This window comes from Bombus vosnesenskii, unplaced genomic scaffold, assembly GCF_011952255.1.
Source record: "Bombus vosnesenskii isolate JDL3184/JDL3185 unplaced genomic scaffold, Bvos_JDL3184-5_v1.1 scf7180000013361, whole genome shotgun sequence".
Taxonomy (NCBI): Eukaryota; Metazoa; Arthropoda; class Insecta; order Hymenoptera; family Apidae; genus Bombus; species Bombus vosnesenskii.
In genome coordinates this window covers 331,518-812,703 of record NW_022882994.1, presented here as the reverse complement: position 1 = coordinate 812,703, position 481,186 = coordinate 331,518, and the positions used below count along the sequence as shown (strand labels likewise).

Genomic DNA, 481,186 nt, shown 5'->3' with positions numbered 1-481,186 from the left:
CCACGCGGTGTATATAGTAGCTCACGGTTGTATTCGAACACTTGTAAAACGCGTTATTTTGAAATTTCATTGGCATTGTAATGATTATATTTATTGGTAAAATTTGTAATGAATCTGAAAGTCAATGCCAAAATTGCAAGATATTTATTGTAAGCGATATGACAATATGATAGCGATAGACTATAGTTCTTATTATCGTAGACTAATTTCTTACTTAATATGCGTTTGCAGCAAATACCTTGTTGCTTCTATGTACATTTTTAGATCGAATATTTCAGATATTATCATGATATTTACATTTCATTGTACTGTTAGTTCAAAATGTTTTATATAACGCATATACATCAAATATATGTATGTATATGTCAAATATGTATATATCAAATAATTACATAAAATATATAGAATAAAATATTTGCATACAATATATACATAAAATATTTCCTATGATAAAAGTGTTCAAATACCTCCATAAGCAGCCACAAATCGGTAATGATTTCATATGAGACATTCTGATATGTATGTTATCTCCTTTCTGATCGCTAATCGAAAAAGTAATTAATAGTTTCGTCATTTCCAAATCGTTCATTTATAAATTGTTGTACTATGAGTTAATAGGTAAATTTGCATATGAGAGGTTGAGGTTAGGTGTCAGCTGGACAGAATCATTACCTCCCACTGTCTTTCTCTCTTTCGGTCGACGATCCACGGAGCGAAAGAAGATTCGCTTTAATTCAAAGCGAATTAACCTTCCTGCACGCTTTTGCCCCCACTGATCTTACGTAATTAAGTGCGGTCAAGCCTGACATGCTTTTTACGAATTTTGAACTACAAGGAAGCGCACCATTGTGCGGCGCGATCATTTGTATAGTCCCTACGATTATCGAACGATTATATCGATTAATACAATTGACACTCCATCTCTTCAATAAAGTGTTGCAAAACAGAACATCGTTTCGGAAGATTAGAAAAAATTAGAAAAATTATCTGAGAAAATAGATTCAAGCATTCGAATAGAATTAATTTGTGAATGTCACGTTCAAGTAGTTTGACATATATGGAATTAAAGTGTCGCCTATGTTCCAGCCGTGACTATTCGTTTTATGCTCATGTAGCTGCATGTCACGCGTGCTATTCGCGATGCGATAGGATTGCATCGGTATTATACAATACTTCAACTGAAACGTAGGTGGAACGCGAACTGTGCAAGTTTCGTCTAAAACTCCGTCCAGCTGATGATAATAGATTCACTGGTATGTGAAAAGTTCTTAATGCAGTTGTAACACATAACTCTATTACAGATGGCGTTTAAAACAGATATTATTATCAAATTGAAGATTATAGAAAACACACATAATAAATAAATTGCAAATTTTTATGTAAATTCATATTTTTGAGAATATAATTAAAAGTATGAAAATGTGGTAGAAAATTGTTTTAATTTATTATAAAATGCACCATATTTTGGATATTGCATATATTTTCTTATATTACGTACATTCTGTGCACCGCCAACTTTGCTATAAATAAGCAGTTTAATGATAAGCTGAGTTTCCTATTCTCTACAGTTCTAATATTCAGTAGTATTAAAGTATTACAGTAATATTCAATCGCCAATTCTTTCTATGTTATTAAAATTGCATTTATTGCCTTTATAACGATTAAGGTCTAATAAAGAGAAAAGATCAATCGAAACAAAATCGTTTCCGATTATCTCCAACATCTTCCAAAATATTCTTCGAGTAGAAAAATTTACATAGCCATCCGTAATACGTTAAAACAGCTGTTCTATTAATCTTTTATACAAGATCTCTGCACCAGTGCACGCATGTATCAGCCGAGTCATTTTTCACCCGATACATTACCATCGGATGCTACTAGCGAAAACGTCCTCGTGGAAAGTAGCAGTTTTGTAAGAGAAGCTAAATATATACGTACATATAAATCGTATTTCTTTGCATTTGGATACTGTCTTCTTATCTCTTCCTTATAGGTATTTTAAATGATTTGTTAGGCCTATATATCAGTTCATTTAAAAAATAAGGTATGTAGAAATATATAATTTTATGAATTAACAAATTAAAAATAGATGTAAAAATTGACAAACAGCAACTAATAACTTTCGTAACTATCTTGTTGTTGATCCAGCGAAAATAGATACCTGTAGCTATTAGTAATGTATATTAATACTTTTTATATGGATCAGGCTTGTTTCATTTTACAAAATTTCCAGATATATTCATTGCAAGTTTCAAAAAGTCTCGTATAATGCCCATCATATATTCATATAAAGTTTCCTGAGTCACTGTTTGGATGATTGTATCTTAAGGATCTTCCAATTATTTTAAACATTCTGATGTCGAGTTTAGAGAGAAATGGGGGCTCCATTTCTTCTTTTCTATTGCGCTTCTTCTCTCTCTGACATAGGAACAAGATTTGCTGATCTTTTTTCTCTTTTATAGCATTCGCTGATCTTCGTATCGCGTTATCTCAGTCGCACCTTCTGCGAAATTACACGTGCATAGAGTGGGACACGATTTCAAGGCATCTATGTGCGGCGTTGCGCGCGACCTGTTTATTTTCGGGCCGATTCTCATATGCAAGGCACGCCCAACTCCTGAATCATTATTGACAGACCTTCGCTGGTATCAGTATTATGTACGCGTGCCATAAAGTGGAAGACATGAGAAGACGGAGATATGGAAGAAAATGAAGGAGAGAGAGATACGCTATCGTTCATAAGTGTTAGAACACTTAGAAATCTGAGGCTAATCTTGTCTTACTTATATATGAGGCTTATCAGGAAATTACTAAAACTATTATTTAGGAATTTTTATCTGGATCTTCTTACTTGATAATTTGCTAACTAATAATATTAAACAATTGACAAGCTACAGATGGTAGATTTCATAATTTTATGCCGAATAGGATAATTTGTAAATGATTTGTAACTTGTAAAAGTGATTTGTAAAACATTATTTGATTTATTACCGAATTTGTTACTGTTATAGAAGAAGATTCATTAGTATACATTTAATTATTGACATTTAATTATTTAGATTTAATTATTGGTCATTTCTGACTGGTAATTTATCAAATTTCACTAATAATATTAGCTATTTACCAAGTGTTTAGCTCGACAAATTGTAAAGTACAAATTAAATAATAATACAAAAAAATATTAGCTCAACTGTGCAAACGGGTTCAAAAGCTGTTCTGATACTTATGAACGGGGTTGCAAGCACAAAGGAAAAACTAGGAATCTTGTGTGGGTTGACAAATCCATTTCACACTCGTGTTCTCTTCCTGAGGCTTAGAAAACAGAAACGGCCATACACTGCAACTTTCTTCTTATTCATCAATGCGTTTGACACGATATTTGTGCATATAAGTGCACGCGGGCGTAATACGAGCTTCGTTGTTTCTATTTTATCTGGTAGGTTGACTGTTCGTTCGTGTGGATATCCGCCAGACGGAATAATGTCAAGGACAAGAGGCGGTCAATCGGCCAAATGACAAATTTGTAAACGATTGACGCAAAGTGCACACACTCTCTATTTAAAGTACGATATACTTGTCTTATCAGCTTGTGTATTTTTGGTATGACCAATCGACTAATTTGATTAAATTGACCGATTCGCGTGGACATTTCGGAGCTACCTTCTATATACTTACACACACATTCACGAGTAGGATAAGATAGGATTATTTCGGTGAAGTTAAATAATTTGTCTTAAAATTCTCCAAAAATTCGATTATGAGAAATTTTTAGATAACATACATTTAAAATGTGTATAGTCATCGATTGCAGAATTTATTTTGTAATCTTGTATCGACACGACTCATCTTACGTACATGCATCACTTTTATCTCAATCCCTTTATACACAATTTAAAGTCTATTGTGATATCTTTCTTGCCTTAATGTTTCCCGATTTTGTCTCACGCGTAATAATGTGCTGCTGCCATAAATCACGAATAAAGTAAAGGGTGGAAATAATTGGTAACCCGTGGAGCAAAATTTCCAACGAAATTATCCGGTATACTATGAATGTTCAATAAATTTCCATCAAACTGGTCACGTACACAAGGCTTCATCGCATCGGGAAATTCTTTCTCGTGATCGATGCAATTTTCGGCCATAATTCACTTAATCGTGGAATTAAATATCGTACACGTGAACTGTTACTTCCCTTTTATTATAGTTTGTCGCGTTATTTCAGAAATTTTTAACAAGGTACAACAAATGAAATCAATGAAACCTAGATAAATATTATATAACATAATAAATAATATAATAATATACTATAATAATATAATAAATATATAATGAATATTATATAATGTAATATTAATCCATAAATATTATGTAAGGTATAAGACGTGATAATTGGTTGAAATTAATTCAACAAAATAATACTTGTGTTTATATAAGATAATGATACAAAAGCTTTTAAAAATTATTTGTAGGAATCAATGCCACAAGGATTACTATTATAAAACACACATGATGGCATGATGAAATAGTTATTCTAGGTTATATAAATTTATTATACAACAGGTTTATTTGAATCAAGAAATTCGATATGGAAGTTTAAATACGAATCGCAATACATTCAAAATTCAAGAAAAGATTTTTTTTTTTACTATTTAATTTGTGCTTTACAATTTGTCCAGCTGGACATTTGGTAAATTTTGTTAACTTAATTGCTAACTAACATGTGGATGGCTACCCCCAGCCGGATACTATCTTCGACTTTGACTATTTTATTTCTTTAGTGAGGTCAGTGGCGTGTTTTCTTTTTTGACTTCTTTCTATGAGAGTTTTGCTCGCTTCAACAGCCAGCTGGTTTGATTGCGTTGCCGTTCTTTCCTTGTATTTCTCTGCGTATCTGCCGATTTCTTCTTTGACTGTTGGTATTTTTAAGTCTTTGCATATATCCTCGTTTCCGACATACCATAGGGCGTTGACTATTGTTCTCGGTATCTTCGAAGTAACGGTTTTATCAAATTTCTGGTTTGCGAGTGACAATTGTTCGTATTAGGAGTGCGCTCAAAGATGTTACTAGATATCCGTCAGAGGGATGCGACCACACAGGATCGATCGTTGTGTAGGGATGTGGGTCAGGTATACGCCCAAACCCTCTTTTTTTCCTTTTTTTTTTTTGTACGTGGAGAAATTCTCCTGAACGCCCCGCCACTTTTCTGGGAGGTGGCAGAGTAGTATCGGACTTTGCGACTAAAACTTAACGTTAGTGCGCCTAACGCTTATCAGGAGTGCTCCCGGACCGTTTACGCCCAAACCCCCTAAATTTTCCATCCTTCGTCCTTTTTCCCGCTGAACGTATCTTCGTAACGCACAGTTCTCACACAAAACCGTTTCTCCCCTGCCTCGTGGAGTTTCCTTAGTTGCTCATCGAGTCATCTATAACAGAATACTCTTTCAAGCTTTCTAGATTTCCTACAAAAGAATTCTATTTATTACAAATATTATCTAGACTCGATCATATCTAAATTCTGAAAATAGTATAGGGATTTTATTATATATATGTCGGAGATGAAAGGAAAACCGGAGCCTTCCCTTTGCAATTTTGAAGAAGCCTTCTAATGCTTTAGCCTAGATTTTATCATAACTGTAATTAAGCAATTGTCATTTGTAATTGTTTGACATTTGTGAAAGCGAAAGTGGGTTCGAGGTGACAACTGGTCGCCGAACGTAGCCACGGTCACGGGATAAACGTTTTGCCTGACGAAGGTGTGGATCGGTTGTATCGTTCTCCCTAGAAATCACATAGAATTGTACTTTAGAGATGCTGATATAATGGGACACACGTTGTATTAGGAATCAATCTCCAGACAGAAAATGCCTAGTATCGGCGTTTGGATCTTTCTCGATGTTTCCAAAGAGTATACAACAAACTTTTGACAGAAATTGCCTAGCAACAACGATTGGAACCTTCTCGATGTCTCCAGCGAGCATATAACAAACAAATGCAGTCGTACAGCGAAAAAGATTTTCATCGGATATTCATTCGTGTGATCGCCTTGGAAAGTGATACATCGAGCAATTTACCGAGTGTCTCAGCAATCGTATTTTTTTTGTGTTTAAAATTATTCTACGCATAGTAAAGAGTTATCCCGTTGACCGTGGATTCGTTTGAACCCCGGAACATTGCTAATAGCGTTAATTAAATTCATAATTCGTAAAACCTATCAATCGTTAATCTCACTAATCGTTAAATTTATTATTCGTAAGACATATTATTCGTTCCTCTTATTGTTTGTTAAACTTATTATTCTTTAATCTAATTATTAATTCAACTTATCGTTTGTTAATCTTATCATTTATTAAACTCATTAATCATAATATTTTGTAAAATCTTGTTTATTCGCGTAAATATATTCTCTGTTTCGTAAAACAATGGCTAATTCAAACGAAGAATCATTACGCGCCTTAAATTCTAATGATAACCCGACATATATATGTCGGATCACGATTCGAATTTTGGGCGCGCGACGACTCTTCATGTGGACTAGCCATCGTTTCACAAAGCCGAGATTTTATTTACACGTATATACAGGTCTGTCACTAAGCTTAACAAATAATAAGTACAACTAATAATAAGTCTAACAAACACTAAGCCTAATGAATAATACGATCTACGAATAATTAAATCAAATAATACTATTAGCAATGTTTGAGTTCAAACGAATCCACGGTCACCGGGATAACTCCTTACTAAGCGAAACTAACTTAGACGCAAATGCGATCGTCGAAAATGCTCGATGTATCACTCTCCAAGGCAATCGCAAGAATGCCAGCCTCGTGGAGATTTTTCTCCCTGTACGATTGCATTTTGTTTTCTATACCCGTTTGGAAGCATCGAGAAGGTTCCAAACGTCGTTGCTAGGCACACTCGTTGGAAGCATCGAGAAAGTTCCAAACGCCGTTGCTAGGCAGTTTCTGCCTGGAGTTTTGATTACTAATACAATGTATGTCCCATCGAGGCCACATGCCGCCACAACCACATTTCTCGGAAAACACATACAACCACTCCAGACCTCCGTTAGATAAAACATCCATCCCGTGACCGTGGCTACGTTCAGCGACCGATTGTCACCTCGAACCCAATCTCGCTTATTACAAATCTTAAGCAATTACAACTATAATAAAATCTAAGCTAAGGTACTAGAGGATGTTCCGAAAATTTCCAAGGAAAGGCTTCAGCTTTCCTTTCATCTCCGACATATAAATATAAATATAATAAGTAATATAAATAATATATATAATATACATAATAATAGAAAATAAATAAATATAAATATAATTGGTAATATAAATAATATATATAATAATAATTAAATAAATACATATATGCATTTATCTATTTCTTTGCAGATGATAGAACACAAAAACTATAATTAATTAACTAACACTGTTTGTTAATAAACTAACAAATTACAACTAGAGTAACTATTTATCAAATGTCCAACTGGACAAATTGTAAAGTACAAATTAAATAATAAAAAGAAAATCTAGAGTAACTAAATCAATACAGCGCTTTCCCAGGCATCTCCTTTTTCGGAAAAAGCCACGGACGGGTCGATGCGTTATGTACTTCGTACACCTCACAAGTTCATTGAGTTCCACGCGAGTATTTCAAGATACTACTAAGTCGCCCGGAAAGTTCGTTCCGATTTACATTTCGATTCGATGTACATTTATCGAATTATATAGGTACCATTTTGTTGCACAACCTTTCTCCATCTTTCACGCAATTCGAATATTCCATGCTTGCAGAACCTCTCGGGTTTTTCAGCGAAAAACTTTTCAACATGATCTATCATGTCGACGAAATTTCTCAAAGATCGGAACGAACTTTCCGAGCTACCCAATACAATAGGATCGATGGTAAAATAAATTTTTATCAAGAATACCATAAAAGTGCAGTTAACTTAAATATCTTCTTATCTTTCAAATTGAAAGTTAAAATTCCTTTATCTTATAATTACGACATCTCATCGTCATCCTTCTCGAAAGTAAATCTTCTTTGGCAGACTCCTTTAACGTTATAATCTTTCACTTTTTTTTTCTTATTTGGAAAAATCTTACAATCAATTCTCATTGAGAATTATAAATAAATTATTCTGGGGTGCTACTATATCGTGTATAATAAGTGTTTATCGTATGTTTGATTCTAGCTGAATCTAATGTTTAAATCTAACGTTATAATCTAACGAATATTTACGGATATTTCTACATGATCAAAAGGATCAATAAAAACTGCAAATTGATCGACGCTGTTCAAGGATCAGTTCAGTAAGGTGAATTAAAAATAGATATTTGATTCTTACAATATATTTAACACTTAATATAACAATTCAAGAGAAACATAAGTATGTCATCGAATCGAAGAATGATTTCAATAGTAGTCCGTCAAATAGTTCAGTCGACAACCTTCGCTGGGATCTTGAAGCATACTTGGGGTTTGTTTTGTTCATCGACCAAAGACAGCTGGATAGTCAGAGAGATCCTTGGGTAGCTCTTTTCAACGGGCATTTTCAATTGGTAGGTAGCTGATTGTCCTTTCTGCAATGGACACTGTCCACTTACAAGACTCTTGCAGGCATTTTGTTCCGGTAATACGTATGGGATATGGCCACTTCCAAGTTGGACATCTACTACTGGCTTCAGGGATTTTGTATTCTCGACTACAATAAATTATTGGAATTAGAATGGAAAATAAGCAATTTATTTTTGGTATCACAAACACATCGTCAAGATTCTTCTATAGTTCCCTGGCAAGATAATGGAAACAAATAATTCACATTTAAACTTTCAATTTAAATGGAAAACTTGAGCCATTTAGAAACTAACTTGTTCAGCTCTATTTTTTGGAAACCCTCTAATTTTAATATTAAGATACAGGATCAATTTTCTCCTAATCAACTATTCAGAAACGATACAAGTAATCTCGGTGAAGTTGATCACTATTTTCATTTCAAATTTGATATATACGTTGTACCTTAATTTTATTTTAATGTTCTTTTTATCTATTTTTCAGTTATACTTTGTTGCTCCACTTACCAGCATTGAAAACAACGTTAGCCTCAACGATCTTTCCTCTCACTAAATTGCAGGGCAAAGAGGAACATCCCAAGATCTCCACGCTCACGGGGGATGGACCGGCATTACAGGGCACGTACGATGATTGCATCGAATCGGCGATGAAGAGCACCGCGAAGACGTACACTGCGACAAAAAGTGACCATACTTTCGACATTCAATTAAATTATAATGTTGCTTTAGTAGGAAATTCTTGTTCGTGTACCTGTGTGCATATTATATTAACATATTATTAAAGTATTGGTATATTAGCAAGTAAAAATTAGCACATAACAAGATATTCATAAAAAAGGATATCATTTTTTAAGAAAATTCCATCGATTTTCCAAGCTTATAAAATTTGTAAAACGGACAAATGTTCAACTTGTACAAGAGTATATAATAAATAAATAGAAATAGATGTAAATTGCCATGTTAGATTTATAAAATGTACAGTATGTACAAGAGCGAATAATAAGTTAATAGAAGCAGATGAAAGTTAAAGATGTTGGTGTTTAGAGTCTGTGAATAGTACTAATAACGATATACGTACCATAGGTGAGGATTGCCATTTTTACTTCTTGGTATGTGCTGCTCGTTTCACTGTTCGAAGTAACTGAAAATCATAGGACCGTGAATAGGTATTTATTGAGGGTTACTATCTAATCGAGAGTCAGGCATCAGAAACGATTATCATTGTAGAGTTTTGAAAACACTTCAAATGGACACCTGCCGACCAGAAAATTATGTTTGTTGTTCTATTTATCGATAAGATCGTTTGGAAAGTATTGAATTAACGTTCGTGCCCATTCAATTGAAAAAAGTCATATTTTACACCTAAACTGATAATCGCGATTAATCATTTCATTGCAGGTGTCGAGAAACATTTGTGTACTTTACAAACATTTCACATTGACTTTTTGTGTTATAACTAATTATTATTTTATCGAGAAAGTTCTCCAGATATGACTAGTTACATGTGCCGATATTTCAATCGTCACTGAGTCACTTAACGTTGCAAAGGAAAAATTTAATTATAAATTAAGAATCTGCTTTTAATTCAGCCAACTGAAAAAAATGATATAAAGCAAAAGATCTTGCGCATCTAGCATTTCCTTATAAAACAAAAGAAACTTTTGAAACAACCTAGTATTTAAACTTTAACGATATACCAAAGGTAGATACACACGACACATAAAAAAAAAAGAAGATTTATAGAAGATACGAAAGAAACGGAAAGTATATGCTAACTTTTGACACACTAAACATATAATAAATAATAATAAAAATTAATTTAACAATATCAATTTTTTTTACATTTTATTTTTGCTTTTATGCGAAAAGACATTACAATTTCATTTTCTTCGTTTGTTTTTAATATTGAGATCAACATTTCTTCTGAATTTCATTTTTATTCTTTGCGTGATCTCTTAAGCTTGCCCATTGTACTTATTATACAATCCATTCATCGCTTTCTGGGCGCTTTTCACAGATTTTTCAGCATCCTCTTTCGTCCATGCAGGGGCATGTACGAACCTCTCGACCAGTCGATCACGCAAAAAGGTTGGTGTGATTGTGAACAAGGTATGGTAAATCGCATAACGCCATGATTCATTCCTAAATGGACATTTGAATAAATATTATAATATTAGCAACCCTTAGCTATGGAATAAAACTTAGAAAGATTTATGATCGATATGTGATTCATTTTTTCCATTATATCGGAATTCAGCTGTTCTAATACAGATGTTAGCTCAAGTACTATATAGTAAGAAATACTTTTTAAGATGCTTATCACTAATCAACCGACGAGATAGTGGCAATCGTTCCCTTAACAACATTATATTCGATTGAATTTTAACACTTCAGTCGATAGAAATCTTCACTCGCGTCCACTATTCCGTTCATTTAGTCAAAATCGTACGTACTCTTAAGTATAATAATTTTCAACGTACTACATTAGATTCTTAAAATTAATTCTTCTCTTTCGATAAAAAAAAAGATATATATGCATATTCTCAATTAATTGCTTTAATCGTTTCAAAATTTGAATATTTCAGTACGATCAAAAGTTCATTTTTTAATTTACCATATTATTTTCGTATTTTTTTATTACACTAAATTTTTTTAAATTTCCTTATATTTTCCTTTTTTATATGTTCGATAAAAAGAAAGAAATTTTTTCATTCATTTCTTAATTGTTTCTACATAATTAAAGTTTCATTTTTATTGCTAGACATACTTGTAGGTTGCCGATGGATATCTGTCCAGAAGAGCGCCTTCGAAGATTTCATAGATACGACCGTCCCGTATCGTTTGTACAGTTGTATTTTTCACCAGGGACGAGAAATATTTCATATATCTATATAAGTATTCACCATAAAACTTTTGTACCTCTTTGGGCATCACCCACTTCATCGCCTCAAAGTGGTCAGCTTGTCGAGTAAATATATTGCTCTCTTTAATGAAGGAACCTATGCCATGTGTAAGTAAAGTAAAAAATTATATAAATAATTTCATATATATAAAATTTCTAAATATGATTTGTCAAATAGAATTTTTTCCAAATTTCTTGTGCAATACAAAATTTCTTGGAAATTAAAAGTTTATCATTAAGGGGGCATTCTCCTGTGAATATTACAAAATATAACAATTTTCATGAATTTTTTTCAAAGTGATGGTGCGTCTAATTCTTTCTATATATACAGGATGGTTGGTAACTGGTGGTACAAGCGGAAAGGGGGTGATTCTACGTAAAAAAAGAAGTCGAAAATATATAATAAAAATTTTTCGTTCGAGGCTTTGTTTTCGAGAAAATCGACTTTGAATTTTCGCTCGGTACGCGTGCACTTCATCACGTCTCGTTATAACGGATCTCACTGTAGATCGTTGTCTCGATGAAAAAATTAAAAAAAGATTTTTATTCTATATTTTTGACTTCTTTTTTCGCGTAGAATCACCCCCTTTCAGCTTTCTATTGCATAACGACAACGTGTAATCCAACGAAGGTTCGTTTCACGCTCCTAATCCTAATTCTAACGTAAACCCGGCATATATATATATTTTTTGTCTTTTATAGTACATCTACAATCATTTCTTGTAGCTTATTTAGTTACTTTTTCATTATACGTAACGATTTGTCATAGAGTTTTAGTTAATTGTTTTGTGATCTTATCTCGCCCGCAGTAAACGGTGTGTTTAAAAATCGTATCTCGCACACATAAGTGATTAGAGCTTTCAGAATGGACTAAGATGGAAAACTCAAAAGGGATCCTAAACAATATGCTTATCGTTATCGTGTATATCAAAGTAAATAATTTACGTTGAATGTTGAGAAAATGGCAAATGCCTAAATTACAAACTCCGAAATTTTATTCCTCTTTTCGGTAATCGTTAAATAAAGGTATGATGAATTCAACATAAAAATGTAATTTTGGTACTGACGAGAATTGGTAAGATGTGGTGAAATAACCGGTAAAAATTTCAGACCAGTTTTTGAGATTTTTACCCGTTATTCCACGACTCACTAGCTCTCGTTCTTACCAAAATTATATTTTCATGTGAAGTTTATCATACCTTTTTCATTTAATAATTACCGAAAAGAGAATTTGTGATTAAACGTTCGCTATTTTGCTAATTTCCAACATAAATTATTTACTTTGTTAAGGACAATAACGATAAACACGCTGATATAACTTGAGCTTTTTAATTTAGTTCACTCTGAGTGCTCTAATCGTCTACACCAGCGAGATACAATTGTCAGGTGCGCATTTATTGCGGACGAGATGAAACCAAGAAACAATTAATTAAAACTACATAAAAAATACTTATATACGACGAACAAGTAACTAAATAAACTACAAAAAAAGATTTTAATATTAGACGTACCATCGGTTCGAAAAAAATTTGTGGAAATTGCTAAATTTGTCAACGTTCAACAAAAGAATTCTTTCCCTTAAGCACGTTTACAAATAATTTTCTTATTACATTAAATTTCCAAATAATTTATTGTACACAAGTAGAAAGCATAGAAAAATATTTTTTGCATAAAACTGCTCTCTTTTTATGGAAGAATCTTGTATTTATATTTGAAAATGCTATGCCTTGGTTACCAGGAACGACGCTAACAACTCTGATGCCATACTTCTTCAACTCCACCCTAAGGCCAGTGGCCCAGGCGCTAATAGCAGCCTTGGTTCCACTATAAACCGAAGCTCCTGGAATTGGCTGCGTCTTACAGTGGCTTGAGACTACGATAATCCGACTATAATGGGCGCGGATAATCGGCATCAATTCTTGCGTGACTATCATAGCACCAAGAAAGTTAACTTCCAACTGATTCTTAAGCTGCCCATACGTTTGCCATTCGAATTCGCCGAAGACCATCACGGCTGCGTTATTGATTACACATCGTAACACTGGAATCGATATTCTATTATATAGGTATGCTCGTTTCATTTGTTTTTTCTTTTAAACCAGCCACCATTTTTCCCAAATTTACCCAAATTCGTTCGAATGCTCTATTAACAATTTGTATGATTGTATCTTTGTTAGACTATGGTTACATGTTATCTATATTAGTGACTGCGGTTACCTGAGATCCATGAAACGAAACAAGTGACACAAGATATGATTAGTATTTCAGCTGTTATATGAGCCGCTCAAAAGCCAAAAGCAGAAAAGGAAAAGGAATATTAAAAATTCTATATTTCAGCTTACCTTGCAATTTGCTAGTATTTATATTATATCTCCTTATAATAAATAAGCTCATAGCGGTGAGTAATCTGTTCTTTAAAAATTGGATACCAATCTTATATTTTGGTATGTAATGAAAATAAGAAATTGATAAGTTGTACTGAGAGACTCATATATTCATATCAGAGCGAGAAATATGAAGTGTGAGTGAGATAGAGAGAATGGCTCGTCTGATGATTCATTAGTACAAGTACATATATTTCTAGCATTTTCATGTCTAGAATTGACCCTACAAATATTTCGCACGTATTTCATAGTACCCTGTATAGATTTTTATGAGTGTGTACATCTCAGTATTTAGATGTATCATCTGTTGGAATCATGTTAGTATGCACATTCATTGTAATCATAGACTTGATCGTGCTAAGTAATTTACCTAATCTTTTTTCCGCTATAGTACGACGAACGGAATCCGTGAAACCTGTAGTGCTATTCAGTTCCATGAGATCTAAAGGGAAAACGATTACTCCTTCATCTTCTAGTTTTTGAACCGAGGGACTATCCATTTGCAATACACCCGCTATTACAGTTGCCCCCAGTTGTCGGCAATACAGAGCCAGACTGTATCCTAACCCTGAACCGCAGCCAGTTATGACAATCACATCTTTCGAAGTCAGTTTGTCTCGAGATTTTAGATGGCAATATAGGTAAGAGGCACCTGAAAGATTATTCGAAAAATCCTTTTCCACATCTTAATAACGTATGTTATAACACGTTCCGTGCCGGACCGATTTTTGATTATTTTCCGTTCAGCCTGCGTGGGGCGTACACGCTCTACATTATTACGATTAATAGTTTTGCTTCTGATAGATTTACTTATACCTTACAATTTTTTCAATAGTGCAATTAACATAATTATAAAGAAAAGGATGTCTTGTCTAAGATGTATTAGACATCAAAGCAATAAATTTAATTTTTAACCGTTTGAATCCCAAGCAGCGCGACCGCGCTATTCAAATTTTGTGTCGAAAAGTCCCAGTACATTTGAACATAACGGACGACTGACGGTATCTTGTATTTCATTGTTATCTTCTCAATAATTTTGATTGAACAAAACTTGAAATATTTATAAACTAATAGTACGCATATATAATAATATAGATACATTCCATAAAAATAACAAATATGACGAGCGCTATTGCGCCGCTTGTTTCTCTTCGCAATCGATTAAGACGAGCGCTATGGCACTGTTTGGGATTTTTCGATTCCGTTTATTCAAAGATCCCTGGCACTCAAACGGTTAAGAAATTCTTTTAACAAACACATAGATTTACTCTACCCTAAAATTCCAAATGGCTGAAATGAAAGTATCCGCCCCACGCGGCACGGAGCGTGTGAATTTATAATTCGATAGAGATAGTGTTACATTTTTTTTATTAAAATTTTATTTAATTTTTAATTTGCTACTTGAATGTATTAAACCAGACTAAACTAATGAAACAATTAGATAACAAAGTATCGTAGTTATATTGATGGCGCATTTTGATAGACCCAGTCTACCGATCAATAGAAAGGAAGATAAAATGTGCGTCTCTGTATGTATAGTCAGAGAGGACTTCCTCTCTGATATACTTAAATGGATGCGTTTAGTTCACAATTCAAAGATATATCCGATACGAATTTTATTATAGTCATATATCTTATCATGATTTAAAATTCATTTGGTTTCTTTTGTTTTATTTATCTACTTTGCATAAAAAATTTGTGTACTATCAATAAACGCTAATTAATTATAATAAATATTATGTTCTTACCGATACCGCATAAGGACACCGTTGGAACCAAGTACTTATGTCCCTTGTTCCATAAATAATAAAGGCCTATCGAAGTCGCTACATCTGCTAGGAATATCCCAGAGTACCTCTTGATATATCCAAATAATCCCATTTCAAAAATTAATACGGTATCAAATTTACAGATATTTCACCTCTCAGATGGCACTGTTCGGATAAGTTAATTCTATGTTTCTCTACACTTTGTTTGTATGTATAAAATCCTTGTAAAGAGACAGAGAAAAAGAGAAAGACTACGGATATAATACACACAGTAATATAATTCACACAGTAAAAAGAAACAGATAAAATTTTGATATGATATATGTGAAATATTTATACAAATAGGATCAAAGTTCTGATTTTACGAATTATAATAGTATAACTGTTTACTAATAAGAATGTACTCGTATTAATGTTTCTTTAATTAATGTCTGTGGTAATTAATATATGAATTCACAATATGAAAATCACCATAGAATCACTTAGATCACTAGGTATAAACAGTAAAAATCAGAAGGATGAATAAAAACACACACAAGAGACGAAGCGGTGTTATTCTCGTCTTGATCACAAATGGCTGCTATGGGACGCGTGCAGAAAGAAAGAAACCTAAATATCCCCACTCTTTCACAATGCTTCACGATGGATCCTCTCAAAATTCCAACGGTAATACACCATGTAATACACAAAATGTGTGTAACTCAAAAACAAAGTAAAATTTAACGATCATATAAGCATGATATAATATTTCTATTTATTACAAAAGTAAAGGTTTTCTTTCCTTTTTCTATAAACTAGTTTCTTTTCGTATAAAATTGATTCGATATGCCAGAGTTTGATCTGTTAAGAGATGTTAATATTTCATGAACGAATATTTCTCTCGGTTCGGTTACCAGACTCTGATTTGAATTGTAAACATGTCACACAATGTATGAATAAATGGAATACGATGAAGTTTCTAAAAGCTGCTACGGCAGTCCTATATTGTTAATGTTACTAAGCACAACTTAAAAGATTTGCTTTTTAACGTATACACATTCCCGGTTTTTCGATCGAAAAAATGTTGGAAACAATACAACAAAATCGACGTTTTAAATAAGCTATAATACCGTTTTAAAATAAGCAACAACATAAACAACAAAGTAGCGCATTTCTAATTAGTGTCACTCCTATGACAATTACAAAATCTTGTCTGCACACAGTTCGTTCCTATTATTAGTGGAAATGATATTAGCAACGTTCTTTTCTTTCTTTCGTTTAATTTTGCACATGATAGTATAAAAAACTCTTTCATATAATCATTACAGAAAATTTCTTGTAAATTTATAAGTCTTTACAGAGTGAAATATACAGCTTAATGTTAAGGCATACTTTACATAAAAATTAACAAATATTGGCTAGCAGTATACTATATCTTATGCTAGTTATTCCTTTAGAATGAAATCATAAGACAGTGAATACATATTCGTTCGACTATAATCCAAAATTATTACATTATCTTACAAGCTTCATTTATATATGTCTTCATTTACGTGGTACTCCTACAGTTTCCTTCAAACATCGCTTTGAAATGTGGAGTATATTAAATACCAGCGGGTTTATCAGCAACTAAAATGTTCGGATCAGCGCGAAGATCGTAACTTGGATCGCCGTCTGTAGCCATTCGTCCAAGCCACGAGAATAGAATTAACATTCCAATGAAAGCTAATATTACCATGATTCCTAGCACCGTATATCTCCTGTATTGCGGACTGGGTGTATTTCTACGTCGCGTTGGTGGGCTAACTATCAACTTCCACCACCTTAAGAACCATTCGATGGCAGGCTTTCTTCTGTATTTATTTTCATCATGATCAAATGATATTTCTTTCGGATCGTCATATGCTTCGCAAACTTTTCTTGATGTTGACTGAGACAATCCCATGGATGAATCGATATTTACAATTGAATAAGGTGGCCCAACCTTTTGATTATTTAAATGCATATTATTTATGTTACTGTGAACTGAGTTAACATTGCTAACAGAACGTGATGTAGCGATTGATGGTGATGAAGTTGTTAATGTGTGGTTCTGATACGAAGTGGTCTCAATTTTCAATGAAGGATGCTCCTGTTCTGGTTTTTGCTCTCTGTCTTCACTGAGCTATAAAAGATAATTTCAATATATAGATGTTCTGTATATGTATGTTATGTATTTTATTATGTACATTTAAATATAATACATACCAAAGGTAAACCTAAACCAGCTCGTGCCCAATTTACTCCTGCTAACTTTTCTCTCAATACATCTGCCACAGGAGAAACCAATTTTGAGTCAGGAAATATGCGTTCCTTACAAGTTGGACATGTGTATCCTGCTGGTGCTGTAGTTTCTGGTAATTCCCTGGCATATTTGTCCAAACATGCCCAATGATACATGTGATAGCATGTTAGCCGAACACAATCTCCTTCGCTTAAATTTACGGAGCATAATGTACATATTGGATTGTAATCATGGTCATGTAGCCACAAAATATACGATTGAACAATACACTGAAAAAAATATAAATATTTATCAGTTAAGTAATCTTAATATAGATGAAAAAGGGACGAGAATTACTTTGACTGGAGAATTAGTGAAAATTATTTGTTCATGATTTCTTCGTCAAAGTACATTCTTTGCAAATTGTTTTATGAAAAATAGAATACAATACCTTCGGGTGATTCGTAACCATGCAATGTTCACAAACATTGACACGGTGTTCAAAACAAAACAGATTTGTAACTCTTCTTTTCGGACACTTGCACAGCCCCATAGTTACGATAAAAGTAATACGTTTATAACATTAAATAAATTATCAACAATACAAAAAAAACTAGTTACTTAAAAACACTTTTATAAACGGATAATTTTATATGACATTTCGTGATCTTACAAAATTTTAAGCTACATTATGCGGTACGGGTTCCATCTTTCATCAGCCACGTCGTCTGACATTTTTCACAAATGGCACAGAAGAATGGACCAATAAGATTCTTCGATTCACCGGTAACGAATAAACATCCATAAGTTACTGTACACATTCTCCGATTTATTTACAAGAAAACTATTCGTTTATAAAATAATATTAAAACTGATATTTTTTTCACATTAAAAGAATCTTTCTTTAGTAAGCATAAAATATTGTTTCAATCATATAATTAACATATCTCATCTCCAATAGAACAAATCACATACAATTATAAATAAATAATAATTTACATCATATAAGTATCTCTATAACAAAATAATTACTAATTTATAATAATGTTACACAGTTAATAATTTTTGTATACTATAACGAAGTACATACACTTTTTTTTTATACGATAACGGAGATCATCTTGTAAATACTGTTAAAATGGCTACGTTGTATCGCGCCTTAAATTACTTAGGAAAAAATATATTATCGATAGGACAAAATAGAAATATATCGTTATCTCCAATAACGCGTATTAAGGAAAGTGAGTATGATTACATTTATTAAGGTATAACATCATTTATTGTTTGAATTGATGTTCCTAACCTATAATTTTGAATTTAGTCATAGAAAAGAAAGAAGGAAACACATTAACTATTGAAGCCGTGATTAAACCAGACCCATATGAAGGGCGGTTTTTAAAACCTAAAAACGGGGCATGTCCTATTTGTTCTTCTGGTCTTAACATTAAACATACAGTAAGAGTTTAATATCTTGTCGTATTACGATCTTCCTTGTCTCTGGATAATTAAACTGATTCTTTTAGGATGTACTTATCCTAAATCAATTTGTTAGATCAGATGGATGCATATTACCACGTAGGATTACAGGTCTTTGCAAGGTGCAACAAAAGAGAATTAGTTCATTGATCCTAATGGCTCAATATGCAGGTTGGTAGATTAATCATAGCAATGCAATTTCCAATCTACAGTAAATAAATTGATACACTTATGCTTAGGATTAATGCAAAGGAGAGCTCCTGGAGGTGGTTTACTTCATCCTTTACAAAGAAGGAAATGGAAAAAATTTAATAGCTACTACTGTGAAAGAACTATTAAAGCTAGATATAAGTAATAGTTTACAAACAGTATAATAAATAATTAAACAATATTATAGTATTTTGAATGATTTAGTTTTATTTTCAATATCTAAATAAATCCTACAATCATAATAATTCTCCACGTGATTCTACTTTGCCCTTAATTTCGAATGTACAAAAACGTGTAGGTTAGAAATCATGTTTACATCTTGGCTAATAAAACGCCCATGGTGTAACAAGTTTCAAAAAAGATATGTATCAAAAGGCACAACAATCGTGAAGAATGAACATGGAGAACAGGAAATCACGAAAATTCGAAACATCGGAATTTTGGCACACATCGATGCTGGTTCGTGTGTGATATGCTTTTTATAGATAACCTATAAAAATCTCTATTTTAATGAATTTACAATACTGACGATGGTTTTTCAGGCAAAACCACTACCACAGAAAGAATGTTATACTATTCTGGTCTTATTAAACATATGGGAGAGGTTCACCATGGGAATACGGTAACAGATTATATGGATCAAGAACGTCAGCGCGGTATAACCATTACTTCTGCAGCAGTGACATTTCAATGGAAAAACTACCGTATTAATTTAATCGACACTCCAGGACACATTGACTTCACTATGGAAGTGGAGCAAACCTTAAAAGTATTAGATGGAGCAGTAGTCATATTAGATGGAAGTGCAGGTGTTGAAGCTCAGACATTAACAGTCTGCAGACAAGCTGACAGATATGATATTCCTAGAATTATTTATGTAAATAAGATGGACAGGGCAGATGCTAATTTTGACAGTAGTTTAAAATCTATTGAATCCAAGTTAGACACAGAAGTATTACCGACGCAATTTCCAATTAAAGAGAAAGGAAATTTAGAAGGAATTGTGGATGTTATTACTTTAGAAAAATTGATCTTTTCAAAGAAAGATATGGGTATGAAATATTCCAGAGTAAAATTATCTGAGAATGAAGATACAACTTTATGGGAAATGGCAAATGAGAAACGTAGAAGCTTAACAGATAAATTATCCAACATGGATGATGAATTAGCTAACATAATAATAGAACAGGAATCTTTGGATGCAGTAACTCCACAAATGTTAATTGATTCCTTGCACAGATCAACTATTAGTAGAAAAGGTGTTCCTGTGCTCTTAGGTAGTTCTTATAAAAATATTGGAGTTCAACCTTTAATGGACGGTGTTCTCTTGTATTTACCATCACCCAATAAAACTAAATCTTCTGCGTATTACCGTTGTTTTGATGACAAACTTTGCGCCAGGGCATTTAAAGTCGTCCACGATAAGCAAAAAGGACCAATTACATTTTTTCGAATTTATAGCGGCAGCGTAGGAAAAGGCATGAAGCTATATAACGTCCGCAAAGAAGAAAAGGAACTCGTAGGAAAATTGTATATCGCGTACGCTGACGAGTACCAAGAAATACCGAAGATCACACGTGGCAATATTGCAGCCATAACGGGATTAAAAAGTACAACAGCTGGAGATTTAGTAACGACCGATCGAACAACGACAGAACAAGCAAAGAAGAAACTAAGGGCAGAGAAAGGTGTTGCACTGGAAGATGTAGAGAAAGTATTTGACAACAATATTAAGACGTTAGAGCCAGTCTTTTTTTGTTCAGTTGAGGCGCCATCGTTATCTACGCAAACACTTTTAGAGAAGGCTCTTCAGGAACTCGAAAGAGAAGACCCAAGTTTAAGAGTAACTCAAAATGAAGAAACAGGTCAGATCGTGCTTGGAGGAATGGGTGAACTGCATTTAGAAATTATCAAAGAAAGAATTAGAACCGAATATAAGGTCGATGCTGATTTAGGTCCTTTGCAAATCTCCTATAGAGAAACTATAAATGAACCTATTTTAGATACCTTTTCGACTGAATATAAGATAGGAAGCGCTAATCTAAAAATTACAATAATCATGTCGTTGATACCGAACTACCAAAAAAAGGAGACTTTATTATTAGATGAATCACAGAATTATGGTAATAGCTTAAATGCTATACCGGCACATATAATGAAGGCAGTGAGGAATGGTGTTAAATTAGTTCTTTTACACGGGCCGAAATTAAGTTATCCGGTCGTAAATATGGGCGTTAAATTGCATAGTTTAGAATATGGATCTGGTACCACGCCATCGTTAATCAGTGCTGCTGTTTCACAGTGTACTCGACAGGTAAAAGTATTCTTATGATTTTTATTTTTCTTACGTACATATAAGACACAATAAAGGAAATAATCTAAGTTGTGAATGGCGGGAGAACATAATAGGGTACATGAAATAGAAGCTTTGGTACTCTATCGCCATTTCTAAGTCTACCTACAGGAGTACCAACCATAAACGGAAGAAACAACATTCTATTTCTATTAAATTATTTAATATTACATTAATTGTCAATTAATTGATAACCGTATCACTTTCGTTACGTTTAATCACCTCAGTGCTTTTTTTCGGCAACCCTAAAGTTCTTTCCTTCGCAGATTTTAATTCCGACAATAGAAGCAGAGATTTCGGTTTACGTTCCAACATCGTTCTCTTTGTATTTTGTTCGGACAAACCGTTGTTAGGCAATGATTCTTCCTGAGGGAAAAAGTATCTGTGTTTCCAATTATCCCGTATAATTTTTAGAACATTAGTCTCTTTACGTTTGTCCTCGTTGCATATATAGGTCTCTGTAAACGTCCGAAGAACGCCGATTTTCTTCAATGTATCTTCAGATATACCAATATTGAAGGATTTCTGTTTTGAGGTTAAGGTTGGAAAAGCATACGGTTTCAATGTAGTGTTCTGTTTTAATTCTAAGACACGTGGAAGTTTCGTGGACTGCCTGTCAAAAAATTCATTAATTATTATGTCTGTTTTAATCTGTAAATTTCTCAGAAAATCCTCGTCAGTTATTTTCCGTAGATTAGAATTCTTTGCACTACTAGTTTCTCCGCTGCTTAAATTATCAGCACTGAAGTGCTTTGAGATCTTGATGTTGTTGTTTCCTTTGACTCGATTCTTTGTTCTTTTTGAGTTAGTTTGAGTAGATCTTTCTACGCTTCTTATGCCCCACTTCAACATATAAGAATCCAAGAACTTGTGATATAATTTAGGGCAAATTTCTTGGTCTTCGTAGTGCTTATCTATAAAGTATACTCTGCGCAAACGACAATTACCGCAAATTTGAATCCTCTGAGTTATAGCGTATTGTTGCTTGAAGGCAGTTTGCGTTAGACTCGATAGGTCCAGTTCTAATTTATTCCAACCGGTCTCAAATTTTACTTTGACGCGACAAATGACACCCTTGGAGTTTTGTTTTTCTGACTCCGCGTTCGTAAATTGAAAATGATGCTGGCAATTTTGGTTATCTGCCACCTGGTTTAATGCATAAGCTTTTGTATCAACAGGTATTATGTTATAGGTTATTCACTATTCTGTTTAGACAACTTTTAATTTTTATTTGCCAAATTAAATTAACCCTTTATGGGGTTATATCAAATTACAGTAGAGAATTTACTTGTATTAATTCGATATACATATGTTAATGTAGACACCTGATTACAAAAACATCTTTAAAAAATTAATTATTAAAATACTAGTCGAGATAAAATATTGAGTGTTGTTCGGACCACAAAAGAATTGACTATTTATTAGTATTAGAAGAAGTTTATGAAAGATTTGTCGTTAATATGAGATTATACTGAGAATATTCCACAATTACCTGCACTTGCAGACGACAATGGAGATTTAGGTTCTTTATAACCACAACTAAAACTGGTAATTCGATATTCAGGAATTGGGAGGAATCAGAGGGACAAATGATGGAGGTGCCATATCCATGGGGTTGTTCAAAGTCCTGTATCTCGATAACCTGTGCATCATTTACCATAAAATTAACTTAAAATTCAATACTCAACTAAATAAATCTGAATGATGTTCATTGAACGTAACCTACATTTTCTAATAAATCTGAATCTAAGATTTTACGAATACGACCCGATTGAGATTGCTGCTTGCTCCAATACTCTAAGGGTTTGTCACTGATACTATACAAGAGAGACACATATCCATCAACCATGAAATTACGAAATTATTTCACGAAAATGTGAAGTATTTATGTGACTTTGTTACTTTAGGATTTACATCTTTCCGTTCGTTTGTTTTCTTGCAGCGTATTTCAATATAATGGCTGTTCATTTGGAATTATGTTTTTTTTTTTAAGCTGACGCAGTTGATAAAGAGAACAATCGTTTGAGATATTTCTAGCGTTGACAATAGAAATAATGATTGCATTAACGATAGAAACAAGGATTTTCTGGCCAAGTGAAAAAATATGGTATTAAATTTGATAAGGATAGTTTAAAAAGAGGGAGCAATAGAATAAACAATATCTTTTATTGGAAGAATAATTCATTGAAAAAATACGAAATATTTTCTGTAGCGAAGCTTAATTAAGTCACTGTTATTTTTAATTATTTGGAATTTAATTATATTGATGTATTGATGTATTGGAAACTATACTGTAACTATATTGGAAAGTAGCTACATATATTGAGATAAGTGACTTATAAAATATTTATAAATATAAGTAATGTATAAGTAATCTATAAAAATAATTCCGACTAAAAATAACCAGATCCCCTAGAAAATGTTTTGCAACATCTTTAACGTTTACAATCTGAGTTCTAGATTTTTTGATTGCTTAACAATTTCTGATTTGTCAAAGACTCTCAGATGCTTGAAATAATTTAAGTACATCTCTTGAACATTCCCTGGAGCCTTTATATTACTTAGAGCTCTTAAATTCCTCCTTGAATGGCTTGAAATACTTTAAAATCTTTCTAAATCTTCCTCTGAAACTGTTAAATTACTCACGACCCTTACTTCTTTAAAAGCTCTTTCTTATTTACTTATCGTTCTCTATATGTATTTCAGTTGATGAAGGATGTTGGAGTTACACTTCTAGAACCTGTAATGCGAGTCGAAATTGTGGTGCCTGAGGAATATTTAAGCGTCATCATGAAAGACCTGCCGAAAAGACGTGCAGAAGTAAAATATATCGATACCTATAGACAAAACAAGGTAATTTATTTTTTCCCCTTTAAGGCAATAGTAAAATTGAGGTTAGAGAGACTAATGTAACTTAAATGATGAAAACAGGTGGTCCACTGCCTTATTCCATTAGTCGAGTTACTAGGATACTCAAAAACAGTAAGAATAATCTCATCAGGGCATGCAACGTTCTCGTTAGAATTTGACCATTACGAAGTAATGGACTCGATGAACGAAGCAGAAGCGATTAAAAGAGTTACTGGATTCTATTAGAAAATTTAGAAAATTCTATTAGAAAAACGTGAAATGAAAAAGGTATCTTTCTCAGCATACAATATGCAATATTATTTATACCAAATATCTGTTGTATTTTAAGATATTAGTGATTTAATTGTACAAAGATAGAAATTAAATCGCTATAAAAATTATTTTCAACTTACTTAAGGATTAAGATCAGGGTTTACGAGAAAAGAGCAGTCGTATGTGCGAATTTCTCATTTGTCAAGACTTCTATGTCTAAAGTGAAGTAAACAGTATGATACACAAAAATTAAAACACTTTGTTATTATTCTTGGACAAAATTACATATTCGATCGTTCCTTTATTCGTTCGCTCTAATCAAAATATATTGCAGCATTTACCGGTGATGCGTTACAATCATCTTTTCTTATTTACGATCATCTATCGCGGCCGCCGATCACGTGACTGAAATCGAGCAGCTCGTAAAACGATTTCTTTCTCTAAGAATACGTATATACACATGCGTAGTTCTATATAATAACAAAAAAAAAAAAAAGGAAAGAAAACAATAAAGAACAAAGTAATAGAAAGAAAAAAGTCTTATCGAAATAACACCGGCCAGCCTCGTAAACAGCAGCCGCGCATAAATATATTAATATTGCTTAAAGATCATGCAAAAATGTCATACATAGTAAAATATATGTATGTATATATATTATATGTATGGAGGGATTACATTTATAGGGTGAAAGATTTGCAAACACGTCAGTTGCACATAAAAATGTTCCGTTAATACGCGTAACCGCAAGTGGTTTCGATGCGGTTTTTATTTATCGTACATACGAGGCACATAACATTCACCAAATTTTCAATAAAAAATATATACGTGTATACGTATATACACATACATCATTTCGTCATCAATCCGCTAGTTCGTTAGCCTTGAATTGTGCTATATACACATGATGTGAAAAATCATGAGCGCAATCAAAGATGGCCATCGTATACGCGTCCTCCTTAATCTACGTAATGGTTTTGAGCGCTAAAATCGAACGTTTTAAATTCCTAAACAACGCTATACCTCTTCGGTCGATGTTACGTAATTGGTAAAAAATAAAATTTTTCGCCGGGGTACGACGAAAATCTCTTACAAGGAAGAAAAAAAAACAGAAAAAAAAATTGTTGCAATATTACGATGCATGGTTTGCATAATCCTAATTCTTCTGTGTAAAAACGTTCGCAAAAGTTAAATACAATTACGTATAATATACAATATTATATATCACTAGACACTCTCGCGTGTCAATTAAATGATGCAAAAACATACTTTGCTTCTTCTTCCAAAAGTTCACGCGGTTTAATGCGTTCTTAAAGCGCTACTAACAAGGAAAATCTCATTCTTTTCCTTTTTCCTTTTTTATTCTTTTTCCTTTTTATTAGCCTCAAAGATAATTTTACCAAAGTTCTTACAGAGATGGAAATGTGTTCGACAAGCTTACTTTACGATGCGTGAATCCATAACAGAAACGCAAATACTGAATTTCACGATGTGTGGTTCTAGCAGAAAATCTTCTTTGTATAAAAATTACCAGAATCTCACATCATTTTATAAAATCATCTCATTCGGGATCATCCTCGTTCGATCCGTAATCGAGGTCGTCTTGGCGTCACAAACTCACTAGCTTCGGTGGATTTGCATCCGGAGAGCTGAGATCGACGGCGGACAGATTGTTTCTTTGCTGCGTCGAGCAAGAAGGTATCAATGGTGTTGAAACTGGAGTAAGGCCGGTCCCGCCTTCCATCAACGACTCGAAATTAAACGCTATGCCGCTAGTTGGCGTAGTGATTGGCATCCCCGCTACGTCCAACGATGGCTTCATGAATGATGGTGTTTCGACTGTCTTAAATGTAAGCGTGTTCGGCCTTTCTTTTGGTTCGCTGAAGATTGACAGGGAATTTGGTCGATTGTTATTGTCGAAGCCAACCGGCAAAGAATTCGGTCTATTCGGTCTCGTTGCGACGTTCACCGACTCGCGCTTTGTGCTTTCAGCTGCGGCGGCTGCAGCTGCAGCCGCAGCGGCGAATTGATCCTCCGTCGGAAGCTCTGGTTTTATCACGGGTTTCACATCCGGAGGAGATGCTGAACGAAGTCGACAGACCGCTCTGTGAGCTTCTAGGATGAATTCCAGTTCGTCCTTCGCCTGCTGTAGCTGCTGAATCTCTTCTTGCAAGCTTTGTTTCTTCTGCTCCAAACCCTCAGTCTCCTGTCAAATGAATTCGTCATGTTTAATTCGTGTTTCATTTTCTCAACTTAATATTTGAATTACATTAGCACATACAGTGTACATTATAGTCTATCTTGCACATATGAACTTTTATTTCAAGCCACTGATACTTCCAATCCACGTAAAACAAGTGACAATGTATGCCACCGATTGTACACACGTACATATCTTGAATTAAGAATTGTACAAAAACAGTGGAGCAGTCAATAAATTAATATTCTTTTTTTCCACGTTAGAATATTTCTTTCTTTCATTAGGAAATCTAATTACAGAAAAAACAGCAATTGTAATTTCGCAAATATGGAATGGGATGATATGATAACCTTGCTGTTCTCTTCCCTTCCTCGTATTTGCATCTCTTCAGATATCTTCTGAAGATATCTATCTATCTTAAAATATATATTTTTTATTCATGAAATTCACAAAAGGCAGTAAGATTACTATCTTTGAATTCAATACTGAAATCAATTACTTATAAAGTATCTATATTTTAACAATATCTATTGAGATATAACATTTATTTCAGAGGGGAACAGCAGGATTAAATTCAGAACAGATTTCATCAATTACATACTTCTAACAGGGCATTGGTATGATCCATTCTCCGCTTGCGACATCTAGCTGCTGCCATCTTATTTCTTTCTCTGCGGATCTGTCTTCGCTCCTCCTCCTCGGGGGTCATCCCGATCGTTCTGGTAGGCCTTCTGCCACCCATGTTGCGTCTGGTTGGCTGTTGTGGCTGTGTCTGTTGACTGTCCACGAGGGTGGTATTGGCGGCCACAGGGGCGGCAACGGTGGTGGTAACAACGTGATGCGCCGCCGTGTTTTGCGTTTGTGCCGGCGTCGGTTGCGAAGGTTCCACCAACGGTGGCACGAACCCTGCTTCGCGACTGTGCGACGCTGACTCGCTGGTCAGCTCTAGAAATGTTTGCTCGATGCTCCGGAGCGTCGTTGGCGTCAACGTCGGTGTCGTCCGCGTCGGCACTCCACTGTGTAGTCCGTCCAGAGAAACAAGCTGCAACAATAAAAGATTTCAACACATTAATTTGATGTCACATGATTATTATTTTAATTCAAAGTACATGCTTTCCAAATATTTTCTCAGTGGATAAAACAGTGCAACGATTTCTTTCTGGCTGTATTTTTATTTAATTATTAAAGAGAATACATGACTGACACCTTAATTAGAAGCTAGAGTAAAAAGTAGTTTAAACTTTCGTTATTATTACGGCGTTTGAGCTATCCTCAGTATATTTCAATATTTGTTGCACCAAAAATAGCACTACGTTTGCCTAAACAGCAGAAAAATATGCTTATTAACTACAGTTTAAACATTAGTCCTCGTTATTGTGTAGAATCAGCATAAAACGTGTAAAAATAACGACTAATGTAATATATTGGTTTTCAGTGACGGCAATGATAGCACACGTATACACACATATATACATACACGAGTTTAGGTGAGAGACGAGCGACTGGTGCGCAACTCGATGACCATGCAACACAGAGCATAAAACGCGAGTTTGCCAGGTGCGGATAGATAACAAAACAGTTAGGAAACCGATGTTTTTCGTCTGCGGAACGCGATTGCCTTTCAAACGAATTGCGCGTTAGATCACCGCTCGTTTATTGCTCGGCGAGATATAAAAGAAGTTCGTCGGTCATATTATCGACGAAGTGCTGTTAGGCAATGAAACCGATTCCAATAACCGCTTTCGTTCCATGGAAAAAGAGGGCGTTGCGCAATAACCGTAAGAAAAAGGGAGAAGGAAAAATACGGGGAGAACGAAGGAACGGTAACGGAAAGGTACGCGATATGTACTTCCATCAACGTTATCATTTCTCGCTTTTCGCTTTGATATCGCGAACCAACGTTAATGCAACGAGATGTTTCAGATAAAAATATCCGTGATCCAATAGTCGATAAGCTATCGGCGCGAACTAGATCGCATCTGGGGGCTGCTCGTTTCAAGGTACGCAAGTACACATGTTTATCGTTCGGTATCATCATCGCTAAAATTACAACGAATTATCGCGATGTTCCTAATAATTATCCACCACGATCGGTCTCCTCCCTTCTCTATAATCTTCGATTTTGAATTCTATTTACATGTTCCGATCTTGGTTACCTTGCGTTCGAAAATAGCAGTGGCGGGCCTTTTAAAAGTTACATCGATTTAATGGCCTTACGTGATAGTCAACCGTAATTTTAATACGACTCTCGTAACATACGATATTAACAATAGGTGATGTTAATCTCTCGGCATTAAGTATGAACACGTGTACAGAATACGTTATGAATGTATATGTGTGTGTGTGTGTGGTATAGTATCGTCTGGGGGGGTACTATCGACGAGAACGCGCCACCTGTCGTGTCGTCTGTTCTTCCGTCCACGCGATGAAATCGAAACCATCGATTTAGCTATCGAAAAATCAATTGGTTTATTCCGTGACACGAACCAAAACAGTCAGCCGCGGAAACAATTGGTCGACTGGATGGATTTCATCGACGTTATAAAAGTGTGTATGTCTCCAACTACGGACGATATTAATGACTTGGCTCGAATCGCAGCTCACGTAGCGACAACCTCGCGTTCGCCATCGCGTCGACCAATCGGCAGACGGGGACACGCGCGCGACGTATTATACCCGACGCACACGTTTCCCAGAAAGCACAAAAGGACGCAGGAAGGAGAAGAATCGCGACCTTCAGTCTCATAAGGAGACGAGAGACAACGACACCAAACAGCCGAGGTCTATCATTTCTAAAATTACGAGCCGTACTGATCGTTAACGAAGGCCGATTCGCGCGGGATAGATAGCGCACGTCAGAGGAATTGAACGTTTCCCAGAGTTCAAGCATCATTGCACAGGAATTGCACATCGAGATTCTTCAAATGGAAAGATCGTGATAGATCATCGATGACATCTCGCGTCTAATCTCGTAATTAACTCAATGTCGTGCTCCTCCACGTTTTATCTCTCATTCTTTTTTGCTTCTCGCTAGGTAAAGCAAAAAGAAGTTCGCTGAACTTTAAAAACAGGTTATAAAAGTTCAAGTTACAACGGTGTCATCTTTTAAGTGACATTACCAACGTGATACGTTTCTACGTTAATTTCCACAGTTGAACAACCTTTTGGCGTTAATAGAAATAAGAACCAAGATCACTAACCTTGCACCTATCTATATAGCTTTCGAAATGTATATGTATTCTAAATTGTGTGCTATTGTCTATCAGTTCATTAACACTTGTCAAAATGCAAATATGCTTTGTGAATCATATTTGAAGAAGCTGGCTTAGAACTCCTCCACTTTTGCGTGAGAATTTATTATGCATGTATTTATAACATGATTACGATTCATAATCGCGGGGCTACCACGCTGCCGCGTGTGTCATCGCTAAAATTACTTAGCATACCAACGGGTAGCGACTTTAACAGAAGAGTAATCACCCACCCACAAGATTCACCCACCTATCCGCTCCCTGTTCGCGCGTAAACTTGTGGAATGCTCGGAGCGATAAACTTAGGCGTTACAAAATCGTTTTCGCGCGTCACACTGTTCTGGAATTTCAGTTTTCAGATACTATTCCTTTATATATCTACGAAAACCACGTTTTTTCATAGATTTTAAAACCATTCTTTTATTCACAAATTGGATAATCTTCTAAATTTCTTCTTTGAATATTCTTCCGTTATTTTATGTATAAAAAGTTAGGTTAGACGGGGTTAATTCATCGTCTCGACCTTCGTACGAGTTTGTAATTTGCTGTAAGCTGTGGCTGATGCGTGCGTGCGCATAAATCAGACGATATATGCACTTGGAAGCTGTCACGTATACATACGTACTCTGTATGATTTTTCGATTTGGCACGATCTGAAATTTACAGCCCTGATCATTTCGAGAAAAAGCAGTTCCGTTATAAACTGTAGTTATTGAAAGCTTGATAAATTTAGAGGGATTTACCAGCGTGAAAATTTATCAGTCGTTATTTACTTCTTATAAGCTATAACTGTGGTTTTTTCTTTATCAGATTGAAAAAAAGACACAAAGGTGTGGCCCTTATCGTGTCACACTTACCCTTTAAAGAAAAGAAAAGGAAACCGATATACTCGATTTCGTTTATCTAGGAAACACAAAAAGCGACATCCATTTGTTTGCACTGGAGGATTATCGAATTTACCATCTTAAGTCGACTTGTATTTATCCGTTGCGAAAGCGATAAAATGATTCTACAATTTTTGTTGCATTTAATTCCTATTACTTAATCATCAATTACTCATAAAAGTATTAAACATTTATGAAAATTTTGTATGACATATGACAAGATACAAGTATCATGATCACATTGACAAAGTTTGAAACAAATATGAAAATGTATATAGAAGTTACAAGATATTTGTTGTACACATACACTTATGAAATTATTTAAGCAATCAATTGTCCATTACTGAGTCCACCTTTAGCGTTAATTATATGATAACTTACTACCGCAAAATCAATTCTTATGCCATTAAATATAGAATTTTGATGGAACAAAAAGAAATGACTGCGGATATTAAAAAAAGAAAATATAAATTTGAAAAGTTGAAATTCAACGAGTGAATGAAGGTTAATAAAAGGAAATGCTTGCGCTATCAATTTTTTTAGTGGTCACGAGACTGCGATTATTACCACGGCCACGGCACATTCGTTAACCGACGGGCCGTTCACCTTACCGTGCATCGTCAGTTTGAATATGTCAGACGATATGTGGCGCTGGTGGATGAACTCTGTATCATTTTGTCAGACGTGTCTGTGCAGGTTCAAGTCAACGGCTGCCCGAAGATCGCGTCACGACATGCTTTCGATCGACAACACCGTCCATCATACTCGTGTTTATTCTACTCAAATATCTATCATAAGATGATAATAATTCATACTAATATTAAAATAAATCCAAAAAGAGAAGAAAGATAAATAAAGAAATTTTTAAGAAAATTCATATAAATGTCAAACGTTTTGTTTATTAATCATTTTTTTAGGTTAGAACAAAATTATATAAAGCTATGAGAGTCCTAAGAATCGTATTTTTCATGCGGTAGTTATAGTTACTGGAATATATTGTCCCGCATTAACATGTTGCAACGGCAAAATGCATACATATATGCATTGTTTCTAGAAATAGCTGTCTACTCTCGATTCTAGTATCTACCGCATCGTGCATCGTTAATCCAATCGCGATGAGAGGTATGCAGAAACATTGATCGCTGCGTTACGTGTTTTTTCCGCGAGGCAACAAATATTGTAATAAATCAGGCTTTCCATTTTTTACTACTGACTAGACGTTTATGGTAAATAGATAGATATTTGCTTCGCAAATTATCATCGTGTAACTACATCATAGATAGGCTTACTATACTGAAAACTAATATCCACTAATATTCAACAAGCATACATACGTATTTCACTTTGCTGCGTTCTTTTGCTTACCTACAATCCAACTGTATCCACTTGAGTAGTGATAAAAAATATTACATATATGAATAAAATAAGAAAGAATGATTATCGTATTCTTTTTAAAACATTATAAATCTTTATTGTTTGTTAAAATGAGAGGAAAAATGAAACATAGAAATTCGAGAATCGCATTAGAGTTAATATGAACACAATATCTATGGAGTAAGAAATGTTTTACAAGACAATACACAATTATTGACATGCATCTCTACGAGGACAGCATTTCAATTATCGCCGAGAGATTGCGATTTTGAAATCAATCAAGCAGCAAGGTCATGCAAACGTAGCAGACGATAACAAAAAATCAAGATAGAAACGGATATAATGGTCGGCAAATGTCAACCCCAATGACACCCTCGTAACGAAATACTCAGAAATATTTGACGCAGATGCGCAATGTGGTTTTTTTTCGATGTCGCCGTTGGTATGCAGCACGTCTTCCGTTTTGTGATGTAGTTGTTCTCTCTCTCTCTCTCTCTCTTTTCCCGTTGTGTTCGACACCAAAGACAAGAGAGAGAAGGAGAGAGAGAGAACTCGCACGAACGCAGTGTGCTCGCGCGCGCGACATAACGTATCCGAGCAACACACACGACCACTCTTTCTATAAATAGATGCGTTTGCTGTTTTAATCTGCCCTGGGCCCGCGTTACGAGCGGACAAAGGGCGATATCAGCAACCAGAAAATCATTGCGAAACGTACCGCAGTCAGATATTGGCGCAACATTTTCTTAGACAAGGAAAAGATAGTAAAATAAAGAAAAGATTAATTAGAAAGAGATAGATGATGAATCGGTGAACCACCACTGCTCTCCAGGCATTGCACATACGCGTCGTAACTTTATACCGCGGAAAATAGATTGAAACAAATTCACTTTGAATATAAGGGAGCGATACAATAATTGTAATTGGATATATCAATCATTTAGTGAGGTAATGCGTAAGACTCGTATAAAATGGAACATATGAAGTAACTAACATACTGTATTGTTAAGATATGATAATTATACCATTGGAATAATATGTACATTACAGAAAATATATAAAAATTATTTACTATAATAAATTACTTTAGAAGTCTACTACAGATACAAGAAAATTTTCATGACTTAAAAAAATAGTTTATCATAATATTATAGATACTTCAGTTTCGTCAAACTTTAGGAAAATTAATAAACTGGCAAAAAATTGTCAAATACGATTTGATAAAACTTCAGTATTGTTCAATGTCCGAATGGCAGATGAGAGAATTATGAATATCGGGAAACATATCTGACGGTAGTGTGTATGCGATATTGGTTAAGCTTTTAACAAGGCACTATATTCGCGCCACGTCTTGAGCATCGAGGTTACTTTTTTCGACCGGCTGTTTTTCTCAAAGACACGTGGTATAGTTTCAGCGGTTTTTACGGGTACGTAAAAATATTCATTCCGCGGTTTCATGCGCAACCTGACCATTCGTTTACGATCTGTTTGTTTCATCGAAGCCGGTGGAACTTCCAATCGTTATTGCACAATATTGCACAATCCCTGCTCGTCCGCATTGCAATAATGGCCCCACATACGTTAACAGGCAGCTCGATAGTGTGGCATTCGCGTGTCGAATAGACTTTCTCCTTCAAGTTCATCCGTCGCGACCGCCATGTTGTTTCTTTTTTCGCGCATCTCTCCTTCCTTTCCCGCGTTCGTGTTCGCGTCAGAATCGCGTTCGTGCTCGCGTCAGGACCGCGCGCGCGTGCCTCGAAAGGAACGCGATGAAATGTGGATACGTTGTTCCTCGCCAATTTACAATTCTTTCCAAATTCGAGTCGACTTCATTTGGCTCGCTCGACTCGAACCGTGCACCACAACGTGAATGAAAGACTATTTCGGAGGCCTGCCAAGTGGTGTGTTTATTTTAGACGGTTGCTTTCGAAGCCCCTCGAGGTCCTTTAGACATTAGACTGTTTTCTTCAAACAGAATGCTACTTTGTAAGAAGAAACAATGTAATCGAACGTGATCTATCCGACAACGATAGGCAGTAGACACGTTATCCTCTAGTAGATCCGTTCAAAAGCGTATTGTACCATCTTTTAAGCGATTTTCTAAATTTAGACTCGCTGCTTTCACACGCGGCCTGACCGTTTGTGAATTAAACAGACTCTTTTTCCCCTCTATGCGGTTAAATACACGCGCTTCTCTTATCGCGACAAGTTTCTAAACAGCGAGACAACTCGTATGGTTTTAAGTCTGTCACGATATATGACTTAACTAAGTACACGATTTCAATGTTTCTAGATTTTTCTCAAGCTTCCTACTTAGAGGACATGTGGACCCGAACGCGGTAGCGACTGTTTAATGCCTGGATCTATTTACTGGTGTAGGATAGAAGATACAGCTTTAGTCGAGTATCCGTCTCTTTCAAAATAAATCTAGCAGCTGCTTCAACAAGTCTCGCTTAATGACACCGTCATTTGTTTGGTCGTAAACAAAAACAGCATATGCTTGACAGCGCTAGATAGGTTATGTGTCTATGTTAGGTTAGGGTTAAAACCACACTAATCATTGTAAATCCTATATCTTAGACATTGTTACTAGTTTTTCGACGAAAAACGGTTTGCCCCCCAAAACATTGAGAACAATTTTACGTCGTACAGTATGAAAGAATAAAAGTGGAAGATTTTGTAAAAATCTGCAACATGTATGGGGATTACCTGCTGATAAAGCAGTTCCTGCGCGAGGATATTAGCTATGTCGACTGGATCCATGGCGGTGGCTGCCATAGTTCGTGGTATCGGTTAATTCGTTCAGTTATTCGTTTCGTCGTCGATAGAAATAAATAAATAAAATTAATAAAAAATCACGTGAGAGGAGAAGGAAAGGGAGACGTTTTTATAGGGAATACAGGAAGCAGGGTCGAAAGGAAAGTACGAGCGAACTCGTTTTCGTGGAGGGTTAACGAAAAAGAATCTAGGGGCTTAATGTAAGAAAAAAGTAATTTCAGTCGATCGTTCGTTCGTGAGAGATCGTTTGGACGTCGGTGTGCGCCTCCCCTCCCCTCAATCTCTTTCTCCCTCTGTTCTGTTTTACACTCTCGATTCTCCTCCCTCGTACACGCTCTTCTTCTCACTTCTCGAAAGAGTTCGTCACCACTGCGTCCTCCACCGACGCCTCTCTTACACTGAGCCTGCCGATGCCGTTCTGCTCTTCGTGGCCATACGCGACGAGGAAACCTAATCTAAAAATAACCTTCGAATTTCGAGTATGTGCGCTTGACAGAAAGAGACGACGAGAAAGAGAGAGCCAGACGAGAAAAAGGTGGGAGAGATTTCCGCGCCCTTCTTTAAATCTGCAACATGCTATTGATGAGCTTTCTCGTTATTTCCCGTATGTAGCTAAATAAAAATAATTTTTCAAAAATTCAGAACGGATTAAATTAGGTTATTTTATAGATAATTTAATGAAACTATTTTCTAAGAACTTTTTTACAAACTAATTTTTTAGCCAAGACTATCAGAACTGAATGATTCGGTTGATATTGGAGTTGCCTACCAAGTTAGAGACCCGGGTTCAAATCCCCGTCGTTGGATTTTAATTTTTCCCTTTAAATATCATATTTATGTCCATAGCGTTTTATGACTCGTGAAAGTGTTCGAAGACAAGCCTTTGGTAGTTAATGCAAGTGTGTAGCCAAAGTTTATGACCGAAGAGATAAGAAAGGGGTGCCTTTACGACTTTCTCCATTGTTCCCCGCTCGCCAACAGTGACATTCTTTCGGAATCGCGTAATGGTCCGAAGTTTCCAACTTAACGCTCCTACCGATTTATCTGTAGCCACTGCGTTCCAAAAGATTTATACTAATGCGACGAAACCTTTACTAACTGCGAAAATATCAAGTATCGGCACACGCTATCTTTGAAATCGCTAATGGTCTAAGAAATTTGCATATCCCTTCTAAAAATACAAATATTCGAATTAACTTTATTTTATGAATAAAATATCATTAGTAACATACATATAGAATTAGGGTAAAATGTACTGATATATTACTGATATATAAAATTAGAATAAGGTATAATCAGTAACATAAAATTTTATCACTTTGGATACGTTATTAGGTTTGAAGTTAGTTAATGGCGTTACCAACAGACAAGTTAATACTCGCGAGCACGAAACAAATTGAAAACAGCCGTAACACCAAATACCAGCTGATACTTGAGAGCTTATTCGCAGTAGAGCAGTGGCTTTTCCCAGCATCTCCGAAATTCCCAATTGCGCGTCCGCCTGGAGGATCTTAATTAACCCGAGTTCTAAGTTTAAACACCTGTGGAGCGTCGTTTGTCGTCGACGCCGGCCTCCCCGCGATTCGTCGTCTTGGAAAGGGGCCAAGAGGTCTCTTCGTAGAATTCTCGACCTAACCGAGAAACATTCCGATCCCGAAAACTTCACGAAAATTTCACACCAGTTGTTTCATCGAACCAATCGATTCCTCGACTTCATAATGTAATCTCTGTTAAGTAAGATTTCCCGGAATAAGCTTTTTACTCGTTATATTGGAATTGGTTGGATGCGATAGTGAAACGCATGTTTGGACGATATTATCGTTTATCGCGTGAATCGTTTCCAGGATGTGGCTTCCTTCGTATACATCGCTTCGTTAAAGATGCGTACACAGCGCCACCATAGCCGCAGCTTTTTCCTTTAGTTCTGAAAATATGTTTGTGCGCATGGTCACCTGACAAGCGTCTGGGACTACATCAACGACGATTATCACGACGATTAAAATGTCGAAATGTGAATGTATTCGTCATTTCCGTCGTGTTATTGGTGGTATTTTTCTGTGACGTTGGTGAAAATATGGCGATTAGCAGTTACTGTTTACGACAAAGCAAGTCGACTGGTTATTTAAAAGGAGTATTTTAACGCGTCTGTCGTGACCACGCGAGGAGGAGAAGAGAGATGACGATAATTAGAATACGCTACCCGCTACGCGGTAGCGGAAAACCTGTTCTCTTTTGCGTCATTCGGAAATAAACGTGTCCCAGCCAGTCACGAAGTGGCTCGTGAACACGAGATGGACATTCAAAACCAGCTTATCTCCGCGACTTGATACGAAAACATGTGTGCCAGCCAGATTTCAATAAACAATCTCCGGTGTTTTATCAGCCAGTAGTGCTCGGAATTTTTAAACACAAAACACCATGCAACACTGCCCGTAGTATCTTATTATGTTACCCATAAATAGAGATCATCGTGTAACGAAAACATTTCTTCTAGTTGACTCTTCAAAAGTAGCATTAAAAACACCAGCTTAAAAATATTTATCTTTTGATCTATGAAAATAAATATTCCGAAATAATTGAATGACTTGAAAAATGGTAATAGATTTTTGTCGAGATGAATAAAATTTTTGCAGAAATAAACATTTCCGCGAAATACACTGAGCTCTTCGTTATAACCTATTATCCATATTAATCTAACTATAGCAACCCTCCTCGGATACCTCAATGCCTTCCCTTCCGCCCACGCGTCAATTTCAAATTCCAGGAACTGCCAGCATATTTCCCGGCCCCGATAAGAACACGGAGGGCGTCCAATTAACGGGAAACTAGCGGATCTGAACCGTTCGACTGTTCGCCGGAACGACAAATTTGCATCGAACGTTCCGTGAGATCGTCTACCTCATTTCAATACAATTTTACATTAACTAGATGTTTCATCTAGTCAAACTAGACGCGCAACAAATAGGAAACGATTTGATTTTGCGTAAGAAGATCGTGGTCAAAGATTGACTAATCAAAGGTCCATTTGCATCGATTATTACCGACTGACGATATCTTTTCTCAAATGGATATTTTTGATTTACGTAATAACATAGAGATCCATTGTAAAACCGGTACAAGGTGGTAAACATAACGTGTGCCTGAGCGATCTTTGGTATCTGTTCTGAATTCTATTTCGCTTTTTTGTTTTCACGATCAGATGCTGCAAGGCACGTTTACATTGGTTAATTATGCGACGATGAGACCGAAACGCTCTCGCACGTGGCGTCTCAAAACAAAATGAACACGGTGCACAAGCGGTCGGGACATAACGGACGGAGCAACGATTTTTCCACGAAAACCTTTCTGCGGAGGGCATTGAAATGTCAGGCCAAGATCATCCGAGCGCTCAACTCAGCTCCGTGGGCGACTCAAGGACGCGTTCCCGGCCAAACAAATTGCGACGGCGATTCTTCTACGATTGAACAATGTAGTTATCGTTATTTTTTCCCCGGCTAATTACAGGTTTCGGCGGAAGAACGATTTCTCCGCATTACGTTTGCTAGTAACGCAATCTAACGATAATTTGTTTAATCTCGTAGTTTCTCTCTATTATTCTCTATGCTATCTGGTAGACGACCAATGAGCGATAAGCACCAACAATACGAAACAGCGCAGATAGAATAAAATACGCGATAGTTCGTATACAACGATACGGATGCAATTATCTAGCTTAATCGAACGTGTAAATAACATTTCTTACATATATGGTTGAGAATGCGTTCCAATTTCTAATCATGTTTTAATCCCCCTTCGATGGACCAATTGTTACGTGTTTCGCATAATCTATCGTTCGTTATTGCTATGTTCCCGGCGTATGTGCACGGACATGTTTCTTTTTTTCTCTCGTTCTGCGTGGCCGTTACGCGACGGTTGCTATTACGTGGTAAATAATAACGCAATTACGTCGTTGGTACGCGGACCGAGAGGCGTTATCGTGGTACGAAACGAAAAAAAGACATGGCAGACTGCTGCACGACATGGACACGCGGCCTTGGATAACAAAGGAAATCGTTTTTACTTTTCGAGTCCTTTCTAAATGTTAAAAAAAGAAAAAAAAAAAGGAAAGAAAGAAGAACACATTACAACACGCTCGATTCAAAAGACTTCAATCGTTTAAACTGAATTTAGATTTGAAAGCACGAATTCGAAATGAAATTCAACTTTTAAAATTCAGATTCATATTCGAATCTAGGAATTCAAGCATATGTTCAAATTCCAAAATTCAATTGCAAGTTCAAATTTAGATTGAAATCTAAATTTAACTGAAGTTAAAATGTTGTTGATTCACTTATGCAATGCAAAATATGCAAAACTAGTTTCTCGTTTCACGTTCTCATATAAGGAAACGATACATGAAAAGAAGCGAGAAGAATAATTCCGCGTAGAGGTTAGGAAACTCTTTGCTCTGGGTACTCGTCTCGAATCACAATCTCCTATATGCCAGTCCTCTTCGGAAACAGAAAACTTAATAGTGGAATAATTTTCTAATCATTTATTCCGTTTGCCTCGCTGTTCTTCATCTACGAGCTCGATAGGGAAACAATAGTAATACTATGCGCAAATTACACGGAATTCTAAAACCAGAAGTTATCTACATACGAATATGCAAAATATAACTTACAAATGTAAGTTTTCCACTATTTGAACGTAATTCCCATGAATTAACTAAAACAATCCATTTATCGTGTTTCTATTTTCATTATAAAAATTATAATACACTAGCTTTTTTATATATATACATATACACATACACATTAACAAATAAGTAAAATTTAGGAAAGAAAAATCTCAAAAGAGCATCATCTTGTTTTAGACGACTACATAAATGCATACGTGGCCTAATCAGTGCCACGAATCTGAACTACATGCTACAATATCCAATTAGTAGCGCAAGAATAACGCAATTACAGATATCAACTTGATCTATTAACCGAGTCGCTCTTTAATCGGAAGTTTCTATAATCACGAAATTAGAAGTACGCGAAGACAAATCAATTGTAATTGGGTCGATTTTAATGCCTGTAAATGTATGATATGATATGATACATTATTAACAAAAATAGACCGTTAAAAATCCTTACATAAACATAATATTATACCCAGGAGATTATCAACACCAGTTACGTCTTTCCTAGTTAACAGATTAAAAATTAGATAGAAATTTTCCATAACGAAGAGAACGAGTGGTCGAGGCGTTTAAATTTAACCGAGGCTAATGGAAAGCTCGTGAAAAATCGGACCGTTTGCAGTGAGGAATATATCTCTCCCCCGACAATCCGACACATATAGAAACGTTAGAGGAAGCGGACGCTAAAAAGCGCGATCCGGCGCAAACATCGATGCACCGTCAGCTCTGGACAAAGAACAAAGAATGTAAACACGATAACACGCGGCGATCGACTGCGCGCTCACAACTTTCCCCGTTTGTTACGCTTTTTTACCGTTGTGTGCTATACCATGTAAGTTACATAACGAACAAGTTCATTTTCTATGCTGTAGACTGTAGACACTCGTTGGTTCCTATCGAAAAGATAGGGAAATGGGATAGGTATTTTTATAGTGTTACTCGATCGCATAAATATTTGCAAAACATTATAACAAATTCTATACAAATTTTCAAATGACTCACGCATTTATCTCGGTATTTGTATATTATCGATAAGATGTTGAAATGTTAATACTTTTAATATAGTTAGTTGACATATAATGTATCGCATATAAGATAATATAATATATTAGTACTTTTTAATAGCTTATGTTGCAAATTATTTTACTGATAGAATACAATTGTATAGAGAATAGAACATAGGATTTATTACAATATATATACATAGTTCGTGATATACATACGTATATCAAGATACGCTATCTATAGTAAAATAGCGAAAATAAAATCGCGTGAGACCGTTAAAACGACGTTTACGCGTTATTCGGTAATTACGAAAGGGAAACACGTACGGTATTTCCGGGAACATTATCGACTCGGGACGTCAAGGTTTCGAGTTCGAGTCCCGACTACTAGCCGATTCGTGAAAGCTTACTTATATGTACGTGGGAAGAGGCACGTGCACGAAGCCAACTGTGACGAGTCTAAAGTGCATCGAGCGAAAGAAAACAAAAAGCACAGGCACCGGCTATCAGCCAGGAAACAAGATAACGATGCTATTAGAAAAGAAAATATCCAGCTACCATCCTTTGTTCGATGTCTATAAATACTTCGAATCCACGATCGGGTCCGCGATTCTTTTTCTTTCGCTTTTTGTCATTTAGCCTCGAGCTCTTATCGCGGAATTCATAATCGTTCCTTGCGTGCATCAACAATAACGTAACGTTACGGCTGTCACGCTTGCAGGACACGCTTAAAAAGTTGACCACTGGTAAACGCACCAAAAATGGCAATGAATTTTTAAAAGCGTGAACTCACCTCGAATCCTCGGCTCCTCGCGACCTCGTGCCTGTTCACGAAATCTATATCGACTATGCGTACTAAAATAACGCAGTCGATGTACAGAAACAATTTCTCGTTTACAGACAGAACAACGTCGATTATTCTGTGAAATCGATTTCGATTTGAACTCTTGAATTCGAAGAATCGTTACGAGATTAAGGGAATGCCAGCGTTCATTGAAATCGTCGAGAGAAAAAAGAAGATAACGAGGAAAAGAGAGACGCGTACGAAACTTCGCTGAACAACCGCGCGCAACGGCAGTCGTAATGACACTGACAGTGCTTCTACTGCTTCTGTCATCGCGCTATCACCACATGGTCGCCTGGTCGGGCTCGGCCTCGCAGCTTCGGCTATCTTCGGATATGCTCGACTCTTTTCTCGAGAGGATACGCCAGCAACACAAGTGCACGTGAAACACCCGAAGGAGAGACGAGAGAATCCTCGTGGATAAAAACACAGAAAAAGAGACTACAGCCACACGAGGGAAGAGGTTGCATTAGCCGGGATAAGAGATGACTTCATTCCGGCCACCGAAACGCGATCGAGAGATGGTTCTCTCTCAAACACGGGGAGAAATCGCAGAAATCTTTCAATCACGCTAAGCCATCGTGTTTCAAGGTTTTTTTTGGGGGGGAATTTCGGGGAAGTGTAGCCGTTCAGGAATACTTGGCATTTCCGAGTACCTCACGAGAGTAAAGTTTCAGCGCGACAGCTAGAGTTCGATTGTCGGAATCGTATCTTGCGTAACACAGGTTTCTCCTTTGTAATATTAAAATATATACGTATATTTATGTATATAATTATCATAAATCGAATAAAATTGGGACCAATAGATAAAAAATAAATATATGTAATAATATATTGTGTAATATTTATGCGACAAGACTAAACGTTTTAGACGTATTAAATATCAAAGTATATTAACCATATCGCAAGAGACATATCAACAGCGCTCGTCGTTATCGAAAGCGGAAATCTCGGGATTTTTCCGAACGGCATAAAAGGAACGCGAATGGCTATCGCTTTCAAGTCACGTGGCCCCTTTCATCATGCTAGGAAAAGACTCGATCGATCGACATCGATAGACTACGCGAACGATCCACGGGATTTACATAAATGCATCAAGTACATACGCGCATGTATTAACAGCGTCCGCAGACATCTGATTACTAAATAGGCGCCGACTGCGTATGAGTCACGAGGATTCGATAGCACAAGTCACAGAATCATCGTACCAGGAAAATCGAAATCGAGCACGTGTCGTTGCGTCATACTCGAGGACCTCTTCCGGTTTAAAACGCGACTTCTACGAATTATTCCATAAATATAGAACATCGCCGGCTCGATTTTTATCGCTCCTGGGACCGTTATTTTTCGTCGATACTTTCCATCGCCTTGAAAGTCCCGCTCGAAAGACACACGTGACGCGATCGCGTTCCGAGAAGTTTTACCGAAACAGAAATATCATTTTTCTTCCTCGTATCTATATAGTTGTGCAAGTAAACGTTTTCACTAAACTTCACTAGAGTATACTAAATATACTAGAATTGTGTTTAACATCGTGTCCTACACAAGAAAGAGGGGATTATTCATTTCCAAGATCGGTTTCTTAAGTCGGTTATCTTGTTGGTGGAAGCCTGTGGATGGCTTCCGTATGGTAAACCGTTCCTGTGGTAAATCTTCCTCTAGGGAATCAGTGGTGTTTTCATAAAAAACTGTAACGATAGCGACCAAAATGTTAATATATTATGAAATGAAATACAACTAAAATTATATAGAGATATATATAATTTAATTAAAAGGATATAATTAAAATTATATATAATTTAATTGAAAGCATATAATTAAAATTACATATAATTTAATTAAAAGCATATAATTAAAATATATTAACTCATGTCGTCAGCGTTGCTCTAGTTTAATATTTGATACTAACGCATAATATCTGATAATTATGAAAGAATTTCAGGAATTTATATAATATTCTGTTCCGCCGTTATTTCTTTCATAGACCTACTTATCACACAGCCAAATTTAACATACCCAAATCACTACAATTTTGTAAAGTTTAATGAAATTGAAGTATTTATTACATTCTGATAAACTGTTTTCTTTCCGATTACATAAAAGTTTCCTTTATATCTCAACATTTACATAACAAACATTGTGTAGACTATAATTTTTGACAAGAAATAAGTTAAATCTAATTGTTCTATCTTTTCTGTATTCCACAGTACGAAGGCGATAAAATTCGAATAATTTTCTGTTCTAAAATCGACGTTTAAGGTACAACGATTTAATGATCTAATGTACTCGACTTAATTATACCCCAATGATCCATAAAATTTGCTAACTTTCCATCAAGCGTATACAGATAGGTGCACACGTAGAAAAATGTAAAATGCAAAAGCCAAGCCATAAAGCTGCATACTCTTCTTTCACGTCTCATTTAAGTCCGGCCCAACGTAGCCAGCCTCTCTTCAGACAGCATCTAGGGCTCTTAATTGAAGTCTGGCCTTTCCTGAGTCTCGATTAACGATTACCATTGAGAACAGTGCTTCGTTGTTGGTCGCACGCCGCCTTTTCCACGAGTAACGCGCACCCTTTACAATCGTTTCTCAAACAAACACGCTTGAATCTACGTTTGAAACAATTCATTATGCGAGAACGCACGAAGGGACTTAGAATTATATTTCTTAGGTTCTTTCATTATAACGGGGAGATATTATAGAGATTTATAGAATTATGTTTGCTAGGTGCTTCAGCTAGGATTACATTATTTTACAAATAAAATTACAAAGATTACAAATGTACAGAATCATATTTTCTATAAATACTTTGTTAAAATTATATTACAGATTTATAGAATTGTATTTTCTAGATTCTATGGCTAGAATTATATTAGAATCGTATTCTTACGAAACAACTGTATCCGATCGCAAATGACCCAATGGATGTAACACGAGTTAACTAGAAGTTCGAATATAGCGAAAAGTATATTTCTACTATTAAAAGAGCCTGGTAAATCAAAAGCCTGAATAATCGACGTTTTACTGTATCCAGAACACGAAGAATCCACGCGACGTTCCTTCCGCATGCCCTTGACAAACACCATGTATCACATTCGTTATACGGCACAAAGTACTTGGACTGGTCTGTCAGTAGTCGATAAAACGACGTAGATAAGAACAAAGTGCTCTGACTGACTGTTTTTAGCACCGCACTCCGGACAAAGCCGAAGAATGAGAAGCAAGAAACGATGCGATGGTGGTCCCTCAAGAGCGTGCTTTACGTTCAGAGGTGAACGACACGACGGAGAACGGGCTTTCCCGGGGTAATTTTGGAAATTCCCTGCACGTCACGTCCCTGTCCTTATTCGTGCTCGCGTTCACATGATATCGTACTAGTTTTATCGCGGTAATGAGAATCGCTTTTACGGATGTGCTTCATATAGGTCAGTTCTATCGTTGATCGTTAATAAAGTTGCTATAGAACGTTCTTTTGGTGTGTTTCGTCTTTCTGTATTTCAATTATGAAACTGGATGATAAGAAGGGTTACATTGTGAAAAAACTAAAACGATAGATCTTTAACCTTTTAAGAGAGTTCGTTAAATTATAGAAAAACGCGCTGACACGGAACACTTGTATATAGATATTCAATTTTTTTTAAGCCATACTGCGTATTATTTTGTAAAATCAATTTGTCAAGCTATATCGAAATGTAATTTTTGGGCAAAAAAACTTTTATCTCTTCACGATTACCAAAATTGTACCTCCGGAAGTGGGCCGTGTCCTTTCAAAAGATATGCATACTATGGAAGATAACCTCAAAATTCTAACTCGTACTTACATTACATATACAACATTTTAAAAAGCTATGTAACACTGTACAAGTGAAACTTGTATATTATCATTTAACAAATATGGATGAATAATATTACCAAAGGCAGTACTCGAGAAGTTAAAGTTCTTCTTCAGAAGAAAAAGATCTATTATTGTCGTATCATTTTATCGTTGTCATACAAAATTATTTATTGTTGAACTTTTATAAATTTCTTCAATTAAATATTAATTCTTTTTTCTAAATCTTTAACAGTACGTAACATTAATAACAGTACGATATGGAACGATTTGTCACGAGATAAATGCATCCAAAGGATTAAGCCCCATTCTCAATTTGTAAGTGTTAATGTCGTCTTTATCCGGCAATCATGTAATCGATCTCTCGTGACGCAGAATAACGATTCTTGCGAAACTGACGATTCATCCTCAAAGATGTTTAATCGCCTACTTTTCGCCAAGAATGATTCATTAACTTATATTCATCGGTACATAATTGCTACTTTCTAGGCAAAACTTGCAATTACATTAAAAATTTTAGCGAAATATCAAATTCGCTCACATTTCTGCTTGACTTTTGCGGAATTTCCTAATGTTTATCATCTAGGTTCAAATTTCTCAAGAATCGCTGATTCAGCGACGAGACAAGGCTCTTCAACGTTCTTATTACAATGGCTGGTATAGTTGTTAAATCCAAGTACAACATTTTGAATGATTTAGCAGAAAAGTGGCTCGTGATCACGCGAGGAATAGTTCGATAATTGCAAGGTTGCTCGCCTGTAATGCACCGCACTCGAGCCTTTATTAATTCAATGTTCAAATAGTAAGAACAGCATTATTAGATGAAAACTTTAATTTGCTCGATAAAGTTGAATTGATAAAGCTCGAATTGACAAAATTAGAGATATATATGTCGGAGATTCCAACCTTACTCCGACATATATATATTTTTCTGAAATTATGCTCAAATTAAATAAATAAAAAAATGATTCAATATTCGAAGGTATACGTAAATTAAGAAAACAAGAAAAGTATCCAACGTAGATACCTTCTGAATTGATGCTTCGATTAAAACGAAATAAGCAACTTTTAAAATTACACTAAAATCGCAAAAAGTCAAAGTAAAAGATCTAATTAAAGATAGAAACCATACCTATTATACCTATCATTATCCCTCGGGAGTTGCAATTTTACTCTCCCTAGAGATAAAAGAAAGGAAAAAAAGAAGAAGGTTAAGTAACTTCATCTGTACTCCATCTTCACCATCTTCCTCAACTACTTACACAAAATGGCTACCCTTTTACCGCGCTAATTCGCCTGCCGCTTACATGTACACAAAGTCAAAGAACGGTCAGCGGGATAATGTTACGCACGCGCACGTCGTGAGGACGTTAAGGACGAAGGACGGAGAGTACGAGGAGGACGGCAACGCGATCGTAAGGGGGGAAAAAAGGAACACGGGCGTAAAAGAAAACGCTCCGAGGGCAGAACGGTCCGTGAATTCCTGACCAGTGACGCAATCGTTCAGGCATTTCCGACTGGTTGCACTTCGGCGTTCTCCGATGAGAATACCTACATAATCGCGCGCATAATGCCGGGCTACGTGTGGACCTCCACACGCACATCTTTTCCCATCCATATCTTTCATCCTTTTAAACCGTTCCACTTTCCTCGGTTCATACTATTTCAACGACCTTCTCACGCGACACCGCGTTTTTCCACGCGAACAAAGAACGAGCTAATTAGTTTTAATGGATTCCGTTGCGGTTTGGTCCGTTTGGCAGATTCTTCGATATAGAAATGTAGCTCTTTTCATTTCGTAATTTCGCTGAGTCATGCTGACTACGGGAATTTTATTTGAATTTTGAATGAACAATTTTGTACGGTGAGTTCTGTGATGGGTTTGAATAATTCGCAAATATGTATGAATTTATAATTTAGAATCCAAGTTTCGTGTGGTTGATCGGAATTCGTACAATTTATAAACTGTTTGAACATTTCATTTAATAGGAAAGTTCCACTTCGCTCTATAATTAAATAAACGGAGACCCATTGAAAAAAACCTTCTTATATAAACAATTAACTAACAGTAAAAAATTAAACTTCCGTTTTATCTAACAAAACAAGCATTCACCCAAACATTCAAGCTCTACCCATTCAGATAGCAATGTTTAACTCCAAAACACATTAGCCCATAATGAACTACTCGGTATAGTACCGCATTTAAAGCACCCACGTCCTTTTTGTCGACGTTCAACAAGACTTCGGACCGTCACGGTCATAATAGTTTCACGAAATTGGATACACTCTCGTCCCACGTATCAGCAGAGACCCAAAAGGGCTCGCTGGGTTCCATGACCTTTTAAACGAGACAGCGCCTTTTATAGGGGCGAGCATCACCCTGTGAATAGGTAGACCACTTTATCATACCATCAGATGGAAAGGAGACGAAGTCTTTTTGAATTATAACCAGCGTACGAAGCTTAGAGGCCGCCCTGATTCCTTCGTTTACCCGAGCATCACGAAGAATGCAGCTGTGAATAAGAAGACTTCGTTTCTTCTTTTATGCCAGCAAATCAATTTCAAGAAGGGTCACACGACAGATGGGTGCACGTGATATGTATCTACGCACGTTCTTTTTCACATAATACATATCTACACTGGCTCACGAAAGTATTTGAACTTTTGTGACCATATTGTATGTGATATACGAAACATCATGAAATTTCATTACCACTACAACGAGACACGACTGTCATTAAACTGGGAAGATTTCTACAAATTCATATTCTCCAGAATGTATTTATAGAAATAGAAGTTTGGTAGAAAATTGGTGTATCTACTGAATTATATATAAATTATATTCAATTATTATTTATAGTTATATTTTATAACTAAATTATATATTACTATACTATTATAAAAAGCACCATACTTTGGATATTTTATGTATTATTTCACATTATGAGCATTCTTCCTACTTCCACACTCTCAAATTTTAAATTTGAAACCAATCCGAAACTGTATGTAGAAATTACAAATATGTATTTATTATAAACTTGTATATACGTATTTAGTAAAAAATTAATCTAAAGTATGAATAGCATTCTTTGGTCAAATTGAATGTCGAGGCTTATTAACATAATGGATAATTGGCTGTTTAAATACTTTCGATAAACATCTTGCATTACCGGATTGGTTACAAACTTTATCAATGTAAACACGATAGTAATAGCAGCAATAAAATTTCAAAATGTTTCGTATAACACACATGATATATACGTTCATAAAAGATTTCTAGAAGAGTTCCATTATAATATCTTTTGTGAGCCTATGCGTTCCTCGCGCGACAAAAACGACTCCGATGCGTATGTTAAATATTTTACGGAACGGACGGATCTTGATGTGGAAACAATAGAATATGAACGTAAATCTTTGAATCTTTTCGGCGATAGGACGATACGGTGCCAGTTCCTCGAAGGACAAACTGAATAGGGTTTGAAACTCGGGGAATATTAAATCAGAGTGACTAAGGTGGAGTTTGTCACGATGTTTGGAATGGAAAATAAGATAATGTAACGGTATTATTAAACGTGAAGCTTCTTCCTTCATACACGTCCACGAATGAGATACGAATCGCCCAGAAGTTGCACCGATGCGCTCCGTATATTAAAATACAGAGAAACGACATGGAAGTAAATTAAAATACAGCGAAGTAAATTTTTGAAAATCGTGTATGATCCTATTTCTATTACCACGCCATATCTTTGATAAACAATTGCCAATAGAAATTCCAAACAAAACAAAACTTCTCCTAATTACCAAAAAAATTACCACAAAAATTCTTTGCAGAAAGATTCGTTCAAAATAGAACATCCAAACTAAAATTCCATCGCAATTATGAGATTCTAAAAATCGACGTTGATCACTCAAAACATCTGCACTTTAGTCAGCTAATGCTCCCACTCATTAATCATCCTGCGTCAGAGGAAAAAGAAAACCGTTGGCGTGCGATGTAAAAAAGAAAACAGATACAACGTAAGAAACATCGAAATCGCCTCTAATCTATCGAAGATTTCGCAATCGAGGGGAAAAACCCGGGACAGGTAGATGGACGTCGAAGGTGGAGACGTTGAAATCGAAGAGATCCCCCATCCATTCGAGGCATTCTCAAGGGGAAAGTGTTAACGTATTGACGTCACTCATACGCAAGATATCTTTCCGTGGAATCGACCTCCTTTCGAGGTCGACTACACCGGATTACCGTCTCGCTATCCACGTGAACAAAAAGGTAATAAAAAAAAAAAAAAAAGAAAAGAAAAAGGAGGAAAAAAAAGATAATAAAAATCCACGATCATAGTATCGTGAAAATCATACGAAACCTACGAAGTTCGAGTTTCTAAGGCAGGTTCGAGCAATTTGCTTCTACAATACGCTGGATCTGTGTTGCGAAACCACGTTTTTGCTTGGCGCATTAAACGCGGTTTCGCAATGCAGACATTTCTTCCACGCGATTTCTTTTATCTGTTAATTTGAGCGAGGAAAAGAATCTGTCGATGGTTTTGTAATAATACAGTGGATTTGTTACGAATCTCTCTTCTTTCCCGACTCAATAGACCGCGTATGTTTACGTACGTTCGTAACATAATGATTGCAAATATATTTAGAGCAATGCAGTCTAAGTGGAGTTTCATGTTACTCACTAACCGCTTCACCTCGGATATTTTACATATTTGTTTTACGACATGCACGTTCTACAAATTTTTGCACCTTTAAATTTTCTATAAATCTAGCAACATCCGCACTTACTGATCAGATTCGTATCAAGGAGACTATTCGACTATAGCATATTGTAGGAATAAAAATCGAAATCCAAATAAAGAAATTCTAAATAAATGACTCGAATGCTTAAACAAATATTAACCACTTGTTCGTACTAAATCACCCGTACAAGTTATTTTGAGCGAACTCGATTTCAACTAGATTACACCTCTTAACTGCATTGATGTTAAAACCAAACGATACCGGATTTGATCTGCCTGGTATTATTGTAGAGCGCAGTTGGATAATAATTCTCGGTAGCGCCAAGAGGTTGAACAACGAAACAGAAAAAGATGAAGGAAAGAAACGGAGAATATGGTTAGAATCGCCGCGACAGAAACGTAGCCGTATCACGTATTTACGAGAAATCGTATCTCTAAACGTTTTTCCTGGTACCGGATGATGTCTTGCGGGAGCGATGCAGCATAATCGACATGTTTACGAGGCGTCGCGAATAATAATGGAGGGCGATCTCGCGTGTCGCGGCACTGGGAGCCAGGCACGCGACACGTGCGCGGATTTTCATTCATAAATCGCTGGTTAAACTACACGAGACCCCGATGACTCATCTCCGCGTATACGCGTCGCGGAACTGAGGTAAGCCGTCCGAAAATAAAAACCGACAACTTCCGCTTTTTGCGCATTTTCATGCAAATTCCTGTATGGGCGTTGCTTCGTCTCTTAATGAACGCCTCGACGATCATCAGACGTCCTTTTTCTCCTTCTCCATAACAGCCGATGAACGAGGAAAGAATGAAGAACGCTGTAAGAATATAGTCGTTTAAGCCACTTTTCCTTTTCCCTTATCCTGTTTCATGTTACATTAAGTAGCTCTCATTTTACATTAACCGAGTTTCAATTCCTAATGTTAAAACTTCGTTTAATTACCAATCAGATACATTATAGGTTGTGCGAAACAGAAAATCTACCTTTGCCGCTGAAATACAGAGCACACGATGTTCCAGACGTACCTTGAATGATTTTGATTACGAATAACCATCATCTGCCATTTGCCAATATTCCCACTAGTAGTGGAGACTATTTGTTAAAAATGTGTTAAAGAATTTTTAGACTGAGGCTACTGTACAACGAATTAAAATTTATTTAAACCAAACGACTTCTACAAAGCACATTCAACCATTTTCTTATCGATAAGGAAATCCAAATTTTATCTAATAAAAAATTACAAAAAAAGAAATAATAGTCGTGAAGAGATAAGAGCTATCTTTTCATAGTACTCGATAGCTTTCTCTGTGATAATGCTTAGATAACGTATCTGTGTATGTGACGAAGAACTACAACGCTGAGAACAAACGTCTTAGTTGCGAGGCTAAGAGACAGGATGACACCTCTTGCCTTATGACCCGTTTATATTGCTCTCGCTAAACTTAACCCTGCCTTCGTTTAACTAAACCCTCTAATTGGTGGGTTAACGAGCGTTAACTCCGGGCTTCCTGTCAGATTTAACTGTTTTCCTTCGGTATCATGTGCACAAAGAATGCTAAAATTTTATCGGTGGGGATGAGACTTTTCTTCCAAGACAATCCACTTAGGTTCAATGACACAATCGAATAGATGTAACAGGTTTGAGAGAAATTGTATACGCGATACAATGGTATTCTGTGCGAATTTCTAAATTATTGCGTAGGTATTTGAATGAATAAGATAATTATTCTAATGGGTGTTTCCTTGATAATTTATTTCATGCGATAAGAATAATGTGTTGTCTAACGAAGATCGTTCGAAATATTGCTTCACAATTAATAAAATAACCTCACAATCTGTTTTTCCGAAACTAAGCTTATTGTGGTATAAGTAAAGGTGTGCCGAATGTTTCCTTAAAGATATTTTTGGCTAATAGTTTAGGCACGATTCCTAGGAACAGATAAAGGATTCTAGCGACAACATATAGTTACTCATGACTCAAAAGTACCTCAAATACACTTCAAATAATTGCTTGTAATAAACGCTTCTATGGCCTTCGTCTATTATCTAAATGAGAATCTCATTACGGTAAACACACGACCTATACCAAAGTTTGGAATTTATTTTTCCTAGTTTTACTAATAATTATTAGACTTAAATCAAATTTTCCGTAAATACTGTCTTTTTAATAAACGATACATATTAACAATAGTTTATTAGAAATCAAAATCCCTCAAAATCTAAAGATTATTGACTAAGTTGCGAAAGAAAAAATATTCTCATTGCTAAATATGTAGTTGAATAATTAATGTTTTACTTTATTACTTTGAAAAATAAAATAAAAAATTTAGGCAAAAATAAAACAAATATTATACATATATTTTGAGAATAAAAGAGAAATATTTTCGAGTAACCGATAAATAATTTGTTTTGAAAAACAAAAATTGTAGGTACGTGTATTCGGAGAAGCGAAAGTTTCTTAGTAACCTAAAAATTCGACAGGTGAGACGATCAAGGGTTTCAGGGGATAACGACACTTCTTAGAAATTTTGAGCAAAATGTCACTATCAGCACGCCCACATTTATCGGATTAATTTTGCACTAACATCGTACAACGCTGTCCACTTCTGTACTTAATTTTTAATTACCATTTCGTTCCTACCTTCAACGTTTAAATTTTGCTTCCTAACTTTGCCGTTTTTTGTTCGAAAAAGATAATTCACAATATAACACTCAATGTGTTAAACAAATAATGACAATAAATTTCTTCCGATAATAACGAAGGTAAAATTACTACTGTGAATGACAACTAAGTTCAGGGATAACTCTAGTTCGACAAAATCGATTGACCTTTGACCGTGACATTTGACCAAACGTACACACAATCGATGCTCGTACTACCATAAAACATATTCGAGTGTTTCCCACGTTTTATTTATGTGAAACGTTTCTAATTATAACAATAGTATTTACTAGAACTTTACTAGAGATTTAAAACAAACGAGAAAAGCAATTTTTTTGGGGAATTGGTTTAAATTAGCAAGGTTGAAATAGAACATGATATTAGCAAGTAAATGTTGTAATAACGTAAAACTAAATCCAATTTCGAGACTATCAGGCTAAATATAATACAAATGCTATAATAAATACTTTTTGCAGTCACTGTATATATATCAAATACTGCAAAAAAGAGATTAAGACGGAATTTCGAATCATGATATTATTCTTATTGTTAGCAATTGTGACACTTCCATCCTGGTACGTAGATAGCGACCTTTGAAATGTATCACTCTTCTACCAAACCAACGATTCAATCTTTTATACATATAACAAAATATTTATAAAAAAATAAATTATTAATATAAAATAATTTCTCTTACTGTAAATGCATCCAATTTGTTAGATTGCCACGGGTCACATAGGTTAGAATTCGGCGGATACATGGAAAACATGGTGTAATTGTGATCTTCGATAATGGTGTCGTCAAAGCCTGCGCTCGGTACACGTTGCGTCATCTGTGAGCGCGTTTCGCTTTCAAAACTTCACTACGGGAAAAAAAGGAAGAGTCGCCGGTTCCGACTCTAAAAAAATTACACCTCTACAAGAAATACGCGTTCAACGTGAGGCAAGAACACTAACTAATGGTCACCTTCTTTCTGTTCACCGATATCACGTTCTGTTCAAAGTACCACTAAACGTTTGTTGAAGAATGACACGTACGAATGCTCGCCGGTTGTCTTTTCGTCACTGTCACGTACAAGTTCAATCACGCAATACCGGACTTGCTATGTATTGAAACCTACTAGCGCGTGTTGCTTACGTATCTCAACTGAGCCCGCCAGTGTAACTTGGAAACTATATAGAAAGAGAGCCGCTCTATCCCCCACCAATCAGCGTCGAGCAACCACCGCGTGACGTCATCGCCATCTTGATTGCTGATTCGTGCGATAGCGCGCGACCAATCAACGTGTTCGTCTACACCGAGGCTTCCTATCGCGACGATTTCCACGGAATCAGGGAACGCACCACTGAGAACTAGAACCCCTTTTCCAGGTAATTACGTGAGCTCGTTAACTTGCATAATTTCGAGAAACGAATAGTCGAACAGAAAGATTTTCGTCTTACTTAATGGTTTACATCCTTACATTACATACCCTGCTTTATGTTTATCGTATGTACTAAGACAGCTTAAAGTAGTGTTTCAAAATGTCTTAACAAGTTGCTGCGTTACGATATTTCGAGCGGCCCGTGCATGCGCTTTGAATTACATTTAATTGTATGATGGATTTAAAATATTGAAACGTTTGAAAGTAGTGATATTCTAATGTAATATATTTATCTTTTGATCCTTAATTATATGTCAGAAATATGTATAAATGTATCGTATGCGTGCATCTGTTTCCCTATATAACATGCTTTTTATAGAAATACCTAAGTAACATGTATATATTACCATTACAAAGATGAACCGTAATCTGCACTACGAATCAGACATAACAAGGTAACGAGTTGATACATTAGTAAATAAGATACGCGCATAAATAGTTAAAAACGATAATTACCGCAGTTTTCTCACTTTCAGAAACGACATTGCGAAGAATATGCGAAGTGTAACAGCTCGACACAATGTATGACAGCGGTGGAAATATGTCAAGGAATTACTCAGGGGGGATTTGCTCCGTAACTATATTGTAAGTACAACAAGCTCAAGGCTCGACTTTTCGCAGTTGCTATTTCTCCTTGTTTTTACACGTTTAACATATTACGACGTAATATATCAATTTCTTATCCCAAATACATGGTTTTATTATAGTTCCAGATTCGAGAATCGCAGAATAACAAAAATTGGTAAACTTATCGCGACGTTGAGTGGTCGTCACTTATGCGAGATCGTTTGTCACACGCGCTACTTCGTTTCTTACTATTTCGGTACCGGGAATTCCCTCGTGCATGCACGGTTCTTTGTTCTTATTTCGATATACGTATATTCGTTACAAACACACGTACAACGAACTCGGCTCAAACTGCGTCGGTTCGGAGCAACGTTCAACGTACGTGTGAACGCACTTTGTACACGAATTAAAAAGAGAAAACAGTAGTACACGTGGCCAGAGCTACCGTGTGCAAGATGCATGGGAAAAAGGCTATAAATATTATCGCAAAAACATGCCGCGTTCGAGTTAGACGCCAATAAAATTTTTTTATTACTGTATTTTTCTTCTTTTTAGAAATTTATCTGGTAAACTTAGACTCTTTTCTTTTATGTTATCTTATACGAATCATAACTTGAGAAATGTTATTTCTAAAATACTTATTTAATAAAAAAGGAAAAATGAAAATCTTCTTCTAGAACGTAGCTACAGGTCTAGTTTTATCTTTTCGAAACCTGTTACATTCTCCATTACAGACGTCAAAAAATAAAAAAATGTTCGGTTTTAAAATAAGAATAAATGGTTACCAATCTTCACGTGTTTCGTAACCTTTCTGCAAATTCCGTGTATAAATAAGAATGCTATTGGTATTGTCGTTCGAATAGGTATGTCTCGAACTAAGCTCCAAGAAGCAGACATTGTGATTTATAATCATGTATTGCGCCTTTAAGTAGTCCCACGTGCGACAGTTTAACGGGGCGAAAGTAGCCCTTTGACCAGCTGAGGACGTAAAACCATTATCGACTCCTTAAGGCGTATCGTCGGTATATACAAATCCTAATAGATGCATAACTCTGCTTTGGTGAAAAGTTTTCCAGGCAAAAGGCGCAGTGTGTCAACAAAGTGTGATTCATAGACATACAAGTTGCTTATGACGAACGTTAAAATAGTCTTTTAATTGTTTTCAGGTCCTCGCTCCATCGAAAAAAACAATTTTTATGAAGACATCGTAAACCACCTACTACAATAGGACTAATCTAACTAATTCTAGATGAATGTTATTTTAATGGAATTAGCTTTATTTATCGTAGGTGGAGATTCTTTGATGTTGAATTGTCCCTTGTAGACCACCTCTGATAAAAGCGTTCGAGGTAAACAGAAAATCATTTTTTTATGTGGTCTTCACATCACATTAAACCTACCTAAGTGGAATCTATATATTTTTATTAATTTTTAATTTTTTAATTACACAAGCTTCTGATTAGTACACAACCTGGTTAACAGACTAAAGACAATTCTCGGTGAATCGTGTCAATCACGTAGTAAGAAGAATCGATGACCTCGCTTACGGCAACGTTTACCATCGACGACACAAAGGAGTAGAAAACCGAAGATCGACGTCGCGAATGGATCGCGGCTTTGTTCTCCCGGCGAACAAAGAGACATTTTAATGAGCACGCGGCCGAAGCAGCGGGGTTAATCGAATGTTTGTGGGTAAACCAAAAGATCGGCGCAAGCTGCACGCGTGGCATAACAATAGTCACCGAAAATCATACGAGGGAAAGGCGGAAGCCTTGATCGGCCTTTGTATGGGGAAAACTCGTTGTGCTCAAAACACAAGACAACGACGGTATTTTGAATATTTAAGGGAACAAAGAGGAATAGGCAATCAGAAACACCGCCATGAATCAGTCGATTCTTCGTCTTCTTCTTCTTCTTATATACGTGTCAAAGGATCCGCATGCTTTTACTCTAGCCACGGATAAAACACGAACGCCGAGCATTCTCTATCGGGAATAAAAGGAGATACAATGGACGGGGGAAACACCAGGAAACAAGATTATGCCTCCGTGACTTTGCTGCCGATCAAATGCTTACCGATTCCCGCGCATCACGTTCCACCGACTAATCGAAAGCTTTGAGTTCTAAGAATACTTGGATGCGTTCGTAGCAGATAATCCTTTGGACGAGGATATTTCACCGTTTTATGGCTTCTTTTGAAGGAAATTTTAATCGACGATTTGTCGATAAACAGCTCTTCAAAGAAAATTGAAAAATCTTCCATTATGAAGTAAATATTTAAAAATAAGGGTTTAATATGTAGAAAAAGATTACGCATATAGATAGTGATACGGTGACAGTGTTCTACTAGCTGAGCTTATCTAGGCCATTGACAGATATGTACATACTTACTTTCTCCCTAAGACTACTGCCCGAAAAATGGTCGCCGCCCATGGGCTAGCCTGACAAATCTGACCTTCTTTGATTTCGAACAATACCTAACAGCAAGGAATAAAAGATAAATCCTACGAGCCCTGATTAAAACACGAGTTTCTCTCGTCTTAATCACAATACTCTATAAATTGTACAGATTTTTTTTCTCCTACCTAATATTTCAACATGGCCGCCATGTATGTCGACCTTTTACGGAACAACGCAGGAAGCCTTTTTCCCCGAACTCAGTAAACGGAATTATATTTCATACGTTGTAGCGCAAAGTTTCCTTGGTAGAGCTCGCAAATGTCTCTCCGGAATGACTATTTGCATTTTATCGGTCGATTTCACCGTCTGAACCCTATCGCTAATGGCGACAGAGATAATTAGGTGACAACAGCTGGCAGCTCGATCGGCTATCTGTTCATAATATTAATGCTGCGCAATATACACTACGATCTATAGTTGTTCTTTTACATGTGTTTGGGATCGACGTTCACGTGTTTGTGCATGTCGATGCAGTAGCGCGTGTTTTTAAATGACCGCGCGCTATCACAACCCGAGCGTGTACGGGTTTCTTTATAAAACAGCTGTTGGGGACAACAGAAGCCATGCCAGTGGAAATGCTAGATCAATACCATCGTCTACCACAGAATTTATACGTAGGGTGAAACGGGGAATTGGACGAGGGCGCGCGTCCAACCCTCGACGAAAGTCAGGGACATGAAATATATTACGATCTTTTTATTTAAGGATTATATCGTATCGCCACCTTGCCTTATTATATATATTTTTCCGCATTATACCTTGCTTTTCTTGTTTACATGAATGTTTTATGTAACATGGAAAACGCGCGTAATTTTTATACGCGCCTCTATTGCCAAGAGTGACGCAAGGGAAAGAAAATGGAAATTAACGTAATCGTTCGTGCCTATAAAAGTATTCTACGTCAATGTATTCGTACTGTTTCATGCTGGAACCTGTTTTACTCGGCGTAGGATAAGAATTAGTCGATCTAGTTAATTTTATGTTTAACTAAAAACACAATTTTTTTTTTATAAAAGAATTAATACTGCTTTGTTATGGTAATATGTAATATTATGATGATATTTGTAATTTTTGGACTGAAATAGTGCGAAAATTACTTTATTCTATAATTGCGACTTCTTTAAAATAATTACATATCAATAGAAAAGAAAAAAGACTATGATTTTGTTCAGACAAACAATTCAGTTACGCTCCCGTATTGCAATAGCAGCCATTCATTTGTAGAGATCAGTGAATGGACGACAATATATAAGACAACATTTCATTGGCTAATTCTATAGTAACTCGGAAGTTTATTGGCGATACTTACACACGTAGCGTGTGCCTTAAATGGGTACCTAGCCAGCTGGGAGAAGAACGAAAGCTGTTTATCTGAATATGCACATCTTGCTGAATGGACATAAAAATTGCTATTATTGTCGTGTACGAATATCATTTGTGTTCTATTTACGAGACGATTCTTATCGCTATTGCAAACTAGCGAACGGAAATTACGAAAATTGAAAATCATGTTTTTACGTTGAACAGTTTATATAGCGATGACGCCACGCGATTTATAAATTTAGATCTCGGTGTGTGTACCAAGTGTACCATCTTCGTGTGACGGGACGGCTATAGCACCGTTCAGAGATTGTAAAGTACGTTCCTAATTAATCGAGAATTTTTATCAGCCGATGGTACCATATGAGTTTGCTTTCTTATCTTTAATTTTCAATCGAATCTGTTCTATCAAGGAAACAATCAATCTTTGGAAATCGAAAGAGGTACACAGATAATACAGAAGTATTCCGCTTATGCTTTGATTTCCAACGAATCAATTTCTTCCGCGAAATCGGCGAATTCATCGTGTTTACAATACTCAAAATACCTACATGCGATAATTTTTTTTCGAGATCGTCAGGTTTCGACAGGACACGCGAACGTGTTTTTCAGAAAAGTTAACAAGGCCGTTTCCTCCATAAGTTACGGGTCTATCGCCAACAATCAACTAAATTATTTTGAATAATGCTTAATCATTCGAGGAAGTCACTATGTTACATAATGTGTTTGCTACACTTTTATTCGCTATGTTGTTACTATTCAACTATATAACTTATTTCAAAGAAATTCGTCGTTCGACCAATCACGTGAACGCTGTTTATCAGACATACGTAAGTACGAGCGCGCGTACACATAAGCGTACACCTTAAGGATTGCATAAGTTGCCATATTTACGTGGAGAAATCTACTTCTTTTAACATTTTCTAGCTATGTAGAAAGGAGAGTATTTAACCGGTACTTACGTTGCTAGGTAGTATGGTCGAATTCGCGATGCTGGCGAGAAAATCATGGCTGACGCGGGAGCTTTGTGACGTCCCGCTGTCGCTGGACACGCTCGAGCTGTCGTAAAGCACGTCCGACACGTCGAGCTTCATATTTACGTCGTCGATGCGCAACGGGTTTTACCTGGTCGTATTTCCTTAGTGCGAAAGGAAAAGTCGACGATTGGGTTCGCGGCGGTTTTATAACCTCTATTATGAAAGGATCTATTCTCTTGATCGTCTGTAGGGATGCTCAAGATCCTCGTTACGGAGAACTCGAAAGCAGCACACACGAATCGCAGGTTCCTTTGCCCGAAACTGTGTGAAACTGCGCGCGATGACTCATACCGTGGGGGAATACCTCGAGCTTCGCGCACGTTCAATCCTTAGCTCAACGATCTGCCTGGACACGCTCTTTCTTTACACGCCGAGGCTCCACGAACAAGTATGACGTCACTAGCTATTCCCAGGCTACCAATAGCGACGTTCGCTGCGCCACGTTCGCGATGCTCGTGCCAGGGCCGACGCTACTCGTGCTATCAATGGGATCTGCTTGCCAGGGTACTGTTTATGCAAACAGTGTTTTGCTTGGTTTTACTACTGTAATCTTACTGGCGATAAATTGGAACTCTATTTGGTCGGTTATCGATGGAAATACATTTCTAGAAAATTTTAAGTATTTCCTTTTTTTCGTAATAAACGAAAATTAATTGCAGTAGTAAATTGAGAAGTTATAAGTTGTAGATTATAGGTTTCTTCTTACATTTTTATAATTTTTCGTCAAATAATTTGTAGCTTGTAAAATTCACTTATTAAACTTCATTTTTCCCCTTACCAAATTTATAACGTAAAATGTCAGTAATAATATTAACTCAATTGTGCAATTGGGTTTAGAACCTCGTTTCGAGGAATTAATTTTATGGATTGGTGGTCAGATAAGGATGGTCAGTTAAGATTCCACTAATCTACATGCTAATTGGTATAAGATAACGAATCATTTATCAAACAAAATGTTAGAACATTAGACTACAAAATTTTCATCTGATATTGAAAACTTCAAGCTTACATATATTTATAAAAAAGATAAATATAATTGATATTCAAGAATGTGGAGATAGAACATTACTAAGATTTTTTCCAATCTCTCGCTTATGATTATCGTTTAGTCATATTCTAAGAATCTTTCAAGCGACGTACAAAACGTGTTTAACTAACAACGCTTATTATCATCCCTGTACCTTTCATACGATAATTATTCTGCAATTGTTTCATCCCTGACTGACTTGAGATACTGTTGCAATGTCATTCTGACGCTTATCTTCTGTTATTGGCAATACGTGTGGATGATATTGCGCAATTGATAGTGTCATTGGAGCGGAATTTTCCGAGCAAACGAAATAGTACCGAGTACCGAATGCCAGAATCTATAGGATGTTGATTTTGTAGGTACTGTTTCCAAAGTATGCAGTAGCGTCACTTGGCGACGAAAATTTCAAACGAGCGGTACGCTTCGTTTCCAAGAATCGTCGATGACTCATATGGCGGCTCGTGTAGGCGGTGAACGGGGTAGCCGGAACATATCGAACAAGACGCATGACTCACCAAACTAATATGTCGGATATTCGTGTCTTAACCTGCTCCCTCTGGATGGCTAGACGTTCCACGACCTGCGGTTTCCTCCGCTTTGAAGCATGCAGGTGCCACCTGTATAACTTAATGCCCAAGATAAACGAGGAAGCTAGATCACTTACCAGTCTCTCGTTCTCTACCTTGTTATTAGCCTTATGCATAATCAACCGTGAACTGCGACACAAGGTGTCAGCCAGATCAAAAAGATGGATAAACGATTTCTTCCTTCGCATCTAAACATCCAGTGCGTGTGATAGTAAGGAAGGGATTATCCTAATTCGACATGCGATAATTTTGCATTTGTGCATGATACACGTAAATGAGATGGTGTGATGAGAGATTTAGGAAATTAAAATAAAGATGTGTTCTTCAAATGAATCTACTACTGTTACTTAATAATAATGGATTACTAATTAATAATAAAATAAAGGGATTTCAATGGATTTGAAATTTATAAATTCGACTAAAATCTTCTAAATATTACACGGGATTTTTTAGATATCTTACATTTTCAATTATCTTTCAATTTTCCAATCCATAAGCGTCTGCGCTCTAATTATTTCCATCATGACAATACAGAACATTAAAAGCTTTAATTAAAGACTATCTATCTTACCCTTTTTCATGTTCGCTGATAACATTTTACATAATCGTTATTTTTAACCAAATCAGGTCCATCTACTGAGCACGGCGTTATGCCTGAAAGATATGTCTCATTACGGGCATGAGGCGTAAGGGGCTGACATTCACCTGCTTAGCTTCACACCATGATGAAATTCGAATAGACAGGCGGTCGTCGTCCTTGAGCTAACTTCTGCCTATAGCCAAGGCCTCGACGTAGCGGCCACATTTGAAACGTTACCCGATTGGAAAAATTACGACGCCATGGAATGTCATTGCCGTTTCGTAAATCGGTGCCGCGGGAGCAATCTGCCTCACATGTGCTCGAAGAATACACGGAGAATCGTTGTTTTGCCTGTTTCACGTTCGCTTGATTTTCTCGGTTAACATGTAGGTTAAGCCTTGTTCGTGGCGTTTTCGAGGTTAACAAATCACGCATCGATCTTCCTTGTAAAAAAGACGAGAAGAACGCATCTGTCGTACCAGATATGCATATATCGTGAAGAATTCTTGATATTAACACATGCGCAATTAGAAACTGACAAGGCGATTTTCCACCGATACAAACGGTTGAAATATTCTCCTTTATCTTATCTGGATATATAACGCGGATAAAAAAGCAGCTATTTTGGTAGGAACTAATAATAGCGATTACTAGTCAGCGAATTTAAAAACACATACTCGGAACTTTTATTATTCTGTTTGCCCGTTTCATTTAACGTGCATGATCTATCAATACATTTTATTGACTAATTTTTCTTAATTTTTCTCATCCATCAATTTTGACATGATAATAGACGCTGTATATACTCACGAATAGACGATTAACGATAAGTTATCAATCAGGTATAATCTTCAGAGATTTAATAGCGTACAGAGTATCGAGCACTGTTCTTGCAACGAAATACGCCAAAAGCGAAATCGAGTCGTCACACGTGCATTTGCTTGTTAGTCGCTGCGTATTCTTTCCATAAACACACAGACAAAGTCTCCTGAGATAACGTCACTGCTGACATCGCGAACTTTTCTGAAACAAAGAAGGAAAGGCTTAACTCGTGAAAATGTGATCAGGCAATTTACGAACAATACAACTAGAGATTGAGGAATCGAGCACGTTTGGACTCCGCTCTCGGTCGCAGCTGGCAAGTTCGAAGCATAGCCGTGGAAGTTGCACGAAATGAGTCAATACCCGCTCCCGTTGCCTCTTGCAAAACGCACGTGCGTTTCGGTTCGCTTGCGCTGTTTGCAAACGTTCGAGATAAAACGCGCCGGACAAGAGGATACATGTCGCGCGCCTATAAACACGTCTGTTAATAAATTTGGCACGATGGCCGCGCAAACAAAGCGATTATATGCAACTTTCGTGCTACATACATAAGTACGTGTGCATAATGTCAATCAATCGGATTTTCATAGCAATAACTGTATGCAGATATGCAGAGTATCGTTGTTTTGTATCCTTTTTGAGGTTATAAGAACAAGGAGGCGAATGTTTTCCGAGAGTACGTAACAGTTTTTGTTACTAGCTTACTGCAACGGACAGGAAGTCAAAGTTGAAATTATTCTATCGCAGTTTGGTATTTATCCTCTTTTGTGCTTGCCAAGGTTAACGACTAGAAGGAAGGCAATGCAGCAGCTGATAGAAAAACGGAACAAAGGCATTGTTTTTGCCTGAGAAACTGATTTCGTTCGAAGCATCGACAAAAATGTAAATTCCCAAGGTTGTTATGATTGCATTAACTAAAACATGTTCATTTCGTTTATGTAAACAGATATAAAATGTAAGCTTTAATATATATTAATATCGATTTAATGTTAATTAAAATTGATCCATGATCGATTGACGAAATGTTAAATTGATTGGTTTTTACATTTGAGAATGGTCATGACTATAAGATATTTAACTTTCGAACGAAAGGTTTGAACCTTTGCTTGGGTCGTTAAATGAAACAATTTAGTGCATCTGCGGTCAACAGTTTTTAAAGTGGCAGACGGACGGTGTTTGTGCGCGTAGCATTGTAGGCAACGACGCGTGGGCGTAAACAGTCGGGCGCCAGCACGGAATTATAAATTTTAAGAAGGCGAGTTTAAATTTCGTTAATCTCTTTTGGTATTCATACGCGGCGAACAGAGAGAAACAATGTGCATGACTTTTTGTGTATACCCGCCGAGCTGTCTAGCCTAACAAACTATTGTATGCAAAACAGTAGAATCTCGGCAATAATATTCCCATCCTCAAAATGCTTTGTTCGCGCCATAACTTCACTGAGGGAATGAAAACGAGAATTTTTGTTCGCGGTTAAATATTGAATTCTATATATTGGTTACACGACAAGAATAGATATAACTGCGTGTTAACTTACAATAATGCATATTTTTTCATTCTTTCAATGGTATTTACAATTCAATGCAATTCCTCAAGGAAACAATAATGCATTAATAATTGTTTATCGTAAGTAATAAGAAAGACAAAGGTCGAGGTACGTATGACATACTTGCAGTTCTATATGATATGGCAAAGCATCGTTTTAAAATAGTGAAAAAGAGATTTCGGATCGTGTTATATGTATGTTACGATTATCATTGCAATTAGTCATATCACTATCAAGAATGAGTAAGATTTAAGCATGCAGGAAATGTTTGGTAAACTGCTTTGTGTATGAATAGTCCTGTGAAAGATACTGACGCGTAAATGCTATGAGATAAGAAGTAGTTTAACATGCGCTACATTGTGATTTCTATTTTTCTAAGTTGCTCAGATAAACGTGAAATTTAAAAGCAGCCGCGATAATATCAGCCTGACTTTGATATTTAGGCTTACACATGCATGTAATCGATCAAATGTTTGTCATGTCCCGGTTATTACTAATAATTTTCTCCTATTCATGACACAGTGAAAGTATACAATAGGTTAAAAACCCGAATTTGATACGGTACATTAAGTTTTATACATTTATCATTTGTTGCGAAATTCAATCGAATAACCCTACTTTCTTCTTAAGAAAATCAGGTAGAAGTAGATTTTATAAAACAAATTTTCTTACCTTAGAAGAATCAGAGAAAACTTATTCACTTTTTGAAAAAATCAATCACAGTATATTTAATCAAATGTATTTAAAAATGCATTAACGACATAAGAAAATGGTACATACATATTTTGCTAAAGAAAAGACACTAAATCATTTTCAGTTTTCATTTTAAACGTCAATATCATGCTCAATCGACTAAGCAGATCCCACCTCGACAATCGAATACCACAAATCACCAGTAGAGGTGCTAAGTTCGAGCTGTCGATATAAGAAGCGTTCTTACTGATCTACAGATATTTCTGCGCACATGAGATTCGTGGAAAATATCACGAGATGGCGCTGTAGTTACTCCGGTAGCAGACATGATCGGCCAAGACGCTCGTCAACAATCGATGACAGTCTGGGCCGGGAGTACTGAAGTGTCTGTAATTGCATTTTAACCGGAAAAACTTTCTTCTTTCGCGCAGTGTCATCGTTAATCGACGATAGTCTTGGCGTATTTTGCATCGTGAGACGTGCGTGTTGGGCGTTCGCGTCGCCAGTGAATCGATCGCGGTGTAGTCGTTTGTTTCACGCGACATAGGAAACTCGGGGTCTGCGAAGAGTGAGATAGCAGAAGACGGCGACGAAATATCACGAAACAATCGGTGTCGCGCACGCGGTTACGTTCCTGTTACTTTTTTTCGCATCAAGCCGGCTCTATGCTGTCACGTATACTTAAACTTCCCTCGTGATCAGTCGTGGAGTTTTTCCGCGTTTTACGCCATCGTAATCCGTTCCGGTAGCAGTAGTAGTTTCCCGCACTATCGAACAAGGTGCGAACACACAAAGCTGTACACACGAGGGCTACGTTGAGCGGTTTCGAGAAAGCAACGACGTGCTGGTCTACTGACATCATCGACCGGATGGCAGATCACGGGAAAATGTAAGTGGTCATTGTCTCATAATTAATACGTTCAATCGATCCCTCGTCTCTTCTAACGCAGTATGTATATACATAACCGCGTTCGATTGTCTGTTATATACATACATGTATGAGAGAGTCCCTCAACGAAGAAGAATAGTCGCTGTAACGGTTTGAAAACGTTCTCCACAACCTTGCACTTGAATGTTATTCTAGTTCTTTTTTACTTTCGTTCTCGTTGACATTATCGGGCCATTGTGATTTCCCCTAACAAAGAGTAAACGCGTTATTTTGGTCGGATTTATTGTTTTGATACCTTGATCGTGAACACGAGTAGGAGAGGGAGAGAGATAGAAACTATATAGATAATGATGCTCCATCGTTTTCCTGAAACGTCGTGACCTTGCCAGTTAACGTTTTAAAGATTCTCTCGCTTTGACTGCCAAATGAGGGCCTCTTGCTCGCGACAAGTACCTTCAGCCTTCAGCCACAGCATGCTTCCACTCTCTTGTTCACGAAAGACAGACTTTGATCGTTCTTTAGATATTACGGGTTCTACTATCTCGTATTATTCGTGTAGCTGTGTGTAACGAGCGGTAAATTATGGATACCCGCGCGTCTCCACTTGGACATACGGAGACACGTATATCTATATCGTTTTCATGAATATATGCGACCTAAACGAACTATATGCGGACCAAATGGAAGCACATGTACATATTTACTTATGACTCGTTTACAAGTTATCCATATTGATCAACTTCATAAATTAAAAATTAGAGAAAGACGACGTTACAAACATTTTTTCTAAAAATTTACCTTAGAGAATTCACTATTAATTATGCTAACTTATTAAGAAAAATAAACTTACTGGGTAAAGCCATTTTGACTTTCTCAAAAGCGAGACCTTAAACGAAAATGCTTTATTCTATATTTTCACATGATGGAATGTAGAATAATCTCCTGTCTATTCTTGTCCAATTGAGTCTAGGCAAATTTGGTTTTTCTCTCAGATCTTTTTTGAAAATAGAGCCTCTAATGTAACTTTATTACTCTTGATTTTCGTCTTAATTTCAATTGTACCAAGAATTGAGAAGCACGGTCTGTATATAGAAGAACGTGTGTAGGTGTTATTGGCACGACACAGTAGTGGCATCTGACCCGCGATGAAGGTGAATTACGGCATAGCGCGATTAACGACCAACGATGGTTTCTCTTGATAAGGGGCGGGTCATAAATTTCTGCCGAGGCTTGTAGATCAATTGACGCTTGCCACTTTGCGAACCAAAGGAGGCGAACTCAGGGAACGGTTCACTGCGCACTCCGCCAGCCATTTCACTGTTCTCTCCTAGGCTGTTGTCGTGTTTCTGGGATTGTATTATTCCGCTTTAGACGTCGAGACCCTTCGTTGCCTCGACCGGTCGATATTTGGTCACGTTACACGAAACTCAGCCCATTCGTTTTTGTGCTCGCACAAAACGATTGGTCGCATTATTCGGTGCATTATACTGTTGTTAGTTTTTATTTTTCTTCTTTATTGCGTACTTCGTGGTTGGACAATTGCGCAACTATTGATTCGCTTTGGGTGGCAGAAAATTTCTCTAGTCTCGAAATTTTAGTTCAGTGTTGCGGATAGAGAAAGAGACAAAGGTTTGACTGTCACCGATAGACGCACAGCTGAATTTTTCGAGGTTAGACGGGAGTCATTTCGCTTCATTTAACGCGCGCGCAACTGACAACGCTCTTATGATAAAACAGCGATTTCTTGCAGCGTTGAAAATGTTTATCTGGATTTCAGTAGTTTTTGCTGGTCTCTTAAAATAGTTCGACGATTTCTAAAGATGTTACGCGGAACACTTTGAATTTTCGATGGTTATGGTTAAGCCCGTTATATAAGTTTGCATACGAAAAGAGGAACTTGGCTTTTTCTCCGAACTATTTCATAAACACTTTCTAAAAGCTTAAGTTGTACTATTTGTATGATTTTAATTTTATCGAAAAAATTGTTTCGGGACAAAATGTTTGAGATTATCGTGATTTCAAGGACATCACAGACGTCGAATCTGTACCTACAGGATATTTAATAGATTTATAAAGAATTTTTCGATTTTATTGTTACGATTTTTTAGAGAAGAAATGTTATCTCGAAGAACCAAAGGTGTTCTTTACACAGACCATTACACCTTTTTCTTATTATATGAAATGTTAGACGCTTTTGAAATAGCTTCTATAATCTCGTGGCGCCATAAACGTGTTGCGAAATGAGATCTGGCAGGTCAGTTTGCTGAATTGAAGATCATGCTGCCATGTTAATTTTAAACCGTGCATCGTTGAATTTTTGTATAAACAACTATCCTACTATACTATGAAAGGAAATATCTTTTTTCTATCGATTTTTATTTACTATTTTAATTTTTTATTTCAATTTCATTAATTCAAGTTTTTAACACAAAAATGTTAATGTATCATATTACTCATCGTCGGGAGAAGTATTTTGTTGGGAGAAGATCTACTAAAGTAGACTTCTTCGCTCATAGATAAATTATGATATTATCATGGCTGTATAGGTTACATTGAAAGCTAATATGTGATAAGTTTGACTAGTGATCAATGCTACTGCCGTAAGACCATAGAGAAACGAAGCACACATAAAGTGTCTACTATATTTAATAAATGTATTCATTTATCAGACGTTGCATACATTTGTTGCAACACATTCGGTATTAAAAGCGTCATGTTAAATGCCTACTTTTTAAATATAGATCTAAAAAATGGATGAAAAACTTAATAACGCCTCATTTAATAAATTTATGCAAATTATCAATTTACACGTGGTATGTTTGCTATTATAGGTATTTATTCGAAACATGAGATGTTCATTTTATGCTTATAGTTGCACATACATACGTACGACGTGCATCTGCTAAATAGCGACAACGTTCGTTTAAATTGCTCTGTTTTCGTTTCAGTATAGTGCTTCGAATAAACCAAGTTCAAAAACGTACGCTTCCAGTGAAAATTGAAAATTCGTTCATTGCTTGTAAACACATATTTATAAGGTAAAATACTAAGTAAAGACACATACAACAAATAAAATAATTGTTTTAAAATAAAATGACTAGAAAATAAAAACGTTGAAAAATATCGACTCGTAGCAAATATCTCGCGGCTAGTGTACGTACGAAGTGTACGTAGGTACAAGTGTATTTATCGTAGAAACATTGAAGTTCCAACTTTTACTGTTAGAAGCATACATTTACATATGTAGAATACCAGATGAAGGCACATATGATAGAAATAAATTAATATATACATAATTAAATTAGTAACAGAATAGAATAAAATAGCTGGGGAATAAAAAGTATTACGTTTACCCATTAATAAATATTCATGAATACTTATTAATGAAACATTAATGGTAATAATGAAATATTTATTACTTCAACTTTTACATGTATAATAAAGTGGACACGCGCGTGCATGTAGAAATCGAATGGCACAGTCTGGCGCGATAGGGATCGATCAAAAGGCGAGCTATTTTTCACGCTGAAAGCGTTTCTCGCGATTTATGTTGATCGCTGCGTAGGCAAACGACGTGGTTGCTTGTATTGTATATCATCAACGAGCGGCCATTATCACTACCACTTCAACCCTATTCGCGTTGGTCAACGCGTCGACTTTCTGTCCGACTTCACACACCTATGGACGCTGTCATCGCTTAACATGATAAAGTAATCTGGGTTATGTTATCTTCTTTGGCGAACGTTCGAACGGCTTCTGCATTCTTTTCTTTTGCCTCCTCGTTTCCATCGTTTCAGAATGTAGTAGAGGAAAATGGAGTAGTTGCGTTTCAAAAGTAAAAGATTCTATCGTTGAGAGAGCTTTAGTTGCTAAGGTTTAAAGTCGTCAGTCGAAGCTAGATTGCAAAGTTCGTAGTTTGAAATATGTAAAATGTGAGAATTCGAAACGCCGATGGTTGCCTCATTTGGAGCGATGTGTATGCAAATTTACCGATATGCGTATCAAGTTTTTTATTCTATTACGTACGCGCCATATATTAGGTCAGAAAAGTTTCTTTCGTTTTATAAGGAAATAATACACGCACAATGTTTTTTGTTTTATATTAGTTTATTGAATTATGCACGAACATAATAATAGAAATATAACGAAATGGATCATAAATTCAATAAATAATAATATATTACTTCTAATTTGATAAAATAATATAAAACAAAAATTGTTGTTCATTTATTATCACCTTATGAAACGAAACGTTTCGGACAACCCAATATATCCTACAGAAACACGATTAACAGCTAGAATAAATTCAAATTCGTGAAAGATGGAAGAGGATACGATGAAATGTCATTTTAACGGTACTAAGAAAATCACGTCAAGCTTTTATCTATCACGCCATGAACCCTATGCACTGTAGGAAACGTAATAGAAATCATTTTCATGGAAAATGCGCGGACAAGTTCAGAAAGTATTTCGAGACGCAGAAATGGAAGGAGGCGCGAATAGTTCAAACGCCCCACGCGCGAAACCGCGGTCGTGATCCAGCAACCTTGACGAACTGAGTCGATGCATAATTCCAAGCCAACCATCGATGTCCATGTACTTGAATCTATTTCCGACAGACGATATTTCCGTGAGAGGGGAGTGAGAAGCGTTGCGTAACTAACTTTTATCGTCGAATACCATCAATGCGATTTCATCGTCGTCATATTCCGCGTGTCTTTTCGAATCGTCTCGCGAGGGTGTTTCCGCAAAAAAAAAAATCCGATTATCAAAGAGAGAAGAATACGTAAGAGGAGAAAAAAAAAAGGAAAAAAGGTACGTGGTATAAAAGACGACGGCGGACGGTTCTTTGAACTTTCGTTGGGTCGCGTAATTAGCAAAGGGGTAGAAAATGGTGAAAAGGTGCGGAAGTTGAGGTCGCTAGATAAGACACGCGCACTGCCTCTGTTTTACCACGATTTCATACTGTGTATCGTACAGCTCATTTGCTTATATACACGTGTACCTGGCTGCATATCTAATCACGGTTAGGCGATCCGTTTACATTTATGCTTTGAACATGTTGCACGTGTCCGCGCATCGCTGTGCTACTACGTATTGCTGTGTTGCGATTGTGCGTTTGTCACGCTTCCGCTGATTAACTAACGCGCTTGATGATCCTACTTTGAAGACGTTTCCGTACTACGTAGATGAAGATTTTAGTAGAACTTTTAGTACTTACTCGGTAGTTGAAATTTTACGATATCTTTCGGAATGGCTGAATTTTTGGAATTTTCGAATTTTTGGTGTTACGTATGTATGGAGAGTTGAATTTTTGGATACGTTTTCGCAACTTTATACGTACTTTAGCAAGAAACCAATGTAATTAAAATATCCAGCATTTATCCAAAACAAGAGAATCGTATCCTTTAACGACTGGACGTATGATTTTCTTTCTAATTAATAACTGAAAAATTGATATATTGCACAGGTTGGACGATATAATAACTTTCAAACGAAATAAAAACAATAGTCCTGCTAATACAAGATATCTATTAGTACGTGGAAATTATTTATGAATTTTTTTTTTGCTAATTGTAAGTGCAATTTACTATAAAATAACACCAAGCGTTTGTCGTTGCGGAAGAAACTAACGTGTACAAATTTGATAGATAAGGTACCTGTCTTCTCTGAGCTATCTTCTCTTATCTAAGAATCACTTAAAATTTGTCTTTTGCACCCAATGCTTCGAATCTCTTAAGTCTACGTATATCTGTTTGTTTCTTCAAATAATCCCTTGGCCAATGTATCAGGATGAAGGAGTAGCTTCTGCAAATGAAACATATGGAATATAATATCAGAAAGATGTTTGCCTTCCGACGCTGCACAAAGTCGAACTCTGTCAATCGCATTTTTCATTGCATTTTCATACGTTTGCTTTATCGACATACTTTTTACTTTTAACCCTTAGCCATCCCCCATGTCAATTTGACACGCTTTTCAAGGCCAAAGATTATATATTATTGTTCTACCATTTTTGAAAGAATTTTTACAAAATTTGTTTACTTTTGTATATTGTAGAACTAGCGCGAATACACGCGAACGACAAAGAGCAAAATTAATAATTTGTCTTTTTTCTTTTTCATCTCATTGATGTTTTACCATTGTAATGTTCACTTGATACGACCCACTAATTTATGAAAATGAGGGAAGGTCAGGGTTAAAAGAAAAGCCGACGAGAGGAAATTCGGTAAAGTCAAATCGGTCGATCTATCAGGTCGGATGATATCGTCAACGTAACTTGCTTAAAGTCATCGCCAGTCGACGAATTACTTCGATCAAATGTTTGAATAATTTTCACTCGTTCCTCAACTGTGCAACGCTCCACGATTATTTCACATTCTTCGATAAAACAATCGCTGAAGCGGAACAGGACACGATGGACGCATCGTTTCAGTTGGAAATTAGTTATATATCGTCCACCCTGTATATATATTACCTTTCACGTTTACCACAATACATCAAGCTGTCATAAAGAGTGGTAAGAAATTTAAGTTTGTATAAAGAACTTACGTTCAGATTTATGATCGTGTTGAGAATTGTGGATCTTAATCGACGAAATAAAAGTAAAGGAACACTAAGGTTACACTTAGGATTCATATTAAAATAGTTTTAGATTTATTCAATAAACGATTTCCAGGATCTTCGTCGATATACATTTGCACGCGTCTCAGCACTCTTTTTGTCTCATCATCTTCCGTATCGCATTGCCAACGGAACAGTTACATTCATTTGTTTTTCGAGACGTTGAGCACACGCATACTTCCATACAATCGTATTCACATACGTGTGTTACTACTGCGCGGCTAATCTAGTCTAGCACACAAAATTATACATTTCTCAATAGATCGTAACAAGCGCCATCGTTCGAATTGACGAAAGATCGTCGAAGACGCGTTTGAATATTCGAGAATCGTTCGGTATACTTATTACACGATAGAAACGGTATCGCTGGTAAGTTTCTGGCCTGTTATCGCCTAAATAAATAATGTGTAACAGAGAGAATGTATTTCGCGGTGACGGAACGAGGCTTCTTAAATTTGCCCGATCCGATCAGCTCGAAACGTGTCAGTTGCGTAATAAGTCGTATCAATTAGAAGACAAGAAATTGCATATTATTGGCAGTACGTGGGCTCTTTTGTCTGACAACGTTGTACGTATACGCGCCACTCGGTCATTATCCGATCATTCTAGAAATATTTACGTGAGAAAAATGAATACTTTTCAACTCGAGCGTGATGACTCGTTCGATTCGGTGCATGCATATTCGTTGCTTCGATTCTTACATACTTTTTCTCTGTTTTACGTCATGTTAGCAGTAGAAATGCTCATTTATATAAGATATGTTCCGACGATTAGAAATTTGCCTATAAAATACTCGGTGACGATATACAGGGTGGTTGGTAACTGGTGGTACAAGTGGAAAGGGGATGATTCTACGCGAAAAAAGAAGTCGAAAATATAGAATAAACATTTTTCGTTCGAGGCTTTGTTTTCGAGAAAATCGGCTTTGAATTTTCGCTCGTTACGCGTGCACTTTATCACGTCTCGTTATAACGGATCTCACTGTAGATCGTTGTCTCGATGGATAAATTAAAAAAAAAAAGAAGAAATTGTTATTATATATTTTCGACTTCTTTTTTCGCGTAGAATCACCCCCTTTCCGCTTGTACCACCAGTTACCAACCACCCTGTATATCGCTGTTGGAGCAAAAGTTAAAGGCGGAGAATCTTCAAATGAAATTTTAGAGAAATTTTGGGAGAAGTGAGATTGCTATTAGCAGCAAGTGTTAACGAGATAATTGTTCGTTCTTCGTTCAAGCAAATCCCACCCTTTGTTCGACAAATTGTCACACACTCGGCGATCTTTGGCCATATTGAAATCATTAAAATTATTATTAAAACGTTGAAATGAAATAAATTATACTGGAGAATTGGACGGAATAGAATGCACGCGGTAAATGGAAAAGAGAACTGGCTCGAATCGAACAGCTCGATCCATTGTCTGGCGCTGTCCTTGAGCCATACAGCCAGCTCGAAAAAGGAAACAATACTTGGCAGACACGTTGAACCCGGACCAACAACACGTACGTAATAATAACAACGCTCTGACTCATTATTTCTCCCTAAAACCCTCCTCTCTATCTCCTTCTTCATTTTTCTTCCTCCGGTTTCATCCCTCCGCCTCCGACACGGTCGTTAGTTACCCAGAAGAGGATCCTCTGTCTCTCTACAGTAGCTCGCCAGACTGTTCAGACACTTGTAGACATTTTGCGAATTATATTACGCGTCTTATACGAAACATTCTGAAATTTCGTTGGCACTGTAACGATGTTACATATACATAGACTTACATATATTGGGTTGTCAACTAAGTGATTGCGGATTTTGTCATTAAGTGGTAATTAGTTGCCAACCCAATAGATAGACTGCGGATGTTCGTGCATTTATGTTACATAAATTTAAAGATACAAAAAGTGGAAGATTCACTCGATACGAAGAATCATATGAAATATGCGCAAAGTAGAAATGCACGTTGTAACATTTAGCAGGTGAAACAAATTTCTAGCTAGGCTCCATTTGCTTCATCATTTTCATGAAAATATGAATTTGCATAAACATCCAGCAGCATAGTAATAAGACTCGACTATCTATATTTATACTGAAATAAATCTGGAACTGTATATGGGAGGCGCGACGTATAATATTATATTATATCAATAAGCGTCGATATTCAGGAAGATTTTACCACTTATGTTTCATGTTTTAAACGATACTTCGCGCTCTGTACTACATGTTTATTAAATATAACGTTCGCAGTGGACGACTTAAAATTTTAGCAACGTAATCACGACAGCCGTGTTTCATTTCGCCACAGCGATAACTAGACTATGAGCCTTTGTGCGTTTGTAGGAAATTTGACAGAGCAAAATTACACAGAGTACACAGAATGCGAAGATTCTTTTTTCTTTTTTATTTGTTTAATTTGTACCTTACAATTTGCCCAGCTGGACATTTCGTAAATTTTTGTAACTTTATTGCTAAATAATACGTGGATGGCTATCCCCAGCGGGATACCATCTTCGAGTATAATACGAGGTTCTACATTTTTTAATTATATGCTGAAAAATATGAATTTACATAGAAATGCGCAGTCCAGTGGCGACGAAATTTCGAAATATTTTATATAATTCGCGTGATACGTTCCAAATAGGAGTTTTCTAAAAGTACGTGTGCGTCCGCCTTTAAATACCTGTAATCAAAGGGAGGAAAGCAGTGAACAGAAAGTGAACAGAAACAGAGAGGACATTTCCTCATTTTCCGTGGTTCGGCCGCGACCTTCGTCCGCTTGGAAAAACCGATGGAAAATCGCTCGAGTTCTCATTAGAGACGGCCTTGTCTACCATCTCTTCCCTCTTCTACTTTCCTTCTCTTGCCCCTTTACCCTATCTCTCTTCCTCTACCTTGCATCCTCTTTCCTTTTCTTCTTTTCGTATTTTCTCCCGTTTCCACTTTTTTTCGGTTCGCCGCACTTCACTCTCGCACCTATGCACACTATACACTAGGTGGCTCTTTCGTTCGGCCTCAGCTTCCTCCCTCTCTGCTCGTTTTCCTCATTTCGCCCCCAGAACGAGCAACGGGATCATTTAGCGTAATCTGCGGCCGCGGTTCGGCCCGAGGGGTCGTTAAGATGGAACGAACATTTTTTCCCTTGGATTTTTTGCCCTTTTTTTGTGGCCATGGTTGACGTGGATCAGGTGAGTTTTTGGGGAAGATTCTTGGTCTCGCGTTGCTCCAATCTATTAGGGTTGCAGAGTATGGAAATCGATTCTTCCACCGTCTTTCTTTTTTCTTCTTTTTCCTGTGATTATCGACCAGAGCCTTATTTACATATCAAGTTACGAGAATCTTAATAAACTGTTCAAGGGATGAATCGTAGGTTTGTCGAAGCTTAAGCAAGCTTTGTAACAGAATTTATGCGAAATATCGAAGATGCTACCGCCGATTGTATCGCTAATGAGATTTCTTCAAATTCAGAATTACTGCACATTGTTCCACTTCGAGAGGCAACTTCACCGCATTAAGAGCAAACTTATGCTATCTGAAGCGAGTGCTAACTTTGTTTACATTGTGAAATTTATATTCCCAATGAAACGCTTTATATCTCATCTTTTACAAACTTTCATTTTTCGAGCCAAGGATAATCTTTTCTAGTCGAAGAGATTAGACGCACGTTTTCTAGGGCGAATGGTAAATTTGTCAGACTTTTTTAGAAACTTTTTAACCGTGATCGAAAGTAGAGAGACACAGGTATTCGAGATATTTGTAGCCGTGCAATAAAACATTTCAGAGCTCCTCAAGTTCTTACACACCGCCAAGACGTTCTTTCCCGTGAACTGCTCGAACAGTTTCGATTAATTTAACGCGAGTACCACTTTCCTGCAAATACGTACTTCTGATAAACGTTTCCATTTGAAATTAACCCGTCCATGGTGTCTGACACTCGCAATATAAAAATAAGACGCGAGAATTCCGTAATTAGAACTCTAGAAATCGTCTGGTGTAAAAACACTGGAGCACGCGGTTGAAAGTTGAAACGCTTATCTGCCCTTGAATATGAAACTCGTTAAAAATTAATTCGCCATCAGAATTAGAGAAAACAGTGGCTCTAATAGTTCGACGAGAAAAACGATTGGCAATTTCGAGGGCAACGCGTTTATTATCCGCGTGAAAATTATCGAAGCTGCGTGACGAGACTGACGTGTCTTTAACGAGGTTACCGTTTCGTCATCGAACGTTTCTTTTTATCAATCTGCTAATAATAAGCTCCGCGAAGACTCATCAGCGACACAAGCAACGAAAGAAGAGGAAGATCTTAATTATTTTTCCACGATACGCCAAGAACTTTGTTAATATCACGACGACGTCGTTTCATTTTAAATAATTCCACCCTCTTAGCTCATTGAAATGCATCGCGAACATCCGCGTTCGCTATGGATCTTGTTCGTATCACGGATCGATATCCTCGTTTAATATCGGCTTTCGAGCGATGCGTAAATCTGTAGAACGCTATCTTTATACCGAGAGCTCGTTATTGTGAAGTTATCTCACGCGTAGAAAAATAGGGGTGCAAGAGAGCTTGATGAGCTTCCAAGTGTCTCAATGGCGATATACTCGAGGATATTACGGATGTGTTGATTTCTAATATGTATATTCAATCACAACGTAATTATATCAATTTTGTTAGAAAGTTTTTGCAAATTTCTCACCCTTGCTATTGTGTATTATCTCGCGCGTAGAAAAAAGGAGTGCGAAAGAGATTGATCAACTTGGAGATTCTTCAGTGGCGAATATTTCACAGTTGCAAATGTTTCAAATATTTTGCTTGTAATATATTCAATGGTCATAAAATTACGTAAATTTTATTACGAAGATTTTACAAACTTCTCAGCGCGGTAGAATTCTTCGTAAAATCCGTAACTTTCGTTCGTGGTAAAATGTAGGGTCGTAGAAGCTTGATGATATTCTATACGTATTATACAATAGTATCGATTATGTATAGTTCGTTGATATCACGTTATATTTTCATTGTTCTTCACAGGAATTTTCTTTTTCCTTTTGCCCTTCCACTGGTTTCTTTATTGCTAGAATTTCTTCTTTGATGTTTTTGTATCGTTCTTTTCTGTAACACTGTTCCAGGTTTCTCTTTCTAATTGTTAGAATTGATCTCTTTATTAATGTCTTCGCGTTGGTGTCGCTTTTTATTATAAAAATATCTTCTTTTAATTATTAGAAATTTTTTTTTTGGTGTAAAAAGAAATGCCTTTCAACCAAGTGGTTTTTATCAAACTTTACTTCTCATTTTCATAATACGAAATTTTTATATTCATGTACGAGTACTATTAAATGATACAAGATTCAATACACTTGCAGCTAATTGGAGTTAATTAAATACGCATAGCGTGCAAATACTTTTCATAGCCACCTCATTACGTATTCTGTATCGCTCTTGTATCACGTTTCTGCGAATTTAAGTTTCTCGTTAGTCTTCTTTGTATCAGAAAGTATAACTCTGTCCTGTAAAATTGTTTTATTTTCCCGTTGTACTATGTTATACCTTTGGTTCAGTTTCCATGGAAAATACGTCTCTGGCCGCGAGTGTGTCAATTAGTGGCGCAGCTTGATGTTTTAATGTAAGGTACTTCCAGTCTGTAGAGTCTGCTACACGAAACATTCTAATCAATACTCCGCTTACTATAGAAATCGTAATTGCCTGGAAATTTTTCTGTCGAGTTTCTTCTCGTTACATAACAGGGGAAATGGACGAGCACGCAGGGCCAAGTTTGCAATGAGAGTATTTGTTGGTATGGTGATATATAGTTAGCTATTCTGAGTTTCAGGCCGTCAGGATTAGGAAGTTCTTTCTTGAAAAGTAGCTTTAAACGACGATTTCAAAAGATACGAGAGAGAAAGAGAGAGAGAGAGAGAGAGAGAGAGAGAGGGGGGGGGATCAGTGATATGTCGTCGTATATTAAAGAGACTCTTTGTGTGGAAATAGGAAATTCTCTGAGACAGGAATCTTCCTGCCTCGCATGAAAAATTGAAAAAAGAAAAAGTAAAAACAGATAGAATACAGAGACTTGGGGATCAGTATCAAATGATATCTTGGAATTAATAAATTCTCCGACGCACGACAGTTGCTTGTAGATAAACGTGATGCATATTCTTCTTCGACCAAATAAAGGAATTAGTATTGGCAATAAAGGCAACGAAGAAAAATAAAACGAGAGGAAAAAAGTATAGAAAAACGAGCGATAAATGTAGCAGCAGTTCGGCATTAACGCTGGAAACGTAAAACTTGCCTTAGGCAAATCAGAATAAACGGTATATAATAAAATAAAGAGAAGAACAAGCTTTTATTTATATTTTTACAATAGTTCAAATTCCCAAAAATGTTGCAAATTTATCAAACTCCCTCGAATAAGAATTAGTCGTTTGGTTATTTTGCCATTTTGTTCATCTCGACAAATAAATTTGCCGTTATAAAATCTCATGGTAATTCTTCGCATGTGTTTTCCTTCTCTGTAGAAAAGATTGTCTTACGAAGAAGCGACTCGAATCTGTCGAGAATCTACGTATCTCTAAAATTTCGATGGAAAATTGCCAAAAATCGATCGTTCTCACCACTCTGTTAATTCTAGCGTTAATAAATCGTCGATTTGAAGGGTTGCTCGAACTCCGCGGCGCGTGTAGCCTGAAAAATGGGATACGTTTGTACGATAGGCACGATAGGATACGTTAAATAGGTCAGTGACGACAAAAGGATCGCTTAAATGGAGCAATGGCGTGTTACAAGCACGCGTCCTTGAAATTTCCTATACCATCTTGCATATACACGTGGGATCCTGATTTATGCTTGGTCCCATGTCGAGAGTCAAAACACACGCTACAGTTTCTCTTCCTTAATGAATCGTATGGAGGAAAAGGGGTGGCTCGGCACCGTAAGTAGAAGGGGCAGATCGTGGAGGCCGTCGATATTGTGTACGACCTTGCGTCATCGATCAACCCCCTGCCCTCATCTTTTGCCTTTTCGATTCTCCACAGAGAAGCATCTTCGTACACTACCTACCCTGCTCCTCTTCTTGTACTCTTCTCATTCGACTCGTGTATCGCTCCCACCCTTTCGCGACCTTCTTCTAACCCATCTTCCCGTTGCCGAGTAATCGAATTTCTCGGAATATTTCTCTGCGACGTCGAAGCGCACGAAGTTGGTTCGATTAATTAATTCGAAGAATTTTCGCTTTCGCGGAAGAAAGGTTCCTTTTCTTTCTTCCTTTTCCGGATGATAGAAACGTTTTGCGAGATTGGGTTTGATAGATTCATTGTCGGTATTATAATTGGAAGAATTTTGGTTTTCTGCAGGAATAAGACAAGTATGTTTCGCGAATGTTTAGGTTTGTCAGATTCGTTGATCTCACCGTCAGTGGTCGAATTTTTGGAAACGTCACAAGGGTGGGGGTTGTTTGATTAATTAGGAGGATTTTGTTTTTCTGGAAAAATGAGACGATTAGAATGCTGTGTGGAATTGCCGAAAAGCGGAAGCGTGAAATTTGTTTGATTAATTAGAAATAAAGTAACGCGATAGGGACGTTTTGGTTGGTTTTAAAATTAAATTTGGTCAATTTTTAGACTGGTCATGTAGAAGAGTTTTATTGGCCAGTTGCAATTGTAAATCTATTTTGCTGTTTTCCGAAGTCAATATTATCGTTATTATATGATACTTCTTGTAATCGTTTCTCTTTGTATCATTGCTACATCTGCGCCAATAAAGCTTAATCGATCGTCTCTTCAAATGACCATAACAAGAACCAGGACACACATAGATTTGTTCGATTCGAATTTTATAGGTTAAATTGCTTCGTAAAATTCATCGTTGATTCATATCGAAGTTTTTCTCTTCCTTTATTTCCTTTTCTTATTCTTCTATTACTCTTTTTGTTTCATTCTATTATTTTATCTTTATTATTAAAATGTTTTTTTTCTTCCAAATTTTCCAAGGTTTTCTTCCAAGGTTTCCAAATTTTCTTCTTTCAATTTCTAAATTAAAAAAAAACTATTATCAGCCATTTTAAATTTTCCCTTTCGAGCCCCCTTTTGCTCATCTCTTGCATTATTTCTTCCGATCATTGGTATTTTTATAGTATTTTCTAGTATCTCTTCTTCTTTCCTTTTTCGACAAGCGAATTTTTTGATTTATTTTGAAGCGGATGCGAGTATACATTTCGATGTTGAAACATTTTTATCTGTAGGAACGTCGAATACAAAAACTAGAGGAAATTAGAGAACGTTTTAGTCGATGAATCCACAACTCGATCCATCGATTCCTCCTGGTCTTCGTCCTTTAACGATGTTGTCCAAATTTACGGTGGAGCTTGCACTGTGTTAGCGACGAGAGGAATCAGGTCAGAAAATCTCGACTTTCAGAAGAGTCGATTTAACGAATTCTAAAAAATTTCCTACAACTGTTTACTCTGTCTTTTTAATTTGCGTATCGCGAACGTAATTTCTGGCGCGTGTCGGCTTTCTCAATTACGCGCTATGGTCTTCGAGAAGCTTTATCCGTGATTTCTATTACAGAGGAAAGAATTAATTGTTTTAAAAAATGTTCTTTAAAAACAAATTACATACATACTTACTACCATACACTAAGTTTATTTGTCGCGGAAGACTATAGTATAGTAATCACAAATTCTAAGGTTATTATTTTTTAAGAAAATGCCGTATGAAAAAGCAAATAGTCCGTAAGTCGGTTTAGCCCATAAATTCGAAAGTAAAGGAAAGCGATGATATTACATTTTCTTTTTTTTCTTTAATGATAAAAATGATTTTCTCTTTTCTTCACTTTTCAATGCATGGACTTAATCAGAATAGCCTGTAAGCGAATCGCGTATCGACATTTTGCGAATTTAAAATTAAATCGAAGAAACCAGAATACATCGGATTAAAATATCACGACATTCTCGTGCATAAAGCAGTATTCGAATTTTAGAAAAAGAAGTATCGATAAAGTATCACTGGCAGATCATCCAGAGAACAAGCCAACAGTGAGATCGAAATCTATTTGCGATATCGCGGAATGTAATGAATTAATATTACCAGCAACGTTAGCAACATCCTACATATTTGACACGATTGTTCGCAAAAGTAAGTACACGTAACGCTTTTGGAGCGCATAATTCCCGCCGCATACTGGGTCACATGGTTTCGCAATAAAAACCATTCGTCAAGCTTAAAATAAAAATGGCAACGCACAAACTGCAACCTCGTTTTACCACTACCGAAATTTGCCTGCTGCGTGTACCACAGTTGCATTCTGTGAATAGAACAAAAGCGTACAACCGCTCCTACGATTTGTCATGCTACCTGTCGCCGTGAAAACCTACATTTCTGGATACGATCGCTACTACGAGACGTTCATCAGTAGAATAGGCCGTCTGACTAGCGCGCAAATGTTAGAATTTTTCCTACGTTTCATTGCAAAACGGCAGATCTGCTTCTGGTAACATACATATGGTGTTCGTTCGTCACGTTCGTCGCAATTTCAATTCATTAAAGATTAACATTGCGTTCAACGAAACGTTTCATTATTTCTAACTTCTGTTTAGCCAATTCACAATTATCGCTCGTAGTTGCGATTTTACGTTTCCTTGACGGTTTTACGTTAATCGTAAAGAATAACCTCCATCATAGAATGTATATTTGGTTTGATGTAATATTTACTTCAACAAATTTTTCATGCCAATTTTTCGTGTCTTAAGGGGCGGGGGATAAGGTTAATTCGTACAAAAATAAGGCATGTTTTTGTGAATTATTTGCGACGACACAGTTAAAATCTCTTTATTAAAACCAATAGTACATTAAAGTATGACATTCGAAGAATATTGTATAAAATTTTCACGGAGAAATATTAAAAAATACGGCAATGGCAGCAATTATTCGGACGTGTCTCGGAAAAAAGTAGAATTGCTCATAACTTGGTGCTGGATCATCTGAAATCAAAAAATCAAAGTTCATTCGTTAGGTAACAGTTTTCCCCAGGCAACGCTGGGAGGGGTTTTTCGAAATTTCAATTTTTCACTTTTTTGGAACATTTTGAAGGGAAAATTAGCCGCAAATTTTCGCAAAATCGGCCAATTTATCCCTTCAAAGTGTTCCAAAAAAGTGAAAAATTGAAATTTCGAAAAACCCTCCCAGCGTTACCTAGGGAAAACTGTTACCTAACGAATGAACTTTGATTTTTTGTTTTCAGATGATCCAGCACCAAGTTATCAGGGGCACCGCAATTCTACCTTTTTTCCGAGACACGTCCGAATAATTGCTGCCATTGCCGTATTTTTCAATATTTCTCCGTGAAAATTTTATACAATATTCTTTTAATGTCATACTTTAATGTACTATTGGTTTTAATAAAGAGATTTTAACTGTGTCGTTACAAATAATTCACAAAAACATGCCTTATTTTGTACGAATTAACCTTAGCCCCCCACCTTAAGCATCAGTTTATTCAGGTCGTTCGAATCCAAACGAGTGGATACAAACACGTATGACCGGTATCTTGGTCGATGTGAGAACTCGAGCTGCTCTAGCAACCGTGTACACTCGTTGTTGTTAACTTAACTCTATTCAGTGGCCCGAGATTCAGCGTGAACCCAAGCAAAACTCGACTAATCCGAGCGAGGCAGTGCGACGTATGTAATTTGTAAACACGCGTGGCACAGCAGATACAATACTAATAGTCAAGTGGCAATTCCACGAACAATTCGACCCTTCACTGGATCAGTGAACTAGAATTACGAATCTGATTCCGGTTTCTCAAGTCCGGCGTACGATTAGCAGGAATTTCCATCGTATGTCATAGCAGTGGTCGAACCGAGCGGAAAATTCACCGGGCGAAATCGTCGGTTGCCTCGTGTCTGACCAAACACCGTCTCGTTCTCCTTGCCCATTAAACCACTCACGCCGCGCATTAAACCTTCCCTACAAACTAATCATCGGCCTTGCCCGCCGTCCCATAAAAAATATACGGCCGATAAACCCGGAAAAGCGGAACTTTCTTCCATTCTGGCGCCGAAATGAAACGTGTTAGGTGTGAAAGGACAATGGCGAGGAGGAGTCCATTCTATCCGTGGTACGTCCTATGACAGCGTCCATCCACGTCACGCTGCAAGATAGAAAGAGAAGGGAAGTCGGGGGCGCACGCTGCTCGTCCGGGGGTGGAGTCTGTAGGTGGGGTGGCAACGGTGTGCGCTGTGGGGTCGTGAGAGGGTAGCTGGTGCGGCGATGGCGAGAGGGAGGAAAAGGTTGACTGGGCGGCGGAGACAGGGAGGGTGCGCGATTCTGTTCAACTATGAACACACACCGGCGAGACGTCAGTTACCTCGCGACGATCTTTCCGCGAGGACTTTACCCGCCGGATCATCGTCTTGTTGTACATCGTATACACATAATTTGTTTCTCTGCGTTGTTTCCGTCGTTCCGTGTCGGTTACGTGATCGCGTATCGCCGAAGGGAGACAGGCTGCTGCTTGTTTTTCGTCTTGTCCACAGTTTCTCGATTGATCGTGTGATTTTTGGTAAGAGCGCGTGATCTCGCGCTTTTTTTATTCCTATACGCTGTTTTCGTCTTAATTATACACTTTCTACTCAATTATACTCTGTCGAATAGAGAGGTAAACGCTTGTCCCTTGACTCTCTTTTCTGGATCGTGCGATTTTTACTAAAAGAGCGCGATAATTCCGAGTTTTTTGTTCCTCTACGCATCCTATTTTCTACGCTGTTCTCGCGCTAGTTACGTACGTTCGTCGAACAAAGACAGACGCTTGTTTGTTGGGTTTTCTCGCCTCTTTCGCGAATCGGTCGTGTGATTTTTGCTAAGAGTGCGCCATAATTCCACGCTTCTTGTCTTTTTGTTTTGTACGCCGTTTCATGCCCAACAGAGGCCAACGCTCGCCTTTTGAATCTTCGTCCGTTTTTGTATCGGTCAGAATTTCATACACATCTCACATTGTTACGCTGTTATCGTGTTAGCTACATAAGCCTGTTGAATAAAGACAAACGCTTGCTTCGTCCTTTTCTTGATCGATGATAAGGCTGATTATCGACAAGGGATGCGATATCGCGCTTTATTCATCTTCGTCTCTCGTCCTTTCGTATGACTTTCGCAGACTCGCGGTTTCTGTTGCTACTTTATTTTATATTATTTCTATTATTAATTATATCGTCGCGTATCGCGTCGAATAAGAAAACACACTCGTTTCTCATCCTGTTTTACATGCCGTGGAGGACCGTGGAATGTTTATTATAATCGTGGATTTTCGAAAAGTAGAAGCGTTTGACGAAGAAAAGTGGTTTTGAAAATATAGTAGAATTCCGCTGACCGTTGGTTTTCTAGAAGAGCGACGCGTTTCAGAACGAAGTCGATCGCTATTTGCGAAACTGCATTGTTTAAGAATATCTACTAGCAGAAACGTTCTCGATATCGAATAAAAAGATCGATAAACGAACAGGTAGTTTCGAAGGTCGCGTATTTAAAAGACACGCGGACGTTACAGCCTGCTGTCTCTATTTTTAATGCTTCACTTTCCTTTTTTTCCTCGTTCGGACGTCACCCGTCTATAGCACGTAGACATCCAGTTAGCAACGTCTGTTGGCAAATATATAGATGTTCGCGATGAACAAGTAAAATAGCTAATATTGACCTATTTAAAAGATCTTGGAATATTTTAGAACAAATTTGAGAAGTCTGCAGCAGATTCGATTTTGTATTTCTAACGATACAACGCGTAGTTATGTGTGTACATAACACACAATTAATAACTTTGTTAACGAACATCGCATTATATCATTAGAATTCTCTCAAATGACACGAAGTCACTTTACCAATTGCTCTGCGTCGAATTCTAAGATGAAATATCGACATTCCTAGTAAGAGAGCTGCAAATCGACGTGCACTGCGTCGTTAAAAATATTATTTACAAATACAGGGTAAATATACACACGAAAAGAATAAAAAAAGTTTGTGTATGCCTACGCTCTATTTGACCTCGTTTCAGCTATAGCAAAGTTTTACGTTGCAGTAATTCTATCGAAAGATGAAGGTAGTTGAACTAATGTCGTCTGTCTGTTTACAAACAGGGCGTCCAGAAAATCCGAACAATATCTAGAGAAATGGAGAGAGTAACACAGTCGATAACAGAACATCTCCATTGTGTTCGGGTTTTCGGATGCAAAGAGGTCATTTTCAACATATCTCGTAAACATATCTGCTTGCAGACACAGTTTGTTGAAGAAGAAACTCGCTATAACTCGAAAACAAGGTCGAGTACGGAATATTATGTTTACACGAACTTTGTTTTCTTCTTTTCGTATCCGGATTCATCCACCGAAGCGGTTCCACGATGCGACGGCACAACGACGGATACGTTTCGATAAATTGTACGTAAGACCTTGTGTAAGATGTTTTTGAAACGCCGCGAGAATCGATTCTATACATCGAGACAAAAATACATATGTCTGCACAATGAATATCGAACGAAGCTCGATTATTCCAATTACAATCAACTTGATCTTGCGCTGGAAACCCCTGTACGACGGTGACCCACCTTACGTTGCTGCACGTTAGACCCGCGACCGAACCTTAAAGCGCCTTCACGTACTTGCTCATTTTCCTTTTCTTTCCACATTTTCGCCCTATTGCTGCGTATTACTTGGCCTTTGTTACCGTGCACGCGACATCAGCCGAAAATAAACGATATGTGTTTCGTCTCACGAGGCGTTTATCAGATCTGAAGAAAAATCCAGCTCGTCCTTGGAAACACCGGCTGAAAATACACTCGCGAGTGCGTCCCATTTCGAATTTTTATCTCATTCTTATCTCTCCGCCGCCTTTTCGTCGTGTGTCGTGTTTCTTTCGTTCCGCGTTATGTAACATAAATATCACGAACGCGTTGAGAACAAGAAACTTCATGGAAAATGTCGTCTAGCCAGGAGAAATACAGACTGTTCGCGCTCTTCGCCTCCGCAGTTCTTCTCGTGAATGATAAGCTCGCGACATAAATAGGATGTTATATATCATCTTCTGAATTCAACGCGATACCTCGGATAAATTTATCCTGTTCGCTGGACAGCGGACACAGGATTCCTTTAATCGATAGGCGTAACGTTTCATCGTGACACGCAGGAGCAATCATCGAGATGTTGTTCTCGCGCGTCGATAATTCGACGTTTCTACGTTTTTGAAAATGTCGCGTGAAATTTCGTCCACGTTTTCTTTTCGCGTCCCTTCCTCCAAGGGAATATTGAAAATTTAGTAAAATGAAAGAACCGACGAAGCTGTACCATTGACGCTACATCGACGAATTTACGAAATGTAACAGTTTGTTAGAATTACATGGAAAAGTGATGTACGATTCGTTTCATTGTTCTCCAAAAATAATATGCGTGTTATTACCAATGTGCAATATTGAAATTCAAATATTGTCCAGTCTAATGACCTTTTTCAATAAAAATTAATTTTCCACAAGTTAGAGTATAGTTCTCTTTCATAAAGAATCGCGAGTTTCGTAATTGGGAAAAGTACGGTTGATCTTCGTGTATCTTCTGGATGTCCAGGTAAAAAAATATCGTTGATAGTTATAACTATTAAATCATATATACGTGTCTTTGGAAAGTGTTTAATTTACGTTTGGAATATTCTTTTCAGGACGTTTTTTTTTCTTTTGAACGTTCCTTTTTTGTTCCTAATATTTCGAGATTATTCACAAAGACTCATTTAAATGGGATACTTCGGTGAGCGACGTAAGCTCTACTATATACATACAAATCTTCGACTTCTTCCTCTTAACAATCTGTACTCATACATAATAAATTAAGCAGGAGGAAAACGAATTTTTGATGATTAGTGACGCGCAAAGAATACGATTTTAAGTATTTAAACCGGCGTTGGCAACTGCATCGTAATACGTAGATATGAATGTTTAATAAGAAAGCAGCTTACTTATTCGATGACGATGAAATGTTACACAATCCTCCTACCAGGTTTAAGTGGTTTTCAACGTTCAAACTTTTCAATATCGCGTACAATTTACTTTCCGCGTTTGCAGGAAATATTCGAATTGCCAAATTTCAAGTTCCAGTATTTTCTTTTTTTATATTTTATTAAAACACCCAAACGTTCACGTTGATTCTCATTAAGATAGAAGCATAGTTATTACGCATACCTATTTATCTGCATCGTGAAGCATTATGAATTCAAATGACAATTCAAATTTTTATCAGTCTGTTTGACGTAGGAAATTTCGAAAACGCAATTTAAACGTAAATTCATGCGTATCTAAAGATCTAAGAATACAAAAGGAAATTTTATATTAAGATTATCCACTGATACACGGTGTAAGTTAACGAAAGTCATCTCATCAGCGAGCGCAGAGAAAAAGATTATTTTGCTTTATGCCTTGCACAGTATAGAACCCTCAAATGATTCTCTCAGTAAATTACGCTTTTAAGGGGTCAAATAGTCGTTTTTCGGAAACAACCGTGCTCGTTATTCGGCGTAAACAACGTTGAACAGACGCCGCTTGGCAAACGACAACCGACTGCCTTATCTCGTTAGCATGATAACGTTAATTAGCCTGGAAGCAAGTCGAGATCATCTGGACGACTATGAACTCTCCCTCTGGAGCTAAATTTCCGTCGGAATTTAAGTAACGAAATATCTACGTGCAACGGAAGTCGCGTTTCCTCGACGAGACGAAACGAAACCCTCGACCAACTAGTATATCCCAGGTTGTGTATCTGTCCCGTATGCCATCCTCAAGGCTTTGTTTCGGCTACAGTGTGTAGCCTTTGTAACGAGCACGATACGTTGCTCTCATGGCGACACGGTGTCCGACCCGTTCTTATCTTTGGCCGAAGCGGACGAAATCGTTTGGGTACTTTGATTTTATATTCATTTACTACGATCATATTTTTTGTTGAAGATTAGTTGTGCCGAGTTTTACATTTGTTTGTGCAGGAAGGAGAAAGGAAGTATGGAAAACTATTTTTTACAAACAAAGAAGCGGACAAATATTTATCAAAAAGTCGAAGTAGAGATTTTTTTCTTCGAGATTGTCGAGAGCGAGTTTGTTCAAATTTTGAAGATTCTATCTCGAATGATCTTTTGAAAGATCGTGCCGAGTTTTAAATTTGGTTCTGCGGGAAGGAGAAAGAAGGAAGTATGAAATAGGAGCGGACAAATATTTATCAAAAAGTCGAAGCAGAGATCTTTTTCCTCGAGATTATCGAGAGCGAGCTTGTTCAAATTTGAAAGATCTTATTTTCGGTCTATCTTTAAAGAGGATCTCGGATTGTTACATTTGGCTTCTCCAAAAAGGAAGATAGAACGGCAAGTGAATAAATTTTCATGGAAAGGTTGAAAATTCTGTTTTCATTCGTAATTAAGGGTAAATTATCGTACTTTTTTTTTATCTCGAAGACACGGCGCAATCGTAAGAATTGAACAATCGAAGAATTGAAACACTTTGATACTTCGGCAAGAAGTGAAAGGTTACATCCCTCTCTGCAGTTTCATTTTTCTTCCAATTCCGTGTATGTCTTTCGATAAAACTTGTAGCTGATGGATTTATTTTTCCAGCTAAGAGGACTTTCATCGGGCAAGATTACCAATTTTATCGGGAATTATCGCCAGAATTACAGATCACGTTTTTTCGATTCGAGGCGTTCCGATAGAATTTCGTAATCCGCGACCATCGCGCACGGCTTTAATTATTTTTTCATTCTACACCGGACGCTGCACTGAAATTTTTCAACCTAACGCAACTTCCGCGTAAACGTTCCCTCTATCGTTATTACCACCCCCCCTCCCCTCCAACATTTCTGACCCAGTTTGCATTCGAATCAAGTAAACGAAACATTTTAATCCCAATCGGTGAGATTCTATGTTTACAGGTTTTTTGTAATTGTTTCCTCTCCTTCCTCCTTTTTTTTTTTTTTTTTTTTTTTTTTTATTAAAAGCTATTTCGAAAGGGATTAAAGGCTGAACAGTTAGCCCATTGCTCGTCGTTATTTTCATTTCCATTTACAGAAAATAATAACGATAATTTCTAGGGATGTCGAATCTCTTGTTTTCCCGCTACGAATCTCTCTTGTTTGCCTCATAAAATCAACAACACGCGTTTCAACCGATATTACCCTTATAAATCTTTTTCACTTCCAACTACCTGGCTAAATACGAATGTTATAAATTTCCCATTTTCACCATCAGTTCGCGCTGTTTCGTTGATCTGTTTTTTTATTCAGCAACAAATTCCTTTACCGTTGTGATGAATAAGTTATAAATTCATATTGTTACGAAATTAATTTTCTTCCGCCGATATGATTTCCTGTTAACAACTTTACCATACGATATTCGTCGTTAAACGGTGGATATTTATAAAAGATAGCGTAAATACTTAGGATGACTTCTCAGCGTGATTTGTTCTTTATAGTGATTTTTATTTTATTTTGTGTCATTTCATTTTTATTATTTTATTTTATTTTATTCTATTGTTCTTCTAACTTTTCTTTCGTTATGTATTTTGGACAAACTCAGGCCCGTTTATTATTTCAATAAATAAATAATAAATCTCTCGCCGTTCGTAATTTTTTGCGCTAAAGACTCAACGAATAGCATTCCGCAAGCTCTCTGCTCGCTTGATACGGCTCCGTGTGACTTCTTCTTATTTCCTTGGCTAAAATTACCGCCTCGTGGACACCGTTTTGAGTCGACAGATGCGATAAAAGAGAATATACGCCTGGCGTTCTCAACGCGTTATACCTATAGGAAGTGCATCGACCATTGGCAAAAAATGTTCTCGCAAAAAGTATACTGCAGCGCAAGGAGATTATCTTGAAGAAGACGAAATAAATTTCGACGAATAAATTCATAGCTTACATACCGTTGGGCCAGTCTCGGTACTTTTTAGCCGCGGTATTTCTGAATTCTTAGTACAGTGAAACCTCGACAATTCGAAATGTACGTTGAATGAAACGAGTTCTAAGAGCAACTTTGAGATATGAAGACTTTCCAGAGACGTGAATGCGATCGTGCCTTCGTACAAAGCCTCTGTACGTCGAATTTTCGTTTGTTAAATCGCCTTTTTTCGGAAATTTCGATCAGTCGAAATCTCTAAAACTCGAAGATTTTAGCTGTTCCTCCGAGGTTCGGTCGTATAATACTGGAGTGGCAACTAAGTGATTGCGGATTTTGTCAATACCACCTAATGACAAAATCCGTAATCACTTAGTTACCAACCCAGTATGTTTGTTCGTTGCACGGTAGAAAGTTGCAATCGGTGATTCGACAGTAACGCGTTAACAATTATGATCGACATAGAGCAAAATCAAGTTTACAATACGATTTAACGAATCAGCGTTAAGCATCGTACAAATTTGTAAGAGAAAGTCAAGATTCTTTGTTTTTCTTTATTAGCATCTTGCGAGATTTACACAGTTTACACATCTGCAAGTAACGTTGCTAATTGTACATCGCATACCTCCATAACTCGAAGATTTTACCTCTTAATTCGAGGTTCCACCGTATATGCGTTATATTTTTGATATTCTGTATTATGCTACCATTGGCCACGACACTGTCGATGGTTGGAAACAGTTAGCTGGTTAGTGTGCATCACGGCGGAGAAAGAACCTTTTCGCGTGATCGAAATCGGTTTACTGGCTTGTTGGATCCCCGTGTTCGCGAAGTTCTGATCGCGGATCGAGGGAACGATTGAATTTCCATCGATGGATTTCTCTGCAAGCATCCCTTGGAGTCCTCCTTTTCCCTCCGCCAACAGGAAACAAAGAATCTCTTCAATCGTGCTAGCAGACTGTTTCTCCATGTTGCAATGTTCTCGAAGGAAAAATCTCGTTAAGATGTCTTTCTTCTTATGCACAGGTAAATCGAATTCATCAAAGTAGCGCAAACTTTATAAAGTACCTATAATACATCTCTACCCTTGGTTTGTTTCTACCTTCCTTCGTTATTACAGACTGCGTTTCCATTTCCTTCCATTACGGATTTCACTTATAAATATCTAATTATCTGTTTCGAATTTTTAACTTCCATTCTATTTTCTCTTCCTCTGCTCGATCGTCGCATACGTACAGCGAGACACAGAAGCGAATGTACACATTGCAGAAACGAGGTTCGCGTTAACGTTGACTTAACACTTTGACTGCCACGCCGAAATCACATGTTTCGCTCAGGACGCCACGGCAGTGTTTTTATTATTCAAAGCATATAATGGCAAAATAATAATAAATCGACGATGTAAGACAACATTCTTCCCCAATGGACCGTTTATCTCATTGGCGGTCACGGGTGACCACCGTGGGCGCTTTGGTAACAGTTGATAGCGACGTATTATAACAAGGCTTCGTTTATTTCAACAAACCATTCGCATTCGTTATTTCGTTGGAAGCAAAACGTGCAGAATATATTGTTGAAACGTGTAGAAGATATTAGCAAACAGTATTTGCTCATTCTATATATAATAGTAAGGTATGTGCACACTTCTAACTTCAATTGTATGATTATAAAGCAGCATTTACGATTATTTTCTAAGGTGTGTTTATAATAATATTCGTAGATTAGCCCTCAAAGATAAGGATGCAAACACAGTGCACTGTTAGATGCAAGATTCGTTCTCATTTTTTTGTTATCGATGTCCTAATAAAAATGTTTAATTATTCAATAGGACACTTTTTATTTCAAAGTATCTTCTATTTATCGGTTATATTCAAAATGCCCTAACTGTCAATTTTCATTCAATTTTTACAATTGTAAGAAGTTCAAGCGCTCCGGCCACCAATGACCACCGTGGCGTTATAGGAGAAACCATGACCACGTGGCAGTCAAAGTGTTAATCTACAGACTTATCTGTTCTTCTTTTACTATTAATCCTAGGAAACCGAATGCCGGGTCACCTTGACCCGATTCATAGACCCTTCACCGTATCGGCTGAATCGTATCTGATTGAGAACGAAACGACGAACACAAAACAATGTTATCGCAAAACTATCCTTTGAAACTACTCTCGTACATACATGTACACTCGTGTGTGTCTTTTCTCTATGGGTCAAAGTTACCCGTTATTCGGACTTCGCGTCACTACTCGAGCAATCGGTACATTCCGATAGTCTGCGAAATTTTATTCGAATAGAACAGACAACGAATGAAAATAATAGAACGAAATTTGATTGGCCGCAAACGAATATTTATTCGACTGAACGACTATTTGTTCGAATAAGAATTTATTCGAATATGAAATTATTCGCGTGAGAATTTATCTGAATAAAAACTGAATCGAATAATTTTTCCGGATAAGAATTTATTCGGATAAAATGATATATTGTATGTATATAAATATTTACGTGTTACACGCAAGATGATATCGTATGATGTTGTATCGATGTTATATATATTGGTATGACATTGAACGTGAGATATGTTTCTAAACTACGTTGTCCAGTTGTTGTAACATCAGCTGTTATAGCTTTTTCGAATGCCAGATTGAAAAGTTTATCGTTCCTTGGTAAATTATTCACTCGGTAAATTAATAAGAATTGTTATCTGTATACACCTGTATAAACTCAAGCAGAAGCAAACAATTATTCGTATTGTTATTCGAATAATTCCGTAGTCATTAGTCGAATAACCATAGAAAAAAAAATTCGTTACTGGTAATAAATAATTATTTCATTAAAATATTCCATTGCTATGAATTCATTGTGATAATTAACTCAGATAAATATTTATTCGAAACAATATTCGCATAACTACTAACTCTGGTATTAGGAGACTAATTTGTATTCCTATATATTTTACATTTTTGTGATTTTCGATTCACGCAATATACGCGTAAGCGTTTCGGTATAAATTTTCCGTCTTCGAGATATACATATGTATTCGCTTTTGATTCTCACTATGTACAGGGTGTTCGTAAAGGAGGGTCCATAACTTAGAGGTTATAATATTCACCGAGGGGAGTAAAAGATGTCAAATCAACGTGCGTCCTAACATCATTCCTTTCGGTGTAAATCAACCTTTATTTTTCCTCTAGCGTTCTACGTGTGTATATCGTAACCCAATCTGGTCCGTTCACATCACGTTGAACGTCGATCAAGCGACACGGCGTTGTTGTGAATTCGAGCATGCGTAGTAACTAAATAGTAAACAAAGTAACTCGAGACAATATTAGTTCACGGTTGTATACTCGACGTTCGACGTGATGCGAATACTTCGAAGAGATCAGCATGCGATATCTAACGTTAGTGAAAAATAGAAGTCGATTTTACGTCTAAAGGATTGATTTCCAGACGTTTCTTAACGTACCGCACGCGTACCGAGCGACAATTCAAAGTCGATTTTCTCGAAAACAAAGCCTCAAACGAAAAATTTTTATTCTATATTTTCGACTTCTTTTTTCGCGTAGAATCACCCCTTTCCGCTTGTACCACCAGTTACCAACCACACCCTGTATATCTAATTACAATCAGCTAAATTATATTTAGAAAAATGCTAATTCGCGGAAAACAGAAAATCATCGGTGGTCACTGCAATTGCCCGTAACAACACACGCGTGTATTTAAAATAACGTTTCACATCGAATTCCCTTGTTTCGATAATTCATCCAGATTCACCGTATATATTCGTTGTTCGCAACAAATCACACGGTCCACGTTGTAACAGTAATTTTATCGTCATTTACCTTCTCTAGGACCGGAACGATTATTCAAACGACGCAGCGTATTTCCGGGAGAAACGCGTGCCACGTTAAGCTATTCGTAGCGCGACAATATCCCTAAAAGGTAAAACACGAGCTGAGGCTCGAAAATCATATTCCTCGCGCACGTCTGAGATTCTTCCTCTTGGAAGAAATTTTTTCGCTCTTCGCTGTCTGTGCTTTCTACGCGCGCGCGCGCGCGTACTAACAAACGGTGGTTCGTTGCTTACGCTGGTCATTATGAAAACGTTGTTTGTTCATGTGTCTCTGGTTTCGAGATATTTGAAGTTTTGCGTTTGACGCGTGAGCCGAACTGAGGAGTCCAAAAGTTGCAAGAAAGAGCTGTGTCACGAAAGATCGAGAAATGAGAATTTCCATTAACTCCGAAATAAAATTTAGGTATCCAGTTATCATCCCTCGATTCGTAATTACATGGCAGGAGTTCCATTTGTACAGCGATCGTTTATTATGGACGATAGTTTCGAAAATGTTGTGTGCGAAAAATTTCTGTGCACGAGAGACTCTTTCAACGTAATTTTCAGATTTTAGCGCAGCGCAAATAGGATAAAGAACGAAATGGTTTCCCAGATGCACTATTTTCACGTTGGTAGGTTTAAATAAAAACATGGCGAAGATTTCAATTTTGCAATTTCTGTTGAAACAATCCTTTTCATAAAAGTCTTAATATCTCGCAACTCGACCCAGCGGTTCAACCTCTATTACTTTGCGAAGTTGCTCTCAGACTATTGTAGCGCAAATGGACGCGGCTCAAACTAAGTGACAAACTCGCTTTTTTCTTTTTTACATTTTTTTTTCTTTTATTGATTTAGGTCACTTTACATAGTATAGTATTCTATGGTATCCTCATTGGTATGCAGAACATTTCCCAATAAAGAGTCAGAATTTTCAATTTTCCCATTTACGCTATCTTCTACGAGCACTCTTCGATTATCGATCGGTTTTCTCGTAATTAATCAGAAAACCATTTTTTGCAGCCACCTGCTGTGAGGATTATGTGTTGAAATTTTCAACTCTCAGGATGAATATTTCTATTTCGACGAGGCTGGGCTCCCTAAAAATTCAATCGCGTAGAAATAACAGAACAGTGAATAATCGTATCTCGTGAAAATTTCGCAGAAATTGTAAGAAAGTCAAAGCACGCTACAAATTGCAAAGATTAGAAGCAACGCGTGTAAACGCGTTCGCTGGGTCGCACGAGATAATTCAACTTAACGAACGAGCAACGAAGCGCGCGTACAACGTCGGCTCGTATTATTTCGACCGAATTTTCGATTCACCTGGCCCCCTCCCTTCCACCGTTCCCGTAACAACGAACAAAAAGATCGTTTCGTTGTTCGTTATCCGGACGAAAATTCGCCCCGATTCTGGCTTTTCCTCTCATTGAAAGCCGCTTTTTTCCTACCAGAAACGTCACGCATTGTCACGGTTTCAAACAGAAAAAAAAAATGATCCCCCGAGCGGGCAAAAAGATAGAAAGGATCCAACCACTCGAATTTTTCCAACGTTATCTATCAGTCGGTATCGAATTTCTACTTCCAATCGGTTGGTTAAGTTTGCATGTGAAAATAGTTTCTTTTTTCTTTTTTCTTTTCTTCCAAATAACGGGAAGGACGATGAGGATACTTTGTTCTTATAGGATCTTGTAATTTACATCGTAGTTTGTGACGTTAGGTGAAGTTAAGTCTCGAAACAACTTGACTCTCTACCGATTTCGTGCTAATGTAGCAAACAATTAATTATCAAAGGAATCGCGTTAACGATCGACCTAGCAGATTATAATTAATTTTCTGCTATAATGTGGAATATGCAGCGTATGCCGAATACAGGTTGGTCGTAAACAAGGGTCCATAATTTAGAAGAGCTACAGCACAAGAAGCGTTTTACGGATTTCACTGTAGATCGTTGTCTCGATGGAAAATTTAAAAAAAAAAAAAAATGAAAAAAATTTGTATTGTATATTTTCGACTTCTTTTTTCGCGTAGAATCACTCCCCTTCCGCTTGTACCACCAGTTACCAACCACCCTGTATATTGTAACAATTAATGTAATAATGATAGTGAATATTATGAGCATTCTGTGTATTTTTGTGTCTTGAAACTTCTCATAAACGCAGAAAGATCCTCAGTCTAGTGATAATAGAAAGTTGGGTGGTTGATTAATTTAATTAATCTGTTGAGAGAGGCTGGTATATGTTTCAAGCATGCTACTGTTGAAAGTTTCAGCTTGCAAGTTGTTCGCGCCATTTATTTGCGTCATTTTTTTCGCCAAACTTCTCTGATAATTTCTTTGATAAACGAACTTACGCGAGTGAATTATTTGTCGCTACCAATTTATACAGAAACTTATTAATCTATGTACAGTGGCTGCAAAAGATAATTACACGTTTCCTTTGTTTTCCAATGAAGCGTTTTTTTAAAAATTAGATTCGATATTTTATGTTCACAGCATCACGTTATATACTCAGACTTAATTAATTATGTAAAACGTAAATCGAATAAATCGATAAATACAACGATACGCAATTTTGTACCGTTTCTGACCACTGTGTAAGACGTCGCTTCAAGGAATTTGTATTTTTCCGAGTAGAAATTCCAATGGAACAGTCGCAGAAAATAATTGGACTTTTTTTTTATCTTCTATATCGGTTTTCCCAATGAATCATGGCTTTTTAACGCTGATAAATCGACGACTTGAAGCAATTACCAACGTCGAAACGTCTGCTGATTAAGCTTGAGATCAACTGGACGTTGTGCGCGCGATTTCTCCGCCAGATAACGCAGATTTCAAGCGACGATAAGTTTGTGCAATTACACGGCCGACGATAATTATATTTTCTGTGACACCGGGAATGTGGCTTTTTTTTCGTTTCCCTCGTATTTCGATTATCAAGGCGTACAAAGTACACGTCTTTATTGCGATTATCGAACGATCCGAGGCTTTGCATCGCGCTATCATTCGCCAAGCTTCTTATCGTTCGATCGTTGCAACGGTATTTAACTGGATGTTTCATGTTTCGAAACTATCGTGCACCTAAATCGTTGTATTTTACATTCTATTACTTTTTGATAGCAAATCATCGAATAGCAAATATCATCTTCCTGCGAGGTTCTCTGTTATTATTTTAGTTTATCGTGATTTTACATTATTTTAAAGCTGTACAAAACTCTGTACAGAGTTCAAAGATTGTTCCTCTTCGTGTATTATTCTGCTGAGAAAACTTCGCTCCATCTATTATTATATTATTATTAATACAATCTATTATTAGTATAATTTATTTTTAATTAATTTTATTTAATTAGTCGTTACTTTAATTCCCATTTTTTTACCGTTAAATTACCAGTTTGCTTCTTTCAAAGTAGAAACGATTACAAGAATGTGAATTGGTGCCATTTTTCTCTTTACGAAATGTTAAATGTTGATAATGTTGAATCAATTAAATTGTATATAATTGGCAGGAAAGCGTATCTCGATTAACAAGGGAAATTCGGCAGCTCGAAAATTCAACAAAATTTGCAACTTTGCACAAATGTAGTTCGTGTAATGCCAATAACCACTTTTTTTCTCCTACTAGAGAATTTTCGATTTTTCGTATCATGGTAAATATCGATACAGGGTAAATGGCAAATTAAACGTTGCAATGTTTTTTATGGTCTACGTCGTGGATGTGAGAAATTAAAAAAAAGAAATTGTTTATCAAGACTTACCCTTACCACTTATAATTTTGCGAAGTTTCATTTTTTGCTGTCACACGAATAAATGGTCCTCGAAGAGGTCTTTACGAATATATAAACGATTAGAAAAAACAACATTTTTTTAACAATTTTTAAATCTCGAATATAAATCGAAGACTGCAACGTACAACGCTAACTGTGAGCCTCTGTCGAGTTGTGGTAGTTCGTGCAAATTATTTATATTAATTCAATTTTGCTAATTACATTCATTAAATTATATATATAATTTCGTATTTGTACAAGCATAGAGGATTCGTATTCGACAATGTTTAATTTTTAATATCGTTCTATTGAATTTTTATTTGAGATTTATTAAAGAAAGCTTTGTCTTCCATTGCGGATTTTATCTATTTATTTTCTCCCTTTCATGTTCTCTCTCTTTGTTCGCGCGATACACTAAATCCACCATACATACGTACATACATACGATTCATCCTCATTATTTGTCGTTGGATATTACATTTGTTCAAAGTTTCTAATTTTTTTCGATCGTCGTGTTGCCGAACTTTCGTCATAACGCAGATCTCGCCCCGATTAGAAACAACAGAACAACTATAAGTAACAATTACGAATAACGCACAGTAACGAGTAACAAATTGGTCAGGTTGGAATCAGTTGAACTGCGAAATATCAAGATGCTGATCTTTCACATCGCATCGTATAATTTACAAATGAATATAAAGCTGATTTTGTATGTGGAGCAGGCGGCAAGCACGCGGAATATGAAACGTCACGTATCTTAGGAACGCGCGCGGAAACTAATAATAAAAGTCGGAAACGTGATTTAACGTGTGATGTGAACCGTTCGCCGGCTACCAGGCGCAATATTGTTATCTGTGTCGCTCGTTTCTTGTGGGAAAATTGGTCACGTGCTGGCTTTTATTTTGCACGTAGCTGTGAGTATAATTCGGCCGTTGAAATTCACCTACAGTGTTTTCTTTTCTTTTTTTTTTTTTTTTTTACTTGAACGCTAGTCAGTTTCTAATAACGTTATAAAAATGTAAATTGCCGTAATAAAGGAAATCACTATATTATGAGATAATGTGTTTTAACTTGTTCGGTATTTCAATCGAATTGAAATGACATCATCGAAGTGGTTCGCGTTTCTTCTTTCCGGCGGCCAGATGCGCTTTAACTAACGCTATTATGGAAAATCTATATTCCTTTCTTGGCTAGAACGAAGATATTGCATTCGAATGTCATTACGGAAGATTGTCATTCCCCGTCTGTTTCTCACGAGCTCGTTTTCCGTGCACGGTGTTTCGAGCATCGAAGATCTGTCGATGGTTACACTAAACGATGATTAAACAGCAATCTCCTGCGGAATGTTGCTAAAGTGTTGTGTCATCAATAACGAGTCAATTTTATTGACGATAATCTATCGGGTTTTCATCATAATGTGTTTTCATTCTCAAGTTGCTTGTTAAACCCTGCATGTTCTTTCACAAATTTTTAGCTCGACGTTTATCTCGTTGAATTTTAAACAAACTATGCTATTTTCTTTCAAAAAGAAAATTCATTTTATACGATGGAAATTATTTCAATAAGATCGGTTGGTGTTGGTAAACGTAGCTATATTTATTTCTCTTCTTTCCATCGTCCTTTCCAAGTAACTTTTCCATCGCGTTTCAGTATTTTCTCCACTGTTTGTTACACGATTCTTATAGACACTATGACACTAATATTTCCAAAATATCACTGTCATTTATTTTATTAGCCCTCCAACCGTAGGAAAACTTCCTCTTAAACCAACGTATTCTCAAATATCGTCTAGTCCTCAAACTTCACCCTCTTCAACTTGCTCCCTGTATCCTCTTCATCTCCTCGATCATCAGTCATCACCCCTTGTAGCACGGTCTTTCTCATGTAGCCCTTCCTTTGGTGAATAACAAAATGTCTTACAGTCTACAAACTTCCGCCTTTCCATCTTCTCCCTTACGTCGTTTTAATTATTTGTTCCTTTGAAATGGTGTTTTCGCTACGATAAAATTAAGAAACAATGACGTCCCGGTTAATTGGCACTTGTTTGATATATTTCGATAGATACTAATTACTACTTTTAACTCTTTACGTAATGATCATTACGTTAATTGAAATAATTACGTCAATATAATTATATTTATTTCAACAAATGCTAATTACTATTCACAACATTTTATATAATAATTACGTAACATACGAATATGCAAATATACTACGTATTCAAAAATAACAAAATTATACTAATGCCAGTAAAGAATAGAACATGGTATTTTTATTTCTGCAATCTATCACGTTATCAATAACAATAACAATTTAATGCTGATCGATCGACCCTTTTTGCCGGCTAGTCGCCTATTAATCACTGCATCCCCATCAAATTCAAATCTTTCAATTAAATTTACTCAATTTCGGATCATCGGCGGTTGCTAGGTATGTTGCTGCATAACACGGGTCAACTGTTCGTTAGCGTGCGCGCGTAGAAAATACACACAGCGAAGAAGGTTCTTGCCAGGGGAAGAATGTCAGATATGCGCGAAGAATATGGCTGTCGGCGTGTCTCTGCGCGTTTTACTTCTGAGGGATATCGTCGTGCTGCAAATACCTTAACACGCGTCGGCTGGCAATCCACGAGCGGATGGAGCGTTTATCGTGTTTCAATCCAACGGAGGGTTAAGTGCGTCGAGAGGAAAAAAAGCTCTTGCACTCTCTTTGCTCCGCCGGCTGTTGGGTCTCTGCCAGCGACAGATAATAACCTTCAGCCACCGTTGCCGACGACCAAGCACTTTGCATTAACGTCGAATTAAAACGCGCCGCGGACGTTTCACTCGTCCGTTCTTTTTCCGCGCTCGTTTACACGCTCCTTCTGTCTCTTCTTTTATCTTTCTGCTCATTTAGCGTCTCCGTAGTTTATCGTTTATTCGTGGCTGTTGAAGAGCGCGAGCTGTTTAGGTGAGTTGAGCGTAGAAATGGTTGGCAGATCGAGTACGTGGGTTTTGAAATATCGTAGTTTCTGCAGTTGGAATTCACCTGCATGTTCTGCGCTGCAGATTACGAAGACAGATGCTGCTCGAACATGGTTTCTGCAGTAAAATATTTATATCGTTGTATTTTTGGATTTTGCTGCTGTAAATTTTTATGGTGTTTGCCGCTTTGTTCTAGCTGGGTAAATGAAAGGGTTGATAAATCGTTCCAATTAATAAGTAAGATGTCTTGATAACGATACTCGGTTGAATTTTTCTCAGATTGTCGGAGATAATCTTTAGGTGAAAATTTATGTGGTTAATTCAGTAGATCGGTTTCATCAATTTTAATGGCGCTCGCGAGTTTGTTCAGTCTTCCTGATAAAAGTGTGCTTTAGTTGAAGATTCTATCCTCTAACGAGTTAATTCGATTTATTCAATTAGCCTAACGTTTCAGAAATTTCTTCTACGATGTAACATAGGCGTATTAAATTTATATGTATGCATTTATCATTTATTATTTTATATGTATTAGTAACGATTATATGCAAAACGTGGACAAGGAAAGTGTTATCGAAAGGTGGAAAAGTAACGGAATTTTTTGAGAACAAGGAGAAGAGAAGAAGAGAAGAGAAACGTAGATCGTAATTCACGAGCGAAGCACTAAACTGATCGCTCCATTTTTCAAACGAGCACAGATATAGCATCGAGCGATTTTTCTCTGACGCACCGGACAATTGGCTCGAACTGATTAATTGTATTAGCGAGGGGGGAACGTCGTTAATCGTGGTAATTTGACAAATGACTATTTTGCAGAGGCTTGTCGTGGCTCGATTTTCCTCCAACGTCACTGAAATTCCATTATCGCGGAGCGAGCCGTGCGAAACGAAATGGAAACCGCAACAAAATTCGCGACGTACGACTATCACCCACACTTTCGCTCTGTTTGTTCTTCGTGATTGCAGGATCCTCGATTTCCAGAGGATTTTCTTGTAATCCTGACCCCTTCTGTGCTCTTCCTTTGATCAAACACCTTTCTCTAATTTTCTTCTTGCGCTAGCGAAACTGAAAATTGAAAAATTCATAAGCAATTAGTCGCGGATAATATTTTAGTTTACTCAGTTGCTGAATGATGATTATGAAATCTTATTACTATTAAGAAACATTATTTCTTTTATCTGGTTAATTTTAACCCCTGAACGCTTGATCTCTAAAGCAATGAATATGGAATTTGTTTTAGTTTAATTAGTCGTTGAATGACAATTTTGAAACCAATTGAAACAATTTCAATTTTTGAAGACTTAACTTATGAAGCAATTAATAATTTGCTTCAGTTTAATTACTAAATGTGTTATAATCGAGAAACATATTTTCCTTCTATTGATTAATTTCAATCCCTGAACACTTATCCTCTGAAGCAATTAATGATTTGTTGTATTTTAATTAATCAGTGAATGAAGAATATGAAGTTTATTACTCCTTCTATTGAGTAATTTCAATTTCTGAACACCTAACCTATGAAGCAATTAATAATTTCCTTCAGTTTAATTACTTAATTTATAGTATTTGAGAACGCACAATTCCTTATGTTGCTTAACTTCAACCTCTGGACACCTAACCTCAATTAATGATTTGTTTTATCTTAATTAGTCAGTGAATGAAGAATATGAAGTTTATTACTCCCTCTATTGGGTAATTTCAATTTCTGAACGCCTAACCTATGAAGCAATTAATAATTTCCTTCAGTTTAATTACTTAATTTATAGTATTTGAGAACGCACAATTCCTTATGTTACTTAACTTCAACCTCTGGACACCTAACCTCAATTAATGATTTGTTTTATCTTAATCAGTCAGTAAATGACAATTATAAAGTCTATCATTCCCTTCTATTGGTTAATTTCAACTTCTAAACACCTAACCTCTAAAGGAATTAATAATTTCGTTCAGTTTAAAATTACTTAATGTATAAACTCTGAGAACACACATTTTCCTTCTATTGCTTAATTTCAACCTGTGGATACCTAACCTCAATTAATGATTTGTTTTATCTTAATCAGTTAGTAAATGACAATTATGAAACCTATTACTCCTTCTACCAGTTAATTTCAACTTCTGAATGCCAAACACCTGAAGCAATCGATAATTTATTCTAGTTTAATTAGTTAGCGAACGATAATTAGTTACGAATTCTATTATTTCTTTTCAGCTCTGAATATCTAATCTCTAAAGCGATCAATATATCATTTGTTTTAGCGTAATTAGTGAGCGATCTATAATTGTGAAACCTGTTCCTTCTATCTGGTTGATTTCAACCTTTGAATAACTTTGTCCGTAAGGAATATCAGAATTGACAGGATTATAGCAAAAATAAGTGTGCAAAGAAATTATTCGTTATCGCAAAAGGTGGACGATAGAAATATTAAATATGAAATTAAATTAATCGATATCTTTCAGCTACACCATTTTGGCGAAACATAGGACCACGTTTATGAATTAAAAAGGAAAAGTTCATTGAAATGTTCGTTACTTTGGGATTGCGTTGCTGCATAATCTGAACTCGATGTTGCAAAATATATCGTGTATATGGAATTTTCATTTGATGAAAATGCGAACGCCCCGACAACGCGCGATATAAATGCAAATGGCAACAAAAAGAGAAAAAAGGATGAGAGGAAACGATGGCGGAGGCACGAGTGACAAATGAACGCGATGTGAACGTAAACGTTGGCTAACAAAGTGAGCCATCGGAAAAAAATATTTCGTGAAAGCGGTCGTTTTGATTTGCGAAAGCCGTCGTTCTGCTCTGACATCGGATCGATCGATCGTGTGCACGCGAATTTGAATATATTTATAATCGCTGCGTCGAAATGGCTGCATTCTTGATCGAAGTAATTTATCGACAAGCGTTGGCGTGTTCCGAGTTCTGGAAAATTTTCTTTCATTTTTCTGTCCTTAATCTTCCCTACGATCAATTTATTGAAATTAAAATTCAATTTTTTTTCCAAAATAGGCAGATAAAATTCTCGTTATTTTGCTCGAATAATATAACTATCACCTTTTTTATACGAAATTTCCTTTCTTTTTTTCGAATACGTATTAAGATCAATCGACAGATTCATTAAATATTTATATAATTTTTTCAATATAAGTAACAACTGCATTGAGTTGCGTTCTTTTTGTACTTCGAACTACTGGAGCTCTTTTTCGACTGCCGCGAATGCTTCGGCACGAGAAACCTCTTCATTATCGCTCTCGTTTGTTGTTTCCATTTCTATAAAATCGCCATTATTATCGTCTTCTTTCGCGATGAAACCATTTCATTACATCTGTATATTTAAGGCTTCTTTGCTGTTTCCAGTATCAGAAGAATCTACATGCTCCGGGCAATTTTCAATATTAAGTTTCTCCTTTTGAATATCCGTGACGATCGCTTTCCCAATACCATCGCGTCTGTTTGCTAATTCTATCGCACCTACATCGCTTTCGAGCTTTTTCAATTGTACATCGTATCTTGTTTCGATAGTTGGAACGCTATTCGTTTCATATTAAATTCTTATAATCGGAATTTACTCGATCGAATAGACGGAAGAATACGTTGTATATAAACAGCGATAAAATATGTAGACATTTGAAAGGAAAAAAAAAGCATCTGTTACTGGGAAATATTTTGTTTGAATAATGGAACGTTCGAATAATGGAGGCTGTACCTATAATAATAATTTGTTAATTTTAGCAATATAATAGCGCATTACCATACTACATTTTTCTTCTTAATCTTTCGTTCAAACGAATTTGCTAATGTTAAAATTCGATATAATTATTCTGTAATTTTACCAAGAAAAGCTTGTATTACAATATCATATCGGCGAAATGCTCTTTCATCAACGAATCTCTGTTATTATACTTCTTGATTCATTTCTCTTTCTACATTTCTTTCTTTCAATTTTATTTCATTCCATCGTCATTTTTGCAGAATTACTCGTATTGCGCATATGTTGCGAAATATCTTGCCCTCTCGGTCAAACGATCTTTCAAAATGCATTTATTATACATGTGCGAGTTGCACGGTATGTTTTTATTAACGAAATTATTCCAACAACAACAACAACGAGAACAACAGAGAGCAACGTTATCGGACCGATAATTTCTGCCGGAATCTCACGAACGAACGTTTCGAGGCGAGCTGCGCGTTTCCGAATTCATTAATTCGCGTGAACGCAGCTTGGCTATCCTCGGCCACTTTTACCTCGGTTTATCATCCCTCTAATATTCCATTAACGTGAAACGCCGCGCGTATAATGCACCTCGAACATACGCAAACATCGTGCACGCGAAATTTATTCCAATTATGTTAATATTCGCGAGAGACACTTGTTTTCGCCTCGAAATGCCCTCGTTTTCTGTATACGAAAATTTCGCGGGAACAGTCGTCGTCGTGTCGTTAAATAGAACTTTAAATCGAACTTTATCTCCAAATTTTGCAAATGTTTCCAATGTTTTTTCTTTCAACGAAAATCTCTTTATTTTCTTTTCTTCCCTTTTGTCGATGAAATGATTCATCGGTTTGTTTGGTACCACGAAATTTGCACAAATAAGAAATTTATCAGCGGATGATTCACTCGGTGGACTCTATTATTCTCATATTACACGGAATTACAATAAACCGAATTATAAAATAAGATTACGTATCGATTTTCGATTTATTGATATCCTCGTACTAATGAAATTCACATCTAGACATCTTTCTAAATATGAAGATTATTCGTGCACGATTCGTTTAACAGGCCACTGTTATTCTCGAATTAAACCGGCTTCTTTTTATTAAATTACAGACTGAATTATAGGATGAAATTACCAACCGTGTAATTATAAATATCTCCGCAGTTGCGAAATTGCTATATTGATTTATTAATACGGCGTTATGTTATATTCACTCATGAATGACAAATATGATTATATTCTACCGAGTATAACCGGTAAATTAATTAAGCTATAGCAATCAATGACACGGATAAATACACGGAATTAAACATGACCGTGTTGAATTTAATGTAACTCTACCTACTTGCGCGACATTCAAGTTTCATAAGTTCGGCAGAGAGTTTCATGGAATGCAGTCGGAGCGAAACACGTTCTCGTCTCGTACGAGCGTCTCACGAGGTTTTCATCGATCGGAATCCGACGTGCTCTATGGTTCCTCAGGTTTGCTTGTTCCTACGTCGAAATCCAGGTATCGATAGAAAACGGATATCCTACACGTCCTGCGCAGAAACGTTTTCTGCGTTATTTGCAAGTCATCCTGAAATACGGCCGCACGTCGTATTGATCGATGGGAGAGATAATAATAGCGGGCCGTGGCACGACGAAGCCGAGATTTGATAAGGAAATTCATTAACGCGTCCCACTTCGCCACGAAATCGGACACTCTTCCGTTCCTTTTTTCTCTCTCTCTCTGTCTCTGTCTTTGCATACTGTGGCGTCGCGTCAGTCCACAAATTACAAGTCGCACAGTGTAGCATGCGGTGGACGAGGGTCGAGCGTAATCGTTGTTCGATTCTGACTTTATTATTCGATGATATCAGTTTGTTAGTAAGAAATATAAAGTGTAAACATTAATTTCGTAGAAAATCGATAGAGACTTGGTAAAAATCGTTTGTACATGAAAATTGAATCGCTGGAAAATTACAAGCATATCGGCTTGTTCGTTCTTGTTATATCTTTTTATTTATATTTATTTTATATACAGGATGGTTGGTAACTGCTGGTACAAGCGGAAAGGGGGTGATTCTACGCGAAAAAAGAAGTCGAAAATATAAAATAACAATTTTTCGTTTGAGGCTTTGTTTTTGAGAAAATCGACTTTGAATTTTCGCTCGGTACGCGTGCACTTTATCACGTCTCGTTATAACGGATCTCACTGTAAATCGTTGTCTCGATGGAAAAATTACAAAAAAAAAAATTGTTATTATATATTTCCGACTTCTTTTTTCGCGTAGAATCATCCCCTTTCCGCTTGTACCACCAGTTACCAACCACCCTGTATATTCATTATATGCTTGTGAATCTTGGTTAAATAGCGTTTGTTACACATTTTAAGTGTACAGAATTTAACCCTTTCGCTTCGAGCGTCGCATATAGGCGGCGACCACGTGACGACTCCTGGGTCCGGTACCTCATATATCCGACATGCAAATGATGCATATACCAGTGCTATCTGTAGTCAATAATATATTTTTTCGTCACCGGCAGAACATTTTCTGTTGATTTTATTGACATGTTGGATTAATCACTTCTTAAGTGTCGTTTGTATTATAGTAAAAATGATAAAAGATTTGGATCACGATATGAGTGTAAAGATCGCAATGTTGGCTTACGTATAGATCTTTATTTCAAAATATATCATACAAAATTACATTACTAATCTTTGCATATTAATATATTAACTAATCTGTGTTTCATAATTAATTATATTAAACATTTTGTGCTTATTTCTGCGTATTTCTGTCGCGCATTTTTGTCCAGTGACAGTACTTCGGTGGGCTGAACTTCCGAAGCGAAAGGATTAAGCAAAGATGCGTATGGCTTTAATTTTCAATTTGAACGTTTCTCTCTCTCTCTTTGAAGAGAGCAATTTGATAAAAAATGGTACAAAACGTCCTGTAATTTTGATCGTTCTGTGTTAAGATTGTAGTCCATCGTTGTACAGGGAGGACCAGTCAATTAGAGTCACCTAAATGTCTGGAGGAGCCACGCTGCTCAACTTGGCAAATTAAAATGCGTGAAATGATTACAAACATTGAATCATTAATCAAACTTCCTACAAGATACTGGTGTACCTTGGATCATTCTAGCGTCGGCGGTACACTTTTCATTGGTGTTTCATTGGTACACTTTTCGATAAAATGGGGACAAGTCGTGGATGGAATTTTAAGAGATCGTTGTGAAGGGAAGCAATCGATCTTCAAACACACGGTAATCTCAGCCATAGAAAAAAATTGTTAATGTCTTCAGAGACGTCTGGGTTTTTATGATTTTCGAACAAGAAAAGCATTATTCGTTTTTCTATCCGCTACACGATGGAAAAACATCTTTGAAAAAAAAATAAACTCGATATTATGAAAGTTGAGGCTTCACGTTCTAAAATGAGCCTTTTTCTTTCCTCGCCAAGTTAGAACTGAAGTTACAACAGTTTAAATATCCATCATTTTTTCATTTTTGTATTTTAGCATAAAATTTGTTACTTCATGCGCATCTCATATGCATCTCATAATAGAATTCCAAATAAAGCGCAATTTCTTAGAGCTTTCCAATAAGTGTAGCTTTCCATAAAAATTTGATACCGCGAAAATGAGACGCGGAATGACTAAAAAATACTTCATTGGAAAATAACAGTACGTGCAAATACTTTTCGTAGCCACTGAAGATATTCAGGTAATCGCATTTTACCGATCCACACTATATAACCTTTTTCTGGTACAAACTGCTACATTGCATGTTCCTTATTTATTTATTTATCTATGTTTTTAGCGAAATACATTTGTAGTAGCGAATTGGATAGAGACATTCCTTCTTTGCTGCAGGAAAATTTTGGAAGTCTAAGGGAAACTCTGTTCTTTTCCTAAATGTCATCGTAATATCTGGCAAAATGAAAATAGTGACAAAGATTTGATTTGTAAACGTTTATTCGTGTCGGGTCAGTGATTTCAAATTGCAGGAAAACTTACACGCGCATTTTTGTTATCTTCGTCGCCCATCCTCATTTAAATGCCGCACTGTGCGTCGCCAGAATCGTTTTCAACACTGTGCCAAGTATTATATTCTATGTTCTTCTCTGGGTCTTGAAAGAAAAGTCTGACTTCTCGAAGATTGATGCAAAATTTTACATTTTATATTCTATATACATGTATATAAATATATATGTATATTTCAAATTGCATATTGTATTATTTTCAGTTCACTGGAGCGTTTATAATATCGCCTGGCGAGTTTATTTAATTTATAAACAACTTACAATCCAACGCAAAATACAAACGATTAATTACATAATCCATAAAAATAAAATTCAACACAAAATACAAAGCGAAATAATAAAATTAATACTATATATATATATTAATTACACAGTATTAATTTTATTATTTCGTTTGTATTTTGTTTTGGATTCTAAGTTGTTTATAAATTAAATAAACTCGCCAGGCGATGTTATAAACGCTCTAGTGAACTGGAAATAATACAATGTGCAATTTGAAGTACTATCTCTAAAATACAGTTAATATTAACTGTATGAATCGAATAAAATAGTTTTAGCTGCAGCGTGGGTAGAACGATGCGTTTCGATAAACTTCGTCAAATACAAATTGTGTATAATATTTCAATATTTTACGTCTCACGCGATTTTGTAACCGCGAATTGTCGATGTTTAAAAAACCATTTTTGAAATTGCGAGGCAAAAACGCGAGCAAAATATATGCGCACAAAATAGATATGAAAAGTTAAAATATACGTACCTGTACGAAACATCAAATATTCCAAAAATTATTAATTATTTATACAAAGATCGAACATGATGTAATATAGAGTCAGTATATATAAAGATTACATACGATTATCTAACATAAATTCTAATAAAATTCTAATAATAATAACAATAATTTATACTTTAGGCCCATAGCCTATTTTGAGCATGTTGTCACAGTCTCGTTCCTACGCTATAGTTTCTTACGTTGTATCATATTCTTACGTCGAGTTCTAAAGTTACTATATTATATTGCTATTTTATCGTGTTGTACAGTAAAATAAAGTGAGCTACACCGATGAGAAATATCGAAATTTTTGAAGAATTTACACCATCAACAAACAATTCGGAGCGTAACGAAAAACGCTAATAAAAATTCGCGGTGTTTCGTCTGGTGTTTCGAAAAACATGGCTGATGGCGTTGAAAAAGCCTCCCGTTCGTATTTCGACTTCTCCGCTGTTTGCTTTAAAAACTGCAGCGGCACGTCCGGCTGTTATACGACGATCGATGTGTTCGAGTAATTTATCTATTTATTCTAGCGCCGTTTCGTCGTCCAGTAATCGAGCGTTTACGCCAGCATTACGTGTACGCCACCGTGTCCTTGCATAATCCAATGATAGCAATGGATTTCGAGTTCTCAAAGTTACAGTCGCTCTTAATCTTTCCTTGGTCGTTCCCTTGGCCACGCGTTTTCCTCGCAATTAAAAAAATTTCAAGTCATTTGAAAATGGTCGTCAGATTATTTCAAGGTCGTTCGAGATCAACCGGAGAAGATTTAAGATGATTCAATGGCGTTTGGCAGAACCATTCGACATTTTTCGTAGCCAATGGAATGCTATTTCAAGATCATTCTGAATCGCTGGAATATTACTTCGAGGTTATTCTAGATCGCTACGATACTATTTCAAGTCGTTCTAGATCGCTAGGACATTATTTCAAGTCATCCTGGATCGCTAGGATATTATTTCAAGTCATTCTAAATCGCTAGGATATTATTTCAAGTTATTCTAGATCGCCATGATATTATTTCCAGTTATCGTTGATCGGTAGGATATTATTTCAAGGTCATTCGTGGTTACCCGGTGACATACAAGATTATACAATAAGACCAACGGTATGCTGTTTCAAGGTCGTTTAAGATCTGTGTAACACTCTTTTCTAATTTATCCAAGATGCCTCTGAGATGTTATTTCAAGGTACGTCAAAGGTCATGCCAATTTACTCAACGTCATTCACGATTGTCGAAGGTCATGTTATAATCGCTCGAATGTCGTGTACCAGCGATTGCAACTCATCTTAAGGTTATTTATGGATTATCTCGAGGTTATACAAGACGAGATTTCAATTGAAGATCGATTAATCTGTCTCAATGGAAAATCAATTAATCAATCTCTATATTTAATTTGACATCTCACGTTGTACCATTAAAATTATTCGAAGGTTGTGTAAACGTCGTACAGAAATTAGCGCATCTGGAACCTCCGGAAGACCTTCGAACGCTTGCAAGCTGACGATACTTTAACTGCTCAGAATCCAAATCGAGATCCTGAAAATTTTGGTAACTTTTCGAGAGATTCGAAGATGTTATCAAGTTAGTTACACGATATATGCGTGGAGTTAATTTCAATCGACAGTTTCTTCAAGTTTTTGCTTGATCCGATTGGGATCAATTCGTAGCTGTCGCTAACGAAAGCTGATGAAGCTCTCGTTGCACAGCAATGAGCCGACTTCTGGACTTGAGAGACACCTAGAACGTTGCGGAATCGCGTAAATCGTCCCGGCGAGTTTCCATCTGCCCTACTTCTTGCTAATGATACATTGTAGAAAGTTTAGTCTTACACAAATCCGAGTTGGGAAACGGTCCGCTTCGCCGACGCTCCGTCGTGATTCCACGCTTATGCCATTTTCGATATTCTGTCAGATGTTCGATATTTTATTAGGGTAGGCTGATTCTCCAGGGTCTTATTGATCAGTTCGTTTATTCAAGTAGTTCTCGTACGTATTTGTCGGATATAATCTTGCTCACGAAGCTTCTGGGCAATTTCAGAATTTTTATCTTCCTATTCGGCAATTTTCAATTACGTATATGACATTATGCATATGAGATATGAAATTAAGTCTATGAGATATAAAGTAGCTATATGAAGTACGTAAAGTAGCTATAGGAAGTATATGAAGTAGGTACATGAAGTATATAGAATAGGTATAGAAAGTATATGAAATATATAGAGTAGATTAAGTAGATATATGAAGTACATAGCATAGGTGTAGAAGATATATGAAATATATGAAGGGTATGGAGTAGATGAAGTAGGTATATGAAGTATATAGAATAGATACAGAAAATATATGGAATAGATGAAGTAGGAATATGAAGTGTACAAAATAGATATGAGAAGTATATCAAGTATATGGAGTAGATGAAGTAGGTGTATGAAGTATATAGAATAGATATAGAGTAGATGAAGTAAGAATATGAAGTATATAAAATAGATATGACAAGTATATGAAGTATATAAAATAGGTATAAAAAGTATATGAAATATATGAAGTAGATTAAGTAGGTGTATGAAGTATATAGAATAGGTATAGAAGATATATGGAATAGATATATGAGATATATGAAACATATGAAGGGTATGGACTAGATGAAGTAGGTATATGAAGTATATAGAATAGATACAGAAAATATATGGAGTAGATGAAGTAGGAATATGAAGTGTACAAAATAGATATGAGAAGTATATCAAGTATATGGAGTACATGAAACATAGATGAAGTAAATAGGTATATAAAGTACATAAAATAGCTATAGGAAACATATAAAGTGTATGAAATAATTACGTGTATTATATGAAATAGGTATATGCAGTGTACAAAATAAGTATAAGAAGTATATAAATTAGTTATAGAAAGTATATGAAATAGATATATAAAGCATATAAAATAGGTATCAGAAGTACATGAAATGTATGAAGTAGATAAACTAGATATAGGAAGCGTATGAAACGTATAATATATGGAACAGGTAAATAAACTACGCATGTAAAATATACGACATGATTTAAGTATACAAGGTTACAAATAATTATTTATACGATAATACATCGTCGAAGCAGGAGAATGAATCGTTTTCATGAAGAAGTTGATCAAGCCCCATTGAAGTAGTCCTGCATCGTTAACTACCATACTTATGAACATTGGTCGTTACTCATAATTGTCACAATTATTATTAGTTTATAATTGGTACTGATTGTTACAAAGTGAATACTTGTGCCTGCCATTCACGTGTTTCGGATAGAGTACGTAAACCCAGTATGTAGCAAATGTGCTGCGTGAAATGTCTCGGGATTTGTGCATTTTCCAGTGGTTAATGTCAACGTATTACGCCTTTATAAGTATAACCAGGCACAGCAACAGCGTTATATTATTAGTCGATTTACATTTACTCCCCTTACATTCACGTGTGCTTGCACTATTTGTTCACACGTGTGTTTACACACTGGCCGATGGAATATTCAACGAACAATTATCTTATCGAGCACTGTACACGTTAAAGTTTTCATTATATCGCACGATATTGGATTTCGTTGATGATCATTCGTGGGAGTTTAACGAAAAATCCGTATTCAACGTGCTTTTTCCTTTTTTTATTAACTTACCAGATATATTTAATTTTTATTTTTTCCAATTTCCTAACCGTTTTACGTCTATACAATATAATCGGCAAACGGAGCTCGAAATGTTTTTTATTTTATGATAAAACATTTTCCGGAATTATTCGCGAAATTACGAAATATCTGTGCAATATTTCCGTCGGTTTCTGTTCGTTTAGCACTTTTATAAAATTGTGAACTCCTTTTATGAAAGCAATCCGCCAAGAGATTATTTTACAGTACATAGTACGCTCTTTGTTACATATTATTAAAACGTATTTCATACGGACATAAATTGTTAATTTACTTCATGTTTAAGAGGAGTTTATTTTTAACTTACCGACAATTTTCTGTAATATATTTGCTATACGGGTTGTCAGGTTTTAATCGATTCATGCAAATATATCCTAAACCATAGACTATTGGAGAAAATGTTTCGAATAAAACTTACTTTGTCTCGAGAAGGACGTGTTGTGATACTGATAAATTTCATCTAGGTGGACGTGTCTTCGAGATTTCCTTATCATTGTTTCTTTAAATGCAACTACACTCCTGTTTTTATACACCATACCATGTATTTTGTAATTCTCTGCACGAAAGTATTAAGAAATCGTATATAAAAGTATTGGGTGGAAAAATGATTATTAGCTTAAAAAACATTCTAACTTTAATCTCGTGAAACGTACCGTAAAGGCAAGAGGAGTAAACGCAGTGCTTTTATATTTATGTTCCCCTCGCCTTTCATACACTCGATTCCATAAAATGAACATTGGAAGATCTTTTAAATTAAACATTTTCACGCGTAAATACCTTTTCTTTCAGAGTATTAAAGATTGCATCGAATGATGGATAAAAAATGTATATGTAGCTCCATAAAAAAAAAAAAAAAAAAAAAATAAAAAACAAAGGTCGCCTCGAGATCTCGAAAACGCCTCCAGTTAAACAAATTTGTTGGTGGTAGCTTCATTTGAAACATTTTTCCGAATAATTTATTTAACACTTTTTCGGATAATTTATACATAGAAATTTGTATGGATCAATAAAAATAGAACATCCTGTATATTCAATATGTATATCAAACCAAGGATATTCTACTATACTACTCTATATTGTTCTATTATATTCTATAATATATTCAGTGATAAATCACTGGAGCAACATGATTCACGTATTTCATCGTGACGAAATTGTTCACCGATATCTGTCGAAGCGTGAGATCGTATGAGAAATGTTGTTGCCGATACACTTATAGAGATCATGCTATTTCTCGTCCATCGTATTTTTGATGCATTGTGCGCGTCTGAACCGATATAATCTTTTGTGTCCAGCCTTCAGGCAAACAGTCACGCTGAAAAAGTGATACTCGTGTGCAGATTATGTACGTAGAAAAGATTTCGAATGGTTACGCTGACCTAATTCGCGGACAAGTAGGTTTACCGAAGCTTTCGATCGCGGCACACGTAACGCGACTCAATTTTTCCCTGTTTCCGCCTCTTACCCCTTTGCTCCGTTTCTCAAAGACGAACACAGTCCTACCAATGTACATTGTTGGGAAGGTATTCTTCGACTTCTGCAGTTTATAAACTCGTTTCGAATGACGAACGTGATTAAGTTTCACGATCGTTGTACGCGCACCAGCATAGTTCGAACGATTCGAAACCGAAGATTAAATAAGTTCAGGTATAAATTCTTCTTGTAAGTGTAGATAATCTCCAAGACAGACTATTTATTACGTGGAGAATGAAATACCAGGCAATGTTCCGCGAACGATGAAGTAATTCGTTTCTGTTTAGGTGTTATTGTTTCCTTTCGATATTTGTAAAGAGACGAGAGAGAAATTAATGTTATTCTATTTCCAAGCGACAACAAAGAGAAAAAAATCTGAGCCTTTCAAATTATAATTCCAATTCAAACTACAGTAAAAAAAAAATGCAAATTGTACACGAGAAATCTACCAAGAGCCCCTACGATATTAGTGTAAATTAAAAATGATTAATTTAATTATTAATCTAAATTAATCAACAAAGCAACACGCTGCAAAATGTTACCTTTTCTCTATCCTCAACTCTACGTAAACTCGCATTGATCGTCTTTATCGAATAAGATATAGAATACATAAATAACTAACCAAAAAATAAATTAAATAATAACAAATTAAATAACCTACACTCCTCGTCAAAAAGATAAACCAGGTGTGCTACCTTCAATTTCTCAATGACGCGTGTAAGGTTTTTCGTCTGTAACGTATAATATCAAAACATTATGAGCTCAGAATATGCGGTTCGTTGAAAATAATTAAAAATATTATGAGGTTTAGTATGTAACAAAAAATAATTGTCTTATTTTAAGAACGAAGTGATAATACATGTACAATAAGAAAATAATAATCAACGTAAATTGTAACTAACAATGATTACTTATCAAACATATATACTTATTTAATAATAGCTACACCCCCTTTATTTTCTGTTACTTCTATTGTACAATTTGGTATCGATTTATACAGGGTGGTTGGTAACTGGTGGAACAAGCGGAAAGGGGGTGATTCTACGCGAAAAAAGAAGTCGAAAATATAGGACAAAAATTTTTCGTTCGAGGCTTTGCTTTCGAGAAAATCGTCTTTGAATTTGCGTTCGGTACGCGTGCACTTTATCGCGTCTCGTTATAACGGATCTCACTGTAGGTCGTTGTCTCGATGGAAAAATTAAAAAAAAAAAATTTTTTTTTATTCTATATCTTCGACTTCTTTTTTCGCGTAGAATCACCCCCTTCCCGCTTGTACCACCAGTTACCAACCATATATATTTTCTGTATATAATTCTGACTTAACGTATCCCATTCGCGTACAATTGCATTTTTAATTCTTGTACGTGTGATACTGCTTTCCATTCCCGAAATTTCTAATTATTTACTCGACAAGCGTAACAAATATCTGAATCAGTCACTCAACTTCCACCGTTTTCTTGATTATCGCGTTTGTCTCTAGGAGGCTTCAGGGATGAAAATCAATCTGAAAACGAGGCTCGAACTTGTATGTTTATCGTAACACGATTGCAGGCGACAAATTCCACAGGCGACGTACTCCTTTCGATTTGTCGTAATGCCAAAGGTCGCCGGGCGGCCTTGAAGACTGCATGCGTATCATAAGAGGATTCCTCGTAATCCAATATGAGGTACGTGCTAACTCCTCGATAACGTTGCCGGTACGCTGGTGCACGGTCAGCACGAGATTGCGGTAGGTCAATATGCAATGCAAACTAACGTGCTTCCCAACCATTGTTTATCGTTCTGTCGATAACTTATTGCTTGCATTACGGTCGTCTTATTCCCTTTAAAAGGAGGGATAGACGTTTTTTTTTATTGATACTACCACGATATATCGAAGATTATAAATATTATCCAAGAGATAAATATCGAAGGTTTCAGGATGTAGAAAATAGCGGTCGTTAAAATAAGTAATGGCTTTGTATATTTTGTGGGGATGAAAGGACGTTGCGGAGGAATATCGATGTTCTGTTGTGGATTTTTACTTTGACAGGGCCGCCATCCGAATATTTATTTCAAATTCACGACATTGGAATATTAATCATGCGGCTGATTTATGCGTTAGAAAGTGTGAAGCAAACGCGCGATGTAGCATTTAATAAAACGATGCGTATAGAAATTGTTGAAGTAGGAAATTTGTACGGACTACGGTGGAGAAGAATGTTAGAAATGCTTTCTTGTATCATGGAAATGTTCGCGGTTGAATGGCTTGCTCTTGAACGTTTTCGAGGATGAAACGAACGTATTCAGAGATTTTGATATTTGTAAATATGTACTTGGTCTGAAGGAAATACTCGAACGATATCTATCTTATGTTCTATTCAACGTACGCGATAGAATGTTTCATTTGGATTTGGAATACGACGTTTACATATCGCGAAACTGAACAGTCCAAGGTTATCATAGATGAAATTTTACTTCATAGAAATTTTATTTTAATATCATCGTTTCGTAACGATACTACTACAATATTGTTTAGAAGCTTGGTAAACGAACATCGTCTTTACATATAGCATTAAAGCGACTTTCTTTGATCACAAACACGTGATTTAGCAATCAGTTATATTCACTGTATCAATACAAGCACATTTTTTAAGTATAAAACTAGCATAGTATAATTTAGAGACAATATCAAACATATTCGTCTATAAAAATATGTAAAAATTCTAGGATATAAAAGGGTTGAGGGTAGTCGATAGGAAAAATCTCGTTCGACGAGATTCCCGAAAGCTTAAAGGACCGTGAAAATACGAGTGAAAAACGATGTACGTATAGTACGTACGTAGAAATATTGAATACCGTGGGACACGTTGGAAATGCATAAGATGGAGTGATGTCTTCGGGCGATAGACGCTCGACGGTTAATTTAATTTTGCTCGAGACGTCCCCGACGAAACGTTGAAATTATCGGGATTTTACAACTCACGGTAACTCAACTTACATTGGCAACTTTTCTCTTTAATGGTTTCCTCTCGCTGACCGGGATGGAAATAAATTTTATCGACGAACACAATGGCCGGCGTGCGATGTTTAAACTCTGTAATTTTCATATCTTTCGAAGTGGGCGTAATGAAATAAAAGTTAGGATAGGAAATACTGAGAATTCCTTCGAGCGGCCCCTGTTTCACCAAATTAATAAAAGACTCGAGGAACGTGCGATCGACGGCTAAACCGCGTCTGCAGCGGCGAAATTACTACAATTAAATCCGAAAAATTGTTCAGGCACGAGCTTTCCAATTATAAGTTCGTTTCGCTCGTTTCCGTATTGAAACTGAATCGGTAAATACTTTGCAAAACTTGTAACGTAATTCACGAAGAACGTAGTTCTAGGATGTTCGAAGAATAATTTTCGACCACCATAAACAATTGGTAATCAAAGTTGCTCTCTGTTAGTCGCTAATGTTAGAAGCTCGCGGAATTCTTATTAATTTAGTTTGATATACAAAAGCGAACGAAATAAAATTATGATTGAAAATAATAAGATAATTTTTCAAATTTTTCTCCGGTTCAACGACAAAGCTACGAATTTAACTCTTCATTAATAAAGGCAGAAGACTGGCGAAAGATTCGAAACAATTTCTTTTTACTAACTTTTATTATTCTTCACGTTGTAACACCAACGCAATGAGACCCTCGATGGATAATAGAAATTGTATTCTCGTTGGTTGAAATCGATATTTTCTTCTGTCACCAGGGTAATCTATTTTATATTTGAAACGGTGCTTTGTGGGCTTGTTTCTCTGCTTGGAGAGATATTTCTCCAGGGGTGGTATCACGACTGGTACATATTTTTTCCCTCGCGTTCAATCGATCATCGATTCTGCCAACGTAAATGGAAAGGAGGAGGTGCACAATGTGTCGTGACAACCACGCGTTCGTGATGAATACGACACGAGAAGCTCTATTCCTGCGCGTTTTCTTGCTCTCAGCACGCTCCAGGTAGTATCCTTGCGATCCTTGCGATTGTTGTTAATACAATCGTGTTTCTTTTCACTGATCATTTATAGATGAAAGGTCCACGGGAAGAAAGAAGAATGCCAAATTTCAATGTTTCTCAGAAAGCGAGAATGTCTTTCTCAATATACAGTACATGTAAATAGAATAGAAAAAGATAATTCATATAAACTTTCAAATTATTCATATAAGCGTTATATTTCATATAAATGTTATATTTCCGTTTGTGAGATATAAGGAATTTTTTAATGGCAGCAAACCTATTGAAAGTGTCGAAATACTAAGATTCAGAACAGGACAAGCTTTTTAATAAATTTGGGAAAATTTGGGAACCAGACTCGGACAAAGTAAGAATTTTTAGCATTTTCAGTTGATTGTATACCTGGAAAGAATAAAAGAGTTCGTACAAACATATGCTCTATCTGTGTAAGTTTATGAGATATAACGAATTTTGTAAACAGAGCAAACCTACTGAAAATATTGAAATATTAAAATTCAGAATGGAACAAGCTTTTAGATATATTTGAGAAACATCGTTCGTGACGACACGCCTACAGATTTGCTTTGAAACGGATCGTCATTTTGTGCATTTTCTGTGAAGTTGATTAAATATGACAAAATCAGAACAGAAAATTCGTCAAATATCATAAACGGACACAGATAGAACATATGTTTGTATGAACCTTTCCATCGTTTTTAGTACGATAAATAATACAATTGTACAATAATACAATAATAATATAATTTTGTACGATCAGCTGCCAATATTCTGTGGGTGCCAGATATTCTGTTGTACCCTGTACAATGTCACAACTTCATATTTTTTCATAAATATTAAAAATGAAAACGTTTTATTTCTCATTTTATTCCGCGTCATTTCCAACTTTTAACAAATAAAAAAAAACAAGTTTAACAAGTAAAAAAAAAGAAGTACGTTGTACGAATCACTTTCTTTCAATTATGTGCAACTCAGGAAATTCTAATTGAAATTAATACGACATAGCAAGTGGTAAAGGGCACACACGGGAGAATTCTCCATTAAATTAAAATTCCTCTTTTTCTTGTGGACTCTTCATATGCGTATAACAATGTATAGCACAATAATACGATAATTTGCATAGGAATATTTGCAAAAGGAAATAAAGGGAAATTTATTTCAATTTATTTCGCAACGTTTTATTCCAATGGAGAATCGTAATATTTTAAATTATTGTGAGACAAATATTTTGTCAGTTGTCGTTGCTCTTTGAACTCTCAAATCGTTTTGTTTTCGCTCTTTAATCATCGTGTTTTTACGACTATGTATCAACTAATAGGTTCGTTTAACCATCACTCTTGCAGATTGAATTGATTTCATTGAAATAAACTCGATTATACTATACGCATTTTCTGATTAATAATTAATAACAGTGCTTAACTATTTCCAGCATACAGCATAGATACAAAAATGACAATTTTCCTCTTACATTTTTTTCACTAGTACGTAGTTATAGCATCGTTTTTCAGAATCATAATTTTTCTCGTCCCACTTCGTAATCTACATTCTACATTATTTTCTCCGAGGTTATAAATACATATTGCCGATAGTATAAAATTTATAACGTTGTAACTAGTATACAAGTATGTTGCAATAACGTATCATTTTTTATGAAATATAGCGTGGCACAATTTACGATATACAATCACGCAATATCGATGTGCGTAACATACCACGTTACAGTACATCGATCTAAGATGACAATCTTTTTTCTCATCTACTTTGATAATTAACGCTAGAACCATTAAAAATGAAGAAACGAGACTCGTATGAAAGAAAAATGGAAATAAAAGATACACGAAGAAACACGCGATGCAAGGAGAAACACGAGCTTGCACGCGTTTTTCAGAAATGCAAGAAATCGTTGAAATTCCCAAAAATCTATGCTGTTCGATTTGTACTGTTTAAATTTCCAAAAAAAAAAAAAAAAAAAAATTATGAATTACCACTCTGATGTAAAGTTCCATTATCAAGTACAGTAACTAGCAATGTTTTTTTTCTTTTGTAGTTAATTTTTCTCCAATACACGTTTTGTATTCTTTATGCAATTTTTTCTAAGACTGGAAACTTGGTATTCGAAGCGCGAGTCAGCGCAGTGAAGATGCTGGCGATAGTAATTTTCATTTCCTTCCAGACTTATCTCACAGTCTCTCCTTTAATACAGAGGGCAGATATTTTTCCATCGCAACGTGTTAAGAACGCTCAGCTTTAATCTATTAGGAAGGCAACTAAGTGATTGCGGATTTTATCGTACCACCTAATGACAACATCCGCAATCACTTAGTTGCCAACCCAATAGATACATCCTATGTAGCAGTAGGAAATTTGCCAACAGTTAGATGGTGGTCGTTATCGTTCGCAAAAATTTGATATCCGATGTGCAGCGCGTATCTTCGTTTCGTAGCAAATAGAATTTCAAATTTGTAATTATCAAAGCAGAGTAGGAAGCTTGAGATTTCAATTTTCGTACTTTCCTGTTTCCTTTCATGAGAACCATACGTATCTGGATTACTTAATTTTTTATTATTTTCTCAATTATTAAATATCACAGATCCATCGATCTTAGTTAAAGTTAAAGTTGGAATTGCAGCAGATTTCACGATTTTATTCGAAATCAAATTTCTCAAGTCTACGATAAAAAGGCTTCGAAGCGTTTTCATTAAATGGAAAAAATCCCTCGCTGGCTTGCTCGTTCCTTCCATTAGAACTAGCCGATATCGGAAATTAACTAATCGTCTACTAAAATTTCATCGCCTTTTCCTCCTTGTCGTTATGGTGCAACACGATGCAACGATTGTGCTCTTTCGTCGTTTCTCTCGGTAACACTTCCAGCCGTATAACGAACGTCGCAATTATTTTGTTAGCGTCGTTATCGGGCCCATTCGGTCTACGTAAAAGAAACACGCACGTACTCAGAAAAAGAAGAAACTAAACACGAAGGAAGAGAAAAATTCTTCATGAGATAATCTCATCGATCGGACTATGTTCGTCCTTATCTCGTCGAATGCGCGAAGAATGGAAATTCTGGTCAGTAGCCGAGCTCGATGACAGGAAACCGTTGGTCTACGTGTCGGTAGTTTATCGATGACCTGGATAGCTAATTAATCGAATTCCAGAGGAAAGATCCCACGAATTTGCCGATACGGCAAACAGCATGGCTAATTCTTCGGAGAACAACCGAAATTCGGCTCGTTTCTGTTCATTACGAGCTGATATTGTTGTCACACCTATCGAGAAATCTGCTTTGTCTGGAATAATTATACTCCATGCTTTCTCTGCCATACTTTTCTTCCTAACCCTGTCATAGTTTGGATTTTATTCGCTTATTGGGGAAGGCAAGATTATAATTATTATAAGGTCAGACCGCGCAGAAATTCTTCAGTTTTTTAAGCTTAATGTTCCATTTACGGCTTTCAGCGAGCTTCCATTATTTCACACATCTTTCTACAACACTAAGTATGACACTATCTGTATCAATCGTATCTGCAAATATCTCAATTTACTCGCCCATTTGCTCCATCTTTTTTTGTGAATCTGGTTTAACAAACATATTAGAAATGTCGTCGACAATTCGTGTTTATTACTGCAACATGTGTGATTTCCTAGTAATTGTTCGTTATTCGTTCACTTGTATCGATCTTTGTCTGTAGCAAAGGGTGTTACCAATATAATAAATGTAACGACACCAACAACAACAATAATTGATTGTAGCTTTTTACTTTAGTCTAAAAATTGGAAAGAAGTAAGATAGATAAGTAAAGATAAATAAATTATTTGATAGTGGTATTGTAACGTAGATATCAAATAAGAGACACTGTTAAGCAATTAAAATAGAACGCTAACATTTAGAAAGAAATTATACAGGGTGGTTGGTAACTGGTGGTACAAACGGAAAGGGGGTGATTCTACGTAAAAAAAGAAGTCGAAAATATAGAATAAAAATTTTTCGTTCGAGGCTTTGTTTTCGAGAAAATCGACTTTGAATTTTCGCTCGGTACGCGTGCACTTTATCACGTCTTGTTATAACGGATTTCACTGTAGATCGTTGTCTCGATGGAAAAATTAAAAAAAAAATTTTTATTCTATATTTTCGACTTCTTTTTTCGCGTAGAATCACCCTCTTTCCGCTTGTACCACTAGTTATCAACCACCCTGTATAGGCAGATTTTTTGGCTAGTTAAGGCGAAGTCAGTGTTAGAACTTGTGTCAATGTAATCGCATAGTAACCTCTAAATTGCACGGCATTACAGCGGGTTAATCCTTCGGCACAGGTGATCGATACCGGGAAAAATGGGTTGCTCTATTAAATATGTAAATTCAATGCCTCTAGATTCAGCCATAATAGGAGCCATATCTTTCATTTCGCGGCAAGCTTGAAATTTAGTTAGCTCTGTGCATCGAGTGAAACAGAAACAAACTTTGAATTCCGTTTAACAATGTAAATTAATATTATGAGAAATAATTAGTAGAGTCTAAAAAGTAATTAGATTTGAAAAGTTCGGCGAACGGAATGTTTGTTTCACCGTCGCTGGATTTTAGGGATGAAAACTTTCGAAAAAGCACTAAAATTAATTAGCTAAATATTCGGTTAGCAACGTCGTTCGAAATTCCAATTAACGTTATATTTCATTTGTTATCGTAAAATATGCAAGCCCTCGAGATTCCGAAAAATTAATCAGTTAAGTATTCGCCGAAATTAGCCAATTATTTACTATGACGCGTATCCGTTAATTCAATTATACATATTTATTTATCTTATTTACCTCGTTTACATAAATACGCGTTCCCTCGAAAATCGATGAATTCTCAATTTAATAAAAGCGAGATTCGTACGATTGCGCCGATACCAACGCAATATGATCTTTCCAAACGCCAGGCAAAAAGGCGAAAGCTTGTCTCCTCGATCGTCGATACAACGACCTTGACGTCACGTAAAACAGCGAAAGCAGTCGTTCTTCGTTCGCTCTTCAAGAGAAGCCTGTCCTTCCAGCACAACCCCGAACCAACCCCCTTCCAACACCCCCCTCCGGCATTGTGCGATTGTCTCGGGAAGTAGGTCGGCACAATCAGTCCTCTGCAATCGCACAGATAGTGCACCGGCTGGTTACAAGTTCGCTCTCGAAATTCTTCCTCCTCAGCCTAGCGTACAGCGCGAGATTCACCTAATTTCACCACCTTCGGCTACTCATGAATTTTTTGTCGTAGGGAAAATTCTTCGGCGGAAAATTTGTTCCCTCGAAACAAAACAGAACGATGGTATCGGTAGTACAGTTTTTGTTATTTTGCCTTTTATCGCGCGATATCATTGATACAATACGAAGGTTATTTGTCACAAAAGCCTCAATTCCAATTTCGTTGAATTTCGGATTTGTCGTAGAGAGAAGCGATCGTCGCAAGCCGCGGCCAACGTGCATGTTACTCAGAACCTTCCCCTTTACGACATAGCTCAAGGTCAAGGTCATTGGAGTCGAGTCTCCGCTTCCGTGCATAATTACCGATTATTTATGTAACTTTTTCGCATGACAAGCGACTTTGAACTTTTTTAGGACGTACGATATGATGTGACGATTTTATCTTGGGGCAGCTACTCATTGACGTTAGAAATTGATCTCTGATTTTGAAACGTTTGTCGTTGTCTTTATTGCTTTCTTCTTCTGTTTTCATCCGCCACTTTCCTTCCTTGGAATATTCCCAATCATTCGGAACAAGTAACAAATGGAATGGGTTAGAGCTTTTGAATTTACGAAGAAAGCTCTTCTTCTGTACAACTTTCTCGCAATCTTGTATTCTTCGTCGCAATCCGAACAATCAAAATCCTTATTTTAATTTTCCGTTATTTTCACCTTCCCTGGCAATTTGTTGAACATTCTAGAAGGCGAAAAAATGAACGTAAACGCAGAAAGTCGAGCGATAGAGTAACACTGGATGGGAAAGGGTCGAGCCAAGGCGTTTCGAGTAATTTCGCGAGCTAATATTTGCTCCATCAATCAAACATCTAACGTCCTTGGCGGAAGAAACGGCCAGGTTACCGCTAGTCGGCCGCACCTGGTTGGTTCTATCGCGTCGAAAGATGACCCTACTCGCCCTCTTTCCCTCCTTTTCGATCGTTCCACCTTCGCAAGAATTTCCGTCGTTAACAACCTTTCAATTATCATCGAATTCACGCATCAACCCCTCTTAGTACATTTAACAGATTGCTATGTTAAAAGATAGTAGATAAAAAAAAAAAGATTTTCGCGCTAGTAGTGGGGGGAAGAAATCGGTTCGCCAGAGATTTAAATTCCACCTGTCATGTACAATGCATAGAGTTATATGTTTTAAGTATTAAAAGTAGAAATACTACACGAGATACGAAAGTATCGCTAAAACCTGATTTACGTTGGCGGTCAAAGGTGTTGCAGATTATGCAGGGCGCGAGCCTATTACGATTAACACGTTCGTCGAACCGCGTCGTAGATATTAAATTTTATTCTGACTGTTGAGAATTGTGGACCTTAATTGCCGAAATAAGATTAAAGGAACACTAAGGTTACACCTAGAATTCAAATTAAAATAGTTTTAGATTTATTTAATAAACGATTTCCAGGATCTTCGTCGATACACATTTGCGCGCGTCTCAGCACTTTCTTTGTCTCACCATCTTCCATACCACACTGCCAACGGAACAGTTACATTCATCTGTTTTTCGAGACGTCGCGCACTCATATTCACATACGTGTATCACTACTACGCGGCCAATTTAGTCTAGCATACAAAATTATACATATCTCAACAGTGACAAATACTCACAGACAATTCGAGTTTGGAACCGTAGAGAGACGATTAGAACGCGATCGATCGTTGCGATCAGGTGATTGCCAGGTCTCCTGGCTATCCGAGTCAATCGACTGTGTATTAACCGGAGACGCGCGTATTGTGCGCGGTAAAAGTGCAACTTGAATCAAAGCAATAAATAATAAACTGCAATTCGTACGCTTGCGAAGCATAAGTAAAAAAGTAAATATACCCAGTGCGTAAGAAGGAAATAGGCAAGGAAAAGAATAAATGAATAAATCACGGGTATAAGGAGAAAGACGGAGAGGAAAGAACGTATTTCATAAAACATTCGTCGAATTCGTTTGAAGAAGTTAGGTTTCGAGGGACTGAATCGACGTGGTAAGCGAACCGATGTCGTTACTCACAGAGTTCACAGTTTCACAAATGCAACTAATAGGATCCCTAGTGGAGGAGGAAGACAAGTGTCTCTGCACAAGGAAAGGTTGTGCTAGTCTTAACGGTCGCGTAGGTGCATGCAAGTTGACACACTATTTCTTGCGACTAAAGTCACGTAGTTCGCTGTAATTTCGGTACAAACTCAATTTAAACGCTCGTTCTCCGTGTTCCCTTTCGACTGTCGATGACGGTGTTGATCGTTATGAAACCGACGCCACAGTTTTTCGTTTGACTCGACCGAACGTGCAAACGATCCTGACCGATGCTTCATCCGATTTGACCGTTGGTGTGAATCAAGCTTAAACAATACGAAACACAGTGCAACTACTTTATACACAACCATTGTATTTATTCTAGGACTGATTATTTAGGATTTTAGATAGGATTTATTCAGAGGACTGATATGAACGTCGTTTAATGATCCATCGCGTCGTTAATGACGTTCAATGAATACAGGCGAGGATATCTTGTAGACTTGGTAGATCGTTATGTTATTCGTATGATAGCGCGATAGTAATTAAATTCAATAATAAATTCAATGGTTAAAGACAACGATTAAAAAGTAATGAGGTAGATATAAAAAATCGAAACGACGCAGAGTTGTGAGGTATCATTCAGTGCTGTGGAACATTAACTGTACAGGAATTGTTCGTCACGAAGGTTTAAAAACATTGGACAGCCTATTACAGAACGTTTATAACTTTCTCGAGTGTTTTGAAAGGAGCAAATCGTTCCTCGCTTTTTCATTTATTCGTTTCATGACAGACCCGTTAAAAAAGAATTGCCCACTTCTGGTTCGTAGATTCTTTCTCAGACTGCGAACTGCTGAAACGCTCGTAACACGCACGACTGATTAATAGCTTTGACAAAGGAGGAACTTGGCGTTGCATATTTTGCGTTCTAAACTTGCTGACGCTGTACCTCTCTGGTATTTGCTACGGCGTTCATTGTCAGTGGTCGTGACACAGTGAATAAGTTGGGTTAAACGTCTGACACACGCTTCGATTTTCTCTTCTTATTACGTTACTTTTAAGTTAATGTGTTACTTTACGTTACAACACACATGGGAAGAATACACTGACCACGCTACAAATGAAACGACAATTAGATTATTTTGAAGAAACGGTGAAATCGGGTCGATTCATTCGCCTGACAACGGTTCTATTAGGAATTTTATTTGACTGGATGATTTAACAAAAGACAAGCGCAGAGTGTTCTAATTATAGGAAAATTGGAATTGTTTTAACGAAAGTTGCGACTTCCATGGGGCGAATTATCACTGAGCCAGAAAGTAATAGTTTCTCGTTGCCCCGCATAAGGCTGTTTAATACTTTATTCTGGCAAAGCGTTTTCATAAACAAGTTCTATTTTCAATGGTTTTCACGGATCATTAACGACTCTCGTAATTCTGTAAACGAAAAGAGGGTCACGGCGTATGTTCGATACAACGAAAATTAGAACGCTAACGTGATTATTGCAAAAATCAGTGTACATTTTCAAAGACGTGCTATTGGTAGATCACCTGTGTATTTAATTTTATATTTTTGTATTTAATTCAACTCTTATAAATTGCGTCTAATATTAGGTTGTCCGGAAAGTTTCTTTCGTTTCATAAGGCGATAATAGATGAACAACAATTTCTGTTTTATATTATTTTATTGAATTAGAATTATTTGAATTAGAATTTTATCGAATTTATGACACATTTCGTTCTATTTCTATTATTATGATCGTGCATAATTCAATAAACTAATATAAAACAAAAGACGTTGCGCGTCTATTATTTTCTTATAAAACGAAAGAAATTCTTTGGACAACAATACAATGACTCTTTCGTAATCGATGAATTATTTCAAAACAATAGCAATAAATTACCCTAACTTTTTTCACCTAAAACATATGCAAATTTTGAAGCAACTTTTAAGCTTTCGTTCGCGTAGACAGTGTCATAAATCTGTATCTAATATTCCGTATCAACGCGTCCAATCAATTTATCCCTCACATCGTCATCATTAATCGGTTGAACGAATTATCTTAAACTGATTCGTAGCTACGCCAATCACAGGCTACACGCGCGAATCGAGCAACTAACGCATAAACTAGAATATTATAATTCCATCGCTTCTAAAAAAACCTTTGAAATTTACGTTCGTACTACGCGTCTCGCATAGCTTATCCCCCCACATTGTTTACACGTGATCGCGATATTTCGCAAGCAGCCGCAACGAAACAGTGGATTACGTTAAATGTTATTTCTATTCAAGCTCGAATTTCGAATCTATCAACATTCGCTCGCGAAGAAACGCGACTAATAAATATGGATTTCAAAAAACATAGGTTCCGTCTAGACGCTATCTATATCCTGATGATGTAATTTTATATTTCTAGAAATTGTACGCAGAGATTTGTTTTATTTGTTATACGCTGTTAAATTTTTGAACAAGCATTTTAGCAATTTCATGTATCTAGAATCGTGTACGTTTGTGATAAATTCATACATTTATCTGTATTTACCCATTTCATATTTATTTCATATCTAATTATGAGATCTGGTTTAATTTCCCATAAGCATACAGATATTCGCACAATTACATTTTTATGAATATGAAGAAATGTTTTTTATATGGAAGGCAATTACTTTGATTTATTACAGTCGTGGTTTCAAGGCTGATGACTTATTTGTACATGTCAGCAGACTTTCAAATACGCATCAGTGTAATCTGTAATCTAGAGAATTTAATTATCGTAGATGTATAAACGTTGAGCATCGTGGATTGCAAGCAAAGAAAAAGAATTAGCGAAGAAAGAATTACTCGATTATTAACTTAATAATAATAATGGCGAAGCTGTTAGTATTCAAAGTTTATAATTCCATTTGCGATGCTATATTTGAATTATGTAAGGAAAACGTAGTCAGGAAGAAAATTAATTGCGAAATATTTGCAAGACGAAAGTTGGCAATTTATCTTCTCGCACATCAGGTTGAAGAGATATAACTACTTTCTCTTTACCTACGACCTTCGTTGACCCTGAGCGACTACGTATTATCGTATAATGAAGTTGTTAGAATGTGACTTATGCTTATGCATTTTCACCAACATACTGTTCTATTAAAAGAGAAAAGTTTATCACTTCGTAATCACTTCTTCCTCTACATCTTTTTTATACAAATATAAAAATATATCTACCCGAAATACTCAGCCTTATTTAATAACATATCTTTTATATTATTTATATTTCCAGAAATATCCAATCTAATTTTAATTTACGCTTTGAAGGTTTGAAGATCTATGCACGATCAAATCTAATCTATCGATTATTTACAATTCTTCGTATCATTTTCTTCATATATTTATCCCAAATTCTTCTTACTATCTAATAATCATTTATACATCATTTATGCAACACTCGTACTTCTACGAAATTACACGTCGATGACGTACAATTCGATCGTGCATTATTACCAAGGAATAACAAACTTCTGCCTAGCAAGTTTCATCTCTCGTTTTATCTACGCACGTAAATCACCAAAATCATCCAATTGTCACACGTTCTGTGTCACACGCTGTACAAGCATCATTCTTCTTGGCTCAAGCCGCACGGATCTAGCTCATCGACCAGTATATATATTTATCTCCTCTCGAAATTAGAACGCACAGCGTCTAAAAAGAGCTCATACGTGATTTTCGATGGTACGCCAGACGAAATATCGGTTAGATGAAAAGCAAAGGATGCCATTTTTCAAGAACGATCGATAGAACTTGTTTTGACGCTTTTCGTCGCAGATCTTACTTAGCGTCGCGGCGCTACGATACGGAGATAACCTCGCGATAATATATCGACGTGGTTAATGCGATTGTAAATCGCGACGCGACCAGCGTCATCACCGTTGCTTTAATCTGTGTACGACAAAGCGAGTGTTGTATTCTCGCTGATCTTGGACGCGTGCCTTCCCACCGAGTTCCGTTCACACGAGCTAACTGTTGCCATCGCGAAAGCACAGAAGGCGCTTGGAGCATCGAAAATGATTTTCAGAGATTTTGCGTAGGTAAAAGCTTACCTCGAGCGAGCATACGCCAAGCGGCTCGAATTTCGTACTCTGAAAAGCTTTTCAGCATTCGCTCGAAACCAGTTTTATCTAACTTTAATTTATATAATTATATTATATTGTGTTATGTTATAATTGTAATAATTCTAATTTTTTTGGACCAAAAAATTGGACCAAACACTAGTAACGAAAATCTGTAATCAACAAAATTAGACTGTTACACTTAGCACTGATAAATTTAACACTGCTTCGTCCAGTATCGGTATAAAGTTAGTCCGGAAAATTTGAAAATTTTGGATTCGTTGTTGTTGTTGTTGTAAATTATTCTACGACTGCTGTACGTCGAGTTCCAAAGAAAGAATGATCTGTCTCGAAAGGTTTCAGAAACAATGCCATTTTTTTGTTTAACCGAACGTTTGAAAATTGTTCTGAATTTGTCCAGTTATAGTATAAAACAAAAAATAAAAATTTATTATTTCCGTATAAGACGAAAGAAACTTTTGCGACAACCTAATATTATTTCAACGTCGTATTCAGTTTAGGAAATAATTTGCAAAAACTGTACCCGTGAAACTATGAACATTTCTTCACGTTCTGGCAGCAATAGCGTACAGTGAAAGGTTTTTCTTTTGGAACAGGTACTTAATCCCCTGGAATGACTTAGAACAAAAGTTTGAAGACCGGAACGCGAATACAAAGGTGACTTTACTCTTACGTGGTCGTCGTCAGCGAGCATCGTCGACGCAATAGTAAAATACGCGTTAGTACGTGTTCCAAAGGAATCCCTTTCCGTATATTATCGTTGTCAAAATGAAAAAAAAGTATCCACAGTCTTGTTATAGTTATAGTTTTTGCGAATTATTTCCTAAACTAAATACGATATTCAAACGATACTTTGAAACAACGTCTGGAACAACTAGACAATCCAGGAACTTTTAAACGTTCAATTCTTAGAAGATGAGGGCCAGTAGGAAATTGAATTTTTTAAGGTCGTTTCTGGGACTTTCTGACGTCAATTATTACTTCGTTGGAATCACGCGAAATAAATGCGAAACAAGTTGAAAGGAAAAATTCGAGATTTGGAAAATGGGGGCTAATTTTATACAGGTTCGTGCAATACGATCTGAGGTTTTCAGGTAAGACTCGTGTCTAGAAAGAAAAGAAATCCGTGACCCATGACCCATAGATTCTGGTCACCGTCCCATAACAATCAGACCTAAAGCAAAAGCACATCCTTAAATTGGCATTCGAAGAGAATTAAATGTCTGCACACAAGCACATGTACTGTAACTTGATAATTGGAGTGTGTGATAATTACAGACACATGGAAATGAAAAAAGAAATTAGGATTTTCATCGATTCATGAAGTAGAATATTTCTTTTTATTGAGATATTTCTCGTAAGAGAATCAGATAGAGAATGTCATACTAATCGTGCGAAAGCGGTGAATTATTAAGATAAGTTAGACAATTTTCTAATGTCCAGTTCTTCTTCATTTTGACTTGGACGTTACAAGAGAATTGGAAGTTTTTGCACCACCTATCATTAGGGAATAAATGATCATTAGTATCGTAGAATCGTCCGAAGCACGTGGCGTTTTTGTATTGAACTTTTTTCCCAGCGCAGCGCATTTCCTATTAGATTCCGTACGAGATAAACAGTTTGATTAGAAAACGTCACGTAAAACCTTCGTTCGTCGTTACATCATCCGTGGCTTGAAAATGTTCCATTCGAAGGTTGTTTCTATCGTTAGTGATTAATCATTAATTATCCGCTCTTTGTGCGATCCTCGTGACTAAATGACAGGGTTGGCTGGTTGACGCTTCCAGTAGAACGTTCAACTTGCCAATGCGAGTAAACAGCTCGGCTTTTGTGTTGCGTTAATCTACACGATCGACGTGCATTGACAGAGTTAGAACATAGTCATTACCTTATCACCAGTGCAACTTCGTTTATATGAATTCCAATTTACAGTCGTTCAAAAAATTGATTGCACGTGCTCACATTTTACATGAAATTATCTTTATAAAAGAACGAATTAACGAGGATAGGAAAACTTAAAATTATTGGTCGAGTCGCTTGTTGCTCTTTTCACGTCGAGCTGAATGAAAAATAAAAAACGTGGACACAAAAACCTAAGGAGAAGGTGACACGTACAGCAGAAATAATAAATTACCGACACAAAGATCATAGGAAACGAAGTAAAAGAGAAAAAGAAAGGAGAAATGGAAGGAGAATATGAGAGCAGAAGCTATTACAAATAGCATATATCTTTGGCCCTTACTCTTAGGATCCAACCAAGTCTATTATAATTAACAATCGCTATCTGTATATAAATATTAATTAACTGGGCGGAGGACACGATTGAGCTACCCATTGACACACACGTAACATTTTTTCGTATACATTTTCAAACATATAAATTGCAACTGCTTTCCAAGAAACGGAGTAACTGTTGATAATACGATACGATCAATCTAAATTAGCGCGATACCAACGAATCAGTAGCTTAACGGTTGTATCTAAAAAAGAAACAAGAAAAAATCGCGGTGGTATTATGAATTAATCAATTTTTAAAGAGGACGCGAAAGAAGAAACGGGGTTGAAACGTAAAAGTGGTTTCCGTGACACAGATTACCATCGCGAATGGCAAATACTGTTGACCGCTGAACGATGATTCGACTCGACCCTGTTTAAACATGGAAGAAGAAACTCTCGCCCGCCACAGAAGGCAAAGAATTGTCTGGAAATTGGCCCATGGCACGTTCATAAATTACGAATAGGCTAGGAGACAGGCCGTCTGGCGGTAGCTGGGCACACGGTTTCGATCGTTTCTCTACAGTCCAATCCGATCACCTTATTTTCCATCGTCCATTTCTTTTTTAAGCGACTTTCTCACATTTTCGTTTCAATTTTTATTTTATGGACGTCTTCTTTTTTGTTATCCTACATGCGGTTGTATATTCTTTGTTAATACTTTTTGTATCTCAAGAGAAGGAAGCGTTTTGGCAACGCTTTGAAGTTTCGTTCTTAAAAGAGAATTTTGTAGGAGAAAGTTCTACTGGATCATTTAATTAGAGAAATATCAGATCAACGTGTAGGATTCACAGCACTCGAACAGTTTGGCTATTACATAAAGTTATTCTTCTAATGGAACGTGATTTAATAAGTTGTGAATAAACTTCACGCCGCTAATTGGTCATTTTAGAGAGATCCTCAACGAGAATTGTCGAATTTCCGGAGGAATGGGAAAATCGTCTAAAAATATAGGAACAGAGAATCTTTAGGAGAAAATTTAGGCGAAGATGGAATTAGGGGACGAGAGTCGTTTTAATGAACTAATTTCTAAATTTGTACATTCATTTCTCCTCTATTGGACATACACATTGTGTGAACAAGTTCTCGCTGCTTCTCTTCATGTTATGTATTTCATGAACCGTACATCTTTTCAACGATAACATATCTGCGACAATATAGTCCGTTCATTGTGTTTTCCCTTCTTTTCGACGAGAGATGCAAGAGTATTGAAGAATTTTTGGAGATATTTCAAAACGTAGAGTCACAAGAAAAAAATGGTACGGATACGGAGCCAGTAACACGGATTTCATGAATTTGCTTCTAATTAACACTGCTCGTAGCGGCTGGCGAAAAGAGCTATGAAAAGGCAGAGCATTCAACGAAGATCAAAGGACGCGAGACCTTTCGGCGGAGACTCGATCGATAGTGTAGAACCACTGGCTCGGAGACAAGGCCGTGACTTTTCCAAGACTGTTTAGCGTAATTTGTTGAAGGGTTCGAATTACATATTTCACTGGAACACTTCTCTCTTCGTCGTTATATGGTACGCGTAGAAATTCAAGCTGAACGAGCTTCTTTCAAATGAATTGAAGACGAAAGTAAATCAGTTGCGAATTCATCTCTGATTTAATAAATAAAATAACGAAATTATCATATACGTAACATTATAACAACGAAGGGGCGATCGCATTCACATCTTCGGAAAGTCTTCGTATCTCAAGCTTCCTCTTTGAACTCATTTTATTCAACGTATATAAATGCAACAGACAAAGGTAATTACGAGTTTGACTGACGAAAAGCGATTAGCCTTATTGTAGATATGCTTGTGGTCGAAGGACGAAGAAATAGGTGTACGACTTGTGTCGTCTTATTCGAAAGAGTTCTAACAGTTGCAAGAAACGAGAGAATATCGAACGGTTGGTTTCTCGCATCTCATGTGATACACGGCATAGCTATTGGCGTACTTCGAGTTGCAGAGGCAACGGCGATAGAAGTTCGACTTGTAGTGGTAAACTTCGACTTGCAGAGGGCTGCGTGTTCTAAACTCGAGTTACAGAGGTAAAATAAGGGATCTGGAAACGCGGCAAATAATTCGAGTTAAAGTAAGTCTTGCCTAAAATTCGACGGATTTTCTAGTCGTAGAGGTACAAATATGCGTTTTTAATATCAGAAACAGAAAAATTTCTGCTTCAATTTCAAACCAAATTCACCAAGGGAAATTCCCCTAAACTAGCGAATTTCATGGACGCAGTTGCGTGTGGAAACTCGGCCGAAAGATAAACCCTTCCATCAAATCGCAGTGTTAATTAACGTTTGTCACGAGACTTGCTGATCGAAGTTCGGCCCCTGTGCGTCCGTTCTGTCGAAAATGTGCCGGAACGAGTTGGTTACCGTGCAATGGCAGAGCCGCGATTGGTCGGAGTTTGCCGGGGCAAAAGGGATCAATACACACCGGGAGCAGGAGTAGGCTTTCGACACGGAGAGGCGTAGGCCGGTTATGTTCTCCACTCTACGAGAATCGGGACTGCCAGTCCTTGACCTTACCGTGCTAACCTTGACCTAGCAAACGTCCTTCAACGGAAGCCTGATTACACCAAGAGAACGTTTTGGTTGGAAAATTTTTCTTTTTCATCCCTCCCTTTCTCTCGATGATTCTCACCTCTCTTTCTCTCTCTCTCTCTCTCCCTTTCCTTCTCTCTGTGATCGTGCGTCCTGAGACTTTTTTCGGTGAAACAGAAATGCAGAAAGGAGGGGAAAAAAAAATAGGATTGGACGAGTGTGTTTGCTTTGAAGTCGAGGGTCGAGGATCGAGGGTCGAGAGTCTCTGCCTCCGTTTTTCGTTCATCGAGTACACATAACTTCAGACTTTTACAAAGATTCGTATTCGCGCAGTCTTTGCACGTGGACCACCAAAATTATATTTTGTTCTGTTTCGTATCCTTTCGTCAAATATTGCAAAACTTGGTTCGCGTAATGTAGCTTCTGGTTTCGACTAAAGTTTATGATTAATTTATGTGAATTTATTGTAAGATACATATATATTATCATCATTATTATTATTAATCTCATCTGTTTCGCTCTTGTGTGTGTGTGTGTGTGTACATATATATTTCTTATGTACGTATTGGTGTAACAGAAATTAAACGCATGCATAAATTGATCAGAAACTTTGGCCGAAGCCAAACGATACATTACGCGAACTAAATTTGACAGTGTTTGACGAAAGGGTAGGGAATAGGACAAAATATTATTTCGATGTTGAATTCTAATGTTGTGGAAATTATGTTTGATGAAGTTACGTTTGATGAAATTTGAACTTTTAAATTGATGAACATAAGAATGATGAATTTTTAAATTCCATACAACATTTCCAAAATATAGATCGTTATAATGCGGGTCCCGATACTTTTTATAAAACTTTGTCGGTTACCTTTGAAAGGCTTGCGCCTCTAGACGAAATGCAATATAAACTTAAATTAACAAGCCATTTTCATTTTCAACTAGGTCGTGTTACCGCGCAAAAGCTTACTACTAGAAAACGATGCGTAAGCAACTGCTACGAAAAAGTTGCAAATCTACGTTCATCGAACGAAAACTATAAATCTATCTTGTGGTTCATTTCTCTATCGCCGCAATAAAATAAAAAAAAAGAAAAAAGAAACACGAATGAAAATCGATTTATTAAATGGCTTTCCTGTAATCTCCAGTTCCTCGTTCCTCGTCGAAATATTCTCGCGATATTTTAACAATGCAGACACGTTCGATTTTTGCGTCGCTCTCTTTTAAATAAACATTTATAATTTAGTTATTAGCCGAGTCGACCAACGATCCCGACGACAGTGGTCGTTTTTGCGCAATTGAAATCGTATGTTGCAACCTTGAAAGGCGCGTGCCACTCGAGAAACGTAATGAAATTTAACTGAGGTTGTTAAGGTCGATTCTATCGGTCTTATCGCTGTCGCTACCAGTTGCTGTCTATCATGAGCCTTTGCACACTTTTCTTTCGCGTTTCGTTGCAGACAAGAATGGCCATAGAATTTTCTTAAATTTTCTTTCTCCGTCGTAACGATTTATCGACTGATCTACGCCCTTCTCTATACACTCGTTTAACGCTAAAAATAATTCTATCCAAGTTTTACATATAAACGTTCCGCAATGTATAAAGATTACTGGAAACGTGAATCGAACAATAATTTTCCTTCGAAGTATAGATCGAAGCAGTGAAAATTATTCGAATCTAAAAGATCTGATTTTAACGCACATCCATCGTTTGAATATCTGTTCGAAAAATACACGTTTCGCAGATCTCATTGTTCGAGTGTGTCATTATTTGAATATCCCACTGCTCGAACCTTCCATTATTCTAGGCTAACATTCTTCAAATGGTCCCACTATCAAAATGTTTGTAATTGAATAATTTAATACACAGAACGAAGTTCGACTCAATTTAATGTGCTAATGAGAAATTGAAAATGCGTCGTATTTGTGTCACATCTTATCGTTTGCTATTGTCATTGATATTCTTCCTACGGTATATTGTAGAATGGTCATTGTAGAGAAAAATGGCTACGTCTGTTTGACAATTATTTTATTTGAACGATTGCGTACCAATCAAGTTTTACGATTAATAAAAAAATTCTTACTCGTCTTTGTCTTCGACTAAATCAATTTCCATAATGAGATCAAATTAGACGACTCCTTGAAACGATTAATAAAAACCTGCTAAGAGAAGCAAGCTACTGTAATCTACAAATTCAAACAAAGTTACGCAAGAAAAGGAAGGACTGATCCGACTGTTCTCTATCAACCTTACCATAGAGAGCGTGATAAATGCGCTTGGAAGTTAGCACGAGAATACTTCACGTCAGTTCCTTTCGATCGCCACTCGATACGTCTGCGAGTTCAATACGAAGCAGCAGCTTTATTTCCCGTTAGAAGTCGGCGAACGAATAAAGTTCCATCCGAACGTACACGACGTTATCGCGGTGCTCTTTCTCCTTTCGGTGAATCGGAAGGATCGAGGCTCTATCCTGTCGTATGAATTTCACCGCCTCTCAAACACTCACGGATCGTTTAATTCCTTAGCCGTGCTGTATTTGAAATTTATTTACTTCGAAGGTTAATTTTTTAATCGATGAGGATACACGTTGAAAGCTGAAGATTTAACAAATACAAACACGTAGATTGATACAACAAAGAAAAAGTAAATACAAGATACGGGCGAATAACACGTATAAGAGGACGTGCGGCGATATCTTATGAGAAGATCAGAAGAAAATAAAGTTTTTTTTTTATTATTTAATTTGTACTTTACAATTTGTCCAGCTGGACATTTGGTAAATTTTTCTAGTTTAATTACTAAATAACATGTGGGTGGCTACCACCAGCGGGATACTATCTTCGAGTTTGACTATTTTATTTCTTTAGTGAGGTCAGTGAGGTGTTTTCTTTTTAGTCTTCTTTTTATGAGAGTTTTACTCGCTTCAGCAGCCAGCTGGTTTGGATTTGTTGCTGTTCTTTCATGGTATTTTTCTGCGTACCTGCCGATTCCTTCAAGAAAATAAAGTAGAACACAACTTTGTCATACGACATTCTTGAGAAGATTAAGTTTGAAAATTTGTCGATTAAATTAGCCTGATTATCGACCCGATGATGAATACAATTCGGTATACATAAATTAATAATAAAAATCGGTAGAGCGTTATTGCGGATGCAAAAATAAGTGAAAAACGTGAAAAGGAATTTGTCTGTTTGAAGCTTAATTTTCAAGAAAATAGTGTTTGAACGTGTTTAGTGAGAAGTTGGCCTGGTACATGCGCGTGTTCAACAGTCAGATTTATTTTCCAACAAAACGTCTCGTGAACGAAGTTTATTCTACGTCTTCGACTTATTTCCGCACGTAGAGTAACCTTCTGTCGATTATTTACTCCTATTCAGTCCTGAATTAGCCAAATATAAAATTGACAAAATTTTCAAACTCGATTTTCTCGAGAACGACGCATCAGATGAATCAATTTTTTCTATATCTCCTTATTTTTTCCTAAAAAATCGATGTTCGCTATGTCCACTTGTACACCTTACCTAATCTCCTATACAGGGTGGTTGGTAATTGGTGGTACAAGCGGAAAGGGGGTGATTCTACGCGAAAAAAGAAGTCGAAAATATAGAATAAAAATTTTTCGTTTGAGGCTTTGTTTTCGAGAAAATCGACTTTGAATTTTCGCTCGGTACGCGTGCACTTTATCACATCTCGTTATAACGGATCTCACTGTAGATCGCTGTTTCGATGGAAAATTAAAAAAAAAAAATTAAAAAGAACAAATTTTTATTCTACATTTTCGACTTCTTTTTTCGCGTAGAATCACCCCCTTTCCGCTTGTACCACCAGTTACCAACCACCCTGTATATTAAATCTCTCTTTACAGAAAAATACATTTTTGAGTATAAAGTACGTTACCCTGTAATTTTTACGCAAATTCCCATTTGCGCTATATTTGAAATATTCCACTCTATTACCTCAAGTAATTCTTCTAATTCTTCTACGTTATTTATATTATCTATGAATCTAATTCTAATTCACCAGGTAAAATATTTATAGAAATTATTTGCCCAAAGAAAGCGTAATTGCATGTTAATTGCTTCTTCTCTAATCAAATAAACTTTCGACAATAATTGTCGTCGATCTATGTAGCTTACAGGAAAAAATATGCATTTGACGAATCTATTGTATAATAGACCAAAGAACTTTGGTCGTCGATCTTCTTAGCGTTCGGTCGCGCGAGTCGCGAGCGAATTGAATCATCCGTTCGGTCGTACTTGTTATTTAACGAGCCTCAACAAGTCGTTGACGTGACTGAAAAATCGGTCTGGATCGTAGTAAGCATTCGGGCCGAGCTGCTGAAACCATCTGTCATCGAGCCCTCCGCGCTAGTGTTTCCATCTGGAAGATATCTATGCCTCCGGTAATTGTTTAAAGCGTTATTTAAAAAATATTTCCTTTCGCAGGATAATTTATATACAACGATCAAGATTTTTAACTTCCGACGAAAGTAAAAATTGTCCGTGAAAGACTTTTGGAGAAGCGAAGTGTCTTTGGTACACAGATAACGAGAAACGTGGTTTTTCCAAATAATTACGATCCTTCTCTTCGTTCGCGAAACCAAAATTATTTGTTTCGTTATCTTCCGCTTCGTTCGTGAACGCGTGTGAAGTATAATTTAGCAATTGTGAAAATAAGTCAGATACAGATATTATACGATTCGTGCCTTCCCTGCAATTCTGCGTGTTTAACCTAATCGATAGCCTCGTACAAACCTACCAAACCGTCATCGATCGCAGATGTCGCGTTAACTTTCTACGCTGTCACGTTTATAACTTTGAAGTTACGTACCTATAGTGGCTGTGAAAAGTTTCTGTCCAGCCTATATATCATTTAACCATATATCGACTATACTGAAAGTATACTAAAACTATATTATTTCGACAACTACCACACGTCTATATCTACGTTGTACAAGTCATATCGTACCACAGCACTGTCACGAAATATTTTATTTAATCGTTCGTTAATACAACTAACCCCTTTGAGACCTGTTTACTAATCCTTTAAGCTGGCTTTACGCTTGTCCAGTCGTTGGATCGACCGATTGCATGGCAATGGTTTGATTGGAAATCTGAAAGTTTCTTTCGGATTCGTCGAAAGTGATAGGCTTTAGTGGCAATGAATTCGCGCGGAAAACCGACTACTGCACTGTACTACGCTTCAGCCAGCACTGGGCATCATTGAGCCGTCCAGACGATTCCAGCAACGCTGTGTAACGTTGTGTTAGCGATGGTGGGGCTAAACATTGGATTGAAAAAGTAGACTTTCGATCCGGTAGTTTGGTCGGATTACTTGCTGGAACGAAAACGCTGTACTGGAATGAAAACACCGTAGTGGAACTTTGTCTCGATTGTTCCAATTACAATCCAGCACCGGATCTTGCTGCAATGCTACTGGACCGACGTAAAGCCAGCTTCGTGCTCCTTGCGAATTAACTGCAAAAATTCAAAATTCAACTGAAAATTCAATTCTGCCTGAAGAGAAGGACGAAGCAGGCGTATTTCCAATCGATCCCAAAATTCCGAGCGTTCCAGCAAAAATTATTTTGCATCGTTGATGGATATTTTCGGATGTTCCGTGTATAGTCTCATTCGCTTGTGTTTAAAGCAGTCTATCATGGGAAAATATTTCGCAGAATAGAAACATTATTCGGCGACTGGTTGGGCAGAAAGCGGCGGACGTTCGACTCGTCCAGTGATTCCTCGTGCTCGCGAGTGCCTCGATGATGCTCGCTCGACACGCGACCTAGAGACAGTTGCAGCGGATCGAGCGAGTCGCGAACTGTTGTGCGAGTGTCAGATCGACACACTTGGTGGATCGGCGTAAGCAAGAAGAATGGCGTTGTTCTCCGGCGGCGGTGGCGGCAGTGGCGGAAGTGGCCCGCCGCCGATCAAGTCGAAGGAACCAGCCAGCCCTTCGCTTTCCTCTAGACCAAGGCAACGAAGCCTCAAGGACCGCCTCAGGGAAGGTATCACCGGGAAATTCAATTGGCAGTGAGTACCCTCGATGATTCTTCGCTTTGAGAGTCCCTTTTTTTCTACCACAGAGCGTAGAGTTTAGAATCGAAACATTTGGAATGATCAATTTCTTGCATACGCTATCGTCTGTAAATCGTGGGACATTTAAAATTAGTAGAATTACATTTAGCATAGATGTAAGGGAAGACTTTTTCATTATAAAATGATATTGATATCGTGGAACGTCAGTTGTCGGACCATAATTCGTTTGGGAAGGTTGTTCGAAAATTGAAACCATTTTTCTTTATCTATTTATACTTTTTAACAGTTTTCAATGCATCAAGTCGGATAGAGGAACAATAGAGACGCGTGAAATCTTACGCGAATGGAATACACACACGTAGTAAATGAACAGTTTTGTTTTTACTAAGAAGAGTTCCTTTCTGTAGAGACACTGGGTATTAACGGTATCACACATTAATTGTTTTGGATACGAAATACGAACGCCATTCTCATATTTCGACGTGACTTCTCTTCATTTGTGGTTTTTATTTAGCTGATTTTTCTGTTTGTTTGTCTGGATGGAATTTTGTAAGCGAATTTTCATCCATTTCCCGACCAGCTGAAAAGCTGATGTTGAAACTGTGATGTTGATAATATCTTTTTATTGGAAATAATTGTTTGGTTAGCCGAAGTGAAATTTGACAAAATATTATTTGATAAAATATTTGTATATCGTGGGATGACAGTTAAAAGAAGAAAAAAGTAGAAAATAAAATATATAAATAAAAGAAAATTTCTTCGGTGGTTTTTGTTTAAAAATGTGCCGCTAAAAGGAAGAGTATAATTTTCTCAATCAGGCGTTATTAAGTGATAAATATCAAAGTTATCAAAATATAGAAATGAAAATAAAAACGTGGCTGGCTCGTATTAGTCTAATTACAAAGTTCCCAGAATTTTTACGCTTTCAAAGACTCTCTTCTATTCGATCAGATGAATATCGGACTGACAATTTCAGCGAAATATTCTTCTATTTTTACCTCGTAATCGTTAGAAAATTATCTTGCTTGCGTTCATTGGAAATTTTTTGTATCCAAAAGGTTCATTCAAGAGAACAGAGGAGATGCTAACCGGATGGCCTCGCAAGGTTAATGCAATGAGCCCGCTAGCTCTTTATTTTTAGTAATATGAGTTCAACAATTGAGTAATACCCTATTATACGTGATTACCGCGTGTGCTCAATCTATATAGATTTCCCTGTATAATATTATTAGATTCAATTACTTAATGATACCTGATCGAGGAAATTATGTTCTTCTTCTTGCTCCATCTTTAAATAAAAACCATTTAAAAACATCTTTTTTATTTTCACTTTCATCGTAGCTCTAACCACTTTTCTATTCGATTTGCCACCGTCGTTATCTTTCGTCGGCCAAATAGCCATTTATTTAATTAACGATAACGTATAAAAAAAGCATAGAACGACGAGGAAAATTAAGGAGAGGCGCTGTAAATTCGAACAGAAGTCTGCATTGAACAGAAACTGCGACGTAACTGATACTCCGCCACCAGAGTGGAGCACATGATTGCCTGTTCGAAAATGCAGATTCTCTCCGGAAACCGATCCGTTCTTTCTTTCTTTTTTATTTTTCTTCTTTTCCCTTCTTTCCAGAAAACACGCGAAGAACCGATTTGTTCGAGACGAAAGTCGTTCGATAACCGAAGTTCCACTGTACTCGTTAACCGGCTATATTATAAGAGAAACTAATTTACATACGCATGCTACGTTCTCAAGATTGCCTCGTAAATCTACTTTACATTACGACAGTTTCTTTTCCATACGTATTACGATGGTGCTTGGAAGTTACGTTTTCCGAAGCGTAGACGCGTTCCTTTATCTTCCATCACTTGGATATTTATAGAGTTGATTCCATCATATCAGAACGACGAAAAAAAGTAGCTGTAAAAACGTGCCGTTGGAACTTTAACTACGTCGCACGAACGTCAAATAAATAACGTAAAATGGTATTTTACCCTGGAAGCTCCACGTATTTTCCGACACCCTGTACATGTGTATTTGCGGGAATCTTACAACCTTATCATTAGAACTACCGATAGTTAATACGAAGATATTCCTACTAAAACCAGTCAAAGTGATTGGTCTTTGAAAAATACGTGATAACAGAATATTTTTATATTTATTGATTTATTACTTTCTTACAGAAGGAATTTATTGATTTATTACTTTCTTACAGAAGGAATTCCATGTTATGTAGTAACTTTTTGGTATTATCAATCCGTTTGGGATCCTTGAACGACGGTCGGAAAATTTATAAAATTGTAGAACCAGTCAATTTGACTGGTATGATAGTTCTGGTATTATATATTTTAACTGATAATCTTGCTGGTATGGCATTAAAATAATACAGTGATCAGGTAGAGTCAGGTAATGGGATGAAAGGTGACGTATGAACTACCATTACAGAATCCAATATCGCTCGCTTTAATTATTCGCGGCAATAATTCAAGCGTTATCTTCGAGCCAGTGTTTCTCAGTACGCAGCGTAATCAGTAGATGGCAGTCGGTGTTAGTGTGGCTGGTTCTCGAACGATTCTCCGGACATTGTGGTGTCGGGAGGCTTCTTGAGAACCCGGCGAACGAGTAGGAGAACTATCAGTCGCTTTCCTCTCGTTATGTGCGATGCCGAAGAAAGGGTTAAAGCAGAGTACGAGAATTTATGGTTTTCAGGCAGATGAATAAAAATGCGTTCGACCCTTAAATGCATAATTTTGTTAGATAGAAACAGAAAGAAATAATTTTGCCGGATAGAAACAGAGTATAAAATGGATGGTAGAGAGTACGTTATTACTTTAATTTTTTTACGAATTTTTAACGCTTCTCTTTGATGCTCGATGTGTTTTATTTACTCGTAATAAAGTAATAATAGAGTTGAATTATAAGAAGAAATGATATTTGGAAATACAGCTGCGTAAGTCGATCTACACAGGCGAATTCGTACTGAGATGAAAGAAGACGCGACGAACAAAAGAGGGAGATAACGATGTGAAAGAGGGAAATAATGATTTGTAACTCATTGCGATCCTTTGTCGGTGATAATAATAATCCTTTGTCATCGTTGTTTGCATCCAGCGTGTTACTTAAACACGTGATTAATCGCAACGAAACGAAAGTTTATCTCTGAAAATAATTACTTTCGGGTCTATTTATATACCGATTACGAGTCTGTTTTTATTCTCCTCGATGTGTACTACGAGTCCTTAAGGTCTTGTTAACTACTGATTTGTTAATAATCTGTTCAAGTTTACGAGAAGAATTTTTTTTTTCTTTTTTAAATCCATTTAAAGCTACGAAATTCCTTTACTGAAAATAGAAAACGAGACGAGGAATAATATTTAAGTATACATGCAAATATACATAATGCAAATACCATCGTCGAAGTTTATTACGAAGCTAATACGCAGTTCGTTAGAAAATATCGCGCGAGTATTGGCTATTTCGCGAAAGGAAAATAGGGAAGGAAATTCTTTAGCAACAGCCTGAAAGTTTGCTTGGTGAATTAGCAGCCGTTCACAAACTAGTAGCAGAGTAACATTTCGCGAATAGTAACAAGCACTGGCTGGTTTGCTAGCATCGATACGCTAATTAGCTGGCGGTTCATCGATTTGCCATTAGCAGCGGCGGTCACAATGCGTCAACCGCTTCTAAATCGATCTATTAAATTATGACGCGATCAGTAGATCGGCCGCTTATACACGACAAATTTATCGTTATCGAGGAAAGATTGCCTGGCTTATTACGAAACGAGACCTTTCTGTTCCATCTCCAATGAGATTATTCATCGTTTACATGTAATTGCCACGATTCACTTTTTTCATCGCGAATATGGCATTTTGTGGACGAAGGAATTTCAATTAATTTATGCAAAGTGCCTGGCGAACGTAAACTCTGCCAACATCCACTTAGCAGTAATTAGAGTAAGATTTCGTTGGAGGATGGTAAAAATACTGTTTGAAATAGTATTTTAAAAATTGTTTTTACTGTACAATCTTCTATATTTACTTATCAATTTAGAATTTAGAACGACAACGAGGATTTAGAATTTGGTATTTTATTTTGATTGTTTATTCCGATTGATTGGTTTATTCTAATAGGATGTTCTTATATTTAACAAACTGTAGTTACGTTTACTGATAAATGTTAAGCAATCGCTTTAAACCAATTTGATAAAGATTTCATTGCAGAGATGGTAAAAATACTGTTTGAAATAGTATTTTAAAAATTGTTTTTACTGTACAAATTTCTATATTTACTTATCAATTTAGAATTTAGAACGAAAAAGAGGATTTAGAATTTGGTATTTTATTTTGATTGTTTATTCCTATTGATTGGTTTATTCTAATAGGATGTTCTTATATTTAATAAACTGTAGTTACGTTTACTGATAAATGTTAAGCAATCGCTTTAAACCAATTTGATAAAGATTTCATTGCAGAGATGGTAAAAATACTGTTTGAAATAGTATTTTAAAAATTGTTTTTCCTGTACAATCTTCTATATTTACTTATCAATTTAGAATTTAGAACGACAACGAGGATTTAGAATTTGGTATTTTATTTTGATTGTTTATTCCTATTGATTGGTTTATTCTAATACGATGGTTTTATATTTTACAAACTGAAGTTACGTTTATTGGCAAAAGTTAAGAAACAACGATCGCTTAAAAATCATTGTACATTTCTTTTATCGTTTAAGATACATTGGAATTTAAAACACCATAAAGAGATAGGAGTTTATACACGAACATACAATAAGTTTAAACGTTAAATATCTAAAATGAGCAGTGATGGTGCGAGGTTGCTTTTTCGCGTAATGGATCTGATCCGCTAATACAAATAAAATAAATAAAATAAAATAAACTATAGACAGTTTCTTATATGGCGGTATTTTACAAATTCATATGTTGCCACGTGTGAGCACGTATGTGAACAGAGTGACCATTTCGATACGAGAATAACCCGAAACGAATTCTTTTAAACCTAAATTGACTAAGAAATTTATTCCGGGGCAAAATGTTAATACAATGAAATGATCGAGTCAATCTCGTGACTTGAACCCAATTGAACATTCGTGGAATTACGTTACATATCAATTGGGATGTCAATGTTTTACAAATAAAAGCGAGTTGATAGTAAAAATTAGAAAAATATAGTGCGAAATATCGACAGCGTATTGCGTTCGATTAATTGAATCAATGTCACACAGATGACGTGCGATCATCGAATCCAAGAGTTAGCCAACGTCTTATTACATTATTTTTTATTTAGGTTTTGTTAAAAATAGTAAGATAATTCCACTAAAGTTTGTTCCTCAACTTTTCTCACAAAGTTCCATTCGATTCGTCCGAGTCAATATCAAACGTGAATCTTACACGAGTATAATCGAAAAAAAGTATATTGTAATTTCAAATATGGACACTTATCTCCTTATGTTATTTTTAGTTTCACCCGATGTATCTGAGAAGATAAAAAATACCTGTACAATAATTTCCAAACGATCATAGTGTTTCTCTCACTTTTGTCAGTAGGTGTATATGCCCTACGCTCTGGCAATAGACCTTTGTCTCCTAAAACACTATACACACTTGTCGATATAATATAATTTAACGCGAAGGTTCAACACTCTGGTTACTTCCATACAAAAGGAAACTATGTTAACGACCGAAGATTATCGCACTTAAACGTTACATTAATTCTGTCAATCGTGGCAACGATAGCTGCTAACGATCCTAAAATCATCTCTTTTACAAACAACGCTCATGCAACATCCATCATAGTCATCGCGATGTTTCCTCCCTTAATTAAGGTACGATGAACGACGTTTTAATCCAGCGACGAACACCACTGACCCATCAAGTTGGTTTACAAGCTGTTGGAAACTTCAAACAGTTGTACTAGCCGGTCGGTTAACTCGACTAATCCGCGTAGGATCGGATCGGACCAAATTTGGCCGAAGCCATCATTATGATTAATCACGATTCCGAATAACCAGCCAAGGCGATTACCCATCGACGTAACATCAGATGTTCATTCATTGCCACCACTTTTTACGCTCTTTTCCATAAAGTGAAAGAGAAAGTTATTAAACAGCCGTCACCTATATAGCAGTTATTGACCCGGCCGCCTCGAAACTCGTTTCTTCGTACGACCCTGACTCTTCTGGGCTGTAAATCGCCGCCAGAATCGGGCCAGTTTCGTTTCCACGACCGTATATCATCTGTTTTGCTCGACTTCTGTCGGCTGCGTTTTCTTTTCTCCTTCCTTTCATTTTTTATCGTCCCCGATTTGCATATTACGCTACACACGGCCATAAATATTTGGACACTCGGTGCAATTCCATCTAAAGGTTGACGTTTTTATATTCTATGTATGTAGAATATATATAAATTTATAAATATATATATTATATATTATATAAAATAATTATATAAAAAAAATATATATTAAATATATATATATATATTTTATAAAGTATAAGGATCGAAGGAACTTTCGTCAACAGGGAAAGGATATACGCAAGCGAACCTTTAAACACTTTCCGTAATTTGTAATTTGCGAACGTCCTAACGCTTGCGGATAGTAGCGTGTTCTTCTCAGCGATAGTTTCGCATTTCGAAAGATCCAATTGAAGTTGGAGTAATTCGTGTAGGATGTGAAGGCGTTTGTCTGTTGTCAGGATTTCCGTGGGTGTGGGTGTAGGAAGGAGTTCATGGTGATTGTCACGGTATCTTGATCGACGAAAGTTGTATAATAGGAAGTTTGCGTTTCGGAGCGTAGGAGCGACGGTGTATCGGGCAGCCAGGATGGAGTGGATTGGAGAAATCAGGCAAAAAACGAAAGAGCTGGAACGAAATGGTGAAGTATTGGAGCTAAACGTATGACAAAATAGGATTTGCATTTCGCAGAAAATATGTGGAAATTCACGCAAGAGACCCAAAGCTTCTAAAGTTTCCATAAAACGTTGAAACTAAAGGGTAGACGTAGACAAAGCGCGTGGATTTCTAGCGTGCAACAAATATCTGTATGGAATTCAACGACGACGATAGAAAACAAAGAAACAACAAAACAGGTGCAGTTTCTAAAATTTAGAAAAATTTGAAATTGCGGCATAGACATGGACGAAGCAGGGGAATTTTTTATTGTGCAACAATTTCTAGCTACGTAACGATCTTCTGAAACACTGCAGCGTGATCTATACGCTGGCATATAGAAATTGTGTCTGACGGTATCTGATGAACAGACACGAATATGTATGTATGATGCATACATGCACAACCGTCGTCCCGTTGTACAATGAAAAGGATGGTTCCTTTGTTTTCGTGCAGGCCACAGTAGTTACATTGAAACGGTAATTTCTCTCTCTCTCTCTTGCTCTTCGATGTTCGATACTGTGCGTGGCCTTGATCATCCGTAGACCACGAATCCAAGTCCTATTTCTTCATTTGAAACGGTTCCCGCGAACAAAGAGTACATATATCTACTCATGTACTTTCGATCGATTCATATCCTTTTAACCACGGAATATTTTTAAATCATCTTCTTCCATGTTTCATATGAATATTCTTGGAATATCGAATTTTATGTCGGTTCTTCGCGGTTTCTTCGATTCTTCAATGAGACTTGAATGAAAAATCGTACATCAACTTCTTCAAGCCTCTCTTCTTTTTCGTCGAGCTTCAAAAAATTGAATCGATCATGCCCTTGGAGCTCACATCAGAATATCCGTAGACATTTCAGACAATGATAACTTACCAAGTTAGGAATTAAACGCGGTGAAATCTAACTTTTAACCATTTAGACGCGTCGAACTACGATTTTTTTTAGGATTTTCACTCTCATCCTCTTCCCTAACACGTTGACTGTCATGTCAACCATATTCGGGCGACAGCAAAGTTTCTGATAGGACCGCGTCACTCGTATTCGAGTGGCGCTTATTTGACTACTTGCGAAGGATTGTCGTAGGTATTTGAAAAGATATTCCACAGGAAGTGATAAAACTATTGAATTGCTATAAAAGTAATACGAAAATGGTTTATTAAGAAAATTATATAGAATGTAAAACTTTGAAGCATTCTATACAAAGTTGAGTTTGGTCGGCACAATTTGGACAATAAGTTGTTGTTTTCTTTAAATTGCTTTTGATCGGTCCGTTCGACGTCTTTTATTTGCATAACACAGTTTGCATGCGCGTCTAATACTTCTTCCGGAATCATTTTTCCAAACGGCGATATTATGCTGACTCCGTGGGAAACAAGGATTTTTTGTATTTTCAGACAACCCTAATAATTTTGCAGTTAATAATTCTCTAAATCTTTTAATATTTACATCCTTCCTTGTTGAAATTTTCTAATACAAGTAAGTTTATTATTTCGTCATCAACGAACAGCTCGAACACATCATATGGATTGACATTGCCAGGTAATTGCCTAATGAGGCCGTTCGGGAAAAAGAAATTACTTCTGCCGACCACTAAATTCATTCCATTCACCAAATTGAATTGTACTTTCCTCGGTATCATCAGTTCTTCTTTCTTCCTTAATGACCAATTCTTGTAAAATCTCGTCAACAGTATCTTCATTACATTCAGTATCACTACGATTGCACTTATTAATATCCGAATCAGAATCAGACGATGTAATTTTATTTATATTTCTATTTCTGGAAAATCTGATTTCTTCCTCATCGCTACCTCGTAACTTCTTTTTCACTGCTTATTTGATTCACTAAGAAATAAGTTTTCCATTTTTCTTTTCGACATTGCAACGAATTAGGGTAGAGATTTTAAGTTACCTAAAATATCGGTGGGAGTACCTAGCAGAGTACGCTTGGTACAGCACTCGTGGCCTGAAGGAGATTTTATCGAAAATACGTACGGCAGTCAACGTGCTAATTGAACTGATCGACTCGAAAGCATCAGAATATCGATTTCATTCTAGAAATCTTGCCAAATTACGAACTAAATGCGCTAGAATCTACCCTGAGACCATTTAAACGCGTCGAGGTTCAGCCTCTCAGCGTTTGACCCGTTCGCCCATGTCCAATCGAGCTCTTCGTTCCTGCAACAATCAGAATATCGATTTCATTTCAAATAGCAAAAATCCTTGCAAATTGCGAACTAACTGCGTTGAAATTCAGCTCTTAACCCTTGAACCTCCAAATTTGTTCACTCAAACTTCAAAATTTTTCGCTTCGCTCCGGATGCATTGAATTTCAAAATTTTCCACAACCCGTTTGCCTTTCCCGATCGAAAAATTCCTCAATGCCACATGCGTCAGAATTCCAATCTCATTGGAAATACCAAAAATCTTGCGAGATTTCGAATTAAATGTCTCAAAATTCAACTTCTAACCATTTAAACGCGTCAATGTTCAACTTTTCACCATTTGACCTTCACCTATCCCCGATCGAGCTCTTCGACCCCACAATATCAGAACATCGATACCACCCTAAATACCAGACCATCCTTCACAGTGGTTATTTCCCACTTTTGCCAAAGCTACCGTGATATAATCGTCCGTTTCCATGGACGAGAGCCGTGGTGCCACAACACACCTAAGTGATCGAAGTCTGGAATCTAGGCCATTGGATAATTCGACGTGTATTAGGAAAAGTAGCACATTTTGTTTGTCTTACGGACACTAACACGCTCTCTGTATCTGTCTGTCTGTCTGTCTGTCTGTCTGTCTGTCTGTCTGTCTTTCTCTCGCCACGAAAAATAGAATGATTCGATTTTGATTGCGGAAAGTAGGATATTTTCATTAGTTTCAGGAACAGTAACATGTTATGCTTCTCCGCGATGGCAGGAAACACATTTCGGCTCTTTGCGTGAAAATTAACTCGGTTTGCCTTTAACCTTGAATTAATGGATTGAAAAATTATGGATTGTATAGGATTCTATTGCTAATATATAATATATATAAATTATAACATATACAATGTTATATTATATTATATATTCAATAGAAATATTATCAATGTTATATATATATAATATAATGTAATATTGATAATATTTCTATTGAAAATAGAAAGATAAATACCTTCTTTTACAGCGGAATACAAATGTTTTTAACGACGTAAGTAAAACTCGAACAAACGTAAATTGGCACAGAGTAATCTACTTAACGAACAATGATATTATAAAATTAAACATTTTCTCTCGGTCTAAGATCTTAGGACACCATCTCTGATAGATTTTTCTTTTCTTTTCTTCTTTTTAAGATAATTAAATTTTAGTATCGCATGCGTTTTGTAATGTATATTCTTTAATATATTATTTTGAAACATAACGTCCTAAAATTTGTATTTCGAAACTGTTTCCACTTAAATCATATTTTGCGTTAATTGAATTCACGTCTGGTCGCACACATGTCTCTTGCAATTTTAACAAGCAATTTTAACAAGAGATCAGTTACACTTTTTCGATGAGTCTCTTGAGTTATATATATCCATCTGCGATTTTTCCTTAACAATTTACGAATTACGAATGTTGCATTTTATCATCGATCTGCACCACTCGTCTAATATAGATTTGTTTCTGCAATGGAGTTCAGTACAAGCGTGCACAATCACCGTCGTTTTCGTCGTGGCAAACTTTTAGAAATCTAAGAAATCTGGACGTTGAAACGAGGAAAAAATGTGCGTGTATAACGCAATCCAAACTGCGTGCCCTTTTTGTCTTCTCGTCGGTCCACGAATCCCTGTTTCCACTTCTTTTTCTCGCGATAGCTTTTCTCGCGATCTACGAAAATTACCCAATTAAAAAACACCGATTTGATTAACTTTTTACAGAATAATGATACCATTAACAGATGCAAGATATTTTTTAAGTAGCGATGATTCAGTTTAAAGGAGTGAGAAAAATTATGAAAGTTCAGTGTAACTTCGTAAAGTCCTTATATCCTGGAAACTACTTTAGATAAAAAAAAATCGCTTTCAGAGAAATGTACTTTTTAGAGAAATTAAACTACATCAATAGTTTCTTGCAAAAGTCATACATGATTACAGATTTTCTACTTTCATTGAATTTTTTGCCCCTCGAAAGCGAATTACGCGCGCGAAAAAATATTACTAGGATTTGTTTAAAAATCTGCTTATAAAAAATATATGATATGTAACAGCATTTATAAATAAACAATTCCTCGTTGTAAAGTTTAAGTGTAGAATTTCAATGTGTATTCAGCCCCCGCGAAAGGTCACGTCGGCCCTGGTTCTACGTATATGAGAGACGTGCTGTCCATAGAATTGTCACAATTATCAGTGTTTCGCTCATAGTTTGTCTCGTTATTTCATGTTGCTGCGTGAAAAATAATTTTTTCTTTCAGCTACTACATCGGCGTATTCTCGAACCGAATGTTGTCGTATATAAACAGGACGACAAGAACTGCAAAGTCAGAGTTCGAATAAGAAACAATAACAAACAGCGACATTGACGATGTTTGTGAATACAAACAGTGAGAAACACACGACGCAGTCATGTAAATAGTAGCCAGCGATACTTACAAAGCAAAATGCTCAGCATGCAAATTGTAAAAATAATTATGAAACTTTGGCGATACGTAGAGAGACAGGTGTGTATTACGTAATCTTCTTTTGCTGTCCAAATTTTCACTCTAAGGGACTGGAATTGACTACCGAGAATCCAGCTATTTTCCAATTTTACGTTATAACCCGCTATACTGTTGATCAATTTATGACCAAGCGATAGTTAATTAAAAGAAGTAACTTTTGTCTGAGAACATTCCTTTCGCGATGTATCACGGAAAATCGGAAACTAGCTGCATCCTCGCGGGTCAATTTCGCCCACTGAATTGCCAGACGGAATTTCGGCAGCGACAAAAATTGCGTAATACGTATGCTAAGTGTCATAATTTGTTTAATTCGCAGCTTCTTCGGCTTTTTAACGTTTTTTGGAAGAAGGCAAAGTAGTATACAATTGTTAAACCTGACAGCTATTTTCTTATAGCAATTTGCTATTGAAACAAAAGTAATCACGTTTCTTTCATAATAAGAAAAGCAACTTTATACGTTTTTCATATAACGTTGACAAAAGTATTTATCCGTCGTACGAGGCACATTACGATTATTCCACCACTGAAAATCTGTAATTGTTCCGCTCGTTTAATTACATTTATTTAGCTTAGATTCATTGGAGCAGAAATATTTTCGAGTCTCATCGATCTGCTACCGACGTACTTACAATCATCGTATTCACTGCTAGACATTGTAAATATATAGTCATTTCCTTTCGTAATGAACGTGCAACGATAATAATACAGACAACTGGTAGTTACGAAGATCAACGTCAACCATTTGGAAATTGAAATAGCCTACTGTTCGGCAAACAAACGAAACGTGCTGCTTCTCGCTGCAGCATTTCAGATAAGCTACTGCTCGTGGCGAAATGTGAATAATGCTTGCTATCGCGGTACCTATATTATACGAAACGTGCTTGTTATCGGCAGAAACATTGAAACGTGCTTGTTATCGGCAGAAACATTGAAACGTGCTTCTTCTCGCCATAGATTGACGTGTGCTACTTTTTGTAAAAAAAAAAAAAAAGGAAAAAAGAGAAGAAATGTGCTACTTCTCGCTACTTAATCCTCTATTTGCATACCGGATCGTTATCGACCAGAGATTTTTTAAGTAATTCTTCGTTCTCCCCGTATCATCTTTTGTTGGAATTTTGCTTTGCTTGGAAAAGTTAAGGCAACGTGTTAACGATAAAAAAAAAACTGTTGAATGATAATATTCTATGAACTAGATAAAGTATTCGAGAATTTTGGGCAATTTCTTTTTTTGGAAAATCTAAAAAAAAAACTGCAGTACGCAGACGACTTCGGTGAAGAGACGACGGTCAACGCACGTCGAATTATTCGATCCTAAGCGACGCGTCGAGCCGTGTCTCTTTCCTCGGCCACATCCGAGCCGTTTGTTTCCATTCGGACACTCGACACGCGTCATTTCGTATCCATCACACGGCCGTTCGTTCTCTCGGATGTACGAGAGAAGACGAAACGGAAACGGTGGCCGTCACCTTCGGGCGAAATGACGTCGATACGTTCCGCGTGCACACCTCTCTCTCTGTGACACAAATCGAGAAACTCCAAGCACATGGCTTGTATATGTATGCGCGCGCGCGCCTATCTATACATGTACGTGCGGTCGTCGCTTCATATCCTGCGCAGAGTCGATGTATCGATACAGAGAGACCTCCGTGGCTTGGACGTCGAATCCTGTCGAGATCAATACCGTCACGCTTCCTCGACGGAAAATTAACCGGTTTTCGTTCTACCACAAAATCTCAAGCTATTAGACGCGGATAAGCGTGCAGCAGCTAACGAAAGTGTTGCAACACTTGTAGAAACATTCTATGAATATATTGTACTCGTTGTATGAAACCTTTTGAAATGCCACGAACACTCCGTAGCAAGATACGATTATCGTTTATAGATTCTATTGGCAGAGTTTGGAGGAACTGTGCAAATGTACGTAGCAGTCACAGAACGCAGCATAAATGGAAAATCTGTACAAGAAATTTGCACATTCATTTTTGATCAATTCCAATGCCAAACTGTCGTTTTGTTCGGTTGTGCGTTAAATACAATGCCGTCCATCAGTCGTTGTACTTATTTTAGGCGGAATGATTGTATATACTATATAGTATAGTAGTTACATAATAGATAGCTATATTCTAATATAATATACTAGCTATTGGACATCCTAAACGCAGTCACTTTCTTTCACAATGAACGAGCAGTAAACGGTACCGACGATTGGACGTTTGGCGATAATGCCGACTTTATTTCCTAATATAAATTGGCTATATCATATAGTACACGCTCGTGTATACTTCAACTCGATCAAGTATCCGGCAGATTAGACATTTTTTTTTATTGGAAGTAGTTTACAATCAATTCTCATTGAGAATTATAAGTAAATTATTCTGACGTGGTACTATAACGAGAATAATAAGTGATTGTCGTATATTTAATTCTAGCTGAATCTAATGTTTAAATCTAGAGGGTAATGTCTTTTTAGCCTGCAGATCTGACGCGTCGTGTCAAGTAATTGAGTAACTAGTGGTTTTTGGTGGTTGTTAATTCTTGTTATATCTGAATTTGGATATTTCTTCTTTAACTGTAGGTATCTTAAGGTCGCGATGTATTGTTTCGTTGGTAACATACCAGGGTACATCTATAAGGATCTTAGAGTTTTTGATCGGAATCGTTGAAGAATTTCTATGTTGGGATTACTCGCTGTTCCCCATAGTTGGATCCCATAGGTTCAAACAGGTTTTAATATGGCTTTATATAGCATTATTTTACTCTGCACGCTTAAGTTGGAACGTCTGCCAATGAGCCAGTAGAATTTTTTTAATTTTAATCTAAGTTGTTTGGATTTGTCTACGATGTATCGTTTCCATGTCATTCTTCTGTCCAGAATCATGCCAAGATATCTGACTGAATCTTTGTTTGGAATTGGAATATTATTTATGATCACCTGTGGGCAGGATTGTTTTCGCAACGCGAAGAGATTAGAAATGAGATTAGAAGAACAAAATCAGTCAAAAAGTCGTATCTCTTATTTATTTGACCGCTGAGAAAATTCCGTAGGTCAGTCATCGATGTCCAGGCAACTCGTATTTGCCGACCTAACAAAATTACTAAATTACCAGAAATGAACTTGTTACGCTTTCCTCTCGGGAACCCTCCCACAACCATAAAAGTTCGTAGGGTAGAAACGGTGGAGAAAGCAGCCTCATCCCACCGAACCTAAACACACGTCCGAAGTATCGTTCAAAAGTCTGTCCTAAGCTTTCATTTCGTCTCGACAATGGTCACACTCGAATCGAGTTAAAAGAAGTCTCCGTGACGAATTTCCTGGACCAGGTTCTCGTGATCGTATCCCTTTACGAACGTTTCGAGGCCGGAAGAAAGGTTGGTGATTCGCGACCAACCAACTTTTACCACTACTACTTCAGCCGATCCGGAGTGGAAATTCGTCGGTGAAAGCAGGGGATGGAAAGATTCAACGAAGGAAGGTTTTCTTCGATGAAATGGAAGCTTGGACGCCTTGGGCTGCCACGCGAGTACACCCAACTTTCTTGATTAAATTATCGGAGGCGTGCTCCGCTCGTGGAGACTCCTCCAGGCTACGTTCCAGGCGAGGAATTGATCGTCTCGATTTTCTCACTGAAAAGCACCGCCGCAAGTTGCCTACACGTTGGCTGATTTCTCGAGCCTCGGTGTGTTTTCGTTTGAGGAAGAAGAAACGTGTGGTTTCAGCTGCCTTCGAGATTCTCGCCCGATCTTGCCATATGTTGAAGTGAGTTTGATCGTCGAGGGGTCGATACGCTCTTCTTCAACAGGCTTAGATACGTCGAAGGCTTTGGAGGATATTTTCGATTGATGCGGTTTCCTCGATAAAATTTTGGTACGCCATAGATGGCTTTTGACGACCCTTGATACGGGTTTCTTGGAAAGTGCTGTGTATATTACAGAATGCATGCTTTTGAGTTATCGGTGTCTTTTTCTTGAAGAAAATTTGGATACTTTAAGAAACATCGAGAGTCTTCAAGATATTTCCGGTTATCTCGATAAAATTTCCACACGCTAGAGTTAGCTTTTAAGGACGCTGTTATGGTTTTCTGAAAATAATTCCGATATACCACGTGCAATGGATAGTATTGGGTTGTTGGGGTTCTTTTCTTGAAAAAAACTGGTTACGTCAAAGGTTCCTGAGGATAGTTCGAGTCGACGCGGTTTTCTCCGAAAAATTTGAATATATTACAGACCTTCTAAAAAATTAATCTAGTAAATCGATTCGTGAAACTTGTTTGAATATTTCAACTATTCAAACGTAATAATAATATATGGATACTTTCTAGAACGACGTCAAGTTTGCGCAAGCGAATAATCTTCGGACTCGTATTTGTCAAGACTTATTTGCTTGCTTCGATGATTGCTCCGTACCACTCTGTGGATTCGAGAATGATTCGAAATTCCAGTACTAAATCTACGCTTTTTCTCGGCGAGAAAGTCTGCCCATCAAGTATCTAAAGTATCTTCTCTCTCGTTTCGCCATATTAAATACGTTTCCATCATCCTCTTCGTCTTTTAATCATCCTTGTTTCACAAATATTCGGAAGACGAAGCAAAGGCACGAGGAGAGGAGGTTCAGGGGGATGGATTCGAATCGAAAGGAAATGTCAAGTCGGTGGGATGAGAGTCAGTCGTGCCATTAGATAGACACTCTGTTGAAAAGTGCACCCGGGACGAGGTCATCGGGTAAATGGGTCAAGTAGACGTGGTAGGTACTTGTCGCGCATTTAAGGATGCAGATTGCGCGACGACGGCCGCGTCCTCCGCGCCCGAGCTCGCCTAAGTACTCGTTTATGAATTATGCGCGGTCTTAAGCGTTCGTTCGAGACGCGAATCCTTTCCGCTATGGATGTTTAATTAGTCAAGGGCTCGTGCCTTCCGGTCTGTTGCTAAATGTTTCGAAATGTTTGCACGTCGTTTGAACCTTCGCCTACGCATGTTTTGTGTCCACGTTTCCGCCCTTCTATTGGATTGGCAACTAAGTGATTGCGGATTTTGTCATTACCACCTAATGTGTTGTAGTTGCCAACCCAATAATACCGCAGATGACTGCAATTCTTCGCTACTAAATCATTCTGTTATATTATGGATGATTCTGTTGAATAACATTCCAGACAAATCAGTTAGGTTTATTAAACAACGATATTGCGGAAAATCAGCACGAACTTTCATAGCGTATCACGTGTGTTACGTTCTGTTTAAGAGCAATGAAGGTAATGTAATATACAGGTCGCTGATATTTATGCAAATTTATATTTTTATGAATATGTTGGAAAAAATAGAATTTGGATAAGAAGTTGTTTTTTTATCAGTCAGATGTTATGAAGGGCTTGTCTAATACATTTTAGGGTTATTTTATGCGCTTTTGCGTATTCCGTGTATTTTTGCATCTTCAAATTTTCCATAAATTCATAAAGATTCGCAGTTTGCTGATATACAAGGTATATCATAATATTTAATGGAACCCAGTGGACATAAGGGAGAAAAGAAATGAAAAAATTTGCATGATCGTGTGTCTTATTTGACCTTCTTTCGGATTGATAGCCATTTTTGTGTTTCAATAATCGGCGACTGTTTACCTTCGTAAAAGGTACTCGAAATGGCTACCTTCGGCCTGCGCGCAAGCTTACAGTCGATCCACCAAAGAATTTGGCAGCCTTTCAAAAATTCCAGGTGTACGTCGAATAATACAGACTAATATTAGGTACATACGATAATATATTTCGAGCACCTTTTATGAAAGTAAACAGTTGCCGGTTATTCAGACACAAAAATGGTCATAAATTCGAAACAAGGTCAGACAGAACGCGAGTTCGTATGAACATTTTTCATCGTTTTTCTGCCTTCTGTCCACTCTCAACATGTTAAACTGTACCCTGTATAAAGAAAAAAAACGAGACTGTACCCGTAACTCGTTTTATTAAACGAATTCAGAAAATCAGCTAGACTGGTCTTCGAAGTTACCAATTGCCTACTACCTGTTTGACACACGGCGGCATACGGTGGTGGCAGCGATCAAAATAATTTCGCAGATCACTTTCTCTGATGCGCATCTCCGTCGTTTTCGCTGTTACACTTTCTACCGACAAAAAATGGCTTCGATAGCGTGGCTCGGAAGCGCTTAAACTCGAACTAGAACTAACACTCCACCGCGTTAAACTTTTTAAGTTTAACACTTTTACTGCCACGTTGATCATATATGACCGATCACCACGGGTTCTCATGTGACACCACGGTGGTCATTGGTGACCGGAGCGCTTGAACTTCTTACAATTGTAAAAATTGAATGAAAATTGACAGTTAGAGCATTTTGAATATAACCGATAAATAGAAGATTCTTTGAAATAAAAAGTGCCCCATTGAACAATTAAACATTTTTAATAGAACATCAATGAAAAAAATTAGAACAAATCTTGCATCTAACGGTGCACTGTGTTTGCATCCATATCTTTGAGATGTAATCTACGAATATTATTATAAACACACCTTAGAAAATAATTGTAAATGCTGCTTTATAATCATATAATTAAAGTTAGAAGTGTGCACATACTTTACTGTTATATATAGAATGAGCAAATACCGTTTACTAATATCTTCCACACGTTTCAACAATATATTCTGTACGGTTTGCTTACGACGAAATAACGAATGCGAATGGTTGGTTGAAATAAACGAAGCCCTGTTATAATATGTCGCTATCAATTGTTACCAAGGAGCCACGGTGGTCACCTGTGGTCACCAATAAGTTAAACGATCGGGGAAGAATATTGTCTTACATTATCAATTTATTATTATTTTGTCATTATATGCTTTGAATAATAAAAATACTCCATTGACGTCCTGAGCGAAACATGTGATTTCGGCGGCCAAGTCAAAATGTTAACAGGAAACTTGATGTTCGATGCTCACTTTTACTATCCGACGTGTTTTTCGACCGAGCGATAGAACACGTCAATAATCGAAGATGCTGATTTTCGAAGAAGCGATCGAGCTGATTCTCACAACATCGCCTCCTTATCTTTCTCCTGCCGCTCGTGGTCCTCGAGCTGTAAGTCCAATCTCGCTTTTTTCTTCTGTCACACTTCGTGTTATTAGGTCTTTCTTGCTTTTTAGCAGAGTATCGCGTCAGTATCTTTCTGTATACAATCTCCTACGCTGTGTTTTTGCATCGAATCTTTGCACTGTTTTTTTTTTTTACATCAAACCTTCGTAATTACTGTCTTTCTCCATCTTCCACGTTTCCCGCCATTTCACGTCGAATCTTCGTAGTTACTTTCCTTTGATGTCAGCTGCTAACGATCGAGGAACGATTTCGCCGAAACGACTGTGATGAAACTTTGATGGATGTTTTTGGAACGGAGGTTCGAGCGAAGAACGAAGATAGACCGTTTCCTCGGCAACGTTCACTTTCAACGCTATCGTTCGCTCGGATAAATCTTGACGGGGCGGAACTATATTACAACGATTCAATGTCAAGATTCAGAGGCCGGCCACGTCTTTCTGGACTGGTGATTTGGGTCAATGACGAACACACCACCGGAGTAATCGCTTCCCGTCCCTTTGATCGGGCGCTATTGCGTTCCCTTCCTGTTTGCGAAAGTGCTCTTGCTTGACGACTTCACTATGGCGTTAATGTTTCGAATCGTTATACTCCAGCACGCTGCTACGTTTAATTATAGAACGTGACGAACGTGAAAGCGTTTCTTTGTCGCTTCAGGGTTTTCTGCGAGTGCAGAGCGAAGTTGGCTCCGTGTCCGATTATGAATATACCTGCAACATAAATCATTTCTCATAAGTGGCTATCATTTATCGAGTTCCCGCAGAAATTTCATTCGAGGTCAAACCAATCTCCGCTGCATTTAAAACTGCTTGCTTTTTTGTAGATAAAAAGCATTTCATAATTCCCCTGCTTCTTTCTTTCTTTTCTTCTTTGTCGCAGTGTTTGCAACTGTCTGGGCCTCCGCCCTTCATTTTCGTTCACTGCGAGAATCGTTTGCTTGTCTGTTATTATTCGCATACACGAACCTCTTGACAGTCTAACTCGTAAAACAAGCCCACTTCTTCGAATTTGTCAATTTCATAGTCCAGGAACATATTGTTCGATTTCTGAGGAAATTATCGTTACATAACAACACATCTGCATGAGTTTATTTGTCGAAGAAAGATGGTATACATAGTCATAAATTCTTGATCCTCGCACCTTCTTAAGTATATGCGAACATCTATTCTATATCGGTTGAAACAAATAAATAAAATCCACGTGCTATTACTCTTATAAGTAGCAGTGTATGTTTCTTTCAAGAGATGCTAAACTTATATTTCATAGGAAACGTAATAAAACTATATCTGTGTCAGACCTGTACCTCACGAGACCATCTATGGCTCGCCAATCAGTAGAATAATCCTTCTTAGACAAATATTCCCTGTTAGAATAAGATAGACGGCCAAGAGAAGGCCAAAGAATAGCAAGTGTCGCTCGGCTCTATATAATATAATACACCAATATAACTTTACCAATATAACTCTAGGAAACTGCTTATCTTCTTTTGGACACCAAACGCGCGAATCTACCGCCAGTCTGACCTAAATCTACCGTCAAACCTAACTCGAGTCTATATTTCATGGAAATTCAAACCAAAATATACTTTAGTTTCTCACTGGAAAATTTCTCCGCGATCACGTCGCTACTTTTATTCCTCTCCAATCCACTCCAATATACGAAAACGTCGATCCCCTTTAGACTCACCGTTCTACGAAAACGCCGATGTTTCCATCTATAGAAGCAGAATGCATCTGCAAATCAACTGCAAACCCAGCCGAACCCAAACCTAATTGAAACCAAGGTTTCTCAATCCACAAACCACTTCTACAACGTCTAATTCACGCGGAATGCAATATCGCCGAGCAAATTGATAAACCCCGTGTATTCCCGTGATCTGCGCTAGCTGTCGTGTGTTCATAGGGGAATTAACAGTTCCATTGGCGACTTCGATCGACTGCTGGCAGTACGTTACGTAACGCGTTTCGTGCGCCAGGGAACAACGATCGGCCACGATTAGATTAATTGGACGCATTAGACTAGTTTAAACTGTATATTTCTCGGCACGCGGGAAGTGTAATGCTGATCGTAAACTGCTGTACGCGTACATGCGAGTACGCTTATGGATTTCTGAAGTAATTGAGGGCTGTGCGGCAATAAGGAAACTCTGTATGTTTGAACTGTATTTATTGGAGGAGAAAGGAGGATACGACTTTCGTATTCAAAAGCTAAGGAGAATTATTATGAAAATTAATCGAATATCCAGCTGCTTTCTGTACAGGATACTTGTTGTCTTCGTACGGAACGTGACAATTAATTCGAAGTATCAGGGAAACGGAGGATCGATCGATCGGAATTTTACATTCACGCGAACAGCACAAGTTCGTACATGTACGTTGTTTGCTGAAGAAATTCTAAACGAAGCTCGTCGAGAACATTTTTATAATGGACGAGGGAATTCAGTAAAATGTGCAAAAATTTGAGCCTGTTTCGTGAAATAGTTTATAGAGTGCGTGGAGTCGGACGATGATAAATGCAATTAAAGATTTATATACGTATTTCTTTATTCCCGTTTACCTTCCGGTTTACATTGCACGAACGTACACTTTAATAATCACAGCAACATCCAACAGCAGATTTCATAATATAAACGATTTTTGTTATTGTCTTTCTTTTTTTTTTTATTTAGTTTTATTTTGTATTTTTGAGACTTTTATTATGAAAGAATACACAGCTTTCTCACGATGTTTAGAGTGACTTTACTTGATGGTACAGAGACGTTCCAGTTCTTGGACGTGTAATTGATTAGTGTGGAAGATACGCTCCATTAACAAATTAGAAATTAAAAGTTATTCAACGGCTCAATATGTTTTGATTATCCAACGACTCGATTAATTATTCATGCAAAACGTAGTTTCACTGTCCTGTGCAATGTTCCAGATTGATACTTAGATATTGAAGCCCAGGTGACTGAAATAATTTTGATATGATGGTATGGTACATTATCATATTTGAAAAAGTAATTTAACATCGATCGACTTCGAGCCAATTTTACTTATTTAGATAGAATTTATGTTGATTTTTAGCGTACGTTCCTTTTTGTTCGTTTCACTCGAATTACTGGCAAGTGCTCTTTATTGCAACCGTCTCTTTAACTGGCGATCAGTTGCGTAAAAGCCGTACGTCCACGGGCCAGGAATGGCACGCGTGGAATTCCACGCGAAACGGTCAATGATATTTCCAATTCGTTGCTGCCTCGTGCACGAGAGAGTTGAAATTTCCTGCTGGATATAACGTACATACGTGCGGTTTCTCTGTGTGTGTTCACACGCGAGAAAGAGCATTTAGAGAGAAAGAAAGCGAGACAGAGAGAGAGAGAAAGGGGTAGAGCGGAATTGGAAGACTTGAATTTGAAGAATGTTGTTTGAGTTTGGTGTTGTGGGTGGCGGAGATTGGAGGAAGATGGTTCGGTCGATTTATTGGGCGATTAAGCAATGAGCTGAGTTATGCAACGCGGTGAGATATGTGGCCTTTGTACGTGTTACGGATATGTAAATTCCCCTCCGTCTTTTCGATGCTCGAAATTTTTGGATTTCGACGTGTTATCTGTAGACAATGTTTCATTAGACAACACTTGATTTACTTATTGAATAATAAATAACAAATCGAAATAATATCCTAGTTGTGAGTAACAATTAAATTTCTTATTTAAATGAGGGTAGCTTAAACGGCACCAGAAATAATTTATTTGTATTTATTTCTTATGTGCAAGTGAAATTTCATCTTCCATTTGGACTTAATTGGAGAGAAAATGATAGTATACGAGTAAATTGATTTTTGGTTTTGTCTTAAACGTTTCGTGTTATGCAATGAAAAAGTCGAGAAGGTAATACGGTTATTTTTCAATAGATAGTTGGCAATTCGTACTTGCTATTAAAACTACTCGCTTTTCGTTGTCAGAAAGTTATATTTGATTTGGAGAGCGTTCGCCGTAGCTAACGAACATTGTTAAAAAGATATTTATGCAAAAATAAGTTTGTTGGACGATCGATAACTATTACGTAAATGTAAATTAGAACAATAAATAAGAAATAAAATTGAATTTCTGAATAACAATTGGTTTCATTATCTCAAGTTACGTACTTATACTTGTCGAGATAACGAGTAATTTATTTCTATTTTTCATTTCAGCTCTCAAATAACGAGCGAGCCTCTATTTAAATAACTATTTCAATAAAAATTTATTCAACGATGCACAACGTTATTATTTGATATTAATAAAATACGCACAGTAATAGACACGGTTTTCGTATATATTAAACTATCATGGAGTAATTTAAAGACTATTAGTTAATTAGATTTAGTTGGTTTAATTCGAATGGAAAACCTTTTGGGTATTCGAACGAGAGACGAAACTTATAATTCTGTCAAAACTCGCACAACGAATACGCAAATACTTAGTTTCCCTCATGTTTGCCATAAATACGATTAAGTTAACTCGAGACAACGTTTATGACGGTTCTCCGCTTATCAAATACACATCTTGTACCATAAATGTAACGACTCGTAGTCGCGATAAATGCGGTTGATAAACTGAAAGGACTATGGCTGTTAATGAATGCAACGATGTTCGTAAAAGCGATGATGCGTTCGTTAACCTGTTTAGCCTCTACGCATGTAACACGTACTTTCTTATCGCTGTACTTTATGCTTCGCGTTATCTGAAGTTGAAGACGAAGAAAAATGAAAAAGAACCGAGGAAACGGGGTCGTTGTATCCGGCTACGTTTTTACGATCCGGATTTTACGATCTTCTGACATGAATCAGGCGACGAAGAAAGCACACGAGTCACGTACGTGCGAATTCTGGAAACTTCCTACTTCCTCAACTTTTCAAATTCCTTCATTTAATTGTTTCCTTTTAGAAGTTTCCCTTGTCGTTAATCAAATGCTTTGGCATTCAAATTTCAAGAATTCATTGGAACTTTAATATTTTTTAATCATTTTTTGAAGGCCCATAATCCTTTCTCCTTTGCCTGCCAAATATCTTTACCAGTTTAGTTTCTCATGATTAATTCAGATAATCGTAGTACCTTGAGTATTCTATATTGCGAGAAGAAATGAGAGAGAAAGAGAAAAGAGAAACGAGGAGAGAAGAGAGGGGAAAGGTCAAAGAGGAATAGGGAACAGTTTCATAAGCTGTGTGGTCTCATATTATATCATACTTTCGTGCTTTTATATCTCTTAGAGATTTTATATTGTTAGACTTTTATATATTTTACCGCATTTCATGTTACATTTATTTGTTCCGTTTGTTGCGCCGTATTTTATATCGGTTCAGGCGGTGCGACAATACGCGAGTGGCAAAGGCGTAGAAAAATAAGAAACGTAAGATGTACAATTTAAGGTCAAGTTTTAAGCGTTGGTTTCAAGCGGAAATGTGAAGTACGAGAGACGCGGTTAGCTTAGTTGTCGTCGTTGCAAATTGTTGCACGCATTTTTACAACGATATGTATCTAGTCTTACGTTTCCTTTTAGCGAGGTCTGCGTCTAACGTTTGGAAAAGCGAGTGAGAAATTAAAACCAAAGAGAAAAATAGCTTTCCAGCTACTGTGCTAACTCGCAGGAGAAAAATAACAATGGAAAATAAATAAATAAAACTAACAGTACCTCGAGTGTCTCTGACGAAGGTTTCCGTCCAGTCCTTGAACCTACAAGTTAACGCGAACGTTAGACTCAAAAGTTAAACGCGTGCACAAAGATACACATCGCCCTTGAATCACAAATGGACCTTACACGACGAAGAAACGGATTAACGACTGGCATTTCTCCAGGACCGGGACGCCACCACGCGTTTCACCGCTTGTTTTCGGCAACTTGCATACTCTGTTGTCCGAACAAACATGTCTTTATATTTTTACAACGGATTTCGAGAGTCACGAAGCGACGAAGACGAATGATGGAAGACGAAGGTCGACCTTTATCATGGCGTACACGGGACTGGAGGATTCGGCTCAAGGATCCAGCGAGTTCCGTGCGATAGTTGTCTCGGTCTTTCGTCTTTTCTTCGTTGTTATTAACTTTCGAAACATCACGGGCGTGTCCTTACGGTTTCCATCCTGTCCTTCTGGTCAAGATACCGGGCGAGGGCGATATTTCACTCGGCCCCTCCTTTCAACGACGCCGCTTTCAGACAAACGTTTAACTCGCGGACTTCGTTACCCTCTGTCTGGCCGACCTTACGCGGAGAAAAATGCCAGAACAGCGGATATCTTTCGTATATTCCGTACACGTTGTTTCAACTTCGTCGTTCGATTTTGTTTATTAGCTCGTTAGACGGTAGAGACGAATTAATAGGTTCTCTGCGTTTGGCTAAAATTTGAATCAGCATGTACCTGCAGATCATAAGCATATAATCGATTTTTCAACGTGGGAAAATATCTTACAATAGTGATGTGAAACACGGACGTGCAGTTTTGCAACGTAGCATGGGTTTACTATTTATTCGTGCAACTATTTTTTATATTGAGATATGTATAATTTTGTGTGCTAGACTAGATTAGCCGCGTAGTAGTGAATATGAGTGTACGAAAGTATGTGTGCGCACAATTTTTCGAAAAACAGATGTACGCAACTGTTCCGTTGGCAGTGTGATATATGGAAGATGGTGAGACAAAGAAAGTGCTGAGACGCGTACAAATGTATATCGACGAAGATCCTGGAAATCGTTTATTAAATAAATCTAAAACTATTTTAATATGAATTCTGAGTGTAACCTTGGTATTCCTTTACTTTTATTTCGGCGATTGAGATCCACAATTCTCAACATTTTAGTTCTGCGTTTCTATTATGTGGTGGGTGTAAGGTCGATACGTAGCAAGAGAAATTGATGATCTTTCGTTATAGGAAAACTATCTTTCGATAAATTCAAGCAAATAAATGGAGTTTTAGTATATCGTTGTAGGTGTAAATATCGTGTGAAAATTATTTGCTAGCACGCATTCGATAGCAGGAAAATTATTTGTTAGCTTGCAGTATCGTATGAAAATCGTTTGTTAGAACGGAGCATCGTACGCAAGGAAAGTCGGATCCAGGGCTGATGGTTTCTGTCAAGATGATATTGTCTCGATTAGTATATCGCACAGTGATATGTATTTCATTGATCGATGATATCGTACCACGATATTTTAGGCTTTTCAATGTTTATCCGTGAATTTTGAATTCTGAATCGAATGGAAGAGTGGAAAGCGGAAACGATATATTTCTAATGCCTGGCACGTACAATGGTTTTAAATAAACGAATTGATAACGAACGACATCGTTGTGAATCAGTTTATCTTCTGGAAAACAACGCCGTGCGTTTATTTAATTCTAACGAGGGCGTACCACCGTGTGTTTTGTAGAGTTCCATTCATCGTGTTTGTTATTCGACAGTTCAAAAATATGTATCGTCGCTTAGAGAAGAAAAATAGGGCAGAAAAAAGAGGGAGGGAAAAAGTTATCGAAGCGGTGAACGTTTGGTGTCATTAGTCGAGCGATGGTAGTTAGCTCGTTACATAAATTTCAAAGTTACGCAACTGCTGTATCTTGGCTGCATGTTTCTTTAATAACTAAATTATCCTCGTGCACCGTTATTACGCGGTTTCTTTAACGTTAATCATACTATTCTTCTGTCGCGCTCTATACCTTGAATTAAGAAGTTATGAATTAGGAAAATTTGTTGAGAGAAGTTTCTTAAACTACCGGAATTGTTAGAGGAGCATTTTAAGCAAATTTTGCATTACCTTCATAAATTATAAACACCAGAAATTCTTCGCCGTAAGATCTACGAATCTCACAAAGTTTCTGCCGTGGTGAGATCCATACAACATCTTTGTTATGCAGCTAATCCACGAGTATTCTTTTGCATGTTCTCAGCCCACAAATTATCTGCTGCGCAGACCCCACAAAGATTTTATCATAAGAAGATTGTCAAAAGCCGTAACATTTTTATTGTAGAATTAACTGATAAATTTTTCACTGTCAAGGATCTATCCATCTCTTCCGCAAATGTTTCATTACAAAGACCCACGATTCCACAAATCTTTCGTCAATGCTCGCGCATAGTCTGGCAAATTTACTACGTATAACGAACACGTGGAAATAGTAGAATCACATTGAAAAAAGATATTAATGAAATCGGCAGAAAATTCCCTTCGCCATCTTCCGTGCAACCAAAAACTCGTGATTTCATGCACGAGACCTTTACCATAAAATCCGCAAATGCCACATAGATTTTGATATTGCAGGATCCAGAAAGTGCATAAATTTTCTGTCGGACAAAGAAATAGGTAAATTCTACGAATGTTTTTTTCTACGAGAAAAACTTCTGATCCCACAGATCAATATGTGTACAAAGGTTCTCGAGGCTTTTCCTCGTCTTTCCGTGGCCGATGTGTCACGTGGCAGGGGAACGACGCGACCGCGATTCACGAGGTAACAATCGCATCCATCGACGGGTACGGGAAGGCCGTGTGTGTCGCGTGACAAACAGCTGCCACGCATTCGTGGCACAAGTCGCGTGGGCACACGCGGCGAAAGTGTCTTACGCGTGCGAAACGTGCCAAGGTCGAGAATTGGCGCGTAACGTCGCTTGTTCCGCCGGATGTCGAAATGCTGCACATTGCGGACCAGACCAGCTGAAACTCGTATCCGCCGAAAGTTTCTCAGACTTGTCGATTCGCGCTAATTTTTGTTATTGTTCTATTTAAGCTTTCTGCGACGAATTTTTTTTTTTTGTTATCAATGAATGTATTTTTTTAAATAGAACATATTAGTAGGTTCGCATTCGAATATTCTTAGCACTAGAATTACGGATAGTTAACACGAAGCTATTTCTAGTCCTTAAAAAATGCTGGTCTTTAAAAGATACATAATAATAGAATATTTTTATATTTATTGATTTATTATTTTCTTACAGAAGGAATTCCATGTTATGTAGTAGATTTTTGAAATTATTTATCCATCTGGGATCCCTAAACGAAGTTTGACATATTTATAAAATTTTGACTGGCGTGGTATTTCTAGTGTTAGCATCTAGCGATCTAGCGACCGATCCGGAATTTCTTTGATAATTAATATCATCATATCGAATGATACACAGTGGAAAATTTTGAAAACATATGGGTAGTTGTACAAAACGAGGAAACTGGTTGATTGGAGTTCGTTAAACAGATTACAGGACCCTTTTACACTTTGACAAGTACCAGTCATTTCGACTGGTATTGGTATGAGTAACCTTGATACAAAATTATTTGGAGTTTGAATACATAAAATATAAAATAAAATTCATTATATTATTCCTTCAGTTATCGTTGCGAAAGTCATTACGTCATTGCGAAAAAAAAATATAACACGAAGTAGGAATTTTAAAATAAAATTGTGAAACCAGTCAATTTGACTAGTGTGATAGTTCTAGTGTTAAATAGGTTATAGTGGTAAGAGAAAGAGACACAATTAACTGAACAATATTTCTGGAAGTTGCACTGCGACGTATCGTGTTGTTAGTCTGGAAAGGGATTATGCGACTGGTACTAATCGACACTAGGTCACAATTTGTACCAGCCTCATTGTCGGTATCGGTCTTGGTCTTAAGCCGAATTTACGCTGTTTCATTTTGGAGGAACATGGCGAATGAACGCTGCCTTCATCCTTGTTTTATACGCCGATGAGACGAGGATCAAAGCAGCGTTCATCTGCCGTATTCCTCCAAAATGAAACAGCGTAAAGTTCGCTTTAGTCTCAGTTTAGCTATCACTCCCAATTTTAACGTTAATGTAAGTTTCAGTGATAGTGTTACGTCGCGTAACACTACCTAGCCGAGGCCACACACCGCTGGCAATATGGCAATCAGATGTCTTCGGATACTCCCAGCGTATCTTCCATGATTTCAAGGACCTTCCATAAATCAGATAGATTTCCTAGAAAAGGTCCTTCAAACGAAACAAACATCTGGTTCGGAGGAATTTCTAGAGACTATTGTCTACCACGGCTTAACAAGGGAAAGTCAGTTTTTGTCACGTACGCTGCAACTTTCCTCCCACTAACCACTTTCTCTCGAGGGCGGTTAAGACCCTTCGTTTAACCAATTAAAAACGAAGCCTATTCCCTCATTCTCCTAAATAACATCGGCACCAACAAATCCGATGGTCCCGTGCGCTCGACACACTCATCCTTAGCTCTCCTCCGAGACAGCATCGTCTTCCAAGAGTACTGTTTTTGCATCCTTCGAACGGTCAACATCCTTCGAGCGGGTATACACACCCGCAGATCACTCAGTCACTCACTCATCTCGTACATACGCACCAGTGTAACTATCCTCGTTATAAGTTGTGGAATAAACGGTGAAATATAACTTACTACTGTGTCATATTCATATCAACTACCTCTGTTATCCTAACCGAAACAGGGGAACGACTACTTCGCGGCGTCGATTCACCGAATCGTAGCGAGAATTTACGCCTCTCGCTGACGCGTTTTCCTCGCGACCGCGTCTCTCCGCGAACGGTCGTAACAGATAGTTTCAGTATGAATATCGATATCGGTCCCAATTCAGTCTCAATATCAATGTCAGTTTTAATCTGAATGTAAGTTTCAGTGAGAATTTCAGTTGCAGTATCAATATCAGTGTCTCAGTATCAGCCTCAGCCTCGATACCAGGCTCGGTATCGGTATCAGTATGAGCGTAAATTTCAAAGAAACGACGTTGCGTATGCATCATTGTAACAGCTGTGATGGACGTTATGTAAATAAGCAACATAAGGAGACGTAAAACGAGCGTCAGTAATTGCGGTATCGTGTTTGAACGAATCATTAAATAAATTGATCGTGATTAGAGGCTGATAGTTTCTGTCAGCTCTTCACCTCGCGCTCGATTAAAGTTACGCTTGGGTTGCAGGTCGAAGTGTGGTCTCGATCCGCTGGTTAACTAACTTCGTAAAAAGAAACTCAAAGACGGTAGGCTATATGAATTTAATTGACAGTTGCCCTCTTCTTTTACAACCATATCGAGCAAGGTTTTCTCCGCGATTACGCGCGAATAAGCGCTAGACAAGCGGAAAACCCATCGAAGATGCATTTCATTATCGAGCCATTAATCGCGAAACGTTTCTCAACGTTCAAGAAAAATTAAACACGGTGACCTCGTTTCACGCACTTTCCTCCGAGTTTTCTTCTTTCTTTTTCTCCAGCAAACGGAACACATGGTGGTCTGTCTAATCGCTGAAAGTAGAAGTCCCGTTCAGTCTCTTCCTTTTATTTCGTCCAATGCCGGTTACTCGTTTCTCTAAGTAGTAATTATGCTTTTTCTTTTTTTTTTCCTTTCCTCTCTTGCTGATCTCAGAAATAGAATACTTCATATGCTATTTTGATAATTAGGTACACTTTTCCTTAAGCAATTATTGCTACCTTCTCTTTTCCGGTGTAAAGCTGTTTTTCATGTTTCCTTCATTATTATTTTCTCTAAAATGTCTTTCTAAAAATGACAATTTTCTAATTTTTCCATTGTAAAAAAAACCTATCTTCACGCCTTTTTACTTTTAATTGTAAAAAGAAATCAAGATAGCACTTGCACGTTAATAATCGCTTTTTTCTCTAACTGAAAATTGCCATTTCTCAACTTTTCCAATATGAGAGTCTTTCTTTTTTATACTTTTAACTTCAAAAAGAAATCGAGAGATCACGATAGCAGTTCAATATCAATCGCTCTTCGCTCCAAGCAACGACTCCATCATTTCCCAACTTTTCCAACGGGAAAAACCGGTCTTCCGTTTTCCCTTATTTCCTTTTATTCTCGATTTCAAAATTCACGAAAAAGAAAAAAAAAAGAAAGGGAAAGAAATAAATCGGAAGTACGATTTATTCCGACAGCATTTCAATGCTAATCCAAGTTCCATCATCGCAGTGGAAAATAATTCTGATTCGTTGGGTCGCGTGTCTCGTCCATCGATCCGCCATATTTCTCTTCGAACATATCCGGAATATTCGAACAGACAGGGTTTCCATCGGAACGAGAGTGGATCATCGATGTCGTTTATAAGGTATTTCGCATCCTTCACTGACATTCCACGCACATGCTTATGCAAAACAAACGTGTGCATGGGCGTAATCGATAGAGACGGCAGCGACTTTGTCGACTTCACCCGAGAATAGCAACGCGACGGGCCATATTCAACGATGACGCACTTCGACCACGATATTTTTTCCTTTTTCTCGATGAAATTCGCCGTCTGTTCGATAAAATTGTCGCTCCACGCGATCTTTATTCCACGGCTTCTTAAATGGTTCATCAGTGTCATATTACCTTCCTGCTTCATTATTAATTATTATGCTGTTGCATAATAAATGAGTCATGCAGGAAGAACATTGATTAGCTTCATTGAGATTGATTGCTCGGCGAGAATCTTGATCGTTTGAAAAATTAAGTACTATTCATGCACTGGCGTGTTGATACATTTTCATGGTTGAGAAACTTTCAGGAAATTTCACGACAAACTACTTGAAAATCAGCTTCGACCGAAGACTCTGTTGGTCGATTTTATTAAAAAGTAAAATTTTTTTTATATTGCATAATCAGTAAAGAGAATTACAAATTGAAGGTTTCTGAACTGAGATGGAATATAAATACGCGAACGAGAAACAATCGCGGAACGTTTTATACTTAATTTGAGAAAATTGCTGAAGCGTGATCTGATTTAAAAAAGCAATTGGATATAACGAATATCTTTCTGCCCGTTGCAATTCCTTTGCTTCGTGCGCTATATTCCATTTCGTTCGTTCGTATATTAAATATTAAATGTACTATTACACGTTCGTTTACAATATCTTTTGACAATATTAATTTGCTTTTGTATTTTCAACATGAGATATTTATGCATTCTAACGACGTTAAATTCTTTCCTTTTCTTCATTCCAATAGGCTGTGTTTAACGTGATATGCGTTTTATCTCGAATGTACGAAGAAAACAACGGAAACTGCGCAATTAATGGAAAAATATTTATTGTCGTGTTAGTTGAAGGTATTAATTAATTTTATAGCAAAATAGACGGTAATATTTTTTTTACTAATATTTCGCTTGCTTTATTCTCTCGGTTATGATAACAAAAAGTTCCATCTGCCTGTCACGAGCGTTTATGCTTCCAGTGGCAGCAGCACATAAAAGAATAATCGAGTAAGATCGCTGTGGTGCGTATAGGGGAATAAACTTCCAGCAGGAATAAACCTCCCGTGATCCTGCACCTCCATACGACATACTGTGTCGCGTGGAAAAGGTGATACGACGGAAATGATGCTCTTGATGGTTTTACGGGCTGAATGGTTTTTATGGGAACATTCGCATGTTCTTCTCGTATTACTATACATACAGCATGAGGAATCGCTATTATAAAAATTTTGCTTCATAAATGGCCGCCGGTTCCATCGAGGAGATAGGATCGTATGGCATGTTTGGTCATTAATAATAATACAAATTATTGCTGAAATAATTTGCAGATGTTTTAAGTGGGAAATTATTACTGTAGAAATTTTTCTGTACAAATATCTCCAGTTTTAATGGAAGATAGGCTCGTAAGGTATTTTTTTGATCGTCGATATGAATATAAATTATTGTTCAAAGATCTTCTTTAGATATTTTACAGATATTCCTTCTTGCTCATTAATAAAGATAAAAATTGTTGCTCAAATAAGTTGTAGCTGTTCTAAATGGGAAATTATTACCGTAGGAATTTTATTTCACAAATTTCTTCAATTTCGATGAAATACGAGATCGTAAGATATTTTCGATCGTCGATAAGAATGTAAATTAGTGCTGGAAGATTTTTTTTGGGTACTTCACCATGGAAAATTGCTATTGTATGGATGTTACTTCGTAAATTCCTCGCATTTTGATGCGAAAATGGAATCGTACATTCTTGATGGTCGATAAAAATACAAATTGTTGCCCAAATAGTTTGCGAATGTTCTAAATGGGAAATTATTACCGTAGGAATATTATTTCACAAATTTCTTCGGTTTCGATGAAATACAAGATCGTAAGATATTTTCGATCGTCGATAAGAATGTAAATTAGTGCTGGAAGATTTTTTTTTTATGTACTTCATCATGGGAAATTGCTATTGTATGGATGTTACTTCGTAAATTCCTCGCATTTTGATGCGAAAATAGAATCGTACATTCTTGATGGTCGATAAAAATACAAATTGTTGCTGAAATAGTTTGCGAATGTTCTAAATGGGAAATTATTACAGCAACAATTTTACCTCATAAATATTTCCAACTTCGATGGAAACATCCTCGGCTGTAAAGTACCTTTGCGATCGTTATTAAGAATATTTTACGTTATAAATGGTTCTGAGGGAGAGGAAAAGTTGCAAGACACGTTCGACCGTTGATAAAAATATAAGTTATGGCTAAAAAAATTCGTAGATATTTTAAATAGGAAATTATTGCTATTGGAATTTTATTTCATAAATATCTGCAGCGTCTGATAGAAAGATAGGGTCGTAAGATATTTTCCATCGTAAAGAAGAAAATAAATTATTGCTCGAAGAATCCTTAGATACTTTACCCAGAGAAGAACCTATAGAATATATGCTTGACTAATCATTAAAATAATCACCATACATTCTACGCACTAAAATAATATTCCAAGAACTGGAACACAAGATTAAAAAAAAAAAATTCATTGCCATGGAATTACACACTGAACGCGATAACAATTTTTTGAGTAGCTAACTCAGTGCCAGTATTAACACCTTGAAACCAACGAGTCCAAGAATGCTTCGCGTGCAATGTTAAGAGCGAAATACCGGTCTGTATGGAAATAGAAAAATCCTGGTCAAATGTTAGCGGCGACCGTGAAGAATATAGGTCAGTGGCATATTATGTGCTACATAAATTTGCATAAGGTTGCCTCGTGACATAAACCAGAGTCCACGATTCGTTTTCTTGTCTCGTTCCATGCACCGTTCGTTACTCGTATCGTTTCTCCCTCTTCTTTTTCCTCTTTGTTCCTTGTTTTTTTTTTCTCATCAAATTTTCCTCTTTGTTGCTTTTACGGTGGACAAACACGAGCTTTAATCCTTTCCCTACACAAGGATGTTCGATCGAAGTGCGCTTTCATCGAGTTTCGACTATGTATCGTGTGTGTACCATTGGCGGGATTTTCGAATATCCGTGTGTACAAGATTTTGGCACGTTTGTACGCTTTGCGGAATTATAGCGGCTGGGAAACTGTACACGCTGGAAATTCAGTAGTTTAACTGGAACAGCGATATGATAGCCGATCGTTCGTATAGCATTGTGACAGTGTCTCGATTTATGGCTTTAATCGAGGATACAAGGGTTTGATTAATGCAAAAGTACACAATTGTGGCGAAACATTGTACGCTCTGTGTATTCGTATTGAATGGAAAATTCTTTGTCGTGGAAATGCAGAAGGTTTCGAAAGGGGGAAACATTATCAAATCATCTCGAACAGTCGAGAATAATCCTGTTTGTGTTCTCTTCTTGATACTCGATACATTTTTCAATTCGACGAGTTATTATAGCCGAGTGGAACACGGTAACGTCTTATTCCACCTAGCTTCTTTCATTTCTTGAGATAAATAAATTACTTGCTATTAAAAATCCATCGAATTTTCTATATCGCTGACATGTTGAGGGTAATTGAATAATCCAAGTGTAGGAAGTTATGGGGTGAGAGAATGATAAGACGAGGACGAGAGGATAAAGTTATGACAGCAGGATGAATGGATCGTTCAATCCTTGGAATTCAGTTGTCCAGATAATCTAATTTTTTCAATGAAAAGGACAGATATCCTCCGAATATCGTAAAAGGCTTCTGTGTCTGAAAATTTGCTATACAATAGAAATATCGTGAAGTTTTTACATCGATTTATTTATGATAACATTATGTTAGATAGTTTCCTGTGTAAAGTCTAAATTACTCGAACGTAGAACTTTAAATCGAAGAACGAACGTCGCTAGATCGAATCATTCGAACTCGAAGAATTCTGTACGTTTACACGGATTCGTGGAATTCGATAAACATGTAATGTAGATAAAGTGTAGATATCGCGTCAGATTTTTCTGACGATTGTAATCGAACGATTCAGCCGAGTTGGAGGCCTCCGCGAGCAAGTGGAACGGTTTCGTCGTTAGACAGCCGGAAGTCGATGAGATCGACAGAATGTTTAAGTCAAGATCGGGCTTCATTGGGGTCGAGTGGTGAACCTGACATTGATCCGAGGAAAAGCGGGTTATGGATTCGCTGAATGCTCAAGGGGATATGCGACCTTGCAGGCCTAAGGAAAATACGGTAAATCTGAAAATTCTTTCGTCTACAAGCGTATGGTGAAGGATCAAGATTTTTATAAGGAAACTTTAAGCAACATTCGAACTCTATGTTCATATTTTTGTCATTGCATAAAATTACGAAATGGCGAACTGGCATAACACAATCTTGCTATATATGCGATGGAACCTCGTTTGCTTGCATTCAGCGAGAAATATGACTGGAACGTAAAAAGTAGGAAAATTTCTGCAATTTTGAGCGAAGAAAGATCACCTTCGACGTAGCGTACGATTTCTCCATAATATTGAAAAATAAGAAAACGGTGGCTTGTCAGGGGCAAAATATTATTTCGTGCTGGAAAACGATTTATTTAAAACATTTATAAAAATTTAAAGGATCAGGATATCAAAAATATCGTGCGCTACATTGTAGACGTTATGTTTGTTTAAGTTCGCAGAAAAATGTCTTGCTCTTTACATTCCATCGACATTGTGATTTTTCTGTCTTTAAAAATTTTGTTCTCTCAACTTATTTAGATATTCATAATGAACTAAATTAAAGTGATAAAACTTAGAGAGACCAATCCTGAAAAAGAATTCTTTTTCGAATAGTTTTCATATCCACGACGTAGACCACAAAGAACGCTAAAACTTTTAATTTAATTTTTTCGCTCTCTTATACAGTTTTTTTTTAAATATTCACGATAATACGAAAAGTTTAGATTTCATTGGGGAGGTTTTTTAAACCCCTGGTATCCTTTTTCGGCAGGAAAAAAAATTGTTCCGTTATTTTCATCACATGAATATTTCCAGAAAGAAGTTCCAAGTTCTTTAAATTTTCGAGTTACCTTGCTAGCGATCATAAAGATACAGAATCCATAAATATTTAAAGAGACCATCGATTAATTTGCAGTTGAATAAATGAAATTTCATATCAGAGAAGTAACTATTCTATTATCCGAAAGTTATCCAAACTGTTTCATTTTATTTATTTAATTCGTATTTTATCTATTATTATCTATGAATTATTGGTTCGTATAAAGAAGGCTCTACTGTATTATAATTTTACAAATTCTCATTCACAATTAATGGAAATTAATTGAAGCTATTAAAATCTCGCTGCTTCGATTCAGGAGAATCTCAACTTTAGAAAACTCGTAGAAAATTTCGCGAAAATTGGTCGCCCAGTATAATTTATTATGTTTCAAAGTGTAATAAATTTAGCAAGTCTAATCTCTCTATTATGCGCCATTCCGATAGACAATACGGTTTCTCCTAACTGTTCCTTCGTTTCATCTGTTTGAACAAAAGACTAAATGTCGCTATTGTCTTCGTTTTCGAGGTAACCTCGTGTTTCCGCAAATTACGCCGTCATCGTCGACCGCGTGACAACTGTTTTCCCGAGCCATTCATCCGGATGTCAAGTGTTATCGTGCTAATTCGCGGAAAACGTGCCAGTCGCCAACAACGTAATTGGCTGGCCGTTTTTTGAACCCCTCTATTATTAGCTGATTTGACACTTGTCTACCGACACTTGTTAACGCGTTCTTCGAATGATGCAAACCTTTTGTACTTTTTCACGCTTCGTCAACGATCTCGACGAAAAGTATCCTAATTTATTCTTTTGAACCGCTTTCCATTTCTTCTTAATCGATGTGATATCGTTATTGAAATTTCTACATTGAAACGACATGATCTTGAGTTAAGGAGATATCGTGATTCGTTGGAAAAATTGTTTAAATCAGCTATTTAATTAATATCACATTTTTCCGTAAATTATGGGTTTATTTTTCAAATAAAATACAATTTTCTAGAATGTCGTATATGTAAATAGTAAAAATGCTTCTGAAATATCGTATCTTTCGTGTGTCGCTTATTTCTTTTACGTCATTTCTTTTTTAACCAACGTTTCCCCTTTAATCATTGCGACCAGAAATTCGCAGAATTAACAGATGTTAGCCCGTGTAAATCTGTCTTCTTGTCATCTGCCTTTCATCACAAAAGTGAACAGAAATGATATCGAGACGCGACGTTAATTATGTCTTAATTAAACGCGCCTGCTTTATTGGTCGAGAACGTTTGATAAAAATTAAGAAATAATCTTCTCTGTTCGCGTTAGAGAACAGGCTGTGTAAATAGAAAGCAAGCGAAAGCAGTGCGTTTAAACTGCCGCTGCATGCGTGATGCAACTGTAAACATCGTGTGTCGCACATCTGTCACAAAATTAATGGGTAAAATGCTCTGAAATTCATCATACAGGGATTATTTTGTACGTAACATATTTACATAACATATTTCTATAATAAACATATAGCTGTTTAAGCCGATGATATTATGTAAATAATGGTAATTATTGGAGCATCAAGCAAGAATGTGAAGGATTTTGCTCTTTTGTTTTAAAATTGCCTCTGGCAAAGTAATGAATGTTTAACAGAATGTAACAAAGTAATTTAACAGAATGTTAATTGGATTGATTACAGGTACTGATCTTCCTCGTTTAATAAACTGAAAATCATAATACTGTGTTCACTGTTATTTTTCGTACAACTATATATTTTATACAAAATATTCAAATATATTTTTTAAAAATGACAGTAAGATACATTGTGCTTTAACAGAGCATTAAAGTAAAGAAATATTCTACTCAATATGTATAGATAGTGTTAGAAAGGAAAATAATACAATGCAAATACAAGAGAAACACAAATTACAGATGGTGAAATTTTGAGAGAAACTTGAACAATAATTTATCCATAACACACAAGTAAAGTTCTTTAATATACGAGAAAAACATCTAAAATTATTTATTATTAACTTCTAATAATATCATCAACTTCTTTCGCAATTCTTCGGGGTTTCTTCGAACTATCGAAATACAGTGTGTCCTGAAACTGGTGATATAACCGGATAAGGTGATTCTATGTGAAAAAATAAGTAAAAAATATAGAATAAAATTTTTTCATATAACATTTAGTTTCCGAGGAAATGGAGTTTGAAAGTTAGTCGGGTATATACTTGAACTATAGCTAAGTAGCGACTAGGTATGAGTAAAATAATCAACAAGAGGTTACTTTAGGTGCGAAAATGAGTCAAAAATGTAAAATAAAATTGTTCCATCTGAAGCCTCGTTTTCAAGAAAATAAAGTTTGAACATGTTTGTTTAAGAACTGGTGCGCGCGATACATTTTAAAATTTATTCTTCTCGAAGGCAAAGCATCCTATGAAGAAATTTTAATTTATTTTCACGTGAAATTTAGTTAATGAAATCTGTTCAGTCCGCAATTAGCCAAGTTTAAATATACTTGTCAGATTCTCAAAATTGGTTTTCTCGGGAACCAAGTGTCATACGAAAAAAAATGTTTTCTACGTTTTCGACGTATTTTTTCACATAAAATCGCTCGCCACGCGATCGTATTACAACCTGTTACCGAACATAATTGCTAACCAGTTTTGTAATACCATCGACCTCTTTTGCAAATCTTTAGGGCGCCCTCAGGCATCAGACTATCAATATATATTGTCAATATTACAAGGCTCTCGGTTAAAAGGATCAATATGCATTGTCAATATGTATTGTCGATACGATATTGTCAATACGTCATTGCCAATATTTATTGACAAATCAGGTTTTCGTTGAGAAGCTCGTAAATGTTGACAATATTATCGATTGCCTGACCCTTGCGATTCTTCCAAATTATCAGCTTGCAATGCGGTCAACTTGTCTGTACCACTTGTTATTTATGATCGTTATTTTTTACTCTAACTCAGTCCTCTGCAGTATTCCGTAATACTAGGCTCATTTTGGAATATGCTTGTATTATCTGGCCGCCTTACCGCAAATCGTATGCTTAACAAAATTGAGTGTATTCTATACAAATTCCTTAGACTCGCTGCTAGACATTGCGACTGTCGTCTGCCTCTTGTTTCTCACGTTTGTCACTTATGATTCTTAGTATTAGGTTGTCCGAAAAGTTTCTTTCGTTTTATGAGGAAATAATAGACGCACAACGCTTTTTGTTTTATATTATTTTGTCCAATTACGTACGATCCATTCTGTTCTGTTGAGATAAACACCGCGACATTTCACACACTTGGTTTCACGTTTGTATGAAGCTGCATTGTTGTAAAAAACACGTTTGCGAAAGAAAGATACTTTCCGGACAACCTAATAATTCGAATCTTCAGTCATTGAGCGATAGAAGGATGATGTTTGCTGATATTTTTACTCGTAAGATATTTCAGGGTGTTGTACCTTGTTCTCACATTATTCAGCACTATGCTCTCTGAACGCTGCTTTCAGAATTCTAAGTAATTTCAATTTGCTTTATTCCAAACAACGCACGGCATGTGGATATTTTAATTGTATAATTGAATTGTATATAAACGTTTTTTTATTATTATTATTATACAATTTGTCCAGCTGGACATTTGGTAAATTTTTCTAATTTAATCGCTAAATAACATGTGGATGGCTATCCCCAGCGGGATACCATCTTCGAGTTTGACTATTTTATTTCTTTAGTGAGGTCAGTGGTGTGTTTTCTTTTTAATCTTCTTTCTATGAGAGTTTCGCTCGCTTCAGCAGCCAACTGGTTTGGATGTGTTGCCGTCCTTTCCTGGTATTTTTCTGCGTATCTGCCGACATATAAACGTTCAGTCGTATAAATCGCGTAGCTATCCATGTCGTAGCGCGTTCATTCGACGACTGATCCATTTGGTCAGCCCTTTGATTCATAAAAACTCTCCTTCATACGCTTGCTATAGTTGCATGCGTCTAAATTTGAACGTCCACCTTTTCCCTGTGACTTACACCTTTAAAATATACGTTTTTTTATTTCTTGTATCGTATACGCGAAAAAAAATTTTTCCCCCGTGAATAAATAAATAATAATAGTAACACCATAGTAACTAATAATAATAGTATAATAATAATGTACAGAAGCGTTCTGTTGCTCGCTAATTACAAACAGATATTTCTGCTATCGTCGCAATAGAAATTCAAAGCAACAGCGAACGTTGTAACTTACGTTAATTCACGAGGCTTTGACTAACGTCACCGTGTTTTGACTAAAGCAACAATTTATCACGTCTCGAGTGATATAGCGCGCATCTCGAGATATAATTCACGTTTAAGCCGATCCACTTGGGTTTTCCAATTCGAAAGGAGGGAGAGAAAAGCAACGGGAGCGTGCGCTCGAAACGAAGGTGGAACGCGACATAAATAAAATATAACGTGTGGTCGTGGGCAGACGGTTTAGTGGGTCGAGCCGCGAGCAAACTGTTCTCCGCGAAGATTTAGCCGGGCGAAAATTAAAATTCATAAAGGGTAATCGGTGACTTTGCGGATCTGTCCGCGACCCTCGATGCCTCCAGCCCGAAGGCCTCGCGCCAAGTGCCCAAAGCCTGTCTGATCTCGTTTTTCGATGTCGTTCCACGAAATTTCGATATTCCCGTCCCCCTTTATCCTCTTTTTTTCATCTTCGTAACTACTTATTCTCGATGATTTATTCGATCGTTATTCTTTATTGCATGGTCGTGAAGTTTGTAAAAATTTCTTTCTTTTTTCTTGTTTTTTTTTTTTTTTTTTGTAATTCTTGTTGCCGTAGCAACATTGGAGCACATATACTGGGCGTAAAGAAAGTAGAACAAGAAACCATGGCGCGACTCTACATTTTCGGGTCGGTGAAGATACGTAGAAAGAAGGTCTTCGCGAATCTGACATCGAGACGCAAGGTCAAGATCAAGAATCATGCCACGGTGATTTTTACGGTTGCTTCTTTCGCACCCTGTACATAGATATTGGCTTGTAAAATGTCAAACGATATGACAGCGACTATATTCAATACGTTGCCTGGAAAAAATGTTATGAAATTTATTACAATACTTTAACAACATAGCTCGAGAAATATTTATTTCCTATGAAAAGATAAAAGACATTTTCTTTCGCGTGTGATGTTGGAAATACAGGAAGTCCGGAAAATAAAAAGCAAATTATTTTCTCAGTCGTTCGTCCTGCCTTCTCCGCCGTTTATTACATCGTCAAAGTGTTAAAAGTAAGACGGATGTTCGAACATAAACACACGACTAGATAATATTGTAAAATAGAAAGCGGCCTACACAACGATTAAGAATTTTTATTACAACCATAAAAATTAAACGTTTGGAATTATTACGTTAAATGTTGTCCGAGTGTAACGCTTTTGCTACTTTTCGTGTACGTCTCGTGTAGATTATCCGATTTGAAAGAATATCAGTGTTTCTTTTCCTTTGCTTTGGTCCTGACACGTGTGACGAGATCGTGTAATTATAATGTTCGATTACTATAAGAATAATTCAGCAGACGTAAGACGATACAATTGAACAAACGTTAATAGAATTAGCATAGTGTAAAAATGTTTCTGTTGAATTCTGTTAAAAAATGTTCTGTTTAAAAAATGTGTCATATATACAGGGTGTGAATCAGTAAAAACTACCACTTGAAATATCTGGTCATACAAGGAAAGAACGGCAACACATTCAAACCAGCTGGCTGCTAAAGCGAGCAAAACTCTCATAGAAAGAAGACTAAAAAGAAAACACAGCACTGACCTCGCTAAAGAAATAAAATAGTCAAACTCGAAGATGGTATTCTATTGGAGATAGCCATCCACATGTTATTTAGCAATTAAGTTAGAAAAATTTACCAAATGTCCAGCTGGACAAATCGTAAAGTATAAATTAAATAATAAAAAAAAATATCTGGTCATTTATTGATTTTCTAATAACCATATATTTTCTGAGCCCTAGGTGCTATCAGTCTTTCAATTGCCACCGTATGTATTTTATGTATTTTCAGCTGAACATTCTCTGCAAACAAGTGTTAACCTATTTCTAGCGGAAAACCATTAGTTCAGCGGATATTTCAACTTCAATTAGTATTCTTGTATTTACTTTGCCTGTGTCTTCTGTGCGCTAAACTTGACAAATTGTAGATAAAATATCTGCTAAACGAATGGTTTCTCGCTATAAATAGGTTAACACTCTTTTGCAGAGAATGTCCAGCTGGATTGACCGACGTTACCAGAAATACACGATGGCCACTACAAAACTCTAAGTCTCTCGAATACCTGAAAAAATGTAAGATAGCAGAAAACGTACTCGTCTGTCCAGGCTTCTTGCAATACTTCAAACATCTTTGAATAGGGTCAATGGACACCGAATTATTTTAGAATTTGGTTGACTCACCTTGTATAATTATATTTATATAATAATTATACTTTAAATAAACTTACATTAATACTAAAAACATTGAAATATCATACATTATAGTGAGACTAAGCATCGAGATGTACATAGCAAAATAATAATAAACTACGAATCGTTAATTATAAAACGACTCTGTAACTAACGACTTTCGCTGTATCATCGTGCGACTTTCGCTCTCCGTTCTACTCTCGATTCTTTCAAAAATTCCCTTTCTACAGCGCAGCGCTCACCGAAATAGAAACTCTCGTTTAACCCGATCTCATCCGACCGAATAAAATTACAAGTTGCCTGAATCGTTAATTCCGCGTGACCCATTCGTTACACGGGAATGGCGGAGGCTTCCAAACGAGCGTATTACGTGTCCTTTCCCGTAAAATATAGGTTGTTGAAAACGATGGAACAATGGTGGGCCGACCCGTATATGCCTACGCCGCCGTGCTCCAATTTTCTGTTCCGAAAGTGTGTCGCTGTACGTCCAACGAAAATAGTTTTACGGCGTTACAGCTTTGTCCTAGTCGGCCGAATCTCCGATGCCTCGAGGCTCCACCAGATTCTTCGCAGGGCTTACTAGCTCTGCCGAGGAGACGCTTCAAGGCGAGTCTTCCTCGAAGCTGTTCGTGTACGCGATGACAGAGTTTAATGTTGCGATGCTTCTTCTTACGGATGGAAACGGTGTTAACACAGCGCCAGAGATCGAGACGATCGGGAGATAAGGAAAATACGAATTCGCGAAGGAGATTTATTTCGAGTTTCTCGAGATCTTCGTGCTAGATAGGTCAAATATTTTTGATTGCAGACTAGCCACGTTCGACAGATATTAAACGGTGACGGCTTTACGATCTGATTGCTCGAAACTATAGAGATTTCTCGTGTACGTAATAAATCAGCTGTGATCGTTTGCAGACTTTACCTTCGATTCGTACGATTGTGTTGGAATGCTCAATTGCAAGCCTAATTTTATTTACCGCTGCGTGTTCTACATGATAGGAAACCGCGATAGAAACAGAATAGAAAGGCTTAAAGCGTGAAGTATTAGATAAAACTGTGAGTTCTGAAATTGAATGTAAATCGGATTGTTACTTGTTAAATTTGTTACTTGTGAAAATTCATATTTCTATGGATAGAATTGTAACAATTGGAACGTAAAGTGGGAACTAAGTTTTGTCCATTGCGCCATGTTTCATATATTTTTTATATTACGCGTACTCGATACATTTTTCTATACACTTTGAAATTTCCACATAAATAAACTAAAGTCGCTACAATCGAAGATACTGAGAACAATAGTGAACGCCCCATGATATTTCAGAAACGAGGATATACGCAAAGACTTAAAAATTCCAACGGTCAAGGAAGAAATCGGCGGGAAGGCAGAAAAATACAAGGAAAGAACGGTGACACATCGAAACCAGCTGGCTGCTGAAGCGAACAAAACTCTCATAGAAAGAAGACTAAAAAGAAAACACCCCACTGACCTCTCTAAAGAAATAAAATAGTCAAACTCGAAGATGGTATCCCGCTGGGGGTAGCCATCCACATGTTATTTAGCAATTAAGCTAGAAAAATTTACCAAATGTCCAGCAGGACAAATTCTAAAGTACAAATTAAATAATAATAATAAAAAAGAAAACTTTTAAATTTCACACAAATGCGTAAAAACCTACGGTCTGGTTATGGTCGTTTTAAGTGTTACTGAACAATATCAATTGAGAATTTAATGAAAAGGATATTAGTTTATTCTTGGTTGAACTTGGGTAGCAGCAGCAACAAAGAATAGTATTACTCCTAATGACTTACTCTTTCCTCTTCTTCTTTCCTCCCTTCGTTTCTAGATCATTAACCCTCCGCAAGATGTCGAACTTGTTTCAATTATTATAGATTTATCAGACGAGTACTTAAACGAGTATCCTACCACGAACCTGTGAAAAAGGAAACCATTTATCTAGCAATTTCTTAACACTTTGACTGCCACGCCGAAATCACATGTTTCGCTCAGGACGCCACGGGAGTATTTTTATTATTCAAAGCATATAATGGCAAAATAATAATAAATTGATGATGTAAGACAACATTTTCCTCCAATGGACCATTCATCTTATTGGTGGTCACGGGTGACCACTGTGGCGCCTTGGTAACAGCTGATAGTGACCTATTATAACAAGACTTCGTTTATTTCAACCAACCATTCGCATTCGTTATTTCGTCGTAAGCAAACCATGCAGAATATATTGTTGAAACGTGTAGAAGATATTAGCAAACGGTATTTGCTCATTCTATATATAATAGTAAGGTATGTGCACACTTCTAACTTCAATTATATGATTATAAAGCAGCATTTACGATTATTTTCTAAGGTGTGTTTATAATAATATTCGTAAATTATCCCTCAAAGATATGGATGCAAACACAGTGCACCGTTGGATGCAAGATGTTTTCATTTTTTTTTTAATTGATGTTCTAATAAAAATGTTTAATTGTCCAATGGGACACTTTTTATTTCAAAGTATCTTCTATTTATCGGTTATATTCAAAATGCCCTAACTGTCAATTTTCATTCAATTTTTACAATTGTAAGATGTTCAAGACGGTCACCAATGACCACCGTGGCGTCACAGAAGAAACCGCGGTGATCGGTTATATAATCAAAAGTCAAAGTGTCGAAGAATATAATCCTGAAATTACAGTTATTCTATTTTCCCTGTTTCTTTTTTCCGAAAGGTTTTTTTTTAAATTGCTGAAAGTTGAAGAAACGTGGAAAAAATTGACGATCGATCTTCACATTGTCGCTTCATACCGTATTTATTTTTAATTATTCATTTTTTCTTTCGTTCTGGTACCTGGTCTAGCCAAACTCATGCCAATCAAGAGTCTCCTGCAACATTTTATTCTCCATAAGTAGAACGATCGACGATCGTAGACGCGACGAGGCGAGTTCTTTTCTCTTGTAGCGCCATCGATTAAAATTTTTCTTCAGCAACGAGAAATGGCGAATGTTATTAAAATACGTATAAATATAGTGGGAAAGTTGGACCGTAAAAAGTGCCTTATAGCGTCTTTGTAATAAAAATCACGTAAATAAGCCAGAAAAACGTGTTCTACACCAGAATACCCACTTGAGTCAGCAAATCCTTGAAACCTTCAAACAGTGCGCAATGTACTATACACAAGTGATTGTTCAGCGGTCAAGATGTTTAGCCTCGTTCGGAAAGGATCGAAGGAACGAAATGAAGAATATGTATATATAGATCGATATCGCGGATTCCTGACGGTGCACGAATAATTTTTCAACGATAACGAGTTCCGTCCTCGTTCTAACAAGACTTATCAAGTTTCCAGGTTAGTATCTCGAGTTTGTTGTGTAACAGAAATTATTCGGCCTCGACAACGGTTCCGATCTTCTTGCTGCGGTTCTCTAAGGAGACCCACAGTTGTCTCTCTTCGACTTATTTTCTCTTTATATACGCTCCTCGTCAAAAAGATAACCCAGGTGTGCTATCTTTAATTTCTCAATGACGCGTGTAAAGTTTTTCGTCTGTAACATATAATATCAAAACATTATGAGCTCAGGATATGCGGTTCGTTGAAAATAATTAAAAATATTGCGAGGTTTAGTGTGTACCAAAAAAAAATTGTTTTATTTTAAGAACGAAATGATAACACATGTACAATAAGAAAATAATAATCAACGTAAATTGTAACTAACAATAATTACTTATCAAACATATATACTTATTTAATAATGAGTACAACCCCCTTTATTTTCTATTATATTCTATTATACGATTTGGTATCGATTTATATAGTTTCTAGATATAATTTTGACTTAACGTATCCCATTCGCGTACAATTGCATTTTTTAATTCTTGTACGTGTTGATACTGCTTTCCATTCGCGTATACGACGTGGACAAGTTCTGCCCAGCAATTTTCGATAATATTAAGGTCCAGGGATTGTGCAGGCCACGGCAAAATAGACATATTATTTTTATTAAAATGTGATTGGACCAATCTTGATGTGTATACAGATGCATTATCTTGTTGAAAGATGTAATCAGGTTCAGAAATGCGTTCTGCATGATTATTTATTTGTTCTTCGATTAAATTTATGTATCGGACACTATTCATTCTCCCATTGATGAACTTGATACTTGTCTTGCCGAAATAACCGATGCCGGTCCAAACCATCACGCTGCCTCGTCCCATTTGTCGTCGAATTGCTGACTTTGTCTCTTTTCTTATGTCATGAAAATAATATTGGAACTCATCAGGACCATCCAAGTTGAATCTTTTTCGTCTGAAAATAGTACCCTTCTCCATTTCTTTTTCCAATGCATTCTTTCTTTTGCAAAGCGTAAACGTTCTACTTTGTGTTTCGTTGTTAACGAAGCTTTCTTTTTCAATTTTAGCCTCTTAATATCTTTGCAGGATAATAGAACTCGACGAACACTTGAAACACTGGCACTAACACTAGATTTTTCCATTATTTGCTTCGTTGTAAACTGCGAGTTGGAAGCTACACGCAAAATTGCTCGCTTATCACGATCGGATAACGATGACGACCGACCAGTACTTTTCTTTTTGCCATAATCTTTAACATTTTTTAAGAAATTGTGTATTACTCTACGACTTCATCTTATTACTTTCGATATTTTTGCTACTGATAACTGTTGCTGTTTTAGTTCAAGAATTTGCTTTTTTTCAGACTCGTTTAATTTTTTTTCCGCGTCCCACATACTTACAAATTTATGTAATATTGTACTTTAATCTTTACTCGCTGATAGATTATGTACTACTAAGCAATTTCTAAACATATTAACAGAGTGTGTTATCATTTATACCTTAGTATGAAATAGTTTTTCTTTGTTACACACTAAACCTCATAATATTTTTCATTATTTTCAACGAACCGCATATTCTGAGCTCATAATGTTTTGATATTATACGTTACAGAAGACAAACTTTACACGCGTCATTGAGAAATTAAAGATAACACACCTGGATTATCTTTTTGACGAGGAATGTAGGTCCGTGGTAATTCGTAGCCAACAATTATTTTTTTCAATACATCGATGAAGGCACATCGAGACGAAGATAAGAATTTCGAAAATTAAGCAACTCTCGCAATTTTGGGGAAAATACCCGGATACGAAGATAAGATAATTATAAATATTGAAGACTTTCGGCAATTTCTACGAGCTTAAGAATATCTACGTTTTATTAACGCGAGACAGTGCTTGTCCTTCGGCTTGTTAATTCGATTTGCTTTTTATTCCGATTTAATTCGAGCTCCTTAATTTCGTCCACCATATGCGTCATCCTTGTCAGCGGCGCAATCACGTTTGATCAGAAGTGACGCACTCGTAAAATGAAAAAGTCCACGTCCGGGGTAGACGATCTTATAAAAGTTTACCTTCCAGTTTATCGTGGCTTTTATCTGGCTGCGCTCGTTCACGATCTTGTTAGAGCTTCACCAGATTCCGGATCAGTTTGGTAGGTCTGGTGCCGACGTTCTTCCAACGGTTTGCTTCTTTTTTAACTTCATCGACGAACAAACTGCACGCTTTTCCAATGTGAATTTCCTTTTAAATCTACTCGTTTCCGAGCAGATCCAAATTCGATTCGTCTTGCGATCGTCAGCGAGTCATAAATTAGCGATAGAAAAACCAACGGGGTCTAACGAACACCCCGTAGGCAAACGACAACGTAGAGAGTGTTCCAGTATCAGAAAACAGTAACAGCATAGGGATAACACCCCCTTCATAGGAGCCAAACCCATAGTATTAGGTTGTCCGAAAAGTTTCTTTCGTTTTATGAGGAAATAATAGACGCACAACGTTTTTTGCTTTATATTATTTTGTCCAATTACGTACGGTCCATTTTGTTCTGTTGAAATGAACAACGCGATATTTCACGTATTTGGTTTCACGTTTGTACGAAGGTGCACTGTTGTAGAAAACACCTTTGCGAAAGAAAGATACTTTTCGGACAACCTAATATGTAAACCTTCCTAAAATCGGCTCTCGACATTTTTTGTTCTAACACTCTGAACCGTCACTCTGTTGGATTCATACAATAAATTTTATTACTAAATACAGGGTGGTTGGTAACTGATGGAACAAGCGGAAAGGGAGTGATTTTACGAGAAAAAAGAAGTTGAAAATATAGAAAAAAAAAATTTTTTTTAATTTTTAATTTTTTAATTTTTTTTTTTTAATTTTTCCATCGAGACAACGATCTATAGTGAGATCCGTTATAACGAGACGCGATAAAGTGCACGCGTACCGAGCGAAAATTTAAAGTCGATTTTCTCGAAAACAAAGTCTCAAACGAAAAATTTTTATTCTATATTTTCGACTTCTTTTTTCACGTAGAATCACCCCCTTTCCGCTTGTACCACCAGTTACCAACCACCCTGTATATCTAAAGTTCAATTCTTTACCTTATTTATGAAACGTTCGAACTGCGACGCGAATCAATTTGATCTGTCGGTGATCTGTCAATTTCGTGATTTCTTGGGTCTCCAACGTGACACGATCAACGACAGAAAGAATCTTAATTTCCATAAGATTTATCACGCGTCCGTAAATTGTAGTATAATTTCGACGCGCCAATTGATTCGAAACAATAATTATCTAGTTTCACTGATACGAAAACGACGTTGGAAAGAAATATTTCCTGCGACATTCGGAAGAACGTCAAGGAATTCTTGGAAAGTCGTGGGTTAAGTTTGCGTTGGCCTGACCAGAGCCTCTTAATCTTCTTGTTCCGTCGCAGACGGCTTTCTGCGAACAGTAGAGAATAGTCGTTGCACGTAAATCCCGTGTAACGATAGACAGACAGACCCCCTACAGGCCGTATATTTTCTGATCGCTTGTCAGATAAGCGAACTTTTCTTTCTCGGCTAACTCGTCAGGCTCGCGGTTGCGTTACGTTTTGACGATTAATATTCTTCGCGTCGAACAGTGTAGAAGCACTGTGCGTCGTAAATCTGTGTTCTTAATTGCAAATAGAAAACGTCGTTCGTATTTTGGAAGTAAATGACAAATTCGGGGGAATCGTGGCACGGTGATCTTTTTATGCAAACTTCCCGTCAGCCATTAACGTCGAAAGTGAGCCAAGGCTGAGAGAAGCGATTGATTGGAACTACCTTCAAGATAAAGAAAGGTTAATGGAAGGAGATAGAATTTTTCGCTCGATGTCAAGTTCAGTTAACTTGAACTTTAATCCTTTGCACTTCGAGTATTCTGTAATATTAATTCTTCGGTGTGAACTTTAATACGAACCTTGGAATATTAAGAACAGAAATCTTGTTGCAATAATTCGACGATTTTCTCCAGACAAAATTGTCGTACGAGTTTAGTATTAGTAAGTTATATTAAGGTTCTATCGTCATTTTCTATCCTATCCTCATCGTATTATTTTTTAATACCTTCCTTCTGTCGCAAGTATTCTCGTGCAGTTCTTTTCTCTCTTTTTTTTATTATTATTTAATTTGTACTTTACAATTTGTCCAGCTGGACATTTGGTAAATTTGTTTAACTTAATTGCTGAATAACATGTGAATGGCTATCCCCAGCGGGATACCATTTTCGAGTAATTCTTTTCTCTAAGGTTCTTCCTCGACCATTCGAACGATATTCCAGTTTCGTTGGATCGTTCCGGCGACTCGTTAAAATTCGCAGGGAAGATCTTATTTTCCAGAAGCAGCCAAGCAAAACAGTAGAAGTTCGGTTTAGAGGCTCGACCTTTCCCATTGACGAAGAACACCATCTGCAATTCTGTTTTTCTCAGATTTAACGATCGTTTCGAGCCACCCACGTCTCGTCCATTCGCGAACTCTAACCTTGAATCGGCCGAAACGCGACAGAAACGCCGAAGGATCGACGATCGAGTCATTTGTTCTGCAACTTGCAACTATGCAACCGTCGCTGATCGTTCGATCGCGTGTATTCGCGAAATTTCACAGCCAACTGAGCTCCTGATTCCTACACGAGATTAACGAGTCATGGTTGTTCTCCATCGAGGATCGTTGCATGTTTCAAGAAATCGATGACCAACTGCAAAGATCATTATTATCGGAGATGCCACTTTCGCGTTGAAAGACAAATTGCCTTTCGATTATTACTCAGATCCTTTCCCTTTATTTCGCACAAATCACTTTTTCACGATTAACTTTGTTGCGGATACAACGTTGAAATTTACACAGAATTTTCAGATACCATAATTCGAGCGTCATTTTCGAAAAGCATTCTAGTTTCATCTTTCATAAAATCTTTGTGAGTTTACCCTGTTCTTCGTTCTCGTCTGCTGCCGTTAAAAAATGTATATATCGTCCATTATATTTATTAATTATTTGGAAAAAGACACGTTTAAATTATTCGTCCGCCGAAAGCCTCGAATATAATGATGAGCAGCTTTTGCAACACACCTGTTGTTTCGCTCCAATTCCAAGCTCATCGCCATCAGTTTACGACGAAACAACGAACTGATATCATCGATCACGGTGTTCCTGCAAGGAGCACCTCGAAACTATATGAACGTCCGTCTGACACTTCCAAGAAACCAACGCAATCGTCGTTTTCGAACTGATAAGTTGACCAATTTATATGTTAACCGTTTCCAATACGTATAATCATCATCGGCTGTAAAGTTCAAGTATGTACTTTCGTGGCCAACTGTATGCATAATCAAAAAAAAGAAAAAGGAAGAAAGGAATCTGTGTCGTGACGGATAAAAATGAACCGAGATTTCGATGATATTGAGTTGTCAGTGAGGTTGGGTTTTCTCCTTTCAGAAGCAACAGAAATTCTACGTAAATGAAATAACTGCATTGCACGATAAATAGCTAAAGATCATCGAACGGAACGAATATCCGGTTTAATCGTATTGTCGCGGAAGAGGTTCAAGTTGCTCATCCAACAACGCGATACCGTAGAGAGAAAGAGAAGCTGATGACGTAATAATTAGGGAGGAAACACGAGAAAAACTGCAAGACACGTGAGAATGGGCAAAAAGTATCCGTCGCTCGCGTCCTCTGTTATTTCAACAGCGGATACCATGCCTTAATTGTCGAGGTTGATACGTTGCTCGGTTGGTCTCAGAGGCTCGATGACCATGGACAAAAGCACCGGCCAACAACAGCCTGGCCTTTCTTGCATGCATGATTAGGCGACGCCCGTAAAACTCGATGGGAACCTGTTTGAAAGCCCGCAGACAGGCTCAGTCATTCATTCAGGTGTGCCCGGTTATAAATAGAATTCCCGGAAGCCAATGAGAAAAGTCGATCCTACAACGTAGCAGAATATAGGCTACACCCTACACCTGGCCAACGGCGAAGACGAAAACCGGGCGAAAAGGCAGCGAAATTCTGAAATTTCAGGCCAACCAGACGCGTCGCTCGCGGTAGGAATTTTGTATGTTTTGTCTAACGGTCCAAGGAATTGTCGCTTACCTTGGCACGATATATTATTGCATTAGCTTGCAAGATATATCGCACTAGGTTGGCCATGATATAAATAGGAGAGAGTTCATTCGTAAATTTATCTAATTGAAGTGGCTGCTGCATTGGGAAGACCATGCTCCACATTCCAGTGATTCGACAAAACGGCACCAATTCGAAATTGATCGCAACCGAATGGTTTTCGAAACGTACTATGAGCTTATACTCGGCTAACGTTCGCGAGGATGAACGACGTTCGTGCGAAAAATACGACTGAAATATTTGAACTCTGCCTTTTTATCGCTTGCCTGGGTCCTTTGATTCTGTCATCGAAAGACTTCTTTTTCTTTCGTTATTTGTTAGCAATGAAAATGGCATGAAAAGTGACGATCGTAAACTTTTATACGAAATTATGCCAATTTAGAGTATTTTATGTAATTTGCCAGTTTTTCTATTGATCCTTTAAACCGTCTCTTATAGTGGGTTTTATAATGAATTGCTGTCTATAGATGGAGAGGACGAAGTGTTCTATTATTAACGTAGCATCGTATGATTCAGAAGAACAGGACGAAAAGTTACGATCATAAACTGTTATACAGAACTATACCAATTTAGAGTATTTTAGATAATTTGCTAATTTTATCGATCCATTAAACTGTCCCTCATAGTAGGTTTTATATCGAATTGCTGTCTACAGATGTACAGGTATTCCATTATTAATATTAGATTGTCGGAAAAGTGTTTTTCTTTTACAGACACGTCTTTTACAACGATGCATCTTTGTACAAACATGAAACCTAATCCGTCGAACGTTGTGATCTTTATTTTGATAGAAGACAATGGATCATACGTAATTCGATAAAATAATATAAAACGAAAAATGTTGTGCATCCATTATTTCCTTATAAAACTTTTATAAAAAAGAAACTTTTCGGATGACCTAATATAACATTGCACAATTCAGAAGAACGTGCATCTTGTCTCTCGCGGAAGTAGAGATATGATGATTTTGCGATGATGAAATGCATTGTCAGATAAGCGGATTCAACAGTCACAGGAGTTCGTTTAATCAGACGCTAATTGAAATTACGTGATATTTCCTCCAAATGGATTATAACTGATGAATAACGGCGAGGAATTATCTGTACAAACAAAAGGAGAAGGACAAAGAAAACGAGCAGTATAAAAGAGAAGGATCGAGAACAGATAGAGAAATAGATAAGGAACAAGTGTTGGAAATTTCGGATCGAAATATTCTACTGCGTAGAATTGTTCTATTGCAGCATAACAGCAACTATAGGATAATAAAATCTCGTTACCACAATAGAAACTGCAAGGCGCCTATCTAGGAAAATTCCGCACTTGTTTGAAACGTTCCAGACGCTGCGCCGTTTAGATCATTTCAATTTTACACTTGCTCAAAGAATGCCAGATGCGTACGTCTTTTAAACATCCTAAACTCCATCGAATGCTTTTCATTTTTAATCTTACAGCAACGTTCCATCGGCTGCTGTAAACGTTCCAAGCAAAGCTGTTTTATTAGCTTTCTACAGATAAAACACTGTCTTCTCTCGAGTCTTCTTTGACGGAGAAATTCTCGAAAGAATCGTTCAGTTCTCTAACTGTAATCGTGAGTTTTGTAAATGGGTAAAGTATACTCCTGTTTATATGTGTGGGAACATCATTTGACTTGAGAGTATTCTAGCGTGGAACACGTTTTTCCAGTTACTTTAGATGATTTTTTCTTTTTTGTTGTTATTTCTGTACTCAGAGGTAGGATCACAATAGTTATTATTTTATTGAATGGATAAATCTATCACACCGTTGTGAGCCAAAAAAACCTTTATTGCACGCGCTTACAAAAACTAGGGATAAAAACAAAAAAGCATCTTAAGCCTTAAATCTATCGATTGTAACTGGGATTATCTTTTAGTTACTATTTCTTATAACTAACGTATCTGCATATGGGTGGCGAGCACGAACTCATGTTGTCATTTTCAATATTTTTTTTACGAAGGAAATATAATGCTTTTGGGAGTCAAACTTTCAGATTATGCTTACGTATATTTTAATAATATCTGTTACTTTTCTTTCTCGAGAAAAAGTTACAGTTGCACCTATGCAGTTTGCGAAAACACATCCTCGTCTCATGGTGTTCATGATTGCGGCCGTTTTAATTATCTAAAATAAAAGACTGGGGGAGATACTTAATTAGAATGAGTCTGGTTATAACAGGTACCCGAATGGAAGAAAAAGATATCGATGATTAAAAAATTGACAAACACTATGAAGTTTGATTATCAATCTCCCTCATGTTTTTGCATCTTCCGGGATATTAAGAAAATTGAATTCAGGCTATATGTATATATGATACTTGTTCTGACAAAGATGCACACAAAATTTTTAATCAATTGGTTTTAATCAATTTTAACATACCATGGACGCCATATTTTATAGAGTCTATGTTATAGGATCATAAATCTGTGAAAATCGCTTTTCAAGTTTTGTGTACCAATAATAATTATTCATATAAACATTTTTCAAACAGAATAATTTTAATCTCAAGGGTTAATAGAATCTTGCGCTTATATATTTAAAATTATAGTCCTTGGTAAACCGCAGAAGAAAAACCATTCTTTCCAAAGGTTCACACTACGTATTGGGTTGGCAATTAAGTGATTGCGGATTTTGCCAATACCACCTAATGACAAAATCCGCAATCACTTAGTTGCCAACCCAATATGAATATGGTAAACTCCTACTTCCCCGCTCCACTCTTTTTTGTTTTTTTCTGTTAATTTAAAAGACGCGAGGATCGAGATACTCATCTTAACCAATACATCGAACTCAAACAAAGGCAAATTTTTATTCAAAATTTGCCATGAAACGTTGCGAACTGAATTAAACGGAGCGCATTTGTTCGGGACAAAATCGGAAACAACTTTTCCATCTGCATTCGATCGTCGTCTCGTATCCCGCCCCTACCTCGAAGTCTGAAAAATTCTGTTTTCCGGAACGCGTCTACCAGCCGGCATACAAAACAAAGATATGGCCTGTGCGCATATCTGAAGCCAGTGGAAACGGCGGCGTTTGAAACAAGGGGAACAGCGCCAGCAGACAGACAGCATTCTAGACACGCGTTGTATTATTCGATAGGTCGGTAGAAAACAATAGAGGGACGACGTGATTGCTGCATGTAGTCTGGTCGCGTTTGCGAACATTGTCGAATATCGTCAAACATCGTCCGGTTGCCACTCTTTCACGATGTTCCACAATGTTCCATGAAAGTTGGTGCCACCAAGTACCGGCAAACGTAATTTTCCAATTTTCCATACAGCTTAGAAATTGATAAAATGTTATTACTCTACACAATACGTTCCTTTTGTATTTGATATTTGTCAGGCTGTTTCAGAATATATTCTTTTATATATATGTATGTAAATTCTATAGAATTCAAACTACCCACCAATCAACATTTTCACTTTTGTTTTGTTTTATCGGCAATCATTTGCTAAATAGGTAATTTAGAAAATCGATTCTCGACTTTCCAGCTAAAATTTGTAGTTGATTTGTTATTAACTGTTATTGTATTTTATTCAATTATTCCCAAAATAAACTCTGATTTCCCCTAAGGATTTCTTATATATATTTTTTATATACATAAAACAACTGCATCTGTATGCAGTAATTAGCGACAGCAATATGAAGAGAAAGAAATTTAGCAGTGAGATTTTGCTAAATAACGATACGTCTTTCAAAAAGGAGAAAACGCTTGAAACTTGTCTTTTAGCACAGAGATTTTTACTTAAGGTTCCTTTGGTCCGAGCTATTTTCTTACGAGGGTAGTCGTGTTCGGGACAATTTATATGAAAGTGTAAGTTGATAATTGTAGATACGGCAGACTAGTGGATGGGTTAGATTCTCAGATTAGATATGTCCGTGTGAGTTTGATGCGATCAATTCTAAATCTGTTTAATACAACTTGGTGTTCGTAATGATCGAGGTTCCTGATAACTGATTCCTTGTTGAAAAGATTTTTCGTTAATTTCGAATGCATACGAGGCTGCAGAGTTTTGCTCTACACGCAGTTCCGGCTAAGTTGGAAATATTTTTTGAAAAAATTTCAAAGATACCAAGGAGGCATTTTTGCAAGTTTTGTTTTGTTAAAAGCAAGGTAGACCCGTGCTTTGCTGTCTTGTGCGCTAATTCGTTACCAGGAATGCACAATAGGAATATTGTAAAAGTTTTAATCACGTTGTTCAATTATTTTTAACTTGCAGCAGACCGACGTTTACTTGACGACTACGAAATTTCGATTACTGTCGAATGAAAAAATTTCTCTCTACTTGAACCTGTTTATTCAAACATGAATTCTAATTATATGAACGCAAAATCATTGTACAAGAAGGTAGTCGTGTATTGTTTCTAAGACATTAAACAACGAGCGATTGAGCATTTATAAACAATTATAACATTGTGCACAGAATATGATTTGTCGGTTTATGTCTTTATATGTTATATCGTATGCTAATTAAAAATTCCCTTCTCTCTGGTTCAATCTATTAATGTGAACATGGACTTTTATTATAAAAATTGAAAATCATTGTACAAAAAGATATTTGTATATTATTTCTACTGCATTCAATAACGGATGAGTGTACACTTATAAAGAATAAAAATGTTATGTACAACATATGATTTATCAGTTCACATTTTCATACGTGTAATTAAAACTTCTCTTCTCTGCACGTTATTTTTCTGAAATTCCAAATTTCGCCGCCACTCAGCAGCTTGAATAATTACGCTATTTCTAAACGAGGCAGAGTTTCCCGCCCATTCACGATCCCTCATATATCGTGCGGTAAATATGAACCTCTTTCTAACTTTTTTTTATACGCCAGACGATAAAACAAGTCCGGAGAACAAACGTTGCCTTAATCGGCGCCACAAGGAACTGTTCCCTTATGCGAGGCACAAGAAGAAAAATTCTCGTCTTTTTTATTAGATATTTCCACTTCTCCTTATCAAGCAGTTTCTACCACCTTCTTCCACAGAACTCATTTAACATTCGCGCTTGATAACATCTTTATCATTAAAAGCACACTTAACATTCAAATTGCGGACTAGATATAAAAGCACAATTTTTCACCGCATTTATCGATGATAAATTAACATATTATCTAGCCCATTCTTTTTCGGCTCGTGAAACTTTTATCCACGCGACTCGACAACCGAACTTTGCCAATATACTTTATGAATGCGATGGAGTAAAAAATGTTGTCGATCAAAGATAAACGAAAGAATCGTGAGAAAAACAAGGAAAAACAAAGAGAACGATATTTCTTATGTTTTACCTTCAACATCGTCTTTTATTTCACTTTACATTTTTACACCACAATTTATTTCTCTTCCTATAAGTATAAATTTCATAATCTCTTTCTACGTTGCTGTAATCGTTCGTCGTTTCCTATTTAATCGCACACTCGCGTGTACCGCGTCGTTAGAAATACGCAACTGTTGAATTGTATAACGTGAGAATCGCGAAATCGCATCCCATGCGAAACCGATTGACCGTAGCAAATTTTGCGCGTGCATCCTCGAAAGGAAGCTCGGATTAATCGAACTGTCTTCTTTTTTTCTCTGTTTGCAGGTGAGTAAACTCTTTGTGTCCCGTATGCTTTGCACGCCTGCAGCCACTTCCGTCACGTAAGTATGCGGGAAGATACTGTCGAAAGGTTAACGGAAATTCGGCCTGCTGATAAGACGATCCGTGTGACACAACCATGGTAAAAGTTTGTATGTTTATTATACATTTCTAGTTGGTAATTTTGCAATTTTGTAATTCCAAGCATTAACAAGAGTCAATTTTCCAATGTCGTAATCCTGCAATTAGTAATACTGCAGCAGGTTGTTGCGAAATTATTGTTGTTGTTTATAGTCGTTTGTGTAAATACCGTAAGTGGCGTAGAATTACCGGTAGCCATCAGCTTGAAAATGTGATACTTGAAAACTGTGAACCTGAGATACTTCGCTATGAGAAACGTTGATATTATTGCATGATATTACATAGTCGGTATTAACAATAGCAACAGAGTTCCATTGTACAAAAGTATTCTTCTTTCGTAACTATGATACGTAAACAGACGAAGCTGCAAAGAGAAGTATAATTTCATAGTTTCGCTTGGAACGTGTCTTATCGCGTGTTGTTCTTCTCTACTTTTAGCCGTTTCCTTCGAGCAATGCTACTTTATAATCCAGATAGCATCTCCCATCGTGCATATTGCCAGTTACATTTCAATTGAAATTATCGATCGAATGGCAATCTATTAATAAACAGGCGACTCACTGTCAATTGCAAAATCTGTACGTCTGCGATAAAATAGAAAATCTTAAGAGTCTTTGTCTAATCGCCTAATTAAATACACAAGGAAATAAATAGAAACAGAGCTATTTGCAAGATTAGTATGGAATTGTGTAAATATGTAACGAAATACAGTTACGCGATATCAAACTTTTTCACGCAAAATTTTCACCCAAACGGGCTATCGACAGACAGGCAAACGCTTTGACATCGAAACGCGGTGCGACTTTAGTTTTACCTGGACACACGAGCTCCGAAATTTTCGAGCGTGAAATTTCACTAGCGCGCGCCTCGTCGAAATTCCTCCCCTTGTTGCGTTTCACGCGCAAAGAGACACGCGCGTCCTCCCTTTTGCAATTATCACGAATTTACCCGGCGCGTTTCGCATTTTTCCCTGGCGACAACAAAAAAATGAAAAAGAAAAGGAAAATAAAGGAACCAAAAAGAAAATGACAAAGTGAATAATGGACACAAAGAGAAAGAGCGGCGGACGTCACGAGCGACGATGTTCTTTCACAAGCGGAAAAAGCCAGAAACGATCGGAAACAGGATTTGCTCGGGTGTCGATAAAATCGAAGAAGACGTACGAGCGGCATTAAATCGCGAAATGAATAAACGTTTTCTTGTTTTCGTTCAGCCGTCTGATCTTTGTTTCTCGTTCGTGAAGGAATTTTTACGGCGATTTGCATTGTGATGGATGACGAACGTGTCGACAATTATTGGCGTTGTAACACAAGTAAGTCGAACTCGATAGTTTCCTTTGTCTGACCGAACTTATTTATGTTGCCGACCGATAAACGCAAAACGTTTCGGGAAACGCAGGTTACAACGTTTGTTACATGCTACTTTTTAACAAAATTTCCTGGAATTTCATTTCTGTGGGACGCGTACACTTTCGTAATCGACTGTACGTATATCGTTTGCAGCATTGTACCGTGTTAAATATCGATCTTTTCTTCGTTACAGCCATGGCGACGAGTCGACACGATATCGCGACCAATTGCGTTCTGAAAAAACCTGCTGTCTCGTGTTTCAAACAGGGATCCTTTTTCACTGCTATGCACTATTTGCTTAAATTACCGACAAAAGGTAAACATTCGTTCGAATACTCTCGTTTACGAGTTCATTCCTATTTTTATTCTTGGTACGTTATATGGAACTTTTATGTTTTTATCCTCTGCAACTTCAATGGAAATTCTCTTTCGTTCAAAAAATATACAGCGTGTGTCACGTCGGAACAAATCTTATTGGCAAAACTGGATGATTTCCAATGATGTATAATTTAACGTGCTTGCTCGCTGCCGAAGCGAAGATCATAGATTAAATTTACAATTACATTAATTTTCATGTTATTTGGATTTACGACTCGTGTTACTTAGCAGCATCTTCATACAGTTGCAAACATTTGTAAATCTATAAAAGTGAAATGTCCAGGAATTGATTAAAAAAAAAAAACGCTCCATTGGAAAATAAAGGTACGTGCCAATATCTTGGACTCTTGGACTTTATCTTGGACCAACAAAGGACTGGATTGTATGTAATACATCGTTATTTCGCCGAACTCGGAAAAAGACAGCGTGAATGAAAAGGAAAGAAGTGCAGGACTCGGCTGGATAGAAAGAAAGTAAAGGAACATATCGGTTAGATAATGTTAATGCAACAACGGAACCTTTTTATTCTCAATCTTTATCGAATAAAACTTTGACCAATGAAGCTGTGAGAGATTCTTCCGGACCATAAAACAGGTCCAAACGCGATAGAACTTGTAGCGTATTTGCTTATTCAGTGACATCGACTTACCTTCTTTTGTCCGTTGCATATTCATATCAATGTTATTTAAACTACATCGAGTTTGCTTTCATTTTAATCAGAAAAATCAAAAAGATGAATTTAGCCGTTTGAGTCGCAAGCAGCGCGATCGCGCTGTTTAGATTTTAGACGACTGACGGTATTTTGTATTTCATTGTTACCTTCTCAGTAATTTTTATTGAACAAAACTTGAAATATTTATAAACTAATAGTACGCATATATAATAATATAGCTGTATTTCATAAAATAACAAATATGACGAGCGCTATTGCGTGGTTTGATTCTCTTCGCAATCGATTAAGCCAAGCGTCATCGCGCTGTTCGGCATTTTTCGACCCTGCTTTTTCAAAGACCCCTGCAACTAAAAACGAGAAATGAAAAATTTTCGTCATTGTCTCGTGCATGATTAGTATCCTATAATTAGTATAAATTTTGTTGCTGAATTCAGATCAAAGTGTATCGCTCAGCCACCGAACTTTGCGATGTCTTGAAGGAAGCGTTAGGGAAGTTTTTCGAGCTTTCTCCGGTAGTGAAACATAGCGGCGATCGATTAGCACTAGAACTACCGATAGTTAACACGAAGTCAAAATGACTGGTCTTTGAAAAATACGTGATAATAGAATATTTTTATATTTATTGGTATACATTTTTGATATTATTAATCCATCCGGGGTCCCTAAATGAGGGTTGACTTATTTATAAAATTGTAGAACCAGTCATTTTGACTGCTCTGGTATTTTTAGTGTTAACATCTAGCGATCGATCCGGAATTTTCTTGATAACTGATATCGTCATATTGAATGATACGCAGTAAAAATGTTAAAAACGTGTGGCAAGTTGTACAAAACGAGGAAACTGGTTAATTGGGGTTCGATAAACAGATTGCAGGGCCCTTTTACATTTTGACAAGTACCAGTCATTTCGACTGGTATTGGTATAAGTAGCCTTGGGACAAAATTATTTTCGGTTTGAATACAGAAAAAACAAAATAAAATTCAGTATATTATTAATGCGGAAGTCATTACATCATTGCGGAAGAAAAATATAACATGAAGTAGGAACTTGAAAATAAAATTGTAAAGCCAGTCAATTTGACTGGTGTGATAGTTCCAATGTTAGTATGGAGAAAATACGTGTTAGGATATACAGTCGAAACGCAACGTCATTCGGTAAAGTTACTTTGCCGAAGTTTTGGCGAAGTAAAATAATTACAAGGAAGAAATGTTTAAGATCGATGGGTTGTAGTTCATCGTGTTAAGTGGCAACCTGACGATATTTATCGACATCCGGGAAGGTGTGTTCGATATTTTAAAATTCCTGCAACTCGTGCAACCGAACGACCTTATTGGCCGATTATGGGTCGGACATGAACAGCTGTTTTCCATTTACGCGCACTACCGTAAGTTGTTAATTAAGCATGTCTATTTTAAATAGTTAATTAAAGATCTCGATCTGACACTTCCTTCAGTCGTTCGTCGCGATAGTTTCAATAATACACATTTCTAGATTTGACGCGTGTACTTAACCTGTTAAATCCAACTTGTCCAGACAATGGCCTTTTCATTTGTCTGTCATAGTATCGTTAGTTTCTATCGAAGCAACACAGTGTTACAGATCTGTAACACTGATCGACATTGTTTCCGCTATCAGTGTACTAAATCATTAGCTTGTGTCAAATAACGATTTAGATATTCAGGTTTATAATAACGCGGATATTTAAAGATGTTTGAAGAGAAATTTCTGAAACAAAAAATTCATCGATTTTAACTTCGAATCAGAAGGTTCATGAAAGATATTGCACGTTAATTCGCGAAATTAACAGCAGAATTTCAATAAATTAAATCGTATAGGATTTTTTACGATGTTATAATCAAAATATTCTTCGTATAGAGTTGATCCAAGTATATAAAAAAAAAAAAAAAAAATCTTTCACAATGTCAGGAGTTGGCCGCTTAAACGACGTTCGCTTTTCTTGGTTTAAACGTTCTGCACAGGATAATCGACTTGAATATTCATTAGGTTGCACGGGTTTCATTATATTTGTAATTATAAGAGTATAATTGTTTCACGATGCAAATATCCTGCTGAACCGGTGCAACGTTATGAACGTGTTCGCCGGTTTCATTCACGCGACTCGCAAATTAGAATCGCTTTGACATTCCGGCGCGACGATTAATCTTCCATAATGAAAATTATGTTTGCTTGGAAGAGAAATAATTCTAATTGATTGCGATTCTACGCTTCCATTTGAAAGGCAAATAAATTATTATCGTGCTACATTGTAGGTAAATTAGTCAGGTACAGTAGAGCCTGCATTTTAATTGGAAGACAAAACTGTTTGCAGAATGGAATTTTCGGACGATAAAACAATCGCTTTTCCCATTCGAAGTTTCATTTATTCGAATACAGATTAGGATTAATCGATAGTTTCTTGAAATATTTGTGGCCGTATCTTTTTGGCTGCTACGTCACGTAATTTACACAATTTCAACGTAACTTACATTCAGTTGCATTCTTCTTGTAATTCGAGCTATCGAACTTCATTTTCCAATGCTACGAATGCTTTTTTGTGAACAGCTATCTCTTCGTTATCATTTTCGTTCGTCACTTGCATTTGCATAACATTAATAATTGTCAATAATTGTCGTGTTTATCGCTGTGAAATCATTTCATTGCGTCGATGTATTTAAGATTTCTCTGCTGTTGTCAGTATCGGGCGAGTGTACGTGATTCGGAAAATTTTCAAGTCGCTGTTTTCTAATGTCTGTGATTCTGGCTTCCTCGGCACCGCGTATTTTCGCTAATTCTGTCGCATTCGCGCCACTTTTCAGCTTTTTAGTTACGCCGTGATTTGTTTCGGTAATTGAAACGCTATTAGTTTCGTATTAAATTCCTGTAATCGGAATTTAATCGGTCGAATAGAGGGAAGAATACATCGTATACGAACGCTGATAAAACACATGGACGCGTTTTAAACGGAAACTACCGTGCTACAATAGCCAACAAACGAAGTAAAATTTAAACGATGTACACTACATTAGGGAGAAATTTCGTGAATTGTTACGTATTTACCAAATATCCAGCTGAACAAATTGTAAAGCACAAATTAAATAATAATAAAAAAAAATTGTTACGTGTATTCGATGCAGTGAAACAAGAACACGTTAATGTCCTGCCACTTTGAATATTTCTTTAATCAAAGATACATACAGGTAACTGAAATTACTTTGGATATTTCTAGCGATATTTTCAAGTTTAATAATGAAATTAACAAAATTCGATATATCTGAGTACCTGCAACTATTAGGTTGCCCGAAAAGTTTCTTTCGTTTCATAAGGTGATAATAGATGAACAACAATTTCTGTTTTATTTTATTGAATTAGGTATGATATATTTCGTTATATTTCTATTACCATGTTCGTGCATAATTCAATAAACTAATGTAAAACAAAAGACATTGTGCGTCTATTATTTCCTTATGAAACGAAAGAAACTTTTCGGACAACCTAATATAATTTTCTGATAGAGGAAAAGAGACTCGAAAATTTGTTGGTCAACAGTGTAAAGAAACGAATAGCTTCTAAATTACAGAAGATTATAGTAGCTTAAATTTGCGTTTTCATCGAGTTGTGGGAAAGAAAGAGGAAAGAGAGATTCTGCGTTCGTGTGTACATAAAGAAAGTTTCCAGACGCCAAGCTCGTCGAGTGAAATTCGTCTTTGACGAGCGGCGGTGATTCTTTAGAAATAGCAGCGCGAAACTGCAAACAAACTTGACAGGATTTTTTATGAATTTTCACGGAATCGTTACTGTTATTTAACGAGAAGTGCGTGGCTTGTAATGTAAATTTAACACCGCAAGCGCGATTCTTTTTCTCTTTTCATTTTTATTAGAACGGTTCGCAGGTTTGATTTGAACAAGAGTCGGGTCTGACCTCGATCCTTTCGAGTAACTGCTTTTCGCTGTTAAACGCTATTTGCACGTAAACCAGGCGATTCTGCAGGTTTCGAAACTAACTGACAAACTGAAGACTCGATGGCTTAACGAATTCAATTGTCGAAAAGCGAAATTTACCTTTCATAAATAAAAGAAGCAGTTTTCACAAATAAAAGAACTGGTAGTTGGTAAATATATTTAGAGAGAACGTAGCTATCTGATATGGTATTTTGACAGTAGAGATGTTAGCTACAACGTAAAAGTTATATCAAAGGAATTAAAATGAAACACGTATGGAAAAACAAGTGTTTATCCATATATCATACTTTACAAACAATCATTCGAATTTAAAATATACTGTAATATATAAAATATACATTTTTGTACAAAATCTTAAGATTCTAGGATTCTAAAATTCTAAAATTTTCAGATTCTAAGATTCCAAGATATTAAAATTCTAAAATTTTCAGATTCGAAGATTCGTAGATTTGAAAGATTTTGAGATTCTCACAGGTTCAGATTCTAAGACTCTAGGATTCTAAGATATCAAAATTCTAAATTTTTAAGATTCGAAGATTGTAAACATTCTGAGAATCTCGAATTTTCAGATTCTAAGATTCAAAGATACTAAAATTCCAAAATTTGAAGATTCGAAAGCTTTAAAAATTCAGAGATTCACAAATTTTCAGATTCGAAGATTCTAAAGATTCTGAGATTCTCACAGGTTCAGATTCTAAGATATCAAAATTCTAAATTTTTGAGATTCGAAGATTCTAAACATTCTGAGAATCTCGAATTTTCAGATTCTAAGATTCAAAGATACTAAAGTTCCAAAATTTTAAGATTCGAAAGCTCCAAAAATTCAGAGATTCACAAATTTTCAGATTCGATGATTCTAAAGATTCTGAGATTCTCACAGGTTCAGATTCTAAGATTCTAGGATTCTAAGATATTAAAATTCTAAATTTTTAAGATTCGAAGATACTAAGATTCAAAGATACTAAAATTCCAAAATTTGAAGATTCGAAAACTCCAAAAATTCAGAGATTCACAAATTTTCAGATTCGATGATTCTAAAGATTCTGAGAATCTCAAATGTTCAAATTCTAAGATTCCAAGATTCTGAGATTCTCAAATGTTCAGATTCCAAGATTCCAGCTACTAAAATTCCAAAATTTTCAGATTCGAAGATTCTAAAGATTCTGAGATTTAAAAATTTTCAGTCGCGCAGATTCCTAAAATCTTAAAGACCAAAATTCTAAAATTTCAAGGCTCGAAAATTCCAAGATTTTTAAATTCCGAAATTCGAAGATTCGAAGATTCCTAAAACCCTGAGGACCAAAATTCTAGAATTTCAAGGCTCGAAGATTCCATAATATGGAGATTCTAAAATTCTAAGCTTCCTACCTAAAATGCTTAGCTGTTACGACTCTAAGACTCTCAAATTCCAAGCTTCTCTAATCTCCTCGGATTCTAAGTTTCTCTAAAATTCGAACAGTTCCTATATTAACACAAATTTTCGATTTTTCACCCGCCATTTCATCCGATGTTGAATACACTGTTCAAAAATAGTACACCTTGTTACGAAAGATTGAATTTTCGTTTCGAAATGCAACATCATAGTCGCCACGCCACATATGCTCGACAAGTAAATCTGTCGTTGGATCGATCAAAAATATTTCCACTCTCACCACACGTAACACATTCAGGGATTAATTTTAGAATGCTGAAGTCGTTGAAACTTCTCGTGGCAGTGATTACTACCGTGTATTAATCAAACGGTTACGAACCTTAAGAAAGTTGCCAGCACTTTCCCCTTTTACATCTTGTTCAGTTTTCCTACCATTGTCTTATTATTAACAATCGTTCAATAATAATTAGCAAAGAATTTAGGGCACGTTAATAATTCGGCATACATATATCGTATGGACAATGCAACAGTGCTTCCGTGGAAGAATAATCGCTTTGATACTGGAACAAGGATACAGGAAGCTCGAGATGCTTCTTATACAGGCGATCCTTCTGTTTTAATTCCAGGTAAATGGGATTTTAATTGCGACAGCGACGCACACTGATTTGTCCGTTATTATCGCGCTCCTTTCGATGCATCGTGGCGTTGTGAACGATTCAGCGGGACGAAGGAATGAGAAATGGCAAAGGGGCTTCGGATAAAGTGAAAGCTGGCCAGTATATTTGATTTATGTCTGAAACTGCAAGCACTCGGGTGTAAGACATTTGGAGCACAGATCGGTAGACGACGAAAGTTCGCAGATTTGATAATACTTGTGACTTTTCGAATTTTGGGAATTGAAATATTCGAAGACCTGCACATATTCACGCGTTTGCAAGTTGGAGAATTAACAAATTATGGGCATTACAAGATCGGAAAACTTGAATGCCCGAAAGTTTCACCATTTGAGAATTTGAATATTCAAGAGCGTAGAAATTCTAGAAAAATTCTGAAATTTGCAGGGCTGGATATTCAGATGTCATTTCTCTTCCGAAACTCGGCGCCCCCAAAAAAGCTCCAGAATTAGAGCGCACGAAGAATATTACGGCGACCGGTTTTCCGCTTTACTTCGCCGAACCCTCGTGACAAACTTCGACCACTTATCCCCTCATTCGTCCCCAATAACTACAAACGATCATTTATCCACATACCAACGCGAGTTGCATACTTCGCGACTTCGAGTATCTTTTCCACTTCACTTAACAAGCCACTTTATATTCCCAATACTTTAACCTCTCCATCTTATCGTTATGCTTTTTCCAGTCCACAAGACGTTGCGTTCTTCCACAGAAAGACTAGAAGAGCACAGGAAGGAGAACAAAGAAACTGAAAAAAAAAGGAAAAGAAAGACAGAGAACGAAAAAAAAACAATGTCTTGCTTGTTCTCTGGTAATGCAGTGCACAACTATTTTTCCTAGTGGCTTTATTTTATTTTTCTTTTTTTTGTTGTCGTATGCAACTTGACATTCCATTATACGAGGAATCCTTCGTTGGAAGCACTGTAGAAAAGTCGCGTTCGTGGTACTTTTTTTTTTGTCTTTTCTCTCTCCTGTTCTCCGCCGTCGAGATACCTTTACGCAGAAGCACCGAGCGAAAACGAGGTTGAACAACGACCACTTTCTTTCCTCTTCCTCTCTCCCTCTCCCCATTCTCCCCCTCTCTTTCTCTCGTTTCTCTCGGTTCGCTTTTTTTTCCATCGATTCTTTTCGGACACGATATAATACACAACGCATAGAGACAAGACGAAATGCGGCGAATTATATAATGAGAGGACTTGGTAGGAAGTGAAACGACAATCGTCGATCGTAATTGAAATAAACAGTCAACGATCAGCAATTGGCGTAATGGTCCAATTGAAACGTTTAGAATAGACCGTTGTAATTTTATTCCTTACATTTTCCTTTTAATTTTAAGCGGCAATATTAGTTTGAATTCGAATACGGATTTCGCGTTTCTGCTTAGTCCGTTTAATCAGTTTCTCGGCTCTGCGTACAATCGAATTGAATTGAATATAAAGGATGAAATTGAAGGATATTTGTTTATTTGTTCCGGGACGAGAAGTGTCGCTTTCTTTCGAGTAGGAAAAGATCGAAGGAAGTCTGGACTCTGGATTTTTTCTTCCAAAGAAAACAGAAAATTCTCCCCGAGGGAGGCAAAACACTTAACAAAAAAAAAAAAAAAGAAAAGAAGAAAAGAAAAGGAATAATACGTTATTCGCTTCCCGTGAAATTGTTAGGTTTTTCATCTTTATTCTCAAACTGAGAAATCAATTTTATTGAACCAACTCTTTGTTGGTTAATTCTTTATTTATAGCTTGTTCGTAAATAATCTCGCTCGCAATACGCTGGTTAAAGATTAACACTAGAACTATCGATAGTTAGCACGAAGCTAAAGGTCTTTAAAAAATACGTAATAATAGAATATCTTTATATTTATTGATTTATTACTTTCTTACAGAAGGAATTCCATGTTATGTAGTAGATTTTTGGTATTATTAATCCATCTGGGATCCCTAAACGAGGGTTGACACATTTATAAAATTGTAGAACCAGTCATTTTGACTGCTGTGGTATTTCTAGTGTTAGCATCTAGCGATCTAGCGATCGATACGCGGTAAAAATTTAAAAAACGCGTGGCAAGTTGTACAAAACGAGGAAACTGGTTAATTGGAATTCGATAAACAGATTGCAGCATCCTTTTTACACTTTGACAAGTACCAGTCATTTCGACTGGTATTGGTATAAGTAGCCTTGGTACAAAATTATTTTCAGTTTGAATACGTAAAAAACAAAATAAAATTCATTATATTATTCTTTTAGTTATCATTGCGAAAGTCATTACATCATTGCGAAAAAAATATAACATGAAATAGGAATTATTAATCCATCTGGGATCCCTAAACGAGGGTCGACACATTTATAAAATTGTAAAACCAGTCAATTTGACTGGTGTGGTAATTCTAGTATTAATAAAAGAAGAAAAAAAGGAAAGAGAGAGAAGAAGACGTATTCTTTTTCCTTTCTTTTTAGATAAGAAGAACAGTTTAAGTCGAATTTAAGTACATCCTGTTTCTGGCAAGTTGTTCACAAGAATGATGTTCGTGTCCTAAGGAAAAAGGGGTTTTACGAAGTTACTCGAACAGAAGCTGGAATGATAAAAGAACAGGTTCTGGATACGAATTCGCATCTGCTGGGAAACATTCGCGAGGACTGAGTCACGGCACGTGATTCACTTGTATCGAAACGCACGCGTCTGAATACCTTATCGTCGAGTATTTGGATCCGGTAATTCCGCTGCAATAATCATCGATTAAAGCCGACTGCGTCAGAGAAATTAGTATAACTCAGAAGCACGAGCTCGTGCTACTTGATTGCTACGAAGAAACATCTCGAAATTAATTTTTCTTTCTCTTTGTAATACTCGCTTAACTTAATATACGATTAGCTTTGCTTTTACTTCTTTCATTCGTGAAAAGGTTACATTATACGCGTTTCGAGATTGTTATGGAATATGATCCATATAATTGTACGGATACCATAATTTATCTATATATCTCGTTTTATCGTATTTTACACTTCGTTTTCTTTTTCTATATTCTTCTTACATATTTTGTTAGTCACGATCGCTAGTGACCATAAAAGATCGTAGATGAGATAAATAAATAAATATATATCTTCGGTCGATCATAAACTTATCGATTAAACGTGGGAAATATTAAATATAGAATAAACAAAGGTGAATCAACATATTTGTATAATCCTCTTCAGGTGATAGCGATTTTGCCATCTCTTCTTTATTCGCAGACTAACGGTATGTATTGGTTGGATTAAATACTTTAATTAAAATGATTAATAGCGACGTTCTGGGACAGTCCGAACTCCTATGTCTGTTACTGTAATCTTTTATTTGCACGTGCTTAAGATTTTTGACGGATTAGAGGAATTTTCGAACTTTCTATCACCTCAACGACTTTCGAGTTTTGCGATTTTATCAAATTTCAAACAACTGTCAGCTGTACAAGCGGAAAGGGGGGTGATTCTACGCGAGAAAGGAGGTCGAAAATATAGAATAAAAATTTTTCGTTTGAGGCTTTGTTTTCGAGAAAATCGACTTTGAATTTTCGCTCGGTACGCGTGCGGTACGTTATAACGGATCTCACTGTAGATCGTTGTCTCGATGGAAAAATTTAAAAAGAAAAAAAATTTTTTAAAAATTGTTATTCTATATTTCCGACTTCTTTTTTCGCGTCGAATCACCCCCCTTTCCGCTTGTACAGCTGACAGTTGTTTGAAATTTGATAAAATCGCAAAACTCGAAAGTCGTTGAGGTGATAGAAAGTTCGAAAATTCCTCTAATCCGTCAAAAATCTCAAGAATCACCCCCTTTCCGCTTGTACTACCAGTTACCAATCACCCTGTATAATATCGTAATAACCAGGAATCAGGTTGATCGGTAAGTTATTGATGGTGAATAGTCGTATAATAAATTAGTGCAAATAAAATTACAAACAACCAATTGGGATCTTCAAATAGATCTAGTAACATCCTACTTTCGTATCTAAATTATTTAAAAGTTTAATTATTTAAATTATTTAAATTATTTTGGCCATTGTAAAACGTACAACAAACAGTTTAATATTTAAAAACTTGTAAAAGTTATTTCAAAATGGTGCCATTTACATATAATTCTACGATAAGTTCCTGATAAGAGACAGTATCGTTCTGCTTTACAATTCCAAATACAAAGCCACACGACTATCGTGAAAATTGAACAGTTAACGGTATCTGCATCTAATAACATATTTTTCTTAATTTATTCGTACAAACGACGCTTTCTTATTTGTGATACAACGTATGCATGTCCGATGTGCGTTTACGTTGTATGAATCGACACAACGAATTCGATAATGGCGTTAGACAAATAAGGGGATGGCCCTGAATGGTGAACGTGTGCAAACCTGTCCTAGGAAACACGTCAAATTCTATGTTGAAACGGACGCGCGACGCTATTATAATTTATAAGGCTTGTGTGACCCAACATAAAAATTCGACAGGAAAGAATTTAAGGGCCTTCTTATTACGGCACGCATTGTATAACAAGCTAATTCGTTTTCAAGCTGTTCAATGACGCACGTTTGATCGACCCTTTCAAGATTGAATTTTTATTGGGCTATAAGAAAGTTCTTTTTTGTCCATTATCAAATCTTTTAGGATCATAGTTTTTTTAGTAAAACTATCTTCTTTTTAATAATATTATTTATTAATGGCACGGATACATTTCTCAGAAATTGGTTTTTAAAGAAGAGCACGCTGCAATTCAAGGACAATTTTACAGAAAGTAAATGCATTTGTCTTATTTATCAATTGCTTGGTTTTTTTTTAAGTAAAACTATCTTCTTTTTAATAATATTATTTATTAATGGCACGGATACATTTCTCAGAAATTGGTTTTTAAAGAAGAGCACGCTGCAATTCAAGGACAATTTTACAGAAAGTAAATGCATTTGTCTTATTTATCAATTGCTTGGTTTTTTTTTAAGTAAAACTATCTTCTTTTTAATAATATTATTTATTAATGGCACGGATACATTTCTCAGAAATTGGTTTTTAAAGAAGAGCACGCTGCAATTCAAGGACAATTTTACAGAAAGTAAATGCATTTATCTTATTTATCAATTGCTTGGTAATTTATGAAGTAGGACGTTATTTATATGAAACAAGGAGCGCGAAGTTTCTCAATTTAATTATATGGACATACTGGGGATGTTCGTACAGTTTTATATTTTTATGGCCACAATTAAAATAGAAGAACTCATATGGAAACTTGCTTCATCAATTGCAAACTGTGATATTGTATTTGGAATATTTTATTTATATTCTGCGTATTTTCGTATCTTCAAGTTTCGCATAGTCGCATAAAAATCCGCCGTTATTGTCGAACTTCTCAAACGAAACAAGTTACTCCCGTAAGTTCATTCTTTGCAAGAAAGTTCCTTCTTTTTTTTTATTATTTAATTTGTACTTTACAATTTGTCCAGCTGGACATTTGGTAAATTTTTCTAACTTAATTGCTAAATAACATGTGGATGGCTACCCCCAACGGGATACCATCTTCGAGTTTGACTATTTTATTTCTTTGCAAGAAAGTGACACGAATGAACGCGATTTCCAAAGAAATTCTTAGAAACACGTAACATTCGAGATATTATTTTTTTCATGTATTTACATAGCTGTTCTGGTCAGTTCATTTACTTGATACGATTCGCAACCGATCTGGCGATACTTAACCTGATCGAAGATCTATTTCGGCATCGAATTCGTTGAATTAAAACGTGTGTTTTTGTTTTCGCTTGCTCGGTGTCACGGGTTCTTAGTAAATTCTTCTTTTGTTTTTGGACTGTTACTGAAAATATCTGTAAGATTGCGCGAGATACGCGATAATGACAGCTCGACCGATTGATCGGCTTTTATTTTTCAAGAAGATTATCAGCTTCCCGTCTAGCGTTTACTGCGAATCGCATCCTTAATCCTTTCGCGATTGTTGTTTGCCCGATACATGATCTTTCCGAGGTATTTACCACTTTTTTTATTGCAATGTGCTCCCGTTCAATCGGAGCTTCTGTTCTTTGAGCCACGACAAAAGAGGAAAATCCGCGAAGGCACCGGTTGATCTTCGATCTTGCTATCAATAAGCGTGAATACTCGATATCAGAGATATTTCACCCTGGAAGATTAATTATCTTAATTATTTCACGATAACCTTCGAAACTCTTAACTTCTTAATCGATGATTTGTTTTTTCTTCCGGGTTCTCTATCGCTTCGACTTCTTACTGGATTTCATCGTACAAAATGGAGTCTTTAACAAACTAAAATTGATGATTTCAATTGTCTAGATTGCGAATGCAATAATTGACTTATCTAAGAGCTGTTTGTCTTCTACAATGTATCGCGTCATTTTTATTAAAAGTAAATCCTATTATATCTGTGTTTGTAAAGATTAGGATCGATGTAATTAACATGATCGATGATATAATGTCATTGGCGAAGTGGGTCTTAATCAAACGAATCTGCTCAACGTAAGAAATTTCCGATAACTTTCCGAGAAGAATTATATTCGACATACATAACACGACTAATGTCTCGATTAAGATCGAACCGAAGACAAAACTAATTTCCGGCTGAGCAAGCAGCCATTTGAAATATTGTTAAATTAAATTTAAATAAGAAAGCAGTAGATTATTTCTTTACTTCCTTAAACTAAAAATAAAAGAGTCTAAAAGAGTCTGACGATAGATGAAGGCTAATTGTTCGATTATTCTAGTCACTATGCATCTTGCACCATCACGTGCACTCAAATTAATCTCCAATTGACTCGTCAGATAAAAATACTTCAAACTTTAAACCACTCTTATCCTTAAGTGTCTGTCAGCAGTTCCGATGATCGTGACAAAATTAATTTCTATTTTTCGATTATATATATAATAGATAAAGCGTAAGACTAGTATCAAAAAATTCAACATAAAGATACATGAAAAGCTATATAACGCGGGAGGAAAAACCAGCTTTTATCTATATACTTTACAAAAATTCATTTAAATCTTGAAAGAAAGCACCGTCATATATTGTGTTCTTAAATTTCTCTGGAAGACTATAAACTGGTTACTTTCGCAATTGTCAACTTGACCACATTAAATTAAATCTCGTCGCAATATCGTTGGAAAACTCGGAAAAATCTACGAAGGATCACAAATTGGTTATTTTTATTGGTATTTCGGTAACTTAAAAGTTGTACAAATTGCGAGATTATTTCGATCATTGCGAGTATTATAAAAGCTCATCATGATTCATCATGTGTCACGAGCTCGTGCAGTTTAATTCGAATGTATCGTATCACGTTCCAAAGTCGAGAGATATTATAGGATGAAACAATTTCGTTTTTATCGGTCGACGACTTTCACCGTGTTCGTGCAACCACCACGCCGTGTCTAATTGCGCAACGGATCGATCGGCTTTCGATCGGATTCGATCGTCGTTCGATGCACCTTTTCCTCCTCTTTCTTTCTTTCCACGTCGCTTATTCGAGTCGCAACGACGCTCGTAAAACTTCACGGTAGCATCTGCCTATACGCACATATATTACACGACCAACTGACGCTTTATCGTTCCATGAGGCGATAAATCCTCGTTTCACGACAACTTACGACTCCACTCGGTTCTCTACGTCGATTCTTCCATCTTCCGATGATTTCCTCGAAATTTATTGGCCAGTTAGACCAATACAAACATCTCACGATGATCCGCTACGCCGGTTCCGACTGAATGAAAAAGTAGATCAAATGTATTTTTCATCAAGAAATAGTCGTCCGGATGCAGGAAACTGTACGGCAAGTGTATCACGATGTTTGGCCCGACTCTAATAGATTATCAATTTATAATATAAAATGTTTCAAATAAGTTTCAAGCTCGTTGGTGCTAAGTAGGAAAACCGCTAGCATAATGAAACTCTCGGAAGCATATTTTCTTCGTAAAAGACTGAAATCACCTTGTTATCTTTCAAACAACGTTATTATGTACCTTTCTTCTTTAAACTATATGATATTATGCTTGAAAAAATCTCCTCAATTTAGGATCTCGATTATATCTCGATCGACGTAAAAAGAAAGATTTATAAAGATATTTAAAAAAACATAGAGCAGTTTCACTTCTATTTCTTTTTTTTTTTTAATGGAAAATTCTTCTCTTATGCACGAAGAAAGAATACCTCAGTGATTGAAAACGTTTCAATTTCTAAAAATAAGAACACTGTTGGTCCGTAACAGCAGTCACGGTGTTGAACTAAAATCACACGGATCTTTTTATACACCTGACAGAATGATTGATATGATCTTTATTACAAGCTTACTGTAATGGTACGCGTCGTAAATCTGAGTTTCGAAATGAACGTCCATCAGGTTTCGAAGCGTCTGCAACAATTACCAGCGCTAGATAATACTTTGTGTCCAGTCGAGTTCCTACGTGGACTGGTTGATTCTGGAAGTAGGATAGCCGTCAACGTCATTTTTATGGTCGCAAGTTTTCCCATTGCCGGTTACTCGGTAAATTTACCGTAACATTGCCACGTCGATCCTCGTCGCTCGGCCCAAGCCGCTAGAATTTCGAATAAACAGCGAAATTTCTAGACAGCTACTCTCTGAACAGTTTCTAGTCGACGTTTACTGCCAGAAACGAGAATGTCGTTCGTGTAGAAACGGTGCTTAATGACCCTTGGTAAACCTTCGTTCTCGGTTTTATGTCCACGCCAGGAAAGGAGCTTGCTTAAGCCTGTCCCACGCTTGATTAAATCGAATCTAATTCCTTAGAAAGTTGCAGAGGCACGTGTCTATGGACGAGAAAATTCTCAACACCAAAATGTTCCAAATTCGTCTATTTATCGGCTGTAAATTCGAAATCTTTTACGAAAAAGCCTCCTGAGCTCCAAGCACCTTAAGCTCTTTTCACGCGTGAAGAATTCAAATGATTAGAATGACTTGTTGTCAGCCAGAGTACAAGAGCCTGTCGCAAGTCACAGATTTGTATTCAACGTCTAAACAAACAGATCTTATCTTCGTACGTTTGTTTATCATAAGAAGGAGGCATAAGTAATTGAAAATTCCAAGAAGAATTTTCAAACCTAATATTTGTAACTGCCATTCTTCTGTACGTCTTCATTCATCGAGTTGATCGATTTGGCTTCTAAGATGGAAATTGATCGATAACTTTTGTTAAAAATAATAAATACGCGTCCATCGAACGAATCACCATCCATTGTATTCCCAACTAACGAAAGTTAAAAGGAAAAGTGAAAAACAACGTACGCGATCGACCGAACTCAGTGTTTCATCGGAATAAAGCAGTTCTTCGTCGATTTTCCTAAACTAGGCTCATCCAGGAGCAAAATATGTAGCGTGAGCGTGAATGGAGTATTATATCGTCGCGTAAAAAGATATCCTGGCAGGGAGAAATTTAATTTTTCACAACGTCGAGCGAGGATGTGCGGTTGGTCACGTAGAACATCTGTTCGAATTCATCTCGTAACAGCCTTGCCGAGCCAGCTTATCTTTCGCACGACGACCACCGCTTCGAAATTCTTTTTTCATGGCTTATCGCGATGAATTTACGCGCTAGGCGTTCGCCTCTTTCCGCGAAGCCTCGCAAACGTCACGTGACGGAAAACCAGTTAAGCTTCTATTCACGTTAGCCGTAAATAAAGATTAAACTATCGATTGGTTTGGACGACGATCCACGAAACGATTGGCCAACGCATGCTCTTTGATTAATGCCTTTTCTGTGCTCGACGTGGGTCATCGTCGGGTCATTACAATCAACGTAGTTTAACTTCAATTCGACAAATAAGGTTATTTTCTGTTGTACGTGTTATATATCGTGTGTATGGCCAAACGGATGCAGAATCGGAAACTCAATGAAAATACTGTTTTTCTTTCATTAATTCCATTGATGTGTTTTCTGCTTTTAATTGCTTCAGTGTCTTTTCATTTCTAGCGTCTTTCGGCGCTTTTTAGTAATTCCAATTTCATATCCTGTTCGAACAAGTACTTTTCCATGGATATGAAAGCGAAGCGTTCACGCCTCTTTCGCGATAGCAAAATGAACAATTTTCAAGCGAACTTGAAATCGAGCCGACTGAAGTAACGAAATTAAGAAGTTCGATCATTTTACTGTTTTCAATGAATTTGTGTTCAATGAATTACTTTGAATGACATACGTCTCTTTATTATTATTCCTACTACATCGTACAACTATTCGTTTGTTAGCAAAGTCAATAGTCGATAGTTTGAAGCTTCTTCGAAATAATAATAAGAAGTTGAAAGAGAGAGAAATTGTAGAACGCAATTTCACTTAAGTCATCAACCGACCCAGTTTCCTTATAGCCGGTTAATTAAAGAAAAATAACGATTGTACTTAATTCGTCGTCACTGCAGCTTCTTTCGAATAAATTTTCCTCGGTTACTCTACCCACCTTCAAAAAGCTACATTTCTTTGAACCATAGCTTTTTTCAGACGAAACGTTTCTTTCATCTCTGGCATTTATCGTGGGCTATCCGATGTTGTGGAACGTGTGAACAAAAATTCTCGTGACGAAAAAAAGAGATGTAAGAATTCGTCGAAATGCGAAACATACGAACTTTTGATTTCAAGAAACGTTTTATGCACGATTTTTATTGTTTCTCGCAATCAGCGTGTTACTTTCGAGCCTGAATCGACACGGTATATTCGTGTTGGATGATTTTTCAAATTTCAATAGGCGGATGAAAGGAAGTCTGGTTTCGATTGTGGCCATTCTGATGTTTTCACAAAGTTTTCTACGTAACGTCCGGAATAATAGACAATGGATTACTGTTGTTTGCTGATACTAAGTATAGCAAGTTTGTAAATGAGGTTCAACGTGAATTGTAGACTTTAATAATAGATTTTAATGATGAAAGAATTGTTAATGGTATGTCTGCTAGATCGTACGATTTTATTCGTCAATTTCCTAAAGTTCTTTGCTTTAGTCATTTGGAATAGCTCATCTTACTAATTTTGCATAATTCACTTGAAATAACTGAGCATTTTCGAAGATCATTTGCTGTTAGGCTCGTACCACTGCGAGAAAAATGTGCTGATTAAAATTTGATACGATAAATGTATACTAAGTTAATATGTAACTTTGAAATAAATTCATATTAATAATATCTTACATTTTTCTCTATCGTTAATAGAATAAATTATTTCAACTATTGCAAGAAAACGCTGTTGAAAATTAATTAAAAATTAATCTAGCTAATAAGTAGCTAGAATTCTCTACTAATAATGTAATATATTTCACTCTGTTACTGTAAAGTGACTCCGTGCACCGAGTCGAAAAATCGTCTTGACCTGAATTTGCTCCTATTATTTTTAATAATCAGAGAAAATTTCATCAAATACGATAATGCGGTTTTAACATTTCTTTTGATCACAGCAAGCTTGAAAACAGAACCTTCGTTATGATATCAACTGAGACAACCATAATTCGTTTACGTCAACCTAATATCAATATCACACTACTAAGATAACCTCTTGTCCCCAGATCATCTGATCGCTTTGATTCTCGTGAAATCTCCTCCCGAAAAACCTCGTGTATCGTATAAATCGTGTCTTACAGAAACAATCAGAAGCCAGATTGGGCAAACGTTCGTGCGACTAGTCGTTTTTGTTCGCGTCTTGGTACGCGTCGAGACGCGAGTGAAAGTTGCGTACCAAGGGTCCGCTCGATTTCTGCTTTTCAGCCTAACAATTATCTCGGCTCGACTTTTCTTCGTCCAAGAAAATTTCATTTATTTATATATATAGGTACGTTTGCGTAACAAAATTCTCGACGTCCTTCAGTGTCGATCAAACGTGAGTCCTTTCCAGTGATTCCAGCGATGGGATTAAGTTCGACGTGTACTCACAAATTCAGATCAAAGGCAGCATTGAAGGTTCGCTCGATTAGGCCTGAATATTACTCGCAACATTATAATGACTCGTACGATAATGTTGCAAAGCATTTAATCTCTATAGCTGGTTCAATCCAGAACGAGTATTTGCAACTTTCAAAAATATATACTGTCTGAATTAAATCTCTGTTAAAATCTGCATTATAACTACACTCCATTTTCGTTTATATTATATTATATTATATTATATTATATTATATTATATTATATTATATTATATTATATTATATTATATTACATTATATTACATTATATTACATTATATTACATTATATTACATTATATTACATTATATTACATTATATTACATTATATTACATTATATTATATTATATTATATTATATTATATTATATTACATTATATTATATTATATTATATTATATTATATTATAATATATTATTTATATTATATTATATTATATTATATAATATATTATATTATATTATATTATATTATATTATATTATATTATATATATTATATTATATTATATTATATTATATTATATTATATTATATTATATTATATTATATTATATTTATACAGATTATTATATTATATTATATTATATATTATATTATATTATATTATATAATATATTATATTATATTATATATAGAATGTATAATACAAAATATACGCTAAATATCACGTGATATAAATTGGATGTCTCCCACTAATTTTATTTTCTAGTTGTTTTATTATAAATCCATAATTTTCGTTCACATCGTATGCACCTCATAATGTAAAACACTAAACGAATTAAAATTTGCTCGAGATTTTCAGTAAATGTAACAAGTATGTGTCCTAATATTTTGTACTTAGTACTTAGTACTTAGCATCTAGTACTAATACTTAATACTCGTAAACCGTAAGTACTTGGATGCTTCGTAGTGAGCATCGATTACTGGATTATTACAACAGATAATCGACAAATCTAAATCTTTTTGTGATCTCTGCGAAATATGGACCTGCACTAGACATCCGGTATTCTCCTAAATCTTACCGATATAATCATGATGGTTCTGCGTCATTATAGCGCTAGCAAAATTCCAAAATGTTCCAAATATAACACACGTAATACGTTTATAAAAGTTCTCTACAAATGGTGGCATATTTCCGTGAGTTATAGTATGCTTGAATCCCAACACTCGTCACGCAGGGTCATTCGGGTAACCGGTAATTTTCATGATCGCTAAGAGATGGTTTTCAGCTGGAAATTGGCCGCAGTTAAATCGAGGATAGTCGAATTTTGATTCGTGTTCTTTCCTCCCCCCCCCTCTCTCTCTCTCTCTCTCGCGGTTATATACGTTCAGCTCTTGCGAAACGCAATTCTCTCGTTGATTTTTATTTTCACGTCGATGCACCGAGAACAGTGTTTTAGTTATTTCTCCGAGCATTATCGTGCACAGGCAATTTGCTGTGCGATTGTACGGTCGATATCGCGTGTCGTTCCCGATAGAACAACTCGATGTAACTAGTGGTAATCGCGGAATCGCGCGATTCGCCTGCATAATCGTTTATCCTAAACGCGTTAGTATCAGACCGGATCGTAAAGTCTACTGAACGAGCGTTTAGGACCTAATTAAACGACTATCGATGTTTATGTTTTTTATGGGAAATTTAAATGTCGATTGAAAAAACAAATGTAAAAAGACATCGTAATATGCTCATACCAGTTGCGTTAACCGCGATTGCAAACATGCTAATTTACTCGACCATCGATTAGACCTCTTTTGCGAGTCGCGTGCTGTCAAGAAAAATATTAGAAATGCAGTAGGTAAGTAATTCATCGATGCTTCCGCGTCATTTATGACGTGTTGCCATTACCATTCATGTTACTGTACATCTTTTTCCTTTGTATCAAAGTGTGTCATCCGTACAAGGATGACAAATAATAGTAATAATAATAATTTTACGAAATACATTGAACGAATAAGCACAATGCACATATTATACCAAAGAACAGATAATCTGTTACCAATATGCGAGCAACTTTTCATCCTAAAGTTCACACTGATCAATTTTAAACTCTCTTTTTACCGCCACTGCGCCTGTATTTATCTTGTGCTCTGAAAATACAAACGAAGACAGAACGAATTTTTGTTACAACCCAATTTTTTGTCTGAAGTACACTCTATTCGTGAGAAATTTGCATCGCTTGTCCAATCGTAGTTAGCTGTAATCGTATATTGAGTCAGCTACTAATCTTATTAGTAATTCGAGCGAGAAAACTTAATGCTAAATGAAACGAAGCAAATGCAGAGGCACGAAACGAGATTATTTGCACATCGATCCGGCCTTTCGACCATTCTACGCGGCGTCGACGTGGAAGAAACTCGCATGGAATCGAATCAAAGCTGTTTGCCCGCCGACACGCGTGCCTCGAATCTCGTTCTTCGATCACGAAACAGCGGCCAAACTATGTTCGATTCGTAGTGACGAAAATCGTGCCTCTGCTTGCACCGCCGTTTCCCGCTTTGTTCTTGCCGTTGTGGCTCTCCGCGAAACAAGAAACGCCGCAGGAAAGTGGTACGAAGAAAAAGGGGAACCGTTTGAGGTAACGGAGATAGACTTGTTCGCGATTGCAGTAGTCGAGTCATAAACCTGTCCTCGGCTACGTGAGGTCGGTGATAAGCAGTTGACTGATAAGGTCGTTAGTAGAGACGCTCGTCTTTTCCTCGATGCATAAAACCACCGTTCCTTTGAAATTGCTCTGTGCCAAGCGAGGACATTTTTCTGTTCTCTTTCTTCGCTTTGGTCGAGAATAATTTTGCTCGAAGATCATCGTTATCGTGAATTGTTGAATATCGATGGTTTGCTATTTTTCTTGATATTGTGATTATTACGCTATAGCGGATTCGTAAGCGATCTTCCACGTTTGGAGAATTTTCCTTTGTTGATATTTGCCAATGGGCATATTTTGCGTTTTGTCACGGAATATTGGTATTCTATTGGTGGTATTAGCAGGCTGCGAACTTTTGTGCATTTGTGCGAAATTTGACGATACAAGAAATGTACAGAATGCATATAGTACGCAAAAATGTATAAAACAGGCAATATTGTAACTCGTTTTAATTCCACTTCTTTTGATTGTGCTCGCGGAAATTTTGCACGCAAATCCGTGGCGTAGTTATCGTCGTTATTATTTGAAATTATATGTTATTCATGCTGGCTCGATTAATTGATGAATTAGCGAATTTAGCGACGTTATCGTTTTGATTTAAGTCAGTCCGATCGAAGAGTTCATCGATTTTCTAGATCTTTGTAAGACAGCGTTGTTGAAGAATATTTCACGTGCGTTGTGTCAATTATTCGTTCACCATTTTCGCTTATATCGGAACGCGTCTGACTTTATAGAAGACGATTTTGTGTAAAATCTTGCGATTGCTCTTTCGAACGCAGACTCGCGGGATTAACGAGAGGCGGACGTGCAAACCGGTGGAAACAATTGGTCAATTCGTACGCGACTAATTAGAGAATTGCAACAATGAAAATACTGGCTGGCTCTTAATTCGATTCACCCAATTAACTCTCTCTCTCTCTTTCTCTGTCCCTCTACGGACGACCATAATCTCACTCGGTCAGCCGAGTTTCTCGAAGCGATCTCTAAACACTAAACAGGAAAACAAACACGTTTATATATGTATATAACATTAGAATTATGCACGACTAAAACATAACATTAGCAACAAAGAAATCAAAGCAAAAATGACATATGAAGAATTACACAATGTAAGAAGAAAAATTCTAATCGCTGAAATTGCACAGTAAATGTATATTTTCACCAATGATTGTGAATTCTTCGTTTTAATTTGAAATTAAATTAATTTGAAATTTTTGCCATGATTGGATTAATTTTAAATATTCACGAAAACATAGCAAGACACCTGATGGTGTATGTTCGATCCGTATAAGGTGAATTTACACAAATGGTACAGCTGTAGCTTTCGATTGTGGCGCAGTTTAAAGTTCGACTCATCCGGTCGTTCCCAGCAATTGGGTCAAAGTTGTATCGCCACGAAAAAGTGTCTCGCGACACGATCCTAAATCATACGAACGAAATATATCGCGGTTGGCATAATCGAATTTGGCTTGGACGTGTTGTAGAAGTTGAAGTTTCGGGACAAAAAAGGGGCTACAATTAGCCCGCTGATGTTTACGCTTTTGCGGGGAATTTAAATTACATGAAACTACACAGGATGCGTAGAACATTCGAAATATCTAAAATGAGATATTCTTTATAATGTTCATGAATAATATTATAAATTAAAAGCTAGAACAAATTTTTACTTAGATTTCGTTTCATGAAGATACGAATCGACAATACTGACTACGGTAGCTATTATTTCTCATTTTTTAAATAAATTCTCGATAATCGAAGCTCTTTCTCATAGCCCGAATTTTATTGGATTGCAAAATTTCCTGCTTCGCTTCTATTATCGATTACTATTTCTTCGAATCGCAATATACGAAAGATGAAAATTTCGCTACGAACTTGCGAGCGATTCGAATTATTATAGAACTCGTTAAAACATAAACGAGGCTACATTGGAAACTTCCCGACATACAAACCAGTTAATTGCACGCAGTTTCGAGTGCACAGACTCCATAACGCTCCACAACAAAATTAATCTGTGCGCCGGCAACAGCGGTTAGGTAACCGAGGCTCGTCGATTCAGACGTGACGAATAGTTAGACATGGATTATGAAATGAGTTACGATTGCTAGATCATTTGAAAGCTGTTTTGCCGTGATAATTTTCTATGTTTTCATCTGAGAAGAATCAGACTATTTCTTACTGTATGCATCTTGCCTATGAAAAGCAGTTAATCAAAGAGAGAAAGAGAGAAATAGAGAAAAAGAAGGAAAAACTCGAGAAGGTGTTTGTCATCGTTATCAATGAGAATCTTTATCGCAATTCGAGATACGCGACGTACGAATATGCTTCTCAGAAATTTATTTCGCCAAAGATTGGATTATTCTCTCCCGTACACGCGTGAAGATTTTCACGTTTACAACGGCTCATGATTAGACGAGACAAAGTGATTTTCTTCGACAAAGAATACTCTCCATTTTTGTTTCTTAATAGTCTGAATAAAGATATCTTTCGATAAAATTTTTAACAAATATGAAAATATTTATAAGAATAAATTTATAAGAAATATAGCATGTTAGAAATGTTGATGCAAAGCGAAGAATAATTTAGTTAGGATAATTTCTGGAGCTGGAAATTCGATGCATTAGTATCTTGACATTTTTCTGAAATTGAACTTATTTACGATTATTTATTACTTTTTACTACGACCATACTAGTTCCCATCGTCGTTTAGTTACATGCGATAATTATCCGTGTTTGTGTATTCTTTAAGTATACTGAATCGAGGCACGTTGTTACTTATTTACTTAAGACTTATCGCATTGTTGATTCGTTTACACGGGCTTCTCGATAATATATTACTCGATGAACAATTAAACGTTTGTTTAAACAATTAATAAAACGATTGAAAACTACGAATCGTATGAATATAAGACAGAAATGAGCGAGAAACACATACATATTATATATGCGTATGTATATATTCATGAACACATTGTATTACATTGATTCCAAGTTGTTCAATGTATTTTCAATCGCGATTTTCTTTACTAGTAAGCTGCAAGTAAGACATTATTGTAGTCGTCAACGTGTTTCACGAATGTTCATCTCGATCTGAAAAATCAATCTACGATCCACATTTTTCACTCTGACGTAAGAAAGAAGATGAAAACTTCGAATTCTTCCTGAATACTTCCTATTTAAAAAAAAAAAAAAGAGAACGTGATGGGAACATTTACAAATAACGAAACAACTTCGTTCAAATGAAATCTGCGATTTATTTTTTTCACCCCGAGCGCAAACAAAAAAAAAAGAAATATTTTCGAACGTATTAGATTTTTAGAAAAGAAAACATACAAAGAAGTTCGATTGATTTTTCAATCAATCGATCATATCAACACATATTGATCAGTTACAATTTTAAAAGACACTAAAATTTGTTCTCAAATCATCGTCGTAATAATATTACTACGACAAATTACGAATTGCTCGTTTGCTCGCGCTGATAGTTGCAATGTGAAACACATGCCCCGGTTCCAGCGTTTCCCATTTACGGACCTTAAAGTCCTCCATCTTGCGAGTACGCGTTTCGTACGATCGCCGCCTTCCTTCAATCCCGCAATTATTTCGGACGCGTGTAAGACAGTATCGAGAGAATTAAGGAAGAAAAAAAAAAAGATTGTTTGTAAACGATTAACGAAGAGCGTAAAGTCGTGTGTCTTCGATGCGTGTTTCTTCTTGTTGGGTACTCGGGCACGGGAGGTGGGGGATGCGCCCGAAGAGACAGTCTCGGCCGAGTGCCTCGACGTGTATAAATACAAGCAGTCGGCTTCGTTCTCGCTTAGTCGCTGCGATACTCGATTCTCGTGACGGCCTGTCGATTCGGCGTGTGTGTACCACTGTCAACTGTGTAGCCCGATATCTCGGTTTATCGAAAACCGGCTATCGTCGTGGAGTGTAAGCAGATCAGGTGCGCACATGCGCGCAAAATCGAAACGCATTACAATAAAGTTGCGAAGAAAGAAACACGAGAAAAAAAGAGGAGGCGAGAGAAAGTCGCCTGTTTTTCCGCCGGTTGTGCGTCTCTCCCTCTCTTCTTAACACGAGACGCCGTGTATCCTGTTATATCGTCGTCGAATTTTGTTTTATCAAAGCAACGTATTAATTTGCTGAAGATCGCGCGTGTCACGTGTGTTCTCTCCCTCTCTCGTAGTAAACGAATCTCGATTTTGGCCCGTGTGTGTATACGTGTCGGCATCGCGACAACGTCACGTCGGTGTTACGACGACAAGAAAGGACGAGTGTGCGGATTGTGGCCGACATCGACGGTCTCAGCGGGCCAGCCTCGATTCCCCGTCGTTACCACCGTATCGAACGACGAAAAGGAACACCGCTTTGGCTGAACACTATCAACAAGTCGAGTCGTTCATCCGAAAGCGTTCCACCGGCCAAAGAAGAAGACGCTAGCAACAGCGAAGCTTGGTCGTAGTTCCTGCATTGAAATCGTGGAAACGATTCGAAGCCGCTAGGAAATTGACTTCGCAGCAAACCAGACTCGTCTCTTCGTTCTTGTTCTCTCGTTCAACCAGACAGATTCGCTTTGTTCACTGCGAGGAACCGTTATCGAATTCGTTCCGAGTTGCTCCAAATACAATCTCTCGGTTGTAAGTTATTACAACACGAGTCACACACCGCGCCACCTTTGACGGCTCGAGGACGAGGCAAAGGTTGATTCGGTTGACGTTCCGAAACGCAGAAACGCGGCGAACGAGTTTCCAACCAGAGCTCTCTTCTCGACTTACCAGAAAATAGAGAAACAAATGCGTGCGAGCAAAAGACGCGCGCGAGGTGGAAGGTAGTCGGTCGACCACCGTTGGCTGGTTCCGCGCTCACGATTCTCTTGGGTCAACGATCTGTTGGTGGATCTCGCGCTTGAGCTGTTCCCGGTTTGTATACACGTATCTGTGGACAGGTCCGGTCGATACGATATATACATATATATATATATATATAGGTTCGTGGTTCGGTCGCGTTCGTTGGATACGCGCGTATTCGTGCCGATAGCACGTTTCACGAGGAGTGAAAAGGCGGTCACTCGGTACGCCGTCGTGGCTGCTTTCACCGGCGACGGAATAATGCCGATCGCGCCTTAACGGTACGCGACTCATGCCTTCCGTATTTCCCTTGCGAACCACCGGAAAAATGATAGCGGATCTCGGGTGATTAAGTGTGCAGTGCGTCGCGACAGTTTCCTGATGGTTTTTTCTCGTCTTCGTCGTCTAGTATAGTGGTCGCGGGTGTTTCGGTGTTGTTGATTTAGTATATCGGCAATACAGTGGAAACGTGGATACGCGTTTCGAAGATCTCGATCGATACGTAGCATGGAAAGCAAGATGTACATCAGCAACGAGCCGCAGAACAACGGCCACTCGGCCGCCAAATACGCGTCGACCAATTCGATTCCTTCGATAGTGGAGAAAGAATCGTCATTCGCGAAACTTATCGGCGCTGTTGGCAGAAGGGACTCGAACGCTATTTTACGCGATAATAAAGGCAGACGGCACAGCGTGCTGGAGGATCTGAAGGCGCGAAGGGACAGTCTGTTTCATAGAGCGAGACGCGGTAGCGTTGTCGAGGAGAAGGAAAATACGAAACAAGTGCAGAAGGAGAAAAGACGCGCCAGCGAATGTGGCAGACGGTGCTCGGTTTTCTACGTGTCGCAGGATCTGCTCGAGGAGAACCAAGAACTACTGGAGAACGAGAGAAGAATACAGGCGGACATCGAGGGCAAAAAGGCTCGCAGAAAGTCGTGGCATATCCTCGCCAGGCCGCCGAAACTCGATCGCAAAAGGAGGAAAGGGATTGCTGGCGTCCCGACACAGGTCGCAAGCACCGATGGACTTTACACGCAAGCCAGACAGAAGAGGCCTTCCTGGTGGAACATATTCGTGCCTGACTCCGTCGCCAGGTATTTACCAGTTCGCGTTCCGTTGCTATTCTATTTTGCGTCTTTTAAAGATCGATGCTTCTTGTGAAATTTTTGGACATCGATAACGGCACGCCATCGTTGTCCTTTAGCTTTCTCTCTGTTATTGGATCGCGTCGTTTTATCTTTTCGTAAGGCGCGGTATTTAAAAGTTGCCTCTCCAAGTAAATCGCTTTTACTTAAACGAAATTGCTCGGTCGAGTTGCAACGTGGATAAAAACATAGACATAAAGTAAAACCGACTCTCGTCAAACGTTGTACGGTTGGCCGGCTGAAGTTTCGTAGTGTTCGCATCGATAATTTCGAGCGGGACCGGTTTTCGCGGGGGTATCGTTCCCCGCTCGTCACACGCAATGCTTTTATTCCCATGGAAACCAGATGAATAAATTGCCACGTGAACGTTCTCTATCGCATAACATCGTTCGTTTTCTACACCAGGAACGACGCTTCTACAAATTCGTTGCTCGTGAGATATTCACGGAAGCTGATCTCCGTAATCTCAACAATCGGCTATTTATTAGGATGAGAAAGTATGGCGATTTGAAAATTGAATTTTGATTCTTCTCTTCTCGACACGCATAAACGATATTTCGTTAGAAACGCGGGAAAGTCAAAAGATCGATACACAATCCTGTAAAGGAAGAACGATACTTTCCTCGCTGAACAAACATGAACAATCAATAATATTAATTTTGACATGAATTTACCGAAGAATTTATCTTCCTTAGTCGTATCGTACGCTTCTGTCGTATCATCTGCCATATCGAGGAAAAGTCACAGTTTTCAGATTATTATCATGGACGTTACGGGGCGGAGGAAAGACGTTTAGCAATCACGATTTTGTTATCGTTTATTCGTGTTATATCACCGTCAGTACGCACTGTTACAGTAGCGAGTATAGTGAATGTGATTTGCGAGAAAAATCGCGAGACAGGTGCACCGTGTAAATATTTAGCGAAGTCGACGCGAAGTTAAAACCATAATCCGGGCCCCGGTGATCATGTCACTTGTCAGACAGTCGCATTACCGCCCGCGATAACGACCTCGTTCATAGCGTATACAACGCTTTTACCAACCGAATTCTAGCATGATCTGTTTGTATTACGTAGCCTGGGTGGAAAGTGCCTCGTGATAAAAACATTTGCACGCGTTTCTCTAGAACCGTTAATATTTCTGCATCGAAAGCTGACGTCATCCGGTCTTGCGAATAAATCGGTTACACGTATCGTATCCGCGATACAGATCCTGTAAGTAGGTACATAGACGTTCATTCTTTCATCATTCGTAGATTCGAAATTTTGTAAATTAACCACGCGAATGGTATACGTACGTATATCTCACGGTATACTCGGTTTACCTAAATTTTTACGTACGTTCCGAATTAAATAATATTATGTCGAAACGTCGGCGTATTTGTAACATGCATAAGACGTTCATTTTATCCAATGTTAATGGGAATTTTTCGTACAGTAGTAGAAAGATACACGTATCTTGCTTTATAAAAATAAATCGAACCGCAAATATGTGTTTAACTTCTCTTTCAGCGATCTTGTTTTTCACACTTGCGAGTGCAGCGTCCTTGAGAGGGGAATTGTAATAATTACGTTTCCAACCATTTCGCAATCCCAAACATGATGTATCATCGATAGCATTGAACTATCGCTAAGTTTCCAGTAGAACAATCAGGTGCACGATCACAATGGAATTTTGTAAAATAAGTTGCTTCTTAAACGTTTAGTTCGTTTAATAATATGGGAAGTTCGGAACGGAGGAATACGGAAAACCGGGAACAAAATGTCGATTTACAGCTTTGTATGTATCGGTGTCCAATCTCGCGGGTTTCCTAAGACGGGAAATTTTTCTGAAGTTTCCCCGTGCGTTCGCCGGTAATCCCACGATTTCTCCGCGCATCTATAAACGCGGAAATCAAACATCGTGATTCAATGTGCGTTTATCGTAGGAGTCGTCTTAATCATACGCAATCGGTCGTCTGTACTTGACGAAAAGCGTCGAGAAACGTGGATCGAGTTGTCAATAGCGCGTCATTGTCTTTCGATATCGATCTCTTGCTTTTCCTTTATCCGTGATTGCGTACAATTATCTCGAAATTTATTTTCTTTATCTGTGAAAACAGCATTACAGAACACTCGAACGTTCGTCAAATATGTTTTTTTTCTTTTTCTGTTTAACTTCTGACAGACGAAAACAACGTATGGAACGACAAGTATTATCGATTTGTTGTTGATCTTTTAATCTCGTCGTCGATACTTGTTGTTGTTAATTATTCGCTGCTTCCTGGGTGTCGGCTGTCGACATCAAATCCAGTCTTGTCAAACTAACGATTACGGATATCATTCGACACTGATGTTTTGATCGCTTAATTGCCGTAACAAAAAACGTAACCTTCGCCGCGTGATTACTCAGTCTTTTTATTGCTAACTAAACACTAATTTTATTGCCGTTCCGAGCATCGGCATAATTATCCCCAACAGTTTGTTAATTAAACATACCTCGAGAAAGCATGGTGCAATCGATCTGCCCTAATCGCATTGCCTGGCACCTTTAGCGTAAACTTTTTCAAAGAAATATCCAGAAGCAAGAAACCATTATTTTTGCCATTATTTATTCTCCAATCAATGGAGAAAAAATTGAGAGTGTATCTTCTCATTTCTCGCTTCCTCTAATTACGTCATTGCGTTATTTTTTATTTATTTTACGACTCTCATTAAACGTTACACGACCGGATCGTTGTTTCCTCATACTTCAAGGTTTTGATATGGCGAGATTTTGATTTGACAAGGCAAGAGCTGCGAAATTTCGAATAAGATAGCTGTATGCGCATTAGGCTGATGGTAAAACTATCCCAGAAGGATTTGAACGCACAGCCCTTTGTTTTCTTGGTGCAGCAATTTCTCACGTTCTGAAACGTTCCTCTTACAATTTCCATCCGTAAAATCGTAAGACTTTGCAGCGGTGCCGTGATAAATAAAAATAATGAAAAATTGATCAAGGTAAATTGTAAAAATTTGATATTCAACCGAGCGTAATATCAATATTAAAAGAATCGATTAGATTGTCCGAAATGTCTCTTTCGTTCTATGAGGAAATAATAGACGCACAACGTTTTTTGTTTTATATTATTTTGTCGAATTGTGTACGATCCATTTTGTTCTGTTGAGATAAACACCGCGACGTTTCGCAAACTTGGTTTCACGTTTGTATGAAGCTGCACTGTTGTAGAAAACACGTGTGCGAAAGAAAGATACTTTCCGGACAACCTAATATAAAGATATGAAAAAATGTATTAATTTCTCAGAAACAAACGGTTGCACAGTGAAATCTTTTTGGGGCTGTTACACCGTCAGCCTAAAGCATCGTACACACGTACAGCTAGTTCACTCGAGATTTCCCAGTTCTTGCCATCTCCTTGTAAGTAGAAAATATGCTGGACGTCGATGTTTCTTGCCGATGACGTGCGATTTGGCACGTATTTTACGGAATATTAATTACACGTTATATCTATGTTTAAATATGGAAGATCGTATACTAACGTTTATATATAGTATACTAATGATACTACGCTCGAACGCTATAATTTGATTTGGGTGCATAGGGACAGGTCTGATTAGATTCGGAATACGTGTAGTTAAATCCGCTTAAATTTAGTTCGAGTATAATTATGTACGACTAAGTTGGCTTGTATTCGAGTAGGCTTAAGTGCGATTAGCGGATTTATACAGCGTGTTCACATTTTTAATTCCCAATGTCTTTCTCATGAGCGGTAGGTTTCTAAGAAAAGTGGAAGAAAATTGGAAGAGAACAGGGTTTAATGAATTGGTCCATTTACAATGTTACATAATGGCAAAGAACAATAACAGGAACACCGTGTATATGAATGAAATTTGCTGTACGTACAATCATTCCCGTAATACCTGTAGTCGAGGTTAATAGGAACTAAAAATCGATTGGACAAGACGAAATTGCATTCTGAACACATTCGACGATAATTCCCTTACTTCGTACGATCACGAGGCGCCAGGAACATTGTTAGACATGGCAATTGAGGGAATTTGCAGTTTTTATTCCGAGAGGGCGTATTGTTTGCGGGAAAAGAAGAAAATGAAAGAAGGGAAGGAAATGTTCGGTTAGCTGACCAGGCTCTGCTGTTTTTTTTTCCGCTGACGAGGAAAATTCACCGAGGAAATTAGGTCGATCCCGTAACACATTCGCACTGTTTCCCTCCTTGAAAAATTGGCAGCTCGTTTCGACATCGGTAATCCAACCGTGTCGGCTTTCCCCTGGCTGCATCTTTTCCCCGTTCCATTCGATTGATCCGCAGCCGTTAATTTTTGATAGTTTCGTGCCAGCTGATTCACGGCAGAGCCGCCGGTTTCGACGTTATATCCCACGAGCTCTGTACGCTCCAAATAGAATATCCATCCTTCTCGTTTCTTACTCGGATCCTAAAAACCGTAAGAGGAAAAATTCTTCTCCGCTGAATCAAATTTTACGGACATCTTCTGGAGCCGCTTCTCTTTGTTCGATAAATTGCTACGAATTACCGTCAGCGTATTTGGTTTAAATGGATCGGATTGAACATCTTGAGGAGTACGGAAGATAGGAAAAAATGTTTCAGTGGAAAGTTGTAAGACGACAGATACATAAATTGTTACAAATATGATTTTTTAATATCGTGGAATGTAAAATGCGTAAATTGTTGCAAACGTTATTGTTCGAAATTTACATTGGAATTTATGGCTCTTTATGGCTGCTTGCGATAAATAAATTTACCGGGATTAATTATATATTTTTATGAGAACTTCAGTAGTAATAACGTATTCATATAAAAACAAATTCAGACTTCTGATATTTGTTTAACTTCGCGATAAGCACACTTTTCAACTGATGGTTAAGCATATTTAAACTTATCTGTCTGTAGCTCGACATATTTATTTTCAAAGCTATCGTATCGTTCGCGATGTCGCATCTCCTTTAATACTTGCATTTTTAATATCTAGAAAATTTTCTCTAGCATAACGTAATATGTACACACATTTCTCCGTTCTTTGTACATTTGCTTAAAACACAGAGCATAACAACGCAAATATTGTAATACCTACGATGTTTTTCTAGCGTGGGAGAAATTTAAATTTCTCTTTTGATCTTTAAAAAATAAATTTCGTAGAAAGAGGAATTTTCAATGAGACATTTTGCAAACAAACGCTGCTTTCCGTTGCAAAGGATTAGAATAATGAACAAATTGGAAAGTTGGATCGATTTGGTCGCTGGCAAAAAAAATGCACGAGGAATTTATCAGGATCACTGGTTGCTCCTGAAAACCGGTCGAACGTCTTAAAATAGCTGCCTGTGTTATTATTCTTTGCTCTTTCTTTTTTCTATCCAAGCCTTTATTTACCGCGTTTGCTAGATACCAAACTACTCTTTCGATGTTTCTCACGGCGATTCGCACGATGTTGCGCGAACGTTTCGATTTCGCGTGGAGCTCTGCGATGCTGAAATTGTCCTCGAGGACAGACGGAAGTTTTCAAATCCAAAGTAACGAGCTAACATCTTTTCTCCAATTAATTAATCATGGAACGAGACGTTTCATTGCAAAACGTAAAACCTTTTGCAACAAGTAGAAGAATATATTCTGTTTGCAACGCGGAAAGAAGAATAAACAACATAGAAGAATAAACACAAAGAGAAAAAACGATCCTAATTGGTTGAAGCGTGCTTTAACAGAGAAATAAAGAAATGAGAAAGGGGAAAAAGAGTTCGAAAGAGGTTGAAATTGTTTTTTGCTCTTCGATCGTGCTTCCGTACGGAAGAAAAGAAAGAATGGCCGTGGAATACGAGCGAAACAACCGCGCGAGTCGACTTTAAAACGCGTGTTTTCCTCGAACGGCCAGGAACGTGTTCAGGAAAAGTTTCGTTGCCAGTTTCGAAGAATCGCTTCCGGTGTGCCTTATTCCCGACATCCAATAGAGTTTGCGTTGTTGTAACGTGTTTGCTCGTACAACCTACCTTTCAAACTCCTCCATTCTTATCCTCCCTTCTTTCATTCAGAAATTGATTCTGTTATAGAGAAAATAAATTTTCCGCCTTTCTGTTTTACTTTTACTGCTTGCAGGCCAGAGCTTCGTTTATTTCGTAAGATTTGGCGAGGAATGGAGAAAAAACCGCATTAAAGAAATGCTTGGTAATGCCGAGGAAATTAGCGTGGAAAAGATGTTTCTAGTATGAACAAGTTTGATCTGTATCTACTATTATTAATGCGACTGTTTCGCGATTTCAACTTATCTATATTACTTTAGCTTCTGTGTTGATAGTGATTCGCAATAGCAATTATCGGTGTAAAGATACGACGTAACAAAATTATTAGGCGCCTCTTAAGATCGAATTAATCTATGTCCTCGAGTGCTCAATTTTTCTCAAACACCGTGTTATTGTTTCTTTTTTTCTTCTTCTTTATACTTCACGCCGGTTTTATTACAACAGAGTAATCTTTATTGAAACAATTAATGTCGGCCGTATCGTAAGTTGCTCTTAATTGTACGTATTTTAAATGCAAATTACCGACAGCTGAAGACAGTCAAACAATTGCAAACAGTAGCATACCTGAGATCCTCGTTAGCGGTTATAAACGAGGCAATTGAAATTGTCGATGAAAATACGACGAATTAAACGACATACAGTCCGACATTTCGCCTCTGCCAATAAGGTGCTCGCAAATTGCGCAAGCATTCGACAGCCACTCGAAATTGCCACCACGCGCAACATCTGTTCTCGTGCAACTCTTTGTACACCTTTTGCACGCACACGTATAAACATACGTGCGGTGCAAATGTAGCGCGCAACTTATTTGCGTTTCATCTCTATTAACGCGACCTGTTCCACCGTTATTTTTATCGCCGGCATGTACGTTCCTTTATATCATTCTTATTTTCCACTCTGCCCATCGATTGGGAACGACAATCGTAAACACTCATGACGATTGGACGATTAATTAAAAAGGAAGAGGATACGAGCGTAGAAATTATTCTTAGAACGATACTGACTGCAAAACGTAGCGTATTATTAATATTTCACAGTGTTAATAGTGTTAGAATAATGTAGAACGTGAATTTCTCAGAATGGGTATTTGGTACTGAGATTTTTAGGTTTGTAAACAAACTAACGCGAGCGACATACTAACGATCCAATAATTATAAATAAAAGTTTGCAATCTGTTTACGACGCATTTGCATATTTCGCGAATATTTTATAAATGATGGCCGTTGGATAAATGTCTCACGATATTTGTTGCTACAGCAGACGTTTAGGGATCCAACATTTTTCTCACAAATGTGCCAATTGGAAGAAAAAGACCAATAAATTGTTCGCTTGTAGAAGACAGTACCAATAACTGAATAACAATAAAAATCAATCGAAACGGGCAAATAAAAATGAATAACCCGAACATGCTGTATATCGTTAGAGGAGATCGTGAACATGTTCGATTGAAAGAAGGCGAAGCAGGAAATCGAATTTGATCGGAGTAGGCTTTATCCAAATAAATTACGGGCCCTGTTCGCGTGGAATTTTATGCCAACTCCCTCGTATTCGCTAAAAATATGTTGTTATGTCAGCCGGTTCGCAATGATACGTTAGCACGTCGAGAAATTTCGAAACGGTAAAAGTCGGCGAACGCATCGAAAGCGAGTGTTAATTAGTCAGATATGGTGTAGCCTTGTATTTGGTATCGGTTGCAACCGAGTTCAGCGCGGAGCATTGTCCGAGGAATTATTAATGCAGTGCTACACACGTTGGCGTGTGATTAGCATCTTAATTAGTAACGCAAAATTTTACATATATATAATTTATGCTTAGAGGTCATTGTGTTAGAAGTTGCTATTGTAAGATGCGATTTTTATACTTGCAGCAAGCTGATTATCTAATTCGAGGCTGATGATCTCAATGGAACTTTGTACACATACAAGCAAAGTAGGTTATATAAGAAATATTGTTTCTCTGTATTAGAAGATTAATTTGTTGTTTCATTATCGGTATTTATTTAACAATTATCTATATTTACTTATTTATTTACCTTATTACTTATATATTTACTTAACGATTTTATCGAAAGATACACGCAACTTGAAGTTTTTACTTTCATAGTAAATACATGAATTAAAATTTCATGGAAATGAAATTAATATCGTAGTTTATTCTTCGCGGCTTCGGTTTTACATATTTACACTTGTCGCGCATGATATCAGACCAACGCAGAAGGTTACGATTAATACACCTAGTATACAGTGTTCAACGAGCGATAAAATCCCAGCGATAAAAGTTGAATCATTGTATAAAATTGCTTAGACGATCTCGGCTGTAAATCCATGCTATGCCCATAAATCTTCCCTCGAGAAAGGATTAATTGAAAATCATAATGAACTAGTGGAGAGGGTTGATTCAGCGTCGTTAAACCGAAAATGCACGTACGCGTGACGTCAAAAGTTTAACGAAGGAAAAGAAAAGCGCAATTCCTCGCGTCCCGCCGTGGCCGCTCGTTGAATAACAAAACGCAAACAGCTCTATGTCCCTGTGGTATGCACGACTCATCGTAATAAAAATCGAAGATTCTTCAACGTGAACAAAGACTTTATTGTCTTATCCGGCGATCTGTCGTGGGAAGTTTCCGTTTGAATCTTCTATGCAATCGTGATACACGATGTTGGTTGATAGTAGACAAATGTGTCGAAGTTTTAGGTCAATCAGATGTACCTTACATTTAGATCATTTACAAAAGTATATTTATTATTCGTATTAACGTAGTTGGTATTTTTTCAACACAGATACCTTCTCTACTTTCCTTTCTTTTCCTTTTTCCAATAGAACTGATAATATTAGGTTGTAACAAAGATTCATTCTATCCTTATCTGTATTTGTAAACGGAGAAAAGAAAATGGAACGAATACGCGTTACATTGCAACATTACGAAAACATATATATATATTCTTCGAAATGAATTTTTTATTTGATAAACGTACTCGTATTTCCTTGAGAGTACGACCGTTTGTTTCTACTTGAAAAAATCCGTAGGGCAAATTTATAATACATATTACGAGAGTAAATCATCCGTAAGTAGAATAGGAATTCCTGCACAGACTCGATGGACCAGCACGATGCATAAAACGCAAGTTTTCTGCAAAAGAGACGAAGGCAGTCAAGTAGAGTAGTTTATGAACGACAGTTCCCACAAAACGTTCACATAAATATTCATGCACGAACTTGGCTTATTCTCGAGGGCGTGCATGATGCACACATACGTACGTTTCCTAAAAAAAAAAAGTAACCTGCACGCAGGTGCACGTCTCCTCTGGAGGAAGGCACGACTTCGTCCGTGAAGAACACGCCGGCTGGCTACCCTGAGAAAGTGACGTGAATCGCGAAGGGCGTGTATGCACCAGTCTGAGAAAGTGACGTTCACTGGTGCGGATACGCAGACGAGAAAGTAGCGAAGCGTTGTTACGCACGCGGCTCGCGTGTCCAACTCGCTTTACTCTTCGAACACGTTATCACGCATACGCGTATGCGTCCGACTTGGCTCTGCGTTCGCCTTGATATTAGAACGAATAACTGGCCTCGATGTAACGTGTGCATTTTAATCGAGAAGCCTATATGTAACTCAGTCAGACAATTCTTATTTCGATCATCCGTATTTAGAATTAGAATAATTAACGATTAGAGTTCTGTCTAGTTTATGCGTAATTCGATGAGGGACTTTTTCTTTCGATACTCTGTGTTTGGGACAGAGTATCATTTGGATTAGATCGATTATGAGATTATAATTGTTGATAATCGGAATTTTAATTTTGTTGTATTTTTATGTCGCGGAGGTGGAGCTTGAGGGGAGAAAAATAACTTTTGCTAGAAAGGAGATTTTTAGAGACATATATCGAAATTGTTCGTGCATTAGTGCGAGATAATTGTAATTTCTAGTCGCCCGGGAGGCGAGATGTAATTTTCATTAGGACCCTTGGAACGTGGAGAATAATTTTTCCTACGTGAAAAAGTGCGAAAGCGCCATTTTTGAAAGCGTATATTGAAATTCTTGGTATATTGTTATTGCCAGATAATTATAATTATAATCTTCCTTTTTTTCCCGCAATGTTTCAGCAGCGAAATATAATTTTCATTTTCGTCGTATCGTAATTCGACGATCAGGTAGCATAAAAATGAAAATATCGGTTCTATCAGAAATCTTGTTAGACGAGTTAATGGAACAAAACTGGTGTCAATCAATTCAATTATTGAACTGACCTCACGTCAATTTAAAAATTTTTCTTTATACCTCTTATCGAGTTTCGTGATCTTCTGTTGCAACAGGCAATCACTTACGCTCGTAACTCTTTCGAGATAGGCGAATAAGGTTTAGAAATTGTAGAGTGGTGAGAGCTGAAGTATCGTGATTAATAGATTTTGTCTTATTAATTTATGTTCTGGCACGAGAGCTCCATTCTATCAACGTTTTGAAAGAGAAGAACTATGCTCGTATTCTGTTTCTTTTTGGCTCGCTGCAGAGTTTTAAATTTACAATAGAAATAATAAGAAAACCGCGTTCTTCTAACTTTCATAACTTCACCGACCAACCTTTCTCAATTGTGTTCCGACCGTTAGTACGATATTACCATTTTCATCTCCTAAAAACCTACGTAACAGTTGCCCCCGTTTAAAATTCCTTAAAGTCGTGAATTTTTTCGAAATACCCTTGGACAATTCGCAGTTTCATCTTCGAATGAATGAATCATTCAGATCTGCTTTAAATCTTTTAGAATGCACTTCTGTTATTACTCTCTCCAAGAAATTTCAATTTTCCACGGGGAATCTTTTAAAATCGAATCCGCGAATGTTCAACTTCTAAGTTAAAATTTCTAAATTTTCGTATTATAAAGCACCATTACATATAACCAATCGATCAACCGATCGAATTTTCATCGCCTGTGTTACATGCTACCATATGATTTTCATATAAAATCTATCTAGATTTATTTTATTTCAAAGTATGTTAGAATATCCGCTTTATCTATAAATTCAAAGGCAATTTTTCCAGATTCGTAATTTATTTTCTATTTGTATCGATACGACACAAGCTGTACCAACGTATCTAAGTCACGTTCAAACCCATCACGTACACACTCAAACGTGTTAATTACCACGGTGTTACCATTCCCAACCAAACGTTTTTCCCACGCCACCTCTACCATTCTGCTTATAAATCTCACTCGAAAATTCCTCACCAATTCCCCAGAACATTCCAAACCGTAGTCAAACGAAGTCACACCACGAATACCAAAGCTTCCTTTCTTCTTTCTTGCTTAACTTTCGCGCTTCGTAAATGTGAAGAGGAACCGAGCGCAATTACAATTATTTGTCCCGCGTGAGAATTAACATTCGAGACATTAGCTCGTCGACTGTTGCGAGACGAAAGCTCTGTAAATACGCTTGAGTTGTATTTCAAGGCTAATGCTATTATACAGCTAACATTCTTTTTCTTTAGTAGAATTAATTTTACTTGATTGCTATCTTCATTGATTGAAAAAAGAACAATACAATTGGAAGTTACTTTTATCAAAGATTAAGGCTTTTCTTTTACCGTATCTCGCTACTTTAGTTAAGAGCGAAGAAGTTGAAAATAATTGAAAAATAAACGAAATGAGAGGTCCTACGGCCGATGTCGTAATTAACACTTTCAAATAGACACTTGCACATGGACTGATAGTTTCCAGAATGCATCAGGATTGGAGGCGTGCGAGAATTTTTCTCGGGATCGGGTTGGATTCCTGAAAGTATCTCATAATTCGAGACTGTCGGAATTTCCGCGAGTTTTCAAGGCTCTCGAGAATTTGAAAGCTATACATAGGTTAAAATATGTAGCAAAAGTAATAACGAAGTAAGCGATAAATTTTATTACGAAATAATTTTTACGAGACAAATTTTCTTGCTTCATGTTGTATCTCGTTATTATTTTCGCCCCATATTCTAACTTGTATAGTTTTAAAATTCTCGAGAATCCCGAAAATCTCGAATTACAAGATACTTCGAGGAACCCGACCCGACTTCCTCTAGACCCGTGCCGACACACTTCTGATTAGGATCTATGAACTTTTAATTTCACTTGTGGCTCGTAAAATAAGTCAAAGAAATTTCCCTATTTACACATATGACAAATATTAGGTTGTCCAAAAAGTTTCTTTCGTTTTATGAGGAAATAATAGACGCACAACGTTTTTGTTTTATATTTGTCGGAGATGAAAGAACACCGGAACCTTTGGAATTTTGGATAATCTCGCAACATTGTAACCTAGAGTCTACTATAGCTGTAATTGAACAATTGTAGTTATTCAATCCGATTGTAATTGTTCGAGAGTTGTGATAATGAGCTTGGGCTCGAGGTGACAGTCAGTCGCCGAACGTAGCCGCGGTCACGGGATGAACGCTTTGTCTAACAAAGGCATAGAATAATTCTATAGCTCCCCTTAAAAAGGAAATAGTTGTAACACTCGACAGTAAACATTTCAACGGTCTCTGTCCCGTAGCTCGCCACACGCAGACCCTATTCTTCGAGTAAGATGATTGCCAGATTGTCGATGCGTCTCCGCAGTACATGTTCAGCTAGCTCGAGGGCCCGTTATAAATCTTAAGATTTAGTCAACTAAAGTCCTTCAAACAGACAAACAATCTTTGTCCCAACTACGGGAAAATAGGGGAGACCTATTTTTCAACGAGCGGCGTCTCCCACTAGCAACTTTCCCTCGAGGGCGGCTAGCATCTTTTTCTAACCACCGATATGGAGATTGACCAATTAGCAGCAACGCCAATTTCCCTTACTTTCTGAACGAAGGCTTTTCTCGACGAATCCGATGATCTCGTGTCCTTAGATACACCCCAATATAGTTTTCTTCTGTGGCATCATCGGGACGGGAAAGTCATTCCCGCACGCGATCTCATCGATGAAAAAGAGTAACCCCTTACGACCAGTGAATATTACGCGTCCGACTTAGATTTTGTGAGTACGTTCATCTATCATCCCGTCGACCGCGGATTCGTTATTGAACCTAGGATCATTGTCATTAGTTTCTCGAGTACCTAACTACCACGGTTACTTGTCCGGTTCTATAATAATCGTATTTGCACTAGTCAATATCTTCTTTATTGCATAACGACAACGTGTAACCCAAACGAAGATTCGTTTCACGCCCCTAACCCTAATTCTAATGTAAACCCGACATATTATTTTATCGAATTTCGTACGATCCATTTTGTTCTGTTGAGATAAACACGGCGACATTTCACAGACTTTGTTTCACGTTTGTGTGAAGGTACATCGTTGTAAAAAAACACGTTTACGAAAGAAAGACATTTTTCGGACAACCTAATACGATCGTTGGCTACTATAATTATTAGCGTGCGAAGATATATGAAAGAACAGAAACAAGCGCAATTACAATTTGTCCCACATGAGAATGGACATTCCGTGTCTACGTCCACCGATGCGTTATAAGTGCCAAAGGATTGTAATTTAGGCGAAGACAGGAGGGAAGGCGCGAAAAGCGCGTGTTCTGCGATCGTGAAACGACTGCATCCAGACGTCACGCTCTGATTCACGCGCGGATCGAGCGCCACCCGTGCACGAGATCCACGCGCTCGATCTTGCCAATTTTTTTACCGTCCCCTGTGTTCTCCGAGTCGATTATTAGCCGTTTCGAACGATAAGCAGCCCGGCCCCGTCCACCTTTCGTCTCTCTTTCCACCTTTCCAGATGGTGAAACACGCAGGAAAGATAAAAGTTGTAGCTCGGGAATCGCTGGTCAAACCGGATGAGAGAAGAAAGGATTGAACGTATACTTGTGTGCTTGTGTAGGTGAGCGTGGAAGGAGAGGCTGGTTTGGCCGAACAAAGAACCAGGACTCGAGGTGTCTTGAGTCTCGAGCGTGGGCTCGAGATAGCTCTGTTCGTGGCGATGCAGGCTTCTTATTTCTCCACTGTACTTAGGTATGACTCAGGATTTTTGACACGATGCTTGTTGAAGAGTTGGAGGCGGTTGTTGATCGCTAGACCGCGCAGTTTCATGCGTTTGCACGAAATTTAAGGACGCAACGATCCAAAGAATGCGCATAACTCTCAAAGAAGAAATTACGACCAGGTTATGGTTTTGCAGGTAGTTCTTGATCTTCAGTCGAGACTCGAGAATTTACGATCGCATGGATAATTAATTTGATTGATAACCTGTAACGTCGGAGAGGACACGCTGAGAGCAGGATAACACAAAGAAGCTATTTTGCTCCATTACACAGTTACGATTTTTTGACATGCCGGTTATTAAAGTTAGAGCCACGGTTGCTATCTATTCGAGACCAGCTTCGTTAGCCATCAAGATTCTAGTTTCGGATTGAACTGCTACATAGTTAGATAAATTCGATAGATCATTTATGACACGAGGGAAGCAGATGATACAAAGAGATAAAAATAGAGATGATACAAAGAGATATTGTATAATGAAATACATTTATAGTATATGCAGTATAACGAAGTTATCAGTTCGATGTTTCGAGTGAAGGATTTCTCGATTGATAATTATTTGAAGCAGAAGATCGCAACGTACAAATTCGATCGGTATAATAGACTCGTACGAATTTTTCCTTTCTTTTCGTGGGACGATCTTCGAGCGTCGTTTTCGTTTAACGCACGGAAGATACCGTTTCCGCTTCAAGTCACGGCGGAATATTAAACAGACCGTACCGATGTGTTCCACCGGTTGCCTCACCGACTCCCTTGTCTGCCAACGAGTCGCCTGTCCACCTCCAAGTCCTGACAGTTGCAGCCACGACTGAGAGAATGCCAAAGAACAGCAAACGACGTTCTGCCCTATATTCTGCTCACGTATCGCGACGCTAGATTTTCCTCGAATCAATTTGAGCCATCTGATGCGAATCGGCGCAACCGGTGAATAGATCGTTCTGTGGAAATCTGATAAGCCGAGTAGAAATTTTAATCCAACAGCGTTCCTATGAATATGTATGCATTTTCCTAGATCTGGCTTCGAGCTGGTAGATTAGAGAAAAGAGGAAAATTGTTGTTGGCAAAAAGAGTTGTCCTTTTACATTCTTCGTAGATGAAAATAGTGTTTTATCTCGCGAAGTTTACAGCTTAATTATCCAAATTATCCAAACTGGTTTTCATTTGGTCTAGGGACTAAATACGCGTTATTACTGTTTTTGAATATTTCCAAAATTTTAATTTTGGTAAGACACATTATTCTTTGGATCTTATACAAAACTTCTTCGATTTATTTTCTGTTTTGAAAATGTAACTTCCACTAATTGTAAGTTATATTAGAATACTCTATTCCAACCAGCGAATAATTTAAAAATCAGTAAGTTAACAAATATAGATTTATCGTGTTTTCCCACATAGTCTTCGCATTATGTGCAATGAGTTTCACGTAAAAATTACAGGAGAAACAAATTCTGATTTCTCGGCTTTTATAGAGAAACAATTTTCGAATTTATGCCTATATTTAAGTAATTGCGAATTTTATTTCAAATTTTATTGCGATGTTGAAGAGTGAGAGTAACGTGCGTCTCGTGTATGACCGATGTAGATTCGAATTAAGATTTGATCTGCTGATAAAGCTCGTAAATCCGTACATATACCGACTATCTTAACTCGACCGGCACCATATCGATGTTAATCTCGCGTATAATTGGCAGACAGCTATTTGAGTCGTTCCATCAGCCGATGTTCCTTGAGGGGAGATAAAATTGTTCTATTATGTGTTAACGCCGCAATTAGACGATTCTCCATTGTATGGAAATATTAAATTAGCAACGATCGTTTCGGTATCTAATAGATCGAACACCATATCGTTTATTTAACGGAAATAGGCGTTTAACGCTAATCTACAGAGAAGGAAGTCGTTTCATCCGAATCGTAAATTTCATTTTTCATCTTTTCCAATTTTTATACATTAAGGATCGGAACGAAGTGTGAGAATTTTATTGGAATAACGAACGACGAAATCAGATAATCGGCATGCTAAAAAGAATTTCAAGAAAGTTTCAAAGTCTCAATATTGATAATTTTCAAACGAAATATCCTGTAGTATTTTATTTCTCACTACTTTTGATTCTACTTCGAAATCGAAACAAATTGCAAAATGAAATATTCCATTCCTTTGGACAAGAATGCCCAAAGTTCGAAAAAGAAATCTCAAGAAAAATAGAAAATTCCAATATTCCCTTCGAGAAACGTAGAGTGCATACAAAAATGGAACGAAGAGAGCCAAAGATAATCCCTGGGTGCTTCAAAGTTACAACATATTCACGCATCAATAATATTAAATTCGCAATATTAAATATTAAATATTCAATTCACCCAAATGTGATACAAATAGCAGATTTTTCGTATGAAAAACCCTTTCTCCATTACAGTTACTGTCCGTAATCACGAAGCATCTTGCATCTGCTACGGATCTTCGTGTCTCGACAAATTTTCGACATTATTTGAAAATTTTCAGGTCAATTTTAAGACTAAATGAAAATTACCATAAAGCATGGAAGAAAAACATTATATAGTTTTATTGTTACATATTATACGCATTTTTGCACATTTAACCCTCCAATATAGAAAGACATCTGAGAGACGTCATTTAGTTCGTATGTTATTTTAGATCAATTTCATTATGTATCATAATTTATTATCTAACCGTATTTTTATTTACTATTTGTAAAAATAATAATAATATATTAAAATATTATATTATTATAATAATATGTTATTTTTGTCAGAATCAAATTACACATGTCATATATACAAAATTTATATACAAAAAAGATATACATATCGAAAATATAGAATAAACATTTTTTTAATTTTTTTTTTAATTTTTCCATCGAGACAACGATCTACAGTGAGATCCGTTATAACGAGATGTGATAAAGTGCACGCATACCGAGCGAAAATTCAAAGTCGATTTTCTCGAAAACAAAGCCTCAAACTAAAAATTTTTGTTCTATATTTTCGACTTTTTTTTCGCGTAAAATCGCGATATATATTTAAACTTTGCATAAACTATATATTTAAACTTTGATGTCTTACGATTTATCCATATTTCAGTATATTATGATCGTATTATTGTTCTCTCTATAAATAGTCAATGAAAATGCAGTTAGGTGATAAATTTGCTATAAATATATAATGCCGTAAATATGTGTAAATATAATGTAATATAGCGCAAGTATATACGTATATATAATGTGTACACATTGAAGATAGATTTATTCGCGATAGGTCGTCGGTGACCCAGAAAAAGGATTTTAAAAATTGTGGCCCAACTACTTGATAGATGATAATATTAGCTAATTAAATAATTATATTATAAAAATTTACATTATTGATTTCGCTTCAGAAACGAGGAAAGAAAGAAACAAAAAATCACTTCGATAACATTCTCTATTGAAAATAATAAAAGCAAAATTCCTCTTCCATAAAACACGCTAGCTCGGTTGAAGAATGAAATTTGCCATTTGCATGTTCGCAAACGGTGTATCCAGGCATGATTGAACGTTCGTTTGTTTGCTTCGAAAACACTTCTATTCCTATTAATATACATATCCAAGAACACATTCCTATGAGACTTTTAAGCGCCAGCGTAAAAGTTGACTTTTTGGTTTTTTGTCCTACGGTGAACGCACTGTGAAACGCCAAGAATTCTACGTAACATTACGTCGAGCTATGCTAAATGGTATTTTCTATACAAGATTAAATATCTCGTAAACACGAGTATGAAGTACGACGTACACACGTACGAGAGACAAGAGAAAAGAAGCTTAGTCGATTGATTTATCGATATCAATATACTGGGTGGTTGATAACTGGTGGTACAAGCGGAAAAGGGGTGACTCTACGCGAAAAAAGAAGTCGAAAATATAGAATAAAAATTTTTTTCAAATTTTTTTTATTACATTTTTCCATCGAGACAACGATCTACAGTGAGATCCGTTATAACGAAACGTGATAAAGTGCACGCGTACCGAGCGAAAATTCAAAGTCGATTTTCTCGAAAACAAAGCCTCAAACGAAAAATTGTTATTGTATATTTTCGACTTCTTTTTTCGCGTAGAATCACCCCCTTTCCGCTTGTACCGCCAGTTACTTACCACCCTGTATTTCCAACACAAGATACCATCGTTCGTAATTTGCAACATATTTCGCAAATTTTTGCACACGAATCTTTTTCATCCTCTTTATGTCTACAATTCACTCTGCAAATATTCTGCAGATATTTTGCACGCCGACTTGCATAATCCAACGAACTGTTGAAACACCCGCGCGAAAATTTCCTCCGCACCGAGCCTAAAACTAATAAATAGACACGAAGACTTAGGGAAAAGGGGAGGGGGATAGTGTTGAATTTAATCCAGCAGACGGTTGTTTAAAGCTGGAAAATATGTAAAACAGTTGCATTATTCATCGAGACTCTGCTCGAGGTTAATCTTCCTTCAGGCTGCGTACGTGCCAGAGTCGTAAAAGAGAAGGCGTGTCCATGGAAAGGGAAGTCGTGTACGACTTTTCGTCGCTCAAAGGAAAACCTGTACGTGTAAATATCTGTCGCGTGTGTTGCGACATGATTAAACCATTAAAAACATGTGAAACGCACTGGCAACTTCGCTAAAAGATTCCTTGACATGGACACATAGCCCTCTCGAGTTAGATTTCAAACGTTCTACACGATCGTGCTCTTATCGACACCGTGAAATAACAGCGGTTATGGTTATTTCCAGACAAAAGATGTCTGTACTTGTAATTGACTCGTAATTATCTCGTAACACGCGATAATGAATACTTGAATGATAACTTGCGATGAGTGAGTAGCATGTGGATGGATGATTTATGATTTTTCTGACCCCATTATTCTTATTGTATTTACTTATTTTAAGATTGCATCGATCGGACGACGATTACGTGACATTTTATCTTCCTATTTTATGCGAAGATCACGAGAGAAACCTACGATAAGTCATATTTTTCGAATTCTATACAGAAGAATCTTTAAAATTCCCATCTTTTTCCATTGATACAAGAGAGTTTAGAAATGGTAACGCGAAGCTATTGGATTATGACTGTTGGAATAGTTAATGATAGACGTGGAAACCATTGCTAGAGCATAGAATTCCGACCAAGTAAAAGTAACTCACCTTCCATCTATTGTCGTTCGACTGCTCGCATTACGCCTCGAATTACGAAGGTTTGCGGTGGATTCGAGCGCGCCGGCCCATGAATATTCGTTCGACCGTTCTGCATTTACATAATTACGGTGGAAGCTTACAGAAACTAAAACTTTCGATTCAAGTGTTCTTTTGATCGTACAAGCTCTACCATACACAGTGCGTTGGCAAAAATTAATGGACTAATGTTATTAAGAACACACAGTTTTTAAACAAAAGAAAATTCCACTGTACGTTACTCAACGTAGATCCGTCTCCGTAGAAGTTCTATTTGTTCGACCCTTGATAAGTGGGTCCCGGGCAACCCATCTACCAAGCGTCGAACAGCCGACGCCAGATCGATGAACGTGTGAGGGTCACAAGATCGAAAGTGCAAACAACGTTGATCGTATTTTTTTCATTTAAGCGAACTGACTCTCCGCGAATGGATCGTTTTACGCGCGACTATTTTATCGTCTTTTGAGATGAATTCGTAGGATCAGGCGGAACATGCACCAATCACGAAAATCGTCTCTCCTGCATGGCAATGCTGCAGCACACTTCTCGGTGATTGCCTGGCAATTTCTTGCTAGAAAATCGGTCGTCGTGATTAACCAACCACTCTACTACTCGCCGGATTTGACTTGTGCTGATTTCGGCCTGTTTCCTAAGCAGAAGGTGGCGTTGAAAGGGCAGCGTTTTGACGATGTAGAAACAGTTGGGAAGCACGTGACGGCTATTTGTGAAATACAGTTTCAAAAGAGGACCACGCACACGCCTTTCGACCGGTTGCACGAGCGATCTGAAATTTGCATCAAGAGGAAAGGGATGTACTATGTGGGCAACTATGTGATTGCGGATTTTATCATTACCGCCTAATGACATAATCCGCAATCACTTAGTTGCAAATTCAATACGTTGAACGGTAGATAAGAGAATTTCATTCTCCTGAAAAGCTGTGTTCTTAATGAAATTAGTCGCAAAAGTTCTTGAACGCATCTTGTACAAGACTCCGCTTAAACGTGTCTTAAATTTCGTATTCGACCTTAATCGAGTTGTAACATTTAGCTCTTATCGTTAGCGTGTATCGAACGCTCAAGAGGATTCTGTCTACGAAAGATCGCGTCCTACCAACGAATTGAAAAGCTGAGTTAGTCGAGTTTACAGCTCGTAAACAAACGTACTATTTTTAACACAGGAGACAATGGCATTTTTAAGGAAACGTTTCGTAAGCAACTCGCGAAAAAAAGCGTCGCAGAGGTTTCGAACGCGGATCGCCTTTCCTTCTTCGACTTTGCTTGTGTTCGACTTAGTTCGAACTTTTTCGTGATAGGTTTCAACCTTCGAATGGTTCGTGGAACGCACTTGTACAAGTTTTTGCGTCGCCGACTTGCTCTGCGGACTATCGAATATAATCGTACGACATCGATGTCAAGGACGGTGTTTAACGAAGAGGCACGCTCGTAATTAGCGGATTGTCGGCCAAACAGCAATTGAGCCGGTAACTTTGAAAGAGACCAGTTGTCTCCAACTGAATGAATGAACCATTTAAAAGAGCTACGCGTTTGTCTGCCGATTGAACAGGTTGTATATTTGCAAGGCGTTTCGAAACATCGCAGAGGTGCACCTTGGTTGCTTCTTTGGTGCCTTTACAGCGTATTCGAGTGAACTTCTGCTGCAATTTAGGTTACTTTAGGTGTACTCCAAGTGCGGTTTATGTAGATTTTACATGCATATTCGATGCAATTTAGATAAATTTTAGGTACGAGCTATCGGTAAATTTTGGCCGCTATTTGAGTAAATGTTAGATGCAATTTAGTTTAATTTTCGATGTGTCCTGGATGAAATTTGTTTGCCAATTTTTCGCCGTATTTCTCAGATGCAATATTCTAGGTATTATATGGGTCGTTAGCTTTATCACGAAACTTCACGAAACTTTAGCTTCGCTTGGTAAAAGACTTATATCCTTGAACAAGATGGATTATTCTCTTTTTTTTTAGCTACGTTATATTAAAGTGCAGCCGTTTAATCGCTGGATAACATAAAAATTAGAAAATCAACAAAATTATTGTTATCGTATCTTTCTCCTGCTGTCTTCGCATTTTCCCGCCTGTAATTTTCTTATGAAACAAATTACTGGATTTTTAATAATATTCATAGAAATACGAACTAGCATAAATAACCACAGCATACGCGTTATTAACCCAATCTTCCACGTCCTTATTATACGGTACAAGCTGAAAATCTTCGAGTATTTTCAGTTATTGCTTCGTGCTCGTATTTCATTTCTACTTTCCATAATTATACCCCTGATCCAGTTAATTTTACGATCCAACACAAGTACCACGTACTAAATTCCAACAGTCCTATCAAAGAATCAATAAATTCGGCACTTTACGATTCTCGTCAAATCAAATGGATCTCTTTTCTCCTTTTCTTTCTTTTTTTTTTTCCTGCGTAAAACTGCTTTAAGAGAATTCCTGTCGTCGAAGGACGTATTCGGTGTGGTTAGTTGAATCTCAAGAGTGCCGATAAATTTCGCTGCGGGACTTAATCGCCGATTACCGTAGAAGACGTTTGACTGTTTCTGGCATCGTCCTGACCTGCCAAGAATGTTCGTTCAGTGCGGCATCGAGAGTGTTGGCAAGGTTTAATGAACGTGCAATCAGACGAGCGAGAAAGAAGGCAAAGAGACGTCGAGAGAAAACATCCGCCAAAGTACGTTGCTTTGTCGGAATTTTCAGAAAATTACCTTTCGCTCCGGTTTCTCGTCCAATTGAATTAACAATCAAAAAGAAAAATATTCCGCTGCCTTTCCATTAATTTCTGCGTATTATTTGGAACGAGGTAAATTCTGTAAACTACGTATAACAAATTTTTCTTAGTTATTGAAAAACCGTAGCGATATCTAAAAACAAATACGATAACGTGAACTGACAGAAAAGAAACTGCAAATAAATCGCAGCGTTACTGCAACGTTGGTACTTAATGGTTCGAGTAAGTATAATCATAAAAGATTCCCCTTTTTAATGGACTTTTATTTCTCGTCTATGCATCTGTTAGCCAGGAATAACCCGGAAAATTTCGTTAAAATTGAAATAAAGTATGGTACTTCGTAGACACTGACGCGAGCCGGTGCCAAGTAATTTACGTCGAGCGAGTTGAAATATTCCCCGAAGAAGACACGGAGAACGCGTTTGCCACGCACAGGAATGATAATGACGGTAATTGGATCGAAGCAGCCAGTTATTCGATAATTAGCCCATTGTTTATCGGATAATGCACTCTCATTCTCTTGTCGTTCTTTCAATTTTCCTTTTTCCTTCGCTCGTCTCAATACACCTTTGTTTCCTCTCCGCAACGGTACTCCGACGAGAAAAAGGAAAAAGAAGGAAATAAAAGATATACAGATGAGAGAAGAAACATATAACAAGTACGTTTTCCTTCGCTTCTCTGTTACTTTGCGAGTAAACAGGGGAATTAAAAAATCGTAAAATCTAGATGCAAGAAACAACGGAGAAAATTATATTCAACAAATCTTTGGAACTTCGATTTATGACCGCGGTGCTTAAGAACATGCGATTGAAGAATGCAAATAAATTGAATCGCAAATGAAATGCTGCTTTTGCCCGTAGTCTTCTTATCGAAGCTATTTCGTTCTATCTTCTCCTTCTGTCTCGAGTGAAAAGAAAGTTTCGCGAAAATATAACAAACGTGCAGAGAGAAGACAGAACGTTTGCGTTAACTATAGGCAAATTGTTAACAAAGAGAGAGAGAGAGAGGAAGCGCGTTCAAATTTGAATTAAAACGCTATAAATCGATAGGTTCGTTAATGAACTGTTTTTCAGAGATACGACCGTCCTTTGAACGAATCTCTCGCTCCAGAAATTTATCTGCAGGTTCGTAAACTAATTTAAACGCGAATTTCATGACAGATTCGACGAGAATAATTTGCAACTCGTGACCGTAACATTTTCGTTTCATGTTTTCATATTTCCCTGCTATGTTGTACGTAAAACGCGAGCGCGTAGAGCTCGTGCCGCAGATTCGTCGAACAAACGGCCGATTAAACATTTTGTATAGCCGATTTTGGGCTCGAAGTAATATTTAATGGGGTGATTAATCGTGGAGTTTGATCGAAGGCCACGATTGGACGAGCTCGTTAGTCAGCCACAGGGTCGAGAGGAAACGAAAGGACGTTCGCCGGAAATGAGCCACCTAATAAGCCGATCGATCGGTATTGTTTATCCGTGGATGGCGTTACAGATCGATAAGGGCAGTGGCGCATCGATTGTATAACGGGCAACATTGAAATTCCAGAGTCGACGCGGATCCGCGCGATGAATACCAAAACAGTAGCGACGTTACCAATCGGGATCGTCCTTCGATGTCGGTGACATTGATCGCCGGAAAAATTCGGAACACGATACTCTTGTCGCCTAGAAAATATCGCAGCAATATCGTAACATGCAATAAAATAAATAGAACGGTATGGTGAATTAAACGGTCGATAACGTGTCCTCTTCCGCGCGTTTGTCACTTTTCGCGCTAAAATGTTGCATCTCTCGCTGTTAGCAAAGAGCTCGATTAACGAGTAGCCTCGTATTGGAAGAATAAAGGGCCAGTCGTTAACCGAGCTCTTTACCAATACATCGTTTGTTTATTCGAATCGTTTGGTTATCGTGTTTCAGAAAGAATTTGTATCATCGTTCCATATCCTTTGTAAATCAGATTCTTCTAAATCTAGAACGCTGCAGTTAGTTGTCTCGCATACCGATTCTCAAGGATCCGATCTAATCATCCTAATAAGAACATAATAACACTTGAGTATCATTATTGTAACTTCCTTAGGCAACGATCCAACTAGACTTTCTTCCTCGTACGCTTCTCGATCTGCTGTCGTAAAAAGGAGCTCGCATCCTGATACATCATCAGTACTATGGATAAGTACGTATTGCAAGTAACTATTGATACGTCCGACACTGGCAAAAAATTGTAAGAATCGTCAACATGCGATTTTCTCCACCACATCTTCTCTCTGCTTTATTTCATTTTTAAGATCAACTTTCCAGTCGATAGCAGGCTGTCGTAATGAAATTTTCGCGGTTCAGGAAACAAGCTCGCGACGTTGAAGATACAGAGGTACAGCGTGAAAAAAATCCACGTGCTATAAATATTACGAAGTGGTAGAAATTCACATAGCTGCTCTCCGTTCAACTTTAACACCTACGCGACCAAGTTCGTCGACACCGATGCTGCGAAAGTTCGTTCACCCCCGTTAGATATCAACGAACGCGTAACCATGAAGAAACGCACTGCGAACATATAAACTAGTCCGATTTGAATAAATTACATGTGACAAACGTGCGTGGTGTGTTACTGGCATGTCGACAGACACGTTCAAACCGATATCCATCGGCCAATAATATCTCCGCAATGATATCCAAGCTTTCTAGACGACGATCGGTTAGTCTCGGCGATAATCTACTCTCAGATTATTATGTGGCTGGTTTAATTAAACAGCGTCCTTGAAGGAAACAAGCGCACGGCGATTCTCATCGACTACCAAGGCCACTTCCTAGAATCGCATATCGAGTCGACAATATCGATCGACAGAAGGTTATCGTTCTCGTTTCAGGTCACTTTTCGAAGCGGAAGTCTCGTTTTCGAGCGTGAAATACGCGGCGAATACGAAATCGCAGTTGGATCGATGGATATTTCGACTATTACGAGTGCCGGGACCATTTGCTTTTCGTTAGAATCGATAGAGATGCTTTAAGATAGAGAAGCAGCTAGTGCTCTACGTTGTATTTTTTACTATTTTTAGTGACTCGTGTTTCTTTTGACATTTTGAGATCGAATTTAGACGGAAGAGTTTTATCGAGATTTGGCGTATTTTCTATTTTTTAATTAATTAATTAAGGTTCCGTGTAGAATATTGGATAGAAAATTGGAAGATTGGACTTTGGAAAATTTTACTTTGACCGTTTGGGATTCGACGCGTTTCTTCCGCGATTTTGAAACTGTATTTAAATGGAAGACTTTTATTGGAATTTGATTGGCATTTTCTGGGTTTTGATTAAAGTTTAGAGTCGCATCCTCCCTTTGGTCTTCGCTAGAATCGATAAGAGAGCTCTTGGCAGCTTCCATGAACAGAGTTCTATTTAAAATTTTTAGAATTTTTCATCCGCGTCTTTCGAAATTTGGAAGTTGAATTCGAACGGGGAACTTTTGTCACGGATATCGTATCTGTTCGTTCAAATTCCACACATTTTCTCCTTTTGTTCGTAACTAAGTTTTAGAGTCGCGTCAACTGTGACACCGTGGAGAATTTCTTGGTGCTTAGATAGAGAATTAACGATTAATACTTTGTGATATATTTTCGTTACATGTCACGTGCATTACACGTATTTCTACTGCTGCAAATTTCCCAGAAATGGATAAAAATCCTCGATTCAGTTATTAACGAGCTTCCTTTTAATCATCTCTCGTGCGACTATCTTCGTGTTGATCGCAACGTTTCACTCTTATCGATACTCTTTAAGATTGTAAATTCTAAATGATTAATGTAATTATTCCGATCGATCGATTCTAATATGTATCGAGATACCTAGCCTGTTATGAAATAGCCTGTTCTATTATTAATTAGAAATTTAGCTTTTATTTTATGTAGATAATCTTGAAGGTGTATACGAAGAAGCGTATGTTACGATGAAGAGATTGTAACGAGAAAATTGTGACAGAAATTAGATAAATCAATTCGAATCGAGATAAAATAATCGAGATCATTTTTCGCTAACAACCACGGCAAGACCTTATCACGCTAATTTAACATACAAGTATTTTACGACATCGTAGACGTTAACACTTTGACTGCCACGCCGAAATCACATGTTTCGCTCAGGACGCCACGGGAGAATTTTTATTATTCAAAGCATATAATAGCAAAATAATAATAAATTGATGATGTAAGACAACATTTTTCCCCAATGGACCGTTTATCCTATTGGTGGTCACGGGTGACCACCGTGGTGCTTTGGTAACAGTTGATAACGACATATTATAACAAGGCTTCGTTTATTTCAACAAACCATTCGCATTCGTTATTTCGTCGTAAGCAAAATATGCAGAATATATTGGTGAAACGTGTAGAAGATATCAGTAAACGGTATTTGCTCATTCTATATATAATAGTAAGGTATGTGCACACTTCTAACTTCAATTATATGATTATAAAGCAGCATTTACGATTATTTTCTAAGGTGTGTTTATAATAATATTGGTAGATTAGCCCTCAAAGATAAGGATACAAACACAGTGCACAGTTAGATGCAAGATTCGTTCTCATTTTTTTTTATCGATGTTCTAATAAAAATGTTTAATTGTCCAATGGGACACTTTTTATTTCAAAGTATCTTCTATTTATCGGTTATATTCAAAATGCCCTAACTGTCAATTTTCATTCAATTTTTACAATTGTAAGAAGTTCAAGCGCTCCGGTCACCGATGACCGCCGTGGCGTCAAAGGAGAAATCGTGGTGGTCGGTCATATACGACCAACGTGGCAGTCGAAGTGTTAAGAGGCTTGTCAAATTCCCGCCTTCCCAAGGAAAATCTACAAACATACGTATATTTGAACAAACTTAAGAACTTCTTGATATCTAACGCTAAATAGCGCTACTACACCTGCTACGTTCTTTCCATCATTTTCGATCTAATTATATTTCTCTAACGTTAGAAGATATCCTCAGTTTGAAGCGAATTTGAAAATGATCTTATCGACACGCATAATTTCGCGTTTCGATTGCACTTTTAACGTCTTCTTAAAACGTTACCATTTTTCCCCCTTTTTATTTCCCAGAACGAGACCAACATCGAAGTATAAAAATTAATGTAAGAAATAATAGAGCAAGGAAGCAAAACTTATTTCATAATGAACAACAGTTCTATACGTAATTGTAAATATTCTATACGTTCTATATATTTGACGCGAATAATAATTCTGTTTCATAACAATTCTATTCATTGGAAATAGAACGTGTAGTCTTTGAAGTCGGCCGAAGGAACGCTGTCATATTACAAATAGAAAGGAATTCTCTTCCATCTGCTGTACAGAAAGAAAGATATTCTTCGTTAGAGTCGGATCTTAGCAGCTGCCTGCAAACTAATAACGCGTGACTGAAATGATAAAAGACCTTTTCTGTCGATCGATCGATCGAATACGAGCGGGACGAACAACGACCCGGCGATATTGCGCCTGATGAAATAACGCCGTGTCGCCATAAAAATGTTTCCACGTTTGAAACGATCGCGAGGCAAAACGCCGTTTAAACCACACCACGTTCCCTCCATTCTACCGCGACTAATAAAAAGTTTGCAGCAGCACCGGCTGATTTAAACGGCAGGATCTTTGTATCCGGAAACGGCGAGCTTACGTCGTGACTTCCCGGAGAAAAGTCGTTTTTGTGACAGCCGAACGTACAATTAAAAGTTAAGACTGCCTGTTCTGAACAGTCCGCAACAATCGGCTGGAAATTTTTCCACGCGCTCGATGCCACGAAAGCTTCGAACGTTCGTTTCGCGAAAGTTTCACCGCTTTAATTTCCGCTGTTTGCGCTTAACGCTCTGAGAAATTGTTCCCCAGCTTGTGAAAAACAAAAACCGCTTCTTGTAAACTATTGTCTTGTTCGAAATGTACGTATGTATTATGTGTAATATGTATATATCATATATGTAGTGAAGATTATTGAAGAACATATCTGCTTATGTATTTACGTACTATATACACAATGTATATAATATAATAGAATAATATATAAAGATATATTTTTCTATAATCTTTACTGTTCGTTAGACAGCTTCGCATTGAATTCTTTTAAAAATAGTTTCTTAAAGGTAGGTAGCATTCTTGCTAATCGTCGTTATCGTTGGGCTCAATAGGCACGTTTCAAAGAAGAAAAATGAAACTTCGTTGCGAACCAATATTGGTCAGCCATGAAATTCGCTTCCCGATTAGATACCGCTCCACCTTGGCGAGTTGATTAAAGTGGAAGGTGAAGGGTAGTTTCATCGAAATCGTTCATAAAATCTTAACACCACTGGTGATTTTAAATTCGTCAAGGAAACACAGAGGGAGAAAAATGTGGGAATCAATTTTAATATCCTTAGATGTACAGAAGTATTATCTGAACATACAGGAAGAAATGTAAATCCATAAATGGATACCAAAGCATTTTATTATCTCTGTTTTGGACCAATATACCGTGTGATATGCAAACTTTCAAAGATCAAGAACGTTTCACGTTGCGAAGGACGTAATTGCGGCACGCCGACGAAATGAGCGAAAATGAAACGCACGGCGGGAAAATATCATATCGCTGAGAAAAATCGCGAAAGTTAATCGCGTTTTAATCGTTGTTTGATCGAAATCCGATTGAACGTTGCCAACGATGCGCTCGATTCTAAAAGAAATAGGCACGTTTTTACTTATACACGAGCGCGAGATCGTTGTATTCCTCGCGATCGAAGCGTGACCGGAAGCGCGAAGATACATCGCATCTTTCTCGCCAAATGCAGACTGTTTAACTCCGGCTACGAGCACCTAGCCACGTCACGATCTCCAGTGCTGATTTACAGTGACGGTCCAGTCACGTTTCACTCGCGGCCCGTTAAAATATTATCCCCCGGGACGAGAACTGAATAATATTTCGTCGAACTGTAACCGGAACGTGAGCAAGAACGGCGTAAATCAAGTTACAAGCGTTCCTTTTATCTGCTTCTAATCCGGTATTCGATTCGACTGAAACTTCTGATTTTCGCCGTTTAACGTTTTCGTTGTTGAATTTTTATTTGAACTGAGAGAAAAAAAATATAAAATGTATTCTTCTTTTAACACTTTGACTGCCACGCCGAAATCACATGTTTTGCTCAGGACGCCACGGGAGAATTTTTATTATCCAAAGCATATAATGGCAAAATAATAATAAATTGATGATGTAAGACAACATTCTTCCCCGACCGTTTAACTTATTTTTTTTTTTATGTTTATTAAACTCAAGATACAATTTTTTTAAATACCTTTTGGTGTTCACAATAAACGGTGAATTTTTGTAGTGATGCTTTTGGCAAAAGTACCGGTGCATGCTATGATATGTGTCGACGCTTTACATGATCGTTTAACTTATTGGTGGTCACGGGTGACCACCGTGGCGCTTTGGTAACAGTTGATAGCGACATATTATAACAAGGCTTCGTTTATTTCAACAAACCATTCGCATTCGTTATTTCGTCGTAAGCAAAATATGCAGAATATATTGGTGAAACGTGTAGAAGATATCAGTAAACGGTATTTGCTCATTCTATATATAATAGCAAGGTATGTGCACACTTCTAACTTCAATTATATGATTATAAAGCAGCATTTACGATTATTTTCTAAGGTGTGTTTATAATAATATTGGTAGATTAGCCCTCAAAGATAAGGATGCAAACACAGTGCACAGTTAGATGCAAGATTCGTTCTCATCTTTTTTTATCGATGTTCTAATAAAAATGTTTAATCGTTCAATGAGGCACTTTTTATTTCAAAGTATCTTCTATTTATCGGTTATATTCAAAATGCCCTAACTGTCAATTTTCATTCAATTTTTACAATTGTAAGAAGTTCGAGCGCTCCTGTCATCAATGACCACCGTGGCGTCACAGGAGAAACCGTGACAGGTCATATATGACCAACGTGGCAGTCAAAGTGTTAAAATTGACGTTTTGACATGAGTTTGCAGTAATACACCGAAACAATTATAGGGTCAACTATTGCGAACGATTTTATTGCCCCAATCAAGCGGATAATAAAAGCAAAGTCGCATATAAATTTGATAAATCGACGTACCGTTTTTGTGACACCGTGATGAACATGGACTTGTAGATATAATTAAAAAGGATATGCAGATACAAAGTTGGAAGAAAGGCGCGATCGTTTCTTGACATATTACGTTGTAGGAGATGCGAATTTTTACGAAACTGCCTGATGCAAAATGTCTGCCAAGGTGTCGTAGGAAATTTCGAAAGAGTCTCTTTCCAAGCGGCTCGAAGCAGTCACCTTTCTACCTACCGATGGAAGTCGTGTTGCGATTCTATTTCTGCCTCGTAAGTACCACGTACGTACACTATCGTTCATAAGTATTCCGATACTTAAATTGATTTACGCCAATAAGACGTAGAGCATGTAACATATAGTAGAAGCGATATGTGACATATCGTACGTCCATGTAATAAATTAATGAAAAATGAATAACCGTAGAATATTTATTTAATCAATAGGTCATACATTTTCTTCGATGTTTTTGCAAACGAATTATTGAAATTAACTGTTGGAATTTTAAAAGTAGAAATTTATGGAAGTTGGACAAGCGTAAACTGCTTTTTTTTCATTTCAACGGTGGAATCGCTGGATCGTTACGCGTTCAATAGAACTTAGAACCAAGGTATTTCGATAAATTTTCCTTATTCTCTTATACTTTCGTAACTTTTTGACGGAAGAATATTCTAATTGTAATTAGAGCTATTGACGTTGCCAAATGCAAGTATGAACCTGGGATACTTTTGAAGCGTAGTGTACTTGGATAAAACTAGTTTCCAACGCGCTCGGTACCGATCGATGTAGACGGTGATCACGTTGATGCACTTATGGTCACGGGTCGATGTTATCGAGAGCGTGCATCGACGAAATGCGCAAGGGACGATAAACGTGGCTACGTTCCTCTTCGATGAACAGAATCCTCGACTCCGTGATTGCGATTTAATAAGCTGGTTTAATTTCTTTTTAACGATGCAATGATAAGCATTTGCATGTGTTCAGACGGTTAATTACCAGGGAAATGTGCGAGTATATGGGTCAATGTGTCTGAGAAGATTTTCAAGATAAAAGAAAAGAAGAATAGTCGAGGAATTTTGATTACCAGTTAAAATCTTTGAGAATCATCGCTGAATTAATAGCGCGAATGACCAACGATCATAAATTTCATGTAAACAATAGTGAGAACTGTAATAACATTACAGGAATTATTCATTACGAGAATAAATGTTATAAGAGTGCAATAAAAAATAATAACAAGATGCTTCGCATGTCTGAATCTCTCGTATATTTTAAAGAAGGAAAAAACCACACCAATGTGAAGCAAATGATTTTCGCGTATTTCGTATATTAAATAGCTCACTTAGGCTGAGCGTGTTAAATCTGAAGTTTCTATGATATATAATAGCTACAAAAGATATTGCACGTACAATCGTAGACATTGCAATTATTTATTAACGAACTTTAAAACAAACGCAAAATTAAATACAAAGAACAGGGAACGAACAAAGTAGATAGAAAACAAGAACGATAAAAAATAAGATAAAAGAAGACGATTGACAAAGATAACTGAGAGCAGTTATTACAAGTAACAATTGTTGAGGATGGCCCGCTGCAAGACAGTAACAGAATCATAGAAAATATCAATTTTGTTGTCTATTAAGCTTGTTAACAGATATACACATTCGACGAATAGAATTAGATTTACCGCATGAGCTACGGTGTTGCTGTTCAAAAAAGCGTAAATGGAAGCTCCGCAAGGAGTGTAGATTTTAAACAATTCGAGAATTCCCAGATAATTCGTGGCACCACTTGAGACAAACAAGATGTCACGTATGATGCGCATCTGCTCAAGCAGATAATATGTTTCAACTAGAAACTATATATTCGATTTTTCAATCGAAAGACACGAAACAAGCCATGTGTCTCGCTGCTATCCTTTAAGAATCTATGTCGAACACCTATCGATAGCGGAACACAAGTATTACTGGTAAGGAGACCAGATATCACAACTAAACTCCAAACGGGGACGAAGAAGGCTGCAGTACAACTGTTAGAAAGTATTAATGTCAGTAAAGAGCTTCGATGCTGTGCTGACGAGACCGACAATCTTGTAGCATCGGTTAACGATTCCGTGGATGCGAGTTTCAAATGATAAATTGGAGAATAATGTTATTATGGCGTTCATACGCTAATTAATTTAATCGAGTTAAAGCTCGAATATTACATTTCGTATCACTTACGCTAGTATTTACATATCATCGTATGACCACGAAGCTTTGACGCTATGAGAATGGAATGTAGAACTTGATATACCTCTGAGTTTGCTCCGCGCGCAGGCATTACAAACACGCCGGATGAAAACTATCTTTTCAATTATTGATTGTGTTCTATCGATTTTTTCGTAGAGAAGATACGATAGAACAGTGGGAAATTCGTTCGCCAATATCGTCATTTTATGGGTAGCGTTAACATCAGGTGTTCTGGTGCTATCGATAATTAAGGTTCTAACCTGGATATCGGATAATAATTAGCACGTTATAACGACGAGAGATTATTTGGCAATCCTGAGTGTAGTTTGCAGAATGTTCTGACAAGTTGTACCTTCGTCGAACGTGGTTTGAACAAGTCGAAGTTTTGTTATCGATGGACGATCAAACGTAGCTTCGTCGAGCTCTTGATGGGTTACCAGTCCATCGAACATAGTTTCGAACAAGTTGTGCTTCAATATGCCGTCTATGGTGTTCGTATTTAGAGGATATGAAAACGGATACAGATTGGATATGTAAAATGCAACGTTGTCCATTGAGAGGTCGTGGAATTCGAAGCAGATGAAACGTCAGGCCTGTAAAATGTGATACTCCTTGTAACAAAGGTAGGAATACGATACATACTGATAAGTCTGCCTTTATAGAACACTATACTGGTCATCTTGGGGTCGTGGAACGTTATAGCGATGAATCTAAACTCGCAGAATTCGATACTGTCTAGAGTTTGGATTGGATCAATGTTTTATCAGAAATGATAATAGTGGATTTCAAGATTTACCATGGTCGTTGGATCTTCGTGGTCTTTCTAATCTCTAGATCGTTGAGTTTCTGGTTTTTGCAAATCTATACATTTTCAAATATTTGATATTCTTCAGATGTCTACAATTTGTCAAACGTTTGTCATGTCCATGTCTCTAGAAATGTTTGGAATTTCTTGGATCTTGGTGATCCTTCGGATCTCTAGATTCTAGATCAACGAGTCTGTGATTTCTAAATCTATACATTGAAGAACTTTTAGTATTCTTTAAATATTTAGAATTTTTCAAATCTTCGTCACGTTCATGTCTCTAGAATCTTTGAAATTTCTGTGATCTTTTAAATTTATAAATGTGAAAGGATTAGATTCCGAATCACTGAATCTTCTAGAGTTATTCCAGAACCTTTGTAATACTTGCAACTTTTGCAGCATAGATTTCTAAATTGCATGAAATCTCTTGTTTCTTTTTTTTTTAATTTATGAATCTCTATAAAATCCATAGATTTTTTAAATTATTCTCAGATTTATATGATTTTCTGTCATTACTCTAAGTCCTTTGTAGTTCTTGAAATCTTTGGAACCTTAGATCTCTAGAACATCTGCCATCTCATTCTATTGGCCATAAAATTCCTATGATCTTACAAACTTATGAAAATATGTCAATTTTTAGATTATTCGACCTTCTAGTATTACTCTCGGACTTGGACGATGTCCACAGTCCCTGGAATCTTCCAACTCCACTAAGTTTCTGATAGAATTTTCGCGGTTTCCTAGACCTCGCCAATATGTATACAAAATCAAACGAATCACAAACCAAATACGTATCTACTCCCACGACACGGAACATCTATGAAACAAAATATTATTCTCAGAAATATTTCATGTTATCGTACCAAGAACTAAAGTTGTCGTATTTTCCTTGGACGATTTGTCAATTGGCTCGAGAGTGAAATTTATTATTTATATTCCCCTTCCTCTGTGACCACGTACTTCCTGCAACTTATTGACTTCGCTTTAGCGTTACGTATTTATAGTAGTATGAAATATTACCGAGAGAACGTAAGTACGTGTTTCCTGTTTCCTAACAATTTACACAGCCGAGACCGACTAAAAACTGTTCGTTTCGTTCTTGCGATCTTGATCACAGTGTCAAGCGTGAAGTTCGTTAAAATTGTTGGCGGGGCAAAACACAAACATTGCGCGTAAATCAGAGTTAGTTCGATCGAAACTAGGTGCTGTTTATTTATTTTTCCCCCGTGTCTCGTGCTAGTCGATGATTCCGATCTGTTAACAAGGCAGACTGCCAAACGTGACATTCTGCTGTTTCCAAAAATACAGCCCGATGATATCACGCCTGTTTTTCCTCATAAATTTCCTTCGTTGTTTTCAACTAAAGGACCATAGCTAGATATTGCAGGGAGGAAAGTTTGGTTGCTTCGATTTTGCTTATACACGACAGCTGCTCGAATATATCAGTGTGATTTATTGAATGGACTGGTCCAACGAATACAATGGATGCTGTACTCTTCTTCTTCTACCTTCTTTTGCGTGTTCTTTTACGATTACCGAATAACGTTAAACCAGAGTGGTAGTATAAATTTCTTATTTTTATTTCTTGCGTTTATGTCCACTTAAATTTTGTGTTACAGCGGGAAATGCCCCAACCGCAAATTCATAAAATTGCGAAGCTTTGGGGATATGTAGGTAGGTATCACGCAAATTTGTTTACTGCGCCAATTCATTCTAGGAGGGTGAAATTGACCCTTGAAAATCCGGCCATTTTTCCATTTTACGTTATAACGCGAGAGTTATAAGAGACAGAAAAAAAGTTTTCATACGAAAGTTGGTTACTTTTTTATATCAGGATTGTCGTTTGACAAAGGAAATATCGATGTTGTAGCGAATTACGACGCAAAATTGGAAAATAGCCGGATTTTCAGCAGTGAATTTCATCCCCTTAGGGAGAATTTGGGCGGCAAAAAAGATTGTGGCATATATAGATATCTATATATACAGGGGTTAAACAAAATAATGGAAAGACTTCTTACATGCCATATAATATATATGTATAACATATAAAAAGTGTGTCCATTAGTTTTTCCAATGCCTGTATATATAGATCCTCTTCGTATCCGCGAAATTTCATAATTTATTGAATTTATGGCTAATTTTTCTCTGTTATTAAATTCCTTAATTTTCTTCATCTACTTGATTGATCTTAATCTTCCTTAATTGATTCTTAACCCTACAAGGCGTCTGTAGAATGAAGTAACAAAACGTAAATTCTAGGAACAAAAGCCACTTTCATCAGAAGACTTTCATCGTAATACATTCGCAACTATTGTCCGTAAATATCGTGATACGTAAAATGGAAATTACGATCGCGGTGCTCCATGAATGATACCAGTGCGACTTGTGTAAATCCAAGTGAAAAATATTAATAACTTGCAATGAAAGGGTAATTGGTTGCCCGATTGATTTTATTACCGAAAAACGAAGCAGGAGGGAGTTTTATGCTTCAGTAGTTCTCTGGCGTAATATAAACTACAACTGGATTCGTCGTCTAGAGCAGAAATATACGAGTCGACCTCGGAAACCCGATCGAAAATAGAAGCAAACGGTCGCTCGAATGCAGATCCGGTGTAACGAGTGAACTCGTCAGGATAGGGGACGGTAATCGAATTAAAGCATCGCTGGTAGTTAGCGTCGGATGAAAGCTGTGACATGACGCTGCGAATGCGCCGTTTCAAATCGAGCAGATCCAGCTCCAGTCATCGTTTGGGAATATCTATTCTGGCATCCTTCCACCATCGTGTCTTTATATTCCGGCGCGTAATTCGATAATTCGATTTTGCTCAATGTTATGCAAATAGTCCTGCCTCGAACAAATTCGTATCGATCGAGCTTGAAATCTCATTCTTCAAATAAAATGCACAAGATTATGTCAGATTTTTATTCATACTACCGCTCATAATTAATTCGAATAACGCACACTTTACGATTTACGTTCACACATTTCCTACAATACATTCACATTTTCATGGTCGATAATAGGAATGAAAGTCAATAAGAGATAAGATATCATTAACAAATACGATTATTTATTGGGTCAATAAATACTGATTTGATCTGTATTGTTGGTTCGAAATTACACGTGTGTTTCATTGAAATTACTGAAATGGTTTATTTTATCTTATTGTAGAAGTTTATCGACTTTTGAAGTCGTTTGAATTATTACAAGCATCCGGGTATACATCCAAGGTATTGACGATTGCGATGATGAAGTTTGGAAAGTTTTAGTCAGTTGGGAATAATACTAGAAAACATAGTTTGCGACTGTATGCTTTTAAATCTTTGATGATGATGTCACACGGTATGTGATATTCCAATATTCCAAGAATTACAGGGAAGTATATGCATGAGCATTGAAATGTATGTTGTTTTATTTTTGCAACTACTTGCTTGTGTGAGATGATTTTATCGTTATCGAATTCGAGACTCGAGTCTCTTGTCAGCGTGACGACCATTGATTTTTATTCAATCGCTTTCTGTTATATTTTTTATTTCATATCGATTCAACGTACCTCATGGTTTCCCTTAGTTTGGCGAAAAATGAACTTTAAATTCGATATGTAACAACCAGTGCAATGGAAATTGCTACATTTCACAAATATATCGTTCGTTTTTCTCTCTAACTGAAATTATCCCGTCGTTACCCAGTTTTACGATCCCCATCAATTTTATTCGCGCATTAATTTTATTTTAAGCATTTTGGCACGCAGTTGCATGTAAACTCACCGCTGTCGTTTTGGATTGTTTGTTGCATCGTAGGTCCAGGCGAATGTCCCAGGATATCACGCATTCCAGATCCACAGAAAATCTCACAGTACCCTATTTCAGGTATGTACAACTCTACAAATTTCAATTAGAATGGCTGCACGACGATGAGTTCCAAGCATTATGTATAGGATTAGGTAAAATATAGATTTTCTGTGTGTATGCAATTGACTTCAAAAACAGACAATGCCATGTAACTTACAAATTATTTATACACATATCTATATCATTTATTCGCTGTTCATACATTCTACTATATTATTTCATTTTCTTTGTTCATTCCTATACACCGTGCGTCTCATTTTCATCGATACACGCAGATATCTACTAAACTGTGCATTATTCGAAAAAGTATTACGAATAAAGCTCACTTTCCTTCAGGGAGATGGAGTATCCAGACGGAAGTTTCGAGATTTAAGCCTGACCTTTGATTTTTCAAGTGGAACGAGAATGGAGCATGCTGTGTATGTTTTAAATTCTCTACAAAAAAAAGTATTAACACTTTGACTGCCACGCCGAGATCACATGTTTCGCTCAGAACGCCACGGGAGTATTTTTATTATTCAAAACATATAATGGCAAAATAATAATGAATTGATGATGTAAGACAACATTTTTCCCCAATGGACCGTGTATCTTATTGGTGGTCACGAGTGACCACTGTGGCGCCTTGGTAACAGTTGATAGCGACATATTATAACAAGGCTTCGTTTATTTCAACAAACCATTCGCATTCGTTATTTCGTCGTAAGCAAAACGTGCAGAATATATTGCTGAAAAGTGTAGAAGATATCAGTAAACGGTATTTGCTCATTCTATATATAATAGTAAGGTGTGTGCACACTTCTAACTTCAATTATATGATTATAAAGCAGCATTTACGATTATTTTCTAAGGTGTGTTTATAATAATATTCGTAGATTACCCCTCAAAGATATGGATGCAAATACAGTGCACAGTTACATGCAAGATTTGTTCTCATTTTTTTTATTGGTTCTAACAAAAAAGTTTAATTGTTCAACGAGGCACTTTTTGTTTCAAAGAATCTTCTATTTATCGGTAATATTCAAAATGCTCTAACTGTCAATTTTCATTCAATTTTTACAATTGTACGAAGTTCGAGCGCTCCGGTCACCAATGACCACCGTGGCGTCGCAGGAGAAACCGTGACCAACGTGGCAGTCAAAGTATTAAGGTATTCGAGTCGAAGAATGGTTGATTCAAAAGATATTCTAACTTTGATTCTTGCGAGTGTTATCGTATGAAAGACGAGGAAAGATAGCGCAGGTGTTTCTACGTTCTCCTTGTCTTTCGTACATTTAACTTGACGAAGTTAACATGGTATACCTTTTAAACTTATCGCATACGGGTATACCTTAATACTTTTCTCTAAATAATTAAAAACAAACTGCATCGAGCGATGCATGAAGAAAAATGTACATATAATTCCATTCAGAAAAGACTAAGGTAGCCTTGAAATCCCGAAAACGTATTCACCTAGACAAATCTGGTGGTCGTCGGAACACGTCCCCCTTGAAACAGAACAAGTTTTATCTGAAACGCTTTCTCGAATAACGTATCGACTATTGTCAATCTACGAATATAAAATCAAAGTTTTAACCATTGCAAAATTTTCATCAGGAAGGATTAAAAATCCGCGGACATTGCACAAGTACGAGAAGTACGTACTCATCGGTTTAGCGGATTTTACTTGTTGCAACATCAGATAACTCGTTCGCGCCTTGTGCTCCTCCATCAAACTTGTTATTTCTCTCTCTCTCTCTCTCGCTTTCTCTTTGCCTCTCTCTCTCTCTTTCTCTCTTTCGTAGCCGGCAATTTCATTGACGGAAGCCTTCCATTGTTGCTCGCTATCTTCGCAGGCCATTCTGTGCCGTGGATACGTCTTTTAGGGTTCGTTTATATACGACGCATGGCTCGTTGCATCGTGAAATTGCATCGTGTCTCGCCTCGCCGACTCTGCTTTTGCAAAGAATACAGAAAAGAAAAACGAAAGAATGAAACGGAACAGAAGAGAAACAGAAGGTTACACGAATAATATTCTGTATTTAATCGTGTACGATTCAGCTCTGTTCGTTCGTATTAGAAATTTCGAAACTCGTTTGTTCCAACGAACCTATCTTAACGTAGAGAGTCAAGGAATAGAGAAAGTACGGGGTTTCATCGTTTCAATGGTTAATTAAACTTTTGCTTTCGCAGGAGCAAGAGTCGCAGCGTGGATCATGGATTCGCCGCGCCTTTTGATTGGGATTCATCGAAGAACAAGGTCGAAGGACGGTTCGAGTCGGTCGACGAATTCACGAAGGGTGAGTAAAATATTGTTTCCATAAATGTTCATTTAAGAAGGGATTTTCGTGTAACAATAAAAAAGGCAGGTGACTTTTATGAATTTATTCTCTTTTTCTTTTTTGTGGACCAACTATGAGTCATATGGGACTAGACCTTTTTGGGACGCAGATAGCCTCAAGATAGAAATTAATTCTTTTATTTCAGGTCTTCTTATTCGTTCGTTGTGTGTATTATACACGAGTTCTCACTTCAAGTAGTCGTCTTTGACCATTGAGCTTTGACCTTGATGTAACCATTGTCACGGTCATTCGAAAGCAAAAGTTAAGAAATTTACTTTTTTCGACAAATGAGTACAATTTATATCGTTTAACAGAGACATTATAAACAAATGATGAAATCAAAATTTGAGGTTCGATTCTTGGAGAAATTTGTAACAAAGGGAATTGATTAATCGATTACTCTTCCGCTTATCGCTATTTTAAAAAGTTATTAAACGTGGTCTAAAGTTATTAAAAGTCTTGAAAGTTAATAAACGATTAGAAAAATTAAAATAAACAAAATTACATTTTCATAAATACTTCAAGACCACATTTACATGCCAAAAATGTCTAGTCCAGTAAGTGAAACTAAAAAAATCACTTGCTTTCATTGACTTTTTTTTCTTAAACTTCCTATCTTCGTTTAATATTTTAACGAATTTGAAGTTCCATCGAAATTCTCCCTAAAGTCGCGGAACGTATAGTCGTTGAACAGACGTTAAATCAACGTTTTATCGACATATCCGTGGAGCCAACGAATAAAGGAATGATAAGCAGAAAAATCAAAGAAACACACCGATACGATAATCGTAAGAACTACTAGGACAAACAAAAAATTGCGTTAGATCGGCAAAGAAGATGATTATAAAAGGAAAAACGAGGGAAACGGAGCAACATTCACAGTGGTTTATCTCGAGAACGAAACTCTCGCAGAATTTTCGTTTCTCCACGCGCTCACAAACCGCGTAATTGCTGAATTATCTCGTACAATTAATCTTTGCTTTCTTTCTCGAAATTCCAATTCATCGGGCACGCACCGAAAGTTCTACTTACGTCTGCTTGCAATTGAATTTAGACCCGATCCTGTCGATAACATATCCTTAGAGTTTATTACGGCTTATCGATGGTAACAAGATAAACGATATTCACCGTGAAAAAGTGTCGGTGAAAGTCGAAAGCGATCCAGTGTTCTGATAATAGAGATTGCGGTCGAAATTCATGGCTAAGTGATTGTATATCCGTGGAAGTATTAGGTTGTCCGAAAAGTGTCTTTCTTTCGCAAACGTGTTTTTTACAACAGTGCACCTTCATATAAACGTGAAACCAAGTCTGTGAAATGTCGTGGTGTTTGTCTCAACAGAACAAAATGGACCATACGTAATTGAACAAAATAATATAAAAGAAAAAACGTTGTGCGTCTATTATTTCCTCATAAAACGAAAGAAACTTTTCGGACAACCTAATAGATACGGTAAGCTACGCTACGACGAACTACCTTACAACTGGTAGATGGTACAACGAATACGAAGAATTCCGCCTTCGTTACGACTGTAAGGAGTAAACGTTAACTAACGATGCGAATCTCTTTGAATCTCTCTTTCTCTCGATTAACGGTATCCAGTGTGTAGAAGATACTTAAACAGCGTAAAAAGTCGTGAATAGCGCTATAAACCAGCTTGCTGGAAGATGAACGAGTATCGGATGTCACGGTGAAGAGGCGAGATTTGTTTATGGGAAGGTTGGCTAACGCGATTGCCTCGCCATTTTATGACTCGTGTTAAAGAAATAGATTTCATATTATTTCTACCATTTGTTTCTTTTAGATCATATTACGCTTTTGCATTGTTCAAATCGTTGTACTAACCATAGCCTTGTTTTCAACTGTCAGCCCGAGACGAGTTACATCTGAATATATTACGTTTCAATTTATGCTACAACTAACGTTGTTCGAGAAACAACTCCGTTCGTTCTAACATATCTTACGATATACTAATTTGACTATTGATAAGGATTTATTGATATATCGATAGTACAATACTTATTGATATATTGATAATATTGTTCACATGCCGATAAAGCGAATGAAAGGCGTGAAGAGACTGTAAATACTTATTACATTGGTCACTTACCTTTTTATTTTGTTTACTCTAACATATCTTTATCTCGTTAACTTACGTTACAAAGAGTTTGCATTATTTTAGAAAATAATGTTTCACCGAAAGAATAAGTTATTGGCAGAGATACATATTTAAGATGTGTCGAATAAAACATATTCAAATTATTGCAACGTTGCTATCGCGCCATTGTATAAAATAAAGTATGGAAGTCATTTTAATAAACCTCCGTTTATCTGAACTCGCACGAGAATTTCCATAGTAAGAATCAACCGCTTTTTTTTCCACTGTTTATTATACCTCGTTCTCATAATAGGAGTTCGTGTTTAGATAAGCGAGTTGAATGAGCACAAGATTAATCGGTCGAACTAGCATTTAACTAAAATTTCGTTCCGACAAATGGACTTCTAGTGTAGCTCGTTATCGTTTCAATGAAATGAATTTTCGGACAAGACACGCCTCACTTGTTACATTTCACCTGGCGATAACATTTCGATATCATCGATATTCGAGTCAAACCGATCAACTCTGTTGTTATAAATCATTCTGTTTATAAATCATTCTGTTGTATCGACCTATTAATCGAGAAAGACGGATCAGCTCCTCGTTTATGTAATAATTTTCCTATTTAAAGATTCTCTATCTTTCCACGTATAGTTTGATTTTTCCTGCGCGTAAATTATATCATTTTTATATTTTCAACGACTCCGATTCCACACTGACCTAACTGAACTTGATTTATCTTCGCTATTAATTTTTAATATCGTAATTGTAGAAGCTTCTAATTGAGAAACGACTCGGTCTATAGTTAATCGTATGCTCCGATAACGAAGTTTAGTAGCTTTTAAAATATCGAGTGACTCGGTTTCATTTTTAGACGGTTGAAATATTGATAGTGTTCCATAGTGTTCGTTAGCAGCGCCTTTACGCGGAAGCTCAGATCGATCGTTTGAGGAACGACTAATCGGAGCAGACGACCGTGTAGATCATGATCCAAAGCCGAAGGTCTTCGTCGATCCTAGGCGCTAAAGCATCGCCTATGCAACCTTACTCATTGCGAATTGCATTGACTTACTTTCTTAAAGTGGCACAGATGCCAGACCTGATCGATCGCTTCGCGCGCCCGCGCACCAGCTCAACTTTAATTGACATTCCTCTCGTGAGATTTATCCGCGCCCGCGGATTTTTCAACGATCGGACGATCTATAGTCTCTTCGACAAAGTATACAAAATGTCTGGTGCGGAGTGTCAGAGATTTCTACGCGCTTATAAAAGTTCGAAAGCGCAAAAGTATATAAAATGGCAAACAGTAAAGTACTCGTTGTAATATTTAGCACGTGAAATAAATCTCTGCTCAGGTTCCATATTTTTAATCGTATTCACAGATGATTAATGAGCTTCCATAGTAAACTACTTGTCGTGTGATACATAGTGGTTGTTATCGGTTTTTGAGAACTTTTTCGACGATTGTCGGTAACTTTTTACAATAGTTATTATTCAAGTTAGTTCGTTATCGAATGCAGATTTCATTCGATTGGAACGAATTCAGTGGAACTTTATTTCAACAAAAATTCTATCGAATTTGATTATCCGAAGGTAAACCCTTATTATACGAACTTCGGTTATATAAATTGTTTGTCCTCCGACTGGTTCAAATGAATGGAGTTCCGCTGTAGTAAAGGCACTTGCATCGATGCTACCACGTTCTGTCCTGGTTTGTTTGACCAGCGAATCTATTGATATAAATCTAACGTGACATAATCGGTAGATGCAGGTCTTAAATTAAAAGCGAAGTCGTCATTGTTTTCTTTCGAGGTTTCAATAAAGTTTCTAAGGATATTCGTCTATTTATTTTATATTTGTAGGAAATAATAACAGCGATGAACTTACGAGACACTCGGTGTGGATGTTGACGGTCGTTATTTTTACAGCTAAGTTTCGTTCTTAGATTATAATACGGCTATTTTTAACGCAAACAGGCGAACACGGTAAATTTATACCGATTAAGTTACTAGCATCCGTTGCGATATTTAGCGAGTAAGTTGTTCGCCAAGCTGCGCTTAATTGAAACACGAGGCTGCTTAGAAGGTATATAACGTATTGGACGTTGAAAATTAAGATTAAATAGGTCGAAAGTTCCTTCCTTCCTTCCTTTTTTTATCCCTGGGAAATATAATCTCTTTTATGGTATAGTTTAAGGGATCCATATAATATTAATTATAACGTTAATTGTAACATTTTTGTTACTTTGGAACAAGCACTTTATGTATCTATATTATGTGTATTATACGAAACATTTTGAAATTTCACGAACACCATAACTAGACACAACTATCATATTTGTTAAGTATAAAATCAATTTAAGCACGTACACAGGAATTGCGAGGGTTAATAAAATTTTGTATATACAGAGCGGCCGAATAATTATGTATAAGCAAGCACAAAGTGATTCTTTATGAAAAAATAAAAAGAAAGTACAGAACAAAAATTTGTTCGACACATAACGTTTCGTTTTCGAGAAAATCGGGTTTGAATCTCTTTCAAGTATACTTGGACATGGCTAATTCCTGATTGAACAAAAGTAGATAATCGACAGGACGTTATTCCACGTGCGAAAATAAGTCGAAAATATGAAATAAAGTTTGTCCACAAGACAAACTTTGTTTCTGAAAAAGAAAAATAAATTTGAAAATGTATGGTATTAGGCTAATTTCTAACTAAACATCTGCGAACTCTATTTCCTTGAAAACGTCGGCTTTAAACGGACAAACCTTCTATTGATCGTTTACTCGTGTTCAGTCGATGATTATTCAAGCTTAATTCACAAATTTCCAAATTTAAAAAATCTCTTGAAAACGAGACATATGAAGAATCCTTTATTCCGTGCTTTCTCCTTATTTTCTCATAAGAGATCACCTCACGCGACATGTTATTCGGCCACATCCTGTATAACACATTCATAAAAATTTTCGAAATACTTTCGTGTATCTCACACACACATACACATACACACAAACACATATACACATATATAAAATATCCCAAGTATAGTTTGTATTTTTTATAACAGCCATTAGACGAAACAGATCTCTGCTAGAGTTCCATTTTTGTATTATTGGTAAAAATACGAGTTTGCTTAAATATCCACGGGCTAACGGTAACCAAGAAAAAATACCAAAAAGCGACAGTACTCGGAGCATGGTAGTCAGAATTCCACGTTTAATCCAACTCGGGCAACATAATAATTTAGGTTGCCGATTATACATCGCTGAATTATTCATTTAACGTTAAACATTATTTACGAGCAACGCGTCAGCCCCATAATCCGGGAGACACTTTTATCTCGGAATTTGCATTCGAAGCAAGAATTAAAGTTCCCATACTTTCTCTCTGTATCCACTCGTTTGTTTCACCTGGTTAGTTTTACAGCGTCGTATCGATTCGAGCGAGGTTTAACGGTCCTCTCGTTTTTCTTATTCCATTTCCACCAAAAGACAAAACACATCGGTGTCTACATATATCGGGCGAAGATCGGCATCGCCAGAGCGAGTTCTAAACGCAACGAGCGTTAATTAAATATTGACAGCTTGTTCGGTTCGTTAAATCCAGCTTTTTAATTATTTGCTTATTAGATATAATCAGCATAGCTGTTGCCGTGATAAATGTCGTACCATGGCTAGGAGCGAACCAAGTTTTCAGCCTTTCTCTAATTAAAGTTCTCTGTCTAAAGATTTAGACTCATTCGTTGTTATATACGTGGACTGCGAATTTTTATGGCTTTCTAGGAAATACGAGCGTGTAAATTGCACAGAATGCACGTAATATAAAAAATTATATGAAATGTGCAAACTATCATACTTTCTATTATATTTGCTGCGTAAAACAATTTTCTATCGAGTCTCTGTACTTTTCTAGTTATATTCTCGAAAATGTGAATTTGTATAAAAATCCGCAGTCCGATTATATGTTATATACCGAGTGTTCCACATCCAAATCGATAAACTTTGCCAACGTGCTTGGGAGATCAATTTGTGGAAAAAATGTCGCACACCGTGGATCGATTCGTCTTCGTTTTCCAGATATGAAAGGGAGAGTGGTATAAAATAATGTATTCAAAATAAATTAAGATGCTTTAAATGAAATTAAAAGACTTTTAACGACAATCAATTAATTCAAACTATTGGGTTGGCGACTAAGTGATTGCGGATTTTGTCATTAGGTGGTATTGAGGCCAACGCCTTTCCAAATTCCAAATATTATCGCGATTGCTTAAACAAGTCGTAGTTAACGCTAACCTTACCAAGCGCGGTCAAATGACCGGTTTAAAAATTGAATAAAAAATTGTATATTCGTCGTTATTTCTTTTGTTCGTCTAACTTCATGTAAATTCTTATATTATCCGATCAATCAATTTCTTAATTTTTATTAATAGAAGAATCTACATAAAGTTAGACGAACAAATGAAGTAACGATGAATAATGTGCAATCTTAAATTCAATTTTGAAACCGGCATTCGACCAGACCAGGTAAGATTAGTGTTAATTCAATTTCGTTCGATTTCTCACAGCTTTCAAAACGTGCACTGCCCGATTTTCGCAGCGAGGTCTTCGATTTCCTTGTGAATAAGCCTACGATATAATCCGTTTACAGTGCAACGTAGTATAATCTATACAACGTAAAACAGTATAATCTCGGTATAAAAATAAAATACGATCGACTAAATATTTTTCCTAAAAATGTGTCGCGATCTACCTACTAAAATCTCGAATTTTACACATTTTCTTATTCAAACACGTATCTTATGTACTAACAAGTAACAAAGAAGGAGAGAGTATTAGACCAACGTGATATTTTATTAATAATATTTATAGTTACTACGATACTAAAAAAGCCTCGACCGTTTGTTTCTATAAGTCGCGGCTAAGTTGCGTTGCGTGTCGTCTCCTATCTATCAGTGATGCTATCAATGAGCGTGTCACGTAGGAGGCACAAGAAATCACGAAATTGACAAATTACCGGTGATCTTCTCGCGTCGCAGTTTGAACGTTTCACAAATCAGGTAAAGAATTGAACTTTAGATATATTTAGTAGTAAAATTTATTGTACGAATCCAACAGGAGTGACGGTTCAGAGTATTAGAACAGTTTATATACTATGGGTTTCTCGAAGATGGTATCCTGCTGGGGGTAGCCATCCATTTATTTAGCAATTAAGTTAGAAAAATGTACTAAATGTCCAGCTGGACAAATTGTAAAGTACAAGTTAAATAATAAAAAAAAAACAAAAAAAATATTATGGGTTTGGCTCCCATGAAGGGGGTGTCGCTGAGGGTATCGCTGGGGCTCAGGTCAGAGATGGTCTTGATGTTACTGTTTTCTGACACTGGGACACTCTTCACGTTGTTGTTTCGATGGCCTGCGGGATGTTCGTTAAACCCCGTTGGTTTTTCTATCGCTAATTTATGGCTCTGTGACAAGCGAGCAAAAATCGCTTCGCGATCGACTTGTTGGCCATTCCTGTAACACGGTATAACGCAGCGCTGCGTCACCGTTTTAACGATCATCGTCGAGAAGAACCGTAAGCTATCCATACGTGTCACGAAAAACAACGAGTGAATTCCGGAGGAAGTTTCGTACTGTTCCAATATTTTCGACGCTCCGATAAAAGGTAAACGTGGTAGAACGTGCTCGCAATTCGTTATTCGGCCCTCCACCCTCGCGCCGCCTTTATGTACGTAACCCTATCGAACATTAAACACGGACAACCAGCGAAACGATAGCACATAACGGGAGGAAATTCGATCAACGAAACGAATGGAAATTCAAAACGAAGGTTTCCGTGATTAAGTCCCTGTTAACGTTTCATTAAAGAGCCGCGATATTGACGGTAATTTGAACATGGGTTGAGATAGTACAGCGATGAACACGAGGCGCGGCAGAAACAGAGCGAATGGTATGAGTCGCAGGAAGCGGAGATCACGTGGAAAATTTAAATGCACAACGCCGTTCTGATACAGTGCCCGGGAGCACTTTATTAAACGCAGAATCCATGTCCGCCGCGAGAGACTAACCCAAATACCCGTGTACCACGAAACACTAATAACACTTGCCGTGTATACTCGCGTGCCTTTAATGGCCGGCGTGGATTTGCTAAATGACAGTCGCTCGAATTCCCGGCCAGTCGCTCGGAAATTTATCTAATTACTGGGATAGCGCGGCCGTGCCACCGGGATCGACCCAACGGTTCTGGAATTTGTCAGGCTACGTTTTCGAAATGGGTTCGTTCTACAGTCGCGGCTTTTGTGGAAATTTATTCGTTAAGGTATTCGTTTCACGGCAAAATCCTTGAGGAGTAGGTCGGTAAGGTGAGCGCTACTTTCCTCGAAAAAAGATTCTTTCAATTATTTTACGCGATGTGTCAGTTCTTCGACAAGAAATTAATGGAAAAGTCTGAGGTGTTTGGTAGGTGATAGTGCATTTAAGGAACTACTTTTGATGTTTAACGAACAACAATTTATTAACAAACGATTTAACAGATAGAGTCAACAAATAACAATTAACAGATATGATCAACAAATAACTGGTAACAGTTAACAACTAACAATTAACACCAAGGGTTCAATCGACGCGTTTGCTACGCAATGGCACTGAGGATTTATTTCACAGCTCGAGACAGACTGTCCTTTTGTTCCAGATCTAACGGATCCTTCCCTTCGTTGCCCATCGATATCCCCGCTAGCGTGCGTTCATTAGATGTACCGTGGCGGCTGGCGCGTGTATGCTCTTCCGAGAATTCGATGGAAGAAGCGTAAGGATATCGATGGTACATTGAGCACGTCGGTGTTGGGCTTTGTAGCACTTTGTATCGCGAAGCCGTTGGAAAGTTCCGTGGCACGTGCCGCCACAAGTCATTTTTGCAACAGCTGGCTTGTATGGATTACGCGCTGAAACATTCTGCTTTGAAGACGAGTACATACGTATCTCCAGTTGGATAAGATTCTGTAAAAATTCAATTACGTGAACGTTTCGAAGAAATTGTAAGACAGTCGATCCGTGCTTGCAAGTCCTTGGTACCACGTTGTTCCGGCCATTCTCGACCCAGTTGTGTTTTCCCAACGTTGGAACGTATCTCATGTTTGAGCAGAACGTGAGAAACTCGTGCATCGTTTCTCTTTTCAATTTTGTGTTACGCATTCTCTTAGAGTATTAGAAATATCTTTTGCTAGAACGAACAAGATTGAACTGTAAAGATATAGATAGAATTGCAGAAAGGTTGAAAAGTACATATCGAGTTAGAATTAATCGATATTGTAGTATCGTAGACAAACTGTGTAAGAATTATCAGGTGAACTATAAACAATGAAGGCGAGAAAGCTTAAGTGCCGTCAGGTCGAAAGGGTCGGGAAATTTCAATGAGCCAAGCGGCCTATCAATGTGTCGTCGTGACGTGATCATGATCGCGGACGATTACGGAACACGTACGTGGTGGGAGTATGAGAAAAGACAAAGAAATACTTAAGCGAGAAAGACGAATTAATTGGCAGTCGTTAACTAAGAGTCTAGTTGTGAGGAGTGGAGAGTTGAGTTGTTATGTGCTGTAAACTATTAGTTATGAGTTGTGGATTATCCATTTAGTTGTCTTAGTTATAGTACATTACTGTATACGTTAAATAACCATCGTCTGCTGTTTAATCCATGGTAAATAAATCTATCTATCAATAAACTTATCATATATGATACAAATCATTGGAAACGCTAATTTCTATTAGGTTGTGCGGAAAGTGTCTTTCTTTCACAGACATGTCTTTTACAACGACGTATCTTTATACAAACATTTTTTTTGTATTTGAAATAAGTTTACAATCAATTTTCATTGAGAATTATAAGTAAATTATTCTGGTGTGGTACTATAACATTGTGGCAGCACGGGCCACAAAGCGCAACACCGACGTGCCCAATGTGCTGTCACGTAAAATAACAAAATAAAAAAGGAATTTGAGGTGAAAAATAAAAAAAGAAAACTTTATTTTTTTTCTAACATCAATACACTTTACAATCTACTTCCGAACTCTAGGCGTGACTTTCTAAGACTGACTCTTATGATTTGACTTTCGATCGGATCCGATTACTTTCTTTTGTCATCCCTCAACATCCCCACCGTCCATGCATTTGCTAGGCGTCCGCGATCGTTGCCACGTGCTCTTTCTTCGAGAACCTTCGGTGGAAGGACCGTTGGGATGTCGATGGTTCATTAGGCACTTCAGCGATATACATTGTCGCCGAGTGCCGCCACATCTTTATCTCTATCGTCAGTCCGTCGGATTTGAAGTATGCCGGTCGTGACAGTGCCATCGATACCTTCACGCTCTTTCCGCCAAATCCTCGGAAGAGCATACACGTGCCAACCGCGGCGGCACATCTAATGAATGCACGCTAGTGGCGGATATCGATGAGCAACGAAGGAAAGAATCCGTTCGATTTGGGAACAAAAGGACAGTCTGTCTTGCGCCGTGAAATAGAAAAGTCCTCAGTGCCATTGCGTAGCAACGCGTCGATTGAACTCTTGATCTCAATTGTTAGTTGTTAATCGTTACCAGTTATTGTTGATCGTTTCTGTTAATTGTTATTTGTTGACTCTTTCTATTAAATCTTTTCTCGATAAACTATTGTTCGTTTAACGTCTGAGTATTCCTTCCGCACCTATCACGACGTACCACCTCAACATGAATAATAAATGATTATCGTATGTTTGATTCTAGCTGAATCTAATGTTTAAATCTAGAGAGTAATGTCTTTTTAGCCTGCGGATCTGATTCGTCGTGTCAAGTAATTGGGTAACTAGTGGGTTTTGATGGTTGTTAATTCTTATGTTATATCTATTACTGAATTTGGATATTTCTTCTTTAACTGTAGGTATCTTAAGGTCGCGATGTATTGTTTCGTTGGTAACATACCAAGGTGCATCTATTAAGGATCTTAGAGATTTTGATTGGAATCGTTGAAGAATTTCTATGTTGGAATTACTCGCTGTTCCCCATAGTTGGATCCCATAGGTCCAAACAGGTTTCAACATGGCTTTATATAGCATTATTTTACTCTGCGCGCTTAAGTTGGAACGTCTGCCAATGAGCCAGTAGAATATTTTTAATTTTAATTTAAGTCGTTTGGATTTGTCTACGATGTATCGTTCCCATGTCATTCTTCTGTCCAGAATCATGTCCAGATATCTGACTGAATATTTGTTTGGAATTGGAATATTATTTATGATCACCTGTGTTTATACAAACATGAAACCTAATTTGCCGAACATTGCGATCTTCATTTTGATAGAACAAAATGGATCATATGTAATTCGATAAAATAATATAAAACGAAAAATGTTGTGCGTCCATTATTTCCTTATAAAACGAAAGAAACTTTTCGAACGACCTAATAATATTTCTGAATAAATAAATCCTATAATATGTTACAATGAATTCATTGATATTATGTAACTTGAGTTACATTGAGTCAATTTAATGCTTACCTACTTACTAAACATACATAGGTTTTCTCATACCTGACGCGACGATTTTCATCGTTCTTTTTAAATCGTAGACTTGTCGCAGTATTACGTGATATACATGCGAAAGATTCTGACGAACTATCTTTTGAAACATTCAGTAAGTAAATATTTGCCATCCGCGCGTTTCAATGTTTTTTAATATAATATAGACCTAATAATACTCCAACAGTGCATAAAATATGCAAACGAAAACAACAATATCATTTGTGTTTTCTTTGGAATTCAACGATATCGTTTTATTCCCGAGCCGACTGATTCGGAAATGGTAAGGTTCGGTTGTGCGTTCTGTAGAATGCTAGGTATTCTTGAAATTTCAGATTACTTTGGTCGAGAGACAAAGTAATTTCAGCCACGTAACGCGAACATTCAAGCTTCGTTCGTTCGTATCGCTTGGAATCTCCGAATCTTGCAGCTTCTGTGTATTATACGTCTGCAAAAGAACCGTTGGCTCGGAAATTTCTCTGAATGTCGCGAAACAGACACGCCGGAAAATGAAATATCTAATAGAATTTCGCCTTCTTAACCTAATTAAACGTCCTAACGTTAACATTTCAGAAATTTGTACTAGTTCAATTTCGTATACACGTAAAGCCAAGTCCAGTTTCTAGGCCATCGGGCTGAAATACGTACAATTGACCGTAGAACAGCACCGGTCTCGACAACACGGATTTTCTTATACGCGCATGTTTTTCTCGGTCAATATTGCGAGAGTTTCCGAGAAAACATACGTACTATGCATGTAGTCCGTGTAGTAAACCGTGACTTTGTAACAAACTAGACGACTAACGGAGAGCGTTGGAAAAAATACGCGAATCACCGTTGCTAAAAGACGATCGGCTAGACAATGCCTGTATTATTATCGCTATTGTCGCGCGGTCAGTCGTGTGACGATCATCACGTCGTAATATAAACATGATATACGTATAAATAATATAAGTATATAGAGTGGCTCACGAAAGTATTCGAACGCTTACATATGCAAACTTGAATAGCCGAAATAATGTACATTAACACATTGACGCCGATGAAACGACAATCCACATCAGAGACCAGGCCGCTGTCACGACCGGCTCACTTTAAAATCGGAGATAAAGATGTGGTGGCACTCGGTGACAATGTATATCACCGAAGTGCCTAATGAGCCATCAATATCCCAACGGTCCTTCCGCCGAATATTCGAGGAAAAGGCATGTGTGGCGGTGATCGCAAGGATAGTGGGGATATTGAGGGGTGACAAAAGACAAATAACCGAATCCGATCGGAAGTCGAGTTGTAAGAGTCAGTCTTGAAAAGTCGCGCCTAGAGCTCGGAAGTAAAATTTGTAAACTGTGTTAGAAAAAAATAGTTTCTTTTTTATTTTTTTTTTTCGGTTTTTTTTTTTTATTTTATTTTACGTGACACCGGCGTGCACCATCGGCGGGTCATACGTGTCTGTCCCGTGAGGCGGCGTGCACTACCGGTGGATCACTCGAGTTTGTTCCGTGGAACGACGTGCATCGCGATGAGTCACACATGTATTTCACAAAATAGGTTTATATTATTTTATCTGATTATCTCTTATTAAATTATTTAATATTAGTATTTTGTTGGACCACCTTTAGCAGCAATAGTGTGCCTCAATCGACGTTCCATACTGTAAATCAGTGATTTTGTAAAATTACACTCAACGGAGTCCCATATTTCTATAATTTTATCTTGCAATACTTGCTTTGAGATTATCTGATATTTATTTAATCTTTTTCCGATCTCAGCCCATAAATTTTCAATCGGATTTATGTCTGGACTTTGCGGTGGAGTAATTAACATGTGTGGTGTGTCCTATACGATCCATTCTTTCACAATTCTAGCAGTATGCTGAGGATCATTATCTTGTTGGAAGTGAAATTCTTCTAATAATCCTAATTTACGGGCACTTTCTTTAAGGTTATTTTTTTTTTGAATATTTAAATACTTATATTTATCAAGTATTCCATCAATAACTATCGAAATTCCCCACACCATAACCAATCCACTTCCGTGTTTCACTGTTTGATGTAAATGTCGAATTTCCAATTTCGTATTTGGTTTTCTCCATACATAATTTTCACCATCCGAGCCAGAATTTAACTTTGACTCGTCCGAAAAGATGACTTTGTCCCAAAAAGAATTATCTTTGTTAATATAGGTTTTTGCAAAAGTCAATCTTTTTTTATGATTTACCACATTAATATATGACTTCTTTCGCGGTACTCTGTCATGAAAATCATTGTTTCGTAAGATTCGTCGACATAATTCCGAGTGAACTTCTTTATGAAACATATCAGCTACCATACTTGCGAGTTGAGGAGCGGATGTAGTAGGATTTTTTTTTAATTCGCGAATGGTAACTTTCTCCTCTTTTCCAGTCAATTTCTTTAGTCGATCTGATCGAACTTTGTTTGCAAGTGTTCCCTCATTCTTCGACTTTTTTATGATATAATTTATTCTGCACTTACTTTTGTTCGCAATTCTGGCAATCTCGTTATATGATTTGCCGTCGTCATGTAATCGGAATATTATTTCTCTTTCACACTTTTGTTTCAGACTTTTTGGTATTCGTTTTAAATACTATTGTGCACACTTTTGCGTTGCTGTTACTGAAACGATATCCTAACAACAAATGAACGTACCAATATTTTCATTTAGTAATGATGTCTACATGCGGTGCAAAGGAAGATGAAAAACTATCAACAGTGTTACAGCGTTCGAATACTTTTGTAAGACACTTACCATGAATGTTTCTAATAAAAGTATCATAACTTCTGTCCATATTATTGAATCGTTTTCAAATTTGACTGATGTAATCTTCAGACTTTCCCGTCACTATTGCAATATCGTGGAAGAGGGGTCTGGGGGGTGTGGGGCGAATTATAAACAAACGGTTGCGGAGTATGTGCGTGGTGGGGCTAAGGCAAAAGTCATGAGGCAAAGACAAAAGACAAGAGGTTGCTGAGGGACGATAAACGAATTAACAGCAGTGTTAGTTGAGAAGCCAGAAAGTGCGAGTTGCATTGTTGAGATAGCGTTGCTAGTGTCACGTCGGAGACACAATAAATCACGTTGCAGTTCGAACGTTTCACGAATAAGGCGAAGAAATTGAACTTTGTATATGATAATATAATTTATTATGCAAATCCAATAGAGTGACGGTTCAAAGTGTTACAAGAGATATTTTTTTTTTATTTGGTAGACTTTACAATCAATTCTCATTGAGAATTATAAGTAAATTATTTTGGTGCGGTACTGTAACTTGAATTACAAGAGTTTATAGTATGTTTGATTCTAGTTGAATCTAATGCTTAAATCTAAAGGGTATTGTCTTTTTAATCTGCGCATCTGACTCGTCGTGTCAAGTAATTGGGTAACTAATGGGTTTTGGTGGTTGTTAACTCTTGTATTATATTTGTTATTGAATTACAAGAGACTGATTCAAAATGTTTTAACAGACTGGGGCGAGCGCTTATTTTGGGGGGTTTTTATACTGAGGTTTCAGTCCCTCTGGAAGGGTTGTCGTCTGGTGTATCACAGAGGCGCCTATTCCGTTACTATTTGGTTATTGTCTCGATGGCTGTAGTATGCAGGATGTCTAGCCTATCCTATTACTGTTTCTGTGCGAGTGGTCTCCTTGAGCGTGTGACACTAGCGTTGTCGAGATAGAGTTGAATCCGTAGTGACGAGAGTTGCAAATTAATTATCTAGTTGTCTTAATTATAATACGTTATTGTGATTAGTTCACGTTAAACAACCATCGTTTCCTGTTTAATCCATTTATTGCAAATAAACTAATTGTATAAGATCCTACACTATAGATACGAAATTGTTTTAACAAATTAGTTTAGTACACCTCATTTTATTAATTAAAATTTGTAAGTGTAAGCGTTCGAATACTTTCTTGAGCCACTGTATATTGGCATATAATATCTGTACAGTGGTGAGAATAATTATAAACACCTACCCTATTTTTAAGTTTTTCGTGATACGTTAGTACAATACAAAAATCCTTGATGTAATTTCGTATTCTAACAGAAAAATTGTGCTTCTGGCTGTGTAAAAAAAATAGAGCCCGCATTGTTGAGAAATCAACTGTAAATGAACATACATTTAGTTCAATTTTTGAAAAGCAAGTGCTGAAGTACGCCATTGTATCATGTTAGATTACTTTTACTTTTATTTTATTTATTATTTATTTTATTCACATGCTGTCCGTTTGCTTCGTGCCAGCAATCGTTTCTTACGACAGTGTAAAGTACCATACGTGCGATGTCTGCCGTTTCACGGGACATTTTCAAGGAATTACGCCAATCCGATCTTCTTATGAAACGCGTTCGTTTCGTACGTCCTCGAAGATTTATCAGACCGAAATTAATTAAAGCTTTCCATCCGCGTTGAATTACAGGCGAAACGATGTCTCGAATCGATCGTGCCGCTGAAGAAAGTCTGGCTAGACGAACGGAGAAATTCTGGATGTATTTCGGTTAGAAAGTTTCGAGGGACAACCGTCAGGAGTTACGAACGTTCCATTGAATCATCGCGAACGAAAGTTGAAAGATTCTGAGAATTATTTACGATCAAATATCTGTTAACAGATTGGATCGTTCATTTTCATATTCTACGCTCTCAAAAAATCTAAAAACAAAAGAAGTACTAGAATACCCTTGTCGATCTCTGTACTATATACAAATATGCGTTAGATCAAACGCTTCAAACTTTTGTGCATAAAGATAGATATTTGGAAAAAGGGAAGAATAGAATTTTCGTTGCCAACAAAGAATGATGAAATGGAGTGTAATTATTTAATCATTCGAGAGATGATTGGTGAAATTTAAATAAAATTATTCGTTTTGAAATTAATCTTTCAGAAATACTCTATTTATAGAAATTATCGCTTCAATAGAAGAAATTAAATTTTAACAATAATAGGAATCAGGATAATCTGAATATCGTCGTGGTATAGCTATTAGTCCTAAAAAGTGTTATGGAAAGAATGTTATATTAACTCCAATAAATATTATAATAAATTGAATTTTTAATCATTTTTGATTTAGTATTAATCAGCTATTATGTCGTTTACTATCGATACAAATGTTAAGTTAAAGTCCGATGAAGTCTCTTCCGAAACACCAATTTCGAAACGCGATACAACAATTTCAATCGTGTCTAAATTTCGTGTTCCCTGTCGATAAAATATTTGGCTTAATTTGATCATGGAAACTCGACGGTTGATTAATTACCACCTCTAGATCAAAGATCGGTAATTGGTTGAAATCATATTTGCTTTAATAGGAAATTCTATAGCGAAAATTAGTTCTGGAATCTCTTAACTGCTTGTTTCGATAGAAATAAATTTGTTTGAATTAGTCAAATTTGATGGTTGAGTTGCTCTTTAATTAATATTAATTCGTAGCGTAGCAATTAAAAACAGGAAGTTTTTAAGTTGAAGCAAAGCAGAATCACGAATTACAGAATACGGAAAGGAATTAAAGTAAACTGACAAAATGAACGCATATTGAAAATAAAATACAAGGTTGCAGAGATATAAAGATAACGTGAAAATCGTTTCAGGTAAAAGGATAAATTAAACGAAAGAAAAAAGCTGTAGCAAACGGATAATTTGAAAAGAACACACGAAGCGGAGGTAATTAAATTTTTAAAAATATTAATTAACTTGAGGCCTTGTATATTGTATCGTACGTTCCAATCAGTCACGAATATTTTTTCTTTTTTTTTATTTGGAAGTAGTTTACAATCAATTCTCATTGAGAATTATAAGTAAATTATTCTGACGTGGTACTATAACATGAATAATAAATGATTATCGTATGTTTGATTCTAGCTGAATCTAATGTTTAAATCTAGAGTAATGTCTTTTTAGCCTGCGGATCTGATTCGTCGTGTCAAGTAATCGGGTAACTAGTGGGTTTGGATGGTTGTTAATTCTTATATTATATCTATTACTGAATTTGGATATTTTTTCTTTAACTGTAGGTCTCTTAAGGTCGCAATGTACTGTTTCGTTGGTAATATACCAAGGTGCATCTATTAAGGATCTTAGAGTTTTTGATTGGAATCGTTGAAGAATTTCTGTTCCCCATAGTTGGATCCCATAGGTCGAAACAGGTTTTAATGTGGCTTTATATAGCATTATTTTACTCTGCACGCTTAAGTTGAAACGTCTGCCAATAAGCCAGTAGAATGGTCACGAATATTAACGTTGTTCTTAATTCTTCGTGCCACGACGAATCAATGAATTTATGGATATGAGAATTTTCTCTTATCTATCTCTTGACGAGAGTCGTACAATACCGGCCAATCTAAATTTCTGTTCTATAACTTAGGCTACATTTGATAAAAATCAAATATGGAACAAGTAATTTGTAGTTGCAAATATTTCTTGATAAAAGGGGAAAAATCAATCAAGGAGTAAAGATCAATAAAGATAAAAAGGATGTAATTGACAACGAACGAAAAATTGTTATCCAATACCGTTAAATTATCTACTTGATAGATTTTAACATCTAAGTAATTAGTAATGTTAGTAAGAAACATTTAAATAAAATACAACTTCTATTTCGGCGTGTCCACAAATATCACAAGTAGACTGATCGATATTTTTGTCACGTAAAAGACACAACAAATCACGAAATTAACAGATCACCGGCGATCTCCTCGCGTTGCAGTTCGAACGTTTCACAAATAAGGTAAAGAATTGAAATTTAGATATATTTAATAATAAAATTTATTGTACGAATCCAACAGAATGACGGTTCAGAATGTTAGAACAGAGAATGTGGAGAGCTGATTATAAAAAGGTTTATATACTATGGGTGTGGCTCCTATGGAAGGGGTGTCGTCAGGGCCCAGGTCAGAGATAGCCATGCTGTTACTGTTTTTTGACACTGGAACACTCTCTTCGTTGTTGGTTAGATGGCTTGCGGGATGTTCGTTAGACCCCCTTAGTTTTTCTATCGCTAATTTATGGCTCTGTCACATTTTCTTAGTCTGTTACACTACACATGAACCAAACAAACCTTTACGTTTGATATATCGCTGCCAATCTTCGTTGAATAATTCCTTGCGAATAATGCACTCAATGACTTGTTCATCAAAGTCTAGTTTCCTCTGTGGTAAGCTACTTTTGTCTTACTTATCTTCTTCTCCTGACTTACTTTCTCGTTTGAAAGGATTTTAACTATAAGAAAAGTTACAGAAAATTTGGATGACTAGTCTTTTACCTTTTTTTTTAGATTTTTACCTTTTTTCACTAATAATTCATCCACGATATTTTTAAATAATCTAGTCAGTGCTGCACGACAATCGCGTGGAAAAAGTCTTAGGCTCTGTGCGTAATATACAACGTAAATTAGAAAGACCAGAGCATTTGTGAACTTAATAGCCTAGAGACAACGTACGTGATATGACAAAATTATTTCATTGCCTGAGGGATAAGAAATCAGCTGTGAAAGATAACTTTTGTTGCGCGAAACGTCAACGTAAACGTTAGACGTCTTAGAACTCTGGCGATACTAAAGAGAAGAGAACGATGCTAGAAGTACATTGCGTACAACTACAGTACCTTCATTTTGGTTTTAACTTCCCATTGAGGGACACGAAGTTATTGTCCTTTTTATTCGTCGTTCGACAGTCTTCGACACGTCGAATCTCAAAATGCAAATGTTAACTTTAGAAATTTAGTTACGCGTGTGTAAAACTGAGCATTTTTAGCGCATTTTACAGACTAGTCTGATATACTACGATCATATTTCTTCTATCCATCATGTGATTCAGCGTTTCTTAACCTGCGGATCTCCAAGCGCCACGAAGTCCGTACACGCGCAGCTTGTCATTACATTATCCGAGTAAAAAATATTCGTTGTATATATCAATTTGCTTATAACAGATCTCTTCTCTCAAAAAAAGGTTGGCGAAAAACAGTCAATACCTGTTTTAATTATGCACATTCGTCATAGTATGGATTTAAATTTTGAGTTAAATCTCGAGCTTTTTTTTTTATTATTTAATTTGTACTTTACAATTTGTCCAGCTGGACATTTGGTAAATTTTTCTAACTTAATTGCTAAATAACATATGGATGGCTACTCCCAGTGGGATACCATCTTCCTTTTAGTCTTTAGTCTTAGTCCTTTTAGTCTTAGTGTCTTCCTTTTAGTCTTCTTTCTATGTGAGTTTTGCTTGCTTCAGCAGTCAGCTGATTTCAATGGTTACCGTTCTTTCCTTGTATTTTTCTGCGTACTCGCCTATTTGACCGTTGGTATTTGTAAGTATTTGCGTCTATCCTCGTTTCTGACATACCATGGGGCGTTCACTATTGTTCTCGGTATCCTCGATTGTAGCGACTCTAGTTTATTTATGTAGCTCATTGCTGCCGTTCCCCATAGCGATATTCCGCACATCCAGATTGGTTTTATTATCATTTTGTACATTATTAGTTTATTTTCTATGCTGTGCTTAGAGTGTCAACTAGTTAAATCTCGAGTGTCCGCGATAACGAAAAATCATTCGAACGAGGTCCTTTGGTAAACGAAATGTTAAGAACCGCTGATCCGATTGGTCCGCGCAATTGAACGTTGAATTGAATCTTACTTCGCCTAATACTAGTTTGTATTTTTATTATTTTTAATAAACGTAACCGGCCGTTTCGCGGCGCCAAACTTAAACTGATACTCATGGACTCATGACTCATGATCCCGCTGCGTTGTGGCCGCCACCCACGTGCATTTGTGTAGAGCCAACAGCTCCGCTTATTAGCATTAGACGAATGATGGATAGAAGCCAGCATGACGTCAGAGTAACGTGCTCACAGGTGTAAAATACGCTAAAAACCGTCGACTTTGCATACGAGTAACTTTTGAATACCAACAAACATTAAGCGACAGGTAAAGGAGGCAATAATTTTAATTGCAATTTTTTTATTTTCATTAATTTTCATAGCATTGTCTATAGCGCAATTAACTAAGAGTAGAAGCGAGAATTATTTAGGTTTTTGTCTGTATTGTACGACTCTCCCCTATGTGCAACGTTCTATCGCTTATTGAGCTGATTAATCAGAGAACCAATGACACGTATCGATGGAAACTGGCTTCGTTTTGCGTCTAAGGAATATCGTGTGTTGCTCTCGAGTACGAAACGCCGACCGAATTCCGAAAATTCCTTAGGAGAGCTTAGGTTAAAATGTTAACGTGAAATTCATTTCACCGCTGCTTCTGCGTATCCTTCGTGATCGTGGAAATTGCTTTCGGATAATTAATCGTGTTTCCGTTGTATTATAGAAATATTCAACTTTCCGGTATTTCACATGGCGAATTTCTATTCTCTCTTTCACGAATGTCATCGTTTAATTAGATATTCGTTTACGGGTACGAAAGAAACGTAGAAACTAATAAATGGAAGGATCGTAATCGTTCGTAATGAAACAGTTCGATAAACAGAATTCAATTGGTTCGTATACGAAGCAATTTTGAACGAAAGGTAATTAATTAGGCATCTATGTGATCCATTATTCGTTAAATATACTAATTTCCTTATCTACGTGGATAAATTCTAAGATTATTAAAAATTACGCGGATTTTTATCACATTTAGAACACGCACTCAGTTTATCTACCGTTTTACAAAAATGATTCAAGTGCAAGTTAAACGGAATGTCAACTGTAGATATTGCGATCAATTTCCTTACTCGAAAACTGATATTTGATAGCCAACGTTAGAGAGATTGGCATAATTCTCTCTTAATCTCTACATATAATCCGTAACGTTCTGATAATTTGTAAAAAATTATTTCAGTTATCGATTAACTTTCTTTTTTTCTACAGTACGTTGCAATTTTTATGAAATTGTTATCTTAAAAAGAATTGCATAATTTCTGATACCTTCCACTTCGAAATCAATGCACATACTTCGATAAAAAAATTTCCTTTAAAAGTACAATGTGTTTTCAGATGCTTCAAAGTGTTCTTTTCTTTTTATAACAATATACAACGTAAATTAGTTTACATTATATATTGTATATAATATTAGTTTCTGTGTACGTTATACATATTAACAGCAGATAACACATCGTAACAGAGGAGAGGAAATTTATACGAAGGCGCGACCAGAGCTGAAGTAACGTTTGCTAAAATAAACCAACATCATGGAATGTAAGCAATATGTGTCACTGTGTATACACTGGATCTTGTTGAACTATTTGTTGCCACTCGAAATAGGTTCGTAGAAATTTTTGCAACCGCCACACACCAGTGAAATGAAAAATGCCGGTCGTCTCTCGTTAAAGGATTATAGGAGTATTCACTGAGTTATTGAAAACGACATGAAACACCAGCTTCCTAAAAATCGTTTAAATGGGTTTGATCGTTCGCCTGGCGTTAACACAGAATTTCCAGGAATTTCTAAAATTGCCTTAAACATGATTACAAAATTTTATACGTGTCTATTGCGATGTAAAAAATGCTCTGTTATACCAAAAATGTCCAGCCAACATTTAATTCCCTTTTCCGAAATCAACAAGCACATTCGTCTCGTCGATGTACTGTGCATTTTGTTCTAACAAGCGATGGTGAGTGACAAAATCATAAATATGACAAAGGATCGTTTAACGATTACGTAATTTCCGTAATTTATTTTCATGATCAGTATGTATTACTGTTATATTATTAATTTTATCTCTTCCAGTTCTAGCAGGAGCAATTACCATACTTTTATTCGATCGAAATTTTAATACATCATTTTTCGATCCTATAGGAGGTGGAGATCCAATTTTATATCAACACTTATTTTGATTTTTTGGTCACCCAGAAGTTTATATTTTAATTCTTCCAGGATTTGGATTAATTTCTCAAGTTATTATAAATGAAAGAGGAAAAAAAGAAACTTTTGGAAATTTAAGAATAATTTATGCAATACTAGGAATTGGATTTTTAGGCTTTATTGTATGAGCTCATCATATATTTACTGTTGGATTAGATGTTGATACACGAGCTTATTTTATTAGCAACATATCATGGATCTAAAATAAATTTTAATATTACATTTATTTGATCAATTGGTTTTATTTTAATATTCACAATTGGTGAATTAACAGGAGTAATATCTAACTCATCAATTGATATTATCTTACATGATACATACTATGTAGTAGGACAGTAATCACTATGTTTTATCCATAGGAGCAGTATTTGCAATTATTACAAGATTAATTGATGTCCATTAATTACTGGTATAATACTAAATCAAAAATGATTAAAACTTCAATTTATTATAATATTTATTGGAGTAAATATAACATTTTTTAGGATTAATAGCTATACCTCGATGATATTCAGACTATCCAGATTCTTATTATTGTTGAAATTTAATTCAATTGGAGCTATAAATAGAGCATTATTCTTAATTTTTATTATTTTTGAAAGATTAATCTCAAAACGATTAATTTTATTTAAATTTCATTAATCATCTCTTGAATGATTAAGTAATAAGATACGGTTTAATCTATTTTACGTATCTTTTTATGTATCTAACTGAGATCGCGTACAATGTTCTCGAACAAAATAGGATCGCGAATGGAAGAAGTTTAAGAAACGCTTATCTATAACAATAATCTGTACATAGCTTATTTTAGGGGAGAGATACGATGACACATGGATGAAAAAGACACGTATTGAAAGAGATATTGGAAATATTCCGAATTTTTTATTTTGTAACACCATTCATGCAACGCACGATTGAATTTTTTTATATCAGAAGCAACATTTTCAGTAGTTCGTCGAAGCTTTTTGCAAAATATAGCGTTATTAGTGATCAACCTCTTTAGTATTACATCAGAACAAGTGTTTAATCAAAAATAGTAATGTGAAATGTCCGGTAACTTTCGTTTAATATTTTTTAATATTCTTTAAGATTATTGGTTGAAACAAAACAAAATTTTGTGAATTTATGATTTACGTCAATCAGGGTGGTTTAATTTTATAAACTTCACTTTTGATTTTTTAGTTTCACTATGAATTAATATCAATGTTTCCGTTAATTTTGATGAATTTAAGCAATACATTTTACTTTCGACTGTTTATTCTTTGTTCTTTGATTCGATCATTCTTTTTTTCTTTAAAATAGATACGCAAGTTTCACGAAAATTTCGTTATAATATTATGAGTTTGGTATCCAAAAAGATACTACTCATATCGTGCTGTTGTATTACACCGTTCCGTTCATAAGTATCAATATGTTCCATTCAATACAGTGAACTTATGAAAAACGCAAAATACAGCTTTTCAAAAAGGCAAAAAATAACACGGGTAATAAATACAGAGAGAGGTTTACTAATTGTTGGTAATTTTGGATCTTAATCGCCGAAATAATGGTAAAGGAACACTAAGTTCGCATTTAGAATTCATATTAAAATAGTTACAGATTTATTTGATAAACGATTTCAAGGATATTCGTCGATACAGATTTACGCGCGTCTCAGCACATTCTTTGTCTCACCTTCTTCCATACCAGACAGTTAACTGAACAGTTTACATTCCCTTGTTTTCGAGACGCTGCGCACACACATACTTCCACACACTCATATTCCATTACATGTATCACTACTACGCGGTTAATCTAGTCTAGCGCACAAAATTATACATATCTCAATACTAATACATACCACGTTCAGTCATAGCCTAATAAACCTTTTCAATGTTATCAATTAAAAGCAGAATGGTCTTTTAGCTTTTTTCGCATCCTGCTGGAAAACAAAAATGTCCCTTTTATCTTTCGTCCCGCCTTTACTACATATACCATTCAGTTCTGAAGGGTGCAGCAAGGATCGATATGAATGTGCCAAACAGATAAAGATACGAGCGCTGATAAAAGACACATATTACAATTAAATAATCGCGCCAAAGGTGACGTGATTGCAACATGGCTGTATGATAGTCAGTCGACTGTGGGACTCGCGTGAGTAGTCGCGGCACTCGCGTCTCGTCTCTCAGCCAACGTGTCTTCGCGGCGGAAGTTTTTGATAAACCACGACAAACGATCTCCGATACTGGCGTCGTAAAGTGTGGAGATCAAGGAATCCGATTAACGTTGGGAAATGTAGTGACAGTAACGTCGGTGTTTGTAACGCCGGTTGCAAGAAACATTGTCGTAATACGATGACGATGGCCATCGGGAGTTACCTGTTACCTTGAAAAACGCGAAACGCGGACAGACGACTGGACTGTTTGTCTAGCCGATTTCGTCTCGCCTCGTAACCTAACTAATCGATTCTGGTGTTCTTTACGTGGTTGTACTTTACTGTGTTTGATAAAAGCTATCAGAGTAGCCGAAGTTATTTTGATTGACAGGTTTCCAACGGTATATTTGAACTATTTGCAGTGATTCATTTAATGCTACGTTACGCCGCACGTTGTTTTTAATTTCTAGAAGATCACCGATCTTGTTATTTTTCAGGGAAATTTTTGCTCGTAGATTCGCCTTAGTGCATTTGAAAATTTTCTTACGATTTATATTACGTTATGTTATATCGTTCTTCAGGCTAGAAATGTCGGCATAGCCAAAGATCACTGATTTTGTCATCTTTCGCGGATATCTTCGTTTACGGATTCGCGACAGTACCTTTGGAAATTTTCTTGTAATTTATTTAACGTTATATTATATCGTTCTTCGTGCTAGAGCTATCATAGTCGTGAGAAAGTTTTCATAGAAATTTTCATTCATAGCTTTAGAGTGGTACGGATGACAGTTCTATGATTTACGTTACATTGTACTTGATAGTAGAACAGTTAACCGGCGAGCTGTCGCGGTCTCTTTGAAAAGCGTGTACCTAAAATGTGTGGCAAAATGTATACGATGACGAGTATACTCGTCGGACAGAGAGTACACGTGGCTGTTATAGGATAGAATTAAGTCGTAATGAAATGACTGTTTTATTCTTTAATTTGATTACTGCAATTTACTGCAATTACAAAATTGCGACTTAAGCAGCAAATTGTAACTACTTTTCACGCATGACGAGTATACTCGCCGTAATACGAAATAGTGTCATTTTTTCATGATTACTGTACTCGTCAAAAACAGCTAACTGGTTGAAGCGCGAAAAATCATCGACTAATCTGATTTTCGATGGAAATTTTCGTTTGTAGATTTACAGTGGCGCGTTTCGACAATTTTCTGTATGTTTTTGCAAAGTATATGGATAGATAGCTCGTTTCTTCTGTCGCGTTATGTGTTTTTCCGTATACGGTGAGGTGTGCTGGAACGAACGTGGTTGAAATGAAAATGAAAGTGTAATACGAATTAAAACAGCTTAGCAAAAAGTAAGCTGCAAAAATAATACGAAACGAATCTATTTAGTGGGAATTATAAAATAACGAGGTAGTTGTGCTTGCCAGTCTTCTTCAGGCTGCGTTATCTTTTCATAAACGAATCTCGCCTCTTCGCTGTAACATCCGGTACGCGTCCATCCTGGACCACGCTAATTTATTTTTCTATTCGCGAGTTCTTACGCTGCTTAATTATCTTCTACGCGATAGATATTTCCAATCGAGAAAAGGAAAGGTTCGTGCAGATTCGCATTATCAGTCAATGTTTACTTTTTACCATCGTAACGAAGGCGGAGTGGCTGATATTTCGCGTTCGTTTACAGTATCTTTGCACGTTATAGCAACGTTTTTGATATTAGTCATAACACTTGTTCGTCGTAGCACACCTTACCGTATCGTTTCTTTATTATTTCTTTTCTGGAAACGTTCTGCTTTAATCATCTGTAGTTAAAATCCTTTTCATTTAATGCTAATTAATATTAAATGTAATATTAAATTCTTCAAGTATTGTTTAAGTTCAACGTTTAGACGAATATCGTATAATTCCAGGAGAAATTGTAAATGGTGCGAAGGTCTCTTGATTCGAACTTTTAACAGCGAAGTTTCATCATAAACTACTTTCAATCTCGTATAGAATTGAACTCGACGTTCTGCTCTACTTCATTCGACTCTTCTCTGAATGCTTTATCTTGATTTAAAAGAATCTTCTAAAGTATATGTTTTCTATGCTTCAAAAGCAATCGTCAAAGATCAATCTAGACCTTCCTACACGGTAATTTATCGATTGATATTTTATGTACAAATTGTAGCACGATTTTCAGAATGTTGCAATCGTGGAACTTTAATTATTTTATTATCGAACTTGTCATCTTCCTCTCAAGAGGAATTTTGCAGCAATTGTAATTTGAAACCTGTGATTTATAAAATTTCTCTAGAGGGATATTTAAGTTGCGAACAGTTATGCAGACATCGAAATCATAATACTTGTCAATATGTAAGACGAATCGGTTCTAACCCGAACGATTTTCTTAACCTTAATAAAAGAACACAAATGGTATATTATACGTTATCTCGTGGAATATTGTTGTATTCCTCTTAGGGATTGGTATTGCTTCAAATTATCTTCATGTTAGCATCCGAGAAAAATAGCAGTTTTCTATTAGCAAATGTGACGCAAGAAATATCAATATGCTGATAAATTGTTCCGCGGTTAATGTTCCATTTCCTTCTTCTTCTTCTCGTCACTTCTTGATTTCTCGTGCATTTTTTTCTGCGGCGCAGTTTTGTAACCAAAGAAGAGAAACACGAGAGAGTCGAGTCAGCTATGTTGATAGATACTTATTTCTGAACTCATTAAGAAGAGATTAAAGACAGCAGGCTTATGAGTTGCGATGAATATTCATTGATACATACAAAAATAGATAATACAGTTGTGCAATTATCATTGCACGGAGCAAGATTTTGTAAATAAAAATGAAACTATTGAAATTCTTCGATTATTCTTACCCTCGATATTTTCTTTTCTTTTTTTTCCTTTCAACTGGTCAACTTTTATCTTGTCACTCTTCCATTATGTATCTCGATTTTATCAATTTTCAATGTTTCTTCTTCCGATTCTTGGACGTTTTCCAGATTTTGAAACTTTCATCGCTTCGGCTTTTCAATTAAGAACGCTACAGACCAGTAAATGCAATAAATACTTGAAATTGTTATTTTTTAATATTTCTTCCTCACGAGCAACGATCCATAAATATTTCCATGTGAATTCTAAAACCACGCCTTCATATTTTTTCGAAATATAAATTTAAATATAAATTTATCGATTTTTCAGTTATAATCTCGAAGAATATTAATTGTTATCGATGATGTAGTAAGAGAAGCTAGAAAATGTTAAGTATTATCTGTGGTAACCAGAGCGATACAAGGTACGTAACTGCAGCTCGCTGCAATCGATTCGTTCGAATTCTGGACCTGGTGATTGCATTCGTAGAGCTTGTTCCCCAGTTTCCTAGTTATTTATTCGTCCCGCCAAGACTCGAGAAGCATCCTAAGAACGAGTCAATGTCGACCGGAGCCCCCAAGGCTGACCTACACGAAACACGAGCACTGTTCGTGCTAGAAAGTCACTGTCGCTGGTATTCCGTTTCGCATTCCCGTCGGAACATTCGTTTTCTTTCATCTTCGATCATTCGAATTCTCAAATTTGCTAGAATATTCAAGCACCAACGGATATCAATATCTATATCTTATCGGTCTATTCACTTCTTAGTATGAAGATAATCGATGGAGTATATATCAGGCGTCGATAAGATTTCATTTAGTAAATACGGAAATATGACTTTCTAGGGATACCGGTATATACCTTGTTTAGCGTTTGTTAAACTGGATATCTACCGTTAACGAAACACGTAGACTAAACAAAATTATGTGTATACAAGGGAAGATTCCCAACTCGAAAATTCAAACAATCATGAAACTTTGGCATACGTAGAGGATGTATAGGTATGTATTACGCAATTCTTTGCTTACCGTGGAAATTCTTAGCCAACGATAGCTATGCTTAAAAGGCGTAACATTTGTCTGAAAATAGATCTTTCCGTCTCTTACAGTTCGCGAGTTATAACGTGAAATTGGAAAACAGCCGAATTTTCAAGGGTCGGTTTCAAACTTTTGCAGTCAATTTATTCAAAAGATTAGTAAAAGAAGTTGCGTAATACGTACGATAATTTTCATTAATATTCTCATTAATATTTGTGAAAGGGGAATAAATTTTTAACACTTTGACTGCCACACCGAAATCACATGTTCCGCTGAGGACGCCACGAGAGTATTTTTACTATTCAAAGCATATAATGGCAAAATAATAATAAATCGATGATGTAGGACAACATTCTTCCCCAATGGACCGCTTATCTTATTGAGATTTAAAGTTTATTGAGTCCAGAAAATACAGTTTTAGGTACATTATTCACAATAAACATGAATTTTTGTAATGGTATGTTAGGCAAAGGTACCGATACGCGGCGGTACGACGTAGCCATGCTGTATTATGTGTCGGCGCTTTACATTTTTCGTTGTATGATACAGTTTTTGGGTTTAAGCCTCTGGGGAGCGGAGCTTCTTTATGTATTTTTTTTTTATTTTTTTCTGTCCTGAAAACTTAGTCGCAAAACAGGACGTTTCGGTAGTTTGCTACCGTTTATCTTACTGATGGTCACGGGTGACCACCATAGCGCCTTGGTAACAGTTGATAGCGACATATTATAACAAGGCTTCGTTTATTTCAACAAACCATTCGCATTCGTTATTTCGTCCTAAGCAAAATGTGCAGAATATATTGTTGAAACGTGTAGAAGATATCAGTAAACAGTATTTGCTCATTCTATATATAACTGTAAGCTATGTGCACACTTCTAACTTCAATTATATGATTATAAAGCATCATTTACGATTATTTTCTAAGGTGTGTTTATAATAATATTCGTAGATTACCCCTCAAAGATAAGGATGCAAACACAGTGCACAGTTAGATGCAAGATTCGTTCTCATTTTTTTTTATCGATGTTCTAATAAAAAAGTTTAATTGTTCAACGAGGCACTTTTTATTTCAAAGTATCTTCTATTTATCGGTTATATTCAAAATGCCCTAACTGTCAATTTTCATTCAATTTTTACAATTGTAAGAAGTTCAAGTGCTCCGGTCACCAATGACCGTCGTGGCGTCACAGGAGAAACCGTGGCCTTTCATATATACAGGGTGGTTGGTAACTGGTGGTACAAGCGGAAAGGGAGTGATTCTACGCGAAAAAAGAAGTCGAAAATATAGAATAAAAATATTTTTTTAAATTTTTCCATCGAGACAACGATCTACAGTGAGATTCGTTATAACGAGACGTGATAAATTGCACGCGTATCGAGCGAAAATTCAAAGTCGATTTTCTCGAAAACAAAGCCTCAGACGAAAAATTTTTATTCCATATTTTCGACTTCTTTTTTCGCGTAGGATCATCCCCTTTCCGCTTGTACCACCAGTTACCAACCACCCTGTATATGACCAACGTGGCAGTCAAAGTGTTAAACGTGAAGCTTTTGTTTTGAAAAGTTAAAAGAATTCATTTCTGGATGAACTGTAAGAGGAAGTTTCGAAAAAACCGCATTACGGTCAGAATTGCGAAAAAGATAGGAACAATCACTTTTTACCTGACTGTTTTACCTGAGCCCGTAATGAGAATTTAAACACCACGTCTTGTGGATTCGTGTTGGTCCACGTACACGCTGAAAGTTTCATCGAAATCGATCGATGCAGAGCAAGGTTTGTTACAATTTATTACAGGTGAAAAGTCGCGAAAAACTGCTATTTTTCATCGGTTTTAACCGTGTGTAGCTCGCAGCAACGTTAATCGATTTCGATGAAATTTTCAACGTACATGCAACTGACGTAGATCTACAGAACGTAGCATTTAAATTCTCGTTACAGGCTCGGATAAAAAAGTAGTAAAAAGTGACTCTTGCTATCTTTTTCGCAATTCTGGCCAATCGCAATTTCCTCGAGATCTATTTTACGCGCCATCTAGTAAACTAATCCTTGCGACGTCTCAAAAAAGCGAGGCCGTTTGGTGCAATTTCGAAGAAGTAATTCTGCTCTGAAGACTGTTCGAATGTTAATGGAAGCGACTGTGCTCAAAGTTTCATAATTTGTTGAATTTCATAATTTTTCGGATCCTCCCTTGTTAGCAGAACCTGAATTATCTAAACTATCGTAACTACCAATATACGTTGCTTTGCGAAAGTTTCTGACAAGATCGAGTTTTCACTTTGTAACCTAAGAGCGATACTTGAAAGGATTTTTCCCCCATTTTCTTAGTGTTACACTTACAGACTTGAATTTGCCTAACGATTCGAAGATTAATTACGGCATGCACTGCTTGAATAGCCGAATAACTTCGACTTCAGCAATAGACTATTACCAACTTGTGCAAGGAAAGAGCAAGGCCATTTGACGAAAGAATGTTTCCGAATCCCGTTTTCTTTGTTCTCCGTCAGCATTTCGAACAAGTCCCTTTATTGCAGAGACAACTGTACACTTTCCCGCTTGAAAGTAATTGTTCGTTCAACTCGCTCGAATCTGACTTTCTTAGCCTTGGATGTACGCATTCGTTGCGAGACATAACTCGCGAAAGTACACTTCCGATGCTCTGGAATTTTCTAATTGCCCTTTACTCGAGAGATCTTTTAAAGTATCGCTACGAAACGACTAACAAATTTTATTATCGGAGGGTCGTGTAAAGATGATGAGTTCTGAGATTTAAGAGTTTTGTAAATATTGCTTTCGTAGTTTCCTTGTTTCGTGCGAAAAAATTATAATAAAATTAGAAAGTTATTTAACAGGAAAGTTTATTTATTAAGTATTGTAATAGGAAAATTTGAAAATTTATAGAATGTTCTCGCTATGAGAAAATTACGTGTCTCATACTGGCAAGAAAATTTCATGATACACGAGACTCTAGAAAATAAATAAATAAGTGAGTAAATAAATTATAAACTGTAGCAGATTTGCTGTTGGACAATCTTACTATTTTACATCGACTAGGATAATTAAATCGCTAGTAATTTATAAAATTGACGTAAAATTACTCGTTTTATCGTCAAACTTATTACTGTGTTATGCAAGAGAGTTTATTAGCACTGGTTGGTGACTTGTAGCAACATATAAGATTTTGCTAACAATATTACCTCAATCGTGTAAGTAAAATGACTCTAAGGGGCAAATTAATTTTATAAGATGTCTAAACAAAGTCGTAAAATTTTCAGAATTCGCCACATTCATCACAATTATAATATTCCACAACGAATGTTGTATTTATATCTGCCAATTCGACTGGTTGCAAGAATCGTACAAAGTTTCTTTTAAATGCACAACGTAAAATCGTTGGTCGACTGTTCTTCTAAAGTCCTGGCGCCATTTCTTATATAGGTTAACGAAGTGCCATCGATCAAGTCACAGTGTAATTGCCTTCGCAGGTGCTGTACGTGTTCCTCTCATTTGTCTTTCGCTCTTTCATGCACGCTGTATGCTAATACAGCACACGTTGTAAACCTAAATTTTTAATGTTCTTACTGTACACGATTTACGACCAGGATCCGTTAAAATTAACGTCGACGTCGTTAAAAGTTCGAAGTCGAGAGACCTGTATTTCTCAGTATTAAACGTTGCAATTCCTGCAAACCTTCGAAATCGTATCAAAATGATTGCTTTTTGTGTATTTTATTGATGACGTGCAGTTTAACTTCTTAACCCTCGCCAACATCGAAACGTAGAAATTTAATTCATTGGGTCATTGGACATCATAACAATTTTGGACTAGATTACTTAATTTGGGAATTTTTTATTTGATCTAATATTTGTTAGCAATTGCTATCGCAAAGAATTTCGAATACGAGATAAAATTAAGCAAATTTTAGTAATCTAACATGAAGTGGTATAATAAATTGGCGACTATCTATAACCCAACGATACTATTTGACAATATTCGAGAATTAACTCATTTGCATCATGGCCCTACTTAAGACGGCTGTTGAAGGCATCAGTGGCGTTCAACTGACGACTGGTCCCTATCACCGCGCGCAGTCGGTTGTGGGTGCAGTAAACGACATCCTAATTCTTCACCGAGTTTATCGAAAATTTACTGTTCAAAACGATTAGTAGGCAATGTTGCTTCGCAAACATCGCATCTTACATTCTTTATAACAGAGGAAAAAAGTAAAAATTATTTAGAATTTAAAACTGCTGCAGTGACCAACTTAGCTGTCTTCACTTGATGAGATCCTACAGATACGTTTTCGAGTATGTCCTATTTGTATACTTTGATTCGAATCATTAAAATCGTCAAAATCCATTGGGGCGACTAAATTTTAGTTTACATTATAAAATTAGAATATTTTTTAAATTTGAATTTGTTAAATTTAATTAAGATCGACAGTACTTACTCATAGCGGCAGTTAAAAGGATTTCCACAACAAAAGTAAGACTTGTTTAGAAAATAATAAACTGATATAAGCGAGATGCTGACAAACGGGTCAAACGTGATCTCTCACATCTGAAGAATACTTAGCGACTGAAATAAAAAGCAGTCGCAGCGCGCGTAATAATCCGCGCATGGTGATAGAAGACAGTCGCAGTGCTTGGATGCAAATGAGTTAAGAATCGGAATATGATTACTAGTAAAGTAATTATTACTGTTAAGTATTATTATGTAATTCATAAGTTGATTGACTATAGGAGAGGGGTGGTTTGATAGGGACATTACAAGTATTACATCATTATAAACGTAAAGACGAAAGATCCGCTCGCATCGATGGTTTCTTTATTTTGTAACGTTTTTTCTATATTAAAAATAAAATTTTTGGTAGCTTGTCCAAACTTTTTGCGGAGTATTATTAGCGACTGGCTTCTTTAACGCTACGTCAGAACAAGCTTTTCAAGTTTATTCAAGAATGATACGTAATACGAGATGCCATATTTCTGACAAAGGAACACAACAAAAGTTTATTAATTTATTATTTATGTTAATCATGGTTGTTTACTATTATAAGCTTCTCTGTAGATTTTTCAGTTTTACTATGAATTAATATCAATTTTTTCATTAATTTTGTCTGGTTTAAGAATTATATATTACCGTCGATCGATTATTTTTTGTTCTTTAATGCGATAATTATTTTTGCTTTTTAATTACGTACGCAAGTTTCATGTAAATTTTGTCGTAATTATTTTGATGTAAAAAGGGACAAAAATCACTTGTTTTAAAAAGCAGAAGATAAGACAGGGAAATTTGTTCGTATCACGTGCAGTTACATCTTACAGCCAACCTTCTGATTATCATCGATATCATCGATGTTAGAAGCAGAATGATCTTTCGGTTTTTGTTATATCTAGTTCGAAACAGAACTGTCCCGTTTATTCCATCTCTGCCCTATTCTCCAATTCGTCCGAATATATAATTATGAACAGAATGTGTCCACAATATGGAATAGTAGTATAGCGAACAGACTATGGTAGTTTTCAATTGGATGTCAGCTGATTTATGATCGGAGGGAATAATGGAAAGTGACTGTTCGAGCACGTCGAACTCGTCGTTCGAGTTCTTGGACTACGATTCAAGCAAGATTTACATATACGAGAAGGAATTTCGCGACTATGTCGTGTACTTCTCCGCGAATGGCGATTCCCCGACATCCACCTACAAGAGTTTTGAACACAGTTCCTTTGAAAGCACAGGTATTGCCCTTGTATCAAGTCTATTTCGGTCGATTTTCATGGCTAAACGATCGTATCTTTTACGGTAAAATAGATTCGAATAACGCTGTAGACAACGATAGAAATCGATTACGTGAACAAACGTCTTTGAAACGTTTAAACGTCGTTGGTGAAGCAGCACGGCCATAACTCGGGCAGTTCAACGCTCGAATAAAGTAATCGATTATGAAAGTGTCGTCCTGGCAGATCGTGCATTTACTTCGATATCGACCATTAATCTGTTTGGAAATGTCGAAAAACGAGTATACTTAATTTTGGCTATATTTCGTTTTAACGACAACAAATTAACTCGTTATGGTACAGACACGGTAATTTGTTACAATATCGTAGATATCTTATTTTCTTTAAGTTTCAATAAATCAAAATTCAATTTCATTAAATAAAATTTAAAAAAAAAGAAAAATAGTCTAATTGCGGTTTAAGTGGAGGATACAACGACCAGAAATCCTTTTTTCTAGAGGATACAAAATAATTCTCTTCTCTCTTTTATTATAATAACTTGGCCTCTGTAGAGGTTTAAATGCCGTTTGAATGGAAAGAAACGTAGACCACCGAGGGGAAAAGGAACACGGAGGCGGCTCATCTTTCGAACTCCGAACAAAAAATACTAAGATAATTCCCGTTATTTTTATTACGCTCGTGTAAGCGGCCATTTATCTTTTTTATTAGCGGCGTGTAACGGAGACGTCGCGCTTAGTGATTAATTTAATTGCAAGTTGCGTTTAAACCTGCATTCCCGCCAGGTAACTTCCGTCATTTGCATTTCTGGCGAGAATCGCGTATAAAGAGGTCGTAAGTTTTATATTCTTCGTATCCACGAGGAATTGCAGCCAGATCACTATCGTTTTATCCCATCGACAATAATATTTCGAAAATCGTATCAAGTATAATAAAATTCTCTCTTATTCTTAGGTATACAGAGTGGTTGGTAACTGGTGGTAAAAGCGGAAAGGGGGACAAATTTTTCGTTTGAGGCTTTGTTTCCGAGAAAATCGACTTGGAATTTTCGCTCGGTACGCATACACTTTATCGCGTCTCGTTATAACGGATCTCACTGTAGATCGTTGTCTCGATGGAAAAATTAGAAAACAAATTTTTATTCTATATTTTCGACTTCTTTTTTCGCGTAGAATCACCCCCTTTCCGCTTGTACCACCAGTTACCAACCACCCTGTATATAATATACGTGAAAAAAACATATTCAGCTGTGAAACTAAATAAAGAGGCAATTTTATTAACACGATATCGATCGGCAACGTACCGAATTTCGAAATTGTTTCACTGTAAAGAAATGTTACTCATTACGTTGCTCCTCCTTTGTAGTTTCCAATTTGCAGAAAATAAACTCCTCGGAATCGAACGGTCGAGTTAAATTCTTGCTGAGTCAAAGAAAATTAGTAAGCAGCGTGTTAATAACTCGAACAAAGATGAAATCAGGATGTTAATAATACACGACGAGTTAACGCACGTACTCCGTGGCTGTAGAAAGTCGACCGACCAGGTTCCAAAGCAAAATAATGAATGGATTTCCACGGTTCTAAATAAAAGGACAAATTATAACGAGTCATTGAAGCACGCGCCGTCACGACCAATGTCTTTTCAAATATTTCTTCAATTAAGTATAATCGCTCAAATGGCTGGCTGCGGGATTGCGTTTCAGTGACCTTTTACCAAAAGGTGCACCGTTTCTCATGAAGAGAAGCTAACCCTCATAATAATGCCTGCAATAATACCAAAGTATCATGTTCGATCAATTCTTCTTCTATCATGTAACAATTCTTCGTGTCTGTATCGGTAACGTGAGAATTTTTGTTTCCTTGTCGTTTCCACTAGCGAAGAGACAAATAAAGCAACGAAGGCTACTAAATATTTTAATAGATTCATACACACGTAATCGTTTTCTTTTGTATCCCAAAACGTTTCGCTGCGAAGACGCAAACTATTTAAAATTTTCTTGCGATCGTTGATTGATTATTTCGTAAATATCGCCGGACAACCACTAAGTTATCTATTTACCGTGTTTCCAAACGATACATTGAATTTTTAAACTTGAACGCAAAGTTATTCGAATATTGAAATACCAGAAATTTAATACTAGAACTACCAATAATTAATACGAAGCTATTTTTATCAAAAACCAGTCAAAATGACTGGTCTTTAAAAAAAAAAAATACGTAATAATAGAATACTTTTTTACAGAAGCAATTCCATGTTATGTAGTATATTTTTGGTATTATTAATTCATCTGGGGCCATGATCCCTAAACGAGGATTAACACATTTATAAAATTGTAAAACCAGTCATTTTGACTGTTGTGGTATTTCATGTGTTAGCATCTAGCGATCTAGCGATCGGTCCGGAATCTTCCAAATAACTGATACCGTCCTATTGAATGATACGCAGTAAAAATTTTAAAAACGCGTGGCAAATTGTACAAAACGAAGGAACTGGTTAATTGGGTTTCGATAAACAGATTGCAGGACCCTTTTACACTTCGACAAGTACCAGTCATTTTGACTGGTATTGGTACAAGTAGCCTTGATACAAAATTATTTCGAGTTTGAATACATAAAAAGCAAAATAAAATTCATTATATTATTCTTTCAGTTATCGTTACGAAAATCATTACATCATTGCGGAAAAAAGTATAGCATGAAGTGGGAATTTGCAAATAAAATTGTAAAATTAGTCAATTTGACTGGTGTGATAGTTCTAATGTTAAGTGACGGCTGAATATTTCTATCGATCTCCGTTTAATTCAGAAACGAAGCGAAGAAGTGAGAGCAGCGAGATGGAAAATGTCTTTGTGTGCATAGTCGGGCATTTACACGGACAGTGATTATTTTCCTCGCGATACGCGGTTATCTTTTCGATTTCCTTCTTCAAACAAAAATTGCCACACGCAGCTGATTGAAATCGATATGATTGCGCTATGACATTCCTATAAATTGCCACTTTATCGCGATTGTTACGATGGGAACGCGCTTCATTGATTTTCTCGGATAAAACCTGACATGCCTTGATTCCTAGGTACGTTTCTGCCCTGTAACAATCTAAATTAACAACGATCAAACGTATTTGCCTGATTATTTCCCGAATATAATGGCCGTTCGCTTATCATCGCGCGCTCGTGTCGCCTGTTTGCCGTCACAAAGCTCTGCCATACGGCGAATTAGAAAATTAAGTCGGTATTGTTCCTTGAATCGCTCGTCCTCAGCCGCGTTTACGTAGCTAGAACGTTTCCTCGAGTTTCCGACACGTTGGATGCGTGACTGGAAGTTTGACGCTGTCGGTGATTTCAACGCATGTATAGAATGCTCGCACAGGCATGCCATATTGCCATAATGCCATAATACGGTCGATTTCGTGCATCTTAGGTTTGCCGCTAGACCGCGAATTTTTATACGTTTATTTGTTATATTATTCTTCCATGAGCAAATGAATAATTGTTTCAATTTGCTTCTTTATTTTCAACATTCATTATCTTGCGTATTTTAGGAATTCGTTAGTATCTGTTGAGAAACTTTAGAATTATCACAAACGTCTCTGCAATGACATAGTAAGAATTGCTTGCAATTAAATGGGGGAAAAATTGTGATTAATTTCTCTGATTTGTTCTCTGTTCTAGTTGAACATTGATTGTGTTCTCTTCTCTTATATTCTGTATTTTCTCATCTTTACATCGACGTATACCTTCAAAAAGATCAGAAATTAATCGTGAACTGAGAATTAGGCGGAATTAGAAAATTAGTAAAAAACAGAGATTCGACTTTTGAGTGACTCGTGATACAAAGTTGTTAAATATTATGGGCTTTTTCCTGAGCGAGCACTATGTCTTCTCAAATGATTAATTAATTCCAAGCAATTTGTATTTTAGCTTCGAGTCTAGCGTAATAAAATTTTCCCTCTGAATTGTAATTTACGATCGAATGATTTTTATTGCAGCCTGACTAACGTGACAGCGGAGCTTAATTTGAAATGATACTCACGATTCTCAATCTGTCTTTTTCAGATACAGACAGCGAAAGCGAGGATGGCTCGTCGACAAGGTTAAACTTCAACATCATCCCCTACACTGTGAGTAATTCGTTCCTCTATGCAAGACGAATGGAAACGATTGAAGAAAGTCAAGGAAAAGCAACGTAACCTCTGCTCGAGAATGCATAAATATCTGTTATCGATCGAATCTGTCACGATGCATTTGATTCATGCGCGAAGTTCTGATCGCTCGATCCATTCCATACGCGTTATTTACACACTGCTCTGAATTCGCATAAATCACATACTCCAAATTTTAAGCATTATCTTATATCTATTCTCTTTGCTTGAAGATTAATTGTGTAAAACTGTGTTCGTGAAAATCGCATCTTTTTTATTCAGGAACATCTAATTTTAACTATTGTTTCATTTAGTTTCTCTATGTAAAAATTGTGCCTTCTGTAATCATTTCGATAAAAGTTAGATCTTTATGCAGAAATTAAGGTTGTATTTCTCAATCATTCGAGCAGACGTTGTCAAACATACTTTTCCATGACATCTCAAAAAGATAAGCAGTCCTTCGAAACATTAGAATGTTTTGTCATGCGAAAAAGTTATCAGAGATAAATTGGCCTAAATTTCCAAGAGTAGATCAAAAACACGTTCGATTACGAATAAACTCGTTTCGTACATTTCGCCTTAAAAATGAAGGGAGACGAGTTAACCTGCTACTTGAATTTCTGATCATAAATTTAAGATGAGATTCTAGTGTTGACGACAATAAAACCAAGTGACTTTTACAAATCTTTTTTAAAGCAACTACCGATCGTGTGAGATTAGACGTTTTTGGAAGTTTAGATTAGATTTAGACGTTTAATTTAGATTTAGATTAGACGTTTTAATGAAAATAGAGAGTCTTGATGTACGAATCTAATTTTTTTATTTCTGTTTTTCTTGTTATTTATCGTATAACGTACAGGTCTTGTGACCGTTTTTGACAGTGTAACCATTGTTGGCGTGCAGTGTAGCATTTGTCACGATCATCAAAATGCAGAAGTTAAGAAATTTTCTTATAATTTACGCTGATATCGAACCTATTTTTGAAAAAAAAAAAAAAGAAATAAATAAAAGATTAGAAAGTTCTAGTGTATTTAGAAGAAAAATTGAACTTTTCCAGGGGATAAATTGAGTTTATACTGTTTAAATGCATATTATAAGTAAATAATCAAATAAAAATGTCATCTTCGATTCTTGGAGAAATTTCGAACAAAGTGAACGAGCTTTTCTGTCAAAAATTGATTTATCGGTTTCTCAGTTTAAAAAGTTAATAAATGACGAGCAGAGTTGAAATTAAAATTACATTTGTACTTCAAGATCGTGAATACATCTGAAAAGGATCTGGTCCCACATAACCAGTAGTTAGCCTAAACAAAATTCATAGAAATCCGTTGCTCTTATTTTTGTTGCACAAGAATCTCCTCCTAATTCTTCAAACGTCTACAATAAGATATTTTTACTTAACTATGAACACGGTTCATAGATCAAAGCGCAGAAGAATTATTGGCCAACACATTTGATGAAATTCACGTGCCTCAACGAGTTAGCGAGCATGATTCATCGTCACATAGTTTACCAGCAAATATCAGGAAATTCTCGTTCATCTTCAATTATCAAACCGTTACAGCTCGCGTATGTTCTTTTCTTATCTTTATACCGCGTGAAATATTGTCTATATATTTATTTAGACAAGAAATTTATTGCGCGTGAAACACTTCCTAATGTTTAATCGTTCGCTGTTGTCATTTCCACGTTCTTCGTTTGTTCGTGTGATCGATGATTTTAGATTATCTAACTATGTAACGCCACTATCATCGTAATCTTCGAACTTGCATATTTTATTTGATATAAGAATTTACCGAATCTAGAAATATTGTTAGAGAACTTGATCGAGTGGCGAACAGATGTTTAGAAGATAAACATTCAAAGAACTTTTATTAACACTTGGTAAAATATTGTACGCATAGTTTTCAACATTGAGGGAAGAGAAATATGGACAGGAAAAAGGTAACAGAAGCCTTCTGTGTTATGATAATTTCCCTCGAATTTGTTTACATTCCTGCGATAAATGTATTCGTCTATCTACATTTCGATAAAAGTCTATTTAACCTGAGAAGGTTCACTACGATAGTGTAACAGTCAAATGTGTTTTATTATTCATTTTCAACGATCCCTGAGATATAATAATTTGCAAAGTTGAAAGAAAGGACACGAAACTTAAAAAATACCAAAGCTGTTACTACCTATAGTGATCTTCTCCTCAAACTTATACTTCCACGACATAAAATTCTCACCCACTTAAAAGGAGTTCTATTACAAAAAAGAAAAAAAAATAAAAATAAAAAATCGAAGAAACGCCCAATATGACAACGAACGAGTCTTCGGGGATGAGTCGATAATACAATTAAATCGCTTTTCACGAATAATAATAATACGCTCTCCGTGACTGCAAGCCATGGAAGACTAAGGAGAGATAATTTTGAAAGCTCGTAGAATAAATTTACTTGCGATTTCGTTGGCCGAGGTTTTTGGCGCGAATATATAGCGTTTATTGGTAACGCAAGGTTGGCTCGGTGAAACGAGCATGAGGCAGGTTGAACGAAACGCAGGTCGGTGTGTACGCACGCTAAATTACCCAAGCACTTGGACTCCGGTTGCATAATGACACGCTTATGCTTTCTTGAGCGTGCACATACGCCTTTCGCAAATCGACGCTCACTTTCTCGACGAACGCGTATATACACGCGCGTTGCTGGTAATCGATACGACATTTCACGGGGGCAGGGGAGGGAGAGAAAGAGTTAACGTGGTAATCGCCACGATTCTTATGAAAGCGATTCTGACGAAAGAATTCAGTATTAGATCAGTCGTATCGATAAATAATGCACCTTGGATCCTTTTCAATATCCGTGGTCGAATTTAAAATTGGGATTAAATCGTATTTAATCTTAGTACCTTCGACTTTGATATTACTAGAGTAGCTTGGTCATTATGACAACAGCATTGCTTATTACAGACAGATGATCCACTTTTGGCCAACTTTTTCTGGCCTCGATTGTATCGTACGTGTGAAATTAAATCGCACTTAATCGCGATATCTTGATTTTTATTTTTTAATAGACGGTGATTTTTTATTATTTTGTAACAACTTTCAATTTATTTTGAAACGATCACGCTACGTATCGTATATGGTTCACTTGTTTGCATTTGTACCGCTTTCTTGTTTCGATAGATTGTGTCTTAGAAACATACGGAGTACTCTTTATGAGTACACCGTATAAATATTTGTTTACATTCAGTGATTAGGATCTCAGGAATTAGTTGTACGATTCGTTTACGTAATTATACATCTGTTCGCAATTTTAACGCGGGCTAGCGATAAAATTGAAATTTATTCCATACACGTATGCCAATCGTGTCTCGTAAAATTCAAATTCATGGAGATTGGTGAAAGAGCAAACTTTCATTCTCCGGAACGTTCGGACATACGCGCTAGCATACTCGCAAATGGAGAGGCATGATTGCTTCTCGGTATAGTTTCCCTTCTAATTTCCTTTCCTCGGCGATTATCTTATATACAGGATGCACGGTGTCGCTCTATATAGATGTCCATAATCTCTTCAAGGAAAAAGCGATCCGGATTTCTTCGAATCTATCAACGATTCGCGTCGCTGCTCGTGTAATACCTTTCTCGAGATTATCTTGCTCACGATCGTCGCACATTATATTCTCTGAAAAGAGAAACCAACGTTAAACGATAGCAACATCGCTCCGTAGCCCTTGGAAAATCTGATCTCGATGGTCGATTCGCGACCATTCGAAAGCAAAACGTGCGCGATCCTTCGGTGCAACAATTTACCTAGCCCGTTAACAGCCGAGGGAAATGCTTCAACTGCCTTAAGTTTAATAAAATCGAGAAGTTTATGTGGAAGATACACAATGGCAAAAAGGGTATCGAGCAAATTCTTGAAATTTTCTTTCGTAGTGACAATGTTAAAAATGCTGAATCTGACGATGTGAATCGATTGAAAGAAAGCTGCAAACTAAATACCGCGTTAAGGGGTCATTGACTCTTAGTGGATTAGAATTATAACATCGTGTTAGGCTCCAGCAGTTTCGAGACTTTCTAAACTTCGAAGCTTCGAATCCTATCGCTAGATCGGAAAATCCGAATCGTTGCTCGATTCACGACTACTCGACTGCAACATACGATACTTCGAGATAGCAATTTAATATCGACAGATATACTCTGCATATAACAAGCACGTAAGTGGTTACATAAACACGTAGGCAACAGAGAGATCGAGTGACTCGAACCGTTATAGAAAGTTCTCATGAGCTCTCTCGCGTTCGATCCGCCGGTCTCTCCATTATCCCTGGCAACGGTACTGAAACGACTATGATTGCCCTATAATCCGTGCATCCTGGTGTAATCGTCGTTGCTCCGTACCGATTAGACCTCTGGTTTATGTTGTACGTTTCCCGTGCCCTTCACATCGCTCATCGATTAATGTCAGTAATACAGCTGGTCCTCTTATCTGTCGTCGATGCACTGCCACGACTGAAATACGGTCGATGTGGATGGTATTCGATGAGTATTGAACGAAATACAAGGGGAATCGACGTGAATCTAAAGAGATCCGGATATTTTGGCTGCTGTTCTAGGGATACTTGGGGATTACAGTGATACAAAAGTCGAAGTTGTTATTCTTAATCTTTAGGAATCTTGGAGATTTTAGGATAGCAGGAGATTTTTCAATTTTTGAGAGCTTGCAATATTTAGGTAGAAAATTACTCGAGTTTGTTATTGTAAATTGGTCTATCTAGTGCGTCGTTACTCTTCCCTCTTTATTTATTCCTGTTATATTCCGATATCGACTACTACTTTCCTTTATTCTGTGTTTAATTCCAATGATTCTGTAAATAAGGATAAAGTTGGCACTTTTTGAGAATTATTTCGTTAATCAGGAAAGAAATCGCGACATTGTCCGTGTTTAATAATACGGACACGAGCTGAAACAGAAATGTCATAACGCGAAACTTGCGGTTAATACACGGATACCTGATAGATTTTCATTTTTGTCGAAAACCAAGCCTTAAACGAAGAAACGTTATTCTTCCTTTTTCGACTTGATGATGTAGAATCATCATCCGGTCGCCCGTACCGTGATTTTGCACGCATTCTGTATATGCGATCTTTCCAAAAACAATAACCGATCTTTTTAAAGATAACAAGACAAACGCATTGGTTTGAGGAAAATGTTCTATTTTATTCAACACGCATTCCTCTTGCGGCGAGATAATGATTTTTCAACGACTAACTAATGCGTCATATAATCGTTGCACGTCCTTTTGTGGAATTCTTGTCACTTTCAGGTTGCTTGTCACAACCTTCCGCATGTCTCCAATGTTGTCGTAACGTTTCCCCTTAGTTGTCATTTGTGGCCGCGAAGATAAACAATAATTGCACGGTGCTAAATCTGGCGAACTGGTGGGTGGAGAAACATTCTAATTTGTTTGTTTTTTTTCTCAAGAAAAGAAGTTACAGCCGCCGCACGATTGATACGGTGCATTACCATGCAACGGAACCAGATTTTCGAACGAACTCTGCTCTGACATTGATTGCTATAACGAAGGATTTATTTCCACGAAAGTTTCATATCGATGTCACTGATTTTTCCTAATCTTAAGAAGTTCGATTATTTTTGCAACGGACCGTGTTGATACACGGATAAATTAAGAATTACTATATAAATTACTATAGCGTCGTAAAGAGCGTTGCGAAGGTACCAAAGATTGGTCAAATTGATTTTTAAATTAATTAACGAACTATTTACTAATTAACGAATTAAGTTGGTATAATTTTTCAATTAAATTTGACATAGAGCGAAACACGAGTGCCATATCAAAAGCAAGATTCGCGAATTCGGTCAGAGTAATTTAATTTTTCAACTTGGAAAAATTCCATTGTCCGCGATAAACCGAAAGATATAACGAACATCTATCCGCGTTGGTAAATGGCAAATTTACTCGTCCTCCCTGTCCATCGAGGAACATCGACAAATTCTCTGCTCCTCCTCGCAGTTTTGTCGAGCGTGAACGACTCCTTCGAGACTTCTCTGCCACTTGACAGACTTTTTAAATGAAACCCGGTGCTTCTGCCCCTCGTCCAACCATATCGTTCTTCGTACTTTATTACGTGGCTCGATTTTTGCACGCTCGATGCTCGCCCCCTATCCTGGACCGCTGAAAAGCAACGTTCCGCGAGTTCTCGCCGAGTCATCGTCTCTCTCCGCTTTTAGTCGGCCGCGAGTCACTCGTTAGCTCGGTTGAGTTTTACTACGTAGAGGAAGGGAGTGAAAAAAAGTCCCGATGACATCGTTTGCGGCGGAAGACGGATCGTCTTTTTGAGGCGAGCCACTTCAAAAGCTGCCTTTTCAGCCACGATTTCACAGTCCGAGTAGCTTCAAACGAGCAGCTCTCTTTAAATCGCACTTAAAATGCTCCTTTGTGGATAACGAATCACTCGATCGTATCGCAGTTGCTGGCGGTCGTTGAAAGTATTACGAGAAAATTAGTGTTGTTTAGGAAATTCGAGGATTTGGGAATACAAATTATTTACTATATTTCCCACACAACAGTTATACATCTATATTATTCTCTGAAGAACGTCTTGCACGCACGCTGGTCGCCAACCGACTATGCTAGATTCTTCTAACATCTGGCAACAGTCTTTTGTCTCCACTAAGACCTTGACGCCCTCTAACCCTTACACACACACTCTCATGTACAGTGTAAATGTATCACTTCCCTAACAAGTGTACATTACTGTTCGTAAGTATCTAGGTACTTGGTGTGATTCGATCGAAGGACTCATATTTTTGCTATCTTCTTGACACTCGAAGGCTTCCGGAAGTTGCGAAGTCATCAGCAGCACTGTGTCCGGCAATTGCAGATTCTGAAAAATCCGAAAACCCTGGAAGCTTCCTTTGAACTTTCAAAGGCTTCCGATTCTAAGGACCTAAACATACTAAAGAAGATTCTAAAAATTTCTTTTAATTCGTACCAGCCGTTTTTCACCTCTAACCGCTTCATCTCGGTACCCTCGAGTAATCAAAGCACACGCACATCTAAACCAATCCAAGGCAGCGACTTCTGCAGAACCAGCCTTCCTTAAACATCTGCACACGTTCCAGTAAGCAGTCTGAATGCCGGACATGTTCGCGCTAGATGTTCTCCAAACGTCTTTCCTTCTTGCCCACTTTTCCAATTAACAATCGTCTCTCGTCGCTTAGACACATCGTCCATAAATATCCAGACGCTTCTAAATTATTGCTAAAGATATTGGGTTGTTCGAAAACTTCGTAGTTCCGAAGAAAAATTGGATTTTCTTCTAAGAAAATTTCGAAGAAAATTTGACTTAATTCCGTCGTTCGCTGTCGTGTTTCTAACGCTCGTAACTCATACCGCGGTAAATGAATAATTCCAAGTTTCTGGAATAAATCGCTTAAAAAGATGTTGAATTCCTTACGTCGCATGAATTATTCAGAGAACTTGTTCGGCTTTCTTTTTGCGAAACTCCGACACTCCATAAAGATGGAAAAAACACCATCTCGATACAGTGGATCAAGAATTACGTGGCCTGATGCAAGAACCTAATGAAACGGAACAAAAGCGGTCATCCTGTTCGTCGATTAATTAATCAATCGATGGTGATGGAAGTTGCCGACAGGCAAAGCCCTGTCTTGTCGGCGAGGGATAATTGCATTCCACTCTCGCCTCGTTACCTGTAACGTCTTATCGTCGGATAATAGCCTCCAATGATACGGAAGCTGATACGAAAGATAAGGACGATAACTGTGGTAAGTGGAACGAACAGAGAGGATGCATCGGGATGCGGAGCTTCGAGGCCAGGCAAAGTTATTATCGGATACGTAAACCGCGAAAATGCGGCGCACGACCCTGAATAAGAAGCTGATAGGAAGGTGGAAGGGCGCAAGACGAAGGTAACTCGGCTACAAAAGAAAAGAAAAGAGGGAAGAATCGGGACAACGGATGCTTTCTTAGCCGATCTTTTGTGAATGGGACAGCTCTCCCTCTCGACGCCAAGCATCTATCAGAGGTGCTCATTTCATCTTTCATCGAAGGCTACAATCTGTTAAATTTATGTCCACCAGGCTATAAATAATTGTTTTACAACCGCTAAACGGTATTATTTATCGTTAGGTTATAGATGACTACGATAGTTTGCGTTGGCTCTGAATCTGCTTATTTAATTTTATGATTTCCCAATTCAATTTGTGTTTTGTATAATACCTGTTGATATAATACATGTAAAACTCCTGCAGATATAGTGGCAGATAACCCGCCGTTATTTAGCCTTAGCATAATTTCTGGCTCGTTCAGCGGCTCAAAAGATCTCGGCCGGGTGTTTGAGCGAATGTTTGGAAAGTCAACATTTGGGCAGTCGCGGTGTCGATGATATGACTGTTTAGAAATGGTTATATTGCCAAAAAATAGAGATTTTGTCTAAAGGATCTGACCACGAAGTGCGGAAAGTGGCGATTTTGGTAAACGAACTGTGAGAAACTGCGTGGTAGTGATAACGAAATATTTGAATTGTGTCGATATTTTGTATCGATGTGTGTTGGTATTAATATCCAGAGCATCGTTACACGTAATATTAGAAGCAGAATATTGATATTATCGGTATTGTTACTTGCAATTAACCCTTGGACTGTAAACGGTTTTACAGTACTCTCAAACTGTAAACGTAGATCTTTTATTTGATACATTTTTGAATAGACAATACACGTTAAAGAGATCACAGAAAATTCATATGACATCCTCAAACGTTCTAAATTAAGGTTATCGTAAAACTTTTTCCAGACAACCTTTTCCAGCCGGGGATTACTCCCTTGGGAGAAACTCAACCTGGTCGAAATAGCCCGGACATGAAATACCCACCTTTATGGTTTGAGGTTTAAATTAGAAATATACCAGTCAAAATAAAATCCAAAAATGAAAATAAATCACGTATATAAATTTAATGTTATAAGTATTATACAATAAACATAACATGGAATATATAATTTAATTAGTAAAGAAATAGAATATTATACTCAAAATACCAGTCTTCGATAGACAGTGAATCTGAAAATATTTTCTCTAAATGTTCTCCGTTTAAGCGATTTCTTGTTTCATTTAGAACATTGTCCGTTTCGAAGAACAGCCGTTCAGACGAAACAGGTATTACGCTTATTGCAAAATACTTTTTAGTTAGTTTTCTCAGAAGCGGATTATTGGATTGAATCGAAAATCTAATTGGGCAATTTCGGTAATATGCGTTAAATGTCGATACGGGAATATATTGTCGCATTAAATATATAAATTGAATTGAAAAGTATCGATATTTCGAATATAGTTATAAAAATTTACTCGCAACATATACACGTCGGTGCAAATTGAATTAAAAATTAATACAGTCGACATACATACCAATAATTGAAATGTAATCGATTGTTTTTCAATTTTTCGTGGCATTGTTGGCGCTCTTGTAGGAGAACGCAATAATTTGGATTAGATGCGAGTCTGACATGATACGAATCTTCCTGAATAAAAGAGCAAGCGAAACTCTAAACGAGGAAGTAGATTATGAATTTTCTTCTCCATAAATTTTTCTTTCCATTCTCTGAAAGTTTGCGGAAATTTTTTCGATGAAAACCACTGAAGCTCAAGACGCAGAAACTGAAACAATGCCGAGTTGCCCTCTTACTCTGACATTTTACGAAACATCATCCTTTTTCTTCTCTTGGCTCGCGTTCTTTCTTTTTCTTCGGCTTAAAAGCTTCACCACCCCATCCGTGTCTTTTTTTGTCTTTTTCGGTCGATCTTTCAACTTGAAGCCGCACTAGCAACAACTCCTTCTCTTGACTGATCTTACTCGGAGGACTCATGACTTTATAACTACGAATTCTCCCCCTCTCTCGATTAATCTTCTCGATTGAAATAATCCTAAAAATCGCGAAAACGTGGTGGACGTAGTTTCTGTAAATAAGGAACTCGTAATTGTAAGTTATGCAACCGTATCGATGACATAACGCATCAAATATTTTGCTAGGATCCCCTAGTCTGTCTATAAACCTCTATAATGAGATTATTCTCTATAAATCGACGAATAACGTTTGTTTGGGAATGTCAAATGCGATTTTAAAGAGAAAAAAGAGTTTCGCTGTTATAGAAAAGATACTTGTACGTACGAATTTACTGAAACCTACGAAGAAACTTCTAAAATTGAAAACTCTTTCGTAACAAATAAGCTGTAAATAGCATAACACAATATTAACAGATACTCATGGCAAAGGCAATTTATATTCATCTCGATACAAAAACCATATTTCGAGTCGGAATTCCATAAAATGATTTAGACCCATCGAGGAACATCGTCAAACGCAGAAGTAGATCGAGTCACGTTATAGTCAGACGTTCCGTCTGTTCTTGATTGGAACGCGTGCTCGTCTAAATTCTACTGCACAGTAGATCGTGTCGCGTCATGATCAGACGTAGCATACTAAATTCAGTGAACCACCGTGGTAACACGACGATACATCACCATAAACTTATAATTAAACCAGATACAATCTAAAGCGAGGTTCGTTGATTAAACATTCATTCAAGTAGGATATGCATTGTTACGAAATGTCGAACTATCGTTAGACAAGCTGCGTTTAAAGGTCATTGGACACAGATTTGCATAAAAGCCATAATGTGCTGGCGAATGGACCGTTCTCGAGCCCCTCTTTCAAGAAATTCAATTTTCTGTTACCCGATATCTCCTTGCACACCATTTCTGCAGGATTATGCAAATAGCATAATAGTTCTTACGGCCATCGCGTGAATATATTTACGATTGTCATGGAACGGGAAATATGATCGAGAAGCTTCAATGAGCTGAATGAAAAGAATTATTTTAACGAACACTGCAACGATATCATTATAAGTTTTCTCTCCTTTTTTTTTTTTTTTATAGTTTCCATGGGCGTACCTTTTTTAAATACTTTTTAATCTTCTCTGGAGATTCTCGTAATTTTTTTTGTATAGGCAATATCGGTACTATAAATGGGACAAATAAACGGAATAAATTTTAATAAATCATTACCTAACCAGATAGGTAGATACGTTTAGTTATGCTAATATTATATGTACCCACTTTACAAGAATATAAGAAGGAATAACGTATTTCACCATTTTACAACGTTTTAAGAATTAGAATTACTTTTAGAAAAAAATAATTGTTTCACTTTAATCGACGCAGAAGGAATATCGTGTTTTTGCTGATCGTTTTATGGTCAACAAAGAGGCCGACGGAATTAAATTGAAATGAAAGCGTAAATTCAATTTTCCGCTCGTTCGTTTTGCTTTGCAACGGGCAGAGAGAACAACCGGATGAAACGAAACGTTTAAACGACGTCGAAGCACCGAGGACAGGTAACGTTTCACAGAACGTTGCACCATAACGTCGCAGGGAACCTTGCAAGATGATACCGGTGCTACCGTACAGACGCTGCAGTGAACCGCTACGCGAACATTTTAGTATTATGTTTCAGGAACTGCCTCGCACATTACGTTATACGTTTCTGGCCGTGTTACGACATTAGACATTGCATAAACGTCGGCTCTGTAAAATTCCACGAGGCATTCTTCGGCACATCGCGAAATGACATTCTTATCTTCGTTGGTTTCCCTTAATTTCATTTTACAACCTTTACAACAACGTCATCTGCATCGTCACGCGACATTATTGGCGAGAAAATCTTTTTACTATTTTCTTCTTTTCGTCTTTAGTGAGAAATGGTGCTCAGCTTGTTTAGAAATTAATTTATTATACTTGCACACGATAATTTTCATTCATAATAATATACGTCTTAGTTGCTCAAATTACACTTAAATGAAATAAAGTTATGTGTTAGCATCATCCACGAGATTAATGATGGATAAATAGAGCTATATGATATTTCTGTAGAAATGGAGCCGCTACCCGCGAACGATTCGATCGAGTATGATCATCAGACGTTTGCAAATTGAGGCGCTAGATACGGCTTATGACGTTGCATCGGCATCGGTCCGTGAAATTGCGTTTCACCGATATTCGCTCGGTTCTAAACCGGTCTACCACCAGCTGGCACGTCAACGACGCGTCCAGACATACGATCGTCATCGATGCATGCCCCTTTCTCACGATCGATGATCCCTGATTGGCTTCCCGGCCAACCCGCATCGATTCAGCGAACCACACTACCTATTATACGCACGCAACCGTGGCCAGTGATTTGCATTTAGGGTTGGTTACCCTGCCACTGGATAGAGGGTGTGAAAGTTGGCTTGAAATAAAAGAGAATGACACTTCGGAAACAGTTTGAATTTTCTACATGGCTAACTTTTCTATCAATTGTTTTGATAAAGAAGAGAGAAATTTTATATCTTTCACGATGTTGTAAATACTTCGATTTCTTTAAATTTCACTAAATTACACAATCTAAGTGGAAGATATAAAACCGAAATGAATATTCTTGAAATTCGTTTTTATAGCCAGCATGTTAAAAGACAGAATTCGCTACGCTTATTAAGCTAATCAATGACTTACGACATAACTTATCAATGGTAATAAGTCCTGACGCGAGTGTAACCTTTTAGACGAAATATACCTTATGCTTGTAACAATATAATGAACATTCTCTCTGTACATAAAAATAGATTATATAAGATAAAAACAGATTATCTTTCATCAACGATGCAAGACGTCGAACAATGTAGTTTAAAAACCCCGCTCGTAATTAATCTCGTCGTGGACAATAAGGCACATTTGTTGTTCTCTTCTTATCGAACTGGTCTTTCTATTATGCCAGACTAATCGTGTAATTTGTGACTATTTTCTTTGCCGCAGGTGGGTGATAGGGACACGCTGACGTCCGTGGCCGCGAGATTCGATACAACGCCATCCGAGCTGAGCAAATTTAACAGGCTCGGAAGTACTTTCATTTATCCCGGCCAGCAACTGTGGATACCGGTGGAAGGAGAAGGTCAAACAAAAGGCGGAACTACCGACGCACCTAGTCCGGATCCTTGCCACGATCACGAGTCCCAGGATGACCTACCTCCAGAAGAAAAAGGCAATTTATTTATTTACCTATTTATCTTGTTCAGTATTTTTTGTTTTAATTTTTTTACATATTCACAGTGGTTACAGAAAGCAAATATAGCTATTATATAAGAAATTTAGCATCGTATCTATTATAGCATTTACTAAAAGTGATTCATCAGGTCCAGGTACAGAATACCATGAAGACGAAACAGAATCTGATAAAAAAGCACTTCAGTTGAAAATAAATCAATGCTTCTTGTAGTTACTGTAAATATTTAAATACGAATGATGAAAATGATAGCGGTGTAAGTTAAGATTTCAGGAATTTAAATTTAGCCACGTATTTCAATTTCTGAAAGTATTATCCTTTCTTCTTATTATATACAGCTATGATTCTCAATCCTGCATATTTTTTATTTAACTGATTTTAATTAACTTTAGTAAAAGAATAGGTAATCGAGATGATTCTATATTTACTTCCTAATTAAATATTACAACGCTGACGATAACTTGACCAATGTTGCGTGAGATTTGAAGGTTTAATGTTAATATATTTGCTACGCAATCTCTTTTGCAATTGTAATTTCCACGTGTACGTTTGTCTTTGATTGCTCTTTTAATTGACACAACCTTTAAAACGTTAATAACAAATATGTTGTTAAGAATCATAAAGATATTAGCGATAGGGAGATACAATAAATGTATTACAGTATTCGAAATTGAAGTAGAACGATCGAGACCAGTAGAGAATATAAGCTTTACTTAAACAAAACTGATCTCGAGATAAGAATTTCATTCCACTGGAAATTCGAATGTCAGGCTGTTCCCTATACTTCTATTTCAGGATATTATCTCAATTTCTATCTTATGACGCGCTCGGATACTTGATGTTGTATTTTCTCCGAACTGTATCACATGTCGCTCGTATAATATGTAACTAGGTGAAGGTGATACGAAAAAGTACCATATGAATAGAAAAATTCACCACGTGACTTGTGGAATTCATTAACGTTCCATTACATATGATCTAACACCAGCAAAATGTTTCAGTACGTCGCTTACATACGAAGCGCATATTCGAAGACGTTAATATGACGAGTCAGGCGTCAGGTCTTATCTATCCAGCGTGTGCAATAGATCCGTATTAATATTCTACGCGGCACTTTGTATGTACAATGTACAATCAGATATAGCAGAGACCTAATTCATTTTGATATTTGGCCAGGTGACTCAATCCGTCTTAGCCGAACGCCACAAGGTTCTGTATTCCATTATTCATAGAAACACGTTAACGCCAATTTTCCTTTCGATTTATCGAATTTTTCTTTCTCATTATTCGCTGCACGATTCAGCGTTTTGATACGAGTACCTTTGTTGTGAGAATCATTGCACCTACCATATGCAATAGCTCGCAAAATTATGCGGATCAGGGATTAAAAATAGCATGATAATTTTGTAAATTTTCACGAAAAAGTTGCAGAAAAATTTGTTCAGCCAGTGGCCACTGAAAACCATACAAATAATGTACATCCGCAATATAGGTATATATGTACTCGTATACTATTTATTTATCTACATACAGTACTGTATCTGCTTGCCAGCCTCCTGCTCTTTATTCTCTGACCGCCGCGTATCCTCGCCCATCATTTTTTACAATTTTCTAGCCATAGTGCCTGCTTTACTAACTGGTTACATGCTGAGGTCTTAACTTTTTCTGGAATTTCCAAACTCATAGTGTTAGTATACATGTTAGATGTTATCTCCTTTACGATTTCATCATCTTTTGCTAAATAACGTGATTGAATCGTTTTAGTTTCTAAAATTTACCTCAAAATGTAAAATTTCATTGGCTTTATTATCAATACTAAACCACTATACTTCCATTGGCCATTAATCATAGGTGAAATTATAACCCTGTTTGATAGGTTGCCGGTTTCTATTGCAAAATACATACGTAGTAATAGAAGACTAAAAATAGCATGCGTGACGAAATTATACGAACAATAAAATACATCGGTTGTGTTTATCGAAATTAACTTCTAAGGAAAACTGACCATACAAAATATCGAATGTATTAAAGATGTTTTTAAGACGTCGCAGTTCGCGGTGAGAAAAGAACATAAGTTGACCATTCGATGGCGCCACTTTACACAGTCCTGTCAAGTATATGATCGTAAAATCGAATGAATCGACGATTGGATATGAAGTCAGAAAAACAAAGTATGTATGTACTTAAAAGGAAAGAATCATAGACAGATTCATTGTGGTGTAGTTTTACGTAGTCGAATGTATACAAGAAGAAAATTTGTATGGTGAATCGATATACAGAGAAAACTGTGTTTCTTGTTTTCTTAGTCTGTTTCCCGCGCATTCTATGTTTCTTTCTCTTGATAAACATTTCAGTCGATAGCCGGGATTCAACCTAGTGAAATTTTTTATTGTATTTTTTGCGATTTAGTATTTTCTTTTTTGTTAGAATGTTTAAGGACGTATAGATAATTATACGTAACTCATTAACTAGTGCTAGTTTATTCATTTCCATATGCTTATTCGCAAATAATTAATTTCAATATTTTGAATGATTTGATATAAAATAAAACAATTGTGGTATATTTATTGGTATGTTTACAAAGATTTTGCAAACTTTCACGATTTCATATCTTAATTTCTATGTTTTTTTCTTTTGTCATTCAACGTATGTATACATTTAGTAAGACGTCAGCTGATCGGCGTCACGATGTAAATACGATGTCACGAAAGAATATGGCGCACGGTCGTATACAACTTTCATATCTCGTTATGGTAGATATCAAACATAACCTATCAGGTATTGAAAAAAAAACAATGAACGTTGATTTTACTGTAAACATAGAAAATATGTTGTTGTTATACTGTTATTTGTTCTTCGTAATAGGCCAAGTACTATTACCTAAAGGTTATATCACGTGAAACAAGATTTAAATTTCTCATAATTAAATACTATGAAATAATTGTTACATTCCTTTATAATATTGAAGTGGTACCAGACCACCTAATTTCTGTTTTTTTTTCTCAATATGGGTAAGCTTTATTTAGCTATAAGAAATGTTGTATATTTAATGAAATAATTGAATGCTTAACATCGTACTTTTCTTTCTAGAACTTTTAGACAACTTGAGGCCAGTGTCACCGAAACCAAGCCATGAAAGAGTGAAAACACCTCTTAGTGTTACCAATACAGTGATAGAAGAGGAGGAACAGCCATTTAAAGAAAGATTTTTGAAAATTAATGTTCGTCACATTACAGATGGTCAGGTAAGGTTTATGATTCAATTTACATTTAACGTAAAGCTTCTTACATTCTTTAATGACTTCATGTTGTTACTAAACTGTTGTTTTGTATTCATAGGGTGTTGTTGGTGGAGTGTTACTAGTTACGCCAAATGCAGTCATGTTTGATCCCAATGTTTCTGATCCCCTTGTAATTGAACATGGAGCTGAATCTTACGGTGTTATTGCACCAATGGAATTTGTAGTAAATGCTGCAATTTATTATGATATTGCACATATGCGAGTTGGACATACAGAATCTGGAAACTTAGATAAGAAGCCAGAAATTTATTATATGAAGAAACCTTCACCAATTGAAAATATTAAATGCCAGTCACCAGAAAAGGAGGAAAATTTTCCGGAATTAACGGCGGATGATACTGAGAATGTATGCAGCTGTGCTGAGAGAGATGGAGATGCTTTTCCAAAGGCCTTTGAGAGAGATCTCGTTACTCCTACTAATCTTCAAAATGTACATGGATTTAAATATTAAACACTAACTACATTTTTGTAATGTGATGATTGTCAGATAATAAACTGAATTTTTTTCTGTTTGATTCATAGGAAGAAGATACAACAACAACCAAAGAAAAAGAGAAGGAGAAAGAGAAAGAGAAGGAGACTAAAGCTGTGAGCGGTGGTGGTCAAGCAAGTAGAACATTAGAGGAGCGTAGACGTTCTATGCTTGACCATCACTGGCCAGTTCCTAGCAAAGATCAATATCCATGGCCCATCGAGGATGAACAACAAGATTCTTTAAATTCTGACAAAGTAAACTAATTACTCGTTATCACTAAAACTCAGTATGCTATTCTTAATCGAAATTCAAAATGTAATGAATGTTGATATTTTCAGGTGGACTCCGCGAAGTCGAAGGTGATTCCCGAAGGCGAAGAAGGATCTCTAGTCAAACTGTCATGCCACGACTCTGGTATTGACATACGTGACCCTAATCCCTCTTTCCCAGTAGTTCAACCAAATCCCACAAAGAAAGTTTATTCAGACGCAGATATTGTCTTATCTTCAGATTGGGTCCCTCCTATTACTATTGCTCCGACGAACGTTACAACTGATTCGGTAGATAGTGGTCCTGCCATTAACGGCAGGAAGAAGGCAAGTTCTGTATCTTTTAGCTTAGACAGTAATAATACGGAGGAACCTGAGAAAGATGAGGAACACAAAGACGACGATAAACAAGAGACTCGTAGAAATAAGGTAATACTATAATTTATATCTTTGTTATCTTTTTGATGTAATCTGTATCTTATTTTAATACTTACCGTAATTTGTTTCAGATGTTAAAACGATTATCATATCCTCTGTCATGGATGGAAGGGTTAACTGGCGAAAAGGAAGATGAAAGTAAATCTGGAACTGATAAAGTTTCGAGTCTTCCTAATAGCGCGGATTCTCATCATTCATCAGTTTTCAGCAAAGTTTTCTCAAGGTGATAATACTTAGCCCTGCTAAGTTTATAAAATTTTTATAAGAATTTTTTTTGTAATTTATATGGTACAATAATTTTTATAAATTAATATAATACGCTTTTATATTTTACTTTACTATTCGTGTATGTTAGGAATGAGTAATTCAATGAAAAAGAAATTTGCATACTTTCTATATACAGGAAAGGTTCTCAATGTTCCAGCCTCCTTATATGGTGTAACATTTATTTTTCATGTGGTTGCTTTCTGCTGAAATCTTTTAGAACTTAAAGTAACATTTATAGCATATCTGAGGCTATTCATAACGAAACAGAATTACATATATGATGATACACAAGCTTGGTAAAACTTCTATCTCGAAAAACAAGTTTTGCTATGAATACCCTCATTTATTATAATATAGAATATTAATTAGAAATTTGCGCGTAGATGCAAGCAGCTTATTGCATTTGCGAAACGCGCTTTGGGATAATCCTTTTTTCGAATTTCTGAACGGAGTAAACGAATCAAAGGAATGGGCACGTGTAACATTTCCAACTCACAATCAGTCCAGACGTTGTCTTCTATAACCTTATACCATCATAGTCCGTTTTTTCAATTTTGTTCTTCCTTTTTTTTAAATTTTATTTTTTACAAAATGCTATCAATAAATTTGTCGCTGAAGGCGTATACCTATCAATGGTAAAAAATACATTCACCCTAGAGATTTCGTTCACGAAATAAGAACTTATCCTGGAATGACCTTTAGCGATTAATTTTATTTAGTAGTTACGTAAGTAAAGAAGAAAGTTGTGGCTCAAAAGGATTTTAAGGATATTGTCTATTTTTTCCGCTATTTTGAGACCAGTATGACCAATCAGACTGTGATGGTAAATCTGTGTTAAACATAAAGCTTAACTATGGTTTCCAATGTGACTAACAAAGAATATGTAATGGTGGTGGATATAAGCTCGCCGATCAACCTGGTGAGTGACTTTAGCTCGGGCCTGTTTGCTAAAACTCCCAGCGAAGAGAGCGGTGGGGGCGGTAGAGCCGGAGGAACACCTCCGCTTACCGCCTCCTCTCTCTCCCAGGACACCAGCAACCCTCAGATTTCACCTGGTCCAGGAGGGCTTATGGGGTGAGTTTGGGCCCGGTCATGAACCAGCAACTTATAATGTATCCACGTTAAAATCCACTTTCTCCTTATAATTTTTCTTTCGTATCTGCCCACTGTTGTTCCGCTCTCTTTCGCTCTCTCTTTCTCTCTCTCTCTCTCTCTCTCTTCTCTCTTCCCTTTCTCTTGCTCTATCTTTTTCTTACTCTTTTTATCTCTGATTGGGCTGTTGAATTTTATATTAATTTCATTGAACGTTTATCTTCTTAGATGTCTAGTTTGTTGTTCCTTGTTGTTTTCCTATAATTAAGTACGTGAGATTCACGTGCAAGATCATTTCTTACCAGTTTTTTGAGCGACGAACGATTATTGTTTCGTAGGACGTGAAATTAATTCAAGTTTCTCGTAAGTTCCACTTATTCAAGCTTCACACGTATGACACTTTATACTTTGTTGTCTTTCATCTATCCTGTCTCTCAGTTGAGTTTTTAATTTTCTGTTAAGCCTTTCTCGAGATTGAGAAAGATCAGCATCTTTTATTCTCTTGCTTTCAGGTAAACGTGCCCCACCATCTTTTCAGAAACTACACCAAATAAAAAAAAAAATATATATATATATACCGCTTTACAAGTACCGCTTACAGACAACACACGGTTCACCGATCAGTCGAACACAGCGTTTTTAGTATCCCCGAGCAGCCATCCGACTTTATTTCGCCGTACATACATGCTGGATACAATTTTAACATTTATCTCGAATGTCATCATCTCCCCATGATTTAATCGCTATTTATCATGTTGCAACATATATATTACTCAGTGTACACTGCTTCGAAATTGCAGGGAACACGAAACAGAGAATCTCGTGTGCTCGTGATTTTGAAACGCAATCTCTCAGATATTTAATGAATCGTTAGTAATCTTATGGTTTCCTTTCAGACGGTCTTCCGTGGGCACATTCATCAGACAGCAACCGTTGACATCGTCAGGTAGCAGCAGCGTGGACAGTAACCGAAGTAACAAAACATTGGCCACAGCACCTCGATTGGACTATCGTAGCATGGTCTCTGTTGAAGATATGCCCGAACTGTTCGTCAGTTTCGACAGTAAGTGTCCCGGAACTCGATCAGTTTCTTCGTGGAACATGATATATTTCAATCTATACATATATATATATATATCTTTTCGGAATGATTAACTCGATGATTGTAAGATATACTGTGGCAGACTCCGCTCACGCAAAGTATCTTTTTCAGTCCTTTACTGGGTGTTTCGTTTTGTTGGTCGACCGTTTTAAAGAAATGATTATTTCTGTTATGGAATAGCTATTTTTTTTTTATCGTGTTATTATTGTTAGGTAGTTTGCGCGCAAGAGACTACGTCAACAAAGAAACACCCTTTCAAGGGATCGATAACTCTATAATTAACTACACATAGCCGCGAATACATGAAAAAACAAAAACGGCGAATAAATGATGGCAAACGGGATTACATTCCACGCACTGCACTCGCTCGTATGTATAGACGGCTTCTTAAACGATGTTATTTTGCTAGTGCATTTATTATCCTTTTCTTCGAATTTTTGAGCGCCTTTGGATTCGATTTCGACTACATATATATCTCTCTCTTCACACCTAACTCTTATCGCCAATACAGACTAAAGGAAAGGACAATGATTATATCTAACCAAATGCGCTTACGTTACATTATTACAAGTTTAACGTAGTTTCAATATTATTCTGTATGGTTTTCAAATTTTACTCGTTTGTCATTACTAGTTTTTACATCTTGTATTCGGTGTGTCATTACCCGTGAAAGTTGTTCCACGAATCTGTGCCACCGTTTCGAAGAAACAATATCGAATTGATATTGTTCCAAGTATTTTAAATACCTGACACAGATTCGAGGAACACCGATTCTACCATGATCGTACGGGTTTGGACTCTGTCACTGTCTTTTTTACTTTTTGGTCACAGAGTTTAGACTTGAGTCCCTTCATTCTTAACCTCGTTATCGTTAATTTTAAACGAGGAACATTATTATGTCTTCAGGATTTTGAAACCCTTTCTGCTGCATCTATTTAAAGAATATAATGTTTACAAAGTAAAGATCTTCTATACTGTTAAAAATAAAATATGATATAATAGTAGCTTAAACTTCTATGAATAAGTTGCTAATTTAATATAATTAAACTTAAAGTTATCATGAAGCAGCAGAATAGGTTTCACGATCGTCTGCCAATGAATTCATACTAATGCAGTAATGTCATATGTTTTGTTGTCCCTCTCTAGTCCAAGCACCTAATTTTCCCGAACTCGAAGGCCTCGGTAGGTTCATACTGTATTAGCTTGCTTTTATATCCCTTTTCGTATAAATCACCATATCTCCACAGAACGTTATATTAATTTACATTATTTATTTCGTTGTCACCTGTTCGACACGTTCTTTTTCTTTGTGCAACATTTTTTTTTTCCATCTCCAATTATATCATGCAATTTGAATTTCGCACCATTGACGATTACCTGTCTTGTCCCTTGAGAATTAAAACATTTTTGAACTTTTCACTCACACGTTCCGTTTCATTTCTGCCACTGCACCTGCACACGAATGCACTTATTTCTCTAAATATGTAATCTGTGTAATTTTCACGTCGCCAATATACTCGAAATTTGTCCATCATCGTTTAGATGTGGTTCCGGTTTTTTCACGCTGTTTATCACGTAATTTTGCTCTCCTGCGATGTTGTGCCCGTTTTCTTCGTGTTTGTAACTGTACCGTGTTCTGATTTGTACGTTTGTCTTACGATCCCATTTTTATAATATATAAATAACAATATTTATACAAAAAAGACATTTTTCCGATAATATTGTCTGCGATATTTAATGCGATGCTTTTTAAAATATTCTTCAAAGACGAGCTTCTTGTATGACCCTTATTTTTTTCTACTTCTCTCTTTTTTTTTTTTATTTGAAGGGAATGTATTTAATGGTATCTAAATATTGTGTGTCTTGTCGGAAAATTCACTAGAAAAGTCGCAAACGCGTGTATCTATTATCGTATAATTAAACGAATATCAAAGGAATCAGTAAAATAATTAATTCCGGAGATAGGAGAATTATAATGTGTTTTATAATGAATTGTTCTGTCGCGTTATGTAGAGCTTATACCACGACCAGCCCATTCTTGCGAGGATCCTCCACTGTACCTGAGGCTGCGAACAGGAAGGCCCAAAGATAAGAAGATTCCCCGCTCGACGCCTATTATGAGCTATGGCAAGAAGAAGCTGCGGCCAGAATACTGGTTCAGCATACCGCGTAACAGGTAAATAAAACACGTTGCAATTCACGAGCCTACAAACATTATAACACCTGTAGTTTTCCTAATTTCTTTTTACAAAAGTTAACTTTATTCCAAAAATTCTATCTTTAGTCATTTTTAAATGTTCAAACAATTAATACAAATATTTCATCAATTATAAGTTCTGAATTTCATCATAAGATTTCTATCTTTAATCGCTTGATTAATATTTATCGTACATAGATGATTTAATTAAGGTAGTATGATGAAAAATACGTATAACAAAATGCATTAATCGTGCCAAGAACATCTGTTCTGAGTAATCGCAGGAAAATCTTACAACGCATTATTTAGCGTTAGAGCCATAGTTCTAGAGTTAAAACAAGATTCTCTGAGAAACATTCAGTTTCATTCATTATACAAGCGCGAGACACGAAAAATCTTAGTATACGTTGTGAATACCGAAAATCGTAGGACCTTGGATTTTCAAGAGAAATTCGGTTCCTCGTAAATCATCTCTCACGAATCGTTTCTTAAAGGTCTGTTTCCCATCCTTCTCTATTCTTGCCATTTCCCTGTATCATCGTCGATTTCACGGAAGGAGCCTTGGACAACGGAAGTGACGATAAATTAATCGCCACGCCGCTATGAAATATTCTCGAACAACTTTGCCGAACGAGCGGAACGAAGATAATTGCGAAACCGGGCAACGCGTTATTTTTGAAAATTTAAACGTATCGCGAGATAGAACGGCCAAAAATTACGAGCGGGGCACGTGGTCAGCTGCAAGAGATCGCAAAATAGATCTCGAGACAGCCATCGCGTTCGCTATTTATACGATCGCTTTTACGTTTGTCAACATCGTGAAACGTTCAATGTTCTCCCACGTTCGCCGCGTTTCGTTTTATTGATCCGAGCTGTTTGGACTAGCGGATGCTTTCGCGCTAATAAAATTGTTAAAAAAAGATGCGTTAACGCGATCTTTTCTCGAGAATTGCCAATATTCCGAATTTAGTAACGGTGATTTTTAAGCCGGAATTCGTATATTTTAATTTCGCTCTGATTTTAGTAAACGAAAAAGAACGTAAAGTTTAATTGAAAGCTTAATCTGATTTAGCGATATGTAATCTGTGGTCATTGCGTTAAATCTATTTATATTGTTATCTGATTAGGTAACGCGTATAAATATATACAGTTTCTTTGCACATTACTATGGTTGGAAAATTTTTATTCGATCGCACGAATACTTTATTTCTACTCTGATAACTTGATGATTGAATTCAGCAAACTTTTTCACATCGCGTATTATCAATCGCATATTAGATATACCGTTTTTATACGACGAAGTATCAAATACTCTTAAATTTTTATTCGCTATAATCAAATGCAGCTGACACACTGTTTTTCTGTAACATTATAGATAAAACATCGAGTTATTAAATTAGTAGTAATTAGTAAATCCATAAATTGTTCATTTTATGTTTAGCAAGTACATTGAATAAAATAGATAAATAGCGTGGAAGCGTGTGAGATTAAATACGGCGTTGATTACTTCTAGATAATAAAAAAGCGTGCACTGTGCACGCGAATAGAGTGCGAGTTATCACGTGACGTGTTCAGCGTATCATCGAATGCTTCTAACGCTCGTAACTTTTCCTCTGCGTGCTTGCGTTCGCGATATTAGTCTGGCGAAGAAAACGCGACGGAATCACGCCGTGTGCACGAATCGTTCGAAAAATCGTTTCTACTCCGTGCGAAAATCACGTTTCCCTTCTTATAGTTACAGCAGCGAGCGAAAGGAATTTAAAAATTGGAATTTACGCACTTGAGTATTTGTAACTTTTGTACCAAGTATTTATCATCGTATCGATAAAAATCATTTACATGTTAGATACATGTACGACATCCTCATTTCTCATTTTTCTTTTTCTTTTCCTCTTTCTTCTCGTTTTGTAAAATTATGTCCTCTGAACTTTCTTTTATTCGCCACTGTATATACGATTTAGGTACTCTACTTATCTGCACTCCATTCATAGAATCAAAATGTTGATAGTTCTAGAATTGAATTCACTTACCTTGACGTGAACGACTATTGTTTAAGCGAAAAATGAGACTTAGTCAAGAAAATCAGTGAACTGTTGTTATATGTATAAGCAAGTTATCCTTGGACGTTATGTAATTAATTTCCTCTGACGTTCTTGAAAATTATGTCTTCAACTTTTAATTTCATTCGCTCTTTCTATAGTTAGCGTTGTTTATGTTTAACAACAACGAAGAATAAACATTTAGTAATACGTGGGTTGAAATCAAATCTTCCAGCGAGCAGGAACGCGTGGATTACAATCGAATAATGTTATTGTAAATAAACTGCGGATATTTATGCCAATCACGAGAATTTTTTTTTTTTTTTGCGTGTAAAAATTCGCGCGAAAGCACGTAATGCATGAAAATATATAAAATCTCGAAAGTAAAGTACACGTTATGATACTTAATCAATGAAACAAATCTCTTAAACTTAAGCTTGTGGCTTTCCCTTCTTGCACTGTATCAACAGTTATATGAATTTACATAAAAATACGAGAGATCAGGACGATAAACATCAAGATAAATGGCGTTCTAACATACAACTATTTCGCATCGCGTTACACGTATGTTTCTGACCTGGCGAACGTTTTGTGTACTATAATAGCATTACTACGTGTTGCACGGTAGGGATAAATCGAAAGAACAGTGTCTGGTAGCCGTCACGTGATTGGGAAATTAGGTAACACGACGCAGAAGCGTATTTTCATTCCGCGCAACTGGCAGTTTTACTTTTGACCTGAAACGTCGTCTAGAGCAGAGCTTCCTGAACTATGGATCGTGAAAATATTTACAATTGTCGCATAGCAGTGAAATAAAAAATATCGATCACCTGTCATCAAAAGATCCCGAAGAATTCACTGAGTTACTAATCGACATGATTATAAAACACCAGCTCATTAAAAAAATCGTTTAAACTAGTTTTTGCTTGGAATCAGGACAGAATTTCCAGCTGTTTCTAAAATTGTCTTAAACGCGCTTATACTACTACGTGTCTATGACTAAACAACGTTTTCGTCGTTGTCTATCGTGAAATTGAAATATTAATTTTAAAAAATATTTAAAAAGATTGCTCTGTTGTATCAGATATACAGCCAAGATTTAATTCTTTATGCAAATAAGAAAACAAGCACATTTATCTCATCAATATTTGTTCTAAAATATAATAATGAATAATCGAATTATAAATGTGACAAAGAATCGTTTAAAATCAAACAGGTTTGATTAAAGTTTCGTATATTTATTTCACGTGCCATTTTATGTAATTTTATATAACTAGCTTCCTGTACAATTGTCTTAGGCGAAATGGAATCGCGAATGGAAAAGATGTAAAAAACCCAACGACGTTTTACGCTAATCTCTCGCTTCATCGTCTTAGATAGACAGATATTCAAATTGTTTCCTGTTACCTGATTGTGTACAAAGCGGTCTTCCGATGGACGAACTTAAGACGAGTATAACAAATACAAGATGATGGGCAGTTCTCTCATCTTCTGATTGCGGTCGGCTTATTTAAAAAAGAACACTTCTCTGGAGACCAGAAATGCACAGCAGTTTGTGGAATTTTTTACACGTATAATTGTCGTTTCTGAATTTAGGAATTCTTCTTGTATTTTTTCAGGTTCAGAGAGAGAGGGGGGGGGGGAGGGAGGGAAAGAGAGAAAGAGAGAAACAGACAGACATACAGACAGAGAGAAATTAAGGATTTAAGAGTTTCTTGTAGATTGGAAAAGGTCAAGGATTTAAGCTTTTCTTGTAGATTGCCAGGTTTGGGATTTAGAAGTTGCGTAGATCGGATTTCTAAGATTTAGAAGCGAATATTATAAATTAGAAGCGAATAAAGTAGACCCAATCGTGTACAGAAAGTAATTAATAAGAGGTAATCTTTGCTCACCGACTAAAAAGAATTCAGTTTTGAGAATGTTAATATAATTTTGTAAACGTAGCACGTAACAGAGTGGCGATAGATAAAAGTAGACGTAACACTTTATTGGATAATAATAATTTTTGCAATATAAATTGAAATATAAATTGAGAAGCTTGTAGCGCCAATTTTTCGATAATAATCGTTGTCCTTGAAATCTATTAATACTCTGTGTTTTTGATAATAAGAGCAGTAAGATAAGAGGCTATTTGTTTTTTAATTCCGCACGATTAAACTTCAATTAAAATTTTGTTTGTTTGTTTATAATTACAGTAATTATTAACTCATGCTAGTTTCTAATGATCGAAATGATCTTATTTAACGTAAAACGCCTTTGAAACATTAAACAATAGTTATTGTAGCAACAGTTGGATGTCGCGATAACGGACAGGTGATAATGATATACCTAATCGACATGCTTTGAACAATGACGGGCAATGTCAAACAGATAAAACGCTTTTGTACGCAGTAAAAAATTTCACTTGGAACCGACTGTGTTCCGCATTCGTTTGACTCCTCTCTTTTAATTCGTACGCCTCGTAGAAATAACATTTGGACTACGTGTAACTCGCGATATCGCGACTTCGTGACGGCTACGCCTTTAAAAAATCAGTTAAATTTTGCACCAGCTGCAACAAGTTTACGTCACCGTGCTGGCTAATCGTAATAAATATACATAATTCTGCATGATTCACTCGTCTAATTCTTGTTCAGTCGAGCGACGTGATTCTAACAAGTGCCTCTGTGGTATCCTCGTTGGTTGCATCATAATCGCTTTGTTCTTCACCGGTGCAACCTGTTGTGATTCTGCAAGCAAGTTTCAAGGAATAACCGAGTTGCTGCAAGCTAAACGTACAAAATTTATCGAAGTAGTTCGGTGTTGGTTTCAAAGAATGATCGAGTCGTTTGACGCAAAGTTAATCAAATTTGTGAAGCTGGTCCAGTGTTCAAAAGCGTATCGGTCTAACAGTGATTCCGAGTGTTACAACTTGCGATATTTTTTGAAATAAGTTTTAAAGCGCAGCCGAGTGGTTTAAAGCGGAAACCTCGAAATTCACGAAACTATTTCGGTGTCTGTAGATGTGTTTTAAAGAGAATTGTATAACGCGAAACTTTGGAACTTCGTTGGAATTGAAATCACGTTGTGCGAAAAAAGAACCGCGTGGTCATTGAAGGAAATAGGAAATGTCCTCGTACGGTCTTGATATCTGTTAAAGAAAGTCAAATTTGAGAGACGACTGGATTGAGCGTACGAGTACCGTACCTAACAAGACAGCAAAATGAATTGGGGATTGAGCAGTGTCAGCAACGTGGTGAATTTCATTTACAACCAGAATCTCTCGAATACCGTGCAGAACATTATACCGTTCGTTAATCGAAGGTAGTAAACTGGTGAAATCGATTTCTCTTTTACTTTCAATGTTTAAGTGATTGGGTAACTCAATGTATTTCTTATGGTTAGATATAGATAGTTAAGAATATCGTGTTAATTGTAATGTTCATTTATTTACAGTGTTGGTCAAAGCTATGAAGTCATTCGCGTATTTCGTAGAATCAAAAAATTGAACGAAGAAGTTACCTTGGGTTACCTTAAACTATCCGGTAAACAATTTATTCGGATAAAGAAAATTGAAATTTAATTTGAGAAATCAATGAACAAATATCCATTTGTGTAATCTCGTTTCACAATAGGTTTTAAAACACGACATAACGTTTATTGGGAGTTACAACCGATATTACGTTACCGATTATTGTTATCAAATCAGTGCGATAAGAGCATTCGTAATCCTCGTCGATTCTCTCGTGTACGTTTGCCTGATAAATACTCGCAAGGGAACGAGGTGAACTCTCGTAGAATAGAAAAGAAACTAGCTGAATGAGCGTCGCTGATTAATACTAAGCGTGTTCTTGGTGTTTGCAGGGTGGACGACCTCTACAGGTTTATCCATGCGTGGGTGCCGTCGCTTTATGGAGAACTCGACGAGAATTATTGGCGAGAACGGGGATATGTCTTGCTGGACACTGACACGGATCTATCACCTGAATTGTCGCCGCACGAGGCTGGGAAAACCGGGGATGCCACCGAGGAGGAAAAATGTCGTCAAGACAGCGATGAGATCTCCGAGCTGACGAGGGAATCATGGGAGGTAAGTGGCTCGATTTTAAAACTCTTCTCGCCTAATTGGCCATCGACGGCGACGATTTTATTTTCTCGTTATACGTTGACACGCTGAACGTTTGTGTAGTTAGAATGAAAGATTAATTAATTAACTCGGTTCTTTGAAAATATCAAGGTTTGATCACCTAACTTCGTTATACAGTTTTATTATTATTTTTTTCTTTTTTATAGCTTATGGGACATTTCTGTAGATTGTTGACATATGTCAATCTTTGATAAAATCTTGTATTAATCATTTGCAGAAAACACTCAAGTCGAGTCAAAGAACATTCAACTTTTATACTTGCTATTTCTTTTTCAAATCTTTAATTCGTTATATACATTAATAGTTTGACAATTTTCTTCGCAAATTGTCCTATATTCTTTAAAGTGGAATATACAACATAATTGAAAAGTCTTTGTAGAAGATACTGTAAGTGCGAAAATTGAAAAACTTTGATGTTTCATTGGGAAATGTCTTACATACCAACAAGAATACTGTACTATAGAATTTATGTGCTATTTTAATCTTCCTAAATGGCTATTAACCTAAGTGCTAGAAGATGGTGTCACAACGTCACCTCTACAGAGAAAAATATAAGTACCAATGAACTTTAGTTAATTGTTGCTTGGCTTTTGTCTGTGCCACCTATCTGGATGAATTGAACACCAAGTTTTCTTTACAAATAAAAGATGGCACGTACAGACTTTTCTACAGATACGCTTCTCTTTTTCCTGAATTTGAACTACATCAATGCATCGGTTTCCTTTTCCTCCTGAGAAACTTGTTTCTTGGCACTTGTCAAGTGTTTTCTACAAGCACTCTTCAAATTTTCGAGTACGTTTTTCCTTTTAAATATAATACAATCTTATTCAGTCTTTAAAACCTTATCTCGTAGAACACATTATAAGATATAAAAATCGTTCAGCGTGATTACGTGTAATCAACCATCGAATCAACTCATACAGACACATACGTACTTGATTTTATCCTCGTTTATCACGATATCAGCATCTTCGCAATAATTTCGTATTTTCTTTGACTCATCTCGCGAGCTACGAGTCCTCTGCACCCAGGTTCGATGCACTCGTTCGTCGCTGTCAAACATAGCCATAGTTTGATTTGTCGAACGGTCGTGTTAACTGCGTTAACACACTGGAACATTCTCTTCTAGAATTTTGTTCCTCACGTTCGCACTTGTGTTTCTTTCGTTTCCTTTTTTCGTTGTCATCGTCATCTTAAATATTTATCGATTGGTTGCTCGTAACGCTGTGCACAGCTTCGTCTTCTCATTTCCACTTCACGTTTCTTCATGTTTTCTCGCGTCACGTTCACGCACCAAGTTATCATCGTCGTCATCATTGGATTCCATCCATCGGATCCGAGCACCGTATCAATTGTTTTTTCGCATATCTCCTTCGAGCTTTTCTTTTTTTCTGGCCGATCGGTTCTTTTCTTCTTTTAGTTTTCATTTTATCTAAACCAAGAAAAAGTTAGCGTTAGTGATTCCAGTGCACCCTCGATCCTTGCATCGATGTTGAGAATAGTCGGAAAACTCTTGAAACTTTTTCAGAACTGTGTAGTACATTTTTATTCGCGTGGAGTAATTGAGAAGTAGCTTGCAAACTGTCGAGAGCTTTTCAGGACTATCTATGCTTGTATCAGGAAGGATTTCTTTTTCATTTAAAAATCTGTACATTTCTGAAGAAGAGATCTATATATGTTCGACGTGAATTATCTAAAAATGACTCGAGAACTCCTTAGAAATGTTCAGAACTGTTTCTATATTATTAAGAGTATATTTAAGAGTAAGAGAGATGTTTTCCTATGTTCGAAACTCGTGAGAGCAAGCTTTTGAAAGAAACTTCGACAACAATTTTAACACATTCAAAGGAATTCCTGGACTTAACTCCAACTTGCAAAATGAAAGCTTAAAGAGTCGAGAAAATTGTACAAGGAATGTGAAATAGTTTTCGATGCGAGTATCGAGGGAACCAGGTGGAAATCCAGTTAATGAAACCGCTAAAAACGGCCGATTATATTGGCTAACAGCTGATCAAGGCCCCCTACGTAAAGCTGTACAGCATCCTGAAGACGTCGAGCACATCGGCGGATTCCGAGCAGATCCAGGACCCGGAGGTACCGATTCCCCACTCCTCCGTTGTCGATCATTTTTTATTACAGAATAGGCACAAACTCAAATTGCTCGATATTGACTATAAAAGATACGCACCTCATAGATTGTACACAGTCTGCCACACCTTCTTCTACTTGTTCTACTTGTTTCCGGATCTACCGTTGCACCGTTGTCACGCGATGTTGCGGCCTAACCCACGTTGATCGTTTCCTTTGCGTCATTGTTGTCCCAAAACGCTTCTTGCCGCTTCATTGACTGGCCGATAGTTAGGTATATTACGGTGTACGCGGTTATTGTTGCGACGTGCATGGAGGAAAATGCTAATTAACGAGATGGATGTCAGAGGTGAAAGGAAATGTTGAGCTGAAACGATTTGAATAAAAACCATCTTGAAATTCGAATATATCATTTGGTAAGATTTGAAGCTGCTGATGAAACAAGAATGTGGAATGTTATTAATTGTAACATAATAGAACTTTATGTAAGGGAATAAGAAAAATTTCAAATGGGTCGATTAGCCCGTCGCAGGATTCCAAGTTGCCTTGTGTCGTTTGAATTTTTGTCTTTTTAATGTCGTACATATTTCGATTTCTTTAAATTTCATAAAATTATAGAATCTAGATGAAAGAAATAGCGTGGAGAGGATATTGGACGAGACTGTGGAAGACAGAATTGGAGAATGTAAATTGATGGGAAAAATTTGCAAATGTAACGCGTTAACAGGAAGTTGGTTTACGTTATCGTTAGCTAGCTTGATTAATTCGAACGAGACTTAAGATCAGGTTGATCGACATCGATCAACCACGTAACCCTCGAGTTTCTCGTCAGACTATATCGTACCGATGATACTTCGAGACAGAAATAGTCGTGTGTCTTCGTCGTTCTTGAACCCCTTCGTTCGGTCGAACACCTCACTGGGCGGTTTTAATCGTCGCCCAAATCGCGTTGAACATTCTCTTCTGTATTTAGAGCCAGACCAACGGCCTCTTCGGCTAAAATATACCCCGACGTGTGTCGCGTGTGGATATTAAACGTGCATGCTGTTCTCTGTACGCTCAGCTTTGGATTCTCACTGCCGTCTCGTCTCGTACAGCTGATCATTCGTTTAGTCTTTAGACGGATTATTCGCGGCATGATTCACATCCACTGCATTATAAACATGCCACTACACGAGAAATGTAAAAACAGGAAAGAAGAGTTTATCAGAAAGAGTTTATCTTTATGAAGATAAAGTGATATAAAATCAAATCGTATACGGATTCTCTGCATTTTTCTTTTTTTATAGATGACAGACAAATTCCATGCTACATAGATTTCCAAAATTTAAGTACCAAAACACCAGAGTAATTTGCATGTTCATTAGAAGAGCTTTATTATCAAGAATCATCGGGTGCACGATACAAAATCGATTCAGGCGAAGATCTCTCAGCTCGCAGATCACATCAATTTAGAAGTAACTGGTCTAATCTCGAATCTTAACTACAACGATGCTTTAAGATACAAATCTTGCTGAAATTTTTAATAATTTCGAGATTAACTAGGGACCATTTCCTTCGAAAATTTTGTATAAAAAAACAAACAAATCATGGAGCATGAAAATATTTGACGCTTGTTTACGTGAATCTCGTTCCAGAAATATTCAACGATTTCCTGCGGTTTGTCCGATCGGATCGCTTTGTCTGCGCGCGCGCGCACGCCCAAAGCCCGCGGTGATCCTCATAGATCGTTTTTCATCGTGGGGGAAGGTTAATGAGACCAAAATGCTTTTCGGATGATGCCGCTGTGACCGATTTATTTCCGGAAGGTCGCTCGCGACTCGCCTACGTCACTGCTTCCGTTCGACGATGATATCGTTTGCCAAATACAGATGTTCATCGCACGTGAACAATCCTGCTTGCTCACTGCAGCAATAAAAGCAACGACTGTGAATCAATGGCTATTTTTACAACGCTCTTACTCTTTCCTAAAGCCTGTGTATGTATCCGCTGTCGAATGTTCGATGTGATGAACTTTTCATTGAAGAAGAATTTTACGTGTGACCATAAGTGTCTTTTATGGAATATGAATGATAATAATCATTAAGGACGATGATAAGGAATACTGTAGTCAGTAATTGGATGATAGTAAGCGTGACCATAATCGTTTCTTAAACCAAGATTACGATTATTGTTTATTTGATGTCTGTTGCAGGAGACTGTAAGAATAATTAAAATTGATATATATATATATATAAGTAAAGATAAGCGTACTTGGAAAGATTACACGAATAATTACCATTAGTAATTCAAATGAAGCTACAATGTGACTATAGGTATTTATTGTTGGTATATACGAGGAAAAATAATTAGTCAATTGTACAGGGTGTCCAAGGTTATTAATTCCCAAGGTTTTTCTCGCAAACGATAAGTATGAGGAAAAATGTTGCAAAGCGAACTACGTATTCACGACATTCTTTTCGCAGGTACAAAGATGCACGTGCGCTTTTATGTTTTAAATGAATCTGTCGTATGTAAGATGGAGAAAACATAAATACAAGAATATTGCGTTACGTCGTTCCCTGTTTTTTTCATGTGATATTTTACAAAATTAAGGGCAAAATATGTTCTAAAGTAATCAGCTTTCGACCATATTATGTTCGCATAATATTTTCTTTTTTCGTGGACTGACGAGAGGATTCGATGTACGCAAAGAGAGGAAGATTTTCATTTAAGACATAGTCAAGCAAGATGTACATGTATTTTTTCGCTTGCGAAAAAAGATACTATCGTGAACGTATAACTCATTTTGAATTATTCATATTTACCAACTTTCATTTTTCCCTCACACTCGTTGCTTACTTACGAGAAAAACGCTGATAACCAACAGCGTGAACAGCCTGTGCACTTATCCCTATCCTCGGTTAAGGCTAATTGTAAATATTAACGTTTGAACGTTCTACGATACACCGATATTAATGCAAGTTGGTTTCTAAGTAACCGTATTTCACTCGATGTTTTTTCCATTGAGACATTTTTATGTCGAGCCACGACAAAAGATTTCGAAGATGTTGCAAATGTGCCAAGGTTATTTTCAACGGTGAATCCATTGACGTCAATGACAATGGAAATGTTGAGAACTGGCCGCATAATTGTGCGTTTATAATTGGACAACTTCGAACCTGAAGTATATCAATCATTACTCGTCGAACTTTTGGAAAACTGAACTGCTCCTCTATGGAGTAGAAAATAGATTAGTTTCAGTAGTGGGTGGTCCTGACTGGGGTCGATGTTCTATGTCGATTGCACGTATCTCACCCTGTTTATCATATCTATACGCGAAGGGCTATCGTGGGCTAAAATTATCCTTCGTCCGTTTCTAAACTCTGTGCATGACACTCATTAGCGAATTCTATTCATTTTCTAATAGGAACAAAACGAACGTAAATATACAAAGATCCGTAGAAACAGAAACGTGACCGGTACACCTCCGTCAGTTTTTTAATTTTAACACCACGCTGTGACTGAAGCTGAATATTTAAACTCGAATATTTGAAAACGAAAGGAACCTGTTAGATCCGAAAGATAGAAAAAAAGTTTCAATACCACGTTCTGACTGAAGATGAATATTTAAACACGAAATAGCTAGAAAAGAAAAGAACCTGTTAGATTCGCGAGATAGAAGAAAAATAAACATAACGCGTGTCGATAAAATAATAATCAAATATGTATTCCTTGGACCAGCATTAGTCACTGTAGACAATTTCTGTAGGAAACTACGCTACTAAATTTACGACCAACGTTAAAATTGAAGGAATGGAAAAGATCGGTATCGAAAAGATCGACATCAAAGACGATAAAGATTCTCACTCGTCGTTTCATTCTAAACACGTGTATATCTCGGTATAATTATTCTTAGAGCCATATTTCAATGGCCACGTTCTTCTTCCCTCGAACTCACGTTCTTTCTCCCTCTGCAAACTTTCTCAAAAGCTCTGCTTCCAAAACTCTGCTCGTATCGCTCGAAAATACCAAGTGAGGATTGCATAAAGTACGATCGACGTAGAACACGCGAGCAACGAGCGGATTCTAGCCTCTCGCGAACCCTCCGTCGTGTTTCCAAAAACAAGTCGCCGTAGACGATGTTTCCGTCCTCGAGTTGTTTCACACCGTGGTCCGAGGACACGCTGGAACGCGTCACCTTCGCTCTCTCGGAACCGTGCCAACATTCCATCTTCGTTCCATTAGCTCCACGAAACTTCGCTAAAATTGCCCAGCTAGCGAGAACCATGGCGCCAGCCCGTAACACGTCGCTGGACACGGGCAGGATAAACAATGCATTCCTCCGATCGTTTCTCCTTGCCATCTGTTGCTTGTGATTTCAGATATAACGTTCCTTCATTTCGAATTCTGTAGCCCGACTTGTTATTAACCTTTTCACTGTCTATTACGAGCGTCTATGAGACGTTCGTTCAACTATATTGCTCGCTGCATCTATTACGATAATATGTAGCAAATGAAGTGCGATTCGTGTTCCAGATCTGTGTAATAAATAGTGGTAAATATAAAATACTCGACATATGAAGTATTGAGAGGAGAGTAACGCTGTGTAAGATCGAGAGGAAACTTGCGTTAATGACGTCAAAAGATAGAAAATGTTCGTGTCAACTCTTTTTCGAAAATGCTTTATCGTAGAACTGTAAGGATTTACAAGCAGTTGTAAGCAAGTGCAAATATTTTTATTGATTGTTTCATGGCAGTTGTAATGAACGTTCGAGATTTCTTCCCTCTGCAAGAATGCAGTCTTTCATTCGTGGAATTAATGATTGTCGAATTCCTTCAAATATTGCTGACGTTGTAGAAATAATAGTCCAAAATGGAGCAGAACTGTTCTTCTGTCTGTGTCACATTTTCTTTAGAAATAGTTTCACAGATTCCCCGGAAATCTTTAAACGCTTATAAGTTATAAACTAATAGCATTATGAATTAAAACTCTGAGCTTCCCATACGAACCTTTTGTTCCTTCCTGCCTTATCTTCTTTATGGTTCGTCAATTTCTAATGTGCAATTTGATTTGTTATTAACCCTTTCACTGTCTATGGGTATCTATAGGCGATCAATCATGTGTCTCGCTATACGTTGTATTATAAATATCAAATTAAGTATGCTTCATATTCTATACTTACATATAAAATGCACGTGCTTTACCAGCGGCAAGCAACTTCAAAGGCTAATAATCAAAGAGATTGAAACTACGTGTAAAAAGTTAATTTTGCTTTGAAGCAGTGCATTGCTTAAATTGAATGATCAATCGATCGTTCATTGTTGTTATTCAAAAAGCTATGAAATCTCGAACAAGGATTGATTGGACTGTGTTTAATAAACTGATTGGAATAGCGATGGTTCTTCATATGTTGATTTATTTCGCTCGTAAAATGCGATCATTTATTCAGTTCTTTTTTCTCCTAACGCTGGAATTAAAGTCGTGTCGATGATGATTTTGTCGATTCGCGTTGATTTTTCGCCGAAATTACGTGTACTGAATATTTAAAGAAAAATTAAAAAAATGGAATTTTCTGTACGAGCTATAAATTCACAGTCACACAATATTTATAAAAGTAAACGTTGATTAAGTAATTTCTTTATTCGTTTTCTTATCTGCAGTATTTTTTTTTTTTTTTTTTTATTAGAATGATCATTTTAACGAATATCGAATCCATGAAAATGAAATCTAAATTGTCTGTATAGACTACGAATTTGCACACAGTATCAAAATACAACAGCATGTGCCTATTAATTGTATGCAAGTCACACTTTCCTTATCGTGCGTTCGTTAGCGTGCGAAATCGTGTGTAGCTCTGAAAACACAGCTGGTCGACGATAAAACAGTGATCGAGTGTAAATAAGATATGATCGTTGTCTCTCGTCAGAGTTGAATTTCTAAAAATTTCCGCTGCTGTCGTTTCAGCTCTCCTATTATCCAAATATCTCGGTCTAATTGTTCCTAAATGATCGCGGATACCTTGCATACGCGTTTCACGTAGCAACGAAGGTCCAATTCGACACCTCCATTGTCCAGTTGTAGCTCGAGCAACGACTAAATATTAGATGATAAATTCTTCGAATTCTTCGTGTAGCGAATAGAAACGATTAAGACAAGATTAAGAAACGATAACATATTAAGATCGTAAAATAAAGCAAATAAATAAAATAGCACTAACAATTGTATTAATCTCAGTTAGAGCTACACTTGTATAGACCCCGACATTACTTTTCTTTCTCAACTTTTATCTTATTGGATATTGACTCATGTCATGTCAACAATGTTGAAGTTTGCTGTAATGAATGAATGTTTGTTGGAATAGGATGTATATTTAGTTGCAATAATATCGTAAAAGCTGCAAATATTGCATTGAATAATGATAAAATATTTCATCGCGCTTAGCTATATTAATTTTTTAATTTAAACAAAATGTGACGCAGTAATGGTGCGTGCGTTTCACCCATAACAGCCTCTAAGAGCTCGCGATTAAACAAAATAACAAAACATTTGATTTCACTGATCTACAATTTTATTAAATTATATATAATATTTTATAATTGAAGAGAAAAATGCACAGTAAACTTTCACCTGCAACAGCCTTTGTGGCTTAACAGCCGACCGATTTTACCACCTTTCCATATTTCTACCTATTAACGATCATCGAACTGAATTTTCTATACGTTTATCCCGTATTTGGAGAGAACAGTTAAGTACAGAGGATTAAATTCTTGATAAAGTAATCCTCTTTATTATCTGCATCCCGTCAGAGTGTGATGTACGTGACGTATTGACATCACGTAGACCGGTTGGAAAATTGCACCATGGAATTTGTCAGTAATTTTCCATGAAACATAAAAATCTGGCTGCTTGTTTGCTTGAAATCGCTATGCGGACCAGATACGTCGGTAGACGTTCATTAATCTTCGTAATTTGCATTACCAGTCGCTTAGATGAAGCGCCTTGAGATGATTCAGAAAACACGATCTTATTATGTTGTTCGTGCTATTAGTATTTAACGCCTCTATGCAAGATATTAGAAAAGATTAACGAGGCGTTAATTGGTAAAATAACAGCGATGAAACGTGTTTCGTGTGTTTCATCTTTTTTTTTTTCATTTTTTCTTTTATGTTTGTTTCTTCGGGCTTGAATAACGATGGAGATTCTTATCACGAAGTTTGGATTTGATGGATTCTAAAGTTGTCTATCGTAGATATAGCTGCTACGAGCTTCTATTCTTGGCGTTTTTGCGCATCTGCGGCTCGGCCCACGCGTAATTGTCCGCTATCAATATTACCGGACAGGGATTCTCAGTTGCATCTCCACTTCTCTCCTTCTGCTCTCCATCTTCTCCCTCTCTCTTTTGCTGTCACGTTCTTCCCTCTTCTTCTCTTTTTTTTCTCTTCAATAGATAGACCGCGGATATTTATGCAAATTTATATTTTCTTAAACGTAATTAGCTCTTTTCCGGTCTCCAAATTTGTTCCCAATCGTCGTCACGCTCACAAACGCGATGATTTTTAACAATTGAAGAAAATGTTCAACGTGAAATTCCGGGACGGAAAATCACGCGTATTAAGAACAATTCTGTTTTCTACGAATTTTTTAGAAATCCTTTAACGATAGAAAATTCCAATTCACTTGAGAAGGACTCAAATCCGAGAAGATGAAATTTTTATAGGACACGAAGTACTCGAAAGTTCTCATCTTAACGTTTAAGAAAACGCTGACAACCTCACAATAGACGCACGTTTTATTTCAACTCCGGGAATTCTGGTCTCGAATTGTGATAGGCGGGAAACACGGGGAAATATCCAATAAATTTTCAATGTGAAAATTACGCGGTTTCGAGCAGAGCGCACTGCTGACTTTGTCTCCTCTACTACATCGTGAAACGTTAACTGCATTGTCGCATGATATTAACAGAGTGCAAAAGGTGACGCGCGACGTTGGTACTTAGAAGCGTTTCATATTATATTGGTTGTTTCATCATCGATAGTCCCATGAACATTAATAATAACAATAGTTAATAACAATAATTAATCTCAATAGAGTTGAACATTAAATTAGTATTTTTCGAAATTATTTGTTCATATTAAATATATTCGTTAAATCCGCTATAACGTTATCTGATTTTTCGTCATTTGCACGTGATACATATCCTTAAAAAGTATCTAGTATTTTGAAAATTAAGGAACTATAATCGATTGTATCATCTTAACACATCTTAAAAGTTGTTAACTTTTATCTTGAATAAACTTGTGTTTCCATGCGCAAAATCGTCAGTTATTGTGTAAAAAAAACACACGTTGGTTTTTGCATAAATTATTCGATTCGTTGATATTAATGGTATCTAATTTTTAACATATAATTTCAAATTTTCTTCTCACTCCTGTAAGCAAACAAAATTTCTCATCAAAGATGAAACAACCAGTAGAACGAGTCTCGAAACTCGTGTTTAACGACAAGAGCGCGAAATATTGTCAAACACCAGTAGTTTTCCCTCCGGTTTAAATAAACTCGAGAAACGCATTCAGTATGAATATTTTATCGTCGCGTGCAAAACGAACAGAGCAAAAAGTGGAATACCATACGCGCGGCTGTTATGTTCTCATAGTTGTTGGTGCTGTGAGTCGTCATTGGCGATTGTAATTGAACTTATGTCAGAGATCGTACCTTACAAAAACACACGTGACATTTGCATGATGCGTAACGTGTAGAAAATTAATCCAGTTGGTAACAATCGACGCGTATGTGTTGCATATCGTGTAAAATAAGTCAAGAATAATACGCTTAAGAGATTGACTTTTTCTTCTTTTTTTTTTTTTTTTTTTTTTTACTGTATTAAGATGCGTGTAAAATGAAACGAAGATTAATTTGCAATATTTCTTACGATATGTTTCGACAAACAATAATAAGTATCAATTGCAATTACGCAATCGGCAGAAAAATATTCTTATATACAGTATGTATATGTTCTATTTTCAAGATATTTCATAAGAAGTTCAATGGCTCGCATTGTATAATTGAGAACATGAAAATAAAATATTTGTACATAGTAACTGCGTGGAATCTCTAAAGATAGCGCGAATTGCAATGAAAACATTCGATTATAATTTCATTATTCGTCACATCTTTTTGTTTGCTTTTGCGCGATATTTACTTTTGTCCTATTTCTCAAAATAGAATGGGAACAGTAATTGATAAGCTCTAATCGTTAATAATCTTGTAGAACTTCAATCCTATTGACACGAAAGATCATAGTTAAATAATTGGTTTAACAAGTTAAATTACAAGTTTAATAAGTTTATAGTCAAAGGATTTTGAATTACATTACAATAATATCGAAAACGATTGTTCGATTCTGAGGCAAAAAGCGATTATTATTATCGTATTTGGTACGGAGAATAATTTTACTACGTCGTGGAAGGCGGACGTGACTATATGCACGCTATGTTGACCACCAAGTTAAATCAAGTGTACCGCTAATTGCTTGGAATCCTTGCATGCGACGGATCAGATTTTCTTATGTATCCATCGTAATCAATCATCTCTGAAATTTAATTTATAATTCCCTATATTAAGCCAACAAGGATTTTCCAAGTTGGAAATCGTCTAACTACGAAACAGCCGTCTGGCCATTTTTCTGAAAATTTCTACAACAATTAAATACGTTTTAGTCTTTAAAACAGTCTTTCTTTTTACGATATTCACTATCTCTCGATTGAATTCTATAAATTATACAATTTTCCAAGCTGGAAATCAATCGTGTTTAAACAGTCTGAAATTTCATATAAGTATGAAATAATCATCGAGCAGGGCAAATATTCCATTCATTTATGCAGCTACGAAAGGCTTGTCCCCGAGTCTAAAAATTAATGCGAGCGACAAAACAAATGTTGCCCTTTTATAAAAACCAATCGATTCTGTTTAAACAGTCTACAATTTCATATAAGTACGAAACGATCATGGAGCAAAGGAAATATTCCATTCGTTTATCCACCCACTTGAAAGGCTTGTCAGCAGATGTAAAAAATGATACGAACGATGAAGCGAATGTTTCCCTTTTGTAAGAACCTCTAAATCGAACTCTATAAACTATACAATTTTCCAAGTCGAGAATCGATTCTGTTTAAACAGTTTACAATTTCACGTAAGTGAAAATGGGCAAAAGAAATATTCCATTGATTTATCCACTCATGAAAGGCTTGTTCACGGTTCATAAAAAATGTGATGCGAACGATGAAACGAGTATCCAAAGTGAGACTATTTTGATCCAAATTGGTAGCGTGATACGCGCTTGAATGGAAGAGCAGTGCGCGCACCGGCAGCACGTGCTGCGCAAACCGGGTTGCGCGTCGAGTTTATCCCCTCCCCACCACGCCTTTCTCCTAGGATCGGAGTATTAGACTCACCCCGAAAGCGCGGTGATACAGTGTTGCTTCAGTCCTCGCGAAGTGAAGCGTGCATACCCGAAACGATCGATCGTGAAACGAACAAATCGAATTTAACGTCATATCTATCCGCGAACACAATTTCAGTCACAGAAAAGCTCTGGCAAGTTCGAACCGACGAAGCTTCGATTCCAGAAGTTCTCCTTCTGAGCTTTCGACATTGTATACGTATATTGTATACGTATAATATCACTGTGACTTATTGACCGTTTCATTCGGATCAATTACATTTCATCCAAACATAAGCACATTTATCGCGAGTTTGAGAGGCAAGAGGAAAGCAAAGTTCACGTCGATAGATAGGCGTGAAGCATCGCAAAGTGTTTTCTAAGAGCACACAGTCGCGCGTATTGGTCTGAAATTTCGACGATACACTTGTGTGTATTTTCAGCGCGATTAGTAGACGCGGGTCGGTACGTTCGCTTCTAGAAAGGTTTGCGCCACGGCGACTGATCTGATCGCAGTGAGATCTTGGACCGGCGTTGAGACGCAGAATAAAACGCATAATGTAAACTGTTTCCTGCGTGATCATAGTCGCAGAGAGAAATATATATCAGAGTATAGCAGTGATCAAACGGTGGAGGCTGAAAATTCGAGTTTTTTACTTCAGAGGCGAAAGAATCTAGTCAAAATGCCGAGGCCAAAGTTTCTAAATCCCATCACTAAGATCTCCAAGTTTCTCAAGCAGAAGACGAAGGTAAAGAAAGTTTATTTCTATTTAAAGTCTCCTTTCTGCTAAATCAATTTGTTCTGATTTTTTTTTCTTTTTAATTTTCTTGTTTCTTAGTCTCTTTTTGTGGAAAATGTTTGAACGAGATAAAGAGTGATCCTTACCTTTTTACGATTCTGGTATTTTTTAGTCATGAACAGTTAATAAGCGGCTCTTTATCCGTCTCGAATACAATATTCTTTGCTTTTCTTGAGTATAAGCCAGTTATCTTCTAGGCAATAGAGAGATGTAAACTGAATATTGAAGTTGTACGTAATATGAGAGTCATCGTTGGTAGAAGACGCCTTTTTTGTTTCATTTCTACTTTTGGAAATGAATGATTTTATCATGTTCCGTAAGCGAATTCCGAATTATGCGGCAAGCTTCTTAATAAAAGCGAGTATACACTTCGCTTCGGTGTTCCGAAGTGTAAATAAAATAAACAAAATTCGAAACGTTCGATTCTAAAAGTAAAGCTCTACGTAGAAACATTACAATGATCTAAAATTATCGTCGAATTATATAAAGAGCATTTCTAGAAGACAGATAAAAGATTCGATTCTAAGTTCTATCTACAGAAACAAGTAAAAATGTTTATACAAAGATATGCCCGTACGACGAATATTGAGTATAAAAAAGATAGGAGCGTCCTCCATTGAATTGCACGCAAACGTCTCGTTTTGTCTTCTTCAAACTCGTTCAGAACTCGTTTAAACTCGTTATTCTAATAATATAATCTTCTCTCGATGACTCGAACGTACACCTAAATTTCTGTGCATTCTTTTTGAAACATCGCTGGCGGGCCAAAATATAGTTGAAACGAAATATTTCGAAAAAATAAATAAAATTACATATTTTCGAATTACGTATTTTAATATTTCCGTTTTGCTTCCTCTTTCAAAGGCTGAAACTTAATGTACAAACAAATTTTCTCGTCATTCGCCGAACACAATCTTTTTGTCACAAACGATCCACACGTTTCGTGGATTCCAGAATTCCTCTAGATCACGTTTTCGGCGCGCCATTGACGTAAAAGTTATGTCTGACGAGTGCAAAAATAAGCAACAATTTTTCAGAAAGATCTCTCTAAGACCCCTTCGCGTTTTCACGAATCCCTGGCAAATACGAGGTCGATTTGCCACATGTGTTGCTAACAGCTGTCTCTCGATTGACTTTTTCCTTCATTGGCGTAGTCCACGTTCCCTTTGTTGATTATATTCGGTTACTCTAGTAAATAGACCTTCTTCATAGTTTACAAGCGACGGTTCTCTACCCAGTGTAAAGGTGTTCGATCTATACTGGAACGTAAAAAATTGATTCTCGGATATCTAGAACGGTATATCGATTGGGAAAGTGAGACATGTACTTCTATAGTGTTACGATAATTCTTCATAATTTTCTTTTTATTTTTTTTTTTTTTTTAATCTGTGTATAATATTTAGGAAAATATTACGGGGGGATACGTAGATCCGTGAAAAATCACGTTTGTCTTTTTATGAAATTAAAGTTCAGAATACTCTCGGCTAATTTCAAATTATTATATCCATATATTCGAATCATATTTTTATTTGGTTGTGCAGATTAAATATGCGTGTTTTTGTTATCCTCTTGAGAATATAATCCAAAAATATCGATTGTAGATTAATATGAGTTATGGTTGACGTTGATTTTTTTGTACGCAACATCATTTGGTGGCACCTATTTCTCTTGTATCTGTGGATCTGACAGATTACTTCTCTCTTTAAACGTGTCAAAATCAGAAAATCAATAAAAAATATTCCGGCATATTTTTTCACTCGCGATTTAAAAATTTGAGCGTTTTAAACATTTCGAATTTATGTATTAAACATTTCTGGCAGCGAGTTTACTCCAAAATATATCGTCGATAATAAAAGTTTTTAACTAAAATGTTCCAAATTTGCTGGTTTCGATACCTTTGGGAAAAGTTTGTGAATATGTCCTTGCTTTCAAATTCGATTCGAATGTAGCGCCTCAAAGATGGGATGTTAAGATTGTTTAGAAGCTTGTACGAGATATGATCAATATGCTAACTAAATAAACTCTTTTTCTTCGTCACTGGAGCGAAACAGAAAAGAAAGGAAAGAGAATCCAACTGCTTTCCTACGATTCGACAAAACGACGTAACTTTCTTCGACCCGTTTTCTATGTCTCTCACCAGGAACCACAAATTTTCCATAATGTAAAGTTGATGAAACTATCTGTTTCACCAGCGATGTGATTTAACCGCGATGAAACTTAATTCGCAAAAAAAGATTGTCTCTCTACATACCTTAATTTCAGGACTTTCTATCAAACGCTAAAAAGATTGTGTCAATTATCTTGGTTGCAAAAAGTTCACCGATTATGCCAGTTTTTAAAGTTGGTATTCGAACATCATCCCCCAAGTTCAAGCATCGTGCTGTCTCTTTCAAGAATTTCCTTCTTTTCTCGCATGAGCAATGTAACAAAAATCCAAACGTGTGTCAAACGTATGTTGTATATAGCGATGACATGTGCAGAAAATTATCCACCGGTGCACACAATTAGCATATGTCACAGTTAGAAAGATATTATAGCAGCAGCTCGGTTGTGTTTACGTGCAACCGGTCCTTGGCCGCGCCTAGGTCCACCTTTCACAGAATCCGGCTTCGTTCGATATACTAACTACGCTCGAACCCGGCCAATCTCTGACGAAAGTTATGCAATAACGAATAACTATACACGCTGGCTTTTACAGCTGCGACGCTCGTACACGCGCTAGGGGCGCGGTCTGCGGCGATGGCTCGACCGTGAGAAGGGGTGGTTTCTCGCGCACATGGAAAATCGACACGCTAGGCGAATCACAGCCTAATGGAAATCGCGAGGCAGACAGAAGAATGGCTGACATTTAACATTTTTCGCATTAAAAATACTTATTGGGGTATGAAGCGTAAAAAAGTTGCAGTAAACAAGGGGTGGGGTTCCCCTTTGTAAAGAGAGTACGTGCTCCTGAGAGCGTTCTACTTACTCGAGGAAAGCTGTTTCCTTCGTGAGAAAAATAAACCGAATGTGTTTCGACTCTTTGTCGTTATGTTCCGCGAGACAATATCGCTTTTTCTCTGTTTAAATTTTACTTTTTTCTTGAGGATATAAATCGATTGCGTTAATCAATAAATCTTGTAGGACGAAATCTCTTTTTTCCTTATCCAGCGAGAAAAATGGTAGAGGTACGTCTTTTCGAATGATTTCGTAAAGGAGGAATTACACAGACAAAATGATCCTCCGGAAAAGAGAATAATCTTGATTAATAGAGAATATATAATAAGAGAATATATGTGGATTAATTTGGAAATGCTATTTATTCGTAAAGAGTTGAAGTGAAATTTATTTTCTACTAGCTCTTTAAATCATCCCCCTTTTATGTGTCGCGATGTAATGCGCAGCTCGTATTTTGCTTGTTCACGAACGAGTAAGTAACTGGAAACGGGGACCCTGTGGCATGAATTAACTAGTCGCTTCATGAAGGATAGCCCAGAACGAAGGGTGGAGCTCGTCCGAGAGTTGAAAGGAAAGAAAAAATTGGACCTCACCCATTTTGGGTGTCCAATTGCTGGCTGATCCTATAAGAGAATAAATTGTCCAAGTTAACAGGGGGTTGTTTTCGAACATCTTTCACAGTTCTCTCACTTTCCCTCGCTAATTACTTTAGCACATTTATCTCCCCCACTTTTCTTTTCTTAGAAAGCAATCTCATTTTGTAATCGGTAGGCAAACATTAATTAACTATATATTTTGTCTATTTTTACAACGAATATGTACATTTTTGAAGAACAATTTTTTTTTTTTTGAAGAGAATTAAAAATAATTTTAAAAATAAATCCTAGAATGAGAACACAATTTTCCTCCCAATTCAATAAGAAGGTTTCCTTTTGTAAATTATTCATTTTTCAGTAAATTTTGTATATATATTTTTGTTACATATTATATGTTTTTGCGCTTACTGGACTATTATTATGATACGTTTCATCGTGTATTCACAAATGCAAATATTTCCGTCGAACATCGTTTAAATTCATTTCCGTAGAAGATCTCTCTCGCCCATTTAATACGTAGCTCATTAACCAAGGTCCTTCCAAGTTTTCCTCAGTGCTCGTTAATTCTCGCGTCAGACAGCTTCGTGCAACCTCTCTGACGTATCAGACGATCGAAATGATCCAAAGAATAACAGAGGCGCAAGTATCCCATTTAACCAGTACCATCGAGGCTCAGGTAAATACGAGTAACCCACGCTTTTCAAAATCTCGAATCTTCAAGAATCCGTGAACCAGCAACTTAAACAACGTTCCGTTAATAGCTACAAATCAAGTGCTAAAAATTCTCTTTGTCGTATATCGCTACAGCTTCAAATGAGAATTCGAACTCGTCCAGTGAAGATCAACCTAGCTTCGGAAAGAAAAAACAGGCCGATCAATAGAGCGGCGTCAAACGCGTTAAATACGCCAAAATGTTGAAGCATTAAACACGTCCATGCGGACAGATAACGACGTTTTTCCGTTTTAACGATCATTTCGACGTTCATCTGGCACGCGTTTCAATGCGCAAACGCTCGCTTACGCGTGTTTGCGTGGTTAAAATAAAACGAAAGAGCGGCTAGAAGAAGAAAATTCGCGATGCATCTCGTTCCTCGAGCTGTCTTCGTAGAGAGAAAAGGGAAAATTGCAAGGATGTTTCTTGTTCGTCGGTTGTTGGAAAGAAATTACAGTTTCTTTGCTTCAACAAAAATTTGCTTATTACGATGAACATTTTCCGAAATCTTTTTATTTGCGGAAAACAAATTCTTTTGGCAGAAATTCATCGTAAGCGATCGATTTCAACAAAAGTTACAGCGTTTTAAAGACGAAGAAAGATCCTATTGGCTGATTTTTGAAGAAGTAGTATTTTAAGGATGGCAAGAGATCTTATTAGTTGATTTTCGAAGAAGTTGTAGTGTATCAAAGATGAAAGGAGATGCTGAAAGAATCGATCGGTTCTAACGAGCTTTCCTCAAAAAACATTTCCTTCGTGAAAAGACTACACTTCGAACTACATCTAAGTTTTATGTATACAGAAGGATATGTTTCATTGAGAAAACGAGATCTTCGCACCGAGACCAACCAAATCAACGCGCATAATCGACTTTTCATTTCTTCCAGTTCGTTTATTATTCCCATAATTTCTACGCTAAATACCCAACTATTTCTATGATAATCGTAGCGGAACACGACGAGGAAGTTTACCTTGGCTTCGCGTGCCGACGTACTACGCAGCTTTTCCTATCTATGTATTGTTGTTTTCTGCTCGACCATATATCTTGGAAATTGTAGACGTTGCTTGACGAAATGTCGAATAATTCATCGGGCTATTTTTGATTGAAATAACAGCTCGATTTGCATTAATCACCGAATTTTACGACAGAAACTAACTAGAAACAACGCTCGATTAGCACAAGACGTACTAATACGTTTCTCGTCAACGTTATCTAACGTGTTTTCTGACTTTTTTTCCTAATGGTTTCCTAAGTACGAGGAAATGAACGGAGGTTTTGGAAATTTAAATAGAACGAGCAACAAAATTAAAGGAAATTATCGAAGTAGAGAAGGTTTGTTGACCTAACGAATATATTATGTTTTCGCAATAAAGCAAAGTAGTCGTAAATTCTGCAATCTCTCGAGCGCAAGGATACGAGCGAAATTGCATCATCGTTTTTCAAATGAAATAGAAACTTGTGTTACGTTCCTTGTACGTATGGCACGGAGGTCGTAAATTAAGGAAGAGAGGCGTTCATCATGATGCAGTGCGTTTTGTGGAAACTATTTTAATCTTGGACTGTTACAGTTATTTGCGAATTAATATTCAGCTCGCTCAACACTTGTTCCCTATACACTGGAAATATTAACGACTTGAGCGAGACGTGGAACATACGAGAGCCATGTGGCACTCAACGTGTCAAAGAATAAAATATCTGTTGATTTTGTAGACTTTGTCGCGAAGATAAAAAGATTCGTTTATGAACCTAACATACATGTTCAGATCTACTTTGAAAGAAGAAATGCTTCTACATTTCTAGAAGCAGTCTCGTAATGACGGAAATTAAACCTGATTGTAGCGACGCTGCGAACAGAAGATCGTACTTATTTCGTACGTATTTTGACCACGTACACGCGCAAACAAGATCGTACTTTATTGTTAAATTACATAATTTCGCGCACATAAAACTCGACGAACGCGTTCATCTCGTTTATAAGAGGAAGTCGACCTAATTGGTCAACTTTGATTACAATGCGCCTGTCGTTGTAAATTTAGTCACTGCGACTCTTCTGTGATTATTACAATTTCTCGCAGTTGGCTCTATTACATCCAGATTTCTCTAAAACGATCGTGAAAATGTTCGATATTTCCATGAAAAGTTCCGAGAATGTATACGATGCGATACTCGTTATAAAAAGTAGATTGTAGAAAATGATTCAATAGAGAACTAAACTAAAACTTACTGCCTCAAAAATTATGGATAAAACGTTTCGATCGAAGAGTGCAGTAATTTTTTACTCGGCGAGTATATGCGTCAAAACTCTCTCTCTCTCTCTATCTCTTTCTCTTTGCTTCTCTCTAGTTTCCTTTTTACACTCATCGGAGACGTCTATCGACTGGTACAGTCTCGTGGTATTCAGATTTCAATTAACCGTGTTTGTATTTGTTGGTAACGAAGGAAGAAAAATGTAAACTATTATAATAGCAGTCGCAATTATGTCATTAATTCAGATGATAGTAGTCGTTAGAACGAGCGAAGAAATCTATAAAAACATTCGATCGAGCAAGAAATCTAACGCGTGTCTAGATCTCCTGGTATTTATAAACGTTCGTTAAACCACGCTGAATGATGAGCCTTCGTTTTCATTTACATCTTAAATCGCTATAATTTACATTTACATTCTGATTTTCGGCTCAATCCATATTCCTTGCTTCACGAATTCTCGTTTTGTTTCCTTGTATCAAAACGAATGACGATTACGTGTATTCTCGACGCGTTCTAGCCAAAGTATATCGTAAAATTAAACGAGGCAGATTCGTGATTTAATTATCTTCGTTGGAATTCGAGCTAGCGTAACTAATTGTACTCTCTCTCTCTCTCTCTCTCTCTCGATTCTTTCGAGTCGACACTTTGCGTATGGAGCGTAATTTGCCCTGAATGAGAACAGTTAAACGATCTTTTGTAAACCGTTCTTTCTTTTCGAGTCGGTGCAAAGGAAGATTAATTTTTTGCTGGTGGAATTATAGTGATAAAAATTGGTTCTGTAAAATGAATAATTATTCTGGCGGAGAATGACAGTTTTGACAGTTTCTTCGCGTTAAAAACAAAAGACACCGAGACTTATCACAATGGGGTGAATGAAGAAGAAGAAGGAAAAGCGAAGAAGAAGAAAAAAGAAAAAGAGAAAAGATGATAACAGAACCTTCGAAAATGACAGGCGGAAAAATCGGTCGATTTATGAGCAAAACCTCATCATTGTCAGCGTTGCAGCGAAGGACGATCAGGAATAATACCGTCGAGGACGCCGCGAGTCCCTCGAGAGATACACCCGGCAGGATTCGCGCTTGTACTTGACATTAAAGGAAAGGAAAGACGAAGTAAGCCGGTCGTCGAAAGATTTTTTACCAAGCTCGATGGTCATTTGAAGAGAGAGAAAGAGAGAGACTCATTCGAATGCCCATTTTCAGGCTCAGTATCGAACGAATCATCGGATCGGTCGGATTCTCCATCTTTTCGACGTCGTGCAGACCTTGCAAGCAATTTTCTTCCAACGAGAGTACCAAACAAGTAGGAAAATATGAAAATCGGCGAAACTTCGGAAACTTAAAATCGCGAAGTTTGCAGATTTTCCAGATTTGAGAATAGCCGCAGAGGAAACGTTCGCAAAGTTTTGTCAATCTTGTCAATTTAAATCGTTTAACGCGAGCGGTGTGTGCGTGAATTTATAAATTGTCGAGAATCGATTGGTAAACGATGCTGGAAGATGATTCCTCGATCGATGATTATTTGGATTTTTCGTCTTAGGGGATCTTACAAGGTGATCGGTTTAGACGTTAAAGTGCTGTGAAGCAGAAAGGAGGATTTTGTCGCGTCACGAGTTCATTTACTCAGACGTTCGTGATTACTTAGTTGGCTGATTGATGATTGATCAATGAATTCATCGAAGGAAACATATTTTTAAAGAACCTCCGTATCGTTACGATTGTTGAAGCGAACACGTAGCGCAAGATTATGATAATAGAAAATCAGACTAATTCGAAGAAGAAATAATTCGATTGTGGTTGGAAGTTGAGCGTTGATAACATCATGATCGTCAATTCCTGTCCGATTCTGAAGTACGTGTTCCAACATTCCTCGAGGATGCTGTCGGTGAGATAATAAATTCTGCACTATGCCTAAAAAATTGTACAAAATTCCTTGTTCGGGTAGAATGTCGCAAAAACTGGCCTAAGACTTCGCCAATCGATAATATCGTCGAAAAATAAGAGAATATATTGATTAATCCTTTCAGAATGGCGTCTCGAAAACTTTTGTTTCGTAAGTTATTAATGAGAAAAAATTTACAAAAATCAATATATAATATAACGAAGGACTACGCGAAACGTGTCTACTCGCGCATAAATTATCGCGTGCCGTGACACACGTTGTACTGGTCTGAAGTTTTAATGTAAGATTTGTACACGAGTAGAAAAGTCACGCGTCAACGACGACGGTCGATAGACCGACGACTTACATAAAACGAAGATGGGAAATTCATCGAGAGAAACCGACTTGTCCTCGTTGAAAGTACGTGGGCGAAACGGCGCCCATTATATGCCCGATGAAGAAGCAAAACGAGAAAAAGGCGTACGATCGATGTCTCGTGCATCGTTCGTCGTGTGAAATCCCGAGGTCGCGTGTACATCTGGAAAAATTCACGAGGGGAGAGATCCTAAATCGAGATCGTGGCGTCCTTCTGCGCCAGAAACCACCAAGTCACTCTCGTGGCGCGCCACTCTGGGGTTAAAAATACAGTACAATGTCTTTTATGGGTTTTTAAATGCCGGAGAATATATAGGTCTGTGGCGTGAAAGCGAAGATGTAGGAGAATAACATTGGTCCTCTAAAGTATTCGAACACTTGTCATAGAAAGAAAAGAACTTCTTCCAAATTTTCTGGTCTTTGAACGTTGTTTTCTTAAGTGACCGTAACTTGCACAACACTTTACTCTCATAACGTTGGCGCGTTTTCATATGAAATAGCGTAATCAGATAATGTCCAATTTCTAAAATGTATTACTTGTTATTTACGCACGTATACGCTATAAACATACAAAGGGGAAGAAACTGTTTACGAATTCCTAAGAAACGACTATGGAAATGCTCACTTGCTTCTTCCCGCGAATCGTAAAAACTCGACAATCTACTTGTTGCACCGAAATTTACATTATAAACAACTTCTATCCTCTCTCGAACTCGTCGAGTCGATCCAAAGTGGAAGTCGGCCTCGCAACATTATATAACGTGCGACGCACACGCACAAATACGGAAGAATTTTTTATTTCGAAAAATTTCACAGACGAAGTCGCGTGATTTCGCAGATTAACTGAAACGTTGCTCGATCTCTAAAATAGATATAATATATTATACATATAAAATAAATATATATCTCGTAGACATAACGTCAACTCCGATCGTGAACACGCGTCATCTTAAATACTTTTTCGGCTTGCATCTCGATTGCTGCCACGACCTCGGTTATCGTGTGTCGAGGTGACGCATAGCGAGATGAACATAGCGGTGTTCGTCTCCCACAACGTAAAAAATCTTGTTATGACATCGATTAATCTACTCCAGCGATCATATCTCGATATATGCTAAGAAGATCTGCATTTCAAATTGAGATAACACGAGATCGAGCAACGAAGAATAATAATTATTAGTCGAACTTGGCGTTTGAACATCGCTGTATATTTACAGCTTGTAGTCTCTAATCGGATCTTTCGCGAGCGAAACCGATTGATTCCACCTTTTGTTCTGTTTTTTTTTTTTTTTTTTTTTTTATTATATATAATATAATTTCATTACATATGATACACTCGATAAACGATTAACGTTCACTTAAGAAACAAATGACTTGATTCATTCCGAGAAAGATGTCGTAAATTTTAATAACGAAAATTCTGAGGTAACGACACAATGCCATAACTGGGCAGCGAATTTTTGTGCAAATTCGCGTTTTCGAAAATATAATTTTAGAGATTGTTTCACCTATGGAAAATTACAAAAAGAAATGTATTTTGGATGTTTTATATACTTTCTCGTATTACGTACATTTTGTACAATTTTGCGCTTTTGAATTTTTCTGCAAATGCATAGAAATCCGCAGTTTAGTCCACTTTTCTGTACTTTTCAATTCATGCAGATCATATGGCTTCCGAATGACTCGATTATACCACTCGCAGTTGTTTTATAATATTTCGCGTACACTTTATGTAATACTATATGTTTTATATATATATATCGTGGACGAGGGGCCTAGGGGGTGTCATGCGGATTGTAAATAAGCGGTTGCTGAGGTGTGAATTATAAACAAGCGGTTGGTGAGCATGTGCGTAGCGAAGCTAAAACAAAAGACAAGGGGTTGCTAGGGGACAATAAACGAATTAACAGCAATATGAGTTGAGAAGTCAGAGAGTGCGAATTGTGTTGTCGAGATAGTGTTGTTAGCGTTGTTAACCCTTTAACCTACAACTACGGGCATAGCCCGTATAGGATGATCGGGCCAAATATAATATACAGGGTGGTTGGTAACTGGTGGTACAAGCGGAAAGGGGGTGATTCTACGCGAAAAAAGAAGTCGAAAATATAGAATAAAAATTTTTCGATTGAGGCTTTGTTTTCGAGAAAATCGACTTTGAATTTTCGCTCGGTACGCGTGCGGTACGTTATAACGGATCTCACTGTAGATCGTTGTCTCGAGGGAAAAATTAAAAAAAAAAAAAAAAAAATTTTTTATTCTATATTTTCGACTTTTTTTTTCGCGTAGAATCACCCCCTTCCCGCTTTTCGGCCCAAAATTCTCGAACGTAAATCGTAGGTTAAGGAGTTAGAAGAGAGTTGAATTTGCGCTGACAAGAATTGTTAATTAATTATTTAGTTGTTTTAATTATAATACGTTGTTGTGATTGGTTCATGTTAAATAACCATTGTTTTCTGTTTAATTAACATCTGTTTAATCCATTTATTATTGATAAACTAATCATAATAGTTTACGATACTATATATATATAACATGTTATTATGTTGTATATTGCGTTAGAATGTGATATATATATATTATTGATATTAGTCTCGTTCCAATAAAGAGACTTTTAACGTTCTGAGAAAATCCTCTCTTACTCATAAAATCGTTTTCCATTTATTTTTATTGCATCTATTTTTAATCCAGAAGAATCTTTTCTTGAAACGCGATACTATAATGGTGCCTCTTGAACGCATAGCGAGTGGTGTTGACGTTTCACGATTTTTCCTCAGATCGGTCGTGCATAACTGTTCTCCGATTCTCACGAACTCGTTTCCAGACCAACTGGTTCTTGCGGAGAGGCCTCGACCCATTCGCGTGCCGTTTTGTCAATTATCTATCGTTAACGACGACACTACGCCAACTAAAAAGTGAAGTCTAATTAATTCCAAGGCTATCGAAATCGATAAATTCATGATAACAGAGAAAAAAAATATCGATGAGTCAACAGTTCAAACAACAAGTTAGCAAAACATGTGACCAGTGTCAATAACAGGCGAACTATTATCGAGAAAAATGATTGAGTATGTTGTATCGATAATTCAATACGCGACTGTTTTATCTACGAACGGTGAAGCATGAAGTTGCTTGTTTACGAGGAAAGATCGTGTTTTAATTGGACCGTAATCCTTTTTTTCTTATTGCCAACGAAAGCTTCGATATTTTTTCTTCTCTTCCTTTTTTCTTTTTTCATCCTTCTCGCAATTAAACGTCGATGATTTTTTCCGCGTGCCCGAAGATAAAAGTTGATGTCACAGGTCAAGGAAGTTTTCCTAACAAAACAGAAGTATGCGCGACGCCAAAGGACGTGTTTGTCCCACACGCACAATACGTTCGAAGCGCTTCGTTGTCCTTGATCATATTTTTTATTCTATAACAGAGAAAATCAATTCTGTAAACTGATGTAAACGAACAAGTAAAACCGTTCTCTCTTCCCTGTCGACTATATTCGATATTCGCATTGCTAGTTCATCTCATTTTACGTTTAGAAATTTCTTTCTCAACCTTTCAGTGTCATCATTCCACGCACGCTTCCTTTATTGACTCGTCTCGGGATATCAGATGGATATAAGAAACCTTCCTGGTAACGTCTGTATTTCAATTTATTGTATTTGCCGTTTCGAAAAACATACAGAAGAAATAATTGCCCTGAAAAATAGTTATATACTTGTATCAATAAATAAATAGAAGGAAGTAGACTGTCTACAAAACCACGTTGTCAAATAAATCTCTACGCACAGTTTCAAGAATAGACTAAAAGAATAATTCTACGTGAGTCGTGTTACTTTCGTACTACTTCTGTTACAAGTAAACAGATAGATGTAAATAAAGTAAGAAGCAAGGAATAAATTTACTCTTTCGCTCATTTTACTCTGTGTTCTGGTTTATCTGCTATTTATTTCGAAGGAAAGAGAGGAAGAGCTGATCCTCGCAGACAGATTGCTTTCGCTCGTCTGAAAAACCAAACTAAATAAATTAATTTACGAAGTCGTATAAGAAAGAAATTGGAAGTGAATTTACAAAACCATCGATTGGTACCAATGCTGTTAATTAAATTATTATCCGTTGACGACACTTTAGAATTTGTCGATGGAATCGATGGGAAATGCACCCTGTCGCGTTTTCCCACGTCGCAAATTGGTTCAAGTGCGTTTTTCTCGAGGTTGGCTCCTTGATAGGCGACGAGAAGCGCGTTAATTGCCACGGCCTCGGCTCAATTGATGCGTATCGCGTTAAAAACAGGGTAAACCGCGTCTTGTTTGGTACCTGGCGGAAAGTGGCCCGTTATGTTTCCTCTGGTGAAAGGATTGCGATTAAACTACTCGATATCCTACCTTGCGTATCGTTTTTCTCCTTCACGTAATCGATACCAACTGAATCATCGATCAATTGTTTATTACATTACGCGAGAATATATCACTTCATATACACGTTGTTAACAATCATTGTGGAATTGCGTTAGGGAATTAAAAATATTTATTAATGATACATCAAGGAGTAGCGCGAAGCGAAACGGAAATAATAATCCGAGTAATTGGAGGAACTTCGTGTATTTGCTGCTAAGATCGTAATACCACCTTTAGTATCGTACTAATTACGTATGTAATATGAACTTTTGCTTTTTATTCACTAAAACGTAATACACGCCACATCCTTACACGTAAATTCAAGTCACCGGTAATACGTTTTTCTGCGACGCTTTTTTCTCTGTACGTCGCACACGCAATCACATAATAAAATAACACTGTGAAATCGGTTTTAGAATTAATTACAATTAAGCTTATTGCGATAAACAAGATGAAATTCTACGAATGCTAAATTGACGTAGAAACGGACGCATCTTTTTTATCGCATGTTACTGCGTAGTAACCTTTGGCTAATCAGACGTTATGTTATTTTCACTAATGCGTGTTATAATCACATTTACTATCATCTTATCGCTTTACAAAATTACTGTGTCAAATCGGTACGCGTTTATCGAAATTGCTCTGATATATTGTCAAGGGGTTAATTTTTATCTGAGTATCTACATATATAATTTTATCTCTATCTAAATATGTAATCTTCGATTCTACATGTGAATCAAATAATTAAGTGATGAAAAATGTACAAATTTCAAGGGGATATGATTGTCGTTATAGGGAAATACTTTACAAATATTTCCACTTGAATAACCTTTCAATGCTTTATCCTTGAACCCTTGAATTCTCGAATCTTTCAATTCCTGAACCATTGACTAATTGAATTATTAAAGCTTTGAATACTTGAATCCTTGAACCTTTGAGTCCCCAAATCCTTGAACCTTTGAACCCTCGAATTCTTGAACCTTTGAACCCTCGAATTCTTGAACCTTTGAACCCTCGAATTCTTGAACCTTTGAACCCTCGAATTCTTGAACCTTTGAACCCTCGAATTCTTGAACCTTCGAATCTTCGAATTCTTGAACCTTTAAACCATTAAATATATTAAACATGAACCATTAAATACGTGAATTATTTGTTGAACCTTCGGATTATTGAATCTTCGAATTCTTGAGTTCTCAAACTCTGCTTGAATCCTTGAATTCTTAAATCCTTATATCCTTGAATTAGTTTAATCTATGCGTGTCTCCAAGATATTTTTTTTTCCTTATAAACTTCGTACAACTCCAGTCTTCTATATTCTTCTCCAAAAAGAAAAACGTAAAAATGTTCGCTGAAAAATAATCTCAGACAGGAAAATTGCTTTGTCATATTGTCACGTAGAAATTCTACAAGGTATGCCGATAGGAAAATGCCAGTTAATCTACCCATCAACTGCAGGTTCCAGTTCGTCCACAAATGAGTTATGTAAATTCCATAATATTAATGGATGAGATGCAAAGCTCTGACAGAGCAACAACGCTGGTGTAATCCTGCGAGACGATTGCGCGAAATTGTTATCGTCCAAGGCAGGTGCGCAAATGTGATTCAACGCGTACGCATCTGGATTAACGAATAGAACGATAATAACACGTGACACATCGTAATCGAGTCTTCTTTTTTTTTCTAGTAACAACTTTGCAAATTTGTCACGTTCGATTGCACTTTTAGCATTAGAAGGAGCAGCCAGGTATTATTGTTCCATGAACAAATCAATAAAAGATTGTTTTCTCTATCAACCGTTCTTTTTTTCTTTTTTTTTTTAGTTGTGTTTAAAATAATAATGATTCTTCTTCAGCTATCAGTTTCTAAGGTATAAAAAAAGGAGCTGTCTGGAATTGTTAAAAACCTTTTAAAAGTCCGATGAATTTTTTCTATGTCTAGTTTAAACTTAAAAAACGAGCGCTTTAAACAATTGCAAGAACGTAATTTTTTTTACCATAAAATCCGCCTGAAAGAAATTCAAGCCTGCCGTTAAACAATCAGAATTTTTCCATGGGAAGGATTGTATAAAACAAAAACAAACTAGAAAATATAGTATGCTGTCCCATCGATGTTCAGTCAATTCGTTCCTAAAAGTATAAATATTTCTCGTAGACAAATTATTTCGTCCACGACATTTTTTAGCGGATTATCGGCATAAACATGCAGTGTTTCACGCTGTCTTCCACTCTCTAATCAAACAAACCAGAAAAAATTGCAATTTTTCGCCTGAATCCGTTCTCATTTACTCCCATCGGCGATATTAGCGAAGAGGATGGTTGCATAATCTTTTGTTGATTATTCTGTGAAGAAAGGTCAAGGCTTTGCGATGAGACGAGCACGGTTAGAGATCGTCGTTTTAATACGCCAGATCTACGAAAGATAAGCAGAAATCCCTCTCCGTATAAATATTCATAACTCTATACACAACTGTCTTCGTACTCTTTACCCAGCCAAGGAACACGACGACTCTATCAACATTGCGAAACAACAGTTACAACATGTCACACTTGTGAATGCGTAGTGATTATATGTTTTTTAGATGTACTAGATTTAGAATTTAGGTTTAGATGACCAATGTTCACACGATATGACACCTGTTCCCTTAGTTGTAACCACCACAGCAATGTTCTTTCTTTCGATATGTCACATCTTTTCAATCCTTTCCAGATCGCTGAGTATGTCGTTAACCCTTTCGCTCTCGATTTTTCTTTATACAGAATTTTGTAAATGATTAATTTACCAAATGATAAATGTATTCGTTTTCAGCAAAATTGCTGGAAAATGTTAGCACGATTAACTATGCGATAAAAGATGATTCTATTAATAGTAATAATAGCAATAGTTATAGTAATAATTATTAACAGAATTAATTAAAAGGTAGTTTTTCTTAGAAACAAACAAACTGTGAAAGATCTCGACCTCAGAGGGTCAAAGTCTAATTAATCGCGAGCTACTTTATGTCTTGCGGCAAGGTCTTTGCTCTTGTGATCTCTCATCTGTTTCGTAAGCGCAATAAAGAGCTTGCAAACGAATGCTAATATAGTGGCGGACTGTTGACTTAATAGCGAGTTAAGTCACCGTTAGGAATCTCGAGTGTTTCAATTGCTTTGAGATATTAAATTCTCCGCACTTTAGTACACATTCTTTTTTTCTTCGAATAATTTCGTTTAAAAAGAAATTCTTCTCTCCATCGTCGTTTAATAAATGTTGGATCAACTTTACCACAACTGTCGAATATCTAGCTTTTATTTTGTAAAATACAGCTGCGAAATGTAGCACAAAAATGTACATATAGAATATTGTCTTGCGACAGAATTGACTCAACTTCCACCGTCCCAGAGTCGCACATTTTCTAGCGAATAGTAGGAGCTTCTTGGCGCAAACTTTCGAATTTCCTAAAAGAAACTTCGATAATATATCTATGAAGACAGTTAGCATCGCGGTGACCATTAATTGCCATACCGTTAGAAGCTTTCGTGTATAAAAATAAGAACGAAAATTTTCCTCGTTCCATCAAACGTGTTCCGTAAAACACTCTACGTTCGAACGAAAAGAAAATTTCTTTCAGAAAGCATGTTCGTTTCAAAGATCACTTAACGATGATCCTATACCAAAGTTCACCCATTTATCTAGAAAATTCCAATAAGAAATTGCACGATTCTAAATTCGAAAACGGCGAACTCAGCGATCGATCTCGCAAATCCTGCTTCCCAAAAACAAATTTCCTGGACCGAATTGATCTTTCGAATTACTAAAATTTGAATTTAATCTTCTAGGTACTGTCTATGAGCGAGGAACTCAGGCGAGCTCTGTACACGAACAGCGCCGTCTCCATAGACAACGATGTCATCGTTCCCGACCTGGTTGGCACCACCGAGATCCTCAGCGACGAGCACAGAGAACAACTGTGCCGGCATTTGCCTGCCAGGGCGGAGGGCTACCTCTGGACCCTCGTTTTCAGTACCAGTCAACATGGATTTAGTCTAAACAGTATGTACAGGAAGATGGCCAAAATAGAGAGCCCAATTCTCTTGGTGATAGAAGATACAGAGGGCAACGTAAGTTCTAGAAGTTTACTTTGAATTTCACTCCCAGTTTCTACGTTGATTTGCTCTTCATAATATTACGCTCCCCTTTATCCCATATTTTTATCCTATTTTCTTTGTACCTTGCGTTAGTATACCGCGTTAATTCTTTGAGTGTTTAGCATACATTATATGCAAGCAACGTGTAGTATTGCTTTACGCAGTAAGATATTACCAATACATATACGTAGAATATAAATGAGAATTAACAATATAGTAATTCACGCAATAAGTTAATAACAAACTGTCGTTTGTTGCAGAAACAATATCTACCTGTTTGTGAAATTGACAAATTACGTTTCAAAATCTCAGTTGCTTGTTTGAAAATTCCGTAGTACATTAAAATTACATACAATTAAATACTACTAAATATTTGGTTATTTTAGTAAACGCTCGGAGATAAAAGAAGAAAGCCAGGAGCTATATTTCTTTTATCTTGTTAATGTCGTTAATGTCACATTATGACCAAACTGTACTGGTTGACAGAGTCTAGAAACTAAAGTGACAAATTATATACAGTCGCTTATAACTTTCGTTGCTTGCACGTACTCTCGTTAAGATGGCTAGAGCGTGACCGTGTCACGTGCAGAATCCGCTGCGAGAAACCTCGAGGCAGAGGATTCATTACTCATTGCACGTTATTAGTGCCACAGCCGGTGTACTGTGAATCATCCTTTCCACGTGTTACAGGTGTTTGGTGCGTTGACCTCGTGCTCTCTGCACGTGAGTGATCATTTCTATGGAACCGGCGAATCTCTTCTCTTCAAGTTCACGCCCAGATTCCAGGCGTTCCACTGGACTGGGGACAACCTCTATTTCATCAAAGGCAACAACGAAAGCCTTGCCATCGGTGCCGGAGAGTGGGTATCAGTTTCTAAGTGTCTTCGATCTTTTATTGAACGAATTTTTACTCGGTCGAAACGTTAATACCGGATCGAATATGTTAATTCTGTTAGACAAATGTTTTAGCGAGGGATCACTGGAAAGAGATTAATTAGAGAGGATTATATGTTACTTATGCTAGGGTAGATTAATTTGTTATGAAACGGTGGTTTGGGAGATTGCATATGAAGGATTAATGCCTTGTTATACAAGTTACATTTAGTTATCGATATGGATTTTTGATTAGCAAAGAATATTTCAGGGAGGGGAACAGATAAAGTTTTCAAAGCTTCGTTATGTACTGTTACCTTAGTCTCTCCGTTGTATTCGTTCGTCCTACTTTTTAAATTTATCTTGGAATTTGCTATAACTTGTGCTATCTTCTTGCAACATCTTGCAACAATGAGCACGTGGGAATGAGTAACTTGTTTCTTGAAAATTAAACATCGATCGTGTATTTACCTATTGAGATTAGAAACTGATCAAAAATGAAGTTGATCAACTGAGTTTCTAAGTAGACTGATATAATTGAGTGAACCAGAGAAGCACTCCTCATATACAATCTATTTATATTATTCATATCATAATGTTTCTATAATATCATTTAATTCTTTTCCATTGAAGTTCCATCAAATTAACAGATATCATTCGCTGTTTTGCAGTGGCAAGTTTGGATTGTGGCTAGATGGAGACCTATACCAAGGCAGGTCACAATCTTGTAGCACGTATGGAAACGAGCCGCTGGCACCGCGAGAAGATTTCGTGGTGAAAACGCTGGAATGTTGGGCATTCATATAGGACACAGCCTCGTACTCCGTGTTCGCGACTTCGCCCTCACCGCAGCCTAATTTGACTTGAATTCCGAGAAAGTCTCGCGTGGAGGTTGATCGTCCCCAGAGAAAAATTATCGCACGGAGGACAATTATCAAGATTTCCAAGAGACATTTTTCCAGAGGAGATTAAAGTCGATTAACGGGATTATCGGTTAGCTCGATTACCGTCGATAGATTTTTAAACAGAGAGACCCCAGACGTATTTTGTTAAAAGTCAATAGGAGATTTTTCGAGTGAAAGAGAGAGAGAGAGAGAGATGAAAGAATTGTAATTTTTAATGAATGGAAGGTAGAAACGTTGATGATGAAAAGGAAGCTGCAGGAAAGAATGATGATGACAATGATGAAGAGGTATGAGAAAAAATGTGAAGAACAAGTCCTAATATATTAAGGCAGAAACGTTGAATTAAGAACTGCGAATGACTATAACTGATAAATTTGTCGTTTTAATCGTCCTACGTTTGTTTTTCTTTTTGTTTTAAGTTGTCGTATTTATTTTATTTTTTTTATATATATACATACACGCACGCATACATGTGTTTCGTTGAATGAATCGTCGTTGCTGTCGTTAATAATTCTGATTTCACGCGATCGCATGCCGTTTGAGTAAAGGATCGAAGGTTCGACCACGATGACAATGAATTTGTTATAACGATGATGATGATTATGATCGTGGTGTTGCCTTCGAACTAGTCGCGAGTATAATAATAATATTAATTGATAATAATAATGCGTTGTTCCGAGAGATTATGCGATCGCCGATGTGTTTTACGGTGATCGACGATAGCGAGTAAAAGAAGAGAAAATGAGATGAAAGTGTGAATGATAATCGAGATTGAAAGGGAAAACAAATACGTCTCCACAATGGAGAGAATCGATTATGCGAGAAAGACGGAAGGAAATTACGAACCGATTGTTACGGATATATATGATGATCACATTAACATCATCATGACGGTGATGATTATACAATACCATGATACAAACACGATACTACGAGTATGCTAAACTAACCGTATTTGTTGATGTGTAGTTATTGTAGATAGATGAATGTAAATATATATATTACGAAATTGTTAAGGAAACAAAAAAATTAATTTTAACGAAGGAAAAAACACAGTATATGATACCACGCTAAAGAAAGAGAAACACACACATTGCAGAGGTCACTCTGTGTAGTTTGTCTCATGTATATCCCGAAGGACACACATTAATTAAATATATATATATATATATGTACACGAAACACACACATACGATTCGAAGAAGATCGTGCAACATACACCACTGAATCGAATCGATACGATGATACTCTGGATGTAAAACGATCCTAGGATCTGCGAGCAAAAGTAGCTTTAGAAGAGAATGAAGAAGGAGAAGATAAGTTTGTACTGATCTTACGCTGATGCATGCGACTGCCACAATGTTACAGTGATAAAGATCGTAAAAGAGATTAGAAAACACGATACCGATTATATTGTTGACACGATGGAAGGCGAACCAGAAATTGTAGAAACACGCGAATTAGAAGTTCAGAGCAGCGCGTTCGCTTCTTGTGTTTCGAGTGACCACAACGAACACACACGCCTGTGCCTCGCTTCGCTCTCTTTCTCTCCCTCTGCTATAGAGCACACACAGTTAACATGACATTATAGTATCTCAGTTTAAACTTTATACAAAAGTAAGATCTACAGATCAGAGCCGAAGGAAAGAAAGCTTGTTGTTGCAACGACACTCTTATGGTTTACTTCATAAGAGCGTCACGCAAAACTCAGACAATAAAGAGGAGTCTCGCCGTGGTATCGATCTCTTTTTCGTTACGCACCCTGGTAACACCGTTTGTAACTTTCTCGTTCGACGAATGAACCAAGATATACATTGTTCGCTATTGCCAGTGAGCCGGCACGGTTTAACAACTGTGTCAAGAAAATTTATAGTAGTCTATATGACTCGTTCGATGGACAGGGAGAATTTTGCAACATATCGTACTATAAAGTTTTCTATACTGCGTTTAACTTTTCTCTCGGCTCTGAAGATCAGCGAATGGATGTCAATCGTAAAACACACACAGACACACACGACCAGAAAAATAAAACTGTTCGAGCTTATAGGTCTCTTTACTACTGTGAATTAATTAGGACCGATAGACTGTCGCGAGAGAACCCACCGTTTCTACCGCTTTTTAAACGTGAATTTTTTGTTTAAGGACGAGAGGAGAATGTTAGATATTAAGCGCTGTTTAACAATAAAATAGAAACACGCTGCGTTAGAAGGCATCGATCGAACATCAGACGTAGGTTTTTATAATCGATTATGTAAATTGATTTGTTTTCGGGTCGGTCCAGGAATGTGTGAAACGACGACGTCTGGTAGCGAATCCCGATTTGTTCTATTACGAAAAGAATTCTGTAGTGGTCAAAGAAAGAGGAAAAGAAATTGAGACGCTATTTTGTACCATAGCGAGAGTACTGGTTGCCATTCCTTTCGATTTATTAGGAACAGTTCCCGATGTTTCTGCGATTTTCGATCTTCCATAGAGTACTGCATTTTTAAAAACATTTATTATTTAACATCATAACAGAATTGTCACGTTAAAATGATTCAAGTTAATCGGTAGCAAGCGATCTTGTTCGATTTATGAAAGAAGGCTTAAAAAACAGCACGACGAGACGTTATAGTAGAAACACAACTTATAGTATATTTATTTCAAATTACGTTTACTACCGACGTGGATTGTTGGATTGAATTGTTGAATACGGGCTAGAAGATTGTAAAAGCGAGTGGAAATGGAGGAGAAGCGAAAATTGTAAATTTGAACGAGCGTATTTCCGTGCACTGGTTATGAAACGCACTTTACCGAATAAAGACAAATAGAGCGAAAACGATCGTCGCTTAAAGCGGAAAAAAAATCTTATGGAGCACGGTTTCAAATAGTAAAAGTGGGAGAAACGCAGCTATAGAAAGCACAAAAACTATGTGTATTCAAATTACGTGTAGCTATCTATCAGCTTCGTTAGGACTAGTTGTCAAGTACATAGTACACGATCATAGCGTTGTGTAAGACATATAAAGTTCTAGCGTCTATAGGCATTACTCTCTTGTGATACTAACGAGTTAAAAAGGAACGAAGATACAAAAGATGGTAAAACAAAGTCCGGTTCGAGTGTGTCACTTTCTTTCGTGGCAGGGGAAAAAGACCGTTGTAGATGGAAATTCTGATAATAATGTATAATATATGTACATCAGCCAGGACAATACGAATTTACATAGAACGCGAGAGCAAACACGGAGGAAAAAGAAGAAAGGGAGGTATAGAGAAGCGAAGTGTGCTCGATCGTGGCAAATTTGTCTCTTTCTTTTCTGTTTGAGAAGGACTCAAGACCCTCGCCTCTAGATGCCGAAGATCCATGGTATAAATGTAATATTGTAACGTGAAATAAAAGAAGATGATGTGTGTCTGAGAAAATATACGTTTTTCTCTTTTGTTTTCGTTCATTTTGTTCCTTCTTTTTCTTTTGTCATTGGCGACTGGAATGAATTCTTGCGAGAATCCTACAGAGGAAAATCATTTATATTTTTAGTTTTATAATTTCTCTTTATTTACTATAATTTCGTCTTACGCAAAATTGTTGAGGCGCGTGCAACATAACCTAAAAACCAATTCTAAGTTTCCTTGGTAGTATTTCTTCAGACAAATACTCTTTAAAATCATCGGAGGGTCATCTGTTGAAATTAATTTGTTTGTAACTTCGTCTCTTGGTTCTCTAGAATTGGTCAGAAATTGGCGGTTTCTTTAAATGCTATCGGAATTTCTCGATACCTTTCGGGAGAAGGTTTGTCATAGAAAACGAAATGTGAACTGCCCGGAAGAATTCTTGCTCTTCCGTCGATACGAACTTTACCAATCTTCAGAAACATTCTTTGCACATTGTAGGTGTCGTCGTCTGATCTGAAATACATATACACTACTGCCTTCACTGAAGAAACTGTAAATTAAGCGTGCCCTATGTAAGGTCGAGAGATTCTAATCTTCGAATGATGATATTCTTTTTCTTGTACGACCGGTTGCCATGTATTTGCGCGCCAACTCAATCGTTACCTCGAAAAGGAAGTGAATCGATACATCCCTTACGACAAATACAAGGATCTGGTTATTAACTGAGATGAATAATAGCTTGAGCACAGTATACGTTTCGATCTTAAAACCGATATCCTTCGCTGTCAGATTTTATATCTAGAAATTAAAACTCTTTTATCTCGCTAGTTTGGAATTTTAAAATTCATTTCTTACGTAACAATTTCCTGACGCTCTAAAGTAAAAATTGACGAACAAAGATGAAAGATTACACTCTATCGTATCAATGTGAGATTATTATCGGCAAGTATTAATCAAAGAACAACATTGAACAAAAATTTGATATGTAGCGATTTATTTGACGATGATGTACAATGATGAATTCTGACAGTGGAGGGATACGAATAGAAGATCTCCCGCCAAAGAATCGATTGTTAATTGACAATTCGAAAGGAAAATCACGATATATTGGGTTGGCAACTAAGTGATTGCGAATTTTGTCATTAGGTGGTATCGACAAAATCCGCAATCACTTAGTTGCCAACCCAACATTATCTCATTCATGGACACGTAGAATACGAAAGCTGAATAGCTCGCTGTATTAACCATAGAGGAAGAATCGAATAATTAAGCATTCTAGCTTTCTACGTTCGTGTACGAGTTACATTTCGTAGCGGAAGTAGAGAGAGAAAGAGCAAGGAGAAACTCTGTTGCAACCAGAGCGAAGAACGAGCAACTAAAAGTAACTAAATAAATAAGAAGCTCACACGAGAAATCGTACCCGTAATAATCGCATAAATATATGTATCTATAATATAATAGTTGATTAGTGGACGTTTAGCGAATTAAACAAAAAGAGAAACAACAACACTCGTTACAAAGGAGAAGAATGAATGAGCAAATGCAAGATGGTGGATTAGGGCAACAATTTCTGTTAGAAACGAAAAAGGACTTTTCTTGGTATACACGTTGTCAATTAGATTCAGACTGACCGCAGGGATTGAACATGCATTAACAAAATGGAAAAGAAACAAAAAAAAAAAGAAAAAAAATATATAAATCGTAAAACAACAATTCGATGTTCTTCGATGTTTAGTTAGATATTGTTGTCGTCGTTGTTAACGATCGTTACCGAGGTACGATCCTGCCTCTCCAGGATGGCGTAGCGTGAAGAAACTCTTCGGAAGACTTTAAAGAAGGACAAAAAAAGAAAGAATTATAATAAAAAAGAAGGCAGAGGTTGGGATAAAAAGCTCAAACGTAAGAGGAATCGGAGGAATATCAATAACACTTTGATAATTTCACGACTAATTGTAAGAATTGGTAATTACATTTTTCCTAATCCGGTTCTAATCAAATTTTATCGATCGTCAAAGAGAATCGGATCTTCACGCTATGTCCTTGAACCGTAGTCTATTTTATACACGTAGACAGCAAACAGAGACGAAAATTCATAAAGAGGAACACAAAGAGTTGTTCTTATCTTGCGTCTATCACGATTGAATGTGCTTTAACGCCGGTTTTTAATTAGTTACTCGTGGTTCGACATAATTTACGACGAAATTAAAAGTAGTCGATCGATTCTTCGTATAAATGTAGATTAAACTCGAGAGGATCGGTTATCTTTCTAATCAATATATTGAGCTTATATGTTTACACGTTAAATACACGTGCGCTTGAACAGGACACTGTGATATACGGCTTACGTTAAGGAAAGTTTAATGCGTTGCTATTTATTTGCCATTCTCGCTGATAACTCGGTGTACACGTTCTGAATATTTTTCGAATCACTGAGAAATTTTTAGTAATTTCTGACTACATATTCAAGGTCTTATAATCCAAAGAAATTAGCTACAAGATAAGCGTTCTGTTTTGTTACTATATCGCGATAGCAGAATCGACGACGTTATCTTCAGCTTTAGCAAGAATTCATAAGAATTTGTTAGAATTTTAAGAACGAGAAAAATTTCGTTTTATGAAAGACGTTATTGTTTTTTTTATCGTCTTTCAACGAAAAATCGTCGGCTAATTAATACCATCGTAAATTACGCAGTATTTTATAATTGCTATTATATATTTTCTAACTTTGTTTATTCTTATCCCCTTTCAGAGTACTTGAAGATATTGTCATACGATGACGAGGAAATTTCATTATACATCGTATATTTCATTAATTCTTTTCTTTTTTTTATTACCGTTTCATTATACTTAAGCGTTATACTATAAGCCGCTTATAGGCCGAGCTGGTCAATTGCGAAATTCTCGATTACTTTGCTTTCATATATCGTACATTTATTATTTTATTATTGTTCAATTAAAAAAAAGAGAAACAAACGAGAAAGATGGCAGATAAATAAGTCTAAGATACTTAGGGTGAATTTTAAAAAACAACGTGTGTAACCTCTAGAGATCAAAGTTGCAATGTTTTCTCTTATTTTATGGTATTGATCATCATGGCATTTGAGCGGCTTGTGTATCATTCGTATAATTTGAAAAACGTACTACGTTTCTAATACATTCTTTTTCTCTCTTTTTCCGTATTTTCGATTAAGGTAGATTAAAAAAAAATCGCACAACCATGAGCAAATCACACCAAGCAGTAATTGTACCACGTGTCTCACTCGCAAACACAATATACGTATAAGACTCGAATTTCCTCCGTGTAAACTGCGCAAAAGATATTCTAAAAACATTTTTACACTGTCGCGCTTCGTTTCCGAATCGAAGAGCTATTCATCCCCGCGATTTCTCCAGAGGGAAATTGTCTTTCCGATCGATCGGTCGACGGTTCGGTTATAGGATTGTTTTCATCGATCCGAATAACCGTTATCCAACCGATCGAGATAGAAAGAAGCAACGGAAATAAAAAGGGACGTTGTTTCTTCGTACTTGATACATTTTCGTTCAAGATATCGAGCAACGACGTTATTCTCTGATCACCGAATTTTTGCATCGAGAGGCCGAAAAGAAAAAATATATCAGTCACGTTAAAGCAACCACATTGTTCCATCAAGTTCAGTTACCAAGAGAGAAGAGCGAAAAAAAAGAGAAGAATAAAAATCATCCAGTCTGTCACTGACAGTTGAACAAGCTTTCGAGAAGCTTAAGAATATCAAAAGGAAATAAAACATATCCTCTCCTGGTTTAAAAGATGTTTCATGTTTCCAGTTTCGAACCCTTACTCGAAGGAAAATTAAAAAAAAAAAAGAAAAAAGAAAAAGAAGAAAGAGAAAAGAGAAAGAAAGAATCGGAGCGATAGGGGAGACGAAGGCCCTCTCGAAACACACATAACTCTCTGGACCAATGAATTTTACACTAACTTACTAATGTACTGTCGCCTAAATCGCCACTTTATCGTGAAAGTAAGTTTCTCCGCCGCGTCTGGATTCCTTGAGAGACGCCATTCGACAAGAATTCGAACGATCATTCTTCACGAGGTTCTCACGAGCAGTAAAATATACCGCTGAAAATTTACAAACAAACACACTGTGTGTCTATAGTAATCGTATATTAGCCAATTGTATACCGTGTATGCGGGATTGATATCGTCAAATAATGTAAGATTGATCGAAGGAGATAAAAAAAAAAAAAGAAAACGGAGGATGCATGTTTGCGAGCTGTCGATTTATAAAAGAATAGATCTTATCGCGTGTGAATCGTTAATTGAAATATATCACAAGACAGATTAGCGAATTTTATTTTCTGTCCAATGAACTCTGTTTGAGAAACAGTGATCATTTTTAAAAATTCCGTTCTTATCTAGAAGATAGTGATTATCATAAGGATAACGATAATTGTCGAACGTTGTTATATTTTTATAAAATCGTTGATCTATATCCCAAAATACGTATGTAATCGCAAACGTGTCCCCTCTGTTCCAAGGAACCGCTTGTAGAAACGAAAACGGTGAAGAAAGGCGAATGTTCGTGTGTATGCATGTATATAACGTATATATATACAGTACACAGACAGGAGGCGTGCATGTGTGTATATATACTATCAAACACGTGTACATTGCGTATACATACTAATACATAAAGTAAAAGTTTAGCGTCGCAGCGTACATACTCAGCAAACAGAAAAACCTGTAGCGAACGAGGCCACTATACATATATACATAAATATACATATACATATATATTATAAATATATACATAAATTATAAATATATACATACGAGTAACGATTAATTGTAACGTTGTAAAGCTGTGAGTAAACAAAAAAAAAATTACAAAAAACAAAAGAATTACGAGTGTAATGATGGCATCAGAGTTACTAAACCGAGATAGGAAATACCGGAAAGATAAAGGGGATTTATTTTTTTGCCAAGAGAATTTGCCTCTCCCGGTATGCGATGTGGTATGGATTAAGAAAAAGAAAGAAATGCAATAAAAAAAGAGAGTATTTTGCGAATTGAACAGAGAGCGATGCAAGTACTTCGTTGCATGTTTCGTGCGTTATATATATATAATATCGACGTCAAAATAGTCAATCTTGTTCCGTTTGCAAAGGAGCTGCGGATCACCTTTGAATGCGTGTGTGCGTACGTACGCTTCGTGAATTGTGATATGTGTGCCGCACACACGCATATATGTATACACAGATGAATATACAAGAGATATTCAATAAAACGCAGATATTGTGAAGAAAAAATTCTAGTGTTATTCTTCCATTAATATACGTACATTTATATTTTGGTCTTTTATTGTACATTATTATTATCTCGTATTGTACATTATTATTATCTCGTATTGTACATTATTCACTTAAAAGAAAAATCAATCAACTTAAAACATATTTATTATTATGAATGTGATAATATCCTACTGCTTTTAAAATATTCTTGAAGTTACTGTTGTACTCGTTATGAAACATATCGTATAATCTAAACTATTCCTCAAGTTATCTTTAAACCTAATCTTATGATAATCTTAAATGTCACGTTCATTAAAATCAACATGATCTTTAAACCAATTTATTATAATTACAGTAAAAATCCATTTATACGATACGGTACAAGACGTATCGGATAGCAATCAGTCGAATACTAGAAATCCACTAATTCCTCCTTCGAGTTCGATTAAACAGACTTTCGACAACTGGGATTTTATTGTAAATCAATTTTACGTCGTGTCTTTCTACTACAAATGGCTGTAGTAAGATTCGTGTTGAACCATGTCTTTCTTAACGTCTTGAACACTAGCACAGCCTGCAAATTGATTTCCAAATATTTATAAAATTGTCCATAATAGTATTGAAATTTCATGAAAGTGGCTTTAATCGTACCTGTCAACGCAAATGTAACATCAATTTCTTTCCTGAAGACTTCAAGAACTGCCCTTGCACCTTCCTCACCACCGTAAGACAGACCCCACAGCATAGGCCGGGCAACAAAAACCTAGAAATCATGCAAAAATAAGAATTGAGCAATTGTAGGATTTACATGACTTATATTGCAATTTGATATATAGTTACCATTTTAGCACCCAGAGCAAGTGCCTTGAAAACATCAATTCCCTGCCTCACACCTCCATCCATATAGATCTCTATTCTGCCGTTTACAGCTTCCGCTATTTCTGACAATGCCTCAATCTACAAATCATACATTATTTTTATTATTTCAGTATTATTATTAACTATTGTTATCTTTAAACATTTTATTTTATACTTCACGATTTTATTTATAATTCTACAATATTATAATACAACGTCAAAAGATACACTTTATAAAAAAATAAATAACAAACCGTTGCTGGAAGAGTGTCAACTTGTCGGGCGCCGTGATTTGAAACGATGATTCCTGATACTCCACTTTCGATGGCTAACAGTGCATCTTGTGGGGTAAGAACTCCCTTTAAAACGATCGGCAGCTTTGTAATACTGCGGGGAATAAATTAAATTAGTACGTCTCCTAACATTTACAATTGCAAATCATCAAACTTTCTAACAACCTTTTCAGCCATTTGATGTCTTCCCAGGTCAAGGAAGCATCAAACAAGTTCATAACGTATTCGCTTAAACCAGAGCCACTCTTGGCATTGTTTATTTTACTGGATAACTCTCCCTCAAAATTTCCTAATCTGAAAATATATTTCCATATTTTATCGTACAATTATATTTTATATATGTTAAAATCTTATTATGGTATGGTATAATAAATACCTCAGATGAGTTGGAAGAGAAAATTTGTTCCTAATGTCAGCACGTCTATCACCGAACAGCGGTGCATCGACAGTAAGGACGAGAGCTTTAAAACCAGCGCGCTCTGCTCGTGAAACTAAATTTAGAGTAACATTACGGTCGTTGTATATATACAGTTGGAACCACTTTATTGCCTTTGGCGCAGCTTCTGCGACTTCCTCAATACTACTTGTTGATATCGTTGAGAGTATGTAGATCGTACCTGCTTCCTGGGCAGCTAGAAATAAACATTTTAATTCGGTTTAATTTCTCTCACACTTACACACTTAATATTCGAAAAACTTTTAAATTACATATAAATTAAATTTCGTACAATTTTATTAGAATAAACATATGTTCTATCTAGCGTGTTTCGTATTGAAATTTTTGCGCTTTTCACTAAGATTAAATTATGCTTATGAGAGTGTTACAATTTTAATATTAAACAAGTGACGTTAATACGTTGGCCTCACGGTGATCATCGGTGACTTATATTACAAAAATCTTTTAAATGATTAAGATAAAATAAATTTTACAGACTAAAATATTCTTTTTCAATTTGAATGAATTATCAGAGAAAAAGTTTGTAAACACGATATAATTAGATAAAATGAAATGTTATATATTTCAGTGCATTTCGAAAATTCGCGTGACAGTCAACATGTTGGAGATATAAATGAACGATCTACTACAGGATGTTTTCAAATATATCGAATGCATTCGGTCATCGAGAACTGCTTCGATCCTGAAGGATCGATCCTCAGTCGACGCGTGGCAACCGTGTCTACTCCATGTGTTTTATCACAAAAATTTATCCAACACTAATATCTCACATCGAAGATAGCAACTGATAAGCTGTAAGCAAATGCATATACATGAGGTTAGTTTCGTGTAGATAGTTCACAAAGCCAGTGGCTGGCAGCGGGATTTCACAAGTGTCATCACGCGACATGAGTGTATCACGATGATGAGAAGAAATGTTGTGAGCCTGATAAAGTTCTTCCTTCTGGCGGTTCTCACCGTGTTCCTAACCGTCGTCATATTCCGCTATGTACGAACGTCACCTAACCATGAAATCGTGACACCAGTTACCGTATTAGTGGGCATTGAAGGTGACAGTCAGAAAAATTTCGTCGATTCTAGGCAGAATCTCAACCATTTTTATCAGGTATGGGTTAAAGACCTACTCATTATTGACAAGGCTGATGCAAGTAAAACAGGTTTAGCAATAGCTTAGCCTTCTGCATTCCACGCAGTAGCGTACATCACTTTCGTGAACCCCGATGTAAATTATATTATTTTATATTAATGTTAGAACTACCAATGATTAAGATATAAGGTTTGTGTATCAAAGAAATCAATTTGAAAGATATATAATGCAAGGAAACAAACAAATATCACAGGAAATATACAGTTGTAAATTCATAAAATTTCTATGAAGAAGGCTATTTTGATTAGTCTGGTAGTTCTAGTCTAAAGATGGAATTTAATTCCACAATATAATGTTTGAATAAAATTTTTAACAGGACTTGGATGAAAAGATAGACTGGCATGATTATAAGACAATTGAAGAAGACAGGAAAAGAACCGGTATAGGTGAACATGGAAAGCCAGCATTTCTATCACCATCTCTCGATGCATTGAAGGAAAAGTTGTATCAGGTAAATGGTTTTAATGCTGCGCTCAGCGATGAGATCTCAATGAATCGCTCAGTACCTGACATTAGGCATCCAGACTGTAAGAAAAAGAAATATTTAAGAAATCTTGATTCAGTTTCTGTGATAGTTTCCTTCCATAATGAACATTTTAGCACTCTAATGCGAACTTGTTGGAGTGTGATTAATCGTTCACCAGCGTTTCTCCTCAAGGAAATAATATTGGTAGATGATGCTAGTACCAAGGCAGAATTGAAAAAGCCTTTAGAGGATTATATAACCGAACACTTGACAAAAGTGAAAATTGTAAGACTAGAGGAGCGTTCTGGTTTAATTAAAGGTCGTTTAGCCGGAGCAAAGATTGCAAAAGCAAAAGTACTTGTATTTTTGGATTCTCATAGTGAAGCAAATGTCAATTGGTTACCACCATTGCTGGAACCCATTGCACAGGATTACAAAACTTGTGTGTGTCCTTTTATTGATGTGATAGCTTATGAGACGTTCGAATACAGAGCTCAAGATGAGGGTGCAAGAGGAGCTTTTGACTGGGAATTGTATTACAAACGGTTGCCATTGCTACCTGAAGATCTTCAAAACCCAACAGAGCCATTTAAAAGTCCAGTAATGGCAGGTGGTCTGTTTGCCATTAGTGCAAAATTCTTTTGGGAACTAGGTGGATATGATCCAGAATTAGATATATGGGGAGGTGAACAGTATGAGCTATCGTTTAAGATATGGCAATGTGGAGGTCAAATGTACGATGCCCCTTGTTCAAGAGTAGGTCATATTTATAGAAAGTTCCCACCTTTCCCTAATCCAGGAAAGGGAGACTTTTTGGGAAAGAATTATAAGAGAGTAGCAGAAGTATGGATGGATGAATATGCAGAATATATCTATACAAGACGTCCGCATTTGAGGTCGTTGAATCCTGGAAACTTAAAAGAGCAAAGAGATTTGAGAGCTAGATTACATTGTAAACCATTCAGATGGTTTATGGAAAACATAGCTTTCGATCTTGTCGATGTGTACCCTCCTGTCGAGCCTGACGACTTTGCATCTGGAGAAATTCGTAACATGGGTGTGCCAGAACTGTGCCTAGACTCAAAAAAGCGAAAAAAGGACGAACTTGTTGTAGTTGATACCTGCATAAAGGATAATCCCAAAATTATAGGAGAACAAGAATTCAAACTGACTTGGCATAAAGACATTAGGCCAAAGGATCGTACAGAATGTTTGGATGTTTCTAGAGGAGGTGCAAAGGCTCCAGTCACTTTGTATCCTTGCCATGGAGGCCAAGGAAATCAATTATGGCGTTACAACGTTGAAAAACAATGGCTGATGCACGGTTATACGTCGAGGTGCTTAGACACAGATCCAGCAAGCAAAAAAGTCTTTGCAGCGAAATGTGATTCGTCTTCTGCTACGCAAAAGTGGAGAATCGAGAAAGTAAATATGAAAGCTATTAATAACTGGGATAATGTGGGACCCAAACGACATTAATTCCTCTGCCTTTTATTGCCGTAACTTTCTTAGTCTCTAAACATCTGATGTTTAATTATATGTATGTGTATATAAACTTATGTTCCATTTTTATTAACTAGTCATCTAAAATCGTAATATTTGAGTTCGGTTTGTATCCATCAAAATACGAATTTTGAGATTTGCGAGCTTTATTTATATAATACAACACGATGATAATATTACTCTTTCTTTTTTAAAGCAGTCTTTACAGTATTTTCATGGCAACGCATTTCTTGACGCATTTCTATCACTGTAAATATTGTACGAACCCTCTGTTGTGCCTTAAACATATAGCTGCATTTAGAATATATACGAATATATCTCATAATTATAATGATTACTTTATAAAGTAACTTCGCTTCAAAGCTCAATTTTTATCTATTATGGATTATTTTTTATTAATACAGTATATATTTAAGGGTTACAAACGGACTGATCGACAGAAAAAATTTCTTTATTGCCAAATTTCTCAAGGATCTAATTAAGTTCTTTCGACTGAAATAGAATATACTATTATAATGTACGACCGAACCGGCAGACGAATAAATTGTTTCCTGTACAATTATAAAATAAAAAATTCTACAATCGAAACACGGCTAAGCAATAATAAGCGACTTTTTTAAACAAGTGACAATGCCTGCAAACATATCATCTTATTGCATATATAATGAATTACCGAGCATTTAACTTTTTATATAGTCTAATGCGATTTTTTATATATATTTGTACCTAAATAATGAAAAGACAACAATTTAATTTCTGTACAGACTCGAATAAATTAAAACAAACAAAAGAATTATCTATTTTATAGGAAATCATGTACTTGTTTATTCAATTTTACCGTGCTCTACGTTGTAACATTTTACAAACATGAAAAGTTCGAATGTGATCGTCGCTGACTAACCGAACACAACACGCGTTTGTGATTGCAACTATTTTTGTAAAATATTTGCATAAGTTAATAAACATTTTTACTAAATCTATATATGTTATATAATGAATGTGTTTGGTATTTAGAGATTAAATATACGTCGTATCCATATAAGATACTGAGATTATTTAAAAAACAAGAAAAATAGGGAAACTCATAGTGGGACATTATCATAATTAATATTAAAATGTAATATTTACCTCTTGCATTTGCACATTCACCCTCAGGATGCGCCATACGTTGCATAGCTGCTGGTGCGACTCCCAATGGCATCGAGATTTGTTCACCTAAAATCCTGGTGCTTAAGTCCCTCTTGGCAACATTTCTTAGAAATCTTGGTCTTATCCTGTATCTGTAAAATGTTACATTTTTTTTTAATTAAAAAGATTAGAGAATAGATTAGATCTACGAGATCAACTCGCATTTTTTTGGTTGAGCAATTGGTAGTTTAGATTAATTTTATAGTGAATTTAGAAATGTTCATTGTTTAATTCATTGTTTAATTTCATTGTTCAATTAGTTCTATTAGATGTTTCATAAAATAAAAGATCTTTAAATTTTTACAGAAAGTGTCCAAATTATACGAACAATATCAAGACTGAAAAGAGTAGAATGACGAAAGAGTTTCGATTTTATAATCATTCCTTTTCATACAGTCTTAATAGTAATATAAGTTAACTGCTCCGCATTTAAATTTACTTTTAACGATAAACTATTATTTTTTAAATACCTTTTGAAAGCATCCTTATTTAGCTGTAAACTGAACTGCTCGCCCGCCCCAGAATTGTAATAATCTCTGACAGAAGGTGTTAAATGCGTGCTAGCATATTTCTCGAAGTCCTCAATACAGATCATTTTTTGAGCCATGGTGTCTTCTGAAACCGGATGCGAAATTAATTTTGCATTTAACAAGTCCTGTATGTTCAATATAATTTACAATATACAATGATTCCCGGAAATATTTAAACTCTTGCCACTTTTGTGTATATATTGTATATATGTGTGTTGTAAATTAAATAAGACATTTAATTAGACATTAATAAGACATTTTGGCATTTCATTAATACTGTACCTTGGAAAATTATGAAACTAATTTAAAAATATCTATAGAAGTTACAGGTTATTCATTGCAAACATATATTCAGTAAAAAATTAGTACATATTATAAATCGTTATAAGGTAAAGGTGGTCTCATTAGATTATTAATGATTTTATTATCGCGATGATGGCGATTATTAATGAATTATTAATATAATGAATAATTGATATAATTAATATAATGAATAATTTAAGTACTTTGGTGATCTCTGCGGAATACATATTTGCACTAAATACTTCGTGGCTTCTGTATGTACATTTCTCAATTTGTTTCAAATTTTAATAATACAGTTATGATAGTTGAATCTCATTACAGTATTCAAACAATTTCAAAATGTTTCGAAACACGTATAACATATTCATTTCGCATGTAATATATTCACAGGAAATTTCTATAAATGCTCGAATATTTTCGTGAGCTATTGTAATTCACCGTATACACGTATAGAGTACGAATTTTTATGCGTATACAGGAAATTTTAAGGTGCGAAAGTGCGCTATTATACAAAAATATATGATACTTAGTTAAATACCCGTTATAATTTTTAATTAATTAATCTTCAATCAATTCATTCATTTTAATTAATTTTCAATTTTAAGTGAAACAAATTTCTATTTTATTTCTATTTATCTATATGGCGTCCATAAAAATATAAATTTGCAGAAAAATCCGCACTCTGCACATATAATTTACAAGACTTCAAACAAATTACCGTTTTGTGTGTTGAATGTACTGATTTCTAACGAACTATTAACGTGACACTCGCGCGAACCCAGAGATACGAAGAAACTGCCCGAGTCGGAAGAGCGCCGCGCAATTTATGCACGATAGATCAATTTCTATTTTGCAGCGGATCACTCAGTGAATCGGTTGATTTCCCAGCAAGGAAAACATATGATTAAATGACTTCCATAGTCTCCACGATAACTCCTATTGCGAAGATAACCTCGGGAGAGGTAGCGTGTCCAGTAGTATTACAGATAAAATTATTTGCTTTATCCAGAAACCGTTTATCTTTGCAGAGTTAGTGAAAGACGCGTGTGTTGTCCTGAAAGGCGGAAGATGAATCGCTCGCTGTATTTTGAAATCAACACTGGGATGTAATTAACAATTATTGATATAATTAATGAACATAACGATACCCGTTATATGTAATGTGTCCCTCGCTTCGACTTAAATTCTGTTCTATCTCTATTCCAATTCACTTTTATGATCATCGAGCGTTAATTATTTATTGTTGTTGCTATCCCTGCAAATAGTTATTCAAGAAAATTTTATTTTAGTTATATGGCGAAACATGTATACGCGCTATCGATTATAAATATTAGCACATATATAGACACTACATATATAGACTCGTTATATCTATTGGACAAATCTAACAAATTTTATTTTATCTCATATATTATGCCATAAGGCACAAATCACGCGGATGAAATAGTAGACTTATTGCGAAGTAATTAAAAATGAGAGCTACGACAAACATTCGATTGATACCAAATACACATGCTACAAATATCTTAAAATTTCTGACTAATAGTGTATACCATAGAGGATTGCAGACTTAGCGTTTCATTAATATGTTACAAGAAATTACGATTGGCAAACCAATATAGCGTAGTTTCTTTATAGATCTCGAAAATTTATTTAACACGAGAGATTAACGATAAATCGGTCGATATCAATATCGATCATTCATCGTCGAATTTTATTCCACCCCTTATATCGTAATCATGTGTGTGTGTATCATATGTATGGTATGTATAAGAGGTTTTAGATTAGATTTTCATTATCACGCGATTAAACGAAATTTTGTTGTGCTAATGAATGAGGCGTCACATTGTTAAATGATCGGAACCGAATGGGAAATATCTGTGATTCATTACTTGATACGACCGATAGTATATAATAATTACGTACTTATCAGTCAATCCCATGGTTATCTAACTTACACAACTTGAAACTTTGAAGTCTGTTGAAAGGACAAAATTTCAAGGACAACGGGTAAAAATGTTCCATGTCGATAAAAACACTTATGCAACGCTTGCCAAATAGTTTTTCAGTTACGAATATCTTTAACAAATACATATCTTACACGAGCAAAAGTAATCGTAACCCACGTCTATCGGTATTTATGCAAGACAACATTTTTTCTTGTTTTGCAACATAGTGGCAAAAAACTTTGATAGTCGAAATTGAGACAAGTGAACTTCAAACTTTGTCGATTGCAACGAAACAAAGGGGATGCAAAAAACAACAGACGAGTCAATTAAATTCTCCTCTTTAAACGGTATTTCGTCGCTAGATTACGAGTGTTTATGTAGATTTATACTCTTATGGAATTTTTGGCCCGAGATTTCTTTCACTCGATACTCCGGTCAGCAATAACCGAAGAGTACTTGCAGAAGACACCGTGAGTGGTAAAACTGAAGAATTTTCTTTTTCTTATTGAAAAATGTTCTAACATACCATACCATAGTATAGCATTTAAGCGCAATTAGCCTCTCTAAATAGTTATCAATAATGCTAGAAGATGGTGTCAGTGGCACGTCCAACGTCGCCTCTGTAGTGTAAAGAGAAATATAAGTGTCAGCTAATAATAATAATTGTTTCTTGGCTTTTGTCTATACCATCTATTTAAATAAATGGAACATTGAGTTTTCTTTAAAACTAAGAAGTGGCACGTACAGAGTTTCCTATATATACACTTTCCTTATTCATGAATTTGGGATACATTTTTATTTTTCTGAATTACTAACTTTGCACTATGAAATTTTCTGTAAGTATACAAAGAGCTGACATCTATTTATTATACATATTGTATTAGAAGTAATACGCAAAAGATTCTCAGAAGCGCTAAAGATTTTGACGTCAAGTATCAACTATGTATTAAGATAAATTTGTTTTTAAATTTTTTCGGTCACAGTGAAACAGAGAGGATGGAGATGGAAATGAAGAAGGTCGATTAAGCTGGTGTTATTCCTCTTTTTCAACCATACTTTATTACATTCTGTTAGAAATAATACACAGAAGATTCTCAGGGGCGGCGAAGCTTTTCACGCCGATCACGCACGAGGTGAGTTTGTCGTTCGATCGAGAAATCGAGGGCCCCGTGGATCGTGTGGCGAACCGTTGTCTGCGACCCCCCGAATGAAAACGATCGATCATGCACTGTTAAATCGAGAATATATATATATAATATAATATATATATATAATCTTAATAATTTGTATTAATGAGAGTCTGCGAGAGACCATAAATATGATTATATATATATATATATATATATATATATATATAGAGAGAGAGAAGGGCACGCCGATTTCTTTTCCTTTGTCTCTCTTTCTCTTTCGTATTTTCTTAGGATCGCAGACTCGGTTGGCTCGATTTGCGATTAACGTTCGAGTAAGTAAAATGCTTACGTAAATGCGCCTATTTGAAAAAACGAATAATGTCACAAAACGACGTGAGCGTTTATCTTCGGTTTTTAGCCACTCTTATAGAGTGTGTTTTTCACTCGGTTACGTTTTCTTTCTCATCGTGCTTTTCATTGTATATCTCTCTTTCGTTTTGTTTCGATTTGTCCATCGATCGATCCAAAAATCACATACACGCGACAAATTAAGAATATCATACTTTATTGTTTCTTTTTACCACTTTTTGGTATTACTTTCGTTTGAACGTCAATATATGTATTTGGTGTTCGATTACGAAGCAAGTGTTAGTTTCATTTCGAGTTCCTTCGTGGATCCCTAAAGGTAGACATCCGTCGATTATTCAGATAAGAAATCTTGTGATACGGTATTCTCGTGATAAGCTTCATTCAATAAATATTTTTTCCCTCTCCAATGAATATGTAGGTGAAGAAATTTCTCAATTTTATCCCAAGGTCTCGGATATCTCGCGAAATTGTCTTGGGAATTTTTCCCGAGTAATTCTCCTCTACTGAAGGATTTTCTCTTGGAAAAACACCCGAGAGAGGTTCGTCAAATTTCGATCGTCCTGGACCACGATGATCCCTTACGAAGATATTAAAACCATATATTCAATCTTTTCTTTGAAAAGACCTAACAATATCGTACACACGAGGAGTGCGATCTTCGTTAATAAGATCTGATGAACGAAAAGATCGAGGAACGTAGAATTAATAACCCGACGATCCTCTACAAGAGGAAACGTTCAATGTCGGCAGATTTTTCGACTCCAGAAAATTCTTGGTAACCGAGGGAACGATGATCCAACAAGAATCCATGATCGTTTCACGCTCGGAACGAATGAAAAGGGAAAAGACTCAAGGTCGACGAGGCACAATCTATTGAAGCACCATAGGTTCAGGGGCACGGGCGCGCGCGCGCACACACACACACACACACACACACACCGCACGGTGGTTTATCTCGACTCGATACGAATATAATTAATAACGCGCGAAAGTGGAAACGATATCGGTCGTTATCCACATTTCCGTGCCTCGATTGAGAAAAAACGCGGCTCAACGAATGACGTAGGCAATTGCAAGCGAAAATTACGTTATTTAGCGAGTGAAGAAAGAAGATATATGTTTGATACAAAGAAACGAGGAATATTCTTAACGATAGCGTAGTGTCTTCAGAAAACTTCATTTTCCACTGAGAAAAAGTTTTGGTCGATGCAAGTCCACGAGACGATTTTATCGTTTCAGAGTAAATAATAATTTATTATTACCCTTTCCTTTATGACAATCTATTGATGGTCTGACACGACCAATGTTCTTCTTTCCTTTTTTTTTTCTTTTCTCTTTTCTTTTATTTTATATTTCCTTTCCTACACCGCATAGAATTCTCGTATTAGTAAGTTCTATTAGTTAATGCCTGCACAACGCAGCTCTTTGAAATAAATACAGAAACAGATAACGAAAACGGCTTCGAGGAATGCGAGCAATGTTCTATATTCGTCCTGCGAATATCACTGAGTTGTCCTTTATTCACTGGCTGTGTCACAAGGAACACAATTCTTTTACTTGGAGTCTTTTTATAAACCTCTTCTGGCAGTCGTTTTCGGTACGACAAACACCAAACGATATTCCGCTACGAGACACAATGAATTTTGTGCAGTTGTGATGACAGTGTACGACCAGCGAAGTTTCATCGTCGACCATTTCTAATAAGGAATTTCCTCTTCTCCTTTCCTCTTCCTTTTATTTTTTTTTTCTTTTCTTTTTTCTCAATGGCGACGATCGTAATTGCGCATCGGGAAACATGTCGACTGTGGCTCGATCGAAAGGTTTATTAGTATAGTCCTAATATAGGACAGTGAATATTAAATATTCTACTCGATATTATCTGTGGTATCGTGTAATACTTCGTAAATCTAACGATTAGAATTATTCTACGGCGCTGTTAATCGAACCGAGCGATCATTCACTTCCGATAAAAGTTCTTAATTCGAATACATTTCAAACAAACAGCCACGATTATTAATTCTCTCCGCGTACAATTCTATCGTTATTTTCATATGGTTAAATACAATCGTAATTACTATTAAAGATCGTGTCGTTTCGTAGACACAACCGCACGAATCTCATTGCAAAAATCGTGTGCAGAATTTAATGAAAGAAAACAGATATTTACTTCCTTACGCACGAACATAATACCATCTACCGACGTAACAAAGAAAAAAAGAAAAAATTTAACAAAAGCGTGTATTTGACGGACACAAAGTATATACACACTATCTTTTACATTTGGTTTCGTGCGGAATCAGCTTGAAACCGACTGGCTTGATTATCAACGCCCTCAGACTTGTCTAGCGAAATTTCACGCTTCATTTTTTTCACGCTGTGTTATCTTTGATAGAGAGGCATTCGTCGCGCGAGTGGCGAAGTAGAGAAAAAAAAGTACGTTTTCCAATGTCCAACGTCGATTTGGAACACGAGTTCAATCTTTATATAATCTTTAATTATCTACCGACTAAGTTTCCATACTATACTCGATCGTTTCATCATACGAATGCCGATGTCGAACGACTTTATTCGTACACACGTGAGCAGATTCACGTGAAAGAAATCACAAGTTCCGATGGAATCACAAGCCTCTGTTATTTTCTGAGAAGCTTCCGTCGGCCCTGCTACGATCTCTCTTTTCTCCTCGTTACCACATCTCTTTCTTTTACGCGTTCCAAACAACAAACAAAAAAGAACAAAGACATCCGACAAAAGTAAAAATGGTTCCGTCAACATTCTGTTTGTAATTTCTTCATTTATTTAAATCATCTCTTTAGACACGTGCTGAAACTGAGAACCGTAACAGGGATTTAGATATCTTTTTATACGCTTTATAATCTGTAAAACAGGCGAAGGACGATCCATCTGAATCTACAAACGCACGATTAGTGAAAAATTAGTGAAAAATTCCTACGAATAAAGTGATTACTAAATAAGACGTTTAGATTAGATGAAAGTATCAAAGATATAATTAGAATAAGGTCATCCGAAGATTATTTGACGTCTTTTTCAAATGGCACTTCACCTTAGTAAAATTACTAGAAAGTCAATTTAATAGATTCCTTTCTTTTTCCTGTCCCCCTTAGCCTTATATAGATCAATTCGTAAATAAAAATGGATCGTCCCGTGTGTATCGATCTTTCTTAAAATATCAATGAACAATCCGATCCAAAACATTCGCGAACGGAATTCAATGACAAGAGAGAAAAATGTGAACTTATAAACTTCTGCTGTATCGGATAATGCGGTTGACATTCTAAAAGCGAAGAACAGCTTCTTGCCAGCGTTAACCCTTTGCAGTCCAATTTCTTTTCGCGTGTAAAAAGACAGTTTGGAATAAATTAACTTTCGCGATGCCACTATAATCGATCTACCATTATTCCTTGCGTGCTGCTCCGCTATGAAATTTATCCGCGATTTATTTAAAGTAAAAATCTACCATTGGTACAACATTTTCTAATCTATCGTGAACATCAGCATCCAAAGTGTTAGATGTTATTTCTCGTCGAACAAAGGAAATGCTCCAAACGAAAGAAGAAATGTATTTTCGTTAAATGATTAAATGGAGCGCAAAGGGTTTTGGCAATGAAATCAGTACGCGTGTAAATTGTAAATACATTGACCGCTTAACGAGGTAGTTTCATTGTTGAATCATTTCGTTCCTCCTATCTTTTTTCTCTTCTTATTCTTTTTTCTTTTTGGTTCGATTTCTTTTTATTTCATTCGTATCGCCTTGCTTGTTTTACTTTTTTTCATTCTCGAAATAGCCTCGGAGGAAGTTGTCAAAGGCAAATGGAGAAACACGAACACCACGAAAGTAGCGGATGTGTCCCATGGTAGTTTCTGATACCATCGAAAAGACATGCCTCGAACGAATGCGCGTACATGTTTATTAGTTTCTTGGAAATCTCGTTTTTCCTTTACGTCGTTTTATTTAAAACAAAAAGAGAAGGAAAAAAAACAAAATCGTTTGAACAATCGTCGTACTGGAAACAAAAAATACAAAGATTTCGAGAGATACTCTACGCTACTAAATGAACGAGGTTCGTTAATCTCCTTCCGTTTATTTAATTTTACTGACTAGAGCGTCGATCGAGTTAATACATAAAATTACCTTTACAACTAAAACTAAACGAACATCGACGAGGGACTCTTTTCTTCTCCTCCATCTTTTTTTTTTTTTGTATTTTCCTTTTGTCATTTTTTTTTTTTTACTTTGTGTTTTATGAAATTTCATTTCGCTTGGAGTTCGAATTATTGTAACTGCTTCTCTTTTTTTATCTCATTTCCGCGTCTTTTTCGTTTTTGTGTACAATGTGTCATTTTCTTCTTTGCTTAAGCATGCAACTGTATAACTTTACTTTTTTTTTTCTTTTTTTCATTGCTTCACATGCATTTGCCTTTGATTTTGATTAACGCGTCGTATCAGTCACCTTCGCTTATTATCAAGATTTGAATATATCGTTTTCTTTTTCGCTTTTGTTCTTGTTTGTATCATGTTTCATCGTTGTTGTTCTCTGTATAGTAACATTTCGTGCAAAAAAGAAAATGTATAAATGTTGCATCCGACCGTTTTCTTTTTCCGTCGACTATAAAAAAACAAGCGTGTTTATTCGCAACTACCGCATTAAAAATGACCGGCAATCTTGATCGACTCTCGTAGATCCGTCACAGTTTCACATAGAATTCGTAGTAAATATGAGAATGTTCGATAGTTCGATGAAATCGCTCGATAAGTTTTCGGACAATAGTTATATAAATCATGAATTAGAATCGTGTACCCGGTTGTCTTACATCTGTTTTTTCCCCCTTAATGTCCATATCTTTCTAGCTCTATCATCGCTCGTTCGAGAGAAATAAAAGAAAAAAGAGAACGAAATATGAAAGAAAGAAAGAAAAAGAAATAATGACACTACTAGTAGTATTATATCATGACACAAACTTCGAGGTTCGATCACTTAAATCTGATATTGATTGTTAGAAGGTAATCAAGTTATGTATATCATACAAGACGTGTTACGCTTATTCTTTCAGCGATACAATTAAATATTAAATAATTATAGACTACATTCTCTCCGTTAACAAAAAAATTGAACTTAGTATACAGTCTGTGTACAAAAAACCAGGATTTACAATAGCATACTAACCTCAATGTATAATAGGAATATAATAATTTTTATCACATATAAAAAGCAGTTGCATATGTACATATTCTGAGTAAGATTAGGTACCATTATTATTATTTTTAACCGATAGTAGCTATTATATAATTTGGTACACTGTTTAACGTAGATATTTGATAAATACGAACAGTATAATCAATATGTCGTTATTTCCTGGTGTCTTGACATAGTCGTTGATTTTCTCATCGCACGAATTCCTATGTATACACACGGCTTGCTTTATATCCTCATTACACGTGACTTTATTTTCTCTTTTTCTCCTCCTCTTTAGTATTATTTATATAATATCTATATAACACATGTTATTTAATAAGTCAGAGCTATGGCCAGTTCATACGTTAAAGGATCGCAGTCATCGTTTATTCTCCCATGTTTCGTCGTTTATCCGTTGTATGCCCGATAAAATGCCGAACAGTATACAAGCAGTATAACATCTAACACATCTGTCCTTTTTCTTGTCGACTGAAAACTAAGAATCGATTTATAATACTGCGAAAAGACCACAGCTCTTTATTCTTAACGATGGATCGTACCTTAGAACGATACAAATTAGTGTTTTTTCTTTATATTTGTTTCATACCCTTTTTGTGTCGCTACCGTCACGCTTTCTTCAATTCCTTCTTTTTTTCTTTTTCCTTTTTTTTATTTGTTTTTCATTTTGTAAAAATTTGGACTTCGAACAAGGCTTATTTTTCTTCCTCGCGGCACTGCGACTCGTTATAATAAACACAAACTGATCCATCCATTTTGCCTCCTTCTTTTTCTCTCTTTTTTAATATCCATCTTTACTATTTAAAGTAGAAACATCCCGTCATAACTGTCGTTTCTTATCCGAATAACTTTTTAGGCGGTCAACTGCACCGTCCACTTAAATTTCATTCGATCAAGTTCTTTTTCGTTAATTTCTCATAAATAGCCGAAAAAACATAACAGACAAAAATATAAGCAATGAAAATTTGAAGCAACAACTCGATTCTTAAATAACTATCTAAGATACAAAATGGAGTCGCATGATATCAAAGACACAATTCTTCTTCTCAAATTTGATGAACTGAAAGAAAGCACAATGGGAGGCATCTTATTGGTGTATGTTTAGATTCTCATACAGCACAAACGTCTGCATCAGAGGAGTGGCTTCTCTCTCTTTATTTTTCTTTCTTTTTTCCTTTTTTTTATATTTTTTTTCTTTTCTTCTTTTTTTGATACTCGAGATTAAGTACAAGGAAATTTTTTCGTTTACTTCGTCTTGAAAGACTAAAATAGTGAAATATCGATAGATGTGTAATTTTTCTTTTCTCTTGACTTGTTAACTCTGCTCTCTTTTCAATTAAATCGGAAACTACTGTATTTTTTAGCCTTATCCTTCGATCGTTAGAAAGTTTCATTTTTTAACTTTTTATTAGTAACAAATTTACATAGACATACGGAAAGTTAGGTTCTTTTTTTTTTATACCTTTCTTTTCTATTCGGCAGAGACGGGATTCCATAACACTATTCGCTATACATTTATACAATCTTATCGTATTCCTACACTTGAATTCGTATGCATTAATCGAGGCAAGTGTAATTCTTATCTAAATTGTTCTTTTTTCCTCTTCGTATCAATTTCTCTTCAGAAGATTTCTTTCTACCAAAACAACCTTCCTTTTATCGAAATTCAAAAGCACAAATTATTATATAGATGCAAAAAATGAGGAATGCACGAACGTTAGGAGTAAGAAAAAATTACGATGAGAATTCTCGTTGCCTCAACTAATACGTAGAAATTCTGTTCTTACTTATTTAATAATCGCCTGCTGTTTCTAACATCGTTCTTTTTTTCTCAATAGTGCAGATAGCTATGCCACATCATATCATTCATGAAAGTAACTGCCCACAATAAAACTCAGGTTGCAAATGCAAGTTCGTGAATACCAGCAAATAAGAACAAATCTGCGAGTTATATCTGTACAGGTGCCTCTATCGTTCGGCACCAAGCTGCTGGCGCAGTAATGTCTAAATATCTTGAAACAGTTTCACCGAGGCAGCAACTTGGTAGAACGTCAATATGTAGCGTTCATTATGGATCCTGGCTGGTATTTTGTGACGACTCACAGTTCTGTGGACTATGTAACTGATGAGCTGGTGGTGTGAGTATAACCGGGGATTGGGACCAAAGGGGAGTATGAACTGGAGATGGTCTAGGCTGAGATTGTTGTTCCTCTTGCATTTGTTGCATTACAGTGACGTCAGGATAACTGAAGAGAGAAGCAATAATGATTTATGTTTTAAATAAGGACTGTATAATGATAAATGAAATTGAATAAAATTGCTGTTTTTGAATCTTACCCTATACATCCCCATACTAAACTACGTCTCGATCGCAATATGTCTCTATTCTGTGGTTGGTACTTCTCTGTCTCCTCAGTGCAATCTTCGCTTGCATCCTCTACCTCCTGTTCTTCATCCGGACAAAGTTCGCATGCTCTTTCTAATGTCTTCTTCGCGCTATTACTACGCTCCAAAACATAACCATTCGCAGAGTCATTGGATTGAGCTGGTGGAGACCAATTACTATACGCATGAGTATATGGTGCCGCAGAAGCATACGGTCTCTGAAAATAAAGTCGATATTGTTTAATATATGAATCTCTTCTTGTAACTTCATAATCAGCTATTATTATTGTTCAATACTTTATCGAGTTCTTCGTGAAGCCAGTCGGTAGCGTGTATCCACTTCCTCTTCAATTCGGAACTATGATGCAGGAGCTGATGTGCAGGTCGACACTTACTGAAGAGCTGCACCATGCATTTAATGCATTGATAACCTCTTTTCTGATAATGATGTTTACTTCTTTGTATTATCTCGAATAAACCTTCTCTTTCATCTGGTACACCTAATGACAATTACATTTTACGATCTCATGTTTTAATGCCTCTTAAATTAAAAACTTATACCTGCAACAGTTGTACCTTTCAGAGCATTGTGAACACGATGAGTTTGCCACGAATCCTCCATAAGAAGTACAGCAAGTAATAGGTCAGTATGATGTTTTATTTCATGTGCGAAAGAAAATCCAATCTGCCATAATAATTCACTGAGAACGGTTCGTGACACGTGAGGATTCTCCCAACAACAATATTGCAATAATTTCACTGTATCTTCAGTAACGTTAACGTCTGCATCTTCGATCAATTTTTTCATATAACTAGATGACAAAAATTGCAGTTTGTATCAATATACTTTATACTTTACATATTTACCTTTTATCTATATTTTAAACGCATTTTATTTAAGAAATACCTACCTGTTCTTAACAAAGAGAATATCTGCTGCCTGCGGCTGAATAGGCATCAAATATTCATTTTGACATGCCGGGTCACCATATGGGTTTGGTAAAGGTGCTACACCTGACTGTGCAAGACTCGAGTGTGCTTTCGATGACACGTCGCAACAGCGTATCAACATACTAACTACCTGATGCAATTTAGTTAATTCAGGATACTGATATTTTATCGTAGGTCCGGGTCCTTCGTCAATAGCAACCAACATAAACGTAACCGGCACATTTAACTACAATAAAAAACAATTATAAATGGCATAATCTTATTAAATGATTTTACATGAGAAAAACAATGTATAAGTTACCTTAAGCAATTGGGCTTTTTCAGCTAGACCAAGCGATGCATATGTGTGAAACAGAGAGAAATAATGTGGTAAATGACGGCCATGATCTGAGATTTCACGGTGAAGTAAAGAAAGTACTGCATGCAATAAATGATCACTGAGTGTTGCTGTTGGATCTAAAAGTATAGCTGGAAATAAAGATTTATGAACAAATATTTCAAATTATATCTTATTAATCTGTTTGAAAGAATGATAAATATAACTAAAAGTCTTACTTGGTGCGTTTAAACTAGGCGGCACGCATGGGCCATCCAGTAAGGAAATGTGTGCGAGAAATACCAAAATTTTGAGAAATGCCGTTCGAACTTCTGTACTAGGACAGCTCAAAAGATATTCGCAAAATCTAAAGACAATAAATTCATTTTGTTAAACAATAAATTCTCTTATATTGATACATGTATACTCAAGAAAACCCAATACCTATGTGGATGATTAAATAGAACATTATGAGCAAACCAGGATCGCACTGTTTTGCTACTACGTAAATGATGACAAACGATGTCATACCAATCCGTTGCGTTACCGCGTAAAGTTTTCTTAGTATGAAAACCTGTGTAAAACAGGAATCTCGACGCTAATTGCACGGATAGCATTGCAAGTTCTTCCTGCTCTGGATTCTACAAATATAATTTTTAAAGATTATATGTTTGATACAAACGTTGAAAAAAATTATTTGCTAAATCGACTTACAAGTTTTTCATTCATATTTTGTCTATTGATGTTATGGGGATTACAAGATACAAGTTTTTTAATAAATTGAAAATATTCTGCGCTAAACTGGTTTCGATTATGCATGAACTTGATATTCTGTTTTCTGACACTATATTCGATAGCTGGGGGCATTTTCATAACTCCTAGTTTCGTATCTAAAAGTTATAACATTTTTATAGTAAGTAAATATAACTTTTTAACAAACAAGAATTTCAAGCAGTACTTACACAAGGATAATTCATTAACACTTTTCATTAAAGAATTTTCTTCTACATCTAATCTGGTATAAAATAACATATAGGCATTCCACCATCGTTTTTGTTTTCGGTAACTCATTCTTTTAAGCATATGATCAAATACTTCTCCCAAATAATCACCACCAAAACATTGCGACTTCATTTCTTCCTCTTCCTCCATTTTACATTCCGTAACATCGCCATCGTCGAACTTATACCATTTTGCAACGCCATCATTTTGTCTAATACAAAATGCAATAATAAACAAATATGTGTTAAACCATTATGTAAATATTAATGTGTGGATACATAAATATTTCAATACCTATGTAGGATATACGAATAATAATGACCACCACTAGCCTGGCCACTATGTACTACGATGCCAGTTAATTGATATTTAGTACAAGTCCCTTTCACCGATTCCTCGTAATCACAGTCTATAACTTCTCCCTCCAGTTTAGCAAGCCCAGAAACAGTATAAGGTTCCATATCCAAATCTCTTGGAAATTCAAAATAATCATTAAATTTTATAGCACAAACTCTTTCGTAATCATATTCAAATCTTTTTAATTGTATCGCTAAAACAGGTGGCAACTTCTTTACACATAATCGTTTTACTGTTACGACCTAAAAATATAATTTGTTAATAGAATATGTAATAAATGTCGTGAATTATGCGTAAGTGCTTTACAAATATATGAAGTTTATACCTTTTTATTACATTTGTCACAATGATAAGCATCTGCACCTTCCAATAATTCTCCTTTCACATATTGTTCAAGAGAGTCCAGTAAATTACTATGATTCCTAATATCCACGCTTATCAAACTAAACGGCTCCTCCTTGGAATATCTGAAGATAATGTAATGCGGTATTACAGTTTACCGAAAAAAGCAAAATTTAAGAATTAAGAAGGTACCTATGAGGGCAACCTTTGCAGATTTTCTGGTCACTATATGAACCACCAAGAATCTTGCTCATTATCTGTTCATGTCCTAAGGCTTTCAGTGCCTCATCTAAGCTTTCCACTAAACTCATAAAAAATTCTACTGCATCTTGTTGTTCTCTAAGATTTACAGGCTCACCTTGAAGTCTGAAAATAATATTAATAAAAACATCAATAATGACATGAAGATGATAATTACACTTCGACAATTATACATTTAACAATATTTACAATGTAAATGTAAACTTACTTAAAATGTTTCCAAAGACCTCTAGGTATATAATATTGTAATTTGCTATATGCTAGATGACCAAAGATTGCTTGAACTTGCTTTAAAATACCAATATTATATTCCTTTCGAGATTCGTCTGCTCCACATTTTTCTTCATTTGTATCATTATCGTTTGCTTCTATCGTTTGTTCTCCTTCAATTCTTTCTTCTCCAGAAAAATCTTCGTTCAAATCTGTCGCTGCACCTTCCGCAGCCAAAAGTCCGACTCTTATACTTTCAACCATGTACAATTGTTGTAATACTGAGTTCATGTAACAAGTTGCACCAGCGTTCTTTAAACCTACAAAGCCTTTCAGTGGCCTAAGCCCGACTGGTGGTAAATAATCCCATTCTACTAGCGGTTCATCTCTCTCAGAGTAGAACATATCAGTGAGCATTGTGACTAGAAGTTTCATGTTAGGTACACAGCCTACACAAAGACCTACAAGTAAATCAAATGCTGCGCTAGTCGATTGAGGAGTCGTGCATACTGGGCTCGCTTGCGAAGCACTTAGCTCTCCAGTGCTACGCAGTTGCAGCATAAGACACGATGCAGGAAATACAAAATCTTCGACTAATTCCTTGATCAAATTTACGCCGTGTTTTTCATCAGAGCCAAGTTCAAACTTTTTACTCGGAGGTAGAAAAGCTAATAATTCTTTAGTAAGACCAAGATGACCTTCAAGGACAGCTTCATCGACTTGACTTTCTCCAGTTTCTTTAACATTGTCTCGTACTTTCTTTAACCATGCTATTTCGATGTTCAATAATGTTTCAGCAGTCAGAAGAGGACATCCTGACATGTGTGCAAAGTTTAGCAGCCTACATAAAAGCTGAAAATACTCATGACTCTGTTTTGCATGCTCCATAACCGTAGTGTTTAAAACAGTGAAAAGTAGCGTTATTGCAAAAAGTAATGGCTGATGACCACTACTGTACCACGTTGATATAAGAAAAAACTGTTCAGCCGCAGCCATTCTAACCACTCTCGATGTACTCAAGAGAACAAGATCTATCAAAAACGTATGCCACATTTTATCTCTTGATAATGATTCTAACGCAGTTGGATTCAGTACCAAAGCGATTGTCAGAACTTCTAATGCTTCTTTACATACTAACACATCGTTATTGTCAGGATTATTTGACGTTTCCTTTTCATTTATTTCGTGAAGTGTATGGAGCATCTCAGCAGAAGCATTTATATTATTTAAATTACCTGTCGATGCTGCCCATGCTAGCCTAATTATGGCACGAATAGTAGCTACGTCTGGTAGCTCCCAGGAAAGGGCTTGCATAAAAAGTTGCCGACATTTGTCAGATTCCGCTGCTCCACATAACATTCGAAGCGCTAAATGCTGCGCCAAGTTCGTTGCTACGCTTCTCAACATATACTCAGTATTCTGATTAGGTACACTTTGTAAGGCTTGTTTCAAAACCGCTACTGGGCCTCGATTGTTGTGAACATGATTATCATGGTTTTCCGAAATACCAGCTTGCTGCACTTCATCCATTACACAGGCCATCACATTACCCACTGTCGTTAATAAGAGTTTACATAATTTTAACACCGTTAAATACGCTGCTCGTTTAGTAGTTTCGTCTGCATTTGGTAGAAATTTATTTTTAGTTAACATTTCAAGAATAACACCAGCTTCGCCACTTTTTATAAAGTTGCACTGAAACTCAAACGCTCTTTCTGACATTGGATCTAAAACTGGCATTAATAAACTATATAAAACCTGAAATACAAATAATTTATTACAAATTACCCGAGAGGTATACATAATAAAAACACATATAAATGTTACAAAAACTTTACCTCTAAATTGTATAAAACTTGGCTAGAACTTGCAGTAAAAAATAAAGAATCTACTGTAGTATTTTGTTCATTACAAAGAGCATTATCTAAATTGTCGTCTTCTTTGCAATGACCGAATAACGACTGCAATCGTGATACAGTAAGTGTATCTGGTGGCACCAATTGTAAAAGGTTCCTTGCACCATCGCGTAATTGCGCATGTTGAAGACTACATCCAAGATCTGCTAACTGAAAGAAGAATGTAGCATACTGCGATCTTTGCGATATGACCTATAACAAAAACAGGAAACTTTTAAATTTTCAAGTTATAAGATAAACATCTAGAAATAATATTGCACTTATAATGAATTGTATAAAAATCTTTTTTTTTATATGTAAACGCAAATTAACATACCACTCCGGGTAAACTATTTTCTGCTTCTACATCTGGCCCATCATATGGATGGTGTGGAGAACTGGTAGAACTATCTGAGCTACTATCTGGCGAACTCGGTAAGTTGCTGTTTACTTGACTTAGTTTTGCAGACAACAGCTATATGAAAAAAATTTGATTCTTTAATTACTCTGACATTACTATGTTTTACAAAAAATAGATATTAATATATACCATCTTATCCCTCAATGGAGTTTGAGAAAGTAATTTCCTGTCATCTGTTGACTCCAAAGGTTCTCCATTAAGAAATAAGTCAAGTTTTACATTTGATCCATTTGCCTTAATTCTGCGTAATATTTGTCGCCTTAATGACCCCAAAGTGTCGTTGCTATGTGTAAATATCTCTATATCATCCACATTACGACCAGGATTCGCAAAACGAATGATAAGAGATAGGTGTTTCCCACGAACTGCTCTGTAATCAAATAAAATAGAATATTATTGTTATTTTAGAAAATTCATCATTTTTACAAATAAATACAAATATTAGTACCTATGTAATGGCAATATTTTTCGTTCTCCTGGAAATGTCGTATCACATTCATTTATATATTCCTGTAACACTTTCATAACACGGCACATTTTCATAGCTTCTATTTTAATTTTATTTGACATTTGCTGTTCGCGTTCTTCCCTTCCTTCAAGGTATACTTTACTCAAGACAGATACAGTATCATAATGTGCTTTCAATCTGTCCATACACTCTCCTATATATGTCACGTGAAACGCCAAAACTGATGACTGAAGTCGTGGTCCTAAATTAGTATTCACTTCTTTTAATAATTCTATAGCTCGATTTGCTATTTCTTCAGGGCTATTGGTCACGACCTGAATAAATAGATGCATAAAAATATGTAATGACACAAAATACTATTACGATCATAAAAAATAATTAGTATTAAGTTTTACTTACGCGCCACAAATAATCTGTACCAATTAGGTCAACGTCATCCATTAGAAACGTTCTCCTTTTTAATTTTAATTTTCCTTCCTTAGAATTGACTGCCTTGAAAAATCTTTCGTAACATTTGATACCACTTTCCGTAAGTAATGTCGGATCTAATTGTAATATATTATTTTGGAAAAAGTCCTTATTTATTGCTGGATCAAGATCTGGTTCATCTCCCATTAATTTTGAAAACCATTTGAAACATGCTTCACGATCGGATACAAATACACCTTGTTCAGCTAAACATTGCCAAATTTGTTCAGCTTGATCCGCGCATAACCATAGTTGACCATCCTACAAGAAAAACAGATATAAACAAAATTATAAAGATCTACAACAAGTCATTATTACAAAATAAATGAATACAAATGTCACCTTCAACAAGAAACGGAGGAAATTAAGTCTTTCCTGTACTTGCATAATATGATTGTAGCGACCATCGTGCATGTAAGTATTTCCATCAATGTCTGGATTTTCCTTAACCAACTGCCGCATTTTATCCATATAATTTGTTAAACTGTTTGTCACGAGAATTACTGCAGAATGTTCTGCTTGAAGTCGTTCTATAACATCTTGCCTGTAGAATAAAACATATTAGAAATAATGCCAATTGTAAATTGCTTTAAGTTAATTATTAACTTCTACATCACTATTTAGATAAATATACCTATAATGATGGTTCCGTTGACCATGACATGCTATATTAGGGTTTGGTTCATAAAGGCAGCATATTTCCCGAATTTGTTTCAACGCAGGCAAAGCCCACTTATCACTATTCTTTAGTTCTTCCACGCATTTGTCTAACCAAATTGTCTTTTGAGCATCCCTTTCTTGTGAACACGAATAATCAAGAATTTTTACATGAGCATTTAATGCTTGATCCATTATTTCTGTAGGCACCTCGTCAGAATGAGCCAAATTCCAAAAAAGAGTTAACACCTAATATTAATGAAAAATACAATTAAGCTTAAGTAAAATCAATAGTATATTTTATATATACAGTGATACGAAATTTTAAATAATGTAAAAATGTAACAATGTATAAATATAATGTAAACATAAAAATACCTTATGTGCCATTACACCATCTTTATCATCTTCTGCTAATCTCCGAATTAATTCTAGTAATTTTTCTCCTTGTTTCTTATTAGCAGTCTTCCAACTCATCTAGAATAAGAAAGATTTTAATTGAGTTATAATAATCAATAGAATAAGGATTGTTATAGTTTCACAATATTGAACACCTGAAAACATTCGAATAAGTGGTCAAGTTGCTCAGGACTAAAATCCCAAGCAAGTTTGGCTAACAAATCATGAACATTTTTCACAATAGCTTCGTGTTTCCCGGCTTGTGCTGCCCAAACAGCATCTAAATCTTCTAAAGTTAATGCTCGTTCTTTTATAATAAAGCGTAAAATCTTTTCCAACTTTTCAACATATTGAGGCTGATGTAACGAATCTCTTAAAACAATTTCTAATACTCCGTTTTCCTTTATCCATTTCTATATAAACAGAATAATATTATTTATCAATATTTGTCGATATGATTTACAAATTGAAACAAACTTTAATTAAACCTACAGCCATGCATTCCGCAGTAAGCCATTCCTCTTCTTCAACAATTGCATTTCGATGTTGGTAAAAACTAACAGTGGCAATGACTTTATTTACTTCATTTAAAGCATTCATTTTTCCATTAAATGAAGAAATTTGTAAGAGTCTCAATATCATTTTCAGTCTCAGAATTCCCAAATTTTTAATCATTTCCTCTTGGTGTGGTACTCGTGAAACTAAACATTTGGCGGCTTTGATTATAGCTGATATTGCATCATTTTTTGATTCATTTTTCGCCTCCTTCTTTAATTCCTCATCAGTTAAATTATTCAAAATTACAGGCACCATTTCCTATAAACATAAAAATGTCCAATTGGTATAGATTCAAATGTAATTGAGTTGTTTAATACCTTTCATAAAATGCTTACCACAATAGGCATCAGATATTTAACTATTGTGTGAACAGTAAGTAATTCATAACATAAACCGAAAGGTCTGATTAAAGCGTAAATAACTGGTACTGTTAAATTTCGGCCGCTCTGAAATCTAGAGAGCAAAATTTCAAATCCGTTAAGGCTTCCAAACCTGTAAAAAAAATTAAGTAATTTATAATTTATATGTCATGTATAAAATATAAAATCATAAAGAAATATTATAATAATATCACTTATCAACCTATTTATGAGATCCACTAGCCAACCACGAGGACTTCTTGAATCAGGAGGTGGCCTTGCATAAAGCTGTTCATCAGGAATATCACTTCCTGGAGGGACAGTTTCAGAGACCCTTGCAGCATTAAACGTATGAAATCTGAAATAAAAGTTATAAATCAGTATAATATCAGTAATACAAAATAAGAAATTAAAAATAACATATCTTCAGTTACATAGGAAAAAATGTAACTCACTTATTACTAGGATTAAAAACCATTGCCAGCAAATCAAGAAGAGGAAACCAGTCCTCATCTAGTTTCAGGATACATAGATCCACTAACCGCTCACAGTTTGCATTAATACAATTTTGAATGTTCATTTTCCAACTACTTACTGCATCATCAGTCAATATTTTGGTAAAAGAAATAGTGAGTCCTTCTCGAAAAAAGCGTTGACACGCTTCACTTTGTACATCAATTCCTAAGTACAAATTTGCATTTATTGTTACATTGAAACAAATCATTAATTTATATTTAATTATTTACTCGATTAAATAAAATTTCGAAATTGCTTATTATAACCTTTTTTACAAAGATCGATACTGGCTTGTAACAGGCACTCTAACTCTTGTTCTGGCAGAACTGGTACAACCCAACGTGGACTAGATATTTTTTCATGAAGCATATTGAGTTTTGCAACAGGAAAATCTGGCTCGCCATGGAGCTGATTACTATCCTCTACTGAAGCTAAGGTATCATTGGTGCATTCTGTTTGTACCACATTCTCCGTGAGTTGAAGTCCCGACATTGTGTCAGCTAATTGTTGTGGGCCCGATGGACTGTGCATCTATTATTATACATATACACAATATTAACTCAATAATATGATATGATTTAATAATGTAAATGCATATAAATTCACATTATAACAATTATACATAAAACAATATGGTAAATTTTGCAAACGAAATTTACTTTAAATATAGCTTAAACATAGTTTAAATACAGTTAGTTTAAATGAACGATATATGACTAACTAATATAAAAATAAATTATATACCTGTGTACTTTGCTGGCTGTCAGGAGGGTCTATGCCTACTCCTTGGCCTCTTGTGGCAATCGTCATTTTGTACGCTCTTTGCTATATTCCAATTGTCTCAATATCTTTTGGTCCAATAATCGCACCACCAATAACAATCATCCAACTCATTCACTGACATTAAATATAATTATACCCTAAAGGCCTTGTTTGAATAAACTATACCTACATTATCTGAAACAAAATAATAAAAGTTTCATAAAAAAAAAAGACTAAAATTTGTACAAGTTATTGTAATAATATTAGACATTTTCAAATATAATCTTTCAATACAGATCTAACAATTAAGAAGCTATAACAATAGTAGGACAATAAATATTACTTAATCTTGTAGAATACTTATGTTAGTAAAGAAGTTTTACAACAGCTTAGTATATCCATCAAATATTAATTCCCTCATTATTCTATATATCATTAACAAGTGTACTGTTATTTATAGTCTAATACTGTATAAATATAAATTCTGCAAAAAACGGGACGGGCCGAAAACATAAAATAGAAAAACATTGAAAAACATTGAAAAAGTTAGCCAATTGGAAAACTAGAATGGACGAAAAATCCGTAAGATAAGAACCATGTAATTCGAGCTCGCCTCGAGGGACACCGGTAGGTACACCGTCAATATTTCAGAGTCGAGCAGCAAAAAATTTTAACGAATTTAAATTTTCTTGCGGAGGAAGAACAACATAGATAACGTAGAACGTTTCGCACATTCTATAAATTGTATGACAGCATGATCTTATTAAGGTTTCAGCTAACAAATTTCAATTATTCGCCTTGATCTGAGCAAGGAAACGATTTTTTCATAAACGTTTACTAGTCACTCGGATTCGCACGTAAACCAGTAAACGAAACTAATAATCACGTCCAAGGGTCTCTGTATTTCTTTGGAATTTCGCAATTCATGAAAGGTACGATGTCATGTCGCGAATTATTTCTCTATCTCTTTCTCTCTCCGGGTCTGTCTCTCTCGCTCTCCTCTCGATCTCTTTCTCTCGCTGCTTCTTTTTATTTCTCGGGTGTAATCGTCAAACGTACCGAACTGTCAACCGTCAAAAATTAGAATCAGGAAATGAGCAACCCGTCGTCTGCTTCCTGCCGATCGAAAACCATCATCGTACTTAAAGAATTTCACGAACGATCGTCGCTAAATTAGCTTGGAATTACGCGTGAAATACGTATACGGCGTGCTTACAAAGGACTTAACGTCGAGCGGCGACGAGAACAGAAATCTCGATGTTTCTCATCTATGCGCCACTTCTTTCCACGAACAGTCAGATTTCTTTCGATAATTAGAGATAAATGAATAGATCCCACGTAACCGGTACCTATGCAATTTCAACAATCCTCGGTGTGTCCAGGGAGCAACTATTTTCGCCCCGTTCACTCAACCGGGCCACCTCCGGACAAAATGGCGGCCATCCTAACGATTAGCATTCCCGTATTAAAGAAAATCTTTTACAATTTTCTTCCCGAGAGTAATCCCGATTCCGTTAAACAACGTGCCGTAACACACAGAACGTTCCTATTATCACCGATTATCGCATCAAACTTCTATCGGGTAAACGCACCTTTACATAGTAAATGGTGGTAGAAATTTGTTGCACTTTTTGACGTGACGTTGTAGAACTCACTGGCGAATCTGTAAACACGACTATCTTACGGCGCTACCGTCGTCCCCGAGTTAAAACGACCACTGACACTACATTCACGGTGCTTCTCGTGCATTTCCTCGCTCATTCAATTTCGACCAGATTGTTTCTTTTAACCCTTCTTTTTTTTATTTCTTAGTGTTTTTAATCGAAACATTCTTAACCAAATTACTATAAATAATTCATTCCCTGCAATTTATTTTTTGTTAACTATGTAGAATTTTATTGATATGTATGTGTACAAATATACGAATTTTTCAACCCCGTATTGTCTTGCCGCCCTTATTATAGCCATATTTCGGCCGTACTTCCTTTATTTCTTTGTTTTTTTAATCGAAACATTTTTTCCAAAAACTCTTCTTCCTATAAATAGCTAGTTTCCTGTGATTTATTTTTTGTTGTTTATGTAGAATTTCATGTGCACATGTACGAATTTTTCAACCCCTATTGTTTTACTTGTTTTAAAAAATTTAATACTATTTCAATACAAACAAATCTTTTTTTAAATATCACGTCGATTCAAATAGTAATCTATACACTTGATATAATTTAAACGGATTAATAAATTTAAATGAAAATTTTTATCGAGAATTACATGCGTATATATTGTAATACAGGAAAAATACAATTTCATAAAAATATATTACATATCGTTGACATCTGTTGTTTTTAATAATTTATTTTCATAAATTTCACGTAAGTATACACAACATTGGCGATTGTGATTTTTTTTTTTTTTGATGTAATTCATTTTATGAGATACCCATCACTTGTTAATTAATCGGTAATTTATATGTATATGATTCAATGTACATGTCAGAAATAATGATACATAATTTTTAGTTATAATTTCACGAATTTTATAAAAATTCGACGTAATCACACATTGTACTATAGGTTTTCCCAATTGTATTTAACTTTTGTTCATTATTATAGCAAAAGAAATGGAAACAAGGTAAAAGAAATGTTCTTTTGTCTATTGACTTGTACAATCCATATTGTACAAATTCTCTGATTGCTCAGATAAACCTAAAAATCTCAATATTAGTAAATATTAAATTAAAACAAGTAATTCAACAACTATTATATTGTTACAGAACACAGATTGTTGTTAAATGCTCATACAACAATCTGAAAAATAAGCGAAGGTAACTTTGAACATCATTGAAGAACAGCACTTTAAAAAATCAACTAATTCAAAAAGCTATATTTTCTTTATTACTTAAAAATGTTCCTTTAGTTGTGGAATATAGTTGGTAATTTTTTGGCAGTTTTCTTTCATTTATTTGTTACACTGTGCCACGTAATAGTACTTTTAATCTGACCAGTCTTATAAGCCTTGACAGCAAGAAAAATATAAAATCTGAATCTTAAACATATAATGTAAGGCACAAAACAAAAGTATGTATAAGAACGAAAAGTTGTCAGGAAATACTAGTGCAATACTCATGAAATGAGTGTAATAATTATGAAATCACAAAATGATATGTCTATATCTAACCCTCGCTAAATTTTCATAAAGAGATTGATAAAAACAAAAATGGAATAGTGCGCAATAATTTATAAACATAAAAAGTGAAATGACAGCACCTGTCTCCAGGAACAAATTTTATGTGCATTCGGTTTTATAATCATACCATTTTTCTTTTCCACCTCACATTTTCCATCACATATTATGCATTTTATACGGGGTAAATCGCTATTGCGAGTCACATTTCAAAGTAATTCCAAGATAATATGATTCACCCTGTACAATTTTTTATTTATCAAATGTAATATCAATAAGATTACTGAAGTGTCTTGTAATGCAACATTGGTATACAGGGCTATATAATAAGGAAGCTTGGTCGTCATTGGACTGTTTTCCAATCTTCAATGCCCATTCTTCAATGTTATTTCGAAATATTACTTAGAATAAAGAACCCATTAAGAAAGAAAAAAAATGGTTTCATTCCCAAGTATCAAAGGAAGGATTTAGCGATGGACCATTTCAATTTCATTATCATCGCTCAAAAAAAAACTTATATTTTTAAATCTTAATATCTTCAATGAGAGACATGGAAACCTATTCCATCCACTTTCAAAATTTAGTTTGTTCCCGCTACCTCTTCAGAATGAAAATTTTATGTACAGCCAAACGTAACTTCCGTACGTGCGATATCGTATGTGAGAGACCGAGATCATTTTCCGTTATTAAAAGAAATATTTAGACTTTTCTTTTTAAACCGCATACATATCCATAATTTGAAATGTTCATCATAAAGCAAGCTCTTCAAGTTCCTTCATTAAATCAGCTTCTTTCTTGATCTTGTCTAATTGATTGATTTCTAATTGCTTTCCAGCTACTAGCAGTTCCTTCAATTTTGAAATCTGCTCTAGTTTCTGTAAAAAATGAGGAATAATAAACAGTTAAATAAATTTTATTTTATTACTGAAGTATTAGTAACAGAGATTCTTACGCTTTTAATTTTTTTAATTTTCTTACTCCTCTCCAGATTATCACATTCAGGAACATTTGTATTTAAATTCTGACTTTCTGTACTTGTAGTAACTTGTCCATTTGTACTTGGATTGTTTGATTGAGAAGATGCTAAGGATTCCGATTTCTTTGTACCTTTCTTTGCTTTTTTCTTTGCTTTTGTTATAGCTACAACAAATATTGGATACATGTAAAATAAAATACCTATTTTGTATCTATAATTCTACGCTTTTAAATTTATCTAACGCTTTGAACCTTTTTTCTTATCTTTGAACATTTCATCATCGCGTAATTTAAAACTAATAGTTTCCCCTCTGGCAGAAGGTGGTCGATACACTTGTTTTGATGCTGTAAATGAAATGAAACTCTAATATTAAAAGATAATGTCGACTAATGTAGTAGTTCTATTGTTCTAAGGAACATTATGAAGAACTCTTACCTTGTGGTTGACTAGGAGCAATACCTTCAACAGCTTTATAACTAATCGGTTTTTCTGGAAACGTTCCTGGCGGAAAGGTTTGCCATAATACTTCCCAAAGTTCTTCTTGTTCATTCCATGGTCGTTCGTATAATAAAGTCCCGGTATAATGCCAAATCTTAAATCTAAATATGAAATATTTATCGGATATAAACTAAAATATAATTATCGAAATCATACAAAAATATAAAAGATTTACCCATTCCCCATTCGAAGTCTAGGTGCGGTAGTTGCAGTCATGAAATGTTCTCCATCCGGCGACCATTGAAGAAGCGTTGTATCAGGAGCTTCAGTTTTAGCAATTAGTTTTCTGTTAGCTACGTCCCATAACTCGATACCACCACGGAGATTGCCAAATCCCGTCAAAATTAGAAGTGCAAAGTGGTTAAGAAAATACAGTTCTTAATAAATAAAAAAAGAACTAAATAAACAAGTCATTTAAAGTTATTTTAGTAGCATTTTAAAGTAATTAAAGGATATTGTTCCCTTGAGGATTGTAATAAATGCTATTCCGATGCAAAGCACCAAATTCAAATATTGGTTCACATTTAAGATTAAATAGTGTAGCTTTAGCTGGCATAAAATCATATATAACACAGAATTCATTATTTTTAGGAGACCACTGAACAGCATGTATAGGGCCCTTATTACCTAATTAAGAAAAATAAAAAATTACGTTTTGGAGACAAGAAAAAGTATTATTTCATAAATAAAAACAATAATAATTAATAGATCATAACGTACTAAGCATAACCATAGAAGTTTCTCCTTTTGTACTAAGATAGTGTAAAGTTTGTTTTCCATAATATGAAGCGCCTGTTTTGTCAACCTCTGTGCTCGTCATTAATAAAACGCTTGTTCCATTATTATTCCAATAAATGTTTACTCTGTCCGCCTGAAAATAGAAATTATAGAATATTGTGTACTTAAATACATATGTATGAATTTTATAATAATATAATACCTGGAAGAAACTTTTGTTTGCTAAAGCTTGTGTGGATTCGAACTTCGGATATTGAAATAGCCTACCAAATGAAGGCTGATCTGATTTTCCTGTAACGTAATAATACTGGTTATAAAAAATAAATTATTAGCTAGATTGTAATAGTAGCATAGTACTTTACATGTAATGATGTAATTAATAATTTGGTATTTAATGTGGAGAGTATTTATTCATCTTATAAAGATATGATATTAAATTTACTGCAATTCCAAATTTCATTTATAGACACCTAAGAATCGCAAGTATATTGAAACAAAAAATAATTACCTGTTAAATAAACTTTATGAATCCCTAAAACTTTATGAAAGTACTTACATATAAAAATGAGCATGCAATAATCAGGAATATTTCCCATTAATGTTGATCCTGATTATATATTCATACTTGTATATTTTGCAAAATACCATTATGTTTTAATATTCTGTAGTACTTCTTTAAAATATTAAAGTATTCTATACAGATATAATTATCTTATAATCTTCATTCCATTTGTGTATTACATGCTTGCCACACATATTTGCTTCATAATGAGAGAAACTGAAATAAAAAAGTATTTCATAAAATATGCCAATTTTTTATATGATTTATGCTTGAACTATATTACTAATAAACATTATATGTTTTAATCAACCAAACGGAATTGCTAATTATCAGTTTTAAATCATTTTGTTTGTTATATTGAAATTTGTATGACTTCTCTTAGTTTTTATGAAGCACTGATGTTTAACAACTAATAAACTGGTATAGTTACATGATAACAACTAAGAAACTAGTATACTCTCCACATATAAGTACCTTGATATAATATACATGCATTTGTTTAATTTAAAATTAAATAAATACACAACAAAATTTAATTACCCGGCATATAACAGAGAATATAGTATGGAGTATTACTTGGTGATATACTAAATCTAGCAACTTTGGCTACATTTATTCTGTACATAATTTTGTTAAAATTGACATCTTCATATAGAATGACATCTGCACCAACTAATAACCCACAGATCTTTTCATCACTTGTCCATTGAGGTTCCCTAGGTAGATATAAGGAAAATAAGTTCTACCTATTGTTTATGTTTATCTTAAAAAAGTAGATAGTTTTTTGGTAATAATAAATATAAGATTTTTATAAAATTTAAACATTATGAATGCTATTAAAATATGAAATATTTATTAAAACTGTATTTTTGTGATCACATAGATCACACAACGTTAAAAGATAAAAAGAAATAAATAGTTTGCAATAATTGATGAATTTAATATAAATTTTAATTAAAAGTAAAAGTATGTAATACATTACCAATCTGATTGTTTTTTCTGTATAAAACTCTTCACCAGTTCTCCAGTTTCTGATCTCCATATGTGAAGATTTGGTGTTCCTTGAGGATTTGATGTTGTCGCTGCAATATACAAATTAATAATATAAGTATCATTTCCATATTCAAAATATTGAAATATAATGCAAATAAAATATATGTTAAAAAATTTTATATTCATCTAATTTACTACAAAGTAATAAAATCAGTGAGATAAAGTTAAATATATAAATAAGATATATAACATATAAAAATAATTAAAAATAAATAATATAAAATTAATATAATACCAATGAATGGTTCCCATGTCATAAAATATGTGCTTCGAGTGGAGAACTGAATCGCAGAAATTTTGGGCCTTTTGATTTCTGTAATAATTTTCCATGTAGAACAATGTAAAATCTTGGTAGTCACTCCATTGACCCATGCAAAATAACTTCCCTCTGGGCTAAAAATCATTGCTTTACATGTTTTACTGTCATCTTTAGGAAATGACTTCACTGGTTCATACGATGGTGGGCCTTGTCCTAAGCTGATTCCAATGGAACCTCTCACTATAGAAAATCACATTAAAATATTCTAAGTTCCTTTTCCATTATTAAACTATTTATTACATTTAACGCATGAATAATTTTAATAATAGTAAACGTATAACATGAAAAATATTATGTATATCTTAAAATAAAAAAGTTATTAACATATATTCCTAATCCAGGATAAATTTAAATATCCACGAATTATTTATGAAATTAAATGAAATTGTCGGAAATAACTATACATGTAAATACATTTAATAATAAATGCATTCTGATAACGAGGTACCACATGACGCATTTTTTTAATCATAAATGTGTTCCAGTAATACAATGCCACATGACGCATTTTTGTGCAATCAGATATAGTGTAATACGAAACTTGTGAAGCATATCATGGATAGATGTATATTCTATGCATGCTAATATCATTTAGAAAAAAATACCAGTAAAAATTTGATGTTAAAGTAAGAAAATTATCAATAAAAACAATATGAAAATTCTTACCAGCAACACAAGGAACAGTTAACGCCATTTTACCTCCGTTACCATGTGGTACCGTAATATCGAGTATCGACCACTCTTGCCAGACTGAGGAATTTGTCCCTTGAAAAGGATTTCTTGCACATGCGTCGCCAACATCGTATGCAAGAAACACGTGCGCTCAGTACCGTAGAAACTAGGATACATTCATCAAATTTTCTTTATTATCTATTTAAATTTGAGTAAAAGCAATAATATATTTATACAATATAGCAGCTGTAAGTGCTATAATGTATATAAATAAGTTAATATATTCATTATCAGATATATTAAAAATAGATAAAATATCATTTATGTGTATACCGTGATATCAAAATACGTGTATCAATCTTTTATTTGAATATCAAAAATAATTTTCTATCAATTAACTACGCTTGCGCAAATGTTGAACTAGTAAATCTATTATCGACTAGATTTCTCGATTGTGAGTGATTATCCAGCAAATCGATCTTACTTTTTCAAAAATATTTTATCATTATTACTTTATTTTAAGTTTAAATGTATTGTAATATTGTAAAATTTATAGATTAATATTTAAATGTGGTCTACCGACAATTATGTGTTTATCAAATATTATTTATGTTTCCACTATACAATATGAGCCTTATAGAATTAGATGTATGTTTAACTGTAATTTATATTATTCTAAAAAAAGATAAAAAATACACAATCATATTATAAATCATTAACCTTTGAACCTGTAAAAAATTAAAATAAAAATATTTTAATCGTCGTACTTATAATATTAATACAAAATAATTCTTTATTACATAATAAGAATAGATAAGAAAGAAAATATTCGTTAATACAGTGCACCATTAATGCAAACATATTTTAATTATGTTGTCGCACAATAAATTTAAAATTGAAAAGTGTTTACTGACCACCCTATATTCGGCAGAAATCATATGTCAGCATCGTCTTGCGTGGGGTATGGCAAGTTCATGTTTTAGGTAAGGTATTATAGATTTTATATTATTTCTTAATTATGTTGTAATACCTTTTTTTATTATAGACATATATACTCAAACTATGAATGACATAATTAATATAATACAGATAATAGTCATATTTTTTATTTTTGTTTCGACTTAAGTGAGGTTATGTTTTTATGAATACAATCTAATTTAGTGACATGAAAAGAATAAGTAGTATTTATAGGATGTATTTCTTTTAATTACAATCTTATAAAATTTCTTAATCTTATGTTTCAAAAACAAATTTGTTATTATATACGTACATATATTTATTAGTAATGTGGATGAATATGGCTTTGAAAGACCTCAAGATTTTGACTATGAAACTTATGAAGATTTTATCTCAGAATACCTCAAAGTACTTGCAAAAAGAGCAAAAAAGTGGTCTGAAATAATTGGAGAAGGAAAATCATTACAACGTAATATTACAATAAAGAGATATGTTCGTAAAGGTATACCAGGAGAACATAGAGGATTAGTAAGTATAAAATTTACATTTTAATTCATTTTATAAACATACAAAGAAAAAATTTCATTTTAAAAGGTATGGCTTTCTGTCAGTGGAGGAGAAGAATTAAAAAATGCAGACCCTGATCTTTATCAGAAGCTACTACAACCTCCACATAATAAACAAGTTGCAGATGTTATTAAAACTGATTTACCAAGAACTTTTCCTGATAATATATTTTTTAATAATACAGAAAATCAACAGTATCAATTATATAACATTCTATTAGCATTTGCTCATCAGAATAAAACAGTAGGATATTGTCAAGTATGTTAAATTTATTTTAATTTTTATTATTATAATTTTATTATACATCCATATTTTTAATATAATTTATATAAAAGATTTCTTCATATTTTTTGTTAGGGCTTGAATTATATAGCAGGATTACTATTGCTTGTTACAAAAAGCGAAGAAACAGCCTTTTGGTTGTTAAAAGTCCTAATAGAAAAAATTTTACCTGATTATTATACTCCAACAATGGATGGCCTCCTTACAGATATCGATGTGCTTGCAGAATTAGTCAAGTAAATTTTTTTAACTTTTAATACAAATATACAAATTATACATGTAATGGCATCATCATTATTATTTTAGAATAAAAATGCCAGATATTTACCAACATGTAACGAATATAGGCTTACCTTGGCCAGTCATTACAACGAAGTGGTTTGTGTGCTTATTTGCAGAAGTATTACCAATTGAGGTAAAGTTGATTATATATGTTTTTTAAAGATAAAATTTACACAATTTATGTTTTGCTGTCTTTTAACATTATTGTATGTGGTGTGTACACAGTTGATTCATGCATTAATTTAACATTTTGAATTAATACCTGTTTGGATTGCCATATACTATAGAAGTATTGAATAAAATATTTACAACTTGGCAGACTACGCTGCGTATATGGGATTGCCTTTTTTATGAAGGCAGTAAAATTATATTTCGAGTTGCATTAACTCTCATAAAAAGGAACAAATGCAACTTGCTTGCTTGTCAAGATTTTACAACATTAGCAGAATGCTTTAAAGAAATAACAAAAGACAGTATTGTTTTAAAATGTCATGACTTTATGCAGGTAAATAAAGCATTTTTTAATTTTTTATTAAGAAAATAAACGTATTTTAACAAACCTAATCAAATAATTGCTATGAAATATTTTATTTTCTTTTACTAGAGTATATTTAAAGTACCTGGATCACTGCCTGGTAGCACAATTATTAAACTAAGAACAAAAATATCACGACAACGTTTGGAACAACAAAAGGAGAATAAATTAGGACGATAGTACTAGTAACAAGACTTTACCTACTGAAAGATTCTAGTCAATATATTATTTTATTGTAATTCCGAAAAAACGAATGTACGGTATAAGATTATTAATAATGTTGCATCTACAGTATTCCTGTAAATATAAAAGCAAAAGATAGCATACCAGTAATCTTATTACATTGATTTAGATTAATTTATAAGATTCTTTATACATTTTTTATTTATAAATACAAAGAAAACGGAATACTAATTTTATAAAATTGTAATATATTAATTGTATGAAGATCACATGTTAAATACTTTTATCAATATAATTTTTAGTTCAATCAGCATCAAAATTAGAAATGAACCATTATTATGTATAAATAATTTTATTATAAGTTAAATAAAATACTTATTCAAATTACAATCACGGGGCTAGATGCAAACTAATTTCATACAGACTATCTATACGTATACATTTACCTATATATAAATCATTTTTCTAGTAAATCTTTTGCTTCATTAATTTTTGCAGCAATATATGGAGATCCACCTCTATCTGGATGATTTACAGACATAATTTTCTTAAATTGTTGTTTTACTTTCAATTTACTTGCAGTTGGTGATACATCCAATATTAAACTAGCTTCTCGTCGAGTCATTTTAGACTCAAAACCTCCTTTGTAATATTTACTATTTGCTAATGTCTACAATGACACGTTTCATTAAATCTATTGAAACTTTTGTATAAACTTAACAATTAGGAGTTTACCTGTGAATTTAATTTTGGTACATTTTTATAAGCTTCTGCCATCTTTTGAGATAATTGCGGCATTCTTTTAAGTATATAACGCCCAGTAAAACCCACTACAGCAAGGCCAATGCCTGCTGCAATAAGTGTAGAAGTCTAAAAATATCAATTACTAATAAGAATACATTCTATAAATTCCGTTTTTTATCAAACATAAAACAATTAGTCATTAAAAAATGTCATGTTAATTTACATATACTTTAAGTAATTATACGTATCCTCATAATCTCAAATACATTGAAAAAAACGTTAGATATTGAAAATAAAGGTGATTAAAATATTTTTCTTCTTTTTTCTTCTCTTCATAAATAACAATATTTGTAAAGCCATAACTATTTATTTCACTTCTGATGAAATTATGATGAAACACATGCACATATATATACACACATTCTTGACATTGTATATACAGTTATAAATCACAAAACAATATTAATTCAGTAAAAAAATAAAGAAATATTAGGAATATATTATTACAAATATTAATATATCAACAATAAAATTACTTCACAATATATCGTTAGTTTTTACTCTTACCATTTTATTAAAATTGTCAAAACAATACAGCAAAAACAATAAATCTTCGATCATCAAAAAAGTGGTGAAAAAGACGATCTACTATAATGATTAGTAAAATCGAGCAGTAGCGACATTTGATCACATTGTGGATTCAGCTTTATATTTATTGTCCGTTCATATGTCTCTAACCATATTACATATAATTATTTAGACAGGAAAATGTAAATAAATATAACAGAAATAATTATATTACGTACATGGTGTACAGTATACTATATCAAAATTGTAATATTGTCGTTAAAAAGTTGAAACTGTTCTCCATACAAGGATGGCAATATTACCAGCGTTGTACATATATAATAACGACTTTGCTTGATACGTAACTGCACAAGCATACGATTCTCCAATAACCACATGAAATGGGCCACCGAATCTTTTGTCTAAATTATCTTTAATATTTCGAGCTGCTAGTTCATGATTATCGGTATATTTCTCCGTAGCTGTAACGCATATTTCCATTGCTTCTTGCTTCATTTCTTCCTTCATATCACTGTACTAAAAAGGTTTCAAATAAACCCTAATATTCATTACAATATTAAATCTTGTAAAATATAATTTAAACCCTTACTTTACACAAAGGATACGTGTGAAATATTAAAGGTTCTTCTATCTTTTTCACCTCACCTGTAGACATTTTTGATTATTAGAATAATTCTGTTTCAATTAGAAAAAATTATGATTGAAGATTCCAGCAATATATTAAATTAAAGTACTTAATAAGCATATTACAAAAATTAACATTTTGAGGTTCAAGACAAAAGTTTTAACATAAATATAAAATCAATGTATTTCATTTGTTATTTTATATAGGTGATAAGATATATAAGAAACCGAATTTAATTTAAATTCATAAAGTAGAATTTAATTTTATAGATTTTTATTCATCACAATATAAAATATTAATCTTTTCCATAAAAAATAAATTCACATATTTTTTGAAAATATTCATAATTAAGATCGATTGATATTAATGTGATGTCAAATTTTGCTTTCGTATTTAAGAATACTAATCTATAAGGTACCCAGTCAGAATAACCAATGACTTACAAGAATTTGGAACATAAAATCCAGTCAATTCTTAATCTTCGAAGAGGCTGTAACTATCTTAAACAACCGCTTTATTTTTGGCGCGAAGTTGTTTTATAGTTATGTTTAAGGAAAAATATTAAAAAGTAGTGATCTATATCTATAAATTACACACGATTATTGAAAGAAGGTATATTGTTGTGATAATGTTACATGTAATGTTGATAATTTGGTAATTTTTTAAATCAAAGAATCAGGAAAATATTTACAAATAAATACGAACTTAAGAAATTATTTAATAAGCATTAATTTAACTTTATACCTGAAAATAACATTTTTATATTTATTCTATTTTACACTGATAAACAAATTTTACCTGCTAATTTATTAAATTCCGAAATATATTTTGTATAACCTATAAATGTTATTTAGCGGTAACTCGTTAAGGTCAAATTGTATATACATATATTTGTGTGTGTGTGTGTGTATATATATATATATATATATATATAAACAAATTCAGTTAAACATGGATAACCATGAAAATATTTGTGTGAAATAATTTTATCTATAATAATAAAATAATTTTACTCATTGCTTGTAATTTTATTTGTAAAAGATTTATCACTAATACAATTCTAATTTTTTACTTTTTACAGATTAATTCGTATTATCTATTTTATTATTAATATAATATGGAAGATCCAGTTACTGCACGTTTAAAGAATTTGGTGGTCAGCAGTAATGAAGCTTTGGAATTGAAATTAGTACGTTCTGTTGAAGATTTAGAAAATGATCAAAATACATTTAAACCAGAAATGTCCCATCAAGTATTTGGAGATAGGTTTGTTATTGAAATATGTATTATTAGAAATCTATATAAATATTATAGATTATATTAAATATATTTATTATGTTCGTTTTTTAATTATTAATTTTGTTTATCAGTGAATCTATATTTGGTTACCGGGATCTCAGAGTAAAGTTATATTACTCAGCAGGTTGTTTAGAAACATATTTAAGTATGAGTTATTCAGAAAAAATAAGTAAAGTACTTTATGAGGGTGTCAAAGCTGACGAAGTATTGCCTAACATTGCTGAGAAATTAGCTCCACAAATACATACCAACATAGATACATTTATTGAATCTTTAAAGAAAGATGATATATTTAAACCTCATGGTGAACTGCTACATTCATTTTCTATCAGTGGTAATGTCTTGCAATACTATATATTCTTTTTTTATATCATAAATAATCTAAATACTTAATCAAAATTTATAAATAATATAGATGAAAATTGTACAAGAAAATTTGAAGTTTATAAAGCAGACATGACTTATAACGGTTTTAAAGAATATCATCAACGTCTCCGTACATTTGTATTATGGTACATAGATGCTGCCAATTTTATAGACATTGATGATGAGCGGTGGCATTATTTTAATATGTAAGTTTAATCATGATTTTAATTTATGCTGCTTATTGATTACATGGCAAATTATTTTTTTAAATAGATCACTTTTTGTGGAACAGGTTTGAGAAATATCTAACAGCAGATGGTACTGCTCGTTATGCAACTACTGGTTTTGCTACTGTATATCAATACTATGCATACCCACATCATATTAGACCTCGTATAGCTCAAGTTTTAATATTACCACCATTTCAAAATATAGGTCTTGGTACACGTTTGTTACACGCTATTTACTGCGAATATACTGGAAGAAATCAAGTCAAAGACATAACAGGTAAATGAAAACATAGAAACAGATAATCATTAAAAATCCAAATTTGTATTTGAAAAGAACAAAACAAAAGTGAGGCCTGATTAAATACTTTTATTTCAGTAAATCTAGTTCATTTTGGTAAGGCATTGTCATCATTGTTGTAGTTGAGAACCCTTCCGCGACGTTTCAACGGTTAAGAGATTATGTGGATGCAATGAATTGCAGTAAATTATCTAGTTTTTCACCAGAATGTCTACTTCAAGGTTTTAGTAAAACGATGGGTGAAGAGGCTAAAGAAAAATTCAAGATTACTAACGTATGTTTTATATTTTTTTCACTATAAGAAATATTTTTAGATTAAAATATTAATTTTCATTTTTAGAAACAAGCTCGCAGAGTATACGAAATTTTAAGATTACGGGCAACAGATTTAGCAAACGAGCAAGAATATCGTAGATATAGATTAGATGTAAAAAGGAGATTGAATATTCCATACAGACGCGAACAAAATGATTTGTTAAAATTGGAATGTGTGTTGAAAAACATTGATAATCGTACGAACATCACTCTACCTACATTGGAGCAACGTATACAAACTCTTGACCAAGAATACAAGAGTTTAGAAGAAGAATATAAGAAAGTAATTAAACGTTTAGAAAATGCGGGAGAACTTTGAAATTTTATATTCTTTCTATTTTTTATTTTTATTAAGCTGCCTGTGTATGAAACGATTGATACTGCTTGAATATGAATTATCAAAGAAAATCTTTTTTTATTGACTCAATAAAATTTCTTTTTATTAAGTAATGTATTATGTAATCATATTTAAATATGTCTAAATTTTTAATGAAACTTGAAAAAATTTAATGAACTTAAAAATTTAAATGTTAATTCGAGCATGCATCCACTCCTACTCCGACGCACACTCCATATTTCATTCTTTATAAGGCTTATTCGAAACGAACCGGAAGAAGTTCAGATGGACTCTCGACATACTCGTATCGTTCGGAATCCCGAAACTGGATTCGGATATCAGCATGAGCGACTGGCATATATTTTATGGATACGAGATTCCGTGAAGCCGCGTGAAGCAATTTGATCGCAGCCATATTAATTTTAGTATATAGCGTCACTACCGGTTGATTGGTATACTTCATTCTTCTATACTCTTTTTCGCCCTCACAGAATTCATCATTTCGTCACTATCATTGACAAAAGACGAGTATACAGCATGGACTAAGAACAGAGAAGATTTCCTCTCTACTAAGGACAGGATAAACATGACATTAAATAGAATTTTGTGTCTCAGGTTATAAAATACTAACCTACCAAAAAATCAGAGTGTTTCTTACGCCCTCTGCAATTTTCTATAGCGAACATAGGAATTATCACAGACAACTCGTTAATGATTATATCACCTACAAGAGATAGGAAAGATACCACATTTGTGACGTCATCTACTGACATCTTAATATTTTATTGACACATATTTAACTTTAGATGTCTCTCATCTCAGTTCACCCAAAATAGTAAGGATCGCAGTTGATGAAAAGATTCGGATAAAGTCTCATTCACATATCTAAATTATTGTAAAGCGATTTTCAATTTGACCAGGAGGAAACAGGTGGAGATGCGTGGAAAAATGTTAAGAATATAATAGGTTATGTATGAAATCATTGTTCCGACCATTTATAAAAGTATAGAATTCTATATTTCCTTTACTAGCTGATTTATTCCATATCTTGTAATTTTATAACAAAAACTTAGTTTCAATCCTAATTACTACTTTACTGGATCGATAACGTCGCATGTGACACGAAATGACATGGGCGATCAGGGTACCTATGTACCTTGTCATTGTCTCTACATAATGGTCACGAAGTCATGACCTGTTGCAAGGGTAAAGAGGAGCACAGAAAAGTGAAGTACACCGTTCAACCGATAATGGTGTTACATACCAAAACCACATTATGACAGCAATCAAATTGCTTTACGCGGTTTCACGGGACCTCGTATCTATAGAATATATGTCAATGGTTTATGCTGATAACCGAATTCAGTTTCGGGATTTCGAAACTTTTGGAAGCGGATTCCGCCCGATCCCTCCCAAACGTCTTTCAATCCATTCCAATCCCAAACATACGCGTACCCGCATACCTCTAGTAAGTGCTGAATCGATAACATTGAAAATGATTCGAAAATAGTAAGGGTCAAGGCTCTTATCAGTGATATAAAAATACATTTAATGTTGAGCTTTCTCCATACTTCGTTTGTAGTTCTTTAAAGCAGTAACTTAAATTCGGTATATATCAAAAACTTTTAGATAACATTGAATAAAGTTAAAAATGACCAAGTGTAAAGTGAAGGTAAGATTATTCGTATTAAAATTTTGAGAAATTATATTTAATTAATTTGTAGTGATACTATGTTCGGCAAATAAATTATCTATATCTTTTTTAAATCGTTTATATATTTGCATTATTATATTTGTAAATATTTGTATAGTTAATAAAATATATAGTTTAATTGTATAAACAATTTCATGTTCCGAAACTGTCACGTGACAAACAGGTGGCTTTTATTTTTTAAGTTGAATGCTATTGTATCTCTACAAACTTTTAGGTCGGAATAATCGGTGGTTCAGGTTTAGATGACCCTCAAAATCAAATATTAAATTGTCAAACTATAATTACGCGAGGAAAGGCTGAAAATGAGTTTGGATTTCCATCTAGCGATCTTTACCATGGAGATCTTAATGGTGTAGACGTGGTATTATTATCAAGGTAACATTTGTGCTTTTAAAAATAAATTTTTTTATATCATACATTCTTTTATGCTTTATACTTTCTTTTTTTGGAATAAAAGTTTAAAGTAGGAAATTTTATATAATTAAATGCATATAGACATGGACCAGGTCATACAACAAGTCCCACTGCAGTAAATTATCGTGCAAACATTGAAGCTCTCCGCTTAGCTGGATGTACTCATATACTTGCTTCAACAGCATGTGGCTCTTTACAGGAAACTATTTGTAGAGGACAATTAGTTGTTCCAGACAGTTTCTTAGATAGGACAACAAAAAGAAGTATTACCTTTTATGATGGTACTTCACCTAAATATTTTGGTAAACTAGATTTCAATATTATATTAATAACATAGCATCAATCCTATCCAAATAAATATTACAATATCAAATTTTAGGAGTGTGCCATATGCCAATGGAACCAGCTTTTGATCCAACTACATCTCAAATATTGTTTGAAGTTGGTAAAGAATTAGGGTATGACATAAGAAAAGGAGGAACAATTGTAAGTATAGAAGGACCAAGATTTTCCTCAAAAGCTGAAAGTAATGCAATGCGTTTATGGGGAGGAGACTTAGTTAATATGACTACATGTCCAGAGGTACTACATTTCTTCTCAAATTTCTTTGTACTAATTTGTAAATTTACATAAAATATATTTTTAAATAAGGTATATTTGGCAAAAGAAGCTGGACTTCTATATGCAGTTGTAGCAATGGCAACTGATTATGATTGCTGGAGAGATTGTGAAGATAATGTTCATGCAGCTGATGTAATAAAAGTATTTAAACAAAATGTTAGTAAAATAAGACATATACTTACAAAGGCAGTTAAACATATTGGTGAAAAAAATTGGGACAAGGAAATTGATGCTTTACATGTAATTATCATAAAGTACTTAAGTAACAAAGAAAATATAAATAATTCTATATTACAGAAAAATAAAACTAAATTTTTCTTCTTTTTCCAGGAATTATGTCAGAGTAGTAATGTTTCTTCTCATACTTTATAAGTTTGTGTATTTGTAATGTGACAGTAAGAATGTACTACTTCGTATTTCAGATTTATGTTAAGTTTGATAACAAAAACTGCAATTTATACACTTCTTATAAAGGTTTTAAGAATACATATTGTTCGTTTTAATAAATAATATAATTAAAATAAAATGCGATATTTGTTATCCAATATTAATTAATCTAAATAGTCAACAAGAAAGAGAGAGGGAGAGCGAGATGATTAAATGATGCTTTATATTTAATGTGTACATAGATTGTAACAGAGTAATTTCTTGATCACATACTCCATTCAAGAATTCATTTATTCATAGATTTAACATACAGTTATGATTCAGCTAATATTGTCATCACTGTGACTGAAATGTTTTTACAACTGGAATTTAAAAATTATATATTATTAATATAATATTGTAATTGATTTTGGAGTATATAAAACAATACATTTTCAGAATTATCAGTATGATACATATAACGTTTTTAATACATAGAACATTTTCATTATTTAACGCATAGGAAAACTTTTCTTTTATAAAATTTAATCGATGACGATAAAATTTTGTTTACTTTTTAACACTTTATCGTCAACTGTATAATAATTTACAGTTTGAAATACAAATGCGCTTCGAAACACTAATGAATTAATGATTATTATTCGAACGGAAATTATAAACTAAATTATCTTCCCATAGGTTAAAATATGTTTGTTTAAATCAGGAAAAATATTATATCTGTAGACCATTCTATTTCTCAAACGTATGTATAGAATGAAATTGAATAAATTCAGACATACAATTCGATTTACATCGTTGTATTAAAAATACCATTTCGAAAAAAATATTTAAGCGATATTCAAAGTAATATTGCAAAGCATAGTTTCTATACATAAAGTATTTATAATACAACCTGTTTAAACAATATGCACCATAGCGATTCCGTATATTACTTTTCATTTTTGTGCAGCCTTCAAATCAATATTTAATACTTCAATTGTATTTATTATAAAATGAAAAGCTTTATATATCATTAAAACTTGAAAGATAATGTTAATAATAATACTTCAAGAGTTCCACTAATGTTTTGCAGTTTTATAGTTTTTAATAAGTAACATTGATACATTAGCATGTATCTGGTACACTCTGCATTGTTAAAACATTAGTTTTTAATATTAGTGAAATAAATTTACAGTATCTTAACACTTCAATAACACTTATTTTACTAGTTGTCGCATAATACAATATGCATTATGAAGACCTATTGAATGAACATGGTAAAAGCATTTGAATCAAAACAGATATTATGACATATGTCTTGTAACAAGATGCACTTTCTTCTTTATAACAATATTCACAATGGTCTTAATTTTATAAGCAATACATAACATAATACAATTCTACATTGCAGAATTTCTATTCTGGCACAATATATTTTTTGCTCTTCATGTAGTACTATATAAAATAGGTTGTGCTATATTTAATTGTGAGAATTTTGGTACATTTATACAGGCATTTTACGCAGAATGTGATTATTATGGTTGTTAATATTTAATATATTCAATTTTGTTTAAAGCTGCAAATTTAAAGTATATAATCATATTATGAATCTCATTTGTACTAATGTCTTTTGTTCAATCAAATATAGCCTGTTTAAAAAAAAAAAAAAAAATTTGAAAGATGTATTCAAATTCGTCTGCTAAAATTTATACAAGTGATTGTGCATTCTATTATGCATAGTTTATATTAAGCTAATATCAAAGTACATACATCTCTCCAGGCATTTTGATGTACTATAAAAATATCAGTTTTGAGTAAATATTTGATATACTCCTGGAAGTGAATCAATAATAATTACATTTACATTGAAAATCAAGATCGTAGCAAAGTTTTAAAAAATGCAATATATTGTAGTTCATGTAAACAGAAATGATCATAGTTCATATAAACTACTTTGTACGCACCTGCTTTAAGTACCTGGAGATATGGAAGTATGTTTTATGTAAATGAAAGGATATTTAAAATATAAGAAAATAGACTCATCACTTCAATAATTAAACCTTATTGTCAACCATATCTACGTTGATTTTATAATACACATAAGGGAAATAGTCATTTTGGCCAAAACCTAACCCTGGTATATCCACGCTCTGTTTGAACATACAAATAGGAAAAAGATATTAGGTAATACGTGACAGAATTTTTATAAAGAAATCGAAGTAAATCTATTATTAAAACGTTACAACTTACATCTTGATTTCCTTGTGCACCAGACGATGTTGTAGCAGAGGAATCTAAATGAGCGTAATGCTGGTTCAGAACATCACGTAAACGCCTCGCACATTTTTTATGAGGATGCAATAATATCGCTTGAAAATTTACAGGTAATCCATACCTAATAAGTCATAATTTAATCGATATATGATTATATGTAACCTTTGTAATATCAAATGATTATTTACCTTAGGACAGATTCTACAAATACGCGCAAAGCTTTAACATGAATCCATGCACAAAAACACTCACTAAAGTTAACTTTTAACCAACGTACAAGAGGCCCAAATTGTTTCTTTTTATCTGTTACCAATTTTGTTATCTCATTTTTTCCTATAACATATTTTAATAAATTTCATAATTGTAAATAATATTAATGTCTCTACTATAAAACTAAAAATTGTATAAACTAATTTATATGTAAATAAAAAGAAAGTATTTGTTATAAATAGAAATAGAAGTTTGTAACAAGATATTAGGTACCTGCTGCTAATTCCTCTTCATTATATGTAAAATCACGAACAATGAACTTCTTTTCACGTGCATGTAATTTAAATTCATCGATAACTTTTTTGAACAAAGTAACAGTAAATAATCCATACTCAACATCTTGAGCGATGAGTTGTGTGGTACGTGGTACTATCATTTTTGTTAATTTTTCATATCCACTATGCCACTCCTGGAAATTTGCTCTAAACATTTCATAGAAAAAATTTTGTATCATCTAAAGAAATAGCAGCAATTATAAAATTTGTTAAGTAAGTTTACCTTGGGACAATTACAAGCAAAGTAGTTAAATATTCGCTATCCAAGATAAAGTGTTCCTTCTTCACTAAATCTGCCAAATTTCTTGTTAATAAGCTTCCTCTATATAATAACAATTATCTTCCTTAAATAACTTTCAAGATATAAAAATCTTAAATAAAATCAACAATAATTTACATATATGAAATGTTGGGCAATAAAAAGTTGTAACTTACGTTTGCTTCTTTTCAAGATTTTGTAAACTTCCTTTCAAATTATTATATGTTGTAGATTTAGTTTTAAGATCAGCATCAATTTGACCCACTTGTTTACTGATAATGTCAGCAATATTTCTCAATGATTGCTTGATAGGATACTTTGCCATATCCCACTGGAATCGAGTTATATATGATGGTAGATCACCTAGTAAATTTAAAATGTTAGTGTAATTGTTCTGCGAGATAACCATCTTCATTTTCTATATAAATATTCAAACAGAGCTTGGTACAATTTTGAAAATGTGGAATCATAAGTAACATGCAATGTTTAAATTACATGTAGTATAATTAATGCTTAAGTGTGTTTATAAATGGAATACTGAATATATTTTTAATGATTTGATAAAGTTTATAAGCTGGAAATGATAAAGCTCTGTTGAATTGTAGATATATTGTACAAATGCAGAAATATATCTGTAACATCTAATTTTATCAACTATAATATTTATATTTTTCATTTTTACATATTTTTTCACACATTTTTATTATATTTTTATGTTCATAAGAAAAGTGGTAAAAAATTCTAAACCTTTCTTTAAAGAAAATAATATTACTTCTACTTACATTATGTTTCTTTTATGCTAGTTAAAAAAAGAAAAGAAAATTATAAGTCTGCATGTGTACAATAAAATTATGCATATGAGTACATCTGAGTATCTAATTAAATTAATTTTAGCTGAACCACAATTAAAATAATTTTGTAGATTGACTCTGTGATAAGGAGAGTATTGATAATAATAAGATAACAGAGAAAGACTGTTTCTACTAAACTCATTTTTTGATTCTAGTACGCTCCTTACTTATTATTAGCGTTACAAGAATAAGCGAGACATTAACAAAAATACAGCATGCAAACATTAATGTATAGAAGCATTTTATGTTATCAATTCTTTCTTATTGTAAAATTCATTTTATTTAAGTAAAGTTGATCTTTCTTTTTAATACATAACATTTTTAAGTAGACATTAGCTCAAATTAATTAATTTATATATCTGTAATGAAAAAGAATTACTCGTAAATCACGTTTGAATGAATCGTGAAGTTTTATAATTAAGTAGCTCCAGCTAGTCCCTTTAATTCAATGTTGTAAGATTTGTTTCACTGCAATTTCTTTTTTATTATCTATTTTATTATTAAGAAACTTTTTGACAAAATATTCATTCAAACAAAATTTATGATAACTCTGTAACTACTGATGGATTTTGAACTATGTTATCATGTCCTTTCATGAAACTGTCAATGGATAATTTTTTATGAATAAGCACACACGCACGCATGCACGCATACGCATGTACACTTGTTTCATTAGAGTATGAATACAGTGAAAACTACTGAAATATGATGATCATTGATGCTATATAAATAGTTTATATCTTTTAATTATTATTTTCAAGATATCATGTTTGATTTGTGTATATTAGAGACCTAAATGGTGTAGCATGAACAATAGTAACATAGACATAGTATACGGCTAAACTAAGATATTTAAGCATTTCATGCCAACTGTTTATGAAGTATTTTATAAAAGTTGATCAGTAGGATGTTCTCTGTGATATGGATAACTTGTAGTGTTGAAGGGTACTGAGCACCATACTGTCATTAAAATTTATCTTATCATGCGAAACAGTATGTTGTAAGTCCATGTACCGATCGATAAGTGTTTTAAAACTTTTATTAATTGTGTGTCATCTGTAGTCTGTGCTAACGTCCATAATACATATGAGTACATGTATTATAGTTTGTGCAATAGTCTTTCTATGAAAATTATAGAAAGTAATGGTTTGAAAGCATGTAAAAGCTAGGTATAGGAAAATGCTAAAAAATGTATTGAAAGAAATAAAGTTATTACTAAGATTGTGTAACTGTGTTTTAAATATAGCATACTTCTTATAATTGTTCTTAAACCATACTTTAGTCTGTATTTATAACATGAATTTTAAATCCACAAGATTTTCTGATTCACAATCATAAATTTTAATTTTAATAATGGTATACATAAATTATTTAAGTAACTTAATGTAATGACAAAATAATTACATCAGACTAACTTATTATACTAACACATTGTAACTTTCCTTTTTTTTTGTATATGAATAATCTCTAGTAAATTTAGTATTTATTTAAACATGTATCTTTTAAAAATAATACATAAAAAATGTTATACATAGGAAAATTGAAACAAAGTATGGTATAAAAGAACATGAAGTAAAGAAGTTATAAAAAAGAAGCAGTTAAAATGTAAGAAAAATAAGGTTGATAATGATTGAGGTAATATACTATGTGTTCATTCATTCGTCCACAGCACCTGGAACAATTGATTGAATGATTTCTAAAAAATATTAATCAAATAGAACATTCTCATATCATTAAAAATGAATTTTAACACAAAATTAGATAGTCCCTTAATGTGTTTTGTACTTGTTCACCACTAGGACGCAGGAGTGAAAAAGAACTAGCTAAGAACTTAAAACAAACTAGAGCATTTTCCGAAAAATAAACTTTAAGAATGTACGCACATTTGCTGCAATTAAAATGTGCTAGAACATGGGCAGCTGTCTTTGTTATCTTCCAATTTTTTAATTCCTGCGTGCACAAGAAATATTGTAGAAATATCACCGAGGAAATTACTGTGGTACAACACAAAATATTTGATATACTAGGCTTCTGTATTTTGAATCACAAGCTAAGTAAACTAAGCCAAGTATCTTTTTCCTTTTGGTACTGTCTCACTTGGTGTATGCTGTAAGCATTCGAGAGAGATTGTCATGACTTTTATAATGTGCTTTAATATTCTTTCTTTTTTTCTTTTTTTTTCTTAAATTATCAAAGTATATACAAATATGTAACATATATTTAGTCACTAATACAAAGAAAATTATGTCTTTTGAATAATGCAAATTCAATTATAAGAGAGTGTAGAAAATTTATTACAGTGACAAAAAATAAAAAATAAAATATGTAATAAGCAATGCTTTCTCATTTGACATAGCACATTAACATTTAAGAAGATTTGAAATAATTTATTACATTGGAGGCAAGATTTGGCATAAAATATTTTAGCATTACAAACATTGCATATATGTAGTGCAGAGTTGTGCAAAATTGACACTGAAGGAAATGCGCACTAGGATCATAAAGACGCTTTCAATATATAGTGACTGGGAAAAACTGAAACAATGTGAGTTTCAATTATTCTTGTTCTTTTTCCTCTAAGCAAAAGCTGCATGCGAAGATCATTGTTTCAAAACTTTCAATACTATGAAATGACAACCTCTCTCTCTTTCTTTCTCTCTCTCTCTCACTTTCTTTCTCTCCTATATCTACCTCCAAAGGAGATAAGACAAGACAAGAATCGGTCGCTAAACGGGCGAATCACGAGGTGCACAGGAAAGTAGGTTTGAACAAGTCTCGCAGCTATGTTGGGAGAAAAGGTTCGACGGGTTGACCTGGCGGTGATAGGACGGGTACCTGGATTGGGCAAATTGCCGCTATGGTCTTGGTCTTGGTCTTGGTCGTTGTTTTGGTCCGCATCGTCTTCGTCGTCGTCATTGCCGAGCGATTTGCGATTGGAGGTAGATCGATCTGCTTTCTCAGTAGTCCGATGACGTGTCGCCGACTGCCATCTGGTCTCTCCTTCACTGCTACAGTTTGATGAAAGGGAAAGACTCGGACTCGTGGGAGTAGGACTAGGAATAGGTGTGGAAGAGGTAGAAGCAGCGCACCAATGCGCATGGTAGCATGAATATGCTGATAAAGGATCATTTGATGATCTGACATCACAGATGCCTTGAGGACTATATGATGATTTCTTTTCGGTTTCGGAAGGATGATTGTGATGTTTATGACTATGATGATGCTCGTGATGATGATGACGCTGGTGATGATGCTGACCTAAACAGGCGGCTGGTTCTGGTTCACATTTCTCCGATTCCTTCCACTGCTTGTGATGCTCCTTTGAAGACTTGTGTGATGGGGTGACGGGGGTGTTTGGCGGGGTGTCCGGACCCCCTTCGGGGCTCGAGCTCTCCCCATCCACTGACGTTTGACCTATCCATTACAGCCCAGTCCCAATCTCCGCGCGATTTTTCTTACGTCTCGTTCAACTATTATTGCGTCCTACGCAAATGCCTAACGACAATGCTGTCGAAACTCAATCAAAATAACTCAAAAAAAAGAAAAGAGAAGTCACGGAGTATTTAGCGCATAGACAACCTCTCTATTTCATTAAAAATTTAATTACGGACTTTAATAAATGGATAGTTTCACACATCATAAATGAATGTTAATTTTTATTATTTCACTAGTGAGTGTACATATTAAGAGCATCGCGTTTACATTTGTAACAAAAGAAACTAGTGAGATATGCAGTTTTTACTAAAAAAAAATAGTAAGTTAGATCTATATTTAGATAATTGTATTTATAAAAACTATGCACCTCATGATTACAATATTCAGTTATTAATAAGATTACTATACTTGCTAAAAATTTGTTGATTCCTATTTTTTTCGTTACTACATTTTGCAAATAAAGTACCATCTAGATCTTAAAGGAAGATTTCCGTTAAATACTCCGAAATGGCAAAAGCAACAAAAGAATGAAAGAAAGAAAAAACGAAAACAAAAGGTAAACAAGATATAATCAAAATGAATAAAGGAACTGAAGACAAAATGAGCAAATTATATGCAATAATGTCAACTTAAATTGCAAATGATTAATAATGCCAAGGGTATAAAATAACTGAAGAAAAAAGGAAAAGAATCCTTGCAATAACTAATTCGAGCTTGGTGACCACAGTAACCCAAGCAACTCCTTGCGTCCTTTGTAAATTTTTAATAAAAAATGTGGTCTATATCTCTAAATCATTGTATATTTGAAATATTTCTTCTACATATATTTCAATATATGATGATACTGCATGTTTGTGTATTAAAATTTTTTGTAGCTTTATACATCTTTGATGGTGCACATGTATGAGCATTTGTTAATAAAATAATAAGGTAGGGAAATAGGGTTAATGTGGTCCAAATTAAACAAAGCAAGCCAAGCAACACCATAAATATGAGAAAATATTTGTTATAAATAATAAAATAAATGAATTCTAATCTAATTATAGTAATAAGCATTCTACAGATATGTAAATCATATGCCAAAATATGATGTGTACCATCATATCTTGCACATTAACTAAAATTCTTAATTTCTTAATAAAATAAAAAATTGGAAAAGGTAAAGAAAAGAAACACTGATTTTATGCACTTAAGTAATAATCATACTGACTATAACAGATTGACATAGACTATGTTACTCATAAAAATAAATATGCATATAATTTTTAATGTTTTTCTTTCAAGGATAATTGTTCAAATTACTTGATTGTTTATTTATTATATAGAATTTAGAATATTTTACATTCAAACAAACATTTTAATATATTGCAGGAAAACCTTTTATAATACAGATTTTTCCAACTAAATGTTGAAAAGTTTAATAAAAAAGATATATGGTACATATCATATTTAAGAATGTTAATTACTGTGTGCTATAGCCACAAGTATTTTGCCTGCATATTATCCTCAATAAAAAAACATGTCTATTAAGACAATTTGTAAAAAAATAATATTGTTGTTATTTGATTATTAGCGTACACAGACAAAATTTTGTTTCCATCTATCAATCTATTAATGTAGGGTACTGAGGAGAAGGATCAAAGACTCTAATCGTGCTATTATTATTATTATCAATGAATAAATTAAAATTTTTAGAAAATCAACTGATACATGTTTAAGATCATTGTTAAAGAAAAATTCTAAGTTGTGTGCATGTTTTGTGTTGTGTATAGTATTCATTGATGTCTTTGCCAACCAATATTATTTTATTGTTAAAACATCATACACAAAAAATCGATCGATACCTGTTTGTAAGGATCCAAAAAGATAAAATACCATGATATAATAATATAATACTAATATTTTGACAAATCTTTAATATTGAAGCATTCTATTTGAAGCAACATTGGATAGAAAGTTGATAATTTTGAATCCTTGACTTTTTCAATAATCTGTTCTCTTATATCAAAGAATAGATTATATATAAATTTAAATTATAGAGCAAATTTTAAAAACATAAACACACCAATATTTGTACTCACTATTGTTAGCCAAAAGATTTTCATGTAGCTTGTCTCTCTGATCTTCTAAAACTTCTCCTAGGTATGTTGCCACCTTGCGTGTTACTTGTTCAACATAAGCATCAAGTTTTCCTAGATCATCTGATAAGCCAACCAATTGGTCCAATGTTCCCACCTTTAAATCTGGGATATGAAATTTGTAGTTGACTGACAAAGAATGTTGTTTTGATGTCAAATTGTTCATGGTTTCCCATGTCTGTTGACATGTTTTATCTCCAGGTGCGGATATTAACCAATATTCTGTCATTTTGGATAATGTTCCAATGTAGATGACTTAGTATGTCTGAAAATTTATATTGTAGAAATATTATGTACTTCATTCACGTAAATTGTCATATTTTATAGTGTTATATACCTATTTATTTGCACTATATTTTGTATAGCAAATTTTATTCAATCTTTTAACATTTCTCAAACATATAAACATCAAATAATTTTCTATATATTTATTCAAATCTCTATAGAAATATTAGAGTGGTATTTTGTATTAAAATAATTGTATAATTTATCTATGATAAATACATTTTTGAGATGAGAATTGGCTGTAGAAAAAAATAATTTTGTCAACAATCACCTGTTTGTCTATCAAACGTAGCTAATCTATCAAATTAACATTATAATTCTACGAGTATTGTCCATGGATTCGTTACTTATTCGTGTATAAATAAATGGTGGTGCAAAATTCAGAATTCTAAACAATTGAAACATTTGCAAAGCTTTGAAAAATGAAATAAAAAAAGGGGGTGTGGCACAACATATTTCTTTCACTGTGGTATTATATTATGTAATTAGGCGCGCTTTCCACGTGACATATACTAAGTGCAAGAATGGCGCGCCGAACTTACAGAACGATCAATATATGGAAATGACAAGTGTTCATAAAATTACAAAAGAGATAGTCTTAAATTGATAGGACTATACAAAATGTTTAGTGCAAAGTCGAGCTTATCATTGAGATGACTTAATGGCGTCCACTATTAAACCAGTATAAAATCGATAATACAATAGATCTGATCGTTTTCATAAAAAGTACGTCGTACATTAAATTTCGAACAATCTGGAAGCTTAATATCAATCAATATAATGAACACACAATATATTGCATTGAGTGGCTCAGAAACAAGTATCACAATCTTAATATTATATTTGACAATAATCTTCAATTTCTTCTTAATCATAAAACATGGGTTAAAAGCACTTTCTATTTAATCATAATTTATTGATCATTGATTTATTTTAAACGCGAAACAAGTTGCTTCTACTTACCCCAGATATTTCAATTTGTACCTTTACTTGAAAAACACGGTAGATGCTTGAATTTCTCTAGAAATTTAAAACATTCGCTGTTCTGATCACTCAGTCGTCGAAACTATATCAGAAACCATTGTGACCTCACGTGATGACAATTGTGTGCTGCTGTCTTACGACCCGCCCGGCAACTAAAGCATAAACTAAAAGAATCATCAGCTGATTTGGAACCAGAGATGAGTAGAGAGATTGCCAATGAGCATGGGAGAAATTCAATCAAATTACGCTTCACGAATTACTGCCTCTAGCGGTTAAACAGCGGAACTATACGCACACTCCGATGCTTTTGGTTGGATGCGAGAAATGTGCATATGCACAGCGAGAGGTCTCATCTATTTCACACTTATTTATTAGTACTTATCTCTGGTTGAGATACCATAAACTGTATACCGTATCCAGTGTTATATATTAGTACTTTTTGCTAATAATATCACTATTAAAATCTGTATCACTACACGTATGTATGCCTTTCTACAACGATGTCTCTAGCGATAGTGATGGCCAGAGGAACTAATCACTACTCACACTACCTAATAATCGTCACAGTACAAATACACCAATAGGATAGAGGTGCGTCATCAAAACACGGAATACCCTTATATTACACTAGAGAGGAAATTTTCTCTCTGATTACACCTTACACCGTGCTTTTGACATTGTGGCAAAGAGGAGACTGTTGGTTGCCGTATAGTCCATAACAGCATTTGACACAGATCAGCTTAGGATTAAAGATCGTAATCGTATTTTTGATTTAGTCTACGATATATCATGGGTTGCGATGGTGGAACTATTCCTCGCAGAGATGAACTCGTAAGAGTCAAAAAGAAACCAGAACAGGTAATTTTCTACGTAATACTATCTATGTAATAAGGTTTATTATATATCATCCATTTACTAAAAGAATGACATATATAAAACATCATCAATTTTAGTTTACAAAAATTAATTCCTTATCATACTGTGTATCTAACTGAAATAAAATTATATATAATTATTTATAATCAATTGCAGAAAGATAAGGAAGCAGAGCTAGCATTTAAGTGGAGACATTGTACAATTAAACAATTACCATTACAGCCACCAGTTGTTGGTTGTGCTTTAGGTCGTCTTTATAGTAAAGAATCTGTATTAGAAGGCCTCCTTGATCGAAATACTCTTCCAGAATCAGCACAACATATTAAAACTTTGAAAGACATAAAAAACTTAAATTTGACATCTAATCCGGCATTTGAGGGTAACAAAGCAAAAAAAGGAGATTGTTATATTGATGAAAGAAAGAGTCCATATATTTGTCCACTTATTGGACTAGAAATGAATGGAAAGTATAAATTCTGCTTTTTATGGTCATGTGGCTGTGTAATGAGTGAAAGAGCACTTAAGGAAGTCAGAAGTAAGGTAGGCAGTTTTATTATAAGTATAAAAATTAAAAGAAACATATTGAGATTTTTATGTTATAATGTATTTCAGATATGTCATCAATGTCAACAGCCTTTTACTGAAACAGATATTGTTATTATAAATGCAGAAGGTGATGATCTTAAATTAATGGAAGAAAATATGACCCAACGAAAAACAGCTCAGAAAAGATCTAAGAAACAGAAACATAATGAAGATAATCAAATGCAAGATGTTAAACAAGAAGAAGTACCAAAGAAAAAAATGAGAAAAGAGGAGAAAAATGGTACCGTGAAGGTCAATAGTAATAGGACTGAAGCTGAAGATCCAGCATATAAAAAAGTTAAAGATAATTACAGTGTTGCTAAAGATCCCAAAGCATCAGAAGTATTCAAAAGTATTTTTACGACTCATAAATCTGCAGCAGAACAAGATAGGGCACATTGGGTCACATATAATCCATTTTATAATTAAAATATAATTTTAAAGTAAATGTTCTAAAAGTAATTAATATTATGTTTATATAAAAAATATTATACTTAAAATTCGTTGCAAACACATTGTAAACATTGAAATTGTTTCTGTGTCATTAATTAAATAGCTTTGTACATAAAAACAGTTTTATTTATGGAATTTTTGTAGCCTATGTTACGAAGTAGCAACATTTTTAAGCTAATAATATTATATTATTACTTGTTTGTAACAAAAATGGATGATGATGTCATTATACAAAATCTAATAATTATTATAACCACAAGTTAATAATAAGTTGATAATACATTTTTTATATATATATATATATATATATATTTGTTAACCTAAAGTAAATGATTGTTCTATTAATTAAAATATTAAAATATTTGAAAAAATATAAACATATAAAATATGTCAATATTGAATCTAAAATGATGTTTTTATAATTTATCGTGCAAATTTATATTTACTTTATTCCATGCATTTTACTAATATATTTTAATGTATGTATATTTTTATATGTAAAGTATTTGTATTTTCCTTATTTTTATTTTTCATTTATATGCTTAATAAACGAAATAATAGGGTAATTTTTCATTTTATACCTGTATATCAACAGAAACTTGCGCTATACAAAATTAATCAACAACACATAAAATTTATCAAAATAATTTATGTAACTTTTAGATTTATGTTGAGTACTATATATTTAAAGGCACATAATATAGTTTGTTATATTTTTAAGCGTTTACCACAGATAATTGAACATTATCTTGCATTAGTTGAAGGTATGTCAAATACACAGTCACATTTGAGGCACTCTGCGTAGAGAAATTGTTTGAATAACTCTGCGTAATCTACCGACTGTTCGTTTTCTTCGAGAATGCCTTTTTGTTATTAAGCAATTCCATCGATTTAATAAGTAAAAACAAATACTTGCTACCATTATTATTCCTCCCATGTAACCCCACTTACTTGTAAGTATTATACCATTATCTTGATCATTTTGTTTTAATTCATCAATATTATTTCGATCTGCGTGATGTAATGTAGGAATATTTGCACCTCCAACACGTCTTCTAAGCCATAATGGACTTGAATCTTGTAGAACTGGATTTATAGCAACTATTGTGTCTCCAACAGACAATAGTTTTTGAGGCTTATAAAGATTTCTGAAATAAAATTAAAGTCATACTGTAATGTACTTATTTATCGAATGAAATTTAATAACATTTATAATAACTTACAAAGGGACAGATTCGTTTAAAGGTTTTGGAATAGCAGGAGTAATAGTAGGACAAGATGGAAGTGGTCTAATATGACCAGCATTAGTATTTTCAGGCAGTAATACTTTACTATGACGTTTCAAATAACTTCCTTCCATACGTTGCGGTAATTCATTACTGTCTAAAATACTAGACTTCTCAAGAACTTTTGCCTTAGTTTGACTTTCGTCTGTAAAAACAGTTGCGATATGTCCCGTTGTTGTATATTCCAGTATAGCATCAAGCATCCAAAAACAAGCTAAAAAATAACATTTAGTTTTAATTGAAGAATAAAAAATAATATAATTACTAAGTTGAAGATTTCATGAAAGAAACGTACGTTTTTGTAAATGGCTGTCATCGATACAATTTGAATCCCCATATACTACAATTCTACCTGATACAATTTTTGCTTGGTCTTTCATATTATTTTTTTCCACATTTTCTTTCCCCATTATCTCGTTGTTACTGTAATTGTCATTATACAGTTCTTTCATATTTACATAACCGTTGGTTTGAAAAAGTCCGAGAATTGGCACTGGGATTGTAGATCTTGATTCTGATTCAAGCAAAAGTTCCTGCCCTTGATCATGTAATTCTGCATAAAGAATAACTCCGTCCTTTGGAAATCTTGATAAATGTAAAAAATATATTTTATCTCATTATTAAAGTCAATATATATATAACAATTTAAACAGTTAGCTATGATATTTATTATATCACATACCGAGTGATTGTAGTACCAGAAGCAAAAGTAACAGGTGGATGTTGACCAAGAGTAAATTGACCATTGCGTACTTGGTCACCAAATGCAATTCCCCAGTTAGGATATAGTAAATCATTCAAGGCTGGCACATTTGCACCTCCTGTATCTGGTATCCACCATTGCCGAGTATTTTCATCATAAAATTTCACTTTCCTCATAACAGTGACATTATACCAATCTGCAAATATGACTACAGAAAGACCTTCTTCTTCTACATCTTTCCTTAATTTAGCTACCTGAAACATAGTTTTTTGTAAATTTTAAATTAATTAAACATTACCAGAAAACGTTATTGAACATTATATAACATGTATAATATTACCTCTTCAGGAAAAAACTCTTCTTCACTATCGACAATGAGTAAGGTACCATAATTTTTGGCATTAAAACAAGTGAATGGAGCACCAAGTACCTCTAAATAATAACCAGCATTACGTAAATGCTGATACATATCTTTAAAGTTAGTATGAATATGGTCACCGTTCCAATCAAGTGGATCATTTTTCACACGCAAATCATCTCGCGGGAAGTATCCGGGAGGATAACGCAGATTGTGAAATTGATCCCATAGGATACGTTTACTATTAAGGAAATGTTATTCAATTTTAGTTGTATATCAAAATTCTATACTATAACTAAAACTTCTTTCTTATACTTACTGATGGGGAGGTGTAGGAATAACTTTTGCTTTTAAGGGTAATTCTATTTTAGATTGTCTTACTTTTTCTTCTCCATCACTCGGCGGTGACTCAATTGTAACCGATATATGACCTATTTATAGAATTAAATTCTAACATAATAATATTATAGAGTATTATTTAATATATTAGAAATAGAAGTAATTTCAACCTTGTGCTATGCCTTGCCAACCACGAGCTGATGGTGGAACTGTTATAGCAACTGCTAACCATCCAGACCATGGCCAAAGAACATCACTATAAGTTACTGATACATCGATTCGCTCACCGTTACCATTGCCGGTATACGGATGCCATACAAGCTCTGTTACATGACCAGATACTCCCAAACCATTTATTATAGTTATATTTACAATTGTAGGCATACCAGTATGATATACAGCTTGTGTACAGTATGGCCACATATACTGACATTCAGTTAAGTCTATATAACTAATAATGTGCATCATAGTTTATGTATCATATTATACACCATTTTATAGATCATAATTAATATTAAAATAATGAGCTGTATAATATAAGAAAATAATTACCTTGGGCTTAGTGTAGCGATAGGTGTATACGAACGTAGAAAATGAAATGCTCGTAAAAGATCTAGCTTTCCAGCACCTTGTTCAAACATTCCAACTCCCGATAAACGACGCGCAGAAGTAAGTAATGCTTGTTTCATACTTGCTGGAGTAATCTAAAATAATTAAAATAATAATTTTGTCATTAAACATTTATCTATATTTATTTATAGAAGAGATAAATGTACAAGAAGATAAAGATTTGATATATAGATTTGATATATAAGATTTGATATATAATTACTCTTTGTTTAACAGATCCATCTGCTTGTACAAACCCACTGGCTAAAAGTGCTACAGCTCCAGCAACAACAGGACTAGCAACAGAAGTTCCAGATAAGGTTCTACAACCTGCTTGTAATGCAGAACCTCGTACTCCTGATCCATATGTAACTAAATCAGGTTTTACTCTCCCATATCCTGATGGTAACTCCCATGTAGTCATACCACGTGATGAAAATCTTGCTATTTGATCCTCCCAGTTGATTCCACCTACTCCAATGACATCCATCTGATCCGCAGGATTATTTAGGGTGCTATATTAAATGAGATTCCATTTATTGGTGTATTATAAAATTTAGAGAAATAAATATAGAAAAAATTCCTTACCCATATAAAGGTCCATCATTACCAATAGCAGAAACCATAATTACACCATTTGCTGTTAATTCCCATACTTTATCAACGAATGGATGATCCATAAAATCTGGTCCTCCAATACTAAGATTCAGTACAGTAACTTTTGTAAGAATAGCATAATTGAATGCATCTAAAAACCACGATGTGTATGATACCTGTGAAAAGCAAGGATGTTCTGATGTATCAAGTTAAGTGAAAAGTAGATATACCGAATATAATGATAAACATACCTGAGTATTAGTAAAAACACGAAATATGTGAAGTTCAACATCAGGTGCAAAACCAAGACAATCTATACAAGATGATGCAATAACTCCAGCTACAAATGTCCCATGACCTAAACCATCTTCTAGTGTTTTTTCATTTGTCCAATTTGAACGTTCTTTAATTTTTTTAAAATGTGGGTGACTAGCTGCTAGTCCAGTATCAAATATTGCTACCTAATAATAATTATTATGTATATAATAAATATTATTTCAATTTATCCAATTTCTTAAAACCTATATCCCAAACGAAAATACCCACCTTGACTCCATTCCCGGTAACACCCATACTCCACAAAGCATCAGCTTGAAGTATACTTGTAATTTGTCTTGGTATAGCTCTTAATAATCTACGTGATGTGTGACGATTGGTTGATTGCCAAAACTGATTGTTCTAAAATAATTTTGAAAATAAACTGATTGTTCGATATAAGTCACAATAAATAAAATTATTATTGATTATTATCTTGATTATACAAATTAAAATTAAAATGTCCAATATAAAAACTCACATAATTGTTAATTTTTCTTTTGAAATTTTTGTATTCTAGAAAATCTGCATCCTCTGATGCGTTGATGAACTTTAAACTTCTTTGTACAAGTCTTTGAGGAGTTACTCTTCTAATGAGAGGATGATCAGTCAAAGCACTAAGACCATTATGTTTATCTGTTTCTTCTAAGAGAACAACATCAAAATCACTTGGATAATTGCTAGCCAAGTTGTCACGAAATAAAATTTTCCACTTATGAATACCAGATGAATTCAATGCAGCTTTTATGTAATTTTCACGTGTATGTGGTTTATAATAGCCTTTAAATGCAACAATGTATTCATTTTCAACAATTCTGCTAGTAAAATGGACTTTTACTTGTTCAGGACTATTGCCATGGCATGGTAATTTAGGTACATTATTAAGTTCAGAGTTTACAGAATTGTTTTTTTCTAATAAACAATTTACTTGATTACGAGATGATCGAATCACAATATTAAGTAGTAATAATAAAGAGACATATAGCCAACATGTATGTGGCTTCATACTATTAATATCAGCTGAAAAATACATAAGAAAATTAATATCATATATCACATATAATTGTTAAATAAGGAAATAAATATTCAAAATATAGAATCATCTACTTCTGATATAATATAATTTAGAATAAATTATTTTAAAGTGATATTGGAGAACAACAAAAGAAACTTTCTTTTTAAATTTTAATAATAAACTACTACATTTCTATTTATATTTGAACGTTAAAATAAAAAATATTAAAATAACTTGTAATCAATTCTGTTTATATAAATGTAATTGAGATTACAATTCATGCATATTGTACTTTATAAAACTTACATGTAGTAGAGAGACATAATTTATTAAATTGTATTTTCTCTGCCCATGCTTTTTTTTCAACGTTTCGAGCAATAATAAGATAATATAATAATTTCTTATTTAATGTTTAAGAAATCTAAAAATGACATATACAGATGTTTTTTTATTGTTAAAAACCTTGTTTTGATGTCATAACCTCAACATTCTTAAAATAAAAATCCATTTCAAATGAAATATCAAAGTATTCGCAACATACATTTTCGTTTAATGTTTTTACGTCCCTTACTTCTCTATATTACAACTCATATACTCTATTATATATAAATTGTGCCAACAAATAACGGACAAGCAAATCATAATGCAGTTTACTATCGTATTGTTTACAGAACTTCACATCGTAAAGTGATGATGTCAATATCAAAAGTATAAGTTGTTATCTTGTAGACGCAGAAATAAAAATATAATAATTGTATGTTTAAGACAAATGTATATTTATAAAGTTATATCTGTGCCAGGAATCTAATATTAATCACTCTACTAGAACTTTAATAAAAGGTAAACAATTTATGTGGTAACTTAACCTTTCATATACATTTATTTCTCATAAATATTTAATTTACAATATAAGTACACGAATGTTAATGTTAATGTGTATAAATTATTGATAATATTGTATAAAAAGTGTTCTAATGATATGATGTAGATGTAATATGCGTATTGTATGACATTTATGTTACACGCGATCAACATGCATTGTAAATGTTAATATTTATATATTTATAATGTAAATATCTCTTAATACGTATATAAAATCAGTACCTTGCAATAAAAATTTTTAATGTATTTTTATTGTACAGCAATAATAATTTATTAAGAAATAATATATTTTTTATTATTCATATCACATATCAAATATTATGTGTGATAATTGTATTATCTCTATTTAATGTGTAAATCTTTAAACTTAAAGATACATGAATTTAGTCCTATATTTATTTTAGTGCTTTGTGGTGTGATTGAAAAGTGAATAATTTGGTAATAACATTTAGTGCATATAATACAGCTCAAGGATAAAAATATGGCGTTCGATGAAAAAAGTGCAATAGCTCCTGTGATTATAGAAGAATTAGATGAAAATGCCTTAAATAACATGAATGTTGATATCACAGAATTTATTGAAGCACAAGCTTTAGAAATAGAAGATATGCCACAAAATGTCATATCAGATGTTTATTCGAGACAAAGTACTTCTGCTATGGATATTACCACAGAAGAAGAAGATCATGATTTATTAATAACTGCAGATGAAGAGGATCAATTAACAAAGCAGTTTTTAAATGGAGAGTTGACATTCTCTGAATATTCTTCTAGAATGGATCAAGATGTAGATTTAGAAACTGCAGAATTTGATTTTTCTAGGTAGCAGCCTAATATGGATCTGTGTATTCTTATAAAATTCCTAGTAAACAAACTTTCTTGTTTTTAGAAATGATTTTGAGAATGAAGAAGTAGAAACAAATAAAATAATTCAGTCTAAAACGTCAAAGCCACAAAGTGGAGGACAAATACGTCATAAACGGAAAAAAAGAACACTTCCACCTGTTCTGCAAGGTCTTATGGGTGAAGCAAATTTAAGATATGCTAGAGGAGATACAGAATTAGCTGCTCAGATATGTATGGAAATAATCAGGCAAGTGTATTTTTTCAAATGATGATGTGTCATTCCTAAATAATAATAAATAAAGCAATATAAATTCTTCAATGTTTCTATAGACAAGTACCAAGTGCTCCAGAACCATTTCATACATTAGCAATGATATATGAAACAGATCAGCCAGAAAAGTCATTACAGTTTGCTTTGATAGCAGCACATCTTAGTCCAAAAGATGCAGATCAGTGGGTGAGATTGGCTAATATGTCTCTTGAAGGTGGAGACATAAAACAAGCTATAACATGTTATAATAAAGCAATTCAGGCAAATCCAAAAGATGTAACTTTATATGAAACAAGAGCTCAACTTTTAGATCGTAATGGAGATAAAAGAGCTTATTTAAAAGGATTTTTGAAGTTAGTTCATCAATTAGAACCTGAAGATGGTATAAACATAATTAAGTATGCTAAAATGTTAGCCAAACGATACATGGAAGAGAACAATAATGAACAAGCACTAGAAGCAATGGAAAATATTTTTTCAAAATGTCCTAGTTTCATTACTCTAGAAGAAGTTAATATCATGACTGAAATTCTAATAGCACTAAAAAAGTTTAAAAGAAGTTTAAATATTTTAACCACATACACCAGCATTTGGGTAAAATATAAAACCATTGATGGTACTCAAGACTCTGATTTAATAATAAAAAGATTTGGAAATGAAAAAAAAGAAGAATTGGAAGATAGCAATATATGCGAAATAGAATCTTGTGGAGTGCCAGATAATGTTGTTGTTGACTTGAAGGCAAAATTTCTTGTAACACTTATTGAATTGAATCAGATGAAATTAGCTGAGAATTTTTTACCCAACTTTTATTTAAATGAAAATCCAGAAATTTCTGGCGATCTCTTCTTAGATATAGCTGAGGCTTTAATGGGGAAAAAAGAATTTAAACACGCTTTAATGCTATTAGAACCATTAGTCAATAGTAATAATTATAGTTTAGCTGCAGTATGGTTACGACATGCGGAATGTTGGGTTGGTTGCAAAGACTTAAAAAAAGCAATAAAATCATATGAAGTTGTTAGACAATTATCATCTCAACATTTAGGTGCAAGAACAGCATTAGCTAAGCTGTATAAATTAAAAGGTCAATATAACAAAGCAATAGAAGTTCTTAATCAAGATCCAGAGTCAGATACTTTAGATCCACAAGTAATATATCAAAGGACATTACTCCTTTTCAAAGTAAAAAAGTATGATGAATATTTTCAATCTGGTATGTTACTTTTCTCTAGACATTGCGCAAACATAAGAAACAAAGCTGAATTAAATGCATTAACTAGAGCATATGCAGTACGACAACGTTTGGAAACATTGCAACTTCATCGACTATCCCGTGGCGAAAAACTTGAAGAAGAAAATGCACCATCATTTCTAAATAATACGGAATTAAGTGAGAAAAAAGAATTTCTTTTACTTTTGCAAATGTGTAAACTGGCTTGTACATTAAAAAAGTATGGATTACTACAAAGAATCTGTTCTAGTGCTTTAACATCTAAAAGATTTGAGAAAAGGAATTCTCATATCATGTTTTTATGCTTACTTTCTTGTATTTATAACAATGATTCTTATCATGGATATAATATCGTACGACAATTAATACGCGTTTGTCAGGAACCAAATTCTTGGAATTTATTAAATATTATTGTGCAAAAAGCAGAAGATTGTAGACACAATAGATTTATCATGCGGCTCCTTGGAAGGGAAGATGTGTTTTCATACTTGCATATAATGCATGCAAACAACTGTCTTATTTCGGGAACATATAAATATGCTCTTAATGATTATATTTCTCTTTTCAAAGTAGTACCCAGTGCCTTATTGGCATTACTTATTGGTGTAACTTTATTACAAATGGCATGCCAGAAATTTTCTGCTAAGAAGAATCAACTTGTAAGTCAAGGTAATTACAGCTGAAAAATAAATTAGAGATCGTAATTTATTTAAAATCTTGTTTTAGGAAATATATTCATAAAAAAAATTTATAAAATTTATAATTTATAAAATTTATAAAAATATTTGTTATTTTCTATTCCAGCTATTGCTTTCTTGAAGAAATATTCTCAACTCCGTAACGAAGATGGTGAACAAGAAACATATTACAATATGGGTCGTGCATTTCATCAAATTGGTTTATTACCAGCAGCTGTACAATTTTATAAATTAGTACTTGATAAGGACCCTGGAGATTTAGTTAAAAAGAATTCATATCTTTTAGATTTAAGAAAAGAAGCTGCCTTTAATCTACATCTTATTTATCTACAGTCTGAAAACTATTTATTAGCAAGAATGTATCTTGAAAATTATATTACGATTTAATTTAAGAAAGTTATTTACAGTATATGATTATTACTATATATGATTTATAAACTTATGTTATGTTGTAAATAAAGATGTAAGCATTTTTTATAGAGATCAAACGATTTTTATAAATAAACTATCTCATCTCTTAAATTACATTGATTCTACCTTTCAAATAATTAATGAGTTCTATTCTTTTTTGTACAGGAGTAAAATGAATGGAACATTAGCTAGTAAAATTGAATTTGTGGAATTGTGCGGTATATTCGAGAAAATCTCTAAAACAGATACTAGGAAATCACGAATATCTAGGAAAGCTGATATTTTGGAGCAGTTCTTTCAGAAATGTCGTAATATGGGTCGTGAATTAAAAACTGAGTATCCAGATATGGTAAAATTTTGAATTTTTAAATTAAAGTTGTTAATGATTATCTGTATTAAAATCATAATATTTCAATAAAATTCTTTTACAGGATGTTTCACTCTTTCCTATATTAAGATTAATCTTACCAGATCTTGAACGAGAACGTGAGGCATATAATTTAAAAGAAAAGTCTCTTGCTGATATTTATATTAGTATATTTTGTTTCGGGAAAAACAGTAAGGATGCAATTAAACTTAAACAGTACAAGTAAGATTATTAATATTTATTTTTTCCTAGTATTAATAGTGTGCTATAATCATAAATCTTAAAAGGAACTAAAATGTTTTAGAACTCCAACTGCAAAAAATATTACACGTTGCAATTTTGCGGATAAAGCTTATTGGGTTTTACAAAATCGTTTTCAACGTGAAGGTTCTCATATCTCAATAGAACAAATCAATTTTATTCTCGATAATCTATCGTTAAGAAGAAATGAAACGTTCAAAGATTTATTAAGGAAATTAAATGCATTAGAGTTCAAATGGATAACACGAATTATTCTAAAAAGATTGGATCTTGGTATTGGAACGAAAAAGATATTGCAAGGTTTATTTTTTGTATATTACTTTAAAAATATATAAAAAAATATATTTAGAACAATATCATTTAACAGTGATATGTTTTTTTTAGTTTTTCATCCAGATGCAGATTCATTGTTTAATGTATCATCTAATTTGCGACAAATTTGTGACACATTATATGATCCTCAATTGAGATATCATCATGATATTCAAGTTTTTTCTCATTTTAAGCCTATGTTATTAGAAGAATGTCAAATTGAGAATGTAGAGAAACTTTTTAATGGAAGAAAACAATACTTTGTGCAATGCAAATATGATGGCGAGCGATCTCAAATACATATGAAAAATGGCAAATATAAGTATTTTACAAGACAAGGGTATGATATTACAAATAAGCCTGGTTTTGGGGAAACTACTTCTGCAGGTATATATGTGTTGCAATTTGATTAGAATATGTTATATATAAATTAAACTAAATACATATTTTTGTTAAGATGACATGATCTCTATGATGGTACCAATTATACAATTATACATTTCAGGTTTTATGAGCAGTGTATTTGGTCGATTATTAAATCCTCAAGTAAAATCAGTCATTTTAGATGGTGAATTAATGGGTTGGCATAAAGAAAGGAAATTGTTAGGCTCAAAGGGAATGAACTATGATGTTAAGAAACTCTCAAAGGATAGTCCTTATCAACAATGTTTTGTTGCATTCGATATTATTATGCATAATGATATTTTACTTAATAACGAACCTTATGAAAAAAGACTTGAAATTTTAAAAGATGTATTTAAAGAGGAAGAAGGTTGCCTTTTATTATGTAAATCTACTAAAGTTTCTAGAAGGTAATTGGTTATGATTGACAGCTTAAGAAAAAAGAAATTTTTACATGTAAATTTATACAATTTCTGCTTTTAAGCGAGGAATTATGTAAAATATTCAATGAAAGTATTAGGAATAAAGAAGAAGGAATTGTAGTAAAAGAATGTGATAGTAAATATAAACCAAATGTACGAAATGGTACTAATTGTTATAAAATAAAAGCTGAGGTAATATTCTGTATAATATTTGCTTACATTGTTATAATTTTTTGTTGTTACTATAAATAATAATCTTTTAGTATTCTGAAGGTTTGGTACACGATATAGATTTAATTATTCTCGGTGGTTATTACGGTAGAAAATTTATGGGTTTAGTAAATAGCTTTTTAATGGGCGTAGCTTCTTCTGCAAAAACTCCTGGTGAAAATCCTACAAAATTTTTATCTGTAGTATCAGTCAACAGTGGTTTTTCTATGAATACATTGAAAGAACTCGGAAGAATGTTTAAAGATAAGTGGCAAACAGAACGACCTGAAAATGTCGTGCCTCCCAAGGTGAGTTGACGGAAGTAAATATTCGTTATATTTTAGTATCATTTTAATATGTTAGGTTGAGCCAAATTTATGGATTCGTCCTGAAAATTCCATCATTTTGACCATAAAAGCATCGGAAATGATATGTAGTAATAATTATCCAACCGGATACAGTTTACGATTTCCTAGAGTTACAAGTGTTAGAACTGATAAACCGTGGTATGACGTTTGTACAACTGATAACTTGAAATTATTAATTAAGGTACATAATTGAATGATTTATTGCATGTTATATCATTACAATATAAATAACAAATATTTTTGTTATTTTTAAGGATACGCAACCAATTCAGAAATTAACAAAACGAGAAATACCTTATGAAGATATAGAAGAAGCATGTGAAAGTAAAGTACGTAAGACAAGGAAACAACGTTCAATAAAATATGAAGAGAAATCAATGAAACCAAACATTTATGACAATCCACCGGTTCATCTTACCCGACTTTTTGACGACAAAGAAATTTGCGTGATAAATGGCGTCGATGAGTTACCTAAAGAACAGATTGAAGAAATTCTTCTGCAACACAGAGCAAATGTTGTACAAAACCCTTTAAAGGAAAATTACTGTATTATTGTTGGTAACGTTAAAACGGTAAATGTGCTATTTACTATCAACTTTGGATCTTAATTTAACAATTAATACTGTTCGAATAGTCGACATATGAATAAAATTCTTTAGGTAAGAGCAAGTTGCATCATACAAAGTAAAAAGTATGATGTGGTAACATTGGATTGGTTTAGACGGGTTACCAAAAAAGAAAATTGGTCGTCATTACAAGATTTTTTACCATGGGATTTGATATGTAGTCGTGAATCAACGAAACGACGATTAGCACAATATTATGATGATTATTATGATCACTATACTATAGATGCTGACGAAGAGAGTTTATTACGTTCGTTCAAAAAAGTCGAAGATACGGTATCACGTTCATTTACTTATTTTACTAAATCAAATTTCTATAGGTAATTTAAATTTTATATAAAATTATTTCAGGAGCAAAATGTTAAATTTGATTATACAGAAATGAAAAAAATAGATCAAGAATTATTTGATAGTGAAATATCACCTTATTCTCTATTTCGTGGTATCGTGGCATATTTTTATGACTCATCAGATTTATCAAAATTTGAATTTCGTTTTATGGGTGGTACTATTAGAGAAACTATTGACGATTCTGTGACACATATTTTTATCAATAATAATTCCACCGATATTGAACTCCAAAATTTAATTGACAATAAATCCCAGGCATCGTTAACAATTATTAAAAGCGAATGGATCGGAGAGTGCTTTAAACAAAATACAATTATTCCTTATTCTGTATACCTGGTCCAATAAGTATTGATAGATTAAGTGATTTTTAGATATGTATATCTATGCAAATAAAATCAATTCATTCAAAAATAAATTTATACATTGCATTATATAATTCTATTTTTTTCATCGAAATTAAAGCGACGAATAAGAATGAAAATATAGTTTTAGAACAGAGTCTTTTTAACAAATAATATCTAACGTACAAGCGTTACGCGTATATTTGTAACATGGACACCGAAAATATATAGATTCATTTTGGCTCATATTTTCGCTAAGTGCTAAAGAAACTGGGTACTAGGTAGAGTGACAGTTGGACAGTTCGCTCATTTAACATCCCGTTTCGAAATATTTCTTCTCGGTTGAAGTCGGCACCCTTGCTGTTCTCGTTTTATTTCATCGGAATGCGTGCAAAATACGAGGCGAAAGGGACGCAGCTGCGACGTTTCCTTTACAAAGCCTGCCATTCAGAGAGATTCTCGAGTAGATTAAGACGAGAGAACTTTGGAAAAAAGACTTTGTATGCACAGACATCGATACGACGTTAAGAATCATTCTGAAATTCTTTTCAACCTAAACAATCACTCAACTCGTATCACTAATTTGGAAAAGAACTTCGATTAATATTTTACAAACTATGATGATGGCAGTAAACATATTTTATTTAACTTTCATAAAAGTTATGAAAAACGATACATCACAATAATGTTATAAAGATACATTTTTATCAAATTGAAGAGACGGACATACATTATCTACGAATAATAAGAAAAAGGAAGATTTCTTCATTCAAAAGTCTACGATTACACATAATAAAGCGAAAGAATCCTTTGTCCTTTTTTTCACAACAACGAAATTGTAGTTGAGATATTTGGCAAAGATGTATATCGTGGCATTGCCTGATGTATGTATAGTGTTAACCATTGCAGATATCTCGTTAGCGTAAAGGAAGGTTTCGTCTACCAGGTCAGAACATAATATATGAATATGACTGACGTTCGTGTCCGTAGAAGATCTACTTATAGACTCTTCACCTACGGACACGACGCATATTAATCGAGTTTCAGATTTTCCAAACGTCCAACGGGACGCGTCACTCCTTTGCACCACGTCCAATTTATTCACGGAGTTTCAGTGCTAACTCGGTACCTGCCAATTACGTGTACTCGTTACTGTTGTTGCTTACGTTTCATCGTCACACGATAAATTTATGATTTAACCGAGTTCACGCTTGAATTATGTCTTTATCGATGGTTCTACTAAAAGAATAGAGCATGTCACAAATGTTACTTTACCAACGTTGTTGCGTAGACCTTCTATTTAAATAATATCGAGGTATAAATTATGTTTGTGATTTCCTCACGTGTACCTATGATTAAAATATACTTCTTACATCAATAATTCTTTTCTTTCCATGCTTTTCATATCTGTTCATTTTCTTCCTTTTACTTTTCTAGTCCTAATACATATTCTTAATATTCCATCTAACGTGACGTTCATCCGTGTATATTATTTTCTTCTTCTGTGCACGAAATCTTGGTTTTCTCCGCGACTTTTTAATTTGCCTTGCTTCCTTTTCCGATTCCTCTAAACAATAATCTCTAAATGTCGATGACGGTGACAACGAACAAGAACAGGTAGTGGATGAAAGATACGAACTCGTCCTTTTCTTCGTTTCCGAGTATCTTCTTCTCCATCTGTGAACGTCTGTGCACGAAGAGGAAGAAATCGGTTCTTGCTTATGATAAACAGCGTTTCGTGGTAATACTGTCCAAGAATGAAATCGTTTGGACGATGATAAGCTTGATGATGAAGACAACGAAGAAGTAGTATCTATTTTTGCGCTGTTCTTATTATGCTTATATTGATCACTCGAAGGCATCGTATAACGTGATGATTTATAGGTTGAACGTTGAGACGTAACTAAATTGTCGTGAACAGGTCTCTTAATAGTACTGGTAGAAGTGGTCGAAGAACTATATAACGAATTCGTCGAATTCCTCGATCTATTGGATCTTCTGTTTTTGAAGATGACCAAAGTCGGTTTCTCTTTATATTGCATCGATTGTGGTTTGAATTTCGACGAACGAGTTTCATGAGACGGTGAAAATTTATAATCGGCCCTTGAATCAATTTTTTTCTTCGTCCTCAGACATTCATATGGAGAATTATTCCTTTGCGGTTGCAAATTCATAGATAACGTATTGTATTGTGGTTGAAACGAAGAATAGGGCTGCAAATCTGAGAAGGATTGTTTTTTACTGCCACTCCATCGGGAATCATCATAATTACGTGCTCTGAAAAGAGAAAATGCATTTTGGTAACGGAGATAAAATTTAGTATTATATTACAGTGTATTGATCAATGTTAAAAAGTGACGTAACTAACTTTGCATCGCAATAACAGCTTTGACAAGGATATTTTGGCAGCTTTCTCTGATACACTGTATTTTTATACCAAGAAACAGGGTAAGTATCTTTCTGTTGCATGTCTGAACTAATTTCAATGTTACGACATGGAAGTTTCTTTTGCAATTTTGTAGCCGATTTATTTATAGGGCGTTTTGAATTATATTTTTGCTTTTGTTTCAAAGAGTACACCCGCGTGTTGTCCGAAAAGTTACTTTTGATTCCATCAATGTCCGACTCTTGATGTGAACTAATTTTCTCTGTATTTTTTATTTCTGCTTCAGGAGTCAATTTTAATTCAATGCCTTTTTCAATCTTCAAACAATTTTTTGATGATTTTTTCTTAGCAGTAGAGGCAAACTTTTTTCGTATATCGTAATACAAAATCGAATTCATATAGTCATCTGTATTAGTGGTTTCGTCGAAACTTGTGCCACTTGGCGAACATTTTTCACTCGAAGTTTTCTTTGAACGTTCGTGCGATGTATCGATTTTACTAGTTCTACACGAGCTACTCTTCCTTTCCAAAGCACTAGAGGTATCTTCCTGCATGTACATTAAAAAATGTTTCGTATTACTATCACAAATGTGTTTGAAACTACTCGATTTTCTAATACTTTCGCTCTCTTCGTGTTTAGTTTCAGCTATTCGTAGAGATAATGGAGAGATACTGCAATCACTGCAAGGCTTATTAGGGTAAACACACGGAGATTTACATTCTGATTTTAATACCATATCCTTTTCAATCTCTTCCGCCGCATATTTATCATGCTTCTTCGATATTTCTTCTTTATGTTCGTGAGTTATTTTTATGGTTTTTTCCTTCCCACCTGTATTTTCTTGATATATTTGAGCCTCGTTAATATTATTTTCACCATGTACCGATTTATCGGACACTTTCCAATAATCAGAAATAGCCTGTTGAGAAACGCGTAGGTGAACGTAATGTTGTCTGTTTTTTCTTTTTTTCACTAACTTCCGGGGGCATACGAGACCGCTGCAATGGCGATAAATACAGTGTCTACTTAATCGTTTTCTTCGTACACTCATGGTTGATTCTGTGAACTAATTCGCGTAAAAAATTCATGTCGTTAATACGATCGCATTCCACTCGAACAATACATTTTCGCTTACCTTAGTTTTCTGATTGAGCAACGTTACACAGCACATGCAATTTACCGATGATACGTCTGCAATCGAAGTAACCATGAGATCACTGAATTGTTGAATCGTGAAAACCATTCACGATGGTAAGACTTACAGCGATTTGCTGGGGAAGTCGAAATTACCATTGTCATTTTTAGGAAGACCTTTTCCTAATACAAATGCGGTCTTCGATGCGATAGCTGGGTCGTTCTCCAGAAAACATTCCCGAATCTTCCTATACCCTAAAAGCCATATGTCAATTTTTAAAATAATACGAAAAAAATCGAACGTCTTATCACTGTTACGACAGAACGTCCTTACATGTCCAAACGTTTTTTACAGCCGCAAGCATAGGTTTTGATCCGAGCTCTGTATAGAAGAGAATAACATTTTTATCGAATTTTTAATATCATCTTTCAATGAATATTATCGATGATTTCATGCTTACCCTTCTCTGCAGTCGCATCTGTCTGAACGTCTAAAGGGCAGGAATTAGTACTAAGTATTAGAACTTATGATTATGCTATGCACATGATATTGCTGGTCATACGATGCGCGATATCCTTTCGGATATTATAATCAGTTTCATATATCAGTATGTAGACATATATATACGTAATAAGAACATTTATTTATTAATTGACAAAAAAAGAAAAGACAACAGGAAAAATCATGGAAGAAATCTCGCACGTATGACCAACGTGACTCACTTTTCCCCTTTACGCCGTAAGAGTTCTCTTGCTCTCGGTTTGCATAGGCAACTGTATTCCCTGTAACACACGTATTTTTACGATGGCTGTGTTTGCTTTCTCGGTTCGCTCCCGTAGCTAAAAGTTACCTTTCTTTCAGGAAAACCACGTAAAAGAAGAGCATTCCCGTGAAACCCACGATAAACTTGCTTAAGTACCAAACAAAATTATCGGTACAGTGGGGCATCGCTATTGAGCTTGATCACTGGTTGTTCGTCAGCGTTATAACTATGTCAAAAAAATGTAGTATCGGCAATAAACTAAAAATATTCTATCGTTGTATGATACAGTTTTTTTGTAGAATTGTATTTCTGAATTGTTATTTGCATTTCAGAGTCACTCTTCTTAGAATATCTTTAAAACGTGCGAATATGCATCTTCGCAACACATCTTACCTTACATGAATGAAACGATATTTAAAATCGAGAAGTTTTATACTTTTTTCGTGAACGATCGCATTACAAATATCGCAACGTCGCTGCTACGTAAATTTTACCATATATTTGGAACTATTCAGAAAGGTTAATTGCTTATTGTCGCGATATTTTGTTTGTTTAATCTATCCTTTGAATTTTGAATTACATAACATGTTTGTAACTTCGAGGCCCACACGTTTTGTTCCACTTCCGACGAGCGCGCATTTGAGAGGCACGCGCGAGGATTTCAACCGTGAGGGACTTTTGCAATTGTTAAATCGATGGATTTATTAATTTTTGTATACCAGGATTTCGGGTTACCGTGTTTCGCGTAGAGCCCCCAGGACGCGAACAAATGCAAAGTATGTCGATTTGCAAATGTCGAAAAGTTGTCAAAAAGCCAAGAACATTGCCTACTTTTGATACTCGATTTTCAATTTTGCCATTCCCTCATCTTTTTTAATACGATTCTAAAATAGTTTTAAAGTTACTTTTAATCCTAAAGTAAATTAGGAGAAAACGTTTTCGTTTCTTTTCTCTCTTTTTTCCCCCATTTTACGCTCTCATTTTATCTCGTTATTAATAATTCTTGTTAAAATTCTTGGTTCGTTGAGCACGTTGTTCTCGCAAGGACAGTCTCGAGGAGGGCCAATCTTAGCTATGGATATTCCGAGGTGCAACATCTCTTCAGTCACGCATCTTCAACGAGGGTCCACCACGGGCAAACGATGGGAAGATGTTGAATGACCTGTCAACATATTTGCCGTACTGACAACACCCTCGAGCAAAGCTGTCCATGTCCGATTGGAAAAACGGAGAAACGTCTAAAGTGACACCCCTTCGTTCCACGCTCATTAGGGCAAATTCCTCGGTACGTTTCACGCGTGCCTACCGGCGTCGATGTAAATTTAAACTTGTCTGATCGTTCGCTCCTTTCATCGTCTACGAAGAAAAAAAATTCCTTTAACAGGCATTATCGTTCTTTTAAGAGAACGATCTTTTCTTCATCGACATTCGAATTTCATATCTTAGTACTTCATTTAAGTGACTAGTCGAATACGAATCTTTTGAGAGTTACAGTTTATACGTGGAAAATGGCTACTAAAGTTCACCCATGGAGACGTCATCGAATGTCCAAGAAGACGAGATCGCTTTCGGTTACAACTAAAAATATAATATCGTTCGAGTATCGGGAAGCGAAGGATAGTGCAATCTTCCTGCCCCTTTTCGTCCTATTCCGTACTGCAAAAATAGAAGAGAGAGAATCACGTTCGGCTAACAACGGTACACACCGCCAGCTGCGGCCACATGGCATTCTTTCTGTGATCTTGCTTTAAGAGCTCGTTAATACGATCCTCTCGGATGTTGCCAACGCACAGTTAATATTAGTTTCGAGTATGTTTTCTTAACGTATGAGTGTTCTTTCGACTCCGGCAGCAGTTAAGTGCTGGAGAAACCTGAATGTTATGTTCTTCCCTTGTCTTGGATAAAAATCTATATACTCTGACGGATGGAGAGGAAGCGTCAGGTTTAGGTTTCAAAGGGAAACTAAACAGAACTTTATATGCCATTTCTTCTTTTCTACAAATTGATATAGAAATTACAAAATACGATACTTGTTAATCGTTGTATTTTGATTCTTAAATTCTTGAAAATAGTATACTTGTAGTGTAAAGAAGAACGAATACAGGAATCATTTATTTTAATCTGGACGATGATAAATCGATGTGTCTCATTCAAATTGTTTTTGTCGGTAAGGGTAAATAAGCACGCGCATTTCTGTTGCCCGCAAGGAGTCATGCTCGATAAATCTTAGCCGTTTTGTATAAAACCGCTCTCTGTGCCTATTTGCTTACGGAAGATCCGTAGGATTCCGTCACGGTGGCCGTAATCAAAGAAGTTGTACGGGTTTAACGAAGATCTTTGCCTTTTTCTCGAGGTGATACAAGTTGACAGTAATAAGAAGAACGAGATCCAAGCTGGCCTCGATTGGCTCCTGGTCCACAAAAGTGGCGGAGTTACATCGCGTTTCGAGCCAATCCCAACATGTTCCTTCTCTAAAAATACATTTTGAATTGGTAGGAGGAGATGCGGAGACACCTCCTTCGACAGAGGGAAAAAGATTCCACTATGTATATAACTCATTCAACAGTGTACACTGACTGTTTCATCGGGTAGAATCTTACAAGAAGCTGGAAACAAGGGAAATTGACGGGTGTTTCGCGAGATATATCGGCGAACGAGTTTAAATTCACGTGATTTCTTCCATGAAATATATACGAATTTTGTCACTAACTAATATTTAACTTCGTCACATTTATTAACAAACCGGTCGTGCTGAAGAATCGATAATCCATAAACGTAGTGGTTATTAGAAACTTTTCAATCTCTTTGTAAATATGAAATGTTGTACCAACATATACTGCACAGCGTATAATCCCAACAATAATTCTTATAATATTCCACGAATAAATTTTATGCGATAGAAACAAGAAATAGTAATTATTCGTGGAAATCTTGAAGAAGATATACTCTCTGTACAGAGTATCACAACGATTTAAGATGAAGACCGAAAGCGGTAATTCGACTCAAGTGAATTCCGGAATCGAGCAACGTTTGAGGAGTCCAAAGTGCGCTAGATGTAGGAACCACGGTGTAATTTCCGGACTGAAGGGTCACAAAAGATCGTGTGCGTGGAAGGACTGTCGTTGTCCTTGCTGTTTGCTGGTGGTCGAGAGGCAACGGGTGATGGCCGCTCAAGTTGCACTCAGAAGACAACAACAGGCTCAAGGAAATTTCTTCGGTGAAAACGTTTCAAGCGTTTGTCACACCCCGATTGATACGTCTGCTTCGCCGTATCTACTGAAAACAGATCAAACACCAGTCTGTCGAAGAGGGAAGAATATTCAACGTCATCAATTACATTTTACGCAAACCAGCATTAGCGTAACCCAAGGATTCTATGGATTGAAAACGATTCATGGTTTACCTGCAGCATGTTAGTATTTATAGTTAGTATTTATATAGTAAATCAATAGAAAGAAAACGTATCTTTAATTTCAATTTTCTCGCGTTTGAATTGTTATTCTTTTCCTATTTTATGGTCTTCCTTGATTTTACATGAATTCTTTGATATTATTTGAACTACAAGAAGAGGAGGATTCGTAAAAAGTAGTCGTAAAAAGTATCGCACGTATGGCGACAGCTGTTTTTAACATATGTAAAACTCTGGAGAATCATAAATAATACTTTATTATCGTCGATTAACTATTTGCTATGATATTAGCATTTTTTGTTCGGTATTTTTGTACATTGATAGCATATTTTTATTACAGTTACCGCAGACGCTCCATTGTTGAATGGTTTGTCACAAAATCAGGAATACAAACAAGAATCCGAAGGTTCGAAAAAAATACAACCCTTCCCAAGTATGTATTCCACGATCCCGTGGTTTGAACAGGTCGCGGAACCTCGTAAGATGAAGAAAAGTTTTAACAATTTTACTTCCTCTGTGAACGATCAAAAGAATATTTCTGCTGCTAAAAGTGGACCTTGTTTGGAGAAGAAATCGACGATCTCTTTTAGCGTAGAATCTATCATTGGAACAAAGTGATAAATGATAGTTCTATATGAAATTGCATTTCATTATTGTAAATAGGAATTTTTATGAATTGATAAATCTTATTGGCATATACTTATGGGCAGTAATTAAGACATAAGTGAAAAATATTCAAAAATTTAAATTATTTTCTTATGAAATGCAATCTATATGTGCTTGTAAATCTTTCTTTTTTAAGTATTATTTTAAGAATTATACATATCTTTCCAATTAACAAGTTTCTAATTTGTTACATATACATAGATAAGATACATTATTGTATATTAATATTACAATAAACTCTTACATAAAATCAGATTTAATTATACAAAACTTGAATATTATGCCATTTTCATTTATTATTGCAAATATTTTAAACATATCAGAAAAATTTAACCAGGAAAACAAATAAATATAGTATGTCCTAAGATTATATGTATCAAACTAATAGATCTATATGAATACATAAAAACATATTCTGTGAATTCATACAAATTTATATGATCATGTAAGCTTATTTAACAATAATTCTGTATAATTTTATGAAAAGTATTTAAATCAATTTTATCAATCCTGTCTCTCTCTTTTTCATACATTATATACAATAAATTATACACTGATATAATTGTTATTTATCATTTTCGAGTGTTTTACTACAGCGTTTCATATATTCGTCCATCTCAGAAAAATCAAACAAGGTAGTATGAATTATTTCATATAAAATACGTGGCCATTTGTTTTCGAGTAGTTGTAACTTCTGTATTGCATCTACAGTAAGGTTTATTAAATTTAGTAAATGTATTTTTCCTCTGTGTCTCCAAATAAGATCTTCCTGCAGTTAAAAGCAGTTATTTAAAAATTCAAATTGAATTGAATTAAAATTTTTTTTTCATCCTAAAAATATTTATTGAATAGTTGATTACCTGTGTTATACTTCCTTTTCTCCATTGCAATGCTTCCTTAGCAACAACGCTTCTTAGAGCTGGATCACTGTTAAGTAAAAATTGTTTGGCAGTAATTTCTCCAGTTTGTCTTTGCAGTTTTTCTAAATGAAGTCTTTGTAATAAAGGTTGTAATAAAGACTCTGGCAGTGAACACATCACAATATCAACAAGACCAGCATATTCTTCATTTGCTAAATCAATTTCTTCATTTGTGACCTATGAAAAAAAATTGTTAATTCTATTAATATGAATTAGTAATTCTTGGCTTTTAATATTGTTATACAGACTTATAAGAAAAGTTAAGGTATAATTACTTCTTTTCCATTGATAATTTTTAAGCCCCAGTGAGCTAGCCGAAATATAGCATAAACTTTCCAATCCTTTGATATAATTGGATTTCCAGTTTCTATATGAATACTTGTTAATCCCTGCACTTCAGCTAATGCATTGAGCTGTCCAAGATAGCTAATATTAGTTTCCTTGAACATAAAATGTTCTAAATTTGGAAATCTATTTTTTATTTTACACAACACTTTGGCTACATCATTAAACTGCACATAATTAAATTTAACTATATTAATGTCTTGAGCTTTTGAAGAGTCCCAAAGTCGATCAATAAAACGCAAAGCACCTTGACCATAAATATTCAAACAACGGCCAACTATTTCTATCAAATAATCTCCTCCTATAAAATAATAAAGATATAAGAGTAATAACATAATACAGATATTATAATTGCCTCATACCTTGTTCTCTTTCTTTTAATGTATTTTGTAATGGGATTGGACTTGGTGGTGTAACGGCTTTATACTTAGCTCTAGCAGCTGCTGCTTTATTACTTTTATAACATACTATTTTTTTCCCTTGTGCACTCTTCACCTTGTTCTTGTCTTTTTCTAAGTTTTTATATTTTTGCAATATATTTTTAGTAGTAGATGAGGTACTAAGGTCACTCAATACTGACTTACAACTATCAATGCTATTAGTTTTAGAACTTAAAGAACAATATCCAGAAGAATCAATGCTTGATTTTGATTGACAATCAATTAGACCATGCTGATTATGAAACTGTGTACTTTGAGATATTTTTGTTAGATCTTGTTTCTCATTCATTAACAGCTTAGAAGACTTCAATATTTCATAAGGCTGATCATTCTTTTCATCAGCTATTTCTGATGATGGGGAAACATTAATGGAATCAAATGTTTCATTATTAACAATTTTACTAACATCGCGTGATGAAGCATAATTATTGGAGTTTAAGAAATGAGAGTTGAAACAACTTTGCAAATTTTCATGATCTTCTAGAGTCTCTGAATCACTATTTGATGTACTCTCAGTGTCGCTTTCGGTTTTCGTCTTTGTTAGATCTTTTTTTATTTTCTCATCAAATTTATTGTTTATTAAACTATCTACGATAGAATCTAAAATTGGTGGAAGTTTAAATTCTAGTGGATATGCTTTAGTTGTATCTTTTAATCGAAATAAATTATCGCTAGAATTACTTCTTTTCTTTATATTTATTTTTGTTGCTTCTATATTTTCATTTATAGATGTTAAACTCCCAAAACCTTTCGACTTTACTTTTTCTAAGTTCTTAGGTTTTAATATATTGAATTTATTTGATTTCTGAATTTGCATTGTATTAATATTACTATTTCGAATATTGTTCTTATTATTGCTATTATTTGTGGATGATCTGGAATGACATCTAAGAAGTTCCCAACTTATTTTAGCATTTGATATAATTTCCTCTCTTTGAGCATTCATACAAACTTGTGCACTAAGGTTTAAAAAGGTTGAATTACTTTGTTCCTTCGTCGTTCTCCATGCCACAGCAGCTCTTCGGATTTGTTCAGTGATTGGCATAGCTGATAAAAATTGTAAATTTGGTAGATATGATACAAGGAAAGAAACATAATCCCCATTCAATGTTACAGGATTTCCATCAATTGTTATTTCTCTAAGCTGTAACGCTTTAACAAGATTTCCTATATCTTCAATTCTAAAATATTAAATATTCAACATATAATTATCAAGTATATTACTATAACTAGATCATGCATCATATCTTTTATATATGTTTATAAAATGCTTACTTGTAAATATCATTATTGCTTAAATATAATTTTTGCAGTTGTGGTGTTTCATCAAAACCTAATAATTTTTTAATTTTATTACGCCTGAGGTTTAATTCTTTTAATGATGCTAAACCTTGAAAATCATGGTATCCTATTGTTTTAATATTATTTCCAGCTAAATTTAACACTTTTAAGGATACAAGATTATTTAAATCCGAAATTTGTACAATTTGATTGCCATGAAGGTCTAAAACTTCCAGTTTAGAAAGTTGCTTTAATCCTTCAATTCTTTTTATTCTATTCTTTCCAATCAATAATACTCTTAAATTCTCTAATATTTCAAAATTACATATTTTTTCAATTTGATTATCATATAGATCAAGAAACACCAATTTTGTTAACTGAGAGAAATTACAGTTTTCAATCTTTGTAAGAAGATTATGTTGAAGAGATAATAAACGTAAACGTGGCTCCCCAATTATGTTTGGAAAAGAGGTAAGTCCTCGTCTATCAAGGCATATTCTGTCAGGACTTTTCTCTTTTTCTGCAGATGTTCTTGTTGCCATGACAGTCTTTCCTTCGCTTGTCCATTGTAAAGTAACTGCATTAGAACCATCGATCTTATCATGTTCTATGTTAAATGGAGAATCTGTTGGACTATATGTAAAACTTATATACAAAGCTTTAAACATTTTTAGTACCAAAATCATAAATAATTTTTAATTAAAAAGTAAATACCTGAATAAATTATAACGGCGTTTAAATAACTTTGGTGGTATAGGAGCTCCAGGTAAAATAGGTAAAGCAGGAGCAATTGTCAAAAAATTATTGTTTTCTTGATTTTCTGTATGACTAACTATTGGTTCTCCTTTAATTCCTTTTATAGCAAAACCTACTGTTTTTGACTAAAACATTAAATAACATTATTTCAATTATCCTATAATATAAATCAAAAGAGATATGATAGTATAAGAAAATTAATGTAAAAATAAAAGTATGAATTAAAAATTCTTCTTTATGAGATATGCAATATGCTATATCATTTTACGATAAAACCTACCCGCGTTACTCTATCGCTGCTTACTGGCATTACATAACTGAAACATAAAGGATTGAGTTAGTATATTGTTCCTCAGGATCATAAAATTAATTTTAATCATTTAAAAGAATATTGATATGATCATAGTCTACAGTTAGTTACTAAGGATTTTTTATTAAATCATGATAAAACTATGTCTAACATAAGCCTAACGATTATTGTTTGTCATTGCGCATTTGATTTATTACCGTTGTCAACATTTAAAAGTTCCGCGTAATGAAATAACTATAGCAAAGAATAACTATCATAGATGTAACTGCATTAGTTGCGGCCATGACGATCGTATAAACAGGTCTTGACACTCGCTAGGGGAAACCATCCGAAAATTGATTTGTGTCTAATCGTGAAAAATCAACATGGAAGATAACGAAGTTCTCGTTCTTGTGAGACAGACAGAGATGAATAGAGTATTTCTGTCTCCGTCTAAGATATTAATAATATGTCACGCATGCACAGAACGTGAACTTCCTTGTATTCCATGTTGATTTTCACAATTCAATTTTCGAACGATTTCTTCAATGCTTTGGGCATATGAGTGTCGACACTCGTTTACATCATCGTGGTTAATATCATGTCTCTCCTATCTATTTTGCGATTACCGAGAATTACAGAAAATATTATTGCAATACAATATACGATACAGGTGAAGAATTATGCAGGTAAAAATACATTTTAGTAAAATCATTATGTATAAGTTTAACTTTCTATGTTCATATCAAAAGTAGAGGTTATGTCGCACATGTTATATTGTTTAATTTACAAAGATTGTTACTTCCTATTATAAAATTTGTTTTTTTAAATACTTATGTATTCATTTTTGTCAAATGATTTCATAAATACATTGTTTTATTTTTTAGTTGTTGATAAAAAGAAGATAAAAGGAATTAAACAAAAAATAGACTTACCAGTTGAAGAAGATGTCGATAAATTATTGAATTATGTATGTGGATCAAACATTTATAAAGAAGGAGAAGATATAAAATTAAAGCCAGATTCTGAATATCCTGAATGGTTGTGGCAAATCAGAACTGAACCATTGAAATTATCAGATTTAGACCCAAATACAAAACAGTATTGGAGATATATACGTAAAATGACACAGATAAGAAACAATAAAATCATAAAAAACAAACGATTCTAAAAATTTTATAAATTCCAAATCTATAATAATATTTCATTTTGTCTTCTTCATTTCCATTACAATAATTTAGTAGCAGATAATTTTATTAAAATATTGTTAGAATCTTATGAAATGTATGTATATATATAAATAAAACTGTATTTATAAAAATTATGTGAGTTTTGAACTATACTCTTATAAACCTTATAGTATCATGTTTAAGATTATGTTCATAAGTATGTAAATAATATAAACTTCCTATATAACACAGTAAAATGATAAATGGTACATGTTTACGCTTTTTATCAGATATTTTTGCGCGCGAAATTTGTTGGCAAAGTATCATCCGACAGTAAAATCAACTTTCATAATATTTAATTTAGAACAGTCACGGATTCGCGAATTCTTCAGAAACAACTGATAAGTAATGCAACGTGAGGAAATACTGAGACATCGTGTTCAAACTAATTGTTTTCCATAATATTATATACAATACTTGCAAATGTAATATTTACAATTTTCGCATCTTTGACACCACGTTATCGTTGATTTAGACATTAGTGAATACGTTTGCGCTAACTTCATCATAATGTTTCCTTCGTACAAAGGAACTGTCATATTTAACATAGTAAGCGTCTGGTGGAGTGGTGGAGGATATGCAACGATATAAGGGAAAAAGACAAACAGCGATAATGATCAATTCCGATTACGCGTCCAGATTGCGATTGAAGTTTCTATGGTAGGTATATAAAGGTCTGAGTTAAGGAAATCTAAGAAACAATTATTACTCGATATCTGTACACGATAAATAAATTTGGAATACTTCTTAAGTTAAGAGGCGACAAGTTGCCTTATAATCTTATAACATATCAATACTGGTTGAAACAAGTGAAACTTTTCAATTTTCGGACAGGTAATATTTCTTCTATCTTGATCTAACTTTATTTTGTGTTCAATGTTTATATAATGTTGTATCTGACACAGATAAAATTTTCATTTACTATGGAATTTTGAAATTTTTTCATAAAATATATACTTAAAAATTTTTTATTCTCATTTAACAATATTGTCTATTCTTATTACTTTTCACAGAGCTATTCATTTTATTTTCTTTAGCTTTATTTTATTTCACTTTTATGTTAAAGAAGCAATAACGCAACTTATCGCAATTTGTCTTACATATGAGTCTGTATCAATTTTTAAATTAAAGAAATATTCGGAATATATATAAACGAGACGCTTGACATTATAATTATTCAAACTCCATTTTAAAGAATTTCTTTCGCGTATTTTATTTTCTTAATTATAATTAATGGAATGATATCTATGGCCTTATTAAAATCGATAATCATTTAAACAAAAAATTAAAGATCGATATAAAAACGATTGAAGAATTTTAATTTATATGAAAGGAAAAATATGAAAACTTTATAATCATAGTGAGAATTTTTAATATCCATTTTGTCAGAATACGACATGTCACACTAAGTTCTTCGTTCTTTGTATATATCTCCATTGGTGAAATTTCAATTATTAATTGAACTATACTTAAAAAAATTGTTTATTTTCAGATGTCGAAGGTACTATTTCTAATTGCCTTTATAGTGTACGCTACTGCGATCATCGAGGCTGATAGTAAGTATCAAATACACGATTACTGATAAATAAATGGCAAATAATCAATACATTTATTATTTTTGAAGTTCCTTATCAGTATTTAATCAGTTCATTAATTTCGTAATACCGGATATGTTCTGTTCTTCTATGTAATTGCCATATCAAACAACTTAAGTTGCAATATCGTAATCCGTTTTTAATATTCAGAGAAGATAGTTTGTTACTATGGTAGCTGGGCAGCTTATCGTAATGGACGTGGACAATTCGAATCGACCGACATAGATCCAAATCTATGTACTCATATAATCTATACCTTCGTTGGTATTTCTGAGGATGGTAACGTTAGAATATTAGATAGCTGGCTAGATCTGCCAAACGGCCGAGATGGTTATGGAAAATTCACCAGACTTCGTCAATTGAACCCAAAAACTAAGGCTTTGATAGCAATAGGTGGTTGGAACGAAGGTTCCACGAAATATTCTAATGTTGTAGCGAATCCTAACGTACGTGCACGATTCGTTCAGAACGTGATAAAGTTTTTGAAAACGTATGATTTCGACGGTTTCGACTTCGATTGGGAATATCCGAACCAGCGTGGCGGGAAACTGGCCGACAAAGAAAACTATATTGCAATGTTGAAAGAATTAAGAGAAGAATTCGATAAACATGGTTACATTCTCAGTGTGGCGGTCGCTGCTGCCGAAGTCTCGGCTTCTAAATCTTATCTTATTTCGCAACTTTCACAATATCCTCACATTATTAATTTAATGGCATACGACTTGAATGGATCGTGGAACAATTTCGCAGCGATTAACGCTCCTCTATATCCTTCCTCTAAGGAATCAGGAGAGCAAGCTAAGCTCAACGTGGTAAAATCGCATTCTCAGTTATCTTTAATTTTTATTGAAGTTGATAACAAAATATTCGATATATTGATTCTGAAATGAAACATTTACGTTTTAGAATTCGTCTGTTCAATATTGGCTTGAACAAGGTGCACCAGCTGACAAGCTCATTCTTGGTGTTCCCGCTTACGGTAGATCCTTTACCTTGTCGAATTCCGCGTATAATACGATAGGTTCTCCAACCATTGGTCCTGGAATGGCTGGTCCTTATACGCGAGAAGGTGGCATGCTTGGTTACAACGAAATCTGCGAGTATATTAAGCAGGGATGGACCGTACAACGCGAGCCTGAACAACGTGTGCCTTATGCTTTCAAAGATAACCAATGGGTTGGATATGACGACGTCATGTAAGTATTCGCTTTATGAAAACATAGAAAGAAAGATAAAAAATATAGAAATAAGGATGTATAGAAAATAATATATCTATGTTCCTAGATCTCTTGAAGAGAAGGCCAAATACGTCATGTCCAAAGGACTTGGAGGTATAATGATGTGGAGCGTCGAAACGGATGACTTTCATGGCATATGTGGTGATAAATATCCGCTTCTGCGCAGCATAAACAGGGTACTGAAAGGATATGTTCCGCCTCCTTCTCCGACTTCTACTCCTACAAAATTGCCTAAACCTGATCCATCGACTGTAACAAGACCATTACCGACATCATCAACTACAGCACTGCCATCATCAACACCGTCTGACTCTGTATGCACACAGGAAGGTTTTGTTCGAGATCCAAAAGATTGTTCAATATTTTACTATTGTCAAAAAGCGTACAACAAATATGTTATTAGTAGATTCCGCTGCCCCACTGATCTTGTATTTGATACATCGTTTAATGGTTGCAATTATAGACATAATGTACCTGATTGTTAGATCGATACGAGTCGACCAAACGAGATGTATTTTGTAACAGAACGTAATATTTTGTATACATTTCTACACATGCTGTACTGAATTATTTAGAAAAATGTTATTGTTCTTATATAAAATTAAACTAATGTCTAATCAATATTAAATCAATATAAAATCTAATCAATACAATTATATTAATTTCCATTATTTTATCTTATTATTATTCCATTATCTTTCCATTATCAGAATTACATAAATGTAATCCCTTTTTTCCCTTTTTTCTATACTAACTTGATAATAAATATAAAACTTGTTTAATTACTAATCGATCTCGAATCGTTTTTGAATTGTGCTTATAAACGGAAGTCATTTGAAGCTTGAATTTGATTAGTGTAGTTCGTACCGAAAACATCGAGGCCGCTCAACAAACACCGTTCAACTTCCTTTCCACGACGAACTTTGCAACATGCAAAAGGTAGGTTTTTCCTATTCCAAATTCTATAAATTTTTCATTCTGTATATGAGATAAATATTCAATTCGATTTCAAGCTGACATTTAATTTTATTTTTAGAAACAGAAAGAACCCATACAATCAGTCCAAGTCTTCGGACGCAAAGTGAGTGTTGAGTACCAAAAAACGAGTAGGGTTATGTTTGCGCGTGTTCTTCTAAATGTACACGTTTATTTACAGAAAAGCGCAACCGCGGTCGCTTACTGCAAACGAGGCCGTGGAAATCTCCGAGTAAATGGACGTCCCCTGGAATTGGTTGAACCTCGAGTATTGCAGTATAAATTACAAGAACCTATTTTGTTACTCGGCAAAGTAAGTATTCGATAATATGTCAATTCCATTGAATTCTAAAAATATCTATCTACGTTCGTTTAAATGACAGAAAAATAACTTTCAAAATTTTCTTTATATTTTCCTGTGATGCTTTCTTATTCCGAAAATGACTGTTTATGATTATGAAAATCATAATACTGATGCGGTGCCTCATATTGACTATGTTGAGGACGTCTTTATTTTAGTAATATTATATTTATTGGATTTCTTGTATAGGAAAAGTTCTCTGGAGTTGATATTAGAGTAAGAGTAAATGGTGGTGGTCATGTAGCACAAATTTATGCTATTCGCCAAGCTATTTCTAAGGCTCTTGTGGCATATTATCAAAAGTGTAAGTATTGATGAAAGATTTAACATTAGATGCATATAAGCATATTGCAAATACATTTTATTGATGTGAAATATTTTTTTGTAGATGTTGATGAAGCAAGTAAAAAGGAAGTAAAAGATATCCTTATTCAGTATGACCGTACACTTTTAGTTGCTGATCCAAGGCGGTGTGAACCAAAGAAATTTGGTGGTCCAGGTGCAAGAGCACGATACCAGAAATCTTATCGTTAACACCTGCAAATTTCATATACTTTATTCATATAATTGAATAAAAAAATGTAAAAAAATTCCTTGCATTCCTTTATGTACCTATAATTTTTTGTCGTTAAATATAGCATTTCATTATGATAAAAATTTTATTTGTATAGATATATACATTAGATATAGTATACATACGTATGTTTTAAGACTACTTTTGCTTCATATTTACTGCAAGTATATTTGTAAAAGATAAATATTGCAAAAATGTGAGTTTGCACGTGTACACACACACACATATATAAGTATATGGTAGCTGCGCGCGCGCGCGTGTGTGTGTGTATACTGATGCGTGATACGTATGCAACGTGAGAGTTAAGTGTCAGATGAAAATAAGTTCTGTCAGTAATTTAATTAAAAAGGAATAATATATGTATAAAAATGAAAACGAGATTTAATTCCTATGACATTGCTTGTACGATATGTGAGCTGCAAAAGTAAGTAAATGTAAAAATGTTGTTTTTCGTGCATAAAGGTTAGAAGATGAAGTATGTAAGATAAGTGTTTTTAAATAATTTCATGTCAATTTTAACGTTTAGGTTTATTGGTATGCGCGTAAATCAAATCTACGATATTGATCATCGAACATATCTCATACGTCTTCAACGAAGTGAAGAAAAATGTGTCCTTTTATTAGAATCTGGTAATAGAATTCATACAACGGCATTTGAATGGCCTAAAAATGTAGCACCATCAGGATTTTCGATGAAGGTACATTATATTATAAGATCTGGACGATTTGTTTAGAAAAACATTTATTTGTCATGCTTTTTTTGTAGATGCGTAAACACCTTAAGAATAAAAGACTTGAAAGTCTGACTCAAATAGGAGTAGATCGAATGATCGATTTGCAATTTGGAAGTGGTGAAGCAGCATATCATGTAATTTTAGAATTATATGATCGTGGGAACATAGTGTTGACAGATCATGAAATGACTATTTTAAATATTTTGAGGCCTCATACAGAAGGAGATAAGATCAGGTAAGTTATAATGCAAGTTAAACATTAAGTGAAATTATTGTATAATTATGAGAGATTAAAAAAGTATGTAATGATTAGATTTGCTGTTAAAGAGAAATATCCTATGGACCGTGCTCATCAGAATACAATGCCACCAATAGAAAATATACAACAACACCTACAGAGTGCTAAAGCAGGAGAAAGTTTGAAAAAATTACTAAATCCTCTTGTAGAATTTGGTGCTAGTGTAATTGATCATGTTTTATTAAAACATGGATTTACGCTGGGTTGTAAAATTGGCAAAGATTTTAATGTTGCAGAACATATGCCAAAATTAATTCTGGCATTAGAATATGCAAATGAAATGATGGATTTTGCTAGAAAAAATGTTTCAAAAGGTTACATTATCCAAAAAAAAGAATCAAAACCAACTGCAGATGGCAAAGAAGACTTCATGTATACCAATATTGAATTTCATCCATTTTTATTTGAACAATATACAGATTATCCATACAAGGAATTTGATTCTTTTGATGTTGCAGTAGATGAATATTTTTCCACAATGGAAGGTCAAAAGTTGGACTTAAAAGCTTTGCAACAAGAACGAGATGCCCTTAAAAAATTAGAAAATGTAAAAAAGGATCATGATCAAAGATTAATAAATTTAGAGAAAACTCAAGAATTAGATAAACAAAAAGCTGAACTAATTTCTAGAAATCAAACTTTGGTGGACAATGCTATATTAGCCATACAAAGTGCCCTTGCCAATCAAATGGCTTGGCCTGATATAAAAGTGCTGTTAAAAGAAGCAGAGAGCAGAGGAGATCCAGTTGCATCTGCAATTAAACAACTAAAATTAGAAACAAATCATATTTCTTTACTATTACATGATCCTTATGAAGATAGTGATGAAGAATCAGAATTAAAACCTATGTTAATTGACATTGATTTAGCACATACAGCTTTTGGAAATGCTACAAAGTATTATAATCAAAAGAGATCGGCAGCTAAAAAGCAACAAAAAACAATAGAATCGCAAGATAAGGCCCTAAAATCGGCAGAGAAGAAGACAAAACAAACGCTAAAAGAAGTCCAAACTATTCACAGTATTAACAAACTAAGGAAAATATATTGGTTTGAAAAATTTTATTGGTTTATTAGTTCTGAGAATTATCTTGGTAAGTCGATAAAAAACATATAATATTTATGATAAAAACCAATAATTTTGTGACTTTGTAGTTATTGGTGGAAGGGATCAACAGCAAAATGAATTGATAGTAAAGAGATACCTTAAGTCTGGAGATATATATGTTCACGCGGATTTAACTGGTGCTAGTTCTGTAGTTATTAAAAATCCTGGTAGTGACTCAGTGCCTCCAAAAACTTTAGCTGAAGCGGGCACAATGGCTGTTGCTTACAGGTACATAAATGCTTATATCTTACTAATATGTCTTTATTATAAAAACATTATAATTTTTATATTAGTATTGCATGGGATGCTAAAGTAGTAGCAGGGGCATGGTGGGTCAATAATGATCAAGTATCTAAAACGGCTCCAACTGGTGAATATCTTACTACTGGATCCTTTATGATTCGTGGAAAAAAGAATTACCTACCACCTTGTCAATTAGTGATGGGGTTAGGATTTTTATTTCGTTTAGAAGAAAGTTCAATTGAAAGACATAAAGATGAAAGAAGAGTCAGAATTATTGATGATGAAAGTGAACACACAGATTCTCTTATTGAAGAAGATAGAGAAATCGAATTAATAGGGGATTCCGAAGAAGGTAAAATGTTATGTTATATAAATGTATAAATGATATGTAAATGCATAAAAAGATAAATTTCATTATTATTAATTCATATTGTATACCTTTATATTAAATAGATGAGCAGTCTGAAAATAAGAATAATTTAAATCCTATTCAAGAGGAATCTAAAGTAGATATAATTATGGAAGAAAATAATGTTAATCAAGATGTTAGTGATGAAGAAAATAATTTAGTTCAATTTCCCGATACACAAATTAGAATTGACGTTTCTGGTTCAAAGTAAATTCTATGATTTATTCATCGTAATTTTTTATGTTTAAAAATTATGTTACTTATATAATTAATTATTGAAATAACATTTATAGGGTGAAATTACATGTTGACAATAATCAGTCAACAGTGATGCCACAAAAGGATTTAGATGTAATTTATTTAGGTGATGATAAGCCCGTAATAATAAATGCTGTGAATATGCAAAAGAGTTCTGAAATAAAACAGAAGCTTCCTCTTAAAAAAGACAATAAAGAAAAGATTGAGATAGAACCTAAAAAAAACGATCAGGTTGTTTTAAAACGAGGACAAAAAGGCAGGTTAAAAAAAATGAAAGAAAAATATAAAGATCAAGATGAAGAAGATAGAAAATTATCTATGCAAGTTCTTCAAGTAAATATTATCTCTTAGTAATTAATGACATTTATGCTACAAAAAAGAGCTTCTCACATAATAATGTAATGATCCTTAGTCAGCAGGTGCTGCAAAAGAAAATAAAAGAAAAAATAAAAATAAAGATCCATCTGGACCAAAGCAACAAACAAAGAAGAAGGGTATGGCGAAACCAGTTGCACCACAAAATATTCAAATTGTAGAAAACATTGAAGAAGAAGATCCAGGTCCTGGACCCGAAGTAGATATGTTAGATCAGTTAACAGGAAAACCTGTTTCAGAAGATGAATTGTTATTTGCTGTGCCCGTTATAGCACCCTATAACACTGTATTAAATTATAAGTAAGCTAAACAGGTTTATTTTTATATAACATTACACTAAAATTTTTATTTACTATATATTTACAATATTTTAGATTTAAGGTAAAGCTAACGCCAGGTACAGGTAAGAGAGGAAAAGCAGCTAAGACTGCTATGACAGTTTTTATGAAAGATAAAGAAATCACTTCAAGAGAAAAAGACTTATTAAAAGCTGTAAGAGAGGAAACAATAGCTAGAAATATTCCCGGAAAAGTCAAGATAAGTGCACCGCAGATACAGAAGCTTAAAAAATAAGTGTCCAAGTACAATTTGTAAACATTGTTAATAAACAAACATGTATTTGTATATGTATATATAAAGTGATTTACTTGTACAGAAGTTATATATCAATAAATCTTTTTAACTAATACTTTGTTTAAGACTTCAATATTATGCCATCATTTTAAACAACTTACATAATGTACTTTATTCTTGCATAAATATAAAAGATCAATTCTGATTAACAATCAGCACAGAATTACATAAATTACTAATTCTACAATTATATTTTGTACAATTCCTTATTGTATTTATCAAAATATATTGATTTCTTCAAGCAATGCAAATTAGTACGATATAATTATAAAATATGAAATGCACTTGCAAATGGTACACTTCTTTTGCACAATCAAAATATCAATAGTTTTATAAATTTCGCTATAAATACAAAAATATACAAAACTCATCCAAATAAGATTTCTAATGCGTATAAACGCATTTGAAACATACACATTTATTTCACATTTATATTAAAATTATGTACTAAACATATCCTCATCAGAAACACTTTCATCCATTAGTACATTTTTTCGTCGACTTCTTGTATTTTTAAGTGATACGCTTGGAACATTGATGGGCCGTGATTTAGTACCTTTTGATGTGATCTACATAAATAATATATAAAGTAATACATGTACATATATGCTATTAAATTTAAAAGGTGCACATATTACCTCTGGTTCAGAATCCGATTCTATGATACGATTTCTATTAATTCTTTCCTTGCTTTTAACTGAAGTCTTTTTGACTGGATTTTTTTTAACTGGGCTCTTCTCATTATATGTACTTACAGAACTGGGGATCTTTTTTGCTTTTTTAATTATTTTTATATCATATTCTTCATCAGAATCAATCTCATCCAATACTAGTTTAATATCCTTTAAACCACCACGTTTTTTGTCTATTACAATTCCTACAGTACTATCATCAAGATTTTTCATAGGACTCGAATTTTTTATTGATTGTATACGAGGACTTCTCCTATTTTTCTCGACAGTTCTTTTCACTTTTTGTGGAGTAGATTTTGGAATTACTTCATTCTGAGAATTAACATCACTGTTAAATTCCAGTTTTCCATCTGGTTTATGTGATAATTGTTTTAATCCTTCGGTCAGTATTTTTTTAAACTTTTCATAATCTGGTGTTTCATTAAACTTAATACTTGCTAATAAAGTCATGTACTTATATATAGTATTTGGAACTGATTTATGGAAAGACTTATCTAAAAATTCTGAAATATTATCAAAAGCTCTTTCTTTCTGTTTTTGTACTGTAACTGAGTCTGATAAATCTTTCTCCCATAAGAGTGAACCGCATAACCACTGAATCATATTGTAACCCAAAATTTCGAAATCACCGCGCATTGTCGGTACTAAAATATGTAAAAATATGTATCTTATTAAAATTATATTATTTGGTACATTAAATTTCATAGAATGATTACCTCCCATATGAGCATCTCTACTGGTGTATTCAATGGTTCCATTATGTGCTTTTTTTGGGTCTAGTTTATATTCATTTTTTGTAGTATAATGAGAAGCCAATCCAAAATCTACTAGATAAACTCGATTTTGAGATTTTAAGTCTAATAGTAAATTAGCTCCTTTTATATCTGCATGTACATATGTTTTATAATGAATATATTCTAATACATTTACCTAAAAAATGTTTAGATATAATATAAAATGTAATAATTCATTTTTAAAAAATAATAGTTATAATGCTTAAATTGATTTATAAACTAATGAATTAAGCTGTTTTTTGGATTGCCTCTTACTATTTGTAAAGCTATTTTGTATACTGTGTGTTCTGGAAATCTTCTATTATTTGCTTCAAACAGTTTCCATAAATCTGTGCCATACCGATCCATTATTATAAATCGATATTTTATGTTTTTATATTCATGACTTCCAGAACCAATATATTGTGGCATACCAAGAGTTGTAAGTTTCTTTTTCTGTTTCCAACTATTAACTAAAATCAATCATATAATACTCTTTCCTTCTTTATACTAATTTATCATAAAATGTAAAGTAAAATGGAAGAAGTGAATCTACATATCAAAGTAATTCATATTTAAATATTAAAATTTGAACAACTTACTCTCATCTGATTTAGCATTTCTCATATAAAAATGCATTTCTACAAACAATGGTCCATTTCCGTGTGGTTCCTAAAATTTTGAAAATGTAAAGGATTTCATATGGAACAAATCATCAAATGATACATAGATAGAAGCCATTAATACTTACAATTTTAATTACATTAGTATATTCTTTTGGAGTTTTCCCATTATAAGGTGCAGCTGTAATTGTTATTAAAAATTAAATGATTATCCTTTCTGTATATATTTTCTACTAATACACGATAAATTATAAAATATAAGAGGAAGTATAAAGAATGTACTTATTATAAAGAGCATAAGAGTAGTAATAGATCAATGTTAAATATGAATATATACCAGAATAAATTTCACCAAAACCTCCGATACCGATCGACTTGCCAAGAATCCATTGCTTTTTTGCCATATCTGTTAATATCTCACCGACAGATATCGGATCTGGCAATTTATATGCTCCTTTTTTCTTAGGTGCTCTTTTTATCACTTTTTCAGTCATTATAAGGTTATCAAAAAAGTACTGTTACAATATGTATAGAATTGCGTGGTGTTTACGAAGGAAAAGATACACGATTAACAATAATTTTAAGTACTATATAATAATATTTAAACAAATTGACGAATTTTTACTTAAATAAATATTTTGCACACTATACATCGAGCAACGACTGTTGTTCGTTCACAATTGCAGAGCTCTTGAGCTGCTGCAAATACAAAAAATTTTATGGCGGGAATTGTACGTCTTCAGTGCAACCGTTTCAAGATGACGGAAGTTCCTATGCACACAAAAATATTATTAAAAAATCCATTGATTGTGATGTATATAATAAATTTAAATTCATTATTTTTTCTAACCATAGTAAAATTTGCTGTTAATCATTAAGTACATTTAGTTTATATTATATAACGTTAGTTAGTAAGAAAGAATTATCGTTGGCGGTTCTGATTACTTCAAGCCGCTTGAAGTATTCAACAATGTACTTTCTTGTCACGTGGTCGCACAGATGTTGATTTTCAAATATGTCAGATAACCGTTAAAGTTAATTTACGTACATAAGTGGAAGACATAAAATGTAGAAGAACGATGAATAAAACTTCAGTCTTTTTGTATTGCCGAATTATTTTCTAAATCGAAGTTTCGATATTTTAAATTTCGTTACGTAAGTTTGTAATTCGTTGGAATTAAGTTAGGTTATTTTTTTAAATGGAAGAAGCGGCGATTGATTCGCCAAATTTACGTCTAAATGGTAATGAACAAATTAATGAAACAGACGACGAAAATTCTTGTGCAAATTACAATGACTCAGAAAGTGAACGTGAAATACTATCTGGGGAGTGTACGCCGCAACAGGGATCGGCAAGCAGGCAAATCAACAATTCTATCTTTAACACCATATCTAAAATTGTTAATCCCACAGCAAAGGTAAATATATATTATTATTTAATCAGTATTGTTTAAATATCAAAACTGACTTTACTACTTGATATTGTATTTACTGTTTAGGTACCAGAAATACAGGATTTTAAGATCGTGAAACCAATTAGCCGTGGCGCATTTGGCAAAGTTTTCCTTGGATATAAAAAGTCAAACTCTGAAAAAGTATATGCTATTAAAGTAATGAAGAAAAATGAGATGATAAATAAGAATATGGCTTCGCAAGTGATCATTGAAAGGAATGCATTAGCTTTAACACATAGTCCATATTGTGTACAATTATTTTATTCATTGCAATCCGTTAGTAGCATTTATTTAGTAATGGAATACATGGTGGGTGGGGATCTTAAAAGCTTGCTTGGTGTATATGGTTACATGGAAGAGTCCATGGCAGCTTTCTATACTGCAGAAGTATGTCTTGCTTTGGAATATCTTCATTCCCATGGAATTGTACATAGGGATTTAAAACCAGATAATATGCTCTTGTCGAAAGAAGGACATGTCAAGCTGACAGATTTTGGGCTTAGTAAAATATCTTTACATAGAGATCTCGAAATATCGGATTTAGTTAATTGCACACCTAGTCTTTGCGCTAGGACTCCTGGACAGCTTCTTTCATTGACGTCACATTTATCTTTTGGTTCTGGACAAAAATCCACGAGTGAATCTAATCTTAGCGATAGAAGTACACCTGGTGTTAATTTACTTTCTGCTCTGCAACAAAATTGTACCAAAACCCAAGTATCACCGATTTCGGTAGCTTCTTCCATTGTCACGTCAGGAGATTATTCCCTAGTGTCTGGTATTACTCCTTTTCAATCAGCAGAAGATCTTCAGTTAACGAAACATCAGAAAAATGTTATTGTTGAGAACATCGACTATGACCAAGAAAGTAGCTCTGGGAGTTATCATACATGCGAAGCGACTTCGGTTCGAGTGAATAGTCAATTGAATCAAAATTTAGAAGATGAGGACGAATCCACGCTAGAGGCTGAACAATCTCAGCAACCTCTCCCTCATATTAGTCCATTAAGTACATGTACGCTTACTAGAGGCGCGAAACGAAAAAGAGCTGCAAGTGTAACAACAGGCCTAACATGTGAATTAAATGCAATAGATTTAGATCTCGACAAAACACCAAAACGAAAGAATCGTGGTTGCATATTTTCTAGGAGTCCGATCAATTCTACTATCTCTGAATCGATAAAACAAACTAACAATAGTACTGATATTGCTAAAGTACAAGAAAGCGGAAGAGTTGCATTCAGTACACCAGTGTCATTTGTGAAACAGAGATGTTACAGTGAAGAAAATGAGGACAAATGTGAGGAAAGAACAGCACGTTTGATTAAGACAACACGATTTCAACTTCCAATGGCTCATACGTCGCAGTCGGCTCCTGAGATACCTGTAGGCGATAACTTGGACAAGCATCGGTCGCCTCAAGGCATATCTCCTATAAAGACACCGGCATCTTCTGGTAATAGTTACACACCTTACAGAACTCCCAAATCGGTAAGAAGAGCCGGTGTTAATCGGTCAGATGATCGCATACTTGGAACTCCTGATTATCTCGCTCCAGAATTACTCTTGAAACAAGGTCATGGATATGCGGTGGACTGGTGGGCTTTAGGTGTATGTCTGTTTGAGTTTTGCACCGGTGTTCCGCCATTTAATGACGAAACACCACAGGCTGTGTTTTCTAATATCCTCGCCAGAGACATTCCTTGGCCAGAGGAAGAGGAAGCTTTGTCGACGGCTGCTGTAGAAGCCATAGATGCCCTTCTCACTTTGGATCAATATGAACGTCCTTCTGCGCAAGAAGTGCGAGTTATGAAACTTTTCCAGAATTTTGCCTGGGACGAGCCGCTGAAAGCGACGCCCCCTTTTATACCGCAACCCGATGATAATTACGATACATGCTATTTTCAAGGTAATTTTAAATTATACAGCATATTACGAAGAATAACGTTATCAGTCTGATGTCTGATTACTAAACCTTGTTTTTGTTTGTTTTCTAGCACGGAACATCATGCAACATTTAAATGTGAGCAATTGCGACACATAATACTTCAAGTATAGCATTGATGGGAACGGCCTATTTTGTGACAGGAATAACATAACGTAAAGATTGTTATAGTATTAAACTATTTTTTATATAGTTGTACATGTATAGTACTATAAAATATTTTGTTACAATGTAGAATTCTTGTGTAATTACTTATCCTTGGATGAATGTTCCGCTTGAAAGCGGTTCGTGAAACAAATTGCACAAGAATAAATTGTAAGAATGATATCGTTTTTATTTATGTAAAAAATTTTTAGTAGTCTATGAATTTCGTTATTTTACATGACGCCATGTCGAGTTCGATGATGCGAGGGTGAAGATTACGAATAACAAAATACTTAAGTAGGACTAATGTATCTTCTAGCGCGAGTTTCACTTTAAATTTTTTTGAATCCAAGGCAGGAAATGCGTCACTCTGGTGTATACGCCAGGATATTGACCTTTTCCGCATCCAATACCCCAGCTGACAATACCTACTTGCGTCCAGCGGCCATCGTTCACCATTAAAGGACCACCGCTGTCGCCCTGTTAAATAAAAAATATGTTGTGAAAAAATTCAAGCTTGATGATACAACAAAATAATTTTACAATACAAACCGAGCAGGAATCTTTTGCAGCTCGACCTGCACACAAGAAACTATCCACGATACCACCAGGTGCTGCTGCACCGTACTTTAATTTGCATTCATTGTTCGACCAGATAGGTATTGACACCTTTTGCAGTATTGCTGGTTGTGGTCCACCTTAAAAATTAAAATATTTCAAAGTTGTGAATTTTCCTGAAAGTTAGAAACTTTATGAACGTAATTTTAGTGTTTCACGGTTTTATTGTCTTACTTTCTCTCAAAGAGCCCCAGCCAATGACCGTAGCAGTGCATCCAATGTATAATTGCGGGCCACTCGGTAGGCAGATGGGTCGTATTTCTTTCGTGAATGGAACAGGTTCATTGAGGGTGAGCAATGCGATATCGTTGTACAGAGTGCGTGCGTTGAAACCTCTGTGTCTAACTACTCGTTTAACTCGTCGTTCGATGTGTGAGATCTCCGTGTTCGTTTTGATATTGTAGTCTCCCAGACGGACCGTTAATCTTGCTACGTCCCAGGAATTCATGCTGGAAGTATAGTAATCAAGATTTATTTGTATGCTTAAACTCTATGCAACTGTATCTCCTTTTTTCCTGGGGACATGTAATTTTTCCATAAATCCATCATTCTGATAATTATTATTTATTACAGGAGAAGATTATGGAAGCGCAAATACGAAGTACGGAAGAAGATTATCGAAGCACAAATACCATACACAAATACGAAGACCAGATGATTTTGTCATGCGGGTCCGTCTTTCGGAGGACTTACTTGGCAACGCAATGAGCTGCGGTGAGAATGTGTCTATCATCGATGAGCGAACCACCGCAAAACTGTCGACCACCGTTGAAGAGCGCCGCTATCCAAGGCCATTCGCCAGGGACAGCATTCTGACCGCCTACGATCCGTTCCTGGTCCTGATTACCATTCTTCGCTCCGCATTGAGACGTATCGATGTTCGAAATAGTTCCTAGGGGTTTCTCACTGGTGGTTGACACGAACGACGTACTTGGTGGCCACCAGGCGGGTTTCTTCGTCGGCCAGGTCGTTGCGACGCTAGGTTTTTTTGATGTTAGAACTGGTTTTATCGTAGAGAACGTCGGCAATTCGAACGATGGATGAGTAGGTAGCGGTGGTATGGTATGATCAGGTGGATGAGTGGGAATCGGTGGTGGCCAGGAACCTGGTGTCTGCGGTCTTGGTTTCACGGTCATATCTTCGTCTTTCTTATCGGTACTCTCTTCCTGAAATATCGAACGAGAATCTTCATGAAATATTAAACAATACCGTTTCAATGAGAGTAACGGGACATGTAGTAGCGAGAGTCGAAGATTTCACGGCGAACAATGGCTAAATGCGAATTGGACACGGTAGTAAAGTAGAGTCGTAAAAATCTGTTTGCGAAACCGCATTGTTCGATAGATACACCCGTGGTGTGACTTTCTATGTTAGATAGATCGTTTTCGATTCGTATCACGTATTATTTTTACGAGTTCCTGGTAACTAACTAAGATCTATAATTCCATTAGAGAAATCACGAAAAGAAACGTGAAGAAACACTTGGTTTCAGTAACACGTTTTGTTTAGCAGATTGCAGATTTTTATGCATTTTAGGAAAATTTAAACGTGCCAAATATCCAAAGTAAACTGTTATCATAAAATTTGCATAAACATATGTAGTCTGCGCACCATAAATTCATATTTATAATTATTTACCAGAGTATGCTATTTACCTGAGCATTTTCTATAGTAGGATCTTCGTTATTATCTGACGGTGGTGTAACGACCGGAAGTATATTGGAGCAACAAATTCCAAAATTTGTTTGTCTATTATCCCGTACATAGCTGCAGGTGTCGTAAACACCGAGAACCCAGCCATCAAGAGCGCTCAGATCAGGGATTTTAAAATATGGATAGCATTCTTTGAAGCTGGTACAACGACCAACTTCGCCTTTCGACGTGAGGCAGGAGTCGCTGTTGGAAACTCCATTCCACAGAATACCACGACCGTCTCTCGTCTCGAGCCGAACGTCCGTATCACTGGCAGCTAAATAAGAGAACGATAAGTTTCGGTTCGTTGTATTTTAAATGACAAAATTAATTATTTCGTCGGTCAGGTATTTCTTTTCTAATGCTAATTTCACTCGCCTTTTTCCAAGTTGTTCGTGATCGGTTTACGAACGTGTTTAACGAAGAATCTACTTACACCAAGAATATAGCACGTAGAACCGTGTTTACATGTGTGAATGAACAATGTCTGACAAAGAATGACACATCGTCTACCGTTGTAATGAATGCAGATTGTCCGTGTCGTGTAATGGTATGTATCTGCGTGACATGTTCGTAAGAAAACAATGTGATTGATACTTCATGAATCTTTCTATTTTTTTATTTTGTCATTTCTTCCTTCATTAATCTTTGTACTATCGAAAGGTATAAAAAAAAGTGTATCTTTATGTCTCATCAAAGTGGTAATATTGATTGGAGTGGCAATATTAAGATTAAATAGTCTGTAATATTCTAACATCTTTATCGATATTTGTAGATACACATCAATCTGGACGGTACAAACATAATCTTATCATGTTGCACGCGATTTGCACGCGAAATCTTAATTGCTGTACAGATTCAGAGAGTAACCCACTTCACTTCCGGTGAGATGAAGATCAATTCGTTATATCATCGAATGTTATTAAGCCGATTGGTCAAGACAGTCGTATCACAATAGAATTCCATCCAGATTCTTGACAGCGAGTTCGCTGACCCACAGGCTGACACACAGGTGCACACATACGGCGATACGCGCGCCTGGAAGACTTCCGTTCGCCGTGTATGGAACGCACGCATGATCGATCACATGTCGCAACTCGCCTTCGATAATTCTCACGTATCGTTATCATCGCGACGAGCAAATTCGAATGCCACCGTGGTTTCGTGCAACGAACCCGAACGAGTTCCCTATCTCTGTTCCTCCAGTCACGATCCTTCCAGGTGATTGATACTCAGCCATCAACGAGGCGCTCAACGATACCGTGACAGGCTAATCGATGTTAATTGCTACCATTAGTTACTCTGTTCAAACATCTTCGTGAACGTATAACTACCTAAAGACTAAAACAGTCTCCTCTTTGGTTAAATTTTCTATTGTATATGGATCAATTTTGCAAAAAGACGCATATGAATTAATTTTGCAGAAAGACGTATACGGATCAATTTTCAAGAAGACGAATTTCTTCGCTTCTTCGATCAAAAGTTTAACGATGTCAAGCAATCCTCTAGCATTCTTACCTACTCAGTTTATTTAAATATGGATTGCAACGAACTGAATTGTGTATAGGTTGAGGAAACCACCAATTGGCACTCACCGTCAATGATCACCGCGTTATCATCCTCCTCCCCTTGTTGGACTTCTTCGAACGACGATTCAGAAACGATTGATTTACTTTTTGGATTATTAGCTTCTATGCTACCAGAGATCAACAAAATTGTAACAATAGTCTGTATGACGAGCAACAGTAGCGTCGTTAGCGACGACGCTCGATGTCGTCGGTTCATCCCCAGAGAAACGGAAACAAGCGAGATAAGAACGCGTAACGAGAAGGAGCACAAGTATGTTCAAGGCTCTGTGTTACCGGTAGGGATCCTGGGACCGCCACTAAGTTGCTAAGCTGCTGAATAGCCGGTGCTCGTGCTTATAACGGGCTTGTCCTCCCCTCTCGTGGATCGACGCTGTTCTTTGCCCCCGGTAGGCTCGACACAAGGCACGAGACACCATCGAGTTCTTCTCGTCTTCTTCTAGCGGGCGTGCGAACACCTCGAGGCATCTGCGCGGAGCACACCGCGAAGAAAAAGGGTGGGCGGACCACGCGATGCCAGAATCGGAGCTGACGGTATGCTAATTTTTGGCAGATTGAAAGATCCAACCGGCTTCGGCCTATCCTGGTTCGGTCACGTTACGTTCGTTTTGCATCGGATGTTTGAGTGCTTCTTCGGAAGTTTCTTACGCTCCATGGTATAGATCCTCTGTTTACTCTTTACGATTAAGTTATATCCGACGTGTTTTTATATTTTTATATTTTGCAGTTTATTTCCTTCCTCGTGGTGGTAATGGACAGCGTAAAACATCTTTGCTGGTACCATATTATATTTGTTATACGTCCTCCAATTTAGGATTTCTTTCATTTGTTGTGTAAGTTACAAAAAATATAAATTCGTGTAATAATAACACTCGTTTACAATATTACACGGAGATCACCATCGCTAGCAATTTAAATTACAATCTTACTAATATAAACAATGCTCTACTTTTATGAACAGATTTTTGTTTCTATTGACAACGAATCACACGCTGTTGACAAAGGATATTTTTCTTATCGTACTGAACATGATCAGACGGAGCACTGGTCGATCAATCAACTAATCATTCGATTAATGACAACGGAACAGCTGTCAATCGTCCACGAAGAGCTCGTTTTACAGCCTGTTACATCGGACAATCATTTTTCCTTCCCGGTATAATGAATATTCTGTCGATAATACGATTTATTGGTACGCTTCGACGATTGTATCTAATTTCTACGTTCGCTAACGGGCAACTGTACTGTTAGTCGATATGAATCAGGAATATATAATGGAATTTGTACAACAAAATTCGTTCTGGATTCGCGGTCGAGACAGTTTCAATAGAAATTCACCGATTATGTAAGTGGTGTGACGGAACCGGCTTAACTTTGATTTGTGTTGTCGCATGAAACCCGGTGCCGATCGTGAATGTCGAGTTCATAGGCATTTGCATAGAGAGTACGATCCTCGTGTTGGCCTTGAAGAGGCCGAGGAGAAGGCTGCACGTAAGGGACGGCCGTGAACTTGCCAATCGCGTGTTCCTCGTGCACCATCGCTAATGCCAACGTACGCGTGCATTTCCCTCTGACCACAATGAATGGAATTTCTTCAAACCATGCGTGTATCGTTTTCTTGATATCGGTCAGATAACTTTTTTTGTTTTCTATCCCAATCTTTTTTTAACGTCTCTTAATCGGAATATAACATATTTGACATTGTAAAACTTGGTAAATCTGTTTTCATTGATTTTTTGACTTTGATATGATATGATCAAAAAGGAAGTAATTTTCTAAATCTATGCTAACTGTTAAAATTAAGTAACAGATGTACGAAGTTTAGTTTATTGATATTATTAAAATATTGAATTTAAATGGATAGCAAGAATATCTGTTTAATCTGAAAATGAAATAGAAATTTTGGTGATATGTTGGCCAAAAGGCCTAAAATTTAATTTAATATTATACTTTCAGGATCAAACGTTTACTTAGTGAAGTCGAAAAAAGTTTATCGAGTAAGCTCAGAGATCCTGAACTATCATGCTGTTTTATATTTGAAATTAGCATATTTCAGTTTGATGGTTTAATTTAATGGATGTAACCGAAGAGTATTTAGAATAAAAGAAACAAGTTCGTGCTAACG

General features: G+C 35.6%; 34 protein-coding genes, 4 long non-coding RNA genes and 1 pseudogene across 74 annotated transcripts; 19 read left to right on the top strand and 20 right to left on the bottom strand.

Annotated features, from left to right (window-relative positions):
* Nucleotides 1-8,342: 8,342 nt before the first annotated feature.
* LOC117237184 (NPC intracellular cholesterol transporter 2-like) lies at nt 8,343-9,750 on the bottom strand. The gene is made up of 3 exons (XM_033500908.1): nt 9,659-9,750; nt 9,088-9,252; nt 8,343-8,711 (listed from the first exon to the last, which is right to left on the bottom strand). The coding sequence occupies exons 1-3, from the start codon at nt 9,675-9,677 to the stop codon at nt 8,446-8,448; spliced, it is 450 nt and encodes a 149-aa protein (XP_033356799.1). The 5' UTR covers nt 9,678-9,750; the 3' UTR covers nt 8,343-8,445.
* A 742-nt stretch (nt 9,751-10,492) lies between these two features.
* Nucleotides 10,493-15,866, bottom strand: LOC117237192 (retinol dehydrogenase 7). Of its 2 annotated transcripts, none has more exons than XM_033500935.1 (5): nt 15,615-15,866; nt 14,237-14,518; nt 13,209-13,523; nt 11,348-11,579; nt 10,493-10,722 (listed from the first exon to the last, which is right to left on the bottom strand). In XM_033500935.1, exons 1-5 carry the CDS (start codon nt 15,745-15,747, stop codon nt 10,536-10,538), a joined length of 1,149 nt encoding a protein of 382 aa, XP_033356826.1. In that variant the 5' UTR covers nt 15,748-15,866; the 3' UTR covers nt 10,493-10,535. The 2 variants fall into 2 exon arrangements, with proteins under 2 accessions (XP_033356826.1, XP_033356828.1); XM_033500937.1 differs by having other exon boundaries at nt 13,218-13,523.
* Nucleotides 15,867-16,043: 177 nt separating this feature from the next.
* Nucleotides 16,044-18,748, bottom strand: LOC117237195 (zinc finger protein-like 1). The gene is made up of 3 exons (XM_033500940.1): nt 18,329-18,748; nt 17,862-18,167; nt 16,044-17,778 (listed from the first exon to the last, which is right to left on the bottom strand). The coding sequence occupies exons 1-3, from the start codon at nt 18,428-18,430 to the stop codon at nt 17,218-17,220; spliced, it is 969 nt and encodes a 322-aa protein (XP_033356831.1). The 5' UTR covers nt 18,431-18,748; the 3' UTR covers nt 16,044-17,217.
* A 168-nt stretch (nt 18,749-18,916) lies between these two features.
* Nucleotides 18,917-19,759, top strand: LOC117237197 (28S ribosomal protein S18a, mitochondrial). Its single transcript, XM_033500942.1, has 4 exons — nt 18,917-19,118; nt 19,199-19,332; nt 19,401-19,524; nt 19,593-19,759. Exons 1-4 carry the CDS (start codon nt 19,016-19,018, stop codon nt 19,706-19,708), a joined length of 477 nt encoding a protein of 158 aa, XP_033356833.1. The 5' UTR covers nt 18,917-19,015; the 3' UTR covers nt 19,709-19,759.
* A 96-nt stretch (nt 19,760-19,855) lies between these two features.
* On the top strand, nt 19,856-25,535 carry LOC117237188 (ribosome-releasing factor 2, mitochondrial). The gene is made up of 4 exons (XM_033500932.1): nt 19,856-20,022; nt 20,106-21,877; nt 24,623-24,769; nt 24,848-25,535. The coding sequence occupies exons 1-4, from the start codon at nt 19,872-19,874 to the stop codon at nt 25,010-25,012; spliced, it is 2,235 nt and encodes a 744-aa protein (XP_033356823.1). The 5' UTR covers nt 19,856-19,871; the 3' UTR covers nt 25,013-25,535.
* Nucleotides 22,040-23,876, bottom strand: LOC117237191. The gene is made up of 3 exons (XM_033500934.1): nt 23,643-23,876; nt 23,409-23,558; nt 22,040-23,062 (listed from the first exon to the last, which is right to left on the bottom strand). The coding sequence occupies exons 1-3, from the start codon at nt 23,763-23,765 to the stop codon at nt 22,100-22,102; spliced, it is 1,236 nt and encodes a 411-aa protein (XP_033356825.1). The 5' UTR covers nt 23,766-23,876; the 3' UTR covers nt 22,040-22,099.
* LOC117237193 (transcription factor kayak) lies at nt 25,289-35,930 on the bottom strand. Its single transcript, XM_033500938.1, has 3 exons — nt 35,456-35,930; nt 27,839-28,279; nt 25,289-27,243 (listed from the first exon to the last, which is right to left on the bottom strand). Exons 1-3 carry the CDS (start codon nt 35,522-35,524, stop codon nt 26,647-26,649), a joined length of 1,107 nt encoding a protein of 368 aa, XP_033356829.1. The 5' UTR covers nt 35,525-35,930; the 3' UTR covers nt 25,289-26,646.
* On the top strand, nt 28,794-32,692 carry LOC117237198. 2 transcript variants are annotated; one of them, XR_004493958.1, is made up of 2 exons: nt 28,794-29,237; nt 31,299-32,692. XR_004493958.1 is itself a non-coding variant. In XM_033500943.1 (2 exons), the coding sequence occupies exons 1-2, from the start codon at nt 29,142-29,144 to the stop codon at nt 32,222-32,224; spliced, it is 405 nt and encodes a 134-aa protein (XP_033356834.1). In that variant the 5' UTR covers nt 28,794-29,141; the 3' UTR covers nt 32,225-32,692. The 2 variants fall into 2 exon arrangements, 1 of the variants encoding a protein (XP_033356834.1); XM_033500943.1 differs by having other exon boundaries at nt 31,916-32,692.
* Nucleotides 35,602-60,490, bottom strand: LOC117237196. The gene is made up of 2 exons (XM_033500941.1): nt 60,016-60,490; nt 35,602-35,979 (listed from the first exon to the last, which is right to left on the bottom strand). Exons 1-2 carry the CDS (start codon nt 60,145-60,147, stop codon nt 35,602-35,604), a joined length of 510 nt encoding a protein of 169 aa, XP_033356832.1. The 5' UTR covers nt 60,148-60,490.
* On the top strand, nt 54,166-56,637 carry LOC117237199. Of its 2 annotated transcripts, XR_004493960.1 has the most exons (4): nt 54,166-54,653; nt 55,026-55,101; nt 55,183-55,291; nt 55,414-56,637. It is a non-coding gene; the product is annotated as an uncharacterized LOC117237199 (long non-coding RNA). The 2 variants fall into 2 exon arrangements; XR_004493959.1 differs by having other exon boundaries at nt 55,183-56,637.
* Nucleotides 60,491-61,060: 570 nt separating the features above from the next.
* On the bottom strand, nt 61,061-65,686 carry LOC117237201. Its single transcript, XR_004493962.1, has 3 exons — nt 65,328-65,686; nt 63,098-63,310; nt 61,061-62,757 (listed from the first exon to the last, which is right to left on the bottom strand). It is a non-coding gene; the product is annotated as an uncharacterized LOC117237201 (long non-coding RNA).
* Nucleotides 65,687-65,722: 36 nt separating this feature from the next.
* On the top strand, nt 65,723-369,528 carry LOC117237187 (TLD domain-containing protein 2). Of its 18 annotated transcripts, none has more exons than XM_033500921.1 (20): nt 65,723-66,237; nt 140,801-141,158; nt 264,537-264,605; nt 266,760-266,866; nt 305,236-305,300; nt 318,202-318,427; nt 321,539-321,693; nt 321,788-322,180; nt 322,273-322,479; nt 322,564-322,923; nt 323,004-323,155; nt 324,103-324,273; nt 325,188-325,354; nt 326,540-326,575; nt 327,407-327,569; nt 333,473-333,698; nt 335,763-335,849; nt 364,017-364,298; nt 365,016-365,185; nt 365,870-369,523. In XM_033500921.1, the coding sequence occupies exons 2-20, from the start codon at nt 141,001-141,003 to the stop codon at nt 366,003-366,005; spliced, it is 3,330 nt and encodes a 1,109-aa protein (XP_033356812.1). In that variant the 5' UTR covers nt 65,723-66,237; nt 140,801-141,000; the 3' UTR covers nt 366,006-369,523. The 18 variants fall into 18 exon arrangements, with proteins under 18 accessions (XP_033356812.1, XP_033356815.1, XP_033356814.1 ...); XM_033500917.1 differs by lacking the exons at nt 65,723-66,237; nt 140,801-141,158 and adding an exon at nt 225,419-227,558 and having other exon boundaries at nt 322,564-322,639; nt 322,736-322,923; nt 365,870-369,528; XM_033500924.1 differs by lacking the exon at nt 140,801-141,158.
* On the bottom strand, nt 334,493-340,439 carry LOC117237202. The gene is made up of 2 exons (XR_004493963.1): nt 335,944-340,439; nt 334,493-335,187 (listed from the first exon to the last, which is right to left on the bottom strand). It is a non-coding gene; the product is annotated as an uncharacterized LOC117237202 (long non-coding RNA).
* On the bottom strand, nt 358,461-361,863 carry LOC117237200. The gene is made up of 6 exons (XR_004493961.1): nt 361,333-361,863; nt 360,190-361,133; nt 359,894-360,121; nt 359,594-359,808; nt 359,360-359,503; nt 358,461-359,225 (listed from the first exon to the last, which is right to left on the bottom strand). It is a non-coding gene; the product is annotated as an uncharacterized LOC117237200 (long non-coding RNA).
* Nucleotides 369,529-375,247: 5,719 nt separating the features above from the next.
* Nucleotides 375,248-382,358, bottom strand: LOC117237194 (hydroxyacid oxidase 1). The gene is made up of 9 exons (XM_033500939.1): nt 382,213-382,358; nt 381,132-381,276; nt 380,602-380,753; nt 376,277-376,532; nt 376,066-376,194; nt 375,862-375,994; nt 375,590-375,706; nt 375,401-375,512; nt 375,248-375,323 (listed from the first exon to the last, which is right to left on the bottom strand). Exons 2-9 carry the CDS (start codon nt 381,266-381,268, stop codon nt 375,256-375,258), a joined length of 1,104 nt encoding a protein of 367 aa, XP_033356830.1. The 5' UTR covers nt 381,269-381,276; nt 382,213-382,358; the 3' UTR covers nt 375,248-375,255.
* LOC117237190 (N-acetylgalactosaminyltransferase 6-like) lies at nt 376,859-380,453 on the top strand. The gene is made up of 2 exons (XM_033500933.1): nt 376,859-377,462; nt 377,821-380,453. Exons 1-2 carry the CDS (start codon nt 377,259-377,261, stop codon nt 379,447-379,449), a joined length of 1,833 nt encoding a protein of 610 aa, XP_033356824.1. The 5' UTR covers nt 376,859-377,258; the 3' UTR covers nt 379,450-380,453.
* A 4,811-nt stretch (nt 382,359-387,169) lies between the features above and the next one.
* Nucleotides 387,170-404,204, bottom strand: LOC117237203 (probable ubiquitin carboxyl-terminal hydrolase FAF-X). 5 transcript variants are annotated; one of them, XM_033500949.1, is made up of 30 exons: nt 404,076-404,204; nt 402,466-402,678; nt 401,988-402,252; nt 401,661-401,886; nt 401,429-401,563; nt 401,182-401,338; nt 400,781-401,104; nt 400,444-400,701; nt 400,268-400,366; nt 399,867-400,138; nt 399,575-399,776; nt 399,164-399,493; nt 398,744-399,078; nt 398,425-398,665; nt 398,212-398,349; nt 397,818-398,087; nt 395,978-397,737; nt 395,701-395,874; nt 395,492-395,633; nt 395,104-395,408; nt 394,770-395,020; nt 394,522-394,697; nt 394,252-394,448; nt 394,047-394,174; nt 393,793-393,959; nt 393,452-393,717; nt 393,117-393,352; nt 392,838-393,031; nt 392,493-392,758; nt 387,170-392,401 (listed from the first exon to the last, which is right to left on the bottom strand). In XM_033500949.1, the coding sequence occupies exons 2-30, from the start codon at nt 402,529-402,531 to the stop codon at nt 392,224-392,226; spliced, it is 7,758 nt and encodes a 2,585-aa protein (XP_033356840.1). In that variant the 5' UTR covers nt 402,532-402,678; nt 404,076-404,204; the 3' UTR covers nt 387,170-392,223. The 5 variants fall into 5 exon arrangements, with proteins under 5 accessions (XP_033356840.1, XP_033356836.1, XP_033356837.1 ...); XM_033500946.1 differs by having other exon boundaries at nt 392,224-392,401; nt 392,838-393,040; XM_033500947.1 differs by lacking the exon at nt 404,076-404,204 and adding an exon at nt 403,700-404,046 and having other exon boundaries at nt 392,224-392,401; nt 392,838-393,040.
* A 692-nt stretch (nt 404,205-404,896) lies between these two features.
* LOC117237210 (eukaryotic translation initiation factor 2A) lies at nt 404,897-410,657 on the bottom strand. The gene is made up of 12 exons (XM_033500962.1): nt 410,476-410,657; nt 409,726-409,989; nt 409,420-409,519; nt 408,978-409,153; nt 408,078-408,166; nt 407,858-408,008; nt 407,594-407,764; nt 407,313-407,487; nt 407,075-407,238; nt 406,891-406,983; nt 406,616-406,803; nt 404,897-406,538 (listed from the first exon to the last, which is right to left on the bottom strand). The coding sequence occupies exons 1-12, from the start codon at nt 410,501-410,503 to the stop codon at nt 406,413-406,415; spliced, it is 1,725 nt and encodes a 574-aa protein (XP_033356853.1). The 5' UTR covers nt 410,504-410,657; the 3' UTR covers nt 404,897-406,412.
* Nucleotides 410,658-411,308: 651 nt separating this feature from the next.
* LOC117237213 (growth hormone-regulated TBC protein 1) lies at nt 411,309-413,437 on the top strand. The gene is made up of 7 exons (XM_033500966.1): nt 411,309-411,464; nt 411,765-411,966; nt 412,033-412,263; nt 412,363-412,523; nt 412,594-412,702; nt 412,889-413,074; nt 413,174-413,437. The coding sequence occupies exons 1-7, from the start codon at nt 411,352-411,354 to the stop codon at nt 413,282-413,284; spliced, it is 1,113 nt and encodes a 370-aa protein (XP_033356857.1). The 5' UTR covers nt 411,309-411,351; the 3' UTR covers nt 413,285-413,437.
* LOC117237219 (mitochondrial import inner membrane translocase subunit TIM14) lies at nt 413,390-414,691 on the bottom strand. 2 transcript variants are annotated; one of them, XM_033500976.1, is made up of 4 exons: nt 414,599-414,691; nt 414,023-414,157; nt 413,734-413,957; nt 413,390-413,401 (listed from the first exon to the last, which is right to left on the bottom strand). In XM_033500976.1, the coding sequence occupies exons 1-3, from the start codon at nt 414,650-414,652 to the stop codon at nt 413,745-413,747; spliced, it is 402 nt and encodes a 133-aa protein (XP_033356867.1). In that variant the 5' UTR covers nt 414,653-414,691; the 3' UTR covers nt 413,390-413,401; nt 413,734-413,744. The 2 variants fall into 2 exon arrangements, with proteins under 2 accessions (XP_033356867.1, XP_033356865.1); XM_033500974.1 differs by lacking the exon at nt 413,390-413,401 and having other exon boundaries at nt 413,624-413,957.
* LOC117237221 (dynein light chain 4, axonemal-like) lies at nt 414,665-415,297 on the bottom strand. The gene is made up of 3 exons (XM_033500978.1): nt 415,209-415,297; nt 414,838-415,135; nt 414,665-414,764 (listed from the first exon to the last, which is right to left on the bottom strand). The coding sequence occupies exons 1-2, from the start codon at nt 415,272-415,274 to the stop codon at nt 414,878-414,880; spliced, it is 324 nt and encodes a 107-aa protein (XP_033356869.1). The 5' UTR covers nt 415,275-415,297; the 3' UTR covers nt 414,665-414,764; nt 414,838-414,877.
* A 391-nt stretch (nt 415,298-415,688) lies between these two features.
* On the top strand, nt 415,689-418,198 carry LOC117237212 (histone acetyltransferase type B catalytic subunit). The gene is made up of 7 exons (XM_033500965.1): nt 415,689-415,856; nt 416,326-416,510; nt 416,615-416,877; nt 416,959-417,115; nt 417,202-417,416; nt 417,560-417,711; nt 417,778-418,198. Exons 2-7 carry the CDS (start codon nt 416,362-416,364, stop codon nt 418,069-418,071), a joined length of 1,230 nt encoding a protein of 409 aa, XP_033356856.1. The 5' UTR covers nt 415,689-415,856; nt 416,326-416,361; the 3' UTR covers nt 418,072-418,198.
* A 1,386-nt stretch (nt 418,199-419,584) lies between these two features.
* Nucleotides 419,585-421,924, top strand: LOC117237214 (S-methyl-5'-thioadenosine phosphorylase-like). The gene is made up of 6 exons (XM_033500967.1): nt 419,585-419,761; nt 420,018-420,178; nt 420,299-420,519; nt 420,597-420,799; nt 420,869-421,078; nt 421,169-421,924. Exons 1-6 carry the CDS (start codon nt 419,741-419,743, stop codon nt 421,208-421,210), a joined length of 858 nt encoding a protein of 285 aa, XP_033356858.1. The 5' UTR covers nt 419,585-419,740; the 3' UTR covers nt 421,211-421,924.
* Nucleotides 421,925-422,289: 365 nt separating this feature from the next.
* On the bottom strand, nt 422,290-432,240 carry LOC117237209 (V-type proton ATPase subunit C). 3 transcript variants are annotated; one of them, XM_033500959.1, is made up of 9 exons: nt 431,955-432,240; nt 430,650-430,971; nt 427,969-428,547; nt 424,459-424,645; nt 424,247-424,345; nt 423,962-424,170; nt 423,667-423,811; nt 423,455-423,599; nt 422,290-423,354 (listed from the first exon to the last, which is right to left on the bottom strand). In XM_033500959.1, exons 2-9 carry the CDS (start codon nt 430,933-430,935, stop codon nt 423,259-423,261), a joined length of 1,746 nt encoding a protein of 581 aa, XP_033356850.1. In that variant the 5' UTR covers nt 430,936-430,971; nt 431,955-432,240; the 3' UTR covers nt 422,290-423,258. The 3 variants fall into 3 exon arrangements, with proteins under 3 accessions (XP_033356850.1, XP_033356851.1, XP_033356852.1); XM_033500960.1 differs by lacking the exon at nt 431,955-432,240 and adding an exon at nt 431,263-431,519; XM_033500961.1 differs by lacking the exon at nt 427,969-428,547 and having other exon boundaries at nt 431,955-432,208.
* Nucleotides 432,241-432,575: 335 nt separating this feature from the next.
* On the top strand, nt 432,576-434,007 carry LOC117237215 (replication termination factor 2). The gene is made up of 3 exons (XM_033500968.1): nt 432,576-432,833; nt 433,008-433,391; nt 433,464-434,007. The coding sequence occupies exons 1-3, from the start codon at nt 432,765-432,767 to the stop codon at nt 433,863-433,865; spliced, it is 855 nt and encodes a 284-aa protein (XP_033356859.1). The 5' UTR covers nt 432,576-432,764; the 3' UTR covers nt 433,866-434,007.
* A 380-nt stretch (nt 434,008-434,387) lies between these two features.
* On the bottom strand, nt 434,388-439,692 carry LOC117237205 (membrane-bound transcription factor site-1 protease). The gene is made up of 14 exons (XM_033500950.1): nt 439,418-439,692; nt 438,578-439,116; nt 438,328-438,459; nt 438,033-438,242; nt 437,773-437,957; nt 437,408-437,699; nt 437,128-437,279; nt 436,746-437,026; nt 436,556-436,667; nt 436,219-436,477; nt 435,858-436,132; nt 435,471-435,760; nt 435,113-435,389; nt 434,388-435,037 (listed from the first exon to the last, which is right to left on the bottom strand). Exons 2-14 carry the CDS (start codon nt 439,100-439,102, stop codon nt 434,671-434,673), a joined length of 3,357 nt encoding a protein of 1,118 aa, XP_033356841.1. The 5' UTR covers nt 439,103-439,116; nt 439,418-439,692; the 3' UTR covers nt 434,388-434,670.
* Nucleotides 439,693-439,814: 122 nt separating this feature from the next.
* Nucleotides 439,815-443,495, top strand: LOC117237208 (general transcription factor 3C polypeptide 3). Its single transcript, XM_033500958.1, has 5 exons — nt 439,815-439,951; nt 440,446-440,815; nt 440,883-441,086; nt 441,170-443,013; nt 443,149-443,495. The coding sequence occupies exons 2-5, from the start codon at nt 440,475-440,477 to the stop codon at nt 443,427-443,429; spliced, it is 2,670 nt and encodes an 889-aa protein (XP_033356849.1). The 5' UTR covers nt 439,815-439,951; nt 440,446-440,474; the 3' UTR covers nt 443,430-443,495.
* LOC117237207 (DNA ligase 4) lies at nt 443,416-447,152 on the top strand. Its single transcript, XM_033500957.1, has 12 exons — nt 443,416-443,505; nt 443,619-443,802; nt 443,885-444,042; nt 444,125-444,381; nt 444,466-444,780; nt 444,899-445,205; nt 445,280-445,409; nt 445,481-445,735; nt 445,791-445,976; nt 446,050-446,367; nt 446,455-446,697; nt 446,773-447,152. Coding segments are annotated over exons 1-12 (2,700 nt in total). The 5' UTR covers nt 443,416-443,503; the 3' UTR covers nt 447,118-447,152.
* Nucleotides 447,153-447,865: 713 nt separating this feature from the next.
* LOC117237216 (vitellogenin-1-like) lies at nt 447,866-449,321 on the bottom strand. 3 transcript variants are annotated; one of them, XR_004493964.1, is made up of 2 exons: nt 448,487-449,321; nt 447,866-448,352 (listed from the first exon to the last, which is right to left on the bottom strand). XR_004493964.1 is itself a non-coding variant. In XM_033500969.1 (2 exons), exons 1-2 carry the CDS (start codon nt 449,285-449,287, stop codon nt 448,553-448,555), a joined length of 663 nt encoding a protein of 220 aa, XP_033356860.1. In that variant the 5' UTR covers nt 449,288-449,321; the 3' UTR covers nt 447,866-448,552. The 3 variants fall into 3 exon arrangements, 1 of the variants encoding a protein (XP_033356860.1); XR_004493965.1 differs by having other exon boundaries at nt 447,866-448,349; XM_033500969.1 differs by having other exon boundaries at nt 447,866-448,680; nt 448,753-449,321.
* Nucleotides 449,130-455,728, top strand: LOC117237217. 4 transcript variants are annotated; one of them, XM_033500972.1, is made up of 4 exons: nt 449,130-449,413; nt 451,497-452,683; nt 454,299-454,810; nt 455,148-455,728. In XM_033500972.1, exons 3-4 carry the CDS (start codon nt 454,375-454,377, stop codon nt 455,423-455,425), a joined length of 714 nt encoding a protein of 237 aa, XP_033356863.1. In that variant the 5' UTR covers nt 449,130-449,413; nt 451,497-452,683; nt 454,299-454,374; the 3' UTR covers nt 455,426-455,728. The 4 variants fall into 4 exon arrangements, with proteins under 4 accessions (XP_033356863.1, XP_033356861.1, XP_033356862.1 ...); XM_033500970.1 differs by lacking the exon at nt 449,130-449,413 and adding an exon at nt 449,431-449,561; XM_033500973.1 differs by lacking the exon at nt 449,130-449,413 and adding an exon at nt 449,968-450,039.
* A 277-nt stretch (nt 455,729-456,005) lies between these two features.
* Nucleotides 456,006-459,973, bottom strand: LOC117237206 (leucine-rich repeat-containing protein 49). 4 transcript variants are annotated; one of them, XM_033500952.1, is made up of 7 exons: nt 459,723-459,973; nt 459,174-459,340; nt 458,454-459,092; nt 457,101-458,359; nt 456,669-457,039; nt 456,334-456,570; nt 456,006-456,242 (listed from the first exon to the last, which is right to left on the bottom strand). In XM_033500952.1, the coding sequence occupies exons 1-7, from the start codon at nt 459,732-459,734 to the stop codon at nt 456,039-456,041; spliced, it is 2,889 nt and encodes a 962-aa protein (XP_033356843.1). In that variant the 5' UTR covers nt 459,735-459,973; the 3' UTR covers nt 456,006-456,038. The 4 variants fall into 4 exon arrangements, with proteins under 4 accessions (XP_033356843.1, XP_033356842.1, XP_033356844.1 ...); XM_033500951.1 differs by lacking the exon at nt 459,723-459,973 and adding an exon at nt 459,496-459,619; XM_033500953.1 differs by lacking the exon at nt 459,723-459,973 and adding an exon at nt 459,447-459,488.
* Nucleotides 459,974-460,047: 74 nt separating this feature from the next.
* On the top strand, nt 460,048-460,825 carry LOC117237220 (39S ribosomal protein L54, mitochondrial). Its single transcript, XM_033500977.1, has 2 exons — nt 460,048-460,193; nt 460,392-460,825. Exons 1-2 carry the CDS (start codon nt 460,106-460,108, stop codon nt 460,673-460,675), a joined length of 372 nt encoding a protein of 123 aa, XP_033356868.1. The 5' UTR covers nt 460,048-460,105; the 3' UTR covers nt 460,676-460,825.
* A 1,400-nt stretch (nt 460,826-462,225) lies between these two features.
* On the top strand, nt 462,226-464,093 carry LOC117237211 (chitotriosidase-1-like). Its single transcript, XM_033500964.1, has 4 exons — nt 462,226-462,289; nt 462,479-463,140; nt 463,235-463,524; nt 463,613-464,093. The coding sequence occupies exons 1-4, from the start codon at nt 462,226-462,228 to the stop codon at nt 464,049-464,051; spliced, it is 1,455 nt and encodes a 484-aa protein (XP_033356855.1). The 3' UTR covers nt 464,052-464,093.
* A 287-nt stretch (nt 464,094-464,380) lies between these two features.
* On the top strand, nt 464,381-465,492 carry LOC117237180 (40S ribosomal protein S16). The gene is made up of 5 exons (XM_033500907.1): nt 464,381-464,505; nt 464,603-464,647; nt 464,723-464,854; nt 465,092-465,206; nt 465,291-465,492. The coding sequence occupies exons 1-5, from the start codon at nt 464,497-464,499 to the stop codon at nt 465,434-465,436; spliced, it is 447 nt and encodes a 148-aa protein (XP_033356798.1). The 5' UTR covers nt 464,381-464,496; the 3' UTR covers nt 465,437-465,492.
* A 247-nt stretch (nt 465,493-465,739) lies between these two features.
* LOC117237171 (nuclear export mediator factor NEMF homolog) lies at nt 465,740-469,589 on the top strand. 2 transcript variants are annotated; one of them, XM_033500888.1, is made up of 10 exons: nt 465,740-465,900; nt 466,003-466,174; nt 466,243-466,445; nt 466,524-467,602; nt 467,664-467,844; nt 467,910-468,211; nt 468,313-468,475; nt 468,562-468,859; nt 468,939-469,201; nt 469,276-469,589. In XM_033500888.1, the coding sequence occupies exons 1-10, from the start codon at nt 465,845-465,847 to the stop codon at nt 469,472-469,474; spliced, it is 2,916 nt and encodes a 971-aa protein (XP_033356779.1). In that variant the 5' UTR covers nt 465,740-465,844; the 3' UTR covers nt 469,475-469,589. The 2 variants fall into 2 exon arrangements, with proteins under 2 accessions (XP_033356779.1, XP_033356780.1); XM_033500889.1 differs by lacking the exons at nt 465,740-465,900; nt 466,003-466,174 and having other exon boundaries at nt 466,311-466,445; nt 466,538-467,602.
* Nucleotides 469,590-469,619: 30 nt separating this feature from the next.
* Nucleotides 469,620-472,376, bottom strand: LOC117237172 (serine/threonine-protein kinase VRK1-like). The gene is made up of 7 exons (XM_033500890.1): nt 471,960-472,376; nt 471,751-471,803; nt 471,602-471,671; nt 471,276-471,472; nt 470,943-471,156; nt 470,173-470,870; nt 469,620-470,103 (listed from the first exon to the last, which is right to left on the bottom strand). The coding sequence occupies exons 1-7, from the start codon at nt 472,114-472,116 to the stop codon at nt 469,975-469,977; spliced, it is 1,518 nt and encodes a 505-aa protein (XP_033356781.1). The 5' UTR covers nt 472,117-472,376; the 3' UTR covers nt 469,620-469,974.
* Nucleotides 472,377-472,629: 253 nt separating this feature from the next.
* LOC117237176 (serine/threonine-protein kinase greatwall) lies at nt 472,630-475,258 on the top strand. Its single transcript, XM_033500902.1, has 3 exons — nt 472,630-473,040; nt 473,122-474,985; nt 475,074-475,258. The coding sequence occupies exons 1-3, from the start codon at nt 472,822-472,824 to the stop codon at nt 475,118-475,120; spliced, it is 2,130 nt and encodes a 709-aa protein (XP_033356793.1). The 5' UTR covers nt 472,630-472,821; the 3' UTR covers nt 475,121-475,258.
* LOC117237177 (proclotting enzyme-like) lies at nt 475,190-479,410 on the bottom strand. Its single transcript, XM_033500903.1, has 6 exons — nt 479,071-479,410; nt 477,439-477,752; nt 476,477-476,949; nt 475,958-476,232; nt 475,718-475,863; nt 475,190-475,645 (listed from the first exon to the last, which is right to left on the bottom strand). The coding sequence occupies exons 1-6, from the start codon at nt 479,258-479,260 to the stop codon at nt 475,493-475,495; spliced, it is 1,551 nt and encodes a 516-aa protein (XP_033356794.1). The 5' UTR covers nt 479,261-479,410; the 3' UTR covers nt 475,190-475,492.
* A 136-nt stretch (nt 479,411-479,546) lies between these two features.
* Nucleotides 479,547-480,860, top strand: LOC117237178 (annotated as a pseudogene).
* The last annotated feature ends 326 nt before the right edge of the window (nt 480,861-481,186 follow it).

What these genes read in the sequence shown, in the direction of transcription:
- LOC117237197 (XM_033500942.1), top strand. Translation starts at nt 19,016, where the DNA reads ATGGCTACGTTGTATCGCGCCTTAAATTACTTAGGAAAAAATATATTA. An exon ending in AATAACGCGTATTAAGGAAA is followed by an intron (nt 19,119 to 19,198) that starts GTGAGTATGATT and finishes TTTTGAATTTAG; the next exon opens with TCATAGAAAAGAAAGAAGGA. An exon ending in GTCTTAACATTAAACATACA is followed by an intron (nt 19,333 to 19,400) that starts GTAAGAGTTTAA and finishes TGATTCTTTTAG; the next exon opens with GATGTACTTATCCTAAATCA.
- LOC117237210 (XM_033500962.1), bottom strand. Translation starts at nt 410,503, where the DNA reads ATGGCGTTAACTGTTCCTTGTGTTGCTG. An exon ending in TTACAATCCTCAAGGGAACA is followed by an intron (nt 407,488 to 407,593) that starts ATATCCTTTAAT and finishes ACCACTTTGCAC; the next exon opens with TTCTAATTTTGACGGGATTT. An exon ending in AGACTTCGAATGGGGAATGG is followed by an intron (nt 407,239 to 407,312) that starts GTAAATCTTTTA and finishes TTTCATATTTAG; the next exon opens with ATTTAAGATTTGGCATTATA.
- LOC117237213 (XM_033500966.1), top strand. Translation starts at nt 411,352, where the DNA reads ATGTTGTCGCACAATAAATTTAAAATTGAAAAGTGTTTACTGACCACC. An exon ending in AAACAGTAGGATATTGTCAA is followed by an intron (nt 412,264 to 412,362) that starts GTATGTTAAATT and finishes ATTTTTTGTTAG; the next exon opens with GGCTTGAATTATATAGCAGG. An exon ending in CAGAAGTATTACCAATTGAG is followed by an intron (nt 412,703 to 412,888) that starts GTAAAGTTGATT and finishes ACAACTTGGCAG; the next exon opens with ACTACGCTGCGTATATGGGA.
- LOC117237212 (XM_033500965.1), top strand. Translation starts at nt 416,362, where the DNA reads ATGGAAGATCCAGTTACTGCACGTTTAAAGAATTTGGTGGTCAGCAGT. An exon ending in CATCAAGTATTTGGAGATAG is followed by an intron (nt 416,511 to 416,614) that starts GTTTGTTATTGA and finishes TTTGTTTATCAG; the next exon opens with TGAATCTATATTTGGTTACC. An exon ending in ACATTCATTTTCTATCAGTG is followed by an intron (nt 416,878 to 416,958) that starts GTAATGTCTTGC and finishes TAAATAATATAG; the next exon opens with ATGAAAATTGTACAAGAAAA.
- LOC117237180 (XM_033500907.1), top strand. An exon ending in CTATTTTGTTACTCGGCAAA is followed by an intron (nt 464,855 to 465,091) that starts GTAAGTATTCGA and finishes TTTCTTGTATAG; the next exon opens with GAAAAGTTCTCTGGAGTTGA. An exon ending in TGTGGCATATTATCAAAAGT is followed by an intron (nt 465,207 to 465,290) that starts GTAAGTATTGAT and finishes ATTTTTTTGTAG; the next exon opens with ATGTTGATGAAGCAAGTAAA.
- LOC117237191 (XM_033500934.1), bottom strand. Translation starts at nt 23,765, where the DNA reads ATGGTTGATGGATATGTGTCTCTCTTGTATAGTATCAGTGACAAACCC. An exon ending in ATTCAGATTTATTAGAAAAT is followed by an intron (nt 23,559 to 23,642) that starts GTAGGTTACGTT and finishes AATGATGCACAG; the next exon opens with GTTATCGAGATACAGGACTT. An exon ending in ATTGTCGTCTGCAAGTGCAG is followed by an intron (nt 23,063 to 23,408) that starts GTAATTGTGGAA and finishes GCATTAAACCAG; the next exon opens with GTGGCAGATAACCAAAATTG.
- LOC117237194 (XM_033500939.1), bottom strand. Translation starts at nt 381,268, where the DNA reads ATGGCTCAAAAAATGATCTGTATTGAGGACTTCGAGAAATATGCTAGC. An exon ending in TGAATGTGCAAATGCAAGAG is followed by an intron (nt 376,533 to 380,601) that starts GTAAATATTACA and finishes GTTTATTTCTAG; the next exon opens with CTGCCCAGGAAGCAGGTACG. An exon ending in TGTTACATTTGCGTTGACAG is followed by an intron (nt 375,324 to 375,400) that starts GTACGATTAAAG and finishes ATCAATTTGCAG; the next exon opens with GCTGTGCTAGTGTTCAAGAC.
- LOC117237205 (XM_033500950.1), bottom strand. Translation starts at nt 439,102, where the DNA reads ATGAAGCCACATACATGTTGGCTATATGTCTCTTTATTATTACTACTT. An exon ending in ATCGCTACACTAAGCCCAAG is followed by an intron (nt 437,027 to 437,127) that starts GTAATTATTTTC and finishes GCACATTATTAG; the next exon opens with TTATATAGACTTAACTGAAT. An exon ending in ATTCCTACACCTCCCCATCA is followed by an intron (nt 436,478 to 436,555) that starts GTAAGTATAAGA and finishes TTTCCTTAATAG; the next exon opens with TAAACGTATCCTATGGGATC.
- LOC117237216 (XM_033500969.1), bottom strand. Translation starts at nt 449,287, where the DNA reads ATGAATTTGCAACCGCAAAGGAATAATTCTCCATATGAATGTCTGAGG. An exon ending in GGAAACGAAGAAAAGGACGA is followed by an intron (nt 448,681 to 448,752) that starts GTTCGTATCTTT and finishes ATTATTGTTTAG; the next exon opens with AGGAATCGGAAAAGGAAGCA.
- LOC117237214 (XM_033500967.1), top strand. Translation starts at nt 419,741, where the DNA reads ATGACCAAGTGTAAAGTGAAG. An exon ending in TGACCAAGTGTAAAGTGAAG is followed by an intron (nt 419,762 to 420,017) that starts GTAAGATTATTC and finishes ACAAACTTTTAG; the next exon opens with GTCGGAATAATCGGTGGTTC. An exon ending in ATATGACTACATGTCCAGAG is followed by an intron (nt 420,800 to 420,868) that starts GTACTACATTTC and finishes TTTTTAAATAAG; the next exon opens with GTATATTTGGCAAAAGAAGC.
- LOC117237192 (XM_033500935.1), bottom strand. Translation starts at nt 15,747, where the DNA reads ATGGGATTATTTGGATATATCAAGAGGTACTCTGGGATATTCCTAGCA. An exon ending in GGTGTCCTTATGCGGTATCG is followed by an intron (nt 14,519 to 15,614) that starts GTAAGAACATAA and finishes ATAATCTTTCAG; the next exon opens with GTGCCTCTTACCTATATTGC. An exon ending in TATCCATCGGCAACCTACAA is followed by an intron (nt 10,723 to 11,347) that starts GTATGTCTAGCA and finishes ATGTCCATTTAG; the next exon opens with GAATGAATCATGGCGTTATG.
- LOC117237184 (XM_033500908.1), bottom strand. An exon ending in TAACGTTGTTTTCAATGCTG is followed by an intron (nt 8,712 to 9,087) that starts GTAAGTGGAGCA and finishes AATTTATTGTAG; the next exon opens with TCGAGAATACAAAATCCCTG.
- LOC117237171 (XM_033500888.1), top strand. Translation starts at nt 465,845, where the DNA reads ATGAAAACGAGATTTAATTCCTATGACATTGCTTGTACGATATGTGAG. An exon ending in AATAGGGGATTCCGAAGAAG is followed by an intron (nt 468,212 to 468,312) that starts GTAAAATGTTAT and finishes TATATTAAATAG; the next exon opens with ATGAGCAGTCTGAAAATAAG. An exon ending in AACACTGTATTAAATTATAA is followed by an intron (nt 469,202 to 469,275) that starts GTAAGCTAAACA and finishes ACAATATTTTAG; the next exon opens with ATTTAAGGTAAAGCTAACGC.
- LOC117237172 (XM_033500890.1), bottom strand. Translation starts at nt 472,116, where the DNA reads ATGACTGAAAAAGTGATAAAAAGAGCACCTAAGAAAAAAGGAGCATAT. An exon ending in TTTTGGTGAAATTTATTCTG is followed by an intron (nt 471,804 to 471,959) that starts GTATATATTCAT and finishes TAACAATTACAG; the next exon opens with CTGCACCTTATAATGGGAAA. An exon ending in ACAAAATAGCTTTACAAATA is followed by an intron (nt 471,157 to 471,275) that starts GTAAGAGGCAAT and finishes AACATTTTTTAG; the next exon opens with GTAAATGTATTAGAATATAT.
- LOC117237211 (XM_033500964.1), top strand. Translation starts at nt 462,226, where the DNA reads ATGTCGAAGGTACTATTTCTAATTGCCTTTATAGTGTACGCTACTGCG. An exon ending in AGCAAGCTAAGCTCAACGTG is followed by an intron (nt 463,141 to 463,234) that starts GTAAAATCGCAT and finishes TTTACGTTTTAG; the next exon opens with AATTCGTCTGTTCAATATTG. An exon ending in GTTGGATATGACGACGTCAT is followed by an intron (nt 463,525 to 463,612) that starts GTAAGTATTCGC and finishes CTATGTTCCTAG; the next exon opens with ATCTCTTGAAGAGAAGGCCA.
- LOC117237221 (XM_033500978.1), bottom strand. Translation starts at nt 415,274, where the DNA reads ATGTCTACAGGTGAGGTGAAAAAGATAGAAGAACCTTTAATATTTCAC. An exon ending in ACACGTATCCTTTGTGTAAA is followed by an intron (nt 415,136 to 415,208) that starts GTAAGGGTTTAA and finishes AAACCTTTTTAG; the next exon opens with TACAGTGATATGAAGGAAGA.
- LOC117237198 (XM_033500943.1), top strand. Translation starts at nt 29,142, where the DNA reads ATGCAACGAGATGTTTCAGATAAAAATATCCGTGATCCAATAGTCGAT. An exon ending in TGGGGGCTGCTCGTTTCAAG is followed by an intron (nt 29,238 to 31,915) that starts GTACGCAAGTAC and finishes CAATTTTTTTAG; the next exon opens with TGGTCACGAGACTGCGATTA.
- LOC117237190 (XM_033500933.1), top strand. Translation starts at nt 377,259, where the DNA reads ATGATGAGAAGAAATGTTGTGAGCCTGATAAAGTTCTTCCTTCTGGCG. An exon ending in ATCTCAACCATTTTTATCAG is followed by an intron (nt 377,463 to 377,820) that starts GTATGGGTTAAA and finishes AATTTTTAACAG; the next exon opens with GACTTGGATGAAAAGATAGA.
- LOC117237188 (XM_033500932.1), top strand. Translation starts at nt 19,872, where the DNA reads ATGTTTACATCTTGGCTAATAAAACGCCCATGGTGTAACAAGTTTCAA. An exon ending in TTTGGCACACATCGATGCTG is followed by an intron (nt 20,023 to 20,105) that starts GTTCGTGTGTGA and finishes ATGGTTTTTCAG; the next exon opens with GCAAAACCACTACCACAGAA. An exon ending in ATACCTATAGACAAAACAAG is followed by an intron (nt 24,770 to 24,847) that starts GTAATTTATTTT and finishes TGATGAAAACAG; the next exon opens with GTGGTCCACTGCCTTATTCC.
- LOC117237208 (XM_033500958.1), top strand. Translation starts at nt 440,475, where the DNA reads ATGGCGTTCGATGAAAAAAGTGCAATAGCTCCTGTGATTATAGAAGAA. An exon ending in GCAGAATTTGATTTTTCTAG is followed by an intron (nt 440,816 to 440,882) that starts GTAGCAGCCTAA and finishes TCTTGTTTTTAG; the next exon opens with AAATGATTTTGAGAATGAAG. An exon ending in ATATGTATGGAAATAATCAG is followed by an intron (nt 441,087 to 441,169) that starts GCAAGTGTATTT and finishes ATGTTTCTATAG; the next exon opens with ACAAGTACCAAGTGCTCCAG.
- LOC117237220 (XM_033500977.1), top strand. Translation starts at nt 460,106, where the DNA reads ATGTCTCTCCTATCTATTTTGCGATTACCGAGAATTACAGAAAATATT. An exon ending in ACAGGTGAAGAATTATGCAG is followed by an intron (nt 460,194 to 460,391) that starts GTAAAAATACAT and finishes TTTATTTTTTAG; the next exon opens with TTGTTGATAAAAAGAAGATA.
- LOC117237196 (XM_033500941.1), bottom strand. Translation starts at nt 60,147, where the DNA reads ATGAAGCTCGACGTGTCGGACGTGCTTTACGACAGCTCGAGCGTGTCC. An exon ending in CGACCATACTACCTAGCAAC is followed by an intron (nt 35,980 to 60,015) that starts GTAAGTACCGGT and finishes GGTTATTTTTAG; the next exon opens with ATTAGGTTTCCTCGTCGCGT.
- LOC117237217 (XM_033500972.1), top strand. Translation starts at nt 454,375, where the DNA reads ATGAAGACCGAAAGCGGTAATTCGACTCAAGTGAATTCCGGAATCGAG. An exon ending in TCATGGTTTACCTGCAGCAT is followed by an intron (nt 454,811 to 455,147) that starts GTTAGTATTTAT and finishes TTTTTATTACAG; the next exon opens with TTACCGCAGACGCTCCATTG.
- LOC117237215 (XM_033500968.1), top strand. Translation starts at nt 432,765, where the DNA reads ATGGGTTGCGATGGTGGAACTATTCCTCGCAGAGATGAACTCGTAAGA. An exon ending in TCAAAAAGAAACCAGAACAG is followed by an intron (nt 432,834 to 433,007) that starts GTAATTTTCTAC and finishes AATCAATTGCAG; the next exon opens with AAAGATAAGGAAGCAGAGCT. An exon ending in TTAAGGAAGTCAGAAGTAAG is followed by an intron (nt 433,392 to 433,463) that starts GTAGGCAGTTTT and finishes AATGTATTTCAG; the next exon opens with ATATGTCATCAATGTCAACA.
- LOC117237187 (XM_033500913.1), top strand. Translation starts at nt 226,972, where the DNA reads ATGGAAAGCAAGATGTACATCAGCAACGAGCCGCAGAACAACGGCCAC. An exon ending in ATTCTTTAAATTCTGACAAA is followed by an intron (nt 322,480 to 322,563) that starts GTAAACTAATTA and finishes TGATATTTTCAG; the next exon opens with GTGGACTCCGCGAAGTCGAA. An exon ending in TTCAGCATACCGCGTAACAG is followed by an intron (nt 327,570 to 333,472) that starts GTAAATAAAACA and finishes TGGTGTTTGCAG; the next exon opens with GGTGGACGACCTCTACAGGT.
- LOC117237177 (XM_033500903.1), bottom strand. Translation starts at nt 479,260, where the DNA reads ATGAACCGACGACATCGAGCGTCGTCGCTAACGACGCTACTGTTGCTC. An exon ending in CTGGGGCTCTTTGAGAGAAA is followed by an intron (nt 475,864 to 475,957) that starts GTAAGACAATAA and finishes TTAATTTTTAAG; the next exon opens with GTGGACCACAACCAGCAATA. An exon ending in CTGCAAAAGATTCCTGCTCG is followed by an intron (nt 475,646 to 475,717) that starts GTTTGTATTGTA and finishes TTTATTTAACAG; the next exon opens with GGCGACAGCGGTGGTCCTTT.
- LOC117237203 (XM_033500946.1), bottom strand. Translation starts at nt 402,531, where the DNA reads ATGACGATTGCCACAAGAGGCCAAGGAGTAGGCATAGACCCTCCTGAC. An exon ending in CAACGGAACCATCATTATAG is followed by an intron (nt 399,777 to 399,866) that starts GTATATTTATCT and finishes TTTATTCTACAG; the next exon opens with GCAAGATGTTATAGAACGAC. An exon ending in CTATTTAATCATCCACATAG is followed by an intron (nt 394,175 to 394,251) that starts GTATTGGGTTTT and finishes TATTGTCTTTAG; the next exon opens with ATTTTGCGAATATCTTTTGA.
- LOC117237209 (XM_033500959.1), bottom strand. Translation starts at nt 430,935, where the DNA reads ATGACAGAATATTGGTTAATATCCGCACCTGGAGATAAAACATGTCAA. An exon ending in AATCTTGAAAAGAAGCAAAC is followed by an intron (nt 424,346 to 424,458) that starts GTAAGTTACAAC and finishes GTTATTATATAG; the next exon opens with AGGAAGCTTATTAACAAGAA. An exon ending in TGAAGAGGAATTAGCAGCAG is followed by an intron (nt 423,812 to 423,961) that starts GTACCTAATATC and finishes AATATGTTATAG; the next exon opens with GAAAAAATGAGATAACAAAA.
- LOC117237219 (XM_033500976.1), bottom strand. Translation starts at nt 414,652, where the DNA reads ATGATCGAAGATTTATTGTTTTTGCTGTATTGTTTTGACAATTTTAAT. An exon ending in TTGACAATTTTAATAAAATG is followed by an intron (nt 414,158 to 414,598) that starts GTAAGAGTAAAA and finishes TGATATTTTTAG; the next exon opens with ACTTCTACACTTATTGCAGC. An exon ending in TACCAAAATTAAATTCACAG is followed by an intron (nt 413,958 to 414,022) that starts GTAAACTCCTAA and finishes GTGTCATTGTAG; the next exon opens with ACATTAGCAAATAGTAAATA.
- LOC117237193 (XM_033500938.1), bottom strand. Translation starts at nt 35,524, where the DNA reads ATGGCAGCCACCGCCATGGATCCAGTCGACATAGCTAATATCCTCGCG. An exon ending in AGGAACTGCTTTATCAGCAG is followed by an intron (nt 28,280 to 35,455) that starts GTAATCCCCATA and finishes TTATTGTTGCAG; the next exon opens with CTTGTTTCTCTGGACGGACT. An exon ending in ATACCAATGCCCTGTTAGAA is followed by an intron (nt 27,244 to 27,838) that starts GTATGTAATTGA and finishes TTCATTTGACAG; the next exon opens with GAGACTGAGGGTTTGGAGCA.
- LOC117237195 (XM_033500940.1), bottom strand. Translation starts at nt 18,430, where the DNA reads ATGGGGCTGTGCAAGTGTCCGAAAAGAAGAGTTACAAATCTGTTTTGT. An exon ending in TGGTTACGAATCACCCGAAG is followed by an intron (nt 18,168 to 18,328) that starts GTATTGTATTCT and finishes TATTTTTTTCAG; the next exon opens with TGTATTGTTCAATCGTATAT. An exon ending in CTGGTTTAGGTTTACCTTTG is followed by an intron (nt 17,779 to 17,861) that starts GTATGTATTATA and finishes TATCTTTTATAG; the next exon opens with CTCAGTGAAGACAGAGAGCA.
- LOC117237206 (XM_033500951.1), bottom strand. Translation starts at nt 459,525, where the DNA reads ATGCCAGTAAGCAGCGATAGAGTAACGCGG. An exon ending in CGCCGTTATAATTTATTCAG is followed by an intron (nt 459,093 to 459,173) that starts GTATTTACTTTT and finishes TTTTACATATAG; the next exon opens with TCCAACAGATTCTCCATTTA. An exon ending in GAAAAGGAAGTATAACACAG is followed by an intron (nt 456,243 to 456,333) that starts GTAATCAACTAT and finishes TTTTAACTGCAG; the next exon opens with GAAGATCTTATTTGGAGACA.
- LOC117237207 (XM_033500957.1), top strand. An exon ending in GTTATAAAATAAAAGCTGAG is followed by an intron (nt 445,410 to 445,480) that starts GTAATATTCTGT and finishes ATAATCTTTTAG; the next exon opens with TATTCTGAAGGTTTGGTACA. An exon ending in AAAATGTCGTGCCTCCCAAG is followed by an intron (nt 445,736 to 445,790) that starts GTGAGTTGACGG and finishes TTAATATGTTAG; the next exon opens with GTTGAGCCAAATTTATGGAT.
- LOC117237176 (XM_033500902.1), top strand. Translation starts at nt 472,822, where the DNA reads ATGGAAGAAGCGGCGATTGATTCGCCAAATTTACGTCTAAATGGTAAT. An exon ending in TTGTTAATCCCACAGCAAAG is followed by an intron (nt 473,041 to 473,121) that starts GTAAATATATAT and finishes TTTACTGTTTAG; the next exon opens with GTACCAGAAATACAGGATTT. An exon ending in CGATACATGCTATTTTCAAG is followed by an intron (nt 474,986 to 475,073) that starts GTAATTTTAAAT and finishes TTTGTTTTCTAG; the next exon opens with CACGGAACATCATGCAACAT.